This window comes from Lepeophtheirus salmonis, chromosome 5 (assembly GCF_016086655.4).
Source record: "Lepeophtheirus salmonis chromosome 5, UVic_Lsal_1.4, whole genome shotgun sequence".
Classification (NCBI taxonomy): Eukaryota; Metazoa; Arthropoda; class Copepoda; order Siphonostomatoida; family Caligidae; genus Lepeophtheirus; species Lepeophtheirus salmonis.
In genome coordinates this window covers 13,158,410-13,735,125 of record NC_052135.2, presented here as the reverse complement: position 1 = coordinate 13,735,125, position 576,716 = coordinate 13,158,410, and the positions used below count along the sequence as shown (strand labels likewise).

At 31.0% G+C, this 576,716-nt stretch overlaps 33 protein-coding genes, 2 long non-coding RNA genes and 2 pseudogenes across 40 annotated transcripts; 19 read left to right on the top strand and 18 right to left on the bottom strand.

Moving 5' to 3' along the window:
- The first annotated feature begins 14,113 nt into the window (after positions 1 to 14,113).
- Positions 14,114 to 17,690, top strand: LOC121117741 (zinc transporter ZIP1). Its single transcript, XM_040712222.2, has 2 exons — positions 14,114 to 15,260; positions 16,811 to 17,690. The coding sequence occupies exons 1-2, from the start codon at positions 14,397 to 14,399 to the stop codon at positions 17,033 to 17,035; spliced, it is 1,089 nt and encodes a 362-aa protein (XP_040568156.1). The 5' UTR covers positions 14,114 to 14,396; the 3' UTR covers positions 17,036 to 17,690.
- A 13,348-nt stretch (positions 17,691 to 31,038) lies between these two features.
- Positions 31,039 to 32,107, top strand: LOC121118550 (uncharacterized). The gene is made up of 3 exons (XM_040713129.2): positions 31,039 to 31,306; positions 31,402 to 31,491; positions 31,571 to 32,107. The coding sequence occupies exons 1-3, from the start codon at positions 31,178 to 31,180 to the stop codon at positions 31,667 to 31,669; spliced, it is 318 nt and encodes a 105-aa protein (XP_040569063.1). The 5' UTR covers positions 31,039 to 31,177; the 3' UTR covers positions 31,670 to 32,107.
- A 1,512-nt stretch (positions 32,108 to 33,619) lies between these two features.
- Positions 33,620 to 35,091, top strand: LOC121117435 (trans-1,2-dihydrobenzene-1,2-diol dehydrogenase). The gene is made up of 2 exons (XM_040711868.2): positions 33,620 to 33,887; positions 33,955 to 35,091. Exons 1-2 carry the CDS (start codon positions 33,720 to 33,722, stop codon positions 34,828 to 34,830), a joined length of 1,044 nt encoding a protein of 347 aa, XP_040567802.1. The 5' UTR covers positions 33,620 to 33,719; the 3' UTR covers positions 34,831 to 35,091.
- Positions 35,034 to 36,746, bottom strand: LOC121117436 (mitochondrial ribosomal protein L45). The gene is made up of 4 exons (XM_040711869.2): positions 36,546 to 36,746; positions 36,183 to 36,479; positions 35,970 to 36,124; positions 35,034 to 35,581 (listed from the first exon to the last, which is right to left on the bottom strand). Exons 1-4 carry the CDS (start codon positions 36,621 to 36,623, stop codon positions 35,089 to 35,091), a joined length of 1,023 nt encoding a protein of 340 aa, XP_040567803.1. The 5' UTR covers positions 36,624 to 36,746; the 3' UTR covers positions 35,034 to 35,088.
- Positions 36,747 to 38,147: 1,401 nt separating this feature from the next.
- LOC121117414 (RCC1 domain-containing protein 1) lies at positions 38,148 to 40,076 on the top strand. The gene has a single exon (XM_040711837.2). It carries the CDS (start codon positions 38,540 to 38,542, stop codon positions 39,809 to 39,811), a length of 1,272 nt encoding a protein of 423 aa, XP_040567771.1. The 5' UTR covers positions 38,148 to 38,539; the 3' UTR covers positions 39,812 to 40,076.
- A 474-nt stretch (positions 40,077 to 40,550) lies between these two features.
- Vps28 (vacuolar protein sorting 28) lies at positions 40,551 to 41,378 on the bottom strand. Its single transcript, XM_040711838.2, has one exon. The coding sequence runs from the start codon at positions 41,300 to 41,302 to the stop codon at positions 40,679 to 40,681; it is 624 nt and encodes a 207-aa protein (XP_040567772.1). The 5' UTR covers positions 41,303 to 41,378; the 3' UTR covers positions 40,551 to 40,678.
- Positions 41,379 to 45,582: 4,204 nt separating this feature from the next.
- Positions 45,583 to 56,047, bottom strand: LOC139905560 (uncharacterized; annotated as a pseudogene).
- Positions 56,048 to 58,728: 2,681 nt separating this feature from the next.
- LOC121118240 (secreted frizzled-related protein 5) lies at positions 58,729 to 62,089 on the top strand. Its single transcript, XM_040712799.2, has 4 exons — positions 58,729 to 60,353; positions 61,102 to 61,230; positions 61,428 to 61,684; positions 61,739 to 62,089. The coding sequence occupies exons 1-4, from the start codon at positions 59,834 to 59,836 to the stop codon at positions 61,829 to 61,831; spliced, it is 999 nt and encodes a 332-aa protein (XP_040568733.1). The 5' UTR covers positions 58,729 to 59,833; the 3' UTR covers positions 61,832 to 62,089.
- Positions 62,090 to 104,204: 42,115 nt separating this feature from the next.
- On the bottom strand, positions 104,205 to 129,090 carry LOC121118633 (uncharacterized). The gene is made up of 4 exons (XM_040713220.2): positions 126,520 to 129,090; positions 109,901 to 110,136; positions 105,048 to 105,640; positions 104,205 to 104,625 (listed from the first exon to the last, which is right to left on the bottom strand). Exons 1-4 carry the CDS (start codon positions 126,710 to 126,712, stop codon positions 104,304 to 104,306), a joined length of 1,344 nt encoding a protein of 447 aa, XP_040569154.1. The 5' UTR covers positions 126,713 to 129,090; the 3' UTR covers positions 104,205 to 104,303.
- Positions 129,091 to 232,817: 103,727 nt separating this feature from the next.
- On the top strand, positions 232,818 to 451,975 carry LOC121117075 (cell adhesion molecule Dscam1-like). Its single transcript, XM_071888296.1, is given in 33 exon segments — positions 232,818 to 233,188; positions 258,823 to 258,997; positions 301,628 to 301,934; positions 304,745 to 304,916; positions 305,556 to 305,803; positions 310,397 to 310,523; positions 318,381 to 318,832; positions 353,292 to 353,436; positions 354,279 to 354,430; positions 364,851 to 364,961; positions 368,585 to 368,746; positions 368,802 to 369,104; positions 369,158 to 369,280; positions 380,969 to 381,148; positions 382,060 to 382,356; positions 392,087 to 392,218; positions 402,861 to 402,947; positions 405,786 to 406,002; positions 419,848 to 420,029; positions 420,101 to 420,247; positions 437,845 to 438,003; positions 441,989 to 442,128; positions 443,463 to 443,619; positions 448,106 to 448,254; positions 448,322 to 448,442; positions 448,492 to 448,601; positions 448,604 to 448,800; positions 448,802 to 449,020; positions 450,367 to 450,569; positions 450,619 to 450,971; positions 451,033 to 451,194; positions 451,251 to 451,411; positions 451,484 to 451,975. Coding segments are annotated over 31 exon segments (5,661 nt in total). The 5' UTR covers positions 232,818 to 233,188; positions 258,823 to 258,997; positions 301,628 to 301,771; the 3' UTR covers positions 451,614 to 451,975.
- LOC121117077 (luciferin sulfotransferase-like) lies at positions 428,702 to 430,534 on the bottom strand. The gene is made up of 6 exons (XM_040711377.2): positions 430,262 to 430,534; positions 430,105 to 430,204; positions 429,703 to 429,841; positions 429,514 to 429,638; positions 429,206 to 429,431; positions 428,702 to 429,139 (listed from the first exon to the last, which is right to left on the bottom strand). Exons 1-6 carry the CDS (start codon positions 430,476 to 430,478, stop codon positions 428,969 to 428,971), a joined length of 978 nt encoding a protein of 325 aa, XP_040567311.1. The 5' UTR covers positions 430,479 to 430,534; the 3' UTR covers positions 428,702 to 428,968.
- Positions 451,200 to 451,596, bottom strand: LOC139905348 (uncharacterized). The gene is made up of 2 exons (XR_011780011.1): positions 451,459 to 451,596; positions 451,200 to 451,403 (listed from the first exon to the last, which is right to left on the bottom strand). It is a non-coding gene; the product is annotated as an uncharacterized lncRNA (long non-coding RNA).
- Prp40 (pre-mRNA processing factor 40) lies at positions 451,812 to 454,400 on the bottom strand. The gene is given in 6 exon segments (XM_040711376.2): positions 451,812 to 452,748; positions 452,827 to 452,874; positions 452,876 to 453,027; positions 453,101 to 453,311; positions 453,314 to 453,892; positions 453,894 to 454,400. Coding segments are annotated over 6 exon segments (2,157 nt in total). The 5' UTR covers positions 454,272 to 454,400; the 3' UTR covers positions 451,812 to 451,959.
- Positions 454,401 to 460,373: 5,973 nt separating this feature from the next.
- On the top strand, positions 460,374 to 463,499 carry l(3)72Dn (UTP4 small subunit processome component l(3)72Dn). The gene is made up of 2 exons (XM_040712109.2): positions 460,374 to 460,543; positions 461,035 to 463,499. Exon 2 carries the CDS (start codon positions 461,321 to 461,323, stop codon positions 463,439 to 463,441), a length of 2,121 nt encoding a protein of 706 aa, XP_040568043.1. The 5' UTR covers positions 460,374 to 460,543; positions 461,035 to 461,320; the 3' UTR covers positions 463,442 to 463,499.
- A 60-nt stretch (positions 463,500 to 463,559) lies between these two features.
- Positions 463,560 to 465,743, top strand: LOC121117661 (uncharacterized). The gene is made up of 8 exons (XM_040712113.2): positions 463,560 to 463,875; positions 463,948 to 464,110; positions 464,168 to 464,239; positions 464,297 to 464,368; positions 464,424 to 464,495; positions 464,546 to 464,727; positions 464,782 to 465,223; positions 465,284 to 465,743. The coding sequence occupies exons 1-8, from the start codon at positions 463,734 to 463,736 to the stop codon at positions 465,513 to 465,515; spliced, it is 1,377 nt and encodes a 458-aa protein (XP_040568047.1). The 5' UTR covers positions 463,560 to 463,733; the 3' UTR covers positions 465,516 to 465,743.
- UQCR-C1 (Ubiquinol-cytochrome c reductase core protein 1) lies at positions 465,532 to 467,817 on the bottom strand. Its single transcript, XM_040712110.2, has 6 exons — positions 467,602 to 467,817; positions 467,300 to 467,515; positions 467,031 to 467,210; positions 466,413 to 466,979; positions 466,083 to 466,337; positions 465,532 to 466,018 (listed from the first exon to the last, which is right to left on the bottom strand). The coding sequence occupies exons 1-6, from the start codon at positions 467,677 to 467,679 to the stop codon at positions 465,878 to 465,880; spliced, it is 1,437 nt and encodes a 478-aa protein (XP_040568044.1). The 5' UTR covers positions 467,680 to 467,817; the 3' UTR covers positions 465,532 to 465,877.
- Positions 467,818 to 468,213: 396 nt separating this feature from the next.
- Positions 468,214 to 470,931, bottom strand: LOC139905347 (SET and MYND domain-containing protein 4-like). The gene is made up of 2 exons (XM_071888295.1): positions 469,560 to 470,931; positions 468,214 to 469,497 (listed from the first exon to the last, which is right to left on the bottom strand). Exons 1-2 carry the CDS (start codon positions 470,561 to 470,563, stop codon positions 468,585 to 468,587), a joined length of 1,917 nt encoding a protein of 638 aa, XP_071744396.1. The 5' UTR covers positions 470,564 to 470,931; the 3' UTR covers positions 468,214 to 468,584.
- Positions 470,932 to 471,077: 146 nt separating this feature from the next.
- LOC121117660 (uncharacterized) lies at positions 471,078 to 475,360 on the bottom strand. Its single transcript, XM_040712112.2, has 4 exons — positions 473,319 to 475,360; positions 472,993 to 473,261; positions 472,011 to 472,931; positions 471,078 to 471,753 (listed from the first exon to the last, which is right to left on the bottom strand). The coding sequence occupies exons 1-4, from the start codon at positions 473,520 to 473,522 to the stop codon at positions 471,441 to 471,443; spliced, it is 1,707 nt and encodes a 568-aa protein (XP_040568046.1). The 5' UTR covers positions 473,523 to 475,360; the 3' UTR covers positions 471,078 to 471,440.
- A 2,616-nt stretch (positions 475,361 to 477,976) lies between these two features.
- LOC121118472 (zinc finger protein 475) lies at positions 477,977 to 478,870 on the top strand. The gene is made up of 2 exons (XM_040713053.2): positions 477,977 to 478,159; positions 478,221 to 478,870. The coding sequence occupies exon 2, from the start codon at positions 478,245 to 478,247 to the stop codon at positions 478,788 to 478,790; it is 546 nt and encodes a 181-aa protein (XP_040568987.1). The 5' UTR covers positions 477,977 to 478,159; positions 478,221 to 478,244; the 3' UTR covers positions 478,791 to 478,870.
- On the bottom strand, positions 478,817 to 488,199 carry LOC121118471 (myosin-3-like). Its single transcript, XM_071888294.1, is given in 15 exon segments — positions 478,817 to 479,364; positions 479,440 to 479,568; positions 479,634 to 479,885; positions 479,953 to 480,090; positions 480,166 to 480,681; positions 480,745 to 481,061; positions 481,127 to 481,391; positions 481,454 to 481,532; positions 481,615 to 482,838; positions 482,896 to 483,113; positions 483,115 to 484,167; positions 484,247 to 484,879; positions 484,944 to 485,243; positions 485,308 to 485,541; positions 488,009 to 488,199. Coding segments are annotated over 14 exon segments (5,793 nt in total). The 5' UTR covers positions 485,521 to 485,541; positions 488,009 to 488,199; the 3' UTR covers positions 478,817 to 478,908.
- Positions 488,200 to 514,613: 26,414 nt separating this feature from the next.
- Zip102B (Zinc/iron regulated transporter-related protein 102B) lies at positions 514,614 to 515,628 on the top strand. The gene has a single exon (XM_040712783.2). The coding sequence runs from the start codon at positions 514,614 to 514,616 to the stop codon at positions 515,487 to 515,489; it is 876 nt and encodes a 291-aa protein (XP_040568717.1). The 3' UTR covers positions 515,490 to 515,628.
- A 1,026-nt stretch (positions 515,629 to 516,654) lies between these two features.
- Positions 516,655 to 521,592, top strand: Sec71 (ADP ribosylation factor guanine nucleotide exchange factor Sec71). Its single transcript, XM_040713573.2, is given in 3 exon segments — positions 516,655 to 517,042; positions 517,107 to 520,018; positions 520,020 to 521,592. Coding segments are annotated over 3 exon segments (4,518 nt in total). The 3' UTR covers positions 521,238 to 521,592.
- Positions 521,593 to 521,686: 94 nt separating this feature from the next.
- Positions 521,687 to 522,223, bottom strand: mRpL18 (mitochondrial ribosomal protein L18). Its single transcript, XM_040713574.2, has one exon. It carries the CDS (start codon positions 522,221 to 522,223, stop codon positions 521,687 to 521,689), a length of 537 nt encoding a protein of 178 aa, XP_040569508.1.
- A 6,598-nt stretch (positions 522,224 to 528,821) lies between these two features.
- LOC121117197 (uncharacterized) lies at positions 528,822 to 532,533 on the bottom strand. Of its 3 annotated transcripts, none has more exons than XM_071888292.1 (6): positions 532,354 to 532,533; positions 531,918 to 532,277; positions 529,702 to 531,853; positions 529,531 to 529,643; positions 529,341 to 529,469; positions 528,822 to 529,263 (listed from the first exon to the last, which is right to left on the bottom strand). In XM_071888292.1, exons 2-6 carry the CDS (start codon positions 532,197 to 532,199, stop codon positions 529,147 to 529,149), a joined length of 2,793 nt encoding a protein of 930 aa, XP_071744393.1. In that variant the 5' UTR covers positions 532,200 to 532,277; positions 532,354 to 532,533; the 3' UTR covers positions 528,822 to 529,146. The 3 variants fall into 3 exon arrangements, with proteins under 3 accessions (XP_071744393.1, XP_040567483.1, XP_040567482.1); XM_040711549.2 differs by having other exon boundaries at positions 531,918 to 532,264; positions 532,325 to 532,499; XM_040711548.2 differs by having other exon boundaries at positions 532,340 to 532,385.
- A 147-nt stretch (positions 532,534 to 532,680) lies between these two features.
- LOC121117198 (uncharacterized) lies at positions 532,681 to 535,074 on the top strand. 3 transcript variants are annotated; one of them, XM_071888293.1, is made up of 5 exons: positions 532,681 to 532,797; positions 533,247 to 533,584; positions 533,652 to 534,041; positions 534,115 to 534,461; positions 534,825 to 535,074. In XM_071888293.1, the coding sequence occupies exons 2-5, from the start codon at positions 533,454 to 533,456 to the stop codon at positions 534,965 to 534,967; spliced, it is 1,011 nt and encodes a 336-aa protein (XP_071744394.1). In that variant the 5' UTR covers positions 532,681 to 532,797; positions 533,247 to 533,453; the 3' UTR covers positions 534,968 to 535,074. The 3 variants fall into 3 exon arrangements, with proteins under 3 accessions (XP_071744394.1, XP_040567484.1, XP_040567485.1); XM_040711550.2 differs by having other exon boundaries at positions 532,735 to 533,584; XM_040711551.2 differs by lacking the exon at positions 532,681 to 532,797 and having other exon boundaries at positions 533,446 to 533,584; positions 533,633 to 534,041.
- A 1,389-nt stretch (positions 535,075 to 536,463) lies between these two features.
- Prp4k (Pre-mRNA processing factor 4 kinase) lies at positions 536,464 to 538,410 on the top strand. Its single transcript, XM_040711502.2, has 2 exons — positions 536,464 to 537,037; positions 537,100 to 538,410. The coding sequence occupies exon 2, from the start codon at positions 537,121 to 537,123 to the stop codon at positions 538,228 to 538,230; it is 1,110 nt and encodes a 369-aa protein (XP_040567436.1). The 5' UTR covers positions 536,464 to 537,037; positions 537,100 to 537,120; the 3' UTR covers positions 538,231 to 538,410.
- A 456-nt stretch (positions 538,411 to 538,866) lies between these two features.
- On the top strand, positions 538,867 to 541,387 carry Mcm7 (minichromosome maintenance 7). The gene is made up of 2 exons (XM_040711499.2): positions 538,867 to 540,860; positions 540,950 to 541,387. Exons 1-2 carry the CDS (start codon positions 539,023 to 539,025, stop codon positions 541,287 to 541,289), a joined length of 2,178 nt encoding a protein of 725 aa, XP_040567433.1. The 5' UTR covers positions 538,867 to 539,022; the 3' UTR covers positions 541,290 to 541,387.
- A 373-nt stretch (positions 541,388 to 541,760) lies between these two features.
- Positions 541,761 to 545,089, bottom strand: LOC121117165 (dynamin-like GTPase OPA1, mitochondrial pseudogene; annotated as a pseudogene).
- A 1,102-nt stretch (positions 545,090 to 546,191) lies between these two features.
- p115 (General vesicular transport factor p115) lies at positions 546,192 to 549,589 on the top strand. The gene is made up of 4 exons (XM_040711498.2): positions 546,192 to 546,874; positions 546,944 to 547,884; positions 547,941 to 548,468; positions 548,590 to 549,589. Exons 1-4 carry the CDS (start codon positions 546,580 to 546,582, stop codon positions 549,157 to 549,159), a joined length of 2,334 nt encoding a protein of 777 aa, XP_040567432.1. The 5' UTR covers positions 546,192 to 546,579; the 3' UTR covers positions 549,160 to 549,589.
- LOC121117173 (zinc finger matrin-type protein 2) lies at positions 549,135 to 550,597 on the bottom strand. Its single transcript, XM_040711508.2, has 3 exons — positions 550,437 to 550,597; positions 549,898 to 550,371; positions 549,135 to 549,804 (listed from the first exon to the last, which is right to left on the bottom strand). The coding sequence occupies exons 1-3, from the start codon at positions 550,464 to 550,466 to the stop codon at positions 549,661 to 549,663; spliced, it is 648 nt and encodes a 215-aa protein (XP_040567442.1). The 5' UTR covers positions 550,467 to 550,597; the 3' UTR covers positions 549,135 to 549,660.
- bbc (choline/ethanolaminephosphotransferase 1 bbc) lies at positions 550,565 to 553,258 on the top strand. Its single transcript, XM_040711504.2, has 9 exons — positions 550,565 to 551,299; positions 551,377 to 551,503; positions 551,623 to 551,770; positions 551,832 to 551,954; positions 552,018 to 552,121; positions 552,206 to 552,331; positions 552,391 to 552,534; positions 552,598 to 552,717; positions 552,783 to 553,258. Exons 1-9 carry the CDS (start codon positions 551,205 to 551,207, stop codon positions 552,870 to 552,872), a joined length of 1,077 nt encoding a protein of 358 aa, XP_040567438.1. The 5' UTR covers positions 550,565 to 551,204; the 3' UTR covers positions 552,873 to 553,258.
- Positions 553,259 to 553,526: 268 nt separating this feature from the next.
- stas (Transmembrane protein stas) lies at positions 553,527 to 555,058 on the bottom strand. The gene is made up of 5 exons (XM_040711505.2): positions 554,764 to 555,058; positions 554,568 to 554,664; positions 554,205 to 554,482; positions 554,031 to 554,154; positions 553,527 to 553,960 (listed from the first exon to the last, which is right to left on the bottom strand). Exons 1-5 carry the CDS (start codon positions 554,898 to 554,900, stop codon positions 553,832 to 553,834), a joined length of 765 nt encoding a protein of 254 aa, XP_040567439.1. The 5' UTR covers positions 554,901 to 555,058; the 3' UTR covers positions 553,527 to 553,831.
- A 115-nt stretch (positions 555,059 to 555,173) lies between these two features.
- Positions 555,174 to 557,558, top strand: Nha1 (Na[+]/H[+] hydrogen antiporter 1). Of its 2 annotated transcripts, none has more exons than XM_040711501.2 (5): positions 555,174 to 555,292; positions 555,618 to 556,159; positions 556,216 to 556,529; positions 556,585 to 556,908; positions 556,979 to 557,558. In XM_040711501.2, the coding sequence occupies exons 2-5, from the start codon at positions 555,673 to 555,675 to the stop codon at positions 557,354 to 557,356; spliced, it is 1,503 nt and encodes a 500-aa protein (XP_040567435.1). In that variant the 5' UTR covers positions 555,174 to 555,292; positions 555,618 to 555,672; the 3' UTR covers positions 557,357 to 557,558. The 2 variants fall into 2 exon arrangements, with proteins under 2 accessions (XP_040567435.1, XP_040567434.1); XM_040711500.2 differs by lacking the exon at positions 555,174 to 555,292 and adding an exon at positions 555,348 to 555,483.
- A 443-nt stretch (positions 557,559 to 558,001) lies between these two features.
- Rab7 (RAS oncogene family member Rab7) lies at positions 558,002 to 559,416 on the bottom strand. Its single transcript, XM_040711509.1, has 3 exons — positions 559,201 to 559,416; positions 558,863 to 559,114; positions 558,002 to 558,565 (listed from the first exon to the last, which is right to left on the bottom strand). Exons 1-3 carry the CDS (start codon positions 559,345 to 559,347, stop codon positions 558,347 to 558,349), a joined length of 618 nt encoding a protein of 205 aa, XP_040567443.1. The 5' UTR covers positions 559,348 to 559,416; the 3' UTR covers positions 558,002 to 558,346.
- A 1,753-nt stretch (positions 559,417 to 561,169) lies between these two features.
- LOC121117175 (uncharacterized) lies at positions 561,170 to 562,311 on the bottom strand. The gene is made up of 4 exons (XM_040711510.2): positions 562,157 to 562,311; positions 561,990 to 562,080; positions 561,787 to 561,923; positions 561,170 to 561,442 (listed from the first exon to the last, which is right to left on the bottom strand). The coding sequence occupies exons 1-4, from the start codon at positions 562,260 to 562,262 to the stop codon at positions 561,216 to 561,218; spliced, it is 561 nt and encodes a 186-aa protein (XP_040567444.1). The 5' UTR covers positions 562,263 to 562,311; the 3' UTR covers positions 561,170 to 561,215.
- Positions 562,312 to 562,353: 42 nt separating this feature from the next.
- Positions 562,354 to 563,876, top strand: LOC121117176 (uncharacterized). Its single transcript, XR_011780009.1, has 3 exons — positions 562,354 to 562,494; positions 563,259 to 563,402; positions 563,467 to 563,876. It is a non-coding gene; the product is annotated as an uncharacterized lncRNA (long non-coding RNA).
- A 2,092-nt stretch (positions 563,877 to 565,968) lies between these two features.
- On the top strand, positions 565,969 to 574,410 carry LOC121117178 (liprin-alpha-2-like). The gene is given in 16 exon segments (XM_071888290.1): positions 565,969 to 566,400; positions 566,768 to 567,109; positions 567,172 to 567,753; positions 567,817 to 567,973; positions 568,027 to 568,115; positions 568,117 to 568,149; positions 568,226 to 568,338; positions 568,473 to 568,766; positions 568,834 to 569,176; positions 569,233 to 569,369; positions 572,191 to 572,439; positions 572,525 to 572,624; positions 572,669 to 573,026; positions 573,095 to 573,372; positions 573,431 to 573,547; positions 573,618 to 574,410. Coding segments are annotated over 16 exon segments (3,543 nt in total). The 5' UTR covers positions 565,969 to 566,151; the 3' UTR covers positions 573,720 to 574,410.
- The last annotated feature ends 2,306 nt before the right edge of the window (positions 574,411 to 576,716 follow it).

The window sequence follows — 576,716 nt, the reverse complement described above, 5'->3', positions numbered from 1 at the left end:
GAGATTATTTGCACCCAATGGGTCTGTAATTAGAAATAAAGGACATATTGTTCATCCAGTTCAAATAAGAAAATCTTCTGGACATTTCAAGTTGCGAATGTCAAACACCCTTTACTATGGTTAGATTTCCTCAGAAGAAAAAATATAACCCTCGATATTTCACGAAGTCATTTTATCATTCAAGGTAGAAGAATACCTCTTGAAACATCTGGAGAAAAATCTAATCGAATATCCTCAATCTATTTAAATAAAACTTTAATTAAAGAAAGAGTTCCTCAGGCTTTGTTGAAACTTTGCCACTTTTAACAAGTTTAATATAGACAAGGATATATATCACAGGATTGTAACTACTGGAATACCTATAAAATGTAAGCCTCATAGATTAAATAAAGAAAAATTAGAAGCAGCCAAAGCAGAGTTTGATAAGTTACTTAATGCAAAAATAATTGAAAGATGAGATAGCCCATGGAATTCGCCTAATTCACACGGTAAAAAGCCTGACGGATCATGGAAAATATGTGGAGATTACGGACTTTTAAATAATCAAACAATCCATCACAGCTATTCAGCTCCTCACATTCATGATCTGGTAAACTCTTTAGCTGAGTGTGAACTTTTTTCTAAACTGGACCTTGCAAAAGCATACCACTAAGTTCCCATGCTCCCTGAAGATAGAGGCAAAACTACAGTTTCGACCCCCTTCGGTTCATTTTGATATATGACATTTGGACTAAAAAATTCAGAAGCAACGTTTCAAAGATACGTTTAGACTAAGAAATTTTAGGGGGTCAAACCTTCTATACCTTATGGAGTAAAATCTTGAATGGCAGGCTCTCGGACTATATGTACAATGGACATCGTGTACTAATGTTGTTTGGTAAAACTGAAATACTGTGATTAAAACAGTACTGTACTAAATTGATTATGGACCTAGTGCTTGTATAATCAGGATTATTTTTTCTGTAGTATTTATCGACCCTAATAACGGTTGGGCATCCTTATTCACTTACTCCCCCCAGTAACAACAAAACTGTGATCCACATACTTATGTAGGCAGTTAATCGTGAACCATTTTTAAAACCCTATATGCAAAAATGTTGATTAGTTCATTCATCCCTTTTTTGTTGAACATTTCAGTTTCAATCACAATGTGCTATTTACTTATAATCATGCATGTAAATCCGGTGTGTTTTTTAGCTGGCCCGTTAATTTGTAATTGGTAGTATAAAGAACGAATTTTCTTTTCTTTGGCAGTTGTCATTATTATTTTATTCCTGAGTAGTGAACATATTTTCCTAAATAGATTCAATTATATTCAAACCCTGTTTGAACTTTTGTGTGTGAATTGGCGATCGACATCGGAGTAATACTAACAAATGTCATTGTTTATATCCTTTTTTCCTTTCTCTCTTGTCACAGGTGATTATAGCAGATCTAATGAAACGTCATAAGCATTATCCTTTCTCTCCTTAAAAACATTCTTCAAATTGTTATGGCTACCATGTTGATTTTCGGTTCTGTTTTTTGTATATGCCCATTCCACACTCGATTTTCACCTTTGCTCATAATAGTTTGTAAATAAGGTGACAGAAATTGGCACCGTATTGCAACAAAATAATACAACTCCCCGAATGATAATTATCATTCAGAAGAGTTCATATCATAGAGGAGACACCAGCCCCTCAAGTCTCAGGGCCGCATGCATAATCTTTTTGAGAGGCTTGGTTTTGGTTTGTTTTTTTTGGAAAAAAATTCAAGAATCAGCAGCTGTTTACAAAAAGTTAAATTTTGGGGAAAAATTGAAAAATTAACTTTTAAATATTAAATTTTAAAAAAAAAGTTAAAAAATCCATAACTCTTCGGAAAATAAATTTTTTTTGGAGAAAAATTTGAAAAAATTCAATTTTTTAAAAAATCCAGAGAGGTGCAGACCTCAAGCGAGATGACTTTACTCCCGAAAAGTTTTGATAATTTGTTCGGAGCATTATACTCCGGAATCATTCAATCGGACTATGGACGTTGTAAGGCTGAGAGAAAATGCTGCGCCTACTCTTTTCAAATCATTCACTCCTCATCTTCAAGAAGAAGTTGCAAGAACTAATCCAAAAAGCAAGCCTCTACAAGGAGGTCTTCCTCAGCTCCTAAGAACGTCAAACCATCTCCTGGTCTCAAGATAGATCCTTCTCTATATGAGACTAGAGAAAATGTGAAATTGGATCATCCCTATTCTCTCCCATCAGTTCAAGTCATTTAAGCAGAAGCTCCAATGGCAAACGAATATGATTTCCAAGCTTGCAGACCGTTCTACAAATACAAATGTAAACGGAATATAATCTTCCAGAAGATTTAGTTCACGTTCCCAAAAACCTGAGCTCCAAGAGAATGGCTATCAGATGTGGCTTTATCCATTCTTGATTGTTATGTATTGCCTTTTATATACTTTTAGCTCATGACGTAGGGATTTGTTTTAAATAGATAGTAATGTACCTTTTGTTTTACGTTTCTATGTACATCCTTTTTAATTGTAATCCCTTATAGAATATATATTTAGTGTATGATTGTACCCCCAAACAAAATGTCTTCTTATTGGCTTTACTCCAGTCTGTTACTTCCGTCTGTTGGTGGTGTTTGAAGAACACTACATTCATACAATGTCAGACGTTTCTAAAAACCTTTTAAAAAGGAGACAAATTGGATGGGGGTAAAGTGAAGTCCTAGTAACTACTCGCCTAAGCTCCGAGCATTTGATTTGACATTGTCATTCTACTCGACAAAAGTATATAGTTATGTTAGAAAGACCTTTGACTTATGCCTACCTAGTCTCAGTACCATTCGAAACTGGTATTCTAATGTAGATAGGTATCTGGATTTTACTCAATCTTACTTTGATATTCTTGAATCGAAGACCAATAAAGCTCTCAAATCAGGAGACAAAATCTCAGTTTTCAAAAAAATTCAATGGAATGGGAAAAGATTTGATGGGTATATTAAAATTAAGAAGAACATAGTGAGACTATACCGGCAACACAGCCCCATGTCTTTATGGTTTTGTCTTTAAATCAGAATTGGAAAGTTCCAGTCCCTCATTATTTCATCCATAGTTTGAGTGGATCCGAAAATGCTAATCTTTTCAACCAATGTCTGAGAAGGCTCCATTCAAACAATATAAAAGTAACTTCCTTAACTTGCGATGGACCAAGTAGCCATCAAACTATGTTAAAAAAATTGGGAGCTAGTTTAGAACCAGTCAAGGAGTTTCGGACCTACTTTTTTCTCCCTAGTGATCTCGACCAAAAAGTATTTGTTTTATTAGACACATGCCACTGTATACAATTAGTTAGGAATACGTTTTCATCTATCAAAGTTATGGGGAATAAAGATGGTAGAAGAGTCGAATTGATGTTTCTCGAAGAGTTGGAAAAGCTTCAATCATCCGAAGGACTACGGGCTGGAAATAAACTTAGGAAAAGGAACATGAACTTCCATATTATGAAAATGAAGGTATGAAAACATGGTATATTTATAAAAAAAAAGATATACATGTATTTTTAAATTTTTATGAGGTAAACTTGGTTACTCAACTTCTCAGCTTGAATCTCATAGTTTTGACAGCTCACCATTAAATAACCATGTTCTTAAATTACAAAAATGTATTTTCTTGACATATTCTAAAATTCCGCTTCATCATGAAGCATTTAAAAAAAGAATTTATACGAAAGTCTCTATCGAAACAGATTATTTTTAAGAATCAATGATTCAAGGGTTTTAAATATCATATGTATATTAAATTTGTATTTGCTATAAATAAATAGCAGCAAAGATTGTTGTAATAAATTGATTCTAGTTTATTGTTGGTTCTGATGCAACATGGCTCCTCAAAGAACAATAACTTTATTGTATAACATTTGTTATCAATGAGATGATGGATAAGGTCGCGGAGCAAGATGTAAGTGAGTGTAGATGCTGAACTTTGAAAGTGTAAGAGTGCTTTAACTAAAAGAAGAATTCCGATTATAGGCATTAACAGACGACATAGAACATCAATGAATTTGGATTTAAAAGGCATGGGGAAGAACTGAAAACTTATCCTTATCTTAAGAACTTGTATAGCTTCGAGAATATCATTGTACCTCCAATTTTCGGAGTGAGAGAAAAGTCTCATATATATCTTCATATGCCAATTATAGGTACCTAACATGACTGCCGACTGTTGATGATTGACTCACCTTTTCTTTGCCTATTGAATATCCAGTTATTATATTGGTCGGTAGATATAACACATCTTAAATTATAATCACAACAATAAGAATCCTTAAATCCTTAGTACATACACAACAATTATTGTCAACTGTTGAATTATCCTTTAATTAAGCAAAAGTAGTGAGATCAAGAGCTCACAAATATAATGCGTAATATATTTTCATGTTTGTAGGATAAATTGATAAATCTATATAATTGGAAAAGTTTTTTTACATAAATAGCAAAGTATACGTTTCGAACTTTATTTTCGATAATAATTATTTATTTTCATTTTTTTTTAATACTAAATACTTCATTATATCCTTTAGAATCACAATTTTAAACAATCACGATAAATTATATGATTAGGAAATGATATATAGAATGCGTTTAATTTATTAATTACAATATAATTAGATCAATTATCTTGTTGAACAACTTCCATTTATAAATTTTTCTCCCCCCCCCCCTCTCAAAAAGGATTAAAAACAGAAAAACTCCCATTTCAAATTCTCTGCAATAGAGAAGAACGTCAAGACAAACAAACATCGCTCCTTGGTTGGATGTTATTTTTCAACAGTGTAGGTATGTTCCAAAAGAGGGAGTGCTCTTATCTTTTTTCTCCCACACATATTAAGTTGCTCGAACAGCTGATCGATAAGAAGTTTCGTGACACACAAAACCCAATAAATATTTGTGTTGAGACTCGGTCCAGCACCTAAATTTTTTTCTGGTTCGGTCTTCCGTGATTTTTTCTTGACCGATTTGGACCGATTTTTTGGTCGAGTCCACGGTCTCAGACTGTGACCAATTTTTTTGGTCTCACTTTATGGACCTCTTTTTTTAGTCTCAATTTGTGGACCCATATTTCGGTTTCATATATTATGAGAGACCTTTTTTTTTAAGATCAACTTTTATTTATTTTTATCAAAAAAATCCCAAAAGTACACGATAAGTTCTAGAACAAATACTGTATACATATAAGAGACAGAGGGATCAAAATTAATCCAAGTTATCTCTGTTTAAACTTTGTCTAACGTCATTGTACTTGAAAAACATACGATGTCATGTTATAAACAATTTATCTGTAAAATTGGTGTAGACCGATTTTTTTGGGACCAAACTCGAGCAAATTGTTCCTTGGGATCAATCTAGACCGAAATTTTCCTTCAGACAGATCTTAACCGCATTTTTATATGAGACCGTTCCAGACCGAGCTTTTTTGTTGGACCAAACTAATTCGGTTCAAGAAAAAATATAACGGTCTCAAACCGGTCTAGGATTTCCATATCTAAACTCAACTCTAACAAATACATATATATCTTTTCAATCTTAAATTGGATGACTTTTTCTCAAAGACATTACAAAAAATTTACCTTAAAAATATATATACATATATATAATCATGCGGACCCCCCTTTAATACTTAAAAATATGACCCTTCCCAAAGAGTTGGCCTCAACCATACGTTCCACAATTAACCAAATAAGATAATTATTATATGAAGTGTCGAATAAATTTTTGGTATCTGTTTCTTTAGTAATTAAATATGCATAGAATTTATTCAAAAATATTCGAGGAATCAAACACAAACAAAGGAATTGACATTAATATTAGTTTAACAAATTGAATGAAGTTGTAGCTGAATTCTCATTCTAAATAGTAAATTGGATGAAATGAATATATGGGGGTGTAATATTGATATTTTTTAATGCATACAATGCATTTAGACATACAACTCCGAACCTATACCTATTTAGATGGACGTACCGGACCTCTGACGTCACAGCCTATTTTAAGGCCGACAATTGGGAAATTTAAAAAAAAAAACAAGTTTTTAATCACTCGGTATATGTGCGTGCATGTATGTGCTCAAATTACAAAAAGAACAACTCAGATAAATACAAGGTACTGGATAATAATCCAGCCTCTTTATTAACCTATAATTTTAAACGGAATTAAAATTTGCGATCATATATATCAGAAAAATTAAATCCAAAACTCGTGTTATTACTTGGGAATTCGTCCTTTAATAATTAAATATAGGACTTTGAGGACGTATTAAGGCGTTTGAGCAAAGAAAAAAACGGAATTTGAAGCGTTTTTCGTGAAATTGGACCGCTCTACGAATCCAGTTCCTTCAAAGCTTCCAATAGGAGCTGTTTTGAGTCGCAGAAAAAGCTCTACAGAGACTGAGTGAAAAAAATCAACAAATGTTCAAAATGATCCTTTGGCCAAATATCCGTTCGGCAAATTGTCATATGGCAAAAATGCTTTTGGCCAAAAGCCCCTTACGGTCAGACGAATGGAAAATATTTCAACCTATTTCAAAATCGCATGAATAATGACTTTTTTTATTAAATATTTGATGCTTTAGTAAAAATAGTATAAAGACCAATGACAAAAAAAATAGTTTCTGAAATTAGAAAAAGTGTACATTTAAAGAGTTTTTTATATCTTGAATTTGATACATTGCTCATTAAATAAAATAATAAAATAGATACATATTATAAAATTCTCATTAATATGTGATAAATACTTTTTTAGTAGTGTGCTCATTGATCCTTACTTCCTAATACACAGTTTTTCGCAAACATTCATAACTTAATTAGGGCGTAGAGTGCCCATTCAATGTATTATGAGTAACATCCTAAATTGCAAAAATGTTTCATTGTTTCTTTCATATCAAAAATCCATTGCTATTATAACAACCTCTGTTAATTAAACCTTGTTTAACCCATTGTCAATAAACTAACCTACTCCTAATTTGCCTAAAGTGAAGATCGCTATATACGTCCACCAACTGCATAACAACTTTAAAATTACTTTACCACCAAATAAAATAGTATCCTCTGTAATATCCAATGATTCAATAGAATGCTTATGGCCATAGATACTTCAAAATATTAGTAATACATTGTCACTATTTGGCTGTATTGAACAGATTAAATTATCATAAGTGTTCATTTGAATTGCAGTAATCCAAGACGAATTAACTGGTGAATTCGTTCTCCCCTTCATGTTACTACCTGAAAAATTATTGAACAGATTTAATTCTCAGAAGTGTTAATTCAAAACGAATTTACCTGCTAATACAATTTCCCCTTCCTTTTTAATGTTTAATAGTAAAGTGAAGAATAAAAACTGTTGCTAGGCACAAAAAAACTAAGGAGGAGGATAAAGATTCAAAAGTTTATTTTTGTATATATAAGATAGATTTATTCTTCAAGCATTCGACAAATATATCTTCCCTAGTCATCTTTTGACGGAGAGTGTGTGAAGAAGAAAATCGTCCCATAGAGGGAGACAAATAAATCAGTTCAAAATTTGAAAACGATTAAACTTTGATCCACTGTCTAAGACCGTGGTCTTAACCAAATTATGGGTTCCAATCAGTTTAGAAAAAGTCACTTAATCGATCAATGACTGGTGGATAATGGTGTAGTTGCCAAGTAGGGAATGGCCGGTCGAACAGAAGAACCACTGGTTCAAAATTTCACCAATTTCAACCAATTTGTCCAAATTTTTAACCGAAATTTCAAATCAGACCCATTTACACACTGTTTTAACATTAAATATATTATGTATTGTAAGTCATGTTTGTGTAAAAGTGACAACACTGTTGGGTTAGAAATGTCAACAGCGGCTCCCGGCAAACTCAATTCTGTAGCACAAATGGAAGTTTAAAACAGCATTTGATACAAATTGCATCTGTACTTTATATGTATATGTAGAGGATTTATGCTTAAAGACTCGCATATTTTCATTTTTATTGAGTATATCAACTTTGCCTACAATAAGAGGAAAATTAAGTCAGAAATGAGCCGGCCAATTCTGTTATCACCTCAAGTTAGAGGAAAATTATTTATTTAGTTGTAGGAAGATCCACGATTTATTAATATATGAATTGTATTGGGCCGTATATTAACGATCCAGAAAAGAAACAGGTTACAAAAAAACAATGTAATAACAAAGTTGTCAACTTAATTGTATCCCGCAACCTTTCATCCAAAAATTAGTTAGTAATTAGCCAATTCTTCCTAACTATAAAATCATCATTCAATAATTATATACAACTGCTAATTTCCAAATAATCAATCAGCATTTAGAACACTGATTAGGTGGGAACAGAAAAATGAACAGTTGTTAACAAAACACAGTGTAAATTTTTATATACCGTGAATTCAGTTATAAAAGCATGAATAACCGTTTTATTTTTTTGTTAACTTAAATAAATCCTTTATCTGTATACTTAAATATACAACAGTACTCTATTTTGATGAAATTTCTAAATATTTACCAAGGTTAATTTCATGAGAGAACATGTTATTTTTTATTTCAAAGTGCAAAGACGCTTATCCAACCATGAACTTATTTTCCATTTCCTTCCGATTATATTGAAGTTTAAGGATTTTGATTGTATTCTTTCAATCTCTTTATTTTTTACTATGATTGGAAGGAAACAAAAAAAAATTATCAACATTTTTGTTTCTATGGAGATAGAGACGGCAAAACCTGCTGATTTGATAAATTCCATTATCCTAAAACCCATAAGATTATTCATACAATAATACTATTATATCTATCTAGTAAAACCAATCCCCTATATTTCTCCATTTTTATCGTTAAGCAACGTACATTCCTGTTCTACATTAAGGTGTGTGTGTAATTTTGTTTTCTCGAAGTTCAGTTAAATTAATTATTTTATAAATAGTAATGTCGATTCAAACAGTGAATACTGTGAAAACGGAATAGCAACTTGATTACTTTATAATTCTTCAAAAGTCATGTTATTTATTCTAGGACACGTCCTTATTATGTGACATTATTTATATAGCGGGTCGTGTGAAATGGAGGTACCACTAATCAATGTGAGCAAACTTTTGCTCCTCCTGAGTTTCAATTATGTCAGACGTGATAAATTACTTAAATACGTTTATATCTAGCACACATTGACAAATATTATTTATAAATTTGATTGTCATTAGTCTCAATGACGGTCTTCAAGTGGTAAAGGAAGTTGGAACACACTCTGCCAATGTAGTCCCTTGTCATGAGCTTCCACTCCTTCTCCACTGAGGACTTTGGGTCGGTGATATTGCTGTGGCGTAATCTGCAGGCCTTGGACTCAACATGCCACCAGATAGAGTAATCAAAGGATTACGATCGGGGCTCTGGGGAGGCCAGAAGTTCTTTGATGAAAACTATATGCTCTCTTCCATGCAGGCTTGCATAGCATTAGCTGTGTGGGATGGTGCCCCATCCTGCTGGAAGACGTAAGACGCCTTGCCCGACTTCTCGGTGATCTTGAGGACCTAGGGGAGTACCTTAGTCTTCAAGATCTCCAAGTAGTCGGCAAGGTATCATACGTCTTCCAGTTTGATGGGCCGCCCGCCATCCGTCTTGAACAAGTGGCGGAGGTCTGCAAAGCAAACAACCCGATTCTTGCTGTTGATTAATTAATGGTCTTTATCCCGGCGGTCTTGATCGCCCTGGAGACGGTGGAGAGAGCCACTGACTTATTTTTGTCAAATTTGGCCATGTGCATGGTGAGCTTGGCCTCAAACGCCTTCTAGGCCAATTTTTGGGGTTTGTTTGGTCGGTCTTCCGCTACTGGTCTCAATTATAAGGTTTTCCCCCTCTTTCATGAGCTTTCTGACCCTGTGCTTCTCGATCCTAATAAACTTTACAATTTCAGGTGTTCTGCGGCAGGTGCAAATCAAAGCAGTAATCTCATTTCTTTTTTCTTCCATTTTTGCTCACAGAAATGATCGAGGCGATTGAAATAGCTCATTTGAAAGCTTAAAAAGTCCGCTGTCACGTGAACATTGGGAATTTACGAATTAAAATCTTTAAAAGTTTTAGTACTGGTAAACTTAAAAACATTATTATCGACCATGCTTCTGCAAAATAAAAATAAAAACTACAATGGAAATCATATAAAAATGCAATTATTTCTTAAATTAACCTTGTCAATCATGCATAGCATATCTCAATAAATAATCAGGTACAATAATGCGGAGAATAAAATAATGTGTTTATGAATGTACATTAGTGTTGGGTCGGTCTAAAAAAAAACAGCATTTCTATCAGTCAGGTTCTTATTAATTTTTTTAGTCCTAAGATTGGTATTTTATGGCAACTACAATTTCCAATAAATATTGTTGAAACTTCATCAAATGGTTTTAAGAATTACAAAAGACTTAATACTTGTATTGAATACAAGTTAATGTCAATTGATAAATCACTGATAATTGACTATAATCAAAGTAATATGTACTTCTTTTTTTTTTTTTTTTTTTTTGGATCGATTAGAGATGTTAAAAGTGGGATAGTTAGGGATAAATATCATTTTATTTCTATCATAATAGTTAATATTCTTTATAAATAAATGTATAACGATATAATAATATATTTTTAATACATTTTAGGGTCAGATATCTAATAATAAAATAAATGTTAGAGAGATAAAGTTTTGGTAGACAATAAGGTTTAAATTCTTTTATTTGATGGTCTCATTATGACATCCAATAGATCACTTTTTTCCTTAATATTAATAAAAAAAGGGATTTTATACTTATAAAACTTGTTTTTTAGGCCCCAACATGGACAACATCAACAATGGGGACGTTACATCAAAAAATGCACTATTTAATGTGGCATGATCATTCTTTACATATCAACAGAGTGGCGTCGTCTTGTAGCAATATAAAACAACTCCTTCAATTATAATATTATTTAATATAAAATATGTGTGTATGTTACTCACATAGAGGGCGCTGTGAAAACTCTTCTCGTATTCACCATCTTTTGAAGAAAAAAAACAAGTCTAAACTAGAGATTGTCACACACCCTTAGAGAAGATATATATTTTTTTTCACTTTCTTAATTCCCTATTAAAACTATCGTGTAATCAAAAAAAATTCTATAAGCTATTATTCTTAATAATTATGGCTGTTGGTAGGATTTTTTCAGCAGAGGGAGGGGGATTTATTTTGGTTATCTAAGAATATATTTTTCCAAAAAAAAAAAATCAAGGAAAATAAATCCCATAATTACTCTTCCCTTGCTATCGACTATCGTCTATCACTACTCCGACTACTCCTTCACATCAATCAACAATCAATGAAAATCCAGTGTAGAATGGGGATGTTAAAAAAAAGAAACCCTAAAACAACATGGTAATCCTGACAATTTGAAGAATATTTTGGAAAAGAGAAATAATAATGCTCATGACGTTTCATTAGATGAGCTACAATCAGCTGGGACAAGGGAGGAGGGAAAAAAGATACAAAAACAGGGAGATTTTCTAGAATTTCTCCGAAGTCGATCCTCAACTCTACTCTGAGTCCAATAAGGACTTACAATTATAACTTCACAACAAATCCTCAGGGTTAAGCTCCGTCTTTTATAATCAGGTTTTGAAAATAATTAAATCTATTTAGGAAGGAATGTTTACTACTCAGGAATTAAATAATAATGAAAACTGCTAAGGAAAAAAAAATCATTATTCAGATTAGCAATTTAAAAAAAAAAAAAAAAAAACGGGTCAACTAAAAAAACACCGTATTTTCATGAGTGATCATACTCCATTTTTATCTTTATTTTCTCTCCTCACAATTCAAATCTACGTAATCAATTAGCAAAGTTCATGGGATCTGTACGACGTTACACCAAAAAATAAAAATAAAAAAGTCTAGAAAAATGAACCGTATGATGTCACAAAATATCCCTTTTCAAAATGGGAATAAAATCAACAAGGATCAATTTAGGAGGGAATTAAATTACCAGGAATGTATTTACCTACCACCCGGTAGGACATCTCTAGCCTCTTCTTTGTTTTCCTTATTTACTTGTGTATATCTTTTATCGTTGGAAAATAAAGTCGACCCTATACTCCAAAAGATAATGTGGTCCTCTTTTTCAGATATTTTATCTGCAAAGCCACCAAAAATATTTGTTTTGTTGTTGTATGTACAAATAGTGTTCTTGGAACTATTACATGATTATGAGATAAAAAATTATTCGTGACCTCTGCACTTCAGAAGACATAAATGTCATTGCAATTTAAAGACTTGTAGAGTTGTTAATCTTTATCTAAATAATTCATTTTATTCTCATTTTCTATTAACTCGTATAGATCCCACACAAATTTAAAATTATAATTTTTTTTTTTAAATTTATAGTAGAAATTTAATTTTTTCCCAAAAATGTTATCTTCAGAACAGCAGGCGATTTTTGAAATTTTTTTTACCAAAAATTCAATATTTGACATATTTTTCCAAATAAATTTACTTTCAAATGGTATATTTGATTTTTTTTTTCCGAAAAATTTAATATTTGAAATTTAATTTTTTGAAAAAATTTCAATTTTTGGATATTTTTTCAAAAAAAAAATTCCTAAAACCAAGCCTGTGAAAGTTTCTGTTAGCAAAATTGTATTTCTTAACTATTATTTAAAAAATTTAAGGAATTAACATCGGTAATTTTTACTAGAATTGCATTGGAACCGATATCGGATTTTTTTTTATCATCCCATCACTAGTTACAACTAAGTAAGACTATTTCAATTTGAATAATCTTAGGAGTAAGTAGTCGGATGGGATGTACTCAAAGAATCCTATGTTTTTAGTATTTAAAATTTAAATATGGCAAAAACAGGTTTGTAGTTTTCATCATTTAAGAGAATATGCATAGATACGAAAATTTGACAAGGGAACTTTTTTTAGATCAGAAAATGTGATGATTAGATATGTGAAAATTGTCGAAATTCTTGTGAGTGTACATTTTTTTAAAAGTATGTTTTGGAAACAGCACGATAATAGTGCTCTTATTAATTATTTTTCCCAATTTTAAAATTTTTAATGTATTAGTAATATCTGTCAGCAGATATATCGTCTATCATATATTATTCATTTTGATTTACATTCACAAGGATTTAGACAATTTTCACATCCCTAGTGATGATGATAATAATATGAATTGAAAGTAGATTTGAAATGATTATTAACTTAGTGATAAACTTATTTTTTGCTCGAGAAATTTATGAAAATCATGAAATGCTAAAAAGTTGACTTATTCCACAGTTAAATGGATTGATAGATAGTAAGAAAGGTGTTATATTATTAACACTTGAATGAGGAAATAAATCAAATATGTTTTTATGTAGGTTAGAAACAGTTTCATATTAAATTATTTTTTTTTTTTTAGCCAATTTAAAAAAAATAGAAAATTACGAATAAATAAGTATTGTGTAATTCACGAGGTCTCATGCTTTTGAAACTTGGTTTCATGAACTTCTTTGAAAAAAAAAGTGCAAAAATTAAAAGTTTTTTGAAAAAAAAAAATTCAAAAATTATTTTCTTGGAAACAAAATTTTAAATGTAATTTTTTTTATTATTCTTTATTTCAAAAATCTATAGCAATTTACAATTTCAAATATTATATTTTTTCCTCTGCTGCATAATTTGCGAGAATGAAAAAAATTTTAACCCCATTTTCGCATTTTTTTTATCTTGACCAAAAAAGTTTCTAGTAAAAAGAAAAAAATCCATAATTAAGTGAGAGGCTACAACCCCCCCCCCACTCCTTGCGGATGCCATTGCACCACATTCATTGAGTCCAATTTTTTTATCTAATATTGAACCATTTGTGATTAAACCACTTGGCAAAAGAAAAAAACCCGACTTTATATACTATTTAAAGTGCTGAAATAGATTAAGAGTACGGGTATTATGTGTGTAAATAGAACTAAATAAAATAAAAAGTAATATTGTTAGTAGTTACTAAACATATTCTCCAATGTCTGAAAACATGCCTTGAAATATCGTCCCTATGCGCTTACCCGGAGTATTCATTGACCCTCTCTTTCAATGCAGTACTAGAACAGCGGCTGTAGCGTATAGGTAAATACATAGAAAAGTGGGAGAGGGATCTGTCCGTTGGCATCTCTTATCATGACCAGTTGTGATAAAAAAATCTTTTGGAACTGAATAGTGATAATAAATAGTATTAAATTTTGCTATGATTGTTACATTTTCGTTTTGAGAAAGAAGGAAGCCTTAATCATAAATTGTTCCCTTCATCAGTCAATATTACGGAATTAAAAGTTGTTGATTTATATTTTGTTTCTGTGTATTCATTATTAAAAGTTCAAAATGGATCAAACTCTCATTGCAAAAATTGTCTCTGTTATTATTCTCGGAGTGTTTGCTCTAATTTTTGGACTCATTCCCCTTCGACTAAAGTCATACTTTGAAAAAATGAAAAATGACAATAAAAAGAAAAACATTTTCGAACTGTTCATAACTGTCATTGGATGCTTCGGAGCAGGAGTCATCCTGACAACATGCCTCACTCACATGATACCAGAAGCTAACGAATATATGACTGAAGCCGTTGGAAAAGGAATCATGACAGACACGGGATTTCCACTGGTTGAAATCTTAGCATTGGCTGGATTTTTACTTATTTATTTTGTCGAAGAAATTGTACATATATTGAGTCATAGATGGAGCAAACCCGGAAGCCATTTGGATGGAGAGTCAACATCACCTGTTGGACATACTCATGAGTTCGTTGTTGAAGAAGTTCTATCTTCAGCTAGTCATTTCAAAGCAGCACTCAGAGCTTTGATCATTATTGTAGCTCTTGGATTGCATTCTTTATTTGAAGGAATGGCTATTGGCTTGGGTTTAACTCCACACTATGTGTGGTATCTATTCTTTGCCATAGCATCTCATAAGTTTGTGATAGCATTCGTAATTGGAATGCAGTTTGTTGTTTCTGGATTAAGTCGCATTATGGTAGTGTCTTTGATTTGTATATTCTCTAGTATTTCGCCTCTTGGTATCATCATTGGAATTTTGGTTACAAATACAGGAGATAATAATCAAGAATCACCTGAACAAACAGTTGCTATTACGGTTCTTAATGGTTTGGCAGCAGGAACCCTTCTCTATGTTGTTTTCTTTGAAGTATTAGAAAAAGAACGAGCAAAACAGAAAAATGGCTTGATACAGGTGACTGATCATTTAAAATATAAATTTTATTTTATTTTCTAGAATGACATTTGTATATTTGAGTTTAAATCATTGAAAGATTTCTCAAATTCACATGAAAATCTACCCGTTAGTTTGAGTTCATGTCGCAATATTCTTTACTGAAATCAATAGTTTTCCTCCTAATATATTGTACTAACGTTCAAGGTTATTTTAGATTCAGCCTACTTTAGAACGTCTATGGAATTATATTTCATTGGATGTTGTAGCTTTGCTGTGAAGATAATTGATTGGCAATAACCACTAAGAAAAATATTACTATGTATTTTTAGTCATAATTGACAGATTAATAATGATTAATTAATTTTTGAGGTAGAGTTTAAGTATGAAGTCTTCGGAATTTTTATTATTAATTATTTAAACAAGCTATTGACTAACTCTTAGTATTATGCAACAAGGAAAATAGTAAAAAAGATCTATGGTATCAACTAAATGAGCTGCTTGTTTCACTTGGTCTTATTTTTGTTTTTTCTTTTATTGCGCAAACCGGTCTTCGGTCGCATGATAATCATTTTTTCTATTTAAACTCTGCTAACTTTGATAAATATTTTTCTAATTTTTAACTCTCAACATAAGAAAATTTCTATTTTAAAATGTTGTATATCCATATAATAAGTAGATTATTGAAAGAAGTTATTGCTTGAAAAGAGACCCAAAAGTATTTTTGCCAGTTTATTCCATAAATTTGTAGTATTCAAAAAATGTTCTGTGAGTAGATTTTAAGTCATCGTACAATCCAATTTATCAATAATTCCAAAAAGGGTATTTCTAAGCATACCCTAAAATGTATCCATCTATAAAGACCCTTAATATATATATATATATTACATGACTGCTGGACATGTTATAAACATAAGAAAAAACATCATCATTAAATGAATTCTCTGTTTTTCATAATTATATTAGGAAATAATTCTGTCAAAATAGATATAGATATTTACAAATGTTGGGTATTTGGAAGAAATCCTCCATTCCCTCAATAAAGGACTTTGTAGTAACATCCATTCTTTGATGAAGATATTATTTTTTATAGTCAAGTATGAGTCTATTTGTTGATGTGTTACCCACCACCCCTCTTCAAAACACAATTAATTTTTTTATTTTAGAACTAATGGAAACTTCCTCTCTTCCTTTATTTGACCTAATTGTATTGTATTGTTCAATTGTTTACATGAAAAATGAGCCAGAATGTAGGCCCAACTCAAGTTGCTATTGTTTAGAGTACCTTGTTCAATTGATCTTGGAAAGTTCAGAGGGGTTAAGTTGAAGTGTAATAATTACATATAAAAGATTATCCTTTTTATTAAGTCCCTTTTGACCTCTCCTTCGATATAAACTTAACCAAAATCCAATTTTATGTATCAACAATACACATTTAAAGCAATCATAGCTACCATAGACAGATTATATAATAATTTGTTTATTTGCCTTTTTCTAATGAATTGACTAAATACGATAAAATAGTATACACATTTTTGGAATTATATAAATGATTTATATTTTATTTCTAGGTGGGAAGTATTATGATGGGTTTCTTATTCATGGTTCTCATTTCTGCCATTGAAATCTCCACGGAAGGAAAGGAAGAAAGTACAGATAGAGCGGTTGATGCACCTGCATACTGTAGTTTGAATCAATTGGCACAGTTATCAAGTCCATTAGGTCAAGTCTTGGATCTGGATTATTTGAAATCCCTTAATTTTACATGTGAAAACGGTGTACTCAAAACAGTTTAAATGTCAAAGTAAGAAGAATCCATTCTTACTCTTCCAAACACTTATGATTATTAACATCCAAACAGCCGAAGCAACCATCACACCACAAGTTTCCTCCATAGATAAATACTTACTTATAATATATATTACTACTTATTGTAGATTTTAGTTTATTTCTTGTCGTATGGTTGTAGGTACTTCTAATGATACTACCTACTGGACAAAATCTTACATATCATCAACGTGACTGTATCTTCTCGATTTTGGATATTATATTTTTATAAATGACTATTGCATAGTTTTTTGTATTTTTTTGTAAGACGTTTTTAATAATTATGATTGCTCAGATAGTTATTAATATTTTACACTTCCTTTTTTATTCTGATCTTACGCTTAATTTCACGCAAAGAAACTACAAACTCCTTCACTCCTTTCAATTCAATTAATATTAGTAGAATTTTTTAAACTTTTTTTCTTCGAGCATCGAGTTTTATAAATATATAAATTCTAATTTTTTTAAGATATGCTTAGCTTTTTATACATACATTCAATATTTATTTTTCTATTACCTATTACCATCACATTTTTAGTATAATTTTATTATTATATATAGATAATATATTATAGTTATGTGTTGCGTTTTTTACAAAAAACTTAATTTATTATATTCGAAAAAGATTGTACCTTTTTTCAACATACATATAAGACTATTCATATATATAAGTGCATCATTTATATAGTTATATAAATTGAGTAGGTATTATAATGTGGATGTTCGTACTTATAATAATAATAATGTACAACATTGATGCCATTCCTTTACAGGTAAACCTTTTCAGGTATACTTATATTGTAAGAGCAATTGTGTGTTTTACAGTTACGTTCACTGTAATAAGATTCTTTGAAATAATGTATTAATCATTTAAAGATGAATATATTAGCTACAGTGTACACGTAATGAGGGGTGGAGCTGCAAGGCTTATGAACAATATTCTTTATTATCATCACGTGTTACATATTACTTTGCTATTTTATTTGGACATAATAAGTGTCTACTATACACGTACGGATAGGTTTCTTAATATAGTTTAAGATCACTTTGGTCAAGGGATGTCAAGCTTAAATTGGTTTTTATTTGTTGAATTCCGTGGGGGGAGGGGGTCCACAATACCCAAAATCTTCTATGAAGCGTAATAAATATGATTTATTTTTAACTCCTCAGATCAGTTGATAGTTTTGTTATACTTCATTTAATAGTAGGAAATTATTCACAGCTAAATTGAGTTCAACCAATCCACATTTAGAATACTAATCAGGGGTGAAAATAGTAAAAAATTGCTTGATGGTATAAAAACCATAGAAATAAAATACATAGCAAAAGCATAGGATTTTTTTTGAAGCCCAAAGTTAGTTGACCAAAACAATAGAAAGTATAGACTTCACAATCGATACAGATCTTGTATGGAATCATCCTATACTTCTATAAAAGTTGAAGAGTTTCATAAATAAAAGTATAATCATATTTAAAATACAACTTGAGGAACATAAAAATATTTGAAGTGCCCTCTGTATTGTTAACATTCCTAATTATTACTACTACAATTTGAATGTTTTGGTCAACTCTGACGGCGTTAACTTCTTCTTTATCTCTATAAATGAAATGGGAGTTGTCGTTACCTTTATTGGATCTCTCAGTTGGTAGTAGTTAGCCAATATTTCCCAACTCCATAATTATTGTTGAAGTACGTTTGATAGTTGTTTATATCATAATAAGAGATACTTTGAATTTAAACCATCACCATTCAGAGCTCTGATAAGGTGGACAAAGTAGAAAAATCGATAGCTGACTTCCTGTTACTTGTAATCAAAAACTACTGCGTAGTTTAGAAATATAAGCTGTATTAAGTCACTAAATATCCTTCTTCAATGTAGGAATGAAATCTTTGGAGATGAATTACAGGGAATAAAATTAGTATGAATGAAAAGACAGGGAACTGATTTACCGGGAATGAAATTAATCCATATTTTGATTTCCAAGAATGGGACATTTTGGTAGGGGAAAAGAGGGTTTATATTATGAAATTAATAAATTTAAAAATTAAGTATTGATTTTTTTTTATTCAGGCTTCTGAACGGAATGCAAAATAGAACGTGCGTTCAATGAACGGAAATGATTTTTTTTTTTTTTTTTTAATGATGAACGCTAAAAATGAGATTTTAGCGTTCTGTTCCAACAAGTCATGGTATTTTCGGATGGGGTGTAGTTGTCTAAGTATCCTAGAATCCCGCCTATGCTAATTTAGGGGTAATTTAAGAAATTGGGGAGGGATATAAAGCCTCCAACCCAACAGGCCCCCTAATATTAATATCCATGTAAATCTAAATTAACCACTCTAAAAAGTATATAATTATTAATTATGTCCCTTTTACGCAGTAATAATTTAATGTCCCTTGTAGACAATGAAACACATTCTCACGCTCTATGTTTTTTATTTTTGGCTGTAATTTTTTGTATGTACTTCACATTGAGTGGATATTTGAGTTAGATATTTATTATATATAATGTTACTGGCTGCAATCAAGGTATATAGTATTTTTATTAATCTGGACTACAGTGTATTTTTTCTGTGTTGCCTACATGTCAGGGTTTAGTTCGAAAAATCTATTTAATTTTAGGAAAAATACACCAATCATATATTCAAAGGCTCTATCATTTCTAATTATGAAATGACAGGCAATATTACAAAGAGATATTCTGGTCAATTATAGTCTATGAATTCAAATTTCTGTGATGAATTGAAATACCCAAGACTGTTAACTGTAAACACCGTTTCATCCATCTGATTTTATGTGGCCCAATATTGTCTTAGAAATATAATTTATTAAATTCCTAATTCTATAAATGTGGCGGTGAATTTTGGCTACCTTAAGAACAATTAGCGGTGCCTCCAAAGGATTAACAAGAATCATTGCTTGATTGAAATAGACTATAATTTGTTGATAAAATCCATGATATGGTGATGAATTACAGAAGAGTGAAGGTGCATGATATTCCCCCCCCCCAGAAGAGGTATTCCATGGTCAGAGAAGAATTATTCAAGCTTCCTTTTGGGTTGACGTGCTACAAATATTTCTATTTTATTACAATGACTCAGTACTAATAAGAGTTGTTTTAATTCATCTATATTTCCAATGGGATTAAGGGAAGATCGATATGAATTACAACAGACCTATTCTATTTCTGTGAAAATAAAATATTGTTATTTTTAGTCGGCTATTAGTGTTTTGAACTTTAATTTGATTGATTTTTTTTACTCCTTTAGACATTTCAGACAAAAAAAAAAGCTAAGGCGCCACAGACACACATGAAAGCGTTCTCGTTGTTCTACATTCAATTAAATTTAGCAATCTCATTAGGAGTATCCTCAAAAACTGTACAGCTTCATTTAACGAGCGCGCTAGTGTATGTATACTGTACAAACTTATTACCACCTAGTTATAATAATATAATCAAAAATATAATTGCTTTATGATGAACCCTGAACGAAAAAGAAAAATTGAACGGAACGCCAAAATAGAGGAACGCTTACAAGCCTTTTTTTTAATAAAATATTAACATCTAAAGTCTAAATAAACATTTTCGTTTTATTGGTTGAGTCAATCGTCTTCTTCAAAGTATATTATAGATCTTGCTTTTTTTATTAGTGATATTTTGATATATATACCTATATATTTAAAAAAAAAAAAGTCTACGGACGCCATGGAAAAGATGTAAAAAAAACCTGTTGGTCACCCTGGTTTCAGTAATTACTAGTATTGAAACTCGGCCCAAGAGATATCTTTTTTCGTTTCGGTGTTAAGTAATCTTACTAGACCGACCGATTTGAACCGATATTTAACCCAGACTACGATCTCGAGCTATAAACCAAAATTTAAGCGTTTTCAAATTGTGGAACAATTTATTTCGCTCACAATCTATAGACTAATTTTTTAAAGTCTCAATCCCATTTTTTCTCCCTTGTCCTGATTGATGCATTGTACAAATATCATTTATGCGACAAATTTAACTTCATATAACGTCATTGTAGGTCAATATTCACAATTTTGAAACACAAATGACGTAATCAAAAATTCATTTATAGAATCTGCTTAGATTGAATTTTAAATGAGGCCGATCCAGACCATTTTTTTTGTAAGACAGATGCAGACCGAATTTTTCTTTTGGATCGGGTTAGAGCGAATGAGTTCGGTCTATTAAAATCATAACGGTCTGAGACTGGTCTAAGAGTTTCAGACCGAACCCCAACAACAATACTCCAGGGACGTCTGCAAGATTAAAAACATATATATATATTTTTTTTTAGGTTTTTTTTTTGGTTATTGGCTTGTTTGTTTGTTAAATCAAAAATTAAGTATTTTGAAAAAAAAATTGAAGGTTAATTTTTTTTTGAAAGATTAAATTTTTTAGAGAAGACTTTCCAATATACAATTTTTTGAAAAAAAAGTTTCAAATATTAAATTTTTTGAAAAAAAATTCAAAAATCTACAACTATTTATAAAATATTAAATTTTTTGGAAAAAAAATTATAATATCCATAGCTATTCACAAACAATGAAATTTTTTTGAAAAAAGTTTCAAATATTAAATTTTTGTTAAAAAGTTTCTACTATTAAATTTTTTTGAAAAAGTTTCTAATATTAAATTTTTTTGAAAAAAGTTTCTAATATTAAATTTTTTTGAAAAAAGTTTCAAATATTAAATTTTTTAGAAACCACAGCCATTCACAAAAATTTAATTTTTTGGAAAAAAAAATTGAAAAATTAAATTAAATTTTTTAGTCAGAGGCAAAAATTCCTTAATTTTTGGGGCCAGCCCCAATTAAGGAAGGCTAGAGCTCCTCCAGCCTAACCCCTGCGGACACCATTTTACATACTCACATAACTTTGATAAACATCCCCTTACGATTATATTCGTAATTTTTTATGATACTTATGATTGAATGAATAATGATGGACTTTTAAAATGATTTTTTTATGAACAGTTAGTTTATGGTATATTTCTACACATCAAATATGAATACAAATGTCTTACAAAACTCATCATTATACCCTTGCTCCAGGGATATTGTGGTATTTACATACAATTCTATCCGACTTCCTTACAAAAATGGATTACATTTCCCTGTAATTTCAATTCTACTTTAAGTCGTAAAAACACATTGCTCTTTATTATGAAAAACATTTTTTTTATTGCGGGAAACCCCCTAACTTGTTCTATTTGAATGCTTGGATAATCCTTCATCGTTTACAAGAATTAAATCATACATATTATTAGGTAGTACAATTACTATTACTGAGACTCGGTCTGAGACCTAGGCCGGCCTGAACTATTACAGAACCATAGGCAAACTCAATTTAATTCCGAATCTTATTCATTTAGAAATTGTAATATATGCCCTATTCAAAAGTAGAACCCACTGTAACGGTTTAAACCCGACTATGCTAGTACCAAATTTTTTTTTTTTCTTAAATAATATTTTTTATACTAATTTGACCGAGTTCTGAAACCGTCGACAAAGAAAATAAAACGAATTGTCTTTTCAAAAAAGGTTTTTTAAACGCAATTTTGGTTATGTATTAAAACAAAATTCTTAAGAAATGTCAATTTTTTTTTTGGGATCAATGAAACACAATTTTTTTCTTATATAGATAATTTTACAAGGAGACTGGTTCAAACCGCACTTGAACATAATTATTTCTATCATATAAAAAATAAAACGCCCTGGGATTTCCAGACTGAAACCCAACACTTGTGTTTAAGGTGACCACATTTTTTATTTCCAAAAAAGAGGCCACTTGGCTAAGATAATAATTTTATAGAATTAATCCTAAAAAAATAAAGCATTAATTGCTTATATTAATAAAATATATTTTGATCTTGTTATTCACAAATGATATTCGGCATTTTTAAAGAAATAATTGTGGATTTTTGTCATTCAATAATTTAAATTTTATTTGCTTTTTAAGTCAATTTTTAATACTTACAATTTGTTCCTACTTTAAACTGGATATTTCATTAATTTAAAAGGTCAAAGGCAGTATGTATATATGGGAATATCCAAAGAGTCTTTTATATATGTCTTCAGTATTTCGTATACGTAATAATATATCTCATGAATGAAGACAATTTGAATGCATGAGATTACAAATAACTCAATTCAACAAAATTTCAACTTTTTACAAATGCCCTTTTCTGTTTTAGTGACCTACAAAGGAAGGATGGGGCCAAGTAAATTGGTACTTGTACATACCTAAGTACTCTTAAGTCACATAAATTAAATTTGAGTACTGATACTTGGTTTAGAAATTGGTTTGTAGTGTTTCAGCTGTTCAAATCTGGCTACTCATGAAAGCTAGAACAAATGTATATTTGCCTTGTTTACAATTTATCCATCAAATTGACTCAGTCTCCATCTATTTTTGAGTGCAGCAGCTATCAAAAGTTTGAAAGGTGACAATGGCCTTCCCCTTTTTAACTCTCAGTTAAGACGTTGCATAGGTCCAATGTCTAAGGGAAAGGCAACATTGGGGTGTTCCAGAATAATATTGTGTAACATCCATATTGCTTCTAGAATTATCACTATTTTTGTTTTGTTTTTAAACTTTGTTACTGTAAATACAAAATGAACCTATTTGAATATGTTAATATAATTTTTCAAGACTTAATACAATAATTTAATGACAAATATGTCTCCAAAAGATAAATATCTTCATATATATAAATGCTGCTTGTACTGATAATTGGACATTTTGAGATTTTTTTTATAAATATAATTCTCTTTTTTATTGATGAATAAATAAACTATATCCCCGAATTGTTTCTACATGTCCTAAATAATTATTGCATGTAATGGGTTAATATCTATAAACCCCTTTTACAGTCAACTTTTTAGCATCCGACGTATAAGCCAGGACTTTTGCTAGCTTTTTTTAAAATGACGCACTAAAGTTTAGCTACACACAAAAAGCTATACTATTTATTTTTGTTATTTCTTTGATCACGTTGTAATGCAGTTCTAGGATATTAAGCGTACATTAAAAAAATGAGTACTCGGCCGACAAACAGACAGACCTTGCTTTATTAATGTAGATATGAAATGTTGCTCTCTGTATGCCGCAATATTTCCGGTAAAGAATGCCATTTTCATGTTTATCAAGATAAAATAAATCAATAGCACCCATCTCAATTAAAGGGCAAAATGTGTTGACTAGATTAATGATTCATATTTTTGTACATTACATTTAGTGATTCATACTATCGTTTCTTATCATAATGCACAAATTGTTTGTTTAAGTGCAGGTTGATTAGCTCATTCCTGTATAAAAAGAAGGGATAAATTGTCATGCATATAGCATAACAATAATATATTTCTAGCTATAATTAACAAAACAAATCATTTATCAAGTATGATTTCTAACATAATTCGTTTATCACAGAATTACCCGACACAGTGAGCTGGGGAAGCATAGTTTTGAAAAAAAATATACCTTCAAAATGACACCCCAAACTCAAAAACTAGGAATTCTGGCTTCGAGAATAGGCTGAGAATAAAATAATCCAGGCAAGGAACCATAGTTGTCAACTTTGCAATTTCTAAATGTGGTCAAAAAAGTTATTTTAAACCACCTAGAAAAGGGGCCTTCCAATTTGTTGAAGCTTCCGGTCGCCATATGATTATATTTTTTTTGCGTAAATTATGATATTGTCCCGTAGATATCACTCTCATCTCTCATAATTGATAATTGATTAAATCTCACATGTTGGGTTTAATACAAATTCAAAACAGAACAAAGATAATAAATGTGTACATTTAGTATCCTTTGGTATTGCATTATGAATTAACAATGTCATATCCGGCCATCTTATTGCGCAGTTGATGTAACCTGGAGGGGAAAGAACGGGCTAACTTTATTTTAAATGCGTAAATTTGCATATTAAATGCCATGTTATTTGATTGTTTTCGGGAATGTAGTAAGCACCTAGGTGCCTTCAAGAGGAGATCACAAGGAACATTGTCACAAGCTTTGTGTGACATGTTGGAGAAAGGCTAGCTTGAGGCCTCTCTCAGAGGAGCAAATGATAAAGGTCCGCGATTTTGTTTTCAGTAGCAACATGGGCCATCAGGACTTTCTTAAATCTTCTATCTGCAATTGCTTCTGTTATTTCCTCAGGAAGTGGGCTGAGCAGGAAAGTTCTACCTCAAAGCCACAAGCAATTCAAGAGGCTTTGAAGTTCTTGGAGTTTATAGATTACTTCATCAACCTTGCCATCCACACAAGGGTCAACCTTAACCTCAAAGTTGACTGATACTGTTACATCTGCGAGGTTGGCATGTCAAATGAAAATACTCTTAATTACTCTTTTCCTCGCTGCAGACACAAAAGCTTGCCTGACAAATCTCGCAAGGTTCTACAGATCTGTTTTAAATGCAAACAGGAGGCTGGAAAAAGGATCAAACATGCCTGCCATCTGATAGCAAGTTCTTCTAACATTCTCACAAAAATGTGACCGAAAGTAATAGGCCAACTTATCAATGCTGGACTGAGGGATCTGATCCCATTTGGCTCTGGTTATTTTGTCATGCCAAACGTCTCCGAACGCCTTACTTCAAGCCAGATCTCTGCTCAAACTTTCCTCTCTACTCAGTATTATGTCAATCTGTCAGGTTGTCAAATCTTTTGGGGAAGATCTCAGTAGACTTTTCGTTGAGCCAAACCTTCAGAGGATCTTGACAGAGAGAGTTAAATGAATTTCATGCTGGAGTTTAGGAAAGAAAAGAATGATGGATCTACAGGGCTTCAGAAAAGGATTGTTCCATTCTGCAAGAATGTCAAGAGCTCCATTCAGTTCATTGTCAGAAGTAGAAAAATTACTGGAGACTGTGACATCAAGCTGGGACTCGATGGACGGAAAGTTTCTCCAAAGTTTGCCTCAATGTGATAAAGAAAGATAATTCTCCAGCAGGCCCATCTAGGAGCTTCAAAGACTTGAGAGTAAAGCGCTTGTTTTTCCTTGTGATGTTCCCTAATGTCCTAGACACTTACGAAAACGTCCGTACCCTCTATTCTGCCTTAAACCTCTCTTCTTAGTTTATGGATCCAGGTCCGCTACTAAGCTTGTCGGGGCCTTAAAAATAATAACTATAATAAGCAAGGATTTCCAAAACTTTACTTTGCTAAGGCTCCCTTCACTAATAGTAATACATGTTTAGCCTCCCCTCGCCCCCCCACTTTGAAAACTATTTTTTTAAGCAACCTTGTTTTTGGGACCCCTGAGGGAAATTTGGGGCAGTACGAACTCTGCGCATAAGGTAGTTGCTACCCTGTTTGTATCACATATCATTTCCTGGGACCAATTTTTCTGTCGGCACCCCTTGTTTTAAGTACCTGATACCAAACTGAGCCTGTATTTAAAAAAAAAAAAAACAGAGCCCGTTAAAATGAAAGAACTGAGACTATGACCGATAGAACCGCTGAACCTGAATCGGGCACAACCTTGCTAATAATTTATGATCGCCATCAGAGGAATTCCTGTCATGATTTGCTATAGTCGAGTGGGATTTGTGTTTATTTACTTTTTTTAATAGCTAATTTAATTAATAAAATCCTTGGGGTTAATATGTCATTTCTCAGTTTCTTTTATTTTTACATAGTAGGGGTACAAATTTTTTACAACTCTAATTATTAAATAATAATTGTATTGGGAAAAACAACTATTTTTTACTATCCCTTGATTGGTCGGATGGATTTGCACCGATTAAGTATATATACATTTTGTATATTTCAATCTCTAGATTCGAAACTACGCAGATTGAGTTCAAGATAATAATTTCTTCCGAGTGAGTAGTCCACTGAGCTACATCGCTGTATTAGGAAGAATGGGTTAGCTATAAATTGATTTTGGGCCTTTTCTTCTGTGTGTTTTTTAAAAATGGTTGCAAAATACAATAAAAGTAAAAATGTGACATATTTACCGAGACGTTACCTTTATTGTATCACGCAACCTTTCCCACACACAAAATAGAAAAAGGCCAGAAATCATCTCGTAGTAAGGCAAAAAAGTCAATCATACCAACTGTCCTTTATTTTTTATCTATTCCCAGACTATCATTGTCACTTTATTTCTCTACCATTTCTAAAATGAATTACATATTTTATTCGATACTATAATATAATATTGCTTACTAATATTTTATAAAAAGCATAGCTATGTATACATTAGTATTTGTGTATGATAGCCAAAATTTCTTCATAGAAATAGTAAGATGGTAAATATATATATTGTATAAACGACGAGGGATCAACAATAAATTATATTCCTGTCCTTTTGGAAATGGATCATAAGTATAGACTATAGAGTATATATAAGTACTTTGTAGAATTATCAAATGAAATAGCATGATGTACTGAGCGAAATGTAGGAATCGACATCTGACAACAAAATACATGAGGTATTTTTATGTTAGCGAAGTAACGCCGTGGTACACTTCAAATTTATATAAGGACTGAGACAATGTGACTCCATTATTTGCATCTATAAAAAGAATGATACAAACAGCATTTTTTATCCAACACCTTTGCGTATAAGCTTTCACCTCAATATATTATTATGAATTCAACAGAAGGATCAAGATACCATTCGAGTTCAGTAGATCAACAATGAAGAAACTTATTGTGACTAATACAGTAGGAGAAATAGAGAATCCCAAAGAACACAAAATTCCCAAGAGACAAGTTCGTTAGCAACATCCCTGACATTTGAGATTTTCATTTGAATCATTATTTCTTCCTATTTTGAAGATTTAAACTAGACCGATGTGTAATTTATCATTAATCATCATTGGAGTAGAGATGTGAAAAAATAACAATTCACGGTGAAGTTTAGTACAACGCCTGAAATGATATTACAATAAATTAGGCAATAAAAGTTGATGTTACAAAAAAGCTTAATCGTTCGTAATTATTAAAGAAAGTACCCGACATTGCTCGAAGTTTATACATTTGCTTTATTAATATGGATAATTAATCCATTGTATTAACAGAGATACCCTGTTATCAGGGGATTGATTCCATGTCAGAAAAGATATCATATAAGCTTAAACTTTCAAGTCTAACCCATTATGACCAAATCCCTCACCAGCAGAGTGCCAAGAACGCAAATAAAGTCAAACTTGTATAAAGGGGTCATGCAAAAGAAGCTAAAAAAGCGATCACTTAGTGCAGGTAACCTCTTACACCTGGTTTCATATTTTGTAACCATTCTAAATTTGAAACTGGATATGACCGCTGAGTGGTAATCTGTTGAACACTATTTAGCTATAATTTAAACTACATTACACGCTTAAAACAGGATAGACCAAGTTTGACGGATATATTTTTTTTTAGAAAACAACACTAATAAGGTTCAACCACATTGTTATTTGTTAGATCAAGCAGTTCTAAGACATGAAGTTTTACCTAGCTCTAGTTAAAACACTACCAAAAGTAAATCCCATAATGGTGATATTTTTTAAAAGGACACAGTCATGTTAATTCAACTATATTGCCAGCACTTGAAGATCCTTCCTCTGAGCCTGGCAATTTATAACAGGTGGACAATCTTGATGAAAGGATCTCAAAATATAATAAAATTATAGACAGTATCCTAATCTTCAGTACGTCTCAGATACTTGGATACATATTTTATGCTGGTATATGCCTTGTGTATATTTAAGGAACTCTAAAGAAATATTAATAAAATAAAAAACAAGTATCAAAATTATGTTCACCCATTCACACAACCTCAGGTCAGAGTTGGTTTTAGGAAGGCTTATGTTAGAATTATTGTAATATTAAAATATATACAATGATAATAGAAAAATAAAAGCTCCTAACACAAATACAGTCAAACTTACATAAATCGGACAGGCAAAGGAAACTAAAAAGCGAACGCTTAGTGTAGGCGACCTCTTAAATCAGGCTTCTTACCTGTCTCTGTCACGCTTCTAGAACATAGACACAGTTTCCATCAGAAATTTGGAAAATTATTTATCCAGCAAGGCAATTTAATCAACCTTCATCTTATATTATAATTCCCCAATTTAACCCACATTTTTTATTGAGAATTTTATGTTCAAACTAAGTATAACGTTTAATTTAGTTAGCAGATAAATTGTACAAATTACATATGTTTGCGTTCTATAAATAGCTCTTGATTTTACAAGATAATTTGTTGAAAAATATAACTCATTATAAAATTAGTGCCACAGCACCGGAGCATTAGTCCGCTCAAGAAATTCTGAGCAGCGCTCATTTTTTCTCTCGCATAGGTGTATTTGAATTTGACAACTCTTTATGATTACAATTAAATTCTATATATTGCAAGTACGATTTGACACAAACACACAAATTTTCCAATACCTTATAACAATTCAAATGATTGGTTTAATTAAAATATGCGTTATAATAAATTTTTATTGATATTTTGGTGTTCCTCGGGCACAAAAAGTTAAGGAACCACTGTCTTTGGGAGCATGTATTTATGAGGTTTTGTTCACTATCATCAATTTAAGCCTGATAATTATCTTGAGCTTAATGAAAGATTTCTCAAGTAATTGAACTTATGCTTGCGTAAGATTATGAGATCTTATGTCAATTTACTGTATAAAAATATAAGGAAATCGTATTTGAGTGTGGAAAATTCGTTTACAAATAATAAAGATGTATCTTCCATCGGTATCTCTACACAGGAAGGAACTGGCGGTGTCTCTCGGGAAATCGATATCTAAGTCTTCCTAGAGTGGCCAACTACATAAGAGGCAAATTTGTTAACTGAAACAGGAAAGGCTGGGTTTAGTGTGAATGAGGTCCTGGCCAATGATAAATGCACAAGTCTCTTTCTTTTCTTTTTATTTTTTTTTTTTTTGAAAATTTGAATAATTTTGAAAATTCTAGTCACGGCCCTTTCTAGACTATGTAAATAAGAATGTAGAATGTATTAGGATGTAATTATATATTAGTACGACATATAGAGCGTTTTGACAGATGTAATAAATTGCATCGTAATTGAAGGACACCTCATCTTGTTGATATTTTTTTACATAAAATAGACAAATTTGCAACAGATATTGATTAAACTCCATTAAATGGCTTTAAAAATAAAGAAAGACTCAATACCTACATTGAATACTACTTGAACCCCATGATAAACATTCATACTTGAATTAAATTAAATTTATAAGTACAAAAATGGCTAGATTTATATTTTTATGTTGTTGTTGATCAATTAGGGACGAGAAAAGTAGGATAATTATAGAAAAATATCTTATTCTTTCCATTCTGATAGTTGACACGAGAAAAATATTTTATAACATATTTTTAATAAATTTTAGGGTCAGATATATTTTTGATAGAGAGTAACATTGAAATCATTTTATTTGTTAGTCCCACTTTGACATTAAATAGTTCATTACTTTCCTTAATATTAATGAAAAAGGATTTTTAATTTTTTTAAACTTGCATGTTTACGCCTCAAAATGACTGACATCAAAAATTGCGACTTTCCGAAAAAATGCTCTATTAGGTTTATAGACATAATTGATTTTTGAATAGATGGTAAAAGTTGAAGTCCTTGTTTTTTTTATTTCTGTCATGATATCAGATATTATCTATATATGCTGTGCAATAATTCACAATTTTCTTTTATATTTTGGAGGAAAAGGGCCCTTCGCAATTCTCCCTTAATTCCCCAAATTATAAATACTTCAATAAATAAAATAATAATAATTCTAAACATATTTTATTCTGCATGTCACTCTTTACTTCAAGATTGATTAATTACTATTCAATGTTTAAAATATATTTGATCCCATCATTACATTCAACAAAATAGATTAGAAAAAGGACTTTATCAAGCTAGCGGACTGATGTAAGTCTATAGTACTTAAAATAATCGCTAGATGCCCTCACTAATATTTATATATTCTTTTTTATTTTGTATGACGTGAAGTTACGTACTTGAACGTCAAATAATTAAAGGTCCTGTAAAACAACATTTTTGAACCCATACTCCTCTAGTATACACACCCAAATTGAAATTGTTATTGAAAAATATAGTCAAGTGATATGGCTTTACCATCTCTAATCTCTAATGTATTGGATAATTATGGTGATACAATGGAAAAAATGGCTTGGATGGCCTATTTAACGAATGAAGATGCAAAACCTCTTGTTCAGACCATAACAACAGCCAGAGTGGGTTTATTTTCCTCTCGAAATAATGATAACATTCTACAAATATATCCCTAGTCTATTAATTATGTAATATTTAATAATACTTCTTTTTATAGATATATAACAATACGACAAAACATTTATTAGGCTCCAATGATGATAAAATAGAGGCTGCTCGATTGGAGGCTGTTCTTAATATTTCTAAGGTATTATTTAGGATATTAATTATTACTTATCATACACAGCATAAGTAATTTATATCTTTCTTCAATGACACTTTTTCAGTATGTTAAAGATCATCCTAGAGCATCTCAAAGCGATATACAGAAAAAAGTAGTCGAGGAAATCAACACTTTCAAAATTAATATTCAAAGTTTAGTCTAAAAGTAAAAATCGACACACAGTCTATCATATCTCCCTAATATAAACGGAGAAGAATGTTCGGAAAAGGCAAAAAACTATTCCTCTCATTGCGACTATTGTCATACTTTCTTATATTTTGATTATGTTTTGTAAAATTCGGCTTGTTTTCTCGCAATTTTATATTTAACTCATTGGAAGTTATTCATCTTTTTTTTCAATCTTTATGAATTATTAATGTGAGAATTAATTTGGACATTAATTATTGACGAAATCAAGTTATTTTCAATTCTAAATGTACAATTCCTAGTTAATTTTGGAAACCCCCATTTTTTTAGTCACTATATATATATATATATATAACATGTTCAAAAGAAATTACAATTAACTTTCAAATCTGTATAATTTTCTAAACTCAGGAATTACTTTAAAACGCATTAAATAAAGTCTTTATATAATTAATTGGATACATGATTCGCTTTTATTAAATAACGGTATTTGATCATTCAAGTGTATTTATTTCTGTTTATTGAAAAAGAACTTCGGTTATATCTATATTTTCAGATTACTATTCTTCAACTACTTCGGCATAAGTATATGCTGATAATTTGCTCGCAGCTAATTTAATTAAACATCATGACAGATAAGCTGCTCTCCTCTTGATCAGTCTTCAAATTTCCTTGTTAAATTTTGTATAACTAGATTGGTGTATCAAGAGTCATGAAGCCCGCTTATAAACTCAGAAAAAAAACATTTTTCTTAAAGAATTCCCAATTTTTGGCGGTCCGGTGTATGGCGATGGGTAATAATTATGATATGCTATATATTATAATATTGGTTACTCGAAACACATAAGAATTTTTCGTTTTTTTTTTCAATCTTAAAATTAATTACTTTATTAATTTAAGTTATAAATAAGTGGAAAAAAATTAACAACCGCTACTCTCCTCATTTATTAAGAACTCAAGATTATGTAACTACAAAAAAAAATCAAAATAAGGCGTAAAGAACCTTTCTTGGAAATAATCCTCATTTTCATTCATGATGAAATAAAAAATGAAGAAGTAACTTTTCAATTAGCTTAAATATAAATTCAAGATTTATATTTAACTAGGTGTACACGATCAGTCTTGTTAAAATCGCGGGAAATTTACATCCATGCAATTGTTTTTGTATGTCCCTTATGTTAAATATATATTTCTTCAAAATTTATCGATGTTTCCCTTGTCCATACTTAGTACGAGTTACACAAAAAAGACATGGCATGGCAATTAATTATTATACACTTATTAACAAATCAAAACAGAAAAAAATGTAGGTAGAAACCTGTCATTAAAAAGGTGTGCCCATAGATATAAAAAGTTTTTTTTTTAAATAATAATAATAATTTTTTATCTCTATGGGTGTGCCTTAACTACAGACTTCCTATCTTTAGCCATTGAAAATCTTTAAAAATTACTTTTAACACTATTTTATATGTAATTATTTCATATAATAGATCTAATAAACTAAAGTTATAGAGATCCTCTTTAAGTAGCTGAATTAGTTTCGGTACTAAATTTAAATGATTTAATAAAATTATTAATTAATATATATGTTTATTACAAGTTGTGATGTCTGTACAAGTTGAAATTTCTTGGTCCCAAAATGCATTATTTCATTAGAACATTGATCATTCTAATTACCAACTATTAATTGATACCATCAATGCATTTTAATCTATTATTGTATTTAAGAGTTATATATGTGGGCATTTGAACATTATAATGTGCCCCAGAATAGAGATATATATTTTAGTAATTTGTATTAAAATAGTGAAAATGACACCTTTAATATATCGATAATACATGTAATATTCAATTATGGCATTATCCTAATGCCAAGTACTTTAAATTCTTCATTTCATTTTTCTATTGCAACTTGTACAAAATTCTAACTTGTACTCAACATATGCATCAACCGTGGAAAAGTTGCGTGATTTTATTCATAATTAAAATTGTTTTAGATATACAAGTTATAACGTGTCTTTCCAAACTTGAAACAAAGGCCTCAGCAGTTTCTTTATTACAATAAAATGTCATCCGCTCTTCGTTGGGGAATTGTCAGTACAGGCAAAATTGCAAATGATTTTGTCACAGCAATAAAGAACGTTTTGAATCCATTAGATCACAGTATCATTGCAGTCTCCTCCAGATCAATTTCAACCGCAAGGAAATTCGCAGAAAGATTTTCAATTCCGAAGGTACAATCAGTATTCTTCATTTACCACTCTTTTAGGTTTTTCACACTAATATAATCTTCTGATTAAGGTTTATGAAGGAATTGAAGATTTGATCCAAGATAATGAGATTGATGTAGTATATATTGCTTCTCTTAATATTGAGCATTATGGTATGGCCAAAGCTGCAATAGAAGCTGGAAAAAATGTTCTCTGTGAAAAACCAATGGGAATGAATCTTAAAATGACAGAATCCCTTATAAACCTAGCTAAAGAGAAAAATGTTTTTCTGATGGAGGCAATATGGTCTAGATTCTTACCTTCATATTCTGTTTTGCGATCCCATTTAGACTCAATTGGGGAAGTAAAATATGTCCTTGTCGAATTTGGACGAAAAATCTACAATGAGCGAATTCGACGCATGGACCTAGGAGGTGGCACAGTTCTAGATCTAGGAGTTTATTGTGTGCAATTTCTGAACCTTGTTTTCAAAGGCGAAGAACCCATTGAAATACTTACTACTGGAAGCTTGAACTCGGAAGGAACTGATAAGAACATTTCGTCTATATTTAAGTATGGTTTGAATGGAGGCGGAATTGGTATAATCTCAACTCATTCCGAAATAAATTTACCCTGTGAAGCCAAAGTTATTGGATCTAAAGGTTCATTAACTGTCAAATTCCCATTTTGGGCATCCGAAAATATTGAATATAAACTTGAGTCTGGCAATCATTCAGAATTGATTGAAAACCCACTCCCTGTTCTCCCTAAAAATTCAAATCATTATTATAATTTTGTCAACTCTGCTGGTTTAGCTTTTGAGGCCCAACATGTAAAGGAGTGTTTAGATAAAGGATTGAAGGAAAGTCCACTACTAAGTTTCACTGATATCACCCAAATCTCCAAATGTATGGAGAAAATCAGAAAAGATGTTGGTGTCGTTTATCCTCAAGATTCGGAACTTTAAATGTCTTTGATTTTAATAAAATTGTTTACTAACTCTTTTATAAACGTATACACTATACACCAATTGGATCAAATATTCCCAGACATGAATTAACTGCAGTAATACACTAAATTAAGTTAGCATAAGCTTAAATGTTTATAATAAATTTTGTCAAAAAAAGTTGAGAACTTGGGAAAAAAATAATTTCGCAAGTAAAACTCTAATAAGTAAAAAGTTTATATTAGGTACATTTAAACATCGAAATAATATTATCAGATACTACGAGGATGTTTTCATTTTATTTCCATGTTGATCATAAATTGCCTCATCGTCGTGTTCCACTTCAACTTCTGTTTGACTAGACTCTTCTCCTTCCTCGTAATCTGGGAGAACCGTAGTTAATAAAGATGAAGGCTTTTGCGGTGCCCAATCAGGAATAATTTTAGAGTGAAGCCTCCAAGACCCATAAATGCTGGCTAAATGTCTTTCAAATACAACATACTCAAGTACATCTTTCGCCACCACTTCACTTCCATGGATGAGTCGACCAAATCTATCGTAAACAGCGAGAGTTTGTTGAGTATGAAAACGTACAGTAACTTGAGCAAATTTATTTTGTTTTTGTAGTAAATCTTGGGTACGAATGTGTACAATAGTAGGAGGTTCCAGTGACTTGATAAATTCCCATCTCAGAGTTTTTCTCCTGACGTTATGCACCATTTCAGGATAGGCTTTCTCCGTTACATATTTCAAGAGGCACTCGTCTTCACCACTGAAAAGACAAAATATTATCAATCACCATACGCAAAACTTTTATTTAGGCCGTGACTGGGATTTTGGCAAATTTCGTAAGAATATTTTTGTTAAAATTTGACAAATGACATAAAGCCTTTCAGTGAATGTCTCTTAAGTATACACTTCTAAAATTTATTTTAAGCTAACAAAAAAACTTTTATCAACAATTAATATTTCAGTTTAATAAAACCTGTGTAAAATACGGTGTATTTAAAATGAAATCTACAATAACTTTTCAAAAATTAACGCCGTTTTTTTAAAAAGCCTTTTGATGTTTTTACCAATATTGCAAAGTATCAAACACACACAAAAAAAGGGAACCTGATTTTTTTAATGACTGAGACTATTATTTTGTAATGAATTACTTTTCAACTAAAGATTTATGAGCCTTTATATAAATCTCCTGCGCTTGTAAGAGAAATGTCTTTTGATCAAAGTCATCTTCATAAGAACGAATTTTCCTAGCGGCTAAAAAGGATTTCCCTTTGCCTGTTCCTTTTGTGAGACCCTCCTTCGCACCCTAGATTAAAATGATTAAACATATATAAGCAGCAATGGATGAGTCCGTTAAGACTTGCTTCTTTGGAGAGTATAGACGCCTTTCCATCCCCTTCAGTAGGAACATAAGTATCAATGAGAGCACCCGTGGATCCTATATAGGACATCTTCACTTCTTTTTCATTCGTGGGTGGAAGAATACCCATTGTTTTATAGAACATCTTCTTCTCAGCAGGCGTTATTGAGGGGTCATTCGTTTCGATCCTCCTCTGAAGATCTGCTTCATACAATTGGACTTTCATGACTTTAGATGCACGGGCCTTTTTATGTTGTAGGGTCCTGTGCTTATTGGGTCTCATTTTGTATTCACGAAGAGGCTAGAACGAAGGGATTAAAGATTATATTTCAGTTATAGCTGAGAGAATGGTAGAACTTGGGCTTACCACAATCATTCTTGGTGAGAGAGTCCTAGAAAGTATATTCCTTGACAAAGCAAGTCCTAAAGAGCAAACAAGACTCATTCTGATTAAACAAGGACTGGAATAGTCGGAGACTAACTATGTCTATTTATTATTTCAAGTCAATATCAGCTATTTTAGTCTATTTGTGAAAAATGTGGGAATATTTTGATAAAGTGATGAGAATCTCTGACGTCATTCAAAACCAATGAGGTGTAATACTATCTGGAGGAGCACAAGCTCCAATCACGCAACTTGTTGTGGTGAAGAATTTCATTTCCTAAGATGAATTCCGGTTGGTCAACTCATATGAACTTGTATATATTTGGGTCATTGGAGCTTGTGCTCCTCCAGATAGTATTAGAACTCATTGACATAAAATTTAATCAAGATTAAATATACATCGCATTTAACAATAACAAATAGATCATTTTGAATGACGTCATAAATTGCACCATAATTGAAGGAGATGCCATTTTAGGGTAAGGTGACAGTCACTTTGATTTTGGGGGGTCAAACTTGATGTTTTCACTACATAAAGTAGTAGAATTTCCAAAAAATATTAATTAACACCTAAATTGCTTAATGAATAAAAAGATATTACACTTGGAATGAAAACTACTTGATAAACAGTTATATTTGAATATAATCAGTAATAATGTACAAACAAAACCTAAAAATGGCTAAATTACTACAACTTTTAATCGATTGGAGTAAAGAAAAGAGAATTACATAAAAGTAACTTATTCTTTTCTACTGTAATACTTAATTAATTGTCTGCGAAGTAGGAAAGAGATTCTATAACGATGGATTAACATATTTCAGGGACGTCCGCAGAATTAGATTTTTTAAGGGGGGAATTTTTGTCCCATTTTGACATCTAATAGTTCATAAGTAATGAACTATTAGATGTCAAAATCATTACTATCCTTGGTATTAAAAAAAGGTTTTTTTGCGATAAAACTTGGTTGCATAAGTCCCCAACAGAAAAGAATGTTGAAATCACGTGAAAACGCTCAATATATAGAGCGTTTTCTTAAACCTCAATAACTTGTCTTTTAAAAATCTCTCTCTCTTATGCATTATATTTATTACATTGTTATCTTATTTCTATAGTTTAGTTACACAATACCTATTGATAATTAATTGATTGTGACAATCAATTAACTATTACAATAGAAAGAATAAGATATTTTTCTTTGTTATCCTACTTACATCTGCCCTAATCAATCAACAAAAATAATTAATTCTACAAATCTAGCCCTTTTTGAGGGATTTCTAAGTAAATATTACTCTGAATTAATTCAAATATCCCTGTTTTATCATTCATAGGCATAAAGTAGTATTCAATGCAGGTTGTTTTTTTTAAACTTGAAGCCATTTGAAGTTTCATCAATATTTATTGGAAACTTGTCCATTTTACGTGGTAAAAATTTCACCTGTGTGCCTCCATTATGATGCAATTTATGACGTCATTTAAAGCGCTCAATCTCTATAGGAAATCCAGACTTCTACTGGACACTCGGTACATACCATTAAAGCCCCGGAGCACAAGTTGTAAGCTCTGAGCAAATAAAGAGAGAAGTATCTAGTGACTGAACTGCTGAGAGAGAGAGTGAAAGAAAGAAGGGAGTGTATTTGCTGCTGTATTTTTATTAATTGAATTTTTTTTATTGCGTGCATTGTATTGTTTGCTGTATTGCTGGCTGGTAAGAAGAGGAGGAGGAAGAAATTGTTGGAGAGAGTGGCAGTGTCGGCGTGTGTTGACTGGTGACTGATGTGATGTATGGAATATATTCCACACTCTCACATCATGTTGAATGTGATTACTGATTTGTGAGCGCAGCGCATGAAGGACTAGATTGCTAATATTACTGTTGGTAATGTTTTAAAACATTCATTTTGGCCTGGATTATAGTAAACTGAATGGGCTCTTGGCGGCGAAGTGAGTGGAATGGGATCGTACGCCTAGAATCGTGATGGATATTTATTATTGTGGATTCAACAGTTTTCATCATGTTCCCTCTTGTCCGGAGTCCCCGACTCTTGCTCGGCTAACCCTCCAATCCGAGGCTCTCCCTGAGATTCGGGATGTGGCCATTTGCTGGAACTTCATGGCCCTGGTAGACAATCAAGGGTCCTTGCTTCAGTATGGTCTGGGCTTCCAGTCCCTGGATCGTCGTATGAGGGAGCTCCGTTTGCCCTCTGAAGCCCGGGGTGAAGTACTTCGCCTCTCGGCCACCCCTCGACACCTCTTAGCTGTAACGGGAACGGGAGAGACGTGGAGTTACGAGGAGGGCAAGGGATGGCGCCGTCTCGCCGTTCTCAATGATACAGCACCTGCTGAAAATGAAGAAACTCCAGTGGTGATGCTGAAAACTGCTTCAGGAGATAGCACCAACCTCGGACTCGACTCCATAGGTCGTGTTTACTCACTTCCCAATCGACTCGACTTTAGACCTATTGTCCAAGATATTGCATGTGGCAAAGAACATAACTTACTTTTAACGCAGGATGGAGTTGTCTACTCATGGGGGGGAGGGTCCAGAGGCCAATTAGGTCATGGCTCACTCCATGCAGAGACACAACCTCGCCCAGTTTCTCTTTTAGAAGGAATCCCTGTAGTGTCCATTGCTGCAGGAGGCTGGCATTCAGCTGTAGTCACTAAGCATGGAGATCTCTATACTTTTGGTTGGAATGAATCTGGACAACTCGCTCAAGCCACGAATTTAGCTAAACCACCGGAATGTTTTTCTGCTGTTGAAAAACTTTTCATGGCTTGTTGTACGATGCAGCCAGAGGATGCTACAATTCCGCGAGGTGAAGATGTGTATAGGAAAAGGGAAGGTTCTGAAGAGCCATTAGTTGAGGATAAGCTATCGGAAGAAGATTCTTTAACGACGTGCTACAGTGCAGCATCTTGTAATCAAGAAACGGATATCATTGTGGTGCAGCCTACACCAGTTCTTGTCACATTCCCACGTAAAGACAATGAGGAAATCCGCGTGCTTGCTGTGAGTTGTGGATCAAGACACACCGTCGTTCTCACAGAGGGTAACGCATTATGGGCTTTTGGATGGAATAAGTATGGCCAGTTAGGTCTTGGACATACACGTTCAAAGGATACGGTTGAAAGAGTTCCTTTACCTAAAGAATGGGCACCTGAAAAAATAATTCGTTCGATCGTGTGCGGAGATTGGGGAACAGCAGTCATTATTTCGTCTCGCAGTAGTGAACAAAAAAATTCTTAGTCCTACGTCTAACCTTGTTCAAATTTATTTTCTTAATTCATACTCATTATTCCAAATACTACTATTTTCTATCCATAATTCATTTGGTTGATCATGTATTTCTTATATCGTTCTGTGATCTATTATTTTTTTTTTACTGACTTCATAAGTCATACCTAATAATCATACATGTAATTCGTTTCTCTAAATTTCATATTTATAGCATTAAATATCTATATATATATAATATATCTAATTAAGATGCAATAAAAATAGTGAACGTAAACGCGGAATACTCATTTTGCTTTCGCAATGTTCTAGTGAATCAATTTTTAATTTCAAGACATAATTTGCTTGAGGGTCGTTAACAATAACATCAAAATATTGAGATATTACTCTGAACGGTCAGGTTATTTTTTTTTCGAAACCTGCATAAGTAGAGTATACAAGACATCTCTTTTAAAACGAAATGAATTAGTGATTCATGTATACAGTATATCTATAAACCGTCCAGTAAATACTTATTTAATATCCACCAATCTTAGTGATCATTAAAATTCCAAACTCACATATCCTATCAAAATAGGATAGATCCGTGACCTTCATTTATTTGCAGCGTGTACCAACTATCTATATATATACTAAAAAGGTTCTGGATTATTGTAGACTAATAAGACTACCAAATAAATTCGTAGAAGCAACAATTGAGTTTGAGGTGGAATGTCTGTTTAATAGAGTTGGAAAAATGATTTTCAAGAAGTGAATCCTGGTTTTTAATAGTTTCCTAAATAAAAAGACATGACAGCAAATGCAAACATGAAATGAATTGGTATAATATATAACTTATAAGAAGACAGACAATAGAGAAAGGAAGGTCGAAAGGACTGTTTATGACTGACCAATAGCCTTGTTGAAGGATCCAAATGCAGACTCAATGTCAAAAAGCATTTGTCTCGACTCCGTCTCCCCCAATTCATCACCTACTTTCATATCACTTAGAATCTGGAGCCACTTGTCAATGGAGGCTCTTCCTTCAAAATTAGGAGGTAGAACACTAAGTCTTGAAAGACCATCCGAAAGATCCTTTACATCAGGATGGAGTTCCTCCATGGCTCTGATGTCAAGACGAAGCTTATCCATGGTAGTAATGAAGAGTGCAACAGTTTCAGCGATGAGTTTAGATGTGTTTTTATCTTCTCGAATGGTGATGGGACGTCCTTCTCGGATACGCTCCAGAGCAGCAGGACAGTCTAAGCGATATTTTGACATGAAGGACTCCACAGATGGAAACTCATCTCCTTGTACTTGTTTAAATGCTGCTTTGTACTGCACAAGGAGTTTGGAGCAATTGTGGGTGTAGTCCTTGGCTGACACTGCATCACGGATATAGGCTTTCTCCAAGGCTTGCAGCGTACTAATGACTGCAAAGAGTTCAGACAAATTATCACATTTCTCGCGCTCACGAGGATTCCGATTTAACTTCACCTCCTCCATTAGCTCAAAACGGTACATTTTTGATTAAATAGAGATTAGATTAATAGGATGGATTCAGTGACTATAAATTATAATTCACTCACTCATGAGAGAAATGACGTCATACCCTGTGTTCATTACACTTAAAGAACATAATATAAATATTAAACGTAATATTTTGATGTTTATATTAATCTGTATTCAATTTAATATTATATTATTTATTACTTACTCATTACTATTAAACAAAATCATAATAACAGTGTGAGTATAATACATTTTTTAAAGTACTTTAAATCTAAATTTCATGTTGTATTTCTGTAAGTAATTATTCTAATACTTTTTTTATGCATTTGTAAATACAGGAAATAATCTATTTTGAGGTAGTGCTCAAAAGGAAATGCTATTCGGAATTCAAGTATCTATTCTAATGGAAAATTGATTTTTTTAATTAAATGTTTATTTTCATTTTTTTTTTAAATAAATAAAGGCTAGTATTTTATTGATCAATTAATCAAAATCTTGAGCAAGCTAGTCATTTTTAAATAATTTATACGTATAATATGTACATTTTTCGTCTAAACAATAAAGTATTATTACAATTAAATCCTTTTTTCATTAATATTAAGGAAAATAGAACTATTCGATGTCAAAATGGGACCAACAAATATGTAGACCTTACTATCTATCAAGAATGTATTCTTCTAATGCTAGTTTGATTATATATCAGACCCTAATATATATTAAATATATGATTTTACCTCATTATATATTCTTATTTGAATTTCCATAGTGTGGACATTAAATTAACTATTACAATAGAAATAATAAGATATTTTACAATGAAAGGGCTCCATAAATAAAATATCATTTTTAAGTTATTATTTAAAATTAAAAAAGACAGAAAATAATATTCATCAAGGTTAATAGAAATACATTCTATTAATCTTGATATTCATAAACAGTGTTGTGTAGTAACGCGTTAGTTAGTAATGATTTACTGTAATAAAATTACATTTCTAGTAACTAAATATAACGGCATTACTTTGCTAAAGAAGTAATCCAACGAAATTAATTTTTGGATAAGAACCCATTATAAAAGTATATGGTAAAATTTATATTTTATATACGAAAAAGGTATCTATTTCCTATTTGATAACTATCCCAAGGAAATGACTAAAAAATGGCACTAATTCCTTATCATTGACGTATCAATTTCTTTCCCCAGATATAAGTTCTTTAACTTCATCACCACTGACCTCATTTGATATAAGTTATTCCTTGACACATACGAAAAAATATACTTTGAAGATGCAATGTATATAATTGGCTTCTAAATTATTTTATTATTACTTGATATGTTAAATTTAAAAAAAAATTACTTAATACTGTAATTGTTGTGTAAGGAGTAGAACAAAATATTTTGTGAAAACTTGATTACTCAGATAGCGAGGAAATTAGTTCTATCGACATTATTAATATATAGAAAATTTACGTTCATTTTGACAATCAATTCTTAAGAGACCTTTTTCCCTTATTAACACCACTTAACACAGTTTAATTTTACTATACTCAGATATTAAACAAGTATAACTCTAGTTATTATTCCTCGCATGTTAATGAAGCGCCTCCTATTAAATTTAAAAATACAAATTTCCATAGCTTAATTATTATTTACCGAGATACTTACATAATAATCAACCTTAATTATCGGGTCTTACAGAGAGATAATTAAAACATTTATCAAATAGAAATATTAAACTAATAAGCAATGCATAGTATTGATTAATTTTTTTATGGCTCATTTGAAGGAAAAACAATTTTAAACTCTTTCCTTGTTTTCATTTCACATACTGAGGTAGCAATAATGAATAAAGCACTAAAAGATTAAATACTTTAGGTAGGCACACCAGATATTCAAGATATAAACACTACCCCGGAGTATTTTCTAGATTCCATTGAAGAGGAAGAGTGTGGTACAAGCATGGTACACTACCATGTTAGCCAAAGGGATACCTGTCAAAGTAAAGATGGAAACTGAAACTATATGCTAATGTTACGGTGTTCCTGAAAGAATACATATTTGATATATTAATACCAAGGTACTCCACTAGGGGTACCATACATATTGATATATACAAAAAGCCTTCCTTTATAATATTGTTTTGATCTATGCAGGTTACTTAGTTACACTATGTGAACTGTGTAGGTTGTCTGAACACACACACACTCTTTCTCCAGATTTACGCGTTTCTTCGGATTAAATGTTGTTCTTCTCCTCGGTATAGTAATTAATAATTACTAATTATTAATTAATATGAGAAGAATTGAAATAAATTAGTCGTGTTTACTGTCAGGAAAATACCTCGAAATAAATTGAGAAAAACTGTGACAACTTATGATAGAACCAAAATATCTGATTATGTAGATGAAGTGAAAAGTGGAAAATCTGTGTATAGGGTAGCAAAAACTTATAAAATTCCATCAGAAACCCTACGTAGGTGGGTTGTAAATCCTCCAACAAAAGTGGGATCAAGTGGGCGTACAGCTTTGTGAATTGATGAAGAAAAACTCATTGCAAAGGCACTTCAGTTTTTGGCTAAATTTGGTTTCCCTCAAGACAGGGAAGACTGCAAAGATATGGTTAGGTCTTTAGAGACAACCGTTCACGTAAAGACTGGATGATTCTTTTTGAAAAAAGGCATGGCCATATGCTAACTTCAAGGAAGCCAGAACTACTTACAAGGGCTCGAGCAGAAGGACTTTCAGAAGGTGTCATTAACCTTTTCTTAGATCATTATAGCAATCTCTTAAAGGATAATGGTTTAAATGAGACTCCCCATCGTATTTTCAATCTTGATGAAACTGGATTAACAACCGATCCACGATCACAAAAAGTTTTCATTAAAAGAGGCAGTTCCTACTTGCAATCAGCAACATCTGGGAAATTCTACCACTCAGTCCTCTTCTGTGCTTCTGCTTCTGGAAAGTGCATGCCCCTTTCACTGTTTACAAAGGAAAGGACTGCTGTCAAGCATGGATGAATGGTGGTCCAAGAGGTGCTACATATGACTGTTTGACACAGGCTGGATGTCAAGTGAGTCGTTTGAGAAATGGTTTCAGTCAATATTCATCAAAGAAACTGCTGATCTTGATAAGCCAGTTCTTCTCATCTATGAGAAACACAACAGCCATATAACTTTCAACTCTGTAAAACTTGCCATGGACAATGATATCATAATTTATTGCCTTCCCCCGAACTCTTATCATATACTACAACCTCTTGATGCCGATTTTTTAATGTATTTGAAAGTTTCGTGGAAGAAAATATTAAAAAATTGGTAAAATTGGTTCAATGAGACTAGTCTACAAACTGTAGACAAAACTGTATTTCCAAGTCTTCTTGGGCAGTTGTGGCAAGAACTAAGACCTGAACATATAATGTCAGGATTTGAAGGGGTTGGATTGTATCCCGTTAACGTAAACGCTGTGAAACATAGATACGAATTATTATCTTTCAGAGTCCTTGACCTTGATAACGAGACTGGCTCAGCACCTTCAACTCCAAACAAAATAATCTCTGATGCTATTCTCAGGGTTATTTCTCCAAAAAAAGTCTAAAACTGCACAAATTAATAACTAATAGTATAACTGCATTACTTTGCTAAAGATATATACTGGAATTACTTTTTATTGAGTAATATCATATTGTGTAATAACTTATTACTTCATTGAATCTGTCAATACTTAAGTTATTAATATAATATCTTAATACAATCAGAAGACGAGTTTTAAAAAATTCAAAGCAATTCCTCCTCTGATTGTAGGTATGTAAGCATCATAGAGTTATTATAATATTAATATATATTATATTAATTTATATATTAAATAGAAAAATTCAAATTTTTTGGAAAAAAGTTCATTTTTTTAAAGCAATAATAAAATTTACTTTTTTCAAAAACGAAAGACAATATTTCAACGAATATATAAATTATATAATACTGAGGGTAAAATTATGACTACACAAAAGTGATTAAAAGTTACTAGTAAAATGCAATTTGTTAATAACTTGAATACATAGGTATCAATATATTTGATTAATAATAAGAGCTATTACAATGCAGAATGACAAGGAATATTTTTGACTAACGCAGGATTTATAGGTAAATCCAAAAACCACTTTCGGTTACTGCATTATTTATATGAACAACAACAATCACGACATATTTTATCGTCCATACACCAACTACAGTTACTGACATCACCACAATTATTTTGATATTTGCATATAGGATGAGACATTAACTTTTTCTCCCTTTTTAAGGAGAGTCCTCATCGGAAGTGGGAGGAGGCATGGATAATGTTTTGTTCTCCAATGCTAATTTGAGACAATGATTATCTTCCTTCATTTTAGGTAGAGCCTCCGTTAATTCCGAGACTTGGTTCTTGAGGAGATCATATGTCTTAGAGGTTGGCTTATAGTCTTTGAAACCCGGAATTTGTTTAAGTAAGAATCTAACCTTTTTTTCATGATCAAAACTCGTTTGAATGATGACATCCTCAAGATTTGATTTCAAGGCGCCAATATCTTTATCATATTGAGAGCATAACCTGGACAGATGCTCAATTTGGTTAGATAATTCAGTATTTTCCTTACAAGTATATGATAAACTAGCAAGAGAATATCTACATTTCTCAAATAAAAATTAAATGGCTAACTTGGTCTACGTCATGTTTTGGAGGGTATCCAATTGAGTTGAAGTACCATTCTGGAATTATTGAGATCATCAACATAGTGTTGAAAATTAAAAATCGCAGACGATCCTACTTTTATTTCTTTTTCAATATTTGCAATTTTACACTGCAATTATTTATCCTTTTCTTGACAAACGATGAACGTTAGTTCCTTGCGATATCAATTGAGGAGGGGCGTTAAGGTAGAACGTTCTTTCAATAAGTTTTCTCTGGTTTGTATAGCTTCTTTATATTCAACCAATATTTTAATTTCTTTCTCAACTAAAGAACAAACCTTTCCCCCGATCCAGCCAATCTGTTAGAAGAAGTTTTTGAATGATAACTTTTCTGCTTATCCACAAAATCCTTTAATCTTGTAACAACAGCGGCTAAATCTTCTACTTAACGCTTCCAAATATTGAATTGTTTGCTATGAAATGTTTCCATTATGGATATTTTAAAATTATTTATTTTGTATGAAATTCTTGCTCATTCTTCAGTTTCCAAGATTAAACCTGTTGTACCTCCTCTTCTATTTGATCAACTAACTTGACCTCTTGTTGCAATATATTGCTTATTCGGTCTCGGTTCTTGTGATTTTGTTCGTATATAAAATATATAAAGAAAATACAATATATATTATAAAAAGTAATTATTTTTTAATAAATTAGTCAATTTTCTGAGTCATTTTTTTTGTGCGATTGCAGCGTCTTCCAATGATTTTTTTTGGTTTTGTGGTGATACAGTAGTATCCAAATAGCTAAGGGCTTCTTATGGATCTAAAAAAGTGGTTTCAGGCACCAGACGATGTATAGGAAAGAGGGAAGTGGTATGGTAGATTATAAATCTAGGTCTGCGACTAAGGTTGTCGGGGCCCTATAATATGATAACTATAATATTTCTTAAGCCAGGATTTCCCAAACTTTACTATGCCAAATGCATCCTATATTAATACATTTTTTGCCGAGGCCTCCTTAATACGAAGCATGTGTACTATGTATGTTTAGACTGAAGGCAATCCTCAATTGTTTTATGTGCCTGTTATCAAGCTAAGCCTGTATAAAAAGAACTGAGCCAATAAAGCTGTACCAAGATCGAGACCGTTGAAATGAAAGAACTGAGACCGGGACCGATAGAACCGCTGCACTTGAACCGGCACAACCTTAGTCCTCGATTGAATTTATTAATTGAACATTTCAGTGGCCGATTACTATATAATGATTCATGTCACGTGACTTTGCACTCAAATATTTACGAAAGTGTTGAAGGTTTACACATAGTATATATGCTCTGTGGTTAGACTCTAGTATTCCTTGGTTGAGACTTCCATAGGTAGAAGAGGAATTCTTTGATTTTAAAAGAGGCTTCAAGTCAGGTCAGTCTCGGAGTGAGGTCCCTGCATAATCATCTATCATGGACACATTTCATGAATTTGTTTACTAGTACTATCATAGATTCAAATAATGTACACTGACGGTAATTTTAAAAGGAAACTGAAAATTAAAGTGGTTACCATGGCAATTTGAAGAATGTTTTGGAGAAGAGTAGTTTAGCTGTCATGATGTTTCATTAAAGCAGCTGTGACGAGGGGGACAAGAAAAAAATAATAAAAAGTTGAAAGAATGACTTCAATGTTGATCAGAAATTGTGATTCTTTTTAGTGAAATGAATCTGTTCACTTTAACGGATTCGTTCATTGATTAGTTCTAAGATATTCCCCTTACAATAAAAATAATATTCAACCCTTTTTCTGAATTATTCGATATGAAATATAAAAAACCTGGATTGAACAAGATTATCAAATTTTTTAAAGATAAATTGTACGAACAAATTATCAACTTTTATATACCTATTAGGGCTTAGGGGTTGTCTTAGGAACGGCAAATCAATATGATTATTAGATATGGACCTCTAATGGGGAGGTCTCATGTTTTTGTTCGGATAGGCTAGGACACCTACAGTCATCCGTGGTGATGGCTCAGTCCTATGATAGAGGCAAGAAAAATCGAATGGCATTATCTTAATATCTAATGTTATTCTATATATTTTTTCTTCAATAACTAAAAATTACTTGAAATTGGATCCTTTTAATCTTGGACTCGGGGAATTCGCCCCTTCTACATCCAAGCTTGTTTCACAAGGGTATTTATTGCATAGGGTATTTAAGATTCCAATCGATAATTATTTCTCAAAGCTGAGGAATGTTATTAAAAATAAATCGAAGGGCGTCGAGGCTACCCCCCCCAAAAAAAGTAATATTGCTGAGCATTTTGAGAAGTTAGTAATGGTTGTCAAAAAATTGGAGCACTATCAAGAAAAAAGAAAAATCGAACATAAAAAAATATAATCATTTTTAATTGTCATATTAGGCTTCTTTTCATATTCCAAAAATCCTACAGCAGTCTCAGAAAATTATACTGAAATTTGAAAATTATGAACAAAGTGGTTTACTACTAATATCTCGTGCATCAATATTTAGTTTTTCTTTTTGGAAGGTATGCATATTAAAACATTATACGTTCACATAGCGAGCTACTAGTATAATAGTGTATTTAAGGTTGAATTTCCCCAGAAAAATTATATATATGTGTAGTCTGGAAGGATAACTTCGAGTACACCACTAATTAACTTCCATGGAAAGACTTGTACTGGAAAAGAGATCAATAAGATATATTACTAGAGAATGTGAGATAGTAGATCAATTCAAGGAAAAACAGTATTCATAATTCATTTATCTAAGGAAATACGAAGGAATGGGGCCTTTAATAATGTAAAATGATGTTTTGAAAAAAAAAAAAAAAAAAAAAAAAAAAAAATCCGGCCAAATGTTATAAGGTAATATTGTTTTAAGCATAAAAAGGATTAAATAATAACGATATTTGTGAGTTTCTCCTTAATACTTTGAAAATCGATTAAAAAATACGCATTCTTGGGTGAAAAAGTAATTTTCGGAGTAGCCCCCCCCCCTACCGGAAATTATAAATTATTTTCCTAGAGTGCTTAAAAGATGCTTTTGCATCCAAAAGGTTGGACTAAAGTTGAATATGATTTTAACACACCCTCCTTCCTATGGTTATGAATGTTCCAAATCATTCTGTAAAAAGGGAATTGCGTAGGAAAAATCCAAATCCACATTTTAATGAAGGCTACAAGGAAATAGGAAAAGATGGAAGATTATGTTATAATAATAAATTTATTATCAATAACCAAAATAACTAAGTGACGTCATATAAAAAGTGACATCATGCCAAAAAATATTCAAACACTGTACCATTGTATCTCTTCAAGCTAATGGTTGCGTTTTGTTACTTTATCTTAATGGTTTAATGTAAATGAGTTAATTAAGCACGCTCAATAAAAAGAGTCGTTCAAATGAACGAATTCCTCGCAAACGACATAGTATACCTCTTCGGCAATAAAACAATAGTGTTTACTTTATATTTATTTTCTCTTTTCAAGAATAAAAAAAATGGTAACAGCTTTGAAAAATAAAAAAATCTTCTTCAAGCTGCAATTACAAAAAGAGCACGATCATCAATTTCCTAATTTTTCAACAAATAACCAGTAGAGTTGAGTAGTTTTTAAGCTATGTTTAGAAATTAGAAAAGGAAAAACGGTTGTTGTATGTGCTCTTTCTTCTACTTTGTTTAGTAATCTGTCGTCGAGGTGTTAACTTCTCCCTCTGAATAAAGTTAATAGAAATACAAGGTTAGACTAAAACATTAAACCAAGTAGCGCATCGAAGGCTAATGTCATTGTTAGCTAAAAGAAATATCTTTATAATTAACATTTTTTTCCCCCGCTAAAAGTATGATTATTTCAAGCATTTAGAAGAATCATTTCCTGTTCTCTCGTGAATGAGTCAAGTACTGTACTGTTTCTACTTTTATTTACTTCATTATTCATTTACTTCTTGCTTCAACAAATATGGAGAATGAATTATGATTCAAAATGATTTTCACATACAGAATGGTGAGCAGGTTTCCAATTAGAAAGATATTTAAGATTTGATATCCTTTTTTTGCTTCTTGGGACTTCTTTTGGATTTTTGGGAAGGGAAAATTTAAAAAAGCGAACGTCTCCTTCAAGCTTTTGGAAATTTGACTCAGTTCTCTTTTTGCATCTTCGGACTCGACAATGACCCATTATTTTGGAGTAATTTGTTGCAAATTTGCTTTATAATAATAAGTAAATAAAAAATATTTATGGCTAGAATAAATTATATACGTATTATTACTTATTCAAACTTCTTAGAGAAAACGCGTATGAGGAGGGAGGGAAAAAGACATAGCAAAATGTTGATTATCATCTGAAGATTTTTGATACTACAAAATGTATACAACGTAGAACGCACAATAAATAAATGAGTGACGCCATAGAAAAGCGACATCTGGCGAAAGTATTATGACAAATATTGACCATCCTATTTCCTCAGGCTAACAGTGCTCAATCACTACTTGGTTTAATGCTATAGGTTAGAACATCATGTAATCGGGCTTGCTAGAATTTTCAATTTGATGTATCGTACCGACTGCTTGGCAAGAAAAACAGATTTTGAGAAAACATACAACCACTAATGCACTATGACGTCAATATTAAAAAGCGTGGTGGAAGTCAAACATCAACACGCATTTGGTGGAAGTCAAACCCTATTTTAGTTGTACATTGATTTATTACTTTGTATTTCTATTAACCTTGCCTCTGAAGTATACATTAGTTATTGCCTATCCATCTTATTATACAACCTATTTTGTCTCTGGTTCGAACTATTTACTAAAGGCGTCCACAAGGGGTGGGCAGGAGGGACTATAGCCCGCACCCAAAAAAAAAAAAAAAAAAAAAAAAAATGTTTGGCTTGTAGAATGTAATAGGTTGCATAGTTTGAATCAATTTAAGTAAATGCATCAAAAAAGATTTTTCTCCTATGAATTTTTTGTCGTCATTCCTGCAAATTATAGAGAAGAGCAAATAATTTAATATTTGATTTTTTTTTCCCTAACAATTTAATTTTTTGTGAATAATTAAGGATTTTTGAAAAAATGTTCCATTTTTTTTATTTTTTGCGAATAGCTGTGGATTTTTGAACACAGCTCCTCGATAGTACTTTGGGAATTCTAAAAAAATGAAACCAAAAATCAGTATGGTAACCCTGAAAATTTGAAGGAGAGCAGCTTAGCTGTCAAGACGTTTCATTAGATCAGCTTAGCTGTCGTGACGTTTCATTAGATCATCTTAGCTGTCATGACGTTTCATTAGATCAGCTACAATCACGTGTAATGAGGGGGAGGGAAAAAAGGAAATTAACTAGTCAATAGACAACAATACTCCGACGTCGATCCTCAATTCTACACGTAAAAAAAAAAGAATATACGAGGGTCGTTTGAAAAATCAGTGCAAAGTCTGGGAGATGACACTACTAACACGTATCGAGGTTTTACCTAGTGGTATATCTTGGAAGAACAAACAACAACTTTCAGCCAGATTGGTCTATTTCTTTCTGTTTGGCATTCGTTTGAATCGGGGAAGTGGAGTGATTTTCAAAAATCCTCGAAAAATAATTTCTTGAGTTGATTAAATATTACTTTATGAAAGGTAAAACGTCTCAAGAAACTAAAAAGAAGCTTGATAAATATTATGGGGACTCTGCACCTTCGATTAGAAAAGTTTATGAGTGGTTTCCAAGTTTTGGAAGTGGCCATATGGGTACAAATGATGCTGAACGTTCTTAACGCCCTGTTGAGGGTACTACTCCAGAAATTGTTGATAAAAGCCATGATATTTTGATAGATGGCAGAAGAAGGAAGGTGCGTGAGATTGCTAGTGTTGTGGGTATCTTGAGTTGGAAACCTAATTAATTTTGCGACCACAACTGCTGAGTATGAGCTGATGCATTGTCATGATGGAAAATGACTTTTTTGTTAGCCAATCATGGGCGTTTTTCTTGTAGTTCGGTTTTCAAACAGTCCAATAACGATGAAAAATATGCACTTATAATAGTTTTACCCTTTTCCATATAGTCGATGAGGATTATTTCTTGCAAATCCAAGGCTTTGACGACATCTGTGCATTAGTTTCAGCCCAATACTTTTTTATGCGTCACTTGAAGGAGTAAATACTGTTAAGTGGCTTAGAGCTGACGTTCCCCTTTAACTTTTGATAGAAGTAAAAATCAAAACTACTGACGTCGGGAAAGTGAGAGGCTGAGATCTCTGTTGACCAAAAATCCACATTTTCCTACATTAAGACGTTCTATTTATTCTATATTTTGACCTAAAAAAATTAAATATGTCCATTTTCAATTTCAATCAAATATTTACATGTTCATTTTTAATATATCATAAAAGCATAAAATTAGTTTTTAGAGATGCATTCGATTCCTTTTAATTACTACATTCTAAAAATCAACCATATATATTGCAAAAACTCGACTATAATATTAGGTATATATATTCTGAAATTTGCTCTACCTGAGAACACTTTTCATCTCTAAAAACTTATTGTATATTTTTATGATATATTACAGATTAAAATATTAAAATTTTAATGAAATTGAAAAGGGACATGTCAAAATATTGACTTCGTGACATTATGTGTAAAAACTGATTATGTTGGCTTATATGATAAAGTACAAAAAAATAAATAAATGGTTTTAAAGTAGATCGATATCTTCAAAAACATTCAAAATACAACCATTTATAAATTTGGGAGATGGCGTCGAGGCCGAAACTTTAGAAACCTAAAAATCCTTAAGGAAAGGATAAAAGCAAAGTTTTGATCAACTGGCATGAAGATCATAACAATGCCATCATGATTTAGTGTGACGAAAAGTTGTTTACTGTAAGTCGAAATTCAACAACCAAAATGACAGAGTCTTGGCAAAACCATATGACAACATTGATCCCAGCCAAAAATTTGCCTATATAGTGCAAAAATCAGAGTCAATAATGGTTTGGGGGGCTGTCTTCAAACGGGGTAAAATCACTTATATTCCAGATTAGGTTAAAATTAATCTCAACGTTTATTTATGCTTTTAGAAGGCAAAAGTGAAGCCTTGGATTGAGACATCATTTCTATACCAAGAAGTTTGATTTACTCAGGATTCAGCTACAGTTCATTGTTAAAAACTTGTGTTAAAGAAAAATTCCAGCATTTTTGGGACAAGTCTATGTGGCCTCCCTCTTCACCTGATTTACATCTCCTGGACTTTTCAATTTTGGGAATATTGGAGAGGTGTGTCAATACTTATCCTTCAAGAAATAGGGATGCTCTTATGGGAACCCTTGAGAAGAAATGGAACAAAATGTCAGATGATGTCGTATGAGCCAGTTATAATGGGGTTTGAAAGGGATTGGTTGCTGTAAAAAGACCATAGGTGGCCAAATTAAATAAATTCATATTTTAATATATTTTGTAATAGTTGAATTAAATGTTTCAAATGATTTCAATAAAATTGGACTTGTAGTTTTATATTTAGGAAAAATTATTTATGGAACAATTTTAAAAAGCAACGCTGTAAAACAAGGAAATAGGAAAAGAAAAAAAACAACTTAAAAACAAACAAATTAATCAAATTCACCAAACCTTTATTAAAAATTGCAAATTTTAACCAAAAAATACATTTTAAAACAGCAAAATTGTTGCATTTATAGTTTAAAATTTTTTTATGAGCATTTAAAATGTTTGGTGATAAAATTTATTTTAAACAGATGTACCTCAATTTTTGAAAATTGGGGAACAAAAAAATTCAGCTTCACTTATAAAGGGTTAAAAATGGAATGTGAAATATAACCATCGATAAATAAATGTTAATTTTTGTTGTTGAAACACTTAATATTCTAATAAAATTTTAGATTTTATTTCTTCACATATTATAATTTATGAATTTCCCTGATGAACAAATTACTCAAAGGCGAAACATGATTCTTTAGAAACCTATGAAAATAATTTGTATTTCACTACTTTTCTATCCAATAGATTTTTTTTATAAGAAATCCATCTGTAAAGTGAAATTTATGATTGAATTGTTTTTTTTTTGAATAATAAAACACACTTTGATTTAGTCCAAGAGCTTTGCCTGTCATTCGACAAAGATAAGATATTAAAGATAATAATAATAACCTCAAAGTAATCAATTTCCGATATAATGAGGGAGATATCCATTGCCAAGTCAATGACGTTCCAAAAAGAGTAATTATTTTTAAAATAACCTGCTTATTTTATAAATATTTAATTGCCAGGGGGATTTGATTTGCTCCTTAAAACTTATATTTAAAATTGTAGTTTTTTATCATCCATTAAAAATGATATATCTTATAATTTAAATAAAAGGGAATTTAGAACACTAAGCGTAGATGGATGAAATTCATCACATGACTTCGGAAATGAAAGATACTTTATAAAGTTTTTCTCCTTGGCATAACTCTCTGCCTTTTTTGGCATTAATATTTCCTCTATATACTAAAAAGAACCATAAGATACGATTAAATTGTTAGGTTTGATAATATTTTATGCAATATTTACAAAATCAAAAAAATAATAATCATGACGTCTAGCTTTTTTATCCACTTGCAACCTCGACAAACAAAACGGACAGGAACATTTTGAAAAACATATGGTAGTTTTCAGTGAGGGCCCTCAGAGGCTGTGTTGGAGGGGATTTAGCCTGCACGCCCAAAAAATAAAGGAATTTTTGCATTTTATTATTTATTGGATGAAAAAATTTTACACGAAAAGAGGGGTAAAAATTTTTTTTAAAGATTTCTTCTCCCTAAAAAAGATCATTTGGGCAAATTATGTAACAAACCAAAAAATTTAATATTTTATATATCGCTATGGATTTTGTAATTTTTTGGAAAAAAAATAAAATATTTGAAAAAAGTTACTTTTTGCTGAATAGCTGTGGATTTTTGAAATTTTTTTGAAAAACTTTGATATTTGAATTTTTTTTTCCAAAAAAATTATTTTCTGTGAATAACTCTGATTTTTTTATAATTTTTGTGTTACAATTTTAAAAAGCAACCCTGTACATTTAATTACTAGCAATATACATACTTTAAATTTCAAAAAAAATCCCCCCAAAAAAAAAATATATGTCAAAAAATTGATTGGGGTATTGAAAATTTCCGATTTATAGTAAAAGAAAAATATATTTTTGGTCGGAATAAAATGAAATTTGGCTAGTACAATAATTAGGTTATATTGAATTTTTCTGATGCAATAATTTTCGATGATTGCATCATACATCAGTATAAAAAGGCTCAGAAAATACCACAGGATGTTAGTTGAAATTCAATATCCGAAATGGTGAGAGATCACTCTTTGGAGACCAGGGCCAAGGCTGTTGGCATGATAGAGGGTGGATAAAGCTAGAGAAACGTCGCTCAAGGGTACATATTCCTCTCGGTACCATTGAGAATTGGTGTAAGAAAAGGAAGGATGAACAAACCCTTGCAAATCAGAAGGATCGAGGAAGGAAGAAAAAGATTAGCAAAGTTCCCGAACTGGTGATTTCAAAATCTTTGACCAAAAAGAGGCAATCCACAAGAAAACTCGCAGCAAGATTGACTTCAGATGGCTATCCAATACCCAATTAATCTGTCCACAACTATCTGAGGCACTCTTTGAATGTTTTGCCATACAAACCTCGTCTGCAACCCAAATTTCAGAAAACCAAAGGAAGGTCAGGCATCAATTCTGTCGTGACCAGAAACAATGGAATGCAGATAACTGGAAATGTATCCTCTTCAGTGATGAAAGTCCATTTGAGCTATTTCATGCTCCAAATCTTCAAACAGATCGGGGGTGGGCAAGAGATAAGGGAGATCTGGAACCCCCTCCAACTGTGAAATTTCCCCTGAAAATTCAGGTTGGGGCCGTTATCAGCCACCAGGCAGTGTCAGATCTTCACCTGACTCCACGAAACCATATTGAGACGGTCGAGTACTACGTAACAGAGATCTTCAGCAAGTCTCTCATGTCAGCTTTGTCTCCTACTGAAGAAACTGGACCTCCTTTGAAGAGGAACATATTGTCTGACACGTCAAGAGCCATTTTCCAGCAGGATGGTACCCCTGCTCACCACTCCAAAAAGGCACAAAAGGGGTGTTCAGCCAACTTGGATTCTTTCTGGAGCAAAGGCACATGACCTGCCAGCAGTCCTGATTTGTCTCCCATAGAAAATTTTTGAGCCTTGGTCCAGAGGGAACTCAATGGAAATGAAAACTTCAGAGGATGAATTAAAAAAAAACAAAAAAAAAACTGTCAAATGCTTGGAAAAAAAATTCTCTAGATACTTTGAATAATCTCTATGAAGGGATGCCAAAACGCATAAAAAAATTATTAAGCTGAAAGGTCGTCGTATTGGGAAGTAAATAATGTTTTTCACTAAAAAAAATCACTTCTTTAGGTTATTTCATAACTTTTTTTTAAAACCACCATCAATTTTTGGATATACTGTATATATAATCCTTTGTATGCCCATGGTTAGGTTTGTATTTTTCTTATTACCAACTGATAACTATATTGACTACATAGATAAAATGATAGAAAAATCAATATTACTTTATCTATGCAAATTGAGTGTGGAATGGCCATTTAAAAAAAAAAAAACAAAACCGGAAATCAACATGGTAACCCTAACAATTTGAAGAATATTTTGGGCAGTAGAGAAATAATAATGCTCATGACGTTTCATTAGTTTAATTACAATCAGCTGTGACAAAAGAGGAAGGAAAAAATGATATATACATTTGTTAGTATTAATTCGATTTCGATCCCCGATTCTACACTGAACCCAAAAAGGACTTATAATTATAACTCTGCAACATATCCTCAGAGTTATGCTCCGTCTTTTATGAGCACACACAGACGTTCAAACACGGGTTGAATATAATTGAACCTATTTATGAAAGGAATTAAATAACAATGACAACTGCTAAAGAAAATTCCTTCTTTAAACTACCAATGACAAATTAACGGGCTAGCTAAAAAACACACCGGATTTACATGTTTGTTTATATACATAAATTAATATAAAGTCTATGTTACACTATTTGTGAGTTCATAATATGTAGAGTCAACTGCTTTAAATAATTAAAAATGATTAAAATATATCTATTGGCAAACGAAATAAACAAATTGTGAGAAAACAAAACCAAGGCTTTAGAATACTGGCACTTATAATAATTTGTAAAATGTTGGATCAGATAGGAAAATATTTTGAATTAATTCTATGTCTAAATATACTAACATACGTACATATGTACCTCCAACAAGTTATACTACGTCTCAGATACTCTTAAATTTGATCACAAAATCAGGGGCGTCCACACAATTATATATATATATTTATATCTAGTTTCTGAAATTTCAAATACTAAATTTTTTGGAAAATAATCTCAAAATCCAGAACAATTTACATAAAAAATATGAAATTTTAAATTAATTTACAAATTAAATTTGTGCAAATTTCAAAAATTAAATTTTTATGAAAAATTTTCAAAAATTAAAATTTTATGAAAAAAATATTAAAAATTAAATTTTTGGAATTTTTTTTCATAAATCCACAATATTCACAAAAAATTAAAATAATTCGAAACAAATTTCAAAAATCCTGTTATTAAATTACAATTATTATTAAAATTAAATTTTAATTTTCCGATATCACATACATAATTTCTTACACCAATGATTGCCAATTTTTTTATTACTGCGGAGCCTATCTTCATATTGACTTTTTTTAAAAGAGGATTTGCTACTTTTGGCTGAATGTTTGGGTATAGCATTTTCATTTATTTTTTAAAATTCTTAATTACCTATTTTAGAAAAAAATATCATTTTTCACGGCGGTAGATGAGTGACTGGGCAAATCTTTGACAAATAAAATTTAAGAAAAGTTAAAGAGACAAATTTAACAAAGACAGTGATTCTTATCTGTTTCATTTTTTAACTCACCCACTTTTTTGGAGTTGTTAACCTGAAGAGTGATTTTTCAATCTCTTAAGTTGTCCTAATTGTCATTTAATTCTTAAGGAGTGAACTTCCTTTTTACTACATACAAGCTATCATTGATATATACAAAATCAGATTGAACATTTGTGTGTACTCATAAAAGACAGAGAGTAACCCTGTGGATATGTTGCGGAGTTATTACTGCAAGTCCTTTTGGGACACAGAGTAGAATGGAATATCGATAACGGAATAATTCTTGACAATGTCCTTTTTTGTTTGTTTCTTTCCCTCGTCACAGCTGCTTTTAGCTGATCTTATGAAACGTCATGACGTCTAAGATGGTCTATCCCAAAATATTCTTCAAACTGCCTGGCTTACCTGGTGGATTTTCTTTTTTTTACATACAAAAAATTCTACCAGTTAGCATTACTGCCTATGCTTGTGCCTCTTCTCGATATCCTGATTTCCTTATCTGAAAACATTTAACGTCAAAAACTCAAAACTTGGAATTTGTTAGGAATTTTTTCTTTTGTTGAAGGGAAAACAAATAAATAATTGATAATAATGATTTCAAACTGTGAAAATATCACGAACTCATTTATCAACTCAGACAAAGAGACGTATGTATGTATGTACATTAATTAGTAATAATATGTACATTTTACATAGAAAACACAGCAACGAATAAGCTAAAAGTTATTAAAAGAGCTACACTTTGTTCAATCTTCTACATATTTACACTGTTTTCTTCTTCCTCTTTGTAAATGATAAAATATGATAATAATCAACATCCAGAAGTTTAAAACAAGGTTTCTCAACAATTCATTTCCTTTATTGTATAAAGCAACCTCTCGCCTGAAAAGAAACAGTGAAAATGACCAAAATTAGTTGGTAGCAGTTCGCTAATTCTGGACCAATTCTTCCAACTATGACAATAGCGACTGTTTGATGTACAAGTCACAATCAAAACCTGACGGGATCTCAAATTTTAAACACTACAAGGAAGTCGGAATTCCTTTCGAAAAATTTAAAAGAGTACCTATTATTAAACAAGAATTGATGGGAATTATTCACAGCTTAGCAATAAGAGCTACTTTTGACTCAACCAATCAACATTCAGAGCACTTATTCGGACTAAAGAAGCAGAAACATCAACAGCCAACAACAAGATAAACTGTATATTTTGTACTATTGAGATCACGTTGTGTTAAGACATGATTGATGAAATATGCATATCGAGAAAGAGGTACATTTCCAATATATTTTTTTACTTAATATATGATATATCTATCATCTAGACTCCATTTTGAGAAAAATCATTCTAGCTTGCTTTAATGTTGACACATAAGCCACATAATTTGAAGTTGCTTATGTAATTTGAATGTATTTTCTGATCCTTGTACATTTTCTATAGTGCGATTCTACTATGTAAACTATGTGAGCATTTATTACATAGTTACATTAGTTGTAACAAAATATGTAGTAAGTAAGTAGTACATTTACTTATATAGTAAAGTGTGTATGTCAGTGTTTGAGGAAGGAAGGCGGGGGCATTTTCGCATTCTCCCCCAATAATGGTAGAAGGGAATGCCAGCCGGTGAAAACAGAAGAAATTGTTCATTCAAAATGAGGGACCGCTCAGTTGGACAGATTCTCTTCATCAGTGAGTGAGCAACGCCGTGTGCTTAACAACGTTTCCAGTATTAAAAGAAATTCGAGGAGGGGAAAATTTCTTCTACAGAATAATATTAATAGTTCATACATTCAAGTTACAACATAAGACTCAAGAAATGCATTAGCGGAGTAGTGGACTTAGTTTTTGATTACAATCAGAACGTAAAATACTCCTCAGTTATATAATAATTCATAATAATTGTCATCAACAACATGATTCTTCAAATCCTAGTACTCATGATCTCAACCCATTTTGGGATGTCCTACAGCTACTTTGCAGATTGGTCTGTACTTGCAAGAGACCGTACTCCGTCTTGTGTGAACATTCCTAAAAATTTAAGTCTATGTCACAAAATTGGATACACTCGCATGCGCCTTCCAAATCTGCTTGAGCATGATACCATGCAGGAAGTAAGTCATCAAGCCAAATCCTGGCTTCCTCTCCTTAGCATCCATTGTCATCCCGACACCAAATTGTTTCTCTGCTCCCTTTTCGCTCCCGTGTGTCTGGAGCGAACTATTTATCCGTGTAGAAGTCTCTGTTTAGCTGTCAAAAGGGGATGTGAGAAGACCATGAAATCCTATGGATTTCCTTGGCCCTCCATGTTGGACTGTCAGAAATTTCCTTTAGACAATGACATGTGTATTGCTGCCATGAATGGAAATGGGTCTGCAAATGGGAAGGAAAATCATTCAGAGCTACACAAACAGGAGTATAAGGAAATTGTTAGAGGTATGATATCCATTCTTAAAAGTATATGCATACTTAATATACAATTTTATTTAAGACTTGGTTTGTAAGCCCTCAAGATATACTCATATTTGTGGGCACCGTTTTGATAAATTAAAATGCATTGGCACCAAGTATGAAGTGACCACCACTTTTAATAAGTATTTTGGACGGTATTTGATAATTGTCAGGCCGGGTATTTATGTGCATATTTGTATGCACATAAACCTCCAAAGCCTATACAATATATACCAATAATTTACTTAAAACTGTTGTAGATCTTTCATTTTCAAGATTATTATCGGATTTGAAGGTGTGACTGAGTTTATAATCTTATATTATTTGCTCAAACAAATAAAAAAAAAGAGATAAGATGTTGTATTCCTTCTTCCACGCCCTCTTAGATGAAGAATAAACCCTCTTAGGGTGAGGAACGTACACAAAATTTCTCATTATTTAATTTGATGGATGAAGAATTTGACAATGATTTTTCTTCCTTTCTTAAGATCATTCAAATGTTCATTTATTTATTCATGGAACAAAAAGCTGAGAATATTCATTTGGCTCTATGTTTTGTCATTTTTTCTATTAATTCTTAAATGTACAAAAGAAAAAAAACCCATAAATTAAACGTTTCATGCTGTGTTTAGTTCTTTTTTGAGATTCTCTTCATAGAAGGGGGTCTCACAACCATCATGATGACACAGATTGTTCCTCTATTATTTTTTATTTTGTTTTTGTTTCATTCTAGACATTGTAGTCGACGAAGAAAAGGAAACGAAGGATCCATTCATGGAGTCCATTCCTTGCAGCTCCCAAACCTGCAATCAAGAAGCATCCTTCAATAACATTATCAATAACTTTTGTAAAGCAGATTTTGGTGAGTGCAGAACACCATTTGATGCAATTGGCTGCGTAACATGATCCATTTATGCAACTTCTCGAAAGGATTAAGATCCTTTCTTTCCTTGTCTGAATCATTACCTCCCATGATGCGTGTTCATGTTACATGCCACTTGTGTTTGTATAGTATGTAATTAAAACAAAAATTACATCCATGTTGTTGTTTTTTTGTAGTTATGAAAATCAAGTTTAAAAAAGTCAAGCATCGTCTATTAACGGGGCGCAAGGTGAAGAATGTGTACAAAACTTGGCGAGGAACTCCTGGGGAATTGAGGAAACTTCGAAAACCAAAGCTAAAACTTAGACCAGAGGATTCTTGTTGTTCCGTGTGGGTGAAAGCACGACGGAAAAGGCAGAATTACTTATTGATGGGCTCCAAGGTTGGTGAAGAGCTTGTTCCCTCTCTCATTCTTCCATGGACCAAAGATCGCGTAAGTGCCATAGATAAAGGAATTTTATTTATTTTTAATTTTTTTCATATGTAGGTGTTAAAAAGAGCACGTCGAGCGTTTAAGCAAATTGACTGTTCATCGTATTCAAAATCAAATCCTAATAATGCCTACGAGTCAAAAAGTTAATGCTTTAAATCTTATCAAATAATAGTCATCTATATCCATGCATGTTAACCTTCTTATATTGTTTTCACATATTAGAATATTCATAATTTCAATATTGTATTGATACACTGCTCTAAATATTATTTTAATGTGATTTCAACTCTACATTTTTATTCAATATGTAATTTTATTGTACTATGTATGCCATAGATATGTTTTATAATAATTAATAATCCAATCCAACCTTAAAACTCAAATAAATACAAATCTTTATTCAAATAATTAGTTATTAGCTATAGTGATCATATTTGTATATCTATTAAGCTAAAAATTTGATAAATCTGCGAGCAGATCTCTAAAAGGTGATGCGATATTATTGTTGGTTTTGCTCAGTTTATCTGTCATTCTTGGATTATTTATATCGTTAGATTGAGCTAATTAGACACACTTTTTTTTTTGTGAATTATGGTAATAAATTTGTGTCACTATATAGTAAGACATATTACATGGTAAGATCTGATTAAGAAAGTTCAATTAAATAATTTATCAAATTTTAAAGGGCTATTTATTAATAGGTTCCTTTCGAAAACGTATGGATTAGGCTCCATTTTATAACAATGAAATGATCTTAATCTGACATTATACTTTATGTCCTAACGATATCATTTTATTTTATTTTATAAAAAAAAGTGTAAATGTCATTTATCTTATTCATGTCAATTTTATTCGCTTTCAACAAAAGGCTATAAAGTTGAGTTGATAGGATAACATATAATACATTCAAAATTTGCATGTAAGAACAAAAAAAATGGTATTTTAAGGTTTTTTTCTTCGAATTCGTCTATGACTGTTCATTAAATCATCGTAAAACTCATGTATTTAACAACTAGTGTTGGGTTTCAGTCTGAAAACTTAGACTGTCTAAAAATGTGACTCATCTACACACTCTTGATCAAAAAATGAGGTGGGATGGGACATTTGTAGAATGCATGGGGGAAAAACTGTAATATTATTTTCAAAAATTCCATCCTAACAATGACGCGAGTGAAAATATGAACATAGCGCACTTAGATTATTTTAAACCAATGGGAAGTCAAAGGTATAATTACCCCTCCCTCCATTGCTATGTCTGTCGCCTCTTTCTGTTATAGAGTCTTTTTAGATGTATATGATAACAAAAATATTTTAGGGTGCGAGTTTGGTGTTGTTGGCAAATTGAAGAATATTTTTTTATTTTCTATAGCTGTTATTATTATTCTTTTATTCTTAAAGAGAGAACAATTAAGTATTGAGTAACTACGTCGGAGTGTGCTCATGAAAAATGGAGAATAACACTGAGGGTTTGTTGGGGGAGTTATCCTCTAAAAGAAACATCCAATTATAAAGTTTAACGGGAGTGTGTGTGTGTGATCAGGATTTGTGGAGAGTAACGCTGAGGATTTCTTGGGGAGTTGTGAGTGTAAGTCTCAGTAGAGCTCAGAATAAAATTGAGGATCAAAAATAGAGTAATTCTTGCATATGTCTTTTCTTGATAGATAGTGGGACTTGTGGTTATTAGTACAAAAATCCGTCGAACGTTTTGGTGTACTGTTACTGTTTTTTTTTTTTTTTTGTCGTGGATCCATAAAGAAGTCTGAAGTTGAAATCCAAAATATTATGTAGGGTTGTTACTAGGAGCTTACCTTGGAGGGGTGGCAGGCTTTTTGAAAAATATTTGAAAATTTTGACAAAAGGTTATTATTTTTTTTTGTACGAGGGTCGTTTGAAAAGTCCGTGTAAAGTCCAAAAGATGGAATCTTGGAAGAGCACAAAACAATTTTTAGTCTGATTGGTTAATTTCTTTCTGTTTGTTATTCGTTTGAATCGAGGAAGTGGAGTGATTTTCAAAAAAAATGGAAGATAAATAATTTTGTGTGTTGATTCATTACTTTATGAAAGGCAAACGCCTCAAGAGACTAAAAATAAGCTTGATAAACATTATGAGGACTCTGCACGTTCGATTAGAACAATTTTAAAGGGTTTTAAAATTTTCAGAGCGCCCATATGGGCACAAGTGAAGCTGAATGTTCCGGAAACCCTGTTGAGGCTACTAGCCAGAAATCATTGATAAATCTATGATTTGGGTATGGAAGACAAAAGAGTGAATGCGTGTGATATTTCTATTGCTTTAGGCATCTCCAGTTGGAACCCTATTTCCATTATTTTTTTCGACCGCAACTGCTGAGGTGTAAGCTGGTGCATTGTCGTGATGGAAGATCACTTTTTTATGGGCCAATCGTTGGGTTTTTTGTTGCAGCTCAGTTTTCAAACGGTCCAAGAACGATGAATAATATGCACATGTAATAGGTTTACCCTTTTCCAAACATCCAGGGAGAATTACCAACAATGTATTTGATCCATGGAATCACTTTGGTGTCCAAAGTTTTGACATTCTCATGAGTCTTCAGCCTGTATCCCAAAGGGAAACACATGGGACTCATTGCCTTCCTCTTGGATGCAACCAGGCATAACATCATCACTGAAGCAGGGTGTTTGGTGGTAGAAACATATCGGTGCTCCTCTGCTAAATCATCAAATTTCACTACTCGATCATTCTGCCTGTTGAAGACAGGGTCAACAGTAAAGGTCTTCTCATCAGAAAAGATGACAATGAGTCTACAGGTTTCCTTGAAGTGGTTCAGGATCTTTTTTACATTCTTTTTCTTGAAGGCCGATTTCAGGCAGTTGACAGACACAGAGGGCTTCCTGACTGCTAGTTCAGAGTGTCTGGGATCTTTCTGAACCTTCAACCGCATGTAGAGATAATAAATCGTTTTCCTTGAAACCCAATTCTGCTCCCAGATGGTCATCTGGGACAATCCTGCACAGAGGAGTGCTTTAATCTCAATCATTTTCTCGTAGTGTATGTTCATGATAGCGATAAATTTTTCTCTGCCAATGAACTGCTATTATGTTTTGTACAACATTGCTCATCGGAACATTGTAAAAAAATGACTTTTAACCTCTCAAAATTTGTTGGACGGGTACATGGTACATGCACTTTTTTCAGTTCCTTTTTTTTTTTTTTTGACCAACGTAAGGTTATTTTTTAGGGTATTTTATACAATTTAATTAAGGCTATTACCGAGTGAGGTATCAAGTGATGAGATCTCTTGAACTGAACATGAAGAAAGGACCAGAAAGTGTGTGGCTAGGATATCCAAATGGGAAAAATATTACCTCAAAATACTTAGGGCCTGTCTGTAACATAGGTAGTATTGGCTAATGTTAAAGGTGTCGTCCATCGAGGGTGCATCAGATATGAAGGGCAAAAAATTACCTCCACTATTCTTAAAACTAGTTGATAATCTCAATATGCCTTAAGATAAAAAGTACAACCCCATATAAATTTAACTGCATTAATCGTATTATGGAAGTAGTGTTACGCATAAGAATGATGTACAGATAACTGTAGAGGGCATGTGTGGAGAGATTTACCTGTAGGCTGAACTCAAACAAAAGTGCTTGAGAAACATAATAAGGCACTTTGGCTAAGAGTCTCAAGATGAGGCCATACAATATGGAGGCCACATTTTTTATGTGGTTGCAGATACTCCCATCTCTTTACTGGATGAGAAATTTCAGAATCTTGGAGAGTAAATAAAAAGTTTGGTGAGCTTCTCAATTTCCACAACTTAGAATAATAAAACTTGCCACAAAAGTGTCAGGCCCTAAGTACTGCTCTGTCCCATGACAGCCAGCCAGATATTGATGCAACATAACTTCCAAAGGAAATTCAGAATTTACCACCGTTGTCATCAAATAATTAATATGACAAACATCGAACTCTTAACCTTCCTATATGGGAAAAAGTTCCCAAAAATTTACACCAACATGTGGGTTGCATTGAGAATCACTGCCATTCTCCCTCTCACAGTGGCAATTACTGAAGAAGCTTCTCTAAGCTCCAACTACATGAGATCTACTATGGAGCAAGAACGTCTCAGTGGACTTTTCATTATAAGCATAAACTATTTGGTCTCAAATCAGCTGTCATATGATGATGTTGTGGATATACCAAATGCTTCGTGGTTAAGATCCATCCACTTGAGTTACTTTTTACTTTACACACAGTTCAACTTTATTATTTAAATAAGTAGTTATACAAACTGTTATAAAAAGTCAGTATTAACATCAGTAATTTTAATTATTAGTATTTTTATAGCTCAAACATTAACAACTGACATACCTTTTGTATAACTACTTATTCCAACATTAATGTTGAACTGTGTATAAAGTAACTTATGGTGATTTGAATGGCGTTGGATGCATTTGAGCAGTTGGAAAAATATATAGTAATAATAAATTTTAAGTGAGTGATATATTTATTTTAAGTCAACAGAATAAGATTTAATAAAAGGATAATTTTTTTAACTTGATATTTAGACATTAATTTGTGCTTTTATTTCATAACTATTTCCCTGATAGAAAATAGAAAAAATAGCCCTTAGTTGGTCAAAAAAAGGTGGGGGAAAAAGAGGGTGTGTTCAATGTCCTGACTAACAATTTTCTTATGCATTAATTCTTTTTCATAAGCTTTTGTGTCATCGAAAGGAAACTTACTTTATGGTGGGTTAGACAAATCCAACTCAAAAAGTATTTAAGACACTTAAAATAATCCTTAATTTCCTTTAAATAATGCTAGTAATTGAGATCATTAGTCTGAGCGGAAGGATAAGATTATCACAAGAGATTTTAATGGTGTTAGATTACATTATATTAATAACATATTTTTAAAACAGAAATAATTACTTTATTAGTTAAAATAACACTTTTGTATGTATTCTATCCAGGGCAATAATCTCCGTGATTAGCAACATCATTGTCTCCAATGAGCAAGGATTTAAAAAATAACATTTTAGGGATATCGCACTTCCAAAATTTTGATGTTCCGTTCAGTCCTGTTATAAATCTTAAGGACACTTTTGAATCAGAAGTTAATTTCGCCTTTAGAACAATCTTTGCTAAATGACGTCATCATAAAATCATCTTTATACATTTTTATAACAATAATACATTCTTGAAATAGGTTAAGCGTAAAAGCCAAGGTTGTACCCTTATCGGTCTAGTGGTTCTAGCAGTTCAAGCAGTTCTGGTTATTGAACCGTTAGAACCTGAATCGAAAAAGTTGAATCGAGACCGCAATATATTGCTTATTCACCACACCCCTAGCCTCCCCTAATGGCCCCTTCTTTGAAAACTATTGTCTTAAAAAACGTTAGTTTTTGTGGCCACTGCTGGAACTTGGGGCATTGCACACTCTGCTTATAAGATAGCTGCGTCCCTGTTTAAATCTAACATAATTTCCTGGGCCCGAATTTTCTAGCGAAGCCCCTTGTTTTAAGTACCTGTTACCAAACTGAACATTTATAAAAAAGAACCGAAACCGATAAAGCTGAACCGAGACTGTTGAAATGAAAGAACCGATAGAACTGCTTAACCTGAACCAGGAATAACCTTGGTAATATCTAAGTATTTTCCTGCATGAACGATCCCTAAAGTTTTAGTAAGTTAATTAAATTGGCAAAATGAGATACTTTACAATAATATTAGTGAAATTTATAACTTCTAAAGGTTGCTCTAAAATTTGGAAAATTTTCAAGGATCGATGACAGAAACAGGCCAGAACGTGGGATAGGACCAATTTTATGTCCCATATTTAGTACCTAAAGAACCCCATAAAATATATACAATAATACCTTGATATACGAGTATACGAACAGCTGGCATCGTCCTGCTGCCACACCCACCTGTCCCCATAAGTAGCCCTGGCCCATCAAGTATTGACAGTACGTCTCTGAGTTAAGCCTCTCGTAGTCCTCTAAGAAGATGAGATCACATTTCGGACTATCGGACGTAACAATAGCCAGGACCTGGAAGTTGGCGAAGTGCCGTTCCTTACCCACATGCACCACCTCATCATTCCTGGCATCGAGAGACTCCGCCAGATAAAATCTGGTGTCGTTGGCCAATATTTCGCATAGGCTGAAGGGCGACTCATCACTGAAGAAAACGACGACATTGGCTGGCTTTTTCTTCAGCTTTTTGAGAAGAATCTTCGACCTAGCGAGGTGTTATTCCTTGTCTACAGGCTTGAGGACTTGACGAGGGGTTCTCTTGTATACCTTAAGGCCAAGATATTTCTTAACTAGCCGGTCCATGGTCCTTCTGCTGACGTTGAACTCCATGGGTGACCTTGCCTCTCTTGTCCTCGGCATACTTTTTCACGGCAGTATCCATTTCCTCCGACCTTCGAGGCATTGACTTAGACCTAGTGGTTGCCTCAGGAGTCCCTTTGGCTACCACGTTGTGAACGATGGTGTGGCTGCAGTTCAGAACCTTGGCAATTTCAGTGGGAGTTTTTCCCCGCGCAGAAAGGTTCCAAAATTACCACTCGACGTCTCTCCATATTATCGGCTGTTGTTTCACTGTTGCTATTTAGATTTTGCTGGAGTTTTGTTTATAGCTAGTCAGGACCCTTGCCTCGATGTATAAACCAGTTTCAATTCAATAAAATCAGAAATATGTGCATGGAGTGCTCAGTTTTAGACGCGCATACCTTTATTTACTGTTTCACCTAAATAATATGTTTAGTTTGTTTTTTGAGAGGCATAACGGTTAGAAGTATTTCGTATGTTCTGTGATTTTTTACTATTGAGAAACATGGATTTAAGATTTTCTATCAAGTTTTGTTTAAAGAATGAAATTAAGTGCTTCAAAACACTTGAAATGTTGACAATGGTATACGTTGAAACTGTTAAAAAAAAAAAAAAAAAAAAAAAAAAAAAAAAATGTTTATATGTGGTTGTACAAACTCTTTCAAGATGTTCGGAAAGATGTAAATGATTGAGCCACGTCAACAATAGATGAAAAAGTTGAAGCACTCGAGAAAATTGTTTTTGAAATGGTCGTACGGTCAATAACGAGTATCTCGAAGTTATGCGCCTCTTGCGAGAAGCAATACGTAGAAAATGTCCGGAATTGTGGAAAGAAAGGTCATAGCTTTTGCATCACGAAAATCACTCATCTTTGCTTGTGATATATTTTTTGACCAAAAACAACAGCCACCATAATCTGAAGAGACCTATGAAAGGACGGAGATTTGCAACGACTGAGGAGATAAAGACTGCATCGCTGGAAAAGTTCAAGGTTATACCAAAAAGTGTTTAGCCTAAATGAATTGTATCTGAGGGGGATTAATTTGAAGAGGATAACGAAAATATTGATCAATAAATAAATATTTTTTTTTACAGAAATGCAAAGTCACCTTATTTTTTGAACACTTTAATATGCCCAAAGCTCACCTAAATAAAAAATTTCTGTGTTTGTCCAAGTAGGAAAAAGCTCATCTCAATAAAAAATTTCTTAGTTTGTCCAAGTAGGAAAAAATCTCTTGAAAACCTTGAGATTTTGCGAATCAAACGACAAGCTAAATTCACAGGTGATTTAAATAATACTTCTACTTCCAGTACTGATGTACAATACAATTTGGGGGTCGAACACTAACAGGTGGCCCATCTAGCAATTGCATTTTAAACTACAACTTTTTTGACGTCTGACAGCTATAGTAACATTCTCATTGTGTCTAATATTTTGTAAAAGGTCTCCGGCTTACGAAATGGTTAAGTTTACGCTCGAAAAAAATTGGGAAATACTGAAGACTTACTTCCAAAATGGAGTCTCTTCAAACGAAACTGGAAAAAATTACGTCGGTCGAAATAAAGCACCTTCCAAGCAGTTTGTGGATAAATTTGTGAAGCGTGTGCGCGAAACTGGTTCGTTAATGGATAAAACAACGCGTTCCCGTGTTCGTTCAGTGCACTCAATCGAAAACATTGCTGCTGTTGCCGAAAGCGAAAAAACGAGAAAACACAGTCAACGTTACAGTGGATAATTTACGCTCTGTCTTCGACAATCGCATCATAAGACGAAACGGAAATGTCAACTGGCCCCCTCGTAGCTGCGATTTGACTCCGTTGGACTATTTTTTTTGGGGTACCGTCCAGGATAAATGTTACGCCAACCATCTAGAGATGATTGACGATTTGATACACGAAATTGGAGTCGCCATTGCAGCTATTGAAGCTTACACAATCGAAAATGTATTGAAAAATTGGGTCGACAGAATGGGCTACTGTAAGGCCACCCACGGCTGCCATATGAATGAAGTGGTGCTCCATCATTAACCGGAATGTTAAGGCTTTCAAATAAAAAAAATTATTGAAAAATATCTATCCGTCTTTTTTTATAGCGATATCAAAAGAAAAAAGTTTCGTGGGCCACTCTTTATATGAAAATTTTCAACACTAAAGTAAAAAATGATTTGAAGCCCATCACTTTCAATACCTATGCAGACTATTTTCTGATAATTCCATGTAAAATTAAAGATATTGGCTGTACCTAAAACCCTTCAGAAAGTTCATTGCTACTTCCCGACAAAAAATTTCAAAATCTTTAGTTGAAAGAGTTATTGAACCATATGGGACTCATAGTTCCAAGATATAATTGATTAAATCATTTAAGAGTTTCATGGAGTTCTGGGAGGGGTATATGAATGTTGTAGTTGACAAAAAAGAAAATTCAATTTCTTTGTCTGGTAACTTTTTTTGGCGTTACTCCAAAGGAACTTGTAGTAAAATTAATTTAACTCCAAGCTAGTGCAGGGCGTCCGTAGGACTATATTTAGAGGGGGCTTGGTTTTTTTAATTTATATGAAAATAAATAATAATTAAAAAAAAAAAAGTTTCAAAAATCCATACCTATTCACAGAAAATTAAATTTTCAGGACAAAAATTTGAAAAATTAAATATTTTGGGGAAAAAATTGAAAAATTAAATTCTTTAGAAAAAAATAGAAATATTAATTTTTGTGGAAAAATTACAAAAATCCACAGTTATTTACAAAAAGCTAAATTTTTGGGGAAAAAAATGAAATATTAAATTTTTTGGAATTTAAAAAAAAAAAATCATAGTTGTTCACAAAAAATTACACTTTCACCCCTAATTTTGCGTAAAATTTTTCATCCTGACCAAAACATTTTCTAGTACAAAGCAAAAATTCTTTAATTTTGATGGAGGGGCAGCAACCCCTCCATTCCAACCCCTGCGGACGCCCTTGTTGTGTCATGCTGTTTATTCCATTTAAAACTAGAAGTAATACTCCCATTACCCCAAAATTTTCTAAATTACCCCATTTGGGGTAACTGGTCTAGATGATAACGTTTTTGATCATTTTTACGAAATACATAGGATTGTTAAATTTTAAAACCATGGAAACATTAAAAAATATTTGACAAAAAACTTTTTCGTTTCAACTAATTTGAGAACAAGCTTTTTGACATGTACATCTTGGTACATTTGATACTTATATGTTCTCTCCATTAAAATTTACTTAACAATGATAACAGCTTTAGAAAAAAAAATACTTTCAAGTTGGCGACAAGAATTAAAACTCGCACACAGAAAAAAACTACATACGGGCACTCAAATCCATGTGATCAAAATGTACTGATACATTTGAAAATAACTTCCTCCTTTAAAAATAATTATTATAATTATTTCTTAATTATATGGCAGTGAGTCTGTGCAAAAAACAACAAAGCAATATGCTACACACTTTCACAATGTAAAGGACGATGTGTTTTGCACAAATGTGGAGTTCATTTTATTTTGTGTTGCAAATTTTTCTCATCATTAATTTGATTCCTTGACATGATCATCCTAATTAATTGTCTTGATACATTATCTTGTCAGTTATGTCTAATGTACACATACATAACTTCATGACAAGAGAAGAAAAATATATAAGCACTCACTTCAACGCACAAATTGATAATAATTATATTAATATCTATTTTTGAATTTTCCCAATTAAAAAACAGGATTTGGATTTGGAATTAATGCTACGAAGTAGAAGACATTGAAAAATTGCGTGACAAAAAGGGGAAAAAAGTATATTCATTCATATTTCAAAGCAGTGTCGGAATGAAACCAGGGGCGTCCGCAAGGAGTAGGCTGTAAGGGCTGTAGCCTCCAGAATAAATGAATTTTCCCATTTCACTAGATTTTTTTTGGTTAAGAATGGAAAAATATGGTAAAAATTTAATTATTAAATGTTTTTCCAAAAAATTTTCTTTAATTTTAATAGCAGTGGATTGGTGAATTTAATTTTCAAAAACTTTAATATTTGAAATGAATTTTTTTAAATATTTAATGTTTCATGAACAGCTGTAGATTTTTTTCCGAAATTTTAATATTTGAAATTTTTTTCCAAAAAGTTTAATGTTTCGTGGATTGTTTTTCAAAAAAAAATTCCAAAAACAAGCTCCCATCCTCACCAAAAAAGAAAAGAAAATATTATCCTGCAGAGCAGGGTTCGGCAACCTAGGGCATGCGGTCGCATATTGACTGGCACGCGTAACATATTTCTGTAGATTGTGCGTTTTTTACCATTATTGTTGATTTTTGGTTAGGGATCAAAAAATTTTTACAGGAAAATATTGTAAAAATTTAATTATTAAATGTTTTTCAAAAAATTTAATTTAATTTGAATATCTGTAGGATTGCTTAAGTTTTTTTCGTAAAACTTTCATATTAGATTTGTTTTCCAAACAATTAAATTTTCTCTGAATAACCTGGGTTTTTGAAATTTTTGGACAACTATGAAGTTTTGAATTTTTTTTTCTCAAATTTTAATATTTGAAATTTTTTTCCGAAAAATTTCATTTTTCATAAACAACTATAGATTTTTTTCCAAAATTTTAATATTAGAAATTTTTTCCATAAAATTTAATGTTTCGTAAACAGGTATATATTTTTTTTCGAAATTTTAATATTTAAAATTAAATTTTTTATTTGTATTATTTTTTGAGAAAAATTATGAATTTCGTATTTTCTCCCAAAAATTAATTTCTTTATATCTTTCCAAAAAAAATATTTTTGTATTTTCTTCCAAAAAAATAATTTTTACATTTCTATCAACAAATTATTCTTATTAAACCTTTAAAGGCGCTCCAAATTGCACTTAAAGTACCCAAAAATAATCATGAAAATTAAAGAATGATAAATTGATAGATGTTATTTGAAAGGGGCCATATTGCGGAAAATATAAGTCTCTTAAATCAAATAAAGGTTTGAAGCTAGAGCTGAAATTCAGGATATCTTAACTCATCCCGAAAAGTTTGAATACAAAGCCTATAGTAGATTCAAATATGCCTATGAAATATTGGCCTAAATGCATATATGAAGTAAAAATATATTGGGATTTGATGCTTTTCTTAATTTTTGTTAAATACTTGTTTTTATATTGACGCACCACATATGTACAAAGTGGCAACTCAAAACATGCAGTAGGATTTAATTAAAATTTTATCTCTGTTATTTTAAAATAACAAGGTTTTCAGTAATCAATCAAACGACAGCTCAAACAAAAATAAACGAGTTCTGTTTTTCCCCCATGTCTCTATGAACAATGATGAAAGTCCAGTGTAGAATGGGTATGCTAAAAAAGAAACCGAAAATCAACATGGTAATCCTGACAATTTGAAGAATGTTGTGGAGGAGAGAAAGAATAATGCTCATGACGTTTTATTAGATCAGCTACCATCAGCTGTGATACGAGAGGAAGGAAAAAAGGATATAAACAAGGACATTTGCTAGAATTACTCCGATATCGATCCCCAATTATACTCTGAGTCCAACAAGGACTTACAATTATAACTCCGCAACAAATCCTTAGGGTTACACTCCCTCTTTTATGATCACACACAAATGTTCAATTTGGTTTTGAATATGATTGAATCTATTTAGGAACGGATGTTCACTACTCAGGACTCAAATAATAATGACAACTGCTAAGGAAAAGAAAATTCCTTCATTAAAGTACCTATTACAAATTAACGGGCCAGCTAAAAAACACACCGGATTTACTTAGTGTAAAAAGGTTGAGCAACAACAAAATAGGCAACACTTGTGCAATTTCCTCCACACCTGTGTGCTGCAGAGACCTTTGGCATTGTCTCGTAATTAAAACTGGTCTTTCGATTTATCAAAAACTATCAATATTATGATCATGATATAAACTACCATTGAATTTCAGGGAGAGATAAATTGACAAAAGTAGGAATGTACCGGTACCAAATTTTCAGACGACTCCAGTTCTAATTCTGATTTCCTCTTTATGGACAATGCCGATACTGATTCCATATTATGTATAGAGGAATATCATAAACAAATAAAAAGATTATTTACTTTTTTCAATGTTTAACTTTTTATTAATTACGGATAGGAAAGGAAAAGACACATACATTTATCAATCATTATTAGTTGTTAATAAATTTTAGTTTTAAAAAGTGAATTACTCTCCGTGCTCAGAAGTCAATTAATTTCTGATTGGCTCATATTAAGGAGTTCTCCCCTCGGTCTATGATCTAATTTAAACTACCTCACTACTAAAAAATTTTACTTGCAGCACTAACAAAAGGCTATTTTCTATTATTTTATTTGATTGCCCCACATGAAATCAAACGGTCTTGAATTGTTTCTAGTTCCTAACTGAGTTTTAAATGCTTGCCCTTGGAATTGAAATATGTATAAACAAGTGCTCGAGTCCGGAATTGGTTCTTTTTTAATGACTTGGGACGGATAGTGATGACTCGAACTTGACTCAGATAATATGGACTGGACTTTAGTTCTATTATAAACAATATTATTCTACAAACCTCCAAAAAGGAAATACTTGGTAAAAAAGTTACTTAATGGTGTCTTAGTAAATAACTCAACTCAACTCTTACTGTTATGGACTTTTTGAACGACTCATGATACAAATTCAAATGTATGGGGCACTAAAATGTGGTTATTTTTAAATTGTTACTTTCAAGTAAATTACCTATACAAAGCTGCAAATTTGTATAATCTTTCTTTGTACTCAATCCCCCTTCTTGTGTTTTTCGAATATGTTTGGAAGAGGTCGTCTAGTCCAGCAATTTCATTGATTTGTAATCGTAACGTTGTCTCTAAAAATGAGTTCAAATAAGTCATATTATTCGTATAAATAATTATAGCTAGGTAAAGGTGGAATCGGTATCATTGAGCCAATTCCGATAGCCGATTCTGATTTACTGGGCCTCTTACAGTTAGAGCTTGTTACCAAACTGAGCCTGTATAAAAAAAACGGTACCCGAAGACAGGAACCGAGACTGATAAAGCTGAACCGAGACCGTGTCTGAAAATGTTGAAATGAAAGAACTGAAACCGGGACTGATAGAACCAATGAACCTGAACCGGGCATAACCTTGGATTTTAGTGCTCCTTTTCTATAGTACCTACCAAAAATTCAAGAAATCAAATTTTATATTTGTTTTTATTTTTGAACTGCTTTAATATGCACGACCAAAATTTAATGTACAATGTTTTGATAAAAAAAACCCGCGACTTGAAAGGCCTTAAATTTTAAAGGAGGGGCATCATGGTAAAACATATAGGCTTACCTTTAATAATCCGTTACCCATAAATAATATTTTAGATATACATTGTTGTGTAATGATAATGGTCGTTAAATAATCATTTCTTATTAAATAAAATAGCTAGAAATTGAAAAATCGTTATTTCTCAATTTAATCTTTGTTACCTCAGACTGCTTTTATATTGACGTCGTATATATGAATATAATGCAAATACAATATATACATATATTATATACCAATATAATTTCATACCATAAATTATTCGTAGAGAATTTTGTGCATTTTGTGCTCCCAATGGACAAAACATATTTTATTGGATTTGAAATACTAAATAATAATAAAAAACATATAAAAACTTGAATAAATAAAAGATAAATTCAACGTTGCATATTGACTTTGTGTATATAATAGTGATGGGACGATTCATTGGAGTTGGGATCGGAAAAATAATGTTAAATTTGTGATTCTGATTCTTATTTATTACTTTTCTCATCCCCCCAAATGAAGGAATTTTTACTTTTTACTACTTAGATTATAAAAGCTTCTACTCCTTCTCCCAGCCAAAGAAAAACTACAGGAACATCATTGGTTAACACTAGAATGACAGAGGTGTCATATTTGACACTATCAAATTTTTAAAGTTCATTTTTCCTCATTACTATGTAATCGGAACTTATATATCTTATTTCATGACATTTTTTTACTTTTCTACAGAATTTTTTAACATAAAAAAAAACGGAAAACTTTTTGAAACATTTTATGTAAAAAAAAAAAAGAAGCATATTAGAGCGGTTTGATTTTCAACCTTTCAAGTCATATAATATGAAAATGACAGTAATAGGAAAACTGGCCGGGAAAAAATAGCCCGTATTTTGATCAAAATTCATGATAACACATAATAAATTCACTTTATATTAATTATTTATGACAAATATCTAAAAAAGTGTTTGTTCCTTCCCCCCCAAAAGGGAGTACCTTTAAGTGTGAGTAATATTATTTCAATACGATAACTTCAAATATTAAAATTCGAAATTATATACTTATATTTTAACGAATTATTATTTAAAAAAAAAAAATTCTGCTCTTACAAAAATTGAAAATAAATTTTATTCTGTAAAAAAAAAAAAATAACATGATTTTGTTAGATCAGTTCGGCGATGGGAAGGAAATTAATGTAAAGAGGCTCTTTTGACTAGTCTAAAAATGCAATGGTAAAAACTAAATCAATTTTATAAAAACAAACGTGGATATTTTTTTTTTTTCTGTTTAATAAAGACTACACCAAGTGTTTTAAAATATTTATAATACCTATTATTTTTTATTTTGTCTGTTTATTATTCAATTTGCATATTTCATTTATGTTTGTGTTCCTGTCTTTTTTTGTTTAAAATCTGAAAATATCTGAATGCCGAGTAAAGGACAAGGGGAAAAAAATTACAATGATAAATATGTATTTCTGTTGAGACTCGATCCAAGATGAAATTATATAATAATAATTCCTTAGTTAGGAAGAGTTTGCTAACTACAAACTAATTTTGGGGCTTCTTTTCTCTGCATCTTTTGGGAGGAAAGGAAAATATATAAAAAATGTAAGGATGGTTTCTTCCCTTTAGGGTAGAAAAAAGAGAAATTAAAATAAAATGTGTAACATTTACAACAATTTAAGTCGTGACTAATATTATATTAATTGCATGTTTGTGCATTGATAATAACGTTTATGCATTTTTTTAAATTGCTATTAACTTTGTCCTTCTAAAAGAGTGAAGTTATAAGTTAATATTTTATATGCTTAAAAGGTTAAACTTATAATTAATCTTTTGAGGCATGAAGATCTAACTTATTCCATTGACATTTTTTCAGTTGTCTAATAGACGTCATTCATACACCAAGTGGTTCTTTTTTCAAATAATTGCGAACTTACGTGGTTATTCAAGGACGTCCGCGGGGGTGGGTTGGAGGGAGGGACTTTTTGCTAGAAAATTTAATATCTTTTATTTTTCAAAAAATTTAATTAAATTTTCTGTTTTAAAGCTATGAATTTTTGCAATTGTTCTCGAAATTTTTCAAATAATTATATAATTGAAACTTATTTATAGAATTTTTTTTTCAATTTTTTTTTTTTTTTGTAATGAACTGTATTTTTTTGTATTTTTAAAAAAAATAGCAATAAGTTTATAACTTTTTTTCAAAAAATTAAATTTTGTATGAATGGAGCTAGATTTTTGAAAAAAATTTCGAAAAAAAATAATATTAGAATTTTTTTTATAAAAATCGATTTTTTTTTCAAAAAATTTTAAACTAAAAAAAAAAAAAAAAAAAATAAACCGCCCCCCCCAAAAAAAAAAAAAATATAAATATATATTAAATCCAAAGGACGCCCCTTTTATTTATTTTAGTATCCTATTTTCAGGTCTACGTGGTTTTAAGTTGACCCCCATCCTCCTCAATAATAATAAATAGGCGTGATTTTTAGTCCAATTTGTGTGGAAGAAAATTCAATAAAAAAATATATAGTATGCTGTACATTAGATTTGATCGTCCACTGAGATTTAGATCGAAAAAATCAAGAATTAAACTTTAAATGCATCTAAATAAAAACTTGAGGATCCGAGGCCCCATGCAGCCCTCCTACAAACTTCCACCAATTCATTATATTTGAATGGGAATTATAATTATTTTTACAATTACAGAATGAACAATTTGATAAATCAAAATGGAAAAGATTCAATCATTCTTGCTTAAATAATTATTCAAAAAGCAAAGCTTTTATGTTTTATTTATAAATAGAGTCATCACTCAGAGTTATTAGGTATCGATAAATAGAACTTTTTTTTGGGTTAAGTAATATAAATATGTACTTTTACTTTTTTTTTTATATGACAGCTTTAGCTACAGACGCTTGTTGCTACATTGTTATTTCTTAATCAAGTAGTCACGCAATTTTACGATATTTAAGCAGGACTCATAAATGAAGCGCCGAACGATAAATGTTGTTTTTTATAGGGGCGTCCCCAGGGAGTGGGCTGGAGGTCAGTAGCACCCAAAATTAAGGAATTTTTACTTTTTTCTAGAAAATTTATCAAAGAAATTAATAATTTAAAATTTTACAAAAAATGTAATTTTCTCTGCATAGCTATAGATTTTTAAAACTTTTATCCAAAAAATGTAATTTTTTGTGAACAGCTATGGGTTTTTGAATTTTTTTTCCAAAAAATTTATTATTTGAAATTTTTTTTCAAAAAATTTAATTTTCTGTAAATAACTATGAATTTTTGAAATCTTTGTACTAAAAAAAATATTTGAAATTTTTTTCAAAAATTTAAAAAATTAGATTTTTTTTTTTAAATTCCAAACCCAAGACTTTAATTATTACGCCCCTGAATTCATATAGATTTAAAGGCCTTTGGCCTTATATTGAATTAAGAAGATTTCTTCTTCGAGTAGACACAAAAAATTATAAATCCGAATAAAAGAAATTTACAAGCATTGTCGTCTGGATGGGGTCTGACTCTATGATTGTAAGTAGATCGAAACACTTTTTGTCGACTAGGAATTGTGATTAAATTATTTTATCTTTTTTTCTACGGATTCTCGTTACGAATAGTTTGTGCATGTATAAAAATATAAGCCTTTTATATTTCTCAAATTTTATTATCTATATTAATCCTATTTCATTCTTTACCTCAAACAAGTAGAATAATAAAAGTTTTTCTTTCATGCCCATGGGAATAACCTGAACATTGAACAAAATAATATATAAAAACATTAATATAATAATAAGATCTACTTTGATACTAAATACTACATACCAAGAAACTAAAAAGAATTCTTTATTGGAGGCAAAATGCCTATAAATATCCATATGTATGTATGTAGTCGATATTTCATGGATGTGAATGATCACTTAATCAAACTTTACAAATTTGTCAAAGTCAAAAATTATTTATTGGGGTGATCATATTTTGATTTACAAAAAAAGAACATGTGCCCCGATCATTCACTGCTTTAGAAAGTAGGGACAGGGGCAAGCATAATGTGACGGACCCTTATCTTTCCTGCCTTTTTTAATTTGAGTTTTAAAATTTTTCAAACACCATTTTTAATCACATTTATTAAAATAATATTTATCGAATGACGTTTTGTTGGTCTTTTTCTAAGAAATTATTCCTAATAACTGTGCATCTTTTAATTTGTACAATATTACATCCTCTGCAGAGTGCCAGTCAACTATAAAAATAAATTTGTGTCCCTCTTTTTTTTTGATGATTAAAATTTCAATTTAATTTTAAAATCTATTATTAAAGAAAATAATTTGAAATCCTCGTTTTTTTTAAATAATATGTGGGGCCCTCTCATGTTATTTTTATTTATAAAAGATATTTCAAATGACCTCATTTTATGCAAAATATGATTTTTTAAGGGGTCCTTATTTTTTTTACAATTCATTGCAAATACCCCAATCCCCTCACTCGCTGGCCCTTAATATATGTATATCAATTTAGATTTTTTTAAAGATCTTGGATCTTGTTTTAAAAAACCAGACATTTCATGAATTTATTAAAAAGTCAACGTACAGGATATAACAAGAGGAAATATCTTCGAAAAAGAGAATGAGTCTTGAGTACCCTATTAATTATAAATTCATATGTTATTTGCATGAAAAATGGAGTTAAAAGATTATATTTAAAGTAAAAGTTAACGTTTAATCCACGGAACATTTTATTTTAACTCACTCAACTTTTTCATTTTCCCAAATATTCTATTAATTTATAGTATAGTATTTTAAAATTTATTATATCAAAATACATTCAATTCAACTATTTTATCATAAATATTTAACGTTTTACTATTCTTTTGTCCATTGTGCTATTATTTTTTATTTTGTTTTTAAGAGACTTGAGGGAATTTATAATGAGAATCCACCCAGGATTTCATAAAATATTTTTAAGGACAAAAGAAAAGTATTAAATGAATCCTTTCTTTTTTTGTCTTTATATATATATATATTCTTCCTTCATAGAAAAATAAAACCACATATTTATTTTTTATATTATATTATATTTTTTGACCGGATGTTGTTAAAAAAGGAGGAGGATGAGGGAAGGAAAGGAAGAAAAAAAATTATGGACTTAGTTGAAGATATTATTAGGATTATTTGATGGTTATGATCATACTTAAAGTTCGTGGTGTACAATGTACATGTCTTCCTATAAATAAATACATGTGTGTATGTACTTATTTATATATTTTGCAGAATGAGACACCCAAAGCCATTGTTTCAAGGCTATTGTTGGTAACTTATTTTTTTTGTGTGTGTTTTAATCCTCGTCTTTTTATTACCTCAATTATAAATATGTCGTATACTACTCTATATCTGATGTAAAGCAAAGTTTGTCAGTCTCTCTATTTGGGTGTCGAATGATAGATCATTTTTAACGACGAACCCATTAAAAAAAGAACATGAAGTACATCCATCTATAAAATAAAAAAAATAATGAATGATACTTAAAATGTAAAAAAATACCCACCCCCAAATAAGACACTGCGAACGCCCCTGGGGTGCGTAGTGGGGAATAGTTATATTAGTCAATTTTGCTCAGGTCCGGTCCCACAGGGGTGATGACCCACCTCCTATTGAGTATTAGTGTTAAATGAATGGGAGGTCACTCTGAAATTTTTGGATTATTGATAAATTTTGGAGTTAAAAAAAAAAATTACTTTTTTTCTATAAAAAGGACTTTTCATAACTTTATAAATAAAATCATTAAATTTAATATCTTCGTAATGTAGGAAAAGGAATTTACAGAAGGGTTAACCTTTAAAAAAAACAAAAAAAACCACACATAATTTTCCAAAAACAAAAAGTCCCCTCATCTCAGAGTCGGAAAAAATGAAATGTCAGTCTGAAAATTTGAAAAAGATATTCAAACCCCTTAATACAAATTCAAAGTACCGACCCTGAGCGTTACTGTGATGATACCATTATATATATACCCCCCCCTCTCACCAACTTGCAAATATATTCCCTTGCTACTGGGCGGGATGCCAGGCGACAATTTGATTCAAAACAAATCTTAATGTCAATATTAAGAATTTTGATTGGGAACTGCTTTTGAAATTTACACTAAAAACATCAAATTCAAATCAAAAATTGTGAGAAAGATTGACGTAGCTCAGCTGACAAGGGTCTCAGGAGATATTATTTTCTTTAACTCAATGTGTGTAAATTTGATTCACGGTCAGTTCTAGAAAAGGAAAAATACATTATCAATATGAACTTCAAAGACAATTCCAATGTCAGATGGAGTTATTGTAATACTATAATGTTTATTTATAAATAATCGGTGCGATACCCTCTAACCAATTAAAGTAACATGAAAAATAAATTGGAAGGACATATTTATCTTTCAAATTCTCAAAATTAACTTACTGAGACTTTAACCGACATTTTGTGTATCAAAACGTATAAAATTTTTTCAGCCTTTATAGACTTGAAGTCAAAAATCCAAGCTTGTTGATATGAGTTTTTTCAATTGTACTATGGCAATATTAATTCGAGGATCGCAGCATCACAATCGGTCCTGATCATTATATAGTTATATCACAACAGAAATTGCGAAAAAATTGCGATCCTATCAATTTTTACAAAATTCCATATCATATGTGGTTCTCGAGACGGATATTTGTCTTGAAACTCCTCTCGAGAATTCTTTTTTATTGTTTTGATCTCGTCTCGGTCTTGACACATCTAAGTCTTGGTCTTTGGTCTAATACATTCCCCCTTGGTCTCGAGCTAAAAATACTGGTCTTTGTCTCGGTCTTGATTTTCGTCTCAAACTTTATAAGCCTAGGTCTTGACTTGGTCTCGATCCTTATATATGTCATGGAAACTGTTCAGCAGATATTTATAAATAGCAGTGCCAGCAGTGAGCGTTTGTTCTCCAAGGGCAAACAGATCCTGAGGAAGACTAAAAAGAGGATGAGAGATACGACAACTTTCAAAAGTAGCTCCTATTAATGTAAAGTAAAGAACTAGACGAGAAATGTAGACATTTTATTATTCGCCGGCAGACTATATTTTAGTTTTTTTCTAAAAAAAATTATTTTTTTGGTATGGTAAAGTATTTATAAATAAATACATTTGAAAAAGGTATATAAATCGTTTATTTAAGTTAAACAAGTATATAAATACTATACACATATAGGTTTAGTTATAGGTTTAAATAAATTATACTTTTGAATATGATAGCAATTAAATCGTAATTTTTTTCCTCATCACTCTCAAGCTTGCAAAAAACAAGAATTGGTTTAGTCCCAAATGGTCTTTTTTTTAGCAGTTGGTTTGTACCTCAGAAAATTAAAATCCAATCTATGTGGAAATTATTTGAGGAGTTAATATTTTCAGAAGAAGATATTCAAAAACAAAATATTATTGGTCGGTTTTAATAAAAATACATTTATTTTCGAATAGTTTGGTACTAATTGATTTTTTTTTTTTATAAATACTATTTACATAAATGATAAATGTATTGTATCAAATTAAATTCTCATTTAATATAATGCAGTTAATTTTTAATTTGAATGCAGCAATGAATGAAGAGACTATTTTAAATTTCTCTTCAAAAACACTTTTTAAATAGTATTTCTGAAATTTGATATTTACTTTTGATTTTTAAAAACTTTTTTAGTTATTATCGATTTGCTGAACCTACTTGATTAAAAAAGTTATTAACAACTATTTAAGGTTATATATCTAACTTTGAATCAATAAAAATACATAACTTTTTATTTCTCGTTGTATTTTCATATTAAATAATTATTGCTCATTCCTTTTTAATATCGATACTAAAACTTAAAATATTTTCACATTCCTCGTCAGTTCTAATTTATGACCAAGGAATGTTATAAGCTTCGACCTCAGTCCAATTTATTGGTGGCACTTTTTTTTGGAAGGGAAAGCTTGGTTTTTCAAAAATATTCACATTTATGAAAAAAAAAAAAAAATTTTTTTAGAAAAAAAAATTGAAAAATGAATTTTTTTGGAAATAAAAATTTGAAAAATTAATGTTTATCGGGAAAAACATTGTAAAACTAAATTAAATTTAAAATATTTAAATTTTTGATAAAAAAATTCAAATATTAACATTTTTAGTAAAAAGCAAAAATTTCTTTAATTGTGGTGGGGGGAGGGGGTACAGCCCCTTCAGCCCTCCCTCTACGGATACCCCTTTGTACGCATGGATACTGGTGTTGATAATTTTTTTTTTACTTCGATTTGAAGTTATTCTTTATATAAATATTTAGGCCAATGTTTCGGTCCAGACCGCGATTGTCAACTGTAGACCAAGTTTTTTTTGTCTCGAACAACAGACTAATGTTTTCTTTTATCCGTATTTATGAGTTATACAAATACTTGCTGCAACAAATACATGTTATTCATGCAACTAATCAAATAACTTCATATGACGCTATTGTTCCGATGTTCCAAATTTTATAAACACACATGACGTCATCAACCATGTATTTATAGAATCGATCTGAATCGAATTTCTAAATGAAACCGATCCAGAATGAACTTTGTTAAAGGACCGAATTAGGCTGGTAGCTTTAGCCCACCACCAAATTAAAGAATATTTGTTTTTGACAAGATTTTTTTTTGTCATGGTGAAAAATTTTTATCCGAAAATATGCGTAAATAATTATGCAGCAATTTATATACTTATACATACAATCCCACGGACACTCCTGGTCATAGACCGATCTAGGATTTTCAGATCCAAACTCTAAACTAGTTCATGCCCTTTATGAAATAAATACAAATATGTAGTATACTTGAAGTATACTATTTTGCTTAATACTCATTACTTCAAAGAAATATAATTATTAATCTCATTTATTCCATAATAATAATTTTTACTTAAGCTTATTATGTAAGGTTCCTAGCAAAGTCTGTTTTCAATTGATTAGACTTATCTAATATTAAAAAAAAATCAATAATAATATTTATAAATACAAAGTGGACAAGATAAATCCAAAATAACTTTGAAAACGAATTATGAGACTTGTTATATGAGATAGAAAGATAATTTTTTATTCATTTGAAAGCCACATTAAATGTAAAATAATTATTTATAATGAAAGCCTTTGTTCTCGATCTTGATCTATATACAGCGCCTGAATGCCTTGCTTACCTTTAATACCTCGTGTGGATGCAGGTTTCCATTGTCTTAGCGATGGAGGTCTTCAAAGCCTTATTTGAGGCATGATTAATCTTGCCAGTAATCCTCTCTACTCTGTCCGTCCCACAAGTAAAAATCCCAGGGATTGAGGTTCGGGCTGTTAGCTGGGCAATAGAATGTTTATCTAAATTGTTCCATAGTTGAGGAGAAAGTGGTTTTTTGCACATTAAAAAAAGGCAACTTGTCTCTCCACCTCAAAACTTGTTTCATCTTTTAAAAAATATATCAATTGTTATTGCTTTTTAGATATGATTAGTTTTTTATTCTAAAAAACTGTCATAATAGACACTATTGTTAAAAGTATAAGCAATATCTCTTCTCATAGACGTTGGAATGATATTTTTTAAGGGAAAAACTTCAATTTTGCTCCAATATTATTAACTAACTCATTAAAAATTTGAGATTATGATTATTTAAGAAAATATATTTTTCTTCGATGTCATTAATTATAAAAAAGTTTATTTATTTATATTTCATTTTTATTAATTTCATTTCTGGCTTAATTAAATATACATAATGTATTTGCCCGAATATTGATATGTTTGACTGTCAATTGTCCACTTCCCCATCGCTTATACCCCTTCTTAACCATTTGAGAGTGCAATTTAATTGCATTTGATCACTTCCAGTCTTCTCTTGAAATCCGGTCAAAAATCAGTATTACACTTATTTTGATTGTATGCGTCTACATTAGTGTTGTTCAGTATACCGGTACAAGGTCGTCGTACGCAGAATTATAATTGGGAGTGGGGAAGGGCTGGATATTAGGATGTTTTTGAAAAAAAAAAAAATCAAAAATCCATAGGTATTCACCAAAAATCAAATTTATTGAAAAAAAAATTAAAATATTAAAATATTTTGAGAAAAATTTCAAAAATCTATAGCTACTCACAGAAAATTAAATTTTTCTACGCCCCTGTAGCCCATGCCCTGTGGACATGGGGTACAATAGTGGTATTGGGGTACATACACTTTTAAAGTGGTACTATACCAAATTGGCTTTGGATCCGGTACTTGCAGCACCATTAAATCATAAATGTATTGGCCTACCAATACATTTATGATTTTTTCCATACCATTTGAGTATAGAAAATACATAGATGTTGTTAAGATTCAATCTAATACTTGTTTGCAGCTGTAAATGTAGGAATACCTTAATGTAACAAACCAAACATAGTTTTTGACGACAATGAATCGCGTTTTCCTGAAGAAAATTGTCTATTCAATAGAGTTGAAAATGAGTTGAAAAATAGCGTATAAATTTTTCAAAAATTTACAATTTAGAAACATTTTTGATTTTGAATAAGAGACTTATTAGAAACTTAATAAAAAAATGAAGAGATGTCTTTGTTAGTATGGGTTTTCGAGTATCACTAATCAAGGGTGCCTATAGGATTTTTTTTTCTTTTGGGGTGGGGGCGGATTTTTTTTTTAATAAAAAAATTCCAATTTTTTTTTTTAATTTCAAAAATCAATTGCTATTCACAAAAAATTAAATTTTTTGAAAGAAAATACAAAAATCCACATTTGTTCACAAAAAATAAATTTTTTGTGAAAATAATTTCAAATATGAAATTCTTTGAAAATAATTTCATAAATCCACACACAGCTGCTGACAAAAAGTTATTTTTTTTTTCAAAATCTACATCAATTCACAAAAAAATTAAATTTCTTGGAAAAAAATTTCAAAAATTAAATTTTTCAAACAGAATTCGGAAATCTACAACTGTTCACAAAAAATTTCAAAAATTAATTTTTTTAGAAACAAGCAATCATTCTTAAATAATGCAGCTCCTCCAACCTACGCCTCTGCTAATTAAGTTTTCGTACATTGGATTTTGATTCTTCCCCAGAATAATGTTATAATCCCACCCACTTCCAAAAAGTAACATCATCATTTTACTCACCTTTTTTTATGGAGTCAGAATAATGGGACTTTAATGATAAAAAAAAAAAAAAAAAAGAATCACTGTCACACTTTGTCATATATATATTTAAACAAAAACTAGTCTTTGTTCAATCATCAAAATGTCATGTTTACTTTCATAAGTCTTTATTAGTTATTGTTTCATGATTAAATTTATAGGATGGATAGGGATCTTTGTTCTTTCACTATCCCCATATTTGGGGATAATAAGATTCTTATCCACGTGTCTGTCACTTCTTTTCACATTATAGATTTATGTTCATAAAATATATATATTTTAAGACAAACAAGGTAGGTAGGTGGATATTAGAGTAAAAAATAATTAGTATTTTTTAACTCTGATGCTATTGTCTATTTTATCATAAAAAGTACCAAACCCAGAAAATTGCTGAAATATTAGGTTGCTCTCAAATGATTGAGACTGCACCAGTAGGACAATAAATTACCTTGAAAAGTTTTAAAAAAGTACTCAATCATATCAGATGGTCTCATGCAGCTCGGATAACGTCGTGACAACGGTTCTCTAACCCCCATAACTGCCTTGTGAGCTCCTCTTCGTTCTCTAACTTCATAAATCGCTGTAACGTAGCATGTGAGGTATCAATGGCTCACCCAGACATTCCTCCCCTCGCTCCTGTCCCGGAAGAACCAGGACTCGTCCTGTACAAACAGGTGTGACTCTAAAAACTGCTTCCCATGGTCCTGGAAGAGCTTAACCGGGGCCCTACAGCACTGCAAATAGTTGATCCTGGTTGGCCTGAGAAAGAGAATGGGGTATCCACAAGCTGAGGAGTTTCTTGAAGCGGAGATCATCAATCAAGATTATAAAAATCGCTGTTGGTGTTGGGAAGGCTCCGCTAAGACCTCTCGAACGCTCCATCGGGATTTATTCTGCACCAGGACCTTGACTTGGGCTAAATTGTTGGATGTCCTTGTCTCCCTGGGACGTCCTAATACTAACTACTCATGTAGGGCTAAAGAAGGAAATAATAGAGCAATAAATTTTCCTTAGGGTTGTATGGGTCTTTAAAATCGGATCCGTCTCGTCCCTGTTATCATTCTTAAAAAAAGCTAGTACGAGACTTGGTTATTAATACTACATAAATTGAAAAAGGAAAGATTTAAATAAATGATATCCTTATCATAGAAGTAGTTACTTTATAGTAAAATAAGCGATATTTTACTAAATATAATGCCATATGTAAGTTTTTAAATTTCATAAATTATTAAGACATAGACGTAACACATGTTCATAAATAATTTATTATAATATTTTAGATTTTTTATATATTTAATTTAATTAGATAAGTAAAACTAAAAGAGTCTGTGCAGTGACTATTTGTAAAAACCCAAGTGGCGTTTGATACCACCGTTTTCCGAAAGAACTTGCTAGAAGAAAGGCTTAGATTTTGGCTCGACAAAGAAAAAACGAATTCAATACTGATGAAGCAGGAATTTGTGCTCATTATTTTGATCCTTGGTGTTTTTTAATCAAATTTAAAAACTTACTTTTGAAATTATATTTAGTAAAATATCGCTTAAGAAATATAAAGTAACCACTTCTATGATATCATTTATTTAAATCTTTACTTTTTCAATTTATGTAGTAGGTATTAATAACCAAGACTCGTCCCAATGGCGTCACTAGAAAAGGAAAGAGAGAGATTTATTTAATAAATCTGCTGTGCATGCTCAGCCATTTTGTTGATGCCTAACCTTTTTCTAGTAACATTGATTGTTCACAGCTTAACAAGAGCTAATTCAAATTCAACCAATCAATGTGCAGAGTATTGATAAGTGGAAAATTAGTAGAAAAATACGTTTGGTAGGTTTGCTGTCAAACCAAATGAAGGCCCATATTCAGTTTGGGATTCTTCTGCAAAGGAATTCCAGCCCTGAAATCCGTGTTCTCAATTATGCATTAATAAGTTATAAAGATCTTATAGCAAGTCAACTTACTTTTGGCAATGAACTAACAATTTGGGTAAATAATAATTAAAAAAAAATATATATATTTACTGCTTTTTCCTTGTGTATTCCTAGGGGAAATTCCTTGGATTGAGACTTTGCCTTGGATTTGCTTCGATATTTTCCTTCTTGGTTGGTTAGATATTATCATGAACTAAAGAATAATATAGATAGATTCCGGAAAAGTAAAGAATGAGATTAGCAACGTTGTGAGACTTTTGATATTATCATTATGAACGTTCTTTAAATCTAGTTTTTTTGTTGTTATTGCTGAGTTGTGTATGTATGTGTATTTTTGATTTTAGAAAGTAATGATAATCAAAACGTGTGTTTGTTTAAGCTCTCTCAATGTCGGTATATTTTTTATGAAAAATGTTTATTGGTGTTTTATGTTTCAAGGGAATAAATACTGTTGGGATGGTGGGTTACAATTGAGGGAAGAATTTCTAACTAGAATGTTTATTTATAATTTTTATTTTCTTAGTCCCTCTTAATTAATTTTTTAATAAGTCTATGAATGTTTGATATATATTTTGTAAAAGAAAGCCCATAAAAAAAATAGACGACTGACAGCAAAATACATTTTATAAACTTGTAAGTTAGTAAGATAACTTTGTGTCACATTGTAAGCTTGTAGTTCGAGATTGATTGATGATGATGCCATTTTGCGCAGATTTTTATTATGGAAAATACTTTAAGTCCGGTTCGGACGCATCCTTATGATCTCGGATGAGACTTCCAAATTTTGAGACCTCTATTTTCCTACTTTTCATTAATAAAAACTCTTCTGCTGGCTATGAGTAGTATATTCAAGAAATCAAGTAATTTCAATAAGTTTTCAGTCTCCATCCATAGCCTAGCAACGACTTCTCACTGTATTTATGTCAAAAACTCCAATTTGATTAAATTAATTATGTGTAGTTGATTTCATAGCTTCTCTTATTATATTATGTAGCAATGAGTGAAGGAAAAAATGCCTGCAAGATGGATCACAAAAAAATCTCATTTAAAATGTCAAACAAATGTAGGATCTTGATAGATCAATTCACGTTTGTTAGATTTACCATGAATCATTTGTTACTTGAGAGAATAAGGTCAACAATCATTCAAATAAATATTATTATTGATTTATTTACATCATTTCAATATTTATATGGTAAGTTGTAAACTTCTTTAATAAACAAAGGGAAATAAATACATAGAGATAATGAAGGGATTTTGATTAGCAGTTCGGAATAGTAAGGATGTAGTAGAATTAAGATTTTCAACCTGCAGCAATGTACAGAGTGCGACAGGGAAACTTTCCACAATCAAGAAGCAACACAAAAAACTTATTAACTTTTTATAAGAAAAGTATAATGAAAAATTTAATTGAAAAAACATTGGGCAATCAATCTCATCAAGAATTATTCAATATGGCCGCTTCCAGCTTCTATCACAACCTCCCCACGAGGTAGAAACTTGGCACAGGTTAGCATAATATAATCGGTGGACATGTTAGCCCATTGCTTCTTGATGCTGGCTTTGAGCTCCTACATATTTATGTGTGAGCTCTTCCCAACCTTGCATTCTAAGATGATCCACCCTCTTAAGTCGAAGGGATTGAGATCAAGACTGGAAGAGGGACATAAGGTATTGTTCCTGAAGTAAGTAAAGTAATCCTGGCCGAAGTTCTATGTCTTCAAGGCCTTAGGGCTGTAAGCGCCGTCTTGGGTCAACACATATTTATTTGCTGTATAGTTAGACTTCAGCCAGGGCAAGATTTTCATCCTCAGGACCTTATTTTCTCATTAAGTTTGAAGAAGAAGGGATCCATTTCCTCCCATAAGAGGCCATGACTCCTGAGCACATTTTTTTGGGCCGGATGTTTTGTCCTGAAGGTCCCCTGGACTTTCTGAGGGGATGCTTCTATAAATCTGTGGTTTCTATGGTTCAAAACCTGGTCGACTGTGAAGATCTTACATATTTCACCTATGTAAGTATTTCATTTTCATGTTCATGACTCTATTTCAGCGTATTTTGTATCTATAAAGTAACTTACTAAATCTCATTGTTTTTCAAATTATAGGTAATAGGATTATGCAAAATCTTTATTGAAGATTGTACCTCAAACATAGGTAGAAACAATCTGTTTAAGTATCGATTTAAATGGAAAAATGTTAATATTCTAGTATTGAAATTTTGAAGATTTGGACTAAATAATATGCTCTTCAGTTCTACTTTTGACTTTAATTTCTTCATCGTGATACATTTTTAGTTAGTTAATCTGTAATTATGATTGGTAAATGTCATTTTTCCAATGGATTTAACAAGTAGAGTGCATACTACAGATTTAATCTCATTTTCAAACAATAGAAAATAAATAATTACATTAAAAAAAATGATATAAAAGTAATGAAAATTTCTTCAGCATACATAAATTTCTATATTTGGTTCGGAACTTGTGAAAATCTCTTATAATGAAGAAAAAACTGAGTAAAAAATGGTATTTTTTCTAATTTTAGGAAGTAATGATTAAATTATGCTTTTAAATGGTAAATAAATCGTCATTGTACCTATAAAATAAAATAAAAAAACATTTTCAAATACACCTACATTTTAAAATTATTAAAGATTTAGTTCTTGGAAAAAAATATATGTAAAAAAACCGTAGAGGTTTTGTAGACAAGTAGATAAACTAATCTAGGATAAAAGGGATTAAAAAGTTTTTCATTATGAAAAAATAATTAAATAGAGTATGTAGATAGTTTCTTACAAGAGAAAAAAAAGTATTTTGAATAATTAGAAAACGTATCGTTGTTTCATAATAATTAAAACAATATATTCAAATTTCTTTTATCCTCAGATTATTTTTACATTATATGTCTACAGAACATCAACATTCTTAATAATGTATATGTTTGAATTAAACAAAGTTTGCCTATTCATTTTTGAGTATTTGGTATAATATCTTAGAACTGCGTAACTACTTAATCTAGTAAATATAAATGTGTAGAAAAAGCTGAGCACGTCATATTAAAAAAAAATGAAGAGTTGATGCTTAAAAGAATTAATACGATTATATTTTAATTCCAGACGAAGGACTAATATTATTGTTTACAAAAATTTGGTATTTGTACTTTACTCTAAAACAACCATTGGAACTTATAACGGATGGAAACAAAGTCCCACTACCATTTTGATATCCTAATCGTCCAGTGCCTCACAAAACCACAACTTATTGTTTACATGCAAATTTTTGACAAGACAGTATGACAGCAGACAGACCTCATTTTGGAAGACAAAGGACGTCTTGTAACGCTAAAAATGGGGCTCTGGTTCACGATAGTGCTGCAGAGTCTCCAGAAACATCCATTTGGAGACGTGCTTCCCAGTTACACATTTCTGCACGCAGTTTAATGCGAATTTTGAAAACTGATTTGAAAATGTTCCTGTACTAAATTCAATTAGTCTATAAATTGCTACAGAGAGATCGATCAACGACTTGAGTAGAGTAATGCAATCCTCAGCCAGTACGGTGAAATGAAAGATTTTTGTCTATTTTCGAATCGCGGTCACCTTTTAGCCGATATAATTTTCCATTCAGAACGAAAAAATAATGTAAAGACCAAATACACTTTTTATGAAAACCAAACTTATGTACTTATCTTTTCTTTGAACAAAGTTATAGGCAATCAAATTGGTAGCGGAATTTTTATCCTACCCGTTATGTTCCATTTCAAACAAATGGGAATATGAGGAGAAATAAATTATTGAGCGAAAGTTTTACAACTGGAGTAGTAGCGTACTATTCCATGCATTATCCTCACGCAATTATTTTTAAAATACGGGCCTACCTAGCGTCTTACATCTTTGTTTACACATAAAAATATATTGGTAGAGCTCAGGTGCATCTTACTTCACTAATTAGTATATATTTACTTCATTTGAAGGTAATCTATGGACAAGACAAAATAATAATAATATATAACTTTTTTAGCCTGGGCTACTAATTGATACATATATGTGCCATTTTGAGGGATTTTTTTTAATCATCTTTTACACAATTTGGTACACATTAAAATTAAATAAAAAGTGAATGATTTTTTTTTTTTTAATTTTCTCACACTTATTTAATAAATGACACACATTAGTGCAAAAAACATATCCAAATTTGACAAAAAATAATTATGTCCTTATAGAGTTAATATTTTAGATCTGGGTGACTAATTTACTCAAGAAATAACAATGTAACAACGAAATAAAAGGATCAGGGTGTTGTATTTTTAAAAAACCAGCATAAAGTGAAGTACATATCCATATTAATAAATAAAAAATTGGCTGTCTGTTATCGACAGCTAATAATTCCGATCAATGCTAAGTTCTCCCGATATTAAGAAATACTGTTGTAAAGGTTGAATTTCTAAAACTGTCAAAATTTATTATTTTTCTTGGTGTTTTTTCATTTTTGTGTTATTCAAATATAAACAAATATTTATATATATAAATATATGATGCATTTATTAAATCTTATTAGGCATACAATTATTTACTTTTAAAATAACGATTTCATAAAACATATAATCAGACAAAAAAACATATTTAAAAAAAATTAATACATTAATACTTTAAAAATCCTTAAAGACTACTATGTGGTTAATGGTGTGCCTCCACCTAAGATGGAGTCCATAATTTTAATCAAGATGGACATGCAGCTTTGGATTCCGGGTGGAATAATCCCTTTCGTGTACTTTGTCGCGTAGAGCATTTCCTGGACCTAGGAAATAATGTTCTCTATTTTGAGCCACTCATCATACGAAGGTAACGTGACGGTAAGCTAATCCAGCTGAGTGTGTCTCACCACGATGTGGATCCACAAATGTTAAATAACTGTTACAGCCTGGATAAGAAAATTTTCTTGCATAGTATTATATACAGGGAGGGATTATACAAAGAAAGTATTTTGTACTTAATCCCTCGGCCAAGCATTTAATTATACAAAATAGAGCCCATGCTAAAAGTATATTTTTGATACTTATATTAATAAATCTTTCAAAAAAAAGGTTAATTGAAATGTCTTTTTTTATAAACAAAAATAGACGCATTTTATTTACTAAAAAAACTAGGATTATAAATTATTTAAAATATAAGATTCGAAATTTATTTTCTAAAAATACAAATTTAAAAAAATGAAAGTAAAGGGCTCGCACATTTATCTTTGAGGTCTGCTCTTGTTAAAAACGGATTGGCTTATTTGCGGATATCTAGGATAGAATCAAATAAGGGGATATACATAAATAGCACAACCACTTAGAGCGGGGAGTGTAACGCCTAAAACCACGTTTATTATCATTGGTGAGGAGGAAGGGTTAACATAAAACCGCGTAGACCAAAATAATATGGCAAGATAGCATAAATTTGTTTTTAATGCAGCAAATAAATTGATCTCTTTTTCTTTTTTGAAAAAAGTATGACCTTTTTTAATAAAAAGTTATTATAGAAACAGAAAGAAATATGTATTTATGTAAAAAAAACAAGTGAAATTTAAGAATTTTTTGAAAAGGCTTTTTAAACGAGGGAGGAGTGGTAGTAAAGAAAAGAACCACATCAGTCCACATAGGAGAAGGGGCGGTAAATTATGCGAAAAAAATCAAAAACAAAACATGTGGTATATGAATGACCCCTAAGTATTTGAGTATTTGTAATTGAAAACTTTACTTCATTTTCAAAAATGTAGTAAAATATAATATGATGGGGTGAAGTTCACAAATTCTAAGACAATATTAATATTACTTACTATTACTCTATATCAAGGGTGTTTAAATTTCAATTTTTCGAGACAATGATCCGACTATAATTTGTGTTTTGAATTTTTTGATATTACCCTTTTGCAGTTCGACGGGGATTATCGTCAAATTTGATGACCCAAAATTGTGGACAAATGAATTTTGTAACAATCGTAATATATGTAGCATATGGACTGAAAAGTGACATGCTTCACCCATAGATGTCACTTTTTTTTCATTCACCAAATTTTTAAATAGAACTAACCTTCAAAAGAGAGCTGTCAAAATTTCCTGACAATCTATCCTTTAGTTTGTAGGTTATTGTGGTAAGTGTGCTTTTGTTATTTTCAAAATAATGGACCAAAAACAATTTCTTGCAACAATTTTAAACTGTTTCTTGATTGGATAAAATACCGTTTCAGCAAAGAAATGGTTTGAAAATGGTTTATGGGGACTCTGCTTCATCAATAACAACAATTAAAAGTTGTTTTGCTGACTTCAAACGTGGTTGTAGATACCCAATTATACAGAACGCAAAGGATGTCTAAAAGAGGCCCTAACAACAGAAAAATAAAAAAAAATGCACAGAACCATTTTGAATGATCAGAAAGTGAAGTTGTGGTAGTGACATTGCCTTTATATTTCATGGACATTTGTCCATGAGAAAGCCTGATTCAAAGTGTGTGCCGTGTTTACTCAATGTTTACCAAAAAACAAAACGTGCTGATGATTCTGAGCAGTGTTTGGCCATGCTTAAATGCAGCAAACCCTAATTATTTCCTTTTTATATGACAATAGATGAAAGATGGATCCATCATTTCACTTCAGAATCAAAATGATCATCATTTGAGTAGACAACAACTGGTTAGTCTCCTTCAAAGCGCTAGAATCAAACAATCTGCTGGAAAGGTTATGGCCTCAGTATTATTGGATGCACATGCCATACTATTTATAGACTACCTTGTGGAAGGAAATACTATCAACAATGAATATTATGTAGTAGTATTAGAGCATTTGAAGAAAGAAATAACGGCCCCATTTAAAAAAGAAGAAAGTAATGTTTCACCAGGATAACGCACTCTGTCAAAAGTCAATCAAAACAATGAAAAAATTATATGAATTGAACTTCGAATAACTTCTGCATCCTCCTGACACTCCAGATTTAGTTCCCAGCGACTACTGGTTTTTCATAGAGCAAAAAAAAAGTTTACCGGTAAGAAATTTAGCTTCAATAAAAGAGGTTGTCGTTGAAACTGAGAGGTATTTTGAGGTAAAAGATAATGTACATATTTTATAAAAATGGCATTGAAATTGTCACTCGAATTATTTTGTTGCTCTTGAGGGATACTATACTGATAAATGAAGACAATTTCGAAAGGGAAAAAAGTGTTCTCTCTGTTAAGCCTCTGGGACTTTTCAACCCCAGAGTTCTATATCTAATTATGATTTTTCCCCTTTAAGTCTGTAATGCAGCTGACAAATTGTGTTTTGTGGTCTAAAGAGCTAAGCCCAGACCCTTACGATTTTTCAGCTATGTCATTGCTTTCAACGTGACGTATGATCACGTTTATTCAAACAGTCTTCGCAGGTAGCGTAGGAACCGTATTGTTACATACTATTTGATAATTAATACATACGTAAAGAATCCTCATATTTGTATTCGCTTTTGATTAAAAACTTTTATTTGTATTTGATCCCATAAATATTAATACCCATCTTGTGCAATTAAACGAATGAAGAAACATGGAGTTCCAAATGAATGAACGCAACTTTTTCAATGCATGAACAGAAATTTACTTCTTTTTAATTATAATACTTTGGTTGTAAAAAAACCAAGATAATTAAAAAGTTAAAGGGAACTTTATTATAACAAATAGATATAACTATAATTTATGTTACTACTGCAAATGATATCCTTATAATTCAAGAATTATTGTGTGTGTTTTTTTTCTGATTTGAACATTGATCTGATGAACTTCAATCAAATTCTCAATATGCTTTGCATATGTCTACTATTAAAGGATGTAAATAGCTAAATACTATATGAATTTGGTTATTTTTCATGTCTTTTTATAAGCAAATGGTTGAGATTTAAGTTGGAATTATATATATGTAATAATATTATATAACTTCTATACTTCTTAGTGGGGATACATAATCTGAGACTATTTTACTTTGTTTTTTTCTGGACCCATTTTGCCAATATTTTAATTGATATCACAATCTCAGACTGTGGACCAAAATTTAATAATTTTTAAAACGTGGCCAGTTTTTTTTCGGTGCAATTAAAATTATAACAGTTGCAGAACGAGCAAGGATTTCCGAACCGAAACTCAACACGTATATTTTTCTCAGTTTATTTATTAAGTTGACCTTTTTTATTTATAAGAAAAAAAATTATAATTATTTTTATTTCAATACACAATTTGACACTTTTTGACAAAACATTTCAACAACTGTAATAGTTCTTTTGATACAATGTTTTCAATTTTTTTGAATAAAGTGATTTATGCCTTTTTTTGTTTGTTAAATAAATTAAAATTTGACTATCAGTATTTAAATTTTTCACATTTATTATACAAATGTATTTTGAATCATCAATTAATAATTTTGGAATCTGATTTTTTTATTATTGAATATTTTGACACCATAATTTCATTGTTTGACAAATTTTAAAACTTGCGTAACAATTACTGTCCTTTACATAACTAATTTATAATTTTGACTAGAAATTATTTATCCCCAGTCTTGGATTCGATTAGTCATGAATTCATATGATATCTCGTGTCCTTAGAGATTCTTTCTTAAGACTTGATTTACCAAATGCAATAGGAAAGTTTTTAATAGAAAGTGGATGCAAACAAAGTGATCCTCTCGCTTCTTCGTTGTTTCCAATTGTCATTAACAGTTGTTACTGCAGAATTGATTCGAACCATCTCGTGAAAGATATAAAAATGAATGATAAATCATTATATGCAAATGATCACACAATTTTTAGAACAGGATCACAAAGTGAAATCCAAATCTCATTAAATGAAACATTATGAATGAACTTGCACATTTCGATGGAGCATCAGGTCTGTAAATAAACATAAATAAAACAGAATTAGTCACCTCTCTAAAAAAAACGAGCTTGAGACGTCAAACTTTTGGCACGCATCCGCAAGCACTCTCCTTGGTGTTTTGGTCTCTTTGACATCCCAAGAATATGCCATTTAAGATAATTATGAATTTTTTTTAGAGACAGTAACAAAGGAAGTCAACAGATATACTTAGTTGAATATTACAAAATTAGAAAAGCTCAAAATCGTGGAGAAATTGTTCGATCCAAAATTATCCATCTCTAAAGATATACACAATTTTCCATGTACCATGATTTTCGAATTTGAAAAATATATAACTATTCCCATTCTAATTTTTCATATCCTTTGAGAAACTATTTGTACAAATGTTGGTACGTACGTAATATAATATATACTTATTGGAACCTTATGTGTGTTTTTTTTTGTAAATGTCTGCAGAACGTTAATGAGCTATTTAGAGCTTATATAAAAAAAGCAAAAAAACATTAAATACATTTTTTTTTGTTTAAAGGTACAACATCTGTTTATTTTTTTGAAACAAGGTATATGTATATCTAGAAGAGGAAGGGTGAAAAAAAAGTAAGTAAAATATTAATTTTCATACCATAATGCAGGTCTATTTCGCAACTCATTATGCTAATTTATTCAATGTTTTTTTTTCCTTCTTTCTGTTTTTTATTTCTTTCAATAACAAGGAATGGAAAAATACTATTATTATATGAAGGGCCGTTAGCCTGTGAGAAAAAATATTATGATGCATTCAGAGAGAGTCACTCATAGGCATCGTTTGGACCCTCTTTGAATAGAAAATACTACTGCATTAAGGGTTAATAATATATTATTGGAATATTGATTTTTGTTTGTGTAAAAAATAATAATAAAAAAAAAGTTTTATAAACTTTATTTAATTATAACTCAAAAGCAGATATTGTATGCTTACATCCATCCAAAGTATGAGACTTTCCCTTGCTGTGCGTCAACATAAGAAATAATCTTGAACAAAAATTTAGAAGAGGAACAAATCCCAATTTATTTTTTATTTTAGGTATACATATATACATACAGACCAATATTTCATAGACCTATTTGATTCTTTGTATTCAAATTTGTAGGATTAGTGTAGATACCCAAGAAGAATGTTCGATATAGTTTGAAACCTTTATTTGACACGAGGGTGATTTGTAAAGTTTCTGACTTCAACGTAAAGATGGGAGCACTCGTTAATAAAAGTTTCAGCCATTTTGTAAGCGCAGTTGTTATGTAATAGTCGTTTGACTGAGTCGATATCAGTTTTTTTGTGAAAATGGACTAAATCGAAATGTTGACTTAATATGTGACAAAAATGTTCTTTTAACATGTTCATAACCTTTGTTCATAATTCAGTGGTTGTATTTGTGATGTTTTAGTCGTTAGTTGCAGTTTTTGACGTCTCTAAATTCGTGAACAATTATTTTGTAGAGAAGAGCGCCGAGTATTATTTGGACGGATTTGCGGAGATGGGATCATCGCTGGGAGAAGTGTATAGACTTACATTGACATACCTTGAAAAATAAATAAAAAAGTGTAGAAAAAAAGAAGTCTTGTATCTTTGTTAGATTGAAAACTTTTCAGACCACTTTTCCATCACGACAATGCACCACCTCCCACCTCAGTATTTCTTCAAAATTAGTGTCAATCTTGAGATGCCCACAGCACTAGCAATCTCAAGCACCTTCTCCCTTCGGTCATCCATCACCATAGCATGGATTTTATCAATGATATTAGGAGTAGTAGTGATCTCAACAGGGATTCCAGAACGTTCAGCGTCACTTACGTTCATATAGCGACTCGGAAAATTTTGAAACCACTTATAAACTGTTTTAATTGAAGATGCAGAGTCCTTATCAGCTTTATCAAGCTTTTTTAAGTCTTTAGATGCGTTTTGCCTTTGGAGAAATGTTTAATCTACGCAAGAAATTCGTTTACGTCCATTTTTTGAAAATCACTCCACTTCCTCGATTCAAACGAATGGTAAATATAAATAAATAGACCGCTCTGGCTAAAAGTTTGTGTGTATTCTTCCGCCAGTAGTGCCATCTCTCTGACTTTGCACGGACTTTTTAAATGGTCCTTGTCTATACATGTTGAAGTTTGATTTGATCAAGTTGATCACTTCATCTTTTTCTACTTGTTATTATTATGATTTATCTACAATATAATCAGTAGATATTTGAACTTTAAGTACTTTACATTGGTGACCCCGACATGATTCGAAAAATGCCCCGAAAGCAAACTTCACCACCTGTGTCTCCCCAAAAACAAGCATGGTCGATTAAAACGGAAGAGGCGAATTTAGCAATAGCTGTTGCGGAACTACGCCTTCCCAGGTTCTGTTCTTCGGATGTTGAGAACTGGTTCCGGAGAATTCAACTTGATTTTGGGTTGAGGGGGATTTGTCATACCAAAGTTAAATATAGTCTTATGGCGTCAGCATTGCCGAGTGAGGTTTCCAATATTATTCCTATTAGTGAGGAGAATCTCACTTATGAGGGAGCGAAGAAATCCATATTTGTCTGATATGGGCTATCATCTTCCGCAAGGATAAAAAGAGTAGTCGACATGATGGTTGATACTTCTGAGCTCTCGAGCATGGAGGTAAAAGATGAGATTGAACGTCTTCTGGATGAGGAATACCTTAAGGATTTACGTGAAAGTTTAATTAAAGAGGCACTAAAAAAGAAGGCTCCAAAGGAACAACAGGGATATTGAGAGCACAATCAACTCTTACGACTAAGAATTTAGTTATGATTAAGAAATGTGTACGGCTGCGAAGGAAGTCACAAGCACTACAATTTCTACTGTGTCGAGGATCCATCTTCTTCTCCCACTGTCGCACCTTTGATTAAGAAGAGACCTAGTTTAGCTTTTTTGAAGTCCTCAACATCTACAAATTTTCAAAAAAGTATGTTGTTATCATTCAAAATTTGGTTTGAATGCAACTGTGTGCTCTGGTCCTGATTGTCATTTTAATTCATTGATTAAAAAAAACTAAATTGTCCTCGGTTGCATGGGACCGAGGCATTAAATTATCCTTCAAATTTCCTATTAATTAAAAACAATATACATTCAATTAATTTTCTTGTAGATACGGGTGCCCAGGTATCCGTTATATCCCCGACGAATGGTAAAGATTTCATTCGTGTTAAAATACCACCTATCTTTGGTTATGGAGGGAATCCAGTAAAAGTTCTCGGAACTAAAACTCTAAGGGTTCAAATAGAAAATCTAGGAACTTTCCAATGGAAATTTATTGTTGTATCTAGAGGCCGCCCTATTTTAGGGGCTGATTTTCTTCATTTCTACAGAATTAATATTGATCTATTCAACAAGAAAATGTTTTTAATGATCCATGCATCATTTCAGAACTATCAGAAGCCCAATGGGTTCAATCTCAACACCCTGAGGTTTTCGATGCTAAAAAATTCGCTGAATCTTACCCAGCTCATGGAGTTGAACATCACATCGAAACTAAGTGTCCTTCCTGCTTTGCAAAATCCTGCAAGCTGGATTTTATTAAACTCAATTTTGTTAGAAACAAAATTGATGGACTTCTAAAGAAGGGAATAATTCGTCCATCTTCTTCAAATTTTTCATCAGTGATTTATGTAGTACCTAAAGCCAAAGGATGCTGGCGAATGTGTTGTGATTATCGCCAAATAAATAACATGATGGGTCTAGATCGATATCCTCTTCCAAATTTAAGGGATTGCTTGGCCAACCTAAGAGGGATGAAATTTTTTAGTAAAATTGACTTGCACTAAGATTACAATCAAATACCAATGAGTGAAGATTCCATCAGTAAAACAGCTTTCATTACGCCATTTGGGCTGTATGAGTACTTGAGAATGCCGTTTGGGCTTAAAAACGCTACCCAGACATTCCAACAACTCATCGATTTTGTTTTGAGGGGAATAAAAAATGTTTTTGTGTATCTTGATGATATATTGATTGCTGCTTCTCGGACAAGGGATGAACATTGCCAGTCCATTAATGCAGTTTTGTTGCAGCTTAAAACTTCCGCCTTGGTATTTTCTCTTGAGAAATGTGTGTTTTTCAGGGACTTTGTTAAGCTCCTTGGACATTCTATTTTACCGGAGGGGTTTAAACCTCATAAATTGAAAGTTGAAGCTATTGCAAGAATTTCATCTCCAAAATCGAAAGATGATCTACTGAGATTTTTAGGTATGGCTCAATTCTATTCACAATTCATCAAAAATTTGTCAAAATAGACAGTTATGTTATATCCAGTTTTAAAGAAAAAATTTAAATTCATATGGAATGATTAATGTGAAAGAGCATTTCAAGGTATAGAACACAATTTATCGTCAAGTACTCAACTTTCCTTCCGGGATAACTCGTTACCTTTAGCCCTTACAATAGATGCGTCTGATACTGGAATGGGAGCCGTTCAGGAACAGAAAGTGAATGGGCGCTGGTAACCACTAGCATTTTGGTCTAAAGCCTTATCTGTAACGCAAAAAAAAAAAAAAAATCAACTTTTGATAGGGAATTACTTGCTTTTAAGGAAAGCATGCAAAATTTTCTGTGGGCATTAGATGGACAACATTTTAGAGTATTCACAGATCATAAGCCTTTAGTGTCAGCGATATCTCTCCTAGGCTCCAAGACAATTCCGTACATTTGCATATGTAGTAGAGTTTAATGGCAGGATTGAGCATGTTTCAGAAAAATTAAACCACACTGCGGATATTCTTTTTAGAAATGTCAACAATATCAAATTAAGTCCCAATTTTCTTCAGGATGTCATTGAAGATCAAAGACTCCATGACCCTAAATAGTTAAATTTTAAAGTTAAACCTTGTCTCAAGTGTGTTTCAGGAACTTTACTTGCAGGTTCCGGGAACGAATACTTCTTTCGTGTCGTAGTGTCCTCTCCAGATTTTCGCCGACGAACTATTCATTCAAACCACAAAGATAATAATCCGGGATTCAAAGATACTTTAAGAAGGGTATAATTTTTCTAAGCTTGGCCTAAATTACGTTCTGATATTAAAATTTTTACTGAAGAATGCATCGCATGTCAACAAACGAAGCCTTTTAGAACCTCCAAGCCCACTTCCTCCTTCGATCCACCATCAGCGAGACTTGCCTTCATCCACATTAATATAATTGGCCCGTTCACATTCGTCAAAGGACAGTACTATGCCCTGACTATAATGGATCGGTATACGAGGTGGCTGAAAGTGATCCCAATTCCTAATATATTCTCTTGTCCAGTGGCTGGAGCTTTCTTGGATGGTTGGATATCAAGATTTGGAGTACCTGACATTATTGTGTCAGACAGGGGACGCAATTCACAAGTGCTATTTGGACGTGTGTTTGCAGGCACTTGGAATCACAAATAGGACAACCACATCATATCATCCTGAATCAAACGGGCTTATAGAACGGTTCCATAGATCCCTAAAACTGAGCTAGTGTCCCGTATACTAGAAGAGAAAGAAAATTGGATGAATGCTCTGCCTCTTGTTTTGTGGGACTGAGGAATTCAGTACAAATGGATCAAGGATCTAAATATTCGACCTTCCATTTACTTACTGGTCACTCTGGATTTTAGGCTTCAGGCTTCATCGATGCGTTTCCTATTCCTAAGGCAGATGCCGATTTGGGGCGCTTCTTCGAGACGATGGAGAAGGTGGCTCACGTTCCCCCACAAGTAATCCAGAGAGAAACGTTCGATAATCGTCTTAGCAAGGCTGGCAACGTTTTTATTAAAAATTAGCCAATCAGAGAATCTATTTCTTCAACCTTCTTGGGTCCTTTCAAAATCCTTGAAAATACGACCGTTATTTTAAATTGGGCTTGGTTACCAAAGGCGACAATGTCTCCAAAGATAGGCTCTGTCCTGCTTTTTTGGAGTCTCAGGATCCTACCAGAATCTCCAATTGTGCGCGTTACAAGATCCATTTTATAAATTAATTACTGTTGTTTTTATGTTTTTATTGTTTGTATGATCTATTGTTTATTTTCTTTTGGAAGAAAATGGGGTTATAAGTTATAACCTTAATTATAAGTTAATGCTTACAATTAGCATGACTGTTTATGTGTTATAACCAGTCATGCTAATCGTAAGAATTTTTCTACATTACTAAAATGCTAACTCTTTCATAACTAGTTATAACCCAGTAGTTCCTCTGCCCTACAGAGGCCCTTGAGTTCGTCTCTAGTTAAAAAAAGTTTCGTGCTGTAATTGGAGAGGATCACACCTAAGAGGATACAACATAAGTTTGTGGAGGAATTAGCCACACAGTAAGACATTTGTAGTTTTCGTTAACCTAGGAAATGAACCAGGAACGTCATTAATACCAGTAACTTAACAGATGAATCACACGACAATCTAACTCTAAAGATAGTTAACGTAGAGGATATATATATATATATATATAGTATATAATAACTATTCGTTTGAGTAACCATATTAAGATACAAACCTTGTCCGTCCTAGACGAAGATTATGGTCAGGGATGTGAATATTGGCTAAATGGCCGTAAGCAGCACGTCTGAGATAATGCAATTAAAAATATATTAATTTGGAGGAAGACCTATCTACTGACTGAGATCACATTAAACTATAAAGCTTATTGCTCGTAGGTACGTAAGAATTTTCAAAATAGGGATAAATAATTAATAAGAGAAGTCAATTTTTCTCTTACAACAATTTGACAAATGTTGTTCAATGGTGTCTTTAGAAGCTGTGTTGGCGAGTCCTTTGTGAAGATGTAAAATAATGGAAGGTTGTTTACATTGGAACACATTTTTGCTTTTGAAAAAATATTAAACTACTACATACTTTATAGAATCATTATGCCCCTCAGTGCTCCTTAAAAAAACTTGAGTTGATGGATCTTATATTTTCATGGTAAGCTTACTTATTTATTTAATAACCAATAGTAAAAAGATAATACCTAAAACATAAACTAACTAGAATCTGTTGTAAAAAAAGAACACAGTTAGCACGAAAAATGAGAGCAATAACAATAATTCGTAGAGCAGCATTGATGAGGTGTCGCGTTGGAATGAATATGAGGAGTTGTATCTTCAGGGCATGGTGCACAGCACTCCATACAGGAACATGTGGAATGCAGAGCATTGCATACGACGTGTCGTGAATGATGGTTATGACAGTGGGTGTGTCTTGGTATATGATGGTGAAATCGTGGATGATAATGAGATGTTGAAGGACGAATTTCTTCTCTTGGTGCAATGAATCCTTGATCCTCGTGATGAGAATATCTAGGAGAAGGAATATCTTCACGTGCTCTCGACTCTGTCCTAGAAATAATAAGTAAATATTATGCGTTATAAGTAGAGTTACGATACATCTTGAGTCGAAGAAAATAATGAAAAGGAACAGACTTTGAGCAGGTTTATGGGTAATGTTTATTATTTACAATAAATAACAAATAGCTGATGGAATGAAATAATGAATTACTGCCTTACAGAGGAGAACCTTTCACATTTAAAATATTATAATTATATTTTAATACATGTATATCGAATTTCTATTCTGTATTTTTAAAGTAATTCACACCATAGATAGGGGAGAATCCTTACTTACGCGGGATAATTTAACAGCAAATGGGTCTATTAAATAATAAAAAAGAAGATGAAAGAATACACGCAAAAACCTTTTTTCCTTTTCCAATTTCTAAACTTTGTTTTTTCAAAACAAAATGACGTCAATTTATACTTACCTGTCATACATATCTTCTTCCTCTGGTTGAAAGTAGCAGTGACGCCTATGTGGAGAAGAAGGTGGAGGTATTTGGGGTGGACGTTCAAGAGATGTTCCATGACGGGATTCACCAGAAATGGGTCGAAATCTCCTTTCCACTTTATGTCGTGTTTTGGAACGGCTCTGTCTTATATTTGAGGGAGGAGGAGAAGGGGTAAATGGATGAGGCAGAGGTTCTCCCTCCACTTGAAAGTTTTCATGCGTGTGACTACTATAATGATGAGCTTCCTCACGTGGTTTATACACTGGAGGGGGTCCTTCATGATCTTTTGAATAATTCAGTCCGCTGATCATACTTTTACTTCGTTGGAAGGTTTTTCTTCTGGGTGGTGTGGGTAATCGAGTCGGCTTTCTCCCAATCAAATCATTATCCACTCTACGGACAACGAAGGGATCCCGCTCTCGAGAATGACAACGTGATGAGCTACGAGGGGGAATATGAGGATGATTGTTCATAGGAGGTATGCGATTAATTGTGACAGCATTGTCATGATGTTGGTCCAGACTTGGATGACGTGTTTCATTGATATTACATTTCGTAGAGACTTCGACCTAAAGTGTTATAAATGATTATTACAGAAATGTATTAATTATTTCAAGGATTTCATATTAAATAGTTAAGTTTAGTCAATATGGACTAATATGGGGTTATAAAGCTGTCAGGGAGGGGTCATAGTTGGTTATACGTCTAAAAGGTAAGATAGGGTTCGATTTTGTCTATTTAATTATCGCTTATTGAAACAATACCAATGAATATTTATAAATATAATTAAGAAATACTCATTCAACCATAATTCGATTCGAACCAATAACTGAGCTTTTTTTTCCTTAAAAGTCACGACGTGCTTTTTGGTCCACTAGGGACCTCGACATTCATAAGAAAATTAAAAATAGAAATCTAACCAAAAATTATAGTAACTATGATAAGTTTTGGCATGTTAAGGTATCTTCAGGCAAGCTATGACTTTTGAATTCATAAATACATAAAGTCTGCTTCATTAAATCCAAGAGAGTCAACGGATGAAAACCGCTGAAGAGAGAATGCTGGTATTTTTCTGTATTCCAAAGAACGAGTCGTCTGTAGTGTGTTTACATATCCTAGAATAGTGGTGCCAAAGTACTTTTTTTTTTTGCATAAGCGATATATTAAATTCAGCGCCAAACTGTACTCTTTGGTAGGCATGATATAATTAAGTTTATATTTGAATGATATCCCCCTATTTTATTCAACTAAGAGATTGTTGTATACTACCGGATGATCCATTGAAATATGAGCAATTACTAATTCAATAATTAATTAAGGTTGAGCGATTGAAATTAACTAATATTTCGATATATTAAAACATAAGTAATTAGTTACAAAAAAACAACAAAAACAAAAACCTGAACTCTCTAGCTTATATACAAGTCGAAAAAATGACATTTAAAAGTGATCGACGAGTTAGTTTCCATTCGCACACACCAAGAAATTGCATTGCTCCATTGACAACCGTCTACGCCGTCAAAAAGTCGGAAATGTTTAAGAGGAAGAAGGACTCTGTCAAAAGGGCTAAACTGGAACCGCATGAATTAAAGAAAACAGCGCAGGACAATCTCCTCAAGTCCATGAAGGCCATGCAAGAGATATCGGAGTTTCCAGATGGGTACACAAAAAGTGTGTGGAAAGAGCCTTGTGAGAGTGGAAAGGCCACTTTTGACACAAGTAATGAAGGAAACCCATTTTCTCCATTGCAAGACTCTTTTGGACACTTTTGACACTCCTACAGCCCTGATGACAACCCCGAAGGCCTGCAGTGTTCTTCATCCAAACACCGAGGCCCTCAAAGCCACTGTCAGCCACCACTGGAACGCAATTACAGAGGACTACATCCACAGCGGATCCCAGACCTCCCTCAAAGCAATTATTGCTGCAAAGGGTGGCTACATTAATGAGTAAGAGAGCTCAAACAGACATCCTTTTATAGTATTAAATTTGTTAAAATTCTATTGTCAATTAATAAATTATATCTTGTTGAAGTTAAAAAGTAAAAGTGTACAGATTTTAATGGACCACTCGTTAATACTCGTAGTTATTGAAACAAAAACATTTTTTCTATTATATTTGTTAAAAGCTGGGATTCCACATCACTACAGCTAATAGTGAGTACTATGTAATCATAATTCCTCTAAATAAATTGAAGATAGGATTGTTATCTGCACCATAGAATGGGGTCTCCCTGAATATGTTTATAGCGTAAAGAATAAAGAATGTAAAATATGGAAAAATATTGACTTTTGGATATATTTTTTTACATCTAAGGTTCCCTTCTAAAAAGTCATTTTGTTAGGTTTGTCTAGTTAGTATCTTTTCACGCAGGGTCAAAAGCCTTATACTATGTTCGTAAGTGTATTTTAATATCCACTTCTCTAGGAAATAAGCCTTGCTATTTATATTTCCAGCCTGATCATGTATGTATTGTTTTATATCTAGCTATTATATTATCATAAAAAGGATATTATTTATTGCTACCTTATCTTAAAGGGAAAAGGATTAGGGGGAGAGAACGAGACAAAAAATAATAAAATATATTTTATGGATTTATTTGTGTTTTAATGGGCAGTCGAAGCATGGAAGGACCAAATGTATATGTATATAGATGTACAGTCACAAATCATTTTGAGAAGTAGGTACAACACACAAATATTATGTGGACACATTTCTTATCATATTGTATGTGAAATACCCAGTGTTGGATAATATTATTAAGAAGAGTAATACGGAGGGATGGGCATTTCGTAGAGGGCAAACAGAAGATAGGATCAATACTTATGATGCTACTAAATTCGGACACTTGTTGACATGAGCTGTCTTTTATATGATTTTAGAGGGGAAATGTATTATTCATTTGGAAAGGAGAACCTTCAAGATTTAAAATAGCATTTGCGCGGGCAAATATTGTAAAATTATATTTAAACATATATACGAAGTGTGTTAAAAAAGTAAGAGGACTTTGTATTTTTTTAGGAAAAAATATTTACTGATTCATCAATATTTATATTGTCCCCTTCAAAGTAATCTCCCCCTCAGATACAATACACTTGTGCCAACGCTTTTCCAATCCTCGAAACACTTCTCATAAGGATTTTTCGGTATTGTATTGAGCTCTTCCAGTGATGGAAGATTTATCTGCTCAATCGTTGCAAATCTCCGTTCTTTCATAACTTTCTTCAGTTTGGGGAACAAGAAAAAGTAACATGGGGCAAATAGGATTAATATAGCGGCTGAATTATGATTGTGGTGCTGTTTTAAGCCAAACAATGCAACGATTCTTTTCGACAAAATTAAGAAGTTTCGGAAGAAACTTCGCTAACACTCTTCTCATGTACAAAACGTTCGAAAAAAAAATTATGGCACGAGCCATTCGATATGTCAATATCCTCTGCAACTTCTCTGATAGTGATTCAACAGTTTATTTTTTTTTATTAACTGCTTCAACGTTTTCATCTGTTGTTGACGTGCTTGAGCGTCCAGAGCTAGGCTCTTCATTGGCATCTTCCTGGCCATATTGGAAGAGTTTGTACCACATGTAAACATTTTTTTTTCTCTGAACAGTTTCACTGTATGCAATTGTCAGCAATTCGATTGTTTTGTGTACTTACTTTCATTTTTTACACAAAAATGGTTTGATCCATGTTTTTCAATAGCAAAACAATCGCCAAATACGTAAAATAATCCTATTCGTTCTGCCTCTCACAAACAAGCCAACATATTATAGCTGAAACAGTAAGTATATATTCGTGGCACGTATACTAACATAAAAAAATAGAGCATACCAAATGTACTTTGCCCTTGAAATGTGAAAAGTCAACTTACTTTTTGAACACATCTCATATACATATATATTATTTTATTAGGCTTTTAAAAAAGTACACAAAAAAGGTGGGAATTCAAAATTCAGAGAGAGATGTTAACAACGCGGCAACTTATCAAAGAATGAGCAAAATATAGAAACTTATCGTTTTTCCTTTTATAATAATAAAATTGTCATTTTTCTCTACGTTGTTGCCCATCCCTACTAATAAGTTATTACTCCGACGAAAAGTACTTTAATTATATTATTTTTTACTTAGAATCAAGAGCAAAAATATTAGTTTAATTTACATTGCTAATTTTTCGATACCCTCTAAAGATTATATATTAATTAGTATGACCTCAACCCTTCAAAAACTAATTTCTACTTTTCTATTTTGAAATTCCGAATTCAATTCGCATTTGATTCTCAAATTAATTTTATTATTATGTTTCTGCACATGTCCACAATGTATGCTAACAATATCATCCAGTTTACATTGTTCGTTAGTTTTTCATAGATAAAAAGGTTACACGTCGGTCAGTGTGCTTTGCAATATTCTATTGTTGAAAAAAAAAAAATGAAAGACAAAATCAATATAGGTGGAAATTTTGTAAAACATATGAAATATTGTTAATTCTTTTTAAATAGTTATTTTTTTACACAATTGTAGAAAATTGCGGCCCAGACCAAAAGCCGATTAATTAACTTTTTATCTGTCAAAGGTAAAATAACAATGCAAACGCTGTGTACATGCGCACAAACTTAGTATAATAATAATTATGAGAATCGATTGAGAGTTGAAATACTTGCATACCTAGAATCAGGGAATGAGTTTTTTTGAGTTTTTGTTACTTGTCTTCTGATCCAATAAAGACATTATATTAATAAGGTTACTAATGACATATTCCACATAGCAATATAAGACAAGTTATTACATATTGCTCAATTAAAAAGTAATTTGCTTATACACTTTTTATACCTTAGGGGATATGATTCCAGGAAACTCCGACGAAGGCACCAAAAGAAGATCTACATCGATCCCAGAGTTGTAAGAAGGGCGTAGTTGTGGATATGGGAAGAGGAGATCGAATCCAGAGGTTTCAAATGTTGCAAGGACAATATCCGATTCATGATGGGAATGGATTTCTTGAAGGAGCTCCAGGTATAAGGGTTGATTTTTGAGTGTTTCTTCAAGCCCTTGAAGACTTGAAATCCCTATGAATAATAATAAATTATTAAAATTTATCAGGGGTGTCTGCAGGATTCTATATATTTTTTGTTCAGAAAAAAAAATTGAAAAAAAAAATTCAAATATTGATTTCTTGGAAAAAAATATTGAAAATATTAAATTTTTCGGGAACAAATTTCAACATTTAAATTTCTAATATGTAATTTTCTGAAGAAAAAAAAATCAAATACTAAATTTTTGAAAGGAAACTTTCAAAAATTCATAGTTATTAATAGAAAATTAATTTTATTCGAAAAAAATTTGAAAAATTAAATTAAATTTCAAATATTAAACTAATGACAAACAAAAAAGTCGTTAGAATTTTTTAAATATAATATTAAATTATCGAGGTTTGTTGACTTATTATGAAATGTTGAGTTCTGTCAGCCACAATAGTATAAAGTTGTATCATGTATAATATAAAGGTAACTATAATATTTGTCGAGATGAAACAAACCGGGACTTAAAAAAGGTCGATTTTGATTGATTTTTGGTCAATTTAATATCTATTAGGAAATTTAATAAAGTAAGCTAGTTCGGTTGCGTTGAATATATATTACAATAATATTTTGGGTGAAAATTTGAATCGCTTATGAGTTTATAATGATATAATTAATATTAATCAATTAATTTGAATATGAAGTATTTATAAACTGAATCTTAATTATACACTAAAAACATGATTTAAAAAAAAACAACTTTAATTGGCAAACCTGTCGAGGTTGAATTTTTTAATTTTCGTATTCTACGGCTTAAATAACAATAATAACTATGGGTTTTAGCCAGCAGGCGCTCCAAGACCTTCATTTTTTTTTGCATATTGGGTTTCTGTCTGAAAATCCTACACTACAGTTACGTCATATGAAGTGTTATGTGTTGCATAAATCATGTTTGTACAACTCCTATATGATCCATATACGGAAAACATGAGTCCATAGTAGTCATGGGACGATTCTAAGAAAATTTTCGATGCCAATTCTGATTCTTTAATATTTGTAATAATAGTTACAAAATTCCATTTTTCTATCAGGGGCTTCCATATGATGATTATATTATAGGGGGGGGGGGTTTGTTTTTTGTTAAAAAATTTCAAAAATTCACAACTATTTATGAAAATGTTCAAAAACCAATAGCTATGCTCATAAATTTTTTGGATTTTTTTTAAAAATCCACAGTTAATATATAAGTATAATTAAAATATACAGCTATTTGCAAAAAAAAAAAAAAAAAAATTGAAAAATATTTGAAAATAAAATTTTAATATAAAATTTTTTGAAAAAAGAAATCAAATATTGAATTTTTTGGAAAAAAAATTTGAAAAATTAAATTTGTAATAAAACAATGTTCGAAATTTTTTTTTATCAATATCCCGAAAACAAAATTTCAAAAATACATAATTTTTCACAGAAAATTAAATTATTTCCAAAAAAAATTTATAAATTAAATTTGTTGAAAAAATGTCAATTTTTTTTTGGAGATCATATATTCAATTTTCTAATACAAAGCAATTATTCCTTAATTTTCATAACTTAGAAAAAGTTAAATACCAGTATTACTACTACTAAATAAGAATCAGAATCGCAAATTTAACATTATTTTTCCAGATGCCGATATCGATTCCAGAAAGAAAAAATAATTCTCCGAGTTCCGATTCCAATTAATCGTAGCATCACTAATCCATACATTGAGCACAAAACAAATCAATCTATATATTGAGAACACAAAAGTTGGCTCACAATTTGAAAACGATTAAATTTTCGATAAATAGTGAAATACTTAAATGTTGGTCTAAAAAATCATTTAAGACTGAACCGAAAAAAACTCGGTTTTGCAGTGAGTTTCAACACTAATATGTATGTAGATTGTTGGTACTTAGTTTTTAATCTTTTTTCTTTCCCATTTCTCTTTTTTTTAAATATATTCGTTGCACATTAGAGTTCATTACTTATTCAAAAATATATTTACAGACATATAAATAATAATACTTATTTATGTAATCCGAAAAGTAATAAAAAGTAAATTATAAAATGGAGTAAAATTGAAAAGAGGCTGTGTTCAACCCTTCTACTTAGGTACGAGTATTCATGTATGTATTATATCCATCTTCAAAATCCTGGTTCAAGAAACTTTGATAACTTGCTACTCAACAGGTGTTTTCAAACCTTTCAATTAGTCCTCCAAATTTTCCTTTAGGAATCAATCACGTGGTTCTTTTTTCACATAATTTTTCCCCCTCTCTTTCCTCCATGTGGACTTTTGTATGTGGGTTTTCTTTACAATTTCCCCTCCCTTACAACAAATGGTTTTTTTTGTTACATAAATAATAATGATAAATAGATTAACGGTTATTTTTAAAAAACAAATCTATTTCTTTTTATGTTAAAATAACCCTTTCTTAAAAGAAAAGGCCACTCTTTTTCCAAAGTTGAAAAAAGATTGATCCTTTTTTTTCAAACTTTTATCCCCTGTGACATCAGGGATTATTATTAATTATTCAGGTCTACATAATTTTAAGTTGAGCCCCTCCCCCCAATCATGTTGTTTGTGACTGCACCCCTATACGACACTTTTTAATAATAACTACAATTAAAGGGTACTTCTAGGATAGATGCAAGTGATGCCCGGGTTACCTACTGGTATGGCTGTGTATTTATACGGCATTTTTTAAGGACAATAAATAATGAATTATTATGTGGTATTGTCGATTTTTCAATAGGAGTCAACAAAGTAAATGTTTAACATTTTACTTTGTGTATATCTTAATATCTTTGAAATACGAAGAAAGACAATCTCAAAAGAAATGGGTATTTTCTCTTCGTAAATTATTGATTATCAAGGTTGTAATTCAATTGTTTTTGTTCTTTAAGGTTATCATCGCATAAATCCATTCTGATGTTTTCTATGGAGCAAAATAATTTGTTTTCCCTATCTATTTGCTTTCTTGTTTGAAAGAGAAAAAATAGGTAATAACAGCTTATACATTCAATTACTTTTTTTTGCGATTTGCAGGGTTACTATCTTGTACACATTGCCTTCTATACAGGTACCCAATTATGTTTGTACGTACATATATATGTTTTCCTCGAATAATTGCCTTATTAAATATTATTCTAAAGAGGAAGAAAAGTCGATTTTAAGTGTTATAGGGATATTTGTATTTATATACATTCCCTATACTTCCATAATATATATGAGCTTCAATGCCTTATTCTTATCTTGAGGAAAACATACAATATTTCACTTATATTTATTTAGTTTCTAAGTATATAAAATATTATAAATAGTTTATATGTATAATGTACACACATCAAATGAAACGAAGGGGAGCCAAGATTGGATCCACTTTCAAGATATGGGGTATAAATAGTGATGGGACGATTAATCGGTATCGGAGAATCAGGTGATTTTTCTGGAATTGGTATCCGAAAAATAATGTTCAATTAGCCATTGTGATTCTTATTTATCTCTGGTTATTATTGATCTAAATCCAGAGAAAAAAAAAAATTAATATAAAATTAAAATTTTAAATTGTATTTAATATTTGAATTTTTTTTTCAAAATTTTTTTTTGTTTTTGTCCTCGAAAAAGCTTCCTTTAGAAGTCTAATTTTTGAAATTTCTTTTCCAAAAAATTTATTTTTTTGAGAACAGCTGTAGATTTTTGGAATTTTTCTCCTAGAAATTTAATTTTTTCTGAATAGTTCTGGATTCTTGAAAAATATTATGAAGAATTGGGAATTTTGGGAATTTTTACAAGAATCGTATCGGAATCGGCATTGGGATTTTTTTTTAAATCGTCCCATCAATATTTATAAATAAAGCCTCGAATTTATTTATATAGAAAGTATGGATTGAATTCTGTTTGGATCAGCAGCTTGTAATAATTGCACATCTTCCCAAGTAAGAACATTGAAATTCGATGTGCTTAATCTCAAAGAGGCTTACACATAAACAAAGAAGGGATATTTGTGAAGAAAAAACTATGTTTTGTGATTACAAAAGGAAAAACAGTTCCTCCGTGTGCTCTTTCTTTTTTGCTGTTCATTATTGAATTTACCCATTTGTCGTTCAGTTCTCCCTCTGAAGTGTGCATTCTTGGCTATCTTTGGTGAAATTGTTTTACAAATTCATAATAAAATAAATATATTAATTTAAATATTTAACTATAATATTTTACCAATACTAATGCTATTTTAAGGGTTTTAACTCAGTAATTACATAAGTCTCACTTCCGCCTTTTTATGAACTCTTCCAAATATTCATACAGCTTAGGAACAAGAATCTACAGGAGACCTAAGAGTGACAGCCTTCAATTTTGTGCGCTACTGCCCTATATGTCCGCTCAGATTATCGGAACTCTGAAACACTTTGTCAAAGTCTTAAAGGGGCAATATGGCTCTAAGGTCGTTAAAATTAGCTACTAGCCAACAGAGCTAGTCAATTATTTTTTTGTTAGCCATTTGAAAAATTTACAAGGCCAGAATACCAAAAAAATATAAACTACCTATATACTTTTAATATATACAGATATATTCGATTGGCGTAGATTCGATTCCCTTTTCAATACTATTTTGTTCAATCAGAAAGGAGGACACAAAGCACTTACAGAATATGTTTAACAGATCGGTTGGTTCTGAAATTGAAATTTTCAGGATGTTCCACGCTTAGAAATGTCAGTTTGGTTAAAAAACATTTCCTTATTACACAGGAAGAGAAATATTGCAAAATTTGTCTTTTAAAATATATTTTACTTATTAAATCCATCGTAATATTTGTTTTCAATGTCTATTCAACGCATGACAAAAGGTAATACTCTTGATTTCAACCTAAAATTGCTTGTATATATGCAGTACTTAAGGTATGGCATTACATAGCCAAACGGGCTAAATTAATGCACCTGTGACTATCCCAACTATTTTTATCTACCCACTGACTAACGTGTTTGTCAAGCCCCGATGATCATCAGCCCAACACTTTGACGTAGTTTAGTTTTTGTGTGTGAGTTTCAAATTCTGGAATTTATTTTGCTTTTAAATATAATCTATTTATATTGATGTGTTATACCAATAAAAAGTTTTGAATAATCTCCAAATAATGAAATAATCAAAGATTTGCTCATAAAATTACATATGTCAAATAAAGACTGTATCTTACAGGTGGTTCGAAATTTGAACTACAATGTATATGTATATTTAGGTGATATCTTCAATATTTATGTAAATTATATAATTTTTGTATAAAATATTAATTATAGAGATCAATAAATGAAAAATATGGATTAATGTCTTACAATGCATCACACAATTTATATACGTCTAATGACCAGGGATGTTTTAAAAAGGTATTGGAATCATTTGCACTAGAGCTCAGTCTTTAACTTAAAAATAGGTAGTCGGTAAACGTCATCATTTTTTTTTTTTTTTTGAGGAACATTATTTTAGAAATTTCATTATTTTTTTGGACATGAATGACAAAAAAAAGTCATTCAAAATTTCTCAAAATTGAAAAACATCTCTTCTTTGATAGAAAAATGACTATAAAGACAACATATTTTTTTCCCCTCAGGACCCACTTACAGTAAAACCAACTTTAAGTGGGACGGACGATAATACATATTTACATATCATTATTTATCAAAATGCACTTTAATTAATTAACTAATAAAAAATTTGTGAAAGGATTACATTTTCTTATAAAAAATGTTTTTCTTTTAATTTATGTATTAAAAATCTCTTCATGTCTAGGAGTATGTATGTTGATAAAAAAGTAGTTATTTATGATAAACTTCGTTTATTTTTTATGCAAATGAATACAATCGCATACTTTTTAATTAAATTTATTCTTTATCTACAGAGTGGTCCAGATAAATTGGGAAATTTTTTAAAGGTATACCATGAACGAACTAGATTGATTGTTATAGAAAGCTACATTCAATTATTCATAACTAGATCTACCTCTCTTGATAACCTCGGCCACACGGCCCCGGAAGCTTTGGCAGGCGTGGGCAACCTCTGGCGCATTCCCATTGTACTAGTTCTGGTTTTGCACTTACGTAAATTTACGATCCCCTGGATGGATGAAGTACTCCAAGGAAGAAATTACACATTCTTACAAAAAGTTCATGGATACACAAGCCCAAAGAAGTAGATGATGTCTTGGCCACAAAATATCCCCACTTGTGGAGCTCAGATTTTCAGACAGCAAAAAGCCTGGACCTAAACCACAAGGATTTTTATCTCTAAGGGAGGATCGAGCATGAGGCCTGTTCCAAGTATCATTCGTCTGTGTAGACCCTTAAGAAGTCTATTACCCATACAATGGGAAAGCTGCACGAGGTCGCTCAGGCCTGCCAAAGCTTCTGGTGCCAAGTGACTGTGGTTATGAAGAAAAACGGATCTCATTATGAATTTAATTTAATGTAGCTTTCAAAAAAATATGATTTTACCTCATTGAGTTTGTTTGTTATGACCCTTTAAAGATTTTCCCAATATATCTGAACCATCTTGCAGTATATATATATAAGTACAATGTATTCTTGTCACGGTACCAATATTTTTGCACGGGGTTTGCTATCAATATTGTATTGGTAGATTATACTTTTTCACTGAAAATATTTAAAAAAAATGGTTTTAAAAACGTACAGGAACGTCCGTCTGTAGGATTTTTGTTTAGATATTGGATGATTTGATAAGACAATTTTTATTCTTGCGTCGTTTTTTTAAAGTATGTACAATTGCCCAGTTCATAATTTTGTTGCGTTACTTTCTTGGTAGGATAATTTTTTAATGACATAATGACACTGAAAGTATCAATTACAATATCAACTTGAGAGAATATTGCTTTAAATACATCTATATCCCGGTACCACAATAGACCCAGTAACTTTACAATTTTTTTGTACTGCAAGGAAACACAGGCATTGTTAATGAATAAGTACCTAAGTATGAATTAGAAACTATTTAGCGTAAATATAATATTTCCTTTCTTGTATAAATATCTGCTAAATTAAAGTCTAAAATAATAATAATATATACGTAATATGTCAACAATCTTGAACAAAATGAGAAAGTCCCAATATATTTTTTTTACTTCATATGTAAAAATATCCCAATTTTTATTGTCATATTTGAGTCAATTATTAACTTTCTTTTCAAAATTGTGGGATGCATTAAGATACCCAAATATGTTAGTTGATTTTAGATAATTTTATTCGTTCTGATATTCCTTTTTATATAGAATTCCTCAATTTCTCATTTTTTTAAAATTTTGATAATTGATTTTCGCACCTTTTAGTAGCACGATTTGCATGCACCGAAAGAGTTAATAAGAATAATTTGTATGTTAGAAACTGAGGATAATTCGTCGAAGAATACAAATGTAATTCACCATCAATTTTGAAAAAAAATAAATAGCTTGCTTTTATGCTGACGGAGTACATATTATGTACGTCGTGTGTCGTGTGTTGGATGAAGTTATTAGTAGTGATGTGCTAATTGTTAGCATTTTTTTGCCCGCCTGTTGTTTTTAGTTGTGAAACTCAAGAGTCTATTTTCTTTTCCTAAGCTGTTATCTATATTTATCCTCTTCTACTATATGCAAGCTATCATTGAAATATACGAAAACGGATTGAAAATGTACGCGTACTCCTAGAAAATGGAGAGTATCCTGTGGGGTTGTGTCGGAGTTACAATCTGGTGCGTTCGGAGAGACATATGTATATTTTTTTTTTGTGAAAAAATATTTAAACATCAATAACTATTTACAAAAAATTAAATTTTTAGGAAAATTTGTTCAAAAAACTACAACTCTTTACAGAAAATTAAGTTTTGTGAAAAAATAAATATTCAAAATCCATAGCACATTAAAGAAAATTAATTTTTTTTGAAAAAAATTTCAAAAATTAAATTTTAAATATTGATTTCTTGGAAATGAAGTTCAAAAATTCACAGTTATTCAAAAAAATTAAATTTTTGGAAAAAAAATTGAAAACTTATATTTATTTTTAAATATTATTTTTTTTTTTTCATTTAATAAATCCATACTTATTCTTAAAAATTTTAAAAGATCTGGAGTGGTTGCCACATAATTAAATTTTTTGGTAAAAAAATTGCAAAAATAAAATTTTTTAGGGAAAATTTCTAAAATTCATAGCTATTTACATAAATTTCATTTTTTTAGAAAAAAATTGAGTTAAATTTCAAATGTAAAATTTTTGGAAAAAAAATTCTATTCAATTTCATATATTATGAAAAAATTTCAAATAATAAAATCAAAGCTATCATTGATATATACGAATGCTCTTCTAAATCTACTAAATAAATTTTTTTATAAAAAAATCAAAAATTCATAGCTACTCATAAAAAAATTAATTTTTAGGAAAATAATTTCAAATATTAATTGTTAGGAAAGAAAATCGAAAATTAACAACTTGTCACAAAAAATTGAAAATTAGAATAAATTTCAAATATTAAATTCTCTTTTTAAATTTCAAATATTAAATTCTTTTTTTAAATTTCAAATATTAAATTCTTTTTTTAAATTTCAAATATTAAATTCTTTTTTTAAATTTCAAATATCAAATTCTTTTTTTAAATTTCAAAAATCCATAGTATTCTCAAAAGTTAAATTTGTGTGCAAATAATTTCAAAAATCCACAGTTGCTCAAAAAATAATTAAATTTTTAGGCAAAAAATTTAAAGCATTAAATTTTTTGAGAAAAACTACCAAAATTCATAGTTAATAACATAAAATTAAATTTTTTGTAGTATAAATCAAATGTAAAATTTTAAAGAATTTTAAAATACTTATAATATGAGGAAAATTAGAGAAATATTGTTCAATTATTGTTGAAAGATATACTTCTAATCTACAATACTTTATTTAATATAAATCATGTATCTCGATTTAACTCAATAATTTGAGAGGAACAACAAAAAAAAAATCACTTGATTTGTTGAGGGGCTTGTGTTTAGGATTTTGTTTTGCAAAGAAATCCAGAAATTTTAATTTTTGGAAACAAAAATTTAGAAATGTAATTTGTGGTAAAAAATTGAAAATTTGGTTTTTTTGGTTAACTTCTGTTTACAATGCGTTGAAAATGTCCTCCGAGTACAACAGTGGTGCAGCGACCATTGTCTCCCTCCGTGCAGGCCGTGCGCACAAACAGATCATCGACTTTCTCAAGTTGTCCACTGCCTCCTTGTACAAAGTCCCAAAGGATTTCAAGGAGCCTGGAGGTATGGGAACACCAGCAAGGAAGAAGGCAGACGATCTGTATACAAAATGGGCTTTCGGACAATTTGGAGATGTTCTGGTCTAAGGAAATGTGGCCCCTAGCTCCCCGGATTACAATCCTGTGGACTATTTCGTGTGGAGAGTGTGTGACTCCCTTGAAGAGGGAGTCACAACAATTTGGCTTCCTTGAGAGCCACCATTAATGAGGCTGTGAACAATCTGAATAAGGATCACCTGATCAAGGCCTGTAGCAGGTTCCAGTGCCAGGTTGGAGGCCGTAGTTGAGGCTGAGGATGGTTGGATTGAATGATTAGGTTCATTAAGGGTCCCTACGTTTCTATCTAAATGAATGTGTAAATATCTCTACTAATTTCGGAAATAAAAAAGCTAACGTTCTGTTCTCAATTCATAAATCCACATCTGCTCAAAAAATGTCAAAAATTACATTTCAAATCTTAAATTTTATTGTAAAAAGGAAAATTTCAGTAATTTAGGGAGGATACAGCCCCTCTAGTCCAGCCCCTACGAACACCCCCTAATGAATGAAATTTATTTTCTTGTTTAGATGAATAATTACTATTAAAAACTATCCTGTAATACCAACTTCTAAACTTTTGTCATTTAGGTACACTCTAATATATTATTTGTCTTGGTTATTGTATTAGAAAATGTCACTACTCACTACTATCAATCAATATGTAGTTCTTTTATCAGATCCGTTTGTTCCTTTTACATGTCGATTTACATAATATTAACATGTACATATATTGAACGACAATGATGCAATATACTATAAATGTATTCACTAATTTATATTTTGGTTATTTAATCAATATATTATCTACAATACAAATATTAGTACATTGATTACTGTGTTTTTTATTCAATTAATCAATATGTTCCTCTGAAGATAACATCATTGATTATATGTGGCCCATCAATATCCTATAACCTTGAACAAAAATCAGGAAAGTGAGATTATCGCAATTAATTTTTTTAATTCATGTATAAGGACATACAACAGTGGCGTCAATTGGGGGTAGGCTGGAGCTGCCACCTAATTAAGGATTTTTTACTTTTTATAGATTTTTTTTTGGTCAGGATGAAAAAATTTTATGCATAGAAAAAATTGATTTTTTTTTCTAACATATTCAATTTCGTGAATATTCATGGATTTTAAAATTTTTTTTTCCAAGAATGTAATTTTTGAAATTTTCTCCAAAAATTTAATATTTGATATTTTTATTGCAAAAGGTTGATTTTCTGTTACTACCTATGAATTAATCAATTGTTTTTCCAAAAAATTTAATAATTATAATGAATTTTTGAATTTTTTTTTCCAAAAAAATTAATATTTAAAATTGGATTTTTCATTTTTTTTCCAAAAAGGTGATTTTTGTAAATAACTGTGAATTTTTGAACTTATTTTTCGAATAATTTAACTATTTTTATTTATTTAGCAAAAATATTAATTTTCTATGAAAAACTATTGATTTTGAAATTTTTTTCCCAAAAAATTTAATTTTTTGTTAATAGTAATGGATTTTTAAAATATATTTCAAATTTTTGTAATTATTTGATTTTATCCAATGCCAAAAACCAAAAATATATACGTACTTGTATAATCCTGCAGAAACCCTTGTACAGCCCAATATTTCATAAATATATTTAAGTCAATTCTTTGGGCTTTGTTTTCATATTTGTGCGATGTGTAAAGATACACAAGAGTTTTAAATATGGTTTAGCGCGTTTATGTGGTTAATAAAATCCATCAATTTCTTCATTCTTTTATTATGACGATCAATTTGGTTAATAAGAATATTTTGTAGATAAAAATAGCAGATAATTTGTGTTAGAGTACAAATTTATTTCATACTCTATTTTGAGAAATACATTCTATCCTACTTTTGGGCCACATTTACAAACATACATACATTTGTATAATGTATTATTGTGTCGTTTGAAAAGTCTGTGCAAAGTCTTGGAGATGGCACTACTGGCGCGTATCAAGGTTATGTTTAGTTAGTAACATCTCTTGGTGGAACATACACCAACTTTCAGCCAGATCGGTCTATTTCTTTCTATTTGGCATTCGTTTGAATCAAGGAATCGGTCAGAACGTTTATGACTACTATCTTTTGGATTCGTAAGGAATAATCCTCATCGATTATCTGGAATAGGGTATCCAAAGAAAACAGTTTACGACATTGGAGGAGGAGGGGGTATATAAGAGAAAATCCCACAAGCCCCAGAGTGATAAAAATGCATTTACAGATTTCTCATAGGCCTGAAACGGATCATGAAGACATCTCTAGGGACTCCGATAAAAGTTCTTGCCAAAAATCGCCAAGTAAGCCCTGCAACAGTCTTTAGGGCCATAAATACTGACCTTAGGGTGAAGTTATAACCCTTCTACAAAAGACATATCATTACAGAAAAAATTAAGGCCACCCATGGAGGAAAATTGGTGAACAATTTGAAGTCCAATGGTAAACAAATAATCTTCTAATCGGATGAGAAACAATGAACTTTCTACCGATCCCACCACATCCAAATCGACAGATGGTTATCCACAGAGAGAGTTCATGTTCCCCATGTCTTTAATCCCCCCTCCATCTTCTTTGAACAAAGGAGAGGGTGGGTGTCGACAGGTATTGAGAACTCCTATATGACCAAATGATACCTTGAATGAAAGCTGAGGCCAATGGCAGTGGGTTTCTGTTTCAACAAGACTCGGCCCTCTTCCAAGGCCTGCAAGACCTAAACCTTATTGGAAGAAGAGAAAGTGCCATTTTGGAACTTACTTACCTTATAGATCAAAATGCAGTTAAAGGTGGTCCAGATTTATCCGAACAACCTTGTATGTATCAAGGGTGATCGTTTAAGATGATACATTCGATTTTAGGCTGGAGAAAAGGTAATAACTTGAAAAATGCATTGTTATTTAATTTTGTTCATTCAAAACATGAAATCAAGATTGAGACGTAGAATTTTCACTATATTTAAGCTTTTCCCGAAACTTTTTGCCGCTGTTCTTCATGGAGCTCTGGTCCAAATTAGCTTAAGCTTCAACTACGGTGGCCTTCACCTGTTCTTCCTTTCTCCATTAGAGTCCATTAGTGAAGCATCAGGTGATATGGGAACCCAACATTTTTTTTTGTAAGAAGCCAGAAGCTTTCTTCATCAACATCTGTTGTGTGACTTTGGAGGTGAGACAGCTGGCATCGTCCTTCACCAGGTCCTCCTGTTGGAGTCGTTGAGTCGTAGTCGAAAAATTTGTACCAACTACGACTCCGGCTACAAATATTATTATAATTTATGTAACCAAAACTTAATAATAATCTAATGCTTATATTGAGTATTCCTAAAGTTATTTTCTAAATGGTTATAAATTATAGGTATTCAGTACTTTTGTTTTTTGTTTTTGTTCTTGGTTTTTGTTCTAGTCAAAGAATATCATATTCTCTCTAAATACTCTCCACAAATTTTTATATAAAATCTACAATAAGAAGATACACGCTAAAACTTTGTACATATACAATAATTAAATTAAGTTTCTTTAACAAAAAAACATCATTATTAATTCATTAACATAATTAAATTCGATGTATATACAAATATATATATATACATTAGGCAAGTACATACTTCTATAGTTAGTTGGAGTTGCTTTCTAAGTATCTATATTATATATACTTTGCAAAAATTGAAAATATGTTTTATAAATAAAATAAGAATGAGGAAAATCTTTAGTTTGAAGTGATTCTAATTATAATTGATCTACGTTTCTTTTTTCCGAATAAAAATATGATTATATATATGAAATTTTTAAATATATTCGTTATATAAACCGCTTATAAATCTATTTATAATTATATTTCCGTCTAGGTAGGAATTAGTGTTGAGTCTAGTTCTGAGACCGAACTTTTTTCTGGTTCGGTCTCAATATATGGATTGAATTTTTCCCCTCTCCATCATAGACTGTTTCATATTTCCTATGCTGATTAGTAAGTTGTGCAAATATGATTTGTCCTACAAATTTAACTTAATATGACGCTATTGTAGGTGGATGATCACGTCATTAACAATTCGATGCAGACCGAATTGTTAATGAGGCCGATCCAGATCGATTTATTCTGTAAAAAGGATGCAAACCGAATTTTTCTATGTAACCGGTTGTTTCTGAACTTCTTTAATAGACCTAATTAGTTCAGTCCACTAAAAATCATAACGGTCTCAAACCGGTCTTGGATTTTTATTCCGAAACCCATCACTAGTTTGTTTATTAAAAGTTTCATTTGACATTCCATTGGCTTCTTTCGTCAATATCTTATAAACCTAATTGAGGGATTAGATTATATGACTCCTTTTGCTGATAAATGGATTAGATAATTTATATTTTAATCTTGAAAACTACTATGGACATGCTATTACTAGTTATATAAGTAGTATTGACACGACTATAATATTTTATTCATCATTGGCCTTGAATTCATTGGAAATAATGAGGATTAAAGTTTTGAGTCCCCGTTAAAGTGAATAGAGGAAAAAATAAAATAAAATCAGCTAAAAAATGCAGAATTTCACTTTTTTTTTTCAACTAAACTCTTTGTAAAATTAGGAAAACTAAACTAAACTTTTCAAATTTAAAAAGTAACCAACCCAAAGAAATTGACTGATTATTTAATACTTCTAGCATAATATTTTTTATGCTCCAGTTAACATATAACTCGTTTGAAGTTGTAAGGACTCAAATCCCCTTAAAACCAAAAGGGCCTACACATTCTAAATTCATTTCAGATTCGAATATTGAAGAATAAATTATATTTGTTGTGCTTCACTTTTCATATTTCCAAACATTTATTGCTAAAGTTAAAATAAGAAATTCTAACAGTTCCAACGCTCTGACTTCTATTTTATCTATTGTATCTTTCAAACTTTCCTAAAAAAATAATATATGTATAATCATAGTTAGCCCATTATTGTCCAATTTGTAATTACCATTCAATGAGTGCTGAAATTTTTGTACTGGTTAACACTTATATACATCAACATAAGTTGACAACTGATATATATATATATAATGTAAATTTCTTTGTTTAGTGGGTATATTTCGATGCAATTGAGAACATTTATAATATATTTAAAAAAATATTTGAATTTGTTTATTTGACCATATAGTTGACAGGTATAATAAAGACAACTACCATATATCTACATAAAATGCATTGTTGCATTCAATAACAGTGATGAGCTTGGAAAATTAATTTTTTTATTATTATATGATAAATGTGTATTTGACTAGTGTTGTGAAAAATATGTCTTAGAACGTGTGCAATACGTAGTGTATGTAGAATCCACATATATAAAGTAGATACAACCTGAACAAGGTTTCATAACTAAATTTCTTGGAAAAAAATTTAAACTTTTATTTTCAAATATATATTTACAATTTGATATTTTATTTTTTTTCTTCAATAACCTACAACTATTCACAAAAAATTTCAAAAAACCATGGCTATTCCCAAAAAAATAAAAAAATCTGGAAGAAAATTTAAAAAATCTATAGCAATTTACAAAAAAATTCAAAAATTCCCAGTTGTTCTTGAAATTTTTTTGAAAATTGAATTTCTAGTATAAATTTTTTTGGAGAGAAATTTGAAAAATTAAATTACATTTCCAATTTTTTTTTTTTTGATAAAAAAATTTAAACATTTCAATATTATATTCTGTAGTAAAAAGGAAAAATTACTGTATTTATTATTATTATTTTTTTTTTGGGAATATTTTTTTCCATAACTTAGAAAAGTAATAAATAATAATAAATAAGAATTGCAATCGCAAGCTAAACATTATTTTACCAATACCGATCCTGATTCCAGAAAAAAAAACTTCTCTGATTTTGATTAATTGTCCCATCACTACTAATTATAGAGTAATCAACTGTGCGTGTGCTCCATAAGAACCGAGAGTAACACGATGGAGCTGTTTGCAAATTTAAGTATAAGTACTTGTTTAACTTAAGGTGAGTTACCAGATCCATCGTTTGTGTACGCTCTATTTATTTATATGAACTTAACATGTTATAATCATCAAACATCAACAACTTTCCCTGTCAAGATAAAGAGATTCTGTGATTTAAATTAGTTTACTTGTTTGAGGGAAAGAAAATGTCACAAAATTATGTATGGGAATCATCATTACCTCTTAACCTCTAAAAACAAGACACATATTAAGTCGTCAACCCTTTTCATATTGAAAGGGAGAGTTGTCGAGGATTGAAAATATGCAACGTTATAAGAAATAAATTGTTGATAACGTATATGTGTAAATCAAGGGTGTCAGCAAGATAATATAGATTGTTTTTTTCAAAAAGTACAATTTTTTTTTTAAATATTGACAAAAGTTCATAGCTATTCACAAAATATTTCAATTTTTTTTTTAAATCCCAAAATTAAATTTAAAAAATAAAAATTCCACAATTAAATTTAAAAAATAAAAATTCCAAAATTAAATTTCCAATATTCAATTTTTTTAAATATTTTTTTGTGACCAGTTGTGAACTTAAAAATTTTTTTTTCAAAAAATTTAATCTTTTGTTAAAAGCTATAGATTTTTGAAACTTTTTCCAAGAAATTTAATTATTGATTTTTTTTTCCCAAAAAGATTAATATTTTTTTTTTCCAATTTTTTTCTTTTTTGTGAATAACTATGAGTTTGAAATTTTTTTAATAAGCTAAGCCCTTCTCCCCAAAAATACAAAACAGAATTACAACAATTCAGTGTACGTCTTGAAATGAAATGAATTGAATTTGTATCAAAGATGGGACATTTGATGCCCTAGATCTGTTTACTGTTTGAGTGCCTTTTAACTTAGTGTATTTTTCCTACTAGAATATATACCTAAATGGTTTCGTGAATATACGTAAGTGTGTTACATTGTGAGTTCATGATTAATCGATTCTCTACCTGTATACCCCTATATAATAAATAGATATAAAAACAATACAATAAAAGGCAAGAAGAGAGGGGGATGAGTTGTCAAAAACCAAAGGGCTCTTAAGAAAAGGAAAAAAAAACAAAAACACACTACATAACAATATATAACTATAATTAATCAATAACAAGTTCCCTTACCTGGAAATGTTTTCTCAAAGAGAAATTTATCACCGAAAAGGAGAGGGAACGTGGGTGGAAATGGCTTTGTTCGAACGTGGAATCCCAGGAAGCAAACGCTCAGATAAATTGGACCCTTATGCGAGAACCAAACCCCTGGACAGCTAACAGCATGGATCTCCATATCCAGCGTTAATCTGAGAGATTTGGACATTATATGGCTCTGGCTATACAATACTGCCCTTTCCACGAAGTTGGCCCTTTAGCAGCTCACTGCATGCTGTTGAGAACATTCATGGTCTTCTACGGAATTAAACTTTATACAAACATACATAAAGTACTGAAATGAAGAAGTAGGAACACTCTTAGTAAAATAAAAAAAGGAGTAAAATCGATTCAACGAAGTGCGCTCCTTGTTGGATGTGTCATGCGTAGTCATGAAAATGCTTTTGAATACCTTTTCATTCATAGCTGTTCTACTTCAACAATAGGAGAAGGATGGTATACAATTTCGATATTGTTGTAAAATATTATCTAATGTTCGAACCCTAGCCTTGTATACAAGTTGTCTGTCATAAAGCATGCGGTCATGACGTCTAAACAAAGTTTTGAAGCCAAAGACTTTTAAATGATCCTTATAACAGTTTATACTACTTCGTTATCGTTTTTGTAATTGAATTATATTAGTGAGACCAGACTCAAACATCATTTTTTTTTTGATAATCAGCATATTTTCTTATACTTTTACAGGATACTCCCGTCAAGGGACGTGCTACACGACCCTGTGTCGTTCTTGTGTGTATTTACTAATATTTATTGCAAATAAATTTAGAATGTTCACTAAATCCTTTTTTCATTTCGAAATAGTTTTGTAGACAAATTAACTCTTTTGCATTCCTTCAAAATAGGTGAGTTTGTTTTTGATAACAGAAGTCGTCAAAAGGAGATGCTAACCCACCGTGGTTCTAGTGTTATAGACAGTGATGCCAATTAGGGGCATTTTGGCCGTACTAAAAAAAGAAGAAATCAAAATAAACACGATAACTTTGACAATTTTGAAAAATGGTTTGGATGAGAGCAGCTTAGCTGCTTTGACGTTTTGTTGGATCAGCTATAAGGCAGCTGTAACGAGGAGGGTGGAGAAGATGGAAATAAACTAGTAAAAAGGCAAGAACTTCTACGACGTTGATCCTCAATTCTACTCACAGTACTACACGGACTTATTATTATAACTCCGCAACCAAGAAAGACGGGTTACTCTACTACGTCTTTTATGAGCAGTAAAAGTCGTAGCTGATTTTCATCACTGGTCATGGGATGACTCCAAATGAACTCAAAATCTGGTAACATGGAATACAGCCTCTTTTCAAAATCATATCCTTGCACAACTCCATTGTCATTCATGTTGAAAAGGGACTCAGATTTTCTTTTGTCTGTTTAATGCCTAGCTTTCATTCATAATCCTCCATCCAAGATGTTGGTAAGGGGGGGGGGGTATGATGATAAAACAAAACAACACGAATGAAAGGAGGAAAAAGTAGAGTAATATACTATGACAGTGTCATATATGTAAATACATTAAAGAAAGCCAACAATTCATTCTGTATTAGTCTTATTAGCAATACGAAATGACAACACTCTAATGTGGTGTAGGGATAAGAAACGAAGCAAAAGCACTACGCAATATGAAGAAAGAAACACTCCATCACTCTGTTTATATATGTAATTTCGTAATTGGATGATTGCTTTGATAAATATGAGATCATGGCGTGCATCAAAGTAGTTGTTTAATGCAATGGGTCTTCTTCTTCTTTTCAGAGTAGGTATTTGTCTTTGAATTTTGTGCAAAAACGAAAGTTTTTAGTGTTGGGGTTTGGTCATAAAATCTTACATCAGTCTAACACGCTATAATTTTTAGAAGAACGAAACATTCGGTCTAGATGGGTCCCAAAGAAAAAAATAGGCCTGGATCAGGCTTACAATTGAGTATAGACCGATTATATAGGTGCATTAATGATGGAGTCATATGTAACTCAAAATTGGGAACAGTAACGTCGTTTAAAGTTAAATATAAATTATATTTGTACAACTCATAATTTAGGATGGATTAGAATATCGTCGACCGAACAGAATTGGTCGACGATTTGAAAACCATATAACTTTGGTATACGGTCGTAAATTGTAGTTTGAACCGAAATATCGATCCAGAATAAATCATTAAAGACAAAAACGAAGAAAAAAAATTCCCTTGGACCGACTTTCGACACTAATAGTTTGGAAGTTCTTTCAATGTCAGAGTGATTCAACTCTTTGATATCCTCAATGAAAATCAGATTGCTTGTTATATGGGTTACTCTTCCACATTTCGTTTATGTAATAAGTGATTAATGATAACTCAATCGTAGGTGTTTTTTTTTATTTTCATCCATTTATCAAATTTTGTTATGTGTACGTACGTGACAGGTATTCATTGAGCTTTCCTAATTCTTCTCTGCTTTAAAATCTCCTTTTACTTTACTCATCTAAATGAGTATAAATACATTACCTATCAAGAAAAAAAAAAAAAAAACAGGTCTCGTCAATTTCATTAAATTGAAACTATTGGTCGGAGATTTTTGTGGAATTTGAATTTTGTGAAAGCCCCATCAAATACAACGTGAGGACGTTTGATATCATTTTTCACACTAAATTAAAAAATATAGTATCAATAACGTGTCGACATATTGCACGTCGTTACTTTTATGGTATCTCGCAACCTTCCTTCAAAACAGATAAAGCAAAACAAAGAAAAAGATAACTACTCATGGGAATTTCTCAACATATGTGGACACTATGATCTTTTTCTTGTATCTACCGTGAATCGTAATAACATCATTATTTTCAGCCTGCAGAGAATAACGTCTTAGTAGGTACTTCCAAGATCCTCCCATACACTTATTTCCAAATAACTCACTAGAGTCCAGATTTCTCCCTTCCTACTCTAATAATATATAATTTATGTCACTTCTAGAGATTCTTTCCTTATTATTAAAAGGTTGCAATAATTGAATTTCAATTTTCCGCTTTCAAGATGGAACGATAAGTTATGACATGCAAATTTCATAGATGCCAACATTTTTCCAGATAACTTCGACAAATACTGAATAAGTCGAATTCCGACTTCCTCTTAGTGCTTACAATTTGAGATCCTGTTAGTTTTTGAAAATTGATTTTAAAGAGGACGCCGTTGTGTCCTTTCTTGTACACCAGACCCTAATGCATTAATATATTTTATCTCCACCAAAATGACATGAAATGCAGCGGATGTTACTACTACTAATTTAATAGTACCATATGTCTCATATTCGCAATCTTTGGAATGCCCCTTTCTTACTCATACATAATCGGTGCAACTCCATCTGACCTATAAAAGTTGCAAAAAAAGTTAATCAAAATTATCCAAAAGGAAAATTATAAATATATTATGGGAACTCGAAAATAAGAGGAAAGATGATAAATGTGGTATCCTTAAGTATAATTCTTATTCATTTGTTTTCAAAAAGTTGAATAAACAATGGCCTATTGCTAGGGATGTGAATATTGTCTAAATTAATGGACTTAAGAATAGATTTAGTTATAACATATTGTATAAATTATAATAAATTTACTTATTTTTTGTACATTAAATTATTATACGCTGAGTTATTAGGAGGCGTCGAACTTACAAACGTTGTCTAAAAAATATAGAAGATAAAGACCCAAGTAATACTCAGTGTTACTCCCCGTGTATCATGTGGACACTCCAACTTAATTACTCAATATATAGCGGATAGATGTTCTCTCCTCAAGAATGAAAGAATAATAATAACAGCTTGAGAGAAAAAAATTTGACATCATGAGTCATGACCCACAGGGAGTACTTGCATCTCTAGAATGTTTCCTGGCATACCCTTAGCTACACATGGTCGTTCCTACATACACAAAGCTTGCGAGATTTTATTTCGTAGATCAAAAATGACTGTTTGAATTTAATGATACGTTCATAAATATATATATAAATTTTTTTATTAAGATAGAAGAAGATGTTCAATATTTCAAGTCCAAGGTTTCGTTATTCAAATATATTAATAGAAACTTCCGTTACTAATAATATAATGACTTAGTTTTATATTTTAAGTCACGCAGGTCAATGCAGAACCTTATTTTATCATATAAATGATCATATTACCAATAAAATAAAAAATAATATGAATTTAATAGTTTGAGTTAGTTCCAGTAAGTACTTACAGACCTTTTTTTTCAGCCCTTTTGAATTTTAATTTTGAAAAAATGAGTATACAGGACGAGTTCTTCTAAATGGTTGATTAATGCATTAGAGTTATAAGATTTTAACATTTGATTAGTTATTAAAAAAGTTGGTTTTATGTATGTATGTATCATAGAGAAAGAAATATATAGAGGGGACAAGGATTTTTACTTCGCTTAGGTTGGCAGACAGAGAATAAATATTATGAGTTGGAAAATTTTCATACAGTTGTTTTATTTGGTATAATTGTAGATATTCTGAAGAAAATAAATCAAGTTTAACTTTATTTAAATGTGCACATTTATAATTATTCGAATCATCGTCTTAATTTTATTTACAAGATAATCTATTTTGCCAATTAAATGTATGGCTGTTTTGGCGTTATTTATACAATAATAAATAATCGGCTGAGTAGAAAGTTTTAAACTATTTATCACTATTATATAGACTCTGATTTTTATTTTTTATTTTTTTAGAATCACTTTCAAATCATCGAGTTCAAATAAATTAAATTCCTATATAATACCATAGTTAATACACTTGAAGGCAACCGATCAGCCTATCGCATGCCTTGTCAAAAGTCAAAACCTTCTGCAGGATTTTTTCTTTGGGAGGGGGACTCTTGGTTTTTGGAGCTTAAAAATAAATAAATTCACAAATTAATTTTTTTGGAAAAAATTGAAAATTTAATTTTTCTGAAAATAAATTTCAAAAAATAAATTGTTTGGGAAAAAATCTCAAAAACCTAAAGCTATTCACAGAATATTAAATTTTTAGAAATAATAATCGAAATATTAAATTTTCGGAAAAAAAATAAAACCCTAGCTTTTCTCAAAAAAATTTGAAAAGTTAAATTAAACTTTCAATTAAAAATTTTTTTTGAAAAAAATTTTAAAATACGAAATTTTTGGAGGAAAATTTTCTAAAATTAATAGCTATTCACAGTAAATGGATTTTTTTGAAAAATTTAATTATATTCCAAATAATAAATTTTTTGAAAAAAAAAAAAAAACTAATATAATATTTTCTAATAAGAAGCAAAAATTCCTAAATTTGGGGGATACAGCCCCTCTAGCCCAACCCTGCGGATGCCCATGCCAGTGTTGGATTATACTTAAAAAACTAAACAGACTTTAGTCCTAGTTAATTTTGTCAGTCTTAGGACTGGTTCTCATTGGTCTCTTATGGTAACTGCATCAGTTGAAAAGTTGTCGTTACGAAATACATTTCACCTCCTATTAACTGTTGAAAATTGATCATAACCTGCCTCTTTCAAAGAAACAAAATACACGATGTTTGAGTAGGAGCTGTGTGGCTATTATTCATTATTGTCTTCATTCATTTTATTGTCTTAAATCCTAGGTAGGAGTGGAGAAGTTAAAAAGAAAGCTAGGACCGTACGATGGACTAATCGGTCCTTAAGACTGATGAATGGTGAAAAAGACTAAACTAATCATATAAAAAAGACTGAAAGGTGTCATGGCGTTCCCTTGCTAAAGAAAAATCCCTTATGTATTTTGTTGTCAGCTGTTGATTCCCTCCTCTGACTTGATATCTCATGACTACAGGGTGTCCACGATAAATTGGAACTACTTTAAACTTCATCCAGACCCATAATGTGGATATTCGGGGTCAAATCATACTAATATAAAAGGTTGCGTGAACAATACACTATAACTTCCACCACAATTGTTTTGACAACAAACAATAGTCATCATGGAACAAGCAAGAAGAGACGCCATCCTCGAATTGGCTGGCGCGGGACACAAGCCCTATGCTATCTACAAGCTTCCTAACTACCCCAAGACCACGGTGTACCGGATCTTCAATGCCTGGGAGGTTGAGGTGAAGGTCTGCCGCAAGACCCACAACATGAGAAGTGACCGAATCCGCACTCCCCGCTTCCTTGAAGGCCTCCAGAAGTCCATCAAGGCTTTGCCGGGGACTTCCTTGTCTAGGTTGGCCAAGAACCGTGGAGTGAGCAAGCAGCTGGTCTCCAAGGCTGTGAATGAGGACCTCGGGTACAGGTCATTCCGAATGGCCTAACAACACATCCTCACGGCATCCATGAAGGCCACCAGGCTCACCAACGGTAAGCGTCTCCTCAATGATCTGAAGAACCATGGAGGAAGAATCATCTTCTTCTCCGACGAGAAGAACTGGACTATTGACAGAAGCTACAACGTCCAGAATGACAGGTGGCTTAGCAAGGAGAGAAAAGAGGTCCCTGCGATCTTCACCACAAAGTTCCCGGCCTCTGTGATGACCCTGGGTGTCATCTGCAGCACCGGTGAGGTGATGCCTCTTTTCTTCTTCAATCCCAAGGAAAGGGTTAACGGAATAAGGTACTGCGAAGTCATGGAGGAGTTCGTCATCCCCTGGATGAATGATACGGCCGCTGGGAGGGAGTTCATATTCCAACAAGACTCAGCGCCCGCACACATCGCCATGATGACCACTAACCTCTTCAACTCCCACCACATCACTTTCTGGGATCGCAACATTTGGCCCTCCAACTCACCTGACCTCAATCCGTGTGATTACTACTACAAATACACTCCAAATTCCATTTTTATCAAGCAGGTTGAATTTTAAGATAGTTCCAATTTATCGTGGACACTCTGTATTTCATAGTTTAATCTTTTTGATAAATAAACGATGTAATAAGCCCTATTAAACTTATGCTCCGCTTCCAAAAACACAAGAATACCATTTCTTGTTGATCCCTCGTCGTACATATATGTATATAGAATATTGGCCATTTTAATATTTCTAGGAATAAGTTTTGGCTATCATATAGAAATACAAATGTACGCTTATAATAAAATATTACTAAGGAATATTAATTTATAATACAATATTGAATAAAATACTATGTGGGATTTTAATGTTATTAATTATATATATATTCAATTAATTTTAAAGAATGTTTAGAAATAATATAACAATGATAGTCTGGAATTTCTTAATAATATATGTATGTTGGTAGGATTGACTTATTTGGCTAACTACCAGATGATTTCGGATTTTTTTTCGTTTCTTTTGACGTAAAAGTTGTGTGCTCCAATAAAGGTAACGACGTAGGGTTGAAAAAAACCAAACAATAACAACTTTTTAGAAATGTAATCCTAGGACCGATCCATCACTACTTTTCACCTCTATATATTTATTTATATATGTATACTAGCGACCTCTACTTAAACCTTTTACTACTTTTATTATTGTAAAACCCTTTAGAAATGATTGATAGTTTTATGAGATTTACATAATAATCTATCAATCAATCAACAATATAAAAGTTAAAGTATAGTACTGTCATAAGGGTGTTCACCACACTTTGAAAATAAATCCCATCTCTAAAGAAAAATATTCAGTTGGTTGGATTTTTTTTTTTGGCAAGTGCTGACATTAGAAAAAAAAAAGATTACATGAACAAAATGAAATATAATATCCCTATCTGTTTCATTTTTAATCATAAATATTCTCATAACAAGGATATTTTAACAATTTTGTATAGTTTTTTTTTATTATAAAAAATGGCCTTCCATTGTCCACACATTTTAATCATGAGTGAATTTGTACTTTTTTTGGTAGAGGAGATTCACGTACATATTGAAACTAACAAAGAACCTTTAAAGTCCCTTTCTCTTAAGAAATATGGATGACCCCTGATGATGAATGAGATAGGATTTAGAAATTGAAAACTTTGATTGTTTGTCAAAACTTTTTACAAAGTGCTGGACTATAACAATGGATGAAACTTTATACCAGGGTCAGCACCACGCTCATGTGTGTGTGTTTCATTATACTATTTAGCAGCATTTTCCCCTTCCAGCCAAAATCCACATTCATTATTGTTATTTAAGCCATAGAACACTAAAATTACTATTAAATCATTAAATACAGTAAGTTTAGCCTCAATAGCCTTTTTGATCACATTTTTACGAAATAATTTTGATTCAAAGGAATATTACGAAGTAAAACAACTATAAAGAGTAAAGTTTTATAAAACTAGTACCTTTCAAAAAGGTCGATTTTGATTGATTTGTGGTCAATTAAGTTTATAATATTGATTAAAAAATTTAAATGTAATACCCTGGTTAGGTTGTGTGAATATAGATTACAATAATTTTCCGACAAAAAAAAATTAATTACATTAGAGTCTATATAATTACATAATTTATATGTAAGAGGTAAATACTAATCAATTAATTTGAATATGAAGCATCTATTAGCTTGTTTTAATTCCGTTACATATAAATTATTAAATTATATAGATGTAATCTATATTCACAATTTTTTTTTAAATTGAAATATCAGGTCTATTCAATAAGTTCAGCTATGATATAAACCATATGAAGAAGAAATAAAAAAGACATTAGTATCTAAGAAATTTTTTGTTGGTTATATACTTTTTTTATGAAATGCAATCAAGATAACGTAATAAATAGTTCATTTTTTAAATGTTGAAGTGTTTTGATCAATTTATTATTTACTTTGATTTTTATATATATCGTTCTTTCATATCGAAATTTGGCACTAAATCTTAGTTTTACTCTAAAAACTTGATTAAAAAAAGACTTTAAAGGCCAAACCTTCATGGATAGAAAGATTTAATGGCCATATTTATGTTCTACGGCTTAAATTAATGTGCGTTTCAGTCTGCGGCGTTCCAAAACCTTCATTTTGTTGCATAGTGTGATCTATTGCTTAAGTCGTCCTAATGATAGATCATACAAAATATGTCTAACTATAAAAAAATCTAGTAAAATATTTAGAAGCTAATATTTTTTCCACATCGATTTTAGTTGCTTTATATTATGGCTGAAACTAAATAATAAACTTTAAATTACAACTTAAAAGGATTTACTTTAAAAAAAAGGTCGATTTTGATTGATTTTTTTCAGTTAAACTTTTAACTTTCTAAGAGAATATTTAATCAAAATCCAGTGTAAAGTTGCGTGAAAATGTTCCAAAATTAATAATAATTAAGTAAATAAATTAGACATTTTGATACCAAAATCATATTTTTGATTATAGAAGTTATGACCAATTTATCATCGGAATGCCATTCCTTTTTTCCCCACTTTTCATGCTAACCTACACCAAAATCTGTGATCTAATATGATATTTCAATAAAACAACACAACTTTCTTAAACATCAAGAGAATTGAATGAAATTTTCAGGAATTACAGAATACAGTACTGTGCAAAAGATGTGTCTTTTAAATACCTTTAATTAAAAAAATATATTGAGACTAAAGTACTTTCATATTGCGCTGTAATACAAATTGAAGGTGCTAATGTTGGGTTAGTTCTTCTGTACTGTGCTTTAACAAATGAATTAAAAACTTTACAAAATACTACATAAATACATTTATTAACGTCCATTATACCTTTATTTGATCCATTACACGTTATTTGTAATTTTGAAGGCTATTTTGAGGTGATTTATTTTCAAGCAAATGGTGCAATTAAGCTAAAAAACATATTTTATTTTGTTTATAAACTGGATGAAAGATTAAAAATTGATCTACATTTAATAGAAATGACGTCAAATTGAATAATGTTTAAGTAATGAAATAACATTTTTTATGGGATCCCCAAAACACTTTTAGATTTCCGTGCAAGCTTTCTGCAAGTTTTTTTCTCACTGTAAATCAGCATTTTGTAACATATATATTAAGTGTTGATGAATTAATAATTGATCTATTTCTTTAAACATTTTTTCTCTTCCTTATTTATTTATTTATTGAGCAGTTGTCATGATTTTCGTTAGAAAGGTTTTAATAATTAACAGAGGATACGAACCAACTCTTGAAGTAGCCTCATAAGGAAATGAATCAAAATTATTACTGATTAATGAAAACATTTTATGTTTTAAAATTGGAGTCAGAGTAATAGAATCATATTGACATAGTATTGCAGAATAAATCATCATCAATTACATCTATTTTTTTCCAGCATGGTGGGCCTTCAGCTTAGTGTCCTAGAACCGACTTGAACGTACGAAAGCTGTTAAATTTCATACTTGAATGCAAATTACAGAAAATTAATTACTTATTATTAGTACTTTTTAATTTTTTTTCCTACTATTAAATAGATTTAAATTTGTCCTATAAAATTTGGTATTGTAGCTGTAAAATAATAATCACTATTTTACAATAAATAAATATACAAGTACAGTGTGTGTAACCGAACTCTGAACAAATGTTAGTAGAAAAACATTTGATGATATATCTCAAAAATAATAACAGATAGAAACTTGAAATTTTATCTAATAAATCATTACATAATTATTAAGTTCTAATTTCTTCAATATGATTCCCGTTAGCTGCAACAACAGCCTCCCAACAGATCCTATAGACAAAGTAAGTCTTCATCTTGTTCCAGAATGTAATGATAGAAGCCTACAGATAATCCACAGTCCTGTTCGACAGACTTCCTCTCTACAACGCTCCATATGCTGTTATCTAATGGATTCAGATCTGGTGACGTTGGAGGATATACACAAACCAAAGTTTGAACTTTCAGCCTTCAAGTTGATCTAGGTCCCTCAAATATATCCCTAACTGCATATGCAGTGATATGGAAGGACCCTAATTTTTTGACAATATTCTCGGCCTTTAATCCCGTGCAGAGCAAAATCTGGATGTTGTTTCGTTTTGTTTGATCCATAATTTAAATCAAAACAAAATATTAAAAAAGTGACTCTCAAATTTTCTTTGTAACATCATAGAACCTCGGTAGAAATTTCAGAACTGAAACTTCACTCCTTACTTTCCATTTTAAACATTTTATGCTTGTTCAGATTTCGGTTACACACACTGTAATATATGAATATACAAACTCGTACACCTACATGAGTCATTAATACCATACAATATCTACTAATCATCGTTAATCTGAGTGTGACTTCAATAATTTCCTCTTAAAGTTATAAACTCTTTTTCGGTCTCCCAGGAATAATTTAAGTTCCATCTGCTATATCCCTAATTGCTAGGTTTATCCTTCTAATTGATATAATGTATGAAAAATATTCCCGCGTTTGCATTTTAAATGTAGAAGGTTTTTTTTCTAAAACGGGTCTAGCCCTTTCAATGTACGGAGCGGAGCGACTGTCGCATTAGGGATTTCGTTCTTAATCCGAACACGGTTGCAATTACTTAAAGCTTTGCTAATTAATTTTGTACCAATAATTCCCAAGGTACAAAACAACATTTACTAATCATAATCAAAGTGTGGATACAGTATGTATAATATTCCGAATATTCTTCGAGTAGTTAAAAAAACGTGAAGTTCAATTTTCCCCGTTCTTATCTACTGGCCGTGCAAAATTATTTACCGATGATGTAAATATACTTTTTAAGAGGTTTTGTGGCAACCAATCTGATTGTTTCGTATTTTTACTGTTAAAGTAAACAAAAATCCTTCCTGTGAGAGCGTAATAACTTCCACACGTGAGACCATGTCCAGTCAGGAAACAAAGAGGATCGAAATTGCAGCCCTCCTCTTAGCGGGAGTGCCTCATAACAACATTAAGGAATAGGTTGGGGCCTTGTTGAAGACAATTTACAACGTGTCCAAGCGCTTGGAGGCTGGGGTTAATCTCACGCATTCCCCTGGGGCTGGCAGGAAGCCCACGGTCTCAACCAGGCAAGTAAAGACAGTGTTCAAGGGGACTCCCAACAGATCCATTGCCGACATGGCCAGACAGATGGGAACGTCGAGATCAACTGTTTCAAGGGCATTGAAAAGGGCTGGAGGAAAGTCCCTGAGGTTTACTGAACGCCCTCTGCTAACTGAACGTCAGCGAGAAGTCAGACTTGAGCGTGCCAAGAAAATCTTGAATGATATCAAGAGCTCATCTGGACGCATTATCATTTTTTCAGATGAGAAAACTTTTACAGTCGATCCTATTTTCAACAGGCAAAACGACCGTGTTGTGAGCTTTGGAGATGTTTGGAGATCCAACGGGAAGGCCATGAAGCCGGTATGGTTCCCCACTGGCTCAGATTAACAGCGGAGGATTATGTGAAGATTCTGGCGTCCAAGGTCCTTCCGTGGATCAAATCCATAGTCGGCAACTCTCCTTGGGGGTTTCAACAAGATGGAGCACCCACCCACGCTTCCAAGAAAGCTCAGGAGTGGCTCAAGGACAACATGAACTTTTGGACAAGGACTACTGGCCCCCTCAGAGCCCAGATCTGAACCCACGAGACTTCCCTATCTAGGCGCACGTGGAGACCAATTCCTGCAAAAAACGACACAAGAACATAAATGCCTTAAAGGCTGCTGTCAACAAGGCCTGGACATCCATGGACGCCGATTACATCCAGCAAGTCTGTGGCAGCTTCAGACGTCGCCTGACCAGTTTCATTGAGTCAAATGGTGGCTACATTGATTAAATTTGATCACAAACTATTTTATTATTCTAAAAATGTATGAATAAATTGTTTCTCAAGTCATTATTCAAATGTCATTATTGTCCGTGATATGTTCTGAACAAAAATCGGTAAATAATTCTGCACGGGCCGGTATCTTTAAGATGTATAGAAATTATTTTGATATCATTTTATTGCAGTTATATTTCAATTAGTATCTAAAGCACATTTTCCAAACATAGATAAAACTTTTTTGAGAGCTTTAAGTTTTAGATCATTTTTTCATGATTTAGTCAATTCTGGATAAATATAAAATTAGTTTAATATAAACTATTTTTCTTATAAGAAATTATTTTTTTTAGGGAAACAATATTGATGGTCCAATTCCAAAAAAATCCCAATGTCGATACAATGTAATTCTTTTAAAAACTCCTGATGTCGATTCCGACTCTACATATAATATTTTAAATAATAGTTAACAGATACCATTTTGCTATAAGGAATATTTTTTTATCAAAACTTAGAAAATTATTAAATAGTGAAATACTAATAATAAATAAGAATAAGACTCACAAATTTCACATTATTTCCCAATGCATATTTCCACAAAAAACACCAAATTCTCCGATTAATCGTCTATCACCAGTAAACGACATTGTATTGTAGGAACTTAATAATAAATTATTTGTACAAATACTATTGTTAAGGTTAGGTCTGTAAATCCTAGAGCAGTCTAAGACCGTTATTATTTTTAGTTGAACGAACTAATTTGGTCCTTATAAGAAGTTTGGTGTACATAAGTCCGAAATAATAATTGGATATGGATTGGTCTTAATTAAAATACGGCCTAAATCGATTCTATAGCTTAATTGATGACGTAATGTCGCTGTATAGATTGAGACCAATAAAATGTCCTACGATTTGAAAAAAATTAAATTTCGGTTTTCTGTCGGAAATTAACGTTTGGACCGAATTATGTGTCCAAAACTTTCTACAAAAATCACATAAAACCAAACCAAAAAAAGTACATTTTGTACTGACTCTAAATAATAAAATTTTACCGGCAAAGTATGAAAATCCGCCATTATAGATACTAACTAGGTAATGTATTTAATACCTGATGGTCTCACGTAAACTATATAATAAACTACATTTTATACAATAACTTGGTAATATATATAATAAATGGGTCACATGTCGGCAATGTATATAATATATATAAGTTACAGACTGTAAATAACAATACAAAGTCAAGTATATTGCATAGGTACCTGTGCTTTATGCGTATCGACTTATTTCCTTAATCAACCACTTATTTCGATTATATACTCATCGATCTGGCATGAACTAAAGCATTTGAATTGGGAAAAGGCGGGAGGGATTACATTGAACTATGATTATAATTACCCCAAAATATAAATATATTCGAAAATGCAAGAAGGGAGATTTACCACAGAAATGGAAGATTTTATATATGTCCAACTTAGGTAATTTGGGCTTGAATCTGCTCTATATCCTTGTAAGTTATAACTTATAAGGTTACCTTTTGATAACGGCATAATAATGAACTTACATTTGATGAGTTTTAAAATGATGAGTATCATTGAGATAGTAGCATATCATTTTCCATCAATAGAAATTATGCGTCAAGTATAAATGAAAGTTTTTTTTTTTTTTTTTTTATCAGAAAAATAAAACAAAGGAACCAGACAATGCAAATAGTATTTGGGAGTACGATTGCGTTTAACACAACTCCCCAGCCCTGTTTATCTGGAACTGACGCAATATATTTATTTTTGTCATTTATAGAAAAGTATTTTCTCAGCTTTCCCCCGTGGTTTCTAGTGACAGTATGTCGGAAGATAGTTTAGTGCCAGAGCATGAGCCACTCCAGTCTGACATGCAACAACGCTTCTACCATAAATTGTATCAAGTAAGAACCAACGTTGCTAAAAATAGTTTTTCTCTTTTGGTAACTAGATACCAAATGATAATTGGTGAAGTGAAAAAAACGAAGGCAATCAATAGGAAGACACCAAGAGTATATTGGCTTCTTAAACATTATGACGTAATGATAGTCGGGAATAAGACCAAACTAATATATTATTTGAAAGAAAATTTGAATAATACTCTATTTTATATCTCAGACTCTCAGTTATTTGTCTTTCTGGATAAGACCTATTTTGGTATCGGTCATGGTGGAAGAGACAGAATGTTGAAAGAATTTGCTCAATTATACAAAAACATTAGATGTTATGATATTGAACTATTTCTTCAACTATGTGAGCCCTCCCTAAAAACAAAAAGGTGCCAAAAGAGGTATTTTGATTAAACCAATAGTGTCTTCTTAGTTCAACTCTCACTATCCAGTCGATCTCATCGATTTTCAAGCCTATCAGCTCATTGACATATTTACGTTCCTTCATGCCCCAGCTATTCTTCAGTCCGATAATGACCGATAATTTGTAAGCAGGGTGGTAAATGGTCGAAAGGAGTACTGACCGCCTTAAAAATCTTCCACGGGAAGCCACACTACTCACAAAGTCAGGGGAGAGTCGAACGAGTTAATCAGTATATTGAAAATATGTTGTGCACTTGGATGCAAGATAAAAAAAGCAACGGTTAGAACGAGGGATTAAGATTCGTTCAACTTATAAAGAATAGAACCTTTCATTTTTGGATTAATAGGTCTACATACAAACGAAGCTCTATTTGGTTGCAAGGCAAGAGTTGGTCTTTAGACGTCATTTCTACAAGATTACATTTTTTAAAGATGTGTAGACGTAAGAGTACTCGAAAATATAATAACCCGCATTCAAATAAAAGGGGTGAAAAAAGAAATAGCAGATAAGCCAATTCTGCTGCTACAGTCCCAAATAAAATTCATAGATGAAAATCCAACTTATTTCGGCGGAAACCAGATCAGTTTTGATTTTTTTAGTAGTTGAAAGCCTTCTACTTCTGTGAATAATAAAAAACGAATAACTAGTACCATTCAAGCTTTTCAATTTTCAGTCTCAGTTTTGCAATTATTTTTTTCTAAAAATTATGTCTATTTTTAAGGTATATTATTTCAAATGTCTAGTACACAATAAAGTTTTCTAATCCCATCTTGTCAAAATTAATTACTTTGCTTAAACAGTTACTGTTGATTACATAGAATACCTAGAAAAAGTATTAAAAAAATCATTTATTATATAGTTTGCCTGACACCATCAGGCATTAGATACATTACCTAGGTATTTTATATAATGCTTAATTATACATATTGCCAGTAACATGTACATTAACTTAAATTTTTTTACAGACATTCATTCAAACATAAGTTTTAGAGCATTCTTATTATGCTCTACCGTAAATTATAACTAGGAAAGTTAATCGTATGCATTTTCGGCACAGAAAAAAACAAACTGGAAATTAACATGGTAACCATGACAATCTGAAGAATGTTTGAGAGGAAAGCAGCTTAGTTGTCATGACATGGTGTTGAATTAGTTGCAAACAGCTATGAGAGGTAGGAAATATACATACACCCCACTCTACATACATTGACAGGAATGACTATAATGCTGATCATCAATTGTACTCCTAAGCCAAGAAGGACTTACACTTATAACAAAGGATGTAAATCATATGAATTTTTTAGCTGGCCTTTTTTTTTGGAATTGGTAATCTGAAGGATGACTTTTCTTTTCTTTAGCAGTTGTTATTATTATTGTGATTGTAGCTGATCTCCTTCAAAAAACATTTCTCAAATTGGTAGGGTTGATTTTCGTTTTTTGTTTTTTTGACATGCCCATTGAACAAAGAATTTTCATCACATCTTATAGCTCCCTTATAGCTTTTTAGTGCTACTCACTGTCATTCATGAGTATACACACTCGTAGTTACACTTTATTTTTACAGATAGATGTTCTCTCCTTAATAATGAAACAATATCAAAAACATTATTCAGGTCGACAACCACTAAAAACTCACACACTAAAAATGCGTAGGATTTATTACTCTAAAAATAGCCATTGTCCATCCTGTCAATCCACGAGCACAAACTACATGGTTTTATTGCTTGTGGCATGGAAATACAAATCTTTTATCAAACCAAATTTACCAAAAAATTGAGTAATTTTTTTTGTCAAAATCGATACATTGATAAAATATACCCCTTTATTGTCAAAATAACTAGGTTATTCAAGAATTGATTATGGTTATCCATAAATTTTAAAATATTTTGGCTAAACATAAGTTATGTTTTGATTTAAAATAATGAATTAGCTCCACGTACAAAAGAAAGAACCCTCCATAATCCTTGTCACGGCTCTAGCTAGTAGAGTCACTGTTTTAGGAATAAATTCAAATTTATGATTCAATAATGCGTCCAATTTATGGCTGTCACTATAGTCTATCTGTTTATTATAACCAGGTATTAATTTTTAAAAAAATGAGCAAAAGAGTTGCAAAATGCAAAAACCCCGGGATTACACTTTTTATTTGGGGGTTTGCAAAGGTAGCTTAGAACAAAAGCTAATAAATAAAGATAAGTATATAATTTTTGTTTTTTGCTTGGATCATGTAAATTTTAAGAGAGGAGAAAAGGGAAAATAAATACAAGAAAGTCTGTTTGGAGAAATTTAATCTATTTTGGAGCCGTCTACAAAGTCCGCCATATAAGCTAACTAGGATTAGGATTGTACTTTTTAAGTCTTTTTTAAGAATTTTGAAGAATATTTGATAATTTTGACAGAATATTTTTTTTTATAATGACAAATAATATGTTAAGATTTTGCAATTAATTTTTTTGAAAGAAACCAATTTTGACTTTGTATTTTTCAAATATTCAGAATAAATGAGTCTCCCCAGTTGATAAGTTGTATAGAAATTATTAATTATGTACCATAGAAAATATATAGAATGACACAGCTTTTAATGAGGAAGTTGTTATTGACTCCAGATGACGTAAGCTGTTGTCAGGGTATTTATGTTATAATAATCTATATAAATAAGGATACCATTTTTGTAAAGAAAAAAATAGCGTGTGGAGAAGGCAGGAGTGTGACATATGGTACTACTGAATTTAGAGCCTTGTTTTTATCAACTGCCTGTTATACGATTTGGGGGATAGAAATTGAATTACTGCTATAAGAGGAGAACCTTTTATATTGGAAATAGTATTAGTCCATGGAAAATATAATAATTGTATTTAAATTCATATCTATTTATTTTGTAATGTATTTTTAAAACAATTTACACCAAAGATAAGTGAGAATGCTTACTTCAGAGGAAAATGTTGATACCACGACGACCTATTAAATAAGAAAAAAAAGAGAAGAAAAAACAAACATAACAACCGTTTTTCCTTTTCTAATTTCGAAACTTAGTTTTTTTTTTTGTTTTTTTGTACCTCTGTACATTTCAACTTATTATCATATAAAAACATAGTTTTAATTTTTGGGCATATTAAGTACTATATTTTGTATTTTGGCAGTATTTCGTCTTGATTTGAGTCGGTGTAAAAATATCAAAAACGTTAAAGTCCACAAGGCTCAATTTCAACATGAAGAAAGAGCAAAAAATATCTCGATTACTTGGTCCCTTATATTAAATATATGAGTAAACTTAAATAAAAAGTGTTTGAATGTTTCCAGTGATTTTTTTACCAAATAATTATGTTCTCTCTTCCGATTTTTTACCATATAAACTGCCTAAGATACGTAAGTTGGTAACCACTCTGTATGTACTTCAACCAAAATAAGGAATAGTCTATCATCCTATAAAATACTCTGACCATATCCCACACTGAGGGTTTAAACCTAGAGCAATGTTTTTCTACTTTCTTTGATCTAAAATAATTTTTTTTTTTGATTTACTCACTAAAAGCATTCTCAGCCTTCCTATTATTTTCATACAATCAAAAAAGACATCCCTTGGGCCAATTTATTTTTCGTAAAAACAACTTACTTTAAAATTCTTTCTACTTTCAAAATTTTATTTTCTGTAAGCTCATTATTTTTGTTAAAAGCCTCACTCAAGAACAATATCTTTCTTTTGATCTGCCATTTTCATAAACTGGTTCCTGCCCTTCCATTCTTTTCAAAACTTTTTCAGGTCATTCCCCATTAACTTCTTCATATTTTTTTTTTTACATAATGAGCTGATATCTTTATTAATCTGTATAGCCTAGTTTTTGCTTTACAAAAATGACATACTTAGTTTTATGTAATGGATTTAAATATAATTATAATTACTTTCCCTGTACTTATGCTATTTTAAATATAATAGAATCTCCTCTGTAAAGTAGTCATTCATTTTCTCCCTCCCACTAAGTCATACAACAGGTAACTAATAGTATCACAAGTCTTAATTCTGTAATACCATAAGTCCTCTCGCGCCTTCTCCTTTAGTACATTTTTATTTATAAAAATGACATCCTTATTTACTTATATATTGTGATTGTAATTGTGTTTATATTTTAGGCATGTTAAAAAAATCAACATGGTAACCCTGATAATTTGAGGAATCTTTTGGAACGGATCAGATTCAATCAGCTATCACACGGGAGGAGGGAACAGAAATAAATAAACATCGATATTTGCAAGAATTATTCCAATGCCCATCCTCAACTCTACTCTGAGTCCAACAGAGAGTCACAATTTTAACTCTGCAATAGATTCTCAGGGTTAGCTCCGTCTTTTATGAGCACACACACACGTTCAATCAGGGTTTGACAGGGTGTCCACAGGGGGTGGGTTGGAAATATTTGAAATTTAAAATATAAAATTTTTCTGTAAAAAAATTTATATTATCAGAACAGCTGGGGATTTTTGACATTTTTTGCAAAAAATTTAATTAATGATTTTTTTCTAAAAAAATTAATTTTTAGGGAACAACTATGGATTTTTAAAATATTTTTCTAAAAAATTTAATACTTAAGTTTATTTAAAAAATGTAATATTTAAAATTTTTGTTGAAAAATTTAATTTTTGAAATTTTTTGAAAAATTTAATATTTGACTTTAAAAAAAATTTAACATTTCAAATTTAATTTTTGTATTTTTTCCCTAAAAGTTCCAGAAACCAAAATTCTTCAACCCCCCAAAAAAAAAAAAAAAAATATATATATATTTAATCCTCCTAAGGACGCCCAAGTTCGAATATATTTGAATCAATTAGGGAAAGGTTGTTCACTACCCAGGAATTAAATAATAATGACGATTGCTATGGAAGAGAAAATTAATTCTTCAGATTACCAAGTCAAAAAAAAAATGGCCCTTCTAAAAAATTCATTGGACTTACTTCACAAGTTATATGTATATAATACAAATGGGGCACACCAGAGTTGACGTGATATTAGGCGACACGAGCGCCCTCAAACAATCTACTTGTATGCTTATCTAAGCTCTGTACAACTACCTATTTCATTTTTAGTAAATAAATATCAAAATTAAGGAACGAAGAAGTATTCTGATGTAATTGCATATGACATATTATCTGCAGAGACATTATTTCACGAGTCATTGGTATTTATATACATAAATGAATATATATATGATAGCATCTAAGTGAAGACGTAGAGTAGCATATTATGTTTTCATTTTTTTTTTTTTGGTGTGTGAGGAAGTTGCTTACTTATATTATATATATATTTGTATAAGCTCTTTCTCTCTCTCTCCTCGATGTGACATGGTTCAATCCAAAACGGGATTTATGTATATACTTTTATCTCTTGTCGTATTATATATATATATTTATCCTCTGACTGGCTATAGAATGTGTTGTTCATACATATATATGACAAAATTTATGGCAGTTGTCTATGATTCTATTATGTTATAAATTTAGTATACCTATATACAAATTACATTTTATAAATAAGAATGAAACAATTTAGGCCTGTCTCCCTATCTATTTATTTGAATTTCTTATCAACATCACTATTTCTAAAAGCAGTGCTTCTGAAGCCTTTTTTAGTTTTGAATTTCGGTTTGAAAATCATATACTGGTCTGAGACTGTTATGATTTTTAGTGGAATTCTACGAGGGTCGTTTGAAAAGTCCGAGAGTTAGCACTACTGGCGCGTATCGATGCCATTCTTTAGTTAGTAGCATCTCTTGGAAGAACACAAACTAACTTTCAACCAGATCAGTCTATTTGTTTCTGTTTGGAATTCTTTTGAATCGAGGTATCGACCGGAAAGATTATGGCGACTGTCTTTTAGATTCACAAGGAATAAACTTTATCGAGTATCTGGAGAAAAGTAAAACTATTACTGTCGTATATCATTTATCAATATTGGATATTTTAAAAAACCCGAGCTGTAAGAAAAACGCCCAGGTTTGCCACCCAAAAAAGTCATTTTCCATCACGACAATGCACCAGCTCACATATAAGTGGAAATAGGGTTCCAACTAGAGATACCCACAGCACTAGCAATCTAACGCACCTTTCTTCTTCGGTTATCTATCACCATATCATATCATGGGTTTTATCTATGATTTCTGGAGTAGTAACCTCAACATGGCGTCCAGTACGTTCAGCGTCACTTGTGCCCATAGGGACACTCTTAAAATATTGAAATCACTTATAAACTGTTCTAATCGAAGGTGCAGAGTCCCCAAGAAGTTTATCAAGCTTCTTTTTAGTCTCATGAGGCATTTTGCCTTTCATAGAGTAATGTTTAATCAACTTACGAAATTCTTTTTCGTCCATGTTTTGAAAATCATTTCACTTCCTCGATTCAAACGAATGCCAAACATTTAGACTGATTAGGCTGAAAGTTGATGTGTATTCTTCCAAGAGATGCTACTAAATAAAAATAACCTCAATACCTATGTGCCAGTGCCATCTCTCAAACTTTGGACGGACTTTTCAAACGACCATTGTATATAGCATTTTCACTGACGTGATAATTGAAGGAGATACAGTCTTTGGGACTCGAAGTTTGATATTTTCACTACATAAAATAGACAAATTTCTAATAAATATCGATTAAACCCCCATCAAATGCCTTAAAAAATACATTAAAACTTGCATTGGATACTAATTGATGTCGATGATAAATACTGATATTTGAACAAAATAAAAGTAATCTGGAATGGAAATCCCAATAAAATAACCAGATTTGTGCATTTTTTTCTTCTGATCGATTAGTGACGATAGAAGTAAGATAATTAGAGAAATTGTTCATTTTACTTTAATGGTTAATTTTTATCTACAACGGCTAAATAATATCTATAACTGTAATAATATATTATTTATACATTTTAGTGTCAGATATATAATAAAACTAGGTATTAGAGGAATAGATTTTCGTTATCCAATAAAATTTAAGTCCTTTTATTTGTTGGACCCATTTTGACATTCAATAGTTACCTACTTTCCTTAATATGAACAACAAAAAAGTTTTCTATATTAGAAAACTTAGTTGTTTATGCTCCCAAGATGGTTGACATCACAATAATGCTGACGTCACGTGAAAACACTCTGTAAATGGATTGTAAATTACGTTGTCCAGGAGATGGTCTTGCCCTGGGTGAAGTCAAACTACCTAAAGGGAAGATATGTGTTCCAGCAGGACTATACTGCTACCCTAGATCAGAATTTACTATTTTTAGTGGTCTTATTGCTAAGATTCGCGGCCAAATGAGGAGCTTCGGCCACAAGATTAAGAATTATTGAGCTGGTCAAGTTCAAATGTACAAAATAGGGTTCCCAAGCGTTCGTCTTTGTATTATCAGTCCTTTAAATCATATTTAAAAAACTAAAAAAATATATAAACTTTGATTCCCTGAATATTTTTTTAGTTTTTTAAATATAATTTAAAGGGCTGAAGTACTATTGGAACGGAACACTAAAATCTTATATTTAGCGTTTAACGTTTAAAAAAAAAAAAAAAAAAATACCGTTCCATTTATTGAACGCACGCTCACTGGAACGCCGTTCAATATTGCGTTCTGTTCCCAAGCCTGAAATGAATAATATCTGGAAGACGATCAATTATAATTTTCTGACCTCCCAAAAGTATTTTTTAAGTCAAGAACTATAGCGGTCGATATCCAGTGTTCCTCTATATATGGATACAAGTCCATAGATGTACAATTTTAACATATATTTTGTATTTGATTGTAATCCAATATATCTTTTTTTAACCATCATTAATTTATTATGGCACTTAATTAATAGCAATACAGCGTCAACAAAAGTATCAAATATACATGCATACAATTTTTTTTAAATAAAAGAAAACTATGAATAATAAAATGATTACAACTCCAAAATTTTACTTAATTGAAATTTTCAAATGATTTTAATGAGCTAGAATTTCAAAATCATAAAATAATATTATAAATCTCTTCTTGATTGCATATCTATATTTATAAAGCAAAATTTTTGGGTGTGTAATAGGTTGAGGCGATTAATCGGAATCGGAGAATTGGGATTGGCATCGGCAAAAAAATGTATAATTTGCAATTACGATTCTTATTTATTACTGCTATTGTCCTATCAATTTTTATTTTTTTTCAATGAAGAAAAAAAAAATCACCCTTACCAATTGAGGAATTTTTACTTTTTCAAAAAATTTAATATTTGAATTTTTTTTTAAAAATTGAATAATTAAAGCTTAATTTAATTTTTTAATCATTTTTCAAAAATTAAATATTTGAAATTAAATTAAATTTTTCAAATTTTTTTTTACAAAAAATTTAATTTTCTTTGAATAACTATTTGTTTATGAAACTTTTCTACAAATAATTTACTATTAAAAGTTTATTTTTTGTGAACAATGGTGAGTTTTTTTAATTTTTTTCCCCAAAAAAAAAAATATTTTTGAGAATTGTCAAAAAGTATCAACAATAAATTAATGGATTAACTATGGATTTTTGAAAATTTTATAGTCTTGGGTTTGAAATTTTTTGTTGATAGTTGTGAATTTTTGAAAAAAATTTAAAGATCAAATTGTACATTTCAAATTTTTTTTTCAAAAAATTAATATTTCAAATTAAAAAAATCGCACAAAACCTTCTCTCACCCCCACTCCCCCCGAAAAAAAATAAATATATATATATATACTACGCTACTGGCGAGTTTCAAGGTTATGTTTAGTTAGTAGGATCACTTGGAAGAAAACATACCAACTTTCATATAAATTGGTCTTTTTCTTTCTGTTTCGCATTCGTTTGAATTGGTCAGGAAAAATTATGGTGACTATCTCATGGATTCGCAAGTAATTATCCTCATCGACTCTCTGAAAATGGGTAAAACTATTACAGGTGCATATTATTCATCGTTATTGGATCATTTCAAAACCCGAGTTGCAAGAAAAATTCCCACGATTGACCCACAAAAAAGTCCTTCCCCATCACGACAATACACCAGCTCACACCTCAGCAGTTGTGGTCGCAAAATGAAAGGAAATACAGTTCCAACTCGAGATGCTCACAGAAGCAGCAATCTCACACACCTTCAATCTTAAATCATCAATCACCAGATTATGGGTTTTATAACTGATTTCTGGAGTAGTAGACTCAACAGGGCGTCCAGAACGTTCAGTGTCACTTATGCCATATGGCCACTCTGAAATTTTGAAACCCCTTATAAACTGTTCTAATCGAAGGTGCAGAGTCCCCATAATATTTATCAAGTTTCTATTTAGTCTCTTGATGCATTTTGCCTTCCATAAAGTAATGTTTAATCAACACACAAAATGATTTTCGTCCATTTTTAAAAAAAAATCCACTTATTCAATTCAAACAAATACCAAACAGAAGGAAATTGACTGATCTGGTTGAAAGTTGGTGTGTCTTCTTCTGAGAGATGCTCCTAACTAAGTATAACCACAATACGTGTCACTAGTGCTATCTCTCGGACTTTGCAAGGAGTTTCAAACGACCCTCGTATCGTGCACTCTTCAGTACTGAAAGTATGTTTTTATGATGTTTACATACATACAATCAGAAGATGAGTTGCTTTGACTTATTTTTAATCGTTTTCTAATCGGATTAGGACATTCTATCCAATAACTGAAGAAATGACATATTCAATGAGGTAATATATTTATAATAATAATTATTATATTACTCAATTTAGAAGTAATTTCGTTAGATTAATTTTTATTCTTTAGCAAAGTAATTTTGTTAAATTAATTTTTATTTTTTAGCAAAGTAATCTCGTTATACTAATATTTATTAGAAAATTAGTCTATCACCAACTAAAAACTGATTATCAGTGTATAATATATTGGCTGGAGTATTATACAATGCTACAAAAGGTGTGACAGCGTTTCCTTTTCATTTTTGAAAAAGTAACAAAACATATCATTATTTAAAAACCTGACACTTCTATGGATCCAACAAAGATTTTAAATCTGCATAATATTTTAAAAACAACTCTTTTTAAGCTTAATATAATCTCACGTGGATCAGCAACATAATTTAAATTGTATTTTTTGTAGAAAGAATAAATTATAACTAATCCTGTTCACAACTGAATAATTAATATTTATACTAAGTTTTTTCTTTATTCTATGTAGATTTATCTGCCGGACTAAATAACGTGACTGGTCGCTGGCTGATACCCCTAATAATAGTAAATTGACTCTTACAAAGAGAATTTAACATGATGGAGGAGTCTTGGTACTGATTAGTAGTGATGGAAAGATTAAAAAAAATATCCCCAATATCAACAAAATTCCAGTAAAAAGTGTGAGGCCGATTCCTTAATATTTTAATAATAGTTTAAAAATACCATTGGCTATTAAGGGCGTCCACTGGATTATACATATATAGATATATATTTGTTGTTGTTGTGGGGGTGGGGGCTTGGTTATTAGAATTTTTAGAAAAAAAATTACATTTATAGAAAAGTAATATCATAGTTATTCACGAAAAAATTAAATTCTTTGAAGAAGAATTTCTAAAATCGACAGCTGCACAAAAAAAATAAAAATGTTTTATGGAAATTAGAAATATAAATTTTTTTCTAAAAATACATACAAATGAAAAATTATTTTCTCGATGAAGATCTTGATTCAGATTCCAGAAAAAACAACCGATTATGCGATTGCCGATTAATTAATCCTCCAATCACTATATATTAGTGTTGAGACTCGGTCCATGACTGAATTTTTTTCCAGTTTGTTACGGCAGATTCTTTCATGACAGATTTGGACCGATATTTCGGTCCAGACCTAGATCTCAGACCGTAGACTAATTTTTTTTCATATCAATATATGGTCGATCTATCCTAATTTATGAGTTCTAGCAATGCAACCCATTGAACTTCATATGACGTTATTGTGTCGATATTTATAATTTTAAAACAATAAGGCGTAATTAACAGGTCATCTATAGAATCGGCAATAACTAATTTTAAATTAAAGCGATTCAGACCGATTTTTTAAAGGCCGATCCAGAACGATTTTTCTCTTGACCCAATCTAGTTTGAGTTTTTCTTTGATACCGAATTGCTTTAAAGAACTGCATTAGCTCGGCTTTTTAAAAATCACAACAGGTTCAGAGCGGTCCAGAATCTGTCTCACCGAAAACCCACGCCAGTACTTATGTTTGTCACTGTTGCAGATAAGTTAAAAGCTTATATATAATTACTCTTACAGATGGACACTCATTTGAGTTTATGATGGTATTTTACTTTCTATAGGATTTACATTATGACATTTAAGAGTAAGATTATAATCTAATAGATAAAGTAAAGTCGTAGTATTATCCCCAAGCTACAAATAAACCTACTCATACATCCTAAAAAACTATTTATTTTATCATAATTTCTTCTTAGAAACAAGAGAGCAACTTTCAAAAGTGGGTAATAAATAATTTTATACTTTGCTTTGAAGGGAGCTGAAGTGCGCCTTCTTTTACAAAAATACGTAGTTATAGAAGTAAATATATTCTTTTAGAATGTAATGTTACACCATATGGAGTTATAAACTATGCTAACCTTTTGCTAAAGTCATGTTTGAATCTCTTTTATGTATTCAATTAGAAAATCCATGCTCACCTCTATAATCATATGATATGTTGAATGGAGACGCAGGTTATTTGTTCAATATACAGAGTAGAGATGAGTTTTATCCGTTTCCGAGTGTTGTTCGCGAACTAACAGTTTGGACTATTTAGATTAATAAAAAAAATAATTCGATGTTATTAAATTACGAATGACTAAATACAAAACATTAAAGGACCAACTTGTGAAGAGTAATGAATCGAAATTCATTACTAGGAAGAGGAGGAGAGGACAAGAAGATCTCATCCCATTCGTTTTAGGGCTTTTCGAGGGGGTCACTACATTAGGGATGTAAAATCTAGGGGAATGTATGTCCCCAGTACCACCTCTAACAACGCCAATGTTTTACAAACAATCTCGTGTTCATAGACACTGGAATAGGGAGTTGAGGAAGATACAGTTGATCGCACTTTTTAAAAGACAATGACAATAAAAAAACATTTTAATGAAACTACCCCCGAGTCCTCACCTCACATTTAAGTGGGTTTTGGCGCCCTGACGTGAAAACAATGAGTTTGACTATTACGATCGTGTTCGCGTTTCAAGTTGAAGCTTGTGATTGGATTATGGAAAAGTTCGACTTTTGAGGAATACGTGTATTGAGCCTCGACTGTCTATTTACTCATCTGAAAGGTCAATTACTAGGGATGCAGTAGTCTTAAAATATTAACCACATACTCTTAAACTTAAGAGGTATCCAAGTCGCACACATAAGCCGTCTAATAGAACAATTTTTGGTAAATAACGTCATCATAGATATCAGCCAGTAATGTTATCATCAATCCATATTCACTATTGTTGGATCAGTCCTAGAACTGATCACTTCATCGGTCTTTTTCCATAGCCCCTTTCAGTATTTTTTTATAAGTTCGATCCTTTTTACCATTCAAGGGTCCTAAGTACTGATACATCGACCTTTCAGACCTATGGTCCTGGCTATCTTTTTATTTTCTTCTCTCATAGCTACGATTGAAGAATATAGTAAATGATAGCTAGAACCTATTATTATACGTTTTAGTCACACATCTTCTACAGGTATCTTGTCACTTTGAAAGAGGTAATGCATTATGATCTAACTTTAACGATTCAAAAGACGTACTCGGTAGTAAATACGTAATTTCAGGTGTTGTAGTGCCTACAAAAGACCGATAAGGGCTCGTCCTAAGACTAAATTTTTTTATTAGGACCGGACTCAGAGGGCTTCCGTCTTTTTAGTTTTTTTTAGACTGATACAGCACTAATCTTCCCCCATGTTTATAAGAATAATTTATACTTTAATTAAATCTAAATTAAGATATATTGAAAAGCATTATCGTGTCTGAAAGATACTTAAGCATTTACTAAACTAATTCAAGTGGTAAATTGAAGTACTTAGCTATAATATTAGTGACAATGATGCACTCTAAAATTAAATATGTTTTTCAAGGATCGATAACAGGTCAGCGTACAAATGTATTTGCAGGTGGCGAGCCAATTGATTTGAAGATAGGTGGGTTGTGTTTAGGATTTTTGTTTGAGAGCGTCGACATAATGTTTTTTTATGAATGTCAAATTTGACAAAGAAATGATTTTTTTTAGAAAAGACATAAAACTTTTTTTTATTTTTGGAGTGTAAATTTTTTAGAACCTTATTTTTTTAAAGAGGACAAATTGAAAGAAATAACAAACATTTGTAATTGTTATAACTATAAGAATTAGTGGGGGAGTGGAAAGAATAGTCTTATGATTATGGTGATACTCACTTAAAGCCCTATTTAAGGACCTATACAATTACAGAACACCAACTGCTGTTCTGAATATTTGCACAATATGTGTTTCTAGGGCAGGAGTTGAGAACCTGTGGCTCACGAAGCAGATGTGGCTCTGTTCATGACTGCATCTGGCTGGCTGACAAATCTTCCAATGAATTTGTTGATTTTAAAATTATTTAAAGAAAAGGAAAAAATTGGCACGAAAAGAGGGATTTTTTTTTCTAAAAAGAAGGTCATTGAGGAAAATTATACAGCAGAGCAGAAAATTTGAATTTTTATAGTTCTGATTTTGTATTATATAAATGAACAGTGAATATGATATGCACATTTAATTGTACTTTAAAAGTGTTGGTCTTACATAAATTCACACATCTACATGCATTTAGTGTTAAATATATGGTTCTCACAGAATTACATTTTGAAATATGTGGCGTTCATGGCTCCCTCAGCCAAAAAGGTTTCCGACCCCTGTTTTAGTATGTTAATAAGAAAGTAACACCATTAAAATAATGTAACTTATTTAAGAGCATATTTTTGCATATTGTATCTGACAAGATTTCAAAAAATAATAATATACTGCATTTTAGAATTTAGAGATAGCAAAAAAATATATGTATGTATATATAGGTTTTGTTTTTTTAACCGCAATTTATTGCTTGGATTTAAATAAAAGGAAATGTTTTCCCATTTCCAGAGCCCCCTTCCACGAATAATCTAATAATATAAAAAAAGAAAAGGTTTACTACTATGTATGTTATATATATACCTACGACTGACTCATTTTTCTTCAAGCTCATAATTCCAAGATTTTTTTTTGTTCCTTCATTCCTCCTTTCTCTTTGTGTCTTAAAAAAATAATTTTCTGCTATTTTGAGTGCCAAGGACCCCTTTTAATATACTACAATAAACCTCTACCCACGGGTTAAGAAAGTGAACTGCATGTCCATGAGAGGGATCAAAACCTATCGCCGCCCCTATCCTGAGTATAGGTTTTGATCCTCCTTGAGGACCAGCTGTCCACCTGCACAACCTGTTGGCGGAGGTATATTTTACAAAAATCATAATACAGTAGTATGATTGTTCGAATACAAAATAAATTTCAATGAAAATGCACACGATTATCAAATTGATTGCAATGAAATTGTATCATAATCAAAACCTTAATGATCACACTTTTTGCAATGAATAGTTTAAACAAACAAATTACTCATAATCATTTTACCAGACAATGTGTTTCATGTGATACAAGTGTATAGTTTTGCATAGGGGGAAGTTTCCTATAAGTATTTGATTTGATACTTAGACTTAAAACTTTTGGTTATTAATTATTATACAAACTAGCAATTAAAAAGGTTGGAGAATAAATATTAGTTAAGCTCCGATTATTTTTAATTTTACAGTATTAAAATGGTAGGTATCTTGCTTGGCATACATTTTTTAAAATAATTTATTATGTATAAAATGTTTTATTGTACTAATCAAACAAAAAAAAAAAAAAAAAACACTAAAAAGTGCACTTTGAAAAATATTTTTAACATCTTATTAGTTTTAGTACTAAAGAGTCCCTGTATAACACAGATTTTATAAAACTCAGATGTTTCTGGTTGTTTTTTTCCTAATTTTTCCTATCCTTTTTGAGAGTTTTGAAGTTAAGATTGGATAAAAAAAGCTAGTCGTGGACATTGACCGAATTTTTCATTGAAATAGGTCCAGACTGAGCTTCTTTAGAGGACCGAATTTGTTTGGTCCACTGAAAATCATAACTTTTACAGACCGGTCTAGGATTTTCATACCGAATCCCAACATTAGTATACATATATCAAGTTAATAATAGGTATAGTTAAAAGAAATCCATTATTTTTATAGGATTTAAAAAAAAAATCCATTTACGTTAATCTCCTTGGGAATGAAAACGACGATTTCCATTATTTTATCAACATCCTCGACAATTGGCATTTCAAAGGGAAGTGCATCTTTTCCATCAAAATTAAGGGAACAGAATCGATGAAAGCAAACTTGCACGTGATTGCCTGTTACAGTATCAGGAGCATTAACATTATTCACAATTCAGCCGCCTGGCTTGCGGGTTCCCCTTTATCGAAGAAAAACCGTAAAATATGGCTTATTTTTTCTCTTTCCTGGTGTCCATCTTTGACGTGCTTGAACAATACTGAGTAAAAAAATCACAAAACTGTATAACAAACTAGAATCTTTCTAACACCATCCAGAGTAAACGTATCACATAAGTGAGATACAAATTCCTAAAGCCATCTATGAAAAAATAATGGATTTTCTCTTTACAATACCTATATGAAGTTATATTATATGCAATATATCAGAAAAATTGGTTTCATTTAATGATTTAGAAAATTAATGAAGAGATCTTCGTCTCCTCCTCTGTTTTTCTTTTTCTTGTATGTATGGTGTGATTTTATCAGCAAATTAATGTGATCTTTAATGAAAACCATTGCCAAAAACTTATTCTTTGTTTCTTTTTATCTCTTTCTGTGTGAGATTTCACTATTAATTCAGTTTATTATATCATCATCAGTAAAATGCAAACTGCAAATGATTATTGGAGGAATCATACGTTAACTGTAGCATTAATTAAGTATATCAATGTTACTATCAATGACTTTGTTCAAAAAGGTCATTATTTTATACTTTTATAAATGAAATACTTTGTTTTTCTTTTTATAACAGAATCTAAGTACCTTCGTTTGCACTTTCAATAGATTGTATGATTCTTTTATAAAAGTATTATTATTATTTCTTGGTTAATTGTAACCCATTATGTGTATTTGCCTTGTGTTTATTTTCGTAGATAAACAGTTTTAAGTATTGAAGTGTTAAGCTGGATGTGTCATTATGAAGGTTGTGCCCTTATTGGTCTATTTTATACAGTTGACCAAATTCAAAATTTTTATAGATCATGAGATGTGTGTTAAGGTGTTAGACATGACCTTTTAAACATTATTTCCGTGCCATCAAAACTGTTATCCTCCATCTGGTCAAAGTTTCAGTGTACCAAAAGTACTTCAAAATGATGTCAAATTAAAAAAAGAAAAAAATCTTATTACAATTGATTTTAGACACAGAACATGTATTGATCTTAATTTTGTTATGAAGGTCTATTATTTTTGCATTTATTATATGTTAAAATTAAAAAGTCAATGTAATATAGCAAAATTTATCAATGCATTATGATAAATATAGAAGGACACTAATTAAATTAAATTATTCTTCTAACCATTTTTATATTTTGAGTGCTCATTTTTCGAAATTTTAGCGTTTTTTTTTCTCATTTTGGCCCAAAAATAGCTCAAAAATCCAAAGTCTGATAATCACACAACGAATCAAATATAAGCTAATATTTACAGGTATTAAAGTTGTATTTTGGTGTCAGATATCGCTATTTCTGCTTCTATTCTCCTAATTAGTTTTCTCAACGTGGATTGGTTGAATTAGAGTTAGATTTTCTTAAGCTATTAATACACAACGTGTATTTGTGTGTGTGGGGGGGGAGGGGTGATGAAAATAAAATAGGTTTTTCTCAAAGTTCATTTACCTTCAAAGTATGATTTTTAATTTCTAAAGAAAAAGTGTAGGTATTTATAATATTACTTTAAATATCTGTTTTAGTTTATATTTGCAGCCTTTGCAAGTATTTCCATTGTAAAATTACTTAAAAAGAACCTCTTTGCAACATGCTTATATTCAAATGGCAGGAAATTGATTTTTTTCTTTTTTCCTTTCAAAAAATTGTATAAATTTCCGCTGTGACAAAATATATATAAAATATATTATATATTTTTATGTCAAATCCTAAGAATCATTGATATGCAAAAAAATAAGGAATTGTTTCATTATGGAATTTAACATTGTAGTCGGTAGATATTGGCACATCAACACAAAAACATTCTTGGTGAAAAATTAAAGCAAGAGAAAATACTAATTTATTGTGGTCTTTTCACCAACTCCCTACTTGGAAACTCGTCCATTCCCCACCAGTAGAGAATTCCCCACAGGTTAAGACCCACTGTTCTAGTAAATATTTTATAAGCCTCTGAGCACAAGCATTGCTTATATATATTAGTTTCTAAACAAAGTGACATAGAGTAGAAAAGATAAAATAATACATCCCTATGGTAGATGCATGCTTGGCGGTCTCATACATCTCGGACGGATTTGATAATCGAATCACATATGTCGTGGGTGAAGTGATACTCAAACAAATAGGGTCATCCCTGCGGGTGCACTATCTGCTCTAGCTAATTTGTTGAGGCACGACCACTTGGGCAATTTCGAATATCACGGCTGAAAATAGAAATCAAATTCAAAAGGTCATTCATGAGAACATTCTTCCACTCATCGTCCAAATTCTTACTACAGGAGATTTCAAAGCACAAAAAGAAGCGGAATGTGCAGTATCTAATTAGACAATCTGCAAATTTACTTCAAACAGGTGTTTTGAAACCCCTTTGTGATCTTCTGAATAAAAAGGATGACCTCATAGTGGCTGTCATTCTCGATAGTATAAAAAACGTCATGAATGATGCCCAAAGTATTGGCAATGTTGAAAGGTTGGGCAAATTATTGAAGAGTGTGGAGGTCTTGATAAAGTTGAGTCACTCCAAAATCACCCCAATTATAAAATTTATGAAAAGGCTCTCAAGATTATTCAAAATTTCTGTAGTGAGAGAGATGAATAGGATGGTAATCTTGCACCAGAGCAAAATCAAAATGGTTGTCCATTTGCTGACCCTTCCTACGTCCCTAACGAAGGTGGCCAAGGATTTCAATTTTAGTGAAATATGATTTCCTACCAATCATTTATTTATTTTTTTACATTTTGACCATTTCTTTTGAGTATTGTTTTTTGACTTATTGGGCAGTATAATAGAATTAAAGTTGCTTCATCGAGAAATTTAAATAGACATTTGAAAAAAATACAACCCTTTAAATAATAATATTGTTTTATATATAATATTAGAGGGCCGAGTTAATTTTTATTTTATTTATAATTATAAAGGAACAACCTTTTTATAGGTATTTATTTATATTGGACATCCAAGCTACAGTCTGTTACACAACCTTGTGGATAATATATATCTTTGTAGTTTGTTCAGCCCTATGTATAATATCAACAATAACCAGTGTAAATCGCTGCTCTCAAAAATTGAAAAAAAAAACTTTGCTTTTTTTTAAATGGAAGGGTGAAAAAGCAAAGCATTTGTTATATTTAGAAAATTAATTTTCTTTGGAATGTTGGAAAGAGAAGTAGTAAAATGTTCTATGTTCTTTTTGTTCTATTCTGTTTTTTTTTGTTGTTTCATATTCAGAATAAATTTATATCAGTTATGTTTCAAGAAAAAAATAAATACATATGTATGTCAGTCAGTCAGTCCTTGTAGATTTACATATATCCTACATCATTTTTTACTGGAAGCATAACATATACATATATCATGTAGACTGGCTCTTAAATTTGTTTTGGCTTTGTAAATATAGGGGGACATGGTCCAAAAATGTTTCCTTTGGTAAAAAGGAAGAAAAATATATATATAAGTATCTTACAAAATGCAGATTTACGGTGCAAATAAAACTTGCAGCAAGTGTACGTGGAAGTCTAAAAGTGATTGGAAGATCTACATAGAAATGATAGATTTTCATTAGTTAAATGGTGGGAATCAATTTAACATCATTTAAAATCTTGGATGCGGTATTATTGATCAAATAAAAAAGTATAATGGATGCTAGTTAATTTAGTATCTAGTATCTTGTACAATTTCCAACTAATTTTTTGATACAAAATGCATAAATTTTAACCCGATATTGGCAACTTTAATCTTTATTATAGCGTAATATGCAAGTACTTAGTCTTTTATCTTTTATTTTTCAAATGTAGGTATTTAAAAATAGTATCTTTTGTATAATACTAATCTCTGTACTTCCTGAATATTTCATTCAATTCTCTTGATGTTTAAGAAAGTTGTGTTTTTTATATTGAAATATCCTATTTGATCACAGATTTTGATGTAGAAACGAGAATATTCCGAACATTAATTGGGCATAACTTCCTTAATATTGAAGCTAGATACATGACAATCATCTATGAGATGAAACAGGGGTAAATGGAAAATATTAAATGAAGCAATATTGATAGAGTAGCGGATGTACACAGCACTACGCAAAGGGGGTACATTGTATAAGTTTGCCCGCGCGACATACCCTCTCTTTCTATCTCAAAATTGGAGACAGCGATAGTGGACAGTTGAAATTCTGTTATTGTAACCTTTAACCTTTCAATAATAAGGAAATAACTTTTCAAATCGAGGATATACTATTGCCATTGGAGTAGAGAGGAGAGGGATCTCGACTTTTTTGGGATACTCGGACGATTAGCACTTTGGAGCATCATGAAAGTAAATGGAAGGATCATTTGGTACCGAAAGTTGTATATTTTGTCTCTTATGTATTATTACAAGTGGTGGGAGGGGCTCGGAGTCGATCCAGAAACAGAGGCATAAGGCCAAAGGAGATCATATCTCAAAAAGTCGTAAAACACTAAGACTTTTTTTTCTTGTATCTACCACGAACCATAACAGAACATAATTAGAGGATGAACGTAATAGTTATTATGAAAAGGAACTTCTATGTCATCAAATCCATTAATTCCTGCAACAGAAAATTACTGGTAACATTCATAACCAAAAATATAACGTACAAACTTCAATGATTGTCTAACCTTACGTGTAAACTTATTCGAACAATTGCGATCGATTAAGTAGATATTTCCTTCTTCCTACTCAAATATCATATTCTTCGCTCTGCATATTAATTTCTTTATTATTAAAATGTTGCTGTCTTAAATTTCGAGATAGAAACAAAAAGTATGTCTTGCAGACAATCTTACAACAATATAATGTTAAACTAAAAGACCAAGTTTTTCAACGCCTTTATTTTTTTTAAAGTTTAGATTTAAACATATATCAAAAAATTATAATTTTTTTTAAGGAAATTAAAAGGATATTTCATATCAAATTCTAAGAAATTATTCAAAATTGCCAACACTGACAACATTTTTTCGTATTTCCATCTTTCATTAAGATATATAAACCCTTGTTATTATCAACTAAGGACCCAACGTATAACTGACCATGACTCAATAAAAATAAAATTATTATTTTCTTGTGTTGGAGAGAAGAGGGTAATATGGACAGGTGAGTAAATTAAACACTCTACGTTTTTCCAAGAAGCTATGGACTGATTCCACTTTTTTCTCTTGCAAAATAGTATCATTTTCTGTTACAGATTAAACATGCTGTGAATTTGTTTCTCTCCTGAAGTAGAGCCACATTTGAAGTAAGACATTATTATGCTGTAGAAAAGTAATTTATTTTGGTTACCTTTAATTTGTAATAAGGATTCTAATTTTTGAGTCCTCACTCTGTATAAAACCGGATTTAACATTTGCAAGTGATCATAAAAGAGTAAGGCTCAGGATTTTATGTGGATTTATAAAAGTAAGTCCTCATTGGACTAAAAGTAGAATTGATGATCGAAAAGATAAGAATTCCCACCTATGTTCTTGCTAGTTGAATGTGTGCTTATTTTCATCCTCTATTAGCTGCTCGCAGCTAATTTAATGAAGCTTCATCACAGCTATCTTGCTCTACTCCAAAATAATCTTCAAATTCTGAGAGTTATTATGATTTTAATTTTTTTTTACATACCCCAAAATGATTACGATTTACAAACTTACATTTTTATATTATTAAATATAGTTTTTTTGTCTTTTTGTCTGTTCACCGAAAAATATTACAGGAGCATATTATTCCTCGTTAGTGGACAGTATGAAAAACTGAGCAACAAGAAAAACGCCCAGGTTTGGCCCCCCCCAAAAAAGTCATTTTCCATCACAACAATAAAACCAGCTCACACATCAATGGAAATAGGATTCCAACTAGAGATACCCACAGCACTAGCAATCTAACGCACCTTTCTTCTTCGGTTATCTATCACCATATCATATCATGGATTTTATCTATGATTTCTGGAGTAGTAACCTCAACATGGCGTCCAGAACGTTCAGCGTCACTTGTGCCCATAGGGACACTCTTAAAATATTAAAATCACTTATAAAGTGTTCTAATCGAAGGCGCAGAGTCCCCAAGAAGTTTATCAAGCTTCTTTTTAGTCTCATGAGGCATTTTGCCTTTCATAGAGTAATGTTTAATCAACTTACGAAATTATTTTTCGTCCATGTTTTGAAAATCACTTCACTTCCTCGATTCAAACGAATGCCAAACATTTAGACTGATTAGGCTGAAAGTTGATGTGTATTCTTCCAAGAGATGCTACTAAATAAGTATGCCCTTGATACACGCCGGCAGTTCCATCTGTAGGACTTTGTATGTACTTTTCAAACGACCTTCTTTAGTGGCGTGTAAATAATTGTGAACTGGGATATTATACACCCTGAGATTTATTAAGATGCTTTTTATTAGTTTTAATCTAAATTTTGTAGCAAATACTTTTCAGTATGCTTTTTTGTGTGGGGATAAACGAAGCGACATTAAGGACCGAATGAAGGATCATGGCATTTTTGTAACAGGAAGAATTGCATCTCATAATGATCTTAGAGCAATTTGTTTCCCAAGTCATTGGAATAAGGAAGTTGTATATAATAAGTATAACGAATAATGTTTTGATCAAAAGTAAGATAATATTGCAGTAGATCCACTTTTTTTCGTCATTGGCGAAGCAATGTTTTCTATATATAATATGATTATTCTTATTGGCTTCATAGAGAATCTATGCAAAAAAATCTGGACACTAAATATTAACAACAGTAATATGGAGCATATACATCATGTCCAAAGCGAACAAATATATTATTACATTAGGAGGGTTGAATACGCTAAAAAGGATCAAGAATCTGTTACGTTGTTAACTATGGACTCTTCTGAAGCTGAATCAATTCCTTGCTCGTCAATTCAAATAAGAAAGACACATTTAATTTCTTTATATAAAGTTAGCCTTTTTGCTATTGAGAATGAAAGAAAAGGAACATCCAATATTTATATTTTTGATGAGGCTGAGCACAAACAGAGCACTTTACTGAGGCCAGAATAAAAAACAATAAAAAGTTTTAATACATTTTTTTGCTGAAAATTATTTAAAGATTTCACTAGACCGCAGTTTTAGCATAATTTCCATATCTTATAATAATTAGGAAAAAGGGAATGTGTGGAACATTTAGTAAATTAGTAAATTTCCACAAATACAACTTAATAATTTGGAGCAAATTTTTATTCAAGTATTTCTGTCCTTCAAAAAGTAATAAAGAACTATCACATATTCAACTTCAAATCTACTTCTCCTGGAATTGTAAACGTAAAATAATTAGTTGATGCTTCACAAACTCATTCTGTGTTTTATATCTTTAAAAATCCTGCAAAAGATTAATATATACAAAATACAATAGATAACCTCTGAATGGCATTAATGTACATATTATGTAAATATGGTTTTTTGTCTTATGCGACGAATTTTTTTAATTATTTGCCATTTGATCACTTATACATTTCGAATTTTCAATAAATGACATTCATCTCTCCATATCAGCGTGTTCGGTTTTTTTCCTCTTATATTCTACGTTATTGCTAACTTTGTTAAAAAATAGTGACATTTTTTCTATATCATTGACATACTTTGATCGATTATATTGCTTGATATGAGGTAGTTCAGAAGATTGAGATAGAGTATAAGATATTTCTATTGAAATTATTAATAATTGGAAAAGTACCCCTGGATTTGCCTATAACGATTCATAAGATACTGATTAACTCATTAACCCCATAATGTATTAATTTTTGTAAAATTTATTTTCATTTTAGTATTTTGAATAGAAACTATCCAAAAGAAAGTACCATTAAATAATATATATCGAAGAAAATAAATCCTTTCTATTATTTTCCTTAAATCTATGGTGAGGCTTATACTTTAAAGAAATATTACTAATTCGGGATATTTTATTTTTAATGGAGGAATTAAAGTGTGTAAGACGAATTTTACAATTTATTTTTCCATTGTTATTTTTGTTGTGATAGCAACAATACAAAAGTCTCAGAAAATACTTGTGTTATTTGAAATATTTTATTTAATTGTTATTGATAATTAACCAAAAACTTATGTAAATTATGATAATCATTTCATACATATATATTGAATAGTTCACGAGATATAATTTTGTCAATCTAAGCCTAACGCACTAACTTTTTTTTATTAATATGATGACTCATGTTAAAGTTGGGTTTAATGGTCTGAAATTCTAAACTAACTCATGGATCATTATCAGTAATAACCATTATATTTTGCGAGCAAACATAAAAATTAATTAAAAATGGATTATAGTATAATTTCCCTAAAAGTAGATCAGAATATGTATATTCTATTATTATTTTAATTACAAAGTATAAAACCATTTATTTAAGATATTCTTAAAGTTTTAAATAAAATATGTTCTGACTTCATAATACATGTTTCAATAATAAAGTAACTTTAGCAAGTAAGTAAATTTTTATTTTAAAATCAAAAGCAATTCATCTCCATATGTAAGATATAGGGGGTTGGCGAATTCATATTTTGAACCTTCACATTTTCTGTTAGGCAGAATATACAATTGACTGTTAACTCTATTACTAAGTTTTCATATTCAATGCAAAGATTAAAACTAATGATGTTAACCAATTGAACTCGAAGAGCTAAGTTTACATTTCACTTGTAATATAATTTAAGATTGATAGAGATGAAATAATATAATTTAAAAAAAAATAAACCTGTTAAATTTAATAGAAGTAGTTACAAATGATAGGTCATATGCCTTTGATACATTATACGAACTCAATTATTATTAGAAATCTCTCTAAAGATAAAAATAATATATGATAATTGTGAGAGAAAGCAAGCACAGACGATGATTTACATGATATATTTGAAGTTCGGAGTAAGGAGTATTTTTAGTCAAAAGCATATAATCCTGGAAGAAAGGGTAATACTAATAAGCAAATGTCATTAGCTATCTCTTTGCAACTTGGAAACTAATTTTGAGAGGATAAACGATACTTGCTGTACAGCCCACAGCAATATCTAATTAATTAAAAACAAACTGACTCGGCACAAATTTAATTAACGAAATTGAAAAATTTCGGTCATTTTTTTTCAATTAAACTCAGATATAGCAAGACTTGTTGTTATTCCTTGCATTTATAATAAAATCACTTAACATTATGTGTGGTACCAATTATAATAGGTACATTATTTTTTAGCGGTAAATTGGATAATAATTAATCTTAATTAATGCACTTTAGAAAGGGTTCATTACAATATTTATATAATAGAAATTGTGCAAAATATTATGCAAAGAACAGTGAACTAACTTTATCTCAATTTGAGGAAAAACAATTGAACGTTGCTTTCTAGTAATTGTATCACAATATGTACTTTTTTTAAAATATGATCTCGTTGTTAAAACTTTGCTTTATTAATATATATATATTGAAATTAATTTATTATAATGCGTTTAGTGTCCGGGCATTTGAGCGAGTGTCATCTTAGCCATTTACTAAGAAATATTTATAGGATAGTTATCGATGAGTGTAGAGGCTATTCGATAATTATCAACGAAACCATGAAATATGGAAAATTGCAAAAAAATCAGCATACTGTTAATATTTCGTTTTCTAAATGGTATTTCTCCCGCATGGACTACCCTTATATTTTAAATTAGGAGCACTTATGTCCGTACAGTATCATTTTCCGTAGAATAAAAAAACAACAACGCATTTTTGAGCTAGCTGAAACACGATTATCAAATATTCCGTCCATTAAAATACCCAAATGTATATAGTTCCAAGAAAAATTCCACTAATTCTAAATATAATATACAAAAAATGTAGATATTCGTTAGATATGCAAATTTAAACTTTAGATAGTTGTTAACCTCATGAAGAATGGAAAGAAATTTCCTACATTTTTTTATTCTCGAGAATAAATTAATCTATTCAAATTCTTATTTATTGCAAACTGTATTTAAAATTAGATTTCATTGCCAACTGCTGATTCTACCCTGCAAGGCCTCATTTCTTGTAATTCAAATAATAATTATCTAAGAATGAATGAAGATATTTCAATTCATATCTGAATGAATCAATCGATTAGAAAAAAATATTGTAATTTTTAAATCCAAAATATATATCTAATTATTTTGTTAAATATAATAAATAAATTATAAAAAGTTTTCTGGGGTAAGTTACCGTACATATATTTGAGAGTATTTCCTACATATTCAAACGCGATCAAGTCATTCTTTACTTTTGAATAGTCATCATTGATCAAATATCATACTTAAAGCTAAAATACTCATATTCTATATTACATCAAATATTAAGAAACGGGTATATTGTAAATGTATTGCCATAGAATATAATTAGAGGCAAGGTAGATGAATTATTAAAGAGTGACAAGTACCTGTCAACATATTTTTTATTTGAAAATATTTTGCAAGGATATTAAATGTTATAAGAAGTTCAATTTTGTTGTATTTTTGGAACAGTAAAAATGAAATTATTCTTAAACATCTCCTTCTTTTAATTGTGAATTGTAAAAAATTCTGATGTTTGAGTTTTAAGAGCTCTAATTAAGAAAATAGGTAAGAGTTCTTTAACAATTGTATTCATTTCTAAATGTCTCTTTTGTAACAAAAATGACTTCAGATTCTATCTACACTCAAACCCATTTATAAATGTACTAAATATTTAGATTATTATTTTCAAAACTTTCAACAATATTTGTGGATATGAGTCATATAAAATTTGCTATTAAAATAAAAACTTTTATTTGAAGCCATAATGATTTATTCATCTATTATTAAATTGAAGCTCAAATAAAGAGGAAAAAGAGGGATTTCTTGTGCCGAATCACATTCTTGATAATTTTAGCCTTCGAATGAGAACACACACAATAATATTTATTTTGAATAGAAAGTGGGACGTATCAAGCTGTGAATCCCAAACACAACAATAACCCTTTATTACTTTATTTTATTCTTTTCTTGCTATTAAAAAGTTGTCTTGCTATTAATAAGGTATGTCTCACTTTCCAGATCCAAATGCCCGAATAGAAGAGCCAAGGAGGAAAAACTTCATAAAATAAACTAAATCAAAAATTAGTCAAGGAACTCACTTTCTTCACTCAAAAAGTGGAGCATGGAAGGTCCCGTAAAAAATAATATGAATTGAGCTTGAGTCTATAAAGATATCTTTCAAAAGAGAGAACTTGAAGAAAATCCTCAAATTAAACGCTGTTTCCCTCGTATATCTTAATCATATTATAGTAAATGAGTCATCCCAACCCAAATAACAAATTAGTGTTCCAATGTAGCATTCTGATAGTCTTCCTCCACAAAGTCCTTTACTCATTGATAAACGACTTCAAATGACATGTGCAGAATCGCATTTAAAGCTTGAGGTTTCGAACAAAGTATTCCAGGAATCATTTCGACTTTTGTTCTTAGTAATTACTAAATACTTATAATATTAAAAATGATAGTTCGAGTTCAATTCGTCAAGATCTAAGATCTGCACCTCCTGGTGGACTAGGATTTTTCTACTTTAACTGCAGTAGAGGCAAGAAACAATGTGAAGTAAATAACTGTTTAAAAGTAAAGGTACAGAGTTATGATAATTCGGTAAAGTAACTTAAGTCAAAATACTGAAATTGTTGTTTTGTGCAGGTAATTTTATAATTATGTTTTTTGTATTGTTTATTAAAACATGTATATAAAGATTATGGTTTAAAAGCAATTATACATTTTTAATGTTTATTATTTTTTTCAAAATATAATCATCATAAGGCATTTCATGCAATGGCTGGACTATTGTTTCAGTGATTCCATGAAATCCATGAAATTTTTAGTCATTTTGTAAAGTGTCTAAGTCAAGCAGTCATTTTACAAAGTGACTATTATTTTCAGGGTTTTCATAAATTCCCTAGTTACTCAGTTGGACTGTAAAATATTCGAGTATTTTTTTATAGCTTATACTTTAGGATTTAACACAGTATTTGGAGATAAATTTATTCACGAATAAGCCCTTTTTCTGTAAATTAAATATTGATTTTAAATATCGGTTTATTTTACTTGTAGGATCAGATAATCCTGATAGAAATGACAGGTGAGAAGAAATAAATCCTTTTTAAAAAAGTTTGTTTCTTAAAGATAAATATGTAACACCTTGACTTTTTATCGCTTCGAAGATGAAGGGACCTTTTCTAAAGTAGAAATAATGGAATTTTTAGACTTTTGAAAGAATAGACTGTTGCTTAGTATATCTGACACGAATCCATTAGCAAATAGGTATGCCCTCATCTTGGTACTTAGCGATTTATATTTTATGTGAATTACCGTTCATTTGAAAAAATAATTTAAATGAATAGTTAATTATTCATTTAAAAATTTAAGAGTACGTGATCAAAATGTTTGCCAAATTAGTTGTCTGCACGAGACATTTTGCTCCACTGGAAGTGTTGAAGTGCCATAAATATAACTCTATAACTATTTTCATGCCCTCCACGAATTCTTTTAATTAAATTAATAACGCGAATTTTACAAGGAGAAGCACAAAATGCTAAATGTCATGAGGAAAAATGATATATTTTATTATATAATAAAAAAGAAACATCTTGCTAGGGGAATATGTGACGTAATTATGGAGTTTACTCAAGCTAAAAGGGGACTTTCGCCACTTGGCTAATAGGTTTGAGATGAAATGCTAATGGAAATCAGTAGCAAATCCTTTTTTCTTATCTGTTTTACACATTTCTTAAAGAAATAAATCTTGTTGAATCTAACAATGAGGCTTTTAATTTATTGAATAATGAGTCACAAACGAGAAAAATAATATATTTAATTAAATTTTCACATTAAAAACAAACAAGCAAACAAAAGCATTTCTATTAAGGGATAATAAATCATAATAATAGAAAAATGAAAAATAGAAATTCAATTATGTTAATATATAAAATCTATATTAATTTTGCAAAGTTTGTCTACCTGCTTGTTCGTTTGTCTTGGAAAAACTAATTTTTAACACAAACCGCGTTTAGCTAAAGCTCATTGCTTTAAAAGAGAAAAGAAAAGGGTAGTACATACTAGGGTATGCATACATTTGGCTGGCCAGATTATGGCGACTGTTTTTGTGATTTGCAGGGATATCGAATATCTGGAAAATAGCGAAAGTATTACAAGTGCAAATTATTCATTTTTATTGGATCGTTTGAAAACCGAGCTGCTAGAAAAACGCCCACAATTGGCCACAAAAAAAAGTCCTTTTTCAATTTTTTTGAGGGGGGTCTTGGTTTTGGAATTTTTTTGATAATTTTTTTTTTGAAAAAATTTCAGAGATTAAAATTTGCAAATAAAATCCAATTTGATCCTTAAAGTTTTTCAAAAATCCATAACTAGTGAAAATAAAAATTAATTTTAAGAGAAAAATATTTAAAAAATTTAATTTCTAATATAAATTTTTTTGAAAAAAAAAGGTAAAATATTAAATGAAATTTATAAATTAATAAATAATTAGAGAAAAAGGAGGAAGTTCAACTTAATAAATATCCAAGTAAATTCCTCAAGACAAGCATATGTAAGTTTTTATTGAGGAACACATTTGAATAGCACTGCTAATTGTGACATTTTTTTAGCTCATCCATCTCTTTTAATTTGGCAAGATGAAGATTGTATTTTGTCATTGTCATTATTATTTAATTCATGAGGAATCCTTTTCTACTCCGAGACAATTATATACAAAACCGAATGGAACATTTATGTGTGCTAATAAAAGACGAAAAGTAATAGTGAGTAGTCATAAGCGTATGTCCTTGTTGGATTCAGAGTCGAATTGAGGATCAGCATCGGAGTAACTTTTGCCAATGTCTTTGTTTATTTACCATTCCCTTCGTCCCAGCAATCTAATGAAACGCCATGACAGCTAAGTTGCTCTCTTTTAAAACATCTTTCAAGTTGTCAAGGTTACCAGGTGAATTTTCAGTTTATTTTTTTAACACGCCCAAAATGCTATCAATTTTTATCGCTATATATAATGAAATTACATTTTATCATTCGCTCTTCTGATAAGTTAATATAATTATTAGAGAACGGTGATAATCTCGCAAGGGGACTTCTTCAAAAACATACTCCCATGTACATTGCTCATACATACACTCTACTCCTATGTAAGTAATTAGTGGTTAATATCATTAGGTATATTCAGAGCAATACGTGTTCATACATATGTATATTATGTACTTATATATTACTCGTTTGTAGGAATAAATAAGGATTCGAAAAGCAAATAAGAAAAGTCCTTTATGGAAGAGTGTAACTTTAAAATATTCATTGTTGACTTTTCAATATCAAAATTTCAGAATGTTGACGTTCAATTCATGTCAATAATATTGATACTAAAAAATAAAAACTGGGAGAGAAATCTTATCGACATTGAATTGATATATCAAATTGAAATAACATTTAATTTCGGAGCCTTTTTGCATATTTTTATCACATTTTGATAACTGTACAAGTACAATTAAATAATTTAATATAATTTTGCCTCATGAAAATTTTGTGTCATAACAAATAGTCAAAAACATAAAAAGTCAACGAATACAGGGTGTCCACGATAAATTGGAACTACTTTAAACTTCATCCAGATCCATAATGTGGATTAAATCATACTAATATAAAAGGTTGCGTGAACAATACACTATAACTTCCACCACAATTGTTTTGACAACAAACAATAGTCGTCATGGAACAAGCAAGGAGAGACACCATCCTCAAATTGTCTCGTGCGGGACACAAGCCCTCTGCTATATACAAGTTTCTTAACTACCCTAAGACCACGGTGTACCGGGTCTTCAATGCCTGAGAGGTTGAGGGGAAGGTCTGCCGTAATGCCCACAACATGAGAAGTGACTGAATCCGCACTCCTTGCTTCCTTGAAGGCCTGCGGAAGTCCATCAAGGCTTCGCCGGGGACTTCCTTATCCAGGTTGGCCAAGAACCGTGGAGTGAGCAATCAGCTGGTCTTCAAGGCTGTGAATGAGGACCTCGGGTACAGATCATACCAAATGGCCAAACAACACATCCTCACGGCATCCATGAAGGCCATCAGGCTCACCAACGGTAAGCGTCTCCTCAATGACCTGAAGAGCCATGGAGGAAGAATCATCTTCTTCTCCGACGAGAAGAACTGGACTGTCGACAGAAGCTACAACGTCCAGAATGACAGGTGGCTTGCCAAGAAGAGAGAAGAGGTCCCTGCAGTCTTCACCAAAAGTTCCCGGGCTCCATTACGAGGGAGTGGAATGCTGTCGATTCCGCAGAAGGCATCAGGGCATGCAAATCCTTTAGGGGAAGGATGGAGAAGATGGTGGCTGCTGAGGGAGGACATGTTGAATAAATTTATTGTTTAATATCATGTCTAACTTTTTCATATTAACAAATACACTCCAAATTCCATTTTTATCAAGCATGTTGAATTTTAAGATAGTTCCAATTTATCGTGGACACCCTGTATGTTATGTGGACAAATCTTCCAGAGGAAAAAATATACATGCCAAAATTATTGGGCCGAAAATATTCATAGCAAAATTAACGGTCACGCAAATAAATACAGTTTATCGATTTTGTTATTGCCAATTTTTAAAATTTAAAATCTTCTTTTTTTAGTTATAACTATACATATTTGATTAATTCAAATCTGATTATTTATTATTATTTGTAGTCCAGTCCGAAATGAAATGGATTGATATATAAAAATAGTAAAAAGATTTTCATTATGTTTTATGGATTTTTTTGTAATTTTAATTTTTTATATATAATTGTTTATCCCCTTGTAAATCAGAACAGTGCTTTCGTGACGCTCAGACTCGGCGATTTCCATTTCCATTATTCTATTCATATTTTAACAAATGGTCTTTCAATGCGTGGTGCATTTTTGATGTCAAAATTACTGGTACATGATACAGGAAAAAAATTATGTGTGATTGGCTGTCACAGTGTCAGGACCATACAAACTATTCAAATTTTCATCTCCCCGGTATTTTTTTTGCCTTTATAGAAAAAATATGTAAAATATAGTATTTTTTCTCTTTGCTTCTTACACGCACTCAAACAATCTCAAAACTGTATGAATTTTATTTAAAATACGAAATCTCCTTTTTCTAACACAATCGAGCGTAAACCCATTGTAATTATACAATGCGAGAACCACATTAATATAACCATCTTTTAGCAAAAGAATTGATTACCCTTTACTACGCCTAAATTATTACTCATACGTTTAGTAGCAAGGGACTATCTACTAGAGCTTACCTTATGTATTTAATGAATTTATTATTTTTGAAGGAGGTGTAAATATCAGGGATAAGACGGCTGTCGTAAAAAGTGAGGTACTTTTTTAAAGATTAATATATATACCTAATAATATTGTATATAAATGCGATTGTAACTTGTATAAGCAAATTGTAGAGCTTGCAACCAAATAATGAAATGAAACACTTTAAGTTTCGAATACACGTAATGAAGATAATGCAAAAATTTAATATTCCATTGATGGTAGATGTAGATATGCTAGGGTCGTTTGACCAGTCTGAGAAATTGTACTATGAGTGCGTAACAAGGTTATGATACGTTAGTAGGATATCTTGTAAGAACACACACTAACTTTCAGCCAGATTTATCAATTTCTTTCTGTTTGGCATTTCTTTGAAACAATGAATCGGCCGAAAATACATATTAATTGAAGGTGAAGAGTCCCCATTATGTTTAAGAATCTTCTTTTTAGTCTCCTGAGGCGTTTCGTCTTTCATAAAATAATTTTTAAACAAGACACGAAATTCTTTATCGACCCTTTTTCGAAAATTACTCCACTTCCTCGATTCAAACGAATACCAAGCAAAAAAAATAGACCGATCTGGCTGAAAGTTGGTGCATGCTCTTCCAAGAGATCCTACTACCTAAACATAACCTTAACCCGCACCAGTAGTGCCATCTCTCGGGCTTTGCACGGACTTTTCAAACGATCTGTTTATCTTCACCCCGGTCGGCACAAACACCAAGAGGGACTTCCCTCTCTCAGTCACGGCTGTCCAAACCATCACAGACTGTGGCTTCTGGCTCTCTCTTGACTTCATGGTCATCTAACTTACCTTGTTTGGCCGAAATCCCATCATTTTGGGGGTTAATAGCCTATTCCACAGTGAAAATCTTTGAGCCCAATATTGGGAGGCGTGCCAGTCCTCAGCTCAATATCATTCTATTTTGTTATATAATTAGGATTCATATTAATTTATTGTTGTTTCTTGTTATGATGAATTCAAACAATTTTTTTACCGGTGTAGTTTAGATAAGAGAAGAAATGAAGAAGTAACACAAATAAATAAATTTGAATAAACACAGTCAGTGCTGCCACTTCAATTTCAATTACTCAGCTACTTGTTAGTTCAAACTCATTATGAAAAGGTCCAAAATTCATTTTTGATATTTTTTATTTTAAATATACTAAAATAAAATTAAATGCGCTCCTTTTAAGACCTATTTAGAACCTTCAATAATATGTGAGAAGATTTATTTTTGCTATAACATAAAATAAGTTTGTTGAATTTTTTTTTTCTTTTCAATGCTTTCAAAAAGTGTTAGAATCATCTGATTTAAGCATAGCATGCCTCGTCCTGTTCCATAACGTGTTGCAAACGATAATCAAATTTATAATGCCCATTTTACAAGGGCTTAGCTCATATTGATTCAAACTGTCAACCATTTTGAACAAGATATCTTATTTAAAATTTGGAATCCAATTACACTGTCCATTGACAGAAATATATGATGGGAAAACTGTAGGATGGATGCATAAGAACTTCCCATCCGAGCTCCTGGAGTTCTGCTGCGTCATCAAAGATGTGTACGTCCTTGAATTGTCTTGATCATGCCTTCTTGTCTCCTATTCACCAAAGCTGGCTGCTTTTGTTCGATTGCCAGTTTCAAAATCTGTCGAGTTACTTACAAAACATCCTGAGCCAAAAAATTGAGTCCAACCAATTTTGCAACACGAACCAAAAGAGTATTGGACAAAACATCTTAGAGCCGTAAGTCACAATTGTTACAGTTGCATTAAACTGTCTATTAATCTTACAAATTATGGTCAGGGGGTCATAGAAAAAGTCATATTCAAATTACACAAGCTTACAAAATTTCAACTTAATTTTTGTGCCTTTGTATTAAAATGGTGCGTTCCTATATTTATTTACTGACTTGCGTTATTATCACTAGGGTTGTAATATTAATAATTTGAGTAATCAGTTACTTATTGCATATAATTTTCGGGAAAGTAATTGAATTATATTACTAATTAATTAGAATCTAGAGTAAAAATATTACTTTACTTTATATTATTTGATTAAATAATATAAATGTTTGCGTGTGTGTTTGTTCTTCAATCACGGCCAAACCAATAGTTGGATTGTCCTGAAATTTTTCATGTAGGTTTTCAAGGCTCCAAAAAGGTTCTGGTATCATTTTTTTTTGCCCGTTTAGGCCATGGCTGCCTAAAAAAACATTTTTTAGTACTTCCCCTATACATCTTGAGGGCCGGGTTGTATTTTGGATATAAGATGGATTTTTTGATGATCAGGGAAGCAGCGATGGAAGAATTTAACCTGCCACAATGACCAGCAGCTCATATACATAACCCGAGAGCGAGGATGTATTCTAGCATATTAGAAGTGGTTCTTGGTTCTTAGAAATGTGTCAACGGTGCAGTTTAAACTGCCTTGATGCCCAGTACTTTACCTGTACAACCTGAGAGACAGTGTGTATTTTGGATATCAAGAGGATTCCTTGATGTTCAGGGAAGGAGTGGTCGATAAATTTAATTTGCCTGTCGCCCAGAAATGCATCTGGATAACCCGTGGGCTGGGGTGTAGTATATAATATTAGAAGGGTTCTTTGGTGTCTAGAAACACGGTGGTGGTAGAGTTTAAACTTTATTTTGGCTCAGTACTTCACATGTAAAACATGAGAGCCCGAGTGTATTTTGGAATATTAAGAGGTTTTCTTGATGCTCAGGGAAGCGGTTTCAAGTTCGGCGTCTATCACAGAATAAAGCATCACTTCCTAATAGCTTGAAAGAAGAGTACCTTCATATTTGTATACTCATACTCATAAAACCAGCATGAGAATAATTCTTAAAATTTTAAGGTCTTAATTTTTTGTTAAGCCGAACAGTTTTTAATTTTGATTTTCTACCAGGACTTCCAATCATGTCCGACAATGTGTCAAACACGGAGAAGATAAGGCAGTTTGAGGATTTTCTTTCCAAAGCTCTCGTAAAATATCAAGAAACCGTCATCCAGGATACTCCAGACTTCTTGAGATCCATCAACGAAAATGATACTCTTTCCACTAACGCAGCACTTATTTACATTGATGTTGTCGGTCTATATAGGAATATTCTCACTAGTGAGGGAATTGAAAGATCTAAAGAAGCTCTTGAAACTCAAACTTTGTCTGAACATATTTGAATTTGATTCAAATATGTTCATCCAGTTGTGGGGCACAGGAATAGGAATCAAAATGGTACACCCTTTTGCCAATATTTTCATGGACAAAATGATCAAACAAATGGTAGAACAATTTTCGAATCAAAATATTTTCGATCCTGTTTTTTTTCTACGTAGATTCATCGATGATTTGTTTGTAATTTGGAATGGAACAAATGAAGAACTCAAAAATTTCATGCCACAACTGAATTTAGTTCATCCTAGAATAAAGTTTACAGCATCATACAACTTTGCAACAAAATCTACGCAGTTTTTGGACACCACGCTTTACATAAGTATACGTATACATATTTGTACCGAAAAAAACCCACAAAAACTTGCCGTATTCAGTATCTTTTCCCCCTCATCATCCCATTCATCTCACGTGAGTCGTAATATTCCCTACAGTCTGTCTATAAGAATCTTGAGAATTTGCAGTAATAAAAATGAGCGAGAAAATATTTTTCAAGAACTTATAGAAATGTTGATAGCACGTGATTATCGACCAAGAGCTATTCATGCTTTTATTGGAGGGAATGAAATACTCTAGAAAACAGAATCCAAGTCTATTTATCGCCAAGTGTTTGCCTTAACTTAATATCCACAGCTCCAGAAAATTTCATCGGTACTTCACCATCATTGGAGATCATTAATGCTGGATCCAAGAATAGAAAGAATGTTTCCAAAGCCAGCTATGATTGGCTACAAGCAAAAAGAGAATTTCAGGGATCTACTTTGTCGAGCAACAGTTTTTCCAGAGATTAAAATTAGATCATCACGCGGTGTTAATGAAGTTTGTAAGACAAAGTGCTAAGAAAATGGATGTAGAATCCGTTCATATGTTCTACAAGGTTCGGTTATCAAATCATCGGCATCGGGTGTTAAACAGAAACTGCTTATGTGATCACGTGCTATTCCATACATTTTATTTATGTGATTGGTTGTACGAAATGCTCATAGCAATGTGTCAGCCAATCCAAAAGAAGATTAAAAGATCAGATAAGTGATCACATGAGATATGTTGATAAATGTTTGAAATGATATGAAAGTACAAGTGCTAGAAGAAGTCCGACTTATAAAATCCGATACTGATATGATACAGTTGCTTTTGCTACGAGAAAAATGGTGGATCAATTTTCAATTTTAATGTTTTATTTTTTTTATGAAAGTATGGGAATTGAAGAATATTGTTGAATTATTATTCCTAAAGAGGTGTCCAATGGAGACGAATCCGATTAAATGTTACTGATCCTCTAAACATCTATGTTTTATTGTGTTGATTGAGTCAACTCCGTCTTCTTTAAATAGTTTTTAATTAGTTTAATTTTTTAATGTCCCGGGCAATGCCGGGCAAACCTAGTCTAGTATTACTTACTTTTCAATGTCCTTTTACTATATGAACAATGCTAGAACCAATTTTGCGAGTTCCATACATTGAATGATGATTATGTGAATATTTGTAGATTAATATACCTTCAAAAACTAATTTCTACTACATTTTTGTATAAGTATTTTTTTAAATATTTGATTATTACTTTTGCTCCTGGATTATCGGAATAAAACTAGAAAATTTAGTTTTTGTATTCGATTCCTAATTAAATGAAAACTCTCTGCTTTTGGGGAAGAATGTATTGTGCACTCTTTAGTACTTAAAGTGCTTTCTGCCAATAATAAGATTTGATTTTGTGTTGCTCGTCTTCCAATTGGATTAGGACATTTTATTTATAACTTAAGTAATGCCAGATTCCATGAAGGAATAAATAATAAATTAAAAGTTAATTTCCTTATATAATTATTTTTTCAAAGTAATATCGTGTTACTACTAGTAACTAGAAAAGTAATTTTGCTACAATAATATATTACTCACTAACGCGTTACTGCCCAACAATGGTACAGTTACTATAACTTTTAAGTATTTCATCATTTACTGTTTTTGTTCTTTGTAACTCTAAAGACATTATTCTTCGTGTAACATGTTTCAGATTTTTTATGAGATATATATACGATGATGTATGTATATTTGAGCATAGATATATGGGTTTCAATGTAAATATATGACTCTCTGTGTGTGTATTTTCTTAAGAAATCAAAGAATCTGGCAATAAATTAAATCTTTTTCTTTTTTTGCGCCTATGAAGTTGGAAAATATTATATAATATATATATATCAATAAAAAAGATCCTTCGTAATTTGAATATTCATACGTATGTACCTTTATGAGACTTTGTGTATTTGTAACAAGTGTTTGTATACTTCTAAGTATTAGTGTTGGGTTTCAGTCTCAAAGAAAAATTCTACCAAGATCGGGCCCAAAGAAAATTTTGGTCCGAATTGGTCTTATAAAAAATTTGGTTTAGATGAATACAAAAAAAAAAAGTATATAATTTAAAAATCCTTCTTAACCGATACTATAGATGAATTGTTGAATACATCAGTTATGTTCCAAAATTGTGAGCATCGGTCAATAGTTTAAATTTGCTTTCTTGACCTAAATATTGGTCCAAATCGTTGAAACTACTTAGGACTAAATATTTTTTTTTTTCGAATCTCAACACCAAGTAATATATACTATATTAACAAAGGTTTACCCGGGCGATGCTACGGCCGAGGAGGGAGCAGGAAATCACATTGGCAATAGCAAAAAAATTGAAATATTTTACAGAAAATACTTTTTATAGGGGCTTATAATCCTGTAAAAGTGAGTAAAATTGATTGGCAAATCCCCGTTGATATCCATGAGAGATTTTTGGAGGAAAGACCTATAAAATACAAGTTTTTTTGTTTTTTTTTCAATTTGTTTTCGGTTATGTTGTCGATAGCAAAAATATTTCTAAATAAAAACTAAACTCAAAGTAAGATTTTATCACGCAACCCCTTCAATAACAAAACCTGTTATCACTTATGAATTTAGATATGTGTTGCTTGGAATTATGGGATTCTTGTAAATAATGTTAGTAAAGTAAAAAATGTGGAAGGCTTTACTGCTTATATTTCTGAAATAGTTGCAGATTTTCTTTATTTATTATGATATCAATAAATTCGATTTACTTCATTAATAAGTAATTAATTTAACATCTATTTATTTATGTACATAACATATGTATACTAGCAAAGGGTTACTCGGCGTTACTCGGCCAAGGAGGGATCGGTACATCACATTACAAATGGTGAAAATAATTAGAAAAATTATTCAGAAAATAGTTCTATATACAGAATTTATCTATTATACTAATAATTATAATATGAATGTTTCTTTGCTCTCGAGAAAGATTCTGATATTTCCAATTCTTACTATCTTTGCCATGATAATAAAGATGGAACGGCAAATTGAATAAATTTTATACTGCATTTAATAATTTTACTATATCAATCCGGTTAAGTAAGGCAATCCACAAAGTTTCATCATATCCCAATAATCTTACTATTGGCTCTAATAACCTTAGTATTATTAGTTGGAATATATAAAAAAATAATATTGTGTTATAAACTTCAAATAATATACCTACATATGTTTTTTTACAAACAAATGCCAAATACAGAATTTGCGAATAAAATCACTAAAAACTTTTTTCCTAATAATTTTGCAAAAAAATAATTAACATAATTTATTGCCATTGTAAAGAGAAATACAAACCTAACAATATTTTTTTAGTACTTGCAAAAACAAAAAAGTTATGGAGAATAATGTTCTCAAAAAAAAATAACCTGGTATAACTGGTTCATTTTTGCAAATATTCCAACGGTTATAGAATAAAATGTTCTGGAAACTCAAAATACTCAACTTTATAATTGGAGTATTAAATTTTATGCTCTAAATTATGCATTTTTTTGTGATTCCTTCTTAAAAATTGACGTTTGATAAAAAAAAAAGACAAAGAATGAAAACCCCTACAAAATTATTCAGTAAAGGACAAATATTTCATTTAAATATAAATTTTTATGTGCCAAATTTATATGCAAACCAATTTCCAGAGAAATTTCTACAATTTTTATTTTATTTACAAATCCAATATTTCATTTGAAGTTCAAATTTTTTGCACCTCAACAAAAGAAAATTGGAATTTTCACCGATTTCTTTTTTTTTTGCCAATAACTTCTTTGATTTTGAATAAATTTAAATCGTTATTCTTATAGTTATTTTCCGAGACGCCAATCACTTTTTGGTTTATAACTCAACTCCTATATAGTTTCGTTGAGCTCAAAAAAAAAAAAAAAAAATTGCACTCTCGTCTTACCCTGACTAGGTTCGAAAGATACACCCATGCAAAATTTCAGCCTCTTAGGTAATGGTGTGTCGGTCCTTATTCAGGACTGAGGACCACGTTTCAGTCCAGTTAGGCCCCATCCAGTCCAGTCCCATTTGTTGGTCATTATAGAAGGTAAAATCAATCCCTCGTGACATCAATAAGGGTCTTTTTGTTCTACCAAATAAATTATATAACTAAGTAATAACAATATAAAATGTTTGTATTATATTGTAGTATCATGAAAAATATAATATTTTTCGAAAGATATGTGAAATAATCTTAATACATATTTCATATATCTTATTTGTCTTAATAAACCATCGAAATTTTATGAAAAATTCCGAGGACCGACGGTCTAAAGGAGCGGTCCCAAGGACCGATAGGACTGGTCCTAAAACTGGACTGTATCGAATAAATAAGGACCAATACAACACTACTCCTAGGTTCATTGGCGTGTACACCTATAAAGAACACACACACACGGACTGACACAAGCTCTATTATATATGTACAGGTATATAAAAGTCGGAAATGTTGAAATACAATATCGATGTGATAATATATTTTTTGGGGGTCCCTGTAATATTTCATACAATGCAGGTTATATATTTATGTGTATACATGTATATATATTGAACATGCATATCTTTTAGGCTCGCTCCTCTATATTCATTTGAAAATACACAATACAATATGAGAAAAGTAGCTAAAAGCTATTAGTAGATTCAATAAATCTATTTAATCTCTATATTCCTAATTTATTGTATAATTTGTTTAAGAAAAATAAAGTTGTAGAGATTATGTACATATGTATAAAGGGGAGAAAGTGGGGATAGTTGGCACAAAATTCACTTTTACGAATAGCACCTGCTATTCATTATGTACAGCGGCGTCCAAGGGGTGGGCTGGAGGGACTGTAGCCCATCCCAATCCCTTTGACTAGAAAATGTAATTTTTTTTTTGGACATTTAATTTATTTTTTCCAAATTTTCTTTAAATAAGTTTGATTTACTGTGAATGGCTATAGATTTTTTAAATTTCTCTCCTACAGATTTAATATTCTGTAAAAAGCTATAGATTTTGTTATTACGCAAGTGCTGAAGCTTTACTCGTATACAATAAAGAGACTGTAAAGAAAGATGTTACATATGAATGGGAAAAAAATATCCTCTCGCAAACTAATAGATATAAAACTGTCTACTTGCGCTATGAACATCTTTCAGGATTATATATATTACTTTTTTTGGGGAGGGGGACACTTGGTGTTTGGGATTTTTTTGAAATTTTTTGAAATTTTCAAAATTCCAATGCTATTTATTGACAAATAATTTTCAAATATTAAATGTTTTGGAATTTTTTTTAAAAAGTGTATAGCTATTAACAATAAATTTCAATATAGCAATAATAATTTTTTTGCCTAACATTTTCAAAAGTCCATAACCAATCACAAAAATTGAAATTTTGGAAAAAAAAATTACAAAAATCCATTGCTATTTACAAAAAATTAAAATTTTGTTAAAAAATTACAAATATTAACTTTTTTGCTCTGCTGCATAATTTGGCCAAACGACGAAAAAAAACTCTAGTAAAAAGCAAAATTTTATAATTTGGAAGAGGCTACCACTTCTTCTTCCCAACCATGTGGATGCCCCTGTCATTTAACTCGCGTTATTGTTAGAGATGATAATTTATGTAAATTAAATATCACAGTTTTATTCATCTTGCACTCGACAAATGTCCGATCCTTGGTCGTTTTTTGATGAAAGGTGTTTAGTAGGGAACATGTTTTTGGATTCATTATTATTTTAACCAGGATATTGACAGGATATACTTAAGGTCCCTTCCTAGCCGATGAATGCCTCACTTTTGGGTAGCCGTAATATGCTTTATTTTCCATATTTATTATGTATCCTATTGATAATTTTGACTGTTTGTTTCTTAACTGAAAAATACAAAAGTATTTACGTGATCTGCATAGATTATTTATTATTTATTTCCCAAAGCTCCTTGATAGTTTTTTATTATTTTCTTTTTGTTTTTATAGACTTATTATTAGTTGAAGAAATGTGTGTGTGTTTGTCGAAATCTAACCACAATGAATACAGTAATTGATAAGCCATTATGATGTTGTTGATGAGAAGGGATTGGAGAGGAGGATGGGAGAGGGATAAATCTGTTTTGAATGTCCAAACATACTTGTTATACATACTACAAGATACTTTCTTCATGTTCTTGTCGTCTAAAGAAACTCAATAAAAAGTTTTTGTTTTGATGGTGTTAGTAGTTTTTTCTTTCTTTCTATTTTTCCTTCTTCATCTTCGACTACATAGTATACCATGTGTTTTCAAAGAAAAGTAAGGAAATGGTGTATACTAATACTTCTCTCCCTGAAACATAAACCCCATTATTTGAACATAAATCAACCAACTAATGGTCTTTTAAGAATGTTTGAATGCTAGATTTTCTTTACATAAATAAATGTATTTCATAGCCCACTTTTCTAGATCCAAGGATTCAAATACTCTCTTAGTTACAAATAGGGCCCAGAATCCTACACGTACAAATTAATTTTATTTTCAACATTTGGCTATTAAAAAAAAAAAAATGGTATATCAGTTAACTATTAGTAAATTATAACTTTTACATATTCATTCCATGGTTTTTTTCTATATGTATACTCACTTTCAGCCCTAATTACGTCGATCAAACGAGGCCTGAATACGTAGTAAGTGTTAACAGTAAAATTTTCGGACAGAGGCTGTTCTTCAAAGCACAAAACTAGTAGCACAGATCTTGGTCTCCATTATGTACCATATGTTTGAGATAGGGGGAAAACGATGGGCAAATTTCTTTTTCCCAGGACATATGTAGGCAAATGTTCCTTAAGCCACCTTTTTTTATATTTCTTTGCTCAATGGGGCTTGTTGTCAATACATATGTATCTCTAAAAGTGAACTCTAGAGTCAAGTAAAAGTTTTTTCATAGTGTTTCGAATCGTATTTTCATCAAGACTTTTCTGTTTTACCATTCAGGAAAATTAGGCTTGAAAGTCATTCAGCAACTTTTTGTCCAATTTTAGATTTGGTCGGTCATTTCTTATTATTATACTCTCCTTTCAACCAGCAATGACATACCTATAACTAAAGATACTAAAACGGAAAAGAAGACAAGATGGTTGCAATAAAAAGTAAACAAAAATCCTGTTTAGGATTCATGTAACCTCGATTAAAAACAGAGAATATAAACACCCTTCTTAGATTATTAGTTTGAAATATTTTTCGTTTTAAAACAACTTCTATAATTTTTTAAAGCATAATTACGATTAAGATACTTTAAACTATGGTTTATGTTTCTGGTTTATTCTAAAGAAAAATACGTAACCCTGTCCGGAACATTGATTTCTATTAAATTACATTAGATGAATTTTAGACAAATGACGTGATATAACAATGAATTGTGCAAGAGATGAAAAAAACGCTTTACAAAATTTTAGACGAATTAGATATAAGAAGAAAAACAAAACAATCTTGATAGATATTCATGATACCTCTTTTTTTTAAAAGTCTCTTTACCTATAATTGATCCGTTTTTCATCATAAGTGTTCAATTAAATCCCTTCAAAAGTAGTCGTAATGATAAATAGATTCAAGTTTTTACCAAGAGTTTATAAGTTGTAAATGTTACTTTTTAATAGTTTTGTTGTATTATTTTATATATCTATATAATCTATAAGTTTTAAGCATATTTGGGGGAAAAAAAAGTTATCAAAATGGTAACAAGCAGCTATGAGAGGACCAAAATGAACAAAAATCCAACTCCGTATCCAGAAATTACTAATTATGGGACAATTCCCTAAAACAAAAATCCTAATGTCGATTCAAATTAATTAATTAATTCAATATAAAAATTACCGTTGCCTATTCCGATTCTTTAATATTTTATATAATAGTTAAAAAAGAAAATATACATTAATATTTTATTTTTTTTGGGGAGGGGAGGGCGCAGGAGAGAAAGGTTTGGTTTTTGAAACTTTTTTGAAAAAATCTAAATAAAGATAAAAAATTAATAAAATTATTTTGAAAAAAAAATTAAAAATTTACAATTTGATATTTCCATTTTTTTTTTTGAAAAATCTCTAACTATACACAAAAAAATCAATTTTTTCCCCGAAAATCTACAGCTATTCACCAAAAAATCCTGGAAAATTTAATTAAATTTCAAATATTAAATTTTCTCGTTAGTAGCAAAAATTATTTAATTTTTGGGGGAGAAAGGCTATTTTTTTCTCATAACTTTGAAAAGTAATAAATAGTTTAGTACAATTAATATATAAGAATTGGAATCGGAAATTATATAGTAGACATTTTCTCAATGCCGATCCCAATTCCAGAAGAAACACCGGATTCTCTAATTCCCGATTCTGATTATTGTCCCTTAACTAGAAATTTATCTTACATGTAGTTTCACTTATTATTCCCCAACAAATAATTATTGTTACTCACCGTCATTCAAGAGCAAATTTACACGTGATTACTTTATACTTAGATGTCTTCTCTTCAAAGTATACAACTAAAAAACCCTAGAACAAAAGAATATGTGTAGCATTTACAACTTTAAGAACAAATTACTGTCTATTTTTCTCTTTTTATTATTGATTATCTCTTCAGCTGTATTAGTCAGTTAACTCTTTCTGATTTACAGCCACGACAGATTAAGGAATTCAAAAGTGTACAAATACGTATTAGTTTGTCCAAATATACTTTAGCATGATAAAAATTAACATTAATACAAGAAGCTTTTATTAAATTTTAACTTCTTCCTGATAATTGAGGTTTCGTGATAACAATGAGGCTCGTCCTAACAACCAAATTAGAATACGTAATAATTTTTTTTTGTTGGATACAATATTTTTTTTTGTGTCCGTTAGGAGCTCTTTTAATTTAAAATTAACAGGATTAATTCCTCAAAGAGAAAGGAAAAATTGTACATGTCATGAAGAAAAGTGAATAAGTAACGTCATTTGTAGTATCTCAAAGGTGACATCTTGTGGGGGAATTCAACCCTTTCTCTCATAACGTTGTCCGGGAGCAGTACTTCAGAATATAGCCTCTATTATCAAAAAATATCAAAGAAGGCTGACTTGCAAGAATTATAGTGTTAATATGTGTTTAGGGATGAATATTAATCCATTTAAGCATAGGAAATACCGGAGTTTACCTGTTGCATGGTTCTTTTAATCCTATCAGTTTCAATTACCTTTATGTAATTCCGTCTAGGAAATTGTAAGTAAATTATTTATGACTAAAATAATTGTAAAAAATATATTTTATGGAATGAAATTTCATATTAAATAAATAGAATAATGATTATTATAGAATATTAAAATAAAATTATGATATTTTTGTAGCAGTTATAGACCTTAGCTTCACAATGTTGCTTTCGGGCAACATATTCTAATTTATTTTCTTGGGATATGCTTCTTATACTAAAAAATATTGCAAAAAAAGAAAGATAATTTTTTTTCTCACCTATTTCAAAATTCATGTGATAAAGGGTTTTGTAGCCAAAAATATATCTTGAAGCCAACAAGTGGATTTTGCCACATCATTTTATTGCTTTGAGACTCTCTGCATACCTTAAATTTGTTAATATATAATTCTAAATAAAATTACTTGGCTATTCTAGGTATTATTTTTTTTAATTTTCTTAATCCACAAATATTACTATTAAATATGTCAATGTATGGCAAATGCACTTTGTAGGGACATGAAGCATAAAAAAATATATTTACGTACAAATAAACAATTTAGAAATTGCGCAAAAAAAGAAAAAAAGAAAACTGATAATGACAGAAAAAGAAGAAGCAGATAAGGCGTTGTGTATATTTTTTTATTTTATTTTGGTGCAAAAAAAAAAAAAAATCTTGAGATTTTTTTATTCCACTACAGACATGCATAAGAGAGCCGAAAGATATGAATCAATGATATTTTTCTCAAAAAATGGATAACATTTACTTCATTGAAATCTGGCAAACAACATAGACACTAGCGTTGGGGTTCGGTTTGGAAATCCTAGACCGGTCTGAGACCGTTATATTTTTTGTTGGGCCAAATTAGTTCGGTCCAACAAAAAAGCTCGATCTGGACCAGTCTCATAAAGGAATTCGGTCCAAAGGAAAAATTCGATCCTGTTCGGTCCCAAAAAATTGGTCTGGACCGATTGTACAGATAAATTGTTTATAACATCATATATTTTTTCAAGTACATGACGTTATACAAAGTTTAAACTGAGATAACTTGGATTAATTTTGATTCCGCTGTCTCTTATAGGTTTACAGTATTTGTTATAGAACTTATCCTGTATTTTTGAGATTTTTATGAAAAAAAAAAAAATGACAGTTGAATTAGAAAAAATAAAAGGTCTCTCATAATATATTAGACCGAAAAAAATCGGTACATATAGTGAGACCGAATCAAAATCGGTCTACAATGTGAGACCGAAAAAAATAGATCCACTGTCTGATACCGCGGTCCGGACCGAAAAATCGGTCCAAATCGGTCTAGAAATAATTACTTAAAATTGAATCGAAAAAAAAAAAAAAATCAGTGCTGGACCGAGTCTCAAGACTAATACAGACTTAAATAGTAATGAAAATCGTTAGTTTGTTAGGCATGTTTAAAAAAAGAAATCGAAATCTACATACTACCCTTACAAATAGAGGAATGGTTTGAAGAGGAGCAGCTTAATAGTCATTAACTTTTATTACTACAGATACAAGAAGCTGTGACGAAGGGAAGGATAAAAAGAAAATAAACAAAGACATAGGTAAGAATTACTTTTATGTCGATCCTCAATTCTACTTTGAATCCAAAAAGGACTTACAATTATTCCTCTGGAACAAATCTTCAAGGTTACTCTTCATGTTTTATAAGCCTACACAAATGTTCAATTTGGTTATGCAGTGGAAAAAAGTTCAATGCTCATAAATTAAATAATAATGATAACAGCTTAGGAAAAGAAAAGACACTCTTCACTTTTACAACTCCAAAAATAAAAACGCTAGCTAAAAAATGCTAACGGTAACATCACTGCTCATAAGTGTCATGTACAGTAAAGTGTAGACTATTTTGAAAAGTTGACCAAATGCAAAGTTATCATGGATCACGAGTTGTGTTTAGGTGTTGGTAATGGTTACGGCTGTGGAAATCGTATTTTCCCCAAACGTGCCCGCAAATACAACCTAAGTATCTGGTTCCTCAGTTTTCTTTTGGACATAAACAAACCTTTGTTCATAAATTATACATGATTGCCTATTTGAAATTTCTAATTTTGAACATATTATAGGATATCTTAATTACTATTTTTTTTAAATGCAACTTTTCTGAAATTTTACAACAAATGGAATCTTTCTTTCACCAAAATATAGCTGTAACTCTGTAATATTCAATCAAAATAATGTTATCCAGAAAATTTCTTAATGTTAGTTAAAGTTTATTATATGATACAGATAGTATTAATGCTCATAACATAAAAATTAGGTTACGAATATCAATATACAAGGTGGATATAAGCATGTGAATAAATTAAATGCAAACTATAATTTTTTTTTTGCATGAGGCTGTAAATGTTCGTTAGTTACATGGGAGAAGTAACACCATTTAGATAAAGAAAAATCTGTCACGACAATCTAAGTCTAAGGGAGAATTGGTCTTAAATTTGGTCGAAATACTTATACATACTTTGTGCGGAAGAAATTGAGTATTATATTATGCAACTACACAATGGTATTATGTGAACTCCTATTTAAAAGAACATTCAAGGATGACGTCTAACAAGGAGATCAAATTGACAGGATTCCGGAAGTATAGAGAAGATTAAGATTGTTTGATACTGCAAATAAAATATGTGAAGTACCAAACGGCAAAGATTAATGAAAATAGTTTAAATGATTTAGTATCAAAGGGTGTTAACGCAAATACAAAGTCAAGTGGAGTCAATATATATCAAAGAAGAAGAATTGAAAGCCGTAAGAGATCCAGGAACAAGATTCAAGAAAGATTTGGTCGACAGTATAGTTTCCAATTTTCTCCTAAGAATGGGAATGTTTGCCTTGCAAAAAGCGTCGAATGCACAAGATGTGGTAAGAGAGGCCACTATGCAAGAGTTGTGTCTAAAAGAAAACTCTTCTTCGACCATCAATTCAATTCAAAAATTTGAATTGAATATGGAAATTATTTAAAAAATATAGTAGCTACATATGACAGTGGTGCAATTAAATCTTTCGCTGGATCAAGAGTTCAAAGTAAATATCGATTCCAACCCAAATTAAAGAGTATCGTTTAGAATATAGCTTTAACTTAGACTATTTATTTATTTACACATGAAGGAAGAGAGATTGTTTTATATTGTTAATATAAAACTTCCGTATAAATAACTGTATATATATGTATATTATAATCTGTAAATTTATACAAGACCAAATATATCGTTATTTAATTAGAGAACATCAAACCCATCATTTCAAGAAGTGTACTCATTACTTCTTAGTGACCATAAAGGATGAATACATAACTTTGGATGAAAATATAAAGAATAGGAATGAGCCAATAAAGTAACAAATTATTTAAAGTATATTGTTACTATTTACGTGTTGACAATTAAATATTTACAAAACATTCATTCTTTTTGGTGATAAACAATTCTACCAATTTCTTAGTACTAAGTTTGGACCTCTTTTTTTGTATTGATGATATTCATCATACTAAAGACTCTCTCAACATCACAATTAAAAATTGGGAGTATTTTTGCATCCAAGGTTTTCACGATATTTTTTACATTGTTTGCGTTTGCAATCTCAATCAAGTCAATAAGGTAAGGCCTCCCACAAAAATGTCTGTCCAAATGGCCAATCAAAATTGACCTCCTCCCTTCATGATCTCTCGTCTCATCTAGTGTAATCAAAATATCCTTTTCTTCCACCTCTTCTTTTATTCTATTCAAAGCTCATTTACATACTTCCCTGACCTAATTGTTAGTGACCTATCGACCTGGAGTAGTTTTTCCAGTATATTTTTCAATGAACAAGGATAATTTGGGGTGATCCAGGATAGTTAAAGGGATGTTTACACGAGACAAATAACTTTCCTACATCCAAATTAAATTATGTGCCGTTTAATTCTCCTTTGTCTCCTTGAATCTTGTGTTTTTGAAGACGTTTAAGTTGTTGATATGATGGGAGGTTTTGGAGTGGCGGATTACTTACCATAAAGAACGAGATGGGTACAAGAAACTGGCAAAAACAGTACGATATACTTTTATTCTCCAAATCATAATTCCCCACTTCAGTACCTCCGCTGTTAGAGAATTATGAAAAAAGACACGTTTTCTTCGGCATGAGGCACATGAGAGAGCAGTAAGGGGAAATTACTTTGTTAACGATTAGTATAATACTGAGTAGAAGTTGTTTAAAAGATGCAAGGGTACCAATGTTTTTTAATCCTTTTTACATAATCTCTTTCAACTAATCAAATTCTCTCTTTTAAAACGATTCCAACAACCCTTATAATGACCTTCTAAAATATTTTTTCTCTGCCATCAAAAACCTCTATCCAGTCAATGCTCCGTTCTACCATAGAACCTATAGATATCTAAAGAACGAATAATGATCATGACATTTCATTAGATCAGTTACAATCAGCTATGACAAAAGAGGAGAAAAAAATAACATTTGCTAGAATAATTCCGATGTCAATTCTCAATTCTACACCGAGTTTAACAATTTATTCTGGTGCTCAATTAGTAACAATACAATACAGTTAAAGTATCTTAGTACATAGAAAAATATAAATACCATATAAATTTACCAAGAACAATAAAACAACACACAGACAAAAAAAAAAGAAACAAAATAAGTAAAAACCCTAGTTCATTATATTTTTTAAATAATTTCTTGCAATGTTTAAAATACATGCACCAATTTCTATTTTCTTTCCTTTGATTGCCTACGCACAGTACTGTAACTTTACGATTAATGCATGGCAGGTTTACGTCACCTTTTGATATTAGAACAAAAAAATCCTGTCGCTTTATTGACCTCCCAAAAACCACTTCTAGTTTTTCAACCAATGGGACTGCAGTGTTTTACATTTACATATAGAGAATTTGAGATGTTGTTTCTTGCTCTTCCCTACAAAAGTAGCAAAGTTTGTTGTTTCTTAAAAAAGCTGACACTTCCAGGGTTCCAGTAATCACACGGTAAGAAAACAATTTTGAAGAAGGAGTCAGCAATGGGGTCTGAAAACTATAACAGGCTTGTCTTACAGTTCATTCTATGTTTTTCCTCTTTAAAACATTTTTAATTAGTGGTAGTGATGATTCACACCACATTTTTCTTATTGATACAATTTTTATCTTAGCGAGCGGCTGTCTTAAACAAAGCTCCTCAGTAAAATAATAAGTATGCCAATATCGTATTTTCTGCATTTTAGAATTTTTTTTATGCGTGCGTCATCTTAGCTAGAAGATTATCCCTGTAATTAAGAAGATCATCCAAGGAAAAACCAGTATTTTATGGAGAGAAGCGGGAATTTCTATCAAGGCACCTTTTAATGGAGCGTATCTGACTAGTTCAAGAGTATAAAAAGTATCCTTTACTGTGTTAAGGAAGGAACGCCAATATTTGAGTTTACATAAATTAGCTATTATTGAACGTATCACATAGTTGGAATATTGGAGATTAAAAAAATCAGAAGATTCTGTAGAGTTCCAAAAGTCCTTTCTTCTTAAACATTTCAGGATCCATTCAGCTAAAAGAGATTTCCAAAAGCTTCCTAAGTCTATTGCTCCAATCCCGCTTAGGCTTTTGGGAGCATTCAATATGTCGATGTTCAAGTAGCAAGCAACCATTGTTGGAAATCTTGTTCCTACTTTTTTCCTACTCTTGCTCTCTTTGTTTCCTTTCCCCCCTCTTCTCCCCCCTCGCCTTCTTTAGATTTATTAGTTTTCTCTTTCTTTTCTGTTTTTGCATTTTACTAATATATATTTCAATTTGTTACCCTTTCGAATGTGTGTAATGTATATTAGACATAAATATATATTCATTTTTGAAAACTAAAAAAAAAAAAAAATCATGTATGCAGTTTGAATTTTTAATAAAAATAGTACTATACGTATTTATATATATAAATTAATGTAGCAATGCACCCGTTAAGAACGGATAAATAATCACAGCAAAATAAAAAAATACACTCTATTTTTTTTTGTTTTATTTTCAATATATTATTTTCGCCTGTCTTTCACGAAATATATATGTATGTGCAGGAGTTCTAAATCGTATGTACAAACAGGAACGTATGCAGGGGGTAGGCTGGAGGGGCTGTAGTACCCTCCTATTCCAAAAAATTTATATCTTCAAAATCAATTTTTCAAATAAAAAAAATAATAATTATTTTTGAGACCAGCTAAAAATATAAATATATATCGAGTTCAATACAAAATACAGAAACAATAAAAACGCTTTTTTATCATAAAATACACATTCAGATCAGTTTTATTAATTATACTTTTACTTTGGGGATTGTTTTAAGGGTAAAAAATGACTCTGAACGATCATAGTCACGAATTAATATAATCCCAGATATTTCAGAATTCAGAGGAATGACAAACAAACTGAGATCAGTTTTAGATTCTCCACTCATTGATAAATTCGATTATTGTCTTGAATTCAATTGTACAAAAAAATGATTTCAGGCTATCGTTGACGCCTGACTGAGTACCATATACCTCATTGATAAGGAAAATTGGGATTGATTGGACACCTGTAAAAGTTTTCAAGGATATAATAGATAAAAAATGAGAGTGTAGAGAAGGCATTGTTCCAAATTGTGGGGGCTTTAACTTTAATGTGTCAAATAGGAAAGAAATTGACGGTTGCTCTGAAAACCATTCTGGTCATGGAGAAGGCACTAGGCCTAAACAGCTATGTTAGGTCCCGTCCGTCACTTTTTAACGTTAAAAACTATGGAGAAACACCTTGAACAATCAAAATGTCAGCTTATGCTTCTGAAGCACGACAGTTTAATTCTGTAAATCATTCCTGACAAAGTATCATATTATTTAGCTAGGCGTATATGGCGATATTGCATAAGGAAACGGAGTGTTTGTTCGTTCCACACACTGTATTTATTCCAATAAAATAGAATTGGTGACAATTTGGAAAGGGCTGAAATTTTAAATGAAGGAACGGGATTGGCCAAATATGGTTATAAACTTGTTTGAATGATTAATTTACATTAATAATGAGAGACAGCATGAGTTTTTTAACTAGTCATAGCCAGTCAAGATAACACGTCTTTTTTTTTGTAAAGAGGAAATTAAATTTAAAAAAAGATTATTCTTTAATTTTTGAGGAGGGAACATGTAAGTATCAAGTACATTATGATTTTGTTGTGAGTTATCAAATTAGTGCATTGGTGGAAAAGTCCTGGGATTTACATATAGATAATGCTTTTTCTTTAATTCACATCATTTTATTTTCTCAATCATAAATCAAAAATAATTTTGTAAGGAACAACCTATAAAACAACGATTAAACGTGTCAAAATTTAACGACAATTGTTTTTTTTTTTGTTTTTTTTGTGAGTTATTGTGCTAACAGTGCCGCTACTTTTGTTATTTTCTCAATAAGATAACATGAGATGAGATGCACATGAGATAATATACATAAACTACTTTGAGAAGGGAAATATTTATCAACGGTGAATATTATAAAGCGTTATTAGAGCGTTATAAGAACGAAATCACAGAAAACGGCCCCATTTGAAAAAGAAGACAGTGCAGTTTCGCGAGGAGAACGCATTGTGTCATAAATCAATCAAAAACAATAAAAAAAATACATGAATTGAACTTCCAATAACTTCCGTATCCTCCTTCCTCTCCAGATTTGTGTCCTAGATACTACGGTTTGTTCGAAGACCTAAAAAAATCCTTGCTAGTAAGATATTACGCTCCAATAAAGAATTTAGTGATGAAACTGAGGACTAATTTGAGGTACAAGATAAAGAAATTTCTTAAAGTTGCATTGAAGTGTTAGAGTGGCGATGGAATGATTGTGGTGCTCTTGATAGAGATTACATTCATGAATAATATCATTTTTGAAGGTAAAAAACGCGTTTTCTTTGTTAAGCCTGGGGATTTTCAACTCAATATGTTAAGCCCTTGAAGTACTCAGACTAAAATTAAAGATCATCATCTGAGCAATTCCTTATAATCCCCTTGCTAGATACGGAGTGGGATTTGTGTTTATTTCCTTACTCTTATATTTTCTACAACTCAATTCCGCTGCAGCTTTTGTAGAGTGCGAGGAAAAGGCGGAAGCGAATCTTGTGGTACTATTTATATAAAGATCTGGTATACGCATTTGCAGTTTGTTACATTATTAGAAGATAAACAAATATATTCCTGTTCTAGGGGGTAGAATATTCCAAATTTATAATATCATTAGAGCAGGGAGAATATTATAATTGTATTTAAATAATATAAAATAATTTTCTAATGAATTTTAAGACAAAAAAACAAAACACAAAACTACAACAAATGTAAGCAATAGTTCATTAATTTTTCTCTTAAAGGAAAATTTTCCGATTAAAACTAACAAGGAATGAATATAATGTATAAAAATAACAAAAGTATCAAACAGTTTTCCTTTTTTAAACATAAAAATGTATTTATTCTCAACAAAAGTCACATCTTATAACTAATAAAAAAGTTATAAAATGTCGAATATATTTTGTCAGTAGATATTTTAGAACTTAGAAGCAAATAAATATATAATTACCCATACCTCTATTAAAAGCATTTAAAACTTTTTTTTAAATAGAATATTATTTTTCATTCAAAACTTTTTCGTTCCTTTCTTTATCTCTTTCTCTCTCTCGACATTCTTCCTTTCCATTATTTATCCATGAACAATACCAACATAAAAAAAATATAACACTCAAAACAAATAAATGGGAATAGTTGTAAAGAAAACATACAATCACATAGTATCAATTACATTGATTAAAATTCAACCATTTAGTTCCTCCTTCCTATTTGGTAGAAAACTACCATATTGATGACTATAAAAAGAAAGCTTTTTGCTCCTTTTATAATGTTTAAGTCAAACAGAGCCATATTTGAATAAAATTTATTTCTAATGTCGAAAAAACCAAGCCTTAGAATTTTTCCCTGTTGTATGCAAAGAGGTACATAAAATACTTGAACAAAAGGGTTTGCGAATTGAAAGTCTCAAAAACCAACAAAGTTAGAAAATATACTCTTAAAAGTTCCACCATGATTCTTCCCATTTTTAAAACATTGTTGTTTCGACAAAGTAAAGATGAAACATTATAAACTTGGTCATTAAGGTCATCTGTGTTAGATTACAAGAGTACAGGCTCAATTGTTAAAGTTTGCGAACGTTATTATTATTCATATTTCTTTACTAGAGTCTACAGATTGATTATACGATCACCGAGCAATTTTGATTAGTCATCCTCTATAAAAGCTTAGAACAAAGTTAATTTGATCAATAATATTGCCACTTAAGCCATGTCAGTTATTCACCTAGGACATACTCGAATACTCAAATTTATTTCTTCTTAATCAAGTATCATGTCATCACAAAGGATTTGATTGTATCCTTTATATTATCAAAAAAGTATACTTTCCTGGTACAAAGAAGTAAAGACGTCTTTTGAAAATTTGATGGAATCCGAGCTCTACTGCTGACGAAGGATAAGTGAGAAAATCCTCCCCTCGTCATCATTGTTGGTATAATAAAAATGGAAATGGAAATCAATGTGTAACAAATTACTTTTGTAGGTAACAGATTGATAAGAGCTTTCCCTTTTAAGTGTCATATTTTCTCTAAGGGTATTATGTAAAAAAATTCCTTTTACAATTTTTGATTTCATTTATTAATATATTTATATAAAAATGGATATTCTTCACAATTGAAATGAGTTCTATAAAACATGACTTAAATACTACTGTTGGGGTTCGGTATGGAAATCCAGGAATGGTCTGAGACCGTTATTTTTTTTATTGGACTGAATTAGTTTGGCCCAACGAAAAAGCTAGGTCTTTTATAAAAATTCCCTCTAGATTGGAACAAAGAAAAGTTCGGTTGAGTTCGGTGCCAAAAAAAATCGGTTTAAACCGATTTACAAATAAATTGTTTATAACATGACATCATATGCTTTTTCAAGTACATTATACGAAGTTTAAACAGAGATACCTTGGATTAATTTTGATCCTGCCGTCTCTTATATTTATACAGTATTTGTTCTTGAACCTATCATTTGGAAAAAAATAATGACAGTTGATGTAGAAAAAAAAAATTGGTCTCTCCAACCCTTGGTAGTTCTTTAACACATTAGGTTATTCGATTGATTTCGAAATTAGAGAAAGTATTCCCCTATCCATACCAGAGCCTGTGAAAAAGTAATGATAACTATGACGAATACAAATAGGGCTTTTCAATATGTACAAGAAGCTTAGATAGGAGCCTTAACATTTTGAAAGTATATTATTTCAGATTTATCATGAACTAAGCTTTTAATTAAGGCATGCCGGGAAATGCGGTTTTTTCCTCCCCTTGTGCTTAATGAAATAATTTTCTCAACTCCCATATTGATTTCCTAACACATAGAGTTCAGTTGTATAAAAAATCTTCAATTTTGGTCCGCTTTTTAACCAACATCAATAGGTAAACTATTAAAATTGGCAAAATTAATACCACTGAATTTGATTAGGGCCTTGATCTCTTTGCAGAGATAAGCCTGAACTTGGAAAAGCTGTTTTCGAGACAAACCCTTACCATGTCTGTCCATTTCTTAGATTTCGAAAAAGGCCGATTCTTGCCGATTCCAATGCATCGGTACAAATTACTCCCTAGTGTTTTAAAGGCGAATATTCGTTAAATTGATCTGTTCCCCCTTGTTAATTACATATGATATAGGTAGGGATGTAAATCCTAAGAATTTTTCACCGCCCGAGTTTTTCTTGTTATTAGCCTGAACAGTCTTTTTTTAATTTCTTAAGCTGTCCACATTATTCTCTCATTCTTGAGGAGAGCATCTAAGTATTAAGTGTAACCATGAGTATGTATGATCATAAATGATGGAGAGTAATGCTGAGGATTGAATGGAGAGTTATAAAATGTAAATCCTTGTTGGACTTGGAGTAGAATTGAGGATCGAAAAGATATTCATTCCTGCCTAAAGACCTTGCTATTATACATGGTGGTATTTGTAATTATTCAATTTTTTATGATATTCCTTTAATTGGTCAGATGGAGTTGCACTGATTAAGTATAAGTAAACATTATAGCTTTACATTTAAACCAGCTTACCTAGGAATTGTCTTTGAAGTCCAAATATATAAATTGTATTTTATTTTATAGGAACGACCGAGTATCGATCCTACATCCAATGAGTTCAAGGGAATAACTTATCCCGAGTGAGTGGTCCATTGACCTACATCTCTCGGTTTACTTACTTCTTCTTCTAACTGCTTTCAGCTAATCTAATAAAATGCCATGACAGCAAATGTGCTCTCCTCTCAAGCATTCTTCGAATTGTTAGAGTTACCGAGTTGACTTTTTTTTTTTAACTTACCGGCATATATTATTTTATACTACTCTAAATATTTCCTTCTCGCCTTTGCTTCCCTTAGGCTTCGTTTCAAAATGATAATTTATCTTTACTTTGCGCAAAAAATGGAAGTGTGGATAATTAATATTAATTTAGTACATAGGATTTATTCCTACAATTAACTATTTATAAGTGATTTTACTTTTTACTTCTAAAAATAACTTTCTGCATAAAAAGACAAAGGTTTTTTGTCTATAGGGTGCGTATTCAAAAGTTAGAAAATTTTAAAAGCCATTTTTACTTCTACATATTTTCAATTTTGTCCTTTTTTAATGAAAACTTTTGAAGCAAAACAGGGACGAACAGAAGCACTGCTGGCTTTCATGATGTCCTAGTACCTTGCCTTCTATGACGCACCAAACTGTAATGTCCTGGGAGTTCAGTCCAGGTCCTGACGATGTCCAGAATTCTGCCAGGCAGAAGGCAACCATGTTCTGCATGCAAATACTGCACCTTCTTGGACATGTGTGCCGTCTTGACCAGACACCGAGTTGTCCCTGTGAAATGTGCTCTTCAGCAAGGTAGTAAACGTTCGTGTTGACTTTTTCGTCGGTCTTGAAGAAGTAGGGAGCCTTCATGATGCCGTTGGACACCACGGCGCCGAGGACCAAGATTTGAGCTGGATATTTGGCCCTAAAGGTTCACTCGACCTGAGTTCTTGATTTAGCCAAGAAGGGATCATTTTTCCTGTTCAGAACAGCGTCCATTTTAAGTATGTTTTTTGTCGGAGATGGACTTGTGTGCGGAGGAGATTAGACACCCTCTGCCGTTTTGCTCGGATATTTTTGATAGTACAAAAACAAAACGAACACCAAATTGTAGTTGTTTGTCAGCACCAAGTACAAAATTGTCAGACTTTTACGACTGAGGCTAGACTTCCTGGAAGAGGATTCTAATTTTTGAGTCATCACACTGTAATTGATACATTCAGAGACCAAAAGAAATACATTTATATATTAGAGGAAAATTCATTACACCCGTGGCTTTCTTTTTTATTAATTTTGTGATTTGACGAGACTCCTCGTACTTTACATATATGCGTTTTATTTTATGATTAAATTTTATGTGCATGTATTAAGGTAGGTAATACCATTTTCAGAACTATACCTGAGGGTATATCTACGTCAATATTTATTTATGAGGTAATCAAGTATAAACCTCTCTGAATTTCTTCCATAAAAAGACAATACTGATTTTTACTAATACAAAATTTTGTTACTCCCAGTCATGAACAATCCGTTGTTTTTATGAGAGTTTTTTTATGGGATAATAAAATATGTGGGATTATTTTTTAAATGATAAAATATTTTTTGTCAAATGTTTATGAGGAATAAAACTTATTTTAAGTGAGCCTATTTGTCAATAAGTAAAAGTTCCTTCCGTCCCACAAATTATGTAAATGGCTTAAAAATAGTTAATATATTTATGTACGGCTCTTGAAAAGCTTTGTTAGGGGAAAAATATTCCTATTTTTTCCCCCCCCATTTTTTTACCTGTATAAGCAATATTGAGAGGGAATTTTTATTTTCAAAGTTCAAAACAATATAAAACTTTTAGTACCATTTTCATATCAGAGTACATAGTACTATAAAATACAAGGGTTGTTTGAAAAGTACATTTAAAGTCTGAGAGATGGCACTACTGGCGATATCGAAGTTATATTAGTTAGTAGTGTGTTCTTGGAAGAACCCACACTTATTTTCATCCAGATACGTATATTTCTTCCTGTTTGGCATTTTTTTGAATCATGGAACCGGCCAGAAAAGTTAGGGCGACTGTATTTGTGATTGGCAAAGGTATAATCCTCATGGACTATCTGAAAAATGGTAAATCTATTCAAGTGTTTATTATTAATCGTTATTGGACCGTTTGAAAACCCAGCTACAAGAAAAATGCATACGATTGGCCCACAAAAAAAATTATTTTCATCACAACAATGCACCAACTCATACCTCAGGAGTTGTGGTGGCAAAATTAATGGAAACTCTTCTGTCATCCATCACCATATCATGGATTTTATCAATGATTTCTGGAGTAGTAACCTCAACAGGGCGTCCAGAACGTTCACCGTTAATTGTGTACATATGGCCTCTCTGAAAATTTTGAAACCACTTATAAACTGCTCTAATCGAAGATGAAGATTGCTTAAAATCTATATCAAGCTTATTTTTAGTCTGCTAAGGTGGTTTGCCTTTCATAGGGTAATGTTTAATCTAGACACAAAATTATGTTTAGTCCTTTTTTGAAAATTATTTAACTTCCTCGATTCAAACCAATTCCAAGCTGAAATGAATAGACCAATCTGGCTGAAAATTGGTGTGTGTTCTTCCAAGAGATGTTACTAACAAAAAATGGCCTTGATACGCGCCAGTAGTCCTATCTGTCGGATTTTGCACGGAATTTTCAAACGACCCTAATATATTTTATAGTTGACATTTTTTTTTGTTAGTTCTGAGGTAAGTTGAAACTGTAGCTGTTATTGCTAACTAAGAATAGAAAATGATAATGTTTATTGGTATAATAGAAATAAAATCTAGTTCAACAAAAATATAGTAGTACATTGCATAAGTTTGCCTGCATGTAATACTTTATACCTCGAAATTGGAGACAGCGACAGAGGATAGTTGAAAATTAATTATTTTACGTTTTAATAGCAAGGAAATAACTTCGTAAAGCGAGAAAATTATTATTGGATTAAGAAGGGAGGGATCTTGACATAATATATCACCATTTGTCGAATAAGTTTCCAGGTAGAATTAGACAATCACAGTCTACGTGAAAGTGTACAATAAGTGGGGTCCTGTAAATTGTCACCTTAGAATTTACTAGGTCTTGTAAATCGTTTTACATAGGATTTTCTTCTAAAAAAATATTCAATTTGGTTTTGAACAGTTCTAAATTGAAACAAACATCTTTAAAAGGTTGGTGCTAAAGTTAAAATTGCCAGAAGCATCACGAGTCAGATGCTGTTTGTATGTATTCATGTTTTTGATGTAGGACCATGACATTAACTGATATTTGACTCTGGATGGTGGGCTATAAGGGGACTTACAGTGACATTTTAGTTAAAATTTATTGTTGTATAATGTTGAACTATATGTGAAAATAATATATATATATATTACACTAAGGAACACGACCCCACATTGGGGTATTTGTGCTATTACAGCAGATTCTGATTATTAGTTAGGCATGGACATCGTTATCAACAAGTTTTTTTCCTTTTTGGACCATTTATCAATAATTAGAATACAAACGGTTTATAAGATGTTCTGCACTCAGTAACTTTTCCTAACTGACATTGCATGTTGCATTTATTTTTTCGATTTACTCAAGTGGGCGAGAAATGACCCGTGACCTGTGTAAACCTGTACTAGAAGTATCTCATGTCCAAAGATGCCACTATTAGGCTTTGGCTTTTGGAGCATGATTTGTGTTTGTTTCATGCTTTGGTCTTGTTTGTGTCCTTACAACGACATATTCAATCTAATATTTTTTGTCATCCGGTAAGTAACTCCAAATTATATAGCTTCCATTAATTTCAATTCAAAGGTTTAACAGATTTTTTTTAGACATTTCACGAATAATATTAATTATATAGTACAAACTAAGATAGGCGGCAAACTACGCATTCTTTATTAGAGGAGATATAATCCGAACAATGATTTAATAAAGAACGAATAAGCAAACTCAACAACCATTTTTTCTGTGTATAATCGTTTGATAGCAATTTTATCAAAACTTGAAGTCCAGCTTTAATCATATGTGAGGTGAAGCATGGAATTCTATACAAATGGAATAATCATACATGCAGCTGAGCTTGTTTTACTTTAATTCCTTTCTTGAAAGAATGGATCAAAAATTTGTGCTACGTGTTTTTTTGTTGTTTTTTTAACCAATCCCAAACTCCCTTTTTATTACACCTCATGTTGGAATAAAAATTCTGCACGATTATTCGAGGTTTTTTGAACTTCACGGATGAACAAAAAAAAAGGAACTCCTAAAGAACATGATTTTTTAACGAAAAACAAGGCTATTGTAATACTAAATTCACAACTTTTTCTCAAAAATTAACAAAAAAAAAAAAAAAAAACGACATTCCTAACTGCCTGTTTATAGGTAGATATAAGTACAGATAGATACAGTTCGTCCGTCAAAAATCATTCAAATGCTTGAGATCCACAAATAAATGGTCAGAGTTGAAGGAGGTTTTGTGAGTCACAAATATGTAACAAGGTATTGAAACTATATTTTGGTGTAATAAACGCTGGTCCACGGGTAAAAGTATAAAATTAATTACGTGTAAGAAGAAACTCTCTTCCATAACATTACGAGTACATACATCAAAACTTGTTAATTTATTTGTCGTTTCATTAGTTATTATTCTGAGAATATGGTTCATAATGAATTACAATTTCATGGAGTGTGATAGTAATCAAATCTACTCTAACGGATAAAAAACGTCTAAGTACCTGGTATATCTTCATTAAATATTTTGCTAATAAATACTTTCGTTATACCCTCAAAAATCATAATAAAGTAGGGAGTTTATAATCACATCAGTATTTTAAACAATAATACCATAAGTCTTTCTCCCCCCTTCTCCTTGCACGCGTTTTTCTCTACAAAATTATCATCTTTATTTATATCCATTGATAGTATTCTTCTAACTAGCGTAGGATGTGCCTCCATATAGTATGTATGTACAACCCTAAACATCAACAAGGGCGTCTGCCAGGTGTGATCTGGAGGGGCTGTACCCCCCCTCCCCAAAAAAAAGGAATTTTGGTTTTCACTAGAAAATTAAAAAGTTTTTTTTTTTTTTTTCAAAAAAATAATATTTGAAATTTAACTAAACTTTATAAATATTTTTTCCAAAAATTAATTTTCTGTAAATAGATATTGATTTTTGAATTTTTTTTCTAAAAAATGTAATATTCTTTGAATTGTTGATGAGCAGCTGTGGGTTTTTGAAAATTGTTTTCCATCTAAATTAGTTTTTTGACAACAGCTATACAGTTTTGATTTTTTTTCCGAAAAAATTAATATTTGAAATATAATTTTTGAAATTTTTTGAGAATCGTTATGGATATTTAAATTTTTTCTTTAAATTAATATTTTGTAAATAGCTGTGAATTTTAGAATTTTTTCCCGAAAAATTTAATATCATAAATGTTCGTTCAAAAATTTAATATTTAAAATATCTTTCAATGAATTTAATATATGAAATTATTTTCCAAAAATCTAATTTTAAAAAAATATATATATTTTTGGATTTTTTTGAAAAAAAACTATTTATATAATATCCAGCGGATACCCCTGACCAATGTTTTACTTTTATTTTATAATCCTTCCATTTTCTTCCTTTCATAATAAAACCTTACTTATACAAATACTTTTAACTTTAATTATTTTAATTGAAATTAAAATTAATTTACAACTCTTCTGCTTAATATATATATATGTATCTAATACTGTAAGATTTTAAGAATGATTCTTATATTGGTTTTTTTGAGTATGAGTAAAGTTATATATACGTATTATTATATAGGCACTCTTCTTTCAAGCAACGTAAAAGTGGTTGCTTTATTCTGGGTGAGACAATGAACTTGCAGTCTCGCAGCAGCTTCCCTCAGTATCAAGGAAACTTCCTAACATCCCAAAATACATTCCAGCTCTCAAGTTGTACAGGTGAAGTACTGAGCCTCAATGAAGTATAAACTCTACCGCTGTCGTGTTTCTAGGCACAAATGAACCCTTCCACTATCCTAAAGTACACCATAGCCCACAAGTTATAGAGGTGAACTGCTGGCCCGAGGAGATTCCCTTGTCCCTTCCCTGAGGATCAAAGAACCCTTCTGATATCTAAAATAAATCCCAACCCTCAAGCTACACAAGTGAAGTGCTAAAAATGCTATTTTAAGCCAAAAAAAAATAAAAAAATTGTAAGTATAACCTTTTTTGGAGCCTTAGAAATCGACATAAAAAAATCAAGAAAATCAATTTGTTGGTTTGATCGTAGTTGAAGGACAAACCCATATACACAGACATTTACATTTAACATATAAAAGATAAGACTAACATAAATGCCATCGCTTTTTAATGTTTTGTCACATTTTGAAAAATTAGCCTCAAACAAACTTTATTTATATCTCAATTTTTTTCTAATAGCATAAAGTTACATTACCAACTTTGTTTCTAGGATAAATGTATTTCATGGCAATAACAATACCTTTAAGGGCTGGTTTAGTAGTTTTTGTAGTTTCCATATTAAGTCTTTTACACATCAATTATAAGATTATTTGATACTAGTTGTAGTATCCGGCATTACCCAGAATCATTAGGGGTCGACGAACAGATACACGTTGCTTCAATAACATAGAAGAGTACTTCCTAACTAATAGTCAGTATTAGGCTCCATTTTGATTAGCAGAGTCACACGTAGTTACTCAATACTTCGAAGTTTTCTCCTCAAGAATGAAAGAATTATAATAAAAAGTTGGGAAAATATAATAAAAAACATTGTTTGGATTACCACAACAACAAAATTTGCACGCTAAATAATGCTTAGGACTTATTTTTTAATCCAGCGTGTTGAACCACACACAATCATTACTAAACATCATCTAAAGTTACACAAATTATTTTTTATATGTCTTGGGATAAGCTAAAAACGCTCGTTGTTAAAAATGAGTGAGTACCAAACAAAGATGCATAAAAACAAACTTTAATTTGTTCTAATATAGTTAGTTTATCTTTTATATACAAAACGAAAAATTATTTGGCAAGTATTAGTGGGTGGGAACACGCTCTTTGTTTTAAACATGGAGCAACATGCTCATCATCTTGGAAGATCGATAAAATCCCTCGATTTTTCGCTTATTTATATAAATTTCATTACTTTTTCTGTTTTTACCTCTTATGAGAAAACATCAAAAAAATCCGAAACAAAGAATAATTTTAAAGATTGCCGGAATAGACACTTGAAGTTATGTCTCAGAATAAACTAGAATATTTTTTTCCATTACTGTATCTGCAACTATTTGACTTGTCGGTTGACGAGTTTGCCTCTCATATTGCTGGCTTCTCTAATAAAGCTCAGATATTGGTTCCTTCAGAGACACTGTCGCCTACCGTTGGAAAATAAATCTTCCCCATTAAAATACAATTTTCTTATATTTTTATGTAGTAAATTGATTTCAAAATCTTACGCAGGCATAAGTTCAAAAACTTGAGAAAACTTTATACAAGCTCAAGCTAATAATCAGGCTTAAACCTCATAAATACATGTCCCCTAAGACAGTGGTTCCTAAGCTTTTTGTGCCCAAGGCACTCCAAAATAAAAATTTCTTCAAACACCTAGTTTAAATTAATCATTTGGATTATTATTAGCATTATAAAAATATGCAAATAATGTATAGTTGTCACAAATCCTTCGGCTTACTAAAAATTTAATTAGAATCATATTGATTTGTCAAATTCAGATACACCAATACCAAGGTTAATAGAAATAAAAGGGTACACTATAACGCATGTACGACTGATATTTGACTTCCACCACACTTTTAATATTGACGTCATAGTGGATGAGTGGTTGCGTGTTTTGTCAAAATCTGCCTTAGTTGCCCAGTAGTTGGTACAATACAACCGATTTCTAAAAATTTTAATTAAATTTCAAAATTATAGAAGCAAAAAATGAGCGGTAGTGGTCAAATTTTAATTTATAATATTTGCAAAACTGAGAAATCCACAATTTTAGTCAAAAATTTAATAGCCAGGCTATTACTGAATGCCACTCAAATGTAACAATTTTTGGCAGAATTGTATATTTTCATACTTATTACGGATTGAGAGGGTGATGAGAGAATGAAAATTTGAACATGGATTTTGTAGGTAGAAAACACTAGCCATCCTAATATGTACAATTAAATACATATGTATTCAAGTAACTATAACATATTATATGTTGAAAAAGAAGCAAAATAAATACAGATTGTATCAGATGTAAGCAAAAATGAAAGTAAACTAAAATAAAATAAACTCGTTGGGAATTAAGAGAGAAAGAGATTTTATTTAGAAATTGCCATCTTCTCCTCGTTCGATAGACAGGTGTTGTTATTTGATTTTTAATTTAGATAAGAGTACCTAAAAAGTACTTCTGTTTGTGATAGTTGGATGGTGCAGAATTATAAGTTATAACTAAAGAGGGGATCTGTGTAAAGAAAAAACTAACCATAGTGATTAAAAGACGAAAAACGGTTGCTGCTTGTCCTTTTCTTTTTTGTTTGCTCATAATTTAATCTGTCGTCAAGGGATTGTTAACATCTCCCACTCATAGAATAATTTTAGCTTATCTTTAGTGTAAATTGATTTAAATACCCATAATAAAAGAAAAATAAATGAATTTATAAATAACTTCCAAATGGTAATCCCGGCTTTGCTTGGGTCAAGGGGAAGCGGGAAATCATATTAACAATTGGTATCAATTGATATGTGATTATATATATCGTTAGAGTTGTTCCTAAACGAACCCCACTATAGCCCCAAATTGTACCAGTCCAATACATATAGCTGTAAATAACTAAAGAACTCAGGGGAATGTCTGGACGATCAGTAGGAGAAGGGCATGGTTTTTTTTCTTCTCTCTGCTGATTGGCTTAAAATTATCAGCTGCAATCTGGGTAATTTTAAAGGTTTTGAATTCAATTTATGTACTACTTTGTGAGCTTGATTTAATTAGGCAATACGTATTAATTACAATATTTAATTTTCATAATGGTAACATGTAGTGCAGTATATTGCAATAATAGATCAACTTTGAGTAAAAAGCTTCCTCCTGGATTATCGCCCAAGAAAATGTTTAATTTTCCAAAAGACGTCAATCGTAGGAAATTATGGATCAATGCCATCAAACGTGCAAAATGGACTCCCACCAAAGACTCAATATTTTGCCAAGTAATATAATCAACATTTTTTACTATGTGAGGGATGTGAAAAGTATATTAATGGTTTTTTTTATAATTATGTCACTGGGCTCCATATTATAATTATTCATACTTAAATTATTCACTTTAGGCTCACTTTGAAGAATCAATGTTTCTGCGGAAGTCTTCAGAAGGACTTTAGAATTTAGTACATAATGCAATTCCTACTTTATTTGAAAATGTTAAGATAAAAAACAAACGAAAGCTTCCGTTTAACCGAAACAGAGACGCAGAAGAACTTCAAAGGAAGCAAGGAATTCTAATGTTGGAACATTTGTATGCTAAAACACATGGGACATCAAATAAGGAAGATTATCCCGATCACAAAGCTCAAAACCCATTCTCATCAGAGATTTGTATACGAGAAGCTCATAAGATTGAAGTTTTAAGATACTTACTATGCTCTAATTGTATCAATTTAGTAGTGGCCAATAAATCTTTATCTGTCAAAATACAGCATCTTCAAGCAAAACTGGCCAGGAACAAGGCTTCAATAATGTCAACTAAAAAAGCCGTAAAAAGATATCGAAAAAGGTGGGATCTGTAAATGCTACAGTAGTATATTACTTTTATCATATTTATAGTTTTATGCTCTGTTTTGTCGCAAAACCTATATTAAAGGGTTCTTGAATGACGATCAATTAAAATAAAGGAAATAACTCTAGAATCAATTGGTCAAGTCCAACAGTTAAAAAAGCATTAAAATTTATGTAAACAAATAAATAGAATGAATGAATTTACGATTCTTTGACGCCTCATATTGAAGCTATGTCCTTTTTGATGAATTTGTAATGGTTTATTACACTTTTCAGATTTGTTTGCTGTTCGTCAGGGTATGAATCTTTTCTTGATCAATGATTTCCTTTGCCCTCGTTGAGGACACTGCGCAGGAAAACTGAAGGCCTTTCTTTTGAAAGCGGTATCTTGAATTATGTTTTTGAGTTTTTGACGTTTAAAATAACGACCTTGCGTGAAAAAGACAAAAATTGTGTACTATTGATGGATGAAATAGTCATCAAAAAGTCTAAAGACTATGATCAACTCTTCCAGAGCACACAGGCGAATATGCGACACATATTCTTTTGATCATACAAAATTCTTAGAAAATATTGCCAAGTTCGCGTTAAGATGTTCGCAAAACTTTATCGAAAGAGATGTTCAGAGGAAAAAGGAATGAGGAACAATGTTTGGGATAGCAAAAGTGCAAGTATGCAGCACATTTCTTGATAATCGGCCACATTTAATTATATTTCTACTTTATATTTATTTAAAAAAATTAAATTCTTTAATAAAGATAATAAAAAAAATATTAACAACAATAAAAATAAATATTTTAAATGATGAATTATGAGATACTAGCAGCTATATATATATATCAGTTGGTGAAATAGCTGTAGATGATTTGACCCGAGGTTAATAGAAATGCAAGGTAATACCATAACTTCCACCATGCTTTTAATATTGACGTCAGTGCTATGCTATGTCTTTCATGAACTCACACGCTTTATACATTGATGTTCCCTGTTCAATTGTTTAAGAATCATGATAACAGGTTTGGAAAATGAAAACACTATTCATGTGGCAGCTACAAGCCTTGCACTCGTCTAAAATCATATTTTATACAACCCTATCTATATATCTCCCATTCTCCTTCTTTTTTTTTTTTTTTCATAACTTACAAATGTTTTAAACCCTTAGTCATATCAAAGTTTTTATTCATATATATATTTATTGACCCACAATGTGTGGTTTTGCAAACTCATATAATATGCATTTCATAGTTTAATTATTAGAAATGAAAAAAATGCTGGAGTCCCGAGAAGAACAGTGTATGTTGGTAAACTGCAAAAATTTCTACTCTAATATGATATTGTTTCCTATATTCAAGATTCAAAGGTAATCCAAGGAACAAAGGAACACTTCATAGAAATCTATGGAGATTTCTTTCAAGTTCATATTCTGCAGACAAGGGACTCAACTTGATCGCACCATCAGAGACTCGAGACTTGACTCGACAGGAAAGCTAATTCATCATGTCGAATGATAATTGATAACGGGGAAGTGAGCATTTCAAATTGAATTAAGATATGCTATCGTATATATTAATATATTTATCTCCTTTTTCGGCCCAATGTCTCTAATTGTCCTTTGACATAATGGCCAAGAGCACAGAGATAGTTGTTGAAATAATAATGAACACAACGCGTAATGGAAGTTACAAGTGAGTCTCACTCCTCAACAACATCTTACAAGTGCTTTTCAATATGATGACATGAATATCATAGTCAAATTCAAGCTTGTAAGCGTTCCTCTATTTTAATGTTCCGTTCATTTTTTTTTTTTTGTTCGTTCAGCGTTAACTTTTCAGCCATTCCTTATGTTCCGTTCTGCGTTCCAATCATAATGTAATACCCTATACAGTATACGTCAGGAAATCGCGGCTTCCACTTTGATAGTGACAGGGAAGGCTTATTTAAGATCTACGATTAAAGATTTTTAATACAATAATCCAGTAAATATTAACGTTCAAATAAGCTACAATTGAAATATTTGTAGGTTAATTCATTGTCGAGATAGAGGTCAAAAGGCAAAGTATAGCCGATTGGATTCGGCCCAGCACAGCAACAAGACAAGAAAAACTCTAGCGTGGACTAGTCAAGAAATTCAAAAAATGATATCTACCTCACCTAAGAGATATTTATTAAGTTCCACCTTGTAACGAGAGTAACTTCCCAGCATCCTCTTCGATGATGCTGGGAATCGGGGCATCAGACAGGAAGAGAATATATAAAGTTTGACTTCTGAAATTTTGTGTAAGAGCTATTAGAACTGAACACTAAAATCTCATTTTTAGCTTTCAACGTTCTGCCTTAAAAAAAAATTAAGGAAAAATACGTTCCATTCATGGAACGCCGTTCAATTTTGCGTTCTGTTCACAACCCTGGTCAAATTGAATGGTGGTTCCGAGTAGAAAGAGGCCATCTGACAAGCAAGCTATGATTAATAGAAACATGAAGAAGCTACCATGAAAATTAAATATATATAAAACTAAATATTGAAGTATTTATTGGTGGTCTCTTATTATGTACTAAAGTATCTCTTATATGGGGAAAATATAAATATCAATGTTATAAAAATTAGTTTTCACAAGTTATTATGGTATACATATATTACATGGTTTTTATAATATATATTACGATTTTTTTGTAAAGCCTTGTTTTTCTATCCTTTCCAGTAGTCTCCATATTCCTTGGTTGATGTAGTATTGTTTTTTTGAAAAAAAACATATTGTTGAAGGCAAGTTTGGCTTTATAAACATAATTTTGACCCTGTGCCAGCAAAATCAACCGTTGAAAAATAGTTTGCTAAATTTAAGCAAGACCAAACTAGCGTTACACACAGTACGCAGTTACCACACGAATATAGCAAAAATGTACACATAATAGTTTTGAATGATCGTAAAGTAAAGTTAATCAACATAGCTTAAACTCAAAAGTTACATTTTGGACATATCGTGCATGAGTATTTGAACAAGCGAAAACTTTCTGCAAACTGGATGACACACGAGCTTACAATCGATAAAAAAAACCTATCCATGATTCAGTACAATTTTTAGCGAAATTCAACAGTAATAAATACAAACTTTTAAAGAAATATGTGATTATGGATCAAACGTGGGGTCATCAATATATTCCAGAGTCCAATAGACAGTAAGCCGAGTGGAATGCTCGCAATGAGCGTAATAAAAACGGTGGAAAAACGCAACAGCCTTCTGGCAACGTTGTGGTATTAGTATTCTAGGATTGTTATGTTATAATATTAAATAATTGTCTCGTTTAAAGGATAAAATTACAAGACCCATCATTATTCGAAAGCAAAAAAAGTGATGTTTCATTTTAACAAATCACTGAAAACGATGTCAAAATTACGTTGATTTGGCTACAAATTGCTTCTACATTTATATTATTCTCCAGGTCTGCCCCAGCAACTTTTTCCTGTTTGCAGACCTTAAATGAACCCTCACTCGAAAAAAATTGAGAAGTAATGAAAAAGTTATCACCGAAACTCAGAACTTTGGTATATAACCAAAAATAAACCGAAAATGACGAAGTACCCCTAATAATTTGATGAATGTTTTAGAGGGAAGTAGCTTAGCTACTTAACAGGAATTACAATTATAAGTCCAAAACAAATTTAAAATGTTATTCTCTGTCTTTCATGAGTACATACTCCTTATAATTAGATGGTTTCTCCTCAATGATTACAGAATAATAATAACAACTTATAAATATAATATAAAAAACCTGTTCAGATTGTCAATTACAAAAATATTTCCACGCTAGAAAATGTTTAGAATGCACTAGTTAATGCTGTACAAATAAACGCTATTGCTTGAATAGTGCAACTTATATGCAACTCTAATAAACTGATTTGCCAAAGCATCGTCAGTGATTGGAAACCATTAATTATATTATGCTTTCAATTTGAAAAAAAAAAATTATAATTTCAAGAGTTTCTATATTTTGTAATCCATAAGCAAATAATAAGTTAAATAAATTTAAATTTTTTGTCACAAATAAACTTTAATATATATTTGGTGCAATACATAAAGTATTTGACAAAAACTAACATGTTTTTCTGTTTCTTTTAAGCAAAGTATTCTTGATGCTATGTAAATATATATCCTAAAAGTTAATTAAAGAATTTAGATTATAATGAATTTTATTATTTTTGTTGTTGCTATTATGCTTTGTTTTTTAAATGTGTGTAATTATGGAGGAGGGGGGGGGGGAGAGGTGTACAACATTCTTTCGAACTTTTTTTTAGAGAAGGAAAAACTAATTTTTATTACTGTTTTCTTATGTAATGGACTTTTTACCCAAGATTTAAAGGAGAGTTCTATGAGGCAGAAAAAAGCAAGTTTTAAAGATTAAACTCCAATTTTTGGTAAAAATATATATGAATATAAAAAATTATGATAGTTAACTATTATTAACTTATCTTAAGTTCCATACATAATGAATGATTAAATATATTTTTCAAAAAGATGGATTATATTAAAAATTAACATTTACTTTTCATTTGTCTTTGCAAAAAAAAAAAAAAATACTTTATTTTATTATTTTTATACTTTATACAATATGAAAAAAGTATCTTTTATTGCAAGATTGCAGAATTTTAGTCAGCAAATGGAGTTTGTTTGAATCCTTTTTTTTTTTTTGTTGTTGCTGATGTAACTTCTGTAATATTCAGAGTCAATTTTTACATAAAATAATACAAATATAATAAAGTTGATCAGGAGCATTAACTTTGGATAATTATGAATTGAATACTTTCCTAAATCCATTCCTGTGTTACCTTTATATAATATTGTAATATTAGATATGAAATTACCGATATAATGAAGATATTCAAGGGCGTCCGCAGGATTATTAATATATATATTTTTTTTTTTTTGGGGTCTTAGTTTTTGGTATCTTTTTGAAAAGAAATCAAAAATATAATTTTATTGGAAAACTTTTTTAGAAATTAAATTCAAAATATTCAATTTTTTCGAAATAAACTTTAAAACTTTCGCATCTATTCTCAGAAAATGAAACTTTTTGGGAAAAAAATTTCAATTAACCAGAGCTGCTCGGAAAAAATTAAATTTTTTGAAAAAAGCTCAATAAATCAAAGCGGTTCATAATAAAATAAATTTCAAATATAAAATTCTTTGAAAAAACATTTCAAATATTAAATTTTTTGAAGAGAAATTTCAAAAATCCATAGCTATTCAAGGAAAATTAATTTTTATTGGAATAATATTTCAAATATTAAGTCTTCCAGTAAAATTAAAGAAAATCCTTAATTTTTGGGAGCAATCTTTCTTTTGAACTGGTTACTCGTATATGGACTAACCAACTCGGTCCTTTCTGGCAAGTATACATATTCATATTACTGTGAGGATTTTGGATTCTAATGATTGAAAAAAGGCTTAGTTTCAAGATCCATTTTCATTGATTAAATACATCTAATTTAGAAATATTATAGAAATAGGATTCAGAAATTGATCGATTATTAGTAATAGTATTATCCAAGGGCAAACGTTTGAGATGAATATGTAAAGAGAGAAATGCTTCAGACAAAGCCTCCTGCAAAAACAATAAAGTAACATATTGTATATTTATAGAGCAAAATATGTATATTTGTTTATTTGTGTGTTGGATGTTGAAATTTTTTTACAACATTCTCGTATAAAAAAGAAAAGTGAAGTACATATATTAATATATACTAGAACGGGCACACAGTAGAGCGCAAACCTCTGGCTATGATAATTTTTCCAGAATAAAATATTATTTCTTCTCTATGGTATGGTCAAAAATGGTCAATTTAATTAAATGTAATATCTCCTGCATTCATAATTAAAAATGTATTAATGTATGGTGGTAAAGTATGTCAAGAGATTGATGTCCTCTTTTTCAAGCACACATAAATTTTATTTTCTAATATATCCGCCCTTAAGTTTTATACATTTTGAATACGTTTGGGCATACCAGCAATTACATTGTGCAAAACCTGATCTGAAATTTATGACCAGACAAATTTTACATTTTGGACGAGTTTCTTCATTGGTTGCAAGTAATCGTTTATTGATCTTATTTTGGGCAATGGCTCCTAGATTTTCTATCGGAGACTAGTCCAGACTGTTGCTAGGCCATGTACCCTTTTTCCAAAATGAGTCCAAGTTAGCCTGAAACCATGCTTGAGTCACGTGGGAGATATGAGTAGAAGCTCCGTCTAGCTGGAAAATGGCTCTTGAAATATCTGTTAATATTTTCCGCGTCAGAAACGATCCGTTTTCTCGGCTCCTTTATATTGAAGGGATGTCAAACTACTTGAGTATGGTCTCCACATAGTATGAAGACGTTACAGTTTGTTCTCAGAGTATAAAATGATGTTCACTAAGAGCACAGTAGCTCATAAGACCCCAGACGTGATTTTTTAAAGGTAAACTTCACTTTCAGAGTTAAAACAAAATCTTTCTTCTTGCAAGACCAGAAACAATCAGTTTGACCATTGAGATGGTGAAACAGTTCAAAGGTGGACTCGTCAGAGAAAGAAACTATTCTCCGGTTATTTATTGACTAACTTTTCCTCTCACGACAAAAAATAAGTTTTCTTCTAAATCTCTGTGAGTTTCGGCTGCACTTGAGGCCTGTACGGGAAGACCTTCAGCCATTCCTTTATGTGCTTTCGGACAGTCTTATGTAACACTATATGACCATTTGACATCAATATGGTCGCTAATTTTCAAGTATTGGCAAAGACTTTTTGCTATTGTCTTAAATTTCGATTAGAAAGGTGAAAAAATGATCTGGACCAAGCATAAAAGTTTCTTCATTACCTTAAATTTTTTTAAGAGTCATTCGTATACAAAAAGTTTCTTCATTAAAATTTGAGTAGATCTCTAAGCCCACGTGCCTTAGTTTTTTTTAAAGAAGTGACAAATTAAAAAAGAGGACATTAATTTCATGATATACTCTATCTATATGTATTCTGTGCCAGAAGAGATGATTTCAGCTCTGTAACTCAATTTGTTCAAAAGTGATGGTCAATAAAAGATTTTTAAGGTTGGATTATTTTCTATATGAAGCATTGTTATTATACCTACATAATCAAACCAATTTGAGCTCTCTGTACCTCAATATGTTCCAAAGTTATTGTCTATTATGTATTTTTTTTAAATTTTATGCTACCTTGACCTTTGACCTCTCAAAATTTTATGGCCTTTTACTGTGACTATATAAAATCTTCATACCAAGTTAGATCATCATCGATATGTAACTTTTGCTGTAATCCTGATGACCAAGAGTCGAACAAACAGAGGCAAAAACAAAGCTGTTATTATTCTTTTATTCTTGAGCCTCTTTTATGTTATAACCGTGGAAAAAATATAACCTAGACACTTCAAGATGATTATTCTCGACTCTTAAAAAGAAATTGAAGATTATTCTCGACTCTTAAAAATAATGTGCGTCTTTTTTCTCGATATTTTGGTCTGCAAAAAAGATTCTATTACATATAAGTAGTTTTTCGGAACTATTAATTAATTTGTTAAGTGTTTAAAAAAATAAATATAGCAGATTTATTAAGGAACTCTTTCTCTGTATAGTGACGTCATTAGGATCCTTGTCACGGGTAAATTCAAGGTGACTATATATTAGGTTGGTCGATAAGAAATTATTTACTTTTGTCTACTGGCTATTTTGATGACTTCACAGAAGATCCATTTTAGGAGAAAATTCGATTACACAAATTGTATTAATACATAATATAGTATTTTATTTTCTTATGAGACAATAATAGTAGAGTAATTTTTACCTTCCCACAATTACGGTACTAAAATTATATGAAAAAATAAATAAATAAAAGTAGTTTAAATTGAAAAATAGGCCAGAACATAAATTTTCAAATAAATATACAAGAATAGTGAACATTTGATGGATTTGTACAGGTTGCCACAGAACAAATACGCTTAGTGCCTCCAGAAAAAGTCATAATTCTTGGAATAATATGGGTTAACTCTTAACATCAGTCAGTAAAACTGAACTAATGTAATTAAATGTTATCATAGAAGCGGTTGTTGGGCATTATACACATCTTACTACAATATTCAATCACATAGTGATTAACTCATTAAAATTGAAAACATCAATGATATATATTTATCAGTATTATTTATGAGGTGTCTTGCCGGTTTGTGTATAGAAATATATGTGTGATACGCATGTACCTTTGTATAAATCTCTCTTATTTATTCAGCGATTAATCTAAGAATATATCCGTGATAGAATCGGATAACACAGGAGGAAAGCAGTTTAACTGTCATGTCGTTTTATTATATCAATTGCAAGCCGCTAAGAAGGGTAGGAAATAAAGACTAGTTTCATTCTCTATCAATAAAGTGCATAAACAGGAATAACATCGAGGGCTTACACTCATAACTAAGTTACTAGAAGTGGTACCCAGCATTGCCCGGAGTTATTAAGCGTCGACAAACATTCAAATGTTGTTTTAGTGTTATAGAAGCTAACACCACAACAAATCCTTAGTGTTGCCCTTCAATTTTCATTAACACGCACACGCATAGTTACTTACTTAATACTTAGACGTTCTCTCCTTAGGAATAAAGATAAAAAAAGGGAGGTTTTAGAAAACAATTGGAATATGATTTGAGAAGTCAGGGAGTACTTAAGGTGCTTGCTCAACCTCATTTAAAGTCATGTTCATTTTTTTTTAAATCTTATATATATTACTTCCGAATTTAAAAAAAATATATATGTGTTTAACTAAAGGCCTGCAAGTTTCCATTCATTTTATTCAGTGCTCCTTGTATATTTTACTATATTTTTTCTTCTTCTTTATACTGTATTGGTATATCAATCGGGGGGAAAAAGATATACAGTGCACCCGGTGACGTCTTTTCATAAATTCATACATGCGAAAATTATTTTTTCTCACTAAATGGCTTTTTAAAGACTTTTTCACGACAATTATCATTTTTTTTTGTAAAGGAGGGGTTGTATCAATCATTTCACTCAAATTGTATCAACTCAATGAATACTCAAATTGTATCTCATGCTTACAAAATGAAAAGTTCTCATTTTCTTGATGATGAAACATCCTTATAGATTGAAGGAAACAAGAGTTGATGTTATTATAAATACCTGGGAGTGCGTCTTTGTTATACGAGATGTGTTCAAAAAGTAAGGTGACTTTGTATTTTTATTGGAAAAATATTAATTTAGTCATCAATATTTAATTTGTTCCCCTTCAAATTAATCCCCCTCGGATACAATACACTTTTGCGTAAGCTTTTTCGAATACTCGAAGCACTTCTCATAAGTGCTTGGAGCTCTTCCAGCAATGCAGTCTATATCTTCTCAATCGTTGCAAATCTCCGTCCTTTTATAGGTCTCCTCACTTTGGGGAACAAGAAAAAATCACATAGGACTAAATGCCGTGAATATGGGGGCTGAGGCATGATTGTGGTTTTGTTTTTGGTCTAAAAAACTCTCACAAGCCAAGATGAGTAAGCAGGGTTATTATCATGATTCAAAAGCCTTGAATTTTTTGTCAACCATTCCCGAAATTTTCTTCGTTTTGCCTCTTGTAAACGGCACATAACTTCAAGATAATACTCTGTATGGATCGTAAGATCATATGGAAAGAACTCCTCATGCACTACGCAACGGTAATCCAAAAAAGAACTGTGAGCAAAACGCCCAAAAGTGAGGCTCGTTATTGGTATTGTACCACTTGTAAATCTTTTTTTACTCTTAACAGTCTCACCGTATCAAACGTCAACATTTCATGTATTTTGGAGCATTTAATTTCATTTTTTTAACAAAATTTGATGTAAATTCTTTTGTTCCTGTTTTTCGATAGAAAAACATCGCGGATATTCCAAAATACTTCTAACCGCTATGCCTTCCACAAACAAACTGGACATATTATATTGCTGAAACCTGGCGTACACATGTCCGAATGTACGTTGCCCGCAAAATTTGAAAAGTCACCGTACTTTTTGAACACACCTCGTATTAACAAATAAGAAAAATCCTCAGAATTACTCTTTGTTATTTATGAGGAAACGGACTCGTATGTAAGACATAATAATTGGCTGTCCTTTCTCAAGTATGAAAGAATGGTGATAAAAAACTGTTCAGAGAGTCAACATAATAAAAACCTACTTGTTTGATGGGAAGGATGTAATGATTGATAAGGACACTCACTCTAGCAAGCCTGCATATTGTACATTTATTTATAATGCATGCATGTTGCATATCGTATATGCATTTATGTACATTCTACATACTGAGATGTGTGTGTTGTGAATGTAGGAATTTTTATATACGAGAATATTATCTACTTCATTTCAAATCATTTATTTATTTTCCATCATTATGTATACCTTTTTTTCAATTATTTGTATATGTACGTACATGAATATACATGTATTTTATGTAATGTGTTTGTAGAATGTAGAATAACTTTAATTTAATTTAATGAAGGTGCATGTCCTAATTTCATCAGCTGCTCAGATTAGAAACATGATTATATTTTTTCAAAAATAATTAATTGTTTCTGAATAGGAAGGATTTTGGAAAAAATTACCAAAACACACTTAATATTTGAAATTTTATTACAAAAAGTATAATTTTTAAAATTATTTTCCAAAAATATAATTTTCCGTGAATAGCTATTTATTTTTGAAATTTTAATACAAAAAATTTAATTTGTAAATTTTTTTCCCAAAGAAATAATTTTTCTGTGAAAAGCAATGGATAAAATTATATATTTTTTAGGAAATTTAATTTTTCAAATTTTTTATGAATAGCTATGGGTATATTAAAAAAAAGCTATTCGCAAATTTTTTTCCAAATTTTATTTTCTGTGAATGACTATGGATACTTGAATTTTTTTTTAATATTTGATTTTTTTATTTAATGTTTGAAATTCAATTTTTGAAATTAGTTCACAAAAAATTTAATTTTCCGAATATTTTTCCAAAAGAATTTATTTTCTGTGAATAGCTATGGATATTTTAAATTTACTATACGAAATAAAAAATTTTAAGATGAGAATAAGGATTATATTTATATTTAAAAATAGAGTTGTTTGATGTCAACAACTATTTTCATACTAAGGTATTTTGTATACAAGTCACAATTTATGTTGTAAGTATTTTTTAATAGGGAGACCCACAGTATGACAGAAAAAGTTTAACGCGAAAAAAAAAAAAAAAATACACACACTCCAATAGGGAAACGGTACATATTTAATTATTGATAAAAATCAATTTGTTTTTAGTAACAAATTCCTGAGGAGTAAACATCCCTTGCTTCAATATACAAGTTATCAATGATGCATACCAAACCGAATTGAACATTTGTATCTGCTCATAAAAGACGAGTAAAGAGTAACCCTGTGAATTAGTACAAGAGTAATAATTCTAAATTTCTTGTTTGAGTCAGAGTAGAATTGAGGGTTGACATCGGAGTATTACTTGCCTATGTTCTTTTTTATTTTCTCCTCCTCCCCCGCCCTTGTCCCAGCTTATTGTAGCTGATCTAATGAAACTTTTTTACAGCTAAACTACTCTCCTTCAAAATATTCTTCAAACTGTCAGGGTTACCATTCTGATTTTCCGTTTCTTTTTATAACATGCCTAAAAATATTATCACTACATATAATATAATAAAATGGTATAGACAAACTGAGAAATTACGAATAGTAGCATAAGTCATAAAGGGCATTAGTCATACTTTTATGATAAAAACCATCCACTTTGTAGATTGAAAAACTCGAATATATACCTTATCTAAAAATAGGGATGTGATATGCTTGATATTGGAATGAGATAATTTCATAACAACTCTGATTTATAAATTTCGCAGCCTTCATTTTTTTGTATGGGTATATTTTTGACTATTTACATCAAATAAATACTTTTGTTTAACATGACTAGTGGTCAAATAATGGTTTTTTAAACTTATGTTATGTCAGTTTTTTAACCCATTTGTAGCAGGCGCTCTTGAGCTTTCGCTTACAGGTTTCTAGTATAATGTGTCTTGGCTTTCTAAAACGTCACATAGATACAATTTGGGTTTTTTTCCCAAATGGTCTTTACTTTTGAAAGTCAAGGTTTTGAGTTGTCAGTAAAAAAAACCTGTCGTGAGTAAAGAGTAACCCTGAGGATTAGTTGAGGAGGTTTAATTGGAAGTCCTTGTTGGACTTAGAGTAGAATTGAGGATCAACATCGGAGTAATTCTTGTCTATACCCTCGTTAATCTTCCCCTGCCCCCTCTCATATCACTAATTGTAGCTGATATAATGGAACGTCATGATAGCTAAGCTGCTCTACTCCAAAGCATTCTTCAAATTGTCAGGATTCCTATGTTTTTTTTCTTTTTCCTTTTTTTTTAATATCCCTAAAATATAGAAAATTTCATCCCTATACATATCTATGGGATCTACGTTTTACAAAGTGGGGGATACCACCCCCTTAGGGCGGTATTTTTTTGTGTGGATGTGGGGGGGGTTAATGCCAAAGGGGCGATTGGGAGATGGTAGAGCAAAAAGGCTGGGGTTATATAATTATTACATGAAAAAAATAAATTGATCTACAAAATTTAAAAATGTCATTAAATGGTAGCAGGAATGAATATGTTGAATATTTTCGGTTGATAGGATAGAAGTACAATATATCGAGATCGTAATATTGTACTTCATTATTGGAGTATTTATATTTTATCCTATACTCAGTATACTATTACTCTCTAATACAAAGAGATTACTTAGAATAAATACTTATATTTTGTTAAAAACGTGGAATTACAGAAAAGTAAGATTCAAAAACTAAAATCAAAATTATGTACCCTAAAACTTCAAACATGTACTTAAAGGACGTTCAGTAATTAATAAACTGTATTAAGATATTTTTTGCATCAATAATCTATTATTTCTTAATTATTTAAGCCAAAGGTCCACGACAGTGACTAAACTTATTTGTCTGCCGTTCGAGACAAGTTCAAGTTATTTAACTATTTATTACTTTTCTGAGTTATGATAAATAAATACCTCCCCCCCCCCTCCCAAAATTAAGGAGTTTTTGCTGTTTACTAGAAAATTTAACATATGAAATTTGTTTTCAAAAACTCAAATATTACAAATTTTATTTGATTTTCAAAGTTTTTTTCACAAAAAATTTAATTTACATTTTTTTTGTGAATAACTATGTATTTTTGAAATTTTCTCCAGAATTTTTTTTCAAAAAATCTTGTATTCAAAATATTAAATTTTTTTTTTTTTTCCAACAATTTAAATTTAATGCGAACAGTTGTAAATTTTTGAAAATAGCCATAGGGTTATGAAATTTTTTTTTGAAAATTATATTTTTTGTGAATATTTGTGAATTCTCTAAAAACAATTTGAATATCAAATTGTATATTTGAAATTTAATTTTGAAATTTTTTTTCAAAAGAAATTTAATTTTTGGATTTTTTTTGCAATAAAATTCCAATTTTTCCAGAGTCTTTCACACCTGCTGCTTGATTTAGAAGGTCTTACCCTGGCTCATCTGACATTCCATGGTCCTTAATAGCAGTTTCTCTGATACTGCCATTTATTAACCCAACTAATAGCTTTTTAACCCTTTCTCTCTCATAACCATTCCCAGGAGTGATTTAAAAAAAACGACTTTAAAGGCAAAACCTATGTGTGTTGAAGGTTTTCATCGTAATTCTTGTGTTCGACAGCTTTAATAACGTTAATAAATGTGGATTTTACCTATTGGACGAAAATACTGTTGGATATGGATATGGCGCAGTAGTGGCAGTAGGCTTATACACTCCCTCACTTTGAGCCACGATTTTCCCCCTCCATTTAGTGGGGATTTGAATCCAATGAATCTTGGAAAAACTGGTTTATTTTAGAAGGAAAAACCTGTAAAAAGAACTGTTGGGTCATAAATATAACAAAACAAAAATAAATGCGACCTTGTATACTGTAATATGAATATATTACAGTATAAAGGGTCCGCTCTGTATCGTATCTGTTCATTTGAGGAACTTTAATTTCCGCGAGTGTTATCTTAGCAACATTCATTTCAGAAACTATTTATTTGGAAGAGCTTTTTTTTTTTTTTCAGTGTTGTTCATTTCACACTCATTTTCATATAATAAACAATACAAGATGAATGACGTCATTATTAAACGTCATCACTCATCCTATTGAAGAAATCTAGCAGGAGTAACCCATGCTCTTAAATGAGTTCGTCTCAACTCCGCAAGCTTCGGCCGAGGGATAATTTTTATTGAGTGGGATGGCATTCAAGCACATTGATCGATAGGTACTTGTAAAGTAGAATCTTTAAGAAAGTATTTGCATTCTCTGATTATTTTCCTTATCAAATGTTATTATAGTTAACCATTGATTCATGAGCATTTTTGACTTTGTCTCAAAACTAGATATATTTGTTCTTTTTGGGGGAAAGAGTTGGGACGGATCTTTTTGGGTACTCCTTAATAAATTTAAATTAGGGGGTTTAAAATCAAATTCAATTTTAGCCAAACTTTTCGGGTGCTAAATAATATTTTAGGACTCTATAGAAAAAAAACTTGCCAGTAAAGTGATTTTGATCGTTTGAGTATTCCAAGTATTTCAAAGGGCTACAATTTGTTTGTTATCAGAATGAAAATAAGGATTGTATTCCTATACATCGCTTGAGGAAATGAACTTTAATAAAATATTTTATCTTGCAACCTTTCATTAACAAAAATGTTAATTCTTCCTTGCTATGGAATTCTTATAACCGTTCACAGCTTAACAATAACTAAATAGTTTTAATTCAACCAATTGACGTTCAGAATACTAATAATAGGAGAAGAAGCAAAAAATGGATAGCTGTGAACAAAACACTTCCTTAATTTTAGTTTCAATTAGTATTCTTTGATATAAAATATGCAGTAGAAAGAAATCCAATGGCTTTAGTAATGTGTAGGTATGTGAAAATTGTCTAAATCCTTGTGAGTGTAAATAAATAAAAAAATAATGGTACTAGGAGTACATCCATACATTTAAATTATTTTTTGTTTTTCTTTTTGGAAAAGTTAGAGTATCTAACTGATTTCTTTTGGAAGTAATTTATCTAATTCTATGAGTAAATGGTAAACGAAATAAAATTTTAATAATTATAATTTTGATTAAACAAATATCAATATTTATAAATTCCTACAAAAAAAATATGATGCTTTGGTGGTGGTTTTTAATAACCCCACACTATCCCCGGGGTCGTGGCCAAATCGAGGGCTTTAAACTAGTTTGTGGTGTTAGAAGGGTTTCCTGGGTGCATTGGATGAATTGGCAATGGATTTTTAACAATACCACACTACCCTCGGAACATTGGCCAATCTGAGGGTGGAGGGTATTCAACCATATTTTAAGGGGCCCAAAGCTATTTATCCCCCCCCCTTTCCAATCCTCTCGATCCATTTATTAGAAGATTGGATTGAATTTAAAAAATGCAAGGATATTGTATTGCAATAATATTACTCACACTTGAATATACTCTCTCGGGGGATGGAACAAACAAATATGTTTAGATATTTGTCATAAACGAATTTATAAGGTGCTATTATTCATCATGAAATTAGATCAAAATACAGGCAATTTTTTACCTTGCAATTTTCCTACATAGCAATTTTCTCCATGGCAATCTTCCACTGGAAATTTTCCTCATGGCAGTTTTCCGTACACGAACAATACTATTTAGGTAGTGTTGTAATTGTTTGACTCAGTATTATTTTACCAAGTGGTCCATTAAAATCTGAACACTTTGAATTATAAACTTGAACAAAAAAATTATTTATTTAGAAATGAATTTCAAGACAATGCGGCAATGATGCCTCCCAAAAGGTGGCGAAGGGCTGTCACTCACTGTAGATGTATTTCTCTGTCATGGCGTCCCAAAGCTGGCTGACAGTATCTTTGAAGGCCTCGATGTTTGAATGACGGATACTGAAGGCCTTTCCCTCGACATGCGCCCAAAAGATGTGGTGAAGGGGATTGGTAATAGGGCTGGGGGGGGGCAAAGTTCCAAAAAAGAGTTCAAAAGAGTCTTGTAACGGATGAGATTGTTTTTTTCTTTACTGGTGTCAAATGATGCCACTTTATCCTCACAAGCGTCTTTCCTTCCATTTTTTAATAGTTCTCTGGGCATTCTGCTGTGAAACCTCGATATCTATTGCATGACCCCTCACTGTTCTAAGCTGTTTTCTTTGACTTCTTTGGGTCCAGTTTGTCTTATTTGACGGAGCACTTCTTTCTCTCCAACATTTTGAACATGCTGACGGCAAAATGGTAGTCCTGGAGACGTCTACTCCTTTGAGTGTGAGAATGGAAATTCGTCGATTACGTTCAAATATTATTTTCTCCGACTTGTCCCTAAACTAAAGTCTCAGGTTTGTTAAGTTTTGTAACTAATTGTTTATATTTCATTACTTCGAAATATGATTTAATTCCAATCACTCGACCTTAATTAATGATTGAGTTACTAAGTGTTTAAATTTTAATGCACTACCCGGTAGCGAGCGCGTTCGATGAACTCCAACAAATAGAAAGTACTCAATATTTTACATTTTTCATGAATAAATGCAAAAACGCAAGCCAGGCAGCTGAAAATGTGAATAGTGTTTATGGTCCTGATATTAAAACAACGAACACACGGTATTTGGTTTTGTCGATTCCGTTCTGTTAATTTTGATGTCAAAGATTCACCACTCTCTAGAAAGGCCAACTTTCGAAAATGTGGATAAAATTATTGAAAGCATGGAGTACAACCGTCACGTTTTGATTGCCAAGGAAACATTAATAAAATTTTTTTTTAATAATAATGGATTTATTATAACTACACCTAATATCTTAACAAAAATGGGAAAAATAAAAGAAATTTCACGATTAACTATACTACCTATTTCCTGATCCGTTCGAGCCTTTTGGATGCAATATCCTCGTCCACAAAGGTGGGCAATACATACATACATCTTTGCCAAAAAATTTATTCATTAGTACATTAGTATAAAATGAAAAAAATAAAAAAAATAGTAATCGTTAACTTTAAGGACTTATTTTTAAAAGAGTGTATTAATTGAAGTTCGTTGTTGTTATTATTTTTTTTTTTGCAAAGGATCTAAGGAACATGAAAAGAAGATGTTTCAAGGAAAATTTCTTGTCGAGTTTATTTATTATTTAATAATAATATTTTGGCAATTATGATTATGAAATATATCTAAAATTGTAGCATTCAGTTCTTTTATAATACTTCTAATAGTATATGCATTATGTGTTTGTGTATAATAGAACCACTTTCTATTGTTTAATTTTATTAAAAATTTGCAAAATAAAAGAAAATATAATGGGTTGAATAAAAGGCAACCCATTACATAATTAATGAGTAGCAGTTTCTTAAGTAATTATATATGTATAACGCATAAACAGACATAAATGATGCCCTTTTTTACCTAAAAGAATAGTTCCTTTGTAGTGATTTTTTTATTCTTACACATATGTATATATTGATAGTTCTTTGTCGATGTTCTGAAACATTTTGAAATGCCAAGAATCTCTTCAAATCTCTTAGAACATTCCTTGGCACTGGAAACGTTTTTGTTTTATTATTTTAATTGGTTTTGATGGAAATTGATTTTATTTTATGAAGGCTATGCTAGCTCAAATGGAGTTCTTTCACTTTGAATATAAAAAAATTAATAATATTCACAAGGAAATCTTCATTCTATTCATCTCACCTTTTTCTTTAAAAAAAAAAAGAAAGAAAAAGACAAAAATTAATAAAACATTTTTTGGATCACTCGATTGTTGGGAATACCATTATTATCGTGTCCGTTGATTTAAACATCGTTAAATTCTGCAAGAGTCATTCTCGCAACATTCATTTGAGCAATTATTTATTTGGGCCATCTTTTTTAAAGTCGTTTTTTTCAGAGACATTTTCATATAGTAAACAATACAAGACGAATATGACTTCATTATTAAAAGGCATCACTCACCAGGGAAGTGTTTAAAATCAAATTGAATATATCTAAAAAGACAGACTAAGGTGCTTATCGAATTTCATCTCAACTCCGCATGGATTTACATAACTAATTGAGTGAGATGGCCTTGAAACACTTTGATGAATAGGTACTTTTGGAGTAGTATGTTTAAATAAGGGTAAGGCATTCTCCGATTATGGACAATGTCGAATATTATGATAGTAAACCTTTGATTCATGAGCAATTTTGCTTTGCTTCAAAACTAAATTTATTTTATTATTCTTAGAAACAAGTTTCAAGAGAGTTGAGACAGATATTTTTGGGCCTCCATTATCCCTCCTTTAGCCTCATTAAATGAAGAAATATTCAACGTTCTTAAAGAACAAAATAAATAATAGATAGTCATTATCAATTATGTAAATCCAGTGTTTTTTAACTGGCCCGTTAATTTCTAATAGGTAGCAGTTGTCATTATTATTTAATTGCTCTGGAGTGAACATCCATTCCTAGATAGATTCAATTATATTCCAAACCTGTTTGAACGTTTGAGTGTGATCATAAAAGATGGAGTGTAACCCTAAGGATTTGTTGCGGAGTTATAATTGTAAATCCTTGTTGGACTCAGAGTAGAATTGAGAATTGAAATAAGAGTGATTCCAGCAAATGTCCTTGTTTATATCCTTTTCTCCTTCCTCTCTTCCAAAACATTCTTCAAATTGTTAATGTACTATTTATTTTTTTTTTTAAGATTTTTTTTCTTAAAAAAATGTCATTTGGGCCAATTATGCAGCATAATTGGAAATCATTTTTTTGAAATTTGTTTCTTATAAATTTAATATTTAAAAAAAAAAAAAAATTTTCTAAAGAAATTAATTTTTATGAATATGAATTTTAAGAACGGATTTCCTACAAAAATAAAAAAAAATATTTATAATTTCATACATATAAATATCTATGGGCTTTTGAATTTTCTTCGCCAAAAATTTAATTTTTCAAAGTTGTTTAAAAAAAAAAATTCTGAATTTTTATGAAATTTTTAATTCTTTTTTGAAAAAAAAACTCGACAACCCAACACAAAAAAAAAATATAATACTGCGGACGTGATTACATTGCATGTTATCTGAAATTTTTGAAATGAGAAAGCCGTGTAAAAGATGTTTGCCGCGATCGCACACACTCGAACCAAAATTGTGTCATGAATTAATTGAGTGTATAGCGAAGTTTTACGGCATCAAAGCATAATTTTTGAAGAAGAAAAAAAATTCAGAAAGGCCATTTTTTAAGTGGATGAGCTGAAAGGAGATAAACATTCAAAAATAAATCTTTTTTTCTCAAAAAGGTTTTTGTATATCTTTATTGTGTAGGGTACTTTTGTAACGACCCTTGTATTTAAATGGGCATCTCTAGGACCTTGAACTCCAAAATTGGATGACTATTTTTGTCATTTTTGTGAAAAAAAAAAATATTGGTGAAAAAAAAAAAGAATACTAGAGTCAGTGCACTCAGAAATAATTTGAATAAAAAAGTAATCAGGTAAGCTTATTTAAATTGATTGATAAAGCTTTATTCATTTTATTTATCAACAAAATTGTAAAATATATTATTTAATTTCATACCTATAAAATTTATAATGTTACCATTAAAATAAATCAGAAATAACTTTTTTTTTTAATATTTTGACTGAAAAAGTATTGAAAAGTTTCGAAATACCAATACACAATTTTGGTATCGGAACCAATATGAAAAAATGAACTATCCGGTTAACGATTTATGCTCAATAATCATGAGAGAGAAAATTATTTCAATACCGTACACATTAGTGATGGGACGATTAATCGAGGAAGTAATTTATGAATCGAGTGTTAATATGTAATTGGAATCGGCATCGGGAAAATAATATTTAATTTGCGATTCCGATTCTCTTATATTATTATTTATTAACAATTTATATATCAATTTTATATTATTTATTACTTTTCTAAGTTATGAAAAAAATAAATTATTAGATATATCCGTCAAGATATAAAAAACGACCATATAAATTTCTTACTTGAGTCTTATTATTTCATAAATATCGTAATAAAATAAATTATGACAAAAAATACTCGAAAACTGAGAAGAAACAAATTGAATACAAAATACATGCGGTCGGTACAGACAATGTTATTTTAAGGGATAAGTTTTGTAAAAAGGTCTAAAAAGCTCGCCTTTGCAAAATTTGCATGAGGAATATTTGCCGTGGGGTTACTCGCTCTGGAAAAATTTACGTGGAAAAAAGCTTGCCGGAAAGTGGAGTTGCTTTTCTTTATTAAATGTAAATATTATTAATAAAAGAAGATGATTTATTTAATCAATTGCAGTTTTATAAATTTATAGCAAAGTTGTGTTTTTATATTATTATTTTAAATATTAAAGAATCGGAATCAGCATTGGGATTTTTTACTAAAATTGTATTTGAATTTTTTTGGGATGTTTTTATTTTTTTTTGGAATTGTCCCATCACTAATACGCATACAGTCATATTTACAACTCTATCGATGTGGATTGAATTGAATGACTATCAAAATGATTTTTTTTAAGCCAAAGAAAAACGTCTCGATCAGATTATTCTTCATTTTAAAAGATTTCCTGATTCTATGTACTCTTTATTCATTCAATCAACTGTAAAACAATTAGGAAGTAACCAATTTATTGGTTATTGATGAAGTCGAATTCATATAATACGCATTTGTGTTCATATTAATGTTTGTAAGAATACTTATTATTTATTATGGAGGTATATTTGATTAATGATATCATAATCGTCATAATAATGTTTTGTGAAATATTTTTCTGGTTCTGTGGATGCATGTCTTCATGTGTTACATGTGTAAGGTATTGTCATACCTAATTGCCCTTGTTCCTTGGTATTAATAACTAATTTTATATTCTGATGAGCAAGACTTATAGTATTTATAGAACAAATCTGACCCTTCGACAAAAAAAAAAATGAAGCTAGAACAGGACCGGCCACAGGATTATATTGGGGGGGGGGGAAGGGGTTTGGAACTTTTGAAAAAAAAATCCAAAAAAATATAAAATTTTTTCCAAAAAATTTAATATTTTTAAATTTTTTATTGAAAAGCAAATATTACTTATTATTGGGGAGGCTACAACCCCTCCATTCCACCCCCTGCTGCGGACTCTTCTGCAGTATGAGTTTACTCAAATCTGAGCTTGGATTACTGTTGTATTCTTCGACGAAATATTCTCAATTTCTATGAACTAATTATTCTTATTAATCCGTTGCAAACCCCCCCAAATTTCACTACTTAAAGTAGCCAAAACGGATCGTCACAGCAGGAAAATGATAAATTGATGGATTTTATTTGAAAGGGGCTTTATCAGGACCAATATAGGCCTTTTAAATCAAATTTGAATTGTAAAGTATAGCTTAGGTTCTTGAGTATCTTAACTCATCCAACAAATTTGAATGCGAGTATTGACCTGTATGAAGGTTAATAGAAATTCAAGGTTAAACCATCATGTACTCGGGATCCAATCTGATTTATTGTAGGTACTGCTGGGCAAATATGCAGATTTTGATAAAACACGCAACCCCTCATATTCTATGACGTCACTCTTGCTATAATTTTCAACTTAATTTATCGTACGACTGCGGGGCGAGAAAAAAAGAATTTGACAAAACAAGCGACCACTCATCTGCTATGACGTCAATATGTGGTGGAAGTCGAATATAAGTCGTACATGCGTTATGGTATAACCTTGTATTTATATTAACCTTGACTTGTATGAATATGAAGATAAATTATGATTTTCTCATTTTTGTTCAAGACTGTTTTTATGTCTATATGACAATTAAAAATCTAACAGAAAATAAATCAGACGGACTTGTTTATGTATTTATACATACGAGTATAAGTATCAAAAGGCAATTTCTCCTTTCCATGATGTATAATTATAGTTGGTAAATGTTATATGTGTGTATTGTATATGGTTCATATAAGTATGTTGTATATAACATAACATATAATGTGCATATCATTAACAATATAATTGCCTTAAATAGGTAAGTAAGTAATAAAAGGTCTGTATAATCATGGAGTGAATTTCTACAAAATATTATACTTAAATATATTTATGTTGTGTACGAGTTGCAACCAAAAAATGGGATGAATTACACAGGAGAACAATTAAATGGAAAATTTTGTCCAAATAAATTGAAGACAATAATCAAATATATCTATAAGTAGGGATTCAGAACGGATCTCAGTTTTTTTTCTAAGTCATCTGGATTTTGAAATATATGGGATTATAGTAATTTTGGGACTACTATAGTTCAAAATAATTTTTTACCCTTAAAACAATCCCCAAATTAAAAGTAGGATAAATAAAACTTATATATAAGTGTTTTTTTATAATTACATAGTGTAATTTATTGATTCTTTCTCTTGTTCTGAATTCGATATATATTCCTTTTTAGGTTTTTTTTTTGCTTATTCATGTTGAAACTTGTACATATGTCGTAACTTATGTATTACATATATAATATTCGATTGTTTTATTGGATATTTTTAGTATCCATATCAAAATAAAGTTGTCAAATATGGTTCTAGAACAGATTTCTAAATGTCAAGGGCGTTCGCAAGAGGTTGGCTGGAGGTTTTTAACCCTCCCCCCCCTCCCATTGAAGAAATCTTTGCTTTTAGCAAGAAAATTTTATATTATTATTTTTTTTTCAAAACATTTTTAACTCAATTTAAAAAAAAAAAAGTTCATACAGTTAATTTTTTTGTGAACAGCTGTGGATTTAAAGAAAAATGAACATTTGTTTTGTTTTTTGTTCAATTGTTTTTCTGAAAAATTTAAAAATTTAATTTTTCAAAGAATTTAAAAAAAAATCGATTTTTTTTTTTTATTTTTTTTTTCAAAGAAAATCTAAAAACCAAGCTGACTCCAAAATATAATCCTGGTACACCCCTAAATGGCATTTTGCAGAATGATTTCTTTCCTGAAAAAAATATTAAATATATTTGATGATGATTCATTCTGTATTATTACCGGGTGTGGAGAAAAACTTTCAATCTAGAACTTTAACAAGATGTATATCAGCAATCAGTTCTAATAGGGTATGTCAATAAATAAAAAAATAAATAAAACGATGCCTTGGCTTCCCAAATCATCGATGTAGTCCCTCTTGGCAGCAATGATGGCTTCCAGGCGGATATTGAAGATTTTGTATCTATTGTGTATGTAATCCTCAGACATGGCATCCCTGAGCTGGTTAACGGTGTCCTTTTGACGTACAATGCAGGTCTTGAACTCAACATACACCCAAAAAGTTAAGTCCAATGGTTTGGTTGGTATCAGGTGAGTAGGCGGCCACATTTCTTTTGCCAGAAAGGCAAGTTGTCCTCCATCCACTTCAGAACATTTTTGGATGTCTATGCAGGCGTACCATCCTGCTGGAACACCACGTCAATGTCCAGGTAGTTGGGTTGGACCCATGGTAACAATGTAATCTCCGTTGGTTTATTTCCAGCGTCCAAAAGTGTGCAGATCAAAATTTGTTGGTCACGTTGGCATTTTAATGGCTTCTAATACACTTTCGAAGATCTAGTTTTTGTTTGTTTATTTTTAGTGTTTGATCAGAACAATTTTACCACATTCACAAAAACCTTGATTTATGTAGCAAAAACGAAGTGTGAAGATTTTTTCGCCGCACCCGGGATGTATTTATAATTCTCATTCATTTTGCTCCGATTTTAATAGATTTATAATTATGTTTTATTTATTTAGTACAAATTGCTATAATTAAATGTTCATTGATTAATAATTGATTTATTCAGTCTCTCTCCTTCTTTCCTTTAAACATTTTTTATCTTCATAATTTATTTATATACAAGTAGTTGTACCCCAGCATTGCCTTGAGTTATTAGGTTTCAGCGACCAGACATATTTCCATTTATTAAACTAGATATGCTTTATTAATGTAGACAATAATTCCTCAAAAATTCTCCTTGTTATTCTAAGTTTTTCATGATCACACTCACACTTGGCTACTCAATAATAAGATTTCTTTCCTCACCATTGAAATCAAATTGAGAACAGCTTGAAAGAATAAAATAAATAATTGTTCAAGTTACCAACAACAACAGCAAAACTTGCGTCCGAAAAAATGCTTAGGGTTTACAAACAACTATACAGTGATGATATTCTAGTATTTTTTATTTTTTTTATTTGCAGGCCCATTTTTTGGGAATTGGCAATTCTGAAGAATGCATTTTCTGTTCCTAAGTAGTTGTAATTTTATTTAATTCCTGAGTAGGGAAAATCCTTTCCTAAATAGATCCTAAATAAGATTAATAGATTATGAAATGAATTAGTTATTAATTAAGATTTGGGTAAGTTTGCCTTTTCGGAATGATGACGTTAAGGAAACCTACTCATAATTTTATCTACAAACTAATCCAATTTAAAAGCGGGCATCCAGGGTCCAAAATTGTCTACAAACGAATATTTTTTTGTTGTTGTTGCCAAAATATGGTAATCAAACTTGTTCAAGACTTATCTGTAGCAGTATAATGAATATTTTAACAGCTGGAAATATTTAAAAAATATATAGATCTATTTTATTTGCAGAAATTGTAAATAAACTCATCTTTTACAGATATACACATAGATTTGATTAGTCAAAGCCTGTGAGTTATTGACAGTGATTTATAAAACATGTCCTTCTGTTATGCAAAATAAATAATTCGATTATGATTTTGAGGAAATAATAAACTGTTCTGATCGAAGGTGCAGAGCCCCCTCCATCATATTTATCAAGTTTTCTTTTAGTCTCCTAAGGTGTTTTGCGTTTCCTAAAGTAATGTTTAATGAACATACAAAATTATTTTCTTTTATTTATTGAAAATCCCTCCACTTTCTCGATTCAAACGAGTGCCAAACATAAATAAATAGATTGATCTGGTTGAAAATTGGTGTGTGCTCTTCTTAGAGATGCTACTAACTAAACATAACCTCGATACGCACCATTAGCCCCGTCTCTTGGACATTGCACGGACTTTACAAAGAAGTCTCGTACACATACTTGCATATTTAAAAAAATCTATACTCACAAGGAGTTTAACAATTTTCACATCCCTAGTCATAAAATCTAAGGTGCTATTCTCCAAAACATTCTTACAAATTTTGGGGGCCCAAAACTCTTTTTGATTTACAATCCTAAACATATCCTGCATCTTCTGGATCTTGTACCACAATATGGATATGTAGACATTTATATCCTATTTGTGAAGAAAGTTTGGTTGAGTATGGCAAAACTTATCCACTCAATTAAACGCTTAATAAAATAAGTAATGATAGACTTGGGAATACTTTTTCATTCCCTAACTGTTCCTTTCGATTGTTTTCTTATGCATACTACAGTAAAGAAAAAAGGATACTGTATATAGCTACAGATCGTCTTGAAAAAGTGAAATAAAATTGAGAGAAGTTTGCTTTAAGAAAGGTGTTGTTTGGTATGCTTTGATCATATTCTTTGATTTATATACTTTTTTTTATGTTTGTAAGTTTTTTGATTCCTCTATGCAAGAGCAACCAAATATTTGATGATTCGTCTTTCCCTTCTCAAGACCGACTCCTTTTCTTTTCCTTCTTTTTCTTCTCCCACGAAAGCGCACACATAAAACTACAATTTTCGGGCATCCCCTTTTATTGAAACAATCAGTTTTGTTTTTCTTCCTACTAAAAAAACCATTTTTGCAATAGAGCTCTCTCCGTATTCATGGTCTAGAAAGTAGTAGAATACATCAATCCATCCTGGATGGTCGCACACTCATATTCATCAGTGTTTTTTAGATAAAGTGACGTAGATATTTACATTTAATTAGAAGTTCTTCTCTTCCTATTGATAATAATAATAAAAAAAGATATTAAGCAGTGTGGTTTTAAAGTGATTTTTTTTTCTCAAAATGAGAAAGAGACTTGCCAAGGATGGAAGTGATCTCTTTTACGTGAGTCATCTCTTTATAGAAACGATGTGACTCGACATACATCTGCACAACCTAAAAGTAAGCATATTTATAAATAATAATAAAAAGCCCAATAAAATATAAACGTTTACACTAAATGATTCTTTTCACACTTACATAACTGTATTATGTAGGTACCTTCATGAGAATAACTTAATTATTTTTCTCCATCTTTAATATTCTTTTAACTGTAATGCAATTAAAACATTTTACTAATTAGTAAGCTATTTTAAATGTAAATTTCAATTATAGGCATGGAAAACCCTCTATTTTTACTTACTGTAAAATAAAAGGTGTGTAATTAGGAATTGGTTGATTTTAAAATTTAATAAAAATTGTGAGTGAATACAAAACAATCTTGAATAAAAATAATGGAATGAGGAAATTTTATAATACTTCATATTTCATAGACTGCCAATTATACTTCTGGGATAAGTTAAGATACCACAGAATGTTGACTATAGTTGAAAACCTTTATCTCTCTCATTTATAAGACTTCATTTGGTCCCAATATGAGCCATCAAATAAAATACAACAACTTCTAATTATTTCATTGTGAGGAGGATTTTTTGCAAATTTAACGGCAATTTGTGACGCTTCTAAAGAATTAATTGAACTGTCGGAAATTTGCAAATGTAATATATACTCAAATTGAAGCTTTCTTACATATGTTAATTTCCTTAAATATAGAAAGGATCAATTATGTTCCTTATTTTGAATGGGGTCATTTTTTAAGGGTTTGTAAAAAAAAATGTAAAAAAGGAATATCTTTTTAAATTATAAAATAGTATTCTAAATATATGAACAAACTTTTGAACTACATATTTTAAAATACATTATATCTTTATTTCAATTCTATATAGATTTAAAGTAAGGCAGAGGTGATAAAATTAATATAAAAGTTCCAAACAAATATGTAACTTTGATTTCATTTAAAAAACAATATATTTTTGTAATGTTTTTTTCTGTCACTTTAATATTTCCTTTTTGTCCTTAAATAAATGTAATATGGTAAAAAAAAAAAAAAAAGAAGACATTTATATCCTTATCAGAAAAATGAAGAGGACCGAATGCGAAAGAATATATATATATCCATTAGGAATTACCCGTAGACTTGAACCCATGACATCAATGTCAAATACCATTGAGTATTTCCCTATTTGCATGAGTACTTTAAAGAATGAACTTGTACTGAGATTATACATGGAACACATAATCTTTTGTTTCCGGTCCTTTTACTATCGACCTAAATGATGTGTATTTTTAACTGGACCACTTTTTTTGGAATTAGTAATCTTAAGAATGAATTTTCTATTCCTCAGCTGTTGTCATTACTAGTGAACTTATTTTCCTATACATTCTATTTTATTCCAAGACTGATTGAAAATTCTTGTGTGTTTTCATAAAAGACGGAGAATAAACCTTGAGGATTTGTTGTGGAATTATAATTGTACGTAATTGTGAGATTCAGAGTAGAACTGAGGATCAATATCGGAGTAATTCTTACCATTGTCCTTTATTGTTTTCGTGTCTCCCTTCTCCCTTTACTCAGCTGATTGTTGCTGATCTAATGAAATGTCATTACATCTTAGGATACTCTCTGCTACAGCATTCTTCAAATTGTTAGTGTTTGCATGTAAATTTTCGATTTCTTTTTTTAACATGCTCTAAATAACCTCGATTTTCATCATCGATTCAATCTTCAGCCAATTTCCTCTTAATCTGCCTTTTCTGAGGTCCTATCACTCATCTTAACTTAGGGAATTACTAATGTATGTTAATACAAGTGTAATTTTAAAATTTCTTTCTAATTCATGTTATAGGTATATGTGACCTGTCAACATAGAAACATGCTGGAACGGTTTTCCTAATAATCAATATGTTGTGGCAATACTCAATGAAATTCTGCTCTTTAGATTATATTACAATATATCTTTTTTACGTGGGATGAAAAATGCAGTTTTTAACTGCATTATTAAGCATAGAAATAGATTGCGTTTAATTGAAAAACCAGCGTCTTCTAAGGCCAAAAAAAACAGAAAAACTCAAACCATCAGCTATCCTAAGTAATAATTTGATATTTTCTTATGAATATAGAGCAAAAATAAAAAAAAGTATCATTCATAATTTCTTCTTTATTATCCCAGTCTACTTTTATGTTGACACGTCACCACTCGTGCCAGAATGTATTTTAAAGTAGGGTACCTAATTATATATTATAGTGATGTCATCCGGGTGTCATCGACAGGATATTTTTGTTTTTTATAAATCCCAAATTTGACCAATACTTTTTATTAGTTAACATTTTTGGGAAGAGACTAAACGAATAAGAATGGGTTCTTATCCACATAGTTTTAGTGCCACTCCATGTTAAATATGAAGTTATAAAATACCCCTGTAAATATCCGGTTCTATCTAATCCCAAAGTTCAATTACAGGTCTCTATCAAAGTTCCATGAAAAATACCCTACACTTATCCCTAGTGTGGTAATCAATATGATATTCTTTCAATGAATATTAGAATTGGAGAGTTCTTCAAACTTTCTGAAAGATTTTGTTTACACATGGATATGTATTAAAAGAATCTGAAAGAGATTTATACTTGTATACATATTATATGTATTTTCTATCAAACTTTTTCCTGGCGAAACTTCAAAAAGAACAAAAAAAGTACATGATTTGAAAAAAAAACAAAAAAAAACAACTCTAGGTTGGAATTGAAATTATTTTTAATTTTTTTTTTAGAGAGAAAAAGTTAAAATGTTTCCTTTGTTTTATTATTTTGTTTCTCGTTTTATTTCTTTTCCTCGACAGAAAAATTTCTACAATAAGCGATTTAAATCTATTAATGTCTTGTAACCCCTTTGTTTTAATAAGTAAATTCTTCAAAATGGTTGTTTTATATCAAATGGATAAGAGAAAACAAATTACGGCTTAGATAATAAATTAAACATATTTTTATATGAAATCAGTCAATACTTAGGACGTATTGACTGATTTCATATAATTATGATTGAAAACTATCATTCTTGACTATCATTGAAAATACAACTTTTTTTTTTTTGCAAAATTCTATTATGTTAATTAATCCTTCAAGAGTGATATAATCATTTCAACGCTTTATTTATTTTTATATACTACGTATAATAATCAATCTACGGCTCAGTTGTAGTAATCATTTCTTCACCGTTGTCAAAGCTTTTACTTTAAGGCATTTTTTGTAATGTTACGTGAACAGCAGATAGTTGTTGAGAGCCAAATTGTGAAACAACACAAAAGGATGTAGGAGATGTTCATAGTGTAGTTTATGTAATTTTGTCTATGTTAGAGGAGCATACGACTCCCATATTTCCAACGTTCTTGTTTGCCAATAATTAGAGATGCGAAAAAAAAAATTCTTCTAGCTGAGTGCTGGTTACTCAAAAATCATATTAATTGGCAAGCAATATTACATATTTTCTTTTTTAAAGCTTTCATCATTCTTTATTGAATACTTGCAGACGAAATTTTTTTATCAGTTGAATATGTTTTTCCATTATATATGAGTTCAAAAGTACTACAAACATATTTTTTTGTAGTTATCAAAGGATACTAAATAGGTCCATATATTATTAATTTAGTTTTTGTAGCAATATTCTCAAAAAAAAAAACTGCTCTGGGATAAAAAAATGATTTAATATTAGCTTCATCATTATATCTCCCATAGTTCAGACTCAACAGCATATTTCTCTAAGATTCACTATACTTTTTATGACCATAATTCAAAATAAAATGATATGGCGGTATGCTAACAAAATGAACACAAAAATGAATGCGGTCACCTTGACAATTACAACAGTTTTTGAAAGGAGATTAGCTGACTTATCAAGAGGTATCATTTGATTATCATCGAGAGAGCTATAAGAGACAGGAAATAAACTCAAGCCCCACTTCGTATATAGCAATGATATAGGCAAGAATTACTACAATATTGATCCGTTATTCTTCTGAGAGTCCAACAAGGACATCCGACAATGTTAAGTTGGTAATCTGCATAGCACTTTGTCCATGAATATATTTTTGTCTTCTTATTGGTTGTAAGTTGATCAATGATACAAAAAGCGCAGCAAATATTGGCTAGTGTATAATTAAAATACATATAGAAAATAAATACTCGTACATAGAGACGACAAAAGGATTTAAATTTGCATTTTTGGTAGAGGGAGGCTTTAATAGATTAAAATCTTTAGTCTGTTGCAATGAACATCTACTATGGTAAAAGGATATTAAGGTGTATCATTATCAGGGCTGCAGAGTCTGTATATAAAATGTCCGACTTCGACTCTAACTCCATTATTTTGATTGTCCCCAACTCTCACTCCAACACACATAATTATTTTTTTAATAATATGTTTTATAGCCATTATAAGTTCTATTGAGTCTATATATACTTAAAATATAGATTTAATTTATTGCTATAGGTAGTTATTTGTTATATGTTGTAAATAATTGTGCTATGTATATATAAAATATTTAGAATATAAGATATTTAACTAGATGAACAAAAATTGAAATGGATCAAGATCAATCTATTGTTAATACATTCATAAGTTTCTGAAAAAATATATTTTTTTCTCAACCGCAAATTCTTCATTTATAAATATTTAGATGTACTAAAAAAAAAAAAATATTTATAATGAAATTTGTGTTTGTAGAAGAAACATCATTTAACATTAGAGTTAAAAGTCAATTTCCTTTTAAAAAACCTAAAACCTCAACACAATCAAATAATCAATCAAATAGATACGATGTTTCGCATAATCACATATACATAATCAAATACTGTTACCCAATGTGCTTAAAATAAATAAAAAACTGCAAAACAACTCAAATAAATAAAATAGGAAGAGACAAATCCAATTCATGCTGAATTTTTTCCCCTATACTTCTTTATCGCCGAATAATCATCCTAAGAGTATTTTTATACCGAAGTGATATCGATGGAAAATATTTAATTAATTCGGCAGCTTAATTCCACGAGTCTTATGATTGGGGGATCCTCAGGGATAAAGTGTTATATCTAGCTGCAGCCAATATTAAGATAGTCTTTCAATTTCTTTGGTCAATCACCCCATCTTGTGTGAGCTGTTGAGCAATAAAAACTATACAATTACTGACAGCCACACTAATTGATTTTTCCTCATCAGAAATCTGCTTCTTGTGAAAAGGAATACCAAATAGCTCAAATATTTCCCAATATCTTGGCTCAAAATCTAAAGTATACTTGGAAAAGTAATACAAAATCCTTTATAATTTTCAAAAGTGGACAAGAAGCAAAAGTGTGTTTGATATCTTTATTTATTTTTCCACAGTCTTTACAATTTACAAAAAAACTCATCATCTTAGTCGATATCTAAAATTGTGAGGTGAATTACTTCTTGTTTCCATTTCGTCGGATGACATCTATGGTACTATAGGATTCGAAAACAGGTGATTTACTCCATATAATTTTTTGTGCAGCTGCTCAGTCCATGGAATGCAATGCCGATACATCGTTGGAATATTCCGTTTCAAACATCAACATGTTATAGACAGATGCCTCAGTGATGAATCTCCTCCATTCCAACTGAGGTGCACCCAAGGTTAATTAAAATACAAGGTTTTACCATAACGCGTGTACGACTGATGTTTGACTACCACCAGGCTTTTTAATGGTGATGTCATAGCAGATGATTGACTGTGTGTTTTGTCTAAATATGTTTGTATTGCCCAGTAGTCGTCACGATACATCAATTGAAAATCCTAGCAATAGTGATGTCATAGAGCATGATTGGGAGTATTTTATATCAAAGTATGTCCGTCTTGCACAGCAGTCGGTACAATACATCAAATTGAAAATTTTAGCAAGACGGATAACATGATGGTCTAACCTTGTATTTCTATTGATCTTGAGGGTACACCTTTATTCAGTATTTTTGTTTTACTGATTCTAACCGTTGCTCCCTTTGATGAATGAAACATTTTGTGAAAGGAGAGGTTCTAAATTATGAATGTATGTTATTTTTTGAATGAATATGACATGATGCCTTTGTCAGGCAATAAGTCAACACCAAAAAAGACAAAGAAGAGGCTTTAGATATAAATGTTCAGCTCTGGAGAAATCATCAAATTTTTTATTTTTTTAACTTCATCAACTATAATTTGTTATACAACAAATGTAAATGTGGTTATATATATATAAATTCATATTTTGACAGACAATTTGTTAGAGGGCCTTTTTATTTAGTAGTAGTTGCAATATGAATAGGCTTTTATTCTTATTTTGATTGTTCCTTTGTCATTCATTCTCCACATTTTACACTATAAATACAAGATTTACTTTCTTGGCGACTATTCCTTTGTGTGAGTAAATAGGGAGGTCCGCCATATCTTTTTTTTTTTTTTTTTGGGGAGACGAGGAACTTGGTTTTTGTAATTTAATTGAAAAAAAAATCCAAAATTTAATTTCAAATATTAAATTTAACGATTTTTTTTTAAATCAACAGCTATTCACAAAATATTAAATTTTTTCGAAAAAAAAATCTAAAATTAAATTAGTTGAAGTACTGATTGGTATCAGGGCTGTAGGGGGCCCTAAAGGTAAAAAAAGCTGCTGGGATATCTATTGCATGGTACCTCATGGACTTGAGTAGATTGGTCTGGGCTATTTTATTTAACTTCTCCAGGTACTGTATTTTTTTTGACTGAGCCCTCCTTCCTCTCCAACATTTCGAACCTGCTGACGGCAAAACTGTGGTTCTGGAGACGCCAAACTGCTTAGAGTGCGCGAATGGATATTTTTTAATCAGGTTCAAGTGTCATTTTCTCGACTTGTACGTAAGCTAGAGAGTTTGGGGTTGTCTTGCTTTGTAGGTAATTGTTTATGCTTTAATATATCGAAACATGAATTAATTTGAACAACTCAACTTTCATTAATCTTTGAATTAGTTAGTGTTCAGATTTCAATGCCCCACCCGGTCTACTTTATGTATAGTGTACAACATACCTCACTCTAATAAAAGCAGAGCATATATTTATTAATTAGATAATACCATAAATCATTATTCTAATTAGCCATTATTATATTATATTCACAATATACATATATATACATATGCGTACACATATTGTGAATACATATATTCCTTAATTCTTCTCTATTGTTCCCCTCACAAAAAAAAGCATTAATTTTCCAAATTGTGTTATTAGATTTGACAAATAATATTACATTTTTAGAAGAATGCTTATGGATAAATAATATTAAGAATGATGGAAACAAAATGATCTAGAATCTACCGTTTGATGTACATTACATACTAAAGCATACGATTCTCTCCTGGGATATTAAAAATGAATTATTTTCATGTATTTATATCATAAAAACATTACACAAATCGAAACAGCAAATATTAGAACAACCAGGGGCCCCTGCAGGATTATATATATATATATTTCTGTTACAAAGTTCAAAATTATTTTTTTTCCCAAAAATTTAACTATTCATTAAAATATTATTTTTTTTAAAGAAAAATTCAAAAATATAAAGCCATCCTGAAAAAATTGAATTTTTTGGAAAAAAAGTTCAAAAATCTAAAGGTATTCTCAAAAAAATAATTTAAAAAAATAAAATCAAAAATTTACAGTCACTGTCAAAAGATTGAACTTTTGTGACAAAATTCAAAAGTACATAGCTGTAATCAGAAAATTTAATTTTTTTGGGAAAAAAATTAAAAAGTCCAAAGCAATAATCAGAAAATTTAATTTTTTTGGAAAAGAAAAGTGAAAAATTAAATTTCAAGCATTAAATTATTTGTACATTATTTGTCAAATATTAAATTTCCTTTTAAAAAGCAACTATTCCTTAAATTGGGAGGGTTACAGCCACTCTGACCCACCACTTGCGGACACACCTCAGAATTGAAATCTTATTGGAATCCAATCCATCTACATTTGTGGACTTCGAAAGAGCTTAATGGGAAGTTGGTTTGTTTGAGGGGAGGCTGAAAACTAGTTAAAATGTTAATAGTATTGATTACTTAAGGACTTTACAGGCATATTTCAAGTCTAAACCGGATATAGTATTCATAAAACTAGTGAACAATTTTTTTCTCTTTGATTGAGATAGTTTGTTAGGAAGTTTTAAGCAAGGATGCCATTTTTGTAATGAAAATACTAAGTTTATAAATTATAATAAGAAAAACGGTTGTTTTATGTGTTCTTTCTACTTTTTGTTGATAATATAATAGGTTCTGGGGGTTGTAACCTCTCATTTGAAGTAAGCATTCTTGCCTATCCTTGGTATACACTGTTTTAAAAATGCATAATACATATTAATTTTAATATAATGTTTAATAATTATATTGTAGAAGTCTCTTTTTTAGAGCAGTAATTCATTTTCTCCACCTAAAATAATTTAACAGGCAGAAAATAGTAATGCGGCTTTCAAACTGTAATTACATAAGTTTTGCTCCCGCCTTCTCCTCGCTCTCGTTATTTCTTTTTTTACAAAAATGGCATCATTAGTAATAAGTATAAGTCCCTGTTGGACTCAGAGTATAGTTGAGGATTGGAAAGGGAGTAATTCTTGTCTAGTCCCTTGTTAGAGACGAATTTGGATTTACGTTTATTTCCTTCTCCTCACTGATGATCTAGTAAAACGTCATGACTGCTAAGCTGCTCCTCTCCCAAAACATTCTTCAAATTGCTAAAGTAACCACGTTAACTTTTACATGGGGGATAATGTATGTCCCGCCAGTAAGTGAAATTAAAAGAAAGAGAAAATGAACGATGTGTTCTGTTTAATTGGAAGAATGTTTGGGAGGAGAAATGCTAAGCTGTCATGTCGCTTTATTAGATCAGCTGTCAGCAGACGTGTGACCAAGGAAAGAAACACCATTTTTTACTTCTCATATAGTAAGGACATATAGGGAGGAATTAAAACGATGACGATCCCCAAATCTACTTTGAGTACAAAAAGGACTTATACTACCTGATTCCTCAATGTTACAATTGTATCTTTCATAAGCACATGTACTAGTTTTTCCTGTATACTTAGATGTTCAATCTTTTAGAATTAAATAATAATGACAATAGTTTGGGAAAATAAAAGAAGCCTAGAAAAAGCCGCTCCCACTTTCTTGGGCAGGGATTTTCAACCTGTTTTTTAGTGATCTAATACTCGTAAAATATTTATTTAACCCAAGAACCCCCTAACCAGCACAAAGCATTTTTAACTGCGTCCACAGGATTTTATTATTTGTTTTGGAAAACGGTCTTGGTTTTTGGAATTCTTTTTGAAAAGAATTCCGAAAATTATATATATTTTTTTTAAATTTCAAAAATTAGAATTTTTGAAACTGCATTCAAAATATTAATTTTTTTGGAAAAAAAATTCCAAAATCTGCAGCTTTTCTCAAAAAATTTCAAACATCTGTATCTATTCCCGAAAAATTTAGTTCTTTGAAAAAAAAATTCAAAATTCACAGCTGTTCACGTAAAAAAAAATCAACAATTACATTTTTTAAACTAAATTTGAAAATACTATATTTCCGAAAAAAAATTTCAAATATTTAATTTTTTGGAGCTAAAATTTTGCAAATCCATGACTATTTGCCAAAATTTGAATTAAATATTTCGAAAAAAAAAAAATCTTTATTTTGAGGGTATATAGCTCCTCCAAAGTACCACCTGTGGACGGCCCTGAGTTATGTACCACTCGTAAAGCATTCTTTCAAAAATTCAAATACCCCTTGGAGTTCCTCCAAATACCTAAAGCGGTACGTGTATCCCAATTTGAGAGCCACTGTTCTAGGACATGTTCTATTCTTCTCATATTATACCCTTTCTCTCTCGTCTAATTATTTGTTGTCTGTTCCACGCTTCCTTTCGTAGTATAGACTTTTTTTTTTGTTTTTAATTTTTTTTCATCGTTAACTTTATTCTAATGAGGTTTATATATAGTTGCTCCATTACTTAATTGCTTCACTCTTTTTTTATGTATGATCCCCGTGTTTATCTTAAAATACTATGAATATGAAAAGAGTAATCATTTTTCAAACTCAGGAAAGCTGAAAAAATAGAAAAAAAAAATATATATATATATATTTCAATTACCAATATTTATGTGTGAGAAATGGTTCGTGTATTGAGTTCTGACAGGATTACTGGAGGTACTAATATACCTATCAAATAATCCTAGTTGTTATTTCTAGAGTTCAGAAAGAGAAACAGCTTCACACTTTCTGTGAAAGTGCCCCGTTTTAAAACCTGCTTACTCCGCAAATGAAGAGCTATTTTATGAACTCTTTGGAGATTCAGTGAACTTTTTTTCACACTAGCTTCCAATCACAAACATACTATCACATAGTGATCAAAAGAATACTATTCTTCATCTACGAAATGAAAGCCCCTAGCTCCAAGCTTGACAGGGGTGTGATAATTATTTATATAAAAAACTATACTTATGTCTTGAATATTTTATTAACATTTGTGTCTATATGTTTTCATTATCTGAGTACAACATATTTTATTATGTCTTCTGTATTCAAAAAATGTTTAGAATAAATTCTGGTTATGAAAAAACAAAAAAAAAACAATAATAGTATCAAATTTAGTCTCGATTTCCCATACTTTTTCGACAAAAAATATTTAACGAAAATATTCATAATTGATATTTTATAATATGCAAATGGGGCAATTTAGAAAATTTTGTTGGTAATGGAAAAACTACTTCCTAGTGTTAAATGAAATGAACAATATGTCACTCAAAGGGCGTCCGCAGGGGGTAGGCAGGAGTAGCTTTAGTCCCGTCTCCCCAAAAGGAATTTTTCCTTTAACAAGATTTTTTTTGGGGTCACGATGAAAAATTTAATAATAATAATAATTTTTCCCAATATTTAATTTTTTGTGAATAGTTGTGGATTTTTGAATTTTTTTTTCAAAAAATTTCAATAAATTTAATATATTACATTTAATTTTTGAAACTTTTTTGTTAACAGCTGTGGGTTTTGAAAGTGTTTTCCAAAAATTTAAATTCTTGATAACAGCTATAGATTCTTGATTTTTTTTTAAATCCAAAAACCAAGATACTCCCTCAAAATATAATCCTGCAGACGGCTCTGAACTAGTTAGAGGTAAATTAATTTTACTACAAGTTTTCTTGGGGTAAAGCTTTACAGCATACTATAATTTATATAATTGTGATAAAAAATAGACAGTTTATGGTACTTCCAAAGAAAAGGTCCTTTTTTTTTTTGTACTTTGAAGTTATTTTTTGCAATTAAGAAAATACAAATAAATAATTGAAATATTTTTGTAATCTGGAAACATTTATCCACAAATTATATTTGATCATTTTTTCTTTTTTTAAGATCAAATAACAATATGTTTTTCTTCTTTAAAAAACCCTTTAAATGGCCACAAAAGAAGAAATTTGGGTTTATAAAAAGCAAAGAAAAAAGTGAGAATTTTATAGACTAGTATTATTTTTATTTCTCTTTATAATTAATTTATTAACACATAATATAGGAAGTAGGTAGTTACCCACCATATGCAAATGACGGCCATAAATTTATTAATAGAGGGGATGATGTCCAATACAGATGCCCCCTAGAATGAACCTTAGACTTTTGTACTCCCCATGTGTTCTCCATACCCGTTATATGTACTTTTAACTATAATTATTAAATCCTATTTGTATTCACTTCAAGAGTATTTTAATCATTATTTATAATAGTTGTATTATATATGGTAGGTAGTAATAAAATCATCCAGTTTCTTTATGGGAAGAAAAACCCAATAAATTTATTATTCTAGGAAGAAGAGGAAGTGTAGTGTGCCTTGAGAAAGGCACTAAAATATATATAAAACTTCAGTCCAATTTTTATTATTATTATATTACTTACATATATCAAGTTTCTCTTTTTTTAATCTTTTAAATGAAAATTTTAAAGACTCCATCTTGGATCAAAGAGATTTGTAAATGCCATCAGACGGAAAAACCCCTACCCATCCACAAAAAGTAAATGACATAGTAACAGAACTAATTGCCAATATATATTATCTATAAGGAAAAAAAAACCCAATATGAAACTAATAGGTAGATCCATGAAACATTTTAATATATATATATATACGCATATTTATTTACAAAATATATAATATATTTTGAGTTTTTTCGTTCTTTCTTTTGAAATTGTGTCTTATTGATTTTCTTTTCAAAGTTTTAAGATATTATTTATATTAAATTCTCTTTGATTCTCACATTTCTGTAAAAGTAAGCTTATATTAAGGTAAATGTGGCCTTTTTAAAAAAAATAACAAACATAAATTTAATGTATGTGTACATGTGTAGATACTATATTTTCCTACCTTTTTCAAATTTTAAGAGAAACACTGAACGGGAGGGGGGAATATATAATGGGAAATACAACCTTAATTTAAAATGCACTGCATAGCAGATTTGTTTAACTATAAATTCATTTTTATATACATACAACATTTGCAAAAGGAAATGAAATAACATGAGGTCAGCATATTTGGGTTTGAAACCCCATAATTTAAAAAAAAAATATTATTTAATCATTCCAACTAGTGCTGTGTTGTTTCTTATTTAAGACCAATGACTGCGGTTCTGTACAATCCCTCTTGACTGTCCTTAAAGAAGGTAAAATATATCCCTCGATACGTCAATGAGAGTGCTTTTTTTTTTTTGCTAAAAATTACATTGATATACGTATAACAGCTAAAGTGCCATTAATTATGTTTTGAAATTGACGCCACATGTTCCATAACTATGCAAACAAAAATATTTTATTTCAATATATCTTCAAAGCTGCAAATATGCCAAAAAGTGAACCAACTAGCCGCCTGCTCTCCTCTATGAACGAGTATACTGTAATTTTTAGTCAATATACAAATTATATATATATACAATGGTGTACAAAGAAAGTGTCTTTAAGAACACGACCTTGTACAAACATGGATCACGTGGTTTTATTTTCGTAACTTTAGTCAGAGGCGTTCGAAGGATTATATTTTTTTTCTAAGGTGGTTTACTTTTTCAAAAATCAATAGCTATTTTAAAAAAATCATGTTTTTATGGAAAAAAATTTCAAAAATTCAGAGCTGTTTAGAAAAAAAAATTTATTAGAAAAAAATTCAAAAATCTAGCTATTTATACAAAATTAAATATTACATTTTATAATAAGAATAAAAAATACTGCTTTTTGGGGGCGGGGTTGTCTACAACCACTCCAGCCCTCCCCTTGCGGACGCCCCTGTTAATTTTATAGGAAGCCCCACTCTCGCCCTACTCAACACTATCAAAGAAACTTTATAGAAAATTGAAATGTGCCAACTTCCCTTCATGGTAACTAGCCCCTTTCTTTCCCTACATACATATGTTTATGGCTAATAATTGCTTTCAATAAATAGGCTTTTTTTCTGGATGGGGACTGGGGGTATTGTTATGATATCATCCATTTCATTATTATCTTCAATTGAGTTAGTTTCTCTCCTCAAATTTATTACATCTATTCTCTTCATTCACTCTAGCTAGATACATCGAAGTGCTCTCTGGGGATGCATTAATTTCTGACTGTCACAAGAGAGAGGGAGACTGAGAAGAGATGCAGGAGCAACTCACTCACTCTCGGTAAAAAAAAAAAAATAACAAAATGAATAGATTGGCAATTGTATTTTTATTGCTATTACTATCATTATTATTCAATGTGTAAGTACTTAACAAACATTGGGTTATAAATCCTTAAGCACTTGCAGTATGTAAAAAAGAAGAAAAAAAGAAATCAAAAGTAAGCATCGGAACCCTGAGCTTAGCCATCATTTAATTTCATTGAATTAGCTGTGACTAGGTATGATAAATACAGGCACACTCCATATCAAGCAATGACATAGACTGTAATTACTCCGATGTTGATCTTCTATTATATTCATAGTTGACTTATAATTATAACTCCACAACAAATTACATTGTCCAACAGCAAACAAGAACAGCATATTTTCAAATCAGAACAGTTTAATACCCTAATTCCAAATATAGTCTTATTTTTTCTAAAATAGCCTTGTGGCCTACAGAAAAAAAGGCAATACATTTTTTTCTACTTAAAAAGTTCAAAGCATTTGAACTATAAAACTATTTTAAAATGTAAGTATCAAGGTTATAACTCGAGTTATCATTGTTGAAAGTTGAAATAGATATTTTTTATTCAGAGGCTCATTGCTTCAAGACGAATATCTTCAAAAATTTTAAAAGTATTTCATTGGATAGCTGAAAGTATGAACTTTAATTTAAAAAAGAGCCGCCCCAATGACGTTCTATATCGTTGTCAATTTGAGATAAAGCCACGCCAGTATTTCAAGAATAAAACTCACTTTTAAATTGATCTCATAAGAAAAGTCCATATATTTAGACTGCCCTAGCTGGAAAAGAGAGAAAGAAAGAAAAATAGAGAAGGAAAGAGAGGGAGAGAGAGAGAAATAAAAAGTTTGAAAAGGTAAAATAAAATCCCTCTTGAGAGTTGGATCCCGAATTAGGGATTGATGTTCATCAATGAAGAAGTGTGCAGGTGGGATATGGAATTCCTTGTAAACATCCTCTGGTTACTAGATATTTTGTGAGGGTCTGCTCCAAAGACTCTGTCGAAAATCTGTCACTTGGAATCCCTCACTCTGTGTACGCCATCTTCGCAAATCATTCGATCGATAAGAGGCCTAAAGGGTTTGTAGCCTAGGCCACGTCTGCAGGGGCACTTTATTCCAGTACTTGACGACGAAGGACTTCAAGGAATTGATAAATTGGAAGAAACCTTCCTCTCTAACTCCTCCTAAAAGAAGTAATCTATGGGATTCAGGTGTGGGGGTCCAAAAGGGCACCTTCTCTACTTTCAACAAGCTTAGGATCTTGCGGGCCTTGTGAGAGGGGACTGAGTCTTTTTGAAACAGGAAATTGATACCATTGGCCTAAGAATTTCAAACGTAAATATCGGTCCAGATCGAGAAAAATGTGCAGATTGAATGCAAAGGATAGAAGTAGGGATGTACACATACCAAAATTTCAGCCAATACCAATACCATCCTTATAGACGATTCCAGATTCCTTATTATGTGTTAAGTCATTTCATAAACAAATAAAAAAATTGTTTCCTTTAATCATTTATATTTGCATCACTGACAATTCGCTGTTTTCTATCATTTACTGGTTCCCCACATGAGATCAAATGGTACTGAACTGTTTCCAGTTTTTAACAGAGTTTTATATGCTTGCCTTAGGAATTGAAATATGTCTACCCCAGTGCTTGAGTCCAGACTCGTGTATTTTTTAATGGACCCGGGATGGACACTGATGACTTGAACTTTACGCAGAAAATATGCACTCAACTTTAGTTCTGTTATAAAAAATATTGTTTAACACACATACAGAAACGAAATATTTAGTAAAGAAGTTACTTACTGGTTTTGTAGTAAACCGATCAACCCAACTCCTACTGCTTCGGACTTTTTAAACGACTTATGGTACAATTCAAATATATGGGGACTAAAAATGTGGTTATTTCTAAATTGTTACATTCAATTAATTTCTTTTACAAACGTGCATATTATCCATATAAATAAATATGCATATTTATCGGTGATATCGGCATTATTGGGCCGATTCCGATGCATCGGTACACTCTAAGTGTAAAGAACATATGTGTTTTCAAATTGTAAGCATCCGTACAATGAACTGATTTGAAGTGCCTCATATATGTACAGCTGCTACAACTAGGAATGGGAGACATCCAGTCTAAAAAAACAACTATCCAACATTAAAAAATGGTTCAATTTACAAACATGATCTGCGGCCGTAGTTTTAACCGAAATATCGGTACAAATGGCTCACGAAAAAATAACTTAATACCAAACTGAAGAAATAATAATATGTTTCGGACCGAATCTTTGTTGTAATATACTTTTATATTTTTACATAGACAGGTGAATCATATTTATTACCATCATAAAATTTATTTATCCATTTTTTATATTTATTCTAAAAAAATATCATTTAACAAAATATAAAAAAAAATTCCGGAATAAGCACATTTCATATAAATCTATTTGCCTACCTACCTATAATGCAAAGTAAGGAAGGAGGGGGGAGGAATGCATAAATTATAGGTACAACACACACTTTACGGACTCCTATTGATTTTTTTGAAACAGAGTAAAACTTCTAAGTCTATGTTGTATGTAGGTATGCAAATACTTTGCTTGTCAATATTATTGAGTTTTTATATAATAATGGAGTGGTGCCTTTTGCATAGCCAGTATTTTAAAAAAGGAAAAGAGCCTAGCAAGGGTAGTTATTGCCTTTATATGTTTATGTAAGGTGTGTTCAAAACAGAAGGCGACTTTTCAAATTTCAGAGGTTAGGCACATTTGGTATACTCTATTATTTTTATGTAAGTACACTCTCCACAAACATATTTTTACTGTTTCAGCTATATAATATGTTTAGTTTGTTTGTGAGAAGCGTAACCGTTAAAGGTTGTTTGGGTGTTCGGCGATTTTTGGCCATTGAAAAACATGGATTAAAGAATTTGCATCTAATTCGGCGTAAAAATAAAATTAAGTGCTCCAAAACATAAAAAATGTTGACAATGGCATACGGTGAAACTATTCTGAGTAAAAAAAATACTTATAAGTGGTACAAACTCAGTCACCTTACTTTATGGACACACATCGTACACATTCATAAGTAATATATATATAAAGCAATAAGATTTATAACAGATCTTGTTTTTTTCGTAACAAGATTGGCAACTCTTTTCCTTTTCCATATTAAGATGGGAAACTATCAATAACTTTCTTGCAGTAGTCCATAAAGTTGGATACGCGAGAGGGATTTAATTTTGAAGCATAAACTACTGAGAGCGCTTTATGAACTGCACCTTAAATTCTTCATTACAATGAATTGAAATCAGTTTGAACAATGATCATCCAATATCCATGGTGATGTCTTCACAGTCAAAACATCAACAAACCAGGTATCAAAATCGGCTAAAAGGGCATTCATATGTTAGACATAGACCAAAACGTCATTATATTGGACAATGACAAGTTGGCGAAACTAGGAAAATTATCTCCATCCCATTTTCTACTTCATCAGATCAATTTTACCAAGAATGGCTGTCATTATGCATATCACAAATAAAATAGACATTTAAATAATTATATTAAACGTTATTAACAACTTTTGCACAAACATGTAGATTTTTTATTTGAATTAAAGAAATGAAACAATTTGTCTTCTGTGAAATAACGAGATTTTTCTAAATATGTAGCCTCAAAAATTTTATTTGGCTTACATAGGGCCAATTCAGCTCTTTAGAACGTAAAATATGTAGGTGACACGTATTTTTAATGTTTAAACACGAATGTCTGTGTGTGTTTGTCTTGCAATCAGTCCCAAAGCAATGAATGGATTTTACTAAAAAAGTTTATGTAACTTTTAAAGGCTTTAGAAAAGGTTTTGGTAATAAATTTTTTGTCTTTCCGGGCATGACGGCTTTTGAAAAACATTTTTCTAAAAAAACAATTTGTTGACTAACAATCGACTATTTCATAAACAAAAACAAAAAACGTACCATTTTAGGAATGATTCTTGCTGCATGTTAGTTTTTATGTTTCTAGACTTTTTTTAAAAGGAAATGATAAGATTTAGAAAAGAAAGAAAAACAAAAGAGAATGAGACAAAGAATTTTTGACAATAATTTGAAAGATGAGCAAACGATAGTTTAACTTGAATATTTTTTCTTCCCTAAACCTTATAATCCCTGTTAAACATTAGCAAGAATAATTTTACATGTTTTACGGTCTTAATTTCTTAATGTCTTAGTCAACGCGGATCAAACTTACTCTATTTCAATGTTGAAAAAGGTTGAAAAAGGTACTTACCAATGTCAACATGCAGCGAGAATAATTTTAAGGTCTTTATTTGTTGTTTTATATTAACAGAATAATTCTTAGTTAATTTTAATTTCCTAATATCCGGAGCAACGCCGGGCAAACCTACTCTAGTATTATGCTAAAATCAAGCAGGAAAAAATCAGCATATTAATATACTATTCTTTAAATATAGCACTAGGCAATGTAACAGTCTTTTGTATGGGTTGGTCCTATACCCTTTTCTCTTCAACAAACACATTTGCCTACATCTCATTTAAAGAACACTTTTTAAATTCGAAGCTGCTCATACCGTGGATAATTAACATATTATTTACACAGTCCGAGAGAATTAAATTAAAATGTTATCGACATGGTGTAAAAATTAACATTTTATAAATATGATTTTCCAAACATTATTCCTATATCAGTAAAATCTGCAGCAATAAAATACGTATGCAAATTTGTATTATTAGAATTATATGCATGTTTATATGATCCGTTTTTACTTGCAGAAAAGTAATTATATGTTACAAGGCTAAGGAGAATGTTTTATGATAAATATGTACATGAATAAAATTTGTAATGTCTGTACATATTTTTCCATCATAATAGTAAATAAAACCTTACATATTATCAAATATAAATTAAAAATTCTAAGTTTCCTTATGTACATAATATACCACGCCGTTATCTTTATTGTATCACCCAAGCTTTTCCCCAATAGGAAAAAGGCCCAAAAAAATATGTTAGCCAATTCTTTCCTGCTCTGCAATTATTACTCAACAATCAGGAGTACTCAGGACTGAAATAAGCTATCCTGCAAAAAAAAATTTAATGCCACATTCATAGTATGAACAATTGGTAAAAATTCACTTTTTTTTATATATCTATGAATATTTTGTTTAGGGGTTTGCATTTAGATGAACGAGACGAGAGGTTGAGGGAAGAAGGAAATAAACAAGGACACGTGCAAGAATTACTCCGATGTCGATAATTAATTCTACTATGAGTACAACAAAGACTTACAATTATAACTCTCCAACAAATCCTCAAGGTTACTTTCCATCTTTTCAGGCTTTGAATATAATTGAATGTTAACAGGAAAGAAAGTTCACGATTCAGCATTTAAATAATAATGACAACAGTTAAGGTGAAAAAAAAGTAATTCTTCATTTTACTAATTCAAAAGTAAAAAAAAAGACGAAACTCGTTCATAGCTTAACCACAGCTAATTTGAATGCAATCAATAAACGTTCAATGCACTGATTAAAGAAAAAGAAGCAGAAAATTGACAAAAATTATAACTAATTAATTTTGTTTTTTAGTTGTGAAGCATGGCGTGATATATGTATATTTAGTGTATTTAAAAAAATAAAACAACGAAAATTAACTTTGTAACCCTGACAATTTGAGGAATGTTTTAGAAGTGAGCACTTTACAAATCATGACGTTTTATTAAAGTATATAGGGGCAGCTGTAAAATGAAGGAAGTAGACACAAGTTCCACTCCGTATCAAACAAGGACATTGGCGGGAATTACACCGTCTTAGATCCTCAATTCTACCACAAGTCCACCAAGGACATTCATGAGCACACAAGCTTGTGGTTACACTTGAATGAATGAATGAATGCTTATGACAGCTTTAGAAATTAAATAAATAAAGATTGTTTATCTTGCCAATAACAAAATAACTTGCACTCCAAAAATGGCTTAGGATTCAAAGTCCTAGGTATATGGAAGTAATCAATTTATATTCCTTATATTATGGAGTTTGACTATATTTCAAATCAAATAAAGAAGGGATAGAACATATATATACTTAAAAAGTTGTGATGGTATGAAGGGAAGAGGGGAGGGGGGTCAAATGTCCCCCCCTTTTTCATCATTATTTCAGACAGTTTCAAACTGTTTGGTTAGGATTATATATATGTATGTACTATGTATAATATTATATTTTTTCCCTTTCCATTGAAGTAAAAATAAAAAGTTTTCATCAATCACTAAACTTTCATTTGGTTTCTACTTTCTGAGCCAATCTACCACCCTTTTCTTTTTTCTTACTGGTTAAAATGGCAAGGAGATGGAAGAAAGAACGAAAAAAAGTAAAGAAATACATACATAGAATTGAAAAGGAAAAAAGGATGTCAATTGTCATTTTCAGAATGAAAACCCAGTCTTTGAGAAGTGATAGGGAAATTATTTGAGGAATTGTTAGGTGGAGAGAGTAACGATTTAAAGCCTTTATACAATATATATATATATATACTTTTTGGCCCAATGACAAAAGACAACAAAGAAACATAGAAGTATGCACATTAGAGTCGGTGCCAGAATGAGTTTCCGGATCAAAAATATATCCATTTATATGACGTGTAGACATAAATTAAGAAAACATGCTTTTTTTTTCTTGCTATTTTACTTCAAAAGAAAGGATCAAATTATATTTTTAAAGGTCTTTATGCACTTTTATATGAGAAAAATATTTTTTTATGGTAGGAAATTAATATAGGTTTTGAGCTTTTTCATTTTAATCCTTTTAAATTTAAGATCTTAGAAGTTAGAGTATATATATATTTAAACCAATCTATATCGGAAGTAGGTCAAAGCGTCGACAGACAAAACGTCGACTGACAGAACGTTGACCAACAAAACGTCGAATGCACAAAACTTCAACCGTAAAAAATGTCTACCGTATAAAATGTCGACCAACAGAACGTCAACCGAAAATACTACATTTCAATATGTAAATGTAAAATTCTGAATTCTGACTAATTCAACGTACATATTCTAAAGTACCCATACTTTCATATTTATTAAAAACATTAGATAATTTTTTATTAACATTTTCATACTTTGTAGATTTTCTGTTTAAGTCCTGTCCATTTTGGATTTGTCGTAGTCACATTTGAGACGATTTGTCCACGCACCTATATTTCTATGTTTCACATTTTATATTTGATTTTGGTTATACGTAATAGAATAGCTAAAAACCGTGGCTTTCACCCAACGAATAACAAAAATTTGTAATATACTTAAAAGATCAGAACTTAATATATTACTTCCGCTTACTTATCAATTTTGATGGACACAATTCCAGCTTTTATTATGTTGATATGTCACATATTGAACAATTATGTTTAAATATCCATATCGTGAGAATTTAGTATTTTCTTAAATTTGTACAAAGTAAATTAACATTATGGTTATTACTCATATAAGAACTTTAAAAAGAATTATTAAAAAGGTCAGATGAATAATAGCATTTTCTATGCAAGCAATCTATTCTAGTGGAGTGGGGGAGTTCAGTGTTATTGATTCAAAAAAAAAAATGAAGCCATTAATAATAATAAAAACATAATTAGTAAAACACATCCTTAAAACTTATTATATAAAAATAATTGAAACCAAAATAAATACTAGCAATCAAGAGTCCGGGTTAGAGATCCTAATCCTTCCGAGGATTGATTTTAGTAGCTTCTTATGTTGGAATGATACTTATGGATTTAATTTCACTTCTTCTGACTCCAGGATCCTGGATGTGTCCTAAGTATTACGGATTTTTAAGGAAAGGTTCGTATATCTTGCAGCGGATGTCACAAAAATTGCTATAAGTTCGTAAGGGTATATTGGCTAATAGGCTGTAAGCTTTCTAGCAATTAATGCCTTAGAATTTAATAAAGTAAAATAAATTGATCTAGATTTCTCTGGAGACTGCTTCTCCCTTTGAGCTAATAGTAAAGAAGTATAGAAGCTTTGATTAAATTCAAAGATATCGGATTTCAAAGAATTATATAGTAAGTTTAAATGGAAATAATACTTTATTTAAGATAATAAAACATTCAATAAATATATCATGTCGTTACATTTTATGTACTCACGCAACCTTTAATACAAAAAATACCAAAGAAGGCCGAAAATCAGTTGGTAGTTGCTACAAGAGAGGAAATAATGCATCGCATTCATATTGTACGTAAAAAATTCAACTAAAAGAGTTGAATCAAAGAACTTTCTAATAAAAACAAATCAGAGAATATACAAATTAAAACATTTCAAAAATCCTTTTTTTTAAGGGTTAAAAAATGCATTTTCCATTTCATTAATTGAGTTAAAACTATTAAAAAATAAGATAATTACTCAATTATTCCCACTCATTTGCAAAAATAAAATAAATCAATTGAGAATACTCAATTTAAAATCTTTATGTTTATGCATTTTTATATTAATCTTTTATGTTTTATGCCTATCTTGTAAAAAATATTGCCAGACAAAATCATGAAATTAGGACGATTTATATAACCATTGATTGAACACTCAAAATATGAATTGAATGTGAACTTGACAATAAGTATTTTTTTGTAGCACGGTAAAACTTTAATCAGTGTTCTGAATATTGATTGATTTCATCCCTATTGGTCTTTATTGGTACGCATCCAAACATTCATCATGGGACATGAGCTTTGCTTACTTACATTAGTTCATAAACAAATGACAGAGAGCTGCGCTGTCTTGAGGGAAAATAAAACAACATCCTGAATGATAAGATTTTTTTTCTCTTGGACAACAAGACTCATCTATAAAACAAAGGAATATACATTTTATACAAATGAATTCAAGCCAAAAAAGGAATTTATATTTGAATAATATTTATTATTGAAATATCTGGATTTAACCATTTGAACAATAACCAAATTAAAAGTACACTGTGAGAAATATATTTTTTACCCCATAGGTACAGATTGTCAAGCCCGCATGCAGATGATACTTTTTTTAAATTTGCTTGTACGTTATTCAAATATAGGTTAAATATATAACGTAACATTCAAAAAGAGTTCATTTCCTGTAGACAAACGGTAATCAAAAAGACTTATTGCTAATGCCCGATCCGGAATATTTAGAAATAAATATCAAAGAAGCAATACTATTTTTTTTTGTAAAAAAATTATTACTAATTAGAACATTTCCGTAAAATTGAACAATATGTACAAATCAATCCAGGTTGTTTTCTTTTTATAGTACGTAATTTATAGACGATATGTTGTGTTTCTATGATTATTAAAATATTCTTTGCTCCAACTAATGCAAACTACGTAGGTTCTGACATGTGATACAAATGTATTATCGTACAATTTTGGGATTCTGCTTTATTTTAACAAATTTACATTGACAACCATTATTTCTACTTATTACTCTCGGGCATGCTAATTTTGTTAAACAATTAATTAAAAGCACTGATGTAAGTAATATGCACATGTTTTATTCTTATGGGAGTTTCATTAATTTTCTGCAAAACATCTCTCTCTCACTTTGTTTACAAACTTATATAAGTAAACAACCTCAGGTCCAATTAGGCCCTTGACACGTGTCTAGTTTTTTTCTTTTGTTTAGTCCAGCTCTGATTGATACTACAACATTTTAACTTTAGATAAGGTTTATATTTATTTGTTAGTTTTGAAAGTAAAAAGTAAAGATAGTGAATACATATATGAGCCTACTTTTTTCATCAATGCATTCTAAGCGACTTACTAAGATTAGGAAAAGATAAATACTCATATATTTTTATCATCATGTAAAAAAAGTAAAGCTTTTAAAACCTTTTTTTTTCTTGATCTAGACCATTTTTTAACCATCATAACGATAGTTACATTGTACATATAGGAAATAAAGAAATTTAATTAAGAGCCGTAGAGGGCTTGTTATATACCAGTCCTCATCTTACAGATATTGCAGAAATATATTTAAACATAACAAATTAAACATAAGTGTGAGGGGGTGTTCAAAACTCATATTGGAACCATATTGCCTATATATATTGGGGCATCTAGAGGATTATATTTTGGAGAGGGGACTGATTTTGGAATTTTTTTTGAAAAAAATCCAACCATTAATTAATTTTTTAATTTCAAAAATCCATAGCTTATAATAAAATAATTTGAAAAATTACCTCTTTTGAAAAAAGATATCAAAAATTAAATTTTAAATAATAAATTTTTTTATATTTAATTATTTTTTCTCAAAATTATTTTTTTGTGAATAGCTGTTGATTTGTGAAATAAAAAAAAATAATGATATTTGATAAATATTTTTTTTTTGACCGGCTATAGATTTAAAAAAAAAAAAATTTCCAAAAATTTAATCTTTGGTAAATAGCTATGGATTTTTCATATTTTTGAACTTTTTCTTAAATTCCAAACTTCTTTATAAAGTTACATCCCATATTATACTACTGGAAGTTATAAGTGTAAGTCCTTGAGAATCGAAAACGGAGTCATTCTGGCTAATGTCCTTGCTTGATACAGAGTGGGTCTTGTGTTTTAGCTTCCAGCTATAATTAAAGATGAGGTGTATGTAAAGAAAAAACAACAACTAAGTATAGCGATTAGAAAAGGAAAAACGGTTGAGCGTGTGCTCTTTCTTCTTCTATGGTCATTATTTAACCAATCCTGGGGCTGTTAACATCTCCCTCTAAAAGAAGAAATCTCACATATCTTATTGTTATTTTAAACGTAGAAGATTATCTTCTCTATTGCAGTAATACATTTTATCTCCCCTTATTTATATAACAGCCAGCTGATATTAAGAATTATCTTAATTCAGGGAGACCATATGTCTGACTCCCACCTTCTACTCGCGCTCTTACATACATCATATCTGTAGTTATAAGATCATTGTTGTGTCCCTCCACTAATTACACTCCTCATGAAAGAGTTTTCCAATTTCCAAGAATATCTTCTCTTTACCATCTTTGTTGATGAATCTAGAGCCTGTAATCCTACAAAGATTTGTGAATGATCTTCTGGTGGACGAAGTGGAATTAATTAACAGCAATTCTGTCGTTTGCTATAGTTAAATATTCTTGTGGAAAGGAGTTATTTATGTCAGTTATGGACTTAGCTCCATGCGCATCTTATATTACTGAGAAACTACTCACTTTTGATTCTTCATATACTCCACCTATTTCTTCACCAAAGGTTTATTCAGCTCCTGAAGATATTGAATTGTACAGATCGAATCAAATTTCTAGACCGCCAGATCGCTATGGAATTGATATTTGATAAGTTTTATGTTTTTGTTTTGAGAAGGAGATAATGTTGTGGTATTATTAATATTATTGTCACGTGTGTGTGTTCTTGTTTCAGTCATTGATTGTAGTGTAAATCTTACATAGTAATTTTATTCCTAAGTACAAATAGAGTAATTATTCTTTACAAAAATTTATGGCAACATTATTCAAATTCTCAGGGTTATAATATTTACATTCGTTTTTGTTTTTTTTTCCTTTTTTTACATACGGAAGATTTACAACCTTCATAATAGGGTTAGGACTGTGTACAATATGATACTTATCAACGCCACGTTTCCATTTGACAATATTTATATCAAGTTTTTTATGTATTTATGAGTCAATAGTTTGGCATATATTTCCTTGGAAACGTGCAGATAAAGTTTGGATCATTTTTTATCCAAAGTTTTCTTCAGTTTGTACTTTTTTTTTGGATAGAGAAATGCCTTCAAGACTTTATTCATCCCCCCCCCCCTCAGTTTATAAATAAAATGGAGTAGATGATGATATGTTGGTACATCTATTTATGAGTATATACCTAAATCTAATGCCTTCTAGGTTGACAAAATGTCCATACATACATACATTTATAGAAAAAGAAAGAAAAAAATAATTTATATTAACATAACATTTGTATACTTTACTTTTCAGAATGTGCTTTTCATAAAAGAGGCATATGAATACTTATCATTCATTTATCCTGAGTATCCTGGAATTTCTTCTTTCTGTTACAGCATAAGAGAGAGAAACCAATTCACAGCGGGATATCTATTCGAAACAATGAACTTTCCTCATAAATTCGTGATTCTGTGCCAGTTATTATTAGGTAAGTAGAAAAATTAATTCTAATTGTTGTATAAATATTAGGTAATGATTCAGAGCTATAAAAAAAGTGACAAAAAACGCCTATAAGATCGAGGAGAAATCCCTGGCTATGGAAGCGATCCTAGAACTGAATTCTGGAACGTTAAAATGCATTGATGTCGTATTTTTTTATAGTATTGTTATACATTAGAAAGGTATTATTTATTCTTTCTTCATTTTTATTGTCTTCAATCTAAGTTAGGAGTGAAGAAAATAAAAAAATAGCTAGGACTATTGGATCCACTAATTGATCTTTCAGTCAGATGATAAGGTGAAAAAGACCGGACCGATTAGAAAAAATACAGAAATGGGAAGAAAAAACGGACTGATTTGGAATGCAGTCCTAGGGCTAAATTGCAGAATTCACCTTGTTAATATTCAATTAAAAGAATGTTTTGATATATTAAGTGATTTGCGTAGTGAATTCAACAATTGTTGATGGCACCACTGTGGCCTAGAAGAGAGAAAGCAGGGGCGTCCGTTTTTTATTAGAAGGAGGGGGAGGGGGGGACTGATTTTTGGAATTTTAAAAATTAAACTTTTTCGAGAAAAAATGTCAAAAATCCATAGCTATTCACAAAAAAATTTAAATATTACATTTTTTGCTATAAAATTCGAAAATCCATGATTATTCACAAGAAATTAATTTTTTGGAAAAAAATTTCAAAAAAGAAGTTTCAAATATCCATTTTTTTCAAAAAAATTCAAATATTAAGTTTTTTTAGGAAAAAAATTCAAAAAAATACGTTTCTAATATAAGTTTTTTTCAAAAAGAAAATCAAAAATTCCTAGCTTTTTTAGAAATTAAAAATTTTTTGGAAAAAAAACATGTCAAAAATCCAAAGCTATTCACAAAAAAAAAAAACATTAAATTTTTTGCTATAAAATTCAAAAATCCATAATTATTCACAAGAAAATAATTTTTTGGAAAAAAAAAACTCAAAAAAGAACTTTCAAAAATTATTTTTTTCAAAAAATTTCAAATATTATGTTTTTTGGATAAAAAATTCATAGCTTTTTTAGAAATTTCAAATTTTAAGAAAAAAAATCACAAAATGAAATTTTAAGTATTAAATTTTTGTGAAAAAAATTTCAAAAATCCATTGATACTCAAAATTTGAAAAAAATTTCAAATTTTAAAATTTTTGCTGTGCTGAATCAATTTTTGACGAAAAAAATTTATAGTAAATAGCAAAAATTCGTTCATTGGGGGGGGGCTCCAGTACCTCCGTACCACCCTATGCAGATGTCCCTTGAAAGTATTATGGCAGCCAACTAAATTTGGAGAAAAATAAATCACATGTTCATCTTTTCGTCTGCGAGTAGCTGATAGGATGTATGTATACTGTTATATGAACTATATATTGAGGGACGGGTTGGATGTTTTATCTTTAAAAGCAGTTCGTATATATAATAGTATGCCTATTGTATATACGAGTATAACTTGAGATTGATAAAAAATGAAGTTCATTGTTTCCCAAGGAAAGAAAGAGAAAGGCAGGTAAAATATATATAAGAATAATAATAAAAAGCCTTGGAGGAAAATTTGAAATGAAATGTATAATTTTTGACTTTTTCTACGATTATGTTTCTAATTCTTTACAAACTGGACGTTTCTCTATATAAACATATAGGTATATAACTTTTGTGTTTAGGGGTTTTATATTTTAATGCTGCTGTTGATAAAAAAAAGTTAATTATTATCTATATTTTTTTTATGTATGTAATATTTAATATATACAACGGTATGGTATCTTTTTGATAGTACAAAGGGATCTTTTTTTTGACTAAATTCTATGAGATACTTAAATCAATTACTCAATCATCTAATGGAGAAAATGGTAATTTAATGTCTTTGATTCAATTTATTCCCATTTTAAAGGTACACACACACATATTTATATGTGTGTTAACGTAGCGAATATTTTTTTGATGGGAGATGTTGAGTCAGCACACGGGATCATTCACTTTACCATTAGATATAAAGGAGTTATGTAGTAGTTTTATTATTACATTACAGAATATGTATTTAGTAGTGTTGAGGCTCGGTTCGATGTATTTTTTTTAGTTCGGTTCGGTCATAAGAGAGTTTTTTTAAGACTGATATTTCGGTATATGCATTAATTCAAACCGTGCACCGAAATTAAAATTGTAGAACGAAACTTCATTTTCTAAAGAAAAACAGAAAAGAATATTCAATAATGTTCCGTTATTTGGTCAGATGGATTTGCATTGATCAAGTATAAGTAGGCATACAATTACTTCATCGGACCTAGGAATGGTATTTGAAATCCATATAAGTCATGTCTATTTTCTTCTCTAGAAGCAACCATGAATAAAAACTACGCAGATTGAGTTCAAGGGAAGAATATCTTCCGACAGCGTTCAAAAGCTTCAAAATAAAATAGAAAAACAAAGACCACTTGATCAATATTTCTACAATAAAGGGGTCGTAGCGACACTTTCTTTTTAGTCCGCTAGGAGCGTTAAATACTCATCTATAACAAACTACGTAGTCCCCATGAAATCGCCCATTTAACTGAATGAATAAGATAAATTCTGCGAAGGGAAGGAGAATCTGCATAAAGCATTAGAAAAAATGAAAAAAAAACATCATTTGTGCTACCATAAAAAGCGACATCTGGCGTGTAAAAAAATAAGATGTCACTACAACCATAGATCTCCTCAATCTAGCAAGCGTATTTTGCTACTTTGTTTTTATTAATTTATGTCGCCTTGTTTGTTCTAGTAGACCGAATTTTACTACCAGACCAATCCAAATTAGTTGAAATTATAAAGGTCTCAGACCGATCCTAGATTTCCATAGCGAACCCATCACTAGTAGCTGGAATTACGTTATGAATAACGTTTGACTCCATTTCTGAATGTTTATAGGAGCATCATTTGAATGAAAGGAAATTAAAAATAGTCAAATGTTCTTTACCAGTCAAATGAGGGGAATAAATGCAGTGTTTGCTTTTATCAGAGCTTTTCTTTACTATCCATTATCATAAATTCCCATTCATACAATCGGAATGGAGGACTGTGGAGGCAAAGGGAATCAAGTAAGAAAGAAAAAGTGAAAACAAGAACTGCACAGCTGCTATGTTCCATCAGTGAATGTAGTATTCAGAAAATAACGTTGATGATACATCAATCATAATCTTAATGTCATTCAATAATAAAACATACATATTATAAGAAGGATTTGTTGTGTTTCTTGTTCTTTTTTTTGATGAAGCAACACACATAAATCTTCTTATATAGTATACAAATATGTTAAAAGGAAGCTCAGAGAATGAGTTTTCTGTTTATATTATTTCAAAAAAGTTATTTTGTAGACACTTTTGCCTCTGTTCCTTACTTATTTGTAATAATATATTTAATACACAAGTGTCTTTTTATCTTGTATATCAATACAAATACATACATTTAACTCCAAAAGTTATTTATTCTTATCCTATATCTTTTTATAAATTATCTTAAAATACAAACTACGTAATATACACAATTTCCAAACCAAATGGATTTTGATCTTCAAAGAAAAAAAGAAATGTAACTTGGTAAAAATATATCCTTTTTTATCCTATATATCATGGTGAGTTTGATTTATTCATATATGTAAAGCTATATAGGTATATGTAGTATAGTACACAAGGAATTGTGGTTATTATTAGTGATGGAACAATTCAAAAAAAAGCAAATCCCGATGCTGATGAAATTCTCGTAAAAATTCCCAATGCCGATTCCGATTCTTTAACATTTTAGTAAGATTTAAACAAAGACCATTTTGCTAGTTTTGGAATTTTTTTTCAAAGACAATCCAGAATTAAATTTGAAGGAAAAAAATTTCGAGTATTAATTTTTTTGTGTTTTTTTTTTTCATAACTTAGAAAAGTAATAATAAGTTAAATACCAGAAATAAGTAAGAATCCGAATGACAAATTAAATATTATCTTCCCAATTCTAATTCCTATTCAAGAAAAAACACCCGACCCTCCCAGTCCGATTCATCGTCCTATCACTAGTTATTATACATAATATACACTATACTTCGGAGGTGGCCATTCTGTTAAGCACTAATACGCTGATAAATGGACTAATTTTTTTTTTGAAAAATATCAAAGTTGTATATACGCCAATTGCTATAGTTTAGGGGGAAAAAATGAGAATTGAGGAGTGTGAAGCTGTTATCATTATTGTTGGATCAGTCCTTGGACGGATTGCCTAATCAGTTTTTTTCCCCCACCCTTATTAGTCCAATATTTTTTACCATTCCATGGTCCTAAGGACTGATACATCGGCCTTTCAGACCTAAGGTCCTGGCTATATTTTTATTTTCTACACACATAGCTAGGATTGAAGAATATAAGATCAAAGAAAATAATAAATTATAGCGAGAATGGATTATCATATGTTCTAGTCACACATCTCCCACAAGTGTTGTAGTTTCTACAAAAGACCAATATGGACTGGTCCTATGAATGACACATTTTATTGGGACCGGACTGAGAGAACTAAAGTCTTTTTATTTTTTTTAGACCGACCCAATAATAGTTATCATTATTCTTTTATTCTTGAAGAGAACATAAAATTATAAATTAATCACTTGCGTGCGAAAAGACAAAAAAAAAAACAAATAAAAAAACACTGAAGATTTCGTGTGAAGTTATAACTCCGAGTCCATACTGGACTCGGAGTTGAATTGAGGATCGACAACGGAGTAATTCCTACCTATATCATTGGTAACCACGGAGTGGGATTTATGGTGATTTCTCTCATTTGATAGCTGCCCACAGCTAATCTAATAAAACGTCAGGACAGCTAAGCTGTTGTAATTGTCCGTGTAACTACGTTCATTTCGAACGTTGTAGTTGACCAAAACATTCAAATGGTAGAACTAATAAAGAAGAACGTATGTTAATAATATAGAGGGCGCATCTCATTTGATACCCACAGACATCAACCCTTTGATAACTTCGACATTACTTGCAATTATTTTTGTACGTTACGGCGACAATATACATTCATACTTTTAATATGTAATAGTACATGCAATATTATATGTAAACAATACTAATAAAGAGTAGATGAAGACTAATAATACCTGATAATTTATCAATCTAATGCCTTTTTTTAATATATTTGTAGAATAAAAAAGTTTTGCATTGACTTTAAAAATATTTAGTTATTTCTCTTTTTTTAAATATGACATATGTGTTTATGTATGTTATTATACATAATTTGTATTAATGTCTATAATTAATATATTAATTAGGGCGCAACCTTTTATTTAAGCAAACTGTAGCACATCCATTAATCATCCTTATCATCGCCCTATTAGAAACATATTTGGTGTGATGAGTATAAGCCATCATATAGAGAGGATTGTTACATATATATGTTGCTAGATTATGTGTGTATGAGTACTTGTAGAAGTTTAATTTTTCGAAAAAAACTACAATTTTCAAAACTCTAAGCAAAAAGTGCGAGAGTATAGGGTGTATTCAGAATCCCTAAAAAAAGATTTTATTTCTTCTCACATGTCAAAGCATGGGGAAAAATACGGATACCTAACAAAGCTTCAAAAAGTGTGTTTTTTATAGGTCTAGAGTACATATATTGTCAGAGCTCCATAAAATAGGACCTGCTGGTATGTACAAATGAAAATTTAGTCGTCATCTACTCTGTGAGTATTGTTTATTAATAATCAGGGGCGTCGGAGGGGGAGGGTGTGTGTGTGCTGGAGGTACTGCGTACCCCTCAAATTAAATTTTTTCTTTTCACAAAAATTTGAAATTTAATTTTCCGTGAGTAGCTCTAAATTTTTAGAATTTCTCCCGAAAATGTTTCATATTTGAAATCTAATTTAATATTACAAAATTTTTTTCCTCAAAAATTTAATTTTCCTTAAACAGCTATGGATTGTTGAAATTTCTCTCCAGAAATGGAATATTTGAATTTTTTTTTCCTTTTATATTTGAAATATAATTTCTGAAATTCTTTTATAAACAGCTGTGGGTTTTTGAAATTTTATTGCAAAATATATAATTCTGTGAATTTTTCTCCAAAAAAAATATTTTTTTATGATTAAACTGTGGATTTAAAAAAAATTTCGTGCAAAAATTTTGATACTTGATTTTTATTTTTTTTATTTTAGATTTGAAACCTAATTTTTTGTAAAGGACTGTGGGTTTATGAAAGCATCCAAATTATTTTTTTTTTTGGGGGGGGAAAATTTCCATGACTAGTAAATACATATTATTTATATGAAATTGAAAGGCAATTCCTATGTCATATAGAATTATTGTTCTACATATGAACAATAATAGTGATTAAAATGATTTCTATTAGTGGGTATGTCTTGTATCAAAGTTACATAAATGTGCAATTTTATAAAAATAAAACTCACGAGTATTTGGACCATTATCACATTTGTATCGATAGTGTTTATTTTTACTTAATCAGTGCAACTCCATCTGTACAATTAATGGAACATAAAAAAACTTTTTAAATTAGACATTTTTTACTATAAATAGTAAATGTTTATTTCTTTTTTGTTTGTCAATTCTTCTTTTGAAAGATAAGTGTTATTTTTTTTCGTTGAGTCCAGGATATTTCATTTTGTTAACCATAGAATACTAATTATTTAGAGTAAAGTTAATGTGATCAGAATACATTTAAAATTGAAGGTATTTCTTCCTAGAGAAGTTTTGAGATTTTATAAAAAAAATATCAATAAAACATAAAATATTCCTAAAAGATGTTCACATAAAGTTGAATGGATCAAGTTATCATGATGAGTTTGTATAGTCAAACATAAACATAAAAGCAATAAAGTTTTTGCCGCCAAAAGCATTACTTAAACTAAGTTAATAATAAAAATAGATAAGAAAACTTATAGGTTATTTCTTCAACAAAGTAAGATTGAAATCAACATGAATAAAGAAGAAAAAAAAACGTTTTTGGAGCAAGATTTGCCTCAAGGAGAAATATCATACTTTTATTTTCACCCTCGAATTTATGCAATCAAAAAATGATTTTTGCATTCATCATTTTCTCTTCTTTATTGGCAAATAAACAAATAATAGAAAAAATTATTATTTTTGTAAAGAGACATAGAATATTTCTTGTCATGCATTCTTAATCGGACAAAAAAATAATACTAAGAAAAAGAAAGGCCCAATCAGGTTCTATATGTTTAAAGATATATACAAACAATATGATGCTGTATATTTGAATGTTTGCATTGACAGTGTTTGTTTATTTCTTTCAATATCAACAAACACTTTGACATATAAAGAACAAAGAAAATCGATAATTGAATAAGATGTTTCTGGATTAGAATCCAGGGTTAAAGGTGTTAGGGTTGGATTCCAGTCTGAAAATCCTAGACCCGTCGGAGACCGATATTATTTTTAATGAACACAAATAATTCAGGCATTGAAAGAAGTTCACTCTGGATCAGTTTCATTTAACATTTGTTTTAGACCAACTCATTTGATGGATTATAGATGATATCATGTGTGCTTCAATATTGTGTACACGGGTATATTTATTAAGTATTCTATAAGTGTAAATTAAGAGCTAAACGGAAAAAGTCTATCAAAATCGAACTTTTTATTTTACGGTAAATCTTCTTTAGTTATGATGTAAGATTTACTATTTAATTTTAGCTTTAGAAGCTGTATTCAAGGTAAAATACCTCATCTTTACTTTAACTTTTGAATGCTGGACTGTTTTTTATCAATTGTTATTGCCTTTGATTTTCATTTATATAGTTATTTCATTAAAAAATTATACTCGTAAAAACGTGAATTTTAATAAAAAGCATAGCCTACTGTGATTGAAAATTTTAAAGATAATTGTCGTGTTTTATGGCTTAAATAACAATAATAAATGTGGATTTTAACTGGCGGGTGTTCCAAGGTCTAAATCTTGTGGCATATTGTTGTATTTGTTTGTTTTTGATAGAGATGTTAATCCCAAAATTCTATAGATGAAGTATATAATTAGGCATTTTTTCAACCGCGCTGGGCAGATCTGAAGAAAAAAAGATAAATCTAAAATTAAGAATGTCATTAAAGATATGGTAAATTTAAAAGACAACATATTTGCTATCAGAGACTACTCTAAACTATACTGCTCCTTGTTCCTTGTTATGTTCAAATTTCAAAATAAAGAGAAAAAAAATTATAAGGGCACTCCTTCTAACCATTATTCTTTATTTTTTTAATTTTCGCTCACCGTAATTTAGCCAATATTCACAGGCCTCCATCAGACACTCAATAGTACAATTTCTTGATAGATGATATACGGTACTTCTACTCTTGAATTTGTAAGATTTATATATTGTCTCTAGATTATTTGATAAATCTGAAGGACTTTTTAGCGTGCCAGTTGTAGTTGTCAACTTGAACCCTGCTTTTTTTTCATAAGCTACTATTGTTATTTTTTTATTCTTTAAGAGAAAATATCAAAGTATAAATTATAACAATAAGTATGTGGGTTTATAAATAACGGAGAGGAACACTGAAGGTTTGTTGGGAAGCTATTAATGTAAGTTCGTGATGGACTTAAAGTAAAATTGAGGGGATCGAAAACCGAGTAATTCTTGGCTTGATACAGAGTGGGACTTGTCTTTGCTTTTTTTCATCTTATAACTAGTGATAGGATAATTAATCGGAATCAGGAGTAGGAGAATCGGTTGTTTTTTTCTAGAATCGGAATTGGGAAAACAAAGTTTAATTTGCTATTCCGATTCATATTTATTTTTAATATTTAGATATTTATTACTTTTCTAAGTTATTACAATTTATAGGAATTTTTGCTTGTTTCTAGAAAATTTAATATAATTTTTCAAAAAAAAATTCCAAAAATGTGATTATTTATTCTTAAATTTTTCTCAAAAAAATTTAATGTTTTTTTTTCATAAAATCTTATATGTGCAATTTAATTATTGAATTTCTTTTCCAAAAAATTCAATTTTTTGGAAAAGGCTTTAGATTTTTAAAATTTGTTTCCAATTTTTTTTTTTTTTTTGAAAAGTTGTGAATTTTTGATAATTTTTTAATATCAAATTGTGTATTTTAAATTTAATTTTGAAATTTTTTCAAAAAATTTAATTTTTCAAATTAAAAAATATTAATAATAATTTTTGGATTAGAAAAACGTAGGCTACTTTATTTGACAATAAACATTCATGATAGAACTGAGGCTCGTACCTAACTAGTATTTTTCTTTTTTCCTTTAAGTCAACTTCTTCTCAGCAAAATTCACAATCCTACTAAAAACCAAGAATTTTTAGCAACTGTGAGATGGTGTTATTCTTTACCAAACCATAATATATATATTTCTAGTTTGATATTTCCGCAGAGATGAGAAGAACTTAATTATAAATATGAAGTTGACTCGGGCTGACTTTTCAATTTTAACAATGAGCTTACTATTTAATTAGGGTCGAAAAACATCTACTAAAATTGATTTGATAATTGTTTGAGCCGATACAACACTATTTATATTTTTTTATGTCAATGGTAACTCTTCAAATAATCATAAATGTCGTTGTACTATTACAAACTATATCAAGAAACAATCAGTTAAATTTAAAAGTTAAATGTGTATTTATTTTTTTCTAGAAAGAAACAGGCATTTATTGGAGAAAATAAAAATGTCTGTAAGATCCAGTCGTTTTTTATACATATAAAATATTGTAGATGTTAATAAATAATACATAACATATTATTAGGGAGAGAATTAATTATAAACTTAATTTGAAAAAAAAAAAAAAACTCACACAACACACAAACACACATCTTCTTTTAATAAATAATATTATTATTGAAATATAAATATATTATGCAATAACCAATAAGATAGTTCCATGACCAAGCAAGGAATTCATTAAAAAACCCATTAAGTTATATTAGAAATAAATTGACAAAGAAGGAAAAAAATGAAATAAATGCATTAAAATTGACAAATTTACAAAAATAAATATATTTTCTTAATGCAGTACACAATGAATTATATATATATTTTTTTTTTGCAAATAAATACATTGCTTCGAGTACTTTGTTCAACTATAACAAAAAGTTTTTCAACACTTTTGTTACGCACCTTCATCGTATGGTCAATTGGTAAAATTTCACATTTTTTTTACTTTTAAATAATTATGGCAAAAAATTATTCAAATATGGAAAACAACGATTTTACTCCTTCCATTTTGCCTTAAGATACATAAGCCCTTATTAATAATAATTAAGCCTTCAACGTTTAATTGACTTTGATTTTTGAAAAATTATACATAATCTTCATAGATAAAAAATATATTTATCCAATGAAATATAAAAAAAAGAAACGAGAATGTATGAGGTCACCCTGACAATTTGAAGAATAATTCTGAGGAGAACAGCTATGCTGTCATCATGTTTTATTAGATCAGCTGAAAGTAGCTGTGAGAGGATAGAAATAAAAACAAATCCAACTCCTTAAATAGCAAGGAAATATAAAATGGAATTACTCTGCATTCGATCCTCAATTCTAGTCTAACTCCAAGAACGACTTACATTAAATAACTCCCGAAAAAAAAACCTCTTTGTTACTCTCCGTTTTTCATGAGTTTACTCACAAGTTATTACTTTATTCTTATATATTATACGTTTTCTCTTCCAGAATAAAGCTAATAGTTTTGCAAAATAAAAAAACCATAATATATTCAGGTAGCAACTACAAAAAGCGGGCCCTATTCCATTATAATATTATTTTCATATATTAATATATTTTTTGATAACTTTTTAAATAACTAATTATAGAGGGGGAAATGACGTTACATCTCCAAAGAAAACAATAAGATATCATATCCACACAGTTCTTGCAATTAAATTTAATAGTTATTAGATATTTAAATTTCAAATGATATTTGAAGTTGGTATTATTTCCTGCTCTCCAGGAATGATTTATTCATAGCTTAAAGTCTTAGAATCTTTGAGCCTATTAATCGTTATGTACTATAATATAATATTGTAGTTGTATGTCTGTTGATAAAAATGCATAGGTATTTATTTCAAAAACAGAGACAGATACATACTTTAAGCATAAAATAAATGATGATCAAAATTTTGAGGTATGTTCCTTCGAACATGTTTCATTCTGATCCGACCAAATTCCTGGGTTAAGTTTATTTTTTCGCAAATAAGCTGATTTTTTTCTATAAAACTATATTGATTCCCCGTGGTTGAATGTTTTTCTAAGGTATGGGCTGCCAATTCAAAAATGCACCACAAAAAAAAATAAAAGTTCAAAAAACGAATTATTTTTCTAACAAAAAAAAAAGGAAACCCGTCTACTGAATATGAATTAATAAAGGGAGTTAGGAAGAGGATTAGTGACTTAGTCTTAGTATGTATCTTCATGATGGTTGAAGGAGGAACATATTTCTAATTAATATGTTGTTTATCGACAAGTTTTACTAAAAACATTTATAAAATAATTTGAAATCAAAATATAATAAAGATAAGTCCTATGTCCATTATAATATTATATTCTTTTTTGATATATTTTTTTCACTTTTTTACATAACTAATTAGAGAGACAGAAATGACGTCACATCTCCATAATAAATATAAAACATCGTATCCCAATACTGCTTGTTATGAATTTAAATAGTATTATTTTAATTTGTATTTGAAAATAGGTCTTATTTCTTACTCTCCAAGAGTAGAGCCCTTCATAGTTCAAAGTTACAATATTAGAACCTGTTTATATAATTATAATATAAAATAACAAATACATATATCCAAAGCTATGCACCAGGATTGGGAAAATATGGGACGCGTGCCACTGCTGGCACACGGAGCCATATTCACTGGCACGCGCAAATTAGAACATATTCTCTTAGTTAGGTTGTGTTTTTTACCAATATTGTTGATAGTGGCACACTCGTTGATTAGAAATGTTGAAGTTGACACTCCATGTCTCAAAGGTTGCCAACCCATGCTATACATCACGTGGCGAATCAAATACAACGAGATCCATACTTGTACAAAGTAGTAGGCTTATTAACAATGTTTTGTCCGCTAGGGCGAATGATAACTAATTAATTAATCCCCATGAATTTTGCTTTTTAACTGAATTAACCATGTGAGTTCTATACAGGGAAAAAAAGTTGTATGATGACAAAAATTATAAAGTGACGTCATCTGCAGTATCATAAAAACAACATCTTGTATGGGGAAAAAGACGTGAGTACGACAAGGAATATACTCAAGTTATCATGAGAATTTCACCACTATAATTCAAGGATTTAGATAGACCCCATTCCGAAACAAGGAGTTATATCTCAATTTTAACTCTCAAATTACATTAAGCAGAGACGTCGGCAGGGGTTGCCCTGGAAGTGATGTAGTACCCCCCCCCAAATTAAGGAATTTCCCCACATTAATAGAAAATTTAAAATTTGAAATTTTTTTTCCAAAAATTTAAGATTCGAAATTGAATTAAATTTTTTAAAGGTCTTTAAAAAAAATGTAATTTTTCAATTTTTTTTCCAAAATTTTCTTCTGAAAGTAGTTATAAATTTTTCTATAATCAATTTAATATTTGAAATTCAATTTTTTCAATTTTTTTCCAAAAAATAAAATTTTTTGAGAATAACCATAGATTTTTTTATACTTTATTTTATAAATCATAATTTTTTGTGAACAGCTGTAGATATTTTAAATTTTTTCAGAATTTCTATGAATTTTTGAATATTTATTGTAAAAAAAAATTAACAAATGGAATTTATGTTTTAATCATTTTTTTCCGAAAAAAAATAATTTTTCAAGTTTTTTTTTCAAAAAAAAATCCAAAATACCAAACCCCCAAAATATAATTTTGAGAACCCCTTAGTTAAGATACTAGGGGAATGTATTCTTTAAATGGAGACTTGTAACAATTTCCAATTGCTCAAAAACAACAAAATCTTCTTACAAAAATACATTAGTACTAAAAAGGAAGTTATTTTATGAAGATTCCATACTACATATTTAACTATGTAAAAGCAAATCTCTGTTATTGTTGTTACTTTGTTTATTTTTTTTTTTTTACTCTCTATGAAAAAATGCCTGGTATGTTGTTCATCTACTTCTTTAAATAAGTATTTTTTTAGACATACACCAAATATAATGAAGTCCCATAGAAGGGGGATTAAAACCCTACAATGTCTGTTTTTTCTTTATGCTCCTTTTTTATGATCCTTATCAACAATAATAAAAATCCAGTGTAGAATGGGTATTTAATAACTAAAACCGAAAAATCAACATGGTAACCCTGACAATTTGAAGAATGTTTTGGAGGAGAGAAAGAATAATACACATGACGTTTCATTAGATACAACCAGCTATGACAAAAGAGGAAAGAGAAAATGATATAAACAAGGACATTTGCTAGAATTACTCGGATATCGATCCCCAATTATACTCTGAGTCCAACAAGGACTTACAATTATAACTCCGCAACAAATCCTTAGGGTTACGCTCCATCTTTTATGAGCACACACGAACGTTCAAACAGATTTGGAATATAATTGAATCTATTAAGTAAAGGATATTCACGTATCAGAAATTAAATAATAATGACAACTGCGAAGGAAAAGAAAATTCCTTCTTTATACTAACAATGACAAACTTAGAGGCCAACTAAAAAGCACAATGGATTGACATCATATAGACTGAAAAAATGAATTGTTCACTGACAATAAATATTACTTAAAGTGATGCTCAAGAATTGACAAATAGATATCAAATATTTTTGAAGGTACATCAATCAATTGTCGAAGATGGGAGCTTTCTCATTGATTGACAATCTTTTTATACAAATTGCAAAAATTACATAATATTTTGTAGTGTTAGGTAAATGTCGAATTTGTTATGGATCTATTTACTTTATATATATATAAAGTAATCTGTTTTAATCTATTTGAAAATCAGCTCTCCCACTCTTTTTATAGAGATCTAATAAAATATATTATATAATACCTGTATTATTTGTTCTATTCCAAATTATTTTATTAATGCTTTAAATAACTCCAGAATTTAGAAAAACTCGTCAATAGACAACATAATTATTAAAAATATTTTCCTTCTTCAATCACAATGAAGATACATACTGCGACTAACTCGCCAATCCTCTTTTTTCTAATTCCTTTTTTTTTAATTCGTATTCAATAAACGTTCTCCCTTTTTCCGTTTGTACAATCATTCGTTTTTTTTTTGTTTTTTTTGCAATTATCTGTCCATTTTTAGAGGATAATTCATTCATTAAAAACAAACATTGAGAAACGGGGAATCAATCTTGTTATTTGAAAAGATCAACTTATTAGCAAAAAACCTGGCTCTCTATTTTGATCAGAATGAAACATAGTCTATGGTATGTAACTCAAAATTCTGAGCAACTTTTATTTTATATTTAAAGTCTGTATCTGTCTCTGTTTTTGAAATAACCTATGGATTTTTTTGGGGGGATATACAAACATGCAACAATGTTATATTCTAGTAGATAAATAAATAAGTATTTACTTGCGTAAGATTTTTTTTAGAAAATTGACATCCTGAAAAGAGTTTTTGGGGATTTTTCTGGAGTTGGAAATGTAATTCTTTGTTGGACTCGAAGTATAATTTAGGATTACCATTTCATTTTTCATCATAAATTTAGTTATGTTTTTTTTTTAAAGTAAACTTTAAGTAGGAAATGATTTTTGGAAGTAAAAATGAACACATATAATTTTCTTGAAAATGTTTCATTAAAAAAAACACATTGTACCTTGCAATAAATTATAATTATTGCTTTTTCGTTGCCCTTATTTTACAACCAAGTTTCCATTTGGTAGTAAACATTTTAACAACATTTACTATATACACAGTAATATTATCTCCTTTTTTATTTATTTTTTAAACCTATAAATTATGAGTATTATCTCTTTTAGTTGTATGCCTCGTGTACTACTCGTAACTAGATACACTAATTCAAACCTAACCTTTTTAACAAAAAACATACACTGAACTTTGTCCTACTCATTGTTAAACCACAACTTATCAAAAGAGTTGACAAATTATAACTCTCCAGTTCCATGTAGTCTGGGATATAATTTTTTGACCCACCAAAGAGTATCTTTGAAGCATAACTAACGTCATTTCTAACATTCTATTGAGTGACTTAGCTTAATGGCTTGGGAGAAATTATTTGATGGTCACTCCTAGTGAAGGAATAGTACATAATATAAGTTCTAGTAAAAATAAACCCATTATTGTTTCTTTAAATTTAATGTTTGATTTAGCATAGTAAGAATTATCCAATTTAGGTAAAATATACACCATTTAGCTTTATAACTTGTTACTTTAAAGGTAATTTCATAATGCCTCTTTCATAGAAACCCTTGTCCCTATTTGCAAAAAAAAAATGGGAGAGTCAATTTTCACAAGCTTCTTTTGAGGTAAATTTTTGAACATCAAAATCACTCGCCGTGGAAAGAAACAGATGTAAATCACTTCCACCAGGTACGGACTATAAGGTGGATATATAAAAACCTCCCAATTAAGCTTCTAGCGAGTCAATGTTGATGTGTGTGGCTTGGCATTATTCTGACGGAACGCAATTCGTCTCTTATTGGCCAAAAATGGCCACTTTTGGGCGACGGCTTCCTTCCTTTTTCATCACCAGTAACCATCCACTTCAGAAATTGATCGATTTTGTTGCAATTCAGCAGGGGTTCACACATGGACATTCGGTCTATGATATTTTATTAGTTAAGTCGTCAGGCGCCCATACATATAGATTCTTTTTGAATCCAGCCTTATTTATGTGGTTCCCGATTGTTTTTTGTGCAAGGCTTAGCTCTTTGGAAATTAAAAGAGTGCTTACAGGACGGTCGACTTCGACTATTTTCATAATCTTATGGATATTTTGGACGATTAATCTTCCAAAACGTGGTGCATTTTTGACATCAAAATTACCGAAACAGAATCGACGAAACCAAAGTTGTGCATGATTGTCTGTCACAATATACGGTCCATCAAAATCATTTATATTCTTAGCCACTTGGCTTGCGTTTTCACCTTTACAAAGAAAAACTGTAAAAAAATAGCGGATTTTCTCTTTGTTTGTGTCCATATTTGATGCTCGATTAAGTAATACTGAGTCTATCAAAAATAAAATAGTGTTACAAGTACTTTTAATATAAAATCTTACCTTTCTAATGCCATCAAGCTGAATCCAATCGGACTTATATAACGCGAGATCTAGAGTTGAGGATCGGCAATGGAGCAATTCCAGACTAAATGTCCTTGCTATGTAAGAAGCAGGATCTATGTTTATTTTCTTCATGGTACCAATGATTGCAGCTAATTAAATGATACGTTAAGATAGCTAAGCTACTTTCCTCCAAAACATTTTTTTCAAATTGTTACGATTACTACGAATTTTAGGTTTTTTAACTTTTAATATAGCTGTGAGTCCTATATTATACAACTTTAATAATGTACATAGACTTCAAATACAATTTTTGGATAATATAGAGTAATTGTAATATCATAATGCTTACTTATACTTAACCAGGGCAGCTTCATCTGACCAACTAAAGAAACATAAAAAATCGTCTTTTTTATTTTGCAATAGAATCAGATATATTTTATTCAAAACAGTGACCACTAAACACTCTAAAAATGTATAATAAAAGAAACTGTTATTTCAGGAGTTTTGTTCATCTATGAAGGAATAACTTTACCAATACATATAGGTGAGGGTTAAAAATCAATTTTGATACATAGAATATATAATATATGTACCTATGTAATAATAAAAAGGTCTACCCTACATTTTATATATCTTTTGATGATAAAGATATATGGTTGTTGATACAATGTTAGCCCCACATTCTTTCCCGTATCATCCACCATTTGTATATTTAGACATACATCCACAATATATTATAAATAAAATATACATACGTAGGTACTAGATATAACTATATCCTCAATCAATTAAATATCTAATATATTTAGTAGGGTTGGGTTTCAGGCTGAAAATCATAGACTGGCTTGAGACCGTTTTGATAATTAGTTAGTCGAACTAATTCCATCCCGTAAAGAAGTTCGTTCGACCAGTTACAACAAAAATTTCCCTCCAGATCTGTATTACAAAAAATTCGGTCTGGTCTGGTTTGTTCTCGTTTAAAATTCGGTCTAGATCGATTCTTTAGATGAATTGTTTATGACGTCATGTCTTTGCAACGTTGTGAACATCGACCTACAGTGACGCAATATTGAGTTAAATGTGTGGCATAAATCATATTTGTACAACTTAAAAATCAGGATAGAGTCCAACGATTGAGACTGCAAAAATTACGGGCACCATTTGAGAACGACTAAATTTCGGTCTACGGTCTAAAATAACAATTTGGGCCTATTTATAGGTACAAATCAGCCTCGAAAAAATCACTTAAGATCAAACTGGTTAAAAGTTCATTCTTAATCTGATTAAAAATAAAAAAATCGTTCTGGCACTGGATCATTTAAAAATTCGATTTAGACTGATTCGATGGATCAGATCCCTTTTTTTAGAGTTATCCCAAAATAACTTATAATAAATTAATTCACTCCAAACTACCACAGGGCGTCTTTATTTCATTTAACACTAGGAAGTAGTAATCCCATTACCCCAAAAATTTATTAATTGCCCATTTGGGGTAATTTACCCCTATTTCCCCAACCATTGCTATAGATGAATATGGATAGGGAAGAAAATCGTTCCATAGATTGAGACTGCAGAAAAGAAGTCCATATATTGATACTGAATATATCTGTCCAGAATTAGTAAAAACAAAATAAAACTCAATCAGCGGTATAAGATTGCGATTTTGACCAAACTAATAATCCAAATCGGTCTAGAAAAACATAACTAATGACTAGTAATGGATAATTCACAGGACTGATCACGGTATCAGTCTTTTTTATTTTTTATCAGTCCGATCTTTTTTACCTTTCAATGGTCCGAAAAACTGATACATCGATCTTTCAGTGCTACAGTCATTGATTGCTATCTTTTGATTTTCTTCACTCAGAGCTAGAATTAAAGAATATTAGAACGAAGAAAATAATACACAATAGCTAAAATGTATACGTTCTAGCCACATATCTTCAATGATGTAAATCTGGTGGTTTTTTTAGCTGGTCCGTGAATTTGGAATTGGTAATATAAAGAAGGAATTTTCTTTTCCTTAGCAGTTGTCATTATTATTTAATTCCTGAGTAGTGAACATCCTTTCTCAAATAGAGTAAATTATATTCAACCCCTGATTAAATATTCGTGTGTGCTCATAAAAGACTGAGCGTAACCCTCGAGGATTTGTTGCGGAGTTATAATTGTAAGACCTTGTTGGACTCCGAGTAGAATTGGGAATCGACATCGGAGTAACTGTAGCAATTATTCCTGTTTATACCCTTGTCTCCTTCCTCCCTTGTGACAGCTGATCTAATGAAACCTAATGAGAAATATTTTTTATCTTCTCCAAAACATTATTCAAATCGTCAGGATAACAATGTTGATTTTCGGTTTTTTTTTTTTTTTTTTTTTTTTATGTAACTTCAGCGACTCAAATGACGTAGTTCGTAGTATCTACGTAACTTTAGCTATTGAAGTTTACATGGACTGACAAATTTTATTAGGACTAAACATATAACACTGCAGTCTTTTAGTTTTTTTAAACAGATCCCACACTACTTATGACTGGAAGAAAAATTAAATTCGGTCTTGGACCAAGTCTCAACACCAATATTTAAACTCTTCAACCCCTTCTTTTATTTACCTTTCCTCCTTTTTTTTTTTTTTTTTTGAAAAAAGAAATCTCCTTCTTCTTTTTCAAATTGGTTCATTTTTTTTATTATTTCCCATACCAAAGCGTTTGTAGTTCCTTCTTTCTTCGTTTTATCTCCTTTCTTCCACACACAAGACTTTTATGGAAACAATCATATATATATATAATATATAATAGGAATAAAATATGTACATTATATATGTATACAAAAGTTTTTCTTTTATAACAGAACCATTTATGTGAATATATGTATATATTAATTAATAATTAGAACAAAGTGAATCTTTCTAATATATATATAATTTGTAATAAGCCTCTTTCTATTGAAAAAATAATAAAATAAAGAAATTGTCAAATCACTTTCACAAAAATAATATTAAATTTATCTATGCATGAATATGTACAGTGTGAGGATAATAAATGAAGTTTTAAAAAATATGACAGTAGACGGGTGTGAGACTTTAAGCGGTTGATACCTGAATAGTTGTCTTTATTTTCCTAAGTTATTATAAATAGAGGGGGGGGGGATCCTTTTATAAAAAGGAATAAAAAACTGGATTACTTTTAAATGTTCCTTTAATTGGTTCGAAAGAGTGCACTGATTAAGTATAAGTAAACATGATTGTAATACATTTAATCCATCTGACATACGAACCCTATTTAAACTCCATATAAGTAAAGTAATTTAATTTCAAAAATATGCAACTCTAAGGATTTTCCTTCCATTTTGTAGGGATCCCATTTTATATGTGGGTGTACTAGCATATTTTTTTCCATTTTCAATGCCAATTTCATGACGTAATGCCTCGTTAAAGGAAAATTGAGGCAATCGAAGTAAAATATTTCTAACTTGATCATCTATCTCAAGAGATGTTCGAATTCGGAATCTGAATTTTACAAGGGACGATTGGAGGAGAATACATCCAAGGAAAACTATCAGAAAAGAAACTTAATCAATAATAAAACTTTCACATAAATTTTAATTATCCTACTTTTAATTTAGGGATGGTTTGAAAGGTACAAAATTAGTTTTAACGATAATATTCTCGAATAATTATAATAACAGATATTTCAGAATTTAGATAACTGAAAAAACGCTGAGATCCGTTTTGGATTCTGCGCTCAAAGAACAATTCCTTTTTTGCCTTGAATTCATTTGTACAAAATGTGTGGTCCCCTTTTGCAATTTCTCCCGAACGGGCTTCCATTGATCTACGTCGTTTCATATGACTAGAATTACTCCCATATCAATCCTCAATTGGGTTCCAAATTTACACTTATAACTATCCCACCAAGTGTGTGAGCGCATGGGCAATAGAAAGTAACACCTAGGATTGGAGTAGACAACATTAATTTTATTTGCCTTACTTAAACCAGTCAAATTTGCCCATGAACCTTAAACTATAAATGAATAAACATTAATTATACTTTTTGATAATCCTCTCTAAAGCCATAGTTGTCTCTTATTGAAGGAGTTTTTGTTTTAAAAGTTATATACGAACATGTATTAGCAAAAAAGTTTTTCCATAATTTGTATGTATATTAGGGTGCCTCTTATTGTATTCTTAAAAAAATGAATATTTTTAGTTTCATTGTATAACACTCTACATTGGTTCGAATAGTGAATATATTGTCCTATACCAAAAATGGGTACACGTTAGCAACATTCAGAGGTGTTGGCCTTAATGGTTTTAAATTTTTAAAACCAATTGTTATTTGTAATCACAAATTAAACGTAAAATAAATTAAAATGTAGGCACTGCCGAGCAGAATAGAAAAGTGCATGCAATAATGGTTTGTTTTATAGATAACGTAATTTGAAAACAGTACAATAAATATTTCATAATCTAACCATTGTAAAAAATATTGAATATTGAAACTACAAAAACTACTAAATGAGTAAGAATAACAGCATTGTCTTAAAAATGATATTGTGACAAAGTTTTGTGATTAGAAAAAATAAAAGATACCGGGCCAACCGTTATTATTTACTCATCTCTATTATGTCACTTTAAAGAGGTTAAGAGTCAATTTTTTTTTCAATGAACAATGTTATAAAACACATAATTAGCTGTCGATTCATAGGAAAAACATTGTCTTAGTCCCCGCCATGAGCAAATGGTACGAGAAAAGGATTGAGATCGGTGCACTTACCCACACGGGATTGTCATAGAAGGTCATCTAAGAGCAGACTGGGGCCTTGAGGAAGACGATTTACAATGTTTTCCATTCCGTTGAAGGTCGGGGAGGACACACTCTCAAGACACTGCAGGCTACCCTCTGTGTCCACCATCTCGCTTGAATTCGGCCTTCAAGAAAAAGGAGGAAAGTCTCTGCAGCGTATTCCGCAGCCTCTGTCGACACAACAGCAGAGAAAAGTATTTTCTGATGAAAATACCTTTACAGTGAACCACCATTCTTCAACTGGCAGAATCATGGAGTAGTGACATTTGAGGATGTAGCATAGGAGCACCGCCAAAAACCTGCTTCAGTGATGATGTGAGGTCTGGTTGCATTCAACGGGAAGGCCATGAATCCCTTGTGGTTATATTTAGGATACAGGCTGAAGGCTAATGAGTACGTCAAAATTCTGCACATCGAAGTTATCCCATGGATCAAATCCATCGTTGGCAATTCTCCTAGGTGTTCCAATTAAATGGAGCACCTATCCCCACCACAAAGAAACCCCAAGAGTGGTTCAACACCAATATTCACTTCTGGGCAAAGTACTCTTGGCCCCTGCAGAGCCCTCAAACCTCATAGACTATTCCATCTAGACGCACATGGATTCCAAGTCCTTCAGGAGACGCAACAAGAGTAACTGCATCCTGAATAGCTCTGTCAATAATACCTGGGCCTCTGTGAGTGCCGAGTACATCCAAAGTGCCTGTAGGAGCTTCTGCCACCACCTGGATCTCACCATCAACTCTAAGGGCGAATACATTGATTAAAACATGTTCTTTTAGTTTCAATTAATAGTTAATAAACTTTTTTCCTAACTCACCCAGGATCCTGCCATGGACTTCAATACATTGTTTGCTAAAATCCGTAAATATTAACGATTGTCCCAGTATATAGATAAAAAAATTCGGCTCATTTTTCAATATAGGTCCAAACATGGAGAGGCAAGGCTCTCCATTAAATATTAAATAGAGTTAAAAATATTTTGACTGCAATGTTTTAGTATGAAGGGAACAAAGCGGAAGGATGGAATAAGACAAAGTAAAACATTCAGTTTTTAGGGCCACCTAATATACATACATACATTATATGTATACCTACAGATGATCTCACTACATCTTTAGTATACAATGTATGTTAAATGTTCATAATAGGATGTATTAATTTATTAATGAATCATGGCTATTCAAAGAAACACACCAACCATGTTAGTGTGTTTCCTCCCCTTTCTTTTTCCTTTGAAGCACTTGTAATATGAATTCATTTCATGCCAAAAAACAACAACTCTATTGTTAAAAATAGCATATTAAATTAATGCTGACTTTGCCAAGCATTTTATTCTGTTTCTTCTCTCCCCCCTTTCCTTTCATGCCATCATTATTGCCATTCTCAATTTGTTTCATTTTTTTGACAATAAATACTTTGTATTTATTAAGATATCTTATTCAATACACATATGCCTATGCATGGCATAGCATTACATCGCTGACAAAAAAAAAGTTATGCTGTATTTTGTTGTGTTTTGTGGATGTTTATGCTTCTTATTCCCTAATCAGGGGTTTGAACGTTGATGGGTTCAACCAGAATTGTATCTTTTAAGATGTGAATGATTTTGGATAACTATTGAATAATAACAGTTCTATAGTTCGGAGGAATAAGCTAACTACCAAATGATTTTGGGTATTTTTTCCTCCTTTGCATCTTTTCGGAGGAAAGGTTGGCGAAAACAATAAAGTGATGACGTAAAACCACTTCTTTTTTTTTACAACATCCTAGAACTGTGGTGCCCCAGTTTGATATTTTATTTAGGTAACAAAAAAAGTATGTTTTACTATTATAATAAAATGATTTTATTAAAAAATTATGTATAATTTTATTTTTAGACTAAACTTTTTTAATAGGCCTACTTATGACCTTTTTGGAAGAACTTCATATACCTTTTAAATATAGAAAAGTCGATAATTTTTCTAATTTTTTATCCCTGTTATCCACAACGTCATTTAATCCATCCTAGGATTGTAGATCATGCATGAAATTAAAGAGAACCGATATGTTACAGGTATTTTATTCCCACATGAGGAGTATTGATAGAAGGAGTGATTGGTATAAAAAAAAAGAAAAATATATCCTCGTCATTTTTACTCCATTCCTTCAACAGTGGAAATAGAGAAAAACAAGATCAGAGCAATATCCATAGATTGATGAGTTAAATAATTTGCTAAAGTTTTAGTTCCTAGTTTTCAAATGGAAAGATTTAAAAGAAAATAAATACTATACATTTTGAAGCTATTTGCTCCTTTGATCTCCCACTCAAGAGGTTATTAGGTCGGGAAAATATGATTAATTAGGTATCAGTGCTCTATATCTGAAAACAAAAAACAGTGAACCATACTTGAAATAAGTCTCTTCTTGATAAGACTAAAAGCCAAGGCGTAATGTAATCCTAAATGAAACTCATTTTAATATTAATTTTATGCTTTACTTTCATTTTTCACTGGATTAGTTGATATTACGTCTCATGTGTTACGTATGTGCACATGCCCTGTAAATTTCAGAACAGATACAGCCCTAAAAAAAAATACCAACGCCCATTCCGATTCTTAAATATTATATATTTTAATTAATGGTTTAAAAAATACAAATATCAAGGGCTTTTTTTTGAAAAGTTAAATTTTTTTGAAATAAATTTCAAAAACTAACTTTTTGAAAAAATATATGAAAAATCCGTAGCTGTTCTCAAATAAAATTTAAGATAAATATTGTTAAAAAAAATTTATTTTTATTTTCTTGAATTAAAACATTTCTATTATAAATTAAAATATTAAATTTTTGGAATTTTTTTTTTTTTTTAAATGTAATAAAATTTCAAATGTTAATAGTAAGAAATAAGAATCGGTTTTGCAAATTAAACATTATTTTCTAGATGCTGATTCCAAGTAATCGTCCCATCACTATATTATACCCTTCACGCAAACTCAACAACAGTATGTTCAAAGATTAACAAAATGATTATGAGTATGTTTAGATGATACTGATATGAGTCTAGAGAGAGAAAGAAAGATAATCTCATTAACTCTACATTCTTTTTTTAATATACATATCTATCCATTTGTGGATGAATGAGTATTGTTATTTATTCCTTTATATCTATCATTCCATTTGTTAGATAATAATTACTTTACTGTTTTGTGCTCCTGTTTTGATATACATTCTCCGCAAGGTGGTGTAACAGTAGTTTTGTGATGTCTTGTCCCACTTTGTAGTCCTTAAAAAGAAGGAAAACTCGATCTTCCCTGACGTTATGGAAGTGTTTTAATATTATTCGTGGCAAGGACGTCCGCAGGGGGTGGGCTGAAGCTGTAGCCTCCCTCCCCCAATTTAAGATATTTTTGCATTTTACTGGAAAATTAAAAAATTAAAAAGTTAATTAAATATTTCAACTTTTTTTCCATAAAATTACATTTTTTGTAAATAGCTATGGATTTTTGAATTTTTTCTCTAAAAAATTTAATATTTAAAATGTAACTTTTTTTGTAATTTTTTTTTCCAAAAAAAATTTAAATATTTTGGAAATAACTACAGATTTTTGATTTTTTTTCCAAAAAAAAAATAATATTTTCAGAAAATAGATGTGGATTTTTGAAATTTTTTTCGAAAAAAATCAATATTTGAAATTTTTTCAAAGGATTTTAATATTTTTTTTTTTTTTTTTTTTCAAAAGAATTACCAAAACCAAGAATCCCCTTCCCCCCCTAAAAAAATATATATATACATATATACCAGGTATGCGTCCATAAAATGATACTTTTTTTTTTTAATTTTGAACGTTTATTGCGAAAAAATGGTAGAAAATTTAATTTTCAATGTATGTGTCTTCGCAACCCACACATTTTCCCCATCTTTTAGGAAATTTATGGATGCCTTTCTAAAAAAATTGTTCGTCTTTGGCTGCAAACTAGCCATCGATCCATTTGTTGGCTTCAGCGTGAGAATCGAAGTGTAAATCATTGAGTGCGTGGCCCATCGATGCAAATAAATGATAATCGGAAGGCACCAGGTCTAGTGAGTAAGCTGCATGAGCACGAAGTTCCACTTTGTACGATTCAACAAGCTGGTGGGGGCTATAGAGCGATGAGGTGGTGCCTTGTCATTTACCGATCTTTAAATTTTTTAAAGATTGCTTTTAAAAGTTTTCCAGCCGTCCGACGTTCAATACACAATTGTTCGGCAACATGTTCTCGTGTTTAGTCATCATCTTCATCGAGAAAATGCTTACAATTCGGCGTCTTAAAATTTTTTCGTTGGCCGGCCTTGCTCTTCATTTCTAACGTCAAAATCGCAGAAAATCAATGATGTTCGCACATCGTAGTTTGTAGACACAAAATTAGACATTTTTACAAGCGCAAAAAGTGCGTTGATGAATGAAACTATACAAACAATGAATTAAATATTGTTGAATCATGTTAAAATAAGTATTGAGATTTTTGGACCGGTTTATAATGTCTAACTGGCGACACCTAGGGACCAATAGCCGAAAGTTTCATTTCATAGGCGCATACCTAGTATATTTATAATTCTGCAGACGTCCTTGCATACTTATAAAATAGACGGAGCGACGATACTGTCCTGCTACGTATAAAAAGAAAGACTTATTACAGTTAACAGTGAACAGTTCCCCAAATCTATAAACCTCTTCAAATATTTAATAAATTAAAATTTAGGCTATGTAATCATGACACTACTATGAACGAAGACAAGTTCGCAAACCCATAATTATTTATTATTAAATTGAATTATATTCGTGAGTATGCTCCAAACTTTGGCCCTTTGAATCCTCTCACTTTCACGTTTTCCAAATGATATATAATTCATACGCTTTCTGTAAAATATGACTTTAATACAGAAGACAATTTTCTATAAGACTATAGCCCAAATTAATCGGAAAAAGAATTAGGTCTTTCCATCTATTAATGATCATGTCTCTAATTTATCTCCTGAATCAAAATATATGTTTACACTAATTAAATCTATTTCAAAATTTTACGCAGGCATAAAATTATACCTTTTGGGAAAACTTGAAAGAGAGAAAACTCAAGGGACCAAAGCTTGGAATTTACTCACTTACCTCATTCAATTTAAGAAATAATTTATTTTTATTCTTAAATTCAATTATACCTCCCCAATTCATCATTAAATTTTGAAAAAAATTGTATTAAATTGTAAAAATTGAAATAAATATTAATATACTTCGTAAAGTAATCTGTTTAAAAAACTTTATAAATTTTGAAGTTTACTGAATCTTTTTTTTTTTTTTTTCACGGTATCAACTACTTTTTGTATTATTAGAATTACTCAATGTATTTCATTTCTATGATATTATTCCGTTGTATTTAAGGACTGGCCTTTGACTGGACTATAGAAATTAGAACTAACATTACACTATCGTAACTAGCTTTTTTACCCTTCTCAACCTCAAAGAAGAAAGGAACAAATTGTAATAACATATGGTACCTACTCTTCTGTATTTTTCTTGTAGCCAAATGTTAATTATTATCAAAATAAAATTTATTGAGTATATATCATAGATAATTTTATCATAAGTATCAATAACAAAGGATGAAATGACAAAAAGTCTAAACGAAGGCCCTTGATTGATATGAATTAATATAAAATACAAATCTTATTTAATTCCTTTTTTGAGTTCCTAATATGCAAAGTCAACTGCTTTAAATTTTGCCAGAGTTTTTTTATTAAAATTATTGAAAACAGGTGAAAGGAAAATACAATACATCGTTTTTTATTTAAAAAGTTAGCCATGTATATAACACTATGTAATTGGGGACGTAACTTAAGATAGATACCAAATTCTTCCTCTATTGGTTTTTTTTATTTTTTTTGCGCACCATCACTAATCTCCAGTGTCCACTGACAATCCCTCCCTCTACAGCTCTACACAATAGCTACCAACTAGTTTAGAAACATAAACTGTATGACGTCATTAAATTTCCATCTTCTAAAAGGGAATTAAATGTACGGGGATTAATTTTAAAGGGAATGGATTCACTCAGAATGACAAGAAAAGGAATGATTTACTGGGAATAAAATTACCAGTCACGAGAAAAATAATATAATTATTCATGGAGGTGTATTATTTTGCCACAAGAGGGCACCACCCTTGATTGTTTTGTAAACTAACTACTAAAAGTAAACAATGCTTATCCCTTAAGGCATTCCATTCCATGTTTATTGTATTATGTCCTTAATGATCAGACCCCTTGAATTTATGTACATACGATGTACATATTTACATTCATAAAATAATTGAACAATATGGTACATACGCATTTATGTACCAGTTATATTCCATTGATGAGGATGACTCACACATTTAATGGTTTAGATGTATAATTATTCATATATTTGGCGATGTAATTACAAAGAAGAAAAAATGAAAATATAAATATATTTTAACTCTGGAAGATTTGGGATGGATGTTGTGCTTGGCAAGAGTTTGTCCTGTGTAGTAGATTTTTGTCATTCCGTATTCCAAGGGTAGTAGAAAGTATAGACATATAGCTAGAAGAAAGAGACTTCAGAAATATAATGAATATTCAGGGTATCTACAGGGAGTGGGCTGAGAGGCTATGGCCCGGCCCGAAATTAAGGCATTTAGGCTTTTTACTAAAAAAATTAATATTGAAATTTTTTTCCCAAAAACATTTAATATTTAATTTTTGCAATTTTTTCCCAAAAAAATTTAATATTTAAAATTTAATTTTAAATTTTTTTCAAAAAACTTAATTTTGTGTAAATAACTATAGATTTTTGAAATTTTTCTCCAAAAAATTAAATATTTAAATTATCTTTCAAAAATTTTCATTATAAAATATGATTCCCAAAAAATAATTTTTTTGGGAACAGCTGTGGATTTTTAAAATTTTTATAACGAAAAATTTAATATTTGAAATTTTTTTTTCAAAAAACTTCCACTTTTATTGAACAACTGTGGATTTTTATTGTTTTTACCAACAAATTTTATTTTTTGAGCATCGCTTTGGACTTGAATTTTTTTTCTAAAAATTTTTACTTCTGTTTGAAAAAAATTTATTTTTTGTGAAAGACTGTGGATTCTTGAAAATTTTTCTTAAAAAATTGTACCTTTGAGAGTAAGTTTTTAAATTTTTTTCCAAAAATTTAATTCTTTCTGAATTTTTTTCCAAACAAAATTAATGCTTGTATTTAAAAAAAAAAAAAACCTAAAGCCTAGCTCCATCCTCCCCCTACCAAAAAAATATAATCGTGCAATTTCCCCTGACCACTTTATTACACTATAAATTTTTTAGAAAGTATTTTATTATATCACCATTAAATCATTTTTTTAAGTGCTTTAAGTGTTGATTTATTGTACTCCCTTATCACAACCTTTTTTTCCCTCTTTATTTATAAAAAATATTGATGACTTTTTTTAGTCATACATTCATCATCAAACCATTTACATACTTTAAATATTATATCTATCCTCGCACAAAATATGTATATATATCAAAGGATAATATTTAAATACTGTAGAAGTTTCCTAAAGAGCCTCATAAATTATAATTATAATTTTTCAAAAAATATTTATTATAATAACTCTTAATCTTTCATACCCCACTTCGTTACCTTTATATTGTCATGGAACTATTCTTCCAAAAATAGAATAAAAGCCATAAAATCTTTTGTTAGTAGTTGTCCAACTCTTCCCAACTATGAAACTTAACAGCTGACCAAAAATATATACTACATGTTTATGTTAGTGAGGTGATCCCAATTGAGGATACACTTGCTTAAACTGCATATTAATTCATTCAGAATCCAAGAAAAAATAGCTGTTTTTTTAATAGTATACAAAAATGGATCCGTTATTTTTACAGATACCTCATTAAGGGTATTCCGCTGGATTATATTATAGGGGAGGGGCTTGGTTTTTTGAATTTTTTGAGAAAAAAAATAATAAAAATTAAAAAAAAAAATTTGTGAAAAAAAAATTATCAAGTTGATTTTTGATCAATCCAGTAAACAATTTAGTAACTCTTTCAAATTGGTCCACAAAATGACCGAATGTGAAAAGGGTTTAATGAAAAATATATACCCAGAAGATATTCAACGCTCTTTTCAAGAACCAATCGATAAACCCATTGGCAAATATGGGTGACACCATTCTAAGGAACTATTCTTCCAGGATGGGTCCAATGACTGCAAAGTTTGAAATTACGAGAGGAGGTAAACAAGGTGATTTCATTTAACCAGCCCAGTTCCTAATCGCCATCAACAGCCTCTATATGTTTCTTTGTAGAAGTTTGATAACAGGAAATCAACGACTAGTTTTGCTTAACGGGAACAACTAAAGAGTATTCTGATCGGTTCAACTAAATTATACATACTCATAAGTTATCTTAACCTTTGACACTCTGGATTTCTTCTCGAGGAATTCCGGGTTTATCGTTAATGAGGAAAAAACTGAAGAGCTCACCTCCAATGGTATAAAATTAAAGAACTACTATTTGGAATTAAAATTCGTAAATAGTATAAAATAAATTGGAATTACAATTTCAAGGGAAGGCTCTGTTGCACAAATCTCTAGAAATTCAAAGCAAATAATGAATACGTTCTCTGAATCCCTTTTGCAATATGACCATCCTTTTATCTAACATTGGACAAAATAATAATATGGACTAGATTAGTAAGTCCCTGTGTGGTTCATTTATTCAGGTATACTTCATATATAAAGGAAGGAGAAAACAAAATAAATGATATTCAGAAAAGGTTTATTTGAAGAAGATGACCGAATCCTAGATATCTATTTATGACAGTGTTCATCAGCTATTGGGATCTGATGAACCGGAAGACTTCAACTCGAGATGTAGCCCAAGGGACAAGTTTCTTCAAACAAACTATGTGACATCAGTAGGACAAGTTTGGAGAAGCACTATGGTGTTAAAACCTAGGACTTTCCAACTGTTAAGAAGTATGAAAAGAATAATACGTTACCCATATAATAATTATATGGATCCACCTACCCCATATTTTATAGCTCTGGAGTGCAGATCCTTATCTAAAATCCTACAGACGATCCAGGGTGGCTGCAGAAAACAAAAATCTATTAACATAGTAAGGAATCCCTTCCTGCGCCTTTACTGACCTAAAGAAGATGGCATTTTAAACGACTCGTTCGAACTTTTTAGAAATAACTATCCGAACATCATAGAAAGATGGCTCCTCCATATAATTGCAACTTCGTTGCTCTTGATAAATAAATCCAAGGAAGAGGATGAATATAGGAAGTGGCATGACCTTGGAGACCTAACGGAACCTATTTTAAGAAGCTAATTAATGACTGTATTGAAGGGTCGTTCAACGTTACTGTGTCCATGGCGAATTGGTTTGTCATGACATCTCCTCAGTGATCAGACTTATTTAAGATAAATTTTATTATCAGAAAAGTGCAGGTACTTTTGTATGCTGTCTGCACAAATAGGTCCAAGATTCCCTCTGGACCTCGACAGACTCGTAGATCGAGCGTTGGACCTCTTGGTGGTGTGCAACAAAAACGGAGGAAAACTATGATTATAAATTTTGAATATTGTTTTCTAATCACTCCATAATATCAAACCTAGTTTTTTAAGGAAAGGCTTAATTAGGCCTCGTATGCCGACTATACCTCTCCATTTTCTTTTATTATTATTATTCATTTTCCTTTTAGAAAAACTCATAGTCATTTTCAATTATGTAAATCCAGATTATCTGGCCCCTTAATTTGTAATTAGTAGTATAAAGAAGAAATTTTCTTTTCCTGAGTAGTTGTCATTATTATTTTATTCCTGAGTGGTAAACATCCTTTCCTAAATAGATTCAAATATATTCAAAACTTGTTTGTACGTTCGTGTGTGCTCATGAAGAGGATGCGTAATACTGAAGATTTGTTGATAATTGTAAGTCTCGTTGGACTCAGAGTAGAATTGGGGATCGACATCGGAGTAATTCTAGCAAATGTCCTTGTTTATATCATTTTCTCCTTCCTCTCTTGTCAGAGCTTATTGTAGCTGATCTAATGAAAAGTCATGAGCATTATTTTCTCCTCTAAAACATTCTTCAAATTGTTTGGGTTATCATGTTGATTTTTGGTTTGTTTTTTAAAATGCCCATTCTACACTGGATTTTCATCATTGGTCATTTTACATGCAAATAATTTATATCATATTTAAGCTTCTTGGATATTTTTTTTTTTTGTCATTATACTAAACTCCCGAAAAGAAATGTCATTAAATAAATCCTCACATAAAAAAAATTATTATTAGTTTTTGTTTAAACTATACAATTCAAAAGTTGCAAAAGAAAGAGTGAATAATGTGGAGAAGGGATTTACTTACTTTATGAAATTCAATCGTCAATTTATTGACGAAAAAATAAATGAATTATCTGTCAAAAAATCAGTTCTTATATTGGTATTTATGTATGTTTGTACACATTTTAATGGCATGACTTTTGTGATCGTTTGTGTCCTTTTTGTGTTATGGACAGTCCAATATTTGTTACTATTAACGTAATTGATTAACTGTCATCAATCTATGGACATATTATGTATTTTAGCAACTCTACCTGTAATAAAAATAAATATGGAATTTCTATTAGAGGCAGAGTTATGGAATACATGAATGTTCACAAATCCTTTTTGCACAAGAGCAGTTTACTCTAGTCGTGCGAAGTAGTACTTCAAACATAATTATATAAAACTCGTATGTTTATGATGAAGGACGTCTGCAGTGAGTGAGCTTGAAGGGTTGAAGCCCTCCCCCTCCCAAAAAAAAAACAACAAGAATAAAAACAATTACTTTTTAATAGAAATTAAGTATTTGAATTTTTTTTTTTCAAAAAAAATTAATTTTTTGAATTTTTATGAATGGGATTGGATTTTTGAATTTTTTCTCAAAAAAAATTAATTTTATGTGAATTACAGTGAATTCTTGATAAAAAATTTCGAAAAAGTCAATTTTTGTGAACAAATATGGATTTTTGAAATTTTTTTCGTAAAAAAATTTAATCTTTTGACAATAACTATGTATTTTTGAAACTTTTTCCTAAAAATTTATTATTTTATGAAGGATTATAAATTTTTTTCCCAAAAAATTTAATATTTTAATTTAATTTTTGAAATTTTTATATTAAATATTACTTTAGTATTCAACATCAGAACTTTTCCTTTTGTTCGAAATGGTCCAAATGGGACAGTAGTACTTTGAAACAGGAAATACATACACTTTATATATAATATATACTTTTTTGTTGTTCAATTAAACATTGTTACTTTCTAGGGGTATTAGGACACCCCAACATTTAAAAAGTTAGTGTATTTCCATGGTTTTTTTTGCTCTTTTTTTGAGGGAAATTTCTGATTTATCTTCATTATTCTATCAAATCTAGAGTTTTTAACAATTATTTGTAGTTTTGTCTCTTTCAGATGCAGTATTGAGGAATCTGTAATTGTATTTTAACTATGATTGTAAATCGTAACATTTTTGGGCATGTAAAAGAAACCCCAAAATAACCAAGGTTATTTTGACAAATTAAATAATGTTTCGTAGGCAGAAAAAAACTAGTAAGAGGTTTAATTAAATTAGGTGGAAGCAACTGCTAAATTAGTTGGAATAAACACAAATCCCACTCCTTATCAATCACGGACATATGCAAGAGTTAATTCTTTTTTGATCATCAATTCTACTCTGAGTCTTAGAAAGAGGTACGCATTACACACTCTCGATGTGGTTTCCTTCAAAATGAATGATCAATGATAACAGCTTTAGAAAATTTAAAACACCGTTTAAGTAACCAACAACAACAAAATTTGCACACTAAACAATATTTAGGATTTACCATCCTAATTATAATTAGGGATGCAAATATTTGTTAAATTGAGGCGAATGTAAAATACCAACTTTAGAGAACGTTAGGAAAAATTTAGTAATTTTTAGAGACGACACATCTACTGACAGAGATCACTTTTCGTTGTAATTTATAAAATACAAGAGAATAGATATATATTATTCACCAAGATAAACGTAATGAGCACGAAAAAATCAAATTAAATTAAGAAAATTGTTATTAAATTAATAAATTCTTCATTGCCTCATAGATTTTTATTTGTTTTTATATTTTGTAACCAGTCGGAGTTAATGGCTCTATTATATATAAAAAATGTATATTTCATCATAAAGACGCAACAATATTAAATTAAAGTCCGTTTTTAATATGATGTCCATATTTGAAAACCATTTTTACGCAAAAAATAGATGAGAAATAAATTTGAAAAATTATCAAAGTGCCTTCATAAGTACAATAGAAAATTAAAAATCCATTGCTCTGTAATATCTTGTAAGGAGAAATATTTTTAAAAAAAGGCTTTGTCTCTTGGGTTGTTGAAAAAAACCAGGAAAGGATTTATGTTAGGATTTTCTTTTTTTTGTTTATTTAGTCGTCTAAAAAAAAGTTTTATCTCAATGGACTTAAATGATAATGCAAAGGGAAATTTAAAGAAAATATGTTAATTTCTTAACTTAAAAGGCGTAAAGTGACCAAATTATTTATTTTTTTATTTATTGATACACTGATTTTCTGCAAAATGTACAAATTTGTAGGGAGTGGGATAAAAATAGACGAATTTCGTGTGATGATTAAACATTACTTTATGAAAGGCAAAACTCCTCAGTAGACTAAAAAGAAGCATACTAAACATTATAAGGACTTCACCTGATTAGGTTTATGACAGAGGGGTCATATGGGCAGACGCTGAACGTTCTGTTTTGAGGTTACTACTCAAGAAATCATTGATAAAATCCATTATGTTCTGATGGATGACAGAAGAGTGAAGGTTTGTGAGATTGCTAGTGTTGTGGGCATCTAGTGTTGGAACCCTATTTTGCAACCACAACTGCTGAGTGTGAGCTGGTGCACAGTCTTACTGGACAGTGATTTTTATGGACCAATCGTGGAGTTTGTCTTGTAGCTTGGTTTTCAAGCTGTCCAATAACGATGAATAATATGCACTTGTAATAATTTTACCTTTTTCCAGTCGATGAGGATAATTCCTTGCGAATCCAAAAGACAATCGCAATAATCTTTCCGGCCGATTCCTCAATTCAAAGGAATGTCAAACAGAAAGAAACAGACTTATCTGGCTGAAAGATGGTGTGTTTCTTCCAAGAGATGCTAATAACTAAAGATAATCTGAATAGGCGCCATTATTGCCAGCTCTCAGACTTAGTACGGACTTTTCAAACGACCCTCGTAACTCTTCAGTGTTTCTCTCCATCATTTTTACCAATTCTGGATAACTTTATACTTTGCTTTTTTTCTCCTCAAGAATGAAATAAAGTTGAAAACAGCTTTCGAAAATAAAGTTTAGGTTGCCAGCAACAACAAAACTGGCACACTAAAAAATTTACAACCCTACTCATGTTTCTAATACAGAATAGATATCAATTTATGATTATGGACTTTGGAGTACATATAATCGTTCTAAGATTGATCAAAATAATGATCGTAGCACATATTCAATTTCTTTTTATATATAAAGACCATTAGATAAAGAAACATTGTAGTTTTATTTGATTTAAAATACAAAATAAAGATTAAGATTATCATTGGATGGAAAAATAAAATAAAAAAATGGTAATGTAAAGCAAAGAAAAAAGAAAAACACTCAATTTATTCATCCTTAATGGTCTAAAAGAATCCATCATTTTACACATACCTCATTTTCTCTTCTTTTCCCAGCTTTTATTTTAAGTGACAGCATGTCCGGCTTTCGAATTGAATAAATTAACTACATATAACTTAATGTTACATCATGTATAAATAAGATAAAAAGATATATCATTCCATGACGAATAATTATTATTTATATGGATATGTATGTAAGTTAAAATTGTAAAATCACTCTGTCTTTTTTTTGTCCTCCCTCTTACTACTATGAATGCCTTGTTCATAGTTGCCAACTGACCTTTAGATTGGTATGAAGTAAATAAATAGATTGGTATAAAAGGAAAAGAATTAATCATCTTGAATTATGATAGGGTTTAAGTGCGCATGTTCATCTTTAGTCACGTGTCATTCTTAGGGATGGGATTTTTGTGGATAAATTTTACAGTTTTATTATCCTCGCATTCTACAAATGCCTCCTTCCTAGTCATATTTTGATTGAGCGTGTGTGAATGAGTACGATTACATGTTTTTGCATTAATTAATATTTTCAATGGCAGGTCACCAGGTATTTGTAGTCCAGGGTGTTTGCAGGATTATATACATATATAAATTTATGGAGGGGGGAGGGGCTTTGTTTTTGGATTTTTTTTGAAAAAATTATCCAAAAATTGAAATTGTTTGGAAAAATTTCCAAAATTCATAGCTATTCACGAAAAAATGAATTTTTTGAAAAAGTGGATTGCAAAAATTACACAGCTATTAAAAGTCTAGGATTTTCTTTTCGGACACGCCAAAAGAGGCAGAAGGGCGGCTATTGAAGGAAATCTTTTGCCAAATTAAAGGATCTATTATAGTTTCTTAAATGGATGGACTAATAAAGCTCACTCATTTATACATGAGTCGTCTTGTTTTTTGATCTGCTGGCCATAATTTTTTTTTAAAGAACTATGATTTTTAACAGACAGAACGATTTTTCAAAGATTATTAATTTGCTAGGAACGCCAGGCATGAAAAGTTTGAAAGAAGAATATCATCCCAGGGAAGAAATGTAAATTTTATTTTCCTGTTTAAAGTGCAATTACATTGGAACGGAATGTTTAAAAAAACTTTAAAGACATAGGTCAGTTGTTTTGCAATTCTTAACAGTGTACACCCCCTGAGGAACTAGCAAAATCTCCAATTAACGACACTATTATGACCAAAGTGAATTTTCAATAATGAACTTTTTTTGCTTTTCTATATTCATATTTTTGGGGTGAAAAAAATTCAAAAATTTATAAATATTTATTAAAAAATTTAAAAAATCCATAGCTATTCACAAAAACAATCATTTTTGGAAGAAAACTTTTAAAAATATCTAGCTATATACACAAAAATCAATTTGTGAGAAAAAAAATCAATTCTAGTAAAAATCTAAAACAAAATAACTGTGGAGGAGACTACATCCCCTCTAACCCATTACCTGCAGACTCACCTGCAAACATGTACAATATTAAGAAAAAAGAGTGAAGATTGGGGCAAATTGTAAGCCACCTATGCATAATCATCGCCATTCTATTATAAAACTGCATGAAAAACGTAAAAAAATGCACTTGAAACAAATAAATATATTCCTTTGTGCCTTTAAATTATAAATAAAATACCAAGGCATGTTATTACTACATATATATTATTAATTTTAGTTGTGTTTCGCGTTATTGCAAAACATTTGCACATATACACAACATATATTTCTTTTTGTTTTTTTCCTACAAATCTCATAAAATAGGCTATAAAAGTTTTATAACAAAAAAAAATTAGCAACCTACATACTTGGGCCTCTCCTCTTGCATGCCTGTCCTCTCCTTTTTTTTATAGCCTTAATAAAGTTCGCATTTTGGTTATTATTTATACTTATACATACATATGTATAACTTCTGTTTTATATCGCCTACTACTAGTATGTAGCAGTAATATCATTGTCATTAATGATTAGTGAGAAGAGGCGGGAAAATTAGAGTCTTTCTTAAACCATTTACCATAATAATAAACAAAGAACAAACAGAAAATCATTAAGTCTATTATTTTTATATTAGTAGACAAATACATCAATTTAAAATATGAGGTTTGAAGTCATCAATTTGAGAAGTTTAACAAAAATTTCATGGATCCAATTACAAAACTTTCATCTGTGGATGATAAAATAGAAAATAATGGGAATCTATGTTTATATAACACAACGAGGTATTATTGATATAATTGTATAAAAGATGACCATCCAGTTATTATTGTGTCGGTGCTTATTTAGGACCGAGGGCCGTAGTCCAGTAAGATTCCGTCCAATCAATTCCAGTCCCACTTGTCTGTCCTGGAAGAAGGTAAAATCATTCCCTTTATTTAATTATTACGTTAAGTAATAAAATAAATTATATAACTAGATAACTATACAATTTGTTCGGAATATTTTCTATTATAATGGGGGGATTAAAAAGTACTTTTTACAAGATACGTGCAATAATCCTGATACAAATTTGACTTAAAAAACCATTGATATTTTTATGAAAAATTTCAAGGACCGGCATTCCTAAGGCCTAATAGGACCTGTACTAAAACTAGAATGGACCCACACAACACTACTTACGGTATGTAAAAATAAAATACAATGAAAATTACATGGTGCCCCTGACGATTTGACGAATCTTTTGAAGTAGAGCAGCTTAAGCCTCATAAAGTTTTTTAGATTAATCTTTTTGCTTTATTTGAGCCCAAAATTATTCGATGACCTTTGAAGATTCTGACCAGAAGACTGGGACAACATTGATTTCAGTGTTTGCCTCAATTTGGTAAGTACTTCTCCCAAGCGTATTCAATATTTTGAAGAAAGCCAAAGGCTATGTCACAATGTATTAAGGAATTTTGCTCTTTGTGTAGGAATACTTATGAAACGCCCAAAATGATATTTCGTAAAATTTACTCCGAAAAATGAATAAATTATTATAATTTTGTTAGTTAAGAGTAGTTTTGGATTGACTAGAGATATTCTGTATGAGACTGTAGATCCAACATGAACTGGTGCCTCGAGGAAAGACGATTTAGAATATTCCATTCATAGACGATGTTACAAATCGTCTTTTTTGAGGCCCTTGTCTGCTCCCCGATGGCCTTCCCGGACAATCCTGCTCGAAGGAGCACTGCTATCTCAATCCTCTTCTTGTATTGTGTGCTCATGGTGGCGGCAACTAGGACAATGTTTTTGTTAGCAATCGACAGCTATTTATGTGTTCTACAACTTAGCTATTCATAACATTGTAAAAAAAATGACTCTTAACATCTCAAAATAGGCGTAAGTGAGAAAAGTAAATACTTACGTTTGGCCCGGTAGACTCGGATTCTGATTTTTAAAAAAAAAATCGAAATACTCTGACCAGGGGCTTAACAAAAAAGGTCTTAAAAAAATAATAATAATAGGTAGATATGATATAATATAAACCACCGACTTGGTTGGGGAGGGGAGTTGAGATTTAATCTATGGCACAATGGAGAGAGAGAGGGATTTGAAAAAATAAAAATAAATGTGAAAAAATGGAAGGTTAAGAGAGAAAAAAAAAGGGGGGATGGAAGGAGATTATTTCAAATCAATGTGTGTCTTTGACCTTGGCACATATTTATGTATTTTCAAATATCTTGAAGAAGAACTACCGAGTTTATAGTAAAATGAAGATCAAGAATAAAAAGAAAGGAAGAGGATACCTTTTTCTTTATTTAATCTCCATATCAAGATGGTAAAATATATGTATTTGTACATATATAATCTATATTAATAAAACAAAGTGTATATGTATGTATGTACAACATATAGTGATATTTGGATTATCTAAGGAGTGAAAGAATCATTTCTAGCAACAACCTGTGTATAGGTAAATACCATTTTTCAAAAAATGCGGAAGATGTTATTATTATTCTTCTATTCTTGATCAGGGAATATTTAAATATTGAGTAGCTACATGTAAGTGTTCACAAAAAACTATGAGTTGCACTAAGGATTTCTTAGAAGGGATCCTCTCTATTATTAAAGCAATGTTATATGCATGTTCGTCGACGCCTAATAACTCTGGGTAATGTCGAGTACTACTCCTTGTAAATAATATGTCAATCATTCAACATATAATTTAACAAGATTTGAATGTACTTTTTATTTTCTGCAAGGATAGTTTATAGATCGTCATATATATTCCATCACGAACAACTGTCATGGCGTTATTTGCCTAACAAAAAAATGTACAGTGTATTTTTGCTTCCTTTATCCTAATCAGTGCTCTGATCAACGGATTGGATGATTTGGAATTGGCTTTTGCTGATAAGTTGTTAACAATGCCACAGAATATTTGCAAATTAAGTCCATGGTTCAAAGAATTGCCTAAAAACCAATTAGTTATAAAAAAGGTTGCGATATAAAATAAAAGTAACGACATACTGAATTTACTCTGTGTTATGTTGTCAAATGTTAATTTTTCTGCTTTTTCCCCCTTAATGAGTGTTTTGAACGTTGACTAGTTGAACTATACTCAACACTTATTAACCTATGAACAATTCCCAAACAATTATTGAATAATAGTTCCATAGATAGAAAGAATTTACCGACTACCAAACGTTTTTGGACGTCTTTTTGGTCTTTTTTGAGGGAAGGTTGCAAGATAGAATAAATGTAACGATGTGATATATATTTACTTATATCAAAAATACGAAGTTAACAATCATAGAGAGATAGAAAGAAAGAAACGTCCCTTGGGAAAAGACTATATCTCTAACTAACCCTTTTATTCCCAAATACCTAATAAATAACTTTGATATATTTTTATTTTCACCTAATTGAGGTTGTTGTGGGTAAATTTATTTATTTATTCACTTGGAGGATAAAAAATGCAATTCCTGATCCAAATTGTATTTTTTTGTATCATACAATTACTCATCAGAATTAAAGGGAGGTAGCTTATCTTTGAATTAATTGGTAAAATTACGAATAATACTAACAGAAGTAGATCTATAATAATTGTATATACACTATTTTAGGTATTAATCTATCTTTGTTTTTAACCTTTGCTATCATAGCTGACATTAATTGCTGCATATTGACGATTTTAATTTACAACAGTCTTTCTGTGAAAAACTGCCAATCAATTTATATTTGTCGGAGGAATCTACGTATTTTGTTCTCCATGGTTTTATCTCTTTGTTCAATGAATTTCAATGAAACTTGAAGTATCCACAGTACATTTGAAATCTTTTCTTTAAAATACAAAAAGAAATTTTCCTTTAGAAGTAAATCTGTAACAAAATTTATAACTTTTAGATGTACAGCTCTATGAATGTACATCTTTGTTTTTTTGTTATCGAGTAAAATTTGATTTATCTCGAAATAAAATAAGAAAAAGTGAGAAAAGTTTCCAAATAGTTTTTTTTTTTTCTGATGAATGAATTTGAAGTGGAAAAAATAAAAAAAATGAGAATGGAACTCGTTAAAAGTATTAACATCATGTAAATGATTTGTGTGTACTACTCAGAGAGTAAAATATATACTTTTACCCCTAATAAGAATGACCTCATTTCCCCCTCTGAGCTAAGCTGACTGCTGAGGGAGAAATTGTACATTCAATTAACAATAAAAAATAAATAAATTTGTCTGTCTGTCTATAATAGTTTAATAATGACGTTCTTCTTTTTTTTTTTTTTTTTTTTTTTTTTTTTTCTCTCTCTCTCTTTCTGTGGCTAAGAAAGTGGTTTTTGTTCTTAAATACATAAGTACATTAGTTTCCTTATAAAGGAGTATTCCTTGTTGATAATGATAGAAATAATGGAGATCGGAGATCACTGAGTAGGGAGATGGCAGAAGCATTAATACACTATGAAATATTTATTACGATACTATGATTGGGGTATAAAAAAAAAGTTAAGCTCCCAGAAAATCATTGGTCCTACCCTCAAATTTTTATGTCAAACTAAACGTAGCTACTTAAACCAAATATGTTCTCCCTCAAAAATAAAAGAATTATAACAAAGACTTAATTTAAAAAAAAAAAAAAATGACGTGATGAGCCAGGGAGTATTTTTTTAGTCTCTAGACCGCTACCTGTCTGAACTTAAGCTACACACGCTTTTTGTTGAATAAAAGTCTTCAAACAGGACCGTCCGCAGGATTATATATATATATATTTTTGTTCCGGAAAATTACAATATTTTGAAAAAATTCAAAACTCCATAGTTCTTCTTAAAAACTGAAATTTGTTGAAAAAATTTTTAAATATTAAACTTTTTCGGATAAAAATATCTAAAGTCTATAGCTATTCACAGACAATGAAATTTAATTTTTGGGAAAAAAATTCAAATATTGAATTTTCTGGTAGGAATCAAAAATTATTTAATTTGAGGGAGGATACAGCCCTTCCCATGTGGACGGCCCTGTCAAATCATGTTTAAGATACACTAAAAAAGGATAATATATAATCCACACATATATACGTACTTTGCTTTATTAATCTAAATGTACCAACTAAGGTACAACATCTTCATTTAAATCTAGGATTGTGTCATTCCATGTCAATTTATCAAACGGATGTTCACACATTTGATTCATTTTTACATCATTTGCTTAAACTACTAAGAAAAAACTCTATGCAAATTTACATACCAATATCGTCATTAACTACATAAATTGCAACATTTTTGCTCATAGAAATATGTCGTCACGAATTTTCTAGACATGTATACGCCGAGAAACATCTTTTTTTGAATAATTGACAGATTTGTTCATTAATAATATTACAAATTTGAAGATCTTAATCTAAAAAAGAAGGATTTTATTGTGATTTGTATGTGAAGTATGTTTTCCGGAAGGGAGTTTTTACTCTGCTTTCGGATTCAAATATGTCAACCTTTACATGTTCATATCTCGATTTTAATGAAGATACTAAAATACTTGAAATTTTGCATAAAGCATGGTCTTATTCGTTTAAACAAATGGTGTAATTATGAATGGAATCCATGAGTTAAGGTTTCATCCGTCTGATGAACTGAATTAGAATGACAACTAATCCCCTTATATATAAACAGCAAAATATTATTCTCATTTTTTAACTTGAAGAAATCCCATAACATTAAAAGAAACTAAAAAATATATAGAAAAGACAATAACACAAGCAGAAAAAACCTCATTCATTTTTGGGGGATATAACTACATACATGACTTTGACAAAATATATATATGACTTCTCTAAGAAATACCCAACAAACTCAAATAATTTTGATGTATATTGTCAGAAAGTTGATTTCATAACCTTCTAAACTTATATTATATTTTCATAGCCATATTGATCAATATAAAGTTTAATTCTTCTTGATAGGGGGTCAATATACATTGAAATAAAATATATTGTACATAGCAAAGCACTATATTCAACCCTTCTAAACAGTTCCATGCTCAACGGTAGCATATAGCTAACTAAAGCATGCCGAGCTTTTGAAAAGTAGTGTAGTGTCGACATCTACTATTAAGTAATGACTAAATAACGCTGGGATATAGGTGTAAAACCACTTTTTTGGATCATCTATGGACAACATTGCTATTATTTCTTCTACCATATTGCATACTATTTGTCAACAAATTGTTTAATAGGTAAAAAAAACATTAATCACACTTCTCTTCACAAAAATATAGCCTAGCATCTTGATATTTGTAACTAGGTATTCAATAAATAATCCAGTATCCTACAATGTTGATATTATGTTATATATATTCTTGAATCAGTCATAAATTTAATAAATTAAAAATGCAATTCTTATTCATTTCAGTTGATGGTCTCACCTATCACCATTCCTACTTTGAGTCTTCCAAGGAGGATGAAGAGGAATCTGCAGAATTAAATAACTTTCTCCGTCCCCCAGATACTCGCTCCTCCTCTCTAGAAGGACTTCGATGGATTGTGGAGCCTCCAAATGAAGCAGCTTTCTCTAATAGTACTGGACTTCGATTGGAGTGCATTGCTCGAGGGAAAAACGTTCAGGTTCAATGGTATCAAAGGGATACAAAAATACGAACGGATCCAACGGGCCTTCGTTTCGTCTCTGATAATGGGACACTCACGTTCTTTCCATTCAGGTAATTGAGATGCATATTTGGTGAATTACGAGTCAATCGTTTATAAATCAAGAATAAGAGATAATGTCACATTCATTTTTTTACATCATATATACATAGAGCCCAAAATTTCATAGGCCAAGTACTTTGGAAAATTAAAGGCCTTCTATACACATTTCTAGGATGAGTTTAAGATGCCCAAGATTGTTAACTATATTTATGAATCTTTATTTGAATTATGATACTCAATTTGCCCGTGATAGGCCCTTTCAACAATAACATCTATTTATTTATATTTTTTTTTCATAGTCATTCTCACTTTTTGCTACCTTAGGGCCCCATTCATAAGTCAAACGTTTTTAAAACGATGCTGTACTTATTTTGTCCAGATTTTAAAAGTTTTACATCCACACACAAAAAAAAAATGAACAATGTATCTAATGCGAATCTTATTATTAGAGAAGAGAAAATGAGCGTATTCGGCCTGTAAAAAGTAACTCCTTCTCTTAATTTGTACAATTTACTTGTATAAGTTCTTTACACGTAAACGGTCTTGTCAAATTCTTCCACTCTTGAGGATGTTCTCACAAAATATAATTTTATGTAAAGCGGAATACCGATTTCGGGTAGATCAAGCCCAAAATGGGTAAATGTTTTGTGTTGACGAGTCAAATCTATACAATGAATAACTAGATGGAAGCATGAGCAATTGTTGTACAATACTCTCTTAGTAGTATGTGTATGTACAATATATTTTTTTCTCTTTCTTTTTTCAAATGGTATATTTATTTTATAAAGAAGAAATAAAAATACGTTTTTTTTTCTTAAGAATGATTCAGTGAAAAAAAAAAAAAATAGTTGTACATCCATATGACAACATGATGAACATAAACTTGAAACTTAAGGATTATAATTCTTGATACTAGTGATGGGATGATTCTAAAAAAAAATCCGATACCTTTGCAATTCCACTAAAAAATTCCCCATATCGATTCCGATTCCCTTTCGTTTATATTTTAAATAATAGTTAAAACTAACATTTTACAATCAGGGACTTAATGATTCTAGAAAACTTGTTATTTTTTTTTTTTTATTTAAAATATTAAATTTTTGGAAAAAAAAATTCCAAATATACGATTCCATATAAATTTTTTTTTCTTTTTTAATTTTAAAAACCCATGGCTATTCCCAAACATTAAATTTTTTATACAAAAATTTCAAAAATCAACAATTATTCACAAAAGGCTATTTTTTTTTTCATTACTATATAAGTATAAAAAGTTTGTACATTATTTTCCCGATGCCGATTTCAGAAAAAAACACCCAATTCTCCGATTCCGATTTATCGTCCCATCACTACTTGATACTCCTACTATAGTCAGTCTCCCCTAGATTCTCAGTATTATTATTATTATTAAATAATATCTCTGTCTTCTTGAATAGAGGGGGATACGAATGAAGGAGATGACAAAGGGGAAGGAACTTAAATAGTGTATTATTTATGTAGACGATTACAGCATTCAAGAATGCTGAGCTAATTTCATCTTAAGGGAAGAAATAAAGAATGGAACATTCAATAAAGAATCGTTTTATAGCTGATAATTACGATTATATTAACAGTACAACATAGCGATATGGGGGAGGAGGGGGGGGTCATATTTGAAAAAAAAAAAAAAGAGTAGACAAAAAGTATATAAGGCTTGCCAACCCAAAAACAATCTCGAACAAAAATCACAACATTATGCCATATCAATTTAATTGTTCTATTTCATAAATTTGAACATACTATTTTGGTAAATTATGAGCATCCTATTCTATGCAAAGCTCATAATTGATATTAAAATTACAGCATATTTACTATAAATTAAAAAGTACATTAAAAAGTACAAGATCCCCACTAGTCTCTCTGTTTGTGAACGCATGTACTTAATATAATTGAAGTCTGTCTTTCATAAACTTTGTAATTATATTAAGTAATTGTTGTACTTTTGTACAAAAAAAAATTATGAGCTATAAATGCTAATTTCTCTGATACCCTGAGATATAAGTTAGCTTTTGCCTAAGCGATTATCTGATAACTCAGAGAATTCTGACATTTTCTTTCAAATAGAGTAGTTGTTTTGGGAACAGGGGAAAATTAGACGATTTTGAGGTAATGTGAGTACTACTTGCCACTACAGGGGCGTCCACAGGGGTAACGTCCTCAAATAAAGGAATTTCTACTTTTTATGAAAAAAACTTTCTGGTCAGAATGAAATTTTTTACACTAAATTAGGGGTAAAAGTTTAATTTTTCTAAAAAGCCATAGATTTTTGAACTTTTTCCTTTGAAAAATTTAATTTCCTGTGAATTACTAGGTATTTTAGAATTTTTTTTGGAAAAAACTTGATATACGAACTTTTCTTTCAAAAAATTTAATAAAGAACATATAATTGATTAAATTTCTTATGAAAAGCTATAGATTTTTGAAATTTTTTTCAATTTTGTTTTCTAAAAAATCCAAAAATAAAGCCCCCTCCTCAATATAATCATACGGACGTTCTTACACTAGTTTGGAGTAAATTAATTTGACAAGTATTCTTGGGGTACCTTTAAAACAAGTCACCCGACTCCTAAAATTGATTATAGTATATCATTTTTCCATAAATTTTACAATGTTTAACCCCAGTTGCCTGTACCTTCAAATGGTATGTGGAAATAGTTTATTAATACAAATGTAAGGTAATTAGACTCAAACTACAAATGTTCATAATCCATACTCACTTTTGAGAAAAATTATAATCGCAGCTTCCTTTTGATAATAATATACAATTTTCCTTTTGTTCGTTTAGGGGGAGACGATTACCGAGAGGAAATCCATCATGGAGTCTATCATTGTAGAGCTCAAAACAAATTCGGGATCATCATTAGTCGAAATGTTAAAATTCAAGCAGTTGTAGATGAGGAATACTCTGTCACAGTCAGAGACGCATATGTTATTCGCGGAAACACGGCCATTTTAAGGTGAAGAGTGCTTAGCATTTATTTTAAGGAAGCGTTTAATACAGCAAGGGCGTCCGCAGGATTATATGTAGGTGTATGAAAGGTTAATAGAAATACAAGGTTAGACCATTATTTATTCGGCCTTGTTAGAATTTTAAATTTGATGTATCGTACCGACTACTTCGCCAGATAGGCAGATTTTGACAAAACACGCAACCAATCATAGCCTATGACGTCACTATTGCTAGAACTTTGAATGAAATGTATCGTACCGACTGCTGGGAAAGAAAAACAGATTTTAAGAAACCATGCAACAACTCATACACTATGACGTTAATATTAAAAAGCATGGTGGAATTCAAATATTAGTCGATATGGTATAAACTTTTTATTTCTATTAACCTTGGGTCTATGGAATTTTTTTTTTTAAATACAAAAATTAAATTATTTGAAGTAATATTTCAAATTCTATAGCTACTAAAATAATTTTTTTTTTTTTAGAAAAAATTTGAAAAATTAAATTAAATTTCAAATATTAAATTTTCTAGGAAAAAAAATCCTATATTAAGCTTTCTAGTAAAAATGAAAAAATCCTCCCCTCCCTGCGGCCCCCTCCTCCAGTATAACGATCTCTATTATCTTCTTTCCCTTTTTTTTTAGGTGTGAGATCCCTTCGTATGTGGCGGATTATGTTCATGTCACAAGTTGGGTCCATGAGGAAGGAACGGCCATTGAGATATTTCCAAGAAAGGATCCACGAGGGAAATACACGCTTCTCCAATCTGGGGCTCTTTTAGTGCACCATACCTCTAGCTATGATACCTATAAAAAATACATTTGTAAGACCGAACATACTCTCACAGGACTCAGAAAAAGGAGCTCGGCTGAAGCAAGGATCATTCTTACAGGTAAGGAAACTTATTATTATTTTTTTTTTTGTTGCATTTCTCTTATTGTAACTCAAAAGTAATATATTGATTTTAATCAAACAATTATAATTGACGTGTTAATAATAAATGAGAGACGAAGGAATTTAATAGGTCAATAATAAATAAACTTATATATTAATTAATTATATTGAAAACGATGTTATTACAATTAGTATGTGGGATTTTTTTAATGTTCTAATTAGAATGGATATATTATGTGCATTAGACTGTTCTGTTTTCGGGTTAGTATATTTTTACCCGTAGACAAAGACCTTTTCTAACGGATACAATAATAAAACTTAAATTTGAAGCATCTCAGGCCAGTTTAGGCGTGGTACTGGTATTTTGATCTCTTTTACAGCATGATACCATTGGTTTAAAATGGTACTTTGTATTTGTAATGGTGCGATTAAAAAAAAAAAACCCGATGCCCATTCCGATGCAATTCCTGTAAAAATTCCAAATTCCTATTTCCATTCCTTAATATTTTAAATATTAGTTATACCATTTTGCAATCAGATTCGTCCACAGGTCTACCTATATTGGGGGAATTCCAAAATCAAATATTAAATTTCTTGTTTCAAATAAACAATTTGATATTTGATAAATTCTTTAAAATCAACAACTATTCACAAAAAAATATCCAAAATCCAATGCTTTTCACAAAAAAAAAAAAAAAAATTGCGAAAAATTTCAAAAATCTACAACCTTTCACAAAAAAAAAAAAAAAAAAATAGGAAACAAATTTAATAATTAAATTTCTAACGTAATTTTTTTTAAAAGAAGCAAAATCATTGACAGTTGACCATAATTATATTTTTGTGTTAGCAAAGTAATGCTATGCACACGATCACTGAAATTTAGGTATACTGTATATTATTATAATAACTAACAAGCACATGCGATTATTTATTGCTTCGGCATCAGTGATCAGGGAAAGTGGAACATTAATCCTGATCTTATTTTATTTAATTTTGAATTTCGAATGAAAAAATAATAAAATTTTGGTACAAATATCGTCTAATTTTAGTTTCGGATATGGATCCGAAGGTTTGGCTACTCAAAATTTACCCCAGTATTTATTTCTAAAGATCCGAACCGACCCGTATCCGAGAAATTGTGGACCTTTCCTATCTTTACACTGGATACAAAAATATCCAAGGATTAACTTTCCATTTTGACACAATTATAAATATTTCAAATTAAGGATCCTACGGAAAATACTTTGCTAGAGAAAGGCCCTTGAATGGCACTGACATAACTAAATATTTATTATTAACAAATTCAGAGAAGAGATGCTGACATATATGTATATCTGAGAGAAATTGAGGTTAAGTCTTTACATCTATTTATCATTTTCTAGTTTATCTATTTTTTGTTGTTGTTGCTTATTTTTGTGGGAAGAAGTATTGGGACTTATTAATAAACAAACCGTAGCGGAGTGAGAGATGTAACATTGATTCAATTTGGCTACATATATAAATTCCTTGCATTATAATGTTCAAAAATATCGTTAAAAACAATGTTCATTACTGTATAAAAATGAATTAAAAATGAGAAGAGGAAGGTCACCAAAGGAATCAATAAATGTTGTGTACAAGTTTCATTTTAATTCCTCTTGAAATGCCTTATTTAACCACGACATCAATCACTTTAATTATTAAAAAGTGTATTTCATTTTGATATGTTAAAGTTTCTTATTTACTATGTACCTTATATATATATATAGGGGGTCCTAAAGATAAAGCAATTATCATTGTGATTAATATTGGATAAGTAATACATTGTAAATCAAAGCAATTATCGTCTACTTATAATACATCACTGACAAGCCATCAAAATATCTTAAGAAAATGTATGTAATAATCTTCTTAAATTATTGTAAAAAATAACAATGACTTAGTCTTTTAAATAGCATTACTCATAATGACTTGAAAATAATTTTTAAGTGACCATTCTTTAAATTGTCAAAATTAAAAAAAAAAAAGAAGCTCACCATTCTTAAAAATTTTAAATCATAGTTTACTACTTTTTTATTGCAACATTCGAAAAAATTATAACATAAGTTTTTTAATCATTAGAAAGCTTTTCAGCGATGTATTATACTTGTGTTTTATTGTTTTTGTATCACTAATCTAAATGTAGATATCCACCTCAAAAATGATGTTGGAATTGTCTAACAAATTCTAAATTTAATTTTTTTAGTAGAACAGTGATGCCACATAGCAAATTTGAGTTATATTTGTGTCCTCAAAAACATTTAGGTATCGTGGTATGACCACTAATTAAATCAGTGGTAACAGAAAAGTTTATAACTTAATACTCTTTCTAAAAATGTTTTTTACCACAGAGAGCCCTAAACTTTCCTCTAGTGTCAAAAACTCTATACGTAATTTATCTGGAAGATGTAAATTAATCTGTCTTGACATCTTATCTACTCTCCTTCTAAACATTTTTTAATAAAAATTAAACGTTAACTGAGCATATTTTCTACAACTTACGAGTATAAGAATTGAGGGGCATATTGCTTCAATTGATGTCTTTTTGTAGGACTTATACTCATTACGCCACATAAATGGACGTGCTTATAAATGAAATCAAAGTGTCTCTGATATACCTTGTCTCAAAGTATGTTGGATACGTAATATACTTCATTCGTGTATGTACCTTCATATTTATGTAATTCTTAATAACAGAGAGGTAAAGAAAGAAAAATTAGATCCCTTGAATCATCCATCATTGTCTTATATAAATATTTATGCACAATATAAGTATATAATATCATAGGTATATAGAATATACATATATAACACAGGGGAACAATTACGGGAGGGGGGATTTTGTAGAAATTAATTGAATACAATAATCGAATTTACTTCAAAAATACAAAATGAAACAAAAATCCCGTGCGATGCATAATTTTTAAATAAACCTTTTTTGAATTATACATTGAATATTTTTCTATAATATACGCAAAGATATTCCTCATCACCATTATTGTGAATAAGTTATCAGGGTCTAAAGAAGAGTGTTGTTTTTTCTCATTTTTTAGCCTAAATGCGGGAATCTATCAAGTTCTAAACAAGATATAGAATCAATAACATCCATTTATAACCAAAAAACACTTTTACATAAGTTATATTAGTCCAACTTTTAATTTGGGGACTTTTTTTAGTGGTAAAAAAGGAATCTAAACGATAATAGTCCCAAATGTTTATAATTCCAGATATTTAAGAATTCAGATGACTAAGAGAAAAACTGAGATAAGTTTATGATTCTGCGCTCAAATATAAATTCCTTTTTTGACTTCAATTCATTTGTATAAAATGAGTTTTCCCCCTGTTTAATTCATAAAACGAACATAATGTAATGAATGCATAAAAAATACCAAAATAAAATGAAAGCATCAATGAGGCATGAGGTTTATTAACTTATATTAGTTTGATTAGTTTGTCACTTTGATCACTCTATACAGTGATCCCTGATTTATCATATGTATACTTATATAGTATATGTTAAGCATTGTATAAAAAAAAATTAACTTAGAAAAGTAATAAATAGTTAAATATCAAAAATAAATAAGAATCAGAAAGGCAATGAACATTATTTCTACATAAAATTATGAATTGCTGGCATGTAAAAATAATTGAAATCTTGCATGAATTTAGGTCAACTTATATTTGATACAACACTGCTATATAAAGAGTTGCATTAAATATGAGTTGAGGACTCTCTTTTTTTCTCTCTCTCTCTCTCATTTGTTATTATTATTATTTCATTCTTGAGGAGAGAACAGCAAAGTATTAAACAATTACGTGTGAATGTACGTATGAAAAATGAAGAATACGTCTAATTATTTCCGGGAGAGTTATCTTCTAAATTAGTTACCCCTTTTTTAGTGAACTTGGATTTTCTGAATCCCAAATTCAATCAATTGCTTCAAATCTGTTTAAAATAGATTTTATAGCGGGAATTTTTAAACATGCTTCTCAAACATACATAAAAATAGACGCAAGTCCTTGTTTTTGTCAAAAAAAAATTTTTAGGAATTAATTTTAAATTTTGCAAATTTTAATGAACTTTAAGTAAATTTCCTTTTTCCCTTTGTTAGATACTTAAACGTGTTGCAACTAATTTTATATCTGCTGTTAATCTATATATGCCACTCAACTTAATCAAAATTAACTATTACATTTTTATTATCTAAAATTTCTTAAAATAATTAATATTTTATAGAAATTTGTATCAAAAATAAAATTATATTGGTTTACCTACGAGCATAATAATCACAAATTTAATTTCGTTATTATGATTAATTTAAAAAACTAATGCTTATGAAGCATTTTTTTAAATATTTACAAGTGCAAAATTTATTAAATAGTTTGGAATTCTTGGAGAAAAAAAAATTCGGGGTAACTTTTCAACCCAGTTCACTTAATACGGAAAAAAGATATTCACTAACGGAGGGTTAAACAAAGTTGATCTATTCTTCAACGTCTAATAAATCAGGGCAATATATGTACAACTTACAGACTCATACATGATTAACTGAAACTTTTTTTTTCTTTTCAGATCCAAAAGGACCTGTTATACCCAAAGTCATTGAGCCTCGTACTCAACAATTGGAAATTCGACATTGGATTGGTGAGGACATACTTCTTCCCTGTGTCTCTCAAGGCTTCCCCGTACCAGAGTCCACGTAAGTTCTAACAACTTCTCATTCTAAATCTTTATAAATAAAAATATTTTATTTGTCTGTAATTAATGTGCGTAAATTCGTTTCCCGGTCACACCTAGAGAAGCAAATATTCATATAATATATATATTGACTTCAACTTCCTATGTCAGATGAATGAATTATTGTACTAAAATATCCACTTATATTTATTTGATGCAACGCCATCTGCCCAATACGGGAAAATTAGGGTGTTATTGTCCTTATTTAGGACTTTTCAACCCTCTTATTTATCCTTGAAAAACTTCACAAACTTTTGAAGAGTTCAAAGCATCATTTGAACTATTACTATAGATAATAAAGTTCCTAATTTTACTAACTGAATTAGTCCATGCAAGAAAATAGTTTGTTATTATTCTTAATTTTGCCCTAATTGAATTCAATGTAATGATGCCATTTAAAAATATGATGTTATGGGACGACTTTAACGTTTTGGCGCGTCATTATTGTATATTATGGGAAATTAATTCACCTTTAATAATTTAATTTTTGGGAAGGCTGAATCTTTATAAAATGACTTCACACCAACACTTTTTTTCAAATTATCATAATGATTATTTCCAATTATTTACGAGTATTTAGAACTCGTCCATATTTTGTTGGGTTAATATGCAATGATTGTTAAAATCATAACAACCAAATGTTTTGTATAACTCAATACCTACACATTGTTTTATCATCTTCTTTTTGCTTTGATTTTATCAGTAGTTAGTTACAAATATTAAGTTGATCAATAAATATTTTCCCTTGGAGTCAAACTTTTCATGAAATGAGAAACACTTTGAAAAAATTACATTTTGAAGGTTTTGTATGAAGAATACCACCTTGGATATGTAGTTATTTTTATGCTGAAAAAGTTCATTTGAAGTGTATATAAATTATACAGATTTCATATACAAAAAATATAGTTCTATAAGGTCTAGTTTAGCTAAAATATTGATTTCAATTTAATTTTATTGAGGAAAAATGATTAAGAGGTTGATAAATATAATTTCACTTGTTTATCTAAATATACTTGGATTTATTTAGTTTCTTTTTTTTATATAATGTTTTTCATTATCACGGAATTTTAAAAATATCAAGACTTAACCTCGATACATTAGAACATGATAAGTTACTTAATTGATTTTGGGAGGTATAAAGAGAGAATTATTAAAGATATTCTGGACTAAGTCGAACTACATATTTATTATTAATATTCCATAGGTGAAAAAAATGGATAAAGAAACAATATTCATCAACTTTCTAATCACGTATTTAATTTTTCTTTCTTTTTCCACTGTTTTGAATATTTTTTATTTTTCATAGTAACCATTTAAAGTTTTCTCCTGCTTTCCCCTTTTTTTCTGTCTTGCTTCCATTCTTACATATATGTATGTATAAGGAGTGATTAATTAAAATAGTCATTTATATTTATTTATTACTTAATGACTTTAATCCGTAGGTAATGTTTCATTCATTTGTCTTGTCCTTTTGACAAAGAGAAAAGAAGGAAAAAATCACTTTCATTATACGTATTATTGTACATGAGTGTCTTCCTTTACTTTCTATATAATTGTATCTATAATATTAATTTGTACAATCGCAAGACATTGTAATCATTAGTCGATTAATGAAAGAGATTTTATTTTTCTACAAATCTATTTTTATGTACATAAAAGATTCAAGATTCATTCAAAAATCCCTACGTGGTGAAATAACACACAAGTAAAGAAAAGGATAAAGTATAATACATTAATTTAAATCATATATAGAAACTACCCAATATTTTATTGACAAATTTTGGTCAATTATAAACTATGGATTCAAATTTCTGGAATCAGTTGAGATAATTAAGAATTTTTACTATAGTTTACAACCTTCCTTTGTTTTATGATACTTAAATTGGCTCCGATATGGCATTTCAAATTTAAACTATCATTTTTTTAATTTTTTCATTAGGACAATGCATTTTCCTTACCTTATGTACAATTTTCCGCCGTTCCAAATGATTAATTCAAATGATTTGTTGATCGAAATTGACGATAATCATTCGTCCAAAAATACAAATATAATTTAGTCTCAATTTTGAGAAAATGCATTCTAGCATGCTTTTGAGTTGATGAAAAGAATTTAAAGTCCTAAAAGACCTTGATAATATGTGATGAGTGTCATTAGTAAAAAGAAATTTTTATAGCCTACAAATACCTACCTACATATCCTCCCCATGACGTCAAGTCATGTGGATACTTTGTAATTCATTGAAGGAGTGTTACTTAAAGAAACATATTATGTTGGCATGAGGTTGTCTTAGCTATAGTGCCAAAAAGTATGAGGCTTTATGATATCAATAGATCAAATAAGGATGCTCTAATTCCTTTGAAGATACATTATATATACGAGTATGTACATAATATAAGCTTCACTTGTCAATTCAAGAGCCATATAATTATAAAATGGACTAGGGAGAGTGTGAAATGAGGAAACACGGAAACACATCAAGGGATCATTTATGAACATATTTCAGAAAGTTTGTCAGTTTTTTTTTATACACATGTAATTTGAGATTACAGCAAAGAGAAATTCATCTTTTTTATTCATCAACTTTGACCTAATAAAGTTGAAAGTGAGGATAGGTCTATGTTTACATGGTGTACAGCATTCATATTTTGAATTACTTTTGTAAAGTTTTTGAAATTGAGCTCTTCTGAGAGATGAAAATATCAAAAACAAAATGGTTTAAAAAAAAAAGTAGAAATATGAAAAAGGAGTCATTTCAGAGAAGGCAATTATTAGTGGGGAAAGGCGTTGTGGAATACTAATCATGATATTAATCAAATGAACACCTTAATGTGTACGTGAGTACACATTATGTCCCTTCTAATAGCCTAAGCTTATTAAGTTTAAATAAAAATAGGGTCAGTGCTTTGTTAAAGTTCTAAGTAGTTGGTAACTTTTTTTTTTTTTTTTTTGAAGTCTTACAGTAGTATAAAATTCATTGGATTCTATTAGTGATGGGACAATTAATCGGACTCGGAGAAACGGGTGTTTTTTCTGGAATTGGCATCGGTAAAATAATGGTAATTTTTTTATTCCGATTCTTAAGTATTAATATTCATAACAGGGATATTACTTTTCTAAGTTATGAAAAAAAATAGTCCCCCCTCCCAAATTAAGGAATTTTTACTTTGAACTACAAAATTTAATAATTTCTATGAACAAATTATTTTTATGATCCCTTTGGGTCTGTTGCAAATTTCACTCTAAATGTAGCCATAATTGATAATCGCAATAAAAGAATTAAAAATTCATTAATTTTATATAAAAGAGGCAATATCGAGGCTAATATAAAAGTCTTAAATCCAATACAGATTCAAAACTATAGCTAAAAATCTTGGGTATCTTAAATCATACTACCAATTTAAATACAAAGCCTATAACTGACCTAGATCGGGCCATGAAATATTGGGCTGTATGTTATATAGGAAGTAGAAAAATAAATTTGGATTTTCCCCTTCTATCAATTTTTATTCAAGATTATTTCAATGTTGACACACCACATATGTATATTGCTACATAATAACTACACCCATATTTTATCATCTTTTTTTGTTTTGTTTTTTGTTTTAGAGTTTTGGGATATCAAATTTCATTTTGTATCTTATTTATGTGCATACATATATGAAAATGTTCTATTTGAAGCATTTACAGTGTGACTTGTTTTTGTAAACTACTCATGGTTAGTGGATTTCCATATTTTTTAACAAGAAAATCAATACTTTTTCTATTCTATGCTTCACTGATTATCCATTCTGTTTTTTTCTCTCTTCCTATTTTCCTTCAACATTTACACCCTTAGACGACTTCAGTCTTTGTAGTATGTATTTTGTATACAATATACATATGTACATTTTAGCCCATTTAAATGTATTTTTTTTTCTTCTTTCCTTCTTGGTATACAGAGGGTTTGATAGAAGAGAGAGAGGGGGGAATAGTTCAATCACTTTCAAAATTCAATTTATACAATGTGTACATAAGTTAAATGTATTTTGAAGTGCATATCTATGGTTATAATATGTACGAGTATGTAGTGTTAATTTGGTTCTTATTTATTCAGTCCAGTCCAGTTCAGTCTTAGTCAGCCCTTGAAGTTTTACCTAAAAATATGGATGGTTTATTAAGGCAAATAAGATATGTTGCAAAAAATATTAATGTTTGTATTATAATCTCTAGGTATCTGTACATACATATATACAAGAAAGTGTACGTGTGTCCTTTATGCGTACCTACACTGTTGAATCTAGGATGTTAGAATTCTGTATCAGTCTCTCTTTTGAACCTGGTCAAGCTAAGACGATGTTGGCGATTTTTGAGGGGGGGGGGAGTCAAATAAGGGGTCTTATCCTATACCCAACACACAAGACACATTTTTTAGAGCTCAACCAGACTAGATAGGGGGTTGATTTAAAAAAAATCAAACAGTGATTGGCGTCTCAAAAAACAACCATTCGAATAACTACGTTTTATAAATTCATTAAAAATCAAAAAAAGATATATGCAAAAAAAAAATCTATGAAAATTGCAATTTCGTTTTTTTTATATGCAAAAAATTTGTAAATTAAGTAAAGTTTGTAGAAATTTGACAAATACAAAATGGATGTTTAGCTGAAATATCTGTCATTTTCTGAATAATTTTTCCATTGTTTTCATTATTTGTCTCATTTTCTTCATCAAACATCAATTTTTTTTTAAATGACAAAAAACAATGCATTTTGTACAAAAAAATTAGATTCTATCTTTTAAAGTTGAGTATTTTCAATTGCTAAAACAATTTATTTGATATTTGTTGAAATATATGTAAAAATGATCTAGTTATCAGGGATTATTATTTGGAGAACAATATTATCCATAACTTCTTTGTTTTTGCAAGTACGAAAAAATATTTTTAGGTTCGTATTTATTTTACAATGCCAATAAATTATATTATCTATTATTTTTTTTTTTTTTAATGTGATTTTCTTCACAAATTTTGAATTTTGCATTTTTTTGAAAAAAATAAAAACTGAACATAAATGTTGGTAAGTTATTTGACGTTTATAATACAATATTTAATTTGTTAAATTCATAATTATTTTACTAAGGTTACAAGAGACAATAGTAAGAGTATTTGGGGGCTGCTGCTATGATGGGACTATGTTGATCAAAAATCCATACCTATTAACAAAAAATAAAATTCTTTGAAAAAAATTCAAATATTCAATTTTTTGCGATGCTGTAATTTCCCCGAATGAAGAAAGAAAATTCAAGTAAAAAGCAAAATATATTTTATTTGGGAGGGCTACACCCCTCTAGCCCACCACTTGTGGACGCCCCTGTAACAGTTATGATAACTATAATTATTAGAGTTTTATAAATATGATTTTAACTCGTGCGATATTTTTTTGTAGTTGCCAATCTCAAGAGTGATTTTTTTTTATTTTCCAAGGCTGGTATAATTTTTCTATAATTCTTGAAGAAAGGACATCTAAGTATTGAGTAAATATGTTTGAGTTGGCTCATCAATCAAGGAGAGTAACGCTAAGTAGTGGGACTAACCTTGTAAAAGTGATGATCAAATAATGAGTCTATGTCCTTGCAAGCTGCTTTCTTCCAAAACATTACCCAAAGTGTAAGGTCGATTATCCCAATTTCCAGTTGGTTTTGTTAAAGCCTTCCGGCACGTCATATTTTTTACAAATATAAATATAACACACTATAAGTAAGGATGTGGAGTGAACGAACCTGACTAAGTATGAAGCAATTCCTAGGTATAAGTCGCTTTCACTAACGTCACACATTGAATTATCAGCCGAATGATTCCCCATGCAATAAACATCTAGTTGATCATATATTTTTAAATAAAATGGTCAAGTTTAAAAAAATAAAAAACCTTTTTGAAAAAGACTTCACCTGTCTGTATTGAATACAATTTGATGCAAAGAAAAAAAGTGATATTTGAATTTAATTAAATATATAAGTACATTAAAAATATATCTATGAAAATGGCTAGATTTTTACAATTACTTTACTTTGGATTGATTAATTAGTAAGCAGAAAAGTAAACAAATTGGAGAAAAATATATAATCCCTGGGGATGAAGATATTGTCTACGGTTTACACTTTGTAAATAAGAATGTGTAATGTTGGTTATAATAGGTGAATTAAAAAGTTCTGATCGTTTTTTCTCTTTATTTTGACAAAATAAATAATCATAGGTAGATTATCTGATTTAGATGGTTCCAAAAGGTTTTGTGGCTAATTTTCATTTCCTGGGTAATATAGTAAGTTCTCACATGCCCGTCCAAAACGACAATTTCCATTATTTTATCGGCATTTTCGACGTCCATATTACTAGAATGGAATTGTTGGAAACACTGCGTTGCCATTGCATTCGATACTGTATTGACTCCATGAACAGCACTTTTTTTTTGCCACCTGATATTCTTTTTCACCTTTGAAGTAGTTTTGAAGTAGGTATCGATTTTTTTATTTTTGTTTTCTTTTTGGAATTATGTAATACACAACCGGCTTTACCAAACACAAAACTGTGCATGTACTTTTTTTAAGTGTACGCTTAACCATTTAGCATATTTAAGCTATTTGGGTTCCAATTTATTAATCGGGAGATATAGCTCACTAAAGACATCTAGCAAAAAACACTCAGAACTTTTACTTAACCCAATATGAATATCTATAATACTTTATTAAAGTTTGATATACGTAAAATAAAGTGACACATGAGAGAGACATACATATTTTGGATTGACCGTAAAGGTTTAAATCCTTTTCAAGTCAGTCATTCCCATTTTGACATCCATTTTGTTCACCATTTTCCTAGACCTGAATAAAAAGGGTATTTTATTTTTATAAAATTTGGTTGTTTGTACCCCCATGATGACCGACATCAGCAACGCTTACTTCACCTGAAAACGATCTATACCATTATTAACACAAACTAGTTTTGGATACACTACATAAGCTTGCCCACACGTCACACTTTCTTTTTCTATGATCATATCCATCGTAGAAATAGTTGTAATACTTTACATAATGAGATGTGATCTCCTTTGGCCTCATCCTCAGTACACGGATCGACTCCTACTCCCTTTCCACTTAATCAAATAATATAGTTTTCGCATTACTTCATTTAGCAAAGCTATTTCTCCTTATTAAAAGGTTTCTATAATTGAATTGCAGCTTTCTGCTGTCACTATCTCCAATTTTGAGATAAAAAGGGAAAGTATGACGTGCGGGCAAAACTTAAAGAGCCTATACCCCTAGTTTTTTCTCCATACGTTACAAAGCATATATGTAGTCTAACCATGTCAAGTCATTCTACTTTTAATAGGTAGATTTTTAAATATCCTAATCCACCCTGCTATACCCATACCATGCATTTCAGAGGCATCTGCTGGATTATTTATAGATTTTTTAATATTTTTTAATAATATTATAAGTTCCTAGAAGTTAATTGCATGTACATGCATGAAAGATCTGTTAACCCACCTTTATAGACATTTATGCAAGGATGATATCCAGAAAATAGTAATCTCAATCTAATAATAATATATTGCCTCTACGGCAATAGATTTAATTGTGGATTTTGTCTTCTATGAGAAGAAAGGAATCTGCATTTGCCAACGAGTTTTATTTAATAAAAATAACTAGAGCCGTCTGTTAAATTGAACATGGACGGATGTTCTTATATAATTACAAATATAGGGTGTTAAGTAAATCTGATAGTCTAATAAACATAAAAACCATTACTTCAATCTTCTAACCTCTAGACTCTTTTAATTCCAGATGGTTTAAAAAGGACGCAACGGGTCTCCGACAAGTCATTCCCTCAACTCGTTTCCAATTTCATTTGGAGGTTCTCGTCGTGCATCAAATCTCAATCTCAGATGCAGGTCTCTACGTTTGTGTCATGAATAACACTTCTGAAACACGGAGGATTGAAGTGAGCCTCACTGTTTACTCCCCTCTCGAGTCAAGAATCCATCCCATGCAACAAATTGTGGATTTGAATCGCCCATCCTTCTTTAGCTGTACTACATCCGGCTCACCTATCCAAAGTCTGGTTTGGCTCAAGAACGGGGAGCCCCTAGAGGACAAGAGTGGGATTCGTTATAGTAAGAGCGAAAACGGGACTCTGATAATTTTATCAGTTCAAGAAGGGGATGAGGGACTGTACCAATGTGTAATTCAGAATGAGTTGGACTTTGCACAAGCTACGGGATCCCTTCAACTAGGAGGTAAGATCCTCTCTTTTAAAAAATACTGGACAAATCCACGAAAAAAGATTGGAAAAAAATTAACTTTTCAAATTATTCAAATTAAGTTTTCTTTATTGAGTACATAATATTATGAATATTATATAACCTTATGAAGTTATAATATATATTTTTTGATTCATTTTCGAAGGATTTTCTACACATTAAATCTTAGTTCATGTGTTCCTTTTTTTAAAGCTTATTTCACCTACAAAACAGTTGTCTTGCCGAGGCTTTTTAAAGTCTAAAATGCAATGAATACATATACAACAAAAAAACCCAAAAACACGATAATTATAAAGTTGAAATTTGGTACATGTGTTTCAAAATTAAATATTTATGGTTATTACATAATACTTACATGGAGAAATGTGTGGTTTGTAAGAGATGTGGTTAATGAAAGTTGTGGCTTAATACAAACGGAAAATTAAAGTGTTTAATTCAAGTGTTTACATTATATAGGTGGATACAGACATGAAGAAAGTTGAAAGTAATTTTATCGATTTGAATTAGTCATTACTTGAGTGGGAGATGGTGATTCAAAAAGTTTTTTGATCTGTTCAGACTCCCAATTAAATTGTTTAACTAAAAAGACAAATAATTTGTCTTTTTACACACTTCTATTAAATAATATGTTAATTTTAAATAGTTTAAATTAAATTACAAAAAACCAAAGTCCTATAATGGTGTAACCAAAATATTTTTTTATATTTATGGGACTAAGACAAAATTCCACAAATGAATGGTTTTTTTTATTTATAAAATAGTTTATAAAACGACATCATTTATGTATATTAGTGCAGTAGAAATGCTACAACTTATGACATAAATCATGTCATAAGTATGTAGAGGAAGGTCATGGACTGTTACAACAGTTTAGCTTTTAACTGAATGACTCCAGAAATATATTAACCTGAACATTTTGCATAATTATATCCTTTTTAGGTCGGCTTCTATTATTAAATAAATGCAATTGACACCCCCTAAGTAAGTCCTACACTTAGCTGGATCTTTCATAAGCGTAAGAATTATTCGGGTCAATGCGTGATACCTATATAAATGCAATTGACACTTCCTATGTTAAAGAGTTGTTTGGTTAAATATGTGGTTAACTTTTACCTTTTAATAAATGTAAGGGAACCCAAACAGTTTTTTTGTTATAGCATATTTAAACCTAATAATTTGCTTCATCTACGCCTTCTACGAAATCTCTCATCGCATAGCTAAACTAATATCCCCTTTTATAAAATCAACTTTACTCATTTTTATAATCGATTGAAGAAGAATTAAAAAAACGATTTGGAGGTACTTACAAGGTCGATTTTACATGACGGTTAAATAGGACTTCCTTATTTCTGTTGGACCTTTAGCTCCATTGTATATTATTTTGTAGCTCACAAGTTTTACTTATGTTAACCTCTCAAATTAATACACTTTCTATCATAAGCCAGGTATAATCTTTATTAATCTTTCCTGTGCATAAGACGTATCTTATCCAATTTTATCTTTATTTTACTCCAAAAAATTTATAAATAATAAATAAGCCAGAATTTAACAACACTGGCATTTACATCTATCTGCTATTGATCAAATCTATTTGAATATTATACCATCATATTTTCCAGCACAAATTGCATTTAAATGTAACCCGTCAAATATTCCAACTATCCCCGTAGCATTCGCATCAGTAAAAAGATCTAGGTTGAGATAGAAGTTTAGAAAATTAAACAACATATTCAATCAAGTAGTTCCTTGATGGATTAGATCTCAGATCCGTACATTAAAATCGGGAGGACATAAAGCTTATATAGTTTTAAGATAAACAAAGGGTCACGAGTTTTGAAGCTTCTTTTAATAATTCCCAGGTTTTTTTTGGTTTTTTGGTTTTTTTTAGGAATAAATCACAGTTAGACATCTTCATGATCAGATAGATCAGATAAATTAACACTTACTACCCTCTTCAGGCCCTACGCAGCCCAGTTTAACTGACATACTTGCAGGCAATAATAAATAAAAAAGAACCATACAAAATATTAGCAAAATTGCAACGCTAGTTGCAAATGCCCCCTTTTTACTTAACGTTGCAATATCTTAGATTTATCGTCATTGAGTTAGTTTTTTTGAATTGTGATAAACTATACATAATTAATAGCAAATTATTTAAATGATATATGTTACATCAAAAACTGTATTGCTACATACGCACATGTTTAATCCCACGAGATCAGTTTATATTTAATATCTCAAAGGAAAGTTGATAAAAATTATTTATTTTATTGAAGATATTCTACATTGTATTATAGAACTATTAAGTGACCACAGTATTGTTCTAGGCTATTTGTTAAGCTATAAAGCAAAGTTTTTCAGCACTTTTGTAACCTACATTCATTATATAGTCAATTTTAAAAGCTTTTTTAAACCTTTATATATATATACATATGAATTATTAATATAGGGATTGCAAGGGATTTAGGCCTCGTATTGGGGTAATTATTAGAGATGAGGACTCACATAGTGAATAGAAGTTGGGCCAAAAACTATTTTCGGATAATTTTGTTAAATAAATATCCTCACAATACCTTTTGTTGTAATTTTACTCTTGAAAAATTGAAAATAATGAATGTGAAATATTCAATGAGATCAACTTTGTAGATTGTATTGTACATTTTTTGCCTATAGTTTTTTACAGTTCGAGAAAAAGGTGCCTGATGTAACCGCCCATAATCTCTCCAAAAAAGGAATACATTTCCATTCCAGATGAGGGGAAATTGTAATGAAATAAATAAATGAAATACTCTAGAATGTTTTAGAGTAATAATTTTAAGTAGGAATGGGAAAGCCCAGGGAATCTCATTTTTTATGAGTAACAAGGTTTAGAATTTTTAAAGCTTGTTTCCGACTATATGAAGATTTTATATACATAGGTATATATGTATATTCTACTATGACTGCCTCTTGAATACATACACTTAGAGGGGAATGAGTGAAGATAAAAACGAAATCTACATTATTTAAAAAAATGAAGATTTAAGCAAATATAATATATATGAATATAACTAGGGAAAAAAAGGAAACGGAAATGATGAGCATTTACATAAGTAAATAATAAAAAACGATAATAATAAAAATAATAATTTAAAAGCAGAGTCGCTGGTTTTATTATTTATTTAAACTGATAGTTAATAGTAATAGTAATAGCACCATGTCATTATAACAAAGGGCTTTCTCTTTAAATAAGAGGTAAATAAGTACACAAGGAAGGAAGGCATAATCTTTGAATTTTGATTAAATAGCTCCATAATTTAATTTCCCATTTTTCTTCTTTTAACTTTTTGACAATTTATACAAAGTTTTCTGTTAATGTATTCATATGAAGGCAAAAGTACATATGCTTATATACTCTAAATTCAAAACACATAGTATATTTGAAAAGAAAGAAATTACTTTTGTATCCCTCTCTCTTTTTCCTTTTTAAATACAATTAAAATGAAATAAAGTTGAAAAATAAAGTTATCCAAAATTGATTTGTTCTTTTTTTTATTTTTCTCTTTTTCTTCTTTTTGAGTAAGACTGTGGAAGATTATGAATTGATTTTGTAAAAAAAAAAAAAAAAGTTTTGATATCAAAGAAGCTGGTTTTTTCAATCAATTTGAATTGGAAGATTTGGTATAACAATATAACCCATACATTCGTTGGATTTTTAAAAAATTGAAATTTCAGATCTGTGATTATATCCAACTCTTAGTTCTGAGCTTCTTTTCATGATAAATTTGATCAAAAATCCGTAGCTATTCACAAGAAAAAATATTATTTTTGTCTCGCTGCATAATTTGTCCTAATGACGAACAAAAATTATAATAAAAAGTAAAAATTCCTTAATTTGGGGCTGCAACCAACCCCTCCCCACCCCCAAGCCCACCCCCTGTGGACGCCCCTGTCTCTTGCTTGTTGCTAATCAGTTTAAAATTGTCAAATGCCATGAATTCCAATTTGATAGTTCTTGAAGACTTAATATTTCGTAGGCATAATTCAATCATTGATTTATTTTTAGCCAATAATTGTAGTGTATTGTAAACATGGATCATCTACAGATATAAAATGTCACATTTCAGTCAAAATAAGTGCACGTCACAAGAAGATATCGCTCCATATGCATTACAGTGTTCCCCATAGCACAACTAGCTTTTTTCTCCAATCTTAATCTCCAACGTCCAAAATGGATATGGAAAATTTAAAAACAAAACATATGTTCGGTTGCCTTCTGTATATTTCTTGTTGCCAACTGTTAATTATTATTTAGAAAATAGACTATTAAATACATTGAATTGATAATCTTATGAATGCCTGACTATAAAATGACACGAATTCTATAGGAGGGCCCTTAATTGATATAAATTAAAATCAAAACCCTATACAATACCTTTTTTGAGTTTATATTACGTAGTGTCATATGTTTCAAATCATACAACTGTAAAATTATGGAAATTAGTACAAACAGTTGGAAGGAAAATACACTAAATCTTTTTTATTTAAAAAAGTTTGTCATATTTAGTCCCAAAATAGCTAGATGAGGAACTTATTTATTTCGTATTTATTTATATTGTTGTTATTGATTTTTTTTTATCAGGTAAACTAGTGAAACTACTTGAGATTATATTCAATTTTTAGTCAATAATTAGTGGATGAAAATATTAATTATTGTAAGCCCAATATCAATTATTGAAACATCTTCATTTGCCAACCCATCTTAAAATATTGAAACAATAACTATCAAAAAAAACCAAATGTTAATGATATTTCACATTCAACGTACATTGTTTAATGACACAATATGAAACTACGATTTCATAAAGAACTTTTCTCTGAAACTGTATCTGTACATGTCGATAAAATGAAAGTTTATTTGTAAAATTTAGTATTATTTTTAAAAATGGATTTAAATCTGATTTAAATCAAAGAGATCTATAGGTAAGTTTCGATATCTATCGACTGTGTGACGTAACACCGTGTTTAATTTTCAAACAACAAAATGGACAGTCAGATTCTAAGAATTTTGCATATTATAATCTCCAAACATAAATAATTTTCCTTTTCAAAATAAAATGGTTCTGAAACACATAAAACAAATCACTTCTTGTTTGTGAGAGAGAAAATGCCAAGGTATTTTTTTTACAATTTATTAACATATTCAGTACATTTTATAAAATATATATTTATTTATTTTTAAACAAAGTGTGAAATAAATACTGAACTTGTAATTGGGATATCAAATGTACGAAGAAAAGGTGAATAAATTTTTTCATTGCAGGTATACAAGCCAGTTTTTGTTGACCGATAATGCATTGATTAGAATTGTATAATTAGGTTAAAGGTATTAACCCTATTTTTTGCCTCTTTTTATCATATTTTGAGGAACTTTTTTGCAAAATATTTTAATCAACAATCCATCATACAAATGAACTCGTCCTTTTCCAAAACCAACTCCTGTTTAAAGACGTAATTTCTATGAAAGATTTCCAGGGTTGTTATTAATTTTTTAATCATTTCCTATTTTCCTTGATGTACCTATTGAATTTTTATGTCTTCTTGAAGTATAAATATTTTTGCTAATAAGCCTTTTATTTTCAACACCTCGGCAAATTAATTTGTGGAAGCAAAAACAGTTACTGCATCTTTACAAAATTATTTGTTCGATGTATTTTCTCTCGTACAAACTTGAAACATTTTAAATGAAAGAACTTTTTCTTTTTCATGGAAAAATTATTAAGGGTTGAAGATTATATTTGGAAAACTTCTTAGAGGTATATTGTCCTTTTGCAAAACATGTTGCGTCGTGAACAATTTTACAATGGCCTTATTGGAATGTGTCAATTTTAAAGACATTGATGTTATATAAATCAATTAATTATCTTATATCCTTTGAAAGAGAAGAATGTTGGAACGTATTGTTACTTGTTTGATTTTAACTTCGAACACGCTTTTTAAAATCGATTTAACAAACATTTACCTAAAAAGCAAATTAACAAAAGCCCCCCCTAAAATGTCCCAGCCCCTCCTACGCTCAACTCATAGTAAAAGTTTGAACTTCAGTCACCATAGATTATTCTTATTTATTGAGAGATAATAAATTATATTTGCGTACACGAGATCCTATCCCAAAGAAGGAGCATGCGTTGTAAAAAAAAGTTAAACTAATTTTTTTGGTGTACAAGTTCTGTCTTAAAAGATTTTGATCTCAGCGAGAAGATGGCAGGACTCGTAAATAAAGGCTAATCACATCTATCAAGCATTTCTTGACAGTTACTCACCAAAGTTTCTGCCATTTTGGACGAGCATTTCTTATGCAAATGTCGTTTGAGTGAGTTGATGTTCAGTGTTTTTTATGAAAATGAACAAAATTGAGTATCAAACTGTCAATAATTTTTTTTTGTTTAAAGTGTAACCTTTAAATATATTCAAATAATAGTAAATATTGAAAGGATTAAAATTTAACGCGTCTAAGTCAATCATACTGGGAGCCAAAAACAATAGGTGTGTCGTAAACAATTAAACAGATTACAGAGATTGTAGAATGGCTGGGAGACGTGTGTAGAGTTACATGGACACTATTTTGAAGAAAAAAAAATATATATATTAAATATCTTTTATCTTTGTTAGGTGGGAAACTTTTTCAACCCATCCTCTTATGTACACGTCCGATCAATGTGGAAACTCACCTTAAGACTACCCAAACATATGTATGATATAGACTTTTTCCCATAACATTTAACAATTCTATTAAAAGTTTTTATTTTTCAGAATCCCCTCTTTTGAATTTTATTTTTGGACCTTAATTTTTTTTGAAGCAGAAAATAAACCATGAAAAAAAAAATATGTTTACATTCAAAATAAAAACCTTTAAAAAAATTGTAGAAAATTTAAAGTTGAATTTAATATAAGCATATATATATATATGCATAAGTACGTCAGGCCAAATCCCAAGATAATAAGTTGAGAAAAATAGATGTTTGAAGAAGAATAAAAAGGTTGACAATGAAATATGGCTAAGATAAAGACAAAGAAAGATTTAAAGTTTCTATTTTTCTTCTCTTCAATTTCTGCATAAATTGGATTAAACTTCTCGAGGAGATAGTTTCAAGGAACAGAAGGGGGAAATAAAATTAATTAGAGTTACAAATAATGACGGCATTACACAAAAGAAAGTGCTAGTCAGTAGTAATTATATTTTATACAAAAAACCCACTTGAAATTGTGCATTATTTGTTGATATTTAAAAAAAATATATCTCTCATCTGATTGATTAAACAGGGGAAGAATGAAGGGGGGAGATTTTTTTTTTCTCCATGAATTGAAGACAATAATCGAATTTATCTACAGAATCCGAAACTGATCTGACTTTTTCTCTCATTCATCTGATTTCTAAATTATCTGGGATTATAGTAATTCGGGACTATTATCGTTATGAGTCATATCTTACCTTTAAAATAAGTTCCAAATTAAAAGTAGGACTAATAAAACTAGTAGGATGATAAACGACACTCTTCTGTAGACCCTTATAACGTATTCATAATACATAGTGATGAGGAATATTGTAGCTTTTGTTATTGAAAAATATTCAATGTATGATTTAATAAAAGGTTTATTTAAAAAATTTGCATCTCCAAGGATTTTATTGCATTTTGTATTTTTTAAGTGATCCCATTTTGAAATATTTTAATTCTCTACTCATCGTTAATGGATAATTTTATTTTTTCGATCCTAGTATCTCATTCCCAATGAAGGAGTCCTCTCTACTCCTTCAGGAGGTCTGGTAGTTTTCCTCGTATGAATTAACCTCCCGTCGTCCATTGTGGAATTCGGAATCTGAATTCTTGTAATGGATAAACAAGTTAGATGTAAAGGGAGCGGGGATCAAATTGTCGGCAAAATATTTTTCTACAAAAAACAACACAAAATATACATTTTTTAACTCTTTTATTGAAAATCAAAACTATGACAAGCATATAGGTATAGAGTAGCCATTTATTCGATATAATTACCGTTGGCATCAATAACGGCCTCAATACGGCCTCTGAACCGGCTGCACGCTCTTCTGACCATCTCATTGTCCATGTTGCCGAATACCTCCTTGATGGAGTCCATCAGGCTGGCCTTGGTGCTATGGGGATGTCTGTTGGTATGTCTCTCGACATAGCCCAAGACAAAATAGTCCAAAGGATTAAGGTCGGTAGAGTTAGAAGGCCACAAATCCTTCGTTACGACGTCATAACAGTTTTCGGTTAACCACTGCATGGAGATTGGACAATTGGCAGGGTGCTGAGTCCTGTTGCCACACCCAGGGCCTGTTTCCGGCCTTCATGGACCTGGTAGGTTCATCCTCAACCATCTTCTTCACCTTGTCGACAAAGTCGGTGTCCCTGACCTTCCTGTCGGCGCCCTCCTCCTTTATGGTGGCATCAACATCCCAGGTATCCTCTAGCTTCTTACAGATACGCTGAACAGTCCGTAAATTCACTTCTAAGGTTGAAGCAATCGTTGAATTGGAGATTTCACCTCCATTATTAACCAATGCCCATGACTACGGCGGACCTCGAAAGCTCCTCGTTCCACTTATAGCTCTTTATCTTCTCATATGATGAGGGCATGATGCTAACTGAACTACGTATCATGAGCTGACGAGAATAGCTTTCCTATTTTGTAACCGGTTTTTGTTTGATAATGTCGTCTTCAAGTTTTCAAGGTTTAAAGTAGGCGACAATTTGATCCCCGCTCCCTGTATCTTCCTTCGATTAATAAAATCGGGAAAAATATGATAATAATCTAAACTATTTGACTATTTGCTTGTACACCCCCCATAAAAAATGGGATCACTTTAAAAAAATACAAAATGGAACAGAACAAGATACATAACCGATAAAAACACTTATACATAAGTTTTATTAATCCTAATTTTAATTTGGGGATTATTTGAAAGGTTAGATATGCCCCTGAACGATAATAGCCTCGAATTACTATAATGCCAGATATTTCAGAGTTCAGATGACTGAGATTAGTTTTAAATTCTGCGCTCAATGATAAATTCCTTTTTTGGCTTGAATTCAAATTGTACAAAATGAGTGTTCCCCTTTGTTACACAAGTCAACAAAAAAAACCACTTTTAAATACCACACATTGATTACAAATCTGTAATTAGTTTTTTTTTTTGCATTTTTACTTTTTTTTTATAGGTTTGAGACAATTTTTGAAAATTTAAAAATCAATAACTCACACACAAATAGTTTTTTTTTTTTTGCAAAGTGCATGCCAATTTCAAATATATGCTCATACTTTATAAGTGATCATCCAGTACTAAGACAATTCAATTAAAAGGGTTTTGTTTGAATTGGAATAACACCTCGGTCTTTCAATTGATTTTACATTAAAAGAGTTTATTCGTAAAAATTCGTTAAAAAATTTCCCAATAACCTTTTTTCTATCAAAAAGATCCAAACTTTCTTTTTCTATGAACTTTTTTTCTATAAAATAATTCCTTAAGTTAATTTGGGAGGGCTGATTTTTTCCTCCATTCAGTGGAGTTTGGGGGGGGGTTACAGCCCCTTCAACCCTTCCCCCTTTGGACGTCCCTGATTTGGATCTACAACACGGCGTCACTTCTTTAACACAAACATACCGTATGTTTTTTTTTGTTTTTAGCTGTGGATTCACTTATCATACTGGTAACGTCATGGTTATTTCATGATTCATTCTTTTTTATATATAAACGAAGTAATAAGTTGTTCTAAGCTTATGCTCCGTTTTCAATGTGACAAAAACTACACTTTCTTGTTGATCCATCGTAGTATATATGCCATACATATATTGGCCATTTTACAATTTAAATGAAGAAATTTTGGCTATAATATAGCAATACACTTATGTAGCTACGCTTTTACTATAGTATTAGTAAGTAATATTATAACACAGTATCAAATAGAATACTGTGTAGGGGTTTCAATATTAGTCAATATGTATTAGTAATTCATTTCAAAAATTGAAGGTATTATGACAATTGGTAGTCTGGGAGTAGTTATGAGCGGTTAGTATGATTTTCTTATTTGTCTAACTACCAAAGGACTTTGGTCCTTTTTCCGTTTCTTTTTATAGGAAAGGTTGATAAAATAATTTATAAACACTAATTTGTTTATTTACTTACATTTGACTTTTTTTTTTTTTTCCTTTTAAATAATATAATTTATTATCATGGGATTTCAAAAAAATTCAGCACGTAATCGGGATAAATTTCTACTTAAGAAATATATTTTAACCGATATTTCTCCTGTAAAATACCTTTTACTCTCGTATTATTTACACTTTAAATGAACTCCTTTGATGAAAAAACAATTGAGCAACAATATTGAAAACAATTCTTCACTTATTTTCGAATAGCACAAAGGACTGCTCTCGACCTTGTCATAAATTTATCCAAACAAAAATTATTTCATTCCCCCAAACTTTAATTAGTTTAATATATTTATCCTTTCCATGTTACATCAAATTTGAAAGTTTTGTCAAAAATGCATTTTAATAATTGACGAAAAACAATACATACAATAAAAAAGTTTCCCAGCTCATAATCCCACATGTACAAATAATCCCTTTACGGTGCTTCATGACAATACAAATTTTAAAAAAATTAAAAATAAGAACGGAACTACTAGGTCGGGGAAAAACTTTAGCAGAAAAGCTGGTAACCAAACGAGTGTACAGACAATTTCTCCCGAGGGTTGACTTCGATGCAAAAATACTATACCTTTTACTTCATCAAAGCAAAAATGGCTCCGCTACAGAATCGCTACCTCATCAATTTATACGAATGAGTCGAATAACGAGGATGAGAGTATGAACTGCAGATTCTGTAGCGAGAAAATAAAAACGTCAGCACATATTTTCTACGAGAGTAATAGGGTTAGATCTTTGGTAAGAATGTGTCAAGTAAAATTAAAAGAAAAACTGCAAGTCACGACGTCAGAAGCTGATTGGGTAGTGGCTACCGATCTGAATCTTCCCAGGGCTTTTAAGGTGGAGGCCATCATCGGTAAAGTGCAAGTTATAGTATATTCTTGCGGACGAAAATAGGAAGACTCTTCAAATATGTTCTCCAATAGATAGGGCCAAAGCCAGATGGAGTAAATCGAAGAAAGATACGTCTAACTCGATCATCCATCTCAAGAGAGCAGATTCGACTCCTTTCTTGTAAAGGAGATTAAAAGATTCCAAGATTGAAGATATCCATTCATGATGAGTTGGGAATTTCAATATTTCAAATATAATTATTATATACTTCATTTGAATTTGTACAAAGGACAGTATTATATAAAAGTATTAGTTATTACGAAGTATGAAGTCTTTATCGTGAAATTCAAATAGTGAGCATTATTAAAATAATTTATTTAAGTATTATAACGTATTCTTATAATAGTAAGTTAAATAAGTATGGATAAATTTTAAAAAAATACAAATAAAAAAACAATTATATTATTATTAATAACTATAAGTCATAAGCGGACAAATGATACGATATATAAGTTATTAATAAAATAAAATAAAAATAGATTCAACAAATCACACTGTCCCACAGCAAAAATGGTACAAAAATAGTATATGCTCAATTTAATAAAATTTGATCCTCTGATTCCAAAAATGGCATTATTTTTTCTCTCAAAGTCTTGCAGCCTTCAGAAAAAGGCCATATATTTTTTTGTTAATATCTTCTACTCGTTTTCCAGGGACAAAAGAGGGGCACAAGTAATTAAAAATTCAAGGGCCCAGGTTATATAGGTAATTATCCATATAGTTTATACATAACAAACTCCACCTTATAAATGGAATTTTAATTAAGATAAGTTATTTCTGCGTTATATACATCAAGGAAACTGTTGGACTCTAGTAAATAAAATATATTTGTTGTTTTTTTGGAGTAAGAGACGAAGTAGAATAAAATAACTTCAGACTTTCAATGAAGGAGCATTGGATAGGAGGATGAGAACTCTTTCTGTTCTTCACTTGGTCTTTCAGTGAATTATTCTGTCTTTTTATGGAACTCATTAGTTATTGTACAATTATTCCGTAGAAAATTTGAACTTATTTCTTTGAACTTAGAAGTAAGGATTCACGATGTCAGAAATCACTATCATAGACCTTGAAAGGGAAGGGGCATCTGCACAATGAGCAATCCTTCGATCAAAGAAGCTGTAATCCATCGAGTGAGGCACACAAAGACGAGATCCCTTGAACAGAAAATGGAGAGAGGATCAAAAGGCGTGTTGATAGGATATTCAAATGGAAAAATATAATCTCCGAGGGAAAATGGATACACGGATATCCAATTAAATGCAATCCAGGAGGATAATGAACTTTTTTAAGGCATTTTATTAATAAAATTAATTATATTCAATATCAAAAAGGTAGGTGGCAATCTAAAGTCTTTATTAGAGAAAGATGTACAATAAATAATGAAGGGAAAAAAAAGAAGGAAAATCTACCATCTGTTTTCCTTTTCTAATCTCTAAATAGTAATTTATTTGACCAAATAGCCCATCTTTAGTTTTTGTAGGTCGACACAAAATTAATAGAAAAAAAAAAGTTAGACCGTCAAGTAATTGGACTTGCTAGAACTTTCAATTTGATGTATCGTACTTACTGCTGGGCAAAAAGGCAGATTTTGACAAAACACGCAGCCAATCATAGACTATCACGTCACTACTGCTAAAATTTTCAATTTCATGTATTGTACCGACTGCCGGGCAAAAAAGACAGATTTTGACAAAACAAGCAAACCCCTCATACACTATGACGTCAATATTAAAAAGCGTGGAGGAAGTCAAATTTCAGTCGTGCGCGCGTTATTGTAAAACATTATATTTCTATAAACCTTGGGTTAATGTTCACAATTTTGAAACAAACATGACCTCATCAACAATTCATTTCTAGAGTCGATCTATACCGAATTTAAAAATGAAACCGATTTTTTTGAACCAGTCCAGTACGAACTTATTTAAAAGTTAAACTTAGTTTGGTCCACCAAAAACTTTGCAGAGGCGTCCACTGGGGGTGGGATGGCGAGGCTGTACCCCAAAAACCAAGCCCCTCCCACAAAATATAATCTGGCGGACGTCCCTACTGAGTATCAACACTATTAGTCAGATACATCTCTAATACATTGTTTTTATTTGCTCTCTTCTATGATATTAAGGGTATCTATAAAAAAAATTATATTCTAGGTATAAAGAGGGACAATATGATTATAAATTATTACACTCAGTAGCTATTTACTTTATTTATATCCTATCGTAAATTAAGAATAACTTTAGAAATAATTTATTTATAGCTTACATTTAACGAAAAGGGGATTTGACTATGTGCAACCATGTAAGTTGTATATCACATGGTTTAGGATCTTCATTGTATCTCATAACCTTTCCTTTGAAAAATTAAAAAAAGGATAATAATTACGTCATTCTCTTTAACGAATAACTTTAAATCATCATTTAATAGCCGGAATCATATAATGTTTTTCTTTCATATTGGAATCTTTTCATTGTTTATCATCAGTTATCCAATGACTGATTTTTAGAAAAAAATTTCAAAAATCTACAGCCACTCACAAAAAAATTAATTAATCATACATTATATTTCAAATATAACAAAGTTTCAAATATTAATTTTATTTTAAACCCACACCCATTCTCAAAAAAAATCATAAATCCAAGGATATTTTCAAAAAATGAAATTTTTTGATGAAAAAATCAAAAATTAAATTTCAAATATAAAATTATTTGTAAAAAGAATTACAAATATTAAAGTTTTTGTAGGAAAATTTCAAAAATCTATAATTATGCACAGAAAATTCAAAACAGGAACTCATAAGAAAACCTCCATATTTTTTTGTGAATATATATCGTTTTGCAATCAAAGTGTTGCATCGAACAATCTACAAAAAGAGAATAACAGTATCCATCAATTTTCTTAAATTATTATAAAACAGTAATTTATCTCAACAAAAGCAGCATATCTATATATATATATACTTACATAAAAAGTACATGTAGATAGATATATACCTTTGTAAAAACATGGTTTTTATTGTTAAAATCGTTCTGAAAACTATTGAAAGGTGATTAATATTCCTTGATAATGTCCATATTTAACGATTTTGAAAGTTTAAATAAAATTGATTTGATTTTTGTTTGAGGAAATTAATATTTTATGCCGAATTCTTCGTGTAATTTAAAACATAAAAAGAAATACTTACATTTCAAAGCATTTAGTTTTCCTGGAAAATGGAGAACCCTTGGTTCTTGTAATTGAACTTTCTTATGTAACATGATTGATCCAATAGTTATAATTAATTTTTATATTGATGAAAATTGTACATTTTTTGTTTGAGTGGGTATAGTACATACCTACATACACTTAAAACATCTCCTTCTTTTAGGGAATAAAAGTTTGTATGTACATAGTAGTTGGTACATATAGGCAGATGGTATAGTAATAAGTAATAATATGAATATTCCCTTTATTTAAACGAGTTTATTTGCATTTAGTATTGAGCACTGTTGATGATGATGGAAGGTAATGCATTATTTGATTAAGCTTATATTTATTCTTGCTAATGTACCTATAGTTTATATGTTAAACTTAATAAAATAAAATCCTTTGATGAATAAAAAAACTTAATTTTCTTTCAGTCAGTTTTTGACTTTAATAGGGCAAATTACTTTATAAGATATATTTAGTTATGGAAATTGTTAAAAGATTTTTTAAAAGAAAGAAACACAAAATCAAAATGGTAACCCTTACTCTTTGAAGTGTGTTATGAAGGAGAGGACCTTACCTGTCACGGCTTTCCTTAGATCAGCTCTAACAAAAGACAAAGGTGAAAAAGATATAAACAAGGACATTTGCTAGAATTTCTCAGATGTCGATCATCAATTCTACTTTGGATCCAACAAGGACTTACAATTATAACTCTACAACAAACCCTCGGAGTTAGTCTCCCTCTTTTATGAACACACACAAATGTTCAATCTATTTTTGAATGTAATTGAAAAGAAAGTTCACTCCCAGGAATTAAATAATATTTATTATAGCTTAGGAAAAGAAAATACACTCTATAGTTTACCAACTCCAAAAAATAGGCGAACTTTAAAAATGCTAACGATTGGCATCATTGAGTATCGGTCCTTAATATGATATGATGATATACTCGTATTTATGAAATAGTGGTCATTTAAATATAAAACAACTCGAAAATGAACGTCGTAATACTGACTAATTGAAGAATATTTGGTAGGAGAGTAGCTTAGCTGTCATGACGTTTTATTAGATCAGCTGGAAGCAGCCCCAAAAGGGAGGAAATAAACTCAAATCTTTCTTCATTTTTAGCAACAAGGTGGTTCCACAACATTATTTATAAGTATATATATTTTTTAATGGAAGCGGGCTTGGTGTATATTTTAAAAATTTAAAACGAGTTTGCTCCACCCAAGGATTTGGTCAAATAAGCTTCTTTTTTTAAAGAAAATATACCCTTAAAGAAAATTTAATAACCCATTTTTCCCAAATCAATAACTTTTTCTTGGTCAAGACAAAAATTCTGCATGCACTCCTGAGCTAGGATATGCCGATCCTCAGTGCTAACCAGAGTCTGATATTATATAAATTCTCCAAAGCTCATTCTCAGAGTTACAGTTAGAGTCTTTTATGAGCACACACCCTGCTTATTAATTTGTAATTAAATGTTTCCTTCTCAAGAATTAAATTATAAGGATAGGAGCTTTCGAACATTAAAAAAAAACCCTGTTCAGAATAAGATAAAGCCGCTCCCCCTTTCCAATAGATATTTTGTACACTTTTCCTTGTAGTACATAAATATATAAATGGGTAGAGATAAAGAAAAGATAAACATAAAAGTATTTAGTATCTGTAATATATATTCTTAGATGACAAAGAGTTGTAAAAATGACACTTCTTTTTTATTATATATTTAAATAATGTATGTAGGTAGGTACGAGGGTTTCTCTCCCGAGATCCCGTTTTCTCAGGATTTTGTAGGATTTTCCACGGTAACCTCCCGGGAAATACTGCATGGAATTATTTCAAAGTAGCATCAAAATGTACTTAGCTACTACAACGATTCCTATTTTCTTATTTTCATTTTATACTCCATTGTTAATGATGAACATCCAATGTGGAATGGGGGATGTTTAAAAAAAAGACCCTGAAAATCGTCAAGGTAACCCAGACAACTTGAAGAATGTTTTGGAGGAGAGAAAGAATAATGTTCATGACGTTTCATTAGATCAGCTACAATCAGTTGTGACAAGGACGGAAGGAGAAAAGGATATAAACAAAGAAATTTGCTAGAATTAGAATTGTAAATCCCCAATTCTACTCTGAGTCCAACAAGGACTTACAATTAATAACTCCGCAACAAATCCAAAGGGTTTCTTTATAAAAATGCTTTCAATTTTTTTATAAAGAAATTGCTAAAATGACAAAAATATGTATACATATCCAATAAATATTTCAATACCCAACGCTAGGATATAGTTAGATAGAATGTATATAGTTTTTGAAAGTTAGTTGTTTAATATTTAATTGCTAATGTTAAAAATCCAAGCCAAAAAAAATTACTAGATTTTACGTTAGCATTCAAATTAACGTACTAATTTACACTTTATTTTGCTATTAACTGTGGATATATATGCTTTTTCTTATGAAATTTTATTGGTGGAATCTGAATTAGCTCTTATAAAGACAATTAATTACAATTCTATAGTTGTAAAGAATTGAGACACTACCAACGGATTTTGGTCCGTTTCTCTGTATCTTTTTGGAGGGAAGATACGATATATAATAAAAGTAACAAAGTACTAATTACAGAGTAGTGACCCAAAACTTGAAGTAGCATGACTAAATTGCAACAAAAAGTGTTTTTTATAGAATCAAGGAACGGCAACTCAAAATTAATTTGATTTATGTAAACACACTATATGTGGCTACATTTTTTATTCAATATGTCATCTTTAACAAGCAATAACAGATTCAAAAAGTCGGTGAACAGATTGACAAGTATTCACACAGAAGGGCGTGCCCATGGCATACTGCACTGACATGAAGGCAGCTTGGAGCAAATCCAAATTTGAATGAGGGGTATGGCAGACATTTTTCTTCGACACACCCGAAACTACGAAGTCCAGAATGGTGAGATTAGGCTGGAGGAAGGATACATGGACGTGCTTCTGTTCGTCACCGTATTGAAGCCATCATTCCAATTGGAGAGGGGCATATTGAATAAAAAATGTAAAAAATTGTTAAATTACCAACTTTAGCTTCAAAAGTTTGCTATAAAAATGGCACGAAATAAATTTATGCAACAGTGAAATCGGCATTTTAAATTTTTGAGACCTCCCCTGTATAAACTTTACTTTAATAAAGAAATGTATAGTAGAGGTCAAGAAAGACATTTGGCCATAGTAATAGCTAAATGACATATGCATATTGCATATAGGTGTAAAAATGCTATGCAAACATCTTTACACATTTCCAAGATTCCACTAATCCCAATATACAAAAAGAATGTGTATTGTGTAGCTAAGTATGTAATCCCTAAACGCTAATTTGATTTCAATATAAGAGTTTTGTAATATTTGAGATCTTTTTTGTTGGGTAGCATGTGTTAGGAGTAAATGGGTTTTTATATTTATTTTTTAAAATATGAATATTGGGAAACCCACTGATACATCGTGAAGACAATATTGTTACACAAGTAAGTACACTTGATATGGTTTGTTTATTAAATGACTAATTGAAGAGAGGACAGGAGCAGGTGTATGGGCTCCTACTGTCAATAAATCATGTTTATGGATGGAAGAGAAGACGTCCTTCTATTATGTAGAACTATATCTATCTGAGTATAGGTACATAAATATTTTAAATAAGAAAGGATTGAATGATGATGATCCTTTAAAAATATAGCTGTAGCAACATACATGATATATATTACAATATTATATAGATATTATTTCCCCCTTATTTTTAAATTGGAGATTATATAACCATAAATATTAATTTATGTCTTAAGAATGCCTCATCTGAGGTTTGTAGTATAAAAAGGTAGGAGAGGAAATTATAAGAGTTAATTGAGTAATTTATGTCCTTGATGATTAAGAAAAGTCTAATCATATATATGGTAGGTAGGTACGTATTAGAAGGCATTCCTCTTATCCCAGCAGAAAAAAATTTGAGTTTTTATTCCTCTATACAAGAAAATAATAACCATCAAACATCCAAATTAAAAAAGGTCTTTGATGTTGTTTCTTTAAAGTTATGGATTTGAATCCAGTTAAATGATTTATAAACTATTAAGTATTATAGATTAAACCTATATTTTCCAACCATATTACAACAATCTTTCTGTACCTTGCCTCCTGTTATGCTAGTTCCAAACATGCCACCAATAAATAATTATTCTGCTTTGGTACCACGTTTACGGGCATTTATTTTGACGCTTCTCTTCATTTTTATTAGGTCAATCTCCTTTTTTATATCCAGTGTTTAATATATTACTATAAAATAGATTTTCTTTGTTTATTAAAGCCAAATAAAACATCCAATTTTACCCATTTATAATTTAAAACGAAAACAGTTCATTAAACTCTTAAAAATACGACCTTTTATTTATCATTCCTTAATTTCTACATAGGGTTGATTTGTTTTTATTTAACCATATATTTATATTCTACAAGTTTGATACTTTTCATTTATTATGAATATTTAATTTCTTTGGTTTCCGATAACCTTTCATAAATAAATTATGCAATGAAAATTTTGTTACTGGACTCAAATAAATAATTTTGTAAGAAACAACATCAAAATTTCATATTTTATAGATTTTAAATCAAAACGCGCGCATGAAAGAGCATTTTTTTGGACGTTTGTTGCCTATTTTTTTGTTTAGAGGAATAAAATTCCAAATTAAAAATATCCGGCTATACCAAATTTCCAACTTTTGTCATGACGGTACAGTCTAATATATATAAATGACCTTCACTACAAAAAAACATTCAAAAGTATAACAACATGATCTAATTCAACTAACAATAAGGTATGCACCTTAGTTGCTGACTAATACCGAATGAGTAATAACACCGTAGACGAAAACAATATAAGTTTATGTGACGTAATTATAGAAATTTCTTGCTTAGCTTTCATGGTAGATGATACCGCCACGAGCAAAACTAAAATATAAACTACTTCTTTATCTAACTAACATTTATTTGCCTGCTTCTCCCCTCCAAATCCCCCCCCCCCAAATGAGTGTTTTGAACTTTTGGTTGGTTTAATTGTAATCAATGGTGAACAATTTTTTTGAAAATTTATTGGTTATTTTTTTTTAAAGAAAGCTTGGAAGATACAGTATTGGGTTGAGTAATAAGTTACTTCGCGGGAAAGTAAATTAAATATATTACTTAGAATCTAGAGTAATAATATAACTTAACTTTAAATTGCATATTTTTCTATGCTCTCCTTAGAGATGAATAGTGCTACAATCAATTTGGTGAATTTCTTACTTCGAACATATTGTCCATTAATATACATTCATACCCTTAAAACAAAAATTATACAATATTATCTGTATTAATGTTTTTTTTATAATGGTTTGAAATCTGAACATTTACTAATTCAATAATAAGTGAAGGTTGAATGATTGAAATAAATTCGTATTGAGATATATTAGATATAAACAATTAGTTACAAAACAAAACAAACCCTAGCTTACGTACAAGTTGAGAAAATGACACTTGAACGTGATTGACGAATCTCCATTAGCGCACTCCAAGCAGTAGGTTGTCTCTGGGACCACCGTTTACGCCGTCAGCAAGTCCAGAACGTTGGAGAGGAAGAAGGGATCTGTCAAAAAGGCCAAACTGGGCCCGGAAAAGTTTTAGAAAACAGGTCAATCCCCTCAAGTCCATGAGGGTTCATGCAAGAGATCTTGGGATGTCACACCAGACTGTGCAGAAAGCTGTCAAAAAGTGGGTGGAAAGAGCCTTGTGAGTTTGGAGAGGCTACTATTAACACCAACAATGAAGAAAAACTGTCTGTTCCGTTACAAGACTCTTTTTAATGAGACTTTTGAGCTCTTTAATGACAGATTTGGTTCCACAGCCCTGATGCCAATCCCCTCGACTACATCTTCTGAGTACATGTCGAGGAGAATGCCTGCAGTATAAGTCATCCAAACACCAAGGCAAAAAAAAAATATTTTTTTGGAAAAATATTACTTGTAAAAATTTCAAAAATGCATAGATATGCATAAAAAATTAAATATTTTGGAAAAACATTACAAATATTAAATTTTTTAAGAAAAAATTTCAAAATCCATAGTTATTCTCAGAAAATGAAACTTTTGGAAAAAAATTGAGAAATAAAATTCAAATTCAATAAAAAAAATTCCGCTGTTCACAAACATTAAATTTTTTGAAAAAAAAATCAAAAACCTACAGCTGTTCACAAAAATTAAATTTTTTTCCAAAAAATTTAATTTTTGTTAATTTTCTTTTATTTAAAATTTTCTAGTAAAGAGCAAAAATTCCCTAATTTTGTGACCCCGCAGATTTTATCATTTCGGATACGAGTATTACCCGCACTCATCCCTACTATTAATTGTGTAATAGAAAGGAATGGGTAATATCAAACCTCCATATATTTTGTAGGTACGTATTTATACACTTAGATACAATATCTGCCATGTTCGTATATATACTATACACAATGATTTCCATTATCTTTATATCTATGCATAATATTCATATATAACTATGTATTGACATTAAATATTGAAATATTTTCAAGTAAATCCAAATATTAATATATTTTGATAGCTTATATTTAGAGACGTTTTTGATTTATAACTGATATGTACATTTAGAAATATTTATGAGTACTTTATGATGATAAATAACTATTTAAAATTTTGATTGTCAAATTATGTGAAAATACTTTAATTAATGAACATCAAAATTAGTTTTGTAAATAAATATAATTTAAAAAGGGTTTTCTAAATACAATTATATCAGATGTTTCAACTTTTTTCAAAAATGAAACATCTAGTTTTGTATCCAACCAATTGTAGGAAGTCCTTCAAATTATGCTCATTTGTTCTTAGTTCCAAAAATAACGACACAATGCTGGTCGAGTTAGAGACAAGAATTAAAGTTTGGGTTAATTTCAAACGTCGTTGGAGCCAAAGTTTTCTATGTTATATATTTCATACGTCTAACATACTTACCATATCTTTAGTAGCATTCTTTAAGGCGGGATTTTTATCATGACTTTTTTTTTACATACGCGGGCAAGATTTAAAAAATAATAGAATTTCACTAATTTTCTAACTATTTATGCCTTTATGATCAGGTAAAACAGTAATTCGACTATTAAAATGAAGAAAAATTAAGGTTCTATACGGGTATAAGCATTCATTTGTAAAAAATCAAAGTATATTTGTTTAAATTTTAACTTCATCAAAAAATCCTCTCTTTGCCGCTATGACTGTATTAAAGACTTTTGCCATTATTATTTTTAGTTTTTCAAGATAGGCAAGTGTGATATCCTTCCAAGCATTCTTCAAAATGTTCCACTTACTTACGAGGCACTTTTCCCGATCTTTTCGTCTAGGATTTCCCACAATAGCTCTATTGTGTTTAAATCAGAAGATTGAGCTGGCCATTGCGTAATAGATAAGATGTGAGGCTTCTTTCTTTTCCAATAAGTTTTTGCAGAGCTTGGATGTATGTTTTGGGTCGTTGTCTTGTTGAAAAACAAACTTCCTTCCTCCTATTAATCCTTGTCCAGAAGGAATTGCTTGCGTCTTCAAGATAGAATGACAACTATTCTGAAGGAATTAACTACCAATCTATAATACTTGCCAGAGAGAAACAATATGTACATATGTAATTAAGCCTGCCCAAAACAGCTGGATTTTTATAGACAAATAATTAAAAGTATTTGATAGACCTGTTTTTTCATATTATTATTCATCGTGTTAAAGTAAAAAATATTGATAAAGTCATAAATATTAATGAAAATGACAAAGAAGTATTATTTTCCAAACTTTTTCTTGTCAGTGTACTCAAAATAGAATGATTGTTCTCAAAATTGAGTTTAGATTACATTTGTATTAGTCAAGTAAAAAAGTGGATTTTCATCTCATTTTCCTCCTCTGTAATTAGCTAAAAAATATATACTGTCAATTTTTCCAAATTTTGAATATACGCAATATATTAAATACAATTCCTTTATCAAATTTTAAAGGTTATAAAAATTTAGATTTATTTAATTTAATGTACCATATGTTGGAATGTGCATATCTTTTTTGCAAATGATTAAATTAATCTACATAATTTGCTCCATATATTTCATTAATAGCTAACAAGTAATAAATGTTAGAAGAATATATTATATATTAAAATTACTTAACTTGGAGAAGCGCGCATTTAAATCTTTCGATTTTTTTTTCAAAAATTTTATACTAAAATTGTAATTGTTGAAACTATTTTCCTGTTTTTTTTTTTTTTTTTTTAGATCAACTGGGATTTTTGACATATTTTTCCAAAAAATTCAATATTTGAATCTTTTTTTCATTTTTTTTTATTATTTGTTAACAGTTGAGGATTTTAGGAACTTTTCTTCAAAAAATTTCTTTTTTTGAGAATAGTCATGGATTTTTGAAAAAAATTAATATCAAATTGTATATTTGAAGTTTTTTTCAGAAAATTTAATATTTAAAATTTTTTCCAAGTAAAATCAATTTTTGGTTTTTTTATATTTTTTTTTTTTCACAAAAATTCCACCCCGACTAAAATATAACCCTGTGGACGACCAAAAATATACTTGCAAAATTGTATTTTTTAACTATCATTTAAAATATTATAGAATCGGAATCCGTAATTTTTACTGTAATTGTATCAGAATGGGCATGGTTTTTTTTTAAAGAATTGTCCCATCACTACTCTAAATCTTTGATGTGATTTCCTTTAATAGAGTTATTTATGCTTCACGTCGTTATCTTAATTGTATCTCCCAATCTTTCATACAAAAAAACAACTGAAGAAAGACCCAAAATTACTTGGTAGAAGTTAGCTGATTCTTCCCAATATTTTGGAATTCATATTATTAAATAATGATTGTTGGGAATAGTTAACAGCTTAACATGGGCTAATTTTAATTCAATTAATCAATCTTCAGAACGCAGATCTCGGTAAAAATTAGCAGAAACATCGACAGCTGACAAGAAGCGTAATTTTTTTGTTATTGATGTAACACCGTGCCTAAAATTGACGTGGTACAAATGTTGAGCTTAGCCCAATACATTTTTTTAACCTATCAGAATTCAAGGCGATGATTTATTTTATCTATTGACATACAGATCATCTCTTTCCTTGGAGTTTCTTTAAATATATCCACCCCTAGAAACATCTACTATATTTATCGAGTTAAAAAGTCATACGTATATATATATAGGTACATTTTTTTTATTTTGTATATATTTGATAAAATAAATGTGTCATAAAAGCAAAAGAGATTCTCATTTATGTCAGATGATATGAATAATAACACTTACCGGGTGTTGCCCCGAAATAAAGATACTTTTCAATTATAATTTCAATACCATATATTTCTTTCCCCAATAGGATAAACTGGAGCTTTTTATTTTTCAATTTTTTTTACACAATCATGCCGAACAATTACTTTTCAGAGGGGTCGCACATTAAGTTCCTTCAGGCAGTCTCCCGGAGTGTATAACTTCCTCCCAGTGCAAATTGATAGAGGCAAAAAACAAAAATTTGAAGAGCCATTTGGGAGCCGAAATATCCGGTACTCTAACAGGAACTGGTATTCCCATCAATACAAATAGGTTATATTCAGGCCTGTATGAAGGCCGTCAGTCCAAACTGTTGCTAGTTTAACAGAAGAACTTTTATGAGACGTAGTTTCAAGACTTTAAATTGTTTACGAAACCTGGAGAGTTAACAGAGGGATCCTTATTTCTATCGAACACACGGTACATCTTATAAATATAAATAGACGACACTTTCTCCCCCCTACCTCGTTCCTTTCCTTCTTTCTTCAAACACAATGTCACAATGCTACTATATTTATAATATATTATTTATACGATTGTATTAAAGATGATTCAAAAGACTTGTTTTAATAAATATGTAGTATTATGTCATTTTCGAAATTTGAGTCCTAGGCACGCAAACTATGATGAAAAAAATTGAGCACTTAAAATCACATAAATGAAAGTAAAAATGGGTAGCCTGTATAGGTTTGTCTGTATGTCATAGTTTATCTCTCCATCTCGAAATTCGACAGCAGAAAGTCAAAATTCAATTATTGCAACCTTTTAATAAAAAAGGAGATAACTTCGCTAAGCGAAAAAACGCAAATTATGTTGGAGTAGGAGGAGATGGACCTCGGCTTTTTTGAGATATTCGGAGACATTTAACACTAGATGGAAGGTCTCATTATGTCAGGGGGGTCCGTAAGGTTATATATATTGGGGGAGGGGCTGAGTTTTTGATTTTTTTTTAATCCAAAAGTAAATTAACTAAATTGATAAATTATTCCCAAATCCATAGCTACAGCCCCTCGAGCCCACCTCCTTTGGACCCCCCTGTATGTGGCAGAGATTGTATGTTTGGCTCTTATAAATTTATTGAGAAGGGAGATCAGGGACTCGTAGTCAAGCCTTGGACTGAGGGATGAGGCCAGAAGAGATCACATCTTAATCTTATCCCAAGCTGATACTCATTTGGGTCATTGTGATCAGTAAAATCAGAGCACTATTAAATGAAATATAATATATGTGAAGACTTCATATTATTTATAATTAATAAATTAATACTTAAAATAATTATGTTTATTTAAGATGGGAAGAGAAAGTATGGCTTGCGGCAAACTTATACAGTTTTTCTGTAAAAATTGATGCCTGATTTGAGAGTCTAAAGCAGCATGCCCAATAAGTATATTTTTATAAGAATTAGAAGAAAAGTCAGTATCCATATTTTAAATATCAACTTTCTTCTTAAACATATGTTGTTGTTTTTTTATTCCGGAGGATTCACTAAATTTACAGTTAAATTAATATTGTTAACCTCTTTCTATGGAACTGTGGATCCACATGGTTGCAATTTTTATCAACGATATTCATTTAAAATATTATTACGTCCCTCTTTAATACATTAACTAGCGTAAAAACTAGTGATGGGACAATTAATCCGAACCAGAATCGGGAATCAAAGATTTGGATGTTTTTTCTGGAATTGGGGAAAATAATGTTTAATTTGGGATTCAAATACTTATTTATTACTTTGCTAGGTTATGAAAAAAAACATCTCTCCAAAATTAAAGAATTTTTGCTTTTTACAGGGAAATTTAATATTTGAAATTTGATAAAAAATTTAATTTTCTTTGAATAACTATGTAATTTTAAATTTTTTGGAGAAAATTTAATATTTGATTATTTTTTTCAAAAAAATTTATATTACAAATTTAATTTTCTTTGAATAACTATGCAATTTTAAATTTTTTGGAGAAAATTTAATATTTTATTATTTTTTCCAAAAAAATTTATATTAGAAATTTAATTTTTTAATTTTTTTTTAAACAGCTGAAGATTTTTGGAATCATTTTCCAAAAAAATATAATATTTAAATTTTATTTTTTTAAATTCAATTTTTTGGGGACAGCTATGGAGTTTGGAAATTTTTATCCTAAAATTTTAATTTTTTGATAATAGCCATGGATTTTTAATTTTTCCGTATATAGTGGCAGATTTTTAGAAAAAATTTAAATATCAAAGAGTGTTTTTGATTTTTTCCAAAAAAATGAATATTCATAATTTAATATTCCATTTTTTAGACCAAACTTGTCTATAAAATCAAAAACAACTTTTTAAGTATTAATCTAAACAAAAGTTTTATGATATCAGAGATAAAAATTCAATTTTCATCCTTTTGTTTCAATATAAAACTGGAATATCTTCTTACTAATTTGAGTATGGAAAGCAAAATGTTCTAGTATTAATATGATAAAATTAATAAAAATTAATTTTGAAAATAAAATTAGTAATTTTCACAATTAAATTATTCTAAATTATGGGGAATTTCAATAATTGACATCTAAAGTTCTGAATATTTATGTTTTTTATAAAATATAAACTTTATAAAAAAATTTAATAAATGAAAAAAATGTAATTAGAGACTTATGGTCTCAACATTAATTTTTGCAAGTCACCCTCCAATTGAAATTTCAAGACTTATTGGAAGAGTCTTTAGGAAGACTGTGTAATGGTAAAATTAGTTAAAATATTATTGGAACTTTAAAAGGAAGAATGACTCTACTTTAAAAAAACTATTACTCAGACAAAACCCTAAAAACCGCATTAAGAGAAAACCAAACTCTTCACTAAAATCATAAAAATGATCTTGGAGTATCTGACACTACAGTTAATAAAATAGTTGTAAAACTTGGTCGTAAGTCTATGTAAAAATGTAAAGAAATATCCTTAGAAACAGCATGAAACAAACTCATTTCTAACGTTGCAAAGGACTTTCAAATTACCTTAAATCTATACCAGATGAAGGAGTGATCATTTATTTTAGATTAAAAAAACATGTAAATAGCGACACAGGAGTCTGATGGACATGAAGGCACCTGTAAATAAGGCCTAGATTAAGATAAATCCGAAATACATATGCAGTACTTGCATTGCTCTCCAAAAGAGAATCACTGATATAGTCACAGTTGATGGTACCAGAATTGAATGAATAATGAATAATTTGTAATAAAATATTTTTTTATGATATGAAAAGATGTAGATATCCAAAGATTTTTGAAAATATTTTTTTAGAGGAATCTCCAAAACTGCCTTATGTACTATTTTCTACCGAAAAATCATATAAAAAATATTTCCTAATGATAAAATGAACTTAGATCTACCTATTTCAAAATATGGCCCTGATTCTGTAGTACCTTGCCAATACGCATGATCCTGCAGAAAGCTATGAAATAAAGACGAATAAAAACATGTTTTGATATATGTTCATAATAAATTGAACAAGGAAGGAGGATACTTTTTCACAAAACTTTTAAAATACTTTTAGTGAAACTTTTTTGATGACCATGTCCTAATAAAATGTACTATGACCCTTTTTATAATAGAAATTTATATGACCAAGTCAATCATAAAGGCTTTGCTCACAAATATAAGTTCAAGTTCAAGTCTTATTTGAGTCCATAAATAATTTTATCAAGTTCCCTATTGTATTATCATTTTATTTGAAGTCTTAAATAATAATGTAATATCCTATACTGTAATGGTTTTTCTTGAGTTTAGTAAAGCATAGCTTTCGAGTCGAGAGTCTTAGCTATCAAGTCCAAGTCAAGTCTTGAGACTTTGATTGTGAGATTAAGTTGATTTGCAAGTATACAAAATATGGACTCGAGTCTAAATATTTGAGAACTATATTGTACAGTGATGCTTATTGGTTCGTGTTTTTTGCTCTCATATTTTTTTTTTTTTTTTTTTGAGTTGTCATTCTGAATAGGTGAATGAATTTTCTTAAGCTGTTATCATTATAATATTATTCCTGATGAGTGAACTTCCCTTTCTACAACATACAAGCTATCATGGATTTATACGAAACCAAATTGAACATTTGTATGTCCTCATAGAAGACGAAGAGTAAACAAGAGGATTTATTGTGGAGTTATAAATGTAAGTCCATTTTGGACTCTGAGTAGGTTAGAGAATCGAAATCGAAGTAATTTTTGAGATTAACTAAGTCAGGGTTACCATATTGATTTTGGTTTTCTTTTTTTAACATGCCCACAATGCTACTTATTATCATAATTGACTATATAAATAAGTTTATTTCAGTCCTTTTTACTCTTTTTTTATTTTGGAAGAAAGGTTGAGAGATGTGGCTTATCAACACAAAAGTAAGCTAGAATGTCTTGTCTCAAAATTAAGTGTGGATTACTTTTGTATATATCAAAAAAATGATCTACAATTACTATTAACATATTATTCCTATTAATAACTGCACTTAAAGTAGTCAAAATAGATCTTCACATAAAGGAATAATAAATTGTTATATTTTATTTGAAATGGGGCATATTGTGGTCAATATGACTATCATAAACGGACGAAGGCTACAAATTATAGAACATATTTTTGGGTATCTGAAGGCGTCTCAGAAATTTGGATACAATGCCTATAACTCAAATATTTCTATAAAATATAGGGATGCATATAGAATGATTGGACGATTAATAGGAATCGGAAAATATAATGTTTTTTTGGAATCAGGATCGGCATCGGGAATATTTGACACTTTGTTTTTCTAAAAAAAATAATAATGAAATTTAATTTAATTTTCCATGAATAATTATGCTTTTTTGAAATTTTTCTCCAAAAAATTAAAAATTTGAATTTAATTATTTTTATATTTTAAATCATAAATTTCTTTATAAAAAAATATATTTTTGCAGAATAATTATTTGGAAATTTCTTTCCAATATATTTGATATTTTAAATTTTTTCTCTAAAAAATAAAACTTTTTGTGAAAAGCTGTAGATTTTTCAAATTTTTCTCCAAATTTTTTTTTTTTTTATTGACATTGAATTTTGAAATTTTTTTTTAATTAATATGGATTTTTGAAAAATAGTTAAATATTATAATGTATATTTGAAATTTTATTATTTTAATTTTTAAAATTTTTTGCCAAAAAATTACCTTTTTAATTTTTTTTCTAATGAAAATTAATTTTTCAATTTTTTTTTCAAAAAAAAATCCAAAAACCAAGCGCCCTAATAGCAAAATGGTATTGTTTAACTGTTACTTAAAATATAAAAAAATTGACATTTGGATTTGGATTTTTTTACCCTTATTTAGACATCAAATGATTTATAAAAATTAGAATTATCTAATTTTTTCGGATAAAGATGTATTTACAAAAAAATTGTATTTTTTAACTATTGTTTAAAATATTAAATAATCAAAATCAGAATTGGGATTTTTTTTTTAACCTTTATTTAAACAGCAAATAATTTATCAAAATTCTAACTATTTTATTTCTTCTAGTGATGATGCATTTACAAAAATATAATTATATATTATAGCAAAATGCAATGTATTTACTTTTGTTTGAAATATTATAAAATCTGAATCCGCATCCCGAATTTTTACTATCGTCCTATCACTATTATATACGTAAACATATATAAAAAATAAATTGGGATTTCTTTCTTCCCTTGATTTGTGTTTAAGATTACTTTTATGTTGAGGCAGTAGGGATGTAATGAAGATCTCACTCTAGCATATTTGATAAATTTCCATTCCTCTATATTGATATATTTATACCTAATATATGTTATATTGTTACATATATGTAGATAAGAATTCATAAAAATGCATTTAGAATCAAATGCACGTAGATTCTGCAATATGTGACTTTCATTAACACACATCTAAAAGTATTAAAAAGTAATGCCTCGTATTAATTACATCTAATAGTAATTAATTTATACACTCTTAAAGCTACAAAAAATGCATTAATGATGAATGAATTCTGAACAATAAAGAGATGAAGTCATATTGATTTCATATACATAGTATGTATTTTATAGAACCAAAGAAATGAAATGAGAAAATAATCTAATAAATGCCCTTCAGCTTCAATTCTCCATATTTTTTTTTATACAAATAAAATAATATTATAATATATTTATTTATTTTTTGTGAGATGAAGTTTCATTCCTTTTATATATTTTATATTTGTAAGTAAAATAAATATATCACAATTTCCCTTTTATTCTTTTAGATATAGCTTATGTATATAAGTATAAATTGATGAGTTGAAAATGAATAGTTGTATAATATGTAGGATTTAATATATCTGACAATATTCTCTTTGAATGCAAATGACTTGCTCTTACTATTCTTCACTTCTTTAAATATCGACTTATACATTAATAGGTAGGTCTGTTTTACGAATTTTTTCGAATTTCCATTTTGAGGTTTCCCTGTTAATCAAAGATAACATAACAAAATCTAACCTTAGTGGAATGGATTGTTGATAAAACAGGATATTCTGTTATGTTTTGTAAAGTAGGGAATCCCCAAGTCATTGAGCACATCCCTTCAATTATTACAAACAAGGTATCATATTTAGAACGGTACAAGAAACAAAAAAAATGGCCAATTTCGATCCAAAATTTCTTCTTTTTTCAAAATTAACTAATTAATTAGTATCAATGGTGTGCTTAAAGAAGTTGAAACTAGTGATGGGACAATTCCAAAAAAATCCTGATACCGATTCAAATGCAATTTTTTCGTACAAATTCTGATGCCGATTCTTTAATATTTTAAATAATAGTTAAAAAAGACTATTTTGCTATCAAGGCATTCATTTAAAAAAAAAAATCTTAGGCTATTACCTTAGTGATTCTAGGAAGATTGCCCCCAGAAATAATTTCATGAATAAAATTGGCCATAAACACATCAGTAGATGAATCACTATTTATGAAGTATACAAGGTATGTTAAAAAAGTAAGGTGACTTTGTATTTCTATAAAAAAAAAATAACTTATTCAATAATATTTATATTGTCCCCTTCAAATTAATAACCCTCGGATACAAAACATATGTATTATCGCTTTTTCCAGTTCTTGAATCACTTCTGATAAGCACTTTTCGGTATAGCCTTGAGATTTTCCAGTGATGGCTGAGGCATGATGTTGGTATTGTTTTTTGCCAAAAAATGCACGGATTCTTTTCTTCAAAGTTAAGCAATTTCGGGGAAACTTCGCTTACACTCGTGTCATGCCCAAAACGTTCAAAAAAAAATATGGCACAACCCAACCGATATGTCAATATCATCAACAACTTCTCTGATAGTAATTCGACGGTTTTCAAAAGCAATTTTCTTCCTTGCTTCAACTTTTTCATCTGATGTTAGAGTCCAGAGCGAGGCTCGTTATTGGCATCTTCCCGGCCATCTTGGAAGAGTTTGTACCACTTGTTAACATTTTTTTAAATCAGAATAGTTACACCGTTTGCCATTGTCAACATTTCAAGTGTTTTGGAGCACATAATTTCATTTCTCACATAAAAAAATGGAAGTAAATTATTTGATCCATGTTTTTCAATGGACAAAAATGGTGGAACATGCAAATACTTCTAACCGTTATGGCCCTGACAAACAAACTAAACATATAATATAGCTGAAAAAATAAATATATGTTCGTGGCGAGTGTATAAATAAACCAAAAAATCGAGCATACCAATACTTATCATGCAAAATTGGAAAAATCCCTTACTTTTTGAATACACCTTGTAATTGCAGGTTATTTACAGCAGATGGCAATTTTCCTACGGGCAATCCTGTGCGTACATTTCTTACCAAATGACAAATTTTTACGCAGTTACCGTATCGCAATTTGAAAAAAGTTGAAAGGGAAACCGCCCTAATGTATAAACAATATAGGGTACAAAATAAATATTTATTTTGTGCGGAGCAATGGAGTATTTTAATAGATAATTATAACTTGTCTAATATAATTTTACCTTCTCCATTTTGTGTATCTGTTTAGATGTATAGATGTATCGAGGCGGCTAAGTATAAGATAAATGTCCTGAGGGAGTGACCCACAGCAATTGTTTTTTACTTTTAAGGTTTTGAAATATAATTACCTACATACATCAAAATAATTCATTTAGTTGCGTATTTATATGAATATGTATGTACTTGCAACATACACACAATGTTTAAAAAATGAATATCTTCATCTACATACATAGGTACGAGTATATTAATAAATTAGATTGCAAGCAAAAACATACATACTGCATACCAAAATAAAAGTATGGCCATACATATTCATTTATTTATTATTTTTTGCAATTTGTTTTATTTTAAAGTTTGTATGCTTTTGTTGGGTGAATTAATAATTATACTCATTTTTACTCAGGTTCTTAATACTTATGTTGGGAAAAAAAATATGTACCTTGTACATACCATCATTTATAAAAATCCGTTCTCATCAGTGCTGTTGGCATCATTATATCCCAAATCTAGGAATGGAAAAATTGTATAAATCCACGTGAACCTTCCCACAAAAAATTAATTTTTTTGTAAGAAAAATAATTTTTGTAAATTAAAAAAAAAAAAAAATTATGTGAATAACTATAGATTTTTAAATTTTTTTTAATAAAACAATTCAAAAAATCAACCGGATGCCCCTACCATACTTATATATTTTAGTGAAAATTCAAAACTATCAGCAAGCAAGGCGTATTATAAGTTTTTATAAAGATATCTAGTAATTTTATAGCTCGACTGGTTTATTTATTTGGCACCTTAAGAAACCAAAAATCTGCATGATTATTCTGGGAATTTGAAGAAAGTTTTGGAAGAGAGAAAGAATAATGATCATGACGTTTCATTAGATCAGCTATGATCAGCTGCTACAAGGGAGGAAGGAGAAAAGCATATATACAAGGACATTTGCTATAATTAATCCGATGTCGATACCCAATTTTACTCCGAGTCAAAAAAGAACCTAGCATTACAACTCTGCAACAAATCTTTTATGAGCACAGGTTTTGAATATAATTGAATCTATGTAGGAAAGGATGTTCATTACTCAGAAATTAAATAATAATGACAACTTCTAAGAAAAAGTAAATTCATGCTTCAGATTACCAATTCCAAAAAATACCAACTAAAAAATACACTGAATGTTCATCACCGTGTATTTTCTTTTCCTAGTCTGTTTTGTCTACAGCATTCAAGTATCATAAATATATTCGAAACCGGATTGAACACTATGTGTGCTCATAAACGACAGAAAATAACTCTGGAGGTTTTATTAGGAATTATAATTGGGAGTCGATATTGGACTCGGAGTAGAAATTGAGGATCGACGTCATAATAATTCTTGCCAATGTTCTAATTTGTTTCATCTCCTCCTCGTCACAGGTGCTTGTAATTGCTCTAATGCACCATAATGACTGCTAAGCTGCTCTCCTTGAAAATATTCTTTAAATTGTCAGGGTTACCATGCTGATTATTGTTAAATCGGTAAAAAATTTAAATTATATATTGGATTTCTTTTAATATAGGCTTAAAAGAAGTATGTCATTTTCATAATTTTTGACCATACAAATATATCGAGTTCAGAATAAGATACTGAATCAATAAAAATACTTTTTAATCATAAAAAACACTTTACATAAGTTTTATTAATCCTACTTTTAATTTAGTGATCGTTTTAAGGCTTAAAAATGCATCAAAATTATACTGGTACCGAATTACTATAAACACCGATATTTGAGAAGTCAGATAACTTATAGAAAAACTAAGATTAGTTTTGGAGTCTGTGCTCATAGATAAATTCGATTATTTCTTTCAATTTATTTGTACAAAATTTGCCTACCTAATTGTTCTCCTGTGTTGTTTTATAGGATAACACCTACAGTTCATGAACTGTTCACTCGCACTGTCCCGTCCCTTAAGTATATATAAGCAAAAGGAATCCATCCTGGTTTAGCTAGATATACAGAGCAAGTTTTAAAACAGTCTATCACGCCTGGTATAGGTCTTGAAAAAGTCAAAGAACAGAATTGTACCGTCCGGAATTAAATTTTAGAAGATGAGTTGATACCCAGGCAATAGAGGAACTCTACTAATAATTTATATGAATACAATAATAAATATTAAATAAATATTTCAAATCATGAGTATATAATCATTTTTATTTAAAATTTACATTTAGATATTTTTCATTAATCGCGTATCTTAACAATCTAATCAAAGCCTTTCAAAAAGTATAAGCCACTCCTTTAGAAACAAGCATGTGACTCAAATACTTTATACAAAGGTGGATCTTAAGCAATAACAACTCAAACCTATCTTATCTTAGATATGCAGGCCAAATATAATTACCCTAGTACGAAAAGGTAATTGCTTTAAGAATATGACTACATACATATGTTTTAAGCAATAGAAATGTACCATTTCCTTTCTCATAAGAGTATGAGAGATGGGAACTGTCATAACTATAAGGAGAATCAAACATTATATTATATATATATATATCATTACCACTAAGAATAATGTTAATAATATCATTGCTAATACTAAAAGTGTCATTTAATATTTATTCGAAAAGTTTTCTCTTACTTTTGAAAAAATAGTTATACTATTTTTGTCGAGAAAAAAGAGATATTTCATCTTCTATCATCTTTTTTCTTCTTTTTTTTTCTTTGATAAAATAACATGATTATATATTACATAATATACATTTATTCAATTTATATATTTTTAGATGCTCTTCCCGTTCTTCTCTACAAGTTTTCCGAGCAAACCCTTCAACCCGGACCCACCGTATCTCTCAAATGTATTGGAAAAGGAAATCCTCCACCACGTATCAAATGGCTTCTGGATGGTTTTCCCATTCCTCAGAATCAAAGGTAATTAAGAGTGTTATTCAATATGTGTCCTACATTCTTTCACAAGAACATATTTCCTCTTTCCAAGATCCAAATTCCTCACTGAATAATGAAATAATGGGCAATAAAAACTTTTTTGAAAATAAAAATAAAACTCCATATATTTGCGGATATTTTATTTATATTCTTAATGGGTTTTTAGTAATAGAAACCCCTCCTTCAATTCTTCCCTTTCCGTTTTGTCATCCTCATTTTTCATCCTTGTGCTAAAACATCTTTATGACTGACTAACTATAATAAAAAATCTTTCATTCCTATATAATATATATTAAAAAACCTATATATAATAGATAGTTTAATACCTTCCTGAACAAATATCCAATCACATATACTAACAGGGGCATCCGCAGGATTTTTTTTGTGTGAGGTTTGGTACTAGAATTTTTTTCCTACAAAATTCAAAAATCCTTTTCACAGAAAATTAATTTTTTTGGAAAAAAACAACTAGATACTTAAAGTTCAAATATTAAATTTTTTGTAAAAATAAGCAAAAAATCCATAGCTATTCACAGAAAATTGAATTTTGACAAATTAAATTTTTGGAAAAAACTTAAAAAATCAATAGCTATTCATAAAATTAATTTTTGTTGTAAAAAAATTTCAAAAAGAAAATTAAATTTACAATATTAAAATTCTTGAAAATAAAAATCTGATATTAAATTTTTTAGTAAAAGCATAAATTCCTTAATTTGGGGAGGGGCCAGATTACCTCTCCTCCAGCCCTCCCCCTGTGGACGCTCCTGACTAATAATAAGTCAAATTATTATATAACTAATGTAATTCGGATATTTTTACCTTTACAGAATAATGGTGGGTCAATACGTCACTATACATGATGACGTCATAAGTCATGTAAACATATCATCCGTGGTCTCCTCGGACGGAGGTCTTTATGCATGTGTAGCGGAGAACTCAGTCGGTTCTGTTCTACATGAGGCTCGACTCAACGTATATGGTAAGTAGTTATACCCACGAATTTCCCTGCATAAAATTTATCCTATCAGTCTGTTTAAATAAAAAGGAATCTGGTTTAAACAACTTTTGGGAGAATAAAAGCTTAGCTGTCATGTTTAATTCAATCAGTTGCAAGCAGCCTTGGGAGTAAGAAAATTATCACAAGTCCCACTCTGTCATTAGTAATGGAATTACACCTATTCAAATTTGATTGTTTTTCATTTTTTCACATATGCAAACTGATATAATAAACATTCTGCAAGGTCTAAACTAACTACCCTTAAAAATTACTTACATTTGGGACATTGGTTGTGCCTGCTACAAGAGGCAATTAGCTGTATTGTTGACTTTTTTTTTTTTTTAATGCTTCAAAAGTCGAGATATGAAACCCATTTTTTCATTGTAGCTCAACAGAGGTTGGTGTTATTGTATTGAAAGGGGTACCAAATGAAAGCTACTAAAATTTTCTTGAATATAATGTAAACAAATTAATATTCGCTAAGATTTGACACAAATTTTTAATGTAATAGCATCAACCCCAAACTATCGGTTTCATATGTCAATTTTTTAAATATTTAAAAAAAAAAAAAAAAAAATCCTCGACAATAAAGCTAGATAGTTCTTACGGTAGCCAATTTCCAAAATCAAGGTTAAGTTTATAGTTAGTTAGTTTAGACGTTGGAGAAAGTGAATAACATCAGTTTAAATATGTTCAATGAAATAACTTAAATTGGGGAGTTCTAAAGCAGTAGTTCTCAAATGGGGATACGAGTACCCTTTGGAGGCACTCCAAGGGATACTTATGATTTTGAAAGAATATTTTACAAGTTGTAATAACTCAGGGGTGGTCCACAGGGGGGTTGTAGCACCCCAAATTTTTTTTTAAAACTTCATTTAATTTTTTAAATTTTTTTTTTTTAAATTTCATATTTGAATTAAATTTTTTTTTTAAATTAATATTTGTAATTTAATTTAATTTTCTATGAAGAGATATGGATTTTTGATTTTTTCTCCAAAAAATTTAATGTTTGAACTTTTTTTTTCTTTAATTTTATAACTAAAATTTTTATGGATTTTGAAATTTTTTTCCAAAATACTTAATTGAGAATTGATATGGATGTTTGAATTTTTTTCCAAAAACTTAATTTTTGATTTCATTTCATTTTTTTTTAAACCAAGTCCCCCCTTCACCCAAATAAAAGAATCATCGATGAAACTAAAAATGCTCTGTGCTGGTAAGGGGTACTTGAGTTAAATAAATATTTTATAAGTGGTACATCACTCAAAAAAAAAAAAGGTTGATAATCCCTTGTCTAAAGAACATCAAGCATGTTATCCTCCATTCTAATCCGAGTCTAACAAGGACTTACACTTATAAGGAGCAAAGCCTCAGTGTCACTCTCTGTTTTTCATCAACTAGTTATTACTTTATCCTTTTATATTCTCTCTTCAAGAATTAAATAATAATCATAACAGCTTTGGAAACTTAAAAAAAACCTCTGCAGATTCCCAACAAGAAAAAACCGCTCCCGCTTTCTAGGAGATGTTTTATACATCTCTGCCCAGGGCAGTCTGATAGCAAAAGAAAAAATAGAGGTGATCATAATTTTTACATGGTTTCTTAGCTTAGTTAGGCAAACAGATACTAATTATTCTGATTATGAGAAGTTGAATGCAGCTGATGTCTTTGGTACATGTTGTAATATTATATGAAAACAAGGAAAAATGGAGAAAGTGGTGGATAAAGAATTATGTGGAATACTGAATGATTTATCCGTACCTAAATAAACTTTTTCCCCTGTGACAGTAAATAGAATTATGTAATTATTAATGTATATATATTTTTTTTTTAACTTTTCCCCTAGTTTGAATAAGATATTGAATATTTTATAAAATATACCAAAGCTAACAGTTGAAGGCAATGGAACAGTCTTTTACATGCCTTGTCACCATATGATTATTTCTCTATGTCCCAGGACACTTTTTTTTTTTAATGCAAAAAATAGAAATTTTTATAAAAAGCATATTTTCGGAAGACGTTTACATGTTTTCCAAAGTTATAAAATATTCTAGATAATTTTTTCCCCAAATATTATATAAATTTATCCAATGATATCCATTTCTTCCGTCTGAAATACTCATGAGGTCCTCCCATCCCCAGTGACAACCGGGTTGTACCTATTCTATTTTCTCTATCAATTGATTTTCTTACTCCTTTGTCAACCATCAAATGTGTTTGTTTTCTTTTTCGGATTTAATCTTTTTTTTTTTTTTTTTGTGTAGCTGCTTGTGTGTGCCTTGATAAATGACATGTAATGAAATATCAATTTTATTTATTTGTTATCTTTCTCTCCCTTTCACATCTTTTGTCGTAATGATAATGCCTCTCTGTGTGTGAATGTAAACATAGACACATTACATTACATTATGTGGGACAATTCGAACAAATACATTCTTCGTTTTCATTCACTTCATGTAAGATGGATGCTCTCTTTAGGATGTATTTTTGTAACAGGATTAATAGAATATCCTGTTCCATCAAATTGATAGATAACTACATACATAGGTGGAAATGTATTACTATGTACCTGTACATACAGGTTGTAAAAAATACAACCTGTATGTATGGTTAAAAAAAGAAACTGAACATTATAGTGGTTACTCTGAATATTTGAAGAATTTTCGCATAAAAGCAGCTTCATGCCTTTTTATAAGGTCAACTGCGAGCAACTATGAGAGGATGAAAATAAACACAAATCCAAAGAAATATCTAACAATGCTATAGGTAGGAATTACTCCCTTGTCAACCCTCAACACTACTTCGAGTCCAATAAGGTCTTACACTTAAACAGCGGAACACTAATTATGTACAAATGAATTCAAGTAAAAAAAAATAGAATTTATCTATACGAGAAGAATCTAAAAATGATCTCAGATATTCTCTAGGATATCTTAATTCTAAAATATCGTGGATTATAGTAATTTGGGACAATTATCCTTCAGAGTCGTTTCTTACCCTTAAAACAATCACCAAATTAAAAGTAGGATTAATATAACGTATGTAAAAGTATTTTTATGTTTAAAAAGGGTTTTTATTGATTCTGTATCTTGTTCTGAACTCAATATCTTTCCATTTTTTGACTGAAAAATGATGAAAAACGACACTCTTCCTTAGACCCTTATAACTTATTCATAATACATTTTGATGAGGAATATCATTGATTATATTATAGAAAAATATTCAATGTATAACATAAAAAAAATATATATAATTAAAAAATATACATCTCCAAGGATTTTTGATCCATTTTGTATTTTTTAAGTGATCCCATTTTGAAAAATTTAAAATTATCTACTAAAGTAGCATGGATCGCTTTATTGCTTCGATCCTGGTATCTCACTCCCAAGGAAAGAGTCCACTCTTATACCTTATGAGGTCTGATAATTTTACTTGGATAAATCCGCCCCCCGATCGTCCCTCGAAAAACTGAGATCGGTTTCAGATTCTGTCGTCATAAATTAATTCGATTATTGTCTTCAATTTATTTCTACAAAACTCCCCCCCCACTTAATTGTTCCCCTATGTAATCTTTAGTGATACTTTTCGTCTTTTACACATTACTGATTACTTTATACTTTGATGTTCCCTTCTCAGAATTAAATAATAACCATAAGTTTAGAGCTGCATAAAATATGAGCTAAACTCGAGTGCTATTTTTTTTTCTAGTCGGGAATTTGAATGGCACTATTTTTATTTTCGAAAACTGTTAACATTATTATTTTATTTTTGAAGAGTCAACATTTAAAATAATATAAAGCTTATGAAAGACGGAGAATAATACTGAATATTTTATTGGGAATTATCTGCAAAAGTCCTTATTGGACTCGGTTTAGAATTGAGTATCGACATTGGAGTAATTTCAGCCAATATGCCTTTATTATACATATATAGAGTGGGATTTATGCTATTTTCCTTCCTCTCACAGGTACTCGGAGCTGATAAAATAAGCTAAGCTGCTACCCTCGGAAATATTCTTGAAATTGTCAAAATTACTATTTTGATTATCGGTAGTAATGAAAATCCAGTTTAGAATGGGCAAATCCCTGAAAATATGAAAAAATTTTGGGAGGGAAGAAAGAATTATGCACATGGCTTTTCATTAGATCAGCTACAATCAGCTGTGACAAGAGAGGAAGGAGAAATGGATATAAACGAGGGCATTTGCTAGAATTACTCCCAATTCTACTCCGAGTCCAACAAGGACTTACAATTATAACTCCACCACAAATCCTCAGGGTTACACTCCATCTGTCAAGAGAACACACAAATATTCAATCAGGTTTTCAATATAATTGAATCTATTTTGGAAAGAATGTTCAATTCTCAGGAATTAATAATGGCAACTGTTAAGGAAAAGAAAATTCATTCTTCAGACTAAGTACTAATTCCAAAAAAACGGGCCAGTTAAAAAATACACCGGATTTTTATCAAAGATAATTGGGGTTTTTTTTCAAAAAAAACATCATATAATATACAACTCTAACTATACCTATAAATAGAATTATAAATACTTAAAAAAATACAAGTAATATTTTTGTTCTTGGAAACCTTTTATTATTATTATTTCATTCTTGAGGAGAGAACATCTAAATATAAAGTGCAACCACAAATTTGTGTGTTTATAAATGATACAGAGTAAAACTGACTTTTTTTTTTTTTTTGGGGGAGTTATTATTTTAAGTCCCTGTTTCGTTCAGAGTAGCATTGATGATCGTCATCGGATTCATTCCTACATATATGGCCTTGCTATATTCGGAGTTGGATTTGTGTTGGTTTCCTTCGTTTCATAACTGCTCGGAGCTATGCTGTTCTCCTTTCAAGTATTAAAAAAATATCAGGGTTACCATATTAATTTTATGTTCCTTTTTTTAGATACCGAAGATGATAAATACTTACAATTTTACCTATACATCTATGAGTAGATATAATTTTTGTAGGCGGTACTAAGTCATATATGCAGTGTAATGGTCAAAATATTAAACTATTATAATGTAATTGGTCATATCTATGAAAGAACATGTACACATATCTAAAATAAATTATATATATGTTTGTATAAATAAATGTGTATGTCATCATGGAAGTAGGTAGTGTGTTATGTTGACCTAGATACCCATGGATAAGATATATCAGAGACACTATTTTCATAGAAAAAAGATTAAATAGCGCGACCAATTTTGTGACGTAATCATAGTTGTCACAGTTAATTGGAAAAAGTAGTCCGACTACTCCATCAAAAAGTAACTTCTTTGTTCTACTGACTAATTGATTTTCAAAGTAACCAAGTTAGACTACAAGTTATTTTATTAATTACATTCAACAGCTGACAAAATTTTCTTGATATTGTAAAACGGATGGAGATCTTGAAGGTAATAGGTTAACCTCAAGTTATCCATGACTTCCTTTTCTGCAGAGTAGGTATCCTATTTAAAAAAGAATTTATCTCACCTTGCTGGCAGATGTGCTCAGTACACTTTTTTTTGTGTGTGGGGCAGCAATGCGCTCCAATCAATTAGAACATTGAAACGTGTCGCAGTTATGCAGCCATCACCACCACCATGGCAGATAATGCTGAGTGCCGTAGAGTGGTGTTGTGTAAGAACCAGGTGCGCTATGCTGTCCTCTGATGGTTAATGGACTAAGTGGCATTAGACTAAATAAACAGGAGATGATATTTTCGAAGGAAAATGACAAAAATACTAATGTGTCATGAACTGGTAAGTAACTTTAATCTGACTACTGCTTTGCAAATAGTAGTACGTTAAATTACTCGCTACTACAAAAAAAAAAAGTAGTCGGATTAGAGTAACGCGTTAGTGGCATCAGTATAAATCTTACAAATATGTTATCTTCATTATGGCAAGTGTGCCTAGTCTGGTAGAAAAAATATGATTGCTCTATAAGTATCTTGATCTGGAGTTTGTTACAGGCCTACTCAAGTCAACAAAATAGGAAAGGAAAAGAGAAAGGAGCGTCAAGTTATGTCCATTGTGCAGGTTTGATATAAAAGAGAATACTTTTCAAACTTCTCTTTTTGTGTATGTGTGTCTATGAATCTGTAAGGCTCTTCCTGTTAAAAGCTCCATATTTCCGGATTAAATCCCTTAACATTTGGTTTATCAAATGCACAACTCAAAAATTTATAGAATGAGGAAATTGAACCCTTATCATATTTGGTTTTTTGTTCATTCTTCTATGGATCATTGTGGTGTTAACATCTACCATTGAAAAAAAAATCCCAGAGTTTATGTTTTTTACATTTTTCAAAATGTACCATCAAATATTAATTTATAAATATTCGAGTGTGTGCTATGAAACCAACTTAAACAAAACAAAAATCTGAACTGATCACACATGAATTTAGATATAAGTAAGAATATATTGCAATTTTTCTTTTTTAGGGGCATAATACGATGTGCTCCTTTCGTTCAAAGCTTCTTGCCAGTGATAAAACTCCTCTAAAAATGATCAAAATTGGATGAAATTTTTGTTCTTAAAAGTCAGGAAAAAAACAAAAACTTATTTTAAAAAAATAATTCAATTGTGTACTTTAAAAACATGTTAATTTAATTCATTCTCTTATGGTGTCCATGGAAAGTAGCTAATATACTCGTTGTAATACAATGCGCGTTGTGTGCAAAATACTGTTTTTGACAAATTCATATCGTGATCAGTTCAGATTTTAGCTTGGTCTTAGTTGGTCTCATAGCAGACACTCTAATACACATATTAACAAATAACTATAAAATTTCCCCACTAATACTATTTTAAATTAAGATGATTCTCCTCGTCATCGAAATAATTCATTTTCTTCCCACAACCCTTCTTTAGTTAACACGGATTTTCTGTACAAATAAATGTAAAATAATGATTTTTAAACATTTAAATATTTGGGGTAACGTTGTAGCGCAGTACACCAACTACATAAAGAATATATGTTCACTAACAAGAGTTAAGATCATATTACAAGCAGCTGATGTGAATAAGGGTCTAAATTCAGGAAAAGCATAAGATTCTTTTTTTCTCCACACGTTTCCCCAAATCCCATTGCTATCTATATTAAATGCTTGGTTTCTCAAAGAAAATAATTACCCAGTACCTCCTTCAAATTTCAAACTCCGCCTATGGTTCTCCCTTGTGATGGGACGATAATAAAAAAATCCCAATTATAGTAAATATTACCAAAGCCGATTGCGGTTCTTTAATATTTTAAATAATATTTAACAAATACCGTTTTGCTATAAATTTCTAAGAATAACAATTGATGAAACAAATTGTCTATCTTTATTTTTTTATGTGAATAACATTTACATTAAATAGAGGTAGGCGAATACTCAGCACGGTGAGTTTTTTCAAACTCCAAATTTTTGATAGGCAAATTTTGTAAGGACAAACTTCCCTAGATCCCTTTACAAAATGTATTCTCCTAAAATAACAATATCTGTACAAACGGCATGTGTTAAGAACACATTTGTTGATGTTTAGTTATTGTTTAATTTGTTTCTTCTTTTTATAGAATTTTATTTTATTACAATATTTATAAAATTATAAGACTCAAGTAACAAATTGACAAGGTCATTTTTTATATCTGTAACTTAGAAAAGTAGTAAATACTAACATACCAGTAATAAATAATAATATAAGAATCGCAAATTAAAAATTACTTTCCCTAATTCTGATTCCAGAAAAAAACCCGATTCTCGATTAATTGTCCCATCATTAGTTCTCACCACAACCATCTAACATAAAATGAATGCAATTAAAAGTAAAGAAGCACTTAATATTATTTTCAAACTATAAAGCAGAATTTTTTCCTCTATAAAAGTCGAATGAGTATATCAAACTATTGAAATATGCATACATTTAGGGTCTATCATGTATCATTCTTTATTTTCATTATGACACCCTCATTTCTTATTAGTGAATAAAAAAATATGTTCTTTGACATATTTGAAAATTAATTAATAATAAAAGGTAAAAATTTGAAATGCATAAAAGTACAAATAAGTAATAACTTTGTCAACAATTTTCTATGTAGTATTTATATACAATTTTTAATGCATCGTTTAAAGAGCTTTTATCCTATTAAGGAACTGTTGTTTTTGATAGGAGGACTATGAACAAATGATGTACATACATACATGTTACATATGTTTACATTCATATGGCACTATGGTTTAACAATATATACAGTTTGCTGTTTTTGTCATTTAAAAATAATTGTAAATACGTTTAAATTACTTTTTTTTGTTGCTCCTTGTCAAAAAAAGAAAGAGCGGGAAAACATAAACACAATCAAAATAATATTACAAAAAAATACCAGTTGATTTATGAAAGGGGTATTGAGTATTTCACATGTTGTTGTTGTTTTTTTAATATTCCTTTTATTGGTTAGATGGAGTTGCACTGATTAAGTATAAGTAAACATTATAGTATTACAATTACTCCATCTAACCTAGGGATCTTTTGGTGAAATCCATATTTGTACATAAAGTACATTTCTTTCTCTAGGAATCACCGGGGCACGAACGTACAAACATCAAGTTTAAGAGAATAACTCTCGAGCTTGTTGTTCATGAGCTATGGCGATTCCATGAACTTTTCGCATGTCTAGCTATTTTTAATCAATGTTTGGCGAATTTGATTCATTTGTTCACTTTTCAGTCGTTCTTTTGCTCTGACCATTTTTTTTTTTTTTCAATTTAAGGTATACGTGTTGCTACAAATGTAAGATAAGAAGAGAATCCCATATATCACACTCAATCTCACCAAAGTTAATGAGTACATTTTTAGTGGCAATTATTTGTTATAAGTAATCAATATTTCATATCAGTTTAAGTAAAAATGAAATTATAATATTTCATCTATAATAATCACAAATTGTATCTTATTGATTTCCAAATCTAATGTTGTTAGGATTATTTTGCGTAATTTAACTTTGTAGCAAGTAATAACGTTCGCTGAATATTTGGGTGAACGTTTAACACCATTAACTACGTGACAAAAGAAAGAATGTTCACTAAGGGAGGCTTTAAACTTATTATTACAGTTTTTTTAATTATTTTTTTAGCATTTTTGTCCAACGACTAAAACCTATGTTTAAAATTTTTACATCAGCCATAAAAAGCGAAAATGACCATTCAAATTGTAAATTGTAGTAGGTTTGCCTTTTAGTGCATTGTTTTTCTTTTTTACAAATGACGTATTTGGAGTATAATTTCTATTTAAAAACATATGTCATAGATGATAATTAAATGTAATTGCACTTGATAAAAACATGAAAGTATTCATAAGATAAAATATATATTAAGTTACCTTGAATAGAGTACCGACAAAATAGATCTAATCATACAAAAATTCAGTAAAATGAAGGATCATATATGTAGAAGCTAATATTTTTATAATTGCATTATATTATAGTTAAAACCAAAGAATAAACTTTATATTACAACTTTTAAAGATTTGCTGTCAAAAAAAAAGTTCAAACTTTGATTGATTTTTTTCAGTTGTACATTGAATTTTCTTATATAATATTTAATAAATAAGCAATGTGAAGTTGTGAGGGAATGTTTCGAAATGAAATATAATGAATTGAATTATTCGACTAATTAAAGTAATTCATGTTTAAGAGGTAGGAAGATTAGCCCCAATTCAATGGGTTATGTATCCAATGTAAATATGTAGTATTTTTGGCTTAGATATAAGTAATCTTACCAACATATTTCTATTTAATTTCTGAACTTTTACAGCCTCTAAAATATTTATACTATTTGGAACATTTTCACACAGCCTTACATTCCATATTTATTAAATATTCTATAAAAAAATTAAAAGTTAAACTAAAAAATCAATCAAAATCGAACTTTTTTCACGGCAATTTTTTAAGTTGTAATATAAGGTTTATTCTTTAGTTTTAGCTATAATTTAATGCAATTGACAAAATAAATATGCAAATAATATTAATTCTAAATAGTACCCTTTATTTTAACGAATATTTGTATGTTTAGTCCTAATTTTTAGGAAGTGTATTCAAGATAATACGTGAAAAATATATATATTTTTTTAATACTGGAATATTTTTTATAAAATGTATTTACTTTTAATTTTGATCAATATGGTTATTTCAGATAGAAATATGGCTCTGAATCGAAATTATACTTTAAAAACTTGATTTAAAAGCAAAACCTTTTGCAATTGAACATTTTTAAATATCATTTTCTTGTTACATGGCTCAAATAAGAAAACAAATGTTGGTTTTTAGCCGGCAGGAGTTGCAAGACCTCAATTTTGTTGATTATTGTTATTAATGAGATCATTGTCGCTTGCTTTCTTACCTATTCTGTCTTTTTTTTCTGTATAGGATCTCCACATATCCGCCCAATCCCAATCGTCAAGGCTATTCAAGGAAAGGATCTCCGTATATCATGTCCTGTATCAGGCTATCCAATTCAAAGTATACTTTGGCAAAGAGGTAAGGTTATTAATTATATGTATGTTTTGTCTGTTGGAGTACTCCCTTCATTGAGTTAAATCATTTATTTAGTATGGGATTATGAATTAAGAAAGGGATACAATATAAGTATATTTCTAGTAGTTATAATTTGCATTGATTAGAAATTAAGTCTTTAATATATGTTGTATACAAGTTGAGAATTTGTAGTAGTTGTAATCAGGGGCGGTCTTTATTTATTTGGTCCAGTCCTGTCTTAGGATCGATCTTTAGGACTACTAGTCATTGGAACTAGTCTTTCGAATTTTACACAATTGGAAGGTGATTGGATTGAAAAAGAGTTTGAGAGCCTCTGTTATAGTAGATTATTAAATATATGGGTGGGAGAAATGGTTTTTCGATGTATAGCACAGTCACATCGTTCATGGTATATATGTAAACTAATGTTGAGACTCGGTCCAAGATTGAATATTTTTTTTGTTTTTGCTTTTTCAGATCATTATTGAATGATTTTTTAGACCGATTTAGAACCGATATTTTGGTCCAAATCCTGATCTCAAACCGTAACTGAAATTAAATCATTTCCAACTCGTACACCAATGTTTTCGGTCTGAATCTATGCATCAATTTTCTCTCCTATTCTGATTTATGAGTTGTACAAATATGATTTATACAACACATTTAACTTCATTATTGTGTGCAATTTTAAAACACAACTGACGTCTTCTGACAATTCATCTATAGAATCTCTCTATACCAGGGGTTGTGTAACTTTTTAGCAGATTAGCCAAAAAGAACTTGTAGTAAAACTAATTTACCCCAAAACTAGTGGCATGATATTAATGTGTTTATTTTATTTAAACATAGGAAGTAAAAGTCCTTCTTTATGGTAAGGAAATAACACAGAAGTAGTGTTATATCTGTTCAATCACTAATTTATTGATCAGTATTTTTCCCCACCTCTACATCTGTCTTTCATTCCTCCCGACTACCTTTTCATTTTCTTCGTTCCTAGCTAGAATTAAAGAATATAAGAATTAAAAAAATAGAGAATGATAACTAGAATATATAATAATACATTCTGATTCACAAACTTGCTACTTTTAACTTCAAGTATCTTGTATCTTTACAAAAGGGTCGTTTCAGCTGTTGTAGTTTCCATAAAATACCGATAATAACCAGTCCTTGGACTGGGAATTTGTATTAGAACCAGACTGATGTAACTGCAGTCTTTTTAGTTTTTTAGATCGATCCAATACTACACACAATAAATATCATCTTCCATTATACCCAAAATTACCCAATTAGGGTAATTTACCCCTGTTCTACGACCACTGGTCTTGATCGATTTTAAAATATGAGCGATCTAAGTAAACTTCTTTAAATAAGCGAATTAGTTGCTTCTACTAAAAATCATTATAGTTTCATTGCGCTCTTGGATTTTCAGACCATAAGCCAACACTAATGTAAACCATTAAACCCCAAGGGAAAGAAGACAAGGAAAAGCGCCCCTCTTGTGGGTTGTTGTATTAGGATATATGTATACATATATAAACGACTGTTATTTATACATTTTATTATCTGATATAAAAATTCAATAATAATAATAGTCCAAGCCTTTGTTTCTTCTTCTTTTCCTCCCCTTAATACCATCAACACACAGACATGGCCTTGAGTAAAGGGATATTTCCTTTTCCTGCTTTTTTATGCCTTTAGAAAAGAAATTAACTCTGCAAAACGTTTTACAAATATTAGTGTTGGGTTTCAGCCTTAAAAGTATTAGACTGCTATGAGACCATTATGATTTCTAGTCAATTAGTTTCTAGAACTAATTCAGTCCTTTTAAGAAGTTTTTTCAAGATGGGTCCCAAAGAAAAATAGGTCTGGATGGATCGTATTTAGAATACAATATAAATCGATTCTACAGATGAACTGTTGATGACGTCAGTTGTTTTATAAAATTGTGAATATCACAAGTTAAATGTGTTGCATAAATCATATTTGTACAAATTCATAAATCAGGATTTGGAAAAAATCAGTCTAGTCCACGATTTGAAAATGGTTAAACTTCGATTTACGGTCTGAGATAACAGACTGGGCCTAAATTTCGCTCCAAGTCAGTTTAGAAAAAATCACTTAAGACTGAATGGGAATAAAAAATCGGTACTGAACAGAGTCTCAACACTAATTTATATAGTGTATATCTACGAGTATACTTTATTGGGCTCAATATATAATGGTTCTGCTTGGAACTTGAAAATGAAAATGGTTTATTTTTTTTATTATTAAAAATATACTCTCATATCCTACAACGAAAAGGAAGCTCTTCGTAGCATTTACATATATTAAAAGTGAAAATAGAGCTTTATTCTTTTTGAAATCTTATGCTTGAAAATGATGTCATAAATATTATAGAGTAGAACCATAAAGAAAGAAACATATATACATAGGTGACAGGGAGTTTTACTAGACCGCCAGGCTTAGTTAGGAAGACAGAGAATATTCTGTTCTTAATAACTTTATTGTGGTTGAACTGTGTTTTGTCTACTATTTGACATTATTAGGGATATGAAAATTTTCGAAATCTTCTTGAGCATACATTTATTTAGAAGTATTTGTTGATATCCTAAAAGACATAACTGTTTTTATAAACTATCACTTCCTATCTTGAAAATTCAAACTTGTTGGTTGATCTGACAGCAAATATGACGTACATCAATGTTGCCAACATATACTTTACTTTTGATTTACAATTAGGTGGATATATAAATTTAACCTAGAGACACCCTAAAGATGCTTTTAAAATCCAGAGGAAAAAATCAGGCTACTAAATTAGTGGCTATTTCAGCCAAATACTATTCCTAAAGCGTACCAAAAATAGCAGCTGACATATATTATGAATTGGTATATAGCTTGCGTATAATTAATGTATATTATACTGTGTAAAATTGTGTAAGATAGAAAATGCTAGCAGTTAATTATGGAACATCCAACAGATCATTACAGTAGTTCAAGTGTGTATATACTGTTATTTGCTAAATGGAAATTTAGAATGTTCATTAAAACTATTTTTAAATCTTTTGTTTGCAAATTTCCATAGCTTAAAAACATTTCAGATCAATTTTGGTACCTGCAATTCGCGAAAAGACGTGCTGACTATAGACTGGGCCGTTTTTAACTCTTTATTTTGCTCTGTTTTGCCTTGAATCCCTTCCCAAAAAGGAAAAAAATCCTTTCTTTAGTCCCTATGTGTTATTGATATTAAATGGGGATGTGAAAGTTATCTAAGCCCTTGTGAGTGCAATTTGAAAAGAAAATGAATGTTGGTAGCTTTTATAAAAGACATAATATCAGCTGATAGAGTTAATTATAAAAACCATCGTGCTTCTTGCTCGCTAAAACATTTGAGTCTTCAAAATAGGGAAAAAATAAGAGACCGAATATCTCTTAAGGTCACCAATAAACATTTATTTTAAAAATTTATGCTCACTAGAATTACAATAATTTTCACATACCTAAGAACAACAGTTTCTAGAGTACTCATTTTATATATTTTGTCAAATTAAATTACACTCATGTTTTAATTCCAGGAGTATTCTATTAATTAATAATAATTTATTAAAAACCATTATTGTAATATTTAGATGGCTACAAATTACCCAGCAATGGCCGGCAATCCGTTTTTGAGAATGGAACCCTCGTCATTCGAGAAGCTCGTAAACTAGAAGATGAGGGCTACTATACATGCTCAGCATTCAACCCACGAGATGAATCACACACTGGAACTATTCAAATACAAGTCCTTAGTAAGTCAGCTCGTTGTAATATTGACAAATACCAAATGCTCTACATTTCCCATAGGTCCACCCACAATCATGCCTTTCCTTTTTCCAAATAAACTCCTCAGTGAAGGAATGCGCTCCGCCGTTTCCTGTCAAATCCTTGAAGGCAATCTTCCAATTCGATTCTCATGGAATCGAGATGGTCGTCCAATTGGGGAAGACAGCCCCAAATTAGATCGTGGGATCTACATTCGCTCTACAGATCAGTACTCTTCAACCCTCGTGATTGAGGAACTTCGTTTCCGACATCGAGGGAACTACACATGTGTTGCCTCTAACTCTGCAGGCTACGCCTCCTATACCACTGTCTTGAGTGTGAATGGTAAGTAGTATTTAATCCTACATTACCCTGATTCATTATGTACTTACATACAGTTGCACCGAAATGGATTCGGATACCTGAGGATGTTCATGCAGTCGATGGAGCAGAGGTCTTTATTCATTGTGAAGTCGAGGGATATCCTAAGCCAAATCTGAGTTGGAACAAAGTGACAACAGGTGAGTGAGTTTGACTTTGGGATGGATTTACAATGTTAATGCATTCATAGTCAAGTTCTTTAAATGAATATAAGTTGTCCTAATATATTTTATATAGCCTGATATACTCGTACACACGTAAAAATCATTTATCATCAACAATTTATTTATAAAGCTAAAATAAAATGAAATACAAACCAAGGAGGGAAAAAAATAATGATATAACTACATTTAGACATTATCTGGGTATGGTTCTAAGACACTTTTATCGAATACCATTTCACTGAAATGACATTTTGCCGAAAAAATAATAAATTTATTTGATAATGATTCATAGTTCAATAGTATGTAATTCTGATTTCCGTGTCAACGTACCGTTAAGACTGTTAAGGGCCCCTCCCCTTTTTGTGGGAAGGAAGGAGTGGGTCAATGCAAATGTTTTCATCAAACTTCTAGATAAGAAAAAGCTACATTGGGCTTGAGAAAAGTTCGGGGAAAACTTTTCATTGCGCGGCTAAGACGAGCACTGAAAAACAACTTTTCGAACTTTTGGGACCTCAACATGTCACTGCCCTCCTCTCCAAACTCCAACCCCTCGGACTACTATATCTCAGTGCCTCTGGAGGAGAGTTTGTGCGCTACTCCTCAAAGCAGTGTACAGTCTCTTGAGACTTACACCAAAGAGTGGACAAAGCTTGAGTTTGACTTCATTGTCAAGGCCTGTAAGGAATTTATGCCTCATATTCAGGCCACTATTAGAGCTGAGGGCTTACATCCTGAATAAAAGTTGTGCCAGGCACTATTTTCTAATAATTTTGTTACATAAATGTCCTCACAAAACCTCTTGTTTAAATTGTACTCTTGAAAAATTGAAAATATGAAAATAATTAAATTTGTACAACTAGATAAGCTCAAGCCTGTACAATTTCTTTTTTTTTCCTATTTAATATGAACGGCCCCGCTCGATGCTATATGCAAAACGCCTGCAAGATTTCATTAATACGACAACATTGTCATTTCTTAGCTCAAAAATGTATGGACGTATTACGTATATAAATAAGGGCATATAGATGTACAAGAAAGAAACAGAAAAAGAGAAAATAAATATGTGGCACGTCAACACAAAATCAACCTAGAAGGATCTTTCTCAAAATTGAGTGTGGATTACATTGTGAAAAATTTGTAAAAAATTTATTTTTTGTTTAAAAAAGATGTAAAAATTTTCACATATAAAATTAATTTTTTTAGAAAAAAAATTCAAAAATGAAACTTCAAATTTTAAATTTTTTGAAATAAAACTTTAAATATTATTGTTTATTCTTTTTTTAATTTCAAAAACACATTTTGTATAAAAAAATGTAAAAATTTAATTTTTCAGACATAAAATTTTTATAAAAATCTACAGCTATTTAAAAAGAATTAAATTTTTTGTAAAAAAATTTCAAAATTTTACTTTTTTGATCTACTTCATTATTTGCCTGAACGGCTTTTTTTAAAGAAAATAAATCTTTGAAAAAACTCTCTAGTAACAAGCAAAAATTACTTAATTTGAGGGTCCTACAGCCCCTCCAGGCCAAGACTTGCGGACACTCCTGATAATTGACTCAAATATTGGCCTGTTTTGAATTTTTTCCTTTGCTTGATTTTTGTTCAAGATTGTTTTATTGTTGACGCATCAAGTATAATATATGTATATAAGAAGTACTTTATACTTACATAAAAAAAAATGAAAAACTTTCATGATATTTTATTTTATCATTTTCCCTTTTTAAATAATATAAAAAGAAGAAGAAAAGTTCTTTTAACCCACGACTACTTTCAAGAGGTAGGTAGTTGAGAATGTAAGAAGGAAAAGATATGATAATTCAAAAATATATATATATTAAACATTTTTATTTAATATTTCATAAATTCGAAGGAAACAGGCCAGGAGTAAGGGAATGAATAAGGCACTTCCATAAATACAGAACATGATAACTATTATAGTACCAGCAGATTGTATGTATATACATAGGTATTCAGTATATGTAGGCACTTTAATTCTTTATTCTAATAGGTAGATAGCTAGGGATATCTCATATTTATGGGTATATCTGAATATATGTATATTATAATCATATATCAGGGGTGTCCCATGGATCATAATTTTGAAGGGGGCTTGGTTATTGGAGTTAAATTAAATTTCTTTGAAAACTCGATAGTATTAACAAAAAATTGTTAAAATTAAATTTCAAATATTCAATTTTTGTAATAAAAAAAACTCCAAATATTAACTTTTCAGTGAAAATAGGTCCAAAACGCATATGTATTCACAAAAAATCAATTTTTTTTATTTCAAAAATGCTTACTTATTCATAAAACTTTAAACCAAGTGGCAAAACGCAGCCGTTAGTTTTTATAGTATGGTGCAAGGTTTTAAAACCTTTTTTCTTTGTAAGATGTCGCTTTTCATATGACGTCACTCTATAATATTTCTTACTACCGACGTAGGCCGGAATCAGTGCCTTTGGGATGTAATAAAGAGTCATTTATGAACGCCTACCTCACTCTAAAATTGCTTTGGATGAAGAAATTATTTTATTCTTTGATTTTTCCTTTTTTTGAATTCCCATTAAAGTGAAGAGGCTGGAGTTTTTAATTAAACATTTACGATTTATTTATTGTTATTATAATAATAAATGTTAATTTCAAATACAATGGTCAATTATTGTCGGAGTAAAATATATTAAATAACATCCTAACTCCTAATTATATCTCCAAATAATAACTATACAGTACCTCTAGCGAAAAAAAGTTTTTGTGCACTAATATATTTTTAGCTATTGATCACGGGGGTCCTTGTTTCGCTACTTGGTTTAAAGCTTTAGGGATTTACAACAAATGAAATTTTTTTCATTAAAAAAACTTGTATTATTAAATTCTAAATATTGTTGTTTTTTTTTTTTTTAAATAATTTCATGAATATTCACAAAAATTTTGAAAAAATAGAATTTTTTTATAAAAATATTTCAATAATTAACTAAAAATAATTTAATCAATTAAATTAAAACCCCTATTTTTCTTATTTTTTTTAAAATCCTATTCATGAAAATTTCTAATAAAAAGCTAAACTTTCTTATCCGGGTATCCTGGTATTGTTTAGCTATAAAAATTCCCAAGCAGAAAATATTTTCTTAGAAATCATCCATTCAATTATTCCACGGTATAAGGTTCCTTTCAATAATTCATTAAATGAAAAGTTGAACATATATTAGGGTTCACTTGAGATTAATGTTGTATTTGAGTGTTACTTTAATTTATTAAGGCCAACAATTTTATAAAAATTAATTTATTTTTTATTATTCAACTTTACTTGAGCTCAAATAATAAAACATAAAAACATTCATGTAATGATTAGTCAAAATCACTAAATATGCCAGTGAAGTTCTACTACGGAGACTTTTTCTTATTGAAAGAAAAGTGGATTTATTAAAAAGAAGAAACCACATTGCATTTGGGAAAACTCTCAGAAGATCAAACGGCAATTAATTTGAAAACTTTGAATATTTTTTATATGTGTTAAACAATTTATACTCTGCAAATGAAACACTATACAGTATAGATATTGACACAAATATTTAAATAAGAAGCTCCAGCCTCTCATAAAATACGAATGAATATTTAATTATAGCTTAATTAACTTCTCATGTAGAAAGCACATAATAATTTGGGATTTTTTACAACTAGCATAACAAATTCATGTTTTCTTCTTCAAATGTTATATAGAAATGGGTTTTTTTGTGGGTGTTAAACAGCCACTTATGTAGACAAATTTATAACTCTATTATTAATTTTTATTAACAACACAATTTTAGAAGAGCTGCTGCAAAAGATGAATTTAGTCATTATTTTGACACTTGCATATAGATATGATTCAACGAAACAAAAAACGTAAATAATAAATGATAAAAAGGTGAGAATGGAACGATAACTTCATAAAATGTATATTGACTCAACTATTCATAAGTTTTAACTTATTGTGATTTCCACATATCATCATACTTTGAATATCCTTTCTTCCCTGTTTTGTAATTAGTTTTCTTATTGATCACACTCAGGCTAGAATCCCAGAGATCTCAAACTTTTTCTTTAAGGCAGCAGCAATATTTTTTCCAAAATTTGTTAGAGGTCCAATCTCCATGGCTTCATGTAAGAGATTTGATCTTCCAATGAGCGGTCAAAGGAAACGAAAATTATTACTACACAATTATCCGACATTTCCTTGTAGAAATCCCTAAAAATGGGAGTAAATGAGTGGAAAGGTAAAAAATAATTTCCATAATTTCCACTTGTCTCCTGAAATCTGGAAAATTGGTTACCTGTGATCTAACTAAAGTGTAACTTCCCGGGAAATGAGAAACTCTAGTTTATATATATCTGTATGAATGGGTTTACCTATGTTTATAGTATAAATTATGCAAAATATTGGTATACATCAAGTTAATTTGACGGAAATTAACATAGCAGAAATAATCATTTTTTTATTATTATTACTTAAACCATGCATACATACATGCTTTGATATGATAGCTTGCTTTTTTGATAAGGGTAATTGATTTTTGCATTTTAAACTTGAATTAAATCGAGATTGAGCAAAAAAAAAAACCTATTTATATCATCAAAATGATATGAAAGCCTCTCATACTGAATTCTGCTACTACTAGTAAGACATACATAATCTGAGCCTCGGTATTCTTTATACTAGGGATGTGTCCATTACTAATATACAAAATAAAATCAGATACCCGTCCTTTTTATCTGTCTTTAGAAGACGTCTCCCATTTTAAAGTAGTTTAAATCAAGTATAATTCTCATTAATATGATAGTAAAGTATAATTGATTTTGCCAATTGAATTTGTTTATTAAAACTTTAAGTAGCTTTCGTTAGTGGTATGCATCGGTTTGAGTCGAATCGTTAAGGCTCGACTCTAGTCGATAAATTAGAAAAGAAAAAAAATTCCCACTCTCTATTTATTAATTTCTATTAAATAAAATACTTTCAGTGCCTACATATGTACTATTTCCATACTATCCATGTACTTTTTTTGTTTAATGCCCACTAATGAGCTTATGTTTTTTAGTAAGCGTGAGATCGTTCAATTCGTTGCAAAACAGTCTAGTTCCTCTCCTCAGAGTTTAGGAGAACCTCATTAGAAATTGTGAATAGACTAGAAAATTGTTTAGGGACAGCGGCACAAAAATAAAACCTTTGATGTGGTTTATTGATAATAATCAAGCTAACTCAATTATGCATAAAAACGACTCACCATATAAATTTAGTTGTTAAATCATTGACTTAACTCGAGTCGAACCGAGTTAATAATTGTTCGACTTCACGCTATCTTTCATATATATATGATTATAATTTACTCCTTTAATTTTCATAGAGGACACATCTGGTACATAAGTTATAATCGCCGTAAAATAATATAAACATTTGAAAACTTAAACTTTTTGGAAAAAAATTTCAAATATTAAATTTTTAGAAAAAAAATTCAAAAGTATATAGTTATTAATAGAAAATCAAATTCTTTTGGGCAAAAAAAATAAAAGTCCAAAGCTATTAACAAAAAAAATTTAATTTTTTTTTAATTTCAAAAATCCATAGCTATTGACAAAAAATTTCAAATATTACATTTTTGGTTTTCTTGCATAATTTGCCAAAATGAACTTTTTTCAAGAAAATCATAAGATTTTTTTTTTTACCATATTTTGCGGGGAAAAAAATTCATCCTGACTAAAAAATATTATAGAAAAAAACAAAATCCTTTATTTGGGGGAGTACAGCCCCTCCAGCCTACTTCCTGTGAACACCTTGATTAGGTATTTTTTTAGCAGGGTGTTTAATCCAAGATGGATTCTATTAAATCCAAATGGATTATATACATGTGAAATAAATCTGATAACCCTCATTTATTTCTTTGTTACATACTTTTTTCTCTCTCTCCCAATGAAGAGCGTCTTTCTTTCCTTACTTTATCCCTCAATTATTGAATTAGATATTCAGTTCCATCCAAGTATCTTAAGCTGTTTAAACTTCCTTTCATTCAATGAGTTGAAGAATACACGTGTATATATTAGGGTATTTATTACAATGTATGTATGTATCTGCATTATCCTTGAAAATACGTATCCATATGTAAAGATTGTATTTTACATACAGGGTGATCCCATAAAAGTTCTATTCTGTAGGATTATGATTGTAGTTTCTACAAGATACCAGATAAAAAGAGTTCAAAAACATTTGATATAATATTGAACAGGGGCGTCAGCAGGATAATATTTTGAGGGGCCTTGGATTTTGTAATATTTTTGAAAAAGAATCCAAAAATTATTTTTTTATAACTGTTACAAAATCTCAAATATTAAATGTTTTGGAAAATTTACAAAACTAAAAATTTGAAAATACATAGTATTTTCCCGAAGATTTTAATTTTCTGGAAAAAATTTCAAAAATTCGGAGTTATTCACTAAAATTAACATTTTTTGGAAAGAAATTTCAAAAATACTTATTTATTGACGAAAACTACAATTTTTTGAAAAAAATTTCATATTTTAATTTTTTTGCTCTGCTGCATAATTTGCCCCAATAAACTTTTTTTTAAGAAAATAAATCTTTAAAAAAAAATAACCCCTGTTTATGTTTAAAAATTATTATCATGACCAAAAAAGTTATATTTAAAAGTGAAGAATCCTTAATTTGAAGGGTACTCTGATGAATATAAATAGCATTTAGACCATTAAAGTTCATCAACTCACGCAACCTCGAAGTTAATAACTGTCAATAGTTGTTTTTTTCTTTTCTTAAGATGTTGTTCTCATTAATCCAACTAGCATTGTTGTTTTTTTGTTTTATTTTTCATACAAAGAAATTAATGCAAATACATACAAATTACTCGAAAAAACAATTAAAATGATTCGTGTTTCAGATCGAATACAAAAGGGTTTTTTCGAAAATTTGAATTCAGACCTATATATTTGAGCAGTTCATAAGGTTTGGAGTATTCCTAAGTTTGCAATATAAATAATTAATTAAAAACACTTGGGATGCCTCACTAAATATTCTGCTTATAAGTTATTTGTTATTACATTTTTAGAATCTCAATAAGCAAATCCCTCCCAGATTGTTCCTCATAAATTTAATGACCTATTGAACAAATTAATTCAGTGACTTTTTTATTATGTAAAGAAATCATTACATGGAATTGACGTTCTTATGAGAATATAAATTATTACAACCTTTTGTTAATTAATATATTATTAACTTCTTTTTTAAATAGATGGTATTTTAAAGGAGATTTCCACCCCCTTGGAAGATCTGATGTCTCCTTCCAGAGAATTTAAAACCAACAATTTAGATTTTGGATTATTAAAAATGTAAAGAGATGTAAATTTATGGAAATAACTTCAATTTTCGCAATTGCTATTAATTGAATACATGTTACATGAATTAGTAAGCATCCTATTATTTTTTTTTTAAATGTGCATAATATCTTTAACTGACAAAATGAATACTAAAAAATAAACAAAGTAAATGTTTTTACTCATCGTATCATATTAGACATAAAAATAGGGAACTTCGACCCAAAAATACTATTATTTTCAAAATAGAATGACCAGTACCACGACAAAAATGACATGAGAAGTATGTAACTTTCCCAAAGTCAGTTTTTGATTGTCCCCAGTGGAAAAGGTCTTTGAGCAGGGGAAGAAAAATACTAACACTAAATCAGGACAGTATATAGGGTGAAAACTCAAAAACGAGAAAAATTATAAAAGCCTTCTTTCATTTCTATATATTTCATTTTGTACCATTTCATGCAACAAAAGTTGATAATTCAACAATTTTCTACACATTTATTGAATATGCCCCCCCCTCCCCCATTCTGACTGATGGCTTCAATAAGGGGACGAGCAAAAGCACAGCTGGCCTTGATGAAGTCCAAGGACAAGTTGTTCCACTCCTCTGTGATCACGGCCTTCAGTGCATTGACATTTAGGTGAGAAGTCTTGCTTGTCTTGCCCTCCATGACGAACCAAACAGCAAAGTCCAGGGGGTTCACGTCGGGTGAGGACGAAGGACAGAATTCTGCTAGCTAGAAGGCAGCCATGTTCTCCCTGCAGAAATATTGCACCTTCTTAGACGTGTGTGCCAGGGCGCGATCTTGGGTAAGCACATAGTTGTCCCTGGGGAAAGTGCTCTCCAACCATGGCAAGCCATGGTACCTGAGGACCTTATATTAGAAGTCCGTGTTCACTTTCTCATTGGCCTTAAAGAAGTAGGGAAGTATCTTGCTGCCGTCGGACGCCAAGAGACCGAGTGCAATTATCTGAGCAGGATGTTTGGTCCTGAAGGTCCCCTTGACCTGAGCTCTTGATTGAACCAAGATGCTATCATTTTTCCTCTTCAGAACAGCGTCCACTGTGAAGATCTTCTTATCGGAGATGGACTTGTGTACGGAGGAAATCACAAACCCTAGTCCGTTGTGCTTGTTGTTCGGACATTTTTGATTCCACAAAAACAAAACAAACATCACATTGTAGCTTTATGTCAGTTCTTTCAAATGGCGCCAAGTACAAACTTTTAGTACTGATGCTAGACGCCTCCGAAGAGGATTCTAATTTTTGAGTCCTCCCCATGCTTTATATTATATCTATGTGCAATGTCTTTGCTGTTATTGTTTTTTATTGTTGTTGTTTTTTTTGCAACAATAAAAAATATAAGATTGTTGCACATGATAAGAGAAATGAAATGATAAACGATATACTTTGTTGCTGTTTTTGTGGGGGTTTTTTTTACAATGAAATATTTTGTTTTTATTACGTAATGAATAAAACGTATGCAGTACCATAATAAATGATCAGCAAACAGACATTGCAATTAATAAAAAAATATTATGCACATACATAGTTTTAATTTAAAAAATGGACGTTGGGGAACAGCATTTCTGTACAAAAAATTAAAAAAATAATTAATTAATGGATATTTTACTTGGAGACACTCACATCCACTGATATATAAAATATATCCTATGTATATGTAAAAATAAAAGAATTAGAAAATGAAAGTGGTAATCTTAAAAATTTGAAAAATATTTGGAAGGAGAGCAGCTTAGCTGTACGGACGTTTTATTAGAATCACAATAAGGAAATCACGTTTTACTCCGTATATAGCAAAGACATTAGACCTATTCAAATTCATACTTTTTTGAATTTTTAATATGTTTCCGCATTTTTCCCCCTGCTCTAAGATGTGAACAGTTCAAAAATCATTTTCTTAGGATTCTATTTATTTATACTTAGATGTTCTATCTTCAAAAATTAAATAATAATAATAACAGCTTTGGAAAATAAAAAGCCCTTTTCAGATTGCCAACAAGAAAAACCTCTCCCACTTTCATTGACATATTTTAGGCACCTCTGCTCCCATCTCATATTTTCCTGCATATTTTGTGTTCATAAAGTGAACACTATAATGAAGATTTTAGTATTTTTGAAAAATAAATTTCCCTTAGATTTTTGTCTAATGTTCAGCCTTCCAAAGAAATGAATTAAATTTCTTTTTATTTATCCATCTATCAGCCTTTTAAAAGATTATACTCGTTCAAGCATATACTCTGGTATATTAAAATTCATTCTTTTGATGTTTTCAAGCAATTTAATACTGGTATTGTAACTATATTACTATAGTCAGAACAAACTCAAACATTACTTTTTGCTGACCAGCTCAGTTTTGAATCTTTAGTGTATTTATATTCATTTGTTCATAACTAAGGTAGAATAAGCATTGAACCTTTTCTTTTTTTTTTCAAATTTCGGAATAGTTTTTTAGGCAAATTTTCTCATTAATATTGCTTACATTTAGTTGCGACCATTTTTAATACCAGCAAAAGGAGGTGCATAACCACCTTTCGTCGTTCTATTGTCATACAAACAGCTAAACGACTGTAAAAATCAATTCCAAGGATTATTTGGAAGCCTCTTTACAATTTACCTCTATCCATGATTAAATTTGGTATATTTGGAAGCCCGACTTCTTGCCAGAATCTAGAAAAACACTTTTATGTATTAAAATTCATCTTTACGAATTGATTATTATGGATTCAATTGTTTTTATTGCTTAAAATAAATATAATATTAAAAAGTGAAAGAATTAAGGTTGGTATTGAATTACAAACCTATTATTATTATTAAACATGACTAAATCATTTAGAACTAAACAACTTAGAAAAACAAACGAATTTTGTGTTAAAATTATAATAATAAAATTGAGTCTGACCTACAATTGTATTATTCGACACATTTTCTATCAACAAATTATTCTTACTAACCCTTTGGAGGCGCTGCAAATTGCTGCAAGTAGCACAAAGTTGATAGTCACAATAATAGAATGAGAAATTGATACATGTTATTTTAAAGAGGCCATATCAGAGCCAAATTAAGGTACTTAAATCAAATAAAGGTTCTAAACTATAGATAAAATCTTGGGTATCTTAACCCATCCCCAAAATTTGAATACAATGCCTATAACACAGGGGGGGGGAGGGAATTTTGTGCAAATGAATTGAAGACAATAACCGAATTTATCTAAGAGCTCAGAATTCAAAACTGAGCATAGTTTTTCTTTGAATCGTCGAAATTCTGAAATTTCTGGGATTATTGTAATTCGTGACTATAATTCATCTCCAATTTTGCATTTTGTATTTTTTAAGTGACATCATTTTGAAGTATTAAAACTATCTACTCATCGTGAATAGATTGCTTTATCGTAAGGATTCTGGTATATCATTCCCACAGAAGGAGTTTAAAATACTGTCTTGTGAGGTTTGGTAGTTTTCCTTGGATGAAATCTCCTCTCATCGTCCCTCGTGGGATTCGGAATCCGGATTCCAGCATTTCTTGAGATGGATGATCAAGTTAGAAGTGTCTCCTTTAATTGCATGTATCTTTCTTTTACGAGGCATGACGTCATGCAATTAAATATGATGATAATGTTGACTATTTGCTAGAACTCCTCCATAAAAAATAGGATACGAACGAAATTGAACTAGAAATTTTGGAGATGTATATTTTTTAAATATATCTTTTCTTAAATTATACATTGAATATTTTTCTATATTATAAGCTATGATATTCCTTATAACTATGTACTATAAATAAGTTAACCGTAAGGGTTTAAAAAAGAGTGTCGTTTTTCGTCATTTTTTAGCCTAAACATCGAAATATATCGTTGAGAAGAAGATATAGAATCATTATAAACACTTTATAATCATAAAAAATATTTTTACATAAGATTTATTAAATCTTACTTTTAATTTGGGGACTGTTTTAAGGGTAAAAAATGATTTTGAACGATAATAGTCCCGAATTACTATAACCCCAGATATTTGAGAATTCAGATGACTGAGAGAAAAACTCAGGTCAGTTTCGGATTCTCCGCTCAAAGATAAATTCCTTATTTGGCTTTAAATTCATTTTTACAAAATGAGGGTTCCCCTGTGTAATTAATCGAAATATGTCTATGAAATATCGGTCTGTATCTATGTATACATATGAAGTATCAATCTAGATTGGGATGTCGTCTGTTCAAGTTTTTATTATTTTGATAGACCACATATGTTTATATACGTTTGAATTTCCAATTAACTCATTTACTTTTTTCTTTCTCAGGAACCAAGGACTTCCTCGACTCTAGCATTCCTTCCATTCTATCCAATGGATATCACCAATTTGCGAACGGTACTTTCTACATATCATCTGCTGACAAAACCTCTGAAGGGATGTACACCTGTACAGCAGACAATGGTGTTCGTTCGGGAATCTCCAAAACCATCAATCTCACAGTCAACTGTAAGGATGTATAATCTATTTATTTTTAATCCTATTGAGCAATTATATTTATTTAATGGATTGAGCTAATTTACTCTCAAGACATTTCAATGCTTTATGCTAGCATATATCTGACTAAAGTATACAAATCTTATGTTATACAGTTTATTTAAATATAATACGAGTATTAAAACGCTGAGTAAAAAACTACTAACTATATGATAGCTGAAAAATGAATGTCGAATATTAAAAAATATTAATACACTGAATATAATCAACCAAGGGCAAAATAACACGTACATATAGCAGATAAACGCTGTAAAATCTGATTTTCACATAACTCTGCTCTCTAATTGCATAAAGCTTTTTATATGCCAACAAAATGTTTTTAAATATGGTTCTTAGATTGATTCTTAAAATCATTTTAATTGCTGTCATCATAATCATCAAAATTACTAAGTATTAGCCAACAGTGCTACTTGCATATAGCTTGTTATATGCAAGTGAAATGTTTGTGGGGATTGTTTGATCGGATTTTGTTTTAGAATAACTTTTTACCTCTAATTTTACTAATGCTAATACAAAGCTATAATTCTTTTGAGCAGCTCTTTGATTATGATACTATAAATTTTTCTACTTGCAAAGTTCATTGATTGCTTTGTGTTTATATGTATATATTTTTCATTCTTTAGACATATATAGTTAATCATTTATCAAATGTTTTATTTCCTCACCATTATTCCATCTTATTTCATTTAATTGATTATTTCCAAGAGAAAAGTTTTCTTCAGCATTAACTTTTTCGTTTTGTATGTAACGTACTTTTCTGATTGAGCAAGAGCCATTAAGAATTGACTTACATGCTCTTCTTAATCTTAGTTTAAGATATATGTATACGTAAATAATTAATTAATTTTTAACCTCATTTGTAGCTCCTCCGCGATTTCTTGAAGAGAAAGTCCATCTGGCAGTTCGTAAGGGAGAAAAAGGGATTCTCATTTGTGAAGTGGCTGGAGATGAGAACATTGATATCCTCTGGCGTCGAAATGGAATGCCCATATCTGAGGGTGAGGATGCGAGATATAGTATTGAGAACCATTATACTCTCTATGGATCCGTTTCTCGCTTTGTCATTTCTCCAATATTAGACCAGGATGCTGGTCCAGTTACTTGCGAGGCTGTGAATCAGTATGGTCGAGATCAAAAGGACTTTATTCTCTCTGTTGAAGGTAAGGGACTTTTCATTTATGAACCTACATTAAGTGTATAATTTTCACGAACAAAGAGTAGAGAGATAATGAGTTGTGAAATGATTATGTAATAGAGATCATTTTGGAAAACAAAGTTCGTTAAAATAAAACTTTTATATCTACTCTCTCTTTAAAATAATATAAAAGTTTACCTAAAAGTAAAAAAAAAAAGGAATTATGTTTCTTTTTATTTGAAAAATTATGTCTTTCTCGCAAAGCATTAAAAAGTTTTGTTTATAATTAAACAAAATTAAATGAATAAAACTGTTTTTCTCTTAAAGTCAGAGATAGTGTATATATATATATATATATTGTACAACCCCAGAGGTATTATATAGACAAATATTAGGTTGTTCTATAATGATTGAGACTACCCCAGTAAGACAAGAAAGTAAATTCAAAAGTTTGAAAAAAAACACTAAATCATATCATATAGTCTCCTCTAGCTCAGATAACGTTGTGGCAATGGTTCTCCAACTCCCATTACTGCCTGGAGAGCTCCTCTCCCTTCACAAACTTCATCACCTGCTGAACGCCGCGTGTGAGGTCTTTATGGTTAGAAAAATCGTAATCCCGGAGCAGGTGCTTCAGCTTATGGAAGATAAATCGGTCACAAAGATTGAGATCCGGACTGTAGGCACTCTAGTTGATCGTTTCGACCTTTCTCTGCGTTAAGAACTGCCGGATGTCGTTGGCTATGTGGGTGCGTGCATTGTCCTACATGAGCAGAAGTTCCTTTGGGTTTGTTTTGTTATTCTATAGGCTGTAAACACGCTTCTTTACGAGCCTATCAAAAAGTACGAGTGAAAATTGTGAGTCTCCATGTTCAGTGACAAATGAAGACACATTTCCAAATAGAGAAGTAGACATTAGCTATTTAGTCTCTGAATAAGTATGGAATATTTTTCCGCCATAAAATTCAGGAGGCAATCGATACAAGTCTAATTTTGAAGCTAACTCTTCTCCTTTCCCTTCAAACGAACCTGTCTCAATAATTTCGGAACAGTCTAATGCATACATACCATATTGATGTACGTTAGGGTGCCACTTAATGCTTGTGTAAATGTGTGAAAATAACTCTTTATATCATATCGGTGTATTTATGCATAAAATGAGAGATGTTCCCCAGCTGTTGCTACAAATTCCCAACCAACATATCAGATTTGAAGACACAAAAGAAGCTTAAATTTTGTTTCCATTCAGTTCTTGAACTTTTTTCAATCTTCAACATACGACTCCTAAATTTCCCAGTTTACTTGAAAATTGTCTTAGAAATTTGCTTGTGTATCTAAATATTTTTATTATCTCTTTGTTATCTCATTTTTTTTTTTTATACATAAAGTTTGTAATGAATTAGATAAGATCAGGAACAAAAGCTAGTTCATAAATTATGAAGAATAACAAGAGAGAAGAATTTACCTTTTTTAAATATTAAAGTCTGCATTATTATTTTTAAGGGCTTTCCTTAACCAAAACTTGGATCATAAATTATCTGGGATATAACTGTATGTTACAACTTCGGAGATTTTTGCGTTTACATTTTTTATGGACTAACTTTCTCAGTAGGCATTTTTTTTTATTAATTCATTTTAAAAATCCATTCAAAAAAAAGTATAAATTCTATAAGACTTTTTTTAAAGCAAAATAATACTTGAATAGAACTTAGTCCATTATCTAAGTTTGTAAAGCTAATTCTTAACCGTTACTTTTGAAAAAAGTTTTTGAAGGAGCCCATACGTTGGAGAAATAGGATATTATCTGATTTTGATACGAGGGATTGTTTTGATTTAACCATGCTTAAAAAAAATAACTTACGACAAATATGTGGGGATACAATGGGAGTACTAAAGATTGTTTATTTTGCAATTTCTATGTGGCTCGATTAACCTTTTGATTCTTACAAATGTTCTGATGCGTGACCACTTATTTGGAGGCATTTTTTTGGTCTGCATCTTTTCAGAAGGGCAGTTTTTGGTACAAATTCTTTTAGCTTGCTTCGTTGAGGTGCAGTATCATTTCGGAGCAATTAAAATAAATTTTAACTTAATTTCTGGTTAGATCTAAATATCATAACTGAGCAATGATTTATTCTATAAAACAATTCCAAGTAGAACAATATACTTGTATTATTATTAATTAACGGAAAGGAATTAAACATTTGGAATATTTGAACGAGATCTTGGGAATAATGTACCGTAAAATGTATGAAAATCAATATTCAAAAGAAAAAATTTGATTGCGCTGAAAATAACTACATGTAAAAGAATCGCCCTGCAAAGAAGCTGTGCAGAAAAAACTACTCCGAAAAGAGCACTACCGAAAAGAATCATGGGGAAGCGAATGGCCACTAAACTTATTATGCATGTATACATAATTACAGTTGTCAATCCTAAGAATTTTCGGTATGTCGAAAAAAAAAATCGACATAGTGACACTGGCAATTTGTGGAACGTTTAGAAGGAGAGTATCTCAGCTGTCATACAGTTTCATTAAGCACCCTACAAGTAGCGGCGTTTCGGAGGGGGGATTCAAATAAAAATATATTTCATAGGATAATGATCTTCAATTCATGAGAACAAAAAGGACTCATAACCAAATTATTAGGGTTACTCCACATCTTTCATGTGCACAGGCCCTCCTGGTTACTATGTACTAGAATAAACGGTCCGTGATCTTTAGGACTCATACCATTTGACTCCTTTTTTAACTGTTATAATAAAACAAACATAAATTAGATATCTATTTTACTAAATTTGTTAAAAACTTTTAGATGAGTCACGTCTCCTTCATTACCAAGTACACTGACTGATGTTTATATTGGAAAATTAAGAAAAGGACAAACAAGTATCAACAGGTTAATAAAAATACTGGGTGTAGAAAAAGTATTGAGATCTGCTTCTAAGTAGTCATAAAATAAAAAAATTTATTTTATAATATTTTTTACTATAACAATGCACATTAATTTTGAATCTGGCCACTATCCGCCTGAATGACAGCCTCCAACCGTCTCTGGAACCCCTTGCACACATTGGCAAAGTAGACATTTTTCATGATCCTCCACTGCTGGTTAACAGAGGCCTTAGGGGCATCAATATTTTGGTGGCAGACAATGCAGCCCTTCTTCTCAATTTGCCACCAAATGAAGTAATCCAGCAGTTGATTCAGATCTGGGCTCTGAGGGGCCGAATTATCTAGGACCAAAATTTCATGTTACTACCCATCCACTCTTGTACAATATTAGCAGTACGGGCCGGAAACGTGTCCTGCTAGAATACGTACGTGGCCTTGTTGTACTTCTTTATGGTCTATGTGATCCATGGGATCACATTTTCCTTCAACAACATCAAGTAATCTGCTGCTGGTAACAGGTATCCAACATGATGTCTGAGATGTTCCTCCTGGCTGGGTTTTAATTTCCTATGATGGCTTTTCTTGCCTCCATCGTGACATATGCTAATTTTATTAACAACATGTACAACAATCAAAAGCTTAGAATATAAGCTATTGAAAAATAATTTGAACTTTAAGATTTAATCAACAAAACCTATTCGAAACTATATTTTTAGAAGGTATCATTACTTTTTCTATAAACAGTAAGTGACGTCAATCCATGTACAATGTACTTTATTTGTCCAAAACAAAGTTATTTGAGTAAAATGTATTTCATAAAAAAAGTAATTTTAAAATTAAGGAATATTTATTTCTATAAAACCCGCCATTAATTGAAATTTGGACATAATTTATTTAAAAAAGTTACTAGAAGTTACAAAAGTTTCCAAAAAAAAGCTCATTATTTCATCTCAAAAGAGAAAACGAAGGGCTTTCAATGCGGTCGAGCAAATCGTAAAACAAATGTATACGTGAATGATATGAACGTTTTATGCAAGAACCTTAAGGAGTCGAAGGTTGAATATTTTTATTCAATTAAGTATGTAACTTTTACAATTACATTTCAAAATGACCCCCATTAACCGCAACCATGACCTCTACCCTAAGTCTGAAGGTGGAATATACTCTGGCAACATACTCCTTCTACATTTTACACATCTTCAACAGAGGCCTTGAGAACTTCAAAATTTGCATGATAAGTGTGTCCAGCTTTTCTCTCCACATTGCCCTAGATCCCATAGTCCAATAGTGAACAATCTAGAAAAGAAGGCGGCCACATTGACCAAAGCCCAAAATCGTCCAAATTCATATCACACCAGTTTTGAGTTTAAGCAGCCTTGTGGGCTGGTGCTGAATCTTGTTGCCAATCATAGCCATCCTGAGGATAGGTTTGGTCCAACCAAGGCTTTACGACATGATTCATGACCTTCAAACAGTTACGGAGACATTGCCTTACCATCAGATGCCACAACACCCAACATCATGTCCCCGGAAAGGTGTTTTGTCCTATTGATAGGGGGAACCTCTTTGGGACTTGTAGCCAAATAACAATTGTTTTGTGCATTCCTGGCCTGGTCAACAGTACAAAATTTATCATCACTCAAGATACGCACAATGTTAGAATTTTTCTTTGTCCAGTTCAGAAGTATTTTTGCTTTGGTCACTCTCATTGCCATGATGGTCTTGGTAATGCATTATCTTGTAGCTTTTGAGCCCTAAGTCCCTTACTACATTAACTGTAGTCGTCTTGGACAACCCTCTGGCCTTTCTCATTGATATTTCGGGGTTCTCATGGATTCTGGAATTGATATCCGCCAACTTAGGTTCTGTCTGCTTCCTATTTAGTCTACCACTACCTTTTTTCTTCTGAAGGGCATTACCGGACTTGACCATAGCCTTGAATTAATAAATAAAAGTTCTAGTGCACTTCCTTTTGTACATGATCTTTGAGATTGACAAATAGGCTCCTAGAAGGACAGCAACTCTTTCCCTCTTTGCCTCAATATCTGTAGACTGAAGCTAGATATCAATAAAATTATAAAAAACTAAATCAAGACCTTTACTTTTTTCAAAAGTTAAAATTAAGGATGACCAACCTTGTTGCTAAAAAATAATAAAAATACTTGTCAAAAACTCGAAACTTAATTTTTCTGACTATTTGAACTTAAATGAAGCTGGTGAACATGTCCATTGGCCGAAATAGACAAAAACAGGGCATTGTTCAGCTAAATTCTTGTTTTCTAATATAATAAAATAACATTACTTTTGCAAGCTTCATACGGGAGTACTTCTCACCCAAATGCATAACTAACACAAAAAAGTAGACTGACTTTGGGCAGGAGTTAATCATTAACAAGGCTTTAAGATAATATTCTAAAAGCTACGTTTATTTTCGGTTAAAAATATGTTAATGTTGAAGTTGTAATTTTTATGGTTCTAGTGCAAGATGCACATATCCGTCAAGTATACATTCGTAGACAATTTGCTCGACCATACTGTATAAGGCTGGCTATAGCTAATGATACTCTCGATTGGCAATCTTTGAAAAACAAAAAACACTTTTCAGATAGCAATCTTCAAACTGACACGCGTAAAAATGCTTAGGATATATTAGTCTATACATAATATTGTTTCATTTTAGAAATCACAATTACGACCTGCTAGTGTAAAGAAGTAAGACCCTAAAAATATTTTCTACCCTATCTGCTTTCTAAAATGTTCGAGATGTAGGGTATGATACTTTTTTATATGGTATGCAGAATAATATAAAATCCATTTAATGAATTGATTTATTACTAATTATATAGCATAAATATGTGAATTGGTGTTGGAGACATGAATCTTTTCCTTACTAATTATATAATACTTAACCCATGTTTTTCCTTGGGAAACCTTTGTGTGTTTGTGTGCGTAATTTATGATATATGTATTTATAATTAATAGGTTGGTTGTTTGACTTATATAATTTTTGTATCCCTAAAGAGAAGAAAGCAAAGGTAGACCTACTTATGTAGGTATAAACAAAGAATCCTTGAGGGAAAACAAAGTGTAAAGACATTAATTAAATAAATCCAAAAATAATTAAAAAACAACCAGCTTTTTCTTTTTTCATTTTTAATCACTACCTACATACAAACATTAAACATTGAAAATAAAGGAAAAGAGATGAAAAAGGGCAGGATTTTTGTTTGTGACATTAATCGCATTTGAAAATTAATCCAAGAAGAAGAAAAGAGAAAGGATAAGATAAGTAGGATGTAGGTACATTGTACCATCATAAATACTTGAAATACGTTTCAAGTGTATATCCTTTTCAATATTATGATGAGATATCTAATTCAAGATGTCTTAAGGAATAAAAAATGTTCAACTATCAGGTTTACTTTATCAGAGTAATAAATATAATATAAAAAGTTATTTTAATTATTTATGGCATTCATTGCATGACTGTTTTAATTCGACTCAGTACAAATAGTCAAATATCCCTCATTAGGTTAAAAAAATGATGTGTATAGTATTTTCTCATTTTTAGATAATATCAACTTTACATGGACAGCTGTTTGTGAGTTATTGTTCTAGATGTGAAACCGCTTTTTCATTTTCCAAAACAATTGTAATTTTACTCTTTTTCTCATAGGAAAAAGAGTAATGTTAAAGCTAAGCAATTGCTTGAAAGGTGTTATGAGGACTCCGCTACTTAAAGTGAATAAAGAAAATAATAATCTAAAAATAAGTAATTTTCAATATTAAACCCCGGACTTTTCAGCCGATCTGTCATATCATCAATAACTGAATTTGGAAGCTAAGGCCAAGCCCAATTTTACCATGAGCACTACCTATGCCAAGATACATTTAGATGGTCCTCTCCTTTAGTTTTTTAATTTTTTTAATTATATTTTGAGGCTGGCTGGGTTTTTAGATTTTTTTTTTTTTTTTAAATATCCAAAAATTAATTTTTGGATATTTAAAAATCCACAATCGTTCACAAAACAATAAATTCGAAAACGCTTGAGTATTCTGAAAATGTTAAATTTTTTGAAGAAAAATTTACAAAATCTACAGTTGTTCACAAAAAATAAAAAATTTAGGAAAAAAAATCAAAAATCCTCAGCAGTTCTCAGAAAAATAAATATTTTGAAAAAAATTTTGAAAAAAAAATTAAATTTTTTGAAAAGCATTTGATAAATTTAATTAAATTTCAAATATTCAATTTTCTAGTAAAATGCAAAAATTCCTTAATTTGGGAGGGTTTTTGTCATAACTTAGAAAAGTAATTAATAGTAATCAAAAGAATAAATAGGAATCGGAATCGCAAATTATATGTTATATTTACAATGTTGATCCCGATTCTCCAATTCCTATTAATCTACCCATCACTAGTATAGAAATCTATTTCATGCCATCCATAACCTTAACTCAATTTTGGGATGATGTAATATTAATAATATATATTTTCTATTAACTACCACTTCAAATACAGATACAACTTTAATGGTATTAAAAACTACTTTTTGGATAATTATGAATGTATCCCTGTACCTATTTTGTGTATATATGTACCTAAATACCTCTATTACGTCTGCATTAGATGAATAAATACATACTCCTGATTATGATTAAAACTTTTTTTATACTTTGTATCTTGGTAAGTATAAATATACCTATATGTACAAAAAATAAATTTTATGCATTTTTTTTTAGAAATCGGTTTTATATTTTGCAACAAATATTGGTAGGGAGAGAAAAAAAGAGATAAATTACTCTACACCAGGGGCTCTCAACCTTTTTTTTAGTGATGTACTACTTGTAAAAGATTTATTTAACCAAAGTACAAGCACAAATCATTTATAGATTCAATGACAGAAAAAATCCAGAAATAAAACATTTCAAAATTAATATTTTTGGAAAAAATTTCAGAATATTAAATTTTTTTGAAAGAAAATTATAGAATCCATGTTTATTATCTAAAAATTTAATTTCTTTGAAAAAAATTACAAAATCCACTTCTATTGTCAAAAAAACAATTTTTTTTGGAAAAAAAAATTCAAAATCTACAGTTTTTTGGAAGAAAACTTCAAAAAATTTCAAACATACATTGAAAATTAAATTATTTGCAAAAAAATTCAAAAATCTATATCTATTCTCAAAAAATTAACTTTTTTTGAACGAAAAAAATTAAATTTTACAACTGCTCACAAAAAGTATATGTAAAATACACAAATTTTTTGAAAAAAATTATAAATAAGAAATTTTTTGGAAAAAATTATATTAAATTTTTAGAAAAAAAAAAATCAAATATTACATTTTCTAGTAAAAAACATAAATTTCTTAATTGGGAGGGGGCTACAGCCCCTACAGCCCACTCACTGCGGATGTGTAAAATATTCTTTCAAAATCTCAAGTGCTTGGTGTTCCTTCAAGTACCCCAAGGGGTGCATGTACCCTTATTTGAGAACCATTGCTCTACACAACAAAAAAGTATTTATGGAGAAAATCCCTAAGTAATATTTTACTTTATATACCGTGTGTTCAATAAGTAAGATGTATTTCAGAATAAAATATTCATTTATTCCTCACTACTTATGTTGTCCTCTTCAAAGTAGCCCCACTCAGGTACAGTACACTTGTGCGAACGCTTTTTCTAATCCTCGAAACACTTTTTGGTATAGCCTTGAGCTCTTCTGTATCTCCTTAATCCTTGCAAATCTCCGTCCTTTCATAGGTCTCTTAAGTCACATAGGCCCAAATCCAGTGAATATGGTGGCTGAGGCATGATTATGGTGATGTTTTTGCCAAAAAATGCTGCAACCTTTGGTCAAAATTAAGGAGTTTTGGGAACAAACTTGGCTACTCTCGTCTCATGCTCAAAACTTTCGAAAAAAAATTATAGCACGAGCCAACCGATATGTCAATATCCTCAGCAACTTCTCTGGTAGTGATTTCACAGTTTTCATCTGTTGTTGACATATTTGGGAGTCCAAAGCGAGGCTCCTCATTGGCATCTTCTCGGCCATCTTTGGAAGAGTTTGCACCTACTATAAACATTTATTTTAAACTCAGAACAGTTTCGCCGTATGACATTGTCAACATTTCAAGTGTTTGGGAGCACTCAATTTCATTTATTACACAAAATTTGATGCAAATTCTTTGATCCAGATTTTTCAATAGAAAAAAATCGCCGAACATACTTCTAATCGTTATGGCTCTCACAAAACAAACTTAACAGATAATATAGTTGAAACAGTAAATGTACGTTTATTGCGAGTGCACTAACATAAAAAAATAGAGCATACCAAATGTACGTTGCCCGGGGAATTTGAAAAGTCACCCTACTTTTTGAACACACTTCGTACATACATACAACCATACAGTTCATAGACATATTTGATAAAAATTTTAGAGTTATTATTCAAATTTGGGGGGATGATTTAAGATACCCAAATCGGTTGGGTATAGTTAAAAACCTTCATTTGATTTAAAAGACTTATATTGTCCCTAATATGATCCCTTTCAAGTAACATTCATTAATTTATCATTAATTTGTATTTTGACGAACAATTTTGCTACTTTAAGTATTTCATTTTACGACACACCCAAGAATTACTTGTTAATAGAAATTGACAATATTGTGTAGAATAATACAAATATAAGCCACACTCAATTTTGATAAAAATCTTTCAAACTTGCTTTTATGTAGATGGGTCATTTATGTATACAGTTATAATATTGCTTCATTATTGTGTAACATTAATGATTAATTAATTATTACGAATAAGTATGGAGATATGATTAAATGTCTTTTTGTTTCTTTTTTATGTAGATATTCCATCTTCCCCGCGTGGTGTTCGTATATCCAATGTTGGAAGTCGTTCTTTAGAAATTGGTTGGGAGATCCCTCATGATGGAAATTCACATATCTTGAACTACCTCGTTGAATATAGTAATTTACCCGGTAAGTTTTTTCTCTTTTTTTTCCGGCTATAATTTCAGTTATGCAATAATTTAAAAAAAAGGAAATTTAAAAGGAAGGAGGGGGGATTTGACTAACACACCTCGTAGTCACTTGCCTAGGGCACAATTTGAAAATAAACTATTATTAAATAAGTAAGAAAACTATGGCTTCCACAAATACGTTCTTTTAGCCGGCCAAAAAACCTGTATCAAATGTTAAAACTTTATTTTGTCTCCTTCCCTTTCTCTCGAAAGAGAAAGAAAATGACCCTAAATTAACTGGCAGTGAGCAGGGTCTAGTTAAAGGATTTTCTTTTACGGGGTGTAGAAATATTTTTGTCTAATTTTTCGACAGACATCTTACTTTTTCAGACTCTCATATAAGTTATCTTTATCGGAAGATTAGATATGCAGGGGTTGTGGTTGAGGGGCAAATGTTTGCTTTTTCCAATAAAATTTAATTCCCAGAATTTTTTTTTTTTAATAATTTAATATTTGAAATTTTTTTCTAAGAAATTTAATTTTTTTTTTAACAACTTTGGATTTTTGAAATTTTTTCCCAAAAATTTAACATTGAAATTTAATTTTTAAAATTTTTTCCAAAAAATATAATTTTATGTTTTAACAGCCAGACATTTTTGATTTTGTTTTCCAAAAAACTTAACTTTTTGTGAAAAGCTCCAGAATTTTTAAATTTTTTTCAAAAATTTAATATTTAATTTTTTTTTTTGAAAAAAATTAATTTTAAGCAAACAGATGTTAATTTATGAACTTTTTTTTTTTTTTAATTATATTTTTAAAAAAAATAATTTTTTGTGAATAGCAATTGATTTTTTAATTTTTTTTTTTTTTTTTTTTAATTTAATTTTTTTTTTTTTTAAAAAAAAAAATTCCAAAAACCAAGTGCCTCACCAAAATATAATCCTGAAGACTTTCCTACTTATTCACTACTCTGTATGTTCTGAATTCCATGACTTTCATAGAAATTGGAACAGGAGGCAGATATGGCTAGCGCCTCCCTTTCAATTTTTATTTTAAATAACATTAAAAACCGTTATTTTTTTCTTAATTGCTAAAAACTGTTTTTATTGCCTATGTATGTATCTACCTCTTTTTCTGTATTCTTATTTAAGAGATGATGATAATCATTATCTTTGTAAGACATAATAATTTGTTTTCTAAAAACTACATGATATGTTATTTGTATGTAAATAATAACGATTTTGATCATTTTAATAATATTGATTTTATAAATTTTTTAATGATTATACGGGGTAGACAACGTAAATCCGGAATAACTTTAACGGCTAATTATCAGACTTGCACAAGAAATAGAAAGATTCTTTTTATTCATTTGAAAGCCACAGAAAATGTAAAAAAAATATTCATAATGAAAGCGCTCGTTCTCAATCGAGATCTTTACATGGCGCCTAACATGATCTTGCTACCTCGTGCCGATCCAGGACCTTTAGTATCCTTACAATTGAGGTCTTTAAGGCCTTGACTAAGCCGTGTAAGATTGTTCTTGAAGAGGATCCTCTTCACCCTCCCCCACAGGTAAAAATCGCATAGATTGAGATGCAGGATGTTGGCTGGCAAATATTAAATATTTGTCCTAAGAACTCTTGGACAATCTTGCCCTTATGAGCAGTTGCTGAGTCTTGCTGGAATGTAAATGGAATTCCCATGAGGGACCTCATTCATCCAGAGGATCCTTGTAGACCTCCTTGTTCACCTTCTGGCCCTCTTGGAAGAAGTGGGGGGCATAACATGTCCCTCCGTGTGGATGATCACTAGGACCATAACCGAAGCAGGATTCTTTGCTTTCCTACTGGTTGGACTTCATCAGGTTCCAGACAGATCCATCTATCTTTTTTACGGTTATGCTTGGCGTCAATGATGAAGATTTTGACGCCTGACAAAAAAACGCACGTAACTACCATTTGGTTCATAAGAATCTTGCCTTTGCTCATTCTGGCTCCCTTATTCTGCTCTGTTAGAAGAAGCTTTGAAGCTCTGTCCCTAAACGAGTAAAAAGGTCAATCCTGATGGTATTTGTGAGGGTCCCTTTGCTTATGTTGCGGTCCTTATCTGGATGAGTGGCAAATGAGCTCTCTCAGTCTTTCCCTCCTCATTAAAGGCCTTAATCACGTCATAAACTGTTGATTTTGGATATTTGAAGAAGGAAATTATCTTTTGTGCGGAGTGTCCCACGCGGCAAGCTTTGATGATGAAAATTATTCATGATTGTTTCCATGCCTGGGCGACGAGATACTAAAAAACTGTATATAAATTGGATAGCTAACACATGTAGCTTGTCGCAAGTTATGACATTTTAAAGATTATTCCGGATTTACCTTGTCCACCTTGTATATATTAAGGGAGTCGTAAATGAGGAAAATAATTGAAGTATTTAATTACCTACCTTTTCATCCTCTTATTACTATTACTGCTACTACGATTATTATTTTCGCTATACTTTTCTGAAAGTAAAGTGAAATGACTCCTTATAATTTTTGAGTAAAATTACTTTTCCTATGCATTTTTTCTCTTCATTTAATTACTCCTCTCTTTAAAAAAAGAATTATACATGCATGAACGAACACAGGAGTAAAGACACATACCTACATATGGCCTATGGGCAATGAATGTACATTGTATATAAACATCTACTACCTACATGTGTATATAGGAATTGAATTGCTCCATTAAATTATTTATCTTTCTTTCATTTATTTTTATTTTTACCGACTTTGTCGGTTCGGGTTCTAGTGGTTCAAGAACCAGAACCGCTTGAACCGCTAGACTAATAAGGACACAACCTTGTGTTTATTGGAACAACGAACTCTTTTTCAGATCTTTCTCCTCAACATTGAAAATTTTTTACGTGAAGTTGGGATTTACTTCTCTAGTGCTAGTAAGAAACTGGATTTTTTTTTTTGGCTCACAATAAAAGTCAAATGGTTGGCAGATTTTTAGTTTGTTTACGCTACAAAGTGTACACCCTGAACTTTCTCGATGTTATGTGTTATGTGGGCTATGACACATTAATTTAGTGTCACTTTGCAAAATCTCACATGTTGTATATTTATGCATAATTATTACTAAGTTAATTATTTTGAATAAAATTAAAAAGATATTTAATATCAAATTCTAAGAAATTATTAAAAACTGCAAACACAAATACAAAAGTAGTTTTTTTAAACAATATTTTTAGTACTTCCGTCATACGAAAATATATATACATAAATCCTTCTTAATATCCACTAAGCATCCAATGTATAACTGACCATTCATTTATTTACTTTGACTTTTTTATAGAAAATGCACTGAGCGTTACACACGCTCGTTGCTACATTGTTATTTTTTAGATCAAGTAGCACTGATGCATAAAACATGTCCTTTTGTTATGTAAAAGAAAATGAAAGTGGCAATCCTAACAATTGGGAGAGCAGATTAGCGGTCCTGACATTGTATTAGATTAGCTGTCAAGCAGCCGTAAGAAAAATGAAATAAACACAAATCTCACTCAGTATAAAACAAGGACATATAGGCTGGAATTACTCAGATGTTGGTCCTTAATTATTAACTTTGCAATTTGCCAGGGCATTATAAAAATGCCAGCTCGATTCGGCAAATTGAAAAATGCAGAGTGTCATAGAAAGATATAGGAAACCGCCAGCAAATATATACCTGCTGACAGCCCGTCCTAATTATCCTTAATAAGCAGACTGTGAAAAACATTATCCGGGTGCCAAAACATACTACAGATATTTGCTGTCGTATGCAGACCCGTTGAAGGGCAGTTCTAAAAATCCTAAACTAACAAAAGCTCCACAGGTTTTAAAGGACATCGGCGGGACAGCATAGCATGATATAGGAAACCGCAGCCCAATGTTAATATATGAACGGAAAATTATAAAACCCAAGCGGGCAGGCTATAAAAGGAACACCAGGATTGCAAAACATGATAAAGACAACTGCCGCCATATATAAGCCTGTTTAGGAGCTTTTCTTAATATACTCAATTAACCCCTGGTCAACGGTTCGAAATGGCATCGGTGGGGCCCGAAAACACGATATATATGTATACGTCTGTGTGCAGACACGTTTAAGGTGCCTTATAAATGTCCAAAATGACCCATAGGCCAACAAATTTTAAAAGGAATCGACTTAATCACTTAATATTATACAGAGAACCACAACCCAGTGTATACTTGCTGAGGAAGCATTATAAATATTCAAAATAAAATCCTGGTTCAAGGGACAAAAAAGCAACGGCGGGGCGCATAACATTATAAAGACAACTCATACTATATGTAAATCCTTTAAAAGACCATGATAAATGTCTAAAATGAAACCAAGCCCAATGAACATTTCATACGTAGATTAGGGATTCCTGAAAATTTGAAATACGCAGTAAGTTATTTGTTTTTCTTTGCAGTTCTTTAAAATAAAGTTTGCGGTGTCTAATTTTATCATGTTATGGTACCCCTCGATTGACTTAGCAACCCGTAGATTTGCTCTGTTGAATATTTCACAAATTGCCCAATAAAAGCATTCAATTTACCTAATGACTGGGCAATTTTCGAAATGCCCGATTTTCTACATTGCCCGTAATATATGTATACATATATTTAAAAATCGCTGGGCCAGAGTTTTAAATTTTGATATAGACATATTATACTTACTTATAATATGTTGTATGCATGTCTTGTATGCTGATCTAACTCAAAAGATGTGTCACTAATGTGTCATCCATCACCACATCATTCTTTGAGTCAGATAATCTTCAAACTGATAGACTCGGAAGACCTTTAAAACTATTAAAGTCCAAAGATTGTTATAGGTATATTTTGAATAATTAGTTTGCATGAATATTTTAAAAATTTTATCCATTTAAAGGAAGTTAATTGCCCCCAGTCAACTGCGTCATGCCTTATGTCATTAATGTATAGCTAACATTCCTTGATATCCTAATCAATTTCTAGAAATTAGAATATGGAGTCCATATTTGAAAGAAATAAGTAATTAAAATATTGGGCCGTTCTAGTTTATGTAGTATCAAAATCGGAAATTTCTTTATTTTTGTTATAATTAATCTAAATTGATAATATGACTCAGTGTTGGTTTTGTCTTGACAAGAGATCCACTTTTTTTTTACTGTATCATAATTCCTGTGCACACATCAAAGATCATTTTCAATAGAAGAAAATCCTTTTTTCATATTTAAGTTGTATATTTGCAGTAACATTAATATACAATATTCATTCAGAAACAATGACTTCTCCAAATACAAAGAAAGTACCAAATCTGCTGATTCACGTCCAGATGAATATCAAATAAGTAATGCCTATAGGGGAAAGAGTGAGACTAGTTGATTCACTCTTCTCTTTTAAGAATATTAATCAGCTTTTAGATGTGATATTGAGAGTTGATTTATTTTTTCAAGACTAGGGTTCCAGGAATGAGTCTTATATCCTCTCTATAGGTCACTGGCATCCTTCTTCGGATTTGAAGATAGGTGGCTGTGCCGTAGTTAACAAAGTTAATATATTGGACGTTGAATGGAAAAGGAATGAACCCGCTACTTCTAATTGGATAAAAGTCAACTGGAGGAGATTTAATCTTCAAAGGAGAGTTGCTTTTTATAATACCAAATTGATTCCTCAGATTATATATATATATATTGCTACTGATGTCCCTTCTGTAGGTGAATAGTCATTAATGGAGTAAGATAAATAGCTTGGTATATTGTTCGATAAACATTACATCCCCGTTCTACAGAGAACATTGTCTCAATTAAGAGGAGGACTTGTCTTAGTAGCTAATGTTTTACCAAAAATCTATCTCAAAAATTTTAAAGATATAATTGCTAAGCCTCGCCAGGAATGGAGCAAGTTTTTTATACGCACCTAATGATTTTAATCATTTAATGTTTGGCACTGACCTTTCATATAATCGCATTCTCTATCTATCAAAGGAATGGGCAACCGCTCAGAGAATCATCTGGGAAAATACTCCTTGTTTTAATTCAAATAACACGATCGACATCATTCGTCAAAACCTGAACAAAAAACCTTTTTTTAAGAATCTTCGACACCCAAGTGAGCTTGAAAAAATCGCTAGGGACGAAAATGTTCTTAATCTCCATGACCTAAAACGCAACCCAATTTTTGATACAGGTAAATTCTTCTTCCCTTTACAAAGAATGGCTGTATATCATCTCCCACTGACTCTTGGTGCCTAAAATTAATAAACAGAATTACTCTTTTCAATGAGGCTAAGGAAATACTCGTTCATTTTATATCTCTTCCCAACCTTGATAAATCCTGCAGATTGTAGATTGTACAACCTTTGAAGATAAATGATGGAAGGAAATTTACGGCTCAATTCTTGATAACGGCAAATTCGTGAAAGTTTTCAAGGCCTTGCAACGACTGTGGACGAACTTTTAACAATAGTATCCATGTTTCTGTTGACTGTCCAGTTCTTTCAATAATTAAGGAGTGTGTTGTGCTTAATCAAATATTTATCGATAACTATTAGGCAATTAAAAGATATATTCTGTTTGGTGTTTCCTCTCGAAGAACAGAAATTTCTCAAGAACAAAAGGCAATAAACGCGTCTCTTAGTAATTATAAATCATTTATAGCGCAGAACATTGCTGTATACCGGTTTGTTCATCTTAATGATATAAGATATATACTTATAGCCGCTGCTGCAAGGTATGCTACATTCTCTTTCAAGATATCAACCCCCAATGGGGCTACGTGGAATTATGCATCGGATTTAATAATATACTTCCCACAGATTTCCGTACGATATGAAAAGACTAATTTAGACAGTTAATTATTCGACAAAATAAAAAACACATTAGTGGATGATATTATCCTTTAGAGGGTGTTTTATGCTATTATGTATTGTTTTATATTTTTGTGTTGTATTATTGAAGTTTTGATTGCTTTTGTTTTTATTTTTTTCAATGAGCATTTTACTTAATTTTTGTAATGAATAATGAAGTTATATTTAAGAATATTAATTTTAAACTATAATGTTTAATTATGTTTTTTATATGAACGAAAATATTCTTGAAATAAAAACCTTGCTGGTGAGGGAAAAAAAAATGAATAAATAAAAACAACATGCAACTTTTGGCCCCAATTTCAAACCATGCTATAATAATACTATAGTATCTCCTTTAACTATAATCTCAATTTAAATGTTAGTAATTTTTTGAGCCAACTTTCCTCATAAAAATAGAATTTATTGGCAATAGAAAGAAACAAAGTTTAATAATTTTTGTTAAATTTAGATATTAAATAATCTAAAGAGCTAATTAGTGTATAAATGTTATATATATATAAAAAATGATAAATTTAACATAAGCTTATTAAACTTAACATAACTAGACTGATACCACAAATTAGTAAATAGGAGTACATGAGTTTTATATAATTCTTTGAAGCCTTTTGGCTTTCGAATTTTTTTATTTTGTCTTATTTTTTTGTTGTTGCCCCTCTCCGTGACTTTGATCAATATCATATATCTGAATACTTAACCGATGAACTCTATTAAATTATCAAACTAACTAAAAAGAGTTAGATTTTCAAAAAAAGAATAGGGATGAGACATGATTGTTGAATGCAAAGGAGAATAGAATGTTAGTTTTGTATCTACAAAAACCCCATCCATAATAATAATGCGAGTCAAAAGATGTTCATAGTGCAAGTAGAAAATTTTATACCGATCAGTAGGATTCTAAATTGTAAACATTTTTGCTATATGAAAACACGGATATTAATATGGTAAACCTGACTATTTCAAGAATGTTTGAGAGTAATTCTTATCGATGTCCATGTTTATTTAATTATCCCACTCCCCTCTTCACTGCTGCTTGTACATAGGCTAATAAAAGCGTAATGAGAGCTAAACATACTTCAAACGTTGATTTTCGGTTTCTTTTTTTAACTTTAAAATGTTTCCGATTAGTATGCATAGCAGGGGCTTACGTAATATTATATTTTAGGAGAGGGGCTTTTTATTAGATTTTTTTTTAATCCGAAAATTAAAATTTTTGAAAAAATTTTAAAAATTAAATATTTTTTTTTTTTTAATTTCAAAGCTACACAAAAAAAAATTCAAAAATTCAGATCTATTCTCAAAAATTAAATTTTTGGAAAAAAATTAAAAAATCCACAGCTGTTCTCAAAAAAATTCAAAAATAAAATTTCAAGTATTACATTTTTGGAGAAACATTTCAAAAATCCATAGCTATTCATCCAATGTTAAATTTTTTGGAAAAAAAAATTTGAAAAATTTATTTTAATTTTGTAATATAAAGTAAAAATTATATGATTGGGAGGGGAGGGAGGGTCTACAGAAACTAATTAGAGTTGATTGTGGGAGGGGGAAGGGGGGATATGTTTACATAAGTATCTACAAAATTACTGCATAGTGCCTACCTATAGAAGGCGGCACTAAAAATGTATTTTAAATTACATGAGTAAACAAATAATAGTTTATTTACTTATTTAATTTTTGGCCGTGTGTTCTTCGTTTTGTCTCGTTATATGAACATTCGACGGTTTGATTTTCAAATTTTTTGAATTTTTTATTACGGAAAAGACGTCATATGGTATGAAAAAATAAATATGCAAAATTTACTTTTTCCAGGATGTCATCTTTAGACAAAACATCTTTTTCAAAGTTTGAAAGGAGACAAAATTTCTTTATTTCGTCAATAAAGATAAAATACAGCATTAATCATTATTTTGCATTAATTAATTATGATAGACTTTATTCTAACTTTTAAAAAATATTCTTAAACTTTTTTTTTTTTTTCTAAAGCTTAAAATTAATCTTTCCTTTCTGAAAATGTAAAAAAAAAATATGCGTGTTATCCACGGATCATCAAATTTTTCTAACTTTTTTTCTTCCATATGAGAATTATATAAGAAAAACCTTGCTAAATAGTTTTTATAGGTTAATAAAATGTCTCTCAAAATTATTTAATGCAAAATAATTAAAAAAATTATTTTTAGTATCTTTATTTACTAAGTAAATAGTTTTTGTCTTTTTACATATTTGATGGAGATGAGCGACCTAAAGATGCCTTTGTGGGACATTGCAATTTGGCATTGGTAATTTTGATGACATATGACAACTTTTCGATTTCGAAAAAAGTTGAAAATCAAACCGGTCTAACGCACATATTAGTATAGTGTTTCTGTCTGATAGACTGGACTGAGACTGTTATTATTTTTAGTTGACACAACTAATTTGGCCCTTAAAATAGTTCGTTCTGGACAGATCTTTAAGAAAAAGTCGTTTTTTAATCGGCCACAAAGAAAAATTGGATATGGATTGGTATCATTTAAAACTGGTTCTTGGATGATTCTATACCAGGGTCGTTTGAAAAGTCCATGCAAAGTCTGAGAGATTATATTTAATTAGTAGCATCTCTTGAAGGAACACACACCAAGTTTCAGCCAGATCGGTCTATTTCTTTCTCTTTTGTATTCCTTTGTATGGAGGAATCGGCAGGAGAGATTATGGAGACTGTCTTTTGGAATTGCAAGGAATAATTCTCATTGGCTATCTGGAAAAGAGTAAAACTATTACAGGTACATATTATTCATCGATATTGGGTAGTTTGAAAACTGAGCTACAAGAAAAACGCCCAAGCACACACCTCAGCAGTTGTGGTTACAAAATTAATGGAAATAGGGTTCCTGCAATGTCACTCTTCAATCACCATATTATGGATTTTATCAATGATTTCTGTTCTGGAGTAATAACCTCAACAGGACATCCAGAACATTTTACCCATATGACCACTCCAAAAATTTTGAAACTAATTATACACTGTTCTTATCGAAGGTGCAGAGCCCCCATAATGTTTATCAAGCTTCTTCTTAGTCTCTTGAGGGGTTTGTTTTTTATAAAGTATCGTTTAATCAAGAAAGAAATAGACCGATCTGGCTAAAATTTGGTGTGTGTTCTTTCAAGAGATGCTACTAACTAAACATAACCTCGATATGTGTCGCTAGTACCATTTCTTGGACTTTGCACAGAATTTTCAAACGACCCTCGTAGATCCATTATTAATGACGTCCATTGTGTTTCAAAATTGTGAATATCACAAGTTAAATGTTTTGCATAAATCATATTTGTACAGCTCATAAATTATGATAATTGAGAAAATCGGTTTATATATTGAGACCGAAAAAATCGATCAACAAATTTGAAAAGGAATCAATTACGGTGTACAGTCCATGATTGTCGTCTGGACTGAAATATTGGTACATATCGGACTGGAAAAAATCACTTAAAATCGAACTAGAAAAAATCGGTCAGCAATAGTTAATATGTACACATCAATTATTTTGTTTGTTTTGATGCTTTAAAAAGAAAGAAATGATTAATGCTTTTATAATTAAAGTTTTGTATAAAAGCAAGCCTGTTCTTGATGAAAGATCAAATGTTGTATAACTATATACGAGTAGTACATACTCGTAGACACAACAGGATCAAAACCTTGTAATTATCCATGTCCGTACATAAATTAAAGCATTTGTTTACCTAATTAAGTATCTTCTATTTTTATCATTCATTAATCATGTATACATGTTATGTTGCAGATGAAAGAGACAAAGGTGAGAAGCAAAGGCGTAAAATGACTGCACCAGGAGATGCTGTTAATTTGATTATTCAAAATCTAAGACCAGGTAACTATCACTTTTTTTTTATCATTTTACTATATAATTAAAAACGTAGTATTATATATTAGTATTACGATAGAGGTTGGGTAACTTTTTTTTAGTATTACCCCAAAAGAATTAATTTCCCCCAAACTAGAGCAGGGACGTCAGCAGAATTATATTTTGAGGGAGGGCTTGGTTTTTTGAATTTTTTGATAAACAATCAAAAAATTAAAAAATTTTGTAACAGAATTTCAAAATTTCATTTCTTTTTGGAACAAAATCTCAAAAATTTACAGTTATTTACAAAAACATATATTATAGGGAAAAAATTCAAAAATCCATAGCTATTTACAAAAATTAAATTTTGATCTCATATCTCGGGTAAAATTTTTTCATCCTGATCAAAAAAGTTTAAAGTAAAAAGCAAAACTCATATTTTTTTTATTTTCTTTTTATTATTATTTTTTTGTAGTAAGGGCTCCAGCCCACCTCCTACTGGTGTAGTGGCCTGTTGTATATTTAGTCATTTCATTTATCACTAGGAAGTAGTAATCCCTTTACCCCCAAAAATTTCTGAATTACTCCATTTACAAGTTTTGCCCATTGATAAAGATGCTCTATTGGTTGAGGTCGAAGTGCATGTTCTTGAGCTACTCATTTATTGCCATGGGCGTATGGTTTGGGTTACCGTTGTGCTGCATAATTTTTCCGAATTATGTTTTTTCTTCTTTAGAAAAAAATTTTACCTCTATATAATCGTAAATTTTTTTCATCCTTACCAAAAAAAAAATTTTTGAGTCAAAAAACAAAAATAAATCCAATATTATATTCAATGTGTCTATAAACAATGCATACTACACTATTATACCTTTATATAAATACATATGTGTGAGTATGCATAGTGGGAAATAGGGAAGGAGAGAGAAGAAGGCCCTCCATCAAGTCTGACATCTTGTTAAATCTCAATAAAATACCCTTCATAAATTGTATATCTATAGAGCATGTACTCAAAAAAAGACATATTTATTAGAACATTTCAAAAGATCCTATATTTGTGGGAGTAGTAGACACATAATGATGGGACGATTAATGGAATCGTCCCAATATGAGACTTATGTTTCACTTGAAATTCCGATTTTTATGTATCATTGTTTATTACTTTTCTATATTAGGAATAAAAAATCATGAAATGTATCCATCTAGATATAAAAAACGACCATCTAAATTTGTTACTTGAGTCTTATAAATTTATAAATATTGTAATAAAATAATTTATGATCAAAAATGCTCAAAAACTGAAATGAAACACATTGAATACAAACTAAACGTGAACAAAATATATGCGGTGAGTGCAGATATTGTTATATCAGGGGAATAAGTTTTATAAAGACATCTAGGAAAGCTCGCTTTTACAAAATTTGTGTATCAAAAGTTTGCCGCAGGATTACTCGCCCTGGGAAAATTCGAATTAGAAAAAGATCGCCGGACAGAGAATAAAGGGGATTTATTTCATCAATGGTAATTCTTAGAAATTTATATCATTTTTTTTTATCTATTATTTAAAATATTAAAGAATTGGAATCGGCATCAGGAATTTTTACTAGAATCACAAAAGATTTTTTTTTATAATCGTACCATCACTACTCCTTGCCATATTACTTGGGGTGTTAAAATGTACGCCTTTTTAGACGTGCAAGAATACAATTGTATCCACGCACCCTTAAAAATGCGCGCATTTTAACATCTCTATTCGTAACTCAGTATGTAGAAGTGATATTAAGACCTCTCTGTTTTTTGCAAAGTTCGCAACAATAGAGGGTTTTCATGTGAAGTCCGTATTGTTGATGTCAGCCATTTTGGGAGAAGCTCATACAACCAAATTTCATAACAAAATTAAAACTTTTTTTTTTTTTCATTAATATTAAGAAAAATAATAAACAATTGGATGTCAAAATGGGACCAACAAATAAAAAGGACTTAAGCCTTACACCCTATCAAAATTGTATCCCTCTAATACTTAGTTTTATAATTTGCCTACACGTCATGCTTTCTCCTTCTATCTCGAAATTTGAGACAGCGACAGGGGAACCTTGTAATTCAATTATCCCAACCTTTCAATAAATAGGATATACCTTCAGTATATTAATCGAAGGGAAGTGAAGAATAAATTGACAGAGGAGAAGAATCTTTGCACACTACGACTCCCGTGCAAAGTATTCCTGAAAGTAATTGTACTGTCATGGTGGATATAAGAAAAATTTTTAATGCCTGTCATAATTAAATATGATCTCCTTCGGCCTCATCCCTTATTCAACGGATGAACTCCGAAAGAACTCAACCCCTCCCTCTGTTCCACTACTCCATAAGAGCCAAATTCCCAACTTCTTTCACACAATGTGACCTCTACTTTAGTGACACTTCAAAGTGTTCATTAACTGAATAACTCGAAAATGTCGAGATCCTTTTTAAAATCTTTTAATTTAATTTCTTTAATTTTTTTCAACAAAATTAATTTCTTATGAATACTTTTGGATTTTTGACGCATTTGTTCAAATAATTTTTTTTTTTGATTTTTTTGAAAAAAATCCAAACCCCCCCATACACAAATTCATATAAGAGTGATATTAACAATATGCTTAATTCAGTAATACCATATTTCTTGCTCCCTCATTCTCCTTGCACTCTTATATAAATCTCATCCCTAACTATCACTTAACTATGGTTAAATTTTGATATGTTATGTTTTATATAAAGATCATGGAGCACATCGTGGATCCCTTAATTCATGAGGTTTTTCTGCAGGGAAAGAAAAATAAACAAAATCGAATTGAATTATTAATCCTATTTTTTCATCTTTTCCAGGAACAAAGTACAAGTTTAACGTTCTGGCAGAGAATCGACACGGAATCAGTTCGGAGAGTCATGCTGTCATCATTCGAACACAGGAAGAACCCCCTGGAAGTCCTCCAAGGAATGTAGAAGTCCTTTCAAAGAGCTCAACAGAATTGCGAGTCCTCTGGACCTCCCCACCCATCTCCAATTGGAATTCGGAGCTTCTGAGCTATAAAATTGGCTACAAGTACGTAGTAATGAATTACACTTTAATTTTAAATACCAAAAGGAAATGAAAGTGATTGTTAATTACTATCTTTTACTTTTTCAAAAATCTTTTAACTCTTATATTCACTTAAAGTATTCATTGAAGCGCGGATTACATATATCTGGAATTAGATTTTTCGTATCTAACCTAATTTTCTATATATATTTATTTTTGAGTATGTCATTGTTTACCCTTTTATAGCTTTAAGCCAACTTAAAATTCAAGTATCGCCATGAAAATAAGTAAATTAAATATTACTTTCAAATTATAAATAGGGTTATATCTTATATGCAATCATTTAATTATGAGAAAATGCAATTTAAAATTTAAAAAAGCATCTTATTTTAAGGTGTTTATATGAAAAGGAATAGCACAGCCGTATTTTAATAATAGTTACATTACAAAAAGTACAAATCAAAAATTCTTGAAAACCTGATAAAATATCGCACGAGCGAGGCGGCCAATTGACTGGTCCATTTCTGGAGATAAGACAATCACCAAACTTACTCTTCAATTAATCGATTGAAACATTTGCTGTGTGTGAAGTGTCACCGGCTTGTTGAAACTAAATATCGTCCAAGTCCATATCTTCCAATTTAGGGCAAAAAAACTCGGTTATCAAAATAATATAATGATTTCCATTCACAGTAACGTGGCGATTGTCATCGTTGACTAAAAAGTACGGCTCAATGACACCGCCAACATACAATTCACACCAAACAGTAACTTTTTGGGGATGTAATGGCTCCTCATGAATCACGTGTGGGATTTTCCGGCCCAATAGCGCATATTTTGCTTGTTAACACAGCCATTGAGCCAAAAATGTGCCTCATCGCTGAAGATGATTTTACGTTGAAAATTAGGATCATTTTCGAATTTTCCTTCTGCCCATTTTACGAATTCCCGACGTTTGAAGTGGTCAAGCGGCTTCAGTTCTTGTGTCAACTTGATCTTATACGGGTGTAGGCCAAGATCTTTTCACAAAATTCGCCGCAACGTTGTCACAGAGATACCCAACGATTGAGAACGGCGCGTAAGAGACAAATTTGGGTCATCTTGAATTGATGCGCTTGTGGCAGCAATTTTTTTGACACTTCGTGCATTTCTTTGTCTCACTAGCATTATGTAACATTATGTAGCGTGTATGTGGACTCAAATTTTTTCACCAAACGTTGAATTGTTGATTTTGCAGGTCGATTACGTTGACCATAAATTGGCGTTAACGCTCTTAAAGTTTGTATCAAAGACTCACCATTTTTGTAATAAATTTTAATAATTTGCAAGCGTTGCTCGAGTGTGTACTGCTCAACGATGAAACTACAATTATTTCTGAGCACAGCTGTCAAAGAAAGAATAACAAATATGACGTCGTTTTCGAAACCTATCAACGTAAAATGTGAGCTTCTCTATTGAAAAACCCTTTACATGTAAAAACACTAATTAAAGATTCGTAATCAGTACGTCAAGTACTGCTGGAATTGAATATGGCACTTAAAAGCTTTTGTTACTGTTGACATGTGTTATTTATGTAAAATTACTTATGTATTTTCTTGATTCATATGAAGGCATAATTAGTAATGAATAAAATATATCCTGTCAGTATATGAAAATAAAAGAACCCAAAAGTGAATGTAGTCACCCTGGCAATTTAAAGAATATTTAGGAAGAGAGCAGCTTAGCTGTCATGACGTTTTATTAAATCATCAGTGAAAGGAATGAAATATAATCAAATTCCACTCCGTATATAGCAAGCACATTGAAACTGGAATTACTACAATGTTGATCCTCAATTCTAATCTGAGTCCAACAAGGATGTACACTAATTACACTTGAGTAAACCCTCATTATTACTCTCCGTCTTTCATTAGAATACCCACAAGCTATTACTTCCCCTTCTCAAGATTTCAATAAAAATGATAAAAGTTTAAAAAGTAAATAACCTTATTCAAAGGTAGAAAAAGCCGATTCAACTTTTCAAGACATATTTTATATACATCTTCCCATAATTATAAGCAAGGTTTTTAAAGAATCTTTTCCAGTTTTTGCATATTATTTTCCCTTGTCATATCATGGTTCATATGTATATATAGGGCGAGGACTCAAAAATTAGAATCCCTCTTTGAGGTCTTCTAGCCTCAGATCTAAAAACTTGACAATTTTGTACTTGACACCATTCGAAAGAGCTGACAAAAAGCTACAATTTAGTATTTATTTTGTTTTTGTGGTATCAAAATGTGTGAGCAACTAGCAAAAAGGGAAAAAGTGTCCGATATCCTCCGCGCACAAGTACATCTCTGACAAGAATATCTTTACTGTGGACGCTGTTCTGAACCGGAAAAATGATTGCTTTTTAGTTGAATCAAGAGCTCAGGTCGAGGGGATTCTTCAATACCGACGTCTACTATAAGGTCTTCAGGTACCCAGTCTTGCCATGTTTGAAGAGCACGTTCCCGAGGGACAGCCATGTGTTTACCCAAGACACACTTCCAAGAACGTGCAAAATTCCTGCAAGGAGAACATAGCTACCTTCTGGCTGCATAATTATTTCCTTCGTCCTCCCCCCCACATGAACCCCCAGAACATCCTTTTTTTGTATGTCTTGGAAGGAAAGACGAAGAAGACATCTCATCCTAATGTCGATGCCCTAAAGGCCGTGATCACGGAGGAGAGGAACAATTTGTCCTCCTTCAGACTTCATCAAGGCCAGATGTACTTCTGTTTGTTCCCAAATTGAAGCCATAGTTTAGAATGAAGGGGGCATATTGAATGAAAAGTATAGAAAATTGTTGAATTACCAACTTTTGCTTGAAAAAGTTTGTCATAAAAATGGCAAAAAATGAAAATGTGTATAAGTGAAAACAGTTTTTAAATTTTCCTAATTTTTGAGTCCCGCCCTGTAAATATTTGTTTTGTTTTTGTGCGATCAAAAATGTATGATCAACAAGGAAAAAGGGAGAAACTGTGCGATCTCCTCCGCACACAAGTCGATAAAAAACAAAGAGGAAATGCCCAAACTCAGTTGGTAGTTAGCTAACTCTAAGCTAATTATAGGGGTGTCCGCAGGGGGAGGGATGGAGGAGCTGTAGTCCCCCGTATTAAGGATTTTTTTTATATTTTAGATGAATTTTTGAAATTTTCCTCAAAAAAATTTAATATTTCAAATTTAATTTAATTTCTCAATTTTTTGTCCAAAAAATGGATTTTTGAAATTTGTATCCAAAAAACTTTATTTTTCAGAAAATGTGTAAATGTAATCATTCAAGGAGTTGTATTATTCTGCTGCAAGACGGTGCATCTCTCTTTCGCTTTGTTTACAAAATAATAATACAGGTGTAGAAAAGTACTTAGACCTACCTCTAAGTACTCATTAAAATACTCATAATTGATCAAGCCGATATTGTACATAGCAAATTTATTTTATAATATCCTTCCGGCACGGATTAAATTGCCTTTGATGGCTCTTCTTGCCTCCATCACGACATATACAGAACTTTTATTTACAACATGTACATCAATCAAAGGCTTAGAATCTAAGATATTCAAAAATAATCAGAACTTTAAAGATTTAATCAATAAAAGCTATTCAAAAGTGATTTTTTTAGAAGGTCTGATTACTTTTTCTACACCCGGTAAGTAAACAACACTTACGACTCATTAAGCTGTGAAGAATTACCGATACATATTGAATAATAATAATTAGCTAACACGTAGCAATTGATATTTGGCCCTTTTTTCTCTGTTTATTTTTTTAAGAAAAGGTTGTAAAGTTGATTTAGTCTCCTCAAATATAATAAATATGTACATATAATTTCATTCAGGAACGAAAGCAATAGTTAAATATCCAAATGTAAATTTCTTAATTATTCTGCAAAAGTGTTTGTTTCATTTATTTAATGGGCATGAAACAAATAAATTTTAGTCTTAAACAGATTGGCTCTGCCTCTTTTATACATACATGTGTAATATATATTTCCCCTAAATTAAAGGAAGTTATTTCCTTCCTTTTCTCTCTCTGCCCTCTGCTTTTTAATTAGATCCTTTGAAAATGTGAATTTATTAATTCATTCCGTATAAAAACATGCATTTAAATGAGTTAGACATTAAATGCCTTGTTTTGTTCTCCTCTTTACCCTCCTCTTCATTCTTTTATTCAACATACATACCCATTATACATAATAGTTATTGCCTCATATCGAGAATAAAAAAGAGTTGAAATTGTATTAAATAAATATGAAGCAAGCATAGGCTGTAGTTGTTGTTACGTTTTTGACGACAATTAATCATCTTTTATAAAAGAAACGCTCTCTCTCTCTCATCTTCGTTTCATCCACAGGATGCACAACCATATTATGCATACGTGTACTTTTTAATATTTCTAGAGTAGTAAAAAGTATGACCTTAGACGATGCACCATGATCTTTAGAAGATGACGACTTAAACAAAATGTACCATAGAATGAATATAATACTATAAAAGATGTGAAAATACGCACATTTCTACTTGTTTGTTGTACAATCTTGTTTGTACCCGTTACAGCTAGGATATAACATGGATTCCTTAACATCTAGCACGTCATTATCTGTCTTGTATCACACAACCTTTCCTCCCAAAAGAAGGCGGGGGAAAGCCCGAAATCATCTTGTAGTTCTCAAATAAGTCAACCATACCAACCGCTATTTATATCTTATATACTCGCAAACTATCATTGTCATGTTATTTCTTCACCATTTTTAAAATAAATTACATATTATTAAAATCAACATAGCATTTTATTCGATACTGTATTATAATATTGCTTAGTAATATTTGATTAAAAGAGTAATTATTATATTATTTCTATGAGAAAATAGCCAAAATTTATTCGTAGAAATAATAAAATGGCCGATATTATATAAACGACAAGGGATAAACAAGAAATTATATTCCTGAGTATAGAATAATTTACTACTCTGTGAATTTATGAAAAAGACATTTGAAAGAACTGACATAAAGCGATAAAAATGTTCAAACAACAAGCAAAACGTAATAGAGTTTGTGATTTCCTCTGCGCACAAGTCGATCTCCGATAAGAAGATCTTCAAAGTAGACACTGTTCTGAACAGGAGAAATGATCGCTTCTTCACTGAAAGAAGACTTCAAGTCAAGGGAACCTTCAGGACATCCAACGTAGGTCATGGTCCTCGGTGTCGTGGCGTGTGACGGCAGCAAGAGGCATTCCTACTTCTTCAAGGTCAACGAGAATGTCAACACAGACGTCCATTTAAAGGTCCTCAGCTTCCATATCTTCCCATGGTTGAAGAGCACATTACCGAAGGAAAATTATGTGTTTACCCAATATGGCGCCACGGAACACACGTCCAAGAAGGTGCAGAATTTATGCAGGGAGAACATGGCTACCTTGGTCCTCAAACGACGTGAACCCCCTTGACTTCGCTATTTGGTGCGTTTTTGAGGGCAAGAACAACAAGTCTTATCACCCGAATGCCGATGCCCTAAAGGCCGTGATCACAGAGGAGTAAAACAACTTGTCCTTGGACTTCACCAAGCCCAACTGTGCTACTATTCGTCCCCGTATTGAAACCATCATTCAGAATGATGACGGACATATTGAACAAAAAGTGTAGAAAGTTGTTGAATTGCTAACTTTTGATTCAAAAGTTAGTCATAAACATATGTGGCAATTAGCATATTACTGAATAATAATTAATTACATAATTGGGATGAATTTGCCCACTAATTTTGGGGCTTTTTTTATTTTAATAAAGGTAACAACGTGCAAGAGCTCACAAATAGTATTTATATAATGATATTATTTGTCAGAAAATAGAGATTATAATTAAAATATAGATTTATTTATGTGATTCAGTCATTTGGCCTATATTCTTATATATATTCTTTTATTGTATATATATAATGTACCCCTTCTTCCTTCTTTTACATAAATACATATGTACATTCGGTTAGATAAACAAAATTATATTTACCCCTAGGGAGGCCTTTGGGGAGGGAGGAAGCGCCTTTTTTACTATCGTTATTTTTGTTCTTCATATTATATTTATGAAGGATGTTCAAAAATACACTTTGAGGAGTAAGATATTATACCACGACTCACCAATCTTACATATTATTTTCCGGGAAATTGCCGTTGAGTGAAATACCGGTAATTTTTTTTTAAATTATGTGAACCCGTTTGTAAATAATACAAACTGTAAAATTTATGTACATACTTCACTTTTATACATACTTTTAGATCATAAAATAGTATGTATCACTAATGCTTCCCATGTTGGGTAAAATGATCTACCATATCTGCAAAATTTTCAATGTAAAGTCAGATACATTGCTTTAAGGGCAAAATAGAGATATATATTAGTGATCCCTTATATCATTTTAAAAGCTTAAGTCTTGTAAAAAAATTAACTGTGCCCTTCTGCAATAAGTATTTAACTCTTGATTTCATTAATACTATATAATTAAAATTGTTATTATTATGAAATGGTTAAATAAGGGATTTTTCGTGTAACTTCAAATGTCCCCTGGATTTTTTTGTAGATGTAAAAACCCTACAAATCCTGGCAAAACTGTTATTTCTTTCTAAAGCTAAAAAGAAATAATATATTTTAAGCTAGTCTTAACCATATGCTCTGTATTACTATTATCACAAATAGTGCTTGATTTGGTTTGTTAAGGTCCAAAGGTTGAATTATGCTATCCAATTCTTCCATGAGAATAAAAAAATTAGTGAGTAAGTGAGGATTGATAGAAATAGGGACTGTAAAATTGTAAAATACAGATTTTGACTCGTGTACATTCATGAAATTTATGTACCCATATATATGGGGATCTGGATTTTCAGTACTGCTTCAAATATGGATCTTTTCTGTAGATATGAAACAACATTAATGGATTATATATCACTAACGGTAGTACTTGGCCTTGCTTAGAATTATTAGGCGTCAAACCACAGACAAACTGTGTTTGAATATTAAAGATTTACTTATTAATACAGAAGATAACGTCCTAACCAATCCTCAATGTTACTCTCCGTTCATGATGATCACAATTACATGCAGTCCCTCAATACACAGTTGTTCACTCCTCAAGAATGAAAGAATTATCATAATTGATGTCCAAATTAGGAAATAAAAACACTACTCAGATTGCCAACAACAACAACAAAACTGGCAAAATTGCTTAAGATTTACAATACTAGACATGTACTCTCCTTTTATTTTATTTTTTAATATGAGGCGCTAACCTTTAGCTACGCATATTGTTACTTTTTAGATCAAGAAGTAACACTCAAAGTAATATACTGGCAAACATCTACATTGACAAACTTGCTTTATTATTAAAATAAACTGATATAATGAAATAGTTAAATGTGGAAATTCCAGTAAAACAAAATAATTCCCTGGAGTTCTCTGTATGCGTAAAACCCGGAAAAGTCCCAAGAAAGCATATGTCGAGAAAGAAACCCTAATAGGTAAGTACTAGTGTTGAGACTCGATCCAGCACCGATTTTAATATTTTTTTCAGTTCGGTCGTAAGTGGTTTTTCCGATTTGCACCGATTTTTCAGTCTCACTTTATGGACCGATTTTGGTGGTTTGGTCTCACTTTATGAACCGATTTTTTTCGGTCTTATATATTATGAGACATTATTATTTTTTTTTCTAGATCAACTGTCATTCAAAAAAATCTCAAAAGTAAACGATAAGTTCTAAAACAAATATTGTATAGATATATGTAAGAGACGGCGAAATCCGATTTTGATTCGGTCTCAATTTATGGACCAATTTTTTTTTCGGTCACAATTTATTGACTGATTTCTTTTCGGTCTCATATATTATGAGAGACCTTTTTTTTTTCTAGATCATCTGTCATTCAAAAAAATCTCAAAAGTACACAATAAGTTCTGAAACAAATACTCTATACATTTTAGAGACGGCGGGATCAAAATTAATCTGAGCTCTCTCTGTTTAAACTTTGTATAACGTCATTGTACTTGAAAAAAAAAACATATGATGTCATGTTATAAACAAGTTATCTGTAAAATCGGTCTAGACCAAATTTTTCATTTGGACCGATCTATACCGAATTTTTATATGAGACTGGTCCAGACGGAGCTTTTTCGTTGGGTCGAACTAATTCCGTCCAACAAAAAATATAACGATCTCAGACCGGTCAAGAATTTCCGGACCGAACCCCAACACTAGTATGTGTGTATATTGTACATGGTGTTGTTATATATTTATCCTTATATTTGATATAAAATATGATGTGTGTTTATTAAGATTTATTATAGAACTCAAGATGTTGTCATTTTTTGTTTATTTTTTATTTGTATGTACCTAGAGTTTACGAGTATAAACATCTCATTTGATTGTTGTGTGTGTAGGTATAGAATGTCAAATGATAAGACTTATTTACTTCATATGATCCATTGGATCCCTGTTCTACCATTACATACATGTACAGCATTAAAACAAGGAATGAAGATGTTTATATACATTTAAGAAAATAACATAATGTGAGACTGTTTCTCCAGCTACTAACATATGTAGGTACTCTAGAAAATAAATAAATACCTATATTACAAAAGCAATTACAAGCAATATATAATAATATACTATATGAAATGTTTTTTAATCTGCTGTGTTCCTCTTATTTTAAGAGTCCTGAACGTTGCTAGGTTATGAATATCCCATTTATGGAATGAGATGAAACTGTTTTGAAGCCTTTTTCCTTTTTCGAACGACAGAGTCAACATCCAATAAATGGTGTCTCTATGTGATAACTAATAAGAAAAAAATGTCTATTGTATGCCATTTAAGGGCGGTTTTAAACCAAATACATCCCCCCTTACTTCTGCTTTGTTCCATAGGATAGTTGACTCAACGTATTTGGTAAGTAGTTGTACCCAGGGCAATTGATGCATACAATATGTCCTGCCGATATTTAAAAATAAAAGAAACCAAAAATAAATGACGTAATTCTGATAACTTAAAGAATACTTGGGATTAGAGCAACTTAGTTATCATGGCGTTTATGATGATCAGCTGCAAGCAGCTGTGAGATGAAGAAAATAAAGACAGATCCTTATGGAGTAAGGTAATATAGGCAGGAATTATTTCAATGTCGATTATCGATTCTACTCAGAGTCCAACAAGAATTTACGTGTATGTATAGCTCCACAACAAATCTTCAACGTTAGGCTCCGTCTCTCATGAGCCATGCGCCAGTTATTAGTTTGTACTCTCTTTGTACTTTTTCTCTATTCAAAAGAAACATGATAATGATAACAGCTTTAGAAAATAAAAAGCAACTATTCAGCTAGCAATTACAAAAAACAACACCCTCTTACATTATCATATTATTTTCATCTATGTATATATCATGCTCTAGGAACTTACTCACATAGAGTTCAAGAGACTAACTTCTCCAATACACGTTGTGTACTGAGCTCCATTCCTTCATTTTTTTACGTTATAGTGAAGAGTCTAGTACCCCTAATTAAACTAACAATGATGTCATTCCAATTTTTCAACTGTTTTAAGATACATTTTGTTGGACAGTACGCAAAATCCACAATACTGTACGGACTACACTTTGAGACTGACGTATCACAGTTTAGTTAGGTACAAATTATAAACTTATTTCGCACTTGAGATCACTTTTTCACCTAAAAAGTATTTTACTTTTGAAGATTGGTACTACCCTTTGATATTTTCTAATCATTCATATATTCTTTGGATATTCAATATAACAGAAATTTCAAAAAGTTATTTAAGAAAATGTTATTTATTTTTAAGTTAGGTTTTAATCAAAAAGAAGTTTATCCAGATTGTATTATAATCTACAAGATTTATTTATGAAAAGAATTACTCCTGATGTTGAAATTATCCTTTCCCTTAGGTTAAGTTGCTTTTAACCAATTTTGAAGCTGGTCTATGCTTATTTTTATTTTTTTGACATCATGCAAGATGACTTTCATTAGGAGGAATGCATTTTATGTGAGTCATGACCTCTTTCCCTGCAATGATTTGAGAAAAAATACGATTTTTCCCTTCCACTAACCATTATTATATATTAATGCTGTGGCATATAAATATAAACCCTTTTGTTTCAACATTTATGTCGTTGAGATACACAGAAATTAATGCTATTTTGAATTACTTACGGCTATGGCTAAAGTTGTCAATCTTACACTTTTACTCACGAATGAAATTGGTAGTAGTTGGCAGTAGGAATAGTGTTTTATTTTATTTCGTAAAGTTGTTATGATTATTCTGTCATTCATGAGGAGATAAGATATAAGTATTAAGCAACCACTAGTGCTTGATATCGTGAAGGATGGAAAGTAACACTAAAGATTGGTTGAGGAGTTATAAATGTAGGTCCTGTTGGGTTCAAAGTAGAATTGAGAATCCACATCAAATTGATTCGTTGTCCCTGCTAGATAAGGAGTGGGCATCGTGTCAATTTACTTGTTATCATAGATACTAACAGCGAATCTAATCAAATGTCATGACAACAAAGGTGCTCCTCTGTAAAACATTCTTCAAATTGTCATTTTTTCTGTTAAAAGTACCTAAATTTTACCACTCTAACCATATGCATTGGGAAGTCCAGGTCCTAGGTCCTTCACATTAACGTAAAAACGAAATTATTTTCAAAGCAAAAAAAAACAAGACTCAAAGTTAAATTTAAATTTAAAAAAAGAATGTAAAGAGCCTTGTAGATTTATCTCTCCCACGGTAAAACAAGCCTTGAATGTATATAGGTATGTCACAGTTATAGAAAAAAGTACACAATTAAGTAGTGGTGTGACGATTAATTGGAATCGAAAATCAGAGAATCGGGTGTTTTTACAGAATCAGGATCGTCATCGAGATAATAATGTTTAATTTGCTATTCTGATTCTTATTTATTATTGGTATTTAACTATTGATTACTTTTCTAAGTTATGAAAAAAAGGAATTTTGCTTTTTACTAGAAAAATTTAATATTTGAAATTTTATTTAATTTTTCAAATTTATTTTCCAAAAAATTTAATTTTTTTGAATTTTTTTCTAAAAAATTTAATATTTAATTTTTGTTTTCAAAAAATGTTATATTAGAAATTTATTTTTTATTTGTTGACGCCCTGATAGTAAAATGGTATTTTTTTAACAATTATTTAAAATATTAAAGAATTAGAAACGGCTTCAGGATATTTTAAAATTGTTCCATCACTACAATAAAGATAAAAATCCGATTTGCTTCCTTGATTCATATAAATATTTTTTTTTTGTATAAATAAAATTGATTGAGATTTCGCATAAACAATTTAGGTAGAAGATAAATAATTGATTAATATGTAATAAAAGATAAAGAGTCTTTATCGAGAATTTAAAGCAAATATCATGAAAATATGCATTGCAAATGTATGCAGAAAAAAAGCATTTAACCCTTTGACAATGAAGGGATTTTTCGATTATTGTTGGTGGTTTTTTTTACTTTTTGTTAAAAAAAAAAATAGATAAAACATACATTTATAAATGTAACTTTTTGTTTGTGCAGATTTACATTAATTTATTTTACGTTCAGGCAAATATGTACACAACAGATTAATATCTATCTGTGAATACATTATTGCATACATTAATATCTAATTGGATTGCCAAAATAACTCGTTATAAAAGAAACTAAATAGGTATTTATTCACACATATGTGAGCCATCAATAAAAAGGGAAGCTTGATTGATTTGTATAACAATTGAGTGTGGATTACATTTTTTTCTTTCCACAAATTATTTTTAATTTATATCAATCCATTATTGTTATTTGAGTACGTACAAATTGCAACTTTAACTAGTCAAAATTGATCATCAGAATTTAAAAAAAAAATGAGAAATGGATATATTTTATTTGAAAAGCCATATTGGGGACAATGTAAGTATCTAAAATCAAATAAGATTATACACTCTACCTAAAAAAATTGAGCATCTTAACTCGAGAAACAAATTTGAATACAAAGCCTAAAATTGTCTCAAATATGTCCATGAAATATTGGATTGTATACAGACTCAGGACTCAAAAATTAGAATCCTCATCGAAGCCGTTTAGCTTTTAGTTTTAAAAGTCTGACAATTTTTTACTTGGTTCATTCGAAAGAACTGACAAAAAGCTGCAGTTTGATGTTTGTTTTATTTTTGTGGTATCAAAAATGTCTGAGCAAAAAGCAAAACTCCAGAGGTTGTGCATTCTCCACCGCACACAAGTCGAAAAGTGAACACTGTTCTGAATATGAGAAATTATCTCTTCTTGGCTGAATGAAGAGTTAAGATCAAGGAAGCATTCAGGACCTAACATCCAGCTCAGGTTATGGTCCTTGGCGCCCTGGCGTCCGACGGCAGCAACATGTCTCCATACTTCTTCAAGACCGACGAGAAAGTCAACACGGACGTCCACTCCAAGGTCCTTAGGTTTCATGACTAGCCATGATTGAACAGCATGTTCCCCAGAGACAGCTATGTGTTTACCCAAGAGGGCACCCCGTCATACACGTTCAAGAAGGTGCAGGATTACTTCACAGAGAACATGGCTGCCTTCTGTTCGGTAGAATTCTGTCCTTCGTCCTCACCCGACGTGAACCCCCTGGACTTCACTGGTTGGTGTGTTTTGAGGATAAGACGAACAAGATTTCTCACCCCAAAAGCCATGCCCTGAAGCCTGTGATCACGGAGGAGTGGAACAACATGTCCTCGGACTTCATCCAGGCCAGCTGTACTTCTGTTCGTTCCCGAAGTGAAGACATCATTCAGAATGGAAGGGGACATATTGAATAAAAACTGTAGAAATTTGTTGAATTACAAACTTTTGAAGCAAAAGTTTCCCATAAAAATGGCACTAAATAAAAATATGTAGGAGCAAAGATGACTTTCAAAATTTTCTAATTTTTGAGTCCTCACCCTGTATGAGGTAAAATAATAAATAGTGATTTTACACTTTTTTGATTTTTGTTCAAGATTGTTTTTATGTTGACGTACTAAATATATAAAAAAAAAAAAAAAAAAAAAAAAAAGTATTTAAAAATTTCATGTATTTCTAAATGATGTAACGAAAAAAAATATTTTTAGATCATTGGGGTAATTTTTCTATTTCCTTATTAATTAAAAATCCCACTAATTGAGAATAATAGTTTATATTTTAAGATTTATAATCAGAAGAGGGGTTTTATTAAAATCTATTTTTTGTGACTTGTGTAATATTCAAAGTTAACTTTCACTTTCAATATAAAAAAAAGTTATATTTGATAATATTCACAAATTGATGTTTCAAATTTTTAAAATATTATATATATTTATTAAATATCTGCTTTCCAATTCAATCAAATGTTTGAAAATGTATAAAAAGGGACACTCATATTTGGGAGCTTGTCATTTTCTTATTATTATTATTATTTTTTATGTAAGGGAAAATTGTTGTTCTTTGCCTAAAACAAAAAAAAACCCTCAATAAAATTCTTTTTTTTTAATTTTTGAGTCAAATAGAGGTTTTACGAACGCAAAAACACAAAAAATTTGACAATTACTATGTACTTTTTAGGCCTTGGAACTCTAAGAATTAAACAATCAAATTATTAATGTGTCATTCTTCATTGATATACTCGTAATCAAGAGAACAGAAGATCATAGATATGGATATATATTTATTTTGAAAATACAATCTCAATCTTTTACTACTTTTGTGCTTCCAAAACTTATTTTTAGTTCTTTGGGCACAAACCCATTCCTATATGTTTAAATTATGTCTTATACTAAACAAACCATCTTTACAGAGAAGTAGGATCCAACTCAGGTCTTCAGTATATGTATCAAACCTCCTCAAGTCATCTCTCCGAATCCGTCCTTCTCACATCTCTGAGAAAGTTCACAAGTTATCAAATCATCATTTGGCCATATAATAAAGAAGGGATCGGCCCAAGCTCAAGTACAATAGTGGCCACTACCCTTGAGGATGGTAAGTATTTTCCTTCAGTTACTTTTTTTTCTGTAGTACACTTTATTCTCGCTCTATTATTTTTTTAATAGTTCCAAATGGGCCACCAACGGAGGGCCGTTGTATGAGTCTAAGTCCCTCTTCTCTTGAGGTTCTCTGGTCGAAACCGGAACCCGAGAAAAGGAATGGAATCATTCGTGGATATATTGTAAAATATTATCCTATGGAAAAATACTATGGTAAGACTTTGCACAAAAATTTATTCTTTCTTTAAATTGCTCATCCGAAAAATGAGCTTTTTCCTTTTTATCAATGCGAACGGTCAGGATTATTTTCTTTATTTGGCGTGTTTATGGCTCTTTATTTATCTACATTTTTACACAACAATAATCATATAGGTACATGTTTAAGTTTATAAAGGATATTGATTGAAAGTACTTACGCCCGAGGTTGGTCTGATTAAGACTTATTTATTTATATAAATCTACAATCAAATGTAACGTTTGCACTAGGGCTGTTTCGATCCTTACTGAGACTTCAAATCATTCCCATCTCACGTACCTGCTATCACTTATTGAGGGAATCCCGAATTTTAGAGCACCCCCTAGAAAACATCGTTTTCATTAACATCATTGTAAAGTAACTCATCTTGCCAATTTTATTATATAGTTAGTAAAACATGAAGAAGTATCTTTAAGTTCTGTGCTTGATGACGTCACTCAACTTTATTTCTTTCCTTTTTTAAATCAGTTCTAGTGCAGTAGCAATGGGATATTGGCATTACCAAGGCTTTGGTAAAACCATTTTTGTCGCACTCAGGACGCGTCAAACTCGTCATAAACTCAAAAATCCTGTAGAGTTGGGAGGGGTCTCGTAACCTCTAACACCTTAATAAAGGGTTAGAAAAGGTAGTTTCTTCTTAAACGTAGAAGTAGATTAGGTTGATGCGAGTTTGATCTCAAACTTATATACTTACAAGGTACAAACATGATGTGTAGATGTGTGCACTTTAGCTCTCTAACGGTGACTCTGTAGGCGTCAACTGTTACGAGGAAATGAAGCCTCAAAATCATTCCAAAGGTTAATCAAACAGCCGGACCAGACAATCTGAAGTACCAACAGTCTTAAAGACTGGTCCCAAGCACTGATATAACCACTTCTAAGACTAGACTATACCGAATAAATCAGGACTGACCCAACACTACGTGTTACTAAATCATGTTGTGGTATGAAGATCTGTAAGAGGGATGTTGAAGGTTCTCAAGGTTCGATGCTCTGTTCATACCTTTCACTGGCAATTAATAAAAATATAGTTTTAAAAAATATAGGTATAGACGAGCGTGTTACTTCTTGTAGCTCCAACCTAAACAGCCCTTTATATTTTCGAAAACTTTTAACAATATTTTTTTATTATAAATATAATATTATGTTTGGAAAAAAGTGATTTCGTATTTCCTACCCCTTTTTTAAACTAAGTATAATATCTTGTTCATTATTTGTAATGTCGGATGATACGATAAAGTATTGTAAAGTTACGCAGATGGGGGTACAAATTTGACCACAACAGAAGCCTCTCAAATTGGTTGTCCTAGTTTTTTGCCAATAGGGATAAGGGCTTTACAGAAAGGGCATTATGACGTTGAAGTCTCGTTGGCAACAAGTCATCATACAGAACAGCCCATACTTGGCTTAAGTGTAAGTACTTATTGGACTCAAAGTGTACTTAATATCGAAGTTGAGGTAATTTCTTTCTAGATTGAGTTACAGATCTTAAATTTTATTTTATTTTTTCTCAATAACAGATTATCAGGGTCCTGTTTATCGCAGTATTTGGAACAAAAAAAATCCGTCTTATATTAAATCTACGTTAAACAAGGACTTTTTTAGTAATAAATGAGATGAAATAAATAAATAATTTTTCTTTTGTTTTTTTAGTATGGTTAGGAAATAAAAACGTGTCAAATATTAAATTTTATGGGAAAAAAATTCAAAAACCCACAGTTGTACACAAAAAAAAATCAAATTTTAAATTTTTTGAAGAAAAGTTACAAAAATCTATAGCTATTCAGAACAAATAAATTTTTTGGTTAAAAAAAAATCAAAATTCCATAGCTATTCTTGAAAAATAATTTTTTTGAAAGAGAAATTCTAAAAACTAAAATGATTCACAGTACACTAAATTTTTAGCAAGAAAATTTGAAAAATTAGTTTAAATTTGGAATATTTTTTTATCATTATCGTCATTCATTTTTAATGCATTCATGGTATAAATTAAATGAATAAAGAAATGTCACAAAAAGTCTAATATTTATTACAAATAACAAAAACATTAAAGTTAGTTGATATAAATAGAAACTACAGACAATGAATCGTTTTATAGAACAAAAACAATGTCTGTACATCTGCTCAAGTCCAAGCTAAAGTTTCTGGCTTATAGACTCTGAAACTAGCAGATGTACGGCTATATTCCATAAAATAACACTTGATATGAATATATTTATACGATTATACGATGTACAATAAAAGCCGATACATTTAAAATATTCGAGGTTGCGTTGATTTTTAAAATTATTTGCAATAAATTTGAAATATTAAATTTTTTGAAAAAAAGATTAAAATATTAATTAATCTAGTAGAAAGCAAAAATTCCTTAATTTGGGGATGGATTACATCCCCTCCAGCTTACTCCTTGCCATAACCCTAAAGAGCTAAAGTGGGTTCACTAAAGTGTTTAAGCACTCATTTTGTACCCATAACTTCTCCCTTTCTATTATTATAATTATTATGCAAAGTTGTGCATAAGCACTTAAGTCAACCCACCTTGGTCTTTTGGAGCCATGAGACCCCTTCCTTGTGGGAAGGACTGAGCAGATTTTCTTTTTTAGTCATTCTTTATTGGATTTATATATTAAACCGGAGCAATGGCATCGGTTATAATTTTTTTTTTTTAAACAAACAAATATGTTGAGTCATTAATATATTTAGCGCCTTAAATATTGATATGATAACTCCAAATCTGAATCAAAAGAAATAAAACATTATCAAAAAGAAATAGAAAAAGAAATAATTACTTACAGTATGATAAGATATATCCCAGTTGACAAAAACCCAGTGGTACCAAAAAATGTAGACCAGCTCATTTTTTTGCAAAAAAAAAAATGATAAATTTATTAATACGTATAATATAACCACAGGTTAATAGAAATACTAAGTTAGGCCATCTTGTAATTTTCAATTTAATGTATCGTACCTACTGCTGGGCAAGAAAAACAGATTTTGACAACATAGGAAACCACTCATACACAATGACATCAATATTAAAAAGCGCGGTGGAAGTCATACGTTATGGTATATCATTGTATTTCTATTAACCTACAATGTAACCCGTAAATATTTATATCAACGTTTATTTTTTAGAGAAGTTCAGTATATTTACTGAACATTATATTTTTGCAGAAAATAAATTAATTATTAAAGAATAAAATATCCAACAATCACAGGATGAAATTGCCATTGTTCATGGACAACACGCTCGGGAGAAGTTATTTTCTTGAACTTAATGTGTGTACGTTCGCACGCAGGTGGTTCCTAGATAAAGAAATATACTTTATGTATATGGATTTCACCAAGAGATTCCTAGGTTAGATGTTTAATACTATAATGTTTACTTATACTTAATCAGTGCCCCTTTTTTCACCAGAGTTAAAAAAATCCTATGGATCACTCCCGGTGAGTTTTTATGATCTCTAAGGCCTTCAAAAACGAACGCAACAAAAAACACAAGCGCAACTCCATCTAAACAATTAAATGAACATTAAAAAATAAACTGCATTAATTCCATTAAAAAATATTTTACCATTATACCGTTCCGAACCTCATACCGTAAAGGGTTTGCCACTGTTCGTCCCGAACCGTGGGCTTAGTGTACCGTCCCAGCCATAGAGTTTATGAGTTTTGAAATTTCTTCCATAACACACATATATATATGTAACTTATATCTTTTGAGTAGCCATATGCAAATATCTAAAAGATTTTTAGAACTTGAAAAGAAAGTGTTGGGATATGGGCATTAGAAAATGTGTTTTTTAAAGTCATTTAGAATCTAGATGTACGTATACATATGTATGTATATATATTTATATTTAAATTTTGAATATATATTTCTTTATGGATGCTGGAAAACTATGTATATATGTACATACGTTTCAAATGAATTTCAAAACAGGCTTTCCACAATATTTAAATTTAGAAATGGGATTTGTTTATTTCAGCTTACTCTACTATACATAAATACTATTACTAATAAAAGAAATAGGCGGCGACTGCAGGAGGAAGGCTAGGAAGATGTAGCCCCCTCCCGAAAAAAGTAATTTTTGCTTTTTATTAGAATAAATTGGAGGTGTTACTTACTTCGGTTCACGGAGCAGATTTTGGCAAGGATGGAAATTGATTATCCGGGGTCAGCTTTGATGGACTTTTACTGTAGACCAGCCAGGAACCTAAGGGTCCTCTTTTTGTTACTCTTGGGACTTTGCTTGGACTTGCTGGACATACCCGTGTTTTTATACTTCTTAATAGGGTTCGATCACAGCAGACCTTTTTTGTTGCTCTTACTCATGAAGTGGAATTTGGTTTTGTTTTTTCTTGAAAAGTTATAAATACACACAATAGAACCTCTCAAGATAAAAAAACTACTTGTACATAGAAATCACTATTGTGCTGTTGACGGCCATAAACTTTGTACATATTTATCTGCACGGATTTGAAGTTAAGATCATGGTACTTCAACCCCTCTAGCAGACAAAAAATTGTCTCGTAGACCACTACTCAGCATAAATATTGATCACATGGTTTCGATTCGACTCATGGTTTATAGCTTTCGCTGGAAACAACTCAAAAGTGGAAGAAGGGAGTCAATTTCATAACTTAGGAGTATTAAATGTTTTCTTTAAGGAATTTTGTAATTAGGGGCATTTATAACTATAGATTACTCGCAGGTTTAAAAAACTTGGCTCAATCTAAAACTGATATAATATTTTTATTTTGTTATAGTTGTTTTGATTTTCCTCTGCAGTTTTTTATTCCCTGATTTTTGTTTACATTTTCACATTCGTATAATATGAAATCACATTTTAAAAAGGTGGATCCGTATATTGTGTATTTTAAGGGTTTTTGTAATGCTACGTAGACAATAGTGTTGAGACTCAATCTCAGATCTTTATTTTTTTTTTTTACTTTTTGTTCGATCTTAAGTGTTTTTTCTATGCCGGTATTTCCGTCAAGACTGCCATCTCAGACCGTAGTTTGAAATTTAATTGTTTATTAATCGTTAACCGTTTTTTACCGGTATCTCTTCCTTTGGTTTTCAGAAATTTTTACTGACTTTTTCGTTGGACTTGAAGAAGTAGGGAGGCATTTGGATGCCGCCAGACGCCACGACACCGAGGACTATGACCTGATCTGGATATTTGGCCCTGAAGGTTCTCTTGACCTGAACTCTTGATTCATCAAAGAAGCGATAATTTCTCCTTTTCAGAACAGCCTCCACTTTTAAGATCTTCTAGTCTGAAATCATCATGTGCACAGAGGAGAGGCCACACCTTCTGCCGTTTACCTTGTTGCTTGGATATTTTTGATCGCACAAAAAAAAAAAACATCAAATTGTAGCTTTTTGTCAATTCTTTCGAATGGTTCCAAGCACAAAATTGTCAGAATTTTAGAACTGAGGCTAGACATAAAAAAATATCAAAAATCCACAGTTATTATCTAAAAATTAAACTTTTTGGAAAAAAAATAAAAAAACACAGGTCATTTCAAAAAATTTCAAATATAATATTTTGTGGAAAAACTTCAAAAATCCATAGCTGTTGACAGAAAATTTAATTTTTTCGAAAAAATTACAAAAATCCACAGCTATTCCTCAAAAAATTCAAAAATCCATAGCTATTCTCAAAAATTACTATTTTTGGCAAAAAATATCAAATTATAATATTTTCTAGTAAAAAAGCATTTTACTTAATTTGGGGGGGGGGATTTACAGGCCCTCCAGGGCACCCCTGTGGACGCTCTGGGGATTGAACTTTAACCAATCAGATTGCAGATTGATGAATAGCGCTGAAGAATGTTTGTGCCTATTATAGAACCTTTAAGACTTATGAATCACCCTGTACATAGAATAAATATAAGTAAATATGTATGTAGAAAGGTTTTTTCTTCCTTTGCGCTCATTTTTTGATCCATATGCGCAAATAAAAAACAAACAATTTCTGGATGTTAATACAACGTTACTTGAAAGTATGTATTGTTAGCATGTTCTTAGAAGGAGGAGGAAGAGAATTATAATTGTGAACTGAAGTCATGAGGCGTATGAAAATTGAGAATTTATTTAACCCTTGTATTCACTTTTATCCTGCTTCAGCTATATCTCTTTCTCTCTCTTTCTTTCGTTTTAATGGCCGAACTAAATAGTCAATGGTGCAGAAATTGCTTTTGTGTATCTGTGTGTGTGTATTTGTTGTGTTAGTGAAGATCCTTCCCTTCTACCAATGTTACAAATAAATTCGAAGATGTCAATAACTATTTTCCCTCCCTTTGAATTTCTAATAAATATTATGGTACCCATGTGTAGAGTTGGAAATAAGATCAGGGGCGACGTAGGAGTATATTTTGGGGACGGCTTGATTTTTTGAATTTTCTTGAAAATAACATCAAAAATTACAAAAATTTTGAAAAATATATTTTAAATATTAAATTATCTGGAAAAAACTTTTAAATATCCACAGCTGTTCAAAATAAGTTGAATATTTTAGAAACCAATTTAAAAAAATAAATTTGAAATATTAATTTTTTTTAAAACAAATTTCAAAAATACACAACAATTCAGAAAAAATTAATTTTTTTAAATAAAAATTCAAAAATCCGTAACTTTTTACAAAAAAATTTCAAAGATTAAACTTCCAATATAATTTTTTTCCTATAATCTACAGCTGTTCACAAAAAAAATTAAAAAAATCTGTAGCTATTGACAAAAAGTTAAATTTTTTTGAAAATAAAAGTTAAATTTCAAATATTAATTTTTTTGGAAAAAAATTCAATTTTAAATTTTTTATTTAAAAGCTAAAATCTTTCATTTTAATTTTTTTTTGGGGGGGGGGCTATATCCCCTCCATCCCAGGCGCTACGGACGCCCCTGAACATGTCCTGCGGTTAATTAAAAGTAAAAGAATGTAAAAATAAACCTGGTAATCCTGACAATTTTATGACTGTTTGTGAAAAGAGCAGCATAGCTGTTATGACGTTTTATTAGATCAGCTGCAAGCAAGTACTACCTGAAAGAAATAAACACGAATCCCACTCCGTATATAGTAAGGACATATAGACATGTCGTTCCTTAATTCTACTACGAAACCAGCAAGGACTTAAACTTATGTCAGAAGTGTATAAAATATGTCCTACAAAGCGGGAATGGTTTTTCATGTTGGTAATCTTAACATACTTTTCTTATTTTCCAAAGCTGTTATCATTACTATTTAATTATTCAAGACAGAACATTTAAGTATAAAGTAATCACTCCAGTGCACGTCCTCAGGAGTGATGAAGAGTACAAAGTAGGATTTTCTCCTTTGGAGTTAAAAATGTAAATCATTATTGGACTCAGAGTAGAATTGAGGATCGACATTTGAGTAATTTCAGACTGCATATTCTTCCTATAGACGGTGTGGGGATTATGTTTACCTATTTGTTTTCTCTCACGGCTTTTTGTTGCTTATCTAATAGAATACCATGAGAACTTGTATTGCGTTGGTCCTTATTTATTCGGGCCAGTCTAAGGACTGATCCTATTGGTCTTTAGGACTGTCTATCTTTGGGAAAGGTCCTTAGAACCGTCGGTCCTTGAGAGAGTTGTTCCTTGGGACCGCTCCTTAACTGTTTGTCCTTGGAATTTTTCATAAAAATATCGATGGATTATTAAGCCAAATAGGATATATGAAATGTGTATTAAGATTATTCCACATCTCTTGCAAAAAGTATGACTCTTTTCATTATAATACGACCATGTTATTTTGTTACTTAGTTATATAATTTATTTTATTATATAACAGAATAATTAAAAAACGGAAAAACACGCTCATTGACGTCACGAAGGATGGATTTTACCTTCTAGTCCGCCGTCCTAGGTCCTAAATAAGGACCGACACAACAATAATGACAGCTAAGCAGCTCTCTTCCCAAACATTCATGAAATTGTCAGGACTACCACGTTCATTTCCGGTTTATTTTATTTTTAAATACCTGCAGGACATATTTTATTCTTCCTAAAATGACCTTTTTATTAGAAAAGGTAATTATTTATATAAAAAATGCTCAATCCTTTTTCTATTTTTGGAAAAAAATTATATTTAGTTTCCTATGACGTCATGTATACCATCTTGGCATATTACTACGTGGTTTTAATTTGCGCCTCCGTCTTCGTCACCATTATAGACGTGGCGTTACTCCCCTCACCTCTAAATAGCAATTTACTCCATCTTATAAATACATTTGTCATGAATACGCTAAACCCCAAAAAAATAGATAGTGATGCTTTCTATGTATGTATGGATCAAATTGTTCAGGTGAAGGACTCTAAAAAAGACAAAAGAACCACTAAAGAAACTCGAATATTTTCCCTAGAGAGTCAACACATACGCACATTATTATTAACAGAGTTTATTTTTGTCAAATAATTTCAAATAGAATTGAGTGGAAAAAATTATTCATTTGGTGACCTGAACCAAATCCCCCAACTCTTACCCCTACAACCCCCCTCTCTCTTTCTATCTCATATCTCTGATGGATGGAATATTCTTTAATTTAAAAAAAGGTCATATTATTTCTTTCGAAATATGAAAGAAACATTAAAAAAATATATATACTATTCAAAAATTGTATTAAAAATATTCTTGTTGCAAGTCATTTGATCATAATTTTTCATAGGAAGTGAAGGATGTTTTGTAGTTAATCGGTAAATCCAAGTCTTCCAAATTTGTCTTCTCCCATAATTCAAAGCCTTTGATTGTTTCATCTGTCAACATTGTTTTCCAGTTTCCCACAATACCCTTATTTATGAAATCTCCAGTCCCCGTATAATTCTGTTAAAATATCGCATTATGATATATTATTTACAGTAATAGCCTTATCAAGAATTCCTTTCTCACCTTACGATTTACAGCAGAGTTATTTCTCATTTGATTGATACTTATGTATTCCATCAGCTTTTTTTTATGATCTGGATCCAGCCTTGGAATTTCTAAAAAATCTACAATCTTATCGATGACAAGGGAAATATCCTCCTTCATCTCTTCATAAGTCACAATGTGAATGTTGGGCAAATCCTTATTCTGTATAAAGCCCCGAATATTGGAGAAGAATGGAAAGTAAAATCTTCATAATTTGTTTTTTTAATTGATAAAATATGCATGAGTGATGAGAGATGTATAATTGACATAATTTTAATTGTTCTTACCCACAATAATCTCTTAAAAAGTAATCCGCGTGCTCTTCCATTGAGGCCTTGTAGTCACAAAACAAATCCAAGTGATTATGAAGGGAAACACAAACGTCTCTTGGATTTCTTAATATATATATAATCTGCATTAAGAATAAAGATGTATGCTTTGTTACATATTTGTAATTTTTGCATCAATTCAATTACCTTAATTTTATTTTTCATAACATTAGGCGGCAGCATTTCATAGGAAAGGTGTGTTTTAATTATTCTGGGGGAAGACTGTGCTTTAGCCAACTCAAATGGATCAGGAAATCCCACATGTTTAGAAGCCAGACTACTCAGACTGAAATTATAATAATTTAGAGAAATCAAATAAGAGTCGCATGAAGCAATTGTTGGCTAGAGAGCATAAAAAAAAATTCCTATGATTTTCGAAAAGTAAAGAAGGGCATTGGCGTCTACGCCCCCTTTTTCTACAACTATGCAAATAAATGAAATAATTCACACAACAATCTAACTAGTGTTACGGCACTGCCCGATACGGATTTTTCTCTGGCTTTGTTTTAAGTGAAGCCATACTGAAACCTAAAACAAAAGATAACTTACTCTATGAAGGGTATTCTTTCACTTTGATGAATAGTGGAAGCCTTTTCAAAGTCCATGTTATTCTTTAAACACCAAACTAATTCACTTAACCATGTTGAACCTAAATAGGCAGTTTGTATTGTTTTTGGCTTATTTCTTGCTAAGAAAATATACATACCAGATTTGGGGAAGGAGACTATCCAAGTGTCATCGTCTCTTGTCTCAAAGTTATGAAAACTTTCCGAATTATCAAGAAACATTTGGGGCATAATTTGATCATACTTTTTAAAATGAATGAAAGGATCCTTATAGCTGGTTTGTCTTCGCCATTCATCCTCAACTTCGTTGTCAAGTATATTGTATTCTCCATAAATTGGATCCTCCAAAGTTGACATTTTGAAGTATATCTATTATGTACTATCTCTTATGCTACAATAAACGGACTGACATAATTATCAAATAATAACTAAATATCAATGATTGACATGGAATGATTACGTATTAATGTTTTTATAATTGAAGGCTCAAACTTCAAAGAATAAAAATTGAATACTCCTCTTAGAATGAAACGCCCTTCTCCAATTTTTTAGGAACTTGTTATGGTATAAGTATGGTATTTTTATGTTTATGTCAAGGACTATGAAAGACTGAGCAGCTCAAGAGTATTCAGTTCTATGGTTAGTGTTTGGCGTAGGAGAAAAGGGGGTAAAGGTAAGGTGATACAATTTCCGTCTTAATTCTAATGGAACTATCAATATTCATTATATAAGTATTTGGGCAATGTTAAGACTTTTTTTAATTGTAAAATTCATCAATGTAAAAAAAAAAAGTGAAGAAAATGCTTGATATAAATATGCAGGCAAAATTTGAATCCCCCTCCCGATTCTACTTCCCCAGGCCTATGGACTTGCCATTATTAACTCTAATTATGGCAAATAAAAGATATTTTGTTATCGGAAAATATATTCAAATTATTTCATATAAAAAAATAAAGACTATTCATTGAAATTTAGTTTATTTTGGGTCAAATGTATAAAAAAATCATAATCCTAGTCATTTCTCAGTAGTTTTATTAATACAGTTTAAATTTTTCAATAGTTTTTCTCGTTGAATATGTAACAAAAAAATGCTTATTAGGTCCTGAACATGAAGGAAAAGTTTTTCTATCTTGCTAACCGATATTAAGGGAAGTACATTGAATTTTTGAAAATTAATAGTAAATTGTATAGATGGAATCGACGTAGCTCAACGGACAACGTGCTCGCTAGATATCATTCTCTTGAACTCAATGTGCATAGATTTGCACCGCTGTTATTCCTAGAGAAAGAAATATGCATTATTTATATGGATTTAACGAATGATTCCTAAGTCAGATAGAGTAAATGTAATATTAATATGTTTACTTATACTTAATCAGTGCAACTCCATCAAACCAATTAAAGGAACAAAAAAAAAGTATAATTTTATAAGAAAATTCAAAAAGTTGACTAACTCAAAAATTTTAATTTTTTTTTGTTATAAGGAGATTGTTTTTTTGTTTTTTTTCATAGCCTATTTTTTGAATTCTTAAATATGTATTTTTTTAAGTTTATCACATGTCCACAACTTTACCTTGTATATTTATTTTGAGAGTTATTAAGTTTAGAAGGTTTTTTAATGTGGTCTCCAATTTTCTACTGTTGAAAAAAATGGAGAGAAAATATCAATTTAGGGGACAATTCTTAAGAAACTCTTGAAAATTTGTTTATTTTTCAAAATTTAGCATTTTATAAAAAGTAACTATTTCAGTCTTACCTTTGGATCTGTAAAAAACTAATTAACAATGCAAAATGACTGATCCTTCAACATACTTTGTTAACTTGTACACCAATATAACAACAAAAAAAAAATTGCAAATTGAAAGAAATTAAAAGATAACGGTTCCTTTTTATCAAATATTATTTCAATAATTTAATTTAAAACTCTGGACTGCACCCAAATTCAATTTGCCATATTTTCTGGTTTTTTTAATTATTTTTTTTCTGTTAGCTCGTTTAAAGGTCATGCTTTTACATTATTATGACCTTTGATCTTAAACTTGACCTAATATATCAAATTGTATCGTGGTCAAGGGAATTTAGTGTTGGCTTTATCAGTAATTTTAAATACATGTAACTGTGGAAAGGATTATTTATTTTAAAAGATATTTTGTTTTTAATTCGAAATTAATTAAATAAATATAAATTGACTATTTCTCAAAATAGGAGGAAATATACATAAATACTTATAATTTTAAGATTATCAAGGTGTTTCTAGACTTTTTTTTATATAAAAACTAAAAAAACATCAAAAATAACTGTTAATTAAAGAAATAAGAAATTAGGTGCCTCGTATGGGACCAGAAAAATCGATCCAGAATATGAAAACTATTGAATTTCAGTATATTTTCGATAGTTTTGATTATGATCCAAATTGCACTAGGAAAAATGTCATGAGACCGAAGCGAAAAAATGATAGATCTTTAACCAACACAGCCTACACGTCATTATTGTATCACGCAACCTTCCTTCTAAAAAGAAACACACAAAAAGCCCAAAATCATCTGGTAGTTAGTCAAATAAGTCAATCACACCAACTGCTATTTATTGCTTAAGTACTCCCAGACTAAAGGACCCTTGAGACTAAAGCTTTATCCCAGACTATCATTGTCTACTATTTTTAAAATGAATTACATATATATATATATAATCTTAAAATCCTACATAGTTTTTATTCGATACTGTATTACAATATTTTATTAAAAGAGTAACTATACATTTGTATTTACATATGATAGCCAAAATTTATTCATAAAAAAATAAGATTGCCAATATGTATATATATATATGCGACAAGGGATCAACAAAAAATTGTATTCCTGTTCTTTATTAAACGAAACATAGGTATTCCATGGGGACAATACATACATAAGATGTGTCGATAAGAAACTAGCAACGCAGTCTGGTTGACGTTTGCCGACAACTTTATTTGATGACGGAGCCAAGTACAGTGTTACTGATTAGTGTTACGTGTTAACTCATATTGTTCGAATAATTATGTCTTCTTCTAGAGCTACTAGGCGTATTTGTGCTTTGGCAATCTATACAAATCCTTCACATATCCACTATTTTTGTATATTTATGTGAAAATTTATGTTTTTGTCTAAAAACATTATTTTTTTTTAAATAATTTTAGTACGGTAATCGTCGGAGGATAAAAATGTAGACTTATGGTATTATCTGATGAGGAAATAAAATACTATATTATGTATTAATACAATTTGTTTATCAAATTTCCTCCTAAATTGCCTCCTCGGTGACGTCATCAAAATAGCCTTAAACAAAAGTAATGGAATCTCTTATCGACATACCTTATATATAGTCACCTTGAATCATTCAAACCTTATTACTTCGTTTATTTATCAAAAAGAATAAATCATGAAATATCCATGACGTATCATGTCAGAGGAGGGAATCAACAGTTGACAACAAAATACATAGGATATCTCTGTGTTTGCGAGGTAGTGCCATAAATATGTACCTTTAGTAGTTCGTAATGAGTGGACGTCATGCCCAATTAAAATAAAATGAAAAATTATCTTAATTAGATAATAGCTATTTACTCTGTTTCTTTAATTAAGCGTTAATTGTCTTTTTCCAAGTCTTCTTCCCATGGAAGAGACTATTATACCCATGTAATGTAAATAGAGAAGTTTTTGTACTTAGATATATAGCTATATGTATACAATATAAAAGTATACCTACAATACAGACATAGGCATAATAATTATATGCGTCTTAAGATACAAAAAAAAAAAACTCTTAAGAGAATTGAACTTTTATTCTTATTATAGTCACCCAAGGGACCATCTAAAACACACACTCACACAATTCCTAATTGCATTTAAGAGAAAAAAAAGAACGAAAGAAAGATAACAAAATTTAGACCTTTATAATATGTACAAATAATAGACTGCCCCGTTTTCTGGTTAATATTTTTCTCTCCCTTCACAAAGACCCTTTCTACTGGGGACAACCAAATATCAGGGTTGTTTGAAAAGTCCGTACAAAGTCCGAGAGATGACACTACTGGCGCGTATCGAGTTTAAGTTGAGTTAGTAGCATCTCTTAGAATGACACAGACCAAGTTTCAGCCAGATCAGTCAAATTCTTTCTGTGTGGCATTCATTTGAATCGAGGAAGTGGAGTGATTTTCAAAAAATGAACGAAAAAGAATTTTGTGTGTTGATTAAACATTATTTAATGAAGAAAATAACGCCTCGGGAGACTAATAAGAAGCTTGATAAACATTATGGGGGCTCTGAACCTTCGATTAGACCAGTTTATAAGCGATCTCAAAATGTTGGGAGGGGCAATATGGACACAAGTGACACTCAACATTCTGGACGCCCTGCTGAGGTTAATACTCCAGAAATCATTGATAAAGTGCATGATATGATGATGGATGACTGAAGAGTGAAGGTGCATGATCGTTATTGGACCGTTTGAAAACCGAGTTGAAAGAAAAACGCCCACGATTGGCCCACAAAAAAAGTCATTTTCCTTCACGACAACGCACAAGCTCAAACATCAGCAGTTCAAGTTGCAAAATTATGGAAATGGGGTTCCAACTCGTTTAACATTCCCCTATTCTCCAGACTTGCCTCCTTGGGCTATTATTTTTTCCCCAATTCGAAAAAATGGCTGGGGGGGGAGAAAAGATTTTATTCAAACGAAGAGGTAATTGTAGAAAATAATTGTTTTTTTAATACCAAGACAAATCCTATTATTCGGAAGGGATCAACAAACTAGAGCAGGATTGGACAAAGTGTATAAGGCTAAAAGGAGACTATGTTGAGTAATAAAAAAGGTTTACCCCAAACAATTAAGGAGTTTTATTTTTGGACGGACTTTTCAAACAACCTTCCTAGATGCCTCTCAGGCCATTTTTGACGTAATACATGTAATTTTAGTTTGTAGAAAAATGATATTTATGAGTCAAAATCGGCATTTTTTAAGCATCTGTTACAATTGTCACAAATAGGATGCCATGAGCCAAGAATTGTACTTCATTTAATCATTCATTAATCATTTAAGGGGGCTTAAGATGTGATAATCAATTATTTGTGGTTTATCAAATATAACATACTAAAATTTAACCCTAGTTGAAGTGATGGATGTTGAACAAAAAATAGATATATCATCTTGTGTTATGTTTGATAAAAATAGGGAAACTGCAAATCATTAAAATATCTATATTAATATTTAAAAAATCTGTCTGTATCTATATTTGTAGCTTTGAATATAGATATTTGATCTAAGAAATAATAGAATCGAGCGGACATTTCATATTTAAAAAATATTTCTATACGGAGAGCACTTTATATAGTGTATTATATGTATAGAGTTGCGTTAAAAATATGAACTAAATCTTGAAGGCATTTAGATCAATTCATAACATTATACTGAGTTATGAGTGGTGGCTGGAGTAGATGGAGTACCACCAAAACGAGCAATTTTTCATAAATTATAAATAGGGAATAAAAATTACCCACCCCTCCCCCCCTTCCCAAAACAAAAAAATAATAATAATAATTTAAGGATTATTTTCTAAAAACAAATGTTTTAATCCTGCAGACGTCCTGTTATATTATTTTTATTCTGAGGAGTGAACTTCCTTTTCTTTACTAAATAAAAGCAATCATTGTAGGGGCGTCTACAGAGGATGAGCTGGAGGGGCTGTTGCCCCCCCCCAATAACAGAATTTTTGCTTTTTACTAGAAATTGTTATATTTGAAAAAAAAAATTCAAAAAATTTAATTTTCTTTGAATAGCTACGGATTTTTGAAACTTTTCTCCCACAAATTTTATATTTGAAATTTAATTTTTGAATTTTTTTTTTCAAAAATACAATTTCTTGTGAACAGCTATTGATTTTTGAATTTTTTTTGCATAGAAAATTATTTTTTCTGCATAGCTGTGGTTTTTTTTTTTTTTTAAAATCGAGGAAATTTAATATTTTGTGGATAGCTGTGGACGAAACCAGACTAGACGTTTAGTGTCCTCATAAAAAATAGAGTAACCCCTTAGATGTGTTGCGGGATTATAATTGTAAGTACTTCTGGGGCTCCGGAGTAATTATTGTCTATGTCCCTGTTTATCTCCCTCTATCCCCTCGTACTAGCTAAGGAGCTCTCTTCCAAAACATTCCTCAAATTGTCAGGGTTACCATGTTGATTTTCATTTTTTTTTTTTTTTAATACCAACAAAATGCTCCCGCTTAGCATCACTGGCTATACTACTCAATTTAAACAACTTTAGTGTTTAGAGTAAAGTACTCCCTGGCTCATCACGTCATATTTAAAAAAATTATCAAGCTGTTATTGATATTATTTTATTATTGAGGAGACAACATTTTAATATTGAGTAACGGTGTATGAGTGTGCTTATGAAAAACGGAGAATAACATGAGTATTTCTAGGGGAGTTATCATGTATATTTATAATGCAAGTTGCGTCTGTTTCTCCACTCCTAATAACTCCAAGTCAGTCCTGGGTAATACCTCTAGTCATTTTTAGATCAAAGTATCGTATTTCGAACAAGACGCCAAAAAATGGGAAATTTTGGCACAAAGATACCATTTTTTTTAACACAAATAACTTGAGAGGCATGTAACATTTCCAAAATATGTTTATTTAATAACATCAGCAGAAAAGGTCCCTGATCAGGTGGAGAAAAATATTAATAGGAAAAGAGGACAATCTTGATTGCACATATTGTCAAATCCCTGACAAAATTATTTGCTTCTTTTTTTATTGCATCCTCTTGTGCATCTTAATAGGGTTAAGGGCTTTTCTTTTTTATTAAAGAATCTTCAGTAACCGTAAAAAGATTAAAAGCTACATATTCATTTATCCGAGAGACATTCGGTGTACATATAATACAAATAGGTAAGTGCATGTACGTACATAGTACTAAGTATGTATGACAAGCATATAACAAAAAGATAAAATGTGTCATTTACTTTTATTTTGTCAACTGTTTTCTATGTACAATGTTCATACGTACTTTAATCTTAATTCGTTATTATATAACATTTGTATGCACTTACATACACTATAGTACTTCAAATATTAAGACTTTGCTGCATTTAAAATCTTGTAGGCTTGAGGAATTTATCTATAAGGAATATAAAGGGTACATAAGTATATTGAAACAATATTTGCTTTTGGCTTAATTACTCGGAGCTGGTTTGATTTAGACGTGCTCAAATTTAGCACAATTTACCAGGAGCATTTGTAGGATTATACATTTTTTTTTTTTTTTTTGGGGGGGGGGATTTTTTTTTTTAAATTACATTTTTTGGAAAACATTTCTAAAACTAAATTTCAGATATTAATTTTTTTTAAACAAAGTATACCCGCTGTGATAGGCAAATAATGTACACTTAGGGGTTCATTTATCCCAGGTTGGGAAATTATGTCTTAAGGGATTCTCCCAATTAAAGTGATATAAAGTAAAGAAATATAATTACTCTTGATTCTAAGTTGTAAGTAATGTAACTAATTTACTTTTCCGATGATTAGTTTGTAATCTCAAATAACTAAGTCATTATTCAACTGAGTAATATTACCCAGAATTATGATTTTATTTATAATCAATTGTACATTTCTTAAATAGAATTGAAATTTTTTTCATTTTCACTTGATAATTAATTAATGTACTTCTTTGAATTTGTTTACAGATAGTGAAGGAGCTCTTCAAACCAAGGAAACAGACTCAGAAATCATACGTCTTAACAGCCTAATGAAGTTCACAAATTACAGCATCAATGTCCATGCCTTTACCAGAGCTGGAGTGAGTAAAAAAAGCTCTGCACTCTTTTGTCAAACTCAAGAAGATGGTAAGGTGCCTTGTAAATAAATAAATGCTAGTGTTGAGACTCGTTATTCGATATTGACCTTCACATGACGTTATTGTGCTGATATTCATTTATAGAATCCGTCTAGTTCAGTGGTCGGGGAACAGAGGAGTAATGGAGTAATTTTGAAATTTTTGGGGACAATGGGAGAGGATGTTATTTCTATGGTATAAAAAAGGACTTTTACTTCCTAAAGTGTTGGATCGACCCTAAGACTGATTTCCCAAACAGTCTCCCCCCTTTCAGTCTTTTTATTTATCAGTCCGATCTTTTTTACCCTGTATCGGTCCTAAAGACCGGTCCTAGGAATGAAAACTTTTATTAGATCTGCAGGACTGTAGTCTTCCCTACTTGCTAGTGTTAATTGAAATAAATATAATGCCACTACAGGGGCGGCCGCAAGTTGGTGAATGGAGGGAGATTTTAAAAGTTTTGATGTGAAAAAAAATATCGTGAAAAAACGTGGGAGAAAAAACTGTGATGGATTTCTGTCGAGCAAAAAATTTAATTTTTGAAATTTTTTATATAAAATCCTGCGAGGACCCATTCACTAGTCTGGGGTAAAATCGTTATACTATAATTTCTTTTGGGGTAATGTTAAGAAAAGTTACTCAACCCCTGGTCTAGATCGAATTTTAAATCTCTTTAAAGGGCCAAATTAGTGGCCTTCACTAAAAATCATACCAGGCTCAAACCGGTCTTGGATTTTCAGAATATAACATTATTTCATATATGTATGTATGAAATATGGACATGTCACTTCTTGAAAGAAGCAAATAACTTTTTTTCTTCTTCTCAAGTTTTTTTTTTCTTTCTTTTCATTTCATTTATTCTTTATCCTTTACTTTTGAAAAAGTAGAAGTGAACTTTATTTAAAGTATCATAATACATAATATCGCGATAAAAAAGATATTTATATTGTCCTAAATATGTATGTAGGTTAATGTAATGTAGTTGGTTCTTACGTAATCTATTATTATGCATATATCAAATTTTAAAAACATTTCTTTGGGTGAGTTTCCTGATCTATCAGACGTGTACACTATGTACACGTGAGGACAAGTATATATGATTTTGTAAGGCACCAATGGACAATGTATTTTTAAGAATAATAAATATTATTATTAGCGATTTAAATATTTTAAAAAATGTGATAAAAAATATGGGACAATGAAAGACAATATATCTGCTAATAGAAATCACTATAAGTTATAGTGATTACCAGAAAATAGCGAATATATCCAAATTGAGCAATTTTTATTTGAAGAAAAATACAGTTTTATTCAGGGAATTTAAAGTAATTAGTTTTGTTTTATATTTATAATGATTTAATGATAATTGTTGCTATATTGTATCGATAAATCAAGATTTTATTCTGTTCATTTTTGCATTCGATCAGTATTGCTAACTTAAATTTACTTAGAGACCACATCGCGCTCGGGTGAAGTTATTTTCTTGAATTCAATGTGTATACGTTCGCACTCAGGTGATTCCTAGAGAAAGAAATATACTTTATGTATATGGATTTCACCAAAATATTGCTAGGTTAGATGGAGTAAATGTAATACTATAATGTTTATTCATACTTAATCAGTACAACGCCATCTAACCAATTAAAGGAACATTTATTTAAAAAAAGACCGTTCAATGTCCAAATTTGTATTTGGAGCAAATTGAATGCTGGCGATATCTTCAAGTTTCTTTTTAGGCAGAGGCATCTCTTTATCAACAGTATTGATTATACATTCAATCTTTTGTATACGAGAAGATCAGGATTTCTGTGACTAAAAGAAAAAAAATTCTGAATTAAATCTGCTTTTATTCAAAAAAAAATTGTTTTAATCACTATCTCGGATTCAGAATATGTGTATATTCAAAAAAATCTCGAATAAGTATTATTTCTGTTTCAAGATTTATAATAGTTTCCGGTAAAAATGACAAATTAGCTTGGATGAAAATGCCATTGTCTTCCAATCTTGAATAACTTGCTGGCAATTTTCAATGGCGAAGACACCTTTTTGAGTCACTTCACATACAATTTTCTTTATAGGTTGTGTATGAAAATGTATAAATATATCAATCAAAATTTTGATTATAATTAGTAGTAGATAATTTTAAATTGAAATATAAAAAAGTATTGAGCAGATTCCGATATCCAATTTAACTACTTCAAAAAAGACGGATTTTTGCTGATTCCAATGCATCGATAAATCGATGAATTTAATATAATATTTCTTTTTAAAAAAATTTCGAAAATCCAAAGCCATTCTCAAAAAGTTAAAAATTAAATTTCAAATATTAAGTTTTCTAGTAAAAAGCAAAAAATCCTCAATGGGGGATGGAGGGGCTACAGACCCTCCATCCCACCCCTGCGAACGCCCCTGATATCACATTCCATTATCATATTATTTTGTGTTTATTTCCAGCACGACTCCTTCCAGCTGATCTAATGAAATGCTCTCATCCCAAACATTATTTAAACTGCCATGTCAATTTTCGTTTTTTATTTTAACATTCCAGCATATTATATTTTATACAATTTTCAATTTTTGTGGTATGTTACGTATTACCACATGCTTATATACGAGAATGATGTTTGTACCAGGGGAGGGGGGAGATAAAGTAGGTAGATACTGCATAGATATGAAAATACCTACTTTCACATTATATAAATATTCATAAATTACTTCTATTGTCATCACCATGTAACGTAACATGCATGAAATCTAATTTCCTCGCCTTTTTATATCAACCGTTTCTTCCTCTCCCTTAGTCTCTAAATAAACTGTCGTTAATTTCACAATATATCATTTTTTTTGATTAATGCTTTACTCTATATATATAATATAGTATATGCTTTTATTTTTTGTGAAGTGTTCATCCAACCCAAGATCAATTCATCATGATCAAATTGTGCATAAACTCTGGGTAAAAAAAACAACAACAATGAAATTAAAATAGAACTGAGATCAAAAGTTATTGAGGTTTTGCTAACATAAATCTTTTCTTTTTTTCCGTATAACCATAGTATAACCATGTTTTATGGCCATTTGGACCCATCCCTATTGTCTGCATCGTTTTTCATGTATTTTTTGGAGTATGATTGAATAGTTCTACTTTGTCTCTTTGCCCAACACTTCATTAAAAATTGCCCCAAAGACTCAACGACAAACGACGAAATAGGAAAGTTCCTATTTTAAGAATAATGGACCAAAAAATGATGTTCCCTATTTATTTTACTTCCATTTTGTATTTTTTAAACAATCTAATGTACTCACAAATAATTTATTGGTTTATAATAGTGGTTCTCAAATGGGAGTACGCGTACCCTTGGGGTAATTGGAGTCACTTTAGCAATTTTTTTTTTAATTTTTCTCCAAAAAATTTAATGTTTACAAAATGAGAAAAGGTATGGATTTCCAAAAAAATGTATTTTTTTTTTAACAACTCCAAAAACCAAGCCCAAATGTCATCCTGTAGACGCCCTTGTTGCTGAAACTAAAAAAGCTTTGTGGTGTTACGGAGGTTTTTGAAAAAAATGAATATTTTACAAGTGGTACCACAAAAAAAAAAAAAGGTTAAAATCCCTGTTTTATGAAGTTCAAATATTCACATCAAGCTAAGTTTATAGATACATGAAATCCACTTTTCTTTTTTTTGACGAACTAAAGGCTATTTTTTCTATTATACTATTATTCAACTAGTTAGTTAACTAATTTATGCAACACATGTAACTTCCCTGTGGCGGTGTTCACAATTTTGAAACACACATTATATCATGAGCAGTCATCTATCGAATCTCTCTAGACGGAATTTTAAATGAAAGCGATTCAGAACGAACTTCTTTAAAGTTGTGTCACTTAAAAATCATGACGGTCTCAGACTGGTCTAGGATTTTCAGACCATGAGCCAACATTAGTTTATTCCTACATTGACATAAAATTAAATATTTATTTGTTATTTGCAGCTCCAAGTTCGCCAGAGGATATAAAGGCAGTCATAAGTGGGCAGGAGTCTGTGATAGTCTCTTGGAGACCTCCAAAATTCCCTAATGGGCGGATTCAAAAATATACCATTTTTCGAAGAGAAATGTTCGAAGGAGATGAGGTAATAATTAGTTAATTATTAAATATATACGTATAAGTAAGTGGTATTATTTTATTATAATCAATGGATTACTTTAATGAATTGAATAAATGTCTACCTGTCTATTGTAAGTAGATAGATAGATTGGTATACCTCATTTTCTATTTATTCAAATAGATAATTGAATTTTTAAAAGTTTTTTTTAGCTACGGATTTTTATCATCTTTTTTTTTTAGATAAATTTAAAATATATAAAACTTTTTTCTTCAATTTCCTTTCCTTAAAAAAGTATTTTCTCTCACATACTAAATATTTAAATAATTTTATCAAATAGGAAATTATTATGTAGCTAAGGATCTGAATATGATTTGACTCAGTATGACAAGTAAAAATAAAATAATAAATTACAATGCTTGATACAACTTAAAAGATAGGTATTGAGCAAGCTTCATAGAAATACAAGGTTATACCATTACACTTTTCCTCCATATGTTTGACTTCCACCACGCTTTTTAATAGTGATGTCAAAGAGTATAACTCCTACCAAGAATACCTATATATTGCCTCCCTTGACTGTTACTATTAGGGGATTGTTGTTGTTCTTTATGACATCAAAATCTATCTGTCTTGCCCAGGAGTCGGTACGGTACCAGGGGCGTACGCAGGGAAAGGCCCGATAAAATATAATTTTCTTTGAATAAATATAGATTTTTGAAATTTTTCTCCGTAAAATTTAATATTTGAAATTTTTTTTCAAAATAATTTATTTTTGAAAGGAATTTTTTTTTTATTGAGAATAACTATGGATTTTTGAAGTTTAGTCTGTAAAAAATTTAATTTTCTGGTTAATTTTTAAAAAAATTGTAATTTTCGGATTTTTGTGTAAAAAAAAAAATCAAAAAAACCAGTCCCCCAAAAAAAAAAATTTAATCTTGGGACACCCCTATTTTCATAAATTGAAAATTCTGACAAGACCAATTACATGATGGTATGATTTTTTATTTATATCAACCTTGGGTATTGAGATTTATTATTTTACCAATTAGCATCACCGGGTATAACTTTAGTACTGCAGAGGCGATCGCAGGAACAGATATGTATGTATATATATATTTTTTTTTTTTTTTTTTTTTTGGGTGGGGGAGGGTTTTAATTTTTGTGAAAAAAATCCGAAAATTAAAATTCTTTGGAAAAAAATCCCAAAATCCATAGCTGTTAACAAAAATTAAATAAAATTATCTCCTAACTTCAGCCTTTTCAATCTTCAGAGGCATTGAATTACGAATAATTACAAATTGTTATAATCCAAGACGTGTAAATAAATTTGTAATGTAATTACTTTTCTTGGATTTCAGATCAATTTAAAAGAGAGCAGCGTTTTATCGGGGCCGAACTACATTGAATTAGGAGCACTTCAATATAATCGTCGATATGATATATGGGTGAAGGCAGAGACATCCGCTGGTTATGGATCTCCCTCCGACGTCACATCCGTCATTTTAGGCTCTACCAGTAAGTAATTTGATTCTCTAACTTTAATTACATAAAGTCTCTTGAATTAGATTGATATTTTGAACATGTATAATTGCCTAGTTAGTCTTATTGTATATACTGTTAGAGTCTTAGGCTCGGTTGCACCAATTCTACTAAAATGTAAACAAGGAATTATGACGTCACTGTGTTTATTCTTAAGTCGTTAATCTGTTTTCTGTTCACATATAAGCAAGTGTTACCTAAATAAAGAGGCGTCTGTAAGGGTTCAGCTGGAGAGGTTGTACCCCGTCCCCCAAATTAAGGAATTTTTGATAATCTCCGAAAAAAAAATCGGTGTTGGGCAAAGTATGCAATAGAGGAAAAAAATTATAATTATAAATTTTTTGTAAAAAGCTGTAGATTTGGGAAATTTTTTACAGAAAATTTAATATTTTTAATTTTTTTTCTTAAAAATTTAATTTTCTATGAATAGCTATGGATTTTAGAAAAGAAAAAAAAATCGAAATTTTTTCCCAACAAATTTAATATTTGAAATGCATGCGTATTTTTCGACTAATTATCGTCAATTACTATCGACATACATTATTATAAACCATTTGGGTTTGCCGCAAATTGCACTTAAAGTAACACAAAATTGATCGTCACAATAATCAAATGAGAAATTGATAGATGTTATTTAAAAGAGGTTGTTATATCAGGGCCAATATAAGTCTCTTGAATCAAATAAAGGTGGTTATTAACTATATCTAAAATTCTCGAATATCCAAACTCATACCAAAAATTTGAACACAAACCTAGAAATTTACCGAAATAAGGAATATCTACTGTAAAATAATGAGATTTTCTTATATTCTTGATATTTGCTCAAGATTGTTTTTATATTGACGCACCACATATGTAAAATGTCGAAGGAGAGAGAGAAAAAGATAATTAATTGACTCGAAAGACATATCAATTAATTCAATGTCTTTTTTCATTATTTAATAATGAGAAACTAATCTAATAGAATTGTCTACTTTTGCCAAATATTCAATTTTTGTCATCGTTAATATTATAATATTCCACTCTTGCCATATTAGCAAAATTTAAAAGCAATTAAAACCAGAGTAGTGCTGTGGTACCTTGAAGAAAGGAACTTATGAACACACCCACAATTATAATAATACCTTCTACCTTTTAAAATCATTATAATATATATTATATAGTATAACCTGCCTATATTCACATGTATTCGTTTTCCCAAGAAAAGTAATAAATTATTAAGATCCTATTATAACTTTTGAAAAAAATAACAATGCAATAAATCTATGCATATCAATTATAAATCTATAATTGGGACACACAGCTCAATAATAATTTTAAATAGCCTTATTAGTATGTATTAGATCGTCTTGTTTTCGGATTAGTATTTTTCATCCACCATAAAGACGCGTTTTCTACTGTGAACAATCAAAAATCTGATGGCAGTATTTGAAGCGTTTTATGTAATTTTTGGCATTCTATAGGTCATTTTACGTTTGAAAAAAAAAATGGTTGGAAATTGGCCCTTTTTAGGCGTCTCGTACCCAGGGGCATATTTTGGGGAGGGCTTGGTTTTTTTGATTTTTTTTTTTTTTTGAAAAACACTCCAAAAAATAAAATGTTTAAAAAAAAAAATACAAAACCCATAGCTATTCACAAGTTAAATTTTTGAAAAAAATATTGAAAAAGTAAATTTTTTGGCAAAAAAAGAATCAAAAATTTAATTTTTCTTGAAAAAAGAAATTCAAATATTAAATTTCAAAATTTAACTTTTTCGAAAAAAAAGTGAAATATTAAATTTCAAATATTTCATAATTCCATAACTCCATAACTACTAACTGAAAATTAAATTTTTTTTTAAGAACAAATTTTTAAAAAAAAATTTCAAATATTAAAATTTTTGAAAAAACAAAACAAAATTCTTTTATTTTGGGGAGGGGAGGCTACACACCCTCCAGAACACCTCCTTCTTTTTATATTTTTTAGTATTTGGGCTGGGTTATCTGTAGTGTTGTGTCGATCCTAATTTAGAACCGAGTACCGTGGTCAAGTTCAGTTCCCCTTGTCAGTCCTTAAATAAGTTAAAATTCATCCCTCATGATGTCAATGAGGGACCTTCTTTAATTATTTCGTTATATAATAGAATAAATTTTATTATATTGTTAAATACCATATGAATATTTTTAGCAAGATATGTGCAATAATCTTAATTCATTTTTAATATATCTTATTTGGCTTAATAAATTATCGATATTTTTATGAAAAATTCGAAGGACCTATATTTAAGGACTGGTACCAATCAAATAATTAATAGCCACTTATTGGTGTTTTCGAAACTAACCATAAGTAGGATACTTGATTCACCAGGAGAAGACATGATAAGGGTAGATGATAATTATAATGATAATTATTTAAATCCACTGTGTTTTTTAGGTGGTCCGTTAATTTTTAAGTGGTAATATAAGGAATGAATTTTCTTTTCCTTAGCATTTGTCATTATTATTTAATTCCTGAGTAGTAAACATCCTTTACTAAATAGATTCAATTATATTCAAAACCTGATTGAACGTTCGTGTGTACTCATAAAACGAAAGGAGTGTAACCCTGAGGATGTGTTGCAGAGTTATAATTGTAAGTCCTTTTTGGACTCAAAGTAGAATTGGAGTAATTCTAGCAAATGTCCTTGTTCATATCATTTTCTCCTTCTTCTCTTGTCGCAGCTGATTGTAGCTGATGTAATGAAACATCATGAGATTCTTTCTCTCCTCCTAAACATTCTTCAAATTGTCAGGGTTACCCTGTTGATTTTTGGTTTCTTTTTCATCAGTGCTAATCACAGTATCAGATGGGATTTTTGAAAGAGCGCAAGGAAAAAAGTTTTGATATTTTTGTAAGGACAAGGCATGAGTGGAACATAACCTACTACAGAATTAAGTCCCTCGTTAATATGAGATGTCTGCTATAAAGAGAAGAACTTTTAACATTTAAAATAGCATTAGTACTGAAAATTAATAAAATCATGTTTAAATTATTATATATTTATTTTATTATGCATCTTTAAAACAATTTACACCAAAGATAGGCGATAATGCTTACATCAGAGGGAGAAGTTAACACTGCGACGACGTTTTCAGTAATGAATACAAAAAATGAGCACACGCAAAAGCCGTTTTTCCTTTTTTAATTTATAAATTTATCTATTTTTATTACAAAAATGACATCCTTACCATCAGGTTCTTTGCCTTAATACTTTTGATTATTTATTTTTCATTTTTAAACCAATTTTCACTATTCGTTATAAACCAAGTCTATGAATATATATATATATTTTTTTTAAATAACTGTAACTTTTTAAATAAAACTCCGGGTATTTTACCTTCATCTATGACTCCCTTAGGTTACGTAGAGCCACGCTTAATAGGTTGCATTTTTCTCAGTAGGGTCAACTTTGGCAATGTTATGTAAAGGAGAATATAAAAATTATTATAGATTAATTATTCTTCTATAAGGTATCTATTGCTTCTGCAAGCCTAAACATCCTGAACCTAAAATAATTAAAAAAATTGGGAAAAGATTTATATACTACTTAAAAAATATTAATTTTTGAACGAAAGAATGCTAAGAAAAAAAAGAAGCTTAGAGTAAAAGGAGGATATAAAATCTATCTCTAAAGCAATTAATAAATAAAAATTGGACACATTAAAGGAAATGTCATAAATATCAGCTATAACAGTAATAACATTGCCCGGATTTATTAGTTGTCGACGAATAGACACACTTTGTTTTAATAATATATATTTTTATAATTAATATAGAAGATAACTCAACAACAAATCATCAGTTTTACTCTCCATTTTTGATGAGCACACTCACACTTAATTATTCAAAACTTAGATGTTCTCTCCTCGAGAATGAAAGAATCTATCACATCATAAAATATGACGTGATGAGCAAGGGAGTACTTTAGTTTCTAGAGTGCTACTTGGCTGAGCTTTAGCTGTAAAAAATGAACACTCAACTCATATTTAATATGGAGTAGTATAAAATATGAGTTGACTAAACACCTGCATGAGCTCATTCATTTATACGACCGTTGTTATACAACTCTATATACAATTATACAAATCCAGTATGTTTTTTAGCTGGCCCGTAAATTTGTAATAAGTAGCATAAACAAGGAATTTTCTTTTCCTTAGCATTTGTCATTATTATTTAATTCATGAGTAGTGAACATCCTTTCCTTAATAGATTCAATTATATTCAAAACCTGATTGAACGTTCGTGTGTGCTAATAAAAGACGGAGCGTAACCCTGATGATTTGTTGCATAGTTATAATTGTAAGTCCTTGTTGGGTTCGGAGTAGAATTGGGATCGAAATCGGATTAATTCTAGCAAATGACTTTTTATTTAAAGACAGAAATTATATTAAAATAAAAGGTTTATTTTGTTGTAGCCATAGCTTTAATCCCTTTCTTTTTGTAGTTCAAGCACAAATTGTCTCGTTTGGTGAATCTCTTACCATACCCTGGAAGAAAAATTTGGTTTTAGATTGCTTAAATGTGGGAATCCCAATACCAAGCATTGAGTGGAAACACAGAGGTAATTCTATAATGGAGAACTCAAAATATCAGGTAATGATTCGTCGAGTATTTCAAAAAAAAAGGGGGGGGAACTTGAATTCTAACTCCTATATTTCAGATCTATCCGAATGGATCCTTGAGTATTCATCACATAGACGAAGGTGATGAGAGTGATTATCGTTGTGTAGTACAAAATATACATGGAAGCGATGAAGTTGTGTACAACATTATTGTTCAAGGTATTAAGTATAGTTTATAATGATGATATATCTAAGTATGTTATTCTAGTTCCACCCAAGGCACCCCTTCTGACATTAAAGAACGTCACTTTTACTTCGGCACGTTTATCATGGAGAAGTACCCCTTCAATAAAGGAGCCTATCATGGGATTTACGATTTTTTTTATCGACGAGAGCATGGAAAATGGCACATTGTCAAGGAAAATCCTTTTACCGAAACAGATTGGATTCATGACTTGTACTGTGGAAGCAACTACACTTTTTATATAACAGCCTACAATCATGTGGGAACAAGTGTTCCCTCAACCATAATATCTGCGAAAACATCCGGTTTTATTCCTGAAATTACTAAAAAAAGTTGTGACCTCTAATATCACCATGGTCCTGGTGGATTTGACTGCCTTCTATGATGGCGGATGTCCCATACTTTACTTTGTTCTAGAATACAAGAAAGACACTCAACCCAAATACACTATGGTATCAAATAATGTATCGCCTTTAGATGAGGAATACACTATTAGGGGCCTTGATCCTGGTACTCAGTATTTTATTAGGATCACTGCTCACAACTCAGCTGGGTGAGTAGAGTACATCTTATTTTTCCCATTTTTATTATGAACAAGTTTTGAATAACCTTTTGAATAACCTTAGAGAAAGAAAATAACAGAGGTGACAAGGAGTTTTACTTAGCTGCTCCACTTAGTTATGCAGACAGACAATAAATATTCTGATCTTGAGAGGTTGAATACAGTTGTTGTGTTTGTTATACTTTTAGATATTATGTTAAAAATCCAGAAGAAAAAAATCAGTCTATTTTTGGTGACCGTGATAAACTCGCAGAGACCTAGAAGATGTAATGCAGAGTCCTGGTTGGTAATCACGGGTCTATACTATAAAAATAAGACTGTAAAAAGCTGTAATAACATATTAGGGTCTAATATATTATAAAACTAGGCATAAGACAGATATATTTTTGAAAGACAGAAATGTTCAAGTCCTCGTAATTGTTAGTCCCATTTTGGTATCCAAATACACAGCAATATTCAACTATAATCAATATAGTTTATAGTGATCCCTGTCAGCAGATTTGCTGTTACCATATTAAAGTTGCCATATTTTTTGCTACATTTTCTCAGATGTGTTTTTTACGCTCACCAAAATTTAGACAATATTTCCATCCCTAGTCACAAATTATTTAATATTTATATTTTCTTTACCCTATTTACCTATATTATTTAAATGTAATATACTTTAACTCATATATCAAAATTAAATGACAAAAAGTTATTTTTTAATATATTGATGAACTTAATAAAGAATATTGGTTTAAATTAATATTTGTTAAATGGAATAATAGCAAACTTATTATGTTATATAGAAAATGAATAAATAGAATAATTAAGACATGACATGCATGAAGATATGTATGTATACATAGGTAAAACCAACTATCCCAGCGGTTCTCAAACTATAATACTCGCACCCAGGGGTGTTGTTAGCTTTCACCATTTCCGAGGGGCTTAGGCCCAAAAATTGTCAACACCGTAATACTTATATAAATAGGTTTGTTTTATATGGTAAACATTTTGGGGGGTCTTCAGATACTTCTTGCACGTAGCACTTGTGGTACGTAAGATCCCTCTAGTGGAAAGTCATAAATAGGTTAAGCCTAGTTTTGTTATTGTTTATTCAGATTGGTATATAAAAACTCATCTTGGAGATCTTACTAATTTCTCAGGTGATAAACATTGTAAAAAGTTTGAAAACTACTGTCTGTATAAACTTTGGATATTTTTTTTTCATGATCAAGTTCTATGTATTTTTTTTAAAAAGATAAAAGAATAATATTTATCTGAATAAGATTTATACAAAGTTTATCAATATAAGTATTAATTCAACTCATATATACTTCTTTTTATTTCAGATCATCTGTGACAGAATTTGCGTTTTCAACCCTATCAAGCTTGGGCTCAGAATTACCTCCTCCAATAAAAGACTCCAGAGAGCATCGTACCAGTGTGTGGTCATGGATTATTAGAATAGTAACGTTTTTTGTAATCATTGGAGGAATTATAATGGCAACTGCGTATGGATCCATTGTACTCAGGAAATTAAGAAATAAAACTGGTGAGTTTATTTAGAGTCATTGATATGATGCAACTCGACATTTGAATAGGTATTTTTTCACCATCAGATGAAGACGATCAAGATAATCTTCGATCTACGATGGATAGAAGGCAAAGTTATCCTAAGAGTCCCATTTTTGAGAATCGTCATTACTTCTTACCTCCTCAACCTACAACTCCTGCTCCAAGTTTGAATCAATTTATGAGAAAAGTATCCGTTGTCGATCATGGAAGCGGCGGGCACGTGGGTCTTGTTTGTTCTGCTCAAGGAGCCAGTAACAGGGGGCATACACTTAGCCAAGTATTTCAGCCTTGCTCAACGACTAAAACAACAGATACTTGGATTGATCCTGATATGTACCCCTTTGCCACCTTTTCAACACAGCCAGGAAACCCTAGACAAGTATCCTATCTTTTAATAATAATAATTTCTAAATTTTATAAATGCGATTGTATATCATAAGGTAACATTGAATTTACAACATCCACATTCTCACCAGAGAATGTGTAGCTACGGAAATATATTTGCTTCCTCAACTCCAGGTGTAATAAATCCTAGCATGATGACTACAACTACCTGTCCTCTCACTGGTACAGAAGTTGTTACGATCAATGGTTTTGATACTGTGAGTATTTAATAAAAACTTATATTTTGTTTCTTATAACAAAAATTTAACTTAAGCTGGTTGAGCCCATGTATTCAAAAGTAAATTGCCGATCCGAGGAGTTTCTAAGCCGTCAAGTTCCCAGCTCAACACCTCCAGTCCGTAGTGAAAATTTACTCCATCCTGAAGTTCGACATGATAGTGACTCGGATGTCGACTACAGACCAAAACTTCAAAGGTAAAAAGTACTTTGATGATAATTATTAATTATACATATCCACTTACATGCTTTTCATTTAATTCAACATAGACCTCCCAACAAAGGGAAGCTTAAACGAAGAGCTCAAGTCATAACAGCTCAAAGATACTCAAGCAGCTCATCAGAGGAGAACGATTCACCTATGCAACAAAGACTTGGAACAACCATTTCTGATCATTGAGAAGAGGCCTATTTCTCAGTACATTTCTATTGTTATTATTAATGATATATTTAGATACACCTCATGTTCTTCCAGTTTTTGTATGATGACTCATTAGAATTAATTAATTGTACGAATTAATCATTCCCCATGTACCCCCTTCGTTTTCATTATCTGCCCAGAGACAACATATTATAATTATTATACATATTATTATGATACCTTTACTGTGATAATATATTGTTACTTATAACACATATTAACAAAATTTACATGAAAAAAAAGTTATTCAAAATGAAATAAAAGAGCAAAAAACGGATATTTACATGTTTATGTACAAGGTCCAAAGTTAATCATTTTACATAATTTAGTCACGATCGCCCTCATTCAATTCCTTTAGGAGTTGCATTCTCTTCATTTCAAGCTCTTCCTCAGATAGTTCTCCTTCTTCGATAGACGCCTCACCAGGAGACTTGGGCTGATTTGAAGAAATGGGTGGTGGAACAGATATCATAAATGGTGGAGATAGTGGAGGTGGAGAAGATGGGCGTTTGGATTTCCTTTTCTTTTTATTCGAACCATGTTCACTCTCACTTGATGAATGATTCTTTTTCACTTTTTTACTTTTCTTTTTTGAATGGCGGCTATATTCGTCTTCGGACTCCAGAGATGATTCTGAATCAGAATACTTACGCCTCCTCTTCTTTTCCTTTATTATCCCAAATCCTCTTTCGTCTTCTTCACTGTCAATCGATGAATGGCTTATACTTCTCTTCTTCATTTTTCTACTCTTCTTTTTTTTCTTATTTCCGTGATTATGGTAACAAGTTTCTTCCATATCCTTGAGATATTCTCGGAATACTCTTACTCTATCTTCGTCTGTAGGTAGGGCCTCATAAGCCGGCTCTCCTTCCAATTTACCTTTTATACTTTCAAAAGATGTATCAATCGTCACTGAAAATTCATTCAAAAGTGACCGATAACTTGTCTCAAGTTTCCTCATTTTCCTATTTTCCTCTTTTTGTTTCTCTTTGGCTTTAGATTCCGCTTTCTCCAAGAGGCTATTGTAAGTCAACTTAACATTACCAGCATCTAAACTAGCAGAGCGGTTGTCGTCACAAATTACAGCAGCGAAGTCTTTGAAAGATGTGACTGTCTATTTTTTTTAAAAGAAAAGAGATCAATTATATATGTAAAAATTAGCCCATAGAAATGAGTTAAAATATTTAATTACCTTTACTTCATAGTCCTTGGCTTTCAATATTTCTTTTATTATCTTTTTTTTCTTGATAAAATCTTGATTTCAAATCTTCTACATAGAATTTGAAAAGATCGAGGGGTGTAGAGCCTGGCTGTCCTAAAGAGTTGGAAAATCTAATGTCTCCAGATATAGTTGGATACAATTCTACCCACAATGACATTGAAGTCAATTTTCCTATACAACATGAGCAGGGGGAGAGAGAAAAATATTAGAATGTGTTTTTAGGAAGACTTGATGTAAAAAATACCTTGTTCATGTAATTCGTCCAAGAGTTCGATCATAGCGTCACGATTTTTTCGATACTGCCTCTTGATTCTTTTCTTGGAACGATCTTTCTCTAATTCTTCGTCTTTTTCTAATTCACGGATATGATCCTCAAAAACAACAAGAGCATCCTCCTTGTCCATCGAGAGTAGTTCATCATCATCAGCAAATGCAGGATTGTCAAGAAGCATTTTTTTTGAGCTTGAGCCCATGTTGTGTCATACCTTATACCGGTCATTCTATTTAGTATATCCGTGAGTCGATTAGTATTCTTGCGTCTTAAACGTTTTTCCTCATCTTTTTCCTTCTTTTGCATATTTCTAATAGAATCCAAGTATATTTCTCTTCGATCCCCTTCGTTGACGTTTTTCCATACAGGCATTTCACCAAACATTTCTTCACACCGATAGTATTTGACAGTGGAGTTGATAGCATCATTATACATCAAAAAGTCCTCGAAGTCTTCTTTTGCTTTTTTATCCCGGAGTCGTTGTTCCTCCTTTTCTTCCTTTTGCTTATTTATTTTATAGGCATTAAAAGCTTGTTTCTTTTCATTAAGCTTTGATAAATATTCATATCGAGGATCACGGGATATCATTTTCAGGGCTGTTTCCCAGTTTGCAGTAGAAGGCACTTTTTTCTCTCGAAGCAAGTCCTTGAAGGCTTCCATGGCCTCCTTTTTGTCCTTGAATATAACTTTAGTGGATCCCCCCTGAGTCACCGTCTCGATCTTTCCAATACTTCCTTGAGGCGCCTTTTTCCCCCCCTGAGGAATCAGAGTATGCAGCAAGAGTTGCAGCCATTGCAGCTTCCAATGCAGATTTGGAGGGGCTATCCACTGGTGGAGGAGCGTTCACGTTAGAAACAGGCTTCTTGCTTTTGTTCTCACCACCCTTCCTTTTCTTTTCTTCCTCCACCGCCGTCTTTAACACTAGAAGATCCTCCGGGATGCTCCAGACGGATTCTTTCGTTTCTGTATTGTGAAAGTAATCCTTGCCCGAATCGGATTTGTATTCCTTCCAAGGACATTTGGATAAAGCCAATTCAGCTGGACTCTTGAGATCATCTGGCTTCTCCCATGCAGATTCGTTCGTGGTACGATTGTGGAAGTATGTTCGACCATCTGGAGCCTTGTGCTCCGTCCAAGTGGACATTTCCCCTCTTTTGATATCTGTCAGAACACAATAACGTCCGGGGACTCCTTGGAACTATCTCTTACTTCCAGAAAAAATGGAGGAGACGATGTAGCCGGTGAGCAACGTCTAGTCTATCTACATTCTACAACAACACAGAGCTAGCTGATCAACGCGTACCAGTAATATTGAGATGCGATACTACTGCCGTGGCAGCTGATGGTGACGATGGACGTAACTCACGAAACCCCTCTCTATAGAAAACAATTATTTTATATGATGTTTAGGGGAGACTGTGAGAGTTTAATTATATACTTGATTCTGAAGAGACTAAAAAGTATTTTTGTTGATTCCACTTGAAAATGTTGAACCCATTCTTCTATCTATTTATTGCAAATTTAACTTTTTTTTAAAGATTTATCAATGATCATGATGGAACGTTAAGATTATTTTCTTCTTTTGAAACCTGTTTCTGTTCTGTTAATTGTTATTAGGGATATGAAAATTGTCAAAATCCTCGTGGGCAAACATTTTAAAAAAATTAAAAAATTAATTAACCTGCAAGATATCAGTGCTCATAAGTTATTAACTATTTCTCCCTAATTAGTGAATTCAAATGTATTAGCGAGCAAGGAGCAGCATAGTTTTTATAGTGCTTTCTGTCAGTATCGTTTATCAATGATTTACACTCAAATTATATTTTTTTATAATGTTGGTATACATTCCCACAACTTTGGCACTTTTAGACAGATAAAAAGGTTACAAATCTTATAATGTACTCCACAATTTTCTAAAATAGAAAAAAAATGATAAAAGTGTAAAAATCCAGATTTGCTTAAAAATGAAATAATATGTATCAGGACACTCGAAATGTTGACTGGGGTATTTGGCAAGTCTACTATGAGTAGAACACAAGTTCAATTGCAGCAAAACGCTTCAAAGAAGGCCGAAAAGATGTTAAAGACGATGCTCGCTCTGGTCTCCCCAGCACGCCAACAACCGATGAAAACGTTGAAAAAGTGAAGCAATTGATTTTGGAAAATTGTTATATCACCAATAGAGAAGTTGCTGAAGATGTTTGCATATTATTTGGCTCATGCCAAGTATTTTCGGGTGCATTGAGAAAATTCAAGCTTCCTGTTGCATGCAAAAGTAAGGTTATCAAGGCCATTGAGAAGCCTAAATCCGTGAAAAATCAACTAAGCCAAAACTTCTATAAAAAGGCTCATAAGAAGACTATTGACAAGAGGACAACCAAATGCTCAGCCCCTAAGCAGGCTTAATTTATCTCCAGAGGTTCTTATATACGAGTATTTTTACACCAGCTTCTTTTGGAGCTACCAAAACCATTATCTAAGAGAATTTTCTCTGTTCGTTTGTCAGAATTGTTTATACTTAACTACTTTAGTTAAGGAGTAGAAATATCAAATAGTCTATTTGAAATCATCAACTTTGTCACTGAAATGTCTCTTTTTTTAGTCTTGCGCCCATAAAGGACTCAAGTGTCTAGCTAGAAGAAAAACTTATTTTTACCTCCTCGTTTCTGATTGGCTTAAAATTGTCAGCTGCCCTAAATTCCTGTTTGAAATGTCTTGGAAGGGTTTTATTTACTATTTGTAGCATTAATCATGGATTTCTCATCTAGATACTGTTTAGAAATTCATGTCTTAATATTATAAATAGAGTTTACATAATTGACTATTTTCGTGAAGCGGAAAAAAGTCGTTCAAACTTTTTTCGATTTTGTCCATTATTAATTAATAAAGCTTAAATACATTAAACAACTTATGTTAGAAAATTCGAAAAATATTATTCAAATCAATTACATAAATAAGTGGAATGATATCCTTAATTAATTGAGAATTCTCATTTTAATTCATTATTACGCATGTAAAATAATTTATTTTGAAAATATAGGGGTTTTCCTTCTAGGTTTTGATAAAATATATTCTATTTTTTCTTACATGATAAAATATTAAGATGATATATAATATTAATATATACATTTTCAACAACAAACTGTTGCTATAATCCAGTAAGTTCATTTAAAAAGACGTTATTAACAATCCGGAAAAATACGATTATTTTATTTCATATTTTGAAGCTATGTCCTTTCTTATCAATTTGTAATTTGCACTTTACCGATTTGCTTTTTGATTCGTCAAGTTAAGAATCCCTCCTTGACCAAAGATTTCCTTTACAGTAATTGAGGACACTGGGAAGAAAAAAACTGAAGGCATTTCATTTGAATATTGAATATGCTTTTGATTTTTTAAAGTTTAAATCAACGACCTTCAGTGAAGAAGAAAATAATTCTGCGATATTGATGGAGGAAATGGTCATCAAAAAGTATAAAGTCGACTAGACTATCTAATGGGTCAGGACACTCTTCCATAGCACAGAGGCAAATATGCGGCACATATTCTAGTCATCAAGTTCGCTGGAATTGTTAGTAAATCGAAGCAAGTGATTTTTGGTCATTTATTTACTCCAGATTCAGTCAATGGGGCTGTACTGGTAATCCTACAAAGGATGTGGTCATAAGACCTTCCAAAATAGGTCTACGGGTAAGAAAAATTACTACAGATATATGTTTATCTAACCAGGCTATGTTCCCTTGGTAGAGAGTTAATTTTGGAAGAAGAAATGAAATTGTCAATTTCGTACCTCATCCTGAAAGTTCAAGAAAAATTATACTTTCTTTGTGATGTTCTTCATACACCTTAAATAAACAATATGTAAATTATTGTGCCATCATTTTTTAAGAAAGAAAAAAAAATATTAAACCCCATTGCTACGATAAAACATCTTGCAAAACTTGTAGAGCTCGAAAAAGTTCAGGAATTGAAAGTTGTTCCCAAGCATTCTGAAAGTGTCATAAACCACAGCCCCTTCCAATTAATTAATTTTGTTGATGCAATGACTCCGCCCCCCCCCCCTCATGCAACAATTGCATGCCTGATATAGTTGTCAACGATCCAAGAGTCTGTTAATCTTATAAGGAACCGAATTTATTCACTTAAATAATTCCTGGATTAAACTCATGAGCTCTCGATCACCGATGATGGTTTTAAGTCACCATAATCTTGAAAAAGTTGTTAATAAATTATTCAAACTTCAAAAAAAGTGATCCCAAGTTATCCGCCAATGACATATGGGAAAAAATATTATTGGAAGCCATGGCAAACTGCTATAATTTTCTTGACAACTTCAATCCAGCACAATGAACTCTTTGATGAAGGATTATCTTTCAATTTAACTGGAAGATTGAAGCAAGGTGTCACCGAAAATTTATTCAGCCTTATTCGGTACAAGAAATAAAGGAAATGGTATCGTTTAATTATCAATATGATAATGGTGAATACTTAATAGATTTCTTAGATTAATTAAACGAAGGGAAAAATATATCAGACGAAGCAGATAATGCATATTTTCTTCAATGGCTCAGCTAGAGAAGATACTGTATTGTCTGAACTAAATGACCCTTAAGTCATTTAGTCTGAACAACAAACTAATATTCTATATTATATTGCTGGTTATATCTTAAATCAAATAAAGACAAATCCGTCTGTTTGTTCGGACTGTCCAATTTTTGTAATTTTGAACACCAGTAATTAGAAATGATTATTATAAGTGGTAAACACTTCTCGACAATGATTGAGTTATGATTCCATAGTAGGTAAGAATTTGCCCATCTTTGAATCTAGCCCGGTTGACCACGTAATGCGGGCAGGACCTCAAATACCGCATATACACAGGCAATTTTGGGTTCAAATCATGAGTATTGCCTTATGTCAACGTATCATACATTGAATAGACATGAAAAACAAATATTACAGATGATTTTTAAAAGATAATTTGTCAATATTTAACTTCCTGTGAAGTTCGGAAATGTTTTTTTTTTAACAAAATTGTCATTTCTAAGCGCAAAACGCAATTTCAGTTCCAGAACCCACCGAAGTATTTAAAATATTCCGTACAGTGCAAGGTGTCCTTGTTTCTGATTGGACAAAACGGTATTGTTTAGGTGTTTCTCGTTGAATCTATAACAATCAAATATATCCGTCTATATACCAAATAATTAGGTAGTTTATATTTTGTGGTATAATGGGCTAGTTAATTTTTCACAGGGCTAGCAAAAAAATGGCTTAGCTCTGTTGGCTTGTGAATAATTTTAATTACCGTTGAGCCTTGCCCTAAGACAATAAATGAGTTTCGAAAACACACATTAAAGTGATTACAAAAATTATTATTGTTATATGTGGTTATTAGGTATGTGAAAATGATCAAAATCCTTGTAAAAAAAGTATATGCTGGTAACTTGCAGGTTATGAGTGATTTTATTAATTATTTCTCCGTACTTTGGAAGTTCATAGGTAGCTAGCAACGCACTCTAAAATTAATATAGGGGTATCTGTCAGCAGATATGTCATTTATTAATGTTGCCAACATCTACTTTTCTTTTTGATTTACACTCATGATGATTTCGACAATTTTAGCATCCCTAATTGTTACCATTAGTGGGCCAAATCGTCCTACAATAATACAATTTATATTATATATTAATTAATTACAATTAAGTCAATCCCTTGAATAATTGATTTATGCTTATACACAATTAGCTAAAAATACCTAAAGCCCGAGCCATGGGCGTAGCTTGAGATGTCCAAGCCAGAGCATTGGACTGCTCAAGAAATCCTGAGTGCGCTCTTGCTCAGTTATTAATGTTGTAAGCGTGCTCTCGTTCGTTTTTTAAAAGAATGAGCACGCTACCGTTCATTTTTTCGCTCGTATAGGAGTATTTGAATTTGACAACTCTTTATGATAGCAATTAATTTCTGGAAATTTATATATTCGTATAGGAGTATTATTTATTCCAAAAAAATGAAGAGAAATAAGGTACGGGAATAAATAAAACTTACAGATCTGAAATGATATTTTTAATAAAAAAATCCATAAAATGATGCGATTCATTGACAAAAGGTTTTTGTTTTTTTTTGTTTTTTTTTTCAAAGTTTTCATCTTTTAAACTCTGGTATATACCCTTAAATAATTGGCAACCTTTAGAAAATACTCTCAACGGTACTGAGGACAGCAGCTTATAAATCAGAAGGTAACATTTGTGCTTGATTAGATCTAACGGCAATTCTGCCAAACATTCAAATATATTTTTTGATGATATCTCATAAGATGCAGAAACGGAAAAGTAACAAAAAATTTTATAAATGAGCAAAAATTCGAGCGATTTTATCGCTCTTATAAAGTAGCTTGCGCGCACTCTTTCATTATTCAAAACATTGAGCGTGCTCTTGCTCAATAATTTTGAGCGGAGCTCACTAATACATTGCATAATTCTTTAATTGTACATAATAAAAAAATTTTCTGTCATTCTTTATAACATATGACTAGTGTTGGATCGGTATAAAAAAACTAAAAAGACTGCATTTCGGACTTAATAAAATTGGTCAGTCCAATTTGGTCTTCTATGGTTATTAAAACAATTGTTTTATTATAACATCTTTCAAAGAGACAAGATACCTGAAATTGAAAGCAGGTGTGTACTTAGAACGTATAATATTCAAGTGTTATACGTTATATTTTCTTCGTTTTCATATATGTCCTTTATTCCTATCTAAAATTGAAGAAAATAAAAGGATAACTAGGACTGAAGGAACGACTAATCGCTTCTTACGACTGTTGAATTGTAAAAAAATTGGACCGATGAAAAAAAAAAAAGATGAAAAGAGTTTCTGTTTGTTTTTAATAGTGAGCGCCCTCAAGACTAAAGTAATTATTAGTCATCTCAAAAAAAAAAAAAAAAAAAAAATTCTCTCAAACTCTTAATATATTATTTCCTCATTCTTGAGGACCAAATACGTCATATGAATTGATATAAGTATTGAGTAGTTACGTGTGGGTCTGCTCATGAAAAACGACGGTGAGTAACACTGAGGATTCCTTTGGGAGTTATCTTCCATATTATTAACTCAAAAATTGCCTTTTAGCCGCCGCCTAATTACTCAGGACAATGTTGCGAACTACGGCTAGTAGATAATAAAGTCGAATCAATTAAAAATACTCCATTATTCTCTAAAAAATTTACAATATAAAATATTAGGTTGTACAGTTGAAGTACAGGGCCCAAGACAGATTAAACTACACCGCCACTGCATTTATAATCAAGGATTTTTTAATATGCTATTAAACCCACGGGTTGTGAAAGTGAACTGTTGGGCGCTGGGCAGGTTATATTTATCCGTCGCCGACTCCCTGAACATCAAGGAATCCTTCTAGTAAGCATGAAGATATAAAACAATTTTGGCCTTAGAACCAGGTCGTGAAGGTGGAATATTGACCTACCTTGTGGCCAAGTAGTTCACTTGAACAACCTGGGGGCTGGGGTATATTATGTTATATTAAATGGGGTCTTTCATGTCATGTTTCTCCATCATAATTCAATAGTTTGATTGCCCTAATATAATATAATTGTAATGAAATTGCACACTATAATATACTCTTGCAATGAAATTACTCACAATCATATTTCTTTATTGGCAAAACGTAAAAAAAAAACAATTTTAAGAGTAGAAAGGGAAAAGTATTCGTGCTATTATAATTATTATTTTATGTTTTGTTAATTTTTTAATAGATAGTAGCATATGTTAACATATTAATAGCCCATAGGTAGTAGTAATACCGTTAAATATTAATAACACCACAGCATTTTTTGTCAGCTTTTGATTTTTTATACATAATAACTCATCCTTTTTTTATTAATGTTCAGAATGATGATTGGATAACCTAAAATCAGGAATTGTTAATCTGAACAATTTATTATATCATTTCTGAGGAAAGGTTGCGTGCCACCAGCAATAAATCTTATAAATAAATAAAATATGATGTTATATACGTGTGAGGGCGCCACTGCCCAGCAATACAAATAAACATTGATTCAATCACATTTAGTATTTACACGTGTGTTGTCAGTTGTCTGGTAGCCAAACTTGAAACTGAATCTTAAAGTAAACTACAAATCCTTAATTCCGTCGTCTTTCTCTCTATCAAGAAGAATGGGGTCCAGATCCCTGGCACATAACGTCCGTCTCTTCAACTTAGAGCCAAGAGCGGCTCATGGTTTGTGCCTGAATCACTCTGGTGAACTTTTGGCTCTTGCAAGAACACGACACGATGTGAATGGAAGAGAAGAGGTTGCAGGAAATGAAGAAGAGGCATGGATTGAGATTTGGAATCTACGAGGAGGAGCTCCTTTCTTTCAGCGTTGGCTTCCAACTGGAGAATCCTCTCTAGAGGCTATTGCATTCGGAGCCAAAGGACGAATGTACTCCACGGGTTTGCACGGATATATCCTGTCACATGACATTCAGTCTGGAGCAGTATCAAAGTCGCCTGTGAGTTGGGGTGCTTCATGGTGCTTGGATTATCATCCTTTGAGCAAGAGGATCGCTGTTGGTACGGAAGAAGGTGTTGTGTGCATATTCAGAGAAGAGTCTTCAGGCGAGATTGTCTATGAAAAGTCACTTGATAAACAAGAAGGTCGAATCCTATCTCTTGCTTGGGAACCTCTTTCTGGAGATAAGATGGTAACGGGCTCTACCGACACATTGAGGGTGTGGGATACCAAAACAGGGCATCCACTTCATAGACTTAGCACGGCTCGTACATTCAAAGGTCGCGAAACAACTGTTTGGTCTGTTGCTTATTTGGACAATGAAGTTATTATATCAGGTGATAGTCGAGGTAAAACTTCATTTTGGAATGGAAAAACAGGGACTTTATTGGATTCATACCAAACCCATAAAGCAGACGTACTTACTGTTGGAGTAGATCGTAAGCAAAAAATTGCGTACTCAACTGGAGTAGATCCTGTTGTTATGTACTTTCAGCCCATCCTTCATAAAGATGGTAGGAGTAAATGGATCAAATCTATACATCGAACTGTAAATCAACATGACAATCGATCCATTATGCCTATTGGTCCTAAAACTATTGCTTTGACAGGGATTGATTCCTATTTAACATTAATTGAGTCACGATCCAAATATTCTTATGCACCCTTGCCCTACGGAAATGCTGTATCACTTTCTAGCGCTATAAGATGTTTGTTATTTCGCTACAGTAATTCCTTGGAACTCTGGAAATTAGGAGAAACAAAGGACAATCTAAAGAATAGTTTAGAAGTAGGTAATATTTTAGAAATGGGTCAAAATCCAGTCAATCTTTTAAAGATAGAAAATAATGATGGAAGGACTATTTGGTGTTCAGATATATCAGATTCCGGAAATTTTCTTGCTTATGCTGTTCAAAACTCATGTCGTTTTTATTCTTTGTCAGTCTCTCCAGATGAAAAAGTATCTCCTCAACTTAAACGTATTAAGTCACAAGATAAATTTAGTGATACACATCATATTAAATTTATACCCAATTCGAACAAGTGCTTACTTATTAACAATGTTGGGAAACTAATTTTACTCAGCATTTTAGAAGAGGAGGATGGGATGTCTTTGCATAAGTTAAAGCAAATTGAGCAAAATCAGATTAAGCTTACTTCTAGTATATCTAAATTTGACATCGAAGGAGAATATATAGTACTAGCTGATTTTGATGACAATGTTGTCGTTGTGAATTATGAAACTGGGGATCTCGTATCCCATCTTCCAAGGTACAATCATGCACCCGTATCTACTGTGTCAATAAGTCTACATAAGACATTAGTTTTTATTACATATTCGAACGGTATTGTGGTTGAATGCTCTGTTAAATCCGGGAAATATACATCCTTTTCTAATAATTTTTTTACTTTCGATGCAAACAACATTATTTACTCAAATGATCTTAGAAGAACAATTCGAGGCGCTTTTTATGATCCTCAAAACGAAGACAAGATCATCATGTACGACTCCTCTGCTGTCCACATTATTGATAAATGTAAAGTACTTGAGAATGAAAAGTGTGATGTAAAGAAATTAAGAACTCTGGGAAAGTCTAGTAATATAAAACATATTTCGACTGATGAGTCTGTTGGCTTTTCTATTAAAACCATTAATAATTTTGACAATTTGTTATTTTTTACTCGGATTGAGAAGGGCGTAGTTGCAGTCGAGGTATTAACGAATAAACTGGAGGACAAATTGCCACCAAGTTTTAAAGTAAAGAAATTTGGTCGCACTTGATTATGTTCTTTTATCTGTATTTTTTTATATGTAAAAATAAACTTATGTCGTTAACTCATTTTGCGTCTAAACTATCATTGATTGATTGTTATTTTATTGTATTAAATGTCAAAGGAGACGCGTTGTATCCAATCTAAGGAGGAAGGGAGCAAGAAAGTGGAGCATTTAAATGATCAATAATCCACAGAATTGCATCTAAATTTAAAGGCTTCAAAAAGGAGATATTCTACTTATTTTTCTCTTCTATTCAGAGTTGAAGTTATTCCGTTTTAACTTAAAAGGATAGTTCATCATGAAGTTTCTTTTTCTGTGCGTTTTTATAATATTTAACATGTTAATTGCAAATTCAGTTACATCCGAGATATGTGGGGATGATCCTTTGTGTAGCGCAATAGATCATTTACATAATAGGATTTCGAGTATGGAGCAACCAGGTGAATTTTTTCCATATCATTAAACATTTTGAGTATGATAAGAGGATTTATTATATTTTATGTACTTCCAAGTATGGCAAAAATCGTTACAAAAATCATCATGGAAACGATGTGACGAAGGAAAATGTTCTTGTGAACCTCCAAAAATATCAGGGACTGTTGATTGCTGGGGAAAATTTCACAAACTTGATAGAATACCAGAAGATCAAATAATTCCTCTAAACGTGGAAATTTTGTACTTATTTTTGACATTGATAATCGTTAGCTTAAAATAATCTCTTTTTTTCAATAGAGATTTGGGAAATAATCATATTCCACACCTGAATCCTAACATTTTCAAAAATTTGATTAAATTGAAAGAACTGTAAGTTTATTCCATGATGTATTATAGCTTAAATTAAAATTTGTATTTCTTATACAGAAACTTGTTTGGAATGGGTTTGAAACATTTGTCTGCATTTATATTTGAAACTAACTTTCAAATCAAAACGCTGTAAGTAGAACTTGAAATGTTTTTCAAAGATCAATAACATAATATTTATCATAAGTAAAATTCAGGATAATATGCTGAGAATATTGGAGCCTAATTTATTAGGCTCAATCCATTTGTTGGAGTATCTGTAAGTTAAATATCGTAAAATTGGTTTGACTGTTTTTGAATTCCTTCTAGGGATATTTCAGGAAATATGTTCGAAAAATTACCGGACCATATCTTCAAAGCTACACCCCGTCTAAAAATGCTGAATTTATCAAATAATAAAATTAAAGTGATAAGTCCAATGTTATTATCTAATTTAACTATTCTAGAAGTACTAGATTTATCTCAAAACCGATTAAGAGTACTAGATATGAGTAAGATCTGTATATTTTAAGAGAACCTCCATGTTTAACAAAAAATATCCTTAGGATCTTTTATTGATTTGATTCGTCTAAACAAGTTATTTATGAGTCGAAACATCATAGAAACCCTTCCAGAGGATTTGTTCAAGAATAATATGAAGCTGAAATCCATAGATTTGTCCATTAATGAGCTTCAGAGATTACCCCCAACCCTATATGAAAATATTGAGGATTTAAAGTACTTATTTCTAGCAGGTAACAAATTTCAATCATTGAAGGACGAAAATCGCTTTCCAAAAACATTACATCATTTGGACATGAGTAATAATGTCATATCGATTTGTAATATATCTGGATTTGATTACCAATGGGTATATCTGGATTTGAGTAATAATGCCATCAAGAACTTCTCTCTCACATCACTCAAGAGTCTAAAAACGTTAAGATTGAACTTAAATCAAATCACGCATTTAAAGTTTGAGGATTTTTCAAACAGCATCAATGAGTTGTAGGGTTCTAAAGTAATTTGAAGTGTTTTTTTTTTTTCATATGAGGCCTTTCATTACAGATACCTACACAGGAATCTTATTGAGACATTCAACAAAGATAGATCCTTTGAGCACTTAAACTCTTTAGTTAAGCTAACCATTCGTGACAACTACTGGACTTGTGATTGCAAAATTGGGAGTTTAGTTAAATGGTTGAATCAATTTGGAATTAACTATGACTCAACATTGTGTGAAGCTCCTGCCGACTTTTTTGGAATGCATATCAATTCAACAATTGCTCTGCAATGTTGATAAGAAAACCATTAAATTACACTATTTTGCAATAATATATTTTTAAATAAAAAAAAAAAAAAGAATAAATACATTTTTGAAATGATCGAATGTTCGCCAAAATAATTCATAAATCACTCTTCCGGAAATCAATTAAGATAAATTATATAGCCACGTTGTATTGGTTTGTTTATTCAGCGTAATTTGTATTGTATTCCTAGGGTTCTTAACGTATCTTTAAAAATTCCTGGGGAGAACCTTACAACGGGAAAAAAAAATCAAAAAAAACCTTCGATAGAGAGATTATAGAAAAGATATTTCTTTTGAAGGAATATTTAAAAAGAGAAACAGAGGTAAAAATATTTCAGATTGAAGTCATCACTTCAAACTCTAAGCCAATATAGACCCGATCTAATTTTGTTGTAGTCTAATAAATTTTCCACGGGGCCAACGGCAGCAACCACAGGGCATCGATCGTAGATGTATTTAAAGCAAACGTCTTTGACTAATTTTGCATCAACAGCCTAAAAAATAATTTTTTTAGAAAAATTAGTAATTATTAATATAAGTCAAAAGAAGTAATCATACCTCAATTCTGGCTTCTAATTCATCTTGAGGTATCCTTCTACCATAAGCAAGCATTTGTCTACCAATGTCTTCACAGATAGGAGTAGTTCCATCCATTTGAAGTAGCATGTTAGTCTTAAGAAGATTTTTGGCTCTGTCAACTTCAAAATCTGTAATGGAAGTACATAATCTCATCCATTCTTGTTGGATATGCCAGGTGAACTCTTTTTGTGTCATTTTCCCCGCAACAAAGTAAATTCCCCAGAGTCCAGTGTCCTATATAATAAAAATATTTCGTTACAGTTCGTTCTCAACTTATAAATCAATAATATTCAAAAGTATAATTATAACCTTATAACATGTATTGAAGGATTGAAATGAAGAGCACAAGTTAAGATCAGCCGCATAATGGGCTAATGGTGAAGCGTTATGAGTTCCACCTCCCATTGACCTATCCCATGAGCCAACAATAGTATTGGCAATCATCAAAGGAATGTTATCTGGGTCTGTCCATCCGCATCCTTCGACAGCAATAGCAACGTGAGCATAAGGCATTGAGTCATCCCTAACCCGAACTTCTGATCCAGTGTAACGGCAGTGAAGGTCCAAGGGAATCTCATTGCTATAGTCATTGGAAAGCTTTCCAAAGTGTTTAGTAGCCAATTCACAGAGTGCATCGTGATTTACACCTCCAGCGCCAGCAAGAACTATTCTCGACGGTTTGTAGTGTGTATTAATGTAGTGAACGAGGTCATCTCGATTGATGGATTTAATATTCTTAGTAGGTCCAAGAATAGTTCTTCCCAAAGGAGTTCCTTGATAGGCCACTGAATGAAGGTGGTCAAAAACAACTTCCTGCAGATTCATTTCCACTTCTTGCATTTCTCTTAAAATGACTCCTCTTTCTCTCTCGATTTCCTATATAGAAAATTGTAATGAGAAGGATAAGAGCATATTATATATTGTTACCTGTTCACCAAACTTGGAATTCTGAATGATATCAGATAAAATGTCAACGGCTTGAGGAACATCAGAATTCAAACATTTAGCGTAGAAAACTGTTTGTTCACGGGAAGTGTATGCATTAAGATGAGCACCAATGTTCTCAACTTCGAGTTCAAGGTCCGTTTGGGATCTCTTTGCCGTTCCCTAAGGAGATATAATTATTGAAAAAAAGAAAAGAAATGAATGGGGAAGGGTTCATTTGACATATGGAGAGAGAGAGAGAAAATAATTACTTTAAATGCCATATGTTCAAGAAAATGAGCAACTCCGTTATTCTCAGCTGTTTCATAGCGAGAGCCAGTGTCAACCCAGATACCCACAGTAGCAGTGGCAGCTCCACTATCCTCAGTTGCAACACGCATACCATTTTCCAATGTTGTTACTTGTGTGGGAGGTACATTGAGGAGACTCTCCTTGAAGGAGGTAGAACCTAACCGAATTCCGGAGTACTATAAAATAATGTATATACAAAAGGATCACAAATTAAAATAACATCATCAAAGTGAATTGAACTAATAATTAACTAATGACTTACAGGGGCTTTCTTCCATGCAAATGGGGCTCCTTTACGGAGAACACTCATGGCCCACAGTCCCCTGGACGCCATAATCATTCCAATTTAGTTCCTCTTGAACAGCACAAATGATAACCCCCTACAAGAAGGAAAAGGACTGATCGAATAGTGAATAGTCAACTGTTGGCTTGCGCACATCCTAATATCACTCAACCTCACTCTATCAGCTGGTTATATACAACGGTTCAAACTTTCTGGATCGAACACATATGTTACAGGGAACGACAATCAGAGACATTAATCATTATATAAATAATAATGAATAAGATGCTCCATCTCTAGTGTCTATAATGTATATCTGTACAAACTACCAATTGAATCAAAAGCCATCTAGCTAAGTTACTAGATGTTATATCCTGTGTGATAATAACGATATTCGAATTAGTATCTCGTATTATTTGATTTGTATAAGTATCAACCAATGTATGCTATATAATTTATAATCATGTATGTACTCCCTGAAATGGAGTTGACCTTAATCATTAGAAGAAGGCATATATTAAGAATTAATATTGGCAAATGGATAGTATTTTTTCCTCCTCACGATGTGTCCCAAATCAAGAAAAATGTGACTAAATATCATACTATTAGTATATGTATTATAATTTAAATTATCATAGCATTATTATTCATTATACATACGAGGAAGTAAAAGAAATGAATAAACTACACAAGAAATAAATTATATATCAAATTAACAAACAAACAATGTTAATCTGCATATTACATTGTTAAACTGTTAATGAAGCTGCAAAAATGGAAGAGATGCAGAGATAGATGATTTAAGATGTTGATGGGTATACGTAATCCATATAAATTGATAAAACATGTCACAGGATTTATATGTAATATTTACTAAACGAACAATGTTGAGTTTCATGCTTCAATTTCCCTGTTAAAAGTAACTATGTATTTAATTTCCTTTCTTCAAAATTGATTTAAATTCAGGCACCATACTTTTTAAGGAGACATCTTTGCAATTTATCTTCAACGACGACTAGGAGAGCATGAGGGGGCTGTATAACATCGGTAGCTAATTTCATGAAGGCAGAGCAGTTTTCAATGGATGGATTTGTTTCGATATTTTTGTACAATAATTTAAGCTTTTTTACTTTTCCAGGCTTGGTCTTGACTTTTATTTCTTTCTCTAATTGAGGTAGTAATGGCCAGTCCTCTCTACAGGCTCTACATGTACAAGTAAAATTGTATCTATCGTGTACAAAATGCCGATCTTTTTTCCCTCTATTAGAAAAAGTTGCACTGTATCCATCAACAATTTCTTCGCCCTCTCGAATTAAACGAGTAGCAAATGCTGTGATAGTACCTTTATTAGAGTTCCAAACTCGACCGTGGTTAGGATCACAGGAGTGATTGATAAGAGCGAGGTAAGGATTGATTGCAGTTCCCACTCTTCGAGCACCAACATTATCTTCATTTCCCTTTCTACGAACAATGACTTCGGTTACTTCATGACTATTGAAACTTGCTATTTTGATAAACTTTCGAAGTTTATTAGCCAACATAAGTTCAACAGGATATAAGGTTGGATCACAATCAGGATCATCATAGTTCTTGGATTCTGGAAAGTAGCCACGGCGATTTAGGCAACGAATAAAAAACACAACGGTGAGAGCCTCTTTCATGAGAGCTGGGACTACAAATCTACGAGAGTTCTCATGGGTTTCTAGTACATTGTATCTATAAAAAGGATCCTCACTATCCTCTCCTCCTTCTTCACTATTTTTCATGTCTAAATTTTGCCAGAACGAAAACGGGCGAGATGAAATAGCTCGGTATGCCAAAATCCATGTTCCTACACCTCCATTTTGTATAATGTCAGTAATTCCACACTCATACCTAAGAAATAATTTAGAATGTTATATAAAATCAAGGATTGAAATGGTTTTGAAGAAGCTCACTTGTGGTAAGAAGTGCTGGAGAGTCTAAGGCAAACGTCGGAGCAAAACATAACTCCAGAGCAATTGTCACAGGGTATTGGTAAGGGAGCTCTTCCTAAACAGTGCCAACAATGTGTTTTGATATGTTCTTTGTCTAATTGTTTAACATAGGGCTCGTCGACGGCAATGATTTCCCCTGGATTGATATCCCGATTGGCGTAGGTGAAGCGTCCTTGTGTTGGAGAGTGACCAATACTGACGGAGTCTGCAAATCCAAGTTTGAATGAGGAAGGGCTGTCTTGAGATTCTAAACCCTTTACACTAATAGTATCACTCTTGGAGTTATCCTTATTGCTATCAGTATGAGTTATATTAATTGTATTATTGCAGTTGGAATTCCCATTGCTACTACTATTCTCCTCTCCATTTTCTCCATTTTCATTCACTATCTTTTCAAATTCAGCTTTAATTGCGGATATTTTTTTATCCTTGAGGGCAGAATTAATGTCAGACTCTTTGACGCAGTCCACAAATTCCTCAATAGTTTCCTCGGAGCATTTTTTCCATTTGAGCGCCATTTGGCATTTCGCTTTTCTCTCCAGGAGTTTGAATCGGAGTTCTTGGGGATATGAGGAAGCGAGAGAGCGAGTGATATCAGCAATGGAATTTTCGTACTTTTGTAAGGCATACCACACGGCAGATCGATTCGCAAGTGTGATCGGATACACATCCTCGGATTTTGGAGCGAGACAGAGGGCTTGGTTATACACGCTCAGGCTTGCATTAAAGTCCCCATTCTTGTAAAGGCAGTTCCCTTTCTCTCGGAAGGCTCCACTAAGCTTGGCATTCTTTTTAAGATGCTCCTTTCGAAGATATTTCCGAAAACACGTTTCAGACAGGTCACTCAGGAATAAAATTCGATCAGAGTCAAGACTTGGGTCAGGATTCGCCCAGATTTTGGGATTCTTCTCAAAAGATATCTGACTAAACACGGTTTGTACGAATCCATTCCCATTGCTCCACATTTTTCTCGCCGGTTTTATAAATAGATTCCAAGAAGGAACACAATCCCCTTAGTTATTAATTTATTATGTTTCTACTCTTTGCCTTTCTTCTTCTTTTTTTTTATTTTTATTCCTTCTACAAATACAACATACTAACAAGTAACATGTATTATATTTAGTCTTTTCTAGCTATATGATGTCGATATATATTTTTGTCTCTATGTAGTAGTGTTTACCCCTCAGCCCTCTTATCGCATCTCCTTGCACCCATCATTCACACGCCCAAACGCACAAATTCTCCTCAATAACTTCTTAGCACCTTACAAAATTACATAAATACAATATAGTGCAAACATAGAATTTACTTCTCATTATTCTATAGGAAAAGTCAACTGAGAATAGTGTTCATTCTTAAATAATATTAATAGCACATTATAAGCTAGCCCCTTTAAAAGTATGTAACATACACTGCACATACTGGTATTTACCTATTGGCTACTACATGTAAATAAGGATACTAACATCATATGATGTATATATTATAAAACTTTTCAAAATGTTTTCAACATTCAATTTTATTATTATATTTAATAATAGATTATAACATTAATACTAAATTGAAATCCATCAATTTCAAGTAATTAACCCTTCATTGTATATAAAATAATTAACACAAGGATAATAGTACAAATAAGAAACAGATGGGGAGGAAAGATTATATTAATTATTATAAAATAATAAATTGGAACACATTCGTCTTCATTTGTGATCTATGACAATTATAATTGCATTCATTAATTCACTCACAAAATGCATTGATAGATAATAAAAATATATATCATTCAACAAACTTCAATCGATTAATTAGTTCAAGAGGAACAACACAGGATGTACAAACTTATTTTCTTATAAGTTTAGAAGCTGAACTAGGTCCCCACGTCAAAGTTTTTATGCGCTGATCTGATGTCTTTAAGACTTTAGAGGCAGATACCGCACTAGCTCGAGGCGTTTTTCTTTTTTGAGAACTTGACGGAGTCGTATTTTTGGGACGAAGGACTCGCATCGGTGAAGGTATTACATTCGAGCAAGATTTTCTTCCTCTCAATGACCTTACACCTAATTTATTTTCTTCACTATTGTTATAGCCGATGGACCGTCTACGGTTTGCGATGGCTGGATCCACAATTCGAGAGAGTTTTGACTTTCTTAGACTAAATAAGAAGGCGTTTGAATTAGCAAATCCAAAAGAAATCGATCCAAAATCACAATAAATTAAAGAAGTACAAGAAAGGAATATTTACTCATTTCAATTTAAATGTATTATTAAGATTATGAAAGTTTAAAATTGCGATTAATCAACAATAACTAATTTGAATGAAATACGAAAAAAATAGGAAGCTATATATGTTAAACATTGAGCATATTGAATGACATTAATAATTTGATAACTGTGGCTGCTAATTCAAACCCCAAAGGTCTCTCCGGTATTGGTGGAGGAGATGGCGACTTTCTATCAGAATCATTCATTTGACCGAACTTGGCATGATGGGTATATACAGCATTACGATCAACAAACATTTTGCGAGGAATGTCTATAATCGAATCATGAACAACACGGGTCACAGACCGAGAATCACATAAGTTGTTGCCCGATTCACCTGCTAAATTAGTCCCTATTTTAGATAGATTATCTGGCGAGTTCGGGCATCTAGAAATTATGGCTAAATTTTTGTTAGAGTTGAGTTCTTTGGACATAGGTTTTGGAGGTAGCTTAGGAGGTGGAGAAGAGATTAGAGTAGCTGATGACTTCTTGTTGACACACATATTGTTTCTCAATACTTGTGCACGTGGAGGACCAGGAGGATCTAACATTACTGTTAGGACACTAATATTGTCTGATCGCATCTTTAAAAGTTTCCACTTGTGTAAAGCATTATCTACCAAATGTTTAGAGGGATTAATCCATCTATAGCCAGAATCAGGATCCATCATGTACTCTTCATTGTTTTTTTCCACATGATTAGCCATCTGGACTGCAAGATGTGAATTGAGTACATTCCAAGCGCCATCCGTTGCTAATATTAGACATTTATCTTTTAAAATATCAATAGAATAAACATCTAAATCTGGCTCAGGACTAACAATAAACACGTCATCTTCTGGATTATAGCTCCATAAGTCTCCTAAGGCTCTTGCAACAGCCAAAAATGGAACTTCATCAGTGGGAGTTGATCTCCTCAGTGGTCCTTGTTGAGCTATTTTAGGACGCTTCCAAACGACACGAGGAACACCTGACTTATTCACAACTTTTCCTCCGTGTCTTTCAATTCGTTGGAGCTCTGCTGGGCTTTCAGGCTTATGATCTCGAGTCAAAGCCTTGGCTTTCCATCTAACAAAAACATGAATATGTAGGAGAAGGGCTTCATTAATCAAGGCTACTCAATAACTACCTGTTGGGATCATGGCAATCTTTTTGTCCAAGAATTATTCTGGAATCCCCGACATGCCCAGTAAAGATCTTTCCTCTCTTGATGAAGGCCACAGAAGCCGTTGTGCCAGCAGTGGAGGGGTGTCCTTTACTGGTTTTCTTCCAGTTGTTCAGATCTGCCCACATGGCCCGCTGGCTATGCAAAAATCCTTCTCGAATGGCCTTGAGGACAGCTTGGTCGTCTTCAGACCAAAAATTCTTTTGCTTCGTGATATAATCCATGAGGTGCTCCTAGAAGGGGAGGGGGGAGAAATACAATAGAATAGAGAGTGGATCGAGGATACGCACTTTAGCGAACAGTGCCGCATCTTCTCCACCATGTCCATCAAAGATTCCGAAATAAGCGTATTCCAAGTCCTTTTCATCTACTGTTTGCTGGTAAGCCACTGAGAAAAAATCTTCCATATACTTACGCCCTCCTTGATTAAAATGGCCCGTCACGCGGAGGTTCACTCCTATGCTCCGAGATCCGTCCTCTGCATCAGAATTCATCCTTGATCTTAAGACTGGACCTAAAGAAACTGAGCTGAGCTTACTCCTCCAATTATTTTGGCGGCGACATTTAAATGCATCTCTCTCATTGGTTCCACTTCCCTTTCTCTCCTCTTTCCATCTTCAGCCATTCAACTCTCTTCTCTTTTTAGTTTATACTTGAGATCTCTCTCTCTCTATATATATATGTCTCTTTGTCTACCTATATAACGACTACCAACTTATCTTTCCGCAACTCGCTCAACCTCTATTCTCAGTCTATTTAAATATTTTAGATGCTTATTAATTATTCCTAATTAGAAAATTTATTTTAATATTTGTTCTTTGAGACGTAATTCCACGCATACAAATTAAATTGATAGCATTGTCTATAAAATTTTAAATAGACATATTTCAGTCATGTATAGGCTTATATTCAAATTTGTGGGATGAATTAAGGAAACAAGAATTTGAGCTATAGTTTGGAATTTTTATTTGATTTATGATACTTAATTTGGTCCTGATATAGTTTTTCAAATAAAATTTATCAAAATTAGCCTTTTTTTTAAATGCAGCTATCATTTTTGGCTAATTTATGTGGAATTTGCAGAGCCTCCATATGGTTGATAATTCGTTCAAAAATACAAATGTAATCCACAATCAATTTAGAAAAAATCGTTCTTGCTTACTTTTGTGTTGACAGACCACATAAGTAAATTGATTTTATGTATATACTTACTGCCAAAATACTCGTTGGATGAAGCCATTAATGAAATTAATTTAAATTAAAGATATAGAAATGAGCAATTAAAGAACATCTTCTGGGAAATACTTTTTTAAATTATCTAGAAGAGACTTTAAAAAATATTTACCTTCATCCTTATTTAAGTTTTGATGCCACAATTTAAATTACATCATCTCACGACCCCACTTTGGGAAGCTATATAAAGTATTAAATCATTTTATCCGCCTGAAATCATACAACACACCGCGCCAACCGTTACCCATTTTAACACACAAACTATTGAAGTCCATGGCAGTATCCTGGGTGAATTATGAAACAAGTTTATTAACTATTAATTGAAACCCAAAGAACACGTTTTAGTCAATGTATCCGCCTTCAGAATTGATGGCGAGCTCCAGGCCGAGGCGGAAGCTGCTGTAGATCCTCTGGATAAATTCATCGCTCATGGAAGTCCCAGACCTTGTCGGCTGAGGTCTTCAGGACGCAGGTGCTGCTGTAGCGTCTCCACATGCACCAAGATGGAAAAGTAAAGGGAACCACACGGAATTTATGGCTTTCCTCTTGGATACAATCAGCCTAACGTCATCACTGGATCAGGTTATTTGTTGGTTAAGACATATCGGTGCTCCAATGCTACATCCCCAAATATGACTTCTCGATCATTCTGCCTGTTGAAGACAGGGTTAACAGAATAGGGCTTCTCATCAGAAAAGCAAACAATGAGTCCATAGGTTCACTTGAGTTGGTTCAGGATCTTTTTTGCACGCTCCACGCGGACCTTTCTTTGCTGTTCTATCGACAAAGGCTGCGGAATACGCCAGATACTTTCCTCATGGCTTTTTTGTACTCCTGGAAACCTTTGGTGGGAACTTGTTCATCTTCCTGGCTATGTCATCAATTGAGGAATTCGGCATTTTCTTGAAGACCGACTTCAGACTGTTGACGGACACGGAGGGTTTCTTGCCTGTTCCTGAAGAGTGTCAGAGGTCCTCCCCGACCTTCAACACATGGAGACATAGTAAATTGTCTTCCTTGAGGCCTAGTATGTTCTAATATAGCCTTCTGAGACAATCCCGTACGGAGGAGCACTGCGATCTCAAACCTCTTCTCGTACTGTGTGTCCATGATGGCGACTATGACAATGTTTTTCCTAGCTATTGTTAGCTAATTATGTGTTCTACAACATTCCGTATCGAAACATAGTAAAAAAGGACGTTTTTACTGTCAATGCATAGATACGTCCTTCTTTAAAGTGTGAGGCGTGTGTCATCCTCTTTTTTTATCCCATATAAGCCATACTTTGGAGTGCGCATTTTTTAGTGTGCCATCCATGTACAGAGACGTCCTTATTTCTAGTATTATATAAAGTATCAGAGTCAGAAAAAAATGGAAGTCAGTCGAAAATGCAGGATAAGTTACAAAGTTTGAGATGAAGGGGTTTTAAACAATGAAATATGTCTATAAGAAGGACTATTTAAAAAAACCTTTTCATTTTATCGACAAAGGGACCCAAAAGAGGTTTGATCTTTATCAAAAAAGATCATAAAAAATCCCCATAAAAATGTTTTGTTCTGATTTTTTAAATTTTCAAAGTTAACAATGAGTTAATGACTCCTTGTTAACAACAAGGGTATGTAGCTAATGCTCAGCCAGGTAGCGCTCTAGAGACTTAATCACATAACATCATATTACATTTTCTTCTCGAGCTGTTATTATTGTTCTTTATTCCTGAGAAGAGAACCTTTAAGTATTGAGTAGCCACATGTGAGTGTGCTCATAAAAAACGGAAATTAAAAATGACAATTTGTTGGTGAGTTATCTTCGATTAATATTTGCGCTTTTTTTTTCTGTTAGTCGATGCCTAATTACTCCGGATAATGCTGGGTACTACCGCAGTCTATATTAATAAAGCAAATTTTGTCTAGATGGATATTTGTTAAGTCATTTTTGATCTATGAAATAATAATGTAGAAACGACTGTATGTAGCTAAGGCTTACCGTGTCATATAATCTGTTAAAATATTAAAAAAGAACTGTCTAGTAAAGCTCGGCGAAAAAAAGAAAAGGAAAGAGGAGTAAATGAAAAACATCTGAGGTATGAATGGTTTTTTGGTTTGATCTTTAAGCAATCAAAGCTCTATTTATTAAAAAACATGGTAATACTATATTTTTATAGGTTTATTTCCTTTAAAATTGTGAGCTTAAGATCAACTATGTATGTATCTTTGTCGTTAAGGCTGAAAGGATCCGTTTAATTATATTCATTCAAAAATAAATCCCAAAATATATTTGAAATGAGAAGAAGAAATTATCTAAAAGACGACAATAACAACAAAAGAAGAAAATAGAAAGAGAAGAAGTCTCAAGAAGTCATCTTTTTTTATTTCATATTTAATTTAATAAAAGAGGAAGAAATCTTTATGGCTTCAAATAAAACTTTTTAGATAGAATTTCACATTAACAAATAAAAAAATATGTTTCACTATTGAAAAGAAATTTAACTTAATTTTGAATTTTTTCCCCCTAACATTTTGATTTTCTGTAAATAGATTTTGAAATTTTTTTCAAAAAAATTTAATATATGAAATTTATTTCCAAAACAATTAAATATTTCTGTGAACAGCTTTGGATTTTTGATTTTGTTTGAGAATAACTATTGATTTTTTAAATTTATTACAAAAAATTTAACTATTTGTGAATAACTGTGGATTTTTGAATTTTTTTTGTGTAAATAGCAGTGGATTTTTGAAATTTTTTGGGAATAATTATCTATCTTTTATTTTTTTCGAAAAAATTAAATTTTTTCATAACTGTGAATTTTTGAATTTTTTGAGAAGAACTATCGATTTTTCAAATTTATTCCAAAAAGTTTAATTTTTTGTGAATAACTGTGGATTTTGGAATTTTTTTCCTACAAAATTTAATTTTTTAAATCTTTTCTCCAAAAAAATTTAATTTTTCAAATTAAAAAATAATAATAATGATAATTGAATCCTGCTGACTCCCCTGGAGAGAGTAAGGTGATTGCATGACTTTTAAGGAAGAGGAGGGTAGTTCAGTTTTTCTTTTATAAATGACAATATAGGGCTAAAGGCCCTTACCTACCCTTCTAACGACGCCGAATTTTGTATTACAGTAATACCTTAACATACAGGTTTAATTCGTTTATGGACCGAGTTCGTTTTCAAAGCAATTTATCACATAAGAAATGACTTAAAAATTAGACTTAAAGCGGCTATACCTTCCTGTTGACAACTTTCGAACAGTTTCTATGTCATTACAAATTCTGAATCGGAATCCTTCTCATATCTATAAAAAAATATCGTATGTTACTCGTATCTCTAGGTATTACTGGGACTATAAAAATTTAGATTTTAAATCTTTAATATTAAACGTCATGGAGGCGTTAGTTAAATATTTATATAAAAATGTTTTTCGCGTATTTAAATCAAGATAAGAATGATTATTATTGGATGGAGAATGGGATTCACAGAAATGAATAATTATTACTGGCAGCCCTTTGAGCTCTCGCTCAAGCTAAGTTTCATGTATGTATTCATGACAATCATGATTCATGAGTCATACTCATTACTAAGGCATGAGCTCACTCTACCAACATGTTCCTTCTTCTTTTTTTTCTTTCATTGTACAAGCATGTCGGAGGAGAAGAGGCAAGATTAGTTCATTATTATATCTTTTAAATTTATTGAAGACATTGGAAGTCGTTGTTAGTTAGTAACAAGAAGTGAGTGCGTTCGTAAGACCACTATTCAGAATCGATAAAAATACATAATACGTTCGTAGTTCGTTCAAATAGAGAGTGAAAAGAAAGAAGAGAGAACAAAAAGTCTTTCCAATATTTTCAAGGGCAAGGAGAGATCAATAAAGGCCTTTTTTGAATGCGAGCATTTATGTATGTATATACTCTACATATATATATATACTTTAAAAACGTATGATTGCAATAATACTAGTCTAGCATTCAAGTAGAATACAATATGCCTGTTATGTGCTATATTTGTGGTCGGGAGTTTGGTTCTCGTTCAATTAAAATCCATATACCTCAATGCATCAAGAAATGGGATAATGAACAAATGAAGCTCCCCAAGTCCCAACGTCGTCCACCTCCAACAGAGCCCGAAAGTTTTGGAAAGGTGGTTTCAGGAGAAATCAAGGGACAAGCTCTACAGAAGTATAATGATAGTGCATTTGATGATTGGAATAAGAATGTACTAGAGGCTTGTCCAAATTGTGCTAGGACCTTTCTTCCTAAAAGTTTAGAAGTTCATAAAAGGTCTTGCAAAGCTAAATCTCCAGCCATTACAAGTAAACCCACGGAGGATAAAGGACCTGCAAAGAAGAAACTCATCCCCAGAGTTAACCGTCCTAGCACATATACTAAATCAAATGAAGGAACCAAGTCAGAGTCTGGTGCTGCTAGTCGAGAAGCCATAATCTCTATGATTGAAAAGGATAGTGCCTTTGAGAATCCCGAGAAACTAAGTGAACTTATGAATTTTGTTATAGAATTAAAAAGTAAATGAGTGAAAAAATATTGTGAAAGGGGGGATTCTTAACTGCTTCTATATTTTATTTTTATTAAACTGAATTCAAATTTTTATAATTGATTCATTTCAAAACCATATCGCTTTCCGACTCAACCTATAGAGGAGCAAGAGAAGCAGCTCTCTCACGGGCTTTGTATTTTGCCAGGGCTTGTTCATTTATATCAGCGCGCTCGAAGGACTCGTTAAGATTGTTTTGAGTTTGTTTAAATTTAGCAAGGTTGATTGCTGCAATTTCCTCGGCCTCCTCAATTTGTTTCTTATAGGATCTAACTTTGGATTGGAGTTGATCAACAAGAACTTGCATCCTTTCATGATTCTTTCTATCTTCATCGCATGAATAAGTCAACTCCTTTATTTTTCTTTCACTCTTCCGGAAATTTTTCATGGAGTCACCTAGTCTTCTTTGCTCAGTATCCAATTCTGATTCTAGTTCCCGTATTCTACTTTCCATTTTACCCATGGCCTTCTTTCCACTCTTGAGAGCATTTTGTTCAGCCTCATCCAACTTGTTTTGAAAATCCTTTGCAACAGATTCTAAATATTTTCTATCCTAAATATGCAGAATTGAAGGTTGAAAATTGAAAAAAAAAAAAAAAAAAAAAAAATGAAATCAAGATTAACCAACCTTTTCAAGTCTAATGGAGATATCTTGCTCATTTCGAAGCTCATCAGCAATTTTTGCAGCATCCATCATGGATCTAGTGGCCTTTTCATCTGACATACGCGCCTCAGATTGCATGTCATCCATTTCTCCCTGAAATAATCCAATATATATATATTTTTTTTTAATATTAGAAATAACAGTTTTATGTGACTCACACTCAAAGATGAAATTTCTCCCTCAAACTTTCTCTTGGATGCTTCCAAGGATTGATTTTGAACAGTAAGGTCACTTAATACTTCATTTGTGTCACAAAGCTCTTGTTCAAACTGACGTCTGTGGCGATCACTTTGTTCTAAAAGAGTCTTTGCCTCTTCTAAAGCATTCTGACTTGCATTTGAACGTCTCTCTGCCTCAAGTTGTACTTCTTTAGCATCATTTTTAGCAGATTGTTCATCTTCGAATTTCATCTATTATTGGGGGATGTATGAAGTACATTAGTATTTTTATTACTTACATATCTACGCTTGATCTTACCTGAGCTTCACGAATCATGTTTTGGTACTTTTTTATGGTCCTTTGAGATTCCATATTTGCAGCATTTGCATGCTCAAGAGCAACTTCCAGCTCTGTAATATCAGCCTCGAGCTTTTTCTTCATTCGGAATGCTTCAGCCTATAAAATCCAGAAACACAAAGGATACTTTAAGTAACGCGGTCAAATTTAAAGTCTAAGTTGAATTACTCGTACCTTATATTTGCTTTCAGCTTCCAAAGATGTTTGAAGTTGTTCAATGGCTTTGCCAAAGTTCTTTTTGATGGCACCAAACTCTTCTTCTTTTTCTTGAAGTCTTCTTTCAATTTCTTGACGCACCTGAGTAAGTTCAATCTGAGTTCGAAGGACCTTATTCTCTTCTTGTTCTAGAGCACATTCAGCTTCTTCTAACGCAGAGGTCAATTCCTGCTTTTCAACTTCCAATCGTCTACGAATTTTGTCAATCTCGTGAATGGATCTTCCACCCTCAGAAATTTGGTCCATGATATCTTTGATTTCTGAACTCAAATTCTTGTTTTCCTTTCGGACCTCGTCCAACTGGAGCACACATTCTTCAAAGGCAGATTTAACTCTAAAGAGCTCAGAAGAACTGTTTCGACATTCTTTCTGAGAATTATCTAAATCCATGGAGAGGTTGTCTGCTTTAGTCTTCCATTCTTTGACGATCTTGTCAAAAGATTTGGCTTTTTTCTCCATTTGAGAATTAAGAACCTAAAATGAATAATTTCCATGTAAATAGTTTTTCCTATCATACCATCCCAAATTGATTATTACTTGAGCTTGATCCAGATTTATTATGGCCTCTTCTAAATCTGTACTGAGCTTTATTTTTGATTTATCGAGCATGGAATACTTTCCATTAAGATTTTCAATAGTTCCTTGAGCTTCAGCAAGTCGGGCTTGGAGTTTCATTTTTGACATTTCTAGCTCTTCTGCCTTAGCCAAGGCTTCAGTCTCAAATTTACATCTCCAAGAGTCCAATTCAGATTGAGCTTTGCAGTATTGACGATTGAGCTCACTTTTATTTGCCTTTTCTTCTTCATAATGATCTCTCATCCCATCAATTTCATGCTCCAGATTTCTAAATTTTGCTGCATAATTTTTTTAATATTATATATAGGTTTGTAATGTTTATTGAACATGTAATTTTACGTACCGAGTAGGGAGGATCTTTCTTTTGCTTCGTCATCACCATACATTTTGGCTTCTTCTAGTTGATGAGCTAATTGTACTTTAGTTTTGGCAAGCATTTGGTAATTGCTTTCTAATTCCTGAAGTTGCCGTAGATGGTCAGAATTTTCAGACAATAGCTTGCGTTTTGAGTTCTCATAGTCATGAATAGTCAATTTGGACTCGTCAACTCTTTTGGTGATATCGTTGAGCTGATCCAACAACTGTTTATTTGATTTTTCTGCAGATGCCTATAATTAAAATTATAAAATAAACCTTTGAAAAATATAATTTATTTGTGTGTATTCCTTACTTTTGATCTAGTGATTTCGTCGAGGCCGGAATTGACATCGGATATTTCTTGAGTGATTGTAATCTTGTCTTTGTCAATCCTAAGCATTAATTAATTTAAATATTTTTTATATTTGAGCTCCTATTCCTAATAATAATATAATGTATACATTATAAACTTACTTTGATTTCATTTTTGAGAGTTGCTCAATTTGTTCGGTCATTTCAAACACAGCATCTTGATGTCTTTTCTTAAGGTTCATCATTGTGGCTTCTTGTTGAATATGACATTCCTCTAAATCTTTACGAAGTTTAGAAACCTCAGACTCTCGCTTTTTATTGAGTTCTATTTGAGCTGAGGTGGCACCACCAGCCTCTTCGAGACGTTCACCCATTTCCTCTAATTCCCGAGCCAAATCAGATCGCTGTCTTTCAGCTTTAGCCCTTGCTTGACGCTCAGCCTCGAGCTCTTCTTCCATTTCTTCAACACGGCATTGTACTTCCTTGATGTTTCTAGTATATTTGGTTACTCCAACTTGTTCATCATCAAGCTTGGATGCCAAATGGTTTATTTCACTCTCTCTTCGTGCAATGCTGTTTTCTAGTTCCTTCTTTTGCCTTTCTAATTCTAAGACAGTCCCTTGAGTTATCTTTAATTCGCCTTCAACCTTTCGTCGTGACTTTTCAATCTCAGCCCTACTTCTCTTTTCTCTTTCAAGTGAATCATCCAGTTCATATCTCGTTTGCTCAAGCTTGACTTTAATCATATTTAGATGTTCCACCTTGTCCTGAGCAGTCTGCAACTCCTCATTGGCCTTGGATTTGTTATCGCTTAAGTATCTCTTATCTTTATTTAACTTGTTTATGATTTCATCTTGATTTGTTATGTCGTCGTTCAACATTCTGATTTGATGATCCCTGGAAGTTTTTTCTTGTTCCAATTTAGAAACAACAGAGTGTAAGTCATCAATTTCTCGCTTGATACCACTATTTTCGGCTTCAAGACTTTTCTTGTTTTGAGTTGCTTGGAGTCTCTCTTGTTCATGTTTATTGAGTAAATCAACAGCTTCATTTAACTGTACTTCCAAATCTGCCTTTTGAGCACTGATTTTAGCCTGTTTTTCGTGGAATTCGGAAAGGTTTCCTTGCTCTTTACTAAGTTGTTGAAGCATTGTTTTTGTTTCATCTTTAATTTTTTCACTTTCAGCTTCAAGTTTCTTCTTAGTATCAAGTTGTTCCTGATAGGCACCATAAGCTTCCTTGGCCTTACTTTCAAGAGCTTTAAGCTCTTCTTCAATATTAATTTGTCCAATCAATGGTCTTGTTTTTTGAATAATAATGAACCAACCCCAGTTTCGTAGTTGCATAAACTTTCTAAAGTTTCTTTGAATAACGATTAGGAGTTTCCTAGAATGAAAAATTGATTAGTGATTCATATTAACCCTTCCAACTTATTTTTTTTACCTTTGTTCAGCCTTCTTGTCATACTTTTTCCGTGCCAAACTACCATAAAATCTTGCTTGAAGCCATCTAATTAGTCGAACAACGATAGTATCTCTCATTTCTTCAAGCAGAGCTAAAGCTCCTGCTCTAAAAAATACCTTAGTGTGACCTAACTTGTATTTAGTCTTGTCGAATTTGATATTTTCCATCAAATTAAGAACTCCAGTTTTTTGGTCCGATGCTTTTTTTGAGTTCATTTGCTCCCAAGATAAAGTATCTGCTTTTGTAATCCTTGTAGGTGATTCTGTTAGGGAATCCCCTCATACAAATTCGAATGCCTTCGAGTACTCCGTTACATGTCAATTGATGCATAACAAGTGGTTGTTCGATCATTCCTGCTTGTTTATGGGTATTTGGAACAATACAGCGAATGAAATGAGGCTCAGTTGAGTGCAATGTATTCATGAGATCGTTAAGTTGAACCAAGTAAACAGAGGATACAGTTTTGGTGCTACCACCCTTCTTCTTTTTCTTTCCCTTGGTTTCTTCAGGAGGGTAGGTTTGACCGGGATGATCTCTCCACAAATGAACGAGAAGAGCATTGTTTGCATGTTTTAAGACATCAACAACAGTGTCATTTAATGGATCCTTGTTCTTTTCGAGCCAATTGGTCACATTGTACGAGACGATTCCAGCATAGTGAATTATAGCAAAATGAGCATTTTTATCTGTTTTGGATTGGGGCTTTGCAAAGGTAGACGATTTTCCTAAATGAGTGGCCTTCAATTTTTCTTCAAATGACTTGTCTGTAGCTTTAGGGAAAAGAGATTCCTCCTCTAGAATGGCCCAAATACCCATAGGTTTTTCAAACATGAGAATACATGCCGCCAAATCCATTCCAAAATCTACCATTACCCAATCTATTCCTTCCCTAATATATTCCTCTTGTTCCACAACGAACATGTGGTGATTAAAGAATTGTTGGAGTTTTTCATTGACAAAGTTGATGGATATTTGTTCAAAACCATTGAATTCGAAAATTTCAAAGCCAGCAATATCCAAGACAGCAACAAAATTCGTTTTTTTCAGTGAGCTATCAATCAAAGTTTTGTTGCACATCTCAATTAGCCAGTTAAAGAGTCTTTGGTAGCAGGCTCTTGCAATACCACCCACAGCATTGGTAGCTTGCTCAACGTTTTGACCCTTTGTTACCCATTCTGTCCCAACTTTGATCTTTGGCTTAATAAATGCTTTCATCATTTGATCACATGATACACCAAAAAGATTAGAAATCTGTTAAGATGTTAGATAATTATTCATAAGTATATATAATTTTTATAAAAAAAAAAATAACTAATAGAGATGTCTGCACCTTATTTGGATATATCAATTCATCACATTCGGCTTGATCATCACGACCCTTTTGTTTGAAGGAAACTTCTCCAAAGCTCATAACGGCTGCTGTTATTTTATAACAGTTCCACTTTTCTTCTTCTGTGAAACCCAGGACATCAAAGGCATTATCAGTGAATTCCATTTCTTCATTGTCATCAATTGACTCAACTTTAACCTTTCCTTGACTTACAAAGGAGTAGTCATAGATATCATCTGTCAAGTTACATTTTTCAATCATATTGGGAACTGTTGGCATCAACAATTGGTAAAATATATGGTATGAACGCTCAACTTCTTGCTGTTGAGTAATACGAGATTTTTCTAGGAGATAAGACTCGATGTCACAGCCAGAAAGTTTTCCACTCGAATTGAAATGAATTCGAATAAATTTTCCAAACCGAGAACTGTTATCATTTCTCGAGGTTTTTGCATTACCATAAGATTCCAATATGGGATTTGTTGCCACAATTTGATCCTCAAGAGTGGTTTTACGGGTTTGTTTTTTCCCAGAAGAGGCTACCATGGCAAGATATGAAATTACTTTTTTGGTATTCTCTGTTTTCCCTGCTCCAGATTCTCCAGTAATTAACATGGATTGATCTTTTGTGTTCTATAAATAGATTTAAACAAGTTTCTCATCTCGCCTCACTCGAAATAATTATAATCATACTTACAGTCAACATATTTCGATAGGCCGTTTCAGTGATGGCCCACAAATGGGGTGGTACCTCATTCCTTCGCTTTCCCAAGTAAATCTTCACAACACTTTGAGTGTAAATCGGGAATCTCTTGTAAGGATTAACGACAACACAGAAAAGACCAGAATATGTATAAATTAACTTGGAAGTATAACGATTCCTGAGATTCCAAAGAACAGAAGCATCGTTCAAAAAAGTCAAATTTGCCATATCATCGCACTTTTCGAATTTGGGTGGATTAACTTGAGCAACTTCATCCGTCTTATAGACTTTTTTCTTGAGTAGAAAAAAAAATGGATGCAGAGTCGAACCTTTTTGAATTTCCTTACAAAATACTTACGATATGTCCAATCATAACTGTACTTTTTCCACCTTCCTCTGAATCCAAGAGAGCTTCACAGTAGCCTCCTTCAAGATCAGGGACCCATACAGACTTTTTGGCATCATAGGGTTTATGCATATCATTGCGGCGCATTTCATTGCTCACAACTAGATACGGCATTGGATCTGGATCCGGTTCATTAGATTTCCCCAATTTGACGTGACCAGGCATATTGGTTGTTTATTGAGATGGCTAAGTATTACAAAGAAATCAATTAAAAGAAGAAACATCCCTTGAAAATACAACAAATGCACAAAAACTAATATGTAAACCGAGTAAATATTTATCATTTTCATCCGTTTGAGCTTCTCCTTAAATCATTTTAAAGACTTACTTACACAATTGTGCTATAAATACAGTATTAAATCTACCTTTTGAGACTATTTACATTATAATCAATAGAATTATGTCTTTATCCGTCTCATTAAAAGGTAAGGATAACTCCGATCCGATATTGATTTCGCATATCGATCCAATGTCAGCATTTAAACAAAATTTAAATATCATATTTTCTGGGCCTTGCCTTAAATTTTATTTAGACGCCATTCTTAGCTCCAGGAATGATATAAATAGGGATGGGAATATTGCCTTTATTGCAGTGAGCGTAAAAGTCAGAGAGAATGCCATAAGACTATATTGTAACTAAGAGACGACATATCCGCCGACTGAGATAACTATAAAAAATAATTATCCTTAGTCACGAATAGATTCGAATTGTCAAAAAAGGGAATACTAATTAATAATTTATCATACTAACATCTATACTTTTTTCCCGAAAATTTAAGCTCAATTTAGTCAATATTCACATCCCTATATAATAGGTGACCCTGATTCATAATCTAAAGCAACATGTCTCAGAAATACAGCTTTACGTTGGTCCTATCCATCATAACCACCAAAAGGAATAAAAATATAAAAAATCGTGCTGATACTCAATCGGAATGATATTATTGTAGAGCTGTTAAAAAAATACAAAATAAAGGTGTGTGTACAATATTATTTTTAAAAAAAATACGAAGTCTGGTTGAAGGTTTAACGCCTAATGTGCAAACAATTATAATAAACCTGAATTCGTTATGATAAATAACATAATTAATTCGATAAGACGGACTACTTTTATAGGAAACAGATATTATCGGTTTTTACAAATCCATCCAAAGAAGGTTCTAATATAATAATATTTATTAATTTGAAGCCATGTTAATTATATATTTAATATATATTATGGGTATAAATTTTGCTTAATCAGAAATAATCAAGCAATATAACTTTTATGATTAACTCTTTTTTTTCCTATTCCATAAATTCTACAGAGTATTTAAAAGTATATTTTCTGTCAAAATCTTGGAACAATAACGAAAGGAAATTTCATCAAGCTTACAAGTAGTATACAAATGAAAATAAAATGAATGGATGAGCAATATCCCACAAGTATTTTAATAGCCGAGCTTTAGAAAGATGGCTTTATTGATATCTACTTTCTAGTGTTAAAGCACTGATTAATTATGAGCAAAAAACTATTACAATTGAATGTCCAATATATAAATAAATAGTTATAGAACAACTAAAAATCAAATAATGACTAAATGAATTTGTCAAATAGCTGTAAAAACACTGTGCTAACATGCTATTACATAGCTTACATTGTTTTTCCTTCTATTTACATATAGGCCTAAATTTGTGAGCCAACGAAATGTTTACTGGTATATTTGAGATAATAAAACTATATTTGCGATAATGGAAAATGCAAAATTTGATGAATTATAGGAAAGGGGGAGGGAAGAGGCAGAAATCCAGATTTCAAGACTTGTAACTTTTTTAGAAAGATCGGTTAAATGAATGGACTAAAAAGCTGCTTTTTGCTCTCAAAAGTAGACTGACCTACATAAAAAGAGCCAATTATCTTCCCTCGTCGTGTAATTTTCTCTTTTTTTATTTATTGAAGAGGGAACACGTCGTTACTTTATTTGTATCACGCAACCTTTTTCAGAAAAAACAAAAACAGAAAAAGGCCCAAAAGCAGTTTCTAGTTACACAATTATTCCCTCCTATGGAATAATTGTGTAACAATTGTGGTGAATTATTCAGAACTGAATAATATATATTTTGATTTCAACCAATCAACGTTCAGAATACTTAATAGGAGAAAAAAAACACAAACATCAACAGATGACAAAAAAATAAACAAATATACTTTTGTCATAGCGAGTTAAGGCTGTGGGAAATATGATTAAATGATGAAAAAGGTTGCGTCGATCTTGATCAGTCACACACACAAAAAAACTGTCTATATATAAAGTGAGTCCGTCAAAAAATCGGTCCACAAATTTAAAACAATCACATTTCTATCCAGGGTTTGAGATTTCCGTTCAAATCGCTTTAGAAAAACTATCGAACCGGGAAAAATCGATCTAGGAACCGAGTTTAAAAACTAATGTTGATGTGTTGAATGTAATTATTAATTATTTTAAATGGAGATCACAATTTATTCTTAACACATTTTGATTCATTGATCAAAGAGGAATCATCTTTTTTAAGCATTTGCCTTTTCCATCAGAATCAAAAGTCATTTAATTAAGTAAATGTATATATATTTTTTTTTTCTTCAAAATTAATGATCTACATATAAAGATTTGTTTTGAAAGTCATGCAAACTCACCTTGAATAAAGAATTGAAAAAGTCAATAGTTTATTTTACTAGGGACTGGATTAGTTCGTTCCTTGGAGATACCAAGAAGTGGACTGACTCTCTCTCACGAATTGTAATCTATAAATCAATTTGCATTGTCAAAAAGTAAAGTAAAAGATTGGCAAGGTGCCTCTAGATATGCTCTTCATCATCATTGAGTCACTCTCAGCTCTCCAAAAAAACCAAAAAAAACTTTTTTGTGTGACACGCCCGGTGTGTGTCTTCCTTCCAGATTCTTCATCCTCATTGAGGTCGAAGTGCAAGTCTCTTCAAATTTATTTTTATACACTAATATTACATATATTTACCTATCATTTTATTAATCATTCGTTTAACTAATTCCTGCTTTTCTTATTACACTTTCAAAACAACAATATTTTCTTACATATTAAATGTTTTAAATATGTATGATTAATATGAAGTACACTCTAATGAATCGTATAGCGCCAGTAAGATTAATACGTGGTCATCATTTTTAGATTTTTAAAACTATGGTCCACTTTTTTTTTGTTAAGTTTTTGGTTCGAAATTGAGAATTTTGTTTTATTTAAAGTAACTGACTAATGATGATTATATAAAAAATTATTACTAGATCGGTCTAAAAAACAACTAAAAAGTATGTAGTCTTATCAGTCCGTTCCTAATAAAATTTGTCATTCCTGGGACTGGTCCTTATCGGTTTTTTATGTTAACTGCAACAGCTGAAATTACATAAATGGAACGATGTAGCTCAATGGACAATGAGCTTGGGAAAATGCATTCTATTAAACTCAGTATGCGTAGGTTTGCGCCCTGGTCGGTCCTAGAGAAGGAAAATATACTTTATGTATATGGACTTCAAAGAAGATTCCTAGGTCAGATAGAGTAAATGTAATACTATAATGTTTAATTAGTATAACTCCATCTGACCATTTAAAGGAACATTGAAAAAAATGACATAGTTACTAACTATGTCCTTTCAGCTGTTCAACATAACCTTTTCAAGAGACAAGATAGCTGAAGTTTGAAGTAAGACTGATTCCACACTAATAAAAATGAATTTATTTACTAGTGTTGAGACTCGGTCCGAGATTGATTTTTTCGGTTAAATCTTCAGTGATTTTTTCTATATCGATCTGGACGGATATTTTTTATCGATTACTTTCAAAAAAAAAAAAAAAAATATTAAACATAAAATATTAAAAATAATTGTGTAACTAAAAACATATATCGTCTGGAGCAGTGGAAATAAGTTTATCTTTTCTAAAAAAAAATTAAACGTATAAAAGTTTTATTTTATTTTACTTTAATTGGTCTGATGGAGTTGCATTGATTAAGTATACGTAAACATTATAGTATTAAATTTACTCCATCTGACCTAGAAACATTCTTTGAAGTCCATATTCTTATATATATGTATTTCTCTAGGAACGACCGGGGTGCGAACCTACGCACATTGAGTTCAATGGAATAATTTCTCCAATAAACAATTTTTCCATTGAGCTACGTCGTTCCATAATTTATTATCGTGTGTATGTGAACAAGGCTGATATTGGAACCAATTAGTTTGGTCTCAGACCCATCAATGATTTTCATGCCGCAACCCAACACTAATATTCTTCATCATAACCTTGTTAAAATTAATGTTGTATACTTTCAAAAAAAAACAAGTGATTTTAACCATTTTTTGATGAGGGAACACGTTTCTAATACCCAAAGGTCACTTATAAGTAAAGAGGGGATGTGTGTAAAGAAAAAATTAAGTTTAGCGATTAGAAAAGGAAAAACAATTGATACGTATGTTCTTTCTTATTTTTGGTTAATTATTTAGTAAGTCGTTGTGTGTCAACATCTCCCTCTTAAAGAAGAATTATCGCCTTTATTTGATGTAGATTTATTTAAAAAAGTAGGATAAATAAATACGAGTATCTGTGAATTTAAATATACTTACCGTATTTTCCCTGCTCAAACGCTATTTTAAATGCGGAAGGGCCTCTTCTTGATAATAGCAGTAACTCATTTTCTCCCTCCAAAATAATAAAACAAGCAGTAGATATTAACAAAGGCCTTAATTCAGGTGTAGCATTTGTCTTGCTCCCGCCTTCTCCTTGCACTCTTACAAAAAAAAACATATCTACTCATAAATAAACAATTCGCATATTTTTCTGTTAAATGATCCATTGATTATATGTAGCTATATTTGCAATTACATCCATGAAGTTTTTAAAGCTACAAAATTGCCAAACTGTTCAAATAGAGGTTTCCAAAATTCATGTATCAAATATAGGGTACATATGGAGTTTAAAAAAATCATATTTGAATACATTTTCATGACTAGATTAACTCTTGCTTTCAAAATTAAGTTACAGGTTTTTTTAATCATTCAAGCTATTTATAGCATGCTCTTCCATTTATTCCAATTTATGTTTTTATGTAAAGGGATTAATCAAAATCTTATCAAATCAGTGTGCATGTTTTAAATATGTGCATGCTTTATTGTCGCATGAAAGTACTTTTTCACTTCAACAAAATATACTTTTTTGTTGTTCTATGATAGTTGGAGAAATTCTAAAGGAGGATTGAATATGTATTTACTTTGTCATAGTCAACTACAACGTGTATATATTGGTGAGCAAGACAGTAGTTTATTTGATTGTTTCATTGCCCAATAATCTATTTATAAAAAGAGGCTTTTTTTTATAAATAAATTTGTAATTTTATAAATAAAATAGTGTTGTGCTGGTCCATAAAAAGTCATGTTAATTTTGTGGTTAATTTAAGAGTAATCTAGACCTCTCGTTGTACTTAAGGCTGCTGCAACCGGAGGAAAATACACTCCAACTAAAAAATTACGTACTTCGGAGTAAAGAACATCTCCTCCACCCCCAATATGCTGTGGCAGCAATACAGTAAATATATATAGGTTGCTTGAAACTCGTTGCGGAAGCCATGGTACATATTATGCTTATGAATTGTGTATGTGGTATCTGGCCGTCACAAAATTTAGACACCCCATCCAATCCCGTCTTAAATCTTAATAATGTATATGAATACGACGTAAATGCCATTTACGATCTTTGATAATAGTATCCAGAGTTCTCAAATCATTTTTAACCAATCTCATGTCACATATTGCATTCATTAAGGATTTGTATCATCAATCAAAGAGTGGCTGATCTAAAACTATATCGTTTTTAAATGGGAGCCACCTATTTCCTGCATAAAGGCTTCTAAACAAGCCTAAAGTGCCGTTTGATTTATACCGTAAATGAATCCATAAATGTTTTGGTTACATTTTTCATTTTTTTAAACTTGTATAAAACTTGAGAGCACAGTAGAATGACATTATAGCACTGATTTCACGTATTAAAAATAAAAATCTCAAACCGAATTGATTTCAAGGCTTGAGAGCCCTGAACATAATTATCCTAGATATCAGCCAATGTTAGGTACTCCCGCTATTAGGTAACATAAGTAAAATATACTAATCTTGAAGTAAGTACTTTAAAATTTGGAACCTTTTTCAAGTATCGTTAAAAGGACAAGGCCGACTTAAGGTCCTATATTAACTCCATATTTATCTTACTCAACGATGCATAAAATATGTCTTGCCGGTATGTAAAAATAAAAGAAACAAAAAATGAACGTGTTCATCCTGATAATTTGAAGAATGTTTGGGAGGAGAGCTGTCAGCTGTCAAGACATTTTATTAGATTAGCTGCAGGCACCGTGACACAAATCCCACTCCGTATATAGCAATGATGTAGGCTGGAATTACTCCAAAATTCTACTCCAAGTCAAACAAGTCCACTTATAACTCTTGATTTTTGGAAAAAAAAAAAAAAAACCCTGCTCAGATTGCCAGCTAGAAAAAGCCACTCCCTTTTTCTAGGACATATATTTGTTGATATCATGTGCTTTGGAATCCTCAATTTAAACAGAGTAGCAATTTATGGGTTCAAAAACTTCATGGATGCAATTGCAAATAAATGGATCAATACACAAAATCAATGCAAATTTCTTATTTATGACCTTCCATTATTGTAAATGGAGAAAAATGCAGAAATTGGTTGTTTTTTGTATATCAAATAGGTAAGTGATTCATTTTTGGGAATGGATGATGCAATTTGTAAATACATATTTGTTAATTGTATTGCTCTTTTTTTTTATCATTACGAAAGAATTTGTAACAAATGAACTCATACCCGGGTGAATATAATTTTCATGGATGAGAAATTTTTTATAATATCAATAGGAAAGTATAGTTAATATAGGTATATTTTTGCTTAAGAAATGCACTTAATTCATGCATTCTTATAAAAAATACAACAAATTGAAATACCACAGGCGTTCCTCCTAAAACAAACAACAAGAGGATTTGAGTGGAGCACTCTACGAGGGTCGTTTGAAAAGACCGTGCAAAGTCCAAGAGACGTATGGGACGTATCGAGGTTATGTTTAGTCAGTAGCGTCTCTTGGAAGAACAAACACCAAATTTTCAGTCAGATTGGTCTATTTTTTTTTTTGTTTTGCATTTGTTTGAATTGATGAAGTGGAGTGATTTTCAATAAATGGACAAAGAAGAATTTCAATTGTTGATTAAACATTACTTTATGAAGAACTAAACGCCTTAGGAGACTAAAAAGAAGTTTGATAAACATTGTGGGGACTCTGCACTTTCGATTAGAGCAGTCTATAAGTAGTTAAGTTTACTACTCCAGAAATCTTTGATAAAATCCGTGATATAGTGATGGAGGACAGAAGAGTAAAGGTGTATGAGATTGTTAGTACTGTGGCATCTAGAGTTGGAAAATTATTTCCATTAATTTTGCGCCCACAACTACTGAGCTGTGAGCCGGTGGATTGTCGTGATGGAAAAGGACAATTTGTGGGTCAATCGTGGCCGTTTTTCTTGTCGCTCGGTTTTCAAACAGTCCAATAACGATGAACAATATGCACTTGTAATAGTTTTAGCCTTTTGCAGACAGTCAATGAGGATTATTCCTTGGTAATCCAAAAGACAGTCGCCATAATCTCTCTGGCTGATTCTTCGATTCAAAGGAATGCCAAACAGAAAGAAATAAACCGAGAAAAATAAATAATTATAGCTAAAAGTTGGTGTATCTTCTTCCAAAAGATACTACTAAACATAACCTCGACCCTCCCATATAGTATAATGTTCTCCAAATTAGGTATATTTATAAATCATTATATACATATATGATGTGCATCATTATGTTAAATAACTCAAAAATAATTAACAAAGTAGATCTTCATAGTTGACATCACATATTTTTACCTTTCTTTCGTGTGTTTTTTTAAAATATAAATAGGAATAAATATATTTACTTAACATTTATTAATATTTTAGGTTACTTACAACAATGTAAGAGCTTTTCTTCCAGAGAGGTTAAAGTATTTTTACCTATGACACATCATACTAATGAAACAAATCTTGGCATCCATTACTCTTCTTTCTGATAGTTTATATTTGTACGTGCGTACTTTTTCTTCAAATTTATAAAAAAATATATGTAATAGTATTTTGTTTAATGATGTGAAATCTTTGATAATACTAAAAATACGTATGAACTTAACATATCACAGAGAGGCTATCAGACGAAATAGCTCATCATCATTTAAGGGTAGAAAATAAATGTATTTTTATTTTTGTAAATGACCGCAAGGATTACTCCTGTTACACAAACACATTATCTTTTTCTCTCTCCCTTCTCCTCAAATTAGGAGTTATTTATCGTTTTTAGAGTGTCTAGATAAAGTCTAAGTTCATAGGACAGACATGAGATAAAATGTACGAATGAGGAAATAAGCTATACTTAAATAAAACATAAATGTTTATATACATAGATGGGAGATTTTAAAGGATTCCATCAGCCTTCTTCAATGTGAATCATTTAAGCTTAGATAGACTTTTGATCGTATGGAATATTTATGTTGAATATACATATATATCACGGCGTTACCTCCCAATACAAAAATACCCTCCCTCCGTATTTTGTTGTCTACCGTCGATTTCCTCTTCTCCCTTGATACGTCATGGCTATTTCATAATTTATTCTTTTTGATAAATACACAAAGTAATAAATTATTCTATCCTTATGCTCCGTTTTCAATATAATAGCTACTTTTTTAATAGTAGTGATATATGTGATAGTCTGGGAGTATATAAAATATAAATAACGGTGGGTATGATTGACTTATTTGACTAACTACCAGATAATTTCGGCCTTTTTTTCCTGCTTCTTTTAGGGGGAAAGGTTGCGTGATACTATAAAAATAATTTTTTTTGACGCCCCGTTCTAAATTATTAAGAGATAGTCAACATCAGACGCCATAGAACAATCTTTTCTAAATGAAAGAGGTAGGAAAAAGTGTTTTATACTGCTTGTACAATTCGAATCTCAACTCTTTACTCCCAAGTCCTCGAATATTTTTATCGAGTTGAGTTTGAGTCGTCAGATTTCTTTTGAACTCATTTCAAGTCCATAAGTAAAGTAGAGTAATAATTATGTTAAGTCCTTTTTTGAGCTCAGCAAAAAATAGCTTTCGAGTCTAGGTCAACATTTATAAATATTTACTAGTGATGGGACGATCCCCAAAAGAATTCCCTATGCCGATTTCAATGCAATTCCGGTAAAATTCCCGATTTCAATATTTTAAATAATAGTCATAAAATACTATTTTGCTATCGGGAGAATTATATTTGGGAGTATAAGCTTGGTTTTTGGATTTTTTTTTTTAAATCCAAAAAAAGAAAGTTTTTAGAAAAAAACAGAAAATTAAATTTTTGTGAAAAAAAATTGTAAAGTTAAATTTCAAATAAAAATATTTTTGCAAAAAAAAATTCAAATATTACAATTTGATAATGAAAATTTTTTCAAAAAGCCATACCTGTTCTCAAAAAATTAATTTATAAAAAATTCAAAACCCATGGTTATTCTAAAAAATCAAATTTTTTGGAAAAGAATTTCTAAAATCCAGAGCTATTCAGTAAAAATTAAATTTATTAGGGAAAAATTTCAAAAATTCCCAGACATTCTCAAAAAAAGTAATTGTTTTAGGGAAAATTATTTGTCTATATAAAATTATTAGAAAAAAAAATTCAATATTAAATTTTTCGTAGAAAAATTTCAAAAATTCATAGTAATTCAGAAAAAATTAAAATTTTTCGCTAAAATAATTTATGTATTTAATTTTTTTTTTTAAAGCAAAAATTCCTTAATTGGGGGCGGGGGTATTTTTTTTGTTATCCACTTAGAAAAGTAAAAAATAAGAATCGGAATTGCAAATTAAACATTATTTTCCCGATACCCATTCCAAAAAAAACACCCGATTCTCCGATTCCGGTGAATCGTCCAATCACTCCTATTTACCTATTTGTGTATGAATATAAACACTTTAATTAAGTCTTAATTAAGAATAATTTTATTAAGACTTTACTAATCTAATTTAATTGCTAACTGAGATACTTTACCATAATATTAGTGAAAATGATACTTTGGTGAAGAGACTTTAAAATTTTTGACTTTTTCAAGGACTGATATTATAGGACAAGACCAATTTTAAGTCCCATTGGAAGGATCGTACAGATCTAATATTTCTTTATTTTTTTATAAGTTATCTACACAGGTCCGTTACTAAAAACTTGTTCTCCAATTTTTCTATAAGAAAAAGTTTTTTTTTTGTTGTTACAATTTAAAAATTAACATTATTTTTTCTGTATTTAAAATCGTGTCTTTCTTTAATTTTTTTTTTTTTTTTTTTTTTTTTTTTTTTTTTGTCAAAAGGAACAAAATGTTATTTTCTTCTCTAAAGAAATTTAACGGTCAAGTTTTTTGAAAGAATAATAATAATTCCACAGAATAAAAGATATTTTCAGATCTTTTATTGCTTTGATAAATTAGTCTATTGCTAAGCAAACAAAGTAACAACTTGATTTAATCCCCACTAATTAGCTCCTTAGTTAATCTAAATAGCTTTTACAATCACAAAAAACTGTGGTTTTTTACTTGTGGATAATAGATTTTTACAATGGGGGCAGTATTAGTATTGCATGTAATGATCAGTGCTCTTATAAGAGGGACTAAGAGTTCATTTCAATACTATATAAAAACTGGTTTTCTATTTTTGATTCTTGGGCCGTTTATCTCTTCATATCGCTGAATCATCCTTGTTTGTACCTACAGCTGAAGTAACTGCACTATGTACCTTGTATTAAGGTAATGCTACCCATAGCTGTATTCCCTTTCTCTTATTTTCTTCAAGCACGCACCCTTTTTCCAGAGTTTAAAAAACACTGCATATATTGCAATACACATTAGTGTTGAGGTCCAAGACCCCATATTTTTTCTCCTGTTCGATCTTAAATAATTTTGTCTAAACTAATTTGGATCCAGACCGAAATTTAATCTTTTTCAATTTGTGCACCGATGCTTTGGGTCTCAAAGTATGGATCAATTTTTTTTTTGGTTTCCATCTAGTAGTACTAATATGATTTGTGTACAGGTGTTTCCAATTTTAAAACCATACAAATGGTTTGACCAAAACAATTTTATTAATTATACATCACGTCGTTACCTTTCTAGTATAATGCAACCTTTTCTCTAGAAAGAAACAGAAAAAGGCCAAAATCGTCTGGTAGTTAGCCAAATAAGTCAATCATACCATCTGTATTTTATTTTATACTGTATTATTATATTGCTAGTTATATTTTATTAAAAGTGTAGCTATACATTTGCATTTATGTATGATAGCCAAAATGTCTTCATAGAAATAATAAATATACAACGAGGGATCAGCAACAAATTGATCCTTTGGAAACGGACCAAAATTTAGAAAACAAAAAAATTAAAAAATAATGAAATGTAAATACAAATTGAGGAACATAAAAATATTTGAAATGTTGTTAACGTACCATTTTATTAATACTACAACTACGATGAAATCAAGTTTTTCTTCACATCATCACTCTATGGTACCCGAAAACACACCCAACATTTTATTTGAGGTATTGTGAGAGGCTCTTAGCTGTTTCTTAAGTATCGGCAGTGGGTTTCATCCGGTTTTAGGCCCCGGCGGTAGGCAAAAATACCCACAACATTAGGGGTATGATTCGGGGATTGTGAGGGGCTCTTAGTTGTTTCTTACGTATCGGTGGTTGGTTGCATCCTGTTTTGAGACCCAGCAGTACCCGCAGATACACCCAAAATTCGGGGTACTAAATGACGATTCATAAAGTCTATGTCCCGTTTCCACATAAATTTATACGAAATGGTTTTATACGAAATTGTTTTATACGAAAATGTTTATACGAATATGTTTTATAGGAAATTAATTATAAATATGTTTTTTATCTCTATGTTTGAAAAACAGATGATGTCATTAACAATGCATCAATAGAATTTTAAATAACACAGATCCAGAGCAATTTTTGTTTGAGACCTTTCTCAAGGGCGTCCTGAAGATTACATTTCTTTTGGGAGGTGGCTTGGTTTTTAGATTTTTATTACAAAAAAATTTCAAAAAAACATATCTATTCACAAAAAATTTCAAAAATAATTTTTTTTAAGAAAATTTATAATATTAAATTCTCAGAAAAAAGAAAATTTCAAAAAAACATATCTATTCACAAAAAATTTCAAAAATAATTTTTTTTAAGAAAATTTATAATATTAAATTCTCAGAAAAAAGAAAATTCCAAAATCCAAAAAATATTTTTAGAAGCTCAAATTTTTTGGGAAAAAAGTTAAAAATTCAAATTTTTAGGAAAAATAGAAAAATTTTAATTTTAATTTTTTAGGAAAAAAATTGGAATATCTATAGGTTTTTAAGGCAAGTTAATTTTTTTTAAAAATTGAATTAAAATGTTATTTTTTTTCACAAAAAATTTCAAAAATTAATATTTTTTCACAAAAAAAATTTCAAATATTCTCGTGATATTTTTTTTTTCATTCTAACCTTAAAAAAATTAGTTAAAAAGAAAAAAAACCTTAATTGGGTGGGGCTACACCCCCTCCAGCCCCACCCCCTTGTTCCAGGCCAAACTTCTTTAAATTCTCGAATGATTTCGGTCTATTAAAAATCACAATGTTCACAGACTGGTCTAGGATTTTCAGACCGAACCCACCCAACACTTGTACATACATACCTAGAAAATGCATGTACTGTACCGCTCCCTTCCTCAAATGTTATGAAAAAGGGTGCTTACATATAAGCATATGAAATACGGATTGAATCATGAAAAAGCAACTGTATTCTTTAAAAATAGACATTATCACAAGGCAGGGCGTTATATTCTCTCATCCTAAGTATATGTGTTCTTTGTAGGTATGTGTTCCCTTATTATCACGGGTATGTTAATTAACTACACTCTCTTTTTTAAATGGGTAGCTTATGATGAAAGAACAAACACAGCACAGCGCAGGGGCACCCGCAGGATTACATTTTAGAGGGGGGCTTGGTTTTTGGAGTTTTTTTTTTGAAAAAAAATCGACAAATTAAATTTTTTTTGAAAATAAATTTGAAAAACTAAATTTTTTTGAAAATAAATTTGAAAAATTAAATTTAAAAAAAAATCGAAAATTCACGATAAATGTATCCCAAGTGTTTGTGTTTGCTTTATCAGGCCTTTAATTAATTTAAAAAAGTAAAAATATATCTATCAACTTAAATTTCTTAAATTTTTTGTGAGTACTAGAGGAACTGAAAATTATAAACTACTCTCACACTTATATAATTTTTAGTGGACCGAACTAATTCGGTCCTTTAAATAAGTTATGTCGGTACTGGTCTTAAATAAAAATTCGGTCTGGATTTGTACCAAAGAAAAAATCCGTCAGGATCTGTCTCATTATAAATTCAATAAAGACCGATTCTACAGATAAATTGTTTATTATCGACATATATGTGTTTCAAAATTTTAAACATCGACAAAATAATGTCAACTGAAATGATATTTTTACAACTCAGGGAATGGGAGAAAATCGATCCATAGATTGAGAGTGAAAAAAATTGGTTTATATATTGAAACTAGTGATGAAACGATTAATCGAGAATAGAATCGGGTGTTGTTTTTGGAATTTGGATCAGCATTCGGAAAATAATGTTAAATATACGATTCCAATTCTTATGTATTACTGCAAAATTATGAAAAAATAGCCCCCACAAATCAAGGAATTTTTGCTTTTTACTAAAAATATAATATTTGAAATTTAATTTAATTTCTCAAATTTTTTTCCCCAAAAATTATATTTTCTCAATGAATAACTGTATTTTTGAAATTTTTCTCCAAAAAATTTATTATTTGAATTGATTTTATAATAGAAATTCAATTTTGAAAAAAAAAAAAATGTGAATAGCTGTAGATTTTTGATTTTTTTTTTCAAAAAAATTTAATTTTTTGAGAATACCCATGGGTTTTAGAAATTTTTTGTGAAAAGATGTACATTTCTGAAATTTTTTAAACAACCAACTGGATATTTGAAATTTAATTTTTGAAATATTTTTCCAAAAAAATTTATTTTCCAAATTTTTTTCAGAACCATAAAAGATATTTATTTATATATAGTTATAATTCTCTGGACCCCCGGATAGCGAATGGTATTTTTTAACTATTATTTAAAATATTAAAGAATCGGAAATATATACTAGAATGACATAGGAATCGGCCTCGTGAATTTTTGGAATCGTCCCATCACTAATTGAAACCGAAGAAGTCTGTCTAGGATTTGAAAACAATTAAATTTCGGACTACAGGTTCAGTTCGCAGTCATAACCAAAATATCGTCCCAAATCTGTCTAAAAAAAGTCATTTAAAACCGAACCAGGGAAAAAAAACAATCTTGAACCGAGTACTTATCAATATATATATGATGCTATATTCTCATTACGACACAAAACAGACATAAGAAAAGAAAAACAAAGTACAGTGTACTTTTCATCATAAACCGCAGAAAACCCTGTACAGTTACATTTAATAAATATGAGTAACTTCTTTTTTGTAAAAACCTATAAAATGCATTCGAAACTTTAAAGTAAAATGAGTGATGATCATATGTATTATCTAATTTAGTGTATTGGGTTTGGGTGACATTAATGCATCATTTGCAAATACGACATTTCTTCCCCTACATATTTATCGAATAAATATTAATGAGTGAGACCTTCAAAAGTGTCAATTTAAATTAATAATCTAAAAAATAATGACATAATATTAGGACTAAATTATTTACAAGGGAATAAAAAGCCTCTATTTTTAACGACTGTAATGAGGCAATGACAACACTCAATTAAGTAGGAATACAATAACTATATTATTAGTAACTAAATAAGAACTTAGACGAGGACAATACTTTTTTTTAGTTGCAACATCTATAGAGTTTTGTTTCCAAAGCTCTTATCTAAGATCTAAGTATAAAGTGCGTGAGCACATAGATATTAGAGAATGACACTGAGGGTTTGTTTAAGAGTTGTCATTTTAAGTTCCTGTTAGACTAACCAAGAGTAGAATTAAGGACCATGGATTATTTAAGTTGGAAAAATGGGATGTCAATTAGAGATTTTTGATTATTTTTGCAGTGATTTTAAAAAACTTTTTCAGAAAATGTCCATTAAACCAAATAAAATAAAACATTATTTTCTTTAAAAAAAACCACATGGATTAAGAATGAGGCAAATTATTTATTAAGAAAGGTCTTTTATTATTTTTTGGGAAAAACAAAAGGGCCCCTATATATATTTTTTTTAAATTCACTTTACAGTGGAGTCGGAATAAATGAGATGTCAGTCGGAAAATTAGAAAAAATATTCAACAGAAATAAAAATATAATTATCCTCAACTAAAATGTCCTTCTTACTACATGGGTGTCCACAGGGGTTGGGCTGCAGCCCCCCCCCAAAAAAAAAAATCAAAATTTTCTACAAATTTAATTTTTCTAACTTCTTTTCTGTAAATTGCTATAGACTTTTGAATTTTTTTTCGATAAAAATTAAAATAAATTTTCCGAAAAATTTAATAATTGTAATTTTTTTTTAAATGTTTTTTATATTTAAATTTAATTTTTGATTTCTATTTCCAAAAAATTTAATTTGTGCAATTTTTCCCAAAGAATTGGAAATTGGAAACTTTTTTCAAAAGCAAAAATATTATTTTCATTTTTTTCCAAAAAAAAATATTTTATAATTTTTATTTTGAAAAAATTCAATATTTGAAAAAAAAATTATATTCGAAGTTTAAATTTTGATTTTTTTGTCCGTAAATGTTTAATTTTTGAAATTTTTTGTGAATAGCTATGATTTTTTGAAATTTTTTTAAAAAAATGAAAATTGGAATCATTTTTCAAAAAAATTCAATATTTGAAAAAAAAATTATATTTGAAGTCTAATTTTTGATTTTTTTTCCAAAAAATTGAATGTTTGAAATTTTTTTGTTAACAGCTATGGATTTTTGAAATTTATTAGAAAGAAAACATAGCCCCCTCCCCCAAAAAATATACATATATATATATAATCCTGCAGATACCCCTTTACTAATGACAAGAGACTAAGGATGAACATTGAGTAGTAAACCATTTTATATACTCTATAGCTTATGGTCAATAAATCTTGTTTGAACTCAACTGGGTCACGATGTCAATGTATTGAAAATCCTTATTATATCGAAAATGTAAATTATCCTTTATTACATTATACATGCAATATGTATTTTTTTAAATGTACAGTTAAATACTCACAATAATAACAAAAGACGTATCCAAATATGAAAAAAAATATTAAGTATCAGAACAAATATATATTGATCAGATTTTGAAGCAATAATTATGAGACTTAAACTCATAACCCATTGTTAACTTGTCAGTATCTTCCAACCTTTATATAAAAAAGAAACAGAAAAAAATCCCAAAAACCGTTTATAGTAGCCAATCCTTTCCAACCAAGAATTTTTTATGCAATAAAATACTGGGAATTGCTCACATCTTAACAAAATTTGACTAATGAAGGTTCATGTCACAGATAAGGGGGAACCAGAAAAATTGAATATTAAAAAAAAAAATCAATACTACTAGTTGTTTAGGTTGAGTTATTAAAAATCTAACTCAAAATATTGAGTCAACTCTGGTTTTTTTTAAGTTTGTAATTCGACTCAAAAAAAAATTCAAGAAATTGAAAGTTTATAATATTGAATGATTACATTTCAACATATTATAGTAAACTAAGATATAATAAGATTTTTATTATAGATCACAAATCAGTATTATACATATATCAGAGAAAGTCACTCTCAATAAACTATTCAGGAACTCCTCTCTAAAAAATCATACTAGATGTGATGTGTAATTATATAAAATAACTACCAAAAGGTCACCTGGCGTTGCTCGGGCCAAGGAGGAAGCGGTAAATCTCATTGACAATGGTCAATGTTATTTCTTCTAAATATTTAGACCCTTTGGTGCGGGCGAGTATTATAATATAGCGCCAGTACCCTGCATAATATATAGATATATGTATTATTATTGATTTAAAAATAAGTACTATAAACTTCAAATAACATACCAACATAAATGTATTAAAAAATTTGTTTCGATGGAAAGTCAATCTTTTTGCAAAAAAAAATAATAGTTGATAGCATTGATTGGCATTGTAAAAAGAAACACAAAACTACCAAAAAAAATTTTACTTGCAAAAACAAAAAGTTAAGGAGAATAATGTTGTCCAAAAAATAATCCTCATATCTGGTTTATTTTTCCAAATATTGGAAAAAACATGTAAGAAAATGTTTCAGAAATTGAAAATATATGTATAATAAATTGTTAGATTTTGCAATTTTATGCTCAAAATGCATAGTTTTGTGGCATTACTTTTTATAAATTGTAAATTGACGTTTGATGAAAAAAAGAAAAAAAATTAAAAAAGGTCAAAAATTATTCAGAAAATGACAGATACTTGAGTGAAGCATCAATTTTTATGTGTCAAATTAATACTCAAATAAATTTTGAGACGATAAATTTCTAAAAACTTTATTTTATCCAATATTCAAATGGAAATCCTTGTTTATTTTCATTTTTTTGGACCAGAAAGAAAAACCGCTTGTGCAATTCTCACAGATTTCTTTTCAAAAATATTTTGATAATGTTGTTATTCGTGTAGTTATTTTTTGAGACGCCACTCATTTTTTATTTTACAATTCAATCCCATATCTAGTCTCACTCCTTTACGGTCAATGGTGTGGGCACCCATAAAGGACACAAGCAAAAACTCTATTATACAGATAACGATTGATAAAAATCAAAGTACTTGTTGCAATTGTCCCCTTTCTACTGAGTGTTACAACATCTCAAATTTCTTATTGATGAATGAATTTTGAATTTTGATAAAATTAGTTCCACTGATGGCAAAATAATCAATAATTCAAGTGATATACAAAAAATAATTAAAAACTGATTGCATTATTATAGAAATAAAAATTTCTCGAAGAAATGTTTTTTTCAAAACAATCTGCATTATGCTATACAATTATGATGTAAATTTTATGACTGTAACTTTAATTGATGTTAAAGAAAAGGGCACTCTTGAAACCGTTCTGTGTAGCAACTGTTCCTGGAAAAATGCCTAACTAGGACATCAACTCCAACTCCAGTATTTTGAAAATTTCCCACTCCAACAAACATTTTTTTAATAATATATTTTATAGCCTATATAAGTACCTACTATTGAGTCATTTGAGTCAAGAGAATATAAATATTAATATAGATCTAATTTATAGTTAGAGGTAGTTATTAGTTATATGTAGGAAATAATTCTGGGAGGTATAAAGAAAGTATTTGGAATACAGGCGTGCGCGTCTAAAACTGAACACTCCTTTAAATTTTACGCCATGCACATATTCGTGATTTTATTGAGTTGAAACCGGTTTATACTTCGAAGCAAGGGTCTTGACTAGTTATAAACAAAACTCCAGCAAAATCTAAATAGCAACACTGAAACAACAGCCGATAATATGGAGAGATGTCGATTCGCAATTTTGTAACTTTCCGCGCAGGGAAACACTCCCACTGAAATCGCCAAGGTTCTGAACTGCAGCCGTACCACTGTTTACAGTGTGGTAACCAAAGGGACTCCTGAGGCGACCAAAATTTCTAAGTCAATGCCTCGAAGGTCGGATGAAATGGTTGCTGCCGTGAAAAAATATGTCGAGGACAAGAGAGGCAAGGTAACCGTCACCGGCCTCTCCAGGGAATTCACCGTCAGCAGAAGGACCATGGACCGGCTAGTTAAGAAAGATCTTGGCCTTAAGGTATATAAGAGAACCCCTCGTCAAGACCTCAAGCCGTAAAATTTAAAGGAGTGTTCAGTTTCAGACACGCACACCTGTATAAGATATTTAACACGGTGAACAACAAATAAAATGGATCAAAATTTATATACTGCTAATGCATTCATCAGTTTCTAAACATAATTTATCAACAACAATACACTCAACCTCTCACTGTAACGTTACCCTTTACTCTACTATGCTCTACCCAAATAAATATTTTAGACTTTAAAGATGCTCGGGATTTGTGATTGTATAGAGTAGTGTTTCTCAAATGCGGGTACGTGTACCACTTGGGGTATTGGGATGCACTCCAGGGTGTACTCGAGATTTTGAAAGAATATTTTACATGTGGTACATAGCTCAGGGGCGTCTGTAGGGGGGGTAGCTTACTAGAAAATGTAATATTGGAATTATTTTGTAAAAAAATTTAATATTTGTAATCTAATTTAATTTCGGTGAATAGTTATGGATTTTTAATTTTTTTTCTAAAGAATGTAATATTTGATTTTTTTGATTTTTTTTTTGTGAACAGCAATAGATTTTGAATTTTTTTTCCCAAAAAACTTAGTTTTTGTAAATAGATATGGATTTTTGAAAAATATTTCAAAAAATATTTTTTTTTTTTATAATAGCTATGAATTTTTGAAATTATTGTGGGTCATAGTTATGGATTTTAGAAAAAAAAAAATTGAAAAAATTTAATAATTAGAAATTTTTTCAAAAAATTTTATTTTTTAGATTTTTTTTCAAAAAATCCAGCCACCTTCCAAAATATAATCCTGTTAGAGCTAAAAATGCCTTGTGTTGGTAAGGGGGGTACTTGGATTAAATCTATATTTTGCAAGTGGTACATCACTAAAAAAAGGTTGAGAATCCCTTGTATAGACCATAGAGCACGTTTGAAATTTGTGAAGTAAACTTATAAATAAGTTAACTTTCAAGTTTCATAAATTAATAGTAATCAATACCTATAATTTATAACCACTTAGAAAAAAACTTTACGAACACTCAATGCAAGCCTTAGATTATAAATAAGTTTTATATACATAAATTATAATAATTTTTTGTAGCGATAAAAATTTTCCAACTCCTGACTCAGACTCCACAAAAAAAGGCAAAGACTCCTAATCCGCAGCCTTTGTCTTTGGTCTCCCATACAATCAAATCACTCTTGTTTTCTGCAGACTAAACTCTAAACTGATAGCTTTAAGTTAACTGAAACTTTTGCAATAAGGACTTAAAATGTCCCCAAAAATTTAAATATTAATTTTTTCGGAAAAAAAAAATATATATATAAATTCTTTAAAGATAAATTAAAAAAATCCATAGCTATTCACAGAAAATTCATTTTTTGAAAGAAAAAAAAATCAATTAAATTTCAAATATTAAATTCTTTAATAGAAAATTTAAAAAATCCATAGCTATTAACAGATAATTAATTTTTTGGAAAAATAAATTTCAAATATTAAAATTTATAGTATAAAGCAAAAATTCCTTGATTTGGAACTGGGGACTACAGCCCCTCCACCCCAACCCCTGTGGACGCCCCTATTCTGACATATTCAAACACTTTCTGCTAACAATCATTATCAATTAGTGCTTAATAAGAAATGTAATTAGAATAGAAATTCATGTCACACACACCCACAAAATATTTACGGAACTGTAGAAAAATTGTGATTGTTGTCTGCTTTTAAGATGGACTAATTCAATAATCTCTCAACAAGAGAGAATGAGAAAGGTCACGAAACCTCCTACAAACATACTACTTCATCGGGTGAAGGAGGAAGAAATAAAATGATTTAGCTATTTTTTGTGAAAACAGTTCTTGTGATAAACTTAGTCATCAAGTTAATAACTTCTAAGACAATAACTGTGGAAAAACCGCATATATGTATCTGAGTCAACTTATTGTTTCATTCAACTCCTAATTGTTTAGGACATTGGGATATCCATCATGTTTAGGGACCTCATTTCTTTAGAAAAGGTTCTTATGCCTTACTCAATGGATATCAACTCATTTAATGGAAATATCAGTTAAATGTCATTTATGTACATAACAAACAAACAACTCATATCTATGACACTGACTCTATTTATAAGATTGTATTATTTGTGTAATTCTAAACACTTTATCCTCCCCTCCAATTCCATTGTTACTTATGAGTATCTTCTGGCATTGGAAAAAAGTAGAAGACGATCCTGGAGCATTAATTTAATGTGGTCCTCTTTTCTAGATATATTTATCAGCAAACCCACAAAAAATATTCAACTTCCCTATTACCTACATATATACATAAATAGTTTTTACGTAATAAATATGTTTATAAAATATCGGTGATCCTATAACTAAACTGTCTACTTTTTGTTATTCAATATTTTTATAAATTATATCTTCAACAAAAAAATCCAAAAGAATATTTTAAGTAATTATAACATTTTAAAACTAATAGCGGAAGACCTATATTTGCTAAATTATTGACGTTGAATGTGATGAAGAACATCATTTTGAATGTTTTATATTTCGTTCAAATTATCAAGTGCATAACAAAACAATTAGTTTCTGAAGGTATATGTTAATATTCGAATAATATATAAAATAAAAAGTAAAAAAGGATTTTAAAATTGAATAATGGGGATTATAATGATCATTTATTTCATTAAGAATATTGAAAAATGTTCTTCCACCCTTATAAAAATTTAGCTTGTCTAATTTTGTTGTACAATATTATTATTATTATTGAATAATTCACTACAATCTACTCTTATTTACAATAATATACCTATCAATGAAGTAAAAAGATAAGACTCCCCCATACCGTATCTCCTCTCGCACGCTTTCTCTTCCTCTAAGGTAAGTATTCATTGACTAATTCTGTGATTCTTAACCTGGATTCAATCGAACACTAGGGGTTCGGTGAGTCAGTCTCAGGGATTCGGCGGAGGTCAAAACACACATGATTTGTAATGACAAGCTCAAATTGACAAATGAAGAAGGGTTCGGCAAATATTAATATGAAACTGATGGGGTTCACTACCTCCAACAAAATTAAGAACCAGTGCACTAATTACATGTTTCATTATAATGATGAATGTCTAATAAACCAGTTTAATGTCATATTAAGACTTTTACGCTGAAAGTTACCAAATTGACTAGTTATAATGATCATGTTAAGTCATAAAATGCATCAATACCATTAGTGAGGGTTTTTACAGGGGCGTCTGCAGGATTATATATATATATATTTTTTTTTATTTTTTTTTTTTTTTTTGGGGAGGTTGTGCTCGGATTAAAATTCTTTAGAAAACATTCAAAAATTAAATTTATTTGAAAAAAAAATTCAAAAATCCACAGCCAATCCCAAAAAATGTATTTTTTTGGAAATTTTTTCAAAAATCTCCAGTCCACAAATATAAATTTCAAAAATCTAAAGCTGTTCACAAAAATATAATTTTTCTGGAAAAAAATTCCAAAATCCAGAGTTGTTAATAAAAAATTTGAAAAATTAAGTTTCAATCATAAATAAAAAATTTTACATAATATGTTTGCAGAAAATTTTTTCATCCGGACCAAAAAAAATCTAATAAAAAGTAAACATTCCTCCTTTGGGGGACAGCCCCTCCATTCCACTCCCAAATCTGCAAACGCCCTTGGTTTAGCCAATTAGACCATTTTGTATCTACCTTTCTTATCTATTGATGATCTGAATGAGTGATGACCTTTATTTTTGAGGTTTTTCAATCATCAAATCTGTATGTAAGAAGTTCATGACAAAATGCGTGGGCCTCAAAGTTGGCTAAAAATACTTATTAAATCAGTATATGGAAAACTTCTTTATAGGTCAAGATCAACATCTATAGAAATATATCTCGAGCTGATTGTTCTAAACGTATATGTATTCTGTGTATATGTAGCATTAAACACCTACGTAAATTGCATCTTAGTTAGAGAAAAAGATGATACAATACATATCTAATACATATATAGTTATATGTATGTAACTTGTTTTGAGAGCTAGTCTAGCTTAGAGATTGTATCATTATTATTACATAAATTTGGTTGATGATAGTTGACAAATATAAGTATAATCGACTCCTCGTGGAGTTTGAAGTCACAATTTAATAAGGATTTAGTAAAATCCGTGTCAAAGTCTCCAATTCTGATTAGTAAATTATAATTATAAATAAATGATGAAGGAATAAACTGAATATTATTTCCTTCAATTCACTTCTCTATATTAAATGTAACTAAAGAAAACAGCACGCACTTTCAAGAGGTTGCGTGAACCAATCAAGTAAAATATATCTTTTGTTGCGGAGTTATAATTGTAAGTCCTTTTTGGACTCAGATTGGACACAAATGTCCTTGTATCTATCCTTTTTTCCTTCTTCCCTTGTCATAGCTGATTGTAGATGATCTTAAAATCGTCATGTGCATTATTCTTTATCTCCTACAAAACATTCTTCAAATTGTCAGGGTTACCATGTTGATTTTCGGATTTTTTTTAACATGCCCATTCTACACTGAATTTTCATCATTGGCAAAGCTTTTAATAAAATACTACTCATCAATATTATAAATTATAATACAGTTTCAAATAAAATACTATGTGTTATGTATTGTCTTTTATTTAGTTTTAAATCATAACGTAGGGATTTGTTTTAAATAGATAGGTAGGTAGGTACCTTGTGTTTTACGAGTTTGTATATTTTAATACTCAAATGTATGTACATCCTTTTAAATGTAATCCCTTACAGAATATATGTTTTAGTGTATGATAGTGCCCCCAATCCAAAGGTGTTCTTATTGACTTTACTCCGGTCCGTTGCTTCCGTCTGTAAGTGGTGTTCGCGGAACATTACACTATGTAGGATTTTAATAGTATGAAATATATGTACATTAGAGTGTACCGTAATGACAAAACTGAATCAATTCACTAAAAAGATACGTTTACTGTATGAATCACTTTTAAGATACGCCCCCTCCAATAAAAATACTTTGATGCCATTTTTCAGAATGATTCAAACTGATTTAAAAAACCTGTATAGAATCAATACTGCAAAAATTTTAAAGATTAAATTGTTAATTATTAAATAAATTTATTTAATGTACATTTAAAAACGTAATGGTGTATCATTGATTACTACATTCTGTATTCATTTGGATCAAACTGCATTGAATCCAAATAAGTATTAAGGAATACAAGCTGACTGACTTTCCTTATATCCTAAAAACTTCCATATCGCATGAATAATGATTTAACATCTTTAACGTGTCTTCTAGTTAACCCAATATTAATGTAAGGGTTCATTTTAGTTACTAAATTATTTTTAGTTAAGAAAACCTGCATAACAGGTGGGCCAGGAAATATTTTTGGATATTATATGGGATTTATGATGCTCAAGGAAGCGGCTGTGGAAGAATTTTTTCATTTAATAGTTTGAATAGACTCAAGTAAACTGCTACCTGAATGTACGAGATACGAATAATCGGTAAAGGATTCAGTTCTTTTATTAAATAAGTTCTTTTAGTAAATCAGTTCTTTTGATGACACAGTTCTTTTAAAGATTTAGTTCTTTTGATGATTCGTTCTTTTAAAGATTCAATTATTTTAGTGTATCAGTTTTTTTTAAACAGTTCTATTGAATGATATATTTTAGAAATCTATTACTAGTCCCAGCATGATCCTATAAATGATGATGACTGTTATAACTTGTAGGATTCAATCCAGAGTTTAGCTTGAAGCAAGGGAGAGTAAGTGATCCTGGAGAAGGGAGTGAGGGGCCCGAGCAATTAGCTTAGTTATTGCTTGTGGAGATTTGAATTGTGAAAAGAAAAAGAAAAGAAAGAGAAAAGGAGATTATTAAATTGATGATTGTCGATGATTGAGAAGTTATTGCGATGCAAGTAGTAATGCAAATAGACGATGAAGAAGAGGAGTAATGACAGGATTTACTTATATTTTCCAAGGTATAAATAATATAAACGGATTCAATTTCTTCTCACTATTAAAGACTTATCATGACGTCATTTCTATTCCATAAACACCATAACTCATTCATTTCTATCTCCCATTCATCATTAATCATCTTATTCCTACCTCATCTCCAATACCGACTGCCCAATCTCCACCCCTCTATATTAAGAGATTTTTTCTAGATCGATATATCGCTCCACATTGCGATCTCAGGCCTTAGATCAAAATTTAATCTTTTTCAAATCGTGGAGTGTTTTTTGCTTTATCCTGATTGATGAGGTGTACAAATATGATTCATGCAACAAATATTAAACTTCATATAACTTAAACAATTATGAATATGTATTTAATTAATTTATATTTAAATATAGATACTTCACCTGATTTCCATTAATAACGCTTCATTGAAGCTTTTTGGCATGTCACAAAAAAGACCCGAAAGGATGTAATTTACCCATCCCTGGTCCATCTAATTTTCAGGTTTGGGCATTGAACAAAAAGAAGAACGGAGTTCACGCTTTTCGTTCATTTTTGAACGAATGAACAATGAACGGGGGAAAACATGAACAGTGTTCACTTTGAGGTTCATTATCTTATTGTCTATAAGGGGTGCTCTTTTACTATTTTTTCCGAATATTACTACATCTTTTTTCCTTGATTATGGGTATAATTATAATTATTATCTTTGATGGTCGCTAAAATATAGTTTTATATGTACTTTAATAAATTATAGATCTGATTTTGTGTGTACAACTTTCAATTACTTTCTACATTGATTACTTTCTATGAAATGTCTAACCACACAATTTGTAGGTTATTGGCCAATCGTAATAGCGGAATCATTCTTATTGTCCAAGTTGTACGGAAAAGCTTGTATTTGACTGAAGAGATCATTTGCAAACATCACAAGATGAATTAATTTAATAAACGCAGTTATAAAAATTGACTGAAGTTATAGGTAGTTCAATAGAAAGGTACATGAATTCATTACAATTGGAAGACACTCATATGTATTTACTGTAATGTCCGCAAAAATAGGGAAATAACATATTTATACTTATAGTCACCTATATACATAAGGATTAACGTTTGCATAGTTCCTTTAAACTAAGTTGTATTTCAAAAAATCTTGTTATTTGAACTAAGCTCGGCACCAGCATACTCTCATAGGTCCTTGTCTCCCTTCCACGTTGTGAGAACAGAATAATGTATGACAATGGAGTTACTGTCAGTTATTAACTGGCTGGGCAGTGCATTCAGGTGGGGTTCAAAAATATATACAAGGGATTCCAGAATAACACTCGGCAAGCACCCCCTCCCCAAAGTCTTACATAAATGTCTCTAACAATAATATAAAAAAACAAGAGAGTCCAACTGTCTGGAGAGGTTTACACTGTAGATAAACTAATACAACCGTGGTTATATAGAAGATGAGCTCATAGGAGGAATTTACAGCATTTTGAAAAAATCTGCAAGGGCATTAAAAACCAATCGGAGGCCTCTCCAAAAAAAATAACACATAAACTAAAAAAATGAAACCCGACTGGACTTGGCAATTAAAAACTAAAGCCCGACCAGGTCCGAGTGTTATGGGCCCAACTTGGCCAAACTATCATGTAAGAAAAATTGAGCCCAAGCCGAAAGTTGGGAATCATTTATTTGGTAAAGAATGTACAATGGTCAGCAAGATGAGTCGAATGTTATAAAGGGCCCAGTAATTATGCTATAAATATGTAAAACCAAATTAATTAATAATATTCAATGAAGAAATGAAATTTTTACGGACACAATACTGTCTACTTTAATAATTGACTTGTGGAAAAATGTTAAAGGTAGTATCTATAGCACTCCCAGATTCAAATACTTACACTAAGCAAGTTTTTTTTTTTTTTTTTTTTCAGTTCAAAAATGTTGTCTTTGTGTCTCTTTGTTAAATAAACAAATAAGCATTAGTCTGGAAGTACTTAAGAGATAATTAGCAGTTGGTGTGATTGACTTATTTTGCTAACTACCAGATTATTTTGGGGCTTTTATTTTTGGAGGAAAGGTTGCGTGATACAGTAAAGGTAACGACGTGGAAAATACACAGTATTAGGTTGATAGGCAGATCCTTGTTCTATTCCAGACTTAGAAGAACTCGTTGGCTCAGATTTGTCCATGTTTCCTATGACGTCATTTATGCCATCTTAGTATATTATTGATCAAGTTGCCCCCTCCCCAACGAGGATATACAGTCTATAGATATGCGGGGTTTTAAGACTGACCCCTCACCCCTAAGTGGTCATGTGGTTTGTGAATGTCAGCCTAATTAGTTATATGTATAAATATAGGCTCAGACTGGGATATATAATTTTTATATGTCCTAGGATCTGACCAAGGAATAATCGAACTTGTTTTTAGTATTTCTTGGATCTGACGTCCAATTAACTTGTCGTTATTCAGAATGATCAGGCAGCCATCGATATATACATAAACATGTAAGTTGATCCTGTATATAATATAAATTATTGTGGTTGAGTGATTTCAAAATATTTTTTTCCGTTCAATTAACTCAATAGTTACTAGAACTTGATGAAATATGCAACGGAACTCTAGAATTCCATGATTAGGTATATTAATTACGTAAAAAAAAGAAGATAATCTGTTCTATACAAACATTGTAGTAGGTTCATAATACTGAGGTTGAATATATTATGACAAACGATAAATATTTTCCAATAAGGTGTAATTCATATGAATAAATAAAATTAGTAATTTCATAACTAAGTACATCACCATTTTGAAAAACAGATGGCCTTAATTTACATGTACCTACATAATTGATCAAGTTATTGATGAAATTTGAATAGATACAATGTTTCTCTTATTCACTTTATATACTCTAAATGTATTAAGGACTATGCTGACATAGATTTGAGATCTGACTCATTCATAAAGTATTATGTCATGTTTGATTGAGGAGAAAAACATAATTAGTCTATAGTTAAATACTTGTAATAATCGATTTTGAAGTAAAGTGTTTCGAAATTAAATGCTGTTGGGAATTCAAGTATTTTGTACTACCCTAGTTCAAATTTTATAGTTCAAAGAGATGAAAATGGCACTCTAATTGAAATAATTGATTTAAATGTCTGTCTAATCATAACTAGTTTATTATATATTAAATAATGTCGAAAAAAGAAACTGTTTTACTTCCTTATAAAACTTGATAATTGATTATTTGTTGTTTTTAAATATTTTATCGTGGAAGGAAAATGTATAAATACATCATCATATATCCATCTAGATTTATGTTCAAACTACGGATGTTTCTATATATTATTACACATACATACTATATTGTGTATAAAATATTATTTACTTGTCATTTACCCTTAAGGACATACATAATATTTTTCCCTGTGCATGCAATGACAAGCAAAAGTGGCTCCTATCCATTATTCATAAACTATTTTGCAAAAATTTCCCTCAAATAACATTCAATAATTCCATTGTACGGATCTTTTTTAGATCAGGCTTATGTACCAAACACTTGATCACTTTTAACATACATTGATTTCAAAACAGTTTCACGTTCATATCATTATGTCACTTAGCACAACTACCGTAGGTCGTAGTTAACTCGTATATACATACTTAAATTATACAGACATATTATTTAGTATTTTCTAGTCCGTTTAGTTGTCTATTTTAAATTAATACATCTGATTTATTAATGTAAAAGGATATAGTATTATTTAACGCTAACTTGGAGCCTGATAAAAGGTTAGAAAGAGAATACATGTTGCTAGTTTATGTAGAATTATCATCATTCAAGGTTGTAATTACAAACTATATAGAGACGTCGCTGGTACATAGGAGATGAATGATGATAATAGATAGCTAAAAGTAAGATGAAGCAAGGTGATATTAATGATTTATATTTAGGAATTAGAATGATATTTGTTTTTGATGTTGTGCGTGTTTCATATACAGTAACTGTCGGCTGCTGATCATGGTTTAAATGGACTTAAAGTTAATATGCACTACAGTGAGTGTGTATGTTAGTCATTTATTTATATATCTGTACGTACATAAAATATACTTGTTGTTGGAATAAGGAAAGGAAATGTACAAATAACATAAAAGAAAATAATATATAAATTAAGTGGAAGACGTGAAGTGTGTTGTGAACTGATTTGAGTCTGAGCTGGATTATTAAACAAGTCTTGATTTCATCGATCAAAACTTCGTGTGTTAAAATCCATCCCTCATTCGTCCCTTTTTGTAGTTGTGTTCGTTTGTTATGGAGGAAGTTCACGTAACACAACGGGCCAATTCCGTGGGTGGAGGTAGTCTCCAACTCACAGTTTTCTCTGTTGTAATGCTCTTTGGAAGCTACCTTGCAGGTTCCATTCCTCTATTTGTCCCTTTAAGTGGTGAAAAACTAAAGATGGTCTCTGTTCTCGGAGCAGGTCTCTTACTTGGAACTGCATTGACTGTCATTATACCAGAAGGTATTTTAACTCTCATAAAGGGATATGCTCCTCATTATGAAGCTATTGACAAGCCGATTGGAATATCCCTTGTCTTAGGATTTCTGTTTATGCTCCTTGTAGATCAAATTGCGTCATATGCCTCTTCATCTCCTGAAAATTCTTCCAGTAAAAGACTTAATTGGACAACGACTTTAGGACTTGTAGTACATGCTGCTGCTGATGGTGTAGCTCTCGGTGCCGCTGCAACCACAAACCAGACAGATGTTGAAGTCATCGTTTTCCTTGCAATCATGCTGCACAAAGCACCAGCGGCCTTTGGACTCGTCACATATCTTCTACATGAAGGACTTGAAAGAAATACAGTTAGAAGACACTTAATTATCTTTGCCTTCTCAGCCCCAGTTACTTCCATTGTCACTTTTATTGGCCTCCAACATCGTGGAGGAAGTATGGATACTATTGGAGCAACAGGGATTGCTATGTTATTCTCTGCTGGAACTTTTCTCTACGTCGCAACAATTCACGTTCTTCCAGAAGTAACTTCCCTTGGAGGGCATGAACATTCAAGTTCTGATAATTCTAATAAAAACGGATTCTCTAAGAAGGAATTATTATTCCTTGTTATTGGGGCTCTAATGCCATTATTGTTAACTCTAGGACATAACCATGGCCATGGTCATTGATGATAATACCAAAATCATTGTAATATGAATCGTACGAAGCTACTTTGTTATCTCTTATTTCAGTATTATCTCATAAAATATAAGTACATAAATACACATTTCTTTGTTGCCCATAAATAAAATTACAAAAGTATTTAAAGGGGATTTACTTTGCCTCTGGTAAAGAATATTTGTTGTCTCAAGAATGGGTTAAATAATATGTATAATTATATATTGTGTACAAGTTGCAACAGATAAATAATATGCCTTATTTTGAATGAAGAATTTACTGCTATGATCAGGATAATGAATTCATTAAATATTTTATGGATGTTCAACATATAAATAGTGCAATTTTTAAGTAATTGTATGAAAATTATTATTAACTGAAATGAAACCTGTGGCACACTATAAAATTCAAATGCCCAAACTTATATTACTCTGAAATTTTAATACATCAAACTGAAATTATTCCAAATAATAATTGCTTATTAAGATCACTTATGTATTTATGAGCTAGACGTACAAGTTGTAGACAATATATTTACATTAATTTGTTTCTATATTTGGTTTTTCATTGCTCAAAGAACATAATTTAACAGGGAAATGTGTGGTTCAAAAAATATTGGAATGCTATATTTCTTGTTTTGTAAATATTAGATGGATTTGAATAAAATTTACTAAATAATTCATATTGATATTCAGATGGTCAAATCCTATTCGAATTTATTATTTAAATAACTAGTAGGATGCTCAAAATACGTATGTATTATTATATTAATACAATTAATTTGTAAGGATTCCTATGGGAGCAAACTACATGATAATGAGAAAAAGAGTCGTTCAAAAGGATAACTCCAATTATTATAACGAATCATTCTGAAATATTTTAAGAGATTAGATAAAATCCATTTAACGCTTTAAGACTATAACTCATTTAGTTGTAGTAATTTACAAATAATAAGTGAAACTTAATTAGACTTATTTCTAGAGGGAATGTGTGTGATTTTATTTTTTGTGACCTATGGTATCTCTTTGTACAAAAGAAGGGAGGTAAAGTACAAAAGAGAAGGGGAGAGTAGCAGTAAAGTCATGTGACTGAAGATGTGAGTACACTGCCACGTCTCATAGAATAATTTGGATTATTAGACAGAAATGGAGGAGGAATGATAAATAATTGGACGAAATGACGGCTTTTATGCGTAAAAGTATTGAGTCTTTGCTTAAAGACAAGGAAATTCGTCGATCCCACAATGCAGAGCTACGTAGGGCGTGTGAAGAGGCCCTGGAGATTCTTAAAGATAATCAAGTGGAGGTAGGAGAGTCTGGTGTCCTTCCAACCCCTGGAGCTAAAAGTCCAATCATTGATTCCGTCTTTCTTCCTTTGGAGTTGGCTTGTAAGAGTAAAAGTGCTGGGATTGTTACTTGCAGCTTAGATAGTATTCAGAAATTAGTTGCATATGGACGATTTAATGGAGCACCTCGGGCTTTTTACGACAAACTGACGGAGAGCGTTGCCCACGCCTTCTCAGGACCCCAAACAGATGCTGAAGTTCAACTCCAGGTCATTAAAGGTATATGATGCAAAGTAACTCGTAAGGGATTGCAAGTGTGTAAACGTCTTTCCTTTCTTTACAGCACTCTTGACTATTGTGACTTCCGCAAATATTTCCGTTCACGAGAATTCCTTACTCCTGGCTGTCAAAACATGCTTCAATATATTTCTTGCGGGGAGAAACATGATCAACCAAACAGTAGCAAAGGCCACGCTTAATCAAATGCTCAACAACATTTTTTCAAAGATGGAAGCTGCATCCAGGGATTTCAAAAACATTCCACCTCTCCCTCTTCTCAAAGACACTGACTCTCATCGTGCTGTAACTCCTCTTATTTCTGAACTCATTGATAAAGTAATTGATCCAACTGAGGAGCACACACATATTCATAAGGTTCTTCAAAATGATTGCTTCCTTGTACTTCGTTCCCTCTGTAAACTTAGTATTGCACCCATACCTTCCGATGAAACATCCGACAATAAATCACATGGTCTTCGATCCAAAATCCTTTCTCTCCATCTTCTTTTGTCCATTCTCCAAAATGGAGGGGAAACTTTTACATCAGACCATATATTTATTTCTGTTCTAAAACAATATCTCTGTGTCGCTCTATCCGTGAATGGTGTTTCTATTATATCAGAAGTCTTCGAACTGTCTATAGCTATATTTATTTCTATTCTTACACAGTACCGAAAATATTTAAAATCCCAAATTGAGATATTTTTTAAAGAAATTTGTCTAAATATTCTTGAGGCTGCAAGTTCGTCCTTTGAACAAAAGTGGAAGGTTATTCAAGGCATCTCCAAAATTTGTGAAGATCCTCAAATCGTAGTTGACATTTTTGTCAATTATGACTGTGATTTAAATGCTGCTAATATATTTGAAAGATTGGTGGATGACCTTTCAAAAATAGCTCAGGGTAGGCAAGCGTTTGATGTCGGAGCAACACCTCTTCAGGTTAAAAAAATACGAATTAAAGGCTTAGAATGCCTCGTCTCCATTTTGAAATGCCTCGTTGAGTGGAGTAAAGAATTGTATGTAAATCCACATTATAAACCCATGGTCACGGAGAATGGTCATCACGCTCCATCTAAAGAGGAAGAACCAAACTTGGAGAACTCTGATCACCCATCCCAATATGAAAAAGTAAAACAACACAAAGACGTTTTGGAGCAGGGGATTCGTTTATTTAATCAAAAACCCTCTAAGGGTATACGATATCTTTTTAATCGTCAAATTTGTCAGGACAATTCAAATTCCATAGCCTCATTTTTCCATTCTGAAAATAATAGGCTTAATAAAACGACACTTGGTGAGTTTTTGGGAGATCTTGAAAATAAGGAAATAATGTACTCCTATGTTGATTTAATGGACTTTGGAAGTATAAACTTTGTTAAGGCACTGCGACATTTTCTTGAAGGATTTCGCTTACCTGGCGAAGCTCAGAAGATAGATCGACTTATGGAAAAATTCGCGAGTAGATATTTTCAGTGCAATCCAACTCAAGATCTTTTTGCTAGTGCAGATACTGCATATGTACTAGCTTATTCTATCATAATGCTCACTACTGACTTGCATAGTAGTCAAGTGAAAAAAAAGATGACCAAAGAAGAGTTCATTAGAAATAACCGTGGAATCAATGACAGTGAGGATCTACCAGAGGACTACCTTTCAAACATTTATGAAGAAATTGCTTCTAGTGAAATTAAGATGAGATCTAATACTTCGGAGGTGGGAAAAACAGGATTTGTAGCTGATCAGAAGAAGCGTAACCAAATTTGGTCAATGGAGAGTGTCAATATTTCTCAAACAGCTGGGGCTTTAATGGAATCTGCTTGCACTAGAAGTGATGTATTTACGTCAGCGCGCCATTTAGATCATGTTAAACCAATGTTTAAGCTTTTATGGTCACCAGTGCTGGCAGCATTTAGTGTGGGGCTTCAAGACTGTGATGACGCAGAGATATCACAACTCTGTTTAGGGGGAATTCAATGCGCTATTAGGATTTCCTGCATATTTGGATTCTCCTTAGAAAGAAATGCCTTTATTCAAGCTTTGGCACGGTTTACTCTCCTGACAGATAGTTCGAATGTCACAGAAATTAAAGCAAAAAATATTGATACTATTAAAACACTTATTTCGATTGCCCACTCAGATGGCAATTATTTGAGTTCATCATGGCTCGAAATTATGAAGTGTATCTCTCAACTAGAGTTTGCTCAAATGGTCGGAACTAACGGAAGTATGAATGGTAGTAATTATAGCATCAGTGCTGGTTCTTTGATATCAGCTGCTAGTTCCAAAGCATTATCTTTAGCTGAGAATGGGCCTAAACTCTCATCTGATGGGGATTATTATAATGCACGAGAATCTCTAAATGAGGCGAATTCACAAAGTGTCATTGTTGCAGTGGATCGTATCTTTACTGGATCAAAGAATTTGAATGGGGACGCAATTGTTGATTTTGTAAAGGCATTGTGCCAAGTGTCTCGAGATGAAATTTCCAGTGAGCCCAAACCTAGAATGTTTTCCCTAATAAAGCTTGTTGAAATCAGTTACTACAACATGGAGCGTATTCGTCTTCAATGGTCAAGAATTTGGGCCGTTCTAGGGAATCATTTTAACGTTGTAGGGTGTAATGAATCTCAGAACATCTCGTTTTTTGCTGTAGATTCTTTAAAACAACTATCCTTAAAGTTTCTAGAAAAAGGAGAATTAGACAATTTTCACTTCCAAAAGGATTTTTTACGCCCCTTCGAATTTATTGTTAAAAATAATAAATCTACTCAAATTCGTGATATGGTAGTGCGCTGCATCGCCCAGATGGTGCAGTCTCAGGCTCGAAACATCAAGTCTGGATGGAAAAATATTCTTTCAACATTTACTCTTGCTGCTGGTGATGAAGATGGGGCAGTGGTTACTTTAAGCTTTCAAAGTATACTTTATATAGTGAATTCTATGCTTGATGATACAAATGAAATTACAGTAGTTGACTTTTTTTCAAGACTGTATCAAGTGCCTTTCAGAGTATGCTTGTAATGTTTTGTTTCCAGAAATAGCTATGGAAGCTCTTCAACATGTCCGAAAATGTGCTAACTTTGTTGCAGAGAGAAAATCTAAATTTTTAAATAATGACGAAACAGATGATCAGGATCGAGTATGGATCCGTGGATGGTTTCCTATTCTTTTCGAACTTTCCTGCGTTATGAATAGAAGTAAATTGGACATACGAACTCGTAGCCTTACGATTCTTTTTGAAATAGTTAAAAACTATGGCGGACTATTTGAAAAACATTGGTGGCGAGATCTTTTTCAAGTCATTTTTCGCATATTTGATGTGGGGAAAATTGATGATGAACGAAGTTCACATCAAAATGAATGGATTGATACTACATGCAATCACGCCCTCTATGCCACTACTGATGTTTTTAACGAGTTTTTTAGGGTTTTATCATCTATTTTATTGCTGGACCTTCTCTCTTTGTATCAGTGGTGCATCTCGCAAGAAAATGATCAGCTCTCTAAATCCGCCATATCCTGCCTTAAAAACCTTGTTGTAACTAATGAGAAGTTAATTGACCAGGAGTCTGAGAGTCTTATACTCAAATTTTTAGGGGATGTTGTATCTGCAACTTTTGCTAATGGAAGTCGCCCCTCCTTGAATAGAATAGTCATTCATCTAGATGTCATTTCTACAGTCAAAAGTGTCGTTTTTAATCGTTTAGAGAATAATTCTTCCGTCATTTCACTCAGAGACGAAAACTATATAAAAATTATTGATAACCTGGTCATGTCTCATAGATCCGCTAAGGAACTCATGTCCCGTATGGAAGATAAAACTATGCTTCCAGTTCTTACTAAATATGAAACTTCCAGTCTCACTTGTTGTTTGGAAATTCTATTTGAATTTTATGTGGATGAAAGCTCCGATTTAAACTCCAAGTTACTAGACATTCTCCGTGAATCCTTTTCCTACTACTTATCAATGACTTCTAAACTTCAGAAAGATGAATGGAATTCCCTACTTTTAGTTACTTTCAATCATTTGTACACTGTGAATGATGAGAAGTTTATTCAATTAATGCCTGAGTTGTACAATCACACTTGTGATATCCTATCGTCTCACATCTCCAATGAATTAAAAGTCATTATTTGTAAGGTGATGAAGAGAGTAGGCCTTTGTTTCGACATTGTTAAAAAGTCCCCACGATGATGATGATCATGGATAGATAGCGATAGTCTTGATTAATTACTTCTAAGAATCCACGGGTTTCCTCCCAATCCCTTAATCCTACCACCGACACTACACCACAATCACATATTATTATGTCTATAACAATACATACACAACTCCTCAAAAGTTAATGATGATTCTAATTAATTACTGCATTTGTTACACAATTAAAAGTTCTCATTATTTTGTTATATTAATATTATTATGCTTTTATCCTATCAATATTATAAAAATTAATAATAAAAATATTCTATTAGAGTTGATTTTACTATGCCAGGATATTAATTGTTAATATTCCTTTCCAAATAAAAAAGTTTATTTAATAAAACCAAAACTGTACTGACTTATTATTATTTATTTATAAGAAGTAGGAAATTCGGAAAAGCCACGTAAGAATTTAACTAACTGAAACACGATGTAATAATTCCTCACTCATCTATCACTTCCCATGGCTTGAAATTGTTCTTTGGTTTTTGACTAGCAAGCGATAATTGTCTGAAGGGATTGCGTTGAGTATATTGAAACGACTCCGAGGTACTAAGTCCGGTCTTACGAATAGACTCCACAAAAGAACTCATTCGTTCCCTTTGCAACTCCTCCTGAGTCATTTGAAGATTGACTTCTAGAACGCCAGTTTGTAAAGTTCTCTCTCCAATGATTGTCCCTAAGAGATGCAGAGCAGTGGCATCAGTATAATTATAGAGATGCTTCCGGATGGCCCATTCACGAGTGGATGCTTGAGCAACAGGCCTTCCAGTCCAATGGATGACCTTTGCCGTGGTGTGGTTTTGCGATATCTCTAAAAAGAGACGATTCCAATAGGATACACTCTTCTTATCAAGAAGAAATCCCTGGGGCTTGTAACCTATTTTCATATGCTCTAAATTAAGAGGGTTCTTGTTACGAATCCGAGGTCGAAATTGAGATGAAGAGGAGGATAAGGAACGAATGACCGACTTCCACATTTTATCGTTTATAGCACTCTATAGTATTAAATATTATAATATATAATCAATCAATTTTTAAGTATTAAAATAAGAATATATTATTTTTTTATTTATAAATGATAAGTTTTAAGTAATTGAAGGTAAATAACTAAAAATTAAATGTAAATTTAATGAAGGTAAACAAACTATGTGATGCTGGCGACATCTACACGGATATATGGAGAATTCAACACATTATATGAACCGGCCGTATACGTCACAAATTGATAGCATTGCATTTGTAAAGTTACAACAGATTGCCAGAATGACCGCATTTTGATTTCCAAAAAAGAGGACACAATGGCCGATTCGGTTTGAAAGGTGCCCTGGACTTGAAGGATTAATAATTTGAAATTAATCAATCTAATAATAAAGATTTTATTATATTTCTAGTAAGGATATATTTTTTCTCTTGAATTTTAGGATTTTTAAAATGGAGTGGATAATTCTGGAAATATATATATCTAATATATTGTATATAAGTTGTAATTTTGTTCAAGTTGTAACTTGTGCCAGAAAATTAAAGGATTTAAGATGAGGATAATGAATAATTAAATATTCCTTAGATGTTCTACATATTAATGTTATAATTTTTTATTATTTGAATACAAATTACTAAAGTATAAGTATTCTGAGCACATTATGAAGTCTAAATGCCTACAATTATATTATTCATAAATAAATAATAAGCATGTTATTTTAATAGATCAAAATGCAATGACAGTATCAATTAATAATTGGAATGAACAATATTGTAATTATAAGATGAATTTTTAAACGAATAAATTGCAAATTGTACACATCAATGTCTGTAGAGTAGGGTGGGGTCAAATGGATGTATTTCGGTTCATGACTCTTCACATAAATGAATTTGACAACAGTTACAATAAAGTATATAAGTAAAATTTTATCATTTATTAAAGTGATTGTATATTTTTTGAGGGAATATATGCTTTATAATCATATGAATTCCTAAAACTCAAAAAATGATTGAGGTAAAACTTTTTGTATGGGCTCATGCAATACACTAGTAAAACTGGATTAGGTTAAGTAAAAAGTTCAAAGCGTTTTTCTATAGATTTCTTTATTGACCTATACCTCACAATTAATACATTCTATAAAAAAAGAGCTTAAACTATACTTAAAGGTTAAGCGTACACTTTAAAAAAAAAACTTCATAAACAGTTTTCTGTTTGGTGAAGCCAATTGTGCGCTACAGCGTTCCAAAATAGAAGTAAAAAAAGATAAAATTCTTCAGTATCATTACGACCAAGGTGAAAAGGCGGCCAAAAAAAAGGTGCTATTTATGGATCCAATACAGTATCGAATGAAACAGCAAAGCGGTGGTTCCAGTGATTCCGTTCTAGTAATATGGACGTCGAAAATATAGATAAAATAGTGGAAATAGTCGAGTTGAACCAGCATGTGATCACTTATTTCATTGTCCAGGAACTCAAGATTAGCCAAAAAGCAGTTTTTTATCTAAATCGGATAATCCTATTTAGTTGCTTGATTTTGTCAAAATAAAGTGAAAAACTGCTCAAAACTTTTTACTTCAACTATTAGTTTGAGGAGCTATAAGAATTATTTACCCATTTAAATAAGGTTACTCAAAAAAATGACTTTTTCTAACGTGGGATCAAATAGGGATAATATAAGTTAGATAATATATTGGTTCAAGTCCTTCACTGCTTAAAAGATAAAACTTTTGTTACAATTACTAAAATGATTTTAAAAAAATGAAATTCTTCTGAATATTAAATAAATTGAAATAATTCGCTTTTTTTAAATATAAATGGACTTCTAAACAAAAGGATCAGCTTAAACATAATTGACTTTAGTATCAAAATGAAGATATGACTGATTTTTTTATAATGGTGCAAAAAAAAAAATATGTTTATATTACTTTTTTTCCTTTACTTAATATTTTCAACATTTTATCAATTCCCTAATTAATGGGCTAGGTAGAATTGATAGCTAAGACCGGTATCACGAAAAAGCAAACATTTGAAAAGTGCACCCAATTTTTTTGGGTAACCCTCCAAACACAAAAATCAAAGTGGTGGATGACCCCATGCTAACTTGGTAAAAATACACCCCTCTGACTCCGCCCTATCCTATATCTATATATATATAATTATAAAATAGAGTTTGTGTGTGTGTCCTTTAGGGGTACCGATATCGTTGAACCTAGGAGGTTAAAACTTTTCATGGGTCCCTCTTTTGAACCTGGTCAAGCTAAGACGGGGGCGGTATTTTTTTTGGAGGGGGGAGGGAGGAAGTCATACAATGGGGCTTATTCCATACCCAAAACCTGTTTTTTTAGGTCAAGGAGACTAGATAGGGGTTGAAAGTCAATCAAAAAGTGACTGGCGTCTCAAAAAACAACTATACGAATAAGGACGTTTTCTGAATTTATTCAAAATCAACAAAGTTATGAGCAAAAAAAGACATCGGTGAAAATTGCACATTCGTTTTTTTTTTTTTTTTTTTCCAAGTGAGAAAAAAATCTTTTTTGGGTTTGTGTTCCTCTTTATAATACCTTATTAACTACTCTTTTTACAAAATTAGTGCAAATGTGTTTTTTTAATTTTCTTTGCGTATTTCGATTTGGCAATTTTTTGAAAAAAATAAAAGATGGACTTCTCATTTAGACAATTTTTTTCATACATATATGTTGGTATGTTAGTTGAAGTTTCTAACACTAATTATTATTATTTTTTTTTTAATTCATAATAATACAGAAGAAATATCCTTATTCATTGACGGTGACCGGTATTTTTTTCGCTATCATGTTCGACCCCTACCTTTTTTCGGCTGGTAATTTTTCCTCCAGGAGATTTTGTCGCATGACATCCGTCACCTTTTTATGTTGTTTCTATTATAGGTTCGAATTTTACTATATATCTTGCAAGGACATCTTTTACTAAAGTAAGAAAGTAGAAAAAGATGTTCTTGTATAGCTAGGAAAGAAGAAAAAAGGAATAATGATAAAAAAGTAATAATCTGTAATCTTGTACTGTTTATATTATATATTATTGGGAGAAGGAGTAAGGAATCACGGATATGGGATGCTGAGTCTACCTTTCAGACTTTTGGTACGTTAATTAATCATATTCGTGGCCTTAGTTGAGGATTGAAGAAATGAAAAAAACTTCTATCGATTGAAAGAAATGAATATTTTAGGATGAATCTCTAACGTCTCTACTTTTACTATCAACGAGATTAAATAGCTCACGAAGGTGCATCTCTTTTTTTGGATCTCTTGAATACCCATAATCTCCCATAAATATAATTTACGCTATCCCTCAAAAATGGGGCATTACAAAGCTCAATCACAAGCATTGACATGCCACAAGTCAATGAGTTCTTTCAAACACACCAAAAAGAAAAGAGAATATTTAATTTATTTATTTAATTTTAATAAGGGTACTATGGTCTTTTTCTTCACAGACAAAGTGTTACCAACACTAAACATGAACATTGTTTTTCATAATTTCACATTGTCGGAAAGCCTATTTCTAAGTTCTTTAATAAGCTTCATCAAAAATTGAGAACATCGATCCCCGGGATCGCATAATAACCATGGATTGATGTATTAGGGCAGTGACAAAGCTAGGGGCAAAAGTTTGTAGTGGGTCCCTTTTATATCATAATTCATAGACGTATAAAATAGACATAGAGCCATTTGCCTCACTAGCTATGCTACTGCTTGTGTGTCATTCTATTCAACTCCTAAACATCCAAAAATTTCAAAAAATATAAATAGTAGACATTAACTACGTCTACCGTATTAATGTCATATTTTAATAAAAGCGTAGCTATACATTTGTCATATAATCCTGATAATAACTATAAAGAATATTGAAAAACGCATAAACAATTAGGTACGAGGTAACCTATTTTCATAATAATACACAAATTTATTTGAAAATAGTAAAATTCACACTTTTGTTCAACATGTGGCTTAAATGTTAAGCCACATTATCTTAGAGCTATCTGTTGTAGTTCATCAGCATAGTAAATTATGATTTTTTTTTTTAATAATTAGCAATTTTATTGACAATAATTTGGACAATGCAGCCCCTAAAAAAATACTTTCAAAATATGTATTTAAGGAAAGGTACTCTTACAATTTAAATATAACCAGTTCTGAGGTGCCCAAACCACATGGGTTCAGGATGCAGTTTCAAACCTGAATGTGCTCTTCAAAAATATTAAACTTTCTTCAGGACGGGTGTGTGTAATTTTTAATAATAGTAATACGTTTAGCGTATCTTAGACGTTGACTTACAAAACTATCTGGCTATGCTGTGTATATTCCTAGATTTAGATCATTACTACTTATTAGTCCAATGGTTGGGAAGTAACTAGAAATGATTATGGCCAATAATGACTAATCCATAATTTTATGACTAGGGTAGTCATAGACGGGAGGACTAGGCCCCTTTGATTCTCAACATAATGAACATGTATACTTCATATATGTAGCCTATCAAAACAAAAGCAAGCTGAAATGATTTTCCCAAAAATTGAGTTTGGTTTACAGTTGTATTCTTCGACGAATTATCCTCAATTTATATCGACAATAAAAGTAATAGGTATTTTCTCTTTTTCTTGATTTTTATTGAAGAGTGTTTTTAGGTACTCCATAGATTAGTAATCTGATGTCGATCCTTAATTGTCTTTTGTTTTGTTTTTTCTTTCTTGAAATTGTTTACAGCTTAACAAGTATTAACTCGAGCTTATAGGATTTAACAAGGTGTTATCTCACTATCACAAAAATAACCTTTGTATTCTGCAGGCAAAACTCCCGCTACCATTTTGATAACTATAACTTTGTTCAAAGAAAAGATAAGTAAGTTTAGTTTTCATGAAAAGTTTATTTGGTATTTTCATTTTTTTTTTTTTTTCCCGTTATGATCGGAAAATTTCAAATCCGTTTTCAAAATTCGCCTTAAACTGCGTGCAGAAATGTGTGACTGGGAAGCACGTCTCCGAATTGATGTTTTTGGAGACTCAGTAACACTATCACACACCAGAGCCACATTTTCAGCGTCACGAGACGTTTGTTGTCTTCCAGAACAAGGTATGTCTGCTGTCGTACCGTACTGTCGAAAATTCGCATGTAAACGATAAATTGTGGTTTTGTGAGGCACTGGACCATTAGGATATTTTTGGACGAAATCTCCGCTGAGTGGCAATAATGGAACGATTATTTTCAATAAATAATGTCACTATTTCTTCTCGTTTTTGTGGCGTATATTTATCCATTATAAAATTTGGCCACTTTTACAACACAATGGTTAAGGCAAAACTGAGTTAAACGTCACATAAACAAGATAGCGCGCAATCAAAATGGGAGCGGGACTTTGCTCCACTCGTTATATATACGGATATACCTTGTTATTTTGTTGTCAGCTATCGATTGCCTCTTCTCGCTTGATACGTCATGGCTATTTCATAATGTATTATTTTTCATATATAAGCCAAGTTATTAGTTATCTTATACTTATGCTCCATTTCCATAAGGGCAGAAGTACAATTTCTTGTTGATCCCACGTCCTTAATAAAATAATATATATATTGATAATTTTATTATTTATATGAAGAAATTTTGGCTGTCATACACATATACAAATGTGTAACTACTCCTTTAGTAAAATATCTAATAAAATATTATGTAGATTTTAATAATATGTAATTCATTTTAAAAACGGTGGAGGAATAAGATGACTATAACATAAAGTGGCAGTTGGTATGATTGACTTATTTGCCTAACTACCAGGTGATTTCGGACTATTTTTCTGTTTCTTTTTTGGATGAAAGGTTCCGTGATATAATAAAGATAACGACTTTTTATGTGAAGTATAAAAATCGACGGCTGACCAAAAAATAGTCAGTGGGCATCTCCGGATATAAGATAAAGAGCTTCCTAGCTTATAACTTATAAACATAACATAGTCTAAATTATTAAATATTATTTCTCTTTTTTCCCTTTTCTCATCATATAATTTTAATTTTACGCTGTAAAAATCACATCGTTGAAAAAAAAATACAGTTTTGCAATTACTTAGTCTTAATTAAGTAACTCATCCCATTTTTTAAAGTGAGGTGATTTCAAATTCTGCTCCCTCATTAAAAAAGAGATATATATATATATATATGCAAAGAATACTTAACGAATGGAAAACTCTAACAACACTATATATTTAACCTTACATCTAAGTACTTAGGCAAACTATTTTGCTACAAAGCACTGCATTTATCCTCCGTGGATCAAGTGCCCACGTATTGCCAAACTAATATCCATTATGTTTCTGTATATTTTACTCACTAGGGAATATACATGTTCGAAAAAAGATTTTTTAGCCATACATGTTTTACAAAAACCCTAACATAAGTTAAATTTATCTTTACTTTCATACTAAAAAAATAGTCCTTAAGTCACTTCTGAAAATAAAACTAGCTTTCATTGAAGGTATATCTTTTAAATTATAAGAAGAACTTTAACGCAACATAGAGCAATAATGAGTAAATTATGGTTGACCATTTGTTACTCAACTGATCCAATATGTATAAAACAGAATTTATTAACGTAAAAAAAAATATTTAATGAAAAATAAACGAGAAAAAATATAAAATAAAAGTTTCATGAATAACTGTTATTGTTGAAAACTAAAATTCTGACATTTGCAAATATATAAGGAGTTAATAATATATTATTTTTCATTTTAAAAAACAATATTGTGTCTGTCTATCTGTCTATCGAAGTAGAAAACTCCTCCTTTACACCTCAAAGGAATAAGACAATTTCGTTAAGCTGTAACAACAGATGAATATATATATATATGTATATATTTTTTACAACTTCTTTTTACTAGAAATACTGAAAATTATATCTAGCCTTTGATCGCTTTGTTGTTCTTTTTACAATTATATTTGTATTTTCGTATGTAGCCCTTCACCAACTTTTGAATTTTGATTGGATTAATTTCCCCATTTTTACTGTGACAAACCTGAAAGTGAAAAATTAAAAATATATAAAGTAATGATGTACATGATTTGAACAAAAAAAAAAATAAAAACAAATTACCTTAGGTACACATTTCCTTAAAATATCTTTATATGCTTCTTTATCAATTTTCTTACGATTATAATAAGGCTTTAGAACCATCTTTATTTCTTCGACGATCCTCTCTTGACGTTGAACTTTCTTCAAAAACTAAAAGTAAGGTAAAGAAATGAATGAGGATAAGAGTTAGAAATGAGTAGTAAGTGATTACCTTTTCTTTGACTGCCATTTCTACAGCAGAAGTTGGCACATCATCAACAATACGAAGCTTATCGTCGATTAATTTCATTTGAACGGACTTGCTATGCAAATTTTTAGAAGAAGCTGATTTAAAAAAAGTATAGATTAAAAATGGTTATGAATAATTATGAATAGTTATTACTTTTGTTGTTGTTGTTGACATTATTATTATTATTATTGTTGTAGTTGCTAATGGAGGAAGTTGATGGTTTCTTAGAAGCGGATAATTTATTGAATTTCGACTTAGACCTTTTCTGTAGGAGTTTGTTGGTTAAAGGTGTATTTAGGGGAGGTTCAAAAATATCCGACATGTCGCTACTTTGAGGAGAGAATGGAGAGTCCATATCCATATCAACAGTAGAATAGTCTTTGGCTCCAGTAATATCTAATTCTTTAGATGAGTCTTTATGAGTTTTTTCCAAGCTAAAAGATGATGTTGTTGTGGTTGTTGCAAGAGTAGAGGATGCAGCTACAGTGCTAGCAGCAGAATTTGAAGAAAAAAAGCTCCCAGAATCGAAGAAAGGAATGGATGAATTTGCAGCAGGTTCCTTGCTATGCTCGTCCGAATCGGTCCAATTATTTTGAGAGGAGGAAACCCCATTATCTCGCAACTGAAAGTCATCCGGCTCCAAGTCTTCATCACACGTGGGGGATAAAGTTGGATTGCAGGGATCATAGGAATGGTCAGAGGGCGTTTGAGGACCTTTAGCTACATCGATGGATTCCTCAATAGGAGGTGTGCAAGGCCCTCTGTGATGCAGAATGTCGATAATCGCAGTAGGTACAGCATTTGATGAAGAAGACGTCGCTGTTGACTGTGTAGGAGGAGCACTTGATAGAGGTGGTGTCTGTGGCGGAGAGGGCGGAGAGAGTGGAGAGGAGGAAATAGCGAGGTTAGATGATGATGGAACGCTACTGCTTACTGACAAGCCGTTTCCATTTGTGGTAGATGATGAGGTGATGGGATTAATAATGTTACCATTTCCACCTGGTGGTCCCCCACTACCACTAACAACACCAGCGGCGGGATTATTATTCGTATTACCCCCGCCACCACCACCACTATTACTACTAATACAACTATTATTACTACTACTGCTACTGCTGCTCCCAACAGTGCAAATGACATTTGTTATTCCACTACTACTAACAACATTAGTACTAGCAACACCTCCACCTCCAACACCACCACCTCCTTCCTCATCACTTAGGATATCAATAGTTTCTTGAGGGGAAGGTTCAATAACTAGATACGGTGAAGACATGACGTCAATCACTACAGGTTTCTTACTATCGTTTAGCAAAGAATTGGACGAAGTATTTGCAGCGTTAGTCTCATTTTGATTCCGATGCAGGTGCTGCTGTAGAGGTGAAAGAATCGCCTCGTCGTCATTCATGGATATTGGGGGCGGGGCCTTCACTCTGGAAGGTTTAAAATTAACACTAACCATGATTTTATCTCCCGCTGTGAAGACTTCTTTAGCAGCTACGGATGAAGTGTGAGAGTTGACAATAGTAATCGGTGTTACTAAGGAAGAACTTGACTTTTTAGAAGCCTTTTTCTTTTCAGAGAGAGACTTTTTGGTCTTTTTTGACGACTTGAGGACTTTGACTGGCGACGACGAAGAGACAACAGAATTATTATTAGAGATGGTGGTGGTAGTAGCAGGGACAGCAGAACCCTTTTTGCGTTTTCTTTTAAGAGTAACAACAGGATGTGGTTCCTCCTTTTCTCTGGATCGAGATCGTCGATCTAATTCTCTAGATCGAGATCGTCGATCTAATTCTCTAGATCGAGATCGTCGATCCAATTCTCTAGATCGAGATCGTTTGTCTCTAGACCTGGATCGGCGGTCCTTGGAACGTGATGTTCGATTTTTGGAATTGGAAGGACGCACTTTTTCCCTGGATCTACAACGGCGATTCCTTCGTTCACGAGCAGGAGAAGACCGAGCTTCAGGGGAAGAATGAGCTCGCCTTCGACGATAATGTCTTGAATTTAGTGTAGATGGAGGAGAGGAGGGACGACGTGGTGATGAAGGCTTACGAAGTGAAAGAGTGGATGACCTTTTTCTTTTCTTGAATTTGATAATATTTCGGACGTCATAGCGAAGCAAATCCGTGTGTTTGGAGAAATGTTTACTCATTTCCACATCTAAAGGTTCTTTTTTGCGTTTTTTCCTATGCTTGGGGAGTTTGGGGGTTGAAGCCTGAAGAAGGGGAAGAGGCTCTTCCTTCTTCTTGGTCTCCCTGGACATGTTTGGTATGAAGATCTCTCCCTCTTCGACATCCGTCTGCAAGGAAATAAAAGAAGATAAAGGAATGGGATCTTGGAGACCTGCAAGAGAAGTCACTTACCTCACTCCTTTTCTCGGAGGAGACCGGGGAATAGCCACCCTGATGAGAGGGGGGCAACCCTATCACCTCAGTGTCCTCATCGGGGTCCTCATCCTTCCCGTTCTTCTTCTTGTTGTTGTTCAGGACCAGGATTTCATCCTCATCATCCTCCTCATCGAGATTCAAACTACTATTGCTCACAACCGAGAGTCGCCCCCCAAATTCCTCATCCAGATCGGTGATATCCTCAGGCTCATAAGGCAGCTCTGGAGAAGAAACCATTTCTTCCTCATCCCCCTCCATGCTGAAGCGAAGGTACAGAAACCAGGATTCACGAAGGATCAACAACTACTCCACCAATGGCAAATCTACTTCAGCAATCTTCCAATGAAATATCATTACTTAATAAGTGAATACTTGATACATACATTCATACAGCATACTTGATAGTTATTACTTATTAGTTATTACTACTACTACTCTACTACAGCTACAGGACTGGAAAAGGACTCCATACATTGTACAACATCATTCCCATGTCATGTACATCATGAAAGTCAGTACTTTAACTACACGTCACGTGACATAAAAGTAGAAAGAGACTACCGGGCGGGCTCCACTCACTCTACCTTCCTTTTTATTGTTATTCTTCCAAGTAGTTTGTTATTATTAATTAGATGAGAGCGAGTGAGCAGTAAGAACTGAGCTAGCAGGGGGAGGGAGTCATGTCAAGAAGGAAAAGAAAGAGAGAAAAAAGGAGAAGAGTAGAAGCTGGGGGAGGGAGAGAGAGGGAGGGAGTGAGGGAGAAAGACAGAAAAAGAAACAATGAGTAGAGCAAAGCAAAAATAATGTGAAAGAAAGAAAGAGGATCATTTTACATTTACTACTACATAATAACATAGTATGTATAAATATAATATATTTATCTTAATATATAATTTTTTAGCGTCCCGCATCTCTAAATGAAACAAGCTGAGAGCAGAAAAAAGGAAAGACTTTTAATAAATGAAATTCTTTCTTCCTTCTTCCTATTTTTTTTTTTTTTTTTAAATGGACTCCATACCAAGGCGATACATAGCTAGTTGTACGCACTTGTATACTTTACTACTAACCAGTCAATCACAATTTTTCTAATGATTTATGAATGACATGGATTGTATGCATTATTTACTCTTTCTCTTTTCTGTTACTCATGGTGCAACAAATTTGACTTTGTTGCATCGTATCAAAACAATTTTAGCAAAAATGAAACGTCAGTCAATAGTTATTATTTTCAAAACGGTGAATCTAGTAGAACTAACGATAACTTTCAAACAAATCCTTTTTTATCGTTTGTCGCTACTCATTTAGCCTAAAGACGGAAAGGCTATGAATTCTTGGCTCCTAATCTACTAGGACTATTAATTTTAAGTACCCAAAGCCGTGATTTGTAGCCGTATTACTACAGCTTATATGATATGACAAAAGCAAGTTGCTGCTGAAGCCGGTGAGTGACGTCATATTTGTGATCAAAAGAGGAAAAACCTTTACCAAGTGAAGGCTAGTCCATCGACCATCATGTCTATGGACAAGAGGGTCGAGGATGTGATTTTCAAGGAAATTAAGGATGTCAAGGATCGATGTGAAAAAGAAATCGCCTTTGCTCGGCTCATAACATGTGTTCCGGACCTCATTCGAGTAGAATTAGAGTAGGATTTACTATATTGTTTTCAGTTAAAAAAGCTCATTGACTCCAGGATTTACTTGATTACCTAGGCAAACGGCGTTTCGTAGAGTAGTCCTTTCTATGACCTTCCCTCCTGGCTATCCGTCTCAACCCATCCTGTTAGAACTCAAGAGCAAATCCCTTTCGGAGAAACTCCTGAGCGGCTTGGTAAAGGTTGCCGAAGATCATTCTCGAACAAAGAAGCCAGAACTCCAGGCTATGAGCCTCATACATTTTACTTCCAAATTTTTTGAGGAAAACCCATTAATTTGCTGTTCAGGCGAAATTTCAAGAATACGTGACAAATTGGATGATTCCAAAGATAAGCTCAAATTATCACAGAAGTCATCTTCCATTTCTCTGTCCATCTCCACCTCCAACAAATATGTATATAAACTCAAAATTGTGATTCCATTTGAATATCCCAATCAGCAAATTCAGTGAGTCTCTTTCTTAGTCTTCAAATGACTTTATTAGGATTTCAGATCCAACAAACTTGTATTTATCCAATAGGTTAGAAGACATCCACACAAACTTTCCACGTGTTTTTAAAGTCTGGTTTACAGAGCAGAGTCGAGAAATCTCTCGTAGGTGTGTCACGGCTCCCTTGTTAAAAAAAAAGTCTCCAACACCATTTGTCCCATCTCCAAGTTTGGAAACAGTTGTTGATTTTTTAATCACAAATGTGAGACGATATCCCGAAGAAACTTGTGGTTTTTGTTTGAAAAAGTGTTTACCTTCAGATCCTACAGAAGTGATTCATGATGAAAATGTTGCAGCACATGTAGAAAGGGTCTATTGCTCGCATGCTTATCATCGTGATTGTCTCATCCTATATTTGAAGTCACCTCCGTTTAAAGGTATGAATGAGTAGTTGGTTACTCAGATTTGGCCTAAAAATTGTACTCAGGCTCTGGTTTTGGTGCAAGTGGGTATGGGGCAAAGATAAATGTTTTAGAGCCCTTTTCTGTCTTTTCTTTTTTGAAATTTGAATATTGCTTTAAAGTAATTTAAATTTTTTCTTTTTTTTTCAAAGGACCTTTTTTATAAATGTTATTTTCTATGACCTTTTTTAGATATGAAACAATTATTATGTTAATGGGCTTTTCAAAAAAAAAAAAAAAAAAAAATCCCCCTACGCCCTCCCTAAAATCAGTCTTGATTATACTTACTTAAGTATTTCTGATGTACGTTTTATACATGTACTCAAATTATAATTTTAGGTGTCAAAAAATGCTTAAAATGCAATCAGAGGATATATCATGAAAAGTGGAAGGTAACTCCAGAACTATCAGAGGCTAGATGGGCCCATCAACAAGCAAAAGAAAGAGAGCTTGGAGAAGTCATCGACTTTTTTAAAGAGTAATTCACTTTTGTGATGATTTATTTATTTATTTATATATACATATTTTTGTTATACATTTTTGTACGTTCTGGTATTAATAAAAGTCTTATTAATGTTGTGTTTATCAATATTAAGTCTTACATTATTATTACTTTTAAGGTACCTACTATAAAGCAGTGTTGTTCATAGTAGGCAATATCGTTTGAAATGGATAACTCTTGTATCCGTTCAAGGACTTCAAGTGATTTACTTTATGTATAAAACCTATATACAGTGTGTGGCAACGAATAATGCAGTAGGATTTAAATTTGTTTAGAGCTCTTACCCCTTATTTTAAGTTACATGAGCTTATTCCATAATCCATTTTTTTTTCTTTTTGTAAACAATAATCGTATTACGATCGAAAGCGACGATGGCGGTTCAAAGAAAAAGGATATTTGACTTACTCGACGGCCATGTCAAGGTGGCAGAAATTGTCAGGATCGTCGGCTACTCGGAGAGGCTCGTCTTTAAAGTGAAGAAGCTGAAAAAGGATGCTTGAGCCTCGCACAGAGTACCGGCAGCGATGGTCTCAACAAAATTCGGTCTCCAGCCTTTTTGGACTCGGCGAAGGAGAAGATAAGACAGGAGCCCGATGAAGAAGATGAGAAAGATGGCCAATTTTTGAAATTAAAAAAAAAGAAATATTTTAAAGTTTATTTTCCAAAAAATTTATTATTTGAAATGTCATTTTTGATTTTTTTTCTAAAAAAAATCTGTTACACGTTGGGCGCTAAAGAGTTTATATATTATCTTAATATAAGACGGAAGTACTAAAATATTGTTTAAAAAGAGGTCAATTACTATTTCTACTTGCAATTATTCAAATACATGCTTATATTAAAACGGTTGTGTAATTATTCATAAATATAAAAATAATTATTTTTTTCCAATTATATCATACAATTAAAAACTCTGTGTTATAGTTTAACAAATAACTCCGACCAATACTGAGAAAATGTATGAATAACTAGATATATAAAATATTTTCTTTGGTGTACGCTCATAGCCTCATATTAAAAAAAGAAAAGGAGATTACATATATTTGGTTGTAAATCCTAAGCATTTATTAGTGCGAGTTTTGATGTTGGCAACCTTAACAAAAAATATGATTTTCTTAATCTGTTATGATTATTATTTTGTTCTTTGGGAGAGGACATCTAAGTATTCAGTAATTACGTGTGAATGTGCTCATGGAAAACGTATAATAATACTAAAAATCTAGGGAATTATCTATTATACTATTTAAGCAAAGTTGGTCTATTCTTTGACACCTAATTACTCCAAGCAATACTCAGGTACTACTGTAGACATATATTCTACAGTATGAATATAATACATGTTAAGCTAAATAACTATTACCACTTATTAAGGTTAATAGAAACTTTCTATTAACCTTGCTACTTACCATAGGTTCTCCATAAGAGGTTGCTCTTCAAAAAGTTTGAACTCAAATGAATACACCCTAAAACTAATTTAACATATCTGACGACGAGTGATGTTTACAAACAAACAGTGAATCCCGGAAAATAATCTGTTCTTTGGACTCGTCCACAAGCTACATCCAAAAATATCTAATGGATCACAAGTTGAAGAGAAGACACAAAGAAAAAAAACACAGGAAGGATCGCCGTCGATCTCGTTCACCTTATCGATATCACAGACGTCGCCGCGATGAGGAAGACGAGGAAGAAGAAAGACGCCGTAATTATCAGAAGCGTCGATCTCCTCACTCATCTAATTATCATCATAGAAGGACCCACCGTGAGCATGATGTCATCGACATATCATCATCTGAGTCATCATCATCTTCTATTGAACAAGAAGATGATAACAATGTCGAAATTTTAAGCTCCGGAGGAGAAGGAGAGGAGACTACGGAGGAGGCAATCATTCGGAAGCAACGCAAGAGGAGACAAGACCTTCTTCAAAAATTACAAAGTAACGGTGAAGAGAAGGAAACAAAAAGAAGAATCTCTTGAAGTTAAAGCACCATCTTTGAAAATAGAATCCCCCAAAACTCCTACCGAGACAACTTGGAAGTCTTTAAAGGTATACAAAAATATTTCATAGAATGAACTTAGGAATAACATCTGACATTCTTCTTTTTATAGAGTGAAACTTCGACCTTTGATATGTTTGCAGAGGATGACTCCATTCCAATTTCTTCCACAGTGCCTTTGCCTCTTCAACATCCGGCGGAAAATCCTAATTTGACCGACAATTGGGACGATGCCGAAGGTTATTATCGAGTTCAAATTGGTGAAATAATGGATACAAGATATTCTGTGTTTGGCTATACTGGTCAAGGTGTATTTTCTAACGTGGTTCGTGCCAGGGACACTGCTCGAGGAAATCAAGAGGTTGCTATAAAGATTATAAGAAATAATGAACTCATGCATAAAAGCGGCTTAAAAGAATTGGAAATTTTGAAGCGTTTGAATGATGCGGATCCAGATGACAAATATCATTGCCTACGTCTATTTCGACATTTTTTCCACAAGCAGCATTTATGTATGTCTTTTGAGCCTCTCTCAATGAATTTACGTGAAATATTGAAGAAGTATGGAAAGAATGTGGGAATCAACATTCGTGCCGTTAGATCGTACTCAACACAACTACTCTATGCATTGAGACTGTTGCGAAAATGTTCCATCATACATGGAGACATCAAACCGGATAACATTCTGGTCAACGAAACAAAATCTACTTTAAAACTCTGTGACTTTGGTTCCGCGTCCCATGTTGCAGACGGTGAAATCACACCCTATCTCGTATCCCGATTTTATCGAGCACCTGAAATCATATTGGGTCTCAAATATGATTTTAACGTCGACTTATGGAGTGTAGGAGCAACCATTTATGAATTGTATACGGGCAAAATCTTATTTCCAGGACACTCAAATAATGAAATGTTGAAACTCTTTATGGAACTTAAAGGAAAGTTTCCTAACAAACTGATTCGACGAGGTCAATTCCGAAATCAACATTTTGATGATAATTGCAGTTTTCTCTTTCGAGATACGGATAAAGTAACTCAGAGAGATCGAATTGTGACGATGTCTGTTATTAACAGATCTAAGGGTCTAGCGGACATTATTTCTACGCAGAAAGGCTTTTCTGGCAATGTCTCTGCCGAAGGACATTTAGTTGATCTCTTGGATAAATGTTTATTTTTAGATCCCATGAAACGTCCAAGTTTGAGCTCCTGTTTAACACATCCTTTCATTACAGAAAAAGACTGAATCTTTTGAGCAATTAATTATATTACATCATTTTATTTATTTTGTAATATTTTTATGGTACTTAAGTTGTTTTCTCTTTCTTTCAACTCATGAGTTAATTATTCTAATTGTTAATTATGATTGATAAAATTTTCTGTATATAGCGTACATACATATATATGTATATATATTTCATATGACTATTCTTAGATTCATTTACTATTATCACTAATATTTGATTATCCATCAGTATCAGCAAATGATGAGAAATGATTTCTTCTAAAATGAATCTTTACATTAATATATAAATATGGGTCTTGTGTGAGGGTTCATTTGATTCAGGTTTCAGAGTTAGCGGGGTTGTGACAAAGATAAATGTGCGGGCCAAAAAATTTGAAAAAAAAAAAAAAACTAAATCTGTAGCAACTTAAAATGATCATAGTACATATTTATTTGGTAGGTGTTTATTAGATTCAATAGAAATTTCATTATATTCGAAAATCCAAATTTTATGTGATAGCGTACATTTGTAATTTAAATTACAAATGTATAGCTACGCTTTTAATAAATTTTGTCATTAATAAAGTAGACTTAGTCAATATCTGCTATTAAAGTTCTTAACATTAAAATATTTAAAGGCACTCATGAGCTCCGGCCGAGCGTGTTTTAAATGCAGAGAACAAATGGTAACACTGTTTTGGTTTATTTTTTCGCGGCATAATTTGATAATAAAAGAATAGTTGTCTGGATACTCAACCAAGTAGATCTACATTTTAAGAGACTGTGTAATAATCGGAAGGAATTCTCAAGAACATGGTGTCGAATTCCCGTAACAAACCCCTAAATTATGAGGAAGAAAGAGGAAAGTTGAAACGATTTCTCGCAGAGTTCCACACAGTGGACCCTTCATCGGGCAACAAAGTGTTTCCTTATGCCTCGGTCCTGACTCGGATCGCTCATCGAGAAGAGACACTTCTCGAGGTGGATATGGATCATTTACGTGCTTTTGATTCGGATATAGCGGATGCAGCAGAGGAAAACGCACGTCGTTACAATTTACTGTTTAGTGAGGCCGTCTGGGAGCTTTTACCGGAATATCGTGAGCGTGATGCCCCCGCGGTGGACGCTCTGGATGTCTACATCAACCACCGTACTCACATGGAAGCTCAAAACCCCAATGGCAATCGTGTGACTTGCCCGCCTGAACTCGTGCGACGCTACCAAGTGACTTTCAAATGCAGTGACAGTCAAAAGCCGCTTGCGATCCGATCCGTGCGAGCAGAACACATTGGGAGGCTCATTAACATTCGAGGTGTTGTGACGAGGGCGACGGAAGTCAAGCCTATGATGGAGGTCGCAACCTACACCTGTGACCAGTGTGGAGCAGAAACCTACCAACCCGTGGGAGGACTCTCTTTCATGCCTCTTAACTCCTGCCCCTCGGAGGACTGTAGAGTCAATAAATCTGGAGGGAAGCTGTTTCTTCAATCCAGAGGAAGTAAATTTATCAAGTTTCAGGAACTCAAGATTCAAGAACACAGTGATGCCGTTCCTGTTGGGCATATCCCTCGCTCCATTACCGTCTACTGTAGAGGAGAGGTGACTCGATTATGTGTTCCTGGAAATCATGTTGCTGTGGATGGGGTTTACTTCCCTATTGTGCGCTCTGGATTTAGAGCTCTTTCTCAAGGTCTTCTCAGTGATACTTATTTTGAAGCTCATCGAATTGTAGAAATGAATAAAACAGAGGATGACAAGATTGGCGAAGAAGAATTAACAGAAGAAGAGCTCAAGCAAGTGACAGAAGATAACTTTTATGACAAACTGGCATGTTCTATTGCTCCTGAGATATATGGACATGAGGACGTCAAGAAGGCTCTCCTTCTCTTATTGGTGGGTGGTGTCGACAAAAACCCAGCAGGAATGAAAATAAGGGGGAACATTAATATTTGTTTGATGGGGGATCCTGGTGTAGCCAAGTCACAATTACTTTCCTATATGGATCGACTGGCACCTCGCTCTCAATACACTACGGGTCGAGGATCCACTGGAGTTGGTTTAACTGCCGCCGTCATGAAAGATAATATTACTGGTGAAATGATGTTAGAGGGAGGAGCTCTAGTTCTCGCTGATCAAGGAATCTGCTGTATTGACGAATTTGACAAAATGAATGACTCTGACCGTACTGCAATTCATGAAGTAATGGAACAACAGACTATATCTATTGCTAAAGCTGGTATTATGACGACCTTGAATGCTCGCGTTTCCATATTGGCCGCTGCAAATCCTGCTTATGGACGATATAATCACAAAAAGTCTGTCACACAAAATATTCAATTACCTGCAGCTCTACTCTCTAGGTTTGATTTGCTGTGGCTCATAGCCGATCGCCCTGATCGAGATAATGATCTTCGTCTTGCACAGCACATCACATATGTTCACCGTAACAATTGTCAACCCCCAAGTCAATATGAACCCTTGGATATGAAACTCATGAGGCGCTACATTGCAATGTGTAAAAAGCAGAGTCCCGTGATTCCTGAGGACTTGACCGATTATGTTGTTGGTGCATATTGTGAGATGAGAAAAGAAGCAAGGAACAATAAAGACATGACATTTACATCTGCAAGGACATTACTTGCCATTCTAAGGTGTGTTGTTTTCTTATACATTTTATATATATATATATACAGGTTTAAATATATTTATTTTAATCAATATAATCTAATTGTATTTCCAGATTAGCTACATCTTTAGCCCGCCTTCGTATTGTCGATACAGTTGAAAAAGAGGACGTTAATGAGGCTATGCGACTTATGGAGATGTCAAAGGACTCGTTAATAATGGGTAGAGAAACTTCTGGTAAAAAACCTCAAAATGTCACGGATCAAATCTACGCATTGATTAGAGAAATGGCTGGAGATCACAAAACACTTAAAATTGCAGAAATTAAAGAAAGATGTATGAGCAAGGGTTACAAAGCCTCACAAATTGATCAAGCTATTGATGAGTATGAAGAACTTAATGTATTTGCTGTAAATCAAGTGAAAACCAGGATAACCTTCATTGACATTAACTAAAAACTATTTTTTTATTTATACCCAGCGATATTGTACATGAACACTTATACATATATTTTTTTTAAACTATAATTGACAATACATAAACTATTTCAAAATTTGTCATTATTTATCATGAATATAATTTTTTCGTTTCTTATATTCAACATCTTTTAAAAAAAAAGAGTAGTTAAAGCGAATCATTTCTAATGCAAAAAAGTTCTACCGGAAAAGATTTTTGAGAAATTACAACTTGATTATCAACACTTGTTTTTTTGTATTAAAAATACATAACTGATTTGAGTTTTACCATTATTTAGTGGTAGAATAAATTCTTGTATAATTTGAAATCTAAATTACTTTATATAGCAATTACCTTTACATGCCACTCACTGAAGCAGATCAGTTATCAGTGATAACTGATCTGCTTCAGTCTATCAGTCAGATCTAGTGTGATAACTTGTCACACTAGATAGTTAAGATTAAGCTTGATTAAGATTTTGGATTTATTTATTTAAATATAAATTTATAAATACAAAATATGTACAGTCAACACTCTTATATAACTTTATTGTTTTAAGTTAATAACACGACTTTCAGAAATTAAAATCACGAGCCGCAAAATTTACTAGTAAAATAGCTGAATTGACGCGACCGTTTCATACTGAAGTAGGATATTTTTCTCACTTTCACGGGATTTTAGTTGTGGTAAAATAGAGCCAGACTAGATTATCTTATATCACAGGCAGCCGTTTTATATTCCTGAAAATTACTTCTTGGCTTGCTCAACTCATTTTAGGAAGAAATATATGTCAAGGAATACTTTAATTATCACTCATAACGTGTATATATATATATATTCTTTCAAAAGTATTATTAATTATATGTATGTATGTATATTAACTTGAAAATATCTTAAACAGGTTATTCTTGTCCGGCATTAAGTGAATCAATAAAATCTTCCAATTTTTCTTGAATATGTCGCACACGTTTTAACTCTTCCGCCAATTGAACTCTTCTTCCACTCAATAGTGAGTTCTTTTGTTCATAACTATTCGAAAATTCATCTAACACTTCCTTGATCTCCCTTTCAAATCTCTTAGACTCACGATTAATTACCTGTTGCCTTAGATTATTAGCAGTAATTTTTAGCATTTGTTGAACTCTCCAGAACAAAACAACGTCACTACAATCATACTCAGTCCTAATACCCTTACTATATGCAAAAAATCCTTTCTTACAATCACTGCATCTTTGTATAGCTTTCTCAAGAAGATTTTTTCTAAATAAAGGGTTCCAAACATTTTTAATCGTCTCATCGTTTGTTTCTACACCATCATTCATCAAGTTTCTTTTTACTATGGATATTTCTTCATTGGATAATTGCGCTTTATGTTGTGTTTTATAGAGGAGTTTCAGCAGTTCGGGTAGGATTTTGCTATTCACGCCGTGTTCTTCAGTAGACGATTTCCATTGTATTAGCTTTTCAAAATTAGAGGGTCCTAGTTGTTCATAAAGCTGGTTTTGCACAAATTTCAATTTTTCGGTTAGTGCAGATTCAAGAAATTGAATTGACGAATCCCATTGTTCTTTATCGTGAACTGTGTTATCTTCCAACGTGTTGAGTTGAATCAATCTTAGAGCATTTGTAGCCTTTACTTCCCAACTATGTCGTTTAATGGCTTCCTTAACAACTGCAGACTTAAGATTATCGAATATTTTATCATGATCTGTACTATTCTTGTGCTTTTCAATTAGTTGAATAAATTGATTTGACAATACTTCCCAACCAACTTCAACGCAAATATTTCCTAGATTTGTATCTGCCCATTTTTTCAATCTTATATCCACAGTGGTATTGAAAATTCCTGTCTGACTCTTTTGGGATGTTATAACAGAGCTTTCACTGAACCGAGATTGTGTCGCTGGTAAATATATATTTTCAAAGACATAAGGAGCAATTTTTTTCCAAAGTTTTCTATTGATCATGTCTTCCCAATGACGGGCTGGAACTAAAGATAAGTTAACAACCTCATCTAAAATATCTCCTCTTGCTTTTTCAAATAGCTCGTCACGATCCAATTCTCTCATACGTGAGAAATTATTTTTCCACTCTGTCTCAAGATTAAATCTTGTTGCCTTGAAGGCATCAGCTTGTTGCTCGATTGTGTCGAGAACCATCTTCCAAAAGCAATCAGATACTGCATAACTTAAGTTACGAGTTGTCGTCTGAGCAGGACTAACGTTGTTTTTGAATAGTTTAGAATGTGAAAAAAACTCATCTTCATGGTGTTTGATATCTTGAACTGTTTCGTTGATAGATCCTTTTCCTGTTACGACTGCAAAATATCCCAACGCTTTCATCGGAAATAATTTTCCAGACAAAATTTTTTCAATTCTCTCGGGATTAATATTATTTTTTTCGGCTAGATCAACTTTAGTGAGGACCAAAATTGTTCTTTTTCCATGTGGATCCATTTCAGATATAAGATCTACAACATTGCTTCTTTCTGCGTCCACCGATGCATCCTGAATGCACAAAATAATTGCGTTGGGATTAGACATATACTTGAAGGCTAAAGATTTAATTTGTTCCTTGGACAGGGGATCCATACCAGTAGTAATTGTACTAATAATTCCGGGAAGATCTACAAGAACCATTCTTTGAAGCCCAGGCCCTTGAACAACCATTGATATCGGATTTCTAGAAATAGTTTCCCCACACTGGATGGACTTTAACATTCGGTTTTCCACTTCGTTACGGAGATCTTCTAAATCTTTTTTGTTGTTTAAATCAAACTCTCTCAAAGAATCTTTAAATCGAGCAACATGATAGGGGCCTTCACTTAAAGTAACAGAAACGGGAGCCCGGGTCATCATTTCACCTGCACCTCTTGGGAAAATTCTTGCTTGTGCTATCATTTCAAGGACTGAGGTTTTTCCAGCAGACTGATCACCTATCACAACAACCCTTGGAAGATTATCACCTGTTTTATACGACAAATCATAACCACACAATTCATCTAAAACATCGGAATACATATCTATTAATGATTTCTTGGAGTGTTTTTGGGATGTGTTCTTAGCCAGTCCAAGAAGTAACTGCTTTTTTAATTCCGCATTTTCTCTCTCGGTCATTTCCAATTTCTTTTGATAACGAGCTTGAGTTTTCGCCAATTCCCCCCGAGCAGCGTTTAATTTGTCCCTAATATCTTTATAAGGTTGACTATTCACCTCAGCTAAAGTATCTTCTCCTGTGGCATTCTCTTCTATCTTACTTCCGTCAATTATATGAAGATTCAATTTATTTAATTCCATACTTGAAGATGGACTAGATTCTTTTGTATCCGGAAAAGGTACTGCCGTAGATTGAGAAATCTCCTTTTGTTGGATGGCATGATCCAACCTCTTAGAAAACCATGAAGATAAAGTCGATAATTGTGTTTTACTTCGATCCAAAATGGGATCAAGATCTTGGATCTTACCTTTCAAGTAAGTTTTCATTTCGTTCATCTTTTCGCTCCCATGGGCCGCCTCTCTAAGACTTTCTATCCATTTTATGTCGGGTAAGTTGGACTTCCACTCCTCGTAACGATATTTAAGAGAAATTCCCCACCGACCGTGCTACCAACGATAAGATATCGAATTTTGAGAAGATTTCTAAATAATTTCGGAACTAAGGACACCATTCTGGATTCGGTCTCCCTTTCATAAGAGTAATTTTAATTCTGAACTTCACAAGACCTTTTAAGTTATTAAGTTCAACTTTATTATTGTTAATGTGACGGAATTTTTTAGCCTGCATCCGACAGCTGACTCAATTATGTTTCCAGTCCTTAATAATAGGCTAAGCCTGGGCCTTACATTTAGCAATGTGATGTCACAATATGAAAATCACTGTCACTAATATCAGATTAACTTTATTAATCACATTACTACTGTGAATCCCCTATAATAACAGTGCCGCCTACAACGGGGATGGGGGTCTATGTGGCTTTAGACCCCCTCTCAAAAAATATTTTGAATTACATTTTATGAACTAGCCTCATCCCTTCAAAAAAATTATCTATATAGAAAATTAAAAAACTCCCATCTCTCTAGCTCTCTCTCAAAAAACAACAACCTCTGCTATATGGCGTATTTAAATTGTGTTATTAAATGGCTTTAACATTATTAAATACCCCCGAGTCAAATTATACCATTAAGCATAATATTTGCTGAAATTAATAAGTAATTAATTTGTTTTATAAAAGTTTAACTTCTTTTATCCTTATATTAATAATATAATTATATGTTCAATCATTGTCTTCCAAACATTCAAATAAATCTAATACACAATAAACAATCATTTTAATAATTAAGGATATTGGAACGCATTTTCATTTCTTTGCCAGCTTAAATTCGAAAAAAATATACATGTATATATATCATTTTTGTGATCAAACGTCTAGCGTTTAATTATGTACATTTTGTATTGTGCAAAATATATTATTAATTATAATCTATATCAAATATATTACCTAATTTTTTATTTGATTAAACAATATAACATATAATTGATTAATTAGGTCAAGGATTACTTAAGATGTTAAGTAATCCATGGTTATGATCCCAAAAATAATTATTTTTCTCTATAAACCTTATGATTCAACACACATTTTACAAATATAATTGAAATATCAAATGTATAACATTTAGTCTAAAGTTAGAATCTAGAATCGGACAAACTAATTACATACAACATTTGAATTAAAAATGAAGTCATAAGGACTTTTATGATACATTTGATTAGGGGAGACTGTTGCAATTTGTTGTTGGATTTAGTAGTCCCCCCTCCAAGTCCTATATTATAATTAGATAGATCCCATGTTAGGTTAATCAATATGCTTTTCTATACTCTGTAATGACATTACTTAATTATAGCGTGAAAGAGACCATCTAGAAAAATCAATAGAAAATTTTGACTCCCTAATTAAACTTTTGTTATTCATATAATAGCTAAATATAGAATAAAAGACATAATAATCCATGGACCATGATTCTTGCTTACTTCGATGAATCTCGCATTCCTCCACCTGTTAATGCGTCATTCATTAGGAAAGAAATTGAATTTGGCGGTATTCCCGTATGGAGAGGAGTGTGAGCTGAGTTGACGCAGACACGAAGCTGTGTACTGCGGGGAGCTGCAACTAGGAGTAGGGCCGGAGCGAGAAGTTTGGACAGCTGATGCCAACAACAACAAATTGAATGTCATAATAATAATAAATAGGAGGAAGGATTGAATCAATCCTCTTGAAGAAAATTATCAATTATGGATCTCTTTCGGAATATTCTTGGAAGTGGATCCACTTCAAATGAGGCCCAATCTATAGCTGAGACAATTGAGACGGTTGTGGATCGATTAAGACACTCTACTTTACTGGATGACCGAAGAGACGCATGTCGGCATCTTCGAGGTCTCTCCAACAAATTCCGACTAGAAGTAGGGGTCCAGGCTCTTGACGTTCTAACAGAAGATGTTCTCATTACGGATCGCAATGATGAACAAATTATCTCCAATGCACTTGAAACCATTTGTAACATCCTGGATCCTGAGACTCATGAAGGTGCATTCAAACTTAGTCTTTACACATTATATAATTATCTTATGTTTTTTTCTTTGTTTTGACCCATAGATGATGATGAAGACAAAATGGGATGCAATTTTACGGATATCTACTTGAAAAAAAAGGAAAATGTAAACTGCGTCCTTGAGCTCCTAGGTGAATACGAATTCAAAATTCGTAGACCATCTGCGAAGCTTCTCACGTTTCTTCTTCAAAATCGTCCTCGAGAAATGCAAGACATTATTCTATTAAGTCACATGGGTGTGAGTAGGTTCATGGATGTTCTTGCTGATACCAGAGAAGTTCTCAGAAATGATGCTTTGATCCTCTTATTTCATTTGACACAAGGAAACGCCAACTTGCAGAAAATAGTAGCCTTTGAAAATTGCTTTGATATACTTTTGGACATACTATGTATAGAAGGTTATAGTGACGGTGGAATCATTGTGGAAGACTGTTTGAAGCTCATGTTGAATTTACTAAGAAATAATCCATCCAATCAAACATTTTTTCGTGAAGGCTCCTATATTCAAAAAGCATGCCCTTTTTTCGAACAAATAATCAAGGAAAAAGATGAGCTAGGTTGGTCCGCTCAAAAAGTGACCAATACGGTGGATATGCTTCATGTCATCCGTACTTTAGTTTCTCCTTCTAATTCAAGCACTGTAGTTTCCAGTTGTCAGATTAAAATAAATGGTTCTGGCTTATTGAACTGTCTTTGCGAAATTCTAATGGATCCTAAAATTCCTGCAGATATTTTGACAGAAACTATCAACACGATATCAGAAGTGATACGTGGAAACTTAAAAAACCAAAAAGTATTGTCTAAGGTTGTAGGACCTTGTGAACCACCAAGACCTGCTTTGATTCTTTTACTTATGTCTATGACAAGTGAGAAACAACCGCTTAGTTTACGATGTGCTGTTTTGTATTGCTTTCAATGTTTCCTACATAATAATCCGTTGGGAAAAATTGAAATATTTAGAGATTTCCCTCCAAATAAAAAACTGGTAAGATCAATTTTCTATTTTTTTAGTTTTAGTTTTAATTTTTTTTGCACTCACAGGGAGTAACGGAAATGACTTTCCAAACTGATATATTCCCAAGTGAATTACTTTTTTCCGGCTTGCTTTCGAACAACAAACTTAGCATTTGGTTTTCTTCAGTGGCCATAGCTCATGTTTTAACGGATAATGAAGCCCTTAAATTGGAGTTATTATACGTGGATTTCACGAGTAATCAAACTGTTTCCCCAGTTTACGAAAATGGTTCTACAGAGTTCATTCCGTTTCTTGCTAGAATATTTGAGCAGCTTCAACATACAAATCACCCACAATCTAAAATAGGGATTATAATGCTCCTTTCAACTTGGATATGCAACTGTAGTAAAGCAGTGACGTGTTTATTAGATATTCAAGCCGTTATTCCATTCTTAACTGGTCAAATTACATCTAATGAACATGATGAAAAAGAACGGGTAGCTCAAGGGATGTGTGCATTCCTCCTTGGACTTAGTATCATCAACATACAGAAATCTGATGAAACATCCTACCAAAAACTTTTGCAACTGATTAAGAGTCGCATTGGACATGAGGTATGTACTAATTCTATACATATACTGCTCTAATCAAAGCGTAATATTGCATTACAATGTAAAATTACTTATTTATGAAGAGTAAAAAACCATAAAATTATTGGAACTAATTATCTTAAAGGTATTCATGGACAAATTTAATGAAGTTACCAAGTATGAAGGATACAACCGAGCCTTAAATCACCCTCAACTTAGAATTGCAGAGAGCTCCAACATCATTTTCGACTATATGTGGTGCAAGCTTTTTAAACAACAGGAACATAAGATCATATCTCATCTTGAAAATTTATCCTCCTCAGAAGATCCATCTGAGGCCGTTCCAACAATAGACTACCAAAAAATAATTGATGAAAGCAATTCTAAATTACAGAGTGTCATGCTCGAAAACGCAAAACTTAGAGCTGATTTATCTGAGACAAAAGAGAAAATGAACCAGATGCAATTATCCGCCAACACCTTTAATCCCAACCATATTGACAAGCCTGCTCAATGTTCTTGTGATAAAGTTACAAATCAACTACGGGATGAGTTAATTCAACAAAGGCTGCAAATAGTTCATTTAAACTCCTTATTAGAAGTTGAGAAGGCGAAACTAAAGGAATTACACGAGGATCATGAAGATACACAACTTATGATTGAAAAATATGATGAAATATGTACTCGTCATAACATTCAAGTTGACTTTATTTAATAAGCATTTATTTTCTAAATTGATATATCACAATATTTTATATATAATTTTTGTTGTTGTTGCTTTTAAAGTTTTATTCGTACTACCATTTTGTATCAGACTTTTGTAGAGTTTAAAAAAATACTATTGTCTACTACTTAAGGCTTCAAGTTTTAAGTAACGGAGTACATAGATCATTAATAGTTAATTTTGAATCCACTTTGTATAAGTGACAATAATAAGAGAGACACAGAATTTTAAATCGTAGGGTAGAACATTTTTTTTCCTCTCCTTTTTTTGACATTTAAATATTTATAAAAACATTTCCAACATTATTCCTTATGATATTTTTTTTTTTCAAACAAATATAGTAAGAACTCAAGTTATGAATGATTTTTAATGGTTTTATAATGATAATAATTAATTAACAATAAATTTGAAAGTAACCCGTTTCATAATTACTTAATAGAAGGACGTTATAAAAAAAAAGCCCATTTGACTGAGCAAAGTAATAAATGAGAGTTAACTCTTTTTAGATGAGCCAAATCCCGAAAATCCCATCATTTTTTTCATTTCACTATCATCTTCAAGTGCACTCGAACTTGTTTCTTCGATACCTCGTTTCCTTCTTTGGCGATTTTTTTTATATTCTTTTACTTTTTCTTCCTTCAAAATAAAAAATAAATGTAACACGTTGTTATGAGAATAACTCTATAATTAAATAATGCGTGGTAATGGATTGAATCTATGGTGATGTACCTCTTCCTTGAGCTCTTGAACTCGCTCGTTGATACTGTACTCCTTCCTTTTCTCTTCCATTTTCTTTTTATTCATAGTGAAACGTGACTTGACTTGATCCAGTGAAGACCTTTCAATTTTCATTGACATACCCAGATTCCGTTGATGTTTTTTGCCATTGATATGATCCAAAAAATTAATAGAGTCCTTGACAACACAGTCACAAACATTGCAGTAGTATCCGGCAGAGGCATCCGCGGGTGAGTTCTTACTGATGACGGTACTTTTACCAAGTTTAGAGTCCAAATCCACATCGTAGTCTCTACGTTTGAGCAATGTCTTTTTCACAGGTGGAGCTCCAGCCTCATCCTTAGTTACAATATCATCATCTTCCCAATCCCAGTCAAAGCCATCCATTTCTCTTTTACGCCCACCCTCATCCTCCCTAGAGCGACCCCATTTTCTTCGATGTCCATCCGGTCTCCCACTCTGACTCTAGAAAATAAAGTGCATTCATATTTAATTATAACAAATAAAAATGAGCAACACGGAATTCTTACTCCACTGCTGCTTCCCTCCTTTCCTGACATATCCGTGTCCACCTTAGGCTAAAATCGTAAATGTAAATGAAGCTCGACCTTCCAATTAAATTAAATAAACAATAATTCTTTTATTTATTTACTAATAGGTATATATTCAACCAAAAACAGGGAATTCTATGTGAAATGAAAGAAAACAACATCTAGTATTTAAAGTCTACAAGCAACCTTTTAACGTTGTGGTATGTGTATTCATTATCAATCAAAACTATACATCCTATTATCATTTTCATAAGTGATGAAGATAATTTTCTGTTAATCATTGTTGTGGTAATTCAAAAAATCATTTGAGTGTAACAACAAGGAAAAGGTGCAAATATTAATATATGATTCGATCTTTTTAATTCAACGTGCATACACGTACACAGCTTGGTTGAAGCCATATTTATTTCGCTTTCATGACGTCACCATGAGAATCCATAATAATAACATACTGCCTACAATATTTTCTACTCACTTAATTGGGATAGGTGAGATCAAAAGTCCAGTCCGGTCTTTGGTATTCACATAACATGCAAAAGTATGAGAATTATCTCAGCTGAAATTTTATTTATCACTATTCCGCTAAAAAAGAGGAAGAAAAGTACGTACTACTGATGACTGATGAGTGGCGGAGAAAAATTAGTTATTTACTCAGCTACGCACGTATGCAACGAAAAAACTGAAAAGTCGACTTATATAAACATTCGATGCCAAAGTGAGTTAGTCGAATGACAATTGCTACTCGAGATGTATGCTCTCAAGGAATCACAGCTTCTGAATCTGAAAAAACACAAGTACTCTACAGTCAACATCTCTCTTTTAGATCCCTTGTTCCAAATATGGTAAATTCTTTATATTAGAAATTCTTAATTCAATTTTGCTTCTCTCTTAAATAATGTGACTTTTTTTAAAAAAATAGGTGGAATACAGTAATTCATTATGTACCATTGTGGGTCGCCCCAAATTTATTAACAATTGTAGGTCTGATTGTGAACGCCCTAACTTCACTGATATTAGTTTTCGAGACCAACTGTGCAACAACTGAGGTTTGTAATTTCCTACATTAATTTGTAATTACCGTTCATTTTTTTAACTGACCATTAAGTCATTCAATTATCTTGTTAGAGGCATGGACAATTATAAATATTCCAATACTTTTACTTAGGCTCCAGGCTATGCATGGTATTTATGTGCTCTTGGTTTATTCATTTATCAAACATTAGATGCCATCGATGGAAAACAGGCGAGGAGAACAAATACTACTTCTTCTCTAGGAGAATTATTTGACCATGGATGCGATAGTATCACAACAAGTAAAACAATATTAAATTATCTAATTAATGGGATGAGTGATTCTATTTTCTTAATTTCTAGTATTTATCAGTATTTCAGCAGGATGTTGCTTCCGCTTAGGAAAAGAGCCCGAGCTCCTGTTTTTTCAATGTGTATTTTGTTGCTTGCTATTCTATTCAACACATTGGGATGCTTATATAACAAGTATTAACTAAACTGGACTTATTTATTTTAAAAAAATTAGGTGTAATAACATAACTATTTCAGGGACTGTATTATTTGGCAAATTTGATGTAACTGAATGTCAAACAGGTCTCATGCTCTTACTTGTAGCAAGTGGAATGTTCGGTATTCAAATTTGGGAGTATTCTGTAAGTTCTATTAGTTAGTTGTACATGATTTTATACACTTGAAAATTACTCAATTGTAATCTTTGAATGTATTTCTTCTTATAGGTCATTTCTAATTGGACTCTGAAGGGGATTTGCATATATACTTGTGTTATATTAGGAGTATATAATCTCATTACGAAGCTTTATTCAATTATAACAGGATATAGAAGTAACAACATGACTCTTGCCGTATGTATTTAATAATTTAACTCATAATGGAAAATTATTATAAAAATACATTTATATAGGGGGCTTTTCGGCCATTGGTTCCACTCTTGGTGTTTATGTTATTTTTTGTAATGTACATAAAATTAGATATTGTGAAGCAGGATCCATTGAAAATCATTTTTGGTTTTCACTTTTTGTTTTCAAAATTGAATAACACACTCATCGTAAGTTTATATCCCTCTAAATGTAAAATATTAGTAATTATCCTTTTTACTACTAACGAATAGGTGAGTCATATGTCAAAACATCCTATGAACATCAAGATATTTGTACTGCTGTCTCCATTAGTAATTTTATTTGGTAATATGCTCGGCGTTGACACGGGATTATCCTCTTTAATCTTTCTTGTAAGAACGGAAATTTGACTTATGCTATAATTATATTTAATCTTATAAATTTCTCTCTTTTTCAGATTATTACATTTACTGACTTAATGATTTACAACGCGAGGATTTGTCAACAATTGTGTAATTACTTAAATATTTATTTATTTAAGATATGATTCATCTAACATCTCGATAATCTTACTATGAAACCTGGAATTTTAAATAGAAGCACAAAATTGTATACATAGATATATATGTTGTTAGAATAAGATGGTTCTAATTTTCCTTTTATATAATATTGAGCTTATCTGTGATTGTTTCTTCATTCCTTATGAAATAAGTATATCATTTATTTAAGGATAAGGGGATACACAATGGTATGCACTGTGATATTAAATCTATTTTACTTGTAGTATTGTTAATTAAATTGCAAAAATAATCATTATTATTATGTGTGTCTTCTATTAATTATATTTTACCTTTGTTATAATTTTGGGTTTGTGTACTATATGTATTTGTATTTTGTTAAACTTATCCTAAAAATAAATTAACTCTAGATTAATTTAAAGTTCTTATTACTAAGACTTGTCATTTAAAAATAAACATTAACACATCCGTACTAGATATGTATTAATTAAGAGAAACTGCTCAAAAATCTTATTAATTTTATGAGTATAAATATCAAATTTTAAGAAGCAATAAAAAAATTCTCTCAGTTAGGAAGTAAATATAAATAATAACTGCCCGGCTTTACCCATAGTTATCAATCAATACAACTTTACTATGGTAAAAAAGGTACAGTCCAAAATTTTTATAATAGAATGTTGTAATTAATATATTATCTGTATATTTTTTCTTTAATTGTTATAAACGTGACTGACATGCACTTTTAAATTACAACACATGAACTACATAATTAATCATATAAATACCTATAAGTTGTACATAATAAGACAGACAGAGTAATAAACAAAATTAAAAACTCGTCACTTGTAAATTAGATTGAGATCTCTTTCAACATATTATAATGACTCAAGCAATTGAAAAGTACTAAAAGATAATAATATACAATTAACATCGATATAATATATATATCTTAGTGAAATGACATGGGAAAAGATGAATTGATGTTACTTCAAGTTCTTACTAATTTTTTCATTCCGATAGGTAGTAAGCAAAGCAAAGAGATTAAGAATAAAAGAATGATACTTTGATAGGAGAAGGCGTCTGCCGTGGAGGTCATTTCCTGAAGTGTTTTTCCAGCCTATAAAGGATATATTATTCAATCTTTATGCTAAAACATATTTATAACAAAATAAAATAATTGAATAAACCTTTATGGCAACAATTGACGGTGGGGCTACACCGAAGAAAGTACCAAACCAAAATGGAATAACATCAACCTCAAGGATAGGCGAAGTTATGTTTATTAACCAATTGGGGACGAGAGGCGTAATTCTGTAATTAATTAGATCTTTATTTTGCATAGAATTTGTAACGATTTTTACCTCAAGAATAAGATGTAGATGAACATGTTATCTCTATGTTTTTCCACTTCCCGTGCTAAATCGTGAACTTTTGCTGGAATATATTTTTGAATTAAGCATTTTCCAATTACATGACTGAGAAGATAGCAACACAAGGCTCCAGTCGCAGAGCAGAAACAAACCATTATAAGAGCCGTATAAAAGGGGAATAGAAAACCTGCTACGATTGATAAAAATATTGAGCCTGGAATGGCGAAAGTTTGAAGGAACAAATAAGTAATGGTGACTCCAATTAAAACCTATTCCAATAATGATAATAAATGTTCGTATTTTACTTGTATTATAATAATTTATAAACATAAGGAATAAAAACAATTGCATTACTTGTAAATAATACTGAACACTGTATTGCGAAAGAACCATTCCCAATGACTTGGCTTCCTCAATATTAGATGGAAATTTAATGTGGATTGCCTCTTTGCTGTAGAGGGAAGGGAAAAAAAGTACTAGGTTTAAATCATTATCCTTTTTAATGGCTTTGAAAAACTAAAACTGAAAAGTAATAAGATCTAGAACTTACTCATTGATGTCGGGTAAGTTTAGATAAACAGCAATTAAAACACCGATGTAAGTTAAAAATATTAGGATCAAGGAGGTGAGAGCCACTTTTGTACTCATGGTAGACTTCTTGTCCTTTAATTCCGTCTCAGTTGTCATTCTTACCCAGCAGATATCTTTGATTGATAATTACCGATTATGTGAGTCGCAAATGTATTTAATATTGATAACTTTAAGTCTTAAGCGTGCTTAGTTAATAATATTTATTATAGACAATAAAATCAAAAATGTAAATTAATTTAACAGTTGTTTAGAATGACGTCACATTACGTTATTTGTGTTCCATTTGATAATCAACCGGCCGAGCCACCCTCACCGTGTAGCAAAAATATTCATTTTGATTCATATGAAAACACACGCAACCTACTTTCTTCTCGTCGATCCTAATTTTAAAGCCGATGATTTATGGTACCTAAAGTACCTTTATACAAACTAATATCCAAGAAATTTCTATCCATGCTTGAAAATTTGCAACTTTAATTACATAAATTGTAAGCTATATTACATTATTGCTCTAAAGTAGACATTGCAGGTGATAGATTCGCTGAAAAGGTATACCTGGTCAACACCAACATGTTATGTTATTCAAGCATTCTTATCAATTATTATAATACAATATAGGATAAGCTCCTCAATGAAACATGTTTGACTTTAGTTAAGGCTTTCGTGTTGTATAGAATTGGTACGGATGAACAGTTTATTATTTTTAGCGCTTTCTCTTCTGTACTGATATATATAAGTGAAAGATGATAGTTTTCTAACATATAATAATGTTCAACAAAAAATATAGCTTTATCTTATATTTTATTTCGGTAGATTTGAATCAGATCTGAGAATGTAAGGAGTACTTATTTGGATTGTTGACGACAAAATGAATTGTTTCTCCTCAAGCCTAAATCTAAAGCTCCAGAATTTCTTTGGAAATTTCCTTTTGTCTCACCAAGAGGATGAACTCAAGGATGAAGATTCCATTTGGAAAAAAATTAAATTTGCATTACTCTGTCCTCCTCATGGCCATATTGGTAAATGGTTGAGTATTATATTAGTAATTCTGGCAGTGTATGGAGGATTACTTGCTCTCATCGGACAGCATGCTGCAGCTCCTCATGGAATCTTATTTCAATTATTTGTCCTTGTCATTGTGGGTGTTTTAATGGGAAAAGTAATGGAATTGATTCGACTTCCTCCTCTTCTAGGAATGATTGTAACCGGTATTTTTTTTGAAAATCTAAATTTGCTTGAAAAAGATGAAAATGTTTGGCCTCAAACCTCCTCAAAATTGAGAAGTCTTGCCCTTGTTATAATTCTTTTAAAGGCTGGTCTTGGGTTGGATCCTAAAGCACTTAAAAAGCTTAGTGGTATGCTAATTTATCATAGTATTGAGTAAAGATGTTTTTCTCATCATCATTTTCAGGGATTGTGTTTAGATTAGCTTTTATTCCATGCTGTATCGAGACATTATTTGTGGGTATAGCTGGCTATCTAATTGTGGGATTACCGTGGACGTGGTCCTTCCTCCTAGGTTTCGTTCTTTCGGCTGTGTCACCTGCAGTAGTGGTCCCTTCTATGCTTGACTTACAAGCTAGAGGGTATGGAGTAGAAAAAGGTATACCTACTCTTGTTATTGCAGCAGCATCCATAGATGATGTACTTGCTATTTCCGGATTTACACTTTGTACCGCAATTATCTTTAAACCTTCATCAAACATCCAGAATATTATCCTACAGGTACCACTTGCTACTATGTTATATGGATCATAATTAACTAGTTCTTTACTTTTAGGTGCCTTTAGAGGTTTTTATTGGAATATTGGCCGGCTTGATATGGGGTATAATTTGCATTTTTATTCCATCAAAAGACGATGATAATGTTAAAGGATTTCGATCTTGCATTCTTCTTGGAGGTTCAATCATGAGTCATTTTGGATGCCAGTATTACGAAGTTCCAGGAGCTGGGCCTATCAGTATTCTCATTATGGGTTTTATTTCTGGTCTTGGTTGGACACAATATGGATGGAAAACCAATAATTATGTCGTACAACTTCTATCCAAACTATGGATGTTATTTCAACCTTTGCTTTTTGTTCTCATCGGTACAGAAATTAAAGTAAGGTCTGATGTACTTTATTGCTATCAGAGTACATCAATCTAATTTATGATTTTTTTAAATTGTCCAGATTTACGCATTGGATATCGCCATATTAGGTCAATGTGCCGCTGTTTTCTTGATTGGTATGTCTGTACGTTTAATTGCTTCATATTTAGCCACTTTCAGTAAGGAAATTACCTTGAAAGAGAGGATATTTATATCGCTCGCATGGCTTCCGAAGGCAACAGTGCAAGCTGCTGTTGGTGGCTGGGCACTTGATTTTGTCAAATCGAAGACTGACTTGCCAGATTGGTCAACTAAATTAAACTATGCTACAATAGTACTCAATACAGCAGTCCTTGTAATTCTTGTAACAGCTCCCTTGGGAGCAATTGCTATTTCTATTACGGGTCCAAAATTATTAAAAAAGACTGTCACAGAGAGTTCATTGGAGACTCCGGGCTAAATTTACAGGACTAATTTGATGGTTATTGATGAGATTTTTTTAGTTTGGAAGCGATAGTTTATACTAGGTATTGTATGTATATCATTCAAGGAATATATTTACTGAGTAAATGAGACGAGAATGATAATTATTAATATTTTATTTTAATTGTTTACTTATGTTAAGAGATCAAGAAAAATAGATGCGCTTATTATATACTTTATTTAAGTCAGTACTTCATGGTTTCTCCTATTTCATCGCCCCTTTAAGTTGATTTTACTTAATTATGTAATAATTTAAATAGAACATACTAGAGCTGGGATATATATATATATAAAATATGGACTGGGGATATCCTAATAAATCGCCGCTGTTGCAATTATAAAAACAATCCTGAATGTCATTTTTGCTATTCAGATCTAAAAAAACTAAATTGAATTAATTAAATCCCTCTTAAAACTACTAACATTTAATTTTCCTTTTTTTGAGCTTCAAATTGTGAAAATTCCATGTGATGGCACCACTATGATGTAGGTAACTTAATTCCGGTTATTATGTAAGAAAATTATAACAACCCTCTCAATAACATGTGTTCCTTAAATAACATTACGATTTCATAATTGCATCTGAGGGACTGAAATGGATAAGGATACAAATATTCAGGAGTAGTATAAAATACATATATAGATATATTTCAGAGTAATGATAGACTTCGGAGAAAAAAAAAGATATTTTGTTGTTACATATGCTGGCATTAAAAACGATATTAACATCACATATTTTCAGAATATAATTTTTCAACGCTTAAAAACTGTTTTTTTTAAAATAAATTTATTATATATATATATATTGAATAAAGAAAACAAAAAAAAAATCGACTGAATTTGAGACAAGTTATGGATGCCTGGTATTAAAAATTGAAAAAAAAATAAAAAGTAATTATTATTCTATTTTATAAAGTTATTGAATGTTTGTTTTTTTAAAGACGGTGAAAAGTATAATGAAGGTACTTCAGCAAGCACATGAACTCCTTTCTTCGTCAACAGAATTAGTTAGTCGAATTTGTTCCGGGAAATGATCGAGAAAGTTATCTTCAGTATCTTGGGCGAGAGCATTCTTTGCGATGGTTAAGAATGCTTGTTCAACGTTGATAGCTTCCTTTGCCGATGTCTCAAAATAAGGTACTTCATTTTTGCTGTGACACCATTGTTGAGCACGTTTGCTTGATACCTAATGTAAGATATGGATAATATGGGGAAAAATTATTAAAGAACTCTTAAAATAATCTGGACTTTAATATAGTGGCATTGTGATCTGATAAATAATTCCCAACTTTTACAAAGATACAAACAAACAAAAACTTTTATGAGATAGATTCGAACAAAGAAGCGTGAGTAATGGAAGAAAAATGTCTAATTTGATTTGACTGTAATTTGGATAAAGAAAGATATTTTAAAGGGATGTGAATCATGTGATTTTTGGGTTCTAATCCACGGATAATGTCTTTTTTCAGTTTGAGTAACTTACAGCCCGATTTTCTAAATCCACTTTGTTCCCTAAAACAACAAAAGGGAAATTGTCTAGGTCTGAAGGGGAAGCCTGAATGAGAAACTCATCCCTCCAACTTTCCAGAGATTGGAAGGTATTGGCGTCTGTGACATCGTAGCACAATACACAACAGTCAGCTCCACGATAAAAAGCAACACCAAGGGATTGGAATCGCTCTTGTCCAGCTGTGTCCCAGATTTGCATCGTAACGAGTTGATCATCTACCATGACCTATTTAAATAAATAATGCATGATTAAGAATAAGAAATTAGTTTGAAATAAGTTAATACAAAATAAACATCAATGACAATATCTACCTCTTTGGTCAGAAAATCCGCTCCAATTGTCGCTTTATATTGATTTGAAAATTTTTTATTGACATACTGATTCATAAGAGAGGTCTTCCCAACTCCAGAGTCCCCCAAAATGATGACTTTTAATAGAACCTTCTTACTGGATGTCATATTTTCTGTGATAGCTCAATTGCGTTGAATTTTTAGGATTACTCTTTTTATTGAACAATGACGGATGTACTAAATAAAAAGTATGTATAGAAACAAAGAGAAAAAGAAAGAGAGAGAGAGTAAAAAAATGATTAAAAGAAAAAGAGAGAGAGAGAGAGGAGTTTTCAGGGAAAAAACTCTAAAGGGGAGGTACGTACTTGGACCACGGTACAACTGAAGCAGAGAAAAGTAAAAAGGAGGAGGTGGAATGTGGATCCCCAGTCGTCACTCTTCAGTCACCAAAAGGTTGCTAAATTACAAATATGTACGTACGTACGTGCTTATTAATTCTATTATGATAACAATAATAACGATAATTGTCATCGATATTATTATTTCACAACTAAATAATACGTCATTGGACTTCCAAAAACCGTCTATAGACAATCGCCATCAAATACAAAACATTTCTTATTACTATTAATTAGTTCGATTTTTACTGGAGCATCTGGTAAAGTAGAACTATGCCTTATTGCCCTATGAACCCTTTCCAATTGCCAGTATCATTTGTCGTTGAGTCTGTAGATCATTTTTTGGTAGAGTATTGGACAAATAGGCAAAGTAGAACTATCAGTTATGAAACCATATTCCACGAAAAACGATAAAAATAAGGGGCCAAAGGGTAATAAAGTATTGTTCTACTTTTCCCGATCCTCCATCAAAAGTCGACCTTATATTTATTACTTAAGTTATCATTATCACAAATCTCATTTCAGTCACAAATGTATAGCTACGCTTTTAATAAAATATACATTAAATTAATACCGTTGACTTAGTTAATGCTTACTATTTTAAATTATAGTAATTTAGGCCTATAAGTGGCATGAATCATTAATATTCAATATATACAATCTACACCAGAATTAATATTTCGTATATATGAAAAAAAAATGTATTGTTTTCTTTTCTTGCAAAGTATTGCTATTTTTCCCTGTATTAGTTATATAATTTTGGTATAAGTTTTGTGAATAATATTATGGAAAATAGTAAATACTATATAAGTTAATTATGAATATAATTTATAAGTATAAATATTAAATATTATCTGATTACTCGAGTTAAAATGATTTTCTCTTCATGTATTGAATAGTAATATATTCTTAAAATTGAGTCTATAATTAATGAGTTAAATTAAATTATTCCATATAAATGCAATTACCGAACAGAGTAAGCTCTCATGGAGCCATGAATTTGAACTTTTTAAGGATAATTAGTGACTCACTTTTTTTAATAGATCAGGATGTATAACAATGAATACATAATCATGTACTGATATGGCTATCAATGACCTAAAATTGTGGGAAGTCTGAGTATAAAATGATATTAAAGTAACTATTAGATAGTATGCATTCTAAGTAGTACTCTTTTAGTACTTACTGATAGCGTTAACCCGTTCGCTGCAGAAGATAATGTTAATGTTGTCTTCCGATTAACATTATATTTATTACCTAACTGGGGTCTGTTGAATGAAGTGGTCGTTTATTCAGTAGAATTGTGTTAATTTAATAAACCAGAAAATAAATTTTATTCTCTTTCAATATAAAAGACAAATATATTTGCTTTTGTCCCTATTTTTTTAATCATAAGGTTGACGAATATATTCGTTCTCCTTAGCAAAGGTGTGCATACATTTTAAAAATAAGGTAAACGACCAAACAATGGTCATCAATCATCATTAGTTCTTGCTCATTTAATAAACTATAGGATAATATTTTGATAAGTTTTCAGGAGATAAAAAGGTTATTAATTAATGAAAATAATTAGCTAGTTACAAGAAATGATATAAAATATAAAAAAAATACTTTGTTTATTTATTAAAGTAAAGCGTACTAGGAATTCAATGTTCTATAATTCAATATAACAATAAGCACAATGAGAAAGAGGCAGCTGGGACTCGGTTGATTGATAATAACTCCATGATTACAGCCATCATGAGAACAATAACATTCCTCCCAATATACACCGTTTGGCTGAACTCCCCAATTACAAACTCCTGTTACACCAGTATCTGAAACAGATACACAACGTCGAATGACTTGTCTCCATCTTCCATCCCCTAAAACCGTGTAATAGGTAAATAGTTAATGACCATACTTATACAATACTATGACTGAGATTAGATACAGTTGGAAACTATCTCTCTATTTCATTATTGCATCATGCTATTTAAAACAAAAACGTTTAAAACGTTTTAGCTCAATGCACACATAATAAGTATATTAACTATTGTCCATATCATAACTCATATTTTGCAGATTACCCTTCATTAAGTTCCCTCTAACTTTTCAAACGCAAATATGGGTAAATAATGGAAACTAAATTAATACTAAAAAATGAATGTTTGAGTCGACTTCTGAAAATAATAAAAAATGATTAAACTTCTAAAGTGGATTCACTTACATAAAAAACCCCTTGGCCCCTGCTTGACAATTTTAACACAGAATGTTCCAGGTGTATAGGATTCATCAGAATTGCATTCAACCGGAACATTACGTTCCTTTTCAAAAGGCCAGTACACTCCGCAATTATCTTCAACCCTTTGCAAAAAGGTAGAGGAAAAAAATGTGATTAGATAAATAAGTAGTCAGTCATGATATAATTACCTATTTTGACGATACTGATCGATGGACCATATACCCGTTGGCATTTTTTGATCTTCCGTTGAGCTACATTGATAGCATTTTATAGATTGAGCTAATGTATATAATATACAAATTCAATTAAAATTGGTGAGATAAAAAAATAGTATAAAATACCAGGATTTACTTACCAAATTCAAAGTAGTGAGTAAGGCATAGTGTTAAGCAAATTAATTTCTTCATTATCGTATTATTTATATAATAATATATTATTGACACAGGTACAAATGTGTTCATTCAACAAAAATAGGCGCCCTGCTTGCATCCAGGTATGTATGAGTATGACGGAATAAAAAAGTAATATTCGCTCATTTTCAATCAAGCTAACATTAGTTTCACAATATCTTATCACAAATCAAGTCGAATATATTACTTAGAAATAACGTTGTCTCCTTAAAATATCCTCCATTTTCATACATTATGAGATCTCAAATATTTTTAATCACAATTTTTACCATAGTTTCTACAGGTAATAAATCATTTTATCCTAATTACTTTGAAAAAATTCAAGTTTTTCTTATTATAATATGAAAGTTGCATGATTTACCCATTTTAAATTATGTACACTCCACTTGTAAAGGGATCATTTATGAATCATATATTTAATTTTTCTTTGTATTTTGATATAACTCACTAGTGAATTGATCAAATTTGATGTTAATAATTTTAATTATAACTAGATATTAGAAAAAGTCAATATTTTGCATGTCCAAGTAGATTATGATGCCTTAGATGACAAGTATAAGTCCAAAGACTTTTTTTTTTTTTTTTTTTTTTTTTTGAGTAAAATTTTAGTCTTCAAATTTTGAAGAAACATTGTCTGAAATTGGAGTTATTTCCAACTTCTGTATAAATTATGACGACTTTGATTATTTCAATTTTATTTATCTAGAATTCAATTGTCAAGAGTACTTAGAAAAATACCCCTAATTTTTTGTGACATATAATATGTTAATCGTTATTTTTTTTATTCTGTCAAAAAGTGTAACAAATATTATCTCAAATACAACTCAAGAATCAAATCTTTAGCCCTAATGTCCAAAAGAGTACAGAAAAGTATCAAGATTTAAGTGAATTCAAGGCTTTCTCTAATTGGGTCAAAAAAAAAAAAAAGTTTACAAAATTTGGACTCGAGTCCAAGTACCAACCTCTAATAATTGCCATTATTCATACATAAAATTAATTAGTTTTATATTATGCAAAAAATTTATCGATCTGAAATATCAATTGCAGGGTCATGTTTAAGATGTTTTAGCTGTCGCTCGGATGATCAGGTTTATTGTGGTGATCCATTTTATGCAGGCAACATTCCAGTTGAAGAATGTGCAAATATGCACACATTCGAAACATATTTATGCTATAAGGCACAGAATTATGGTGAGTCTTGATTGGAATGCGGAGCTTATCCAGCAAATTCCTACAAAATATTTATCTTTTTCAGTTGGAGGACAATATATGACCATTCGTGGATGTGCTCCATTTGATAGTGAGATTTTTGATCCTAATATTCAAAGAGACATGGCAGGATCATACTGGGAATCGTATAGCTCTGGGAAAGTTTTGTCTTTTTGTGATACAGATAACTGCAACGGAGCTGAAAGTGTGACTAAGACATCTGTAACTTTTTCAATAGTTACTATTTTAATTACACTCTTTTTTTGTTTGACCCTTCCATTTTGGACAGTCTGAATTACCTTTTATTCAAGTCATCATCTTTAATTGCATCAATTTTTTCTATGTTAGAACCCATGATAATTTTACACAATTTTAAATAGTTTAATAAATATAAATTGACTATATTTTATACTACATATAAATACGTAATAAATATGTTATTTCAATAGATCAAAAGGAATTATAGTATCAGTTCATACTTGTTAATTAGAATAATCAATGTTGTAATTAAATAACAAATTTTAAGACGAAGAAATTGTAAATTGTACAATTTTCTTTTATAAGTTGCAACTTGTACAGACTTCGCAACTTGTACACAACACATATACTAATCACACGGTTAAGTAAGGTATTCCACAAAGTCTCAATCATAGCAATCTCCCTCCCCCAAATACCCTTACTTTTGGCTCTTGTAGCCTTAGTATTATTATTATGAATTTAAAAAATATATATATCTTGTTATAATAAACTTCAAATAACATTGCAACATATTATCAATTCGAAATTTGCGAAGAAAATTGGAAAACACATTATGCTCTAATTTTGCAGAAAAAATAGTTATTAGCATTTATTACCATTGTAAAGAACCTACCAAAAAAAATTCCGTACTTGCAAAAACAAAAAAAGTTATGGAATATAATATTGTAGAAAAAATAACACTCGATAACTTGTTCATTTTTGCAAATATTGCAAAAAATATTAAATAAAATGGATCGTTTTGTGGTATTTTTTCTTAGAAAAATGAAAATTGACGTATGATGAAAAAAAAAAGAGACAAAAAATTATAAAAATTAAAAAAAAAAGGAAAAAATATTCAGAAAATGACAGATATTTCAGTTAAACATCAATTTGAAAGTGTCAAATTTATACGCAAATGAATTTCCAGACAAATTTCTACAAATTTTATTTACGAATCCAATATTTCATGTGAAGTTCAATTTTTATGCCTGAAAAAAACATAATTTCAATTTTCACCGATTTATTTTTTTTGCCCATAACTTTTTTGATTTTCAATAAATTTAGAAACCGTTTTTATTCATATAGTTGTTTTTCGAGATGACAGTCACTTTTTGATTTATAACTCAACCCCCTATCTAATCTCCAAAAAACGGTTTTGTGTTTTGGTTATTGCATAAGCCCTTCTGATATGGCAAAAAAAAAAAAAAAAAAAGAAGATCGGCAGCCCAAAGAAATACCCACAAACTCTATTTTATATACATAAAGAAGATGATGATTGATGATTTATTAAAAGAATAGAATACATCAGGGCTACTCAACTATTTTGGGCAAATGTCCATTTAGACAAGTTCTAATGTGTAAAAAGTTCCGCAAGGATCTTCATTTGATATAACTATATTTTATACTTTTAGGGTTCATTTTCTTATCATTTTGTAATGCTTAGAAGATCTGGGTTCGGACTGCCAGTTAAGTAAAAGTTTAACAAGGCTCAAATTAAACAACATCTGACAAGAACTAGGCCAAAACGTCTATAAATTTCAGCAAGGAGTAATATGAAGCATGTCATCTTTGCACTTCCAAACAGAAAGGGTAAACGATCATAGATTATAATTTATACCTTATAGTTATAGACTATAGTGTGGTATTTACAGTATTATGGCCCATGAGTAAATAATTGGTATTAGGTTGATACTATTAATATGGTACCGGAAATGTCAATTTTTAGAAATCACAAAATTAATTAGTGTAGGGACCAAATAACGGTACCTAAAGTTTAGTAATATTTATTAAATATATATAGATAGAGCGAAAATGGTTACGTAGGTAAGCGGTACTATCAAAATTCATTTTAACTATAGTAATAGTAGTATTAGTAGATATTAATCAAATGTAAAAAACAAATCCATGATTTGTAGAGCTCTGGCAGGAGTGGCTTATGGTTGGCTTGAGTGACGTCATACGATATCATGATGTCAAACACTATGAAAATGCCGATTGCTTTTCTCTGCTTCATAATAGAGTATCCTAAATTGGCAAAGTGGGCTTGAATGACTGAAAAATATCAAGGTAGGGATTGAGGAAATGAAGATCATAGTAGATAATTATTTAGACATGTGAAAGAGTGTATACTATATGCTAATGCAGTGATGATGAGAGTGAAAATGGAATGCAATCCTTATGAAAAGAGGGGATGAATGAGGACTGAAGTTGTCTGAGAAGTCAGCTGAAGTGTGGAAGAGAGGGACTCAAGGGTCTTTAGTTCTTGAAAAAGGGTTGAGGGGAAAAGAGGGAAGAAAAAGAGAAGGAGAGAGAGAGAGAGAGAGAGAAGGAAAGAAAGAAAAAAGAAGCTGAGCTAGAAATTAGAATCATAGAATCAGGGATTTGCTCTGACTATTCCAGCTTAGAATAATTTGGAAATGAGGAAAAGTGGAGATTGTTGATAATCCGATCCAGGGTTTGGATATAGGAAAGTGAAATAGGAGAAGAATCAAGGATGTGGAATATGATGTGTGACGTGATGCCCACCATATCGGAGGATTCCATCTCTCAGCGCTCTTCTCAGTTTGCTGGAGATGAGGCCAACTTTGAGCAACTCATGGTTTCCATGCTGGACGAAAGGGACAAACTCGTGGAGTCCCTTAAAACCGAGCAAGATAAATCCAGTGAATTGGAAATGAAAGCCAAAGATCTGGAAAAAGAGAGAGATTCTCTTGAAAGGCAAATGAATCAATCCTTGCCACAGGTGCATTAGCTCATCCTTTGATGATTCAATAGTCTCTCAGTCAATTTAGAATCCATTATTCTTTAATACCTCCTTATTAAATGTCTCATGAAATTCAATGCAATACTTCCTTAACAAATTAATTAGATAACTTAATTTATTTCTTAAGTCTTTATTAAAAATTTACTTTTACAACTTTTTTAAATAGAATTTCCATTTTTTTAACCATCGTGTGTGTAGGTGTACCATGAAATGTTATAAAAAGAAGAAGGTTGCACTTTGCTTATGTAATAGTCCTAATATTAAGTAATGTGGAAGATATTAGTCATCCCAGTTCATGTACATTTTTGTGTTATATACACTGTCTAACTTAGAATTTCATGTATAGGAATTTGCTGCTCTGACGAAGGAATTAAATCAAGCTCGAGAGAATGTCTTGGAAAAAGAAGAAGAAATATCAGAGCTCAAGGCGGAAAGAAATAATACTCGTTTGTTATTAGAACATTTAGAATGTTTGGTCTCACGGCACGAAAGAGCCTTGCGAATGACTGTAGTTAAAAGACAAGCAGCGTCACAATCAGGTGTTTCTTCTGAAGTTGAGGTTCTCAAAGCTCTTAAATCTCTTTTTGAACACCACAAAGCACTTGATGAAAAAGTTAGAGAAAGATTACGTGTGTCACTGGAGAAAAATTCAACTCTGGAAGAAGAACTTGATCGTGCCAAAGATGAGGTTGGTATAAAAGTTATATACATTTATAATGAATATCATTATTATCGTCTTCTAAATTTCAGCTTCAAAAAGTAAAAAGCGGTATCGTTGAAAAACCAAACTCAGAAGATAATGTTGATGGTTCAACCGAATCTAACGGTACGGATGGGAGCCATTCTACAATTATTAAGATATCTTCTTCAAGTGTGGATCCAGAAGTAATCGAGTTAAGGAAGCAAATCGAAAAACAGTCAGCAGATCTTGGAAATGCTCATAGAAATTTATCCGATCTCAGATCTCAAAAAGCCGAACTAGAGGAGAAACTAATGCAGCTAACTAAGGATTTACATTCGAATCAAGAACTCTGTAAAAGGTTAGAAATTGATTTTAATGAAAATTGTGCCCAGAAAGAAGATCAAGAAGAACGAATTTCTACACTTGAAAAACGGTATCTCAATAGCCAACGAGAAGCAACCACTTTAAGAGATTCAAATGAAAAACTTCAGCAAGAGCTGAAAAATAAAGAAGACCAGGCATTGTTATGTCAAGAAAAAATTAAGGCTATCACGGAAAAACTGGACATATCAGAACAGAAATTAATGGAGTTTGCTTCTATGCCAGATATTGAAGAACAACTTCGTGATAGAATGGAGGCACTGATGCAGGTAAAGTATTGTGTTATGATTCAGTTTAAAAGTTCACAAAGTGTATTGATTTTCTTTATAAAGGCTCAAGAAAGACAAGGAACAGTTGAAGATCGTTGTCAGAGATTGGAAATGGAATTAGAAGAAAAGAGTGCAGATTTACAAAAATTATCTCAAAGGTTAAAAATGAACGAAGAGCATAACCAAAGATTATCGTCAACTGTTGATAAACTTCTTTCTGGTAACTTGAAACCTATTAATCATAACAGACTGTTGTTAATTTTTATTCTTTAGAATCCAATGAACGACTACAAGTTCATCTAAAGGAGAGAATGCATGCATTGGAAGAGAAAAACCATTTGAGTAATGAGCTTGAAAGACTAAAGAAAAAAATTAGAAGAGACAAGATGTAATAAGGTAAGTGTTTTTTTGTTTTGTTTTTTTGACCTAATAAATATCCAAGTTTTTAATGTAATTATCATCAATATTTAAGGATGAAATACTCAAGGAATTACAAAAATCCAGGTTGGAAATTGAGAGCATTAAAAGGCAAATGCTCCAACAAGAGATTCATTTTAATATCAAACAAACTGAGGCCTTAACAAGGTAAATATTAAGTTTGAAATCCTATTAATTATTCTATTATATAGCTGTTTTCGTTTTTTATCATATTTTCAAATTGTAATCAATAAGTTTGTTATTTTAATATATGTTTTTGTTTTTTTTTTAAATTTTATCAGAAATTTGTCGCCTAGTGGGAATGAGATGTATGCCGAATTAACTAAAAATATATCCAATTCTCAAAGAACTAGAGTAAATAATGATACTCAAGGGGGCTCATCCTCGACCAATAGTGATTCACAATCCCAGCAAAAAAAATGGCAACATATTAATAATAGAGAAATTGATAATGTTGATTTTGAAGACAATGAAAGCATCTTTACTGAGGTCATGTCACCTTCTGGACATACAGATGCACAAACACTCGCTTGCATGCTTCAAGAACAATTAGATGCAATAAATAATGAGATAAGGTATACTATTTGGAGATATTATCTGTATTGCTTTTATTATAACCTTCTTTTCTGTATACAACAACAGATTAATTCAAGAAGAGAAACAATCAACTGAGCAAAGAGCAGAAGAACTTGAATCTAGGGTTGGTAGTATTGAGCACATGAACCTTGCATTACAGCATACGAATACTCCTGGCTCTACTCTTCAAGGTCATCAATCTTACTCTATTTCATCTAGTACAACACAATCAACCACGAATGTTACTGTTCCTCCTCAACCACCACCACGGACTAGTCGTAGTAGTGCTGCTATTAACATTGCATCTTCTACAGTATCAACTCCTCTTAGTTTTGACACGCAAGGCTCTCCTCCTACAAGTGGTACATCAACTCCCAAAGAGTCTCAATATTCTCAAAAATATCATACAGTAAGTTCTAATGTTATACTTAAAGGACAATTATGTCATATTCTCTATTATTATAGCTTCATTTGTCAGCCCCAAGTCAAGAAATCAATAGAGAAGAAGCAGAAAGCCAACGGCGTATTATGGATGGTAGTCCTCCGACTCCGAGGTCTTTGAGACTTCTTCAACTATCAGCGTCTCAAGAAGAATTGAGAAGGTAATTTTTATATGAATTTTTGGGATACATATTGTCATGTTCAAAAAATTTCATTGGGGCCTCATACCTCTAAGCTCAACTGTTTTCAAGTTTATTTTTTGGATTAGAAATCGTATTAATATACTTTTTTAATTTATATAACTGGTTCAAATACATTGTTCTATTAGTTCCTTCTACTGAAAAAGAAAAATTATTAGCTTTTAAATAGAAAGTGCTGCGTTCAAAATTATTCTTACTCGGCCCTTTTCAAAAGTTTGTAGTTAGTAAAATTTTCAAATATAACAGATAAGTTTATGAATACATATTTTATGATAAATCTATTTAGGAAGTATTTTTTCATACAAAATAGAACAGTTTAATCTATATACAAGATAATATCCAATATATATATATTTTTTAAACATGTTACTTTGTATGACAAGAACATGCGTATTCTATGTAATTTTTTTGGAAAATCATATTACGGTATGGCTAAGTAACACATTTTTTTCCGGAGAGATAACATTTTTTATCCAAAAAGGGAAGTACTCTACTACATAGTTAATTGAAGTTACTATTTTTCATATTACACCACTTGATTACTGTAGTTATTGGTTATCCGTCTATTGCATATCTATATTAGCATTTTTGACCATTTACGTTTAACGATGACAACGGAACCCTTTATATTAGAGGGGTTCCATAGTGTCACTTTAGCCTTATGATCCCTATACTTATCAATTTGTTTTACGTAAGGACTGCGTAATGTTAGTTTGATCATCCTCTAACCATTCTATTAATACATATCTTTTTTGTTGTATAATTGAAGGTTTAATATATTCCCCTAAAAATAGTGCATCTGCACAATACCTCATGTTTTTTATATCAACAGTGTATTGATATTTATTAGTGTTGTCCCGTGAGCTGAATTTTACTGCATGAATATTTTAGAGTTTCTAAAAAAAAAATACTCGAAGAATTACATGCTTTACTCGTTACTTGTCTGAAAGCTCGATACTCACCCTTACGCTTAATATTTTTTAATGAAATATTTAAAATTATCATTTAAAAACTTGTGTAGTTCTTTAGAGAAATCAGTATTTTTAATTGAATATATTATATATGTACATATAAAAGGATCTTATAATAACAATAATACTAGTATAACAGAAGGACTATATTGCATTTAATAGAAGGACATTGTATACCATTTTGTGTGGTCATCATTACCTTATAATAAGGTACTGATGACCAACAAAATCCGGAAAAAACTGTAATAATATTACCGTAATATATTTAGTAGCGCGTTATATTAATCCGTTACTGCATAATGTAATATATTACAGTAACGCGTTACGCCCAACACTGCTTGTAACAAACATATTTTTAGTGGAGCCGATGTTTCTTAATATGAATGCATATTAATGATAATATAAAGAAAAAATGGACGGTTAAGTAATTCCAAACAATATCGAGTACTCCCGCTAGTCTTTAAAAAATCAAACAAAGATTATTTTTAAAACAAACTGGAATTATGAGTTCACATTTCAATCGATGGGAAAACATAAATTCTAAATTTCACAGATAAAGGGCGTCACAGTCTATAAAGATTTACATGTTATAATGGGATCGAAAAAGAAAAATAAGAGTTTTCCCAAGTTTTGACGAGTTCCGAGTAATATTCTGATGTTTATTGCCTAGAGCCTAGTTTTTTGTGTCTTTTTTTTATTTACTTCATAGACTCGAGTACCAATTTACAAGTTTTGCTCGTTGCACATCACTAATATTTATATATGAAATGTTACACTCTTTATAATGCCTTCTGACTCTATCTTGACACTTTCCTATAAAAGATAAATACATTATGCTCAAACAATAACTTGAAGGTAATGATTGCGTTAATTGATTTAGACAGTACATTATTATGACGTAAAATCTTTTTTTTTTTTAAATCATTTGATTCTACAGCAGAGTTGTAAAATATATTAATGATTCAAATGAGCTTTTTCTGACGCCGGCCAAGAGTGTTTTTGTACGTCTATATGGAGTAATATGTGGTAGCTCATGGAAGACTATATTTCTCCTTGTACTTTCTTTGAAGGGGGGGGGGGGGGATCATTATGAAGATAATAAATCACATTTTTATACTGCTCTATGTACTATAATTGTAAATTCTCAAAAAGTGAGGGGCCATTACAACCCTACCCTTACCCACTGTTGCATAACCTCTCAATATTTAGCATAATCCAAGTTTTGATTCCCCATATGCCTTAGAAGGCTTTGTTACTTTTCATAATTTTTGTTATATTTATATCCGATTCAGGTGTCAATTTTGGCTTTCAACCACGTATATACTTTTTAAATTGTAGAAAGTTTAAGTAATGCATTTGTCTGTTGTCACTGAGTCGGACTTAGGAGAGGCACTGATCTCCAGGCCTTTAAAATTTTTATGATTAAATATGTATTTCCTTTGAAATGTAGATATAAAATCCAAAAAATATATTTAGGTTAAAGATAGGTAGCAGCATTACATAAAAAAATGGTTGATGCTATGCATAACTGTTATAATCTCTGCATTCTTTAACTACCTACATATTATGTAGAAAGTTTATTCGCGCTCATCACGCAAATCTATTTTCTTTAACGGCCTAATATCTTGGTTTATTGTTTCGCTGGTATTTAAATCACATTCATTAGTAGCTATGTAATTATAATCTTTGAACGCGAGTCTCTCGTTTGTCAAAAGATATTTTGAAGCATGACTGGAAATAGTTTTCCTTAACATAGTTGTTCAAAGCTATGTATGTATATGTATGGAATAACTTGTTAAATATATTTTCAGGACTTCGATGGAGGATAGTTCTCATTCTACTCCATCACCGATGTCATCGGCAGCATCTAGTCAAGATTCCCTAAATCGAGGTCCTTACTTCGCTAATCAGTCAACTTTACCTATTACACATCAAGCCTCTTCAATGAAGAAGAAGGGTGTCAAATCAACACTAGGAAGAATTTTTGGTAAAAAGGATAAACAAATCAAGTCCTTAAAAATGCCTCTATCGATGGGAGGGGGGGGATTTACTGTTGAATAGTTCAAGCATACATAATTCTCTTACACACTCACCATCAGCAGCTGGAGGATTTAACCAACTATCGAATATAAGTGATGCAAGCAGTAATTGCGCTGACATATCAGTTTCTGATAGCATCCCTTTATTGGGACTCACTTCAGTATCAGCCAAAGGAGATTTTGATCGAAGGAAGAAAAAAGTATGTTGTTGAATATGATTTGTTTGTTTTACAAAATTTATGTCATTTTAATTTTTATGTACAGACATGAACTTCTTGATGAAGCAATGAAGGCTGGCACTCCTTTTGCACTCTGGAACGGACCTACTATAGTAGCTTGGCTCGAATTGTGGGTTGGAATGCCAGCATGGTACGTTGCTGCATGTAGGGCTAATGTTAAATCTGGCGCCATTATGTCTGCACTCTCTGATACGGAAATTCAAAGAGAAATCGGGATTTCTAATCCTTTGCATCGTCTTAAACTTAGACTTGCAATTCAAGAAATGGTATCTTTGACAAGTCCTTCTGCTCCGCAGACTTCTAGAACAACGTTGGCTTACGGTGACATGAACCATGAATGGATCGGTAATTACTGGCTGCTATCCTTAGGTATGAATACATTTTATATACATAATTCTTCCTTATTCCATTATTTGTCTCAATAATTTCTCAAATAGGCCTACCACAATATCGTACAACATTCATGGAGTGTCTTGTTGATGCAAGAATGCTTGATCATTTAACGAAGAAAGATCTCCGCACACAGTTGAAATTAGTTGATAGCTTCCATAGGACAAGCTTGCAGTATGGAATCAAGTGTCTTAAACTGGTTAACTTTGATCGTGATCAATTAGAAGAACGAAGACATAATGCTGATTTGCCTACAGAAACTAAAGATGTTCTCGTATGGTCTAATGAGCAAATTATACAATGGGTCTTGTCCATTGGCTTAAAGGTTTCTATGATTTTATTTATGATTGTGGAGTAAATAAATTACTCATTTTATATTTTAGGAATATGCCAATAATTTATTGGAGTCTGGAGTCCATGGTGCATTGATAGCTTTAGATGAAGGATTTGAACATAATAGTATGGCGTTAGCATTGCAAATCCCTACTCAGTGCACTCAGGTAATTTATTTATACGCATAAGGTATATAATAGAGATGGTAATAACTTAATTATTTCATTTTCATTTTAGGCACGGCAGTTATTAGAAACAGAATTTGCAAAAATGGTGCATAGTGGTACAAATCGTCGCTTGGATGAAGAAACTGCCACTACAAGGGTATCGCCTTCTTGAAGTGAATGTCACTACTAACTCCTGCAATTAGGAAAATTAATGAATATATGTATAATCTCAGTTCGGCTTGAAGTCAAATGCATTCAAAAGGCTGTGAAAGGACGTAATTTGCATTTTTGTCCATGTATTATAATTAATTACTTTTTTGGAGTATAGAAAGATTAACATGGTTATCGACATCCTCATCATCTCCATAAATTATAATATATGAAATATATAATATTATATATACCTATACTCCTTCTTAACTTCGGAATATCATTTATTGCTGAGCCAATAAAAATATACTCAAAGACTGTTGACTATCGCATATTGTTAAGAAATTTTTCTCGGAAGGATTTTTGAGGAAGATAGTTACGCATTTTCTTCGTCGAGGACTTCTTCCCATTTGCCCCTTCTATCATTATTTTTACCTTGCTTAGAAATAAGAATGGCAAAAGGAAATCAAAATTTTTAAAAGTTCCTCATTTATTTTATATTTTAATGAAATGTATTATTTTAACAAAACATTTATGCCATATATACCCTATATATTAAAAAAAAAATATATATATACATGTTAGAATCGAGTAAAAGAAAGATAAACTCAAGCAAAACAACAAAAAATATTATTCAATCATGTTTTTTTTCTAAGTTTTGTTTTATTTATTGAAAATATTATGTTTTTAACAATAAAATTAAATAATCGTTATTATGATATAGAACAGTTTTTTTACTCTGTCAGATTTGTCACACATTCTGCATAATGTGCCCTGGTACATGCGTTTATACGAAGGCACTCATTTGTGAGTCTGAAGCAGGGGTCTTTGAGACATGGAGAACCAACTTCAACATTTCTAATTAATGAGTGCGCCACTATCAACAATAATGTTAAAATACATACACAAACTCTAGGAATATGTTCTAATTTGCGCGTGCCAGTGAATATGCCACTGCGTGCTAGCAGTGGCACGCTTACCATAGGTTACTGACCCTTGGTCTAAAGTCTATAGACCCTATTAGTATTTATGTATTAAAACAGAGGCGTCCGCAGGATTATATTTTGGAAAGGGCTTAGTTTTGGATTTTTTCTTAGAAAAAAATTAAATATTTTGTGGAAACAATTTGAAAAATTAAATTTTTTGGAGAAAATTCTTAAAAATCCATAGCTATTCACAGAAAATTAATTTTTGTCCCTATAAATTTGAAAATTTATACTAACTTTCAAATATTACATTTTCTAGTAAAAAGGAAAAATTCCTTATTCCTTCCAGACGCCCCTATAAAAGTAATTAACCCTTTAAACCAAGAAAGAACCATTGGGGAAACTTTTTTTATTGACTGTTGAAAGAGGCTCGATCCCACATGCATTGCTACGAAGACTGACACATTAGCTGTCAAACTATTTTACTACAATCACCCCTTCAGCAGACCTGTAATCGAAAGCTCCGCGTCCTTTCAAGAATGAATGGTCCGTGATCTTTAGGACTCGTCCCATTTGATTCCTTAGTTAACTGTTATAATAAAACAAACATTAATTATATATATCTATTTTATTAAATTCGTTAAAAACTTTTAGCGGAGTCACATCTCCTCCTTGACTAAGTACACTCATTATTTTATATATTTGAAAAGTAACAAAAGGAAAAACAAGTATCAACAGGTAAATAAACAATGAGTGACGTCGATCCACTTTCTTTGAGAGCTCTTTGTCTGACATCAAAAGAGCTCCACCGATGCACCTAACACCCAGTGTTGAATGCAGGTTCTGTACCAAGTTGAAACTTGTTAAGTAGTTGTCACAGAATACAACTGAACGCCGTGGCAGTGTTATTGTCTTGCATAATGTTATTACAAGTTTGGCCCCTAGAAGTAGAGCCTGTTCCTGTTCACTTAGATCAACATTGAAGAAGGTGGATGTCCCTTGATACAGCAGTAAATTATGGATGATGCCGCATGAACTGGCACGGCAGAACAACTTGAGCCCAATTAGTCTGGCTTGTTGGCAATATACTGACGGAGAATACCAGCCCTTGTCCCCTTAATATGCCACCAGAGCCCTATAATAAGAGTTGCGACAATAGACTTGAGCGACACCTTGCGTCGACCTTATGTAACTACAATTGAGGCCTTAAACAACCTAAAATTAATTACATTGAAATTAAATAAAACCTAATAAAATCATTATTAAATGAGAACATTAAATTTTTTAAAACATAACACGTTCATCTTAGTTTTCCCAACTAATTCAAATTACATAATATTACGAGTACGACTTAAGATTAGACGACTTTTTCTATTATACATATTCTCAATAAATATGAAAACTAATATTTACAGAAAATCTTTGCTTGCAATTATAAATGACCACAAATATAAATTAAATAAAGGTGTTATGGCAATGAGGAATTACCGTTTTCATTTAATATTTATTCTTATGGACTTCCAATTTTCAATTACATTCGACAATTATTTTATACAATATTAAAATATATGTTGATTTATAAACTTTTTGTTCTAAATTTAATTTTAATTATTGGTTTTTGCACTCAAAGGAGTAACTGGAATTTATATTATATTCTAGTCTTAAATTTTCCATTAATTTTCAGAGGAAGCTATAGAAAATGAAGCAATTGCTTGTAGTTAAATAAATAACAACACATACCAATATTTTCAATCTAAAAGGAACTGAATAATGCTTTAGCTTTAAGAATCCCCCAAAAAAACCTGATTTATAAACTTTTAATGTAAAAAAAATCGATTTTATAAGGAAAACGATTATACTAAAATATTAATCAATGTTTTTTAGAAAAATATTTATTTTGATGTTTCTCTCATGAACATATTACGATTACTGAAACTATATGTAACTTTTTTACTCTCTTTTATAATTTTGGTTTGTTCTCGTAAATGTATGTGCAGCCGAATACGAATATAGTGACTAATAAGAAAATGATCTTTGTTATGGCATTTAGAAATTTCTGTAGACGTTTTTATCATTCCAATAGCTATTTTGGT

Excerpts from the sequence above, each read along its gene's own strand:
- LOC121118550 (XM_040713129.2), top strand. The coding sequence starts at position 31,178 with ATGGCTTTACCATCTCTAATCTCTAATGTATTGGATAATTATGGTGAT. Across the intron at positions 31,307-31,401 it reads AGACCATAACAACAGCCAGA|ATATATAACAATACGACAAA; the intron begins GTGGGTTTATTT and ends TTCTTTTTATAG. Across the intron at positions 31,492-31,570 it reads CTGTTCTTAATATTTCTAAG|TATGTTAAAGATCATCCTAG; the intron begins GTATTATTTAGG and ends ACACTTTTTCAG.
- mRpL18 (XM_040713574.2), bottom strand. The coding sequence starts at position 522,223 with ATGTGGAAGTCGGTCATTCGTTCCTTATCCTCCTCTTCATCTCAATTT.
- LOC121118472 (XM_040713053.2), top strand. The coding sequence starts at position 478,245 with ATGCCTGTTATGTGCTATATTTGTGGTCGGGAGTTTGGTTCTCGTTCA.
- LOC121117661 (XM_040712113.2), top strand. The coding sequence starts at position 463,734 with ATGAAGTTTCTTTTTCTGTGCGTTTTTATAATATTTAACATGTTAATT. Across the intron at positions 464,111-464,167 it reads CCTCTAAACGTGGAAATTTT|AGATTTGGGAAATAATCATA; the intron begins GTACTTATTTTT and ends TTTTTTCAATAG. Across the intron at positions 465,224-465,283 it reads TCAAACAGCATCAATGAGTT|ATACCTACACAGGAATCTTA; the intron begins GTAGGGTTCTAA and ends CTTTCATTACAG.
- Mcm7 (XM_040711499.2), top strand. The coding sequence starts at position 539,023 with ATGGTGTCGAATTCCCGTAACAAACCCCTAAATTATGAGGAAGAAAGA. Across the intron at positions 540,861-540,949 it reads ACATTACTTGCCATTCTAAG|ATTAGCTACATCTTTAGCCC; the intron begins GTGTGTTGTTTT and ends TTGTATTTCCAG.
- UQCR-C1 (XM_040712110.2), bottom strand. The coding sequence starts at position 467,679 with ATGATTATGGCGTCCAGGGGACTGTGGGCCATGAGTGTTCTCCGTAAA. Across the intron at positions 467,211-467,299 it reads TTGAACATATGGCATTTAAA|GGAACGGCAAAGAGATCCCA; the intron begins GTAATTATTTTC and ends ATATCTCCTTAG. Across the intron at positions 466,019-466,082 it reads AATTAGAAGCCAGAATTGAG|GCTGTTGATGCAAAATTAGT; the intron begins GTATGATTACTT and ends ATTATTTTTTAG.
- Vps28 (XM_040711838.2), bottom strand. The coding sequence starts at position 41,302 with ATGTACCGTTTTGAGCTAATGGAGGAGGTGAAGTTAAATCGGAATCCT.
- Rab7 (XM_040711509.1), bottom strand. The coding sequence starts at position 559,347 with ATGACATCCAGTAAGAAGGTTCTATTAAAAGTCATCATTTTGGGGGAC. Across the intron at positions 559,115-559,200 it reads CGGATTTTCTGACCAAAGAG|GTCATGGTAGATGATCAACT; the intron begins GTAGATATTGTC and ends TTATTTAAATAG. Across the intron at positions 558,566-558,862 it reads TGGATTTAGAAAATCGGGCT|GTATCAAGCAAACGTGCTCA; the intron begins GTAAGTTACTCA and ends ATCTTACATTAG.
- stas (XM_040711505.2), bottom strand. The coding sequence starts at position 554,900 with ATGACAACTGAGACGGAATTAAAGGACAAGAAGTCTACCATGAGTACA. Across the intron at positions 554,483-554,567 it reads GTGTTCAGTATTATTTACAA|GTTTTAATTGGAGTCACCAT; the intron begins GTAATGCAATTG and ends TTATTGGAATAG. Across the intron at positions 554,155-554,204 it reads ATCTACATCTTATTCTTGAG|AATTACGCCTCTCGTCCCCA; the intron begins GTAAAAATCGTT and ends AATTAATTACAG.
- LOC121117197 (XM_071888292.1), bottom strand. The coding sequence starts at position 532,199 with ATGGAGGGGGATGAGGAAGAAATGGTTTCTTCTCCAGAGCTGCCTTAT. Across the intron at positions 529,644-529,701 it reads TGTCAACAACAACAACAAAA|CTTCTTCTAAAAATTTGCAT; the intron begins GTAATAACTATT and ends TTTTTAAATCAG. Across the intron at positions 529,264-529,340 it reads TAAGGAAATGTGTACCTAAG|GTTTGTCACAGTAAAAATGG; the intron begins GTAATTTGTTTT and ends TTTCACTTTCAG.
- LOC139905347 (XM_071888295.1), bottom strand. The coding sequence starts at position 470,563 with ATGTGGAGCAATGGGAATGGATTCGTACAAACCGTGTTTAGTCAGATA. Across the intron at positions 469,498-469,559 it reads TCCAGCACTTCTTACCACAA|GTATGAGTGTGGAATTACTG; the intron begins GTGAGCTTCTTC and ends ATTATTTCTTAG.
- Nha1 (XM_040711501.2), top strand. The coding sequence starts at position 555,673 with ATGAATTGTTTCTCCTCAAGCCTAAATCTAAAGCTCCAGAATTTCTTT. Across the intron at positions 556,160-556,215 it reads AGCACTTAAAAAGCTTAGTG|GGATTGTGTTTAGATTAGCT; the intron begins GTATGCTAATTT and ends CATCATTTTCAG. Across the intron at positions 556,909-556,978 it reads TCATCGGTACAGAAATTAAA|ATTTACGCATTGGATATCGC; the intron begins GTAAGGTCTGAT and ends TAAATTGTCCAG.
- LOC121117175 (XM_040711510.2), bottom strand. The coding sequence starts at position 562,262 with ATGAACACATTTGTACCTGTGTCAATAATATATTATTATATAAATAAT. Across the intron at positions 561,924-561,989 it reads GATCAGTATCGTCAAAATAG|GGTTGAAGATAATTGCGGAG; the intron begins GTAATTATATCA and ends CTTTTTGCAAAG. Across the intron at positions 561,443-561,786 it reads GGGGCCAAGGGGTTTTTTAT|GGGATGGAAGATGGAGACAA; the intron begins GTAAGTGAATCC and ends ACACGGTTTTAG.
- p115 (XM_040711498.2), top strand. The coding sequence starts at position 546,580 with ATGGATCTCTTTCGGAATATTCTTGGAAGTGGATCCACTTCAAATGAG. Across the intron at positions 546,875-546,943 it reads GGATCCTGAGACTCATGAAG|ATGATGATGAAGACAAAATG; the intron begins GTGCATTCAAAC and ends TTTGACCCATAG. Across the intron at positions 548,469-548,589 it reads AGAGTCGCATTGGACATGAG|GTATTCATGGACAAATTTAA; the intron begins GTATGTACTAAT and ends ATTATCTTAAAG.
- LOC121117435 (XM_040711868.2), top strand. The coding sequence starts at position 33,720 with ATGTCATCCGCTCTTCGTTGGGGAATTGTCAGTACAGGCAAAATTGCA. Across the intron at positions 33,888-33,954 it reads AAAGATTTTCAATTCCGAAG|GTTTATGAAGGAATTGAAGA; the intron begins GTACAATCAGTA and ends CTTCTGATTAAG.
- Prp4k (XM_040711502.2), top strand. The coding sequence starts at position 537,121 with ATGTTTGCAGAGGATGACTCCATTCCAATTTCTTCCACAGTGCCTTTG.
- LOC121117436 (XM_040711869.2), bottom strand. The coding sequence starts at position 36,623 with ATGAGTCTTGTTTGCTCTTTAGGACTTGCTTTGTCAAGGAATATACTT. Across the intron at positions 36,480-36,545 it reads TCTCACCAAGAATGATTGTG|CCTCTTCGTGAATACAAAAT; the intron begins GTAAGCCCAAGT and ends CCTTCGTTCTAG. Across the intron at positions 35,582-35,969 it reads CATAAATCTTTAGTTGAAAA|TGGTGAAGACGAGTGCCTCT; the intron begins GTAATTCATTAC and ends TTGTCTTTTCAG.
- bbc (XM_040711504.2), top strand. The coding sequence starts at position 551,205 with ATGTATGCTCTCAAGGAATCACAGCTTCTGAATCTGAAAAAACACAAG. Across the intron at positions 551,504-551,622 it reads CCAACTGTGCAACAACTGAG|GCTCCAGGCTATGCATGGTA; the intron begins GTTTGTAATTTC and ends ACTTTTACTTAG. Across the intron at positions 551,771-551,831 it reads ATGCGATAGTATCACAACAA|TATTTATCAGTATTTCAGCA; the intron begins GTAAAACAATAT and ends CTTAATTTCTAG.
- LOC121118240 (XM_040712799.2), top strand. The coding sequence starts at position 59,834 with ATGATTCTTCAAATCCTAGTACTCATGATCTCAACCCATTTTGGGATG. Across the intron at positions 61,231-61,427 it reads CTTTTGTAAAGCAGATTTTG|TTATGAAAATCAAGTTTAAA; the intron begins GTGAGTGCAGAA and ends GTTTTTTTGTAG. Across the intron at positions 61,685-61,738 it reads TTCCATGGACCAAAGATCGC|GTGTTAAAAAGAGCACGTCG; the intron begins GTAAGTGCCATA and ends TTTCATATGTAG.
- LOC121117660 (XM_040712112.2), bottom strand. The coding sequence starts at position 473,522 with ATGAATTCTGATGCAGAGGACGGATCTCGGAGCATAGGAGTGAACCTC. Across the intron at positions 472,932-472,992 it reads GATTGCCATGATCCCAACAG|ATGGAAAGCCAAGGCTTTGA; the intron begins GTAGTTATTGAG and ends TGTTTTTGTTAG. Across the intron at positions 471,754-472,010 it reads ATACCGGAGAGACCTTTGGG|TCTAAGAAAGTCAAAACTCT; the intron begins GTTTGAATTAGC and ends CTTCTTATTTAG.
- LOC121118633 (XM_040713220.2), bottom strand. The coding sequence starts at position 126,712 with ATGTCCAAATCTCTCAGATTAACGCTGGATATGGAGATCCATGCTGTT. Across the intron at positions 110,137-126,519 it reads CTTTGAGAAAACATTTCCAG|GGATTTCAAGTCTTCAAGGG; the intron begins GTAAGGGAACTT and ends TATTATTCATAG. Across the intron at positions 105,641-109,900 it reads CTGGAATCATATCCCCTAAG|GTCGAAGTCTCTACGAAATG; the intron begins GTATAAAAAGTG and ends ATAACACTTTAG.
- LOC121117198 (XM_071888293.1), top strand. The coding sequence starts at position 533,454 with ATGTCTATGGACAAGAGGGTCGAGGATGTGATTTTCAAGGAAATTAAG. Across the intron at positions 533,585-533,651 it reads CTCATTCGAGTAGAATTAGA|GCAAACGGCGTTTCGTAGAG; the intron begins GTAGGATTTACT and ends TTGATTACCTAG. Across the intron at positions 534,042-534,114 it reads TATCCCAATCAGCAAATTCA|GTTAGAAGACATCCACACAA; the intron begins GTGAGTCTCTTT and ends TTTATCCAATAG.
- LOC121117741 (XM_040712222.2), top strand. The coding sequence starts at position 14,397 with ATGGATCAAACTCTCATTGCAAAAATTGTCTCTGTTATTATTCTCGGA. Across the intron at positions 15,261-16,810 it reads AGAAAAATGGCTTGATACAG|GTGGGAAGTATTATGATGGG; the intron begins GTGACTGATCAT and ends TTTTATTTCTAG.
- LOC121117173 (XM_040711508.2), bottom strand. The coding sequence starts at position 550,466 with ATGTCAGGAAAGGAGGGAAGCAGCAGTGGA. Across the intron at positions 550,372-550,436 it reads AGGAGGGAAGCAGCAGTGGA|AGTCAGAGTGGGAGACCGGA; the intron begins GTAAGAATTCCG and ends TTTATTTTCTAG. Across the intron at positions 549,805-549,897 it reads TTCAAGAGCTCAAGGAAGAG|GAAGAAAAAGTAAAAGAATA; the intron begins GTACATCACCAT and ends TTTATTTTGAAG.
- LOC121117077 (XM_040711377.2), bottom strand. The coding sequence starts at position 430,478 with ATGTCAACTTTGGAGGATCCAATTTATGGAGAATACAATATACTTGAC. Across the intron at positions 429,842-430,104 it reads GAAAGAATACCCTTCATAGA|TCTGAGTAGTCTGGCTTCTA; the intron begins GTAAGTTATCTT and ends TTATAATTTCAG. Across the intron at positions 429,432-429,513 it reads TTTTTAAGAGATTATTGTGG|ATTTTACTTTCCATTCTTCT; the intron begins GTAAGAACAATT and ends CAAATTATGAAG.
- LOC121117414 (XM_040711837.2), top strand. The coding sequence starts at position 38,540 with ATGGATATTTATTATTGTGGATTCAACAGTTTTCATCATGTTCCCTCT.
- Zip102B (XM_040712783.2), top strand. The coding sequence starts at position 514,614 with ATGGAGGAAGTTCACGTAACACAACGGGCCAATTCCGTGGGTGGAGGT.